Source organism: Cyprinus carpio, chromosome B14 (genome assembly GCF_018340385.1).
Source record: "Cyprinus carpio isolate SPL01 chromosome B14, ASM1834038v1, whole genome shotgun sequence".
In the NCBI taxonomy this organism is placed as follows: Eukaryota; Metazoa; Chordata; class Actinopteri; order Cypriniformes; family Cyprinidae; genus Cyprinus; species Cyprinus carpio.
In genome coordinates, this window is record NC_056610.1 from 19,554,576 (window position 1) to 20,131,291 (window position 576,716).

Here is a 576,716-nt window from a genome sequence, read left to right on the forward strand (position 1 = left end):
GTTCACTCTGACACCAACTGGTTAATTATGAGAAATATATGATTATTAAAAGAAATCATATCAATACATTTGTCATAGCTGAATGGACAATAGTAATCACATAACAAAAGAATATTAATTACTTCATGAATGTAAGGTAAGTAAGACCTATTTTCAGACCTTTTGAAGTTTCTGTCACTGAAAAATACACACATTACTACTGAACTACCACCTACATTGGTTGTAGCGGGAGTTCATTGGTTATATTATAAATAAAAATGATACAAAGTTCTGTAATGAAACTTTAGATGGCCGATAGGCTCTAACTCAATCTGATATAATCACATCATCATTCACATGGTACAACTGATTTTTTTTCTCACATCAGCAGCCATTGAGCTTGCTGTTCAACATTCAAATACTCTGCTAGTGCTTGTTATAGCTTGTTGCTTCAGAAACCCTCCACCTTCCCCAGTTCCACCTTTATAGATCTGTTACGGGGTAGTTTCCTGTACATTATATTTGTGGAGGTAATTTCATGTATGTCATATGTGCAGCAACAGTATTACTTACATGCTAAAAGCAGCATGTCTGTGGATGTATTAGAAGTAGCAAGTCTCGGTTGCTCTGCCACAGCAACAGCAGCAGTATAGCAGATCTATTCTGGCAAAACATTAACATTGTCATGTGGTGTGGCAGAGCAAGTACAGAGACTTGAAAGTAAAAGTGAAAAGTGAAAGTCATGACATTTGCCAAGTATGGTAACCCATACTCAGAATTGGTGCTCTGCATTTAACCCATCCAAGTGCACACACACAGCAGTGAGAAGTGAACACACCCCCAGAGCAGTGGGCAGCTATATATCCAGCGCCTTGCTCAAAGGCACTTCAGCCATGGGTATTGAGGGTGGAAGGGAGCGCTGTTCATTCACTCCCTCCCACCTACAACTCCTGCCAGGGCCGAGACTCGAACCTGCGACCTTTTGGGCTACAAGGCCAAATCTCTAACCATTAGGCCCCAGCTGCCCCCTTGTTACTGACTTGTTACTGCTACTACATCCACAGACATGCTGCTGTGAGCATGTAAGAAATACTATTGCTGCACATATAACATATGAAAACCATATGTAGCATACATGAATCACCTTGTAGTAGATCTATACAGGTGGAGCTGGGGAAGGTGGAGAGTTTCTGAAGCACGCTGCTATCACAATCACTTGCTGTATTCGAGTATATTTGAACATTGAGCAGCAAGCTTATTGGCTGCCGATACAAAAAACAAACAAACAAACAAAAACATTGCTGCACCAGTAGCTGTGATGATGTCATTATGTCATATTGAGTTAGACCTATCAGACTGGGCCATCTAGAGTTTCATGACAGAGCTTTGGAGAGCTTCTGTATCTATCTAACTGATGCCAATTTAAACAAATTATGTGCAAAAATAATGTGTTTTAGGGTTATTTTGGATATACAAGTTATTAATTAGACAGAATCGCATATGACATTTTTACATGGATATAATATGATGTATGATGTTTTTACTTTCAAAATTGTTTAAGTAAGACTTCACTTAGGAAAATTGCAAATATGTTATTTTTTAGTTTATTTGTCATGAAAGGAATGTTGAAAATGATATTTAATGATAATTGTTTCATATGTGTTTTTGGTTCAGAGTTATATTCAAATTGGGTGGTCTAAATGACAACACATGACTTTGCTATCTCCAAGCCACAAATACTCTTACTAAGGTTCACATCTCAGAATTTCCAAACCAAATTCTGTTTTCAACTTTGCACTAAACATCTTGGTTTCATTTCCTGTGTTCTCATACGCTCAGTCACTCCCTATATGACTAATTTAAATAACTTATCTTAACGACTGCAGACATGCAGCCCATCACCTAAAACTCAGGAAGAAATCATGTTTAATTAGAAAAAGTTTGTTAAGTTTAGCTTATATATATATAAATACTTATATATATATATATATATATACTATATATATATATATATATATATATATATATATTTTTATTTTTTTATATATTTTTTTTTTTTATTTATTTATTTATTCAGTAGAACCAAACAAAGTGAAGCGGCCGACTGTTAATACTCACGTGCTTGGCTTGTATTCATAATCCTCTTTCCTAATGTCTTAGACCTTTTCTTATCTTCTCACAGTTCTAAGACAGACAAAATACACAAACATTGTTGTAACATGTTACTCGAATGATAGAAAGTTGTCTCTTGAGTTTCTCTCAATTTTCAAACATTTTCTTTTAATATTAACTACTCACTCATAGAAAGTAGGCTAGTAGATCTACAATGTAATACTATTTTCATAGATGTTTTTAACTTAAGCTATTTAAATAGCCATATATTTCTATTTAAGCATGAGGGATCTATCCTTAGAGAGGGCAAATCCTTTTCCATCACCTGTTTGCTTCTCATAATACTTTGGAATAAGTAGATAATGCTCTTTGCTAGTCTGATTTTTGCTAGTCTTAATGGCTCACTCTGAATTAGTGGCCAATACAGTCAAAAATTAATGTGATTCAAATAAAGCTTGATCTCTGCTTGGGCTAGGATTAGGGCGTTTTAGTGTACGGTTTGAGTCATGATCCATCTAAACAGTTTGCCAAGAAAAACTCTGGAAACAGTTCTTTGCCTGTTTTTGGTGCTAACAAAGGCCAATATTCCCTCAGGTGGAAGAGAAGAAATAGATTCTGTAACTGTATGAAATGTTGGACACTGAGAGCATGTCTTAGATGGCTTAGCCTTAGTCAGAGATGGATGTAATCCATTGTGTGTTTTGTAAACATGACCCAGGGGTCAATTGGATGGACTGTACCTTCAGAAAAGAACACAGAAAAACTGGCAGGTTCAACCGTGTGACCTTCATATATGTATCCATGACCAGCCATCTAAAGAATCTGGATCACACTCAGATGCTAATACCAGGTGTACACTGCAAATATGACTTCTTCATATGTATTTAATGAATCTCTTTTGTTTTTACTTAACCATATCTCAAATTCTCAATCTGTGAAATAAGAAAATTTAATTGGGAAGCAATATTCAAAATATATTTCCATTGCTTTCGGACAATGTGTGTTTAATAAAAAGCATATTTCATCTTAATACACCAGTAGATATTTTTTTCACTTGTTTTACGTATAAAAAAGTGAAAAAAGTGGAGAAAAAAAAATCTACTGGTACAGCAAGACAAAATAAACACTTTGTAGGTAGATACAGGGTAGTACTTTAAGAAATATCAAAAGTCTTGATATTTTCTGTATTCTGCATATGTCAATTTATTTTTTCGATATTTTAACTGGAAAAATACGATAAATATAGTATATAGTATAATATAGTATAATACTTATTTTTTTCATTCATTCATTCACTCACTCACTCACTCATTTATTTACTTGATCACCAAAAAATAACATTTCCTTAAACTTTCTTCTCCCTCAGACCATCAAAGATGTTGATGAGTTTGTTTCTTCTTTTGGGATAGATTTGGGGAAATCTGGCATTACATCACTTGCTCACCATTGGATCCTCTGCAGTGAATGGGTGCCATCAGAATCAGTTGATTCAAAACATACAATAAGCAATCCACACACCTCCAGTCCATCAGCGAACATCTTCTGAAGTGAAAAGCTGCATTTTAACCTTAAACCGTCGCTTCAGGCCAAAAAAGTGTATAATCCATAATAACACTTCCTCCAGTGAAAAAATCCAATCCTTGTTGTTCTCACATCTTTGCTAAGAACTGTGGTTGATCTGTGTATATTTTCCAGTAGGTTGCTAACATCAATTCAAGTTGACTGCAAATGCAAAATGTAAATGCAAATCAGAGCCAGGTATCAAAGCCACAGCAAGAGCAAAGCTGGAAAATTGTGCATGAACTTTTCAGGTTTACATATTTAGGGGGATAAAAATAAATATTATTTACATTCTGTGTTCATTTGTCTTCATCGTTGGCACTCTAAATGCTGGCACCTCTGAAAGCTCAAAACCTGAACCCTCATGTGACCTACTGTGGTCTATTGCCACAACACTGAACAGACAACACTACGGATGAAGGGTGTGGTAGAAACTTCTAGGGACCGCCTGACTTCCTTCATAGCTACTTAATAATGGAAAAACAATGACTTTTTATAGCCCACTCACAACAAACAGAGATTTGGGGGTGGAGTGCTTTATTTCTGTTTGGTGGTGAGGTTTGCAGACAATTTTTGCTGAGTAGTGAGGGATGGTGTTAGTCAAGCAGCTGGAAACAGAAAGAGAGAAGAAAAGGAGGGCAGGAGGAGAAGAAGGACAAAACAAGAGACGCAGGGAAAGGGGGATGATCGTATCCATATGGTGGAGCTTGTGTTCTTCACTTCCTGGAGAGATAGAGGGAGACAGAGAGAGAGGCTAGAGGAATAGAGAGAGAGCTGGGAAACCAAAAAGGAGTGAGAGAAAAACAACTGGAAGCATAGCACAGTAACCCAGATCTTCTGAAGCTGTGAGCGGATGACCGGGAGAGAGCTGTAGAGTCCGATTCAAAGCATGTGACCATGATTTAGTTACAGCTTGATTGTGAATGGGACAGGATGGGTTTTTCTGAAGAGAAAAGAAAGAAAGAATGAGAGAGACTGGAAGTTCCTAAAGCACTGCGCTCTGGTTCATGCATCACTGATGACGTGAGGTCACTTAGAGGAATTCAGGTTAGTGTTTTCATTTTTTTCTGCTCTCTTCCTCCTCTGCCATCTGGAGCTGTGAAGCACTTCCTTCCATTTTCCAGAAGTCCAACCGTTCTGATTTTACGTCTTCAAGACGTTATGAACTAGACGTCTTCCAGGTCTAGTTCTTAACCTAAGGCTTGTTGGTGAACCTCTGGCTGGAGTTAACTGTCCTTTAGTGGAGTTTGCAGACATCAGCTGAAGTTCCCTGAGGGGTGTTGCCTTGCCCTTATAAGGCAAAACCAACCGAGTGGAAAAGTATTTGAATTTGTGGTGGTACTGCTCCACTGCCTTTTCATGTCTGCAAAGTCTGGAGCTGCTGCTTGTCTTCACTCTTGGTTCTTCTTCTTGGATATGTTTGCACAGAGGATGTTTGCTGCCAGACAATAGGAGTGTGTGTCAGGGGGGTGGGCAGCATGCATAGGGACGCTCTGTCATCTACCTCAGTCTCAATCTCACAAGTGGAGTCAGCGCAGATCACGAGAGGAGGAGATCGGTCCTGGATCTGCCCTCAAGCCAAACACACATTCTGTCTCTAAAATGCAAATGCTCAAACACAATAGATAGTGTAAACAACAAAGCTTTTGGATGTCTTAACACTCTCTGGATCTGATTCTGCATGCTCAGGTTCTGACAGAGAGGGGATGACAGTATGGACCTCCGGTTTTGGCATCACTGGAGATCAACAGTATCAATATGAGATCTTTCAGCTCACTTGTGTCAGCCACTCTGGTTTTTGGAAATTAGACTGTAGAATACTCTGTTAGGAAACTCTTTTGAAAGCACCATGACAGCAGCAGCATGGTACCATCGGGACATCACCCGTGTTCGAGCCGAAGAGCTGCTGGCCCGTGCAGGGAGAGACGGCAGCTTCTTGGTGAGGGACAGCGAATCTGTGCCTGGAGCCTACGCCTTGTGTCTGCTGTGAGTAAAACACTTCAAGTATGGAATACACTACACAACTTCTGCACAGAATTACAGTTGAGTAATGAGTCAATGCTAGCTGCCAAAAGTCAGAACCAGTTTGCAGATTTTGGGTGGTTAGAATTGAAGCATTTCATCCAAAATTAACATAGTATATAATAAGGTATTCAGACTATGCTTTCAACCAGTCAGAGGATATCAAATATGTTTGATATTTTTAGCCAGATTTGCAACGCATATAGTCATGCATCTTCTAGCAATGAGGTGTATGTTTCTGCACAAGTTTGTTGTGTTCAGAACAACATGAAATTTGTGACCCTGGACCAAAAAAAAAAAAACAGTCATAAGGGTCAATTTTTAAAAATTGAGATTTATACATCATCTGAAAACTGAATAAATAAGTTTCAGTTGATGTATGGTTTGTTAGAATAGGAAAGTATTTGGCTGAGATACAACTATTTGAAAATCGCCTTTAAAGTTGTCCGAATGAAGTTCTTAGCCATGCATATTATAAGATTTGATATATTTACGGTAGGAAATTTACAAAATGTCTTCATGTAACCAAATCTTAACTTAATATCATAATGATCTTTGGCATAAAAGAAAAATCAATCAATTTGGCTGTTGCTACAAATATACCTGTGCTACTTATGACTGGTTTTGTGGTCCAGGGTCACATTTGGTAGTGTGTGATCATCATTCGTTTGGTGTGTGATGACCAGTTTTCCAAAGTGTATGGTGCCTAGCTTTTTAAAAACTGTTCAACCTTTACACACTTGTTTGAGATGTGATAAATTTATCTAGAATGAGTTTGGCACCACACCCAGCTGTCTATTCACAGCACTTCCTGGTGACGAGGACATTTTTAAGTAAATCTCAATAGTTACCAGGTATTGCCAATAAGTCAATGAACTATTGTAGTCCTTTTCTACTTTCTGTGCCTCTGAGATGGATTTTACAGCCATGTGTCTGCCTTCCTCATCAGGTTTCAACAGAACTTTGGCAAGATGGCTACCTTTCAGATAGTTTAGCACTGTCTATCTCAATGCACATGAGCTCCAGGAGACAAGATCCAGTCTACAGCAGTCCCTCTAGGCCCCAGCTTTATTCAGGCCTTAGTTTTCCCTGTTTTCCTCCTGTCTCTGGCCCCTGTAGGAGGGAACAGGCTCCAGTGACCGCACTGCTTTCTCTCCACTGCGGCCCACAGCCAGACACATTCCTAAAGGCTGAGCCCTCCAGCTCCAACTGCTCTCCCTACTTTCTTTCTCTCTCATTCATTCTCCCTTTTCGCTCGTTGTCTGGCTCTGGCTCATTCTTTCCCCTTTGTCCTCTACCTCATTTCTTCTCTCTGAAAACAGTTCACATGCAAAACATCTACTCACACAGTCACACTTCCTCTCTGTGATTTTTTTCTATTCTTTTAGATTACCTGGAAACACTGAGCTTTCTAAATGTGTCTTCATTGGAATCAGTTGAATACGTATTCCAGGTTGTGTGGCCCATGCAAATGAGCACAAATTCTAGTTCATCTAACCTCCTATGGGCACAGAAATATGATCTTGTATTATATGACACATACTGATGGCCTCAGTGACCACATTAACAGGCCGTCTTTTATTTGACTGTGGCTTTGTATATGGTATAAATGAGGTTTTACCCTACTTTCAGAATTGAACATGCTGCCCTGTGGTGACCATGGAAACCATCAATGTCAGGCATGCACATATTGTTTCATAAAGCCACATAATGTTCCATTCATGTGATTATTTAAAGGGTTGGTTGGCTGTCTATTTTCCACTAAACATCTGATGAGAATTTTAGCAGAATGTCTGAGCTGATGCTATTCTGTACAAGCTGATGAGACCTTAAGAAGGCAGAAGAAAGCATTATAAATATGGTACACAGAACATGTGTAGTCTCATGAAGCCCTTATGAGATTAAAAATAGGCTGTAGTTTTAAGTTGCTCTTCGTGAAAATCTTGCTTGACAGTCATGGTCACTATTCACTTTCATTGTATGGAAAAGAGCAGCATGAACATCCATAGAAAAAGACATTCACTACATTTTGATTGGACATGACAGAATATTTTTTTTTGGGTGAACTTCTGCTTTGTGAATATTTATTTTACTGTATTATCTTCAACAGTCTGTCTGTCTTGTCCATAGGTTCCAGCGACATGTTCATACATACCGAATCCTCCCTGATGCAGACGGGTTACTGGCTGGGTGAAGGTGAGCAGACAAAGAAGTTTGCTTAACCATATGCACAGTCATGAGTAAGAAAGTAAATGCAGGTGAAAATTATGCTGTGTTAGGCAGGATACCTTAAATGATGGTTTTACCATGAATGAATTTGCAAATTTCACATGAAAAATTACTTGACACTCATCTAGTTACTTTCACTTCTTCTTCTTCTTCAAAAAAGAAGCAGACTTGTTCTGTCTGCTATCTGAAGCATGCAGTTGCGTGGTTTCAAATTGACCTTGGTGGCACTCGCTGTCAATAAAACGTTTCACACAGATTCCTCCTGCACCCACGCTCCTGATCCAGTAGGGAATGACTGGAATGGGTTTGTCTGTCTGTGTGGAGATTAAGATATGTGTGACATAATTGTTTCTGTGTCAAAGATTCTGGCCACACAGCAGTACTAGATGCACTGTTGGTCTTTTTGCTAATACTTATCTATGCATGAGATGAGACATACAGTATTAGTGTGTTTCATATAGAAACACTCTAAGGTTAATGCCTGTTTTTAAAACACTGAATGGATAACATATACATGCACAAGAAGAGTCATATTAAGTTGCTTTGTGTTGTGAAAAAGAGGCATTTTCTGATTTCTTTTAATCGCTTTTCAAGAGCTGCACTCTTGGAAGGAAAACATGCTGCTATTTGGAGATTATAGGGGAAATAATGAAACGTTTTTGCCAAAATGGTTTCATCGACCATGCTTTGAAAATACAAGCTTCTAAAAAAAGGCATTCAAAGAGCGGGTTATTTTATTTGTCCTGATGCCATGATGGTTTCAGTAGAGAGAGAGGAGAGAGGAGTGTGTGTATGTGTGCACTTGTTTGCACAGTGTAGCTCTTCATGTAACCAAATTCTTAACTTAATATCATAATGATCTTTGGCATAAAAGAAAATCAATCAATTTGGCTGTTGCTACAAATATACCTGTGCTACTTATGACTGGTTTTGTGGTCCAGGGTCACATTTGGTAGTGTGTGATCATCATTCGTTTGGTGTGTGATGACCAGTTTTCCAAAGTGTATGGTGCCTAGCTTTTTAAAAACTGTTCAACCTTTACACACTTGTTTGAGATGTGATAAATTTATCTAGAATGAGTTTGGCACCACACCCAGCTGTCTATTCACAGCACTTCCTGGTGACGAGGACATTTTTAAGTAAATCTCAATAGTTACCAGGTATTGCCAATAAGTCAATGAACTATTGTAATCCTTTTCTACTTTCTGTGCCTCTGAGATTGATTTTACAGCCATGTGTCTGCCTTCCTCATCAGGTTTCAACAGAACTTTGGCAAGATGGCTACCTTTCAGATAGTTTAGCACTGTCTATCTCAATGCACATGAGCTCCAGGAGACAAGATCCAGTCTACAGCAGTCCCTCTAGGCCCCAGCTTTATTCAGGCCTTAGTTTTCCCTGTTTTCCTCCTGTCTCTGGCCCCTGTAGGAAGGGAACAGGCTCCAGTGACCGCACTGCTTTCTCTCCACTGCGGCCCACAGCCAGACACATTCCTAAAGGCTGAGCCCTCCAGCTCCAACTGCTCTCCCTACTTTCTTTCTCTCTCATTCATTCTCCTTTTCGCTCGTTGTCTGGCTCTGGCTCATTCTTTCCCTTTGTCCTCTACCTCATTTCTTCTCTCTGAAACAGTTCACATGCAAAACATCTACTCACACAGTCACACTTCCTCTCTGTGATTTTTTCTATTCTTTTAGATTACCTGGAAACACTGAGCTTTCTAAATGTGTCTTCATTGGAATCAGTTGAATACGTATTCCAGGTTGTGTGGCCAAATGCAAATGAGCACAAATTCTAGTTCATCTAACCTCCTATGGGCACAGAAATATGATCTTGTATTATATGACACATACTGATGGCCTCAGTGGACCACATTAACAGGCCGTCTTTTATTTGACTGTGGCTTTTTATATGGTATAAATGAGGTTTTTACCCTACTTTTCAGAATTGAACATGCTGCCCTGTGGTGACCATGGAAACCATCAATGTCAGGCATGCACACATTGTTTCATAAAGCCCACATAATGTTCCATTCATGTGATTATTTAAAGGGTTGGTTGGCTGTCTATTTTCCACTAAACATCTGATGAGAATTTTAGCAGAATGTCTGAGCTGATCTATTCTGTACAAGCTGATGAGACCTTAAGAAGGGCAGAAAGCATTATAAATATGGTACACAGAACATGTGTAGTCTCATGAAGCCTTATGAGTTAAAAATAGGCTGTAGTTTAAGTTGCTCTTCAGTGAAAATCTTGCTTGACAGTCATGGTCACTATTCACTTTCATTGTATGGAAAAGAGCAGCATGAACATCCATAGAAGAAAGACATTCACTACATTTTGATTGACATGACAGAATATTTTTTTTGGGTGAACTTCTGCTTTGTGAATATTTATTTTACTGTATTATCTTCAACAGTCTGTCTGTCTTGTCCATAGGTTCCAGCGACATGTTCATACATACCGAATCCTCCCTGATGCAGACGGGTTACTGGCTGTGCAGGTGAGCAGACAAAGAAGTTTGCTTAATCATATGCACAGTCATGAGTAAGAAAGTAAATGCAGGTGAAAATTATGCTGTGTTAGGCAGGATACCTTAAATGATGGTTTTACCATGAATGAATATGCAATTTCACATGAAAATTACTTGACACTCATCTAGTTACTTTCACTTCTTCTTCTTCTTCAAAAAAGAAGCAGACTTGTTCTTGTCTGCTATCTGAAGCATGCAGTTGCGTGGTTTCAAATTGACCTTGGTGGCACTCGCTGTCAATAAAACGTTTCACACAGATTCCTCCTGCACCCACGCTCCTGATCCAGTAGGGAATGACTGGAATGGGTTTGTCTGTCTGTGTGGAGATTAAGATATGTGTGACATAATTGTTTCTGTGTCAAAGATTCTGGCCACACAGATGCACTGTTGGTCTTTTTGCTAATACTTATCTATGCACGAGATGAGACATATTAGTGTGTTTCATATAGAAACACTCTAAGGTTAATGCCTGTTTTTAAAACACTGAATGGATAACATATACATGCACAAGAAGAGTCATATTAAGTTGCTTTGTGTTGTGAAAAAGAGGCATTTTCTGATTTCTTTTAATCGCTTTTCAAGAGCTGCACTCTTGGAAGGAAAAACATGCTTCTATTTGGAGATTATAGGGGAAATAATGAAACGTTTTTGCCAAAATGGTTTCATCGACCATGCTTTGAAAATACAAGCTTCTAAAAAAAGGCATTCAAAGAGCGGGTTATTTTATTTGTCATGATGCCTGATGGTTTAAGTAGAGAGAGAGAGAGAGTGTGTGTGTATGTGTGCACTTGTTTGCACAGTGGTAGCTGGCTAGTGGCTGTTCGTGGTATGTAGAGTTTGGCAGACGCAAGAATGAGGGCATCAGAATGTAATTGTATCTTTGGTTTATAAAGCGGAAAAACTATAATGTTTTGGGAGTTACCCTACCTAGACTAACTTCTTGTTGTGGCAAACCTAGCAGTTCTGCAATTTCTGCCTTCCTTTTTTAGTTTATGCAGGATATAGTGTCTCAAATTATTTTTTTGTGTGAAAGTCTGTCAGAATTCCAAATATCTCTTAGGATAGCAAATTCTAAAATATAAATAAAAAATGTAAAATTATTAAGCTGAGCTGTGATCAAAAAAGTTTAAAAACCGAAAAGTTCAAGATCTGTCGTCGTACACATTTTGTAATGATTTTTTTCATACTTTTGATAGTATGATTTTTCCTGTTAATCTTCTAAAACACTGATGTTCTCTTTCCACCTTCCCTTAATCAGGATATAATTGTGAAATGTTGTAATGCATATTTTAAATATGTTGTCCTGATCTCTGAATCTGTTTGCCTGTATGAATTGTTGAGTCACGTGTTTTTGTTTCAGGCCACACAGGGAGTGCAGGTGAATTGCTTCCGTACTCTTAGCGATTTAGTTGTGGGTTATCAACACCCACACAAAGGTCTGGTGGCCCCTTTGCTTTACCCTCATATAAGATGGGATAATAAAAGCCTTAACCCACAAAAAAAAAAATCACTAAAAAATTTCCTAAAATTACAAAAAACAATCACTCAACAAAAAAATTAAAATTACTCTAGTGCTGGGTTTGCAGCTTTGAGCTTTAAAGGGATACTCCATCCCAAAATGAAAATTTTGTTATTAATCACTTACCCCCATGTCGTTCCAAACCTGTAAAAGCTTCTTTCATCTTCGAAACACAATTTAAGATATTTTGGATGAAAACTGGGAGGCTTGTGAGTGTCCCATTGACTGCCAAGTAAATTATACTGTTAAGGTCCAGAAAAGTATGAAAGACATCGTCAGAATAGTCCATCTGCCATCAGTGGTTCAACCGTAACGTTATTAAGCGACGAGAATACTTTTTGTACGTGAAGAAAAAAAAAAAACTTTATTCAACAATTCATCTCCATGTGTCTCTGTGCATGACCGTTGCGCGATTATGGAGAACATCCACTGAATGCAAACTGCGTACGCTATTCTGTGTCAGCCATGACACAAGAATACGTTTTCTACATGTATTTACGCTTTGATTTGAATGAAACCAGTGCATCCATGCAGCGTGGCTTACACAGAAGAGCATATGTTGCTAACGTTCAGTGGATATTCTCCAAAATGCTGCTACGGTGATGTGGAGGGACATAGAGGAGACGAATTGTTGAATAAAGTCGTTATTTTTGTTTTCTTCGCATACAAAAAGTATTCTCGTTGCTTCATAACGTTACGGTTGAACCACTGATGGCAGATGGACTATTCTGATGATGTCTTTCTTACTTTTTTTTGGACCTTGACGGTGTATTTTACTTGGCAGTCAATGGGACAGTCACAAGCCTCCCGGTTTTCATCCAAAATGTCTTAAATTGTGTTCCGAAGACGAAAGAAGCTTTTACGGGTTTGGAACGACATGGGGGTGAGTGATTAATGACAAAATTTTCATTTTGGGGTGTATCCCTTTAAGCATTTAACCAACACTCACTCACTGGCTGCTGTGAAGAAGGGACATTTTGGTACTATACAGAGTACAATGATTAAATGTAGTTTATACAAAACTATAGTGTTTTGGTTGTTTTAGTAAACTAATTACAAATTGTGTGATCCTGGTTGTATTTGTGCAATATCGCTGTTTGAATAGTTTCAGAAAACAATGATTAATTTATTACAACAATAATAAAAATGTTATGAATATTTATCTTTATTATACATATAACATACATTAAACATACCAATGTATTTCAAACCTAACATTGAGTGAAGGAGTCAATTGTGAAAACAGAAACATCTCCGAACGATTCACTGCTAATTCCGCGATCGATTAATGAATCGTTTTGACTGAGTCTTTCAAAAGAACCAGTTCAAAAGAATAATTTTATTGTGAATCGGACATCATGGATTTGCCCACTTTTTGTGACAGAAAATGTTATTGCTATTTTGTAAAAATGTTATTTTTATTTTGTTTGCAACTGTTTTAATCGCTACCTGGATGGAGCTCACGTTATTAGCCTATATTTTGTGTGAGGCTGCTAACTTCATCCCACAGGCACAACATTCAAATGTTTAAGCTCAAACGCATGTGTCTTCTTGGTGCAGATGGTGATGATGAGAAGCCAGGTTCAACATTTGCCACCCCTCCACCACATGCAATGACCCCTACAGTCCATCCTCCACCCTCCAGTTCAGGAGCCCCTCATTTACTGCTGCAGAGGCTTCAGGAGCTCAGCCCAAATAGGTACATTCATTCACACATGACCTATCGATCAAACTTATCAAATATCAAACTTTTGGATCACATGTCTGTTCCTGTATATAAAAATGTTAATGTACCAATTTTTACCTCTGCAGTGCAGGCTGTGAGACAATCCTGTTACTGGATGAGTATCTGCATGGTAATGTATGTAAGGACCTGGAGAATGTGAAAGGAGGCGCATCAGGACTGCAACACTTTCAGTACATCCTCAGCCGTGCATGCGACAGTCTGCACAGGTGCAGTTTCTCAGACACCACATGTCCCTTCACACATTGCTGCAATCATTTGAAATAAAAATATCTGAATAATGATTGTTACATTTGCAAGAAAAAAGCTATTCATGATTTGTTTACAATAGTGAGATTGACCAGACACTGTCCAGTTTGGAAACCTTAGCGAAAGTGTTTGATCATCCTAGTGGCCACCTCACCTTTCCCACAATGCAGGTACAACCCCCCTAAATGTTATTTTTACACATAAGGCTAATATAGGCTGCTATTATCAACCAGTCATATTTTTCTTTAGTAAATTTTAATATAGTTTAATAAATTGGCTTCGCATGCAAAATTTGCCTGAATTATGAAGCACTGCATGAAGCAAGTGTGGCTGATATAGGGAACCACAGATTCAAAGATTTATTACATGTTCAAACAGGAATGAGATCATTATTGTTCTTTGCACAGGCAAGCATAACTATTACTATTGCTCATACTTCTTATTAGGAATTTGAACAAAGCCCCAAGCCTAAACACTAAGTTTATTAGTGTATAATAGCTCAAATCATTGGAAAAAGGTTTACTGTTGTTTTTCTAAGTGATCTGACTGACTTATTTTTATCTGATGATTAAATGGGTAGAAAAAAATCCCTTAGACTAGTGGTTCTCAACCATTTTGATATTCAGTATTCAAAGGCCCCACAATATAAGGCAACTTTATTCCTCTGGTATTTCTGCTGTAAATATGATAAATCTGCTTGTTTTCCAGCTTCTTTTATTAACAGAAACCTGGAGTGTTTATATAATAATTAACCACAATTAATTTTGTTTTGAGGAAAAATAGTTTACTGTACATCTTGATTGTATGTTTTACTATTTGTATTATTACTATTATTATTACAATAATATATAAATTAAAAAACAAATTAAGTCCACCTGCCGCTGCCTTGGAAGTTTACTGAGGCCCCCTAGTGGGCTTAGGCTCCCAGGTTGAGAACCCATGCCTGAGACCCCATAATTAGGGACCAGAATATCATAACTCTTTTAATTTATGCCAGGAAACAATCCCATAGCAACCACCCAGAATACATTTACAACACCCCAGATTGTCTTAGCAGCAGCATAGCAGCACCATGCATGACCCACAGCACTTTAGCATTGTGTAGGCGACTTCTGCATGCATTGCAAAGACAACGACCTGTAGAAGCAAGTTTTGTGGCTATAATGCTCTGCTTCTTCTCCTTCACCTCATATATTCCATTTGTCTCATAAACTCTCTTTTTGTTAGAATACAGGGAAGAGCCCTGAAGAAAACATGGATAATCTACTTCACAAGCTCACTACCCTTTGTAACCTGTTGTCATCTCTGGAGAAACGGGTAGAGACACATATGACAGAAACAGCATGCAAACATACACAAACCACATACACGTCATCCTTTCGCATTGCTGTCTTTATAAAAATGATGTTGATAACAATATTATGTCTTTTTCAGGTTCTCAACGCTTTGCAAGAAGCTGTAATCAATCACAACTTATCTTTGCAAACATCCACTCCTCCTGAGTCTGTCACAGCCCCCAAAAAACAGGCCAGACCTAATACTGTCCACAGCTTTCAGGTAGCACATTAGTGTCTGTTTCTTTGCTCACTGGTAATATGCAAGTGTTTGCATTTATTTATGTGCATGTGTTTGCATGTCAAGGTCAAGGTGGTCAGATACGGCAGGCAAACAGTGTCGGTAGACATAGATGCAGGAGTGCTGCTGTTTGACAAGAAGACTGGCTCATTCGGTGTGGAGACTGTCACAAACGACAGAAGTGAGTTTATCTTTCCTTAAAACCTGAGATACTTCAGTTTCCATCATTATCATACAAGGCTGGTAAATGAAATCTATTGCTTTTATGTTTTAGTCGTGCAGTTGGTGAAGATTCAGAGCAGCCCTGCCAAGCTGAAAATGGTCATAGACAGTCATCACAATCCGCCGAGAGAACTTGTGTTTGAAAGCATGAAGGTGAGGAGAAAGACTTGAACTGGCTTACTTTAAATGGTCTAAATGTGATATACAGTACTGATGTGTCTCCCATAGAAACGAGAAGCTTTTTGTCGGCTGCTGCAGCTTATGAAGACTGCTCACTCCCAGCAGTCTGAGCTGGATGTCATCTCTGTGTTTGTGGGCACATGGAACATGGGTATGGAAATACAGTATATCATTAAAAATAAAAAATATTATGGCCTCAACAGTTGCAGCAAAATATTTCATTGTTGTTTTTTTATATTGCCTACAGGGGGCACTCCACCACCCGGTTCACTTCAGTCCTGGGTTACTTGCTGTGGTCTGGGTCTCACCCCAGATGAGTCCATCGCGACCTTGCCTCATGATCTCTATGCAGTGGGCACTCAGGACAACCCGCAGGGTGAGAGAGAATGGGCTGAACACATCAGAGCCACGCTTCGGAGTGCAACCAACATTGACTTCAAACAGGTCTGACTTCATGAAATCATTCTTCGTATGTGATCACATATCTATATGAATCATTTGATTGTATTGCATTAAAGGGATAGTTCACCCAAAAATGAAAATTATTTTATTAATTACTTACCCTCATGTCCTCCCAAACCTGTAAGTCCTCCTTTCATCTTCGGAACACAAATTACGATATTTTTGATGCATTCCGAGAGCTCTCTGACCCTCCCACAGACAGCAAGGATCCTTACACAATCAAGGCTCAGAAACGTAGCAAGGAGATCGTTAAAATGATGCATTTAACATCAGTGGTTCAACCGTAATTTTACGAAGCTACGAGAATACTTTTTAATGCACAAAGAAAACAAAAAGAACGACTTTATTCAACAATTTGTCTCCTCCGCATCACCCTATAGCCCCATTTTGGACGCGAAGGAGACGAATTGTTGAACAAAGTCATTCTTTTTGTTTTCTTTGCACACAAATAGTATTCTCGTAAATTCGTAAAATTATGGTTGAACCACTGATGTCACATGCATTATTTTAACGATCTCCTTGCTATGTTTTTGAGCCTTGATTGTGTAAGGATCCTTGCTGTCTGTGGGAGGGAATGTATCAGTAATATCTTAATTTGTGTTCCGAAGATGAACGAAGGTCTTACAGGTTTGGAACGACATGAGTAATTAATGACAGGATTTTCATTTTTGGGTGTACTATCCCTTTAAAGTGTGTTAAACTGGTAAGAGTAGATTGAGTGTGTTTTTGTGTTTCTCCTGTAGGTGGCAGTACAGTCCCTTTGGAATATCAGACTGGCTGTGTTTGTGAGACCAGAGCATGAAGGATGCATCGCTCAAGTAAACACAGCTAGTGTAAAAACTGGCCTGGGGAACACACTTGGTACAAATCTCTCTTGCTCAAACAAACAAATAAACAGACTTACTAACTCTCCTTTACTGCTGTTTTCTCACATCCTTTATATCCTTGTCTTTTAGCCAAGTAAAACAAATAAAGTGATAAATGAATCATATAGATTTTTTTTTATGTTAAATTCATTTGTTTTTTCTTGGTCTTTACAGGAAATAAGGGAGCAGTAGGAGTTTCTCTTCTCTTTAATGGCACCTCAATGGGCTTTGTGAACTGTCATCTGACTTCTGGTAGTGATAAAGCACTCAGGTATTCACACATATCTTTAAAATAGAGCAGTGGATTTCAAACATGGTGACAGGCCACTGCAGACCACATATCAACCTAACTATACTTTACAAAGAAGAAGTCGGGCACAAATTATGCTTAAGGCTGAAATACATTACACAACTTTTAAAATCACAAAAAAAAGAAAAAAAAAATATTTCAAACCAACACACTACAAAACATCAAAAAAAAAAAAAACACACAAAAAAACAAACAAAAAAAGATAACACAAATGCATGACAAAAGATGAAAATTAAAATTATCACATATGAATGTTAACACAATCAGTTAATTCATTGCTTTGAGTTGATGAATCAGTTGATTATTTCATTGTCTATGAATAATTTATTTAGGTCTGTTTTTTTTTTAAACAGCTAATAATTCACAGAACAGTTTGAGAACCACAGCATTTGTTACCCTGCTTAAAGTCCCCATGAAAAGTTTTTGGCTTTTAGTATGAGTTATATCTATAAGCTAGTGCTCCAAAACATTGACAAACTTCACATTTAGAAGATATAAGCATTCAAAACTTTAAGTCACTCACTTCTGCTAATATGGATCAACGATTTTGATGACATCACCCTGCACTTCAGCTTCTCATCAGATTTTCTGGCCAATCGAATGCTCTCTAGAATCAGAAGCGTCCCACCCCGTACACAATATATAGATGCTGAAATCTGTGACTGAAATCGGTCACTTGTTTACAGAGTTAGTATTTTCTATATGGTCAGTGGCACATAGTGCATGATTCAGACAGTGTGAATATGCTTTCCATTTGGGCAAATGAAGTCTGGTTTGGTGTTGTGTAACACAAACCGCTGCAGCACGCACACAGTGTGCTCCAGAGACACTATATCACGGAGCGGATCATATGCACAAATCGGCGGAGACCACAAAATGTACCAGACCTGTTTGAATTGTGCACAGATTGCTATATTTTATAGTGATAATGGATGAGATTAGGATGAGAAACTGTTTGACAAACTCTGTATTAGAATCAGCACTGAGGAGTAGCACATTCATTAATATATTTTCTAACTACATATACTCAGCATGATTATGATCACTACTGTTTTACTTTAGTAGCAGTTTCCTGTCGAATCTAAAGGGGTAATCTATTAGATTGTGGCTGCCATAAACTGTCAAATGTGGCTTTACCAAGCTCAACAGCTCTGGCCCAAGACTTCATTGGAAATTATGTCAAATAAACACAGGATGAGTTTGCCCAAATACATATACTTGTGGTCTTTGCACTTCGTATTTCCTCTACATGACCCAATTCCTAAATTTGGCCCAAATACAAAAGCATGCACAAATACAAATTAATGCACAAACACAAATTATAGTAATAGAAAAAACAAATTACCAAAAATGCAACTTCTAAATTGCATTATTTTGATTTTCAATACTTTGTATTTAAAAACAAACTTCTAAATATCTCTTCAGTAACCTCTGTAACAGATGACAGAACTTACTAATTATGGTGCTTCTAATTAAATGACAATGCTTTGCATTGTTCCTCCTTTTTGTCTTAGGAGGAACCACAACTTCCAAGACATCCTCAGACTCTTGTCTCTTGGAGAAAAGCAGCTCAGCACTTTTGACATTAGCCTTCGCTTCAATCATCTCTTTTGGTGTGGAGACCTCAACTACCGCCTGGACCTGGATGCACTGGTCACATAGCTTATATCTGCTTTATTTCTGTCTAGATATTAGTCACTCTTGCTTTACTTATTACTGCTCACTGCTTTTATTTAACTGTGATCCATAGCCATTCAAACATTGCTCCAAGGAGACTCCATTAAGCGCATTGAATTGAACTGAGTTGTTTTGTGAGTCCTTGTACTCACTTGTATCGTATACTGAAGGTCATCTGTCCCTGACCGAGGTCTCTCTTTTTGCAGGACATATTGAAGCATGTTTCAAAGCGAGAATTCGAGGAGCTGATGTGTGCAGACCAATTGACTAGAGAGCGGCACAGAAGAAAGGCCTTTTTTAACTTTAGTAAGAACCGCAGCTGCTTTTCTCCTCCTGCGGACACCACAGACAATTGAAATCAAATTATTGTGTAATCAGTGATTGCACAACAAATGTTGGACATTAACAGACACTTTAATATTTCATTTTTGATTTTGTTCTTGCTCTCTCTGTTAAGAGGAGGAGAAGATTTTGTTTCCACCCACCTATCGGTATGAACGTGGTTCTAGAGACTGTTATCTATGGCAGAAATACAAGTCCAGTGGGGTAAAACTTTTTGTTGTTAATGACATCCTAACATCCTGTTTACACTTATAGTGACCCGTGAATCAAAATGAGTGATATGATTGGAGTCATTAAGTGTGACAGCATAGAAGATGACAATTACACATCTCATCCATCTTGTTTTATATTATTTTGTTTTATTAAAACTATTCAAACTTTCCTCAGGTGCAAGTCAACGGGCCCTCATGGTGTGATAGAGTTCTGTGGAAGTCTTACCCTGAGTCTCACATAATCTGCACCTCATATGGTATGTTACTCCTATTTCTTTCAATTCTAATAAATAATGTGAAATGTAGTCTATGTAACAGCCATGGCTAGACAAAATCCTTTGTTGGTTTGCACTTTCGCTCGAGGGAACTAACTAAAACATTGGACTGCTATTTTTGTAGCTTTTTGGAATGAGATGTGTGTAGCTACCCTGCGCTGCAAAGGTTTACTTTGGGTACGATTGTAGGTCTGTGGTCCACAATTAGAGTCATATCCTGTCAGTCTTTCTGCTCTTCAAACATGTGAATTCAGCCTCCTCAGCAAAGGCCTCCAACAAATATTATGCTAGTGTATATGATCACAGCAAGCACTGACCAGACGCTTAGTATTTCATAACTACATCACATTAGTATTTTTAGTAACTATTTAAATTGCAGCATTCAATGGAACGGGAATGTGATATTTAATTAATTCGGTTATTTATTAATGGGATGCTACTAATGGTCAGGTGATGGTTTGTATGTTTTTAGACTCATTAAATAAAAAACTCCACCCCAATTACAGCTTTAATTATTGATTTTTTAAGCATGCACAATAAATAGGCACATATTAAACAAATATTTTAACTTATCCTATCAGGATGCACAGATGACATCTTCACCAGTGATCACTCTCCTGTTTTTGCGACTTTTGAAGTGGGTGTGATATCACAGTCTCCCAGAACAGGTATGGAGTCCTTTTCAGCTGAAGTCCTTGACACTTGAGTTTTTGACCTTTGGGTCATTGCATAACTCAGGGAGTTATATTAGGGGTTGCTGAACATGCATTTTTAATTAAGGAACCACCATTTCCCTTTGCCACTGAACACATTTTTTTCCCCAAGGCTGGTTCATTTTAACAGCACCAGCATGATTAAGCTTAAACAAATTTCAACTTTTAGATCATTCTTAAAGGGTTGCAAAAATTAAAATTCTGTCATCATTTACTCACTCTAATGTTGTGCCAAACTCATTGTTCATCTTAGAAACTCAAATGAAAATAGATTTTAAATCAAATCTGAACGCTTAGAACAAACCACATTAGTTGTTGCATAAGTTCAAACTTGATATGTGAGGACAAACCTCATTGGTTCTCACGTCAACCAAGCACATTTGAGCTTTCATTTACTGTGTTTGATGTGCTTTATATATGTGCTTTGATCAGTGTTTATGTGAATAAAGTCATACATTTAATTTTCAATGCAATTGTACCTCTTCAGAAGCCTTTGATAAAATGTTTTGATTTATATGGATTTCTTTGCAATCTTTTGATTAACTTTTCAGAACCTAACAGAAATCTTTCAGATTTCATTGAAAATTTCTTCATTTGTGTTTCAAAGATGAACATACGTCTTATGGGTTTTGAATGACATGAAGGTGACAGAATATTTATTTTTGGGTGAACTAACCCCCAACTCCAACAAGTATTTTTTAAATTGAGTATTTGTTTAGTGCTTGTCTTAGTGTCATAACCATCTGACAGTCCTCTTTGTCCATCTCTGCGGATGTAGAATTGGGTTCAGAGAGAGCCAGCATTGAGCTGGAAGCGATTGAGGCCATAGTGAAAACTGCTAGCAAGGCCAAGTTTTTCATTGAGTTCCACTCACGCTGTCTAGAAGGTATCTTTTGTGCAGTAAATAATGTTTCTTTTGCCAATCTGTTTCCTTTTGAAATGTCAGGAGGTCATATGATAAATGTGAAAGTTCTTTCTTCTCCTTCTGTGTAGAGCCTCGTCGTTCTGCTGAGAATGACTCTCAGTGCTGTGAGGTACCAGGGTTTCTCAAACTTGGCTGGTCTTCAAAACAGTTCCCCAAGGTTGATACTATTTGGCTCAGTGTGATCATTTGGAGATATGCTCTGTTTAATATAGATTTGACACTCTTAGTTGGTACACCAAGTGAAATTTCTCTTTTGTCCTTTTCAGCTCCACCCAGTGTTCTCAGATTTAGAGCATCTCCGGGATCAGCACTTGCTGTTGTCTGTGAAGTCATGTGATGGCTTTGAGTCATACGGTACATGATCAAGCTCATCATGTCTTTTTGAAACAGTGGTTTGGCTTTTAGAAACCATTACATCATAACCTGGAATATACACATCCTCTTAATTTCTTGAGAACTAAAGGCACTGTTGAAACATGGTCATACTGGGCTTGTTTACACCTGGTCACTTCATGTATTTTTTCTGAGAGGATATCTGTTTGATTTGTTCAAACGGTTCCATTTATATTTGGCCACATAAATGCAAAACATATATAAATCAGATTTTTAATTCCCATGCTGTATGCAAATTTAATGGAGTTCACATCAACGAAAGCAACAGATATGCACAGCATTTTATTGATCATCAGCTAATTTCCGAATCAAAGACCGCAACAGGAGAAAGAGCGGGGCATCAGCACTGGAAAGATAAGTTAGTCTTACTACTTTTAATGAAGATGACTGTGTGTTGAGTGTCTGTGACTTACTCTCAGTTTTATTTGTGGCAGTTTGCACGTCGACTTGCTGAAGAGATACTCTATTACTCCTCTACAGCCATGCATGTTGCATTAGCACTGTCGTATTTGGCTATGTCATATAGCCTATAACATGATCACACACATTTATTATTTCAACATTTTGGCAGGAGTAAAATTTACATATGTGGCTTCAACAACCAGATGCATTGACACTTGTCCAGTTTCGTCTGGAATGCATCCCAGACCACCTCCTGAAGTCGGTTGAGTGATCAGATTTAAATCCATCTCAAAAGCATTTTGGAGGTCTTTTCATGAAACGCATGAAGTTACCAGGAGTATACAGGGCAGGCCCATAGATTGTATAGGTAATGGGATTTCTGCCATTTCAGGCGAGTGCTGTGTGGCTCTTCGCTCGGTAACAGGGAAATCATTGGATCTATTTGAGACATGCTTGACTCACAGAGGAGAAGAGATGGGTTCTATTCGAGGACGAATCAGGGTTTATGTACCACCAGACCGCCGAAGGATCCGGGAAAGGGTTTATGGTGGGTTATCCACATGATCTCACGCTATCATTTCCTCAAATATTCCCTGTTTTAGTTTCTCCTCTGCTTTGGCTCTATTTTCACTTTTATATCTACCATGGCTTCCTCTTTTGCTGCTATGCTGCCTGATCTTGTCCAGATGCATTCTGAGACCTTCACTGAAATATGACCCTTAACGTACTGCTCACTGAACACCCAGTGGCTTTGTCACAGATGACTACAATATTTAAACATTTAGACATGAGACGTATTTTCTGCACATTGCAGAGTGGCTCTGTATGGAGAAGGATGAGAAGGAAATGATGAAGGATCATTTGTCTCGCCACACTTCCTGTGCATTCTCAAACCAGTGAGTAAAAGACAGACCTAGGTTACTTTATCTATGGTAAAGTATTTTTATTCACATATTTGTTCAGATGATCGTGTTCTGCTACCTCTTTTCATTGGACATCACTTTGATTACACTTCATGTTCCCACTGTAGAGCACCATCATCTTCATATATGGCAGCACCTAACAGCTACACCAATCCTGCGTACTTCATCTTTGAGGGGGTGCCTGTGTTGCGAAGAGTCGAAGAGATTCCCTCATCCAGCAAAGAATCTCAAGTGGTATATGCCAAAGATCCTGTGATACAGCTGCCTAGAGTGACTGGAGGTCACAGCCATGGCAAAAGGTCTGCTCGGAGGTCTGACTTCACAGAAATTGAGATTCCTGGATCTTCAGCACCCTATAAATCATCTTGTGAGACTCAAAGCGAACTGATGTCAACTGCTTCCTCTTATCAGCTTTTCCCAGGTCCAGACGTCCCTAATATATCCCCGAACCAAAGACACACCACCTCCCTGAATACATCTTTACTGTTACAGTCCCATAAGAACAATACAACACAGGATTCAGTATTATCAGTCAAAAAAGTCACAAACTCCTACATGAACAGTTCTGTTTTTTCCCGGGACATACAGGCGCCACTCAAAGAAAAAGTCAGAAAGGACTATCAAAGGCTACACCAAGATCGGCCCCCATCAATGAGAAATGAACCAAAGCTGTACCCATATATATCCACAACGGTTCCCATTCATGAACCCTCAGTACCCTGGATAGTAGAACAGCCATCTACAACTTCAGGAGACAACTCGCTTACAGCCCTGCAAATTGCTAAATCACTAAGTGAGGTGGATTTTCAGCCAGTAGACAGAAAGTACCAGTTTAATCAAATGCCGTCTCAGCAAAGGCATCATGGATATAATTATGGTTTAGCTAGTGAGAGAAACTACAGCTGGGAGAAAGAGGTAAATTGAGTAATTTTCTGATATGGATTATGTTGTGCAAGGTCTAAATATGGTTTTTAAGATTAGCTTTGGGGTTAAGCTTTGTTGAATACAAAAGCAACGTGTGTCTGCAGGTGTCAGTCTTACATGGAGCTCCAGAAACAGTGCGGGAACTTCTCAGCACTCTGGGTTTGCAGCGCTACACGCTGGACCTCAGCCGTAATGGCTGGGATGATCTTGATTACTTCAGGTAAGGTTGATGTGATGTAGCCACAAATCTGACATAGAGTTCTTCATTTGCTTCTGTTCCCCGAGCCATTTGCTTCAGTTAATGATTCAGAAGCAGCAACAGTGCTTCGTGAACATATACTGTATATACGTCAATATGTGTACTGTTCTCATGCAGTGGTATTACAGAGGAGGAGCTGTGTGCAGCGGGTGTGTCTAACCCATCTCATCGACGAAGAATCTTGGAGAACCTTCCCAAGATCTGGGACTGAACTGAAAAAACTATCAGGTGTCATATCAGGAGACCATAAATGACAAGTTCAGTATTTGTATTATTCATTTTTTTTTTTTTTACTCTTCTTTGTAATTTTTCAAGTTTAAATTCCATTCATAATAAAGTTCATCACACAATGTGTTCATTCTGTCCCTGTGGTCCTAAACATACTGAGTGGAATAAACTACAGTCCAACACTTGCTTCTAACAATCCAAACAAATCATATCTATCACTAAAACACAGACTCTTTAATTGTTTACTTTAGCATTGAGCATCTTGATACTCATACTTAGTTACTGTGTATATAATAGCATTACAAGTCAACCTTGTCTTATCTGAGCATTAGCTGTGAAATGTTCTGGTTCAGTACCCCAGCTTGCCTATATGCCTGTTTTTAGCCTAGTTACTCTATTTATTCCTATGAGACCCCTTGCTATAAATAAGCCTTTTAAAAGTGCATAAACCAGTTGTTTGCTAACGAAGTCAGCTGGTCCTTTTAAGAGGAATACATATTTTACTGTTTACCCCAAGGATTTAATTGCAGTGATGCTGTACTCCTCTTTACTTAAGAGATAAGCTCATGGATTTTTAATGTTTAATTGAACAAACACAATGATTTCCAGTGTGGTCTTACATCGCTGGGCCAGCTGTAAATATAACCTGCAAAAAAAGGTAACAGAATAACAACTGTTCACATTTTTCCTGAACATTATAGGTATAAAATGATGTTCCACAGGGATTTTGTAAAATGTCAGTCTATTTGTTTTTATTCATATAAAGCTATAAAACCAATTGGTAATGCTTAATTTATGATGTTAACATTAATGGAATTATCCCACCTCCACAGTCCTAAAGTCTTTATTCTTGCAATTGTATATCTGTAATTTGATAAATTATGTAATATTTACTTAGATTATCGTGATGGTATTATGAAGTCGCAGAAAAATATTTTACTAAAGGATGATTTTTTTTTTTTTACATTTTAAATCTATACTATTCAGTGTTGATCTTTAAACTTGAACAAATATGGTACAGAAGGTTGTCTGTATAGAAACAGGATCTTTGAGAATTATGTTTGCCCTGGGATATAGTTGACTCTTGGACATATCAAAAACTGGTCTGGAGTCTAGAGTGTTTGTAATGACATCAACATGTCCTAATGATTTCCAGAGACATGCCTTGCGTAAATGCGATAATCTGATAGATAGATTCAGTACGAATTCACAGATAGATAGATAGATAGATAGATAGAAATATATATAAAAAGAAAAATACGGATGGATGGATGGGTCTAGATGGATGTACAGAGAGAAAAATATGAATTGGAGAAAGTTCAGTGCGAGTTCACATCCTTGTGAGGTCTTGGCTGAAGAAAGCATCTCAGTGAGTCTGGTCATTACATCATTTTAATGATAGCTTACCACAAATAAACTTCCTTTCTGCTCTTTGTGGCTCTTCTTGACTCATATCTATTTGCTTTTTTGTGAAACAAAGGAAAGTGGGAGTATAAGGCATTTATTCTGCACTGGCCTGCCTGACTTCACCTGTCAGTTATTAGATTATCATGTAGGCTAGAGATGAAGAGTGAAACTGAGCTGTATTCCCGGTGACCAACAGTTTATATCACATTACTGAATCATTGTCCCACTCACATTCCTGTACAATTTATGCAATTTCCCATAACTCCCTCTTAGATTAGCCATCAGGTCAGCACTGCAATGGAAGTGGGTCTTACCATACCAACAGTGCAAACTAATCTCCCCATCTTTCATACAGCTAATAATTTTTTTTTTTTATTTCATGACACATGAATTGTATTTTAATTTTTATATTTTTTATAACATCCTAGATGTCAATGATATTATACTAACACAATGTCAAATAAATATGAAAGCCATATCACAGAACTATTTCACTTCAAACTATGTAGTTTATTACTGCAGCCAACATCATAAAACAATTGTGCAAATATTCAATGTGAACTTTAACTCACAGAAGCATAGCAGTCATGCAACCTGTTATGGCACTCCAACTGATCACCAGCGGATAAAAGTGCAGTAACCTTCCCCCTCCAAACACAGATCACAATACACACAAAACACCACACCCACACCAACCTCACTGGCCAAACACGGATCATATTATGTACCTAACAGCACCCACCCCTAACCCCATTGAAACCTAATCAAAATTCATATATTGCTAAAGAACATTGAGCGTTAAGGTCTCCTCTCTAAGGCAGACATGCACTACTAACCTCTTACTGGTCAAATGGGACTGTGTTTAAACTTTTTACTAAATATTAACTTTACTCCAAACAAATAGGTCTATGCATAAGCTCCCCTAGAATTCTTGGGAAACACTTACATTTCTTTATTTCCTTTGTTACTGGATATGGAAAACCTGGAACTTCTTTGGAACTTCGGTGCATTATTTTGGGATGTAAAGACATAATTCCTTGCATGTAGCACACACAGTCACATGGCTTGCTGGAAGTGAAATGACAAAGAGAAATAGAATAAAGGAAGGTAATTTGGGGAAAATTATAAAAGGTTTCTAAAATCCTGGAATTAAAATATTAAGCGTGTCTGCCAGGAGTTGCTATACACAATGGAAAGAAAACAGCACCATTAGTGCGTGCATTGGGATTAAAGTGTCGTATGACGTAACTTCAAGGATTTTATCATAAAAACTGGGCTGTTATCATTTACTAAAGCCAACATGTAATGTTTAAAGAGCATGTGAGATGAGCTTCGACTGTAAATTACTGTCTGTGTGATGGGTAAAGATGGCAGAAACTGATAAGAGCATGATATGATACTGAAATGAGTTCAAGCGATTTAGTTTGGAAAATTAAATTAAGTAATACTAGAAAAAGAAGACTTCCTCTTTTTAATAGGCTATCTATGTCTTTTAACGCCTTAGCAGGTTTCTCGTAGTATTTACGAAAAATGATGAGATATACTGACCAATACCTGTAACTAATGTTGGTGAATTGATCTTAAGGATCTGAAAGGAGAAACGTTGGCGCTGGTGCTGATTCCCCGCCCCTCAACTAATGCTCTCTCTCTCTCTCTCTCTCTCTCTCTTTCTCTCTCTCTCTCACCTAGTCCCGCGGACCACAGCAGATCGAGCGCGCCCAGTGCGATAAATCTGGATGCATAAACCTTTTAAACAAGTTGATTTTTGAAACACTAGCGTCAACCATCTAAGTTCATGTTTTGATCTGTGAAGGGACGTATGTACCACGTTCAGCTGAGTGAACGGTAAGTTTTAGCACGTGAAAACAACTCCGCGTGCTCCCCTTACTCTCTCTGATTTTCCAAATAAATTACGTCTCGTGTAAGGTTACCCTAAATGTGTGCGGAAAAGTTTTTCTTTCTGTTTTGTGATTTATTATAAAACATCATAGTGCTCAAACGGGAGATAGTTTCGTTTTGAGCTTACTGTACCTCGGAAATTGTCATGATTTATGAGAATAAGTTTTCGTGTGGATTCTGAATATTGTTTAAGACCTTAACCCTATAATGAGTTAAAAATCAGACTTCTAGGCACACAAAAAAAGTCTATTTTTTTAGACAAGTTCAGTCAGTAGTTTATGTTGATTTTATAGCTTGTGACATAATGTTATACACTGAAATCTACTTTATTTTGTGTTGACTTCTAACTGGCTGTTTCTAAAAATTGCTATAAACACATTTTATTGTTATTTTAACAGAGAAATGAATCTTCTAAGTCGCTGTTTCTAAAAATTGCTATAAACATCTTTTGTTATTTTAACAGAGAAATGAATTCAATCTTAAGGAAAAGCGTCTCAGGGAATTTGTCCCTTCCGTACACCACACTGATACCGAGGTCTGAGAAGGAAGTGAATTTCAGCTGTCTCTTCAATGAGGAGTTCAAGTATATTCTGCTACCTGTATCATACTCCCTAGTGTGTTTCCTGGGACTGATACTTAACTCTGTGGCTCTGTGGATGTTCATCACTAAGATGAGGCCCTGGAAACCCAATACGGTTTACATGTTCCATCTGGCCCTGTCGGACACGCTCTATGTGCTCTCCTTGCCTATGCTCATATACTACTACGCAAACCGCAGCCACTGGCCTTTTGGGGTTTTTCTCTGTAAGATTGTGCGGTTTCTTTTCTATTCTAACTTGTACTGCAGCATCCTGTTTCTCACTTGCATCAGTGTGCACCGCTACCTTGGTATCTGTCACCCCATTCGTGCTATGATTTTGATCAAGCCACGCCATGCCCACATGGTGTGTGGTTTTGTCTGGACTGCTGTGGTAGCCTGCCTGGTGCCCACACTGATTTTTGTCAGCACTTCTCAAAGAGGAAATGACACTTTGTGTCACGACACCAGCCGTCCGGATGAATTTCACAACTATGTTACCTACAACTCAGTGGTGATGGTCCTGCTGTTTATCCTGCCATTTCTGGTCATCATGGTCTGTTACTGTTTAATGGCAAGGGCCCTTTGCCAACCCCGAAAGGGCCTGTCCCAAAGTCAACAGAGCTCATCCCGGAAGAAGTCCGTTAAACTTATCATAGTGGTGCTGGTTGTGTTTGCGATTTGCTTTGTACCCTTTCACATCACCCGTTCACTCTACTACGCCTATCGTATTCTAGACGCAGATTGCAGGTCCCTTGATATCGTCAACTTTGCTTATAAAATCACTCGTCCACTTGCTAGCATGAACAGCTGTTTGGACCCCATGCTCTACTTCCTGGCAGGGGATCTGTACCGCTCTAAACTCCTCAGAATGTTCACTAGACAGACTCCGAAAACTCGTTCTACTGCATATATGCATGATAACAACATCGGGCTGGCCGTTAAGAACCCGGATGGCCAAGCCGGCACTGAGTCGAGACTCTAGATTCACATACCCATACATTTTGGGTAATCTTTTAAAAAGCAGTTCTGGAAGACATCCCAAGCGTTCTCTGTCAACAGACATCATTCTTCAGATATGCATCCAGAAGAATTCAGGACAGTCTTGTAAACACTACAGCGGAGATAAAAGTTAGGGAATCTTTTTGCTTCCTTTGTTCACTCCTAAGTTTTTTTTGTAGTTTTTATTTTCATTCAGTGTGATTGCTGGTGCAGAGGAACTGCAGCTTGTTTTATAAAAGCTCTGATGGCCAATCACTCCTGGTTACTTGTAGTTTTGAAGTCTGTCACTGTTGGTCAAGGACACAGCTTGGCAGTGTTGGGGTTCTGTCAACACTGAAAACAAAACCTACTCTATATCCCAGAGATGGACTCTGGCCTGTGACTGTTACTACAGAAATGCCAGTACAAAGTCTTTTGTGTGTTCTGTTATGTGTGAAGGTCCTATGGTAGGAAATGAAAGTGTGAAATCCTCCTGCACAAAAAAGTAGGACTTGAGTTTTCATAGTATTTAACCAATGAAAGAAATTAATTTTGTATTGATTATTAAAGAATACCCATTTTATTTGACTCTTTATGTTGATACTGAACACATGGTAAAGGTAAGATAAAATGCTTTTAAAATATCATTTATTTGAATCAAACAGAAAAGTTGGAAAGGCACTTTGAGTGAAAAGGTTGGGGGAGTCTGAAATTCGAGCTGCAGTTATGCAGTTATCCCCGCTTGGCTTGCTTCATTCCCCGTACAGATGTTTTTCTCCTTTGGCGGAGCAGATCTACGGATGTGTTGCTGCATGAGTGTATTTGTAAATATTTTGTGAGTTTTGGCATATTGAGGAGAGTTTTTTTTTTCTTTTCGGATGTAACCTCTGTGGGAATGTTTAGGAGTTTATGCATTTTATTATTTCATGTTTAGTTTCTTTTAAAATAATGTTACAATTTATGACGGTTCTCTGGTCATGCTATTTGTTTAATTTTAAATTGCATTTACATAATGTGTTTTCTATTTACTTTGGCTGAGTTTTCTGTGTATATCCTGCGTCTGCTTTTTATGCCCCTTTCTGATACAAACAAAATCACAACTAAAATAAATCAGAAAAAGAGACCGACCATACTTGCTCACAAAATACTTAAATGGAATGAAAGGACAGCATGCTAGAAAATGTGTTGTAAAGCTAATAATTTATGTGCAGACATATATTTTTTGTATTATTTTTATTTTTGGTATATTTTGTATTTGTATTTTCATGTATTTTTTATACTGCCAAGCATTTATGGATCATTTACAACTTATATTTTTAATTTTGTGTACACTGAAATACATTTTTGTATAACTATTTATATATACTGTACAGTGTGAGATTGTGGGTGCCAATTAAGGACACAGAGCAAAAGATTAAATTGAAGTTTAAATTGAAGTTTAAATTTTCAAATGTTATTATCCAGTAGATAATAACTAAGTGCTTTTATTAGTATTTAGTATTAGTATTTGTTTTTTTTGTTGTTGTTTTTTTTACATAGATATTGCTCTAAATTACAAAGAACGTAATTTGATATATTTGTGTGATATGGCATAATATGCCAATGTTGCATTTGAATTTTTATTTATTTATTTTTTTTATTTTTTTTTTAGTGATGCTCTTGGGGCTCTCAGGAAAGCTCTTCATTTTTTTTTCTTTTGGTCAGTAGAGGTCCCCAGAGCTGTTTTCAAATGTTTGTAATAAGGAATGAGTGCATGGATTTAAAACCCACATCTCCTTAAGCTCTCTGTCCAGTGCCTTTGACTGTGATAAATAGACAGGTCATGAATAGTTTAATATGCACAGGAGATAGAGGGTTAATATCCCCCTTCTTTTCTTACACTAAAATCACTCTGAATATTTGGAAACAAATGGCATCCAATAAGTCAAGGCCCATACACAATACATGCATATAAACAAAAAGATGACTACAGTGTGGACTAAGTTTACTCTATGGATTTCTGTTCACAATGGGAAAAACATCTGTAAATAACCTCTGTGAATAATACAATTAAAAGCAAACAAACCATCAACCTTTTTTTTTTTTTTTTGAAGTGGTAAGCCTGCTTTTATTGTAATACTTCTACAGGTAAATATTATACACTTGTATATTGTTGTCAAAGAGTGTGGGTGATGTTTTAAGTCTGACATTTATTTCTTTTTAATAGTCCATGATTTTCCCTCCCCCTCTGTCTCTCATGTCCTCAACTGTTTTCATCCTCTCATTCTTGTGCACGGCCCAAGGACAAACCTTGGGAGAAATCAATGTTGTGAGCACCGCAATACAATGCTCATAAAAGACACTGAGCAAAAAAAAAATAAAAAATTTAACTGCCGGAGAAGCATGGTTTTTCCCATCAGTTCTAGCAATAAGTAACCTTTATGTGTTTTGTGTTGTTCACTGACATAAAAGAGCTTTTACACAGTCTAAAGAGAATTGATTTCTTTGGTCACAAAAGCATGTTTTCGATCAATTGCTATATAGCACCATAAAATGATAATAAAAAGTAGTTTTTCATATTAATATACGAAACAACAAAACAAAATGTGTGGTGTGTGTATACACACATTATATACAGTAGTCAACATTTGAATTGGTTCAAAAAAGGTAATCAAAGTTGTCCTGAGACAAGAACACATTTTGGTTTTAGGACAACTATCATGAAAAGTTTTGATTCACTTCAAATGTTGATGACTAGTGTATATATATATCAGTAGGACTTGTAATGTTTTTAAAGAAGTCTCTTATGCTCATCAAGGCTGCATTTATTTGAAAAAATACAGAAAAAAAACATAATCTTGCAAAATGATATTACAATATAAAATAATAGTTTTTTAAAATGTAATTTATTTCTGTGATGCAAAGCTGAATTTCCATCAGCCATTACTCCAGTACAAAGTGTCACATGATCCTTAAGAAATCATTCTAATATGCTGATTTATTATTAGAATGATCAATGTTGATCAACAGTGGTGCTGCCAAATTTTTTTTTTTTAAACTGCGATACTTTTTTTCAGGATTCTTTGATGAATAAAAAGTTACAAAGAACAGCATTTATTCAAAATATAAATCTTTTCTAACAATATAAATATTTGCTATCACTTCTTATCAGTTTAACACATCCTTGCTGAATAAAAGTTTTAATTTCTTTCAAAAAAAGAAAGAAGAAAAATTTACTGACCCCAAACTTTTGAACTGTATATTGTTAGAAAAGATTCCTATTTTAAATAAATGCTCTTCTTTTTACCTTTTTATTCATCAAAGAATCCCGCAGGTTCCAAAAAAAAAAAAAAAAAAAAAAAAAAAAAAATTAAGCAGCACAACAGTTTCCAGCACTTTGTGTGTGTATATATATATATATATATATATATATATATATATATATATATATATACATACACACATATATATATATATATATATATATATATTATATATATATATATATATATATATATATATATATATATGTATGTGTGTGTGCAAAGTATTTTGATTAATTTTTACACACACACACATACACACACACACACACACACACACACACACACACACACACACACACACACACACACACACACATATATATTTGTTATACTGAATGACAACAGAACATTATTTTGCCCAAGTTTTGATATTTTTATTTTCACAAAGGTTATTTGAAACATTTAAAGTAGACACTTTCCTTGCATTTGAAATGCTCTATATGAAATCACCAAAATATATATACATATGCACACACACATATATGTAGTTAAAGTGTGTTTTATTTTAAGGTGACATCTGATCCTCAGGCAGTTCATCAAAAAGGTGTGGTGACAGCAACGTCCTTGTAGAAGATTGTGTAAATTCATTGACATTTGTTTTTTACTTTGCCACATATGTTGCTTTATGTGCATCCAGGCAACAACAAAAACATGATACATCTTTGCAAAATCTGCATGTTAGTATTAAACCTGATTTATATAAAGGTAGATGATGAGTTAAGGTTGTACTTTCCTGTCATACAGACGTTCTGTTTCTACCTACTGAGATGAACTTTGTATAAGCAAACTGTTCATCCTGGGATGCATGATGACTTTACTTTCATGGTCTCTCTGTTCTGTTGTTTGTCATATTCGAGAATAAACGAATGATTTCAAGGACGTGGACAAGGACTGAGATGCTGAGAGTGGAGAGGAAGAGTGACATAAAGAGGAAAGAAGTTCATTACCCAGCTGAAAAGGAGGCAAATGGCTTTCATAGTCGCCATGGGAACAGGGCTTTCTCTCTCTGACAAACCTATAATAAGGTACTTCACTGGCCTAAACACAATTATTGCATGCTAAAAAGGGAAATATTGCTTTCCAGTGTAATAGGTGGTAGATATTGATTCACATGGGTGTTCAAGCAGACCTTCAGTATAAATGTTTAATTTGCCTCTTAATTCAGATTTTGCCCACATGAAAATTTTCACAAGAAACTTTTCTTAATCATATTACTAAGTTGACAAAGCAACCAAAAGCCAAACAACCATATATTGTGAAATAAATGTGAATTTCACAATATTACTACTACTACACATTTTTTAGAAAATAATTTATCTCACTTAAAGACAAAAAGAATCAAATAAAATTACTGTTATAGGGTCAAAGACGAAAAGGGTTCTCATGCATCAAAACAATACGTGTAATACAGCTTTGAATTAATTTATTTCTTTTCATACATTAAGATGTGTCCTGTTTAATTAAACAGTTTTTATATGCAAAAAATAAATATAAATTTTTACCATGATTTCCAGAAAACACCCACTAAAATGTTATTACGTGTAACTATCTTGTCAGGCATATTCACCACAATAATCAATTTATGACATAATAAAAGACTAAATAGTTTACCCCAAATATTAATTACTTGTAATTTTACATTTTTAAACTTTGCCACTATTCCGCTTTGGCCATTTTTCAGTAATATTTTTTTTTCTCATTGAAAATGCAATAAAATTTAGTATGCTCACTTATTCTTTTATATATTTTAGTATGCACAGGTCAGAATTTAAAATTTTACATAAATGTATGTTTTACACTAAATGACAATGAAACATTATTTCACCCACATTTTGATATTTGATTCTCCCAAAATTTATTTGAAACCTTAAAAGTAGACACTACAATTTAGTGTGCTTTCTATGTATGCAAAATCACTTTTCTAAAATGTATTATGATGCAGGCATTTAAATGTCTTTGAATAGAACATTTTAATAATATTGCTTAATTATATATAGATGAAAGTGAAAGTAAAATAGAATGTTTTTATTTATTAGAGTTTATTAAAAAGATTCAAGATTCATATAAAAATGTCTGCTAAATGCATAAATGTAAATATAAATGTAGAATATAAAAAATATGAACAAGCATTCATTAAAGTAATATTTGCATTTATTCATTTAAAAGTGTCTGATAAATTAAATAAATAAATGCAATGTAGACTTTTTTAAATAATTGAAACCTCAAAAATCTTCAGATATTTCAAAGATATCACAATACTATATAAAAAATTTCAAATAAAATAAAATAATAAATAAGTAAGCCCTCTCCGTAATGAGTGAAAAATTGCTAATAAAATCCTAGACTTCAGTCAGCCAGAGGGTTACTGATCAATCTGCTCCGGGTGCAGCAGGGATGCTGGAGGCTCACGGCTGTATGTGGCTGATGATCACACATATAGAGCCGGGAGCTGTGTGTAAGGGTTACTGGGGATTAAACAGCCCAAATCAGCTGAGCCACCCCGACCTGGGCAAATTGTTTTAAACCCCATTACAGCAGCCACACTATTTCTTTCTTATCAAGCCCCCTGCAGCTTCTCATTAATATTCTAGATATATGGCCGTGCACTCTGTATCATTGTCTATTAATAAGACAGATAATCATTCATTCAATTATCAGACCGTCAGCCCACGACCATGCCCACCGGGTTAGCCTGGTTTCTCAGTCGCCGGGCAGGCTGGAACAGAGGGGTGCCAGTCAGGAGGTGAGGGTGATAGCAGGGATTACACCATATTAAAGCCTTTAATAAGACAAACAGCTTGGGAGGGTTAATGCGGAGCAGGTTTCGGGAGACCAGATATCTGGATTCTGATTTTTTTTTAGAGAGAAACTTTTGAACAAGAAATATTCCTGATTAAACAGGCACAGTCAACACTTTTAAACTGTCCTGTGACTTGTGTGTTGACACGCTCTTTCTCATCTGCAGGTTGACTATGACCTCTGTTGGTCAAAAGCTGCTGAGAGATCCAGTGCATTGTTGATTCCTGCTGAGCATCTCAGATCTGTACTTCTGCTGTGAGGGCAACCGCCTGGGCCACGACAAACCACTGAGGACAGTGATAAACATGTCTTTTAATTGACATACACACACATAAGTATACATCAGAGCAACCAGCAAAGCAAGTGCACTCACTCTCCTTGAATGAACTTAACTTCTGTATGTGGCAAGCTTTTGCTGTTGGCGGAAGGCTGGGAGACGCCGGTCCGAGAGGGTCAAATGAGAAAGTGGAAAAGATAGGAGGTGAAATGTTAACAAAATCATAGAAAATCCTGAGTTTGATAAATTCCTGGATTTTAAATGAACAGAGGTGGCTGTGGGAGAGCTTTGTCGCCGGCCCATTTTCTCGGCACAAGGCGCGCAGTCCCGGGGTCAGTGAAGTTACGAAAGTAATTAAAGCAGCTTGATTCACCGCCTGCTGCAGAGAAAAGAAAGCAAGCTGTCATTCTGATTTAGAAAAATAAATTACAATTTTAATAAAGGGGTGTGGGATGGAGGTGCTGCGGTGACTGGGAGCTTGCTTGCTTGGATGGGGAAGGCAGCAGGAGGGGGTGGTCTAAGGGTTTCTAGCTGCCTACTTATCAATAGTTGCAATTTTTTGAAACCACATCGGTATTACATTGCGGAGGCACAAGTGCCCTTAAAAAAAGAAAACCCGGGGAACATTAACATACTGATTTCATGCGCATGGCAAAGGGTCTGTGCCAATATCAGAGAGGACTCAGCACTCCTATTGTCTGCTAGAACTCTGGTCTCCTCTGATATGAAAATTCAATTATATTATAACTAGATCTCGCGCTGCGTTTTGACAGTCGACGGTAGCATTTTGCCAGCTGCATCAGTGTGGGGGACCAGAGGGTCCTGATAGCGCTGAGGCAGCCTTTCAGCCATTGACATGTTTTCGGGGGACAAGATTACTTAAATATGTCGCATTTAAGGGAGGAGAGTTAATCTAATGCATTGCCATTATCTCTCTCAGGTAATTCCAATACCACCCCCAAACTGTGTGTTTACACGCATGCACATCCTCTCATATTCCCACTTACACCACACTGCCAACAGATTCGCCGCTGTCTCTCTGCTCGGCACAATGTGTGTTTATTTATTTATTTATTTTTATCTAGTCATTGCCTGTAAATAAACAGGAAGTTTTGGCTGATGGGAATCATTTTCTCAACAGCAAGCACTTTTTAAGTGACAGCTTTCATGGCTCTCTGAGAACTCAGGTTATTCAGTCTGAATGCCCTGAGTGAGTTAAGTTGTCATTGAATTGCTTACATTCATTAATTCTTTCTCACAAGAGGTGCGGAGTGTGGAACTGTACCTTGTTAAAATGTATTGAGATGTTAAAATACATTGCTTCACTCATTTAACTTATGCCTTCTGAGATGTATTCTTCAGAACATGTAGAACTCCAATGAGCAAACTCCGTGAACTTTGTACAGTTACTTTGCAACATTTCCTGTCACTACTGACTAGAGGAAGATTAATCAATGTGTTTTATGTTCATCAATGTAATTTTTGTGTCCTCCTGTCAGAGGAAATGTTTAGATGGTGTATTTACTGTTATGTTCAGGTCAACTTTAGGCCTTAAAGGTACAGTTCACCTTAGAGAAGATATTTTGAAAGCCAAATTGGTTCATTGTCATTTTGACCCCCACTGACTTCAACTGCATGGACAAAAACAGTTTATTCTCTCTTGTTTTATATTCCATGGAGTAAAGTTGTACAGATTTGGGACGACATGAGGTAAATGATAACAGTTTTCATTTTTGGGTGATCTATCCCTTTAAGATGTGACGGTGATATTTGAATATACGAATAGAATATAGTATAGATAAGGCTAGAGAGCACAGAGTGAGTTGGAGAGTGTAGATAGGAATCTTGATTGAGTTTCTTCCTTTCATTGTGTGTGTGTGTGTGTGTGTGTGTGTGTGGTTCTGTGTGAGAGAGGCCAAGGCACAGGAAACGCCCCCCTCTTCAGCCCACAGCCCTGAGACCTGAGAGTGGACCCCCCATTAACCCAGCACACAGCACACACATACCTGCCTCCCCTCATTAGGCCGTGTTGAAGTACAAGCTCACCCAAAAGAAGAATAGAAATCCTAATTAGTATTCTCTGCAGGGCCACAACCATTAGCACTTAATTAGCACAGAGAGCAGCCCTCTTTTCGGGTGTGGGGTGGGAAGGGGGGTTACGTTGAGTACAATATTTCTGCATATTCGCTGTATGACTTGCCCATGAAGAGTTCGCTTTTGTTTTCGCACATGTGTGCTTGTGTTTGTATGCACATTTCTGGGCTGTGCTGTGTTCCAGTGGCCTCGTATGGTTGCACATGATTCGTTTAGTAAAACAGTTGCCTTTTGTTTCATTGGCCTAAACATATGACAGTTATGGATCACGTCTGGATTTATTGTCATTTGATTTTATGGTACAAAAATTAAGCAATATATACACTTCAGTAAATTTACTGCAGTGTATATATTGCTTAATTTTTGTACCATAAAATCCAATGACAATGAATAAAAAAGCAAATAAAATCCACTACAAATACTAATATTTTTTTTTTATTCGATCTATTAATTTATTTGGAAATATAATAAAAATGCAATTCATATGTACTATTAATCTGAATATATCTGTTTTATGAATTTAATTCTGTATTTTTGGGAGGATGTGTATATATTATATTATATTATATTATATTATATTATATTATATTATATTATATTATATTATATTATATTATATTATATTATATTATATTATATTATATTATATTATATTATATTATATTCGCTCCTAAACAGAAGAACAAAGTTTTTTTTTTTAAATAAAACAGTTAACACTTCACACTTCACTTTCACTTGATTGAAAATTTTGTCCACAAAATTCAGCATCCAAGTCATACAGGGAAAAACATACAGTAACAAAAATGTCAAGATTCAGGAAATATCATAGTGACAACAGTCTCTGCAGAGCCAAGGTCTCCTAAAATATCAGATAATTGTCCTTTTCTATCAAAAGGCAAGTTTTGTTCAGGTTGCAAAATAAAGACAAGTGCAAAATGTGGCACAATTACTCCAAAGATATGAAATGTATGAAGTATTAATTAATGATATCTGATATTCCTTGTGTAGACTTGCACAAAATATGGATGCTGGGGATTTTATTCTCTTTCCCTATTCCTCCCTCAACTACTTTCAGTACTCGGCTAAGCCCAGGGCCGGTGCCACCTTTCACTTCCTGAAACTTTAGAGGTGGAGAGCCATCATTTGACAATTTGGCCTGAATGGGGCAGCCGGTGGATTGAATGTCATTTTCCCACCAGGCTTCCACATCCAGCCCAGCGTGGAGGGGGTTGGACGAAGAGGATTGGGTGTAATGTGCAGAGTAAAATTAGCACTTTGATGGCAGGTAATGGTTTGAGATGAGTGCCACTGACGTAGATTTCCAGGAAGATCTCTTTTTCTCCCTGCAGCTTGCTCTCTATTCCCCTACGCACCTGTAAGATCAGACCGGGCCGGCCTCTGCTGTCAAAGCTGTAATTTGTCCCTGTTCAATATAATTACGCAATTCCAGATGGACAGTTTTCCGGGTGACTAATCCCATACTTTAAACCCTGGGAAGTCACACAGACCAGATGCAGAGCACACCTCACAGCAATCCAAATTAAGTTCCTTTAAAATTCTTGAGTCTTAATTACTGGAAAGCAAATGCATAATAAGTGGCAGCAGTTAAACTCCATGTTTTGATATAGTGTAACAATGTAATTTTTGTGAAACAAAACTGCCCCCTGTGGCGTGTATAGTAATGATGTGGATAACAGCCGTTTGTGGTCGGTGGGGTGTGAATATGATGGGGCGACGGGAGGGGTCACAGTAGCAGTGATTCTCACCTTTTCTTAATGAAATAGTCATTATTCCTCTGGGAAGCTGAATTATGCCACTTTGCGTAGAGAACATAAATACATTTAACCTCTCGTATTTAATGAAATCAAATTTACCTATAAGAATTCCCTCTATGTGTATGTAAGGCTTCATTTGCCCCAGGTTGCATATTGACAGATGGGTGTTCAGGGCTGTGTTAAATGTCTTTATTAATCTGTGACTGTCATTTTGACAAAGATGGAAATAAAACACCACTTACTGTCAGGAGCCTTCAAGACAAATCAGAACAACAATTAAAGGCTGAAATGGATGAGCACAGAAAGGTCATCATTTATATGGTAATTTAGGAACATGTTTGCATTGCTTCAATTTGGCCTGTTCGCTGTTTATCCTTTGCAAAATGTTTTTTCCTCCTTTCTTTCAATAATTATTCTATTCTACTCTATTCTATTCTATTGACTTTATTATATATAATACCTAGGTTTTATCCTTTTAACAAACCTCAGTCATGATGTAACCGTGAGCACTGGGCATCTTGTCTAAGCTTCAAAAGTAACATTCTGTTTTGTTTTATTTCAGATTCTCTCAGTTGCTTCTCTGTCATATGCTGTGGTGTTTTTCAGGAGCTCCAGGTCAGTTTCCCTACCAAGTTTTGTGGTCTGCCATGTTGTCCATTCTGCTCAGCTATTTAAAAAATGTTGAATATCAACAATGGCTTTCACTGGGGCATTGTCAACTTTTGTATGAAGCAATCTTGGCTGAATGCGATGGCTCCCAGTGCAGGGAGGGCTCGGTGCTGCTGCGGTATGGAAGACTGCCGCTTGCCTGCCCTTCTCTCTCTCGTCTCGGCTCAAAGGAGCACGGTTTGAGAGTCTTACCCGGCTCTCTCCAGCTAAACAGTCTACAGGACCCTAAAGATGTAGAGGGAAGGATTTAGATGAACGGCTGTGCAATGGTGAGTGTCTTTCTGGAAAACTGCAGCTGTGGGCTGGAGCACATTTGGGGGGGGGGGGGGGGCTTGTTCAGGGTTGGTGGCGGGTGGATTTTAATTAGCATTTCACTTCAGTCCAGAGACTACACAGACTGAACTGTTTTTAGGATTTTATTTTGACACAAAAAAAACATTAAGTTGTTTGTGAGACTTCCTGTTGTTCATCAGTGTCAAATTAAGTCATGGGCTGTCATTCTGTTAAGTCATCATTTGTTAAAGCAGTCATTCTGCATCAGTTCTGCATCATGAATTAATTATAGGTTGATAGTACTCCTTAAAGAGTATTCATAACCATTTCCTTATTTAATCATCAGTCTTGAGTGTTCAGACTGAAAGACTTTGAATATTCTAATATTCTGCAAGATTCTAATTTAAATTCCAAGAAGTTATTGTATTTAAATTTTGAAAATGTAAAATTGTTGAGATTACAGATTCATTTCTTGCCTAATTTGTTTTTCACATTATTAAAAAAAAAAAAAAAAAAAAAAAAAAAAAAAAAAAAATATATATATATATATATATATATATATATATATATATATATATATAATATATATATATATATATATATATATATATATATATAAAAATCTGGACCAAAAAAGGTTTTATTGACAAAAAGTCCTTAAAGATATGGAACAGTGCTTTGTCTGTGCCACATACAGTCTGTACGTAGCTCTGAAAGGTAGTCGAATGTCTTTGTCAGGCTGTCACAGAGAGGAAGCAGTTAGCGTCTGGAAAGTGTCCCTGCCAGTGCAACCGCAACAGCTTGTATCTGCCATTGAAATGTCAGTTTCCAGGGCTTTGAGCTGTCAGCCCTACTGCGCCCTTCTCACCCCAGCAGAAAGCGAGAGAGTGGAAGAAAGAGGGTGTTTGTGTGCAGGTTGGCAAACTGCCATATTGGTGGCAAACGAGAATACATGATAAAAATAGAGAAAGGCAGTAATGCACATTTGCTCCCAAAGGACCTTTAAGTGGGTCACTTTAAGTACTGTTCAGATTACGAAATAACTTGGTCCAACAGGACTTTCCTCCCTGATGGATCAAACCGTATTGACAGAACAACGAGTTTAATAAGCATAAAGATGTCGGTGGACAAAACCTATGAGGTTATTTATTTATTGTAAACATTTGGGGCCGTGCACTATGTAGTGTAAACTTATGAGGGTCCGGTGTGTCTCCTCTGTGTCTCCCTCTGCCAAGGTGAACAGATTCATCCCCAGGCACCCAATCCATTATCCTGTCAACAACAGCAGGTCCCTGCCACAGTTAGCAGCAACATTGGCCATAATGAAATCATCAGTAATCCCAAAACTCATCTCATCATACCCAAGGTAATTAATGAATTTGGAGGGCGATGGCTAACTCTTAATTAAATTATGCTTCTTTTAATGAGGCCTTTTTGTAGGGTAAATTTATGGCCAGTATCTCCATTATCAAGTGCTCGGCGCTCAACAGAGATTCGTCATTTTCACCTCAAATCACTCGCAGATTAACGTAATGAAGCCCATGATTAATATATCAATTTATACTTGTTTGTTTCTTTCCTCCAGATTTAATGAATTACCCGGCGTAATTAGTTCTTCAGGATTTTGCCACAGCCAAAACCTCAGTTCTCACTAATAATGCAGAAAGTATTATCGTTACATATTAATTTTAGAATAATTTGGAGATAACAACTTTGTGGCATTAATCATATTACAAAATTGGGTGTATTTAATTAATTAAAGATATACCCTGCAAATTAATTGTGCATTTCCACAATATTATCTTAACTAATGAAGGTCTGACGAAGCGACTGTTTCATTTTAAAAAAGCACCAGATTAGTGGGATCTTAATTATGTTTAAAACAAAAGCCATCTGCTTGCCACATTTAGTGCAAAGCAAAATCAGACAACTCAGCATTCTCTGCTAAACAAAAAAAGAGAAAGTTTCTATTGTTTTGGAGAAACTGTAGTACATGGAAATGATTCAAAAGATACATGGGAAATAATGAGGTCTGTAATTAGCCAATGATGGCATTTCAGTGATGGCAAATCTGATCCATTTCTGCAAGTCTGACTGACAAAAGACAACATGGAGTTAACAAAATGCTTTCTGTGTATTTTGCTCAGGATGTGATATTTATTTAAATAGAACTTAAAAAAAATTAAATGTAAGTTTTTCATTTTACTTTAATTATATTTATTTATTCTTGTCTTGTGTTTTGAAAAAAATCAGCTCTAGGCATGACACCCTAATTGTTTGTCTGACAGACACTTATTCTAGAGAAATTATAAACATTATCACATTGCTGATGTGCAGGAGACAGAGATACCACTTTAACACAATGAGGAATTCCTTCACAGATACATTTTGCTAAACCTATTAACACCTCCAAACTCAAAGACAATTGCTTGTGCTGTTAGAATTTGCTCAGTGATTTAATCAAAACTATATTTATAGTAATTTTCTGCTAAATTAAATCAGCGGTTTAATTGAAATTAGCTTTCACTGGGTTAGAATAAATGTAGTTAAAACTATTTTCATTTAACGCATCATGTACTAAATGTGGTTTTATTAATGTTTCGCTTAAAATTTTCCTCCTGAAAGTTAAAGATATTGTAGAAAAATGTTGTCATTGGGGAGCAAATAGGGAATGTGTATTCAGACCATGTGCTGCATGTCTTAATGTCCCTGCAGATGATGTGTGCACATTAGCTTCACGCTGCATTAGATCAGAAATCCTATTCGTCACTGACTGGGCTAAAGAGCTTCTCAAATGTGCCTTTATTCTTCTGTTGCAACATACTTCTCTTATGTACTGTGTGCTTACTGGGAAAATGAGCCTACTCTTTGTAAATATATAATAATATAATAATAAATACATACAACACATCTGTATGTATATTGTATGTAGGGCACATGCTTTAGACAAACATGCCTTGCTTCTAGTAAATAAAGACATTCATTTGAAAGCTTACAATAATTAGGTGTGAAGAATGTCATTTGCATCAGTGGTAATTTTTTTTTAAATATCATTTTATATCTAGAGTGTGATGGATATGTAATTTCTTCTTTTTCAGGTAAAAGTGCTTATCTTTTCTTGGACTGTATGATAACATGACAAAACAGTTAAACAACAGGCTTGGACCACAGTGGAAGACGCATGTTTTTCTTCAGCAATGAATAACCTGTAGTAGCTATTTCCCTGCATGTAATGGAATTTGACTTAAGAAAATCAAAGAAATGGATCTATGGAATTTCAGTGAGAAATCTGATTTAGTTTTTACACTGTCAAATGCTGAAACCATTTGATTTCAGCTCTATTTTTCATATATATAAAAAAATCTTAAATTCGCTGGGAAATTAAATTAAAATCAGGAATCTCATGTTTATACTCGTCAGGATAATTTATATGGCTAACAGATTTTTTTTTTTTTTTTTTTTTTTTTGTCGCATTCGAGCATTAGTGGCATTGAGTACCATTGTTATTCAATCGGTATAGGTTATCCTCTGCAGGTGATTGAGCAAAAGTGCTTAAGCGCGCTTTACAAACTTGCTGAGAATGGATAATGTCTTGTAATATTTCTCTATTTAAAGCTGGTTTATAATTAAATATTTATTATTCATATAGCCTAGTTTGTTTCGATTGCAACACTGAAATGCGCGTATTAATAAACTTTTTTTTTTTTTGTCAAATAAATAAATCAGTTAGATAGGCTAAATAAGGAAAATGCTTAACATGACATCGACAAATAGCACGCTTCTCACGTATTAGTGACTCAAAATACCTAAAATAAATTAAAATAAGTTCGGTAAAAATAGCATTGTCCTTTTCAAATAAATTAGCTTTACAGCACTGCTGATTTAAATTTAAATACCGAACTCATATGCTTCAAATAAAAAACAGGATATCATCCCAGTAGTTCGCAGTGACATCTGAAAGAAGGTCAAACTCAAGCCTCTTTTCTTTAATTGACCAGTGAATATTATTTTACCAGTGTCAGAACCAGAGGGGACGCAACCATTCAGCGAAATACAATAGGAATAACAGAGCGTGCTGAAATTGCATCTTCATTTGCATATTCGGTTCAAAAATCATGCAAATCCCAATGAGACGGTCTTTATTGTGCCTGCAATTGAAAAATCATTCTGTTAACCATGGTAACTCTGGCCTTATTCGTAGCCAGTGAGTTGAAACAAAAAAGTTATTAATTCATACGGTATGACGTTTAAATGGATTCCGGGGCAATGGTTAATGTTTCGGCGACATAGCCTACTATAGCCTCTATTCGATCTCATAAATGGGAGGTGATGATTACATTAATATGTATTATTATTATTGTTTCGTTTTGGCTATAGTGTTGAACGTGTTATTGTTCTATAGACAAAATATATGTATTATTCCTAACATTATAAACTTTTTCCAAAATGTATTAGGCTATTCACAACTACTATTCTTTCTATGGATTTTATCTTATGTTTTTACTTTTTTAATCAAGTAAAAAATAGTCAAAAATATTTTTGTGTACAACAATGTCTCTTTACATAATATTTATAATTTCAAATAATTATAGTTTTCCCGCATAATTTTGGCTCGTGCTATTGTATCATAAAGTGGGTGTGTCGCGTGCAGATTATTGGAATATCAAGTTCACTTATATAAACTCTGTAGAGCGCGTAGCACCTGATTAGGCTATAGGCTACCCTTATTAGAGTCGAAAAGCAGTGTCTTTTTGTGGCTCTGTGTGCGTTTTGCTATTATTTACTTCCACTTTAATTGTTTAGGTTGAGCTAATTAACAAGTGAATCCGCGGTCTTGGGAAAAAAGCACTTTACACGCTGATAAAGAATAGAAGTCATGTGGTGATTTATTGTTAGGATATTGTCGGTTTCTCAATAGTTCATCACGACAGAACGAGTTGTTAAAACGTTCAGCTAATAAAAATCTCAGCTCAAACACGTGACAAAAGACAGTAACGAACTGATATTTATCAATGGTACGGATAAATAGTTTTATAGGTTTGCATTTACCGTTTATTTTTGAGTGGTAGCCTAATTAACACACAATGACCTCCTTATTGTATTTATCTGCTGCACAGTGACTGTTCGGGTCATTTGAACAGTGCTTATTGCCTACTACACTAATGGACAATTCACTGCTCGGCCATCACACACGTGAGTGATTTTCAGTTTTGAGCTCAATGATGTTGAACACTGGGAGGCTTTCCTGGTGGTCCTCGGCCTTAGCTCTCGTTAATTGGTAAATTTGGAGAACAGAAGCCCTCATTACCGAGCTCCGGGTAACTGGGAGTTTTCCTTTTCCCGCTGTCTCCTACATTTCCATAAGCAGATTACAAGAGGATATGTTCCTGAAACCACTCGGATAAATCACCGGTTTCGTGGAACAAGTCTCTAATTAGAACTGTTGTCATAACGGCTGCTGCATCTCTATTCATAATAATGTAATGATGTTCCAAATTACGATTTTACTTTTTTTTTACGGGGTAAAGATCCACTGTTTTTGTTTTGGAGAATGGCTACTTATTCTCCTTGAAAAGTATAATTTTCTTCAATTTGTCAGTGAAAACTTTATTATTTATAGCCTACAAATCACATAAAGGCATTGTTAGTGTTTTATTTGATGTTACAAATTAACTTGAGTAGGCTAGCTATAGGAAAAAAAATACTGTCAAAATAAAATCGTAGCATACTATAATTCAGTAATTTAACTGGGCAATGATTTATTTATTTTTTTTCTCTATATTATAATGCTTAATTAGTAGCCTACACCAGCCTAACCGTATCACTCTTTCATATTGCCCTATGATGAATAATTAATGCCCTGCTTTACAATTGTAAACCTCGGGCCTGAATAACAACATCGGGTAACAACACTCGTACTTGTTAAGAGTAGTTTGGAAAGTAAATAACGGAGACGTGTTGGTGTACGTGTCCTACAAATCGGTCACACACGGTCAAACTTATCTAAATGTCCGCATGGTGTTAAAAGCCCATCGTGAATATTCAGTAGACTACTGTAATCGTTCAGGCTCAGTGGCGTTGAATGTGTTAAACGACGATGTTCTCGATGGGTGATGTGCTAATACTGACCCACTAGAAGGTGTAGGTTCTCCCCGGGAGACAGAAACACGTCTTACGACTCGAGAGTCATTTGTAAATCACATAATCAATCATAACGAATGATTGCAGTTGACAGTAAATGGTGGTATAAAAATTAAATAATTAACATACACTCCACACTGGCGTGGCAGTTCTAAAAAGTCATTTTTAGAGGAGTTGCTTGTAGCTATTGTCACTCATCAAGAGTTCTTTTTTTTGTTTCAGAACAATATAGTATTGGTCCACAGGGGGGCGTTACTGTATTAAATTTATATTCACAAGGTCGTCGTAGACGCTTGACAAAAATGCGGTGTATTTTTAAAAACAACTATTTTTGTTGTTTTGTTTGTTGTTTGTTGCATAATAGCAAGTTATTATGCTGTTGAATGAAAGTTCTAAAAAAATTATGAGACAAAGAATTTGAATAATTAGCTTATTTAAATAAGAGCTTTAATTCACACAGTAGGAGATTATCTTGAAAATAACAATAATAATAATTAAAATCCTGTATTAATGGTCATGCAAAAAGGTAGCATACCATTTGATGTAGCCAAGCTTTTGCATCAGTGGATGCAAGTTTGCCCTATCTCTTTAAAAAAAAAAAAAAAGCTTTTAATTTAATTATATATTGAGTATTTGTTTAATAAGGCCTAACGATTATTTGTGTGCCGTTGTCGTGCCATTGCAAGAGACAAAGTTTATAGTTGATTCCAATAACTAGGATCTAACCTGTTTCTTGCCTTCATTTTAAGCAACAAATTAAATATGCTTATTTTTTTCCTATTACGTTGAGCAGTTTCTGCATTTTTCAGGGAAAAATTCGAAATCCATAACCTAATCTGTACTGCAAAAGCAGGGTATGGGCGCTTTAGAACAATATTTGCAAAGTGATTACTTTTGTCAAAAGTGCAAAGATGCCCCTGACGTAGCTGTTTTATCCCACTTAAAGTGCATCCCGAAACACAGTGCACAGGCAGCGCGCTGCTTGGATGGCGGATTGTGAGGCGCTCTCTGATTGGTCGGCGCTGAGCTCATTGTTATGCTGTCAATCCAAATCACATGGCCGAGCCTCTATTAACAGCTGAGCTTAGCGCACAACTTTGCAGAGTTCCGTAGCAGAGCAGAGCAGAGCAGAGCAAGACACACGGGACCGGTGTGGAGACTTTTGAAAGAGTTCGGTGCTCCTTACTTGACCAGAGTATTATCTCTCCAAACTTTTGACTGACTACAGGCTACTTTATTGGGTGAGGTTCTTTAAACTTAAGCGTTTTCGTTCGAGTGCGCGACACCACTTCCAAGTCGTTTGAATGTATAACATGATGGAAACCGAGATTAAAAGCCCCCTTCCGCAGTCCAACACGGGCTCGGCGGCGGGCGGCAAAAACAACAGTTCCAACGACCAGGACCGGGTGAAGCGGCCTATGAATGCTTTCATGGTGTGGTCCCGCGGCCAGCGGAGGAAGATGGCACAAGAGAATCCCAAAATGCACAACTCTGAGATCAGCAAGCGCCTCGGTGCTGACTGGAAACTTTTGACTGACGCCGAGAAGAGACCCTTCATTGATGAGGCCAAGCGCTTACGAGCCATGCACATGAAGGAGCACCCGGATTACAAATACCGTCCCCGCAGGAAGACCAAGACCCTCCTGAAGAAAGACAAGTATTCATTGCCCGGGGGACTCTTGGCACCAGGTGCCAACGCTGTCAACAACGCCGTGTCAGTGGGACAGCGCATGGACTACACGCACATGAACGGCTGGACGAACAGCGCGTACTCCCTCATGCAGGACCAGCTGGCCTACCCTCAGCATCCCAGCATGAACAGCCCCCAGATCCAGCAGATGCACCGGTACGAAATGGCGGGGCTTCAGTACCCCATGATGTCCACGGCCCAGACCTACATGAACGCCGCGTCCACGTACAGCAGCATGTCACCAGCATATACGCAGCAAACTTCCAGTGCAATGGGTTTGGGCTCCATGGCTTCAGTGTGCAAGACGGAACCCAGCTCTCCTCCTCCGGCCATAACCTCTCACTCTCAGCGTGCTTGTTTGGGAGACCTGAGGGATATGATAAGCATGTACCTGCCCCCCGGAGGAGACAGCGCCGACCACTCCAGCCTACAGAGCAGTCGGTTACACAGCGTTCACCCGCACTATCAAAGCGCAGGGACTGGCGTGAACGGAACGCTACCCCTAACCCACATTTGAAAGACTCCTAAAAAAGACTTAAGTAGCCTACTTCGGATACTTGAACGTTTTGATTTGCAAAAAAGAATCGAAGTTCAATTTTTGTTTTTAAAAAAAGAAACTATTTTTAATCTCAATGAGTTGTCCGTTTTAAAGCATTTTATGACGACATATCGGGACTTAAGAATAAATTGTATTGCAGAGGAGCTTTTTATCATAAGCTGTAAAGCAATCAACGTCTGTAGAAGAATACAGGACTTCTGACTTATTTGCCGTCAGAGTTTGTCTCAATGAAAAGGGCACGTGGCTTCGTGAAGAAGCTGTATTTCAAAAACAAAAAAGAAAGAGAAATGGAGGGAGAGTAGCCTATGTTCACTCATAAATGTTTACACTTATTTTTTAGAATGTCGGTTTTGTCCAAATCTGTGTAGTCTTTTTGTTGTTCATTTATGAACTAGGTTTTATTGAAACGAAAGACTGTGCTGGTCGCAAGCGCAAAGTTTGTTTTATTTATAGTGAGTTTTCTTTTTAAGCTTGTGAACCATTGTAGGTCTTGTTGAAATGTTCCTCTTTTGTTTTGTGAATGTTTTTTTCTGTGATGTTACGGCAGTATCAGGTTAACCCATTGCGTGGGACGGAGAGTTTTATTTAAACTGACGTTTCTACTCAAGCCCATCCTATTCCTAAATGAATAAATTTGTTTTACAAAAAAAACTTCATGGCTAGATATGATTATTATATATATATATATTTTTAATTCAGTGATTTGTTTGGTTCTTTGAATCGTATGTCTAGCGGAAAACCAGTGACAGAATTACTAAATTTCGCATTAAACCGAATGTGGTAATTTGAGGCGATCGGTTAAATGAAGAGTAAATAGCCTAAGCGAATTCAGACACGCTCGCTACCAAGCAGCTGTCAACACCCTTGGATTGTTATTAAACATAATTAAACAGCAAATATATTTGTGCCTTTCAAATGCCTAAAAATACAATCGGTCTGTAAATGAATCAAATATCATTCTATATATTGGACCACTGAATTAAAACATGGCACCCAAACACAGGATGCCCTTTTCCCTGAAACATCAACTGGTGTATATATTGTATGTTTAGTTCTGATAATAGCCTACAACAAAACATAAAAATTAAACTTGTTTCAAAATTCGCTGTTTTCATAAGATTTACTCGCTGTTGGTGAGACAACTCTCATTTTCAAGAATGTGCAACACAAAAAAATAATAAAACTGAAAATCCTAAATGCATAAATGGAACAAAATATTTTTTAACTCACATGAGCTGTCATGCATATAAACTGTGTAATCCCCCTCATGCATTTTCACTTGTTGAGTCGTCCAGGTACATACAGTTCCTCAAAAGTATTTTGTGGTTAACTATAAATAGCTATCATTAATCCTTTGAGATTGTCAAAACCTGACGATGAAACGGTTGATAAATTCTGACAATTATGTTCATAATTAGTGATTAATGCAAGGATTATTTGGTTGCTATTTCACTTCATGAGCTACTAAGTTGTGGCCGATGTTTTGGGGTCAGACAGAGGTTAAATATTTGCTTTACATTATTCAGTGATTTGAAATATCACACAATATTGTATTTTTGTCTGTGTTTCAAGCGACCATTTTTACCATACCTTTCTTGTTGTAGTTAGCCAAGAAAAGGAGGCACATACAAGGCTGTTATGGACTGCCTCATGTAATTTAGGGTGTCATTTCCACTACTGAGTTCTCAATATATAATATGTATAATAGCCTATATGTTTTGTCTAACATATGTTCGTAAAAAATAAAGAATGTTCAATGTCTTTGCAACGTCTTTGGTTTAAAAAAGAAGAAAAAAAAACCCCACTTCTAATAAAGATACATTTTGGCTGGATATGGTTCTTTGAAAATTAAAATATAGATGTATTTTTTTTGTAGATCAACATATTGATTTCTAAAATTATAGATTCTTATATATATTATAGATACTTTTGTAAATAACTGCTAAAAAGCTCTTAATGCTAGTTACCTAAAGTTTTCTTATAACATCAGGCTGAAAAACCTCTCTCTAATTTAATAATCTTTTACTTCTTTAGAACCTCTACGGATTTTCCAACTGAGAATTTTGAATTGAGCAAGCTTTTTTTTTATTTCATCTCGAATGCCTGATTTAACTTGTTTCTGAAATATCACTTGTTCATCCATGTTCAATAATTATCCGTTCTGCAAAGCACCTCACATTTTCCGAAACCAAATCAACTCACTGATTTGAATCACTTGAAACATCTCAACAGTAAAACTGTCAGGGCTTGTTGCATTATAAATACTATCTGTATTTTAAAAATGATTTTAAACCCTGCTTATCTTAATCTCAACAATTTAGATTTTTTGCTTAAATTCTCAAGCAAGAGATTTTTATTTAAGCAATACTTTTAAGAGCTCAAATTCTTCTGTCACTGGTGATTTTTGCACACGGCAATATGAAACAATCTTTTTGAATGACATTGTCACACTTAGAATTAAATGTTAGAATGTCACAATATTGGTGCACCTGACAGTTTTACAGTATGGGATGAGCTGCACAGCATCCCGGGGCATTTTATTCCCATGAGCCGTTCAGTGCATGCACTGGCTGCTGTCTTTCCCACATTCACTGACAGGTTTGATCCATGCCTCATTTCTGTGCTTGGATTAGCCCTGTGCAAATCTATGGATGCCAATAGATTTAATGGACCTCCCTGAAAGTAGTAGTGTGTTGGAGATGGCCTATCAGGTTATCATGCTTCCTAATTTTAAAAGGAATAAAAAAATTTTATTAAAGCAACTATGACAGATGCAGTGGTGAATGTCTGTTATGAATAGTTTGCTGGGTACCAGATTTGTTTTTACCTTTTGACATTCACAGTGACACTATTGATGTATTCAATTGCCAGTTTAAAAAGAAATGTATTTAAACTCACATGAGTGAAGCTGTACTGATAGCAGAATATATTAGGTCCCTTCCAGCACAGAGTGGGCCCCTCTCTCTCTCTCTATTTCTCACTTGCTCGCTCAGTCATGTGGAGCACTGTGCCCACTCAGCAAGTGCAGGCATATCCCCACTTCGATCTGCTTATGACCTCACTGGAGCTGTTTGTTTAACCCTTTTTGCAAACCAACATAAATGCACACTACCGCAATCAAGCATGGATTTGGAGTTAGATAGCATTAGAGACAGAAAGCTTTCTCACTTGCTTTCTGCTGTGGGTCTTTTCTTATATTTAAATATATATTATTCATTACTGTCTACCGTCCCCTATTTCTGATTGTTATGATTATTCCTGACGTATTTGAATACATGTGCCAATCTAAGAATAAAAACGTGGCACTAGTCTTGCATCAATTTTGTTCACTGAACCTGCTCAGCAACTCTCATTGCGAACTCCTCATTCCAAATCGCTAGATGTTTTTTCAGTACTCCTGTTCACAAACGTACACAGATTACAGTACGTCAGTTGAAAAAATGGGTGTGTTTGAAAAATAAAGTGAACAGGCTCTGTGGTATTTCAATGGTGCCAGACTGGACTTGCTGTGGTGTTGTGTACTAAAAACAGAATATCCTAGTATTGATTAGCAGGCTGGCTCAAGGCATTGCTGTTGGGCCTGTCCACTGGAGTGAGACTCATGTGGGCTGTGGGGACGGATTGAGTCGAGGTGTGGGGGTGAGTTAATCTCCCTGAACTGGGGCAGATGTCGTTGACGAGCCCCTGTTAGATCAGCTCCCGCCGTGGGAAAATGGCATCCAATCCTTACGGGGTCAGGACTTTGAGCTGACCCTCACGGTCTCATCCCACCTCAGAGAGCTGTCCATTCTCCTGCACTTTATCTAAGAGACAGGCTCACCTCTCCTGCCTATGTCCATTGTCTCGTGCTACTATTGTATGTTTGCTACTCTTGTACACGTAAACCTAACCTCTTCCTCTTCTTGCAGCACGTGTCATGATTTTGGTTCCTCTCTGCGTTTTATGTTCATGTTTTAAATATGTGTTGATGCCTTGTTCGCTTTTGTTTCACTTTTCTCTTTATATGCCCCCAACACTCTTTTTGGGTTCCCACAACAACCTTTCATGGAATGGATCTTAAAAGAACACATTTTTTCAACTTTTGTGCAATGGAAAGTTTCCATAGATGTTAAAGGTTCTTTATATGACATCAATGCCAGTCATTTTTTAAGGGAAAAAAACTCAGGCATCAGGCATTTGGAATATGGATGTCATTTCTTATATGTATTTTTCAGATTGTCATACATTTTAGGGATGAGTATTATCAGTATTATTTGAAATTTAAAGATGAACACAAATCTAGTCTAGGTGAATGTGCCAACTTGTTTCTCCTCTCCAATGATTCTGATGTTTGTTGATAATTATAGCCATGGCTGAATCTCCATGGCATTACACAACCACAAAGAATGTAGAGTGGGAGGCTTAAAGGGCGGCTGCCGCTCCAATTCAGGCTTGGCCCTGCAGTCCAGGTGCAAATGACTTGCATTGATGTCAGCATAGAGTAAATAATTCTAATAAATACAATCTTAGCACAAGGGGCCTGACTATTTTATGGAAAGACTTTAGCTAATGAGATATATATAGAGGGTATATATATAGAGCAGTTTAGACATTTAGTAGGTGATAGTGTGTTGTAATTTGATTAGTCAAAATCTATTAAGTAATGTTGCCAATCTGTGGACCACCTGCCTTCATGTTTATGTATGTAAAAATATTTAATATTTTGTAGAGGTTCATTATATAAATTTAGTTTCATTTTGCCCAATATCCAGAAATTCAGTTTCTATGTTCCTTAAATTCCCACAGCTAACCACAAGTTATAATACAACTTTAACCTTTCTCTGGTGCAACCAGTCATGGCCACCCTTTAAGTTAAACGCTGCACGTTTGTAGTATTTGGGATAGAGTTGATTCATTGAATGATTCCCTGGAGCTTCACTTGTCAATCACTGTGAGAAGTGGTGGCCTGAAGGGGAATTAGTCATGATGATATTATAGTGAAACCCCTCGTAGAGCCGTGGAGCCTAAACTGAGAGTGTGGAAATTTCCCTAAATGTGGAACTACCCTGCCCTTAACGTCTACACTGCTCTCTTGGGTGGAGCAGGTGCAGGGAGTTTCTCTGACGCAGGATGGAAACAGGTTTTAGGGTGCCTGTCCAAGATAGAGTTGGGTGGAGTATTAGTGACACTAGGACAGATGGCACTGTTTTGGTGACATATCAACCAAGTGGAAAATGTCAGGTTTTTTATTCAACCTGATTGCAACTATTTTACAAGGTGGCTATTTCATATGAATGTATATGATGTGATTCATATTGAAATGTGTATTTTATAAAAATAAAAATAAAGTAGTGATGAAGGTATTAACCTGTAAGCAGATTGTATACATTCATACAAGTCAGCCACTATTTCACTATTTCAAGTTGCCATGAGAGTGGCATTTCTCCTCGAATTCCTTCAGAGAAATAAAAATGGACAAGAAAGTTGTTGCCATACAGTAAAATTATAGAATTAAAACTAAAATGGATAGCATAGTTTAGATTATTTTGGTCATTCTGGAATTTGCTGAGAAATGTTTGAGTAAATATTGAAGTCTATTTGCAGGTTTAGCTGACTACAGTATGACACATTAAGATTTCTTCTGAAACTCTAAAGGAGACGTGAGATTATTAGGGTCTTTCCCTCAGGAAAAAACAAAACCTGAGAAGCAGAAAACTTTAGATTTGCTATCCATTTATAGAAACACTAACATCCCATCAGGGATTTTTCTTTGTGGAAACTTTTGAAGCAGATCTTTCTAGAGTCCACATATTTTGGTAAATACTAGAAGGAGAAAATGCTGATAAGTGATACACAACCTACAATGTGCAATTACAGTGAAAGCAGTTGGGAAAGTAGAGACAATTCGTGCAGTACAGAGGTTAAGGGGTTGGGGGCAGGGATGTGAAACTGGGGAGATTAGGCCTCTCATCTAGGCCACAGATATTGATTAATGTAGGTTGGGTCATCGAGAAGAAACCGAGATTGACAGCTGAACAAAAGTCTTATGTCTGTGTGATGACTCCTTGTCATGTCTGTGATGTCAGGGGTTTTGAGGATGCTTGGAAAGAACGTACATTAGTCCAACTCGCCAATCCCTCCTCTGTGTTATTGGTGGATGTCTTCACTCAGGTGAACATCTTGTAGTTCTCCACGCGAATGGAAATAAGATCCTACGCAGAAGTGGCTCACTTGTTTATTGATTAGTTGCCATTGTCAGTCAGTCAGTTCTCTGAAAGATGTGCATTTGTGCACCAAAGGCTCATATTAGGGCATGTCTGGAGGGGTGCACAAATGTAACGGTTGCTGTCTTCTATGCTTCTTTTTCAGTTTCAGTGAATCAATAAAAGAATGATAATGACCCTCGATGTTTTGTCGTTTTTTTCATTTCATAACACATAAGGTTAAATGGGTCATTTACTAACTCTCATTTTTGAACTTTTTAAACAGTTTTTGTCTCTACAATGACATTCAAAAATGACATAGAGACATTTTTCAAAATATCTTCTTTTGTGTTCCTCAGAAGAAAGAAAGCCAGAAAGGTTTGGAACAACATGAGGATAAATAATGACAGAATTTTGTGAACTTTTCCTTCAATTTACTCTGGACGTGAAGCACAATAGCATAAGAAATTGCATTTAGACTGTAATACAATAGAATTTAACAAAAGAAAGCTGCTTAGTTGTATTTGTTTTAATATTTTATGTCATAGTCAATCACCCAGCATCTTGTCCTGCTTTAAAGTGCTGTCTTCTTTGGTTCTCCCCTATGTTTAGCCTTTAGAGTCTCAATCACAATTGCATAATATGATATTTTGAAATTTGCATGCATCAACAGCTTTATTATTTTGTCCACTCCAGCCTGTCATTCAGAGCGGCACTTCAGTGTCTATTAGCATGTGAGTGAGCTTGTAGAAAGATCAGTAGCTGGTGCGACTAGCTACTTGCGAGGGTGAGAAGGAACACCAATTAATGAGCGGTAGCTGAAGATAACGTAAAATAAACAAAACCCAGTATAAAAGCCCAGGTTTTTTCCTGCCATTTTAGACGCTTTTCATCTCATTGAGCATTGTGTATGCCGATGTTGACTGCGCCTACAGGCCTCACTTGTCAAAATAGTATTACCGTGGTTTTAAAGCTCATTATAACGCCCTGTTTCGTGGGAAACCAATCTTGGCTTTTAACTGTGGGTTAAGGTGATATCCTTTTCACCATGCGCTCTATAGGTCAAATTAGACGTAAAGCTCTGAAATGCGCACTTTGTCCCACGAGTCGAACCCGAAAAAGTTCATTCGCATCCCTCTCTCCAAACCCCCGGCAAATATCACACCTCGGATGCATAAACATGCCTGAGCTCCACACATCAAGCCACGCAGGGGGCCTGGCCGGCTATAGAGCCGCACTGTGACACCAATCAGGAATGATGGCAGCCCCCTTTGTCATGCTAACAGGAATTGCCTCTTCTCTTATTCAAATGCTCTCCTTCGCTTTCTCCCTCCCTTCATCCCTCTCTCCTTTTCTCCCTCCTCATGGGCCATGTAAATCCATACTTAGAGAGTTTGAAAAAGAGGGAGAGCGAATGGGAGCGGGAGTGAGAACTCCCTGTCCCCAGAACCGTTGATCGGTGGGCCTCTCTCCTGGGGGTCAGCGTGGCTCTCGCAGCGCCGAGCTGTTTCCATGCCCAACTGAGCGCATTTCATATTCAAATGCTCCAATCAGGCCTGTGACCCGCGGGGGGCTTTTTTACAGCCCGGGCCTTGGGTCAATGGGTCAAGATGGTGATTTAATAGCCAGGGCGATGGGAGAGAAAAGGGAAAGGGGTGATTTAGTGACTGAATGAGTCATAAAAAAGCATTTTTCTTAAGTTGTCTTGGCTTTTCTCTCTTCACCTGACTTAGGCACCTGTTTGTGCCGTTAAAATGGTTGAGGACGTGTCAGAAAATCAAAAGTTTAAGGTCCTTCTGTGGTGTGGTGTGTTATGGGGCAATCTTACCTGAGCATCTTGTTATTCATGTCTCAACAGGTGTGTTCGCTGTAAATTACATAGTGTTGGTATGTATGTGTAGGCTTGTTGTCATGTACTAATTATTCTGGAGACTGTCTTTGCATGTGAACGCTGAATTAAATTTGATGTTTAGTTGTCTTTACTTAGTATACGTCTGACATACGGTGGTTTGACCTCTGGCGTATACCTACAGAAGCTAATGACACAGCAGTTTTAACTTTTACAGAGTATTGAAATATGCCAGAATGAATTTCGCTACACACAGAAACATGTTTATACAAATACCTGCAAAGTAAACAAATCAGAATAAAAATGTTGATGATCAAGAAATCAGAAGGTATTTGGTTAGTATTATTTCATGTTTTAATTTACTTTTTTTAACTGTTATTATTGTTTATTTATTAATTCAAACTGTAGGGCTTTTCCATAAAAATTAATTAAAATGTAAAAATTATAAAAATTTCCTTGAAACATGTGTTAGTATTATTATTTTACTATTATATTTTATTTGAGCTATTTTATGTTTTTCTTTCCAAATTAAAATACTGAAAATTGAAGGAATCAGAAACAGAACCAAAATGTTCATAGTCAAGATATCAGAAGGCTGTATTTTTAATTCATAATTTTTTTTTTTTAAATTACATTTTCCCTCAAAAATAAAATATATATATTAAAATGTAATTATTTGTAAACAGTACAAAATCGTTTATAGTCAAGAAATCAGAAGGTTTTTAGTGGGTATTATTTAATTTTAAATGATTATAATTATTTTTAATTAATTCAAGCTATTTAAATTTTCCCCTAAATTAATTAGAATAATTAAAATGTGAATATAATTAAACATTTCTTGAATTACACGCTAGTGTTTTAATTTTTAAATATTTGTATTTTATCTTCAAAATTAAAATAATAATTGTAAAGATATGATAAAAATATTTCCTGAATTATGAGATCATGTAATCCAGTACTACATGTTTAGCAAGTGCCTCTCGGGTTTCCAAAGCCTTCTCTAGACTGTCCTAAATACACTCTAATATGCAAAGTGCTGATGGTGATGAGTGTTTAGACGTTTCTTGATTGGGAATCGTTAGTATTTAGCTTAAGTCCGTTGAAATGTAAAAGAGGCCTGTGTGTGAGAGCTGCGCTGCCTGCAGAAGCTCAGTAGCTTCCACCTCAGTGACTGACAGGTGGGTCAAAGATGGGGATTTAAGGTGGCTCTGGGATTTGTGTGAGGCCCAATAGCCAGCCCCTTCTTTCACCCTGACGCAGTGAAGTTTTCAATGCATGATGATGTGTGTGAGAGGAAGGGAATTAAAGAGAGAGAGAGACTTTGCTTAAAGTTGTGTGTGTGTGTGTGTGTGTGCATGGGTGAGTTTTAGCACAACCTTCAATGAGCACAGCTGTGTCGGTGTCTGGATGTGTTGTTCTTGTGGCCCGTGGAGAGAAAGAACTCCTGCAGGTCTGCCGACTCGCTTTCTCTGGTTTATAGCAACAGGCAGTTGCGTGACCAGGAATATGGCTGATAATAAAAGCATAATTCCTGTTGTCTCATCTCTACAAAACATTGTGCATAATTAACTTTTTATGTCATATTTTATTTTCCCTTGCTTTGTTTTGTCCATGGTTTCTGAGGATGAAGACATGCCTAATTTGTCTACTTTCTGTCAAAATACAGAAATGCAGTTTAATTGGATGGAACCTTGACATCAACAACAATAGATACAGCAAGTGTTTTCTAACCATTTTAAAAGTTGATAAGTCTGTTTGTTTTGCTATCTATGATTATCATTTCCCTTTTTTAAGAACAGAACTGTGACCCATTTTTGAGTCCCCACCCACCAATTGAGAACCACTGCACAACAGGTACAGGTTTGCTGCTGCTCATGTAATATTGCTTTTTTATAATTACTAGAAAGACTTGCTTAATAATCCTTTGCAGCATTGAGGATTTAATGCAGTTTGACAGAGCTCAAGGGATTTGTGCTCTAGACCCTCAAAGGCTTCCCGAGTGTCATAACCCTTTGTGTAGAGCCTTTTAATGGAAAGGACTGCATTGTAAGGCAGGAGAGAGAATCACTGAACACTCAGGGGAGGAGAGCCTGATTTTCTGTGACTCTAAGCTGAAAACAGCCATACAAATGTTCTTTTCTTAATCAAAGAACTGTATTTTACTATTAAGATCATAAATATACTTCTTTCCACCTGAAATGATGACTTTTAGAGCTTTTAAATGATGAATTAGAACTTTTAGTTTGCAAGAATTGTTTTGTAATAGTCAAGTTTTTATTGATAAAGTGAATATATAGACACTAGAATTAGCAAAATCTAAATTGCAAACCATACGTACACAAGATATAAAAAAGAAAGACAGTAACACTTTACAATAAGGTCCTAATATATCACTCAATGTTGAAATGAACATTGATTAAAATTAATAAATGCTTTAGAATTATTTTTCATTGGTGCTAGTTCATGTTAATAACTGATAAATGCTACATGAAACAATGTGAAAATTTAAAATGTATATATATATATATATTATATATATATATATATATATATATATATATATATATATATATATATATATATATATATATATATATATATAAAATTATATTTAAACATACAGTTCCGAATGATATTGAATGGTAGTGTGTGTTTATGGGCTCAGTAAGATTTTTTAAAATGTTTTTCAAAGAAGTCTTATAGACTTACTAAGGCTTCATGTATTTGTTTATAATAGCAGAAATAGTAATATTGAAAAAATATTCAGTCTTCAGTGTCACGTGATCTTTCAGAAATCATTATAATTGATAATATGTTGATAATATGTTGATTTGCTGCTTCAGAAACATGTGTTATTATTTTCAATACTGAAACCTGTTCAAAACATTCAAAAGAACCACATTCCTTTGAAACATTCTGTATTGTCTTTACTGTTTAATTAATTTAATGTGTCCTTTTTGAATTCAAATTGTTTATTGACCCCAAACCTTTGAACGGTAGTGTATTTGTATATTATAAATACATTTAAATACACTGAAAGGTACAGTTGTAGCTATGGGTATTTATGCTCTACCTATATTTAGTAATACTGTTATATTAATACTGTGACCTGAAAAAATATTTTAAGGTCAGACTGCAAACACTTCTCTTCGGAAATGTTCCCATACCACTAGCTCAGTGTAATCCTATGATCTGTCAAATAGAACTTTTTTAGCTCTGTTACATGCTAGACCTCCCACGCAATAATACAGAGTTTTCTCATTGTGTGGTTTTCTCCAGAAAGCCCGTAAAATCTGAGAAAATCGATCCAAACAAGCCTTAATTCTGTCATTAGTTGAGAGAGAGCCGCTCTGTGATTGGCTGCCTGTCTGCTCCATATTCAGAGGTGCTGGATGAGGCAGAAGGCCCGCTGGGAAAATGGTGTTGTAATCAGGAGCCGGCTGTGCTGCCTGATCAGGTATGAAGTCAGCTTCCACCTTCCTCAAATTCCTTCCTCATCTTCCTCCCGTCTCACTCATGTGGAGCCTGTTCTCAGGTACCATTACACTATATGACCGCGAGCTGTTGATAGCTGGAGAAATGAAGCTGTGAGAGAGTGTATGTGTGGGGTTTGGGGGAGTATGAGATGTTAGTGCTAGTAAGTTGGGTGGGGGTACTTTTTTGTTCCCACATTTGATTATTCAGGTTGGTTGAACTAAATTTCTGAACCCATAAAATTCGGATCCCCTTTGGGGGCTATTTACATATATTTCAATCCCCCCTGCTACAGTCTCCCCAGCTTCTGTCTTCTCCCTCTGAATGTGAAAAAAGAGGGCAGAGCAACCAGGCCTGTCTGGTCTTTAAGATGTCACTGTGGTGTGAAATATAGGCGAACAAGCAGGGCTTTGAAACTCAAACTGAACCCACCCTCCAACCCCCCACACAAACACACACACACACACACACACACACACACACACACACACACACACACACACACACACACCACACACACACACACACACACACACACACACACACACACACACACACACACACACATTTACCTTCTGTTTCTCCCTCGTACACATACTTGCTCACAGAGACAACAGACCACCCCTCTCTCTCCATGCCGTCTTAGTTGGTGAGCGCCATGCCCACTGAGACAGATCCATCTCTGGGGAGGTGTGTATGCTCATGTGCGCACATGTGACAGTGTGTTTGTGTGTTCAGTAGGCTGGTGGGGTCCAGGCACCAGACGCAGATGTTTGGGAAGGGACTGGAGGGGATGCACCTGTAGTCACTCCATCATGTGCCAAAGACTCTGGCAACACTTAAAATGTTGGCAAAAAAAAGTATTAGTTAATATTTCTATATATATTATTTTATGTATATTTATTGCTGTCTTTAGCATTTTATTTGAGTTTTAAATGTAATTTTATTAATTTAAATACCTTTAAACCATCTTGAGGCCCCCTTAAACATTTGCTTAAGCCCCTTATATTGGGTCCCGGCTCCCTGGTTATATATAAAGTATGTATACTAAGTATGTACTATTTAGTATAGGGTAGACCCTCATTTTAGTGAGATGTGTTTGTTGTTGTTGGTAATGCCAGTGTTTAAGTCAAAAGATGCTTCTTTTGGACGTTTGGAAACCGTAACTCACCGTTAATTTTACATAACACAAACACGTCTCCATGAATTGATTTGTCAAGGGGGCGTGAAATAGTTTAATTGTTTCAAATGAACATACTCGCGCCCCCGCATTGTGGATTAATTTTCTGACCGAAGTCTCAGAGGGCCAGGTCTTAAAATTCTGCATGGGCCCGGTGCCCGGCGGCCCACTGGAGAGATAAAGAGAACACATATGTAGCCAGGCTCAGTCACGCTCCAGTTGAGCCATCGCAGCACCGAGAGTTACAGCCGGCATGATGGGAACACTTGTTTGTTTAGGGTTGTTTTTCTGCCGAGTGCCATGGTCTGGTTTTGTGCACTCCATCTGTGTATGTGTGTGTGTGTATGTGTGTTTGGTAAGTATCAGGAGGCTGGTGAGGGTGGTAGTTGGGGTGTGGGGGGGGGCTGTAAGGGTGGCATTTAGTCAAACAGTGTTCCTGGCCCCCAGTATCACCCCCACCCTCCCCCAGTCCCCCCAGCTTGGCCGTGTTCGCTCCCCAGTGCGCAGGCAGAATGCAGCGTCAGGAGCCCGAGCACTGAGCTCCCATTGTGTATGCTAAGCAAAGCGGAATGGCCGGGTGACAAAAGAGGGAGGAGTGGGGCTCAGGGCATACAAAGCCTGGGGGAGGGAAGGGATGGTGGGGGGGAGTTCTGCTGCTGAGGGCTAAATAGACCCACTCAGCCCCCTAAACCCCATCCATAACCCCTGTCCCCACCTCCAAAAAACGCACACCCCTCTTTCCCGTCCCAAACCCTCTGGAGAAATGGGTGCCCACTATATGGGCAGAGCTGTAAACTTAAGGAGTCATGTTTGAGATTAATTTTGCACTGTTTTGAACAGTAAAATGGGGTAATGCATGAAGTTTTGAAATGCATGGTTTCAAAAAGTATACAGTTTTAATTAAAAGTATTGTAACTTTATATACATAATACTACTTAATAGTATACAGTGTGACTTTTTATATTTATACATTGTTATTGTGATTTTATTTCTTGCAATTGCAAGTACATAATATTCAAAAGTTTGGGGGCAGTAAGACTTTTTTCTTTTTGTCTCTTTTTTTTAAAGGGGTCATATGATGCGATTTAAATTTTTCCTTTCTCTTTGGAATGTTACAAGCTCTTGGTGCATAAAGAAGATCTGTAAAGTTGCAGAGACTAAAGTCTAAAATCCAAAGAGATATTCTTTATAAAAGCTAAACCTGTCCACTATCTCCTAAATCGCCTCGTTTAAACACGTCCCCACATGTCTACGTCACGGTGTGGGAAGATTTGCATAACACCACCCAAATGTTCGCGCAAAGAAAGGTGTAACTTTTATTTTCGCTGTAGTATTGTTGTTGCCGCCTGCCGCCATGTTGTGGAGATGCTGTGTGTTTCATTGTGAAAGCGAAACTATTTGTTTGGCCTTCCAAAAGAGGACGCTATCCACTTCGTCATGCCTAGAGCTAATCCATGCTGGTCGCTGAGGAAATACATCAACTTCACGCTGTGGATTGCCGGATCGGCTTTCAAGGTGGACAAAGCGGAGTCCAGCCCGGGGTCGTCACATGTGGTTGCCGCAAACCCACCGGCCACTCCTCACTCAAGCCCGCAGTGTGTGATGCATTTTCTGGAGGACTGTTTCCTGAACCAGTAGCCTACAATGGGTCTGTGTTCAAAGGCTGTTCTATAAAGTGGGGCAATTCCAACTTTGCAAAGACAGTCTGGCGCTTCTGACTCACAGCCAGTAAGTACATTTTTTATATTTAAAGGATTTGCCACTGATGATTCAGATGCAAGTTTTGAGCAGTGTAGAGTAGTGCTTGTTGTTTGTCGTTTCTCCGATCACAAATGCAGACATGGTTTTATGTTTACGCAGCACAATACTCAACACGTAAAAACACAGTATAAGTCATTATAATCAGTAATTATGTCCCCACTGGATGCAACTAATGCCTCGTTTATAATGGGTTTTATTGGTTTTGTCTCTGTGTGCTGGGAGACGGCATCACAGTATGTTAAGGGGTGTAACATTTCCCTCACACGCTTGAGGTATTTGGCCAGTCACAAAACACTGGATAGCTGGCCAATCAGCATACACCTTGCTTTTCAGAATGATGAGCTTTGTAAAAATCGACACGTTTCAGAAAGGCGGGGCATAAAGGAGTAACAATAATATACAGTATGTGGAAAATAATGTGTTTTTTTAACCTTAAACCGCATAAACACATTACTTTGCAATCACAGGACTAAATCACATTTTAAAATATTTTACAATAGAAATCAGCTATTTCAAATTGTAATAATATTTCACAATATTGCTATTTTTACTGAGCAAAACACCAAATAGTTGGAATGTTGTTCTATCAATAAAACAAAAACAAAAAACAGCTCCAACCTTAATATTTAACAGCAGCTTAATTTCTCATAATTGTGATTTTATATCTCATAATTATGACTATTTTGCATGTTTACATATTATAAATGTTGGCATTACTCCAGTATATGGTTTTCGGTTTTATATTGTCAGGCAGTGTGTGTCTAATTTTATATAAAATTTCCATCAGGGCCTGTAACAAATGCAGTTTTACTTTCCCATATATGGTTAAATAGCGAATAAAAGCTGATTTGACTTGATATTGCTTGTCTTGCAGTCTGGGACCCCCAAATGTACCTAAGCCAATATACCAGTTGGGTTGTCCATTGGCCGTCTCTGGGTGCCTTTCTCGATGATGTTCAAGTTAACATCCGAATGGCCTGCAGTCATGAAGAGCTCTGATTCTGGAGGTTCACAAAGCCAGGGGCAGGTCTTTGATGAACCCTCTTCCTCATTCTGCCCTCTCAGATGCAAGGTAACCTCAGCACATCAAAGAGAGGCTCCATACAGATTCCACTTGATGCTTTTACCTACCCAAACGCACACTCGCACCACCCACCTCCCCTTATGCACACATACAGCGGTCAGTGCATACACTTTACATTTGAAGAAAAAAAAAATGTAAATTGATTCACCCATCCCATCTGTTTGGCTATGTACTGGTCTCCTTGCCCTCTGTTTGTCCCGGTACTGTAGGAAGTAGCTCGCTGGGTGACTTTTGTGATGTGAAATGAAAGGGAAGGTTTGCATTTGCAGCAGTAAGACCCTCGGGGCAACAATTCAGGTGCCCAAGACGATATACGACAGAAAGATGCCACCACCCAAAGGTGTGTATGTGCGCTGGGCCAGAGGTGAGCATGAATGTGTCTCGTCAGCCTAGCGTTCTCCCGGCAGGCCTGACCCGTGGAGTCATTATCCCTCCAGGTAAATCACCTCGCAATCAGTGTGTCTGAAGCCCCCTGCTCTCCAGATGATTCCCCTGCTGATTGGCCTAACTGGACTCCTGTCTGAGAACGATTACCCTGCATTGTTTTCTTTATGGCACATAGATTGAGCTGTTGTTAGCATTCACTTGCAGGGAGGAGGCAGCATGTGTGAGGCCGGGATGTGAGGATGTGCTCTGAGGTCGCTCTCTCTGCGCTTGATAAGAGTAACAGGAAAAGCACAGGCGAGCTTTTATTCTAATGATTTTGAATGAGTCCTTGAAATGGCAAACTATGATTTCTTGAACAGGAAATTGCAGCCAAGTTGGTCGAGCTTATGGCCAGATTCATCAACGGTGCAACTGGAGAATGAAATGAACAAGAAATAGTTGGAATGTTGTTAGTGAGATTATGTGGCGTTGACATTAGAAAAGGGCACTACTTAGCAAATTAGCTTTTAAAAGCCTGAGTTCCAGTAGTGGTCAAGCCTTTTTGTATTGCTGTTTACCACTTTAGACCTAAACACAAGATACATTTTCAATGCCACTCATGAGCACAATTCTCCATGTTGGGTTTCACTTCTCTGGTGGTAAATTGGATGAATTTTGATTTCTGTGATTCACTGTAGGTGAATGAGCATTTATATGTATATGGAATATAAATGTATAGTCTCATATGGCACTAAAGGATTCCAGTATTACAAATTAAATTTGAACTTAGAATAAACAAAACATTAAAAAAAAGAAGAAATAATAATATTACATAATAAATATAAAATAAAATATTCTGCTCTATTTGTAGATAAGTAATTAAATAAGTAACTTTTTAACATGTTTTGTTACTCTTTGTACAGATGGTAACAGTCAGATGTTCTTGTTTCTACTAAAGCTCAAGATGCTGGGGAACACGCTGTGGAACATTTTATATTTAATGTGTGCACAAAAAATGAAGACATTTTGCAATTCATATTAATTTTGACCCAAATTTAAAAGTATTTTCACTACTGATCTCAGACATATGACACTTATAGTACATTAACATTTACATTTATTTGGTTAACAGATGCTTTTATCCAAAACAACTTACAATTTGGGGAATACATCATCTCAAAGAGGCAAACAGACACAGGAAGTGCTCGTAATACCAAGTTTCAGGCAATGTAAGTTTTTTTTTGCTGTTGTTAATGATGAAGTCAGATGGTGACGAAAGAGATGAGTAGTTAAATACATGTACATTTCAAAACAGCCTCCTGTAACTTAGTTTCATATTCACTCAACACTTAAAACCGAGACTTGTGATTCTGCTGAAATGTAATTATCTGCATATTTCTTGCAAGTATATACGCCACAGGACAGGGTGTTTCCACAAAAGGAGTAAACGGCGAAGAACTGCTTCAAAGAAAGAGGGTCTATACATTATTATAAGGATTATGTATACATTATGAATGTTTGTAGCTCTTCCATCTTTCATCTTTCATATGCTCATAAAAGTGGGTGGAGAGGTTTCGGTGTGTGCGTGTTTGTGTGTGTGTTTGTATGTTTGGGGAGGGGGGCCGGGGACATTAGGTTGGCTGTGTGAGGGAGTGTGTGTTTAAGGGTGGGTGGTGGGGGGGTCAGAAACCTGAGGCCACTGTGAAGCTGTGGAGACAAAAGGAGATCCACGTGAGACTCAGGCACATGCAGGCTTGGCTTACCTGCTCACCTGCTCTACCTCCTCCATGAACTTTTGGCCCTGAGAGCACAACCTGCAGCCTCTTGCCACTGTAGGCCACACCCTGTCTCCCTCACTTCCTCTCGCCCCCTCCGTTTCTCCTCTCCCGTCTCTTTCTTCTGACCCCTCTATTCTCCTTCTCCATTCACCCTTCATTTCTCAGCCACTTCTCTTTCCCTCGGCTTCTCTCTCACCGTCCTCTCTGTTGCGTGTTTCTTTTATGGTCCGTCCCTCTGTCCACTTCCCTCACTATTCTTCCTCCTCACAGTCAGTGAACCTCACACTCTCTCTCTTTCGTAATACTTAGTTCCCCAGCGTACTGTTGTCTTTATCTGTTGCATTCGTTCTCACTGGACAAACCTGACTTTCAGGTCTCGTTCATGGGCAATATCAACTGTAAATGCACTAGTGAGAGAGAGAGATGAAGAGATCGTGCTGGGTTTGGGCTCCTGGGTGGGGCTAAAATGCCACACAGCTGAGCAAACCTGGGCCACCACAACAACATTTTGTGTTTTCTTTTTTAATCCACACTTTCTCTCGGATGTCTGTTTGAGGAAGGAGTAGGAGGAGGAATGTACCAGACCCATTATGGGAAAATAATAGACTCTGAATGCTGATGGTTTTCTCTCTTTGTTAGTCTTCACCTAGAGTACATGAAGCAGGGCGCAGACATCACAAACACAGAGCTTCTGCATCTGGTACACATGAAAGGCCTGTATACGGCTGATGTAAACATGCCATTAATGAAAGGCCAGATTGATATCACGCTGCTTTGAAGTATTGTAAGGATAGTTGGGAAGTGGAGGAAGTTTAGGATCACCATCCATTCACGAGGGGATTATTGCTTTTTTAGATTAATACCTTTTTTTTCTTAATGAGAGCAAAGGATTTTTGAAAATATCAAAGCAAAATATCAACACATCTATCCATCTATCCATCACTTCTCTGTCTGTCTGTCTGTCTGTCTGTCTGTCTGTCTGTCTATCTATCTATCTATCTATCTATCTATCAGTGTTTCCATAAACCTAACAATCTATTTTTTGCGTAAACTGAATATCTATCTATCTATCTATCTATCTATCACTTCTCTGTCTGTCTGTCTGTCTGTCTACCTATCACTCCATCTATCCATCACTTCTCTGTCTGTCTGTCTGTCTGTCTGTCTATCTATCTATCTATCTATCTATCTGTCTGTCCGTCTGTCTGTCTGTCTGTCTGTCTGTCTGTCTGTCTGTCTCTCTGTCTGTCTCTCTGTCTGTCTGTCTGTCATCAGCCAAAATTAGGATCAAGATTTGAGTCACCATTAAGATATAAGCTAAATGATATAGAAAGTGTTAATCTGGGTTTAGTCAGCATTGTTGTTTTTATTATGGGTTTTTTTTTTTTTTTTTTTTTTTTTTTTTACAGCTCATTCATGGTATACATTACTTCATTCAACAAAATAAACAGTACAAACAGGTTGGTTTCCACAAAATGTAGCCTGTGAATCTGCAGTTTTGTGTTTGAATGCTCAAAGGCTAACTCTCTGCTTGGGTGTGGGTCATTCCTGATCTTTCTGCAGGTGGAGGCCTGACATACGTGCCAGTCCTGCTGCCAATTGTCCTCCGCCTCAGCCTGCAGACATGGCTTAATACTCACACACACACACTCACTTATGCAGACTTACACATGCATACTTATTTCAGCCTCATCTTTAAAATCACTCAATCATGCACCCATGCCACAAACAGAAAAAACTCACCCATCTACACAGGCTACTGAAAGCACGCATGATTGCCAGCCTTTCAGTCACATCATATATCAACTACCTCCCATGATTCCCAGGCTGTCACATATGATCTCACACAGACCTGTTTGTGCATTAAGGACATCATACAAGAATGCAGATACCCAAAAGCAATACGTAGTGTTAGGTAACTATTTTTAAACTCTTACTATTGCTCTCTCTCTTATTTGAACACACCCATTTCTATTACATAAAACACCTTACTCAGCCCCATTTCCCCCACCCCGGCCATGCATGAAAGATGAATGACAGCTTACATGTTCCTATCAGAATCCTGACTTCAGAAATCACTCTATCAACACATCTCTCCCCCCACCCTCACACGTCACAGCACGTAATGAGCAGTGCGTGAGGACAGCCTGTGTTGTAATTGCATGTTACATACCTGTTCAGGGTGTTCTCACACTGAAGATGACACAGAGAGTGTGTAAGGGGAAGGCTATATGCTAACAGTATTGAGTGTTATTCCTCTTGCTTTATTGAGAGTGACTTTCCATTTTATGTTTACCATAATAATATGCATACCCTAATAATACATATATGATTATACACTGGAAAAAAATTGGTAACATCTAAATTAAATGGTTTTATTCAAGTCAAAATATTATTAAATATTACTGAATCATCATAATGTAATAGGAACTGAACCGAATGCTAAATACCTTAATTATACCAACAAAACTTTTTTTTATTTTTTTTTTAGGTTAAATCAAGTACAAAATACACTTGAAGGTTACCAGTTGTTACTGTGTACCAGTCAAAAGTGTATAATAATTTTTTAAAAGCATATAAGATTTGTTCATGTTTTTAAATTAAGTCTCTTATGTTTATCAAGGCTGCATTTATTTGATCAAAAATAGAGTAATGTTTTTACTTTTTATTTATTTAAATGTAATATTACAATTTAAAATATTTTCTATTCAACTCTATTTTTAAAATGTATCCATTTAAATATATTTATTTCTATTTCAAACAAATGGTGTTTTCTTGAACTTTCTATTCATGAAACAATTATGAATAAATTGTGTTACAGTTTCCACACAAATATTAAGCAGCAAAAATATTTTTTTAACATTGATAACAAGAACCATTATTGACTGAAGTAATGATGCTGAAAATTCAGCTTTACCATCATAAGAATAAATTAATGTTTCAAAAACATTAATACGTGTAGATTTTTAATTATTATTTAAATATTATTTGCATTTAATTATAGGAATTAATGAAACACAGAGATATACTGTAAAATTTAAAATAATTTTTTTTTAAATAAAATTATTATTATTATTATTTTACAGAACAGTAAAAACAACAATGTTTATATATTTGCCCATAAATGTTGAAACCTCCTGTGGTCCGCCTTCAGCCTCAATACATTCATCCTCATTTTTATAGTAGGCTAATTATTTTTGATTGAAGTTGTTGTGATTCTTCAACACACATATTTTATTAAAATGGCACAGTATGGGGTTTACACCCAACGTGAGTCAGTTAAATTTGTTTGCATTTGCTTCAAAACTAATTTCTGGATAAAACTGCACGTACGTGCATGCAGTTCTCTATATTTGTTTTGGTGTGCATAACTGCGGTACAAACAAAGTTGTGACTATAAGCAATAAGATTTGATTCTGTGGGTGGGTAAGAGCGTGTGCATCTGTATTTTTGCCTGAGCATGCATCTGTGTGTGTGAGCATGCATGTGTGTGTTGTGTTTGAGTGTGTATGCATTTTGTGGCCTCTGGGTCTTCCTGTGAGTCATTCTCATGAGGTAAACCCCAGTAAAGCTGTCCTAGTCCTCTCTAATTCCTCATTAGTTCACGGCAGGCTGTCTCAGGGGGATTTGTGCTGCCTGTGTGAGTGTGTGTCCGGGTGTGTGTTAGTTTGAGCCCATGCGGTCTGAACGTGGAGAACCACAGGGCCTCTCTGTGGGAGACTGCTGTGAGTCAGGTGTGTGTCCACTGGCAGGTGCTTGTGTGAGGGGGAGGAAGTGTTTAAACGAGCTCATTGGGTGGGTCGGCACAGCGGTGTGTTATAGATCACAGTTTGGGATGTTCTCCTCGGCTTATAAACTGTCGTGTATTATAGCCTGTTTAAACACTTCTCTGGGACGTTCTCATGGCATTAACCCTCACAAAAAAGTACAGTCATGGTATTAAGTGGTCATACTGAATGATAATCATATTCATCAGAGTACTTTTTACTTTCTTGTAAACGACTTTTGAAACAAAGCAGTTCCTCAGCAGTGAATGATGTACCATTGAAATCAGAAGTGTTTTACAGGTCCATGACAGCAAAGTATCACCGCTATTTTTAAATGCACTGAGCTCAACATAACAGGTGAGCCAGACTTGTATATTCAGTGTTCATTTGATATTATTCTGTTTGTCTGGTGTGTAAAGGGTTTCTGTTCCTGTTTGCTTTTGTCAGGGACACTAAGCCCCCCTCTAACTGGGATCAACTGTCTGCCTGCATGGCGAACTACGTCTCCGCCCACCCCACCCAACCCAAATACAAATATAAATAAACATAAACCATCCACTTAATTAATTAGAAAACATGAAATTAATCTGCCAACTCAAGGGCCTTCAGAAAAGGACATATGTATAAAATGTTCATTTTAAGCCTGCCTGTAATACTGTGTGTGTATAGGAACATATTTATGCATGCATTTATTTGTTGTGATGCTAAAATATTGGGTAACACTTATAGTCCCATAAGTTAAGGTTAGTTGATGCATTAAGCAATCCATTTGTTAAAGTATTTATTAATCTAATCTGTTAATGTTAGCTGATAAAAAAAACAACCGTTCATTGTTATTTAATAATATTAATAGATAGTGCATTTGATTTGGATATCTAGTGTATTAGTAAATGCTGAAATTAACATTAGCTAATAAGATCGATTTCACTGTTAGCTTGATTTCATTAATAACTAATGAAACTTTATTGTAAAGTGTTCCAACAGAAGTATAGTTTTACCTAATACACTTTAATGTGCAAAAGATAACCAAACATTTAGCTAAACCATAGCTTTGGTTGTAATTAGCTTAATATTGTGTTTTTGTTTAACACATTTAATTTTTTTCACAAAAAAATATAGTCAAATAATAATTGCCATAACTAGGGACCCCCTAGAGGTCACAGACCCCATGTTGAAAATCCTGAAACTAATTTTCGAATGCAAATGGTTAACATTAAAATATAGTTTTGGGGGTTTTGTTTACAACTATAAATCATCAGGCAAAATGATCCTCCAAATCAGTTCTGCTTTTTTTTAGCGCCTACCAGTGGTGATGTGTGGAAACGCATTACTGGAGAGATTTCCCCTGAGTTCTCCACAGCAGGAGCAGCTAAAATGTGTTTCTTCATGTGTTTTTATACTTGGTACCTTCCTCTGTAAAATCAGAGAAAAAAGTTATTATAATTGATATGTTTCAATTTTTTAATGACTTTGATATTTACATGACACAATTGTATTTAAGCAGTTACCTGGGCACTCCTGTAATATTAGGGAAGTGCATTTACTGTAACAGAGGACTCATTCTTCCCTTCAGTCAGTCCACATGAAGTGCTCATATAAGTATCTGTAAGGTGTGATTTTTTTTAAAACCATCTTTTCAGCTGTATTCTGCCTTTTTCTCAGTCTGTATTGTCAGACATCTGCGTGTTTGCTGATAATTGAGTAATTACCTGTATGAGATGGCACTCCTGCCAGGAAACACTGCTAATCTCACTGACTGGCCTTCCCCGCAGAACAGCGTTTAGCTCAGTTAGAGGCTAAATGCTCAGTTTAGCTGCACAATTTAATGTGTGCATGTGTGTTTGAATGATCGCTCTCATTTCTGCCTGCATCAAATGAAGGCAGACGCAGGGAACAGTGTTTTGAACAATTTCCTTTTCTTAAAGGCTGTTTTGCGCGATGGCTTACAGATGATAAGATGATGATGGTGACAATTTAGGGAATCTTTTTTTTTCTTCAGTGCTTTTCTTTGGAAGAGGCTAGGAATGTCAGCAAAGTGGTTGTAAAGTCCAGGTAAATGCAGTAAACTCTCCTAGGGAAAACTTGTGAAAAGCAGCTTGTGTTCAGATGATTTATCATTGATGAAGAAGTTTGTGTTCTTTTAGATGTTTTTGGCAGTCACATAAACTGTGAATTGTAATTGAACAGTAGGCATGTCTTTTGGAATGACGATCTGACAAAAAAAAAAAAAAAAGATTTTCTTATTTAGCATAATTGTCTTGTTTTGGGGAAAAAATATGTGTGAATATCCTTAAAACAAGACCATTTAATTCAGAATGTATCTTTATTAAAGATTTAATAAATTGATAAATATTGTTTACTTACTACAATTGGCAATTTGTTGCAAATGTACTGAATTTGGATAGATTTATGTATAATATAATAAATAATAATAAATCAAGATTACATCACAGAAATAATTTTTTTCTTCACTTTTTTCACTTTAAAATATCTCTAAAATGGAAAACAGTTCTTTTAAATTCTAATACAATATTGCTGTTTCATTACTAAGCTATATTATACAATATTTTACTGTATATAATATATATAAAATTCAGTATTTTCACCTCTCCTCACCATTTTATTTTCTTGTTTTAAGTGCCTAAATGTATCAAAATGTAGTGAGATTATCAAAATACAGACACAGTTTTGCTTCCCAGGTAAATGTATACTTTTTTTTTGTTTGCTAAAAAATAAGATAATGAATCTTACATAGAAAATTTTTGTTTTTAGAGAATCTTTTTGCAAAACCCTTTGGTATTCTCTTTATTCCAGAGGGCTTCTTTTTAAACACAGACTCACAATGTTTTAGAATGCGTATACTTGCTATTCACATATCCTAAGTTAATTATACTTTTTGCACAATAATCTTACCCATTTCTACAATTGAAGGCATTGTTTAATCCCTTTGTTTTATAAAAGGTTTGTGACCATAAGGACAGCAAAACATCCACACACACAAATTTATGGAGTCCTCTGGTATTTGTTAATCTTTTTTTTCTTTTTTCTCATGTCCAAATCCCTGCAGGTCCTGAAACAGGACTGAAACCAGAACAGACCTGAATATTCAGTTACAGATGCGTTTTAAAGCGATTGTCCAAAAGAAGGGCAAGAAGCTGTAAATGATATGCCATGAGGAGATCATATTAGTATAACACACACACACAAGCATACACACACAAACAAACACACACAGACACGTTCAAAATAATCTCCCAATACTTCCGTTGCATTCCCACAAGAGTAACACCCAGTCAGAACGGTAACGTGAGAACGTGTTTCACAGGGTCACTGCATGCATGGAAATGACGGGACGCTCTGAGGTGCCAAACACACCGATTGATACCTCCTCCACCAAACTCAGAGTGTTTGATTCTTGAATTTGATTCAGAGCGAAAATGGATCTGAAGCACCCAGGGCAAGTCCCTGACACTGACGGCCTCGGCAGTTCACCTGAGCGCTGGCACTCTGAAATGGACAGCAATATCCACTGATGTAATGTGAGAGATAGCGATCTTTTATGCGCTGCTTTATAACTTGTGGGCGTAATGTGAGTTTGGGGGGCGTGAGGGGGTGATGAAGCAGTGTCGCTGGAATCCGCAGTGTTGTGAGAGCTTCATACCTTTCAGCTTCATTAAACCAATTTCACGCCGAGGTGAGCTAAGAGAGGAAACTCTGAGTCTCTGCCGCCGTAACAATGGCGCATTGAAGGGACGAGGCGAAAGTAAATTAGGTACCACTTCACAGACGGCAAATTAAAATCTGAAAGTTGGATAGGAAAAGTTGAGGGGGAGATGATTATGTCTTTATTGTGCTGCACTCAATCTAAAAAAACCCTACCCATCCTTTTAGCAACCACCTTTGCCCCCCACCCCCCAAGCCTCTCTGCTCAGAAGAAATAATGATCTATTTCTTGTGTGGTAATTGGTTTCTAAGATGCCCTTGCCAAAAAAAAGCACAGATTTTGAATCGTGAAGCTACTCTTAGCCTTCCTTTCAGTCACGTAATTTGGTTCTTATCAGTGAGATATGATATCCTGAGAGAATCGTATAAATTAAACATTAGTGTGGGTGCTTATTTTTGTACATTTGTCATTTTCATGTCCAGAGGTGCTCAGAGGTGTGATATCTGTCAGGGCCTTTTGCGTTAGATCCGATTCTTTATGTCCTTTAATTTTAAAACACTGTCAATGAAATTAAAGAGGCCTGGCATATTGGCAAAAATTAAAAATTATATTGGTGGTCTGTTTGTGTGTTTATGGCATGGTGTGTGTACTGTGTGCTTTCTCTGAGGCAGTAGTAATGTGACCCTGCAAAGAATAAAGGAGGCACAGTAAACAGTGCGCAGTCATTAGCGGTGTGAAATCAGACACTGACAGTAGCAGGAAGAGTGCTGTGTACTGAACACTGGGCTGGGTGTTGGTCGAAAAGACCTCAAAAAACAAACTTTCACAGTTTTTTAAAATGTAGGTGAGAGTTGGGTAAGATGTTTCAATAGGAAAGATACATCATTACCTTAATCTAGCAAGCTGTATGTCTTTGTCACATGACCATACATATAGAAATACTATGTCACATAGCTGCCTGGGATTGAGAAAATTTTTATTTTTTTTTGTATGTCAGAAATGTTATACATGGGAAGTACAATTAGTTTTAAGTAAAAACAAAATTCTGTATATTTAAAAAATACGTTTTTCTTGCTTAGTATTTTTGTTTTGTTTTTCAGTACAAATAGAAAAACATTTGAATATCAAGATGTATTTAGTAAAACAAAACAACAGGATATAAAGTCTTGTTTACTACTAAAAAAAAATATCAAAATGAAATGACTATGCTTACTACCAGGAAAAATATTTGCCAGTGTGGGAAGAAAAATAAACTTGTTTTACTTTTCAAGTAAGTTTATTATTACCATTAAGTTTATTTTTACCACTATATGCCATTAAAAGTATTATACTTGCCATGCAAAAAGAAAAATAGAAACTTTAACACTATTACAAAATGTTGAAAAAATGGTTCACTTTATATAATATCTTTAATGTCTTAAAATATTTGTTAAAAAATATAATAGAAGGATTGTGCGTTAGTATTATTATTATTTTTTTTTTTACAGATCTTTTGTCTTTAAAATTCTTTTGATTTAAAATGTAAATGGTTCCATATTTTATCTTTGATATGACACAGATTACCCTAATATGGGGTAAATTGTGCCACTGGCGTCTTTAGCCACTTTCCTTGCAATTCTGTTAATTTTAGACATTGTTAAATATAATTAGACATAATCATTACACGTTTTAATCTCTTGACTAGAGGTAAACTTAAGTAAAAAGCTGACCCCATTCTCTAAACGTTAAACCTCTCTTTATATATAGCGGTTCAGTGTTGCTTTTATTTGCTTGGCTTTAATGACTGTGTTTAGTCTGGGAATCCTCTACAGGAGCATAATTGTTTTTGTCAATCTGTCTGTATTGTGAGATGCTCCCTGATGATGTGTCCCGTCTCTCAGGGCCTCTCACACACTTTCACACCCTCACACAAAGCTCTGACAGCAGTTAGACTTTACTGCCCCTCGGCCCACTGGCTTTACGAGGCAGACAGATCCCTCACGCTGTAAACCCATCAGTCAGGAACAAAGAGGGCAGGTGCGAGCCTGCCTCGAGTGCTCACCTGCACCCAGCGGGGGATGAACCCCATTCAGCACACCCAAGAGGACATGCGTTCTTCTCCACTCCTGAACTTCTGCGTTCCCCTTCTGAAGGTCCTCACTTTTTTTGTTATCTACATCTTATCTGCGAAGAAACAGCTGCCACACAAAGGGTCCTGAGGAGATGAGAGGGCTCAGGATTACAGTGTGAAGAGAAGGATAGACATGTGATATAGTGATGACAGGTGGAACGTCTCTAAATGCTCTCAAGCCTCTTTGTTTTAATTTTTTCATGCATTTGTCAGACCCTTTAAATAAGTGACATTCATTCAGTTTTGATTCAGATTGGTGTTTTTCGATGTCATAATTTCCTGTCATCCTGTCAATACAATAGCAAAATAATTTCCTAAAAACAAGCTATTGCAAAGAGCAGATTTCACATATCTGTTGAATGCTACGCTGTCAATTGTAGGGCTCCAATAGCTTGTCACTGGGGCACTATCCTCAAAAGGACAACTTTGTACCTCATCTGCCCCTAAACAGTATATATTAGTACTGTAGAGTACTAAATATGTACAAAAAAGATCCTATTTAACCTTATAAATATTGCATCATAGATGTATATGATACACAAGTTTCGAAGGCTTTTAAATTTTAAACATGAACAAAACTGCTGAAAACCTGTTTTACACAGTCGTCCACATGCCTTCTGATAGTTTATACTTTTGTTAGCAATTAAAAGTCCTTTTAGTATAGTTGTATGAACATGGTTTAAATATCTTTTTGCTTTGAAATAATACATTAGGCCTTTGAGCAACGTTTATTTGTACACTTTCAATCAGCACTGTACTGCATTACTGTATATGTTTTTGCCCCCACAATAAAAACGACAGAACTTTGATCATAAAACTATGCATTTAAATATGATAAGACAAATTATTGAGATATAGAATGATAACCAATTTAAATTTATACTGTACATATTTTATGTAAGTAGCCTGTTATACTGTTATGAAGATCTCATTGATTTACATTACAACCTAAAATAATTTCATCTTCATTTTTGGCCAGATTAATTTCAGCAAATGCACCAAATTGCAAATTTTTGCCCAGTTTGGCACCTCTTGGGGTTTTTTTCTTTTTCACGTACGTATCATATCATATATTCTGTACCCCACTAAGAGCCATAAAAGCCTGATGTATCACATAAAAAACGTTTTAATAAACTTGCTTAAAAACTTGAAAACCTCTTCCAAGTCTGTTTGAAGATGTGAAATGGAATTGAATTTGGGTATTGGACCAAACAATTGTGAAAACCTGCTAAATAAGAGGCAGGTTAGACTCTAAATAACTGGCAGAGTTAATTATTATACTGCACTCCTGATTAAATTAGATTGGTCTTTTTAGTTATAATTAAAACTGAATATAATATAAATGCTCATCTGACTGTTGGCAGGAGACGGTTACCAAAATGCAGGGTTCGTTAGGCGAGTGATTGAAGTCGCTGTGCGGTTTGAAGATGCGCTCGCTCATTAAGGGGGACGAGGACACATGTATGCAACAGGAAGCAGTTGGGCAGTTAGGCTGACAGTGTGGTAAGCACACAGAGAAGACACATGCAGGTTAACAGCAAGTCAATCAAACTCAGAGAGACAGGTGGACAGCATGCAGTCACATATTAAGGGGAGCAGGCAGGAAGACAGACAGACAGACAGACAGACATACCCAGGCAGACGGGCAAGCCGGCAGACAGCGGGGGTAGGTGCCTGAGAGTCCGCTCTGTGGCAGAGTAACAGATGTGTGGTGAATCTTTAACTTTCCTCACTCCCCACTGTCACTGCATCTGTCCACAGCCTCTCTGGGTTAGTGTAGCCCCCTCCTGTGTGAAAAAACCCAACAATAAAAACCTATCAGTGCACTTATTGATTAGCCCATGGTGTCAGGGATGCTGATATTTAATGATCTGCAGGTCATGTCGTCGTTCTGCAGGTTAAAACGTTCATTAAGTGAACGTTCAAACTAAAATCAATATGCATCAGCCCAATCTGTTATCAAATCTTTAAATCGATATTATTGTCGAATAATCTGTTAAATCAAATGTTTTAAATTAGGCTGCATTTATTCAATCAAAAATATTATTACAATTTTACATTTTTCTATTTTAAAATATTTAATTTTTTTTTCTGCACATTACTCCAGTATTAAGTGTCACAGGATCCCTCAGAAATGATTCTAATATGCTGATTTGGCAGTCAAGAAACATTTCTTATTATTATTATAAATGTTGAAAACAGTTGTGCTGCTTAACATTTTTGTGGAAACTATGATACACATTTTTTTCAGGATTCTTTTATAAAAATGAAAGTTCAAAAGAACAGCATTTGTTTGAAATAGAAAACCTTTGTAACATTATAAATGTCTTTTGATGAGTCCTTATTGAGCCCCAAACTTTTGAACAGTAGCAACTGGTTTTAAAAAACAAAACGTATATGTAGATTTTGGATTCTATTGATATTAAATTAGAATATATATTGATTTCAGATTATCTCAACTCATGCATAATATTAATTAAGATTAAAAATCCATCACTTAACAAAGCAGCACATTGTATGCCATTTCCTTCTGATTATTATAAAAGGACAGCACATAATACAGACTTTGGACTCTCAAGTTTATTAGTGTGCAAAAGTTATTCAGACATCCCCTGCAGAATGTGACCAAACTGAAACAGCATCACACCTCATTGTCCCACAGTCTACCCCTGATTTAAAATAACAGATATGTCACTGACATAATACTCAATAAGTAGTGTTTTATTGTCATTTATGTGATCAGCCTAATCCCTTTAGACGTCACAGGGTAAATAGTATTGGGACTATCTCTCCCTTGCGCTCTCTTACTCCCCCCTTAGTGCCATGGTTTATTTTAATTGAAAATTAGCAAAACAAAACATGGGCAAGAGGCTCCCTGAATGGGGCCCCTTTCTCTGGGAGCTCCTGGGCCGTTGAATAATGCATATGGGAGAGAGTAAACAGCAGCAGCGGGCCTGGCCCTCGAACAATGGGCAGCTCTGAGCTCAGCCAGGGCGCCTGATTTTATTACTGACCTGTCAATCCTCCCCCCGGCCTGGGAAGCGTGGGACCGCGGCCAGGCAGCAGCTGCTGACCGGACAGTGCTGACCTGTGCGCTTAGGCGAACTGGATTTCACCACACGCCCACCGGCCCGGCCCCGCATACCTCCACATTCGGAACACGGCTACGTGTATCCCAGCATGCCTGGTGTAGCCACGTAGATGCATGGAAGTGTTGCTGCCCTAAAAACAACAACAACAAAAATAGAGTTAGACCAGTGTAATCTTAATTAGTGGTACTAAAAGAGAAGGATAAATCTGTGCTATATACATACATTTTACATTAACATTCATATAATATATAACTTACTAAACACTTACAGTTTACTCTATTTAATTATTTACTAATGAATTCTGTACTTTATTTATTTTCCACTACAACTTTATTATTTACCTCTGTATTGTTGTATGAGGCAGGAGAAAGTACAGTATGGGTTATTTTTAAACTCCCGTTTAAATCTGAATTCGATCCAAACAAATGTAACTTTCATGCAAAATAATGCAAAAGAGTTTGTACATTTCTGTCTGTCCACTTTTTATTTCCTCACAGCCATTGAGATTCCACTCTTGCCTCTTGGCTTTGGCCCGCTGTGGTTGCCGTGGCAACCAGTAAATTGGTTAGCAGGATGAGTAATGATATGACGTGGTGGAAATGGAAGGTCCCAACAAAGAACTTATTACAGCAGCAACTTTTTATAACATTCCATTGTTGTCAAGTGCTCCTGATATTAACCTGCCTCTGCCAGGGTTCCCCGGGCCTGAAACAGTGCGCGTGTATATTGTCAAGTCTCCAGAGAGAACAGAGAGTGAAAGAGAGAGAGGGCAATAACTCTCTCTTCACCACTTTCAATTTCTGGGCTGTAGGACATGTAGAACACTTGTTAAATCACTTTTGGTTTACCTTTGGATTGCTGAGATAGTAATATATGAAAGGATATCAACATAAATTTGTCTTATATCCCCCCAAAAAAGCACCACATTTCCACAAAAATATAAAGCAGCACCTCTGCTTCGAAATCAGAATATTAGAATAGTTTCTAAAGGGTTAATGTGACACTGAAGACTGGGGTAATGATGCAGAAAATTCAACTTTGGCATCACAGGAATAAATTACATTTTAAAGTATACTGAAAGAGACAGTTATTTTAAATATTATTTCACATATTGTTTTACAATATTACAGTTTTTACTGTATTATATACATTATAAACATTTTTGTAAAACTAGCCAAATGCTCATAAACTTTTAATCCTTGCAGTGTTACAGTGGTATTTATTTTTTATTGTTTTATTTTATTTTGCCATAAAATAAGCAGGATAATGAGTGCAGGTTGCCATGGACACAACATTGCCATAAAATAAACCTCAACACTGTGCTACGGCCTAAACATGAAGCAGAGGAGTCCTGTATCACCCTAAAAATATTTTTGTTTATTTTGTGATATATCGGATGTAAAAAAAATTGGATGTATATTCTGTGCATGACTGGATGACTATACATTATGCCTTACATAATCACCTACAAACTGTGATCCGATAAGTAACTGATTCTATATCAAACTTTTTGGTCCATTAAAATCAACCCCCTTTTGCCATTCCCAGTGAAGGCCACAGTACTCGCTTGTGAAAATCCCTGTGAGGAATACACACAAGCATCTTGCAAAGGAAAGAGAGGCAGATTAGGGGGAAGTGATAGAGCTGGCACAGGATGTTTGAGTGTTTGCTCTTGCTTTAACAACATCCTCTGTGCAGACACCCAGGCAGGCAGTCAGATGGGGTCAGAGATAGAAGACTGCAGTCGGCCTGGTCTGCTGCCTGACCCATTGTTCTACTTATCTCTGTCCTGGCCTATCTGCTGGGCCAGGGGCTATTGAGGAGTGGGCAGGGGGATGAATGACCACTGATAATAATACAAAGACAAGTGCTCCTGCCTCATTCAGAATCTGCAGGGAAGTACTGCCCCTAATTAGTAGATCAACATATTGGTGTTGATGCTCAATTATCCAAGTCCAGGTTGGATTGGGTTGGGATGTGGGATGTTGGAAGATACTGGGGGGGACTAATTTAATTTATCTAATGCATTTCGATATTGAGTAATCTTTGGACTTTTAATATTCTGTTTGAAAGGAGAAGCCTGGTAAATACATCTTGGAAAATTTTAAAAATTTCAACATTTAACATCTCATAATAAAATATTAAAATTTTAAAACTCTTAAAAATAATAAAAATAAAAATTCTTTATTGGAGTTTTTATGGTTCCATAAAGAACCTTTTCATTATATAAAAGTTTCTGAAAAAAAAAAGTTCTTCACACTTGGTTCTTTTTAAAATACTGTTCACTGAAAAGTTCTTTGAGGAACCCAAAGTGGTTCTATTTCAGTGTGAAAACCCTCGTTAGGAACACTCTTAAAAATAAAGGAGTTTTTGCAGCAATGTCATAGAAAAACTATTTAGGGTTCTCTAAAGTACATTTCAGTGAACAGCTCTTAAAAGAATCTTTTTTTTTTCTTATAATAAAAAAATTAACTGCATGATTTTTTTTACTGTACTCCTAAATATAATGTATAAACACAATTTGTATCATGAAAAGCACTATACAAATAAACTTGAATTGAATTGAACTGTAAATAAACTTTTGTGGAATGGAAAGGTTCACTGTTAAAAATAAAAGTTCTTTATTGATGATTCCATGAAGAACCTTTAACATCCATGGAACCTTTCCATTGCACAAAAGGTTTTTTTTTTTTATAATATTAAAAAAATGTGTACTTTTTTAAAATTTTATTATTACAAAAAAAATAAAGGTTGTTCCATGAATGTTAAAAGTTATTGATGGAACCAGAGATACCAATAAATAACTTTTTAAGAATGTATATATTTTTGGATTGAAGAAGTTTGAAATTTGAGATTATTTCTGAACATAATCAGGGGCTCAGATTTCCCTTATCAATCACTGTGTTTTATGAAAATTTTAGACGTTATTAAAATAAAACACAGCATCTCACCAACCACAAATACTGTGTTTTAGCAGGAAGGGGTTGCAGGGTCTCTCGCCACCCATCAATGTCAGTGCCATGGGAAACAGAAACCAACAAAAAAAATGAACCATAGCATTCACCTCATTTAGGTGAGCTGCTGTCCTGGAGGTCTGCCCTCTCTCTCTCTCTCTCTCTCGAAAGAGATCTGTAACCCTGTGACCCTTTAAAAAACCAAACCTGAGGACCATTTTCTTTCTCATCTGCTGCCTTTTCTCTCAAAAGTCGTTAGTCCCTTTTTTAGGCCTTTAGGGCTGAGTGGGTCTGCAATGTCCTGGAGGTCTGCCCTCTCTCTGAGCTTTTAGACTCTCCCTCTCTCTCTCTCTCTCTCTCTGTGTGTTTGGGGTGCATTGCTTCTGGAGCTGTTAGAATGTGCACCCTCAGTAGGGTCACTAGTCCTGGAGGGACACTTCCACCCTCACACATGGTCCCAGAGGCAGAGAGAACATGTTGCATGCTGTAGGAATTCCATGATTTATTATTTTAGTACACATATTGTTTGATTATTAAGCAGTTCACATCCCTGCGTCTATATAAATAAATTTTAAAATATAAAATATAATTCTCTTGTTAATAGAATTACACATTTAGACCTAACAATATTTTAAAATGTAAGATTACATAGCCTCAATACAGCAGAAAAACTAGATAGGTCCATGTAAGTAAACACGTTTTTAAGTACTGATATGCGGGTTTCTCAATATAATCTCTGAAAAAGCGGACTTGTCATTTTAGAGTGCTACCAGCATCATTACAGGCAGTCAGAAATGCATTTGTGCTGAGGCACTGTTGATCAACGTTGTGCATACTGAATCTATCATGATAAGCAGGCTCTTGGCTTACACCTGCTGATATTTAGATAAGATTAAATTTGAGAGGGGGTGGGATATAGTTTGGGCAGGTGGGGGCAGGGATGCTCATGGCAGGGCAGAAAGAACAACATCTTGTCTGCTTGTGCATGAGTGCAAAGCCTGGGGGTCACGAGGTCCTGTTTACCTGTGGCAGGTATTTCCTCTATGGGCTGATAAGAGCCGACCAGGGGAAGTGCTCCGTCACAGGTGAGTGGAGAGAGAGCTGGGTAAGCCAGATCTGCTGCCTACAAGCGCAAGCTGACACACAAACTCGTTGTGTAACCATGCCTCGGGCACAAAGCACACCTACATACACAAGGAGTAACTAACTGACACGACTGCCTTAACTAACGTACATTTTTAATAGCGTGACAATTTCAGCTATTTTCATAATAGTGTAGCTGTTCTTGTAACGAGCTACGTTAGGCTAGTATCCACTAAGCGCAACCAAACATAGGCTTACCTCAACAGTCCTTTCTCTTTCAAGAGTAGAAGTACGGTGCATATTCGCGTCATCCTAAACGGTCCTCTCTTTTATTATGTAGTGTTGGATTTTTCCGATTCATTCTAGTGATTCGGTTTCTAAACGGTTCACTCTATTTCTTATGTAGCGCTGTGTAGACCTAGTCCGAATCATTCTAGAGAATCGATCTAGATTCATCTTAAACGGTCCTTTCTCTTTTATGTAGCGCTGGATAATCCGATTCATGCTAGTGATTCGATTTCTAAATGGTTCACTCTATTTCTTATGTAGCGCTGTGTAGGCCTAGTCCGAATCGTTCTAGAGAATCGATCTAGATTCATCTTAAACGGTCCTTTCTCTTTTATGTAGCGCTGGATAATCCGATTCATGCTAGTGATTCGATTCATCCTAAACGGTCTCTGCGATTTCTGATGTAGCGTTGGTAGTCCGATCCATTTTAAATATCTCAATTTCTTATTGTAAAGTCCGAATCATTAGTGATTCATCGGTCCTCTAAGAGTTCTTATGTAGCCTACTGTAGCTTTGGATAGTCTGATTGATTTTAGTGATTCGGTTAATCTTAAACGTTCCAGTTAGAAAGTCTGATTCATTCTAGTGAATCGGTTTGTTCATGTAAATAAACAGTTTCACTATAAAACGACCTATTCGCTTATCCTAAACAGTACTCTCTATTTCGTTGGATAATCCGATTTAGGCCTATCCTAAACTGTCCTGTTGGAAAGTCTGACTCATTTTAGTGAATTCGTCCTAATCTGTTTTCTCTCTCTTAATATTGAAACGTCCGATTCATTATAGTGAATCGGTTCGTTCGGACAGTTCATGTAAATTAAAAATTTCACTATAAAGCAACCTATTCGAGTCTCGTTTTGGGTAGGTTATGTAAATTAAGTTTTTTTTTTTTTTTTTGTTGTTGTATTTGAAATGAATTTCCCAGTTCAAGTTTGATTCTGTCACCCTAATTAAAATAATTTATTCATTCAGAACTCTGTTTTTGTGCAAATTATTTGCTTACTTAGGCTACTTACTTATTTTAATGTTTAAAAACATATTGCCCTCAACTTCAATGTAGTTAGCTACTTTTTGGTTGTAGTTGGTTGTAAAAAAAATAATGCTTTGAGGGCTGGAATTGTGCGGTACATTTGCAGTGTACACACCAGGGTTTTACAACTAAACATGTCATAAAACCCACACAAAAATGCAGGTTGACTAGTATAATCATTGATATGACAATATCTCTGATCACAGCACTCTGCAATAGGCAATCCCACCCACAGACCCCTAATGCTGCCCGCCCGTGTCAGAGTTTGAAATGGAGTAGAGCAGGTGGGGCACAACGGATGGATGGAGACTCTGCATGTTTATTTTCACTCTGTCCTTCCTCTTCCTCCATTACCTGAGCTCTGGGTGCTCCACTTGCCCTCAGGTGTTGAGAGGAGGTGGTGAGCCTGAACATGTTAACAAGGGAGGATCCCACAGTTGTATTGAGAGACAGGCTGCACCGCTGAATGGAGCTTTCAGCAAGGAGTGTGGAACAGACCGCAAGACAATCCTCTCTTTTTACTGCCATAGAAATAAAGAGTGACATTAATGACCAACAAAAGATTAGTCAGTGCGGTTTTTATGTGTTTGCTGTACATCCTAATTTGGTCACGGTCCATTTCTTTAATTGGTAATGAATAATTTGAATAGACCTGGACATATATGTAATTAAATAGCCATTTACAATATCCTGTGTCTGGAGTAAAAGTACATATTTATGCTAATTTTCTATGCAGACCAATTATTTTGTATGTGACCAGACGTCCTTCATTTTTCAGAAATGTCCCCATTTTATACTGTGTGTTTAAAACTAACATGTGCTAGATATTGCACATTTTAGATATTGTTTAGCTTGGTTTCTGTTTTTTGTGTATGTATGTATGACTGTATGTATGTATGTATGTATATTGGAATAAATACTCAATGTCTTTATCTAAAGTAGAGTGACAATAAGCCATGGAAACGCCAATGACCTTGAGGCAATATATTTCAGTTTTTATTTTAATAGATATAAACCGTACAATTGAAAATACAAATATTTTAAAGAAACCACAAAACTGTTATTCAGTCCTTATACTGAAAAAAAAAAAAATCTGAGCCATTCATTTTATTTATTAAAACTATATGTAATTTAACACTTATTTTATTTATTTTGTAAGTGTTAAACATAATGCATATACAGTTCCCGCTGCATCATTATTTTCAGTTTTAAAGAAAAAACATTTAAATCAGAGTATACTATATTATTTAAAAAGCCTCATAATAATGATTTAGTTTGAGTTTCTCTTTAATTTATTACATTAGATCAATGCAACATTTATTTAGATGATGCACATTTTAATCTTAATAGCATTACATAACTCAGCATTGTAGCTGTTAGCTTTCACACATTGTTTTGGATGTGGCTTGATATCATTATTGTGAGCATTAGTCTGGGGAGACAAGGATGCCACAAGTTACTAAGAACAGTTTGATGCGTTAATGACAAAATATAATTGAGAGTTCTACAATATTTACCGTAATTCATCACAGTACTGCATTTACCATGATCAGAATATACAAAAGGAATTATCCTTTTAGACTTACATTATTATCAGACATTTCAATCATATATGGACATATATATTAAGGCAAGGTGTTATGAATGAAATAATTTCACTTTTATGACACTTACAGTTGCCCTCGGTACAGGAGTGAGAATATATTAGCTCTGTAGTTAAAATGCTTCATCATATTTACAGATGCTTTCCGCTAGTACTTAGAACAATCACAAGAGCACAAGTTAAGAATAAGTCGAGCTGAATTGGACAGAGGTGAGAATTGTTTGGGAGCACTTCCCTTCCTCAGGCTTTCCTCCCTTCTGCAGATCTGCTCATTATAAGCGAAGAGCAAAGGTAGTGCACAGCAGCCATTGTAGCCGATCGGAACCTGAAGCACCCTCCAATAAGCAGGAGAACAGCATCGTAGGCACCGCAGCACCCCACTTCAAACCTCCCAAAACCTCATTTTCAGGCCCCACAGCTGCCCCGGCTCTGCAAGTGCACTTAGCCATGTCATTCTATCTGTCTCTCCGGCCCAGAGGACACAGGCATGGTTTTGTGCATGCGCCGCTGTCTCTGATACGACTCCAGAAATGGAAATGAGGCCATGGATCTTCATTAGAAGAGGCAGGTGTCCTCTGGCCAGCCCAGGTGAAGACGCTAGGAGAAGTGGGCGAGGGGGGATGGAGCTCCTCACGAGGTCTGGCGGCCCTCGTTTCGGCCCCTCTTCCCCCTTCCCCCACGACACTTAATTGCCCGTGTAATGAGCTACTGTTGAATGGGCTTACTTGTGTGGAGGTACTTGAGGAGCCCGTGCATTAGGGGTACCTCCTGCAGCTCCTAATCTCAGAGCCCATATACAGAGAGCGCCGCGTATGAAACGCCAGAGAGAAAGACACTCACCTCTTCTCTGCATCATTCTTGTTTGCGTTTGCCCCCACCTCCAGGCCCTCTGCTTTGTCTCCAGGTTCATGCTGGTGAAATTGGCAGGGCTTTGAAACCTGTGGAAGCGAGGCAGCCTTAAAGGCCCTTGAAGGCAGATGAGGATCCTGGAGTGTGAGAAGTTTTCTTGTGACAGGACACCTGTTTCTGGCTCATATCTTGTCTTTCTGTGCTTGAGGATGCAGAACACCTGCACACGGACAATTACGTGCTTGTTTACTGCAAAAATCATCCAGATCAAATATCCCGTGCCATTGAAAACCTGCAGTATTATAATGATTTAAAATAGTCGAAATTGTAAATGTATTAAGTTTTGACAAATTGGTGGATAAAAAATATAATGATAACAATAACACTAAAGTCTTAATAATCGTTAAAACTTTGAGAAATCGAATCAAACCAAATTTAACAACCATCATAACAACAATCATTCTTATAATAAGTGTTTAAAAAACATCATATCAAAACTACACTAATATAGTTATCCAGCCTGATCTCGTATTCGTACATATTTTACGAGGTGGCTAATTCGTATGAATTTGTATGACCTCACTCGTAAAAATTCATATGATCTGTGCTAAATCGTACGTATTTTACAAGTTGCATAATTTTGTATGAATTTGTAGAATGACCTACACCTAACCCCACCCCTAAACCTACCCATCACTGGGGTGTAGACAAATCGTACAAAATCGTATGAGTGAGGTTTATTAGCCACCTCGTAAAATTGGTCGTGAGATAGCATTGAGTTATCTTTATAGCTATCGTTAGTGGTAAGAACAGGCCTTTATTTGTATACATTCATCTCATTAGTTCATTTTTGTTAGCATCTGATGGCATGGGCGCTAATATAGTTTTTGCTATAGTTGTCTTTATAGTTATTGTTACTGGAACAGGCCTTTATCTGTACGAATTCATAAGATCTCATTCGTTCATCTTCATTATCAGCCATTGGTGTGGATGCAAATATAGTTATCGTTATAGTTATCTTTATACTTATAGTTACTGGTGTGAATGGGCCTTTATTTGTATGAATTCATGTTATTTAATTCATTTGTTCGCTTTGTTATCATCTGTTTGTGTGGACACTAATATAGTTATCATTATAGTTGTCTTTATAGTTATCATTATTGGTGTGAATGCACCTTTATTTGTGAGAATTCTTTTTATCTCATTTATAAATTTTTCGTTATTGGCTGTTGGTGTGGATGCTAATATAGTTATCATTATAGTTATCTTTATATCTGTCGTTACTGGTGGGAACGGACCTTTATTCATATGAATTCATATCCTCTGATTTGTTTGTTTGTTTTGTTATCCTCATTTGGTGTGGAAACTAATATAGTTATCTAATATAGTTATATTATAGTTATCATTACTGGTGTGAACCTTTAGTTGTAGGAATTCATACAATCTCATTTGTTAATTTTTGTATGATCTGCTTATGCCCCACTGGTTATGTTTAGGGGTGGACCTTAATGTTTATTTTTTCTAAAAATCATACGTTTTTGAAGGAACATCACACAAGTTCGAACCAAGTCGACATTTCATAAAATAGTTACGTTTTCTCATGAGATCAGTAATACTTCAGAACCTCAAGATGTGCATACGTATCGTCACTTTAGACCTCTAAGAGTACTCATCCAGCTCTTCTCACGCTGTTTGATGCACAATGTTAGTCCCCTCGGTCCCTCTGCAGGGTGCCTGACAAATAAGGTGCTGTTATTGGGCTCCTTCTCAGGGCTGGGGGTTAATGATTAGTGCTGTTGGGGGTTAAAGCCCAGAGATAGGGCCTTTCTCCTGTGCCTCAACAGATGTTGGTGGGCCTTTAATGTGGTTATCAGGATGGAGGGCCTTCTCAGGCCCGCTCTTCCATTGTGTGCTGTTGCATTCCAGGGCTCAGCCACGGCAACAGGGCATCATGGGAGCACAGCCAGGGCTCCCGCTGGGCCACTGTGGGCCTGAGTTCTGACAGCCAGGGCAGCCCCCTCTCCCACACTGCATCCACACTACTGATCACACACTATTCTTCACACCTCCTGCTTCCTCCACGCACACGCACACACACACACACACACACACACACACACACACACACACACACACACACACACACACACACACACACACACACACACACACACACACACACACACACACACACACACACACAAACACACCCTGTTCCTCTGCCATCCTGCCCTTTCCCACACCACCTTTTATGGGCTAATTTATGGGCAAAAAGTCTACAAATGCTCCCTTTACAGTTCACCCTTAGATGAGCTAATTCCCTGTGGGCTGTTTAAAGTGTTTACTTCAAACCCCAGTGTCCCTAGAGTCATGCTGTCCATTAGGGACTGCAAATTTATTTAGTTGTGTTTGTGTTTCTGTAATGCATAAAGGTTCTATATTTTCATATATTTTATATATATTTTCAATTTAAACTGTAATATTGTTATTCTACTATTCTAATATTATAATACAATTTAAAATACTGTTTTCTCTTGAATATATTTTAAAATGTTATTTATTCCTGTAATGTAAACTTTAATTTTCAGTGTCACATTAGAAATCAGAAATCATTCTAATATGCTGATTCACTGCTTAAAAAAAAAAAAAAACATTTCTTATTATTACCATCAATGATGAAAACAGTTGTGCTGCATAATATTTTTTTGTAAAAAAAATTAGATACATTTTTGCAGAATTGTTTTATAAATAGAAAGGTCAAAACAACAGCATTTATTTGAAATATAAATATTTTGTAACGTTATAAATGTCACCATCGATGCATCCTTGCCGAAATTTTCTTTTTTTACAAGAAAATATATTTTATTATATTTTGTCTTTTTTATTTTATAGAATATTTTATTTAAAAAAAAACAACACTTTTTTAAAATCATCTTATACGCTGTTTACCTGTTTCCAAGTTTCTAGTTCATAATTGTTTATAATTGTGATTTTCATCTCTGACAGTGTGATTGCATTTTTTATTGTAAACTTTTTTTTATTTTTTTTTAGTCTGAAGCAGAAATGGCTTCCATACATTTTGGCCCTTATTAGTTTCATTTTCTGCAGTGTGACCACTGACAAATAAAATACAAATATTCCATGTAGTCTTTGACTCTTAATGAGCTCGTTGAAGCAACATACATACTATAATAATATTATGAAAGAATTAGCAAAATCTTTGAAATAGTCTGAGATCATATCCATAAAACACCAACTTTCCATAAGTATTTAATGTAAACTAACCATGTATAGATGAATACGCAGGCACATTGCCATCAGTGCCATTCAATGTGCCATGTATCGTCAGTGTCAGAGAGTTAGCAGCTGTGGGCTTGTTTGTATACAGATGCATGGAGCTCGTAATGATAATTACCCTGCAGCTGCACTCCAGGGCTCTGGGCTGCAGTTTCTCACCGCACCACCATTGTGTCTGTGCGCAGAGCAAGAATGTGGGAAAGTGAAGTAATTAAAGTATTCTGTAACCCAATTAAGCAAACTGCCCCCCAGCACCATCAGTGGGCCAGGATTACACACTCAGAGAGGCCAGTGCTTCACCCAGCCTTTCTCCCACTGATACCTGCTGCCGCCCACAGTGTTTAAAGACTAGTTTAGTTAGGGGGTTGTTTAACATCTAACTTGTCAAGTAAAGACAGTGTTTGACAGCCAATCTGCTTTGGCTAGAGAGTTTCAGGAGGAAGGATTGCTGGAAGAGATCAGTGGGAGCCACTGAGTGGGCAGAGAAAAATAGGTAAGCCTCTCATCCTCTGCTGAGTAGAGCTATTCATTAGCGCTCTGATTTATGCATCCTTCTGCTTTAATCTGCAGCCAGGCCAGTGAAGATGGATGGGTGACAGTCCCATCGGTCACAGCGATTCAGCGCTCAGTCACCACGGAGACAAGCAGTGAAACCGGGAATGCTGGAAGGCCACAACCTGAGAAAAAAATTATATGGAAAAGAAAGCAGATTCAATTTTATAAATGTAAATCACAAACTGATAAATGCAGTTGGTACTTTCCATGAATGCAGACCCATTATTTTGGGACTATTGGACAATGTTTTTTTTTTTAATTATTACAGACAGAAATCTTATGTTTTTTGCTGTGAAAAAAAAGTAAAATAATTTAAACATTCCAAATTTTAAAATTTACTTTTAATAATAAAAAATTCATTCTATATTAAATATTGTTTTTAATTTAACATTTATTCCATATTTAATTATGTTGTTTGTGATTTACTGTGTTTATTGGAAAATAAAAATCAGGTTTTAAACTTTTACAAAATTTCAAATCTAATTTAAAATTAATTAAAAAAAATAAAATAAAACAACTCATGTTAAATCTACTTCATAAAGTGGACAAAAACATATTCTCAAAGTTAAATGCCTTTCACTGACCATCATTTCAAAAAGAAAGGAAAAAATACACTTTTTTTGCATTTCAGGTCTTATTTTTGTACCCTATTTGTAAAAAAAAAAAATCTATTTTATACTAGTTTGTCACATTCATTTTTTTTTCACAGAAAGGAAATAATTAAATTCATCTGATATCTATCTCTTCTATTCAGACCCCAAAATGAGATCTTGTCTACTTCCTCTGGAATAAATAAGCAACACATGTATTGGTTCAGTGTCTCTTTGTTGAGTTGCTCTATCCTGTGCCCGTTTGCTTGGCAGTGTGTTTGAAAAGAGTGAACAATGACAGTCTACAATGAAGGTGCTCAATTAACTGTATAACCCAGCCATCAATTAAGACATCAATTACCAGTTTGATTGATGGGGCTAAATGATGCGATTCATTTTCTCCATCCAGTGGAAAAACACTGGAAGTCACAGTATGTGAAAATGAGCTGATGAATGTTATATTCAGTCCATCTTGCCTCGATAAGACTTGCAAATACAGTTTTTTTTTTTATTTAATTATCTGCATTAATAAATTATACTATAAAATACCTATACTTCACTGTGAAAAGCTGAAATAATTTAAAATTTTAAATTATATTCCCGGTCATATTTTAAATGTATATGTTATATCATTAACTTTTAGAAAAAAACTAAATCTAATTTTTCAAATTATACTTATTTATATGGCTTTAAATATATGTTTTTAGGATATTGCGATTGTGATTGAAATTATTTGCATAGCTTTATATCTTAAAATTCAATTATTGTATATTAAGACTGAAATTTGGATTATTCATAGTGCTGTTATTATGATATCAAGTAATATATAAACAAATATATAATTCATTTGAAATAACAGAATTCTATCATTTCTGAGTTATTCTTTTTTTCATGTAATCGTACACAAACCTTCAGAATCCAACTCAATATGCTTGAAGTTCTGAAATGAAAAAGAGGGATGAGTTCAAAGGGAATGGTTAGCTACAAAAAAACGAATTATGTGCCACTGCATATCGTTTAGTTACAATGGGTACAAAGGTATTTAGATAATAAAACAAATTGTTGTAAGAAAACATTGGAAATGCTTCTATTTTCTATACAGACCAATTCAGAGTGTATGATTGTAAAAAAAAATTTGTAACCAACTTGGTAATTTAATTTAATTATAAATGCAAATAAATGAGTTTGTTGAATCGGACAAGCTGACATAATTTACTTCATTCTTTACATTTGTTTTGTATGTCTCCATACAAAATAAAAATGCAGGCACAGAATAAAAACATCTGTATTTCTAGTATTTCGTATGCTCACAAGTTATTTTCAAATGATTATTTTGTTTCAAAGATAGTATAGTTTGTTTTTAGCTTAATGTTTTATATTACATTTACATTTTATATGAATAACTTCCCTGTTATTCTAATCATCCTATTTGAGACGAAATTACATCACTTATTAGCTTTTTTTCTTCATTAGCAATTTGACAAATGCCCCCTTTTTTAACATCCCCATATCATTCTGCTTGACTTTCCCCCGGTTTTGAATTTGGTTATTGATTGCCTGTTCTGTTTCACTTGGAAAAGGTTGATAAAAGGAGGTTTTCATTTTCTCTATTGGATGTGACAGCTCCCTAACAAGAATAATGGAAAGGCTCCATTCACAGGCAAATCAGCCCAATTCAGCGTGCCCCTACACACTCAATGGAGGAGTCACAGCCCTTCCCTGCCCATTCCATCACAACCATCTCTCTTCAGCACCCCTCAAACTTAGCACAACTCTTCCAGCAGACAACATTCCTCTTGTCAACCTCTCTGCCCAGCCATCAAGCGGATGAATTGGTCAATAAGCGCATGATGAATTTTTAAAAGGACAACTAAATAGATGACAATCATCAGCTGATTTTCCGGGCCTGTCTGCAACAGCTGATGATGCTTTGAAAATCTCTCAGGAGAGTTTCTGTCGGGATATAAATTTGGCTTTTTAAAGGGATAGTTCACCCAAAAATGAAAAAATGGAATGTCGTTCCAAACCCGTAAGACCTCCTTTCATCTTCTGAACACAAATTAAGATATTTTTGATGGAATCTGACAGCTCTCTGACCCTCTCATTGACAGCAAGGGTCCTTACACGATCAACGTCCAGAAACGTAGCAAGGAGACTGGTAAAATAATCCATGTGACATCAGGGGTTCAACCATAATTTTATTAAGCTATGAGAATACTTTTAGCGCAAAAAAAATAAATTGTTTATTCAACAATTCGTCTCCTCCACGTCACCCTATATCGCCATTTTGGAGAGTATCCACTGAATGCAAACAGCATATGATGTTCTGTGTCAGCCGCACCACACGGATACGTTGTTTTAGTTCAAATCAAAGCACAAACAATGTAGAAAACGTATCTGCATGGTGCAGCTGACACAGAACAGCATATGCTGATTGCGTTTAGTGGATACTCTCCAAAATGGCACTATAGGGTGAACTAACTCTTTAAGACGGCAAATTGCGTGTTTAAACAAATCCTTTCAGTCCACTGCAAATCAGCATTTCCCAAACACAGAAATTATACATCCTCTAAAGAAATACGATATCATTCCTTTCACAATCTAATACCCTGGATTCATTAAGAGAAACCCTAACCCTCAATCACACTTGTGCAAAACAACATCCGTTAAGCTGCATGTAATGACAAGAGGCCAAGCCCCTGGAATTCCTGTGCTCACTGTACAGCAGCCAGGTGACAGCAGCACACAGGTGTGAGGATTCAGAACACCAGCGCTGGGCTTGTTCACAGGGGATTATGGTATCAGAATTAACCTGGCTGGAGAGAGGTCATGGCTATGGGCTCGGGCTTGTTTAGGGAAGTGCTGTAGAGTGAAACTAAGCTTCCCACGACCTGTTAGCTGTGAACTCCTGAACGCAGTGGCATCCGGTTTAGGTTAAGTTGGTTAATAAGAAGAGTAATAGCATTCCATCAAACTAGATAAACAATAGCCTACTTGCACAGCACAATATTTAAACTCAGCTTTTATTGGTTTTACTTGCATCATATTCTCTAATGCAGAAAAAAAGATCTCATTACAAACAATGAACCCTTAAATTAATTAGTTGGTCACATTGCGACTAACCTGTTTTTCGTCTTTTAAAATCACGCAGGGTTATTAAATCTCACTTCAGAGCAGTATTAGCACAGCAACAAACGATGGTGTTAAAATAAAGCTACCGGTTGTTTTGCAGCAAACAGCCAATCATTAACATGAACAGCGCTTGATTAATTAAAATATTCATGCACGTTGTAAGTCACAGAAAGTTTACGTTTAGCGTGAGGTGAAAAAGAAATCAAGATGTCAGTTAAGAACTGTGACGGAAGACGTATTGAGTGATGTATTGAGACATATTGAGCGTCTCAATTTGTTCAGTCAGTGATATTATTGATACCGCACAAAAGAACGTTAAAAAACTGTGGTTTTATGGATGTGTAGTGTTACTGGGTTAGCTATAGTGAGTCACATACAATGGAAGTGGATGCGGCTAATTTGTAAACACTGAAACGCTTTTTCAATTAGTACAGCCACAAGATAAACAAATGGGCCTATTTGTGTTACCATGATTTTAGAGTGGGGAAAAAGGCTTACTTTTACACCTTATCTGTGTACAATTATACCTAACTTTAGGGTTTATGATAATACAATGCCATAAACCCTAAAATTAGTGTTTTTACAGCTCATAACAGAATAATTAATATAAGTATGCCTACAGTATTTTAAATTCTAGGCTTTTTTTTAATGATGAGGTTTTTGGTGCTTTTGACTGAACTTATATTGAACCTGCAATATTCCTTTATCAACAAGTTTTTATTTATTTTTTTCATTCAGAAGGTGAAAGAGTATCTAAGCAGTAAGTGTCTTTAAAGTGAGCGGATGCCCTACTGTTCCGCAAAATCATCTCTTTTCTGTTCATTTATGGCCATATGTTTAAACCGTAGATTTGACACACACGCACACACAGACACACAGAAGCATCTAGAGGATCATCTAGGCTTAGCTTGATTCTTTGTCGATTAGACATGTTGTTGGATTTTGACTCTCCTAAGCACACACAGTCCTCTGTTTCCTGCCATGATTTCTCGCCCTGTCCTGAAAAGCGGCTATGAGGAATCCACGTCCCGTTCTGAATGCACACTTGTTCCTACTCTCGATTGGCCATTCAGCCCCCTCTAAGGAGACAAGCCCCAATCACAATATTGTCAAGGCTCTGTTGGTTTTCTGGTTCAAATCCTTGTTCACGCTGTTTGCTGAGTACTCATCTGCTGTGACAGCCTTCAGACAAACAGAGGCTCCTGAAAGAGGTCTTCCACAAGCAGATCCTTCCTGCTGGGCAGTGGCTGAAACGGCCCTTTCTCTCGCCATCAAGTGGAACCCAGCCTATTGAGCCGGCCCCTGGGAGCCCCACATTGAGGTGGGCCACGGGCCAGTGCTTCACCCCTCGGGCCCTGGGCCACCCTCACGTTGTTCCAGGACACCTGTGCCCACCTACCGCCAGCGTGGGAACCCTCGGTGGTGAATCTTGTTACCTAAATCAGCTGTGGGCTGAAACCAGAGACCAATTTAGACACATTATTTTTAATCCTGTGTTCTGGTGAAACAAAAGTTAGACTGAAACTTTTGTTCTAAACAATTTCAGGTGATAAAAATGGCCAGACTGAACCAGCAAATGGGTTATCGTTTTAGAAGTTGACCCACTTCTTTACAACCCCCCACCCCCCAACCACCCAGATGAGGCACCAACTAAATCTCCATGGCACACTGCAGAAAAATGGCATCAATTAATCAGCATTCATGAACCGTTTACTTGAGCCCCCCTTTGTTTGAAGCAGGGTTTAATCCAGACAGAGGCCTGGCTGTTTGGATCCCTGCAGACAGCAGCGGTCAGACCATTGTACACTTCCATCCACTGGCACTGCACAAATTCTCATTCCCTCACACTCTCATTTGCTGATTTGTCATCGACGACAGTGCTCTCAGTTTCCGGCGATGACAGCTGTATTCTTTTTCGCACCGATGTAAAGGTGAACTTAAAGTGAGCTAAAATCATCCAAAGTAATTAGATTACATTTATGTGACAGATTACACTCAGGCACAAGTATCCGTCTCATTTTCCAGTCGGAAGTCATTCGTGCGTCTTTGCGGGGCCAGAAAAGGCAGGAAGTTCTCTCTCTCGACGTATTTCTCTCCCTCCCTCTCACCGAATGCCAGCTTTGCCAATTCACTCCGCCGCATGTGTGAAGACATCTGTCCATATTCCAAATCTCCCATTTTGGTGCAAATGATCCTCCTTGAAGGAAGCAATTTTTTACAATGTGTCAATTCTCAGATTTCCATCAAGGCTCAGTGCCTTTGCCTTTCGCCTCACCGAAGAAGCAAGTTTAATTGGAAGGCTGCATTTAAAGTCATTCCACAATTATACAATTATACTGAAGATGCATGTCTGCATGTTGCTCAGTTTGCACCAATTTACTGCACTTTCTGCACAGTTAAGACTAGCGCTCCTTTCAGTGGATGCAAATTCCCCTCATTTGGCTCCAAATGAAGCATAATTGCTCATATTCAAGCAAACACCTTGCTATGAGAGGTTCTTCCTAGTTAGTTCATATTAAATCTGAGGAGAATGAAAAAAAAATCCCAAAATCCATTTGCGCACACGTGCCAGCTGGATCATTCTGTTTGGGGGAATGATGAGGAAATGGATGATGCAATTGAGCACATTGAACATTAAACATCCTGCTAGCACTTTTAATTCAGCAACCGCCGTCTCCAAACTTCCCTGTATGTTCCTAAATGCCAATTAAAGAAGTAAAAACTGCTTCCATCCATCAAGTTGGTTTCATTTAGATTTCGCCTAAAACGTGAATCAAAAGCGATTGTATTTTGCCATCACGGATGACGTGGCGTCCCAATTAGGTCAAGCGCAGACGTTTCCCCTTGGGTCGTAAAACGAAATGGAATTATATCACCCAGACATTCCACCATCAAAGTATACTCTAGCCTTTCCGCTCCTTTGTTTTGGATGCCGCAAGTTAGAGAGGGTCTCGTCATTCAAAAGACCCAAAGTATTTGAAGTGGCGGTGCAAGCACACCACTGACAATGGCTTACAAGAGTCTGTTTTAATTCATACCCTCTTTTTAAAAAAGGGGGACAGCACAACAAACCGTTGACCCACTGATATACAATTAAGAGTGATGCGGCAGTTAATGCTACAAGCAACTCTGTTTAACAGTCTGTCTTTGACCCACTGCCACTGAATAAATGTAATGCAGAGAGCGAGAGACCGAACGAGAGAAAGGGAGCCAGGGAGATTTTAAGCCACAGATAAGTAGTTAAAGACCTTTATAGAGTATAACACCATTATCCTTGCTGAATAAAAATAGGATTTAGTGTTTTTTCCACTTAATTTGAATCAAAAGAATCCCCACCTTACATATTGCACTGGTAATGTAATGGAGAGAGAATCACAAAAAGGCTTTGTGGTTCTGACATCTCCTATAGTGGGCCTGTGTTGTCCCGCGAGCAAAAGGGAGAGCAGGCTTTTTCTTCTTCGCCTTGCTATCTGCTAACACATTCTAATTGATGCCGCTACATTCCTGCACTGGCCGCATTCAATGAATAACGAGTGACGGACTCAATGCCCATGAATTAGTCCCTTCTAAGAGAAGCAGTAAAACAGCCCCCTGCCCCCCGGCTCTAGATCTCCCCCTCTAGCCACTGAGCTCCCCACAATCCCGGGCCAAAGCCTGCTCCAGCTTCACCGCCCATTAAAGTGCCACTATTGTGCACCGACGCAACCCACAAAAGCTGTCCGTCTCTCCGAGGCCTCTAAAGCCCGGACTCACACAGACTGGAGTGACAACCTCTGCAACTCCCCCTGGCCTCCTTCCCACCCTCGCTCTTCCCAATAAACCCCCTAATCCCACCCCTTCCACCAACGTGCACACACACATGTGTGCGGGCAAGTTGTGCTCTCTCTCTCCCTCGCTTGCCTCTGCTGTGCACAAAGCATCAATCTGTCTTCGGTGTTGGCACCCTCGGCCCTTTGTCCAATCTGCAGGTGTCTATGAAAGCAGCTACGGTTGCCCTAGACCCACGCCTCACCACGCCTCGCCCAGGGACAGGAACTGCTGACAAAGACCCAGTGTGGGAATGAGGGATGCGTACAGGGAGTGAAAGTGAGGGGGCTCCCCTAAAATTTATGTCTGAGGAAGTCATGCAACTTTTAGGAAGTCCTGTCCATGGAGAATAACAACTTGTTAGAGTGACTAGAGCTCAGTGCCACTATGGGAAAAAACAAAAAAAAAAAAAAAAAAATAAAAAACAAAAAAAACAAAACAAAACAAAAAAAAAAAAAATAAATAAATAAATATATATATATATATATATATATAATATATAATATATATATATATATATATATATATATATATATATATATATATATATATATATATATAGTTAAATTAATCAGTGCTACTATTAATAAACAGAGCACAAAAAAAGTGAGCCATCCTTGTAATGAAGTGAAAATAAAAATCATTAAAAAACAATTATACTGAATTTGTAACTTATTATTAATTATTCTCAGATATCATTAAGGTATGAATAAAGTAAATGTATTTAGAAAATTAGCCTATTTACGATCACAATACAAACAGGTTTTTAAGTAAAAAAAATGCTTCAATTACACATTTCATATGCAAAATGCTCACCATATTTCCTGAATTATTCTGTAGTCCTGAACATTTATGCTTTCCACCAGCAAGTGTAAGTGTGTTAAGGATGCAAAGTGTTGCCTGTATAAAGTTTTAACCTACAATCAAAAGAACGTGTATAAGCAACCGAGCCAACACTTACTGCATTAGGGCGACATCGTGTGGGTTTAATACATATTGCAGATTAATTTACTAAGCACGAGCTACTTTTTATAAAACGTCAACCGGGAAACTTGAAATATTTTTATGTCAGGTTTATTATAGTTATCTAAACCATAAAACATTTTCGTTGCTTAAAATAAAGGTTAACTGAAATAATAATAATAAAAACGTGAACATGTTATTTCAGCTTGTCACATCTCATTCTCATTTACTTTAACTTAACTAAAATTACTAAAAATACATACATCTGAAATAAAAATAATAAAACTATATGTAGACATATAAAAAAACGAATAAAATGACAAAACAGCAAAATTGCGAAACATTTAAGTAAAATTAAAATGAAAACTATAAATTTAAAAATAAAAACAAACTCAAAATATTAATAGATAAAAACCGTAAAGCCTAGTATCTCAGTGATACCAAAAAAAACCTTTCATGCTTATAGTAAATGGTGCAGTGTTTATATATTATATATTTTTAATTGATTGTAATTTTTTTTTTACCTCACATCAGTCATATATAAAAGAAAGTATTAACAGCAAACTCACAATTTACTGAAAAAAAGTGTATATATACATGTTTGATAACTTTAAGTCCATCTATATGTAACTGAATTAAACTAAACATCACTTTTAGCAAATTAACTCATTTAAAATGTACAACCTTCTCTTCCATAAATCAGGCAAACAATAATACATTTACATTTATCAATTTAGTAGATGCTTTTATTCAAAGCAACTTACAAATTAAGATATTAATGATATTATTGACTCAACCTGTATTACACAGATCGCTGTCCAGTAAAATGCTTTCTAGCATCAGAAAATTAGTACTTTCTCTTACGTTTGTACAAGCAAATTCGTCTTCTTCTTTTTTTTTTTATCATTTCAGATCAAGAAATATCACAAGCTCTTTGAATAATAAATTTCATAATGGAAGACTGTGAGAGTAAAATAGGCTGTGAACCATTGCCCTAATACCATTTTCCACTGATGATAAAGTAGCAAATCATGGAAATTAAATTCAAATAATTAAAAACAATTAAAAGCTCAATTAGTTAATTATTATGCATTATCAACTGTCATTAAGGAATGAATGGGTGTTCATGTTTTTGGACAATCAGCCTATTAAAGCTCACAATAAAAAATAGTTTTTTTTTTTTTTTTTAAGTATATGACATTGAGATGTATGTAATGCCTGTATAAATGATTGCATGTTTGTGATGTAGCCAAAGTCAATGATTAGTTGTTCTGAGTGAATGCTAGGCAGTTTCTAAGGTGTAACAGGTAGTTGCAGGTGGTTCACTTTTAAGAAAAACGGTTCTAAACAGTACCAGAAAAGGGTTCCTCGGCTTGTAAAAATAGCAGAACACTTTTTAAATATAACCTTTTTTTATAAGGCTCCATAAAGAACCATGCTTTGAATGGTTTATATGCTTTGAATAGTTTACTTTGAATAATGGTTTATTTTCAATATCATTTAATATATATATATATTTTTTATATAAATTTATTATATATATATATAATTACAATTACAATTATTATTCAAAGCAAACCACTCAAAGAATATAAACCTTTCAAAATGTTTTTTAAATGGTTTATATAGATTACATGCTTTGAATGGTTTGCTTTGAAATCAGTTTTTTTTAAATATATTATTTATTAATATTGTTTTCACCCATCTATGTGCCAGGTCTTAAAATATCTAGCCTATATTAGGGTTTTGTATTAAAAAAATGGCAAGCTGTGTAATTTGGGTACTTTTTTATTTATTGACAATTGACAATTTTTTTTTTGACAAATGTAGCAAGACGTACAGTACTCCAAATACAGTTATTAGCTGAATTAAAAGGCGTACATGAACTTACATTTAATGTGAATAAATACATAAAGAAATAAAACACAAAACAGAAACATAAAAATGCAATGTAGACCATAATCAAATTCCAGTAAAATATTCCAGAACCCCAGTGATAAAAGGAAAATGTCATTGGATAGCTTTAATGTTTTTTTGTTTTTGTTTTTTTTTTTCTTGCTTTTTAGTGACTGGGCATGTTTATGCATAAACCAAATAATCATTTAGAACTTTGACAATATAGATCATAAATTCAATATCCCTGTTACTTAGAAGAGAACTGAAGTATCCTCAACTGAACAACTAGAGCTGGTGACACATGTTCTTTTAAATTAAAATCGATCGATAGATAGACTAAGGATTAGTCTATCTGAATCAGATATCAGAAATCAGAGCTTCCAATAGGCCTACATACATAGAGCAAAAGACATATAAATAGAAGAAAAAAAAAATACAAATGTGCCGGTGTTTACTACTGAATGTGCCTTTTTTGTTGGGTAAAAACTATAACGTGATTGCAATTTAAACATGAACCACATGGTGGCGCAATAACAAAATCTATCAACAGGCTGACAGCGTGAGTAAAGGGGTGAGCGAGGACGTCCATTATTCAGTACTTTTGGTAAAATGCATTTTATCTCATTCCAGACACGACCACGTAGTATTATTAATGGTTCATGTAGTCTATGTATTTACAATGCGACTGATTGTCTGTTATGATTTAGGGCAGTGACACAGTGATTTACACCGTCGACCTGAAAAAGCCTATGTTAGAAAGTGGTGTTTTAATGCATGTAAAAATGCGATAAAATAATGTGATGATACTCTATTACATATACTGTATGTCACATTCAGTGATTGAGCTTAACTGAGTCATGATACATGATACTTACAGCATACACTAAACAACATAGCTTACTGCAAAACAAATATCATGTTTTTATTAGCTATAATTGACTTCGACCTTGTTATTTCTATAAAAAATGTATTCTGGAATTTCCATGCTCTGTCACAAGATACACTGCTAAATAAAGAAAACAAAACAAAAAAAAATCTCAGCAGTAAATGAAACAAAGTAAAGTGTATTTCCTTTTAACCTTATAATGACAATTACATCAACATTACAAATAGAATATGTTCACTACGTTAATTTAAACTGAACAAGTTTTGGGAAACGCAAAATAAAAAAATAAAAAAGAACAAAAAAAAGAATCGTACCAAAAATACATTTCCCAGAAACCTGCGGCATCTGATGACGGCACCGAGGGGCGGGGCTTGTTGTCGTAGCGGCTCATGCGTTAGGAGAGTAAAATGTGTTTGACAGGAATCTGAACGAGAGGAGGGGGGAGCAGCACACGAGTGGAAATCCGCACCTTCAAGAGACTTTTTTTTCCCCCTCGCGTGCAGTCCATTAACCGCGTGGAGTCGAATGCGGTGAATTATTTGGAGGCTCAGCAACAGGGCACACAGAGTACAGGATGCCGCTGAGTGTATCAACCCCGCGCGCGTGGACCTCCCGCGACTAGCGCAGCGCGAAGTATCCAAAAAGGAGAATGCGAATGGTTAGAGAGGACAAGATTCAATTAACATGGAAACGATGTAGCATCACCGCCGCATTGCATATAGCTCGGGGAAACAGGTTAGAAAGTAGATAGCTAAATAGGGCGCATTTTGCCGTCATACATGCAAACTTACTCATCATCAAGCTCAACTAGCTTGTAACGTTAGTTGACTGCAACAAAAGGACCAGCTGCTCGACAGTGTCTTCAGATACCAAAGAAGACAGAAGATTTAAAGATGTTACGGAGGAGGCTCAACCGATTGGTATGTATGGCACTCTACGTGTTCCTTTAAAGAAGATGTAAGTAATGACCAGCCTGAGTCTGACACCAGGGCGCATGTGGACGAAACATCTCAAATGCTGCATAAGTGGAGCGTTTATTTAAAAACTAGGGAGCCAGCAGGCAGAAACCTCAGAGTTTCTCAACACCACCAAAGCTGTAATTAGTTGAGGTATGCAGTCAACTTCCTGTTAACACTGGCCAGCTGTTGCAAAGCGAGTCGTACCACGCACATTAGCGATTCAAAACATTAGTTTATGGGCTTTAGCAGCCGTGAAAAATATTTTTTTGTGAAGTTGACGGTTGTCTGAAACGCTTTTGAGTTGGATACCTAGGGTTAGGAGAGGACAGGCTGGGTTTGAGACACTAGCGACCCCTCTGCTGTGGTGAAGATGATCTTTTTTGGCAGCTCGTTCAGATGTGTCCTGCCAATTTTTTAAAGTTGAGCTGCATTCCTGATAGCGCTAATCAAATAATACTGCTCAGTCTTGCAAGCTAAGCCCTTTAAGTGCTGTACTTGAATCCAATAATTAATTTCCTAATGCCCTTCGTTGCTGTCGCAACCTTTTAGATGCAAACTTTATTTAGGCACTTGATGCAGTAATTCTGCTCTTACCACATAATTGCAGAGTATCCGGGCAGTGCTGGAGTGGCTCTTGAGGTCTAATGTTGGGTTTAAGATGAAGCCTGTTGTTAGTCTTAGCTGTTTTAGGCTGTGGTGGGAATACTTGTAATCAAATTTCTCCCTTTTTGCGCTTCAATTACTGTTGTGATTCACCCTTACAAATGAATTCACTATGCTCTCCATATCCTTAAAGGGATAGTTGATCCCAAAATAAGCATTTATTTCCTCACCCTCATGTCATCTGGAACCTGCATGACTGCCCTTCTTCCATGGAACAAAAAAGGAGGTAGAGAATGAGAACTGATTGTATCATTGTATGAAGAAAAAAAGGAGCAGTGAAAGTTTACATGGAAGAGAGAAATTCAAGGTTTGGTACAACATAATGGAGATGAAATCATTACACCACTGTGTCTTTAATATGGCTGTGTCAGATTGTCTTGTAAAGTGTTGATTGTATAAAATGAAACCTCTCAGTTTGCTTAATATTTTATTAGTCCATGTGAGCAAACCACATCCTCTCTTGCTTAGTCTTGTACTATTTGCATAAACCAGACCGTGGTCTATTCCCCTCAAAGTTTATGTACCTGAAATTATTAGTAGTTTGCATTAAAGGAGGCTTCCTAGATCACGATTGCAACTAATCAAGTAGCTATTCACCATCTAACCTCTTGATCTAACAAACCCTCTCTATGTCTTTAAATTCATCCCGTTTTAGGCACTTCACACAGAACATTTTCTATGTAAACGTGCTAGACTTATGTGTTGTGTTCGCACCATGCATCTTTTGCAGATTCTCGCAGTTGAGCATTGCTATGTCTGGTTTAATAAAAGGTTGTCCCTAGATTGTGTGTTTTTTTTTCCCCATCATTCATGTCTGTAATGCAAATGCATTCACTGTGAATGGCCATTTCAAGTCAGCATGAATTGAAAATTCATTCTTATTTTCCAAATGCATCTTATGTATCTTATTGTAAAAAAAAATCATACAATATTGTTTAATTTTTAAATTTTTTTTACATTGTAATATTTTTAGTGAAAATGTCAGAACTGCATAACTGATGTATGCTGGACTTCTCCAGTCCTTTTAGTCAGCTTAAACCCATCACTGCATGCAAACATTCATCTGCCTTCATTCTGGACTGCATCACCCACATCAACAACTGATGGATAGAACCAAGTCTCCGTCCTATACAGTATATGTTGTTTTGATAATCCATTACACTCAGATATGCGTGATCGTGTTTTGTTGTGACCCCTCTAGCTGATTTCTGATTCAGGCAAACCCCAAACCAGCCTAATTATTTATGGCTACCTTAAGACCAATAAGTCAGCTAGGTGATTCTGAAAAATTCAGGTCACATAGGTTCCTTTTTTTATGCTGAGCCGCTTTACTACCTTGTCTCTTTTTATAGTGGAACTCTCCCCTAACGTGTTGGTGCCATTAGGTTAAATCGTGCTGCTGGCAGTGTGTGCGCTATAGATACCATCAGTAATAGACTAATATAATGGTACTATTCTCTGATATATTTCCACAGGTCTTGTAATGTTACTCAAGTAAGCATATTATCTTGCCCTGCTATGGGCTTTGCTATCTTTTTGTATGAATCATAAATAACGTTTGCGTGGCCGCCATACCTGTTGTCACTGATGCTGACAGTGTTGTTATTACATCATCTCATTACAAGTCATTCTTCTCAGATAACATGTACAACTGTTTACTGGAAAGTCAAGGTCTATGTAAACTGTGCGAGTGGGAATCTTCTGTTTTGATGTGCTGCTAGATCGGTATACTTGGAAAAGTCATTAAAAATAGTTTTATCTGCTACAGCAATGCACCTGCTAAATCAGAATGCTAAATCTTGGAGCTTTTCATGTTTTCTCAGCCCTTGAAGATAGTGGCCTGTTGTGTGTTGACTGGTGGTCTGGAGGAAATGTGATAGCATTCAGGTTTGTTTGAATCTCTTTTGTAAAGATGGGAAAACAATGTGGACAGATATGAAAGGCCTAGTTTTCCTGAAAAGCCTGCTTCTTGTTTCTGAGTTAGTTTAGGGAAATGCAAGAGTTGGTTCAAACGGTTGCTTTTCTCACGTGTTGAGTAGTGCCTTGACTATTAAAGAGCTGCACAATAATGGTTAAATTGATAATCCCGGTTAAAGTAAACATTTTCAAGATAAATAACCAGTGTGGGTCAATATTGCCTAATCATAAAGGAGAAATTGTGATCATGGTTAAAGTATGATCATGTAGCCCTATTATTTACGGACGTTTATTTGTTTTAGTTTGATTTCAGAGTAGCTGTTGACACATCTACTGTATGTTAGGCCCCTTCACCAGTTAAAGGTGAAGTCAGAGCTTCCTTTGGTGCGTATGATGCTCTCTTAGGAAAGCAAACCCCTGAGGAGGTCTGAAGATGGAGCTGTGCAGATGTTATTAACCGTGGCTTACCCAAAGAACACTGCAAATGTTTGATGTGTGAGGGTACTTTTTCACTCCTCTCTGTAGTTTTTCACCATCTGCAATCATTTTTTAATAAATTTTGTGATATTGTGAAACATCCGTGGGATGTTTGTCTTTTCTTTCTACCATGTTTTTCATTTTATTGGGATTTTTTTTGCAGCGGCAATAACAGGAAACAACATGAAAGGGTGGGTGGGAGAATATGTGCTACAGGAAAATTAGGAAATAACTGGAAACCGGGTTCAAACTCCGAGAGCCATCAGGCTGCACTTCCCATCAAGCTGCATCTTTTTTTTCTAATTGTATTGTACTGCTGTTTTCCAACGGAAGTAGTGTCAGATCTGTTCTTCCCTATTGTGACGTATATCTGAGTGAAACTGGTTATCTAAAAAAAAAATTGGTTGAGGAATTGGTTCTATCCATTTGATTTTGAGATGAGATGTTGCACTCAAAAGAATTGTTAGAAAGGAGCGGAGTTAAAGCAGACTAAATGGTAGGAGTAGACTGGCATACATCACCAAGAAGAAGATGTTTGGTGAAAAAAAAAGAGGCCTATACATGGATGATGTTAGCAATAAGATCTATAATGGTCATTTACAAAATATATAGTGAATTTTCATTTCATGCTGACTTTAAAACTAACCATTGTCCCTCAGCACTATTGCTGGCACGCAGAATTCAAGGCATGTTGAAAGCTTGCATGTGCATCATGCACCAGCTTTTTCCTCTGTGTACAAGCCAGGTACCTCTAATTTTAAGGACATCCCATCACTATAAGCAACTGCTGATATAGATAATTTGCATGAGTTTCTATGGTATTGTTTTCAACAGTGTTGAAATGTGAACCCAAAAAGGGCTTTCAGTACCCCTCGTGGCTGTCTTGTCCCTGCTTTGTTCGAGTAGTCAGGCGTACTGTCACGCAAGGGCCGCTCCGTCCTGCTCCACTCCGCTGCCTCCACTGTGGTGTGTCCAAGCTGCTAATCAGTCGGCTGTCTGGTTGTGCCTACAAAGGATGTTTTGGGTGTCCGGGTGGTGCAGGAAAGCATCATAAACAGAAGCCGCCGGCCTCAGGGAACCCGGTGTGCAGGTTTGTTGGAAAGCAGCCACTGCCAGACAGCTCACCCAACACTCATGCGTGTGTGTGTGTGTGTGTGTGTGTGTGTGCGTGCATGCGCTCTGTGAGGAGTGCTCACTCCCCTGGCACTGCGGCTGTGTGCGTGTGATCTGTCAAATGCCCATCTTTATGAGGTGTAAACGTAAGGTGAGGTTGTCACAAGTGTATGTACACAGGTGGACATCAGAAAATATGTGTTGCCTTTGAATCTGTGCATAAGGCCTTGCAGTTTCAAATATAGCTTAAGACACTATGTAATTTGAAAATTAACTACCATGCTAGCTAGGAAGTGGGATCATTACAGCTCTTCAAGATAACTTTAATAAGCTCTTTAGATTCTGTTTTACACGTCTTCATCTAGAGTGTGTAAGTGTTAACACTAAGTCACATTTTCCTGCAGTCTGAACATAGCCTAAGAAGTGACTTCTTGAAAAAAAGCATTGCGTCTTACATACCCAAAACTTCTGAATAGTAGCGTACATGAGTAGTAAACCTTTTTCACATTTTACATACTTCATAGAAGCATATTGTAGAATAGTACATGCTGCAGAATTACGCTTAGTTCTAAAAAGGGCTGCACGATGTGTCGTTTAAGCATCGATATCGCGATGTATGAATCCAAGATAGTCACATCGCAGGATGTGCGATGTAGGCTGTCGTAGTTGGTCCGTTATTCATTAACCGTACGGGCCAGCTGCTCCCCGGCCTTTTTGACGAATGTGATTCGCGGATAATTGCACAGCTTCACATCATAGAGTGAAAGTTATCATTTGCATGTGTTTTTAAGTCCTGTCAGTCAGTTAACAGGGCGCATATAAGAGAGAGAGAGAGAGAGAGAGAGAGAGAGAGCGCGCGCGAGAGCGCCCTGGCCGCGCGTGCGTGCTCACCTTCACCGTCTTCAAACAACACGAGCGCTGTTTTGCTCTCTCTCCCTCGCGCATATTAATCAAAATCAATTGACACGATGGTGTCCAAAAAAAAAAAAAAAAAACTATCCAGTGATGAAATGTATTCTGTTGTCAAATCTTGTGCGATATCCTAAACTGCTGAGATAATTACACAATGCGCGTGCCGTACACGTCTGATTCGCGAACTAATGATTCCTTTGAACCGATTCAATTTAATGAATGGTTTAAACAACTGACCTGTCCAACACTGAAACTCACGAGACGTCTGAATTGGTGCATAAAAAAAAATCTGTAACACTTTACAATAATGTTCTATTTATTAAACTATTTAACTACATTATTTACCATTTACTATTACTAAAACTGCACTTCTACAACATTGTTAATTTCAACATAGGCTATAGGCTTCATTGTTTGAAATCAAAAGTTGTGCAGTATTTGTTAACATAGTTAATGCACTGTAACATTAACAAACAATCAACAGCTGTGTTTTTATAAACTAAGATAAACAAAGATTAATAAATATAGTAACAAAAGTATTGCTCTTGGTAAGTTCATGTTAGTTAATATGTTAACAATTCAAACCATATCCTAAAGTTACAAACAAATAATTTACTCTAATTTAAATAATACTCTGATGTTTAAATAATTTAAAATGACAATGTAAGTGTGCTCACCCCATTTTTGTTTGTAAGAAAAAATTATATTAGATTTCATATCGCAATATATATCGCAGAAAAATAAAAATAATCGCAATGTCATTTTTTCTCAATATCGTGCAGCCCTAGTTCTAAAACTATTTCTGCTGTGAAGCTCTGTTTATGTGCTCAGTGTGAATGCTGTGAATGGTCAATATGTGCACCTAAAAGAATATATGCAGCTTTCTTGCCACAAATCATACAAGATTGTGAAACAAGCCTTGGCCTAAAAAAAGAGAAATGGCTAAATTATTGTAAGAGTCTGCTTTTCAGTCTAACCGCAGACAGCACTGAGTCAGTATAGATATAGTTGAATACATTTGGTAATCATGCGGTAAAGGCAAGTCATTTAAGCATTTATATTTTATATTTAATTTTTCACCCCAAATTCTGAATGTTAAGTGTAATACTTTATACTTGATTAATACTCATGCCTTTATTTTAAATGTAATAATATTTTTATTAAAATATTAATTTTAAAGTAGTAATTTTTCAATAGCACATTGGTTTTGAGAGCTGATTTTCCCTGGAATTAGCACTAACTACTAAAATTTTAGAGACAACTTTTAACCAGTGAAGCCATGCATCAAATTCTGTTAAGTCCAGCCTCGCTGTATATTATAATAGGAAGTGCTTAACAATTACGTACAATTATACAGCACAGCTCGTGCTTTGAAAATGCAGTTCACCATCTATTCTAAACAGATTAGTTCTAGCCTTGTCCCTGGTATTTTGTGTAAGCTGCTCTTTGTGTTAGACCAGTGACCATGTACCCTCACCATCTTATAGCATTACTGAAAGAAGATCTGGCTCCATTTGTTTTGACTGCCTAGAAATGCTCCTCAGCTGGAATTTTAAGCTCCATCTCAGATCAACCACCTGATCATCACAGACAGTCCCTAATCATCACTGACCACCTGTTGCAGGGGTAGTTACCGATGATAACCATGTAGATGGTGTGATGGGCTTTTCAGGGTAAGTGGCAGAGGGTGAGGGGCCCACATTGTCCTGCCTGGGCCAGTGATTTATTGGCCTTGTTTCATCAGGAGAGCCACATATTGATTAGAGTCCTGCTCCGTTTTGCTGCCATTTGTCTTGTCGCTCCCGAACTGGTGGGCAGACAGAAATGCTTATGCTGACGACTACTTCTTCTTTCCCCCTCCCTCTGACTTTTGCTCTCTCTCTCTCTCTCATTGCACTTCGGCTCCCCGTAATGAAAACGCAGCCAGCCGCACAAGGCTGAACCCTACATCCCATCAGAGTCAGGATGGGTGAGAGAAAACTCTGCAGAAACCAGACAAGGAAATGGAAGTGCATGTGCAGATCTACCTGTAGTATCCCTCTTTTACCTTCCATGTATAATAGACAGGCTTTCAGAGGCTGATTGCCACAGCGAGAGCGTTGGACATGAAGGAGCATCCGAGTCTATCTCTAAAAGCATAGCTGAATTCTCAGTTTGTAATTTTAAATAATTTATGTGGATCGTTTTTAAAGTTCTCCTCACAGCATTCCTCCCTTCCCAGATGTATTTCGTCACCAAGGCTTGTGGACTTGAAATGCATTCCTGTCATCTGTATATTTTTATAAAGCTTCATCCTGAGATTCCCTGTGCTGTGCCCTAGCTTTTGGCAATACCCCAAGAGCACTCGTGCTGCAGTGTGAAGAGAATAATGAAAAGTGTAAGTGTGTGAAAGGGAAACAGAAAGTGTGACTTAGTGTTTTTGGTACTTTTGCTTCTTCAGGCAAAAAAGAGACACTTTCCACTTATACCAGCAAAAGCAAAAGGACCCATTACCCGGCCTTGATGCACACCCACACTTGGAGTTCCCGGTTAAATAACGGGCTCCGATGAGAACCGGATGAGCCCACGCTGGAGCTTTCCCATCAGTCCGCTGCAGGGAGAGAAATTAATCTTTACTCAGCTCACCAGTGCCTGTGAGTGGAGCCGTGGCCCTGCAGCTCAAACCGCTTGCCGCCTCAGCAACCTGGGTGCTCCATAGCGCACATTAGTTTCCTTTTGCTGTTACGCTCTTCGAAAGAAATAGCTTTTTCTCTGTCCCTTCAAATACAATTAGCTGTAAGTAATTGAACTGTAATTACAGTCAGTGATGCTAAATGTATAGTAAAAGATAATTGCATCAGAGCCACAAGAGCTGAGATGCAGATTTTTTTTCGACATGTCAGCATTTAGATGCAAATATCCGATGTTAAATGGTAGCTAGAACGACCCCCTCTTTCCCATCACTCCTTTCTCTGCCCCTCCCCCTCTTTTTCTCTCTCTGGGATGAAAACCTTAGTGCAGTCAAACTGATTAGTTTATCCAAAGAAGCACCGTGCAAAGGAGGAGACATGATAGTACCTATATTAAAGCCATGGTGCTATTGTCCTTCTGACATGTAAGCTGGAGAGAGTTCTCTATTGCTTGCATGCAATCTTTTGCACTATAAGTAGTCATTTTGTAGTATATATATTTTCTTTTAGATGTGAGGATTTGAGATGTTGTCTTTAAGACACTGAAAGCCTTCAGTGATAATTCTTACACAGTTACCAAGTGAATTTTAGTACGTTGTTTTTTTCAAATTAACTTGTGCATTCACCTTATTGTCTGTTTAATCTCATATATTAAAATGGTTTTGAATGAGTTAACCAGCTGGCAGAGCGGTTTAGTTTACCAGTGTTCGCCCATTAAGTTCAAGTGGGTCAGTTCCCAATATACTGCAATTGGATTTTTTAATGAAGTATATGTAAATTTATGCCATCATAGTATAGCATACAGCATAGTTATTTTCCTCATCATATTTTCATTAACTTTATAATTTAAGTAGTTTAATATCATCATTTTGTCTTGTCAATATTATTGTTTTAAAGGGGACATTATTTTGTGTATTTGGTGTAATGAAATGTGTTTATGCGGTTTAAGGTTCAAAAAACACATTATTTTCCACAAACATTATTGTTTATCCTCTATGCCCCGCCTTCCGAAACGCGTCTTTATAAAGCGAGGTGTGCTGTGATTGGCCAGCTATCCAGTGCGTTGCGATTGGCTGAATACCTCAAGTGTGTGACAGAAATGTTATGCCCCTTAACATATTGTGATGCCCTATCCGGCCATAAACATTAAAACCCATTATAAAAGTTAAATAAACATGATTTCTAGTCGTGTCCTCTTTTGGAAGGCCAAAGTGTTTCACTTTCTCAACAAAACAGCATCACACACGCCTTGAGTGAGTGAAGGCTGGATGCCTAGAGTGAGCGAAGGCCGGCTTGAGTGAGCAGAGCTTGCGGCAACCACATGTGACGACCCTGGGCTGGACTACGCTTCGTCCATGGTGTAAGCCGATCCGGCGAGCCACAGTGCAAAGTTGATGTATTTCCTCAGCAACCAGCACGGATCGGCTCCAGGCATGACGAAGTGGATATCATCCTCTTTTGGAAGGCCAAACAAAGTAGTTTCGCTTTTACAACCAAACACACAGCGTCTATACGACATGGTGGTGGCGGCAACAACAATACTACAAAGAGAATAAAAGGTACGCCTTCTTTCTTTGTGTGAACATCTGGGCGGCGTTATGCAAATCTTCCCACATAGTGACGTCGAGATGTGGGGGCGTGTTAGAACGAGCCGTTTCAGGGGGGTGTGGACGAGTCTTAACTTTTATAAAGAAGATCTCATTTGGATTTAAAACTTTAGTCTTTGCAACTTTACAGATCTTCTTTATGCACGAAGAGCTTGTAACAATCCAAAGAGAAAGGAAAAATTTAAATTGCATCATATGACCCCTTTAAAATGCTTCATCAAGAAATATTTGTCTGTAATTTTGTTAAAAAGATTAAAGGGATAGTTCACCAAAAAAATAAAATTCTGTTATTAATAGGGGATTTCTCAGCAACAAACTAACCATAAATCCTATAAATACTAGTAAAACCACCTACTTTAACTAAATTACATCCAACATCAACGTATTTAATTCTAGGAACTCCATTTGGGTGAACTAAATTAGCTCCTACTTCAGAGTAGGGTCTAAAACAGTTCTATAGGAACTGTCAGTGATGTTAGTGTACTCTGATTGGCCAAATGGATACGAAACACATTTTTAAAAAGCTGTGTGAAAATATTTATTCCACGTATATCTACTGTCGGCTGCTTCAGAGTTCCAGTTGCCAGTGCAAATGTAACTCTAAGAAAGACCCTGCTAGCAACTTCCTATAAAAGAAAGAACAATCAGCACAGAACCAACAACACCCAGATGCAAAAGCCCCTTATTACTCATGTCGTTCCAAACTTATACGGCCTTTGTTCATCTACTCAACACAAATTAAGATATTTGTGATGAAATCCGAGAGCTTTCTGACCCTGCATAGACTGCAATGCCACTACCACATTCAAGGCCCAGAAAGGTAGTAAGGATATCTTTAGAATAGTCCACAGAATTTGTAGAATGACAGAATTGAGAGAATTTTCATTTTTAGGTGATCTATGCCTTTAACAGTGGCTTCAATGTCTAGGCATTCATGGTTGATCTTGCAGACTAGGGCTGGACGATACATAAATAAAAAAAGATATCTCGATAATGTCAGTTTTTACGATATTTGATATATATCTCGATATGTTTGCATTTGCTTTTAAATAATAATAAAAAAACATGATTTTCTTTTGCCCCCATTAAAAAAAAAAAAAAAAAAATTTAGATAGAACTAGTTGTCGACCGATACTGGTTTTCTGACAGCCGATGCTGATATCTTGGAAAGCAGGGTGGTCAATGGCCAATATAAAGCCGATATAATGTTATTTAATATTTAAGAAATTTGAAATCATTTGAAAATGGATTAAAAAAAAATAAATGTGTAAAATAAACATGCTTGTACTTTAAATTACATTGTATTTTTCACAAATAGACAAATATTTAATAAAAATATAACTAAAAAGGAAGTAAACAGTGTAACCAACAGGGCATTCAGTATTCTGGGAAGTTTGTGTGCATTGGGAATCACATTTTTTTTCCCCCCTCAAATAAAGACAAGGTAACACTCGTTTTACAAACAGCACACAGTGAAAACTACATGAGTATGACAGTGGGCAAAAGCATGAATTGCAGGATAATTTGAAATCACGAATTTAAAGATTGTCGATTGTGTGTCTCAATGAACCTGAACTCTTCTCTTGTCCGTATTCAATTAGCACGGAACGACTGACACGCAGAGTACACGCGATCGTGCAGGATACAAATGCACACTTCATAAGATCTCACAGCTGGATTTGACTAAGTTTGCAAGGTTTTTGAAATTAGATGTTTATTAGTCATTCAAAGTTTTGTTTTAAATTATATAAACGCGTACTTGCTGAATGCTGACGTCAAACGAGAAAGTATTATAATGTTTGCCTTTTTATTACTAACAATATAAAAGCAATCGTTATAATAATACTTTTTTGTATACATTTTAATTCCTTTGTTTGACCCTCTGGGGCCTGAGGGTGTTTTGTGGGCCTAGAGAAGTTTTGACATGCCCTGATACAGTTGCTTATGAGCACATAAATGGCTAAAGTCTAATAACACTGTAATCAGCACAAACTTGGGCTACAATAATATGTGAGCAGCATGTTTTTGTTTTTTGAGAAGCAACGTTTATTCGTGGTTAGTGAAAAACAAAAATTTTTAAGTCACTGAAATAACCTAGAGAAACATTTGTTCACAAGACTTTTGAGAACACAGATTTTGAAGCCTAGCAGTTTTTGCTTCAAAATGATATAAAATTATCTTGATACTCGCTGAAAACAACATATTGATTTAAATTTTTTAAGACACTTTTTGTGTAGGAAAGGTATATGCGAGAAAGGCGTCAACTATCATGCATAATGCTGTGCACACCTGAGGACAAGGCCCGATAAAGTAAATAATTTTTTGAAACTACATTTTAACATTATTGTTGGTCACTGATACTAGCTACTAATTTATAAAAAAAAAGAACACAACATTAATAGCACACAATATTATCAGTGATATTTTACAGCTTACTTGATACATTTACACCTCAGCAGGATCCGGATCCCGGGTATAAACACATTCAAAATACTTACACCAGAGTAGATATATTATGAACAATGCTTTGTAGTAGGCCTATAACAATATAGAATAGTTATAAACATATGTGGCTATATTCGTGAACAGAGAATAGCCTATCTCAGTAAAGTTTTATTATAAAAAAACATTAGGCTAGCACTATTTTTTTTATACATTTTAATTCCACGATTTGTTTGACCCTCTGGGGCCATGAGGGTGTTTTGGGTAGTTGATCTAGAGAAGTTTGTGATTCACGGACATTGCCCTGATATATATATTTTTTCATTTGCAGTTGCTTATAAACACATAAATGGCTAAAAGTCTAATAACACTGTAATCAGCACAAACTGGGCTACAATAAATATGTGAGCAGCATGCGCGCTATTCACCGTCTAAACATGATTGTGTTTTTGAGAAAGCGACGTTTATTGCGTGGTTAGTGAAAAAAAAAACAAACATTTTTAAGTCACTGAAATAAGGCAATAAAAACACCTAGAGAACATTTGTTCACAAGACTTTTAATGAGAAACAGATTTTGAAGCCTAGAGTTTTTGTATTAAAAAAAAATCTGCTTCAAAATGATGTGAAAATTATCTTGATTACTCGCTCACAGAAAACAACATATTGATTTAAATTTAAGACAATTTTTGTGTAGGAAAGGTATATGCGAGAAGGCGTCAACTATCATGCATAATGCTGTGATTCACACCTGAGAAGACAAAGGCCCGCATAATGGACAAAATAATTTTTTGAAACTACATTATTAACATTATTGTTATGGTCACTGATACTAGTACTAATTTATAAAAAAAAGAACACAATTGCCACATAGCACACATATTATCAGTGATATTTACAGCTTGCTTGATACATTTACACCTCAGAGGATCCCGGGTATAAACTTACACCAGAGTAGATATTTATGAACAGAAGCTTAGTTACATTTATAAACACAAGCATGCTTAGTATGTAGGCCTATACAATATATATAGTTATAAACATATGTGGCTATATCCGTGAACAGAGAATAGGCTATCTCAGTAAAGTTTTATCTAACCATTCTTACTGACATCAGGCTAGCAACAACAATCCTAATATAACTAAGAATGGTTTATATGTTATATAACATAAAAAAATAGAGAGAAAAAAACATCCTGGCATGGTGAGACATTTAGATGCTGTGATTGCTGACTTACAGTTCATTTTAATGACGCATATCTAAATTAAGATTACCGCAGCCCGAGGCTGCAGACAGCGCACCTTGTTTGTTTTCTTTATTTTATAAATGCACAAAGTTTTGTTGTTATTATGTGTGTATACAAATAAAATTAGACCCTTTACAGATTCGATTGATATATTGCTCTTATCTTTATGATCAAAACTGAAAGTGTAATTTAAGTTCTTTTTGGTGTTATTAGGAGAAGATGCCTCAAAACACATTAGTGTTAGTGGCCCCAGATGGTTAACAGTTCTATCTGATTATTAGACAGACTTCTGTCCATGGACAGAACTGTTAACGACGACAGTGAACAAAAGGGAGAATGTGAGCACTGTGTGCTCAGGTGCTGCTTTTCTCAGCGCCATCAAAATAAAAGGCCACAAACGGATCGGCCAAACAGAAAAACGTATCTGCTGATGCCGATATTTGAAAAATGCCAAATATAGGCCGATATACCGGACGGCGACCTCTAAATAGAACAGCTGTTGTTACAAAGTAAATGCAAAATGTTTAGTGCAAATTAAAGCAGTTAAAAAATCTAGACCAAGTGATCACTTACTGCTTTTTTATTAAATGAACACATGTATATATAACTGAAGTAGTGCAAAACAAGTACAGAAAGTTCATTCTGTCAATTTTTTTAGTGCATGCAATTCAAAATTTACACTGTGCAACTGGGGGAAATAATTAAACTGGGAATTTTTTTTTTTTTTTTTTTAATAAGTTTGTAGCTATGAACACAAGTCAGCTGTCTCTGGTTTAAGAGAAGCTCTGTGGCATGAAACTATGTTCCCACTGGCACTAAAAACCCTCTCAAATGTGCCTCATGGTTGCTCCACCACCATGAGGACAAATCAATAGAATGTGTACATGGTTGCTCCACCACCATGGAGGAGAAATGTGTGTACCCATCATGGTTGCTGCACCCAGTGTACCATGAGGACAAATCAATAGAATATATGTACCCATAATTGTATAGGATTTTACCTTATCCAGTGTACTGATTCATTAAAATATATATAATGTGTATATATATATATATCATACATACATATATATATAATATATATATATGTATATATATATATATATATATGTATATATATATATATATATATATATATTCTATTATGAAAACTGGTAAATGCACTCTTTCTGTCTCTATTATGAAAACTGGTAAAACATATTATTATATATTATAACAGTGAAATTCCTAATAGTAATAGCGTATGTTTCTCTATTAAAACAACAGCGGTTGAGTAAGTGCATTTATTCAGCGATCACAATCGCAAACAATACAGTTGAGATCACATGACAGAACACAGATTGGTTGAGTGACACTTTCATTTTGATTGCTAAACTCCAGCTTGTTTGTTGGTGTTTTCAGCATGGTTGCCAGGTTGCTTAAAATAAGCAAAACACCGGGTAGAAAATGTATCCTTGTAACAGCGAAGTGCTGATTCGGGGATATGATCTTGATATCTGGCAAACGCACATTCATGAAAGCTCATGTAGTAGAGGCGTGTAGATCAGTCCGCAATAACATGTTGTCTCCTTTTTTGGACGTTCGGCGTGTTCTTTTGGGAAAGTATGCTTGAATTTGAAATATTCTATATTTACGATATTTTCAAATTTTACATAGTCGTCCAAATTATTGTGATATTATCGCTAATATTTGATATATCACCCAGCCCTATTGCAGACGAAGTTGAGAAGCATGTTTCATATTTCCCTTAATGGTCCTTAAAGACAGCATGAAATGACGTTCACAGTTCCTTTACCTTTCGAGAATATTCAGAGGGAAATAGTGTAGAACAGGACCCTTTGATTGGATCAATATGGATATGCTGATACATGTATGGGATAATGCACAATATCAGGGTTTATTTTGTGCTAATGATTGGCTGACTGTACATTATTACTGCTTACTACATGACTACAAAAATAGATTAGTAAATAAATACAAGATTTATTTTATGTGAGAGGAAAGGATGTGTGTAGCTAACTATACAAGAGAATGAAACTAACACTGCAATACAAGCAATCAACTACGGGACAATGAATAGAAACAGTCATTATACACAAATATTTAACTGCAAACAGTCTCACAACTGACCAATCAGATTCAAATATTTGAAGGAGAATACTAATACAGGTTGAATAACATTTTCCCCACCTGTGGGACATGATAAATCATGTACTACAAGGGACATTAAGAAAGTAAATAGTCTTAAAGTTTGCTTTCATGTTGTCTTTGAAGTGTAATAATGTGTGTAATGATGATTAATGAATGTAATGATGACTGTTATCTCAGTAATGTTCATAAACAAGTCCCCAGCCTCACTGACAGCAAGCTGTCATCACAAGTCATCATATTCTCTCTGTGCAGACAACAACATAATGGCTTCCTGTTGTTTTCTTTCCCTCAGCTTTTCCTTAAACTTTCACCTCTTTCACATCCTTCTGTAATCTCACATGTCTCTGCAGACTCGGTCTGAGAACTGGGTTTGAGCCAAGCAAGCTCAGACCAGTTTGCATTTTCACTTGCAGTTGAGAGCAAGAACAGGCTTGACTTCAACGAGCGTTTGGGAACACATCTTTATATAATTTAGGTCGTAAAGCGAAAGAAAAACAAAAAGCCATCATCATTGTGAAAACTCATCTCACACATCATTTGAGCTTGCGACATGCAGAATCCCCAGATGTAGTTCAGTTACTTTCTTTTTTTTCTGCATCTGTCCTTTTTTCGTCTCTCTGTCAGTGAGGCCATGTTAATATAGGCCAGGCCACAGTACAGAGTGTCTACTGCACCACTGCTCAGACTTCTCTCACTACCAGTCTTCACTTCAGCGTGTCGTGATGCTATTAATATCCTCCTGGTGCCACCCTGTATTCTGCACATGATGGAGAATAACAGACTTAGGAGTCAAGGCATTGTGGGATCTGCTGTACTCCTTGGCGACTACTACCAGTATAAAATGTGATGAATGAATGATGGTGGTTAAGCCTTTTATTCAGGTTTATTATCTGGTAATGCGCAGAACGTGAAGAAGCAGCAGCTGAAGTCCTAATGTAAGGCTGATGATGTTGATATTACTTGATGTATTTCATTTTTTGTCCATGAAAGCTCAATCTAAATAAGATTTAAATGATGTTCTTTGCAAGACAAAATTGTTAATTTAATTTAGCTATGGAAATGTAGGCTTGATGTTGAAATAATATTGGTGATGTTTTGATTTGTGGGAACTCTGCTCTGCATTGCGTAACTACAGCGCAACTGTTGCCAGATAGCTTGTTTTATTTGGCTTAAAGGTTGTTTAGCATTTCACTATTGTAAAGCACAGAACCAGCACAGTGAGTGCTGCCCACATCATTTATAACAGTTCAGAGATGCAGGAACCATTATCGGAGATGTTTCTACACATGTCCAGTGATCTTTTGATACAATTTTCTCTATGTGGAAGAAGTGTGTGACTTTCTTGTAGGGCACTGGTAAATTCTGTTGCGAATTCTGCTCCTGGCAATTTAAACATGTCAGCTATATTGAAATTTTATGAATGACTAATGATAGTTTTGATAGTATCAGTGAGAATGAAAAATGAGTAACCCACCCCCCCCAAAAAAAAACCAGTAATGTTGTGCCATCATTTGATATGATATTTAAATTATTTTATATCATTAAATGTCAGTGCAACTCAGAAAACCGATTATTTCTGTTATATTATTATATTATGTTGTATATTAAATTGTATATCTTCCAGCTATTGTCTTTTTAAAGACATGCTAACATTTGATGGAAAAAAATATTTGTACTTTTTTAAAATAATGAAGTAGCTTAAGTAGTTTTAAAATACATATTAAATGGTAAATGTAAAATAGCTTTAAAATTAAAAAAATATATTGTAAATGTTTAATTAGTTTTTCTGTAAAGCTGTTTTGAAACTATGTATTATAAAATGCATTTGAAATTGGAATTGTGAAGCCATTATTGATCCTTACAACTAATTTTTGTTGGTTTTAGGAGTTGATGAACTCTGTTCTGCCTGATGAGAGCGGTTTGGATCTCTAAAAGCATGCCCTTTTGGACTTGCTCAACTTTGCCCTGCTGTTAGCATCAGGTTATGAGCTGAGAGCAGTGAGTGGGTGCTGTATGGTTTAATACAGCCTTCACAAAGCCCCTTACACTTTACTCCAAGTCGCTAAATCCGAGCAGTTATTTTAAGTAGGAATGCAACTAATGATTATTTTGATAATCAATTAATTTGTCGATTATTTTTTCATTTTTTCAATTTTTTTTTTTTGACAAAAAACACTTCCACATTCTGCCCAATATCCTTCAAACAAACGTGCCAACTGAATGCTATGAAAATATTAAGTCAGTGCTTAACAATTTATTAGACCACCTGCCATGATAAAGAGAAAACACATTGTAGAAATTAGTAGGAATCTGTTAAAAATGGTTTAAATCAAAAAATGTTGTTGTCATTTATTGGGCAAATAAACTTAAATAGTATAATAGTATATTTAATAGTAAAAATAAACAACTAAATAGTATTTATTCACATAACAAAAATGGCCTCCTGTGCTCTTTATAACAGCTTGCATTCTTGCTGGCATTATGTACGTTTTGACTGTAATTGTATCTGAAAAAAACATTTTAAAGCTCTCTGCCTTTTTTTCATAGATAGCAGCAATTATAGCATTAGAAATAGCCTACTACTGTTACTAAAGAGCTTACACATATTGGAGGACTAACCAATACAGAAAGCTTAAAAAAGATTTACTTTTATTTTAGATCACCATTAGCACAAACCATAATTTGCAAAAAACATAACATAATAAAAAAATACATAATTATAAAAAAATTTATAAATTTGTATATTTGAAGATTGTATATAGGGAATATATTTTAAATCTCTGCATTAAAAATTCAAATAATAATAATAATAAGGATGCACCGAATATTTGGCAACCAAAATTAGCAAAAAGAGCGAATAATATGTACCAAACAATTACTAATGCGATCAAATAGAGGCACGCACTAATGCAGCAAACATGTCAGCAGTGTGAAAGTATTTAAAACTATCAGAGAAAGAAGCAGAAATCATTACAAGCACGAATCACCAACAGCGACAGACTGTTTAGTGCTGCATCACGTCTCCGATGAGAAGAAGAGGTGGCTAATGCTGGTGGTTAGGTTACTGTATGATGATTGAAATCACAAAATTACCTCAAACGATTAGTAAATAAATTGCAGAATATTATATTTTCTAATGCACGCATGAATTGCATGTATTCTGACAGCGCTGCACAAGCTCGTGGCGCCAAAGTCCAAAGCACGAGGAAAAACTGCTGAACTTGTTAGTCATCAGTTGCTCAGTAACGGTTTTGTGAATTTTTTAAAGGCATGTGACAATGTGATACATGCAACAAACATCTTCCCAAATTCATAATGAGAATCATTTATAATTCTGCATGATGTTACAAAAAGAAGCACTGAGATCTTCCTGCGGGTTTCTGCCAAAATAAAAGCTGAGAAAAAGCAACAACTCCATCAACATTCATAAATGTTAGTGTTGTAATTTTACTGTAGTTCTGTAAAATAAAAAAAAAAAGTAAGACAATAACAATGATAATAATAATAATTACCCTACAACAGCTCTATTAGGGGTGGGCGATATGGACATTTTTTTTTTTAGAAATATTACGATTCACGATTTTTATCACGGTTCTTTGTCATGTTGGTTTTACTATTTTGCAAGTTGTCTGAGCATTACAGCCAAACTAATTTCCCTATTATAAAGACAAAGCCTTTCAAGGTAACCAAAAAAAAAAAGAATGACAGATATTTAGGCCGAAGATGGTGAAGATAAAAATCTTTGTTCTTATTTTTAATAACAAAGATAAAAGAATGACAAAGATTACACATTACAACTACACATACAAAAAAAACCCCAAAAACAAACAGATACAATAGGTGTATTTAGCAGGAGCATTCAAGAAATTGAATGAACAAATATAAAAAATAAAATGCTATATAAAATGCTATATAAATTCTATATATTAAATTTCTTCAGTCAAGAGCAGTGAGTGATTTTTCTCTGTGTTTTGTTGTTTAATTAACGTTAAAGGAATAGTTCACCCAAAAATAAGAATTCTGTCAACTGTCTGTCAATTCGGTCATAGTGTTTTATTTTTATACCACCATTTACTCACTCAAAAGTTGTTTTAAACCTGAATGAGTTCCTTCTGCTGAACATATACGCTATTCTTAGGAACGTGGAAAATCAAACAGTTGCTGGTCCACAGTGGCTTCCATAGTATTTTTTGCTACTATCAAATTCAATGTGGACCAGCAACTGTTCGGTTACCCACATTCTTCAAAATATCTTCTTTTACATGTTTGGGACAATGTGACACTGAGTAAATAATGACAGAAATGAAATTTTAGGGTGAACTATCCCTTTAATGACAGCATGTTTAATAGGCCTACTGTACCTTTAAGACCTGCACACATCGAATATACAGGCACGTATACGTTTTCTCTCGACTGTTTACTTTCATTTTAGACATAACCAACTGCATCTACATGTAAACCTTGTGTGTTTTGACAGTATTAGTGCAAAAGATAAAGTTCAATAATCAGGCGCTGTTTGACAGGCTTTAGCGAGCGTGCTTCGGGTGTTTGCTTCACTCAGAAAAAGCACAGGTCAGACCTGGGCACGAATGAAACATTTAAAAGCACATGCATATAATGAGAGAGTAACTCCTGTGAGAGTAACTCTACCGCTGAGTTAACGCTGATGTGAATGCATGTGGCGTTGTACAGTATATGATGGAGGCACCAGAACTGCAGCTGATAAAATGTGCTCTGTAGCTCGATACTACGATATTTCTTCAAAAGCAGATCGTGGAGACATTTTTATCGTCCACGATCAAAAATCGTCATATCACACACCCCTAAGCTCTATTAATACATTTATTATAACATTCACACACACCGTTCAAATTAGGATCTGTAATATATTCTAATGTTTTAAAAGAAGTCTCTTCTGCTCAGCAAGGCTGCTTTTATTTGTACAGTAAAAAAATACATGCCTGATTCAAGTCTCAAAAATGGCCAAAAAACATTTTTATTAACTTATTATTAATTTTTAGTTTAATTGTGCTTTGTTGGTGTAATGTCTGCTAGAATGTAAAAAAAATGTTCAGTGTTAAGTAAATCTTTATAAATTCTTGTTTTGTAATTGATTTTTTTATTTGAAAAGCAGGACAAAACATTAAAAAGCACATTTTGGTAATTTAATTAATGCAATGGTGAAGAAAAAAAAAAGGCAAAATAGGCCTACATAGGGGAAAAATGTGAAAAACCTTGTTCGGTATTCGGCCTTCGGCCCAGTGTTGCATTTTGTTCGGCTTTCGCCAATAATTTTCATTTCGATGCACCTCTATATGATAAAGATGATAAAGATGAATAAAATCACAAACTCAGTTGTAACCAATAGGTAAGACTGAGTAATGTTCTGCAGGAACACACGTTCACTTTGATCACCGTCACGTCTTACTGTCATCTCTTTATTCAGTAAAAGGAGGTTATGAAGCATCTGATATTTATATTCAATTACACACTCTTATCCCATTACAGTTCCTACTCTCATAAAAGACTCGCAATGCATGCTGACCTTTAAACCTTAATTTAACTTTCAACAAAAGATTTTTCAGCACAATGAATGTTTTTGCACTGATTATTAATTGTATCTGTTTTCCATCTGTCTGACGTGCATGCACACATATTCACTTATTCATTAAAGATTAAAACTTAACACAGACTGTCAGGACGGACCTTTATGCAAAAATGGAAATGCTTGGGAGAATTTGTGACATTTATACATAAGTAAATGACGTAAACTGAAAGTTTTTGCACTGAGGATGCACATGCATCATCTGTCAAAGCGCCTGAGAGGGCAAGCCATTACGCTAATGCATTAGCTTAAAGCTTAAATAAAGAATTATCATGTTTTGGGAAGCTTGGATCTCATAACTCTCCTGCATCATCTCATTCTGTTCCCTCCACTATTTTTAGATGCATTTTGTCCATAGAAATGCGTAATTCAGTGCTGTAATTTGACCCATCTGGCTGAAGACTTGCACCGTGGGCAGACCCGACTAATCGATAATGAGAATCGTTGTTGATGATTTTCATAATCAATAATAATCGATTTTATCGATTAGTTGTTGCAGCCCTGATTTTAAGCGTTCAGTCTTTTTTTCCCCCTACATCAGTGCTCTTAATTACTAGGTCCTTTTTCAGTGTAGCAACAGTCTTGTTCCTCTGGCAACCAGTTTCTCCCTCTGACAGCGTTTGGCCGGTCAGACGAAGCATCCTTGCAATTTCGAGTATTCAAATTAATATGCAAAGTCAGTAGTAGACCATTTGTTTGGCCATTTGTTTGTGGTTGTTACTACAGGAGTGGGCGGTCACGTGTAGCATCTGCCCAGATCAGCCCTGGGCCACGAGATCTCCGCTGACATCCACTTTCAGGAGTGTTTAAAAGCTCATTGTTAACACAGTCATTCACACTCAACTTGAGCCTGTTCTTCTGCTTTCAAGCTGTCACTGTCACTTTGATTTCTTGCATTCTTGCCCTATTTTCTTAGTATAGATTGCCTGCTGCTCTGAATGTCAGTGGTGGAATAGCACTGTGAATAAGCCACTTTGTTTGTCACCACCTTGCTTGTCTTGTGTTTTTGTGTAATGCAGGGAATCTGGTTCGTATAGGTTTTCAGAAAAGGTGAAGAACCTGGGCGTTGATGGATGACCCAGTTGAAATGCAAAAAGTACATCCACTCAGGCAAGTGAATGAGGAAGTGCATTGTATGGAAATTCCCTTCTTGGTGAACCAAATCTTGCCTTGTCACCTTCTGTAGAACTCAAAATTAAATATATATATTTTTTTATCATTTACCTTGCTTACAAAAAGAGGCTTCTGATGAGAAGCCTCCCTGTAATAAGCTTCACGAAGGGGTGTTACAATAATGTGTATTACTTTGTGTCAAAAAGCACATGTAGTGTGATAACCAAAAAGTTCACTTGTGGTCATAGGACTGTAGAAACCACTTTCAGCAAGTTTCAGATCTGCCATGTGCCTTCTATCAGACTGTATGTGAGATGTCATATCTATCAACGCTGCAGTTATCGCTTCAATCTGAAGCTTTTAACTCGCTGGTTTCTTGCACTATCCCTTTTCGAGGGCAGTCGGCTCATGGTAGATTTACAGCTGTGCTGTACTCTTTCCATTACTTAATTATTAATTTAACTCCGAGGGTGTCCAAACTGTAGCTCGCTGCCTGTTCCGATGCGGCCTGGAGGATGTTTTAAAAATAGAACAGATTTTGGCTCGAGGTTGTGAAATTATATGAATTTCTGAACACTTGTATCTGTCACATACAGCCAAATCTCAGCGCTTCACCTCTCTTCGCAGGTACCATCGCACGTTCTCAGTCCACTGTGATTCTGTTCTGTAGTAAAAACACTAGAGAATGTGTATTATGCAAAGTGATATACGTGTTGCTTGCCTAATGCAGAAGTCTCTGCCATAATGCTATGGTGTTATGGGTGTTTGCTAAGGTCTTTTTGGTGGATTTTAGCAGGTTGCTATGAAGTTCTGAGGGTGTTCTGGATGGTTGCTAGGTAGTTGCTTGCTGCCCCAAGTCAAGCAGAGCCCACCTCCAAATTATCTCATTTTTTCCTCTTTTTGGTGCCTAGATATGACAGAGTCATCGGTTTGATATCCGCCAGGCAAAAATCATGGATCAAATTGCTTAGATAAGTAATAGAACAGCCATATGATTTGAGGTATTATTCATGGCTGTAGTATTTGCCAGACTTTAAATACTTAGGCGTTTAAATCCCTAAGTATTAGCAGTCATAATAGTGATGCTTGCCTTAGCAAGCTCTGCTAATTATAACTGCTGCTTGCCTTTCTGCCGAACACAGAGAGAAATGATATGATTTACAGCAATCAATTGTTAATTCAGCTGTTATTGCATGCACAGCAGTGTGGTGGATAGAGGTCACGCTATCACTCTTTCATCTTTCAATCCACTCTTTATTTACTGCTGAGAAACACTGAACGTGAGGCGCAACAGCTTAGGGTTCAGGAAGTGTATTTATAAGTGATATATCACAGACCATTTCCCATCCCATTGCTCAAAAGCAATGCAATCAATCATTTGCTGAGAGAGTTACTCCATCAGAAGCTGACTCTGTGTTTTTCTGCAACTTTAAAACGTTTCATCAAAATATTCATTACAGTTCCAGGTGCCTGGGCGGCAGGAGCAGCTCAGCTTGGCAATTTTGTCAGGAAGCCTCATTTGTTTTACGTGGAAATAAAATATAAAGCCTTAAAAGCAAAAATAGGCATGGAAATCATGAGCCATGACTATGCAATCTTTGGTTTGTCCATTTATCAAAGGTAGATTTGTGTGAAAATGCAGACTATTAAACACACAAACACAGGGTGTTCTTGTAAATTTTAATGTGACAAAATAGTTAAATATGGGCTTAGCAAATGCCATTTGTCAGTCTTTTTACACATGCCCATATGTTAAACTTTTCTTAAGTTAATTGCTAAATGTTAATAATTGTTTAAACATTTGTTTTGTCAACTGAATAATCTTGCCTTGTTGGATTCGAAAGCATAGTTAAAATTAAAATAAAAGTCGTCATCGTGTACTCTCCCTCATGTTAAAGGTGACATATTATGCCCCTTTTTACATTATGTAATATAAGTCTTTGGTGTCCCCAGAATGTGTCTGTAAAGTTTCAGCTCAAAATACTCCACAGATCATTTATATCATTTTGAAAATACCTATTTTGAGTGGAAGCAGAAACATGCTGTTTTTCGGGCCTGTCTCTTTAAATGCAAATGAGCTGGTGCTCCCCGCCCCCTTTTCTAGAATAGTGCTGCGTCATTACAGCTTGGACCTGCTAAAAACATCTGTTTTGGTTCTGATTATCATGTTTATCACACTGAAAAAACCCAATTAAAATAAGAATTAGATAAAGCATTATAACTATACCGTTGGGTGGAAGCTTACAGATTAAGAGGCAGTAATATTATAATAAGATCCCTTTGCCATTTCACCAAGGGAGCGAAATCATACGCGCTCGTTTTCTCAGGTGCTTGCAGAAAAAGGCTTACCATAACAAAGTTACTGGGTTAACCTACTTCATGTTTCCTTGGTTGGTAGATGCACCGGGTACCTGATTATAGCACTTAAAACCTGGAAAAGTCAGATTTTCACGATATGTCACATTTAAGACATTTTCAATGAGGTTTCTGTTCTTTCATTGAAAGTCCAGGTTACTAAACCTTAAGAGATCCAAAAAGGAAATAAAGGCATTGTAAAATGAATCCATACGAACTGAGCCATTTAGTTCAAGTTTTGTAAAAAGATATGATTGCTTGATATGATAAAATTATATAATTTAGTCATTTAAATCTGTACAAAAATCAACACATAAATAGAGCACATTATATTCGGTTAACATGGAAGCTTGTGTTTGTGTGTTTTGGGTTTGGAACAACCGCTATCCGCTTAATTTCCCCTTTTTGTAGCTATGTAAAGATTCTTTAAAAGATCAAACAAAAAATAGCAATAAATTAGTTTGAAGTGACATGAACAAGTGTAAATATTGACCCAGTTTTCGTTTATTGAGGAACTGCTCCTCTTATAAGGTGAACTAGGCAGTTGTCTGCAGTCATAGCACGCTTCTGCTTTCTTCTGATGTGAGTGTCGGGCTCAAACACATGGTGAGCCGTCTGCATCTGAGCAAGTGGTCGGCAGCTGTAATGCTGGCACAGACTGAATGCTGCTTTATGTTTCCATTGAAATCACAGCATGCTGAGGCCTGGAACCACTGCTGTGCTAGTGCATTTATTTGAATCCATGTAAACATGATGCCTTTAAAGTCTAATTTGATATAGTAATGATACGCTTTACTCAATTCCCTAACGTCATGTTTATTCTGTGGCAGCTGCATCGGGTCTTGATCGGGCAAACAATGTTTGTGTTATTGATCCTTCACTGCTTTAGACAGTAGCAGAGAGTGGGGTAAGCTGTGCCACGTTTTATTGATTTGACCTCTAGTCAAGGAGAACTGAGAAAGAATCCCTCAGATACTTTAATGAAAATTGTTGTTGACAAGACCAATATAATGGTATTTCCTGCATTTGGATGCAAAGCTCACTGTTGGTTGAGCCACTGGCATGCTTTACCGCACAGCTACCATTTTGAAAAAAAAAAAATTAAAACAAGACTGTAGAAGTACTTTTTAGCTTACTTTTTAGATCTGAATACATTTGTTTTAACAACTCATTTAGTCTGCTTTATAGGAAAATTAATCCAACAATTTATTTAAACCATTTCTAGCATAAAATGTTTTCAGTTTTCACATCCGTTATTGCATGTGTACTTACTACAAAAACTAAAAAAAATATTTCAATACCACTACTGGACTCCTGGATGACGTACTAGGTCTACTTCTGCTGAGATTTTGGTGCATTGTAATGTTGTCATGATACCACAATTTTGACTTTGAATATATAAATATTAAAATATTTCAATACCACTACTGGACTGATACCAAGACAAAAACATAAAACAACAGGAAAAGCATTTGAATAAGCTAAAAGGATAAGAGGGCATGAGCTAGGGGTGGGAAATAAGAACATAAATGCATAGATGCAAGTGTCAAACAAAAGGACGAATACAATAAAACTATGACACAAATGAAATAAACAGTGTTTTTAGGTACAGTAGGTCCATTTAACAGAAGCATTCAAGTAAGAGATAATATAGAAACTGATAAAAGTAATCAAAATGTAAAAGTAAAGCACTGCGTAGTCTGAAATAGGCATAGGCCGGTATGAGATTCTGACGGTATGATAACCTTAACCAAAAATATCATGGTTTCACGGTGTCACGGTATTGTTGTTACAGCTCTGAAATGTGTTATTCTTAAATGACTGGGTAAAAAAAAAATATTTACTGCTGGACACAGTATATTTTGTTTGTGAGCAACATACAGAATTTTAGAAATATTAATTCATTTAAAACCCCAAATAAATATTGAGGATTTTCTTCCAATAGTTTGTGCATCATGAACAGTGAGTGATCTGCCTGCTGAAGTATTTTTCTCTGTGTGTCCGTCTTCAGCGTTTCTGGCCTGTGTTATTGGGTGTTAACAGACTTCATATTTTCACATAAATGACATTTAGGAAAATGATTGCATTGCAACGCAGTTTGTGCAAGTCCAGAACAGAGAGTTGCAATAAGGCAAAAAACGGCCGGTTGCTTATCGGGTAATCCACGCACCGTCGGCATTATGTTATCTTCGTCATCAAGAGGGCTCGCGGACAGCCGTGCACCTCGTGGTACTGTGCATGTTAGCTCCTCCATCCGTGCTCATCTAGGTTGAGTATATCTTTTGAAAGCTGTGTGGACGCGTGATACTGCACTTTGCCAAGTTCAAGTTTTTTTACTTTATTGTGCTTAATAACTGTTTTTAGCAATAAAGAGCATGCATGCTTTTTCTCATTTATGCTTGTTTCTTATTCACTCTTAAACTGTCAATAAGTTTATGCAGTCCTGTGCTGCACGGATATAAATTTTGGCTTTCATTGAAACGCTGCCATTGTTAAAGTAACGGTACTAGTAAAATGAGGAATTGTAACGTTTTTTTTTTTTTTTTTAAGCAGGATATCGTGATACATTTTTAGTACCGCTACAGTATATCATGCAACACCAGCAGCACATTCGATGGACACTTTACTCTCAAAGCAATAAGAGAGGATTTGTGAATGACAGTGAAGTGTCATAACTGATGTCGGTAGGTCACATTACTGAGTCAACATTGCAAATGTAATGTGCCTGAATTGCATTGATTCATTCATTTCAATTTCGGAATGCACACAGTTGCATGTGATAGGCCTAAATAAATGGTTGTGTGACAAAAATTGTGTACATTTTGCAAGACTGGATTTACCCTCTGACACATTTTACCCCACTCTCCCTTATAGGCTAATGCGTTCTTTTGAAGCAAATTTATTTGTTCCTCTCGCTCAGCAATAGTAGTGGCTCTGTGAGGTCCATCCAAGGTTGCACTTGACACCATGGTAAAGATAATTCCATCATTTTCCCCTTTCCTTACATTAGCGCCTCCATTGTTTGGCCTTGAATAAGCAGTTTTGAAAAGAGTATCACCAGCGTCTAGCGCTTCGAAAATGAAACAGGGCCCTATATTCTGACCCTCATTATGTTTAACACTGAACTCCGATGCCAGTTCAATGGCATTTTTCTTATCTATTCTGTCCCCTGGCTTTTTTCTTCTTGCGCTGTCTTTCGGTGTACACCATTCTGTTTTTTTGTGTTCTCTTTACTATCTGTGTCTGTTCTGACAATTTTCCAGAATGATGCTGCTCTTGTGATCTGTCCGTTGTTGAGTAACTAAGATTTATACTGAGGCCAGTCAGTGTTTGCTTAGCAGGTAACCTTGAGACAGCGCTGTAACATGATCTTGTGGTTAATGACTCCCAATGAGAAAGACACACAAGAGAAGATGAGCAAGATTCAGTTAAAAACAGGTTCACTGACCTGCACTCTTAACCCAGCACAGTAATCGATAGCTATCAGAACTGAACTTTTACACTGATTCAATGCATTCTGCACCATAATCAATCAATAGATTCTTCTGTGTTCAGCTTCCTGAAAACTGTTTTCACTTTTCAGAATAACTAGGGATTTCTTTAGTGTTGTGTTTGGTGACATGAGCACTAGCGTGAGAATAATTAACTAAGAGGCCTCGTTGCTTGATTTGTCCAAGTCAGAGACACTGAGGAGCCAGTTCACTCAACATTTGCCTTTGTCAGAGCTGTTAGTGTCATCTTCATGTACCATATGTGATGTAGTGCTGCTCCATGAATATTTCAAACGTTATTATTGTTCTTTCCTGGGAAACACACCTCCTTTGTGTGCAAATGAGGCTCATTGTAGAACTGTATAGAATACAGTATTGCAGATTCATAATGTCAGCATTTGTAACTGTATGCCTGGATAAATGTGGTTTGCTGTCTACTGCAATTATAACTTTTTTCATTATGTTAATGATTCTATCATTGAATGTTGTGAAAGAGAATGATGAAACAATGACAACTTCATTATAATCGGTTTTCACAATAGCCTGACCAGTTTTTGTCTGATTTGTCTGTTTTTAGCGAACTGATTTTTTCAGTGTCATTCAAAAAGATTTGAGTCTGTCTCAAACTCATAATTTATTTATGTAAATCGATGCCCTTGAGAGTCATTTAAGGGAGGCTGTTATATGTGCTTAAATACTGAATACAGAATTTTTTTTTTCATGGTGAAAGAGAAACATGAAATCCTTAAAAAAAAAAAAAAAAAAAAGCCAGTTTTATCTGACTTTATCTTTTTAGGGAACTCATTCTTTTTATTCTATCATTCAGAATGATTTATGAATCTGTCTCAAACTCATGTGTTATCAGCTTTATAAATTGATTTTCATAATAGTCATAAAAGGGTATAAAGGAGTGTTATTTTTATACATTTTTATATATAAAAAAAACTTTTTTTGACAATTGAACTGTTAATCAAAACATTATTTGAAACATGAGGGAGCTAAAATCGTCATATATTATTAGAATCTGAACCAGAATTGTTCATTTCTAGTAAATGAGGGCTTATTTAAAAAGTGATGTTTGTGTACATTTTCCTGTGATCATGGCACAGGCTTATTGTAGCTTGGAAAACATTTTTTCCCTTTAATTTTTAATTTTAAGATCCTGTCTAGAAATCTTTTCTTTCAGATATTGTCTGGGCATATTTTTATGACACTGCTTCCCTGAAATAGGCTTTTTTTGTGCCATTACCATTTGCAAAATTCCTGCAGGTGCTAAACAACACAGACAGCATGAAAATAATCATCATCAGCGGAGTCATTCACAGTGGATTCCCTCCCAAAGGCCTCTTTTCCTTCTTCCTAACCCTTCGCCAGACTGTGGTTGATGTATAACTGATGAAATGAAGAGACCGTATCTGAGCAAGCATCTAACCTAAAGGGCCTCACTGAATCATTCACTTTTACAGAGCATTTTGACCTTTCTGTGAAACGCTGAAACTGCAGCCTTCACACACAAGCGTCGTCACAGCCCTGATATCCTTATAATTCTGTTTAGATGTTACACAGCTCCGGGTCTGTGGCTTTTTTTTTTTTCCGGGGCCCTGGGCTGTGTTCCTTTACACCGGGTGGCATTTGGAGGTGGATTCAATCCCCTGAGCTCTGGAACCTGTGCCATTTCCTCTCTCCTCACACCTGCCCCTCCCCTCTCTGTTTAGACCAGCCTGTTTCATCCGGGACCAGGGAACGCACCGCATGCCACACTGATGTGTGAAGAGCAGTCACGCTTCACAAAAAATTACGTAATCCCAGGCTCTTCCCAACCATCGAGCCAGAATATACAGATTGCACCACCATGTACGTTTTCAAAAGAAGCCGAATCGAGGGCAGATCCAGTGGGAGACGAGAAGATGATGCAGATGAAAGGGGGAGAATCAGTCGTTGACTGTTTTAAATAGCTGTCTCCTCTGACTCAGAGTGCGGATGTGGTTGAGAGCGACTTGTATGCTGAAGATTTGCATCTAGTTTGCAGTAGATACGCACAAGCCTCTTGTTCCTCGAGGGCCCGAGTGAGGGACGTGAGTTATCGCTCACCACTGATGCATACTGATGCGCTATGATTGAGTTTTCAGGTGATGAATACACTGATGCGAGTGATTCGGGCAGATATGTGAGCACAAAGGATCAGCGTGTTATCTGATACACGCCGCAAGTCCTGTCGGCGAGAAGCTGAACATTGCCGGACAGGTTGTGACAGCACTACCATGCTTACCATCCCTCTACCTGATGGGGCGGAGGTGTGGAACAGATGAACCAAGGTCCCCGATGGACGGGGGCTCAGAACACACTCACACACTGCATTAAACCCTCAGATTCTGTCTCTCAGTGCATTCTGAATTATTCACACCAGCAGTTGTGGTACTGCCGCTCACATGGTCCCGGGAAACACTGGGGGGGAGGGGGGTGAGAAAGAGAGTGGGCGGTGGGTGGGGTTGAAGTGTGATGCTGAAAGCCTGCTGAGACGTGATGACAGCATATGTCGTTTTCATCGAGACCCTCAGAGACAGAGAAATGGTGGTATGTGCGAGTAGCATTTTTAAGATGCTGCTGAACTCTTCTGTAAGGTTATGTCATTATTGTTAGCCATTTCTTGTGTTGTGATGTTTTTTTTTATTTACATAAAAATTATTTTGTCCAAAATGGTCCTCTCTCATTTGTAGCACGGGAAAGTCTTGATTCATTGTAGTGAATAGGGTTGTTTTAAATGGCCCTCTCTCTCTCTCGTATATAACACTGCAAAGTCCAACTTCAGAGATCTGGCGTGCAGAGGGTGCAGAGATCTGGCTTCCTGGCTGTCCATCAACATGTATGTTTTATGCCAACGTTTCCTCCGGCAATCCCATGCTTACACAGCTTTGAGTCAAGTTGTTGCCCTTTTCACGCTACAGAAATGTCCCGGGTCAAGAGCTTGACCACAGGGGAAACTCACAGACCTGTTCCAGTGTTTCTTAGGGAATTTTTATAGTGGGCAAGCAACTGAAAACCCTCTGCAAAACACAATTGGCCTTACGTACACACCAAACAAAACAATAGTATATTACGTAACGTATTTTGATATTTAGATTGTTTGTGTTTCGTTTTTTTTTTTTTTTTGACGTAGTGTACCATTTATTTCAACAAAACTATGAATATGTCTCTTTAACTACACTCTCTCAGGAACTTAAAGTCAGTGAGTCTTTTAAATTTAATTCAGTAACTTTGATTTGTTTCAGACTGTCTTCAAACAGTCTTTTGACTGATTTATTAAGCTTCATTTTTTTCAGGACGCTGCATAAAGAAAGGCATGTTGTCTGTTTATTATCTTTTTATTATTTTGTGGTACCCACTGTTTTATCTCATCATTTTTTTTTTCAGCTCAGATAATCTTCCAACTCAGGTAAAAAAAAAAAAAAAAAAATTATTTTGCAGTGGTGCTGTAGATTCAGCATCTTCGCAGTGTCTCTGCTGAATAGCAGTGCAGGAAACACTGTGTTCTGTTCAGTGACTACATTTCTGAATACTTGCCTCAGCTACTCCCTGCCTGTTTTTCACACAACAATACCCAAACACTCCCAGTGCTGTGTGAAAATGACCACACATCCTCTGATCCCCATGTTGATATCTAGTAAAAAAGTTAATGAATAAATCATGTGATTTACATTAAGCTTTAAGAGTGAGATCTTACAACTGTCAAAAAACAAGCTTGTCCAGTCTCAGGAGCTTGATCATACTTAAGCTTGTGGAATTGACCCACCTGACCTTTGTTATACCTGGCTGTGTCTCGCAGTAAATTTGGAGCTGTGCTTAGGCATGTGCTGCAAAGCTGAAAGTACATATCTCAGACCTTTAGTTATTTTACTTTAGGGTTTTTTTTTTTTTTTATAATAATATAATACATTTTGCAAATATTTTAATTGACCCTTACAAAATAAATGTGTGTGTATTATATATATATGTATATATATATATATATATATATATATATATATATATATATATATATATATATATATATATATGTATATATATGTATATATATATATGTATATGTAATTAAAACAGTAAAAGTAATCAAAATAGTATTTCAAATATAAAAAATAGTAATACTCAATAGTAATACACAAAAGCGGTAACTATTCCAAAGGTACAAGTATGTAGGGCAATGGGCCAACATACAGTGCTGTTGCGCAATGGGTGTCCCGAGTTCGAATCCCCCCCTTCACTTCCTGTCATCTCTATACTGTCCTATAACAACAAAGGTAAAAACGGAGTGTAAAGGCACCTTTTGGAAGAGGAACAACAATACTATGACCTAGTGTAAAGGCACAAATTATGACTTTTTTTCAAACACGGTCCCCCAACTGGTTCTCCTGCTTGATGTTGGCCAGCTGATGTTGCGGTGTCATTTTAACTATTCATGTGAATAATCTCTCTCTCTCTTTTTCCTGTTTCTCCATGTGTCCATGTAGTGTGGAGGAGATGAGAAGCGAGTGGACAGCAGGACAATCTATGTAGGACATCGGCCATGTCCAGACACCGAGGCCTTCATCCCCTCTAAATTCTGTGACAATAGGATCGTGTCCTCCAAGGTATCTTCTGGCATTTGTTATACTTCACCTCGTCACAAATCTGAAAGCACGACCTGTGCCGTTGCTTAACCTCGCCTCAGTGTAATCAGATTTTTACAGGATAACAGCATTAGGGGTTTGCTAGCTCCCTTCAAGAGCCTGTTTGTAATTTTCTTTAGCTCATAATTAGCAAGTGTTGTTTATGCCATGGCAACTGCACTGCAGCGTTAACACGTAAGAGATGTGTGTTAGCAGCAGCATGTGGAGAGTACGGTTGCAACACGCTTCTCTCGAGCCCTGGTGTTCAGCCACCTGTTCCTCCAGGTGTGAAGAGACTGTTGGGACCCTCCTACTGCGTTTTAACTTAGAAATTCCTTTCCATTTTCTTTTTTTCCCTCTGCTCTTTCATAATCTTCGCAAACTGCAGTAAATCTTACAACCCCCCTTCCACTCCACAAAACTCCCTAATGTGCAATGTGAGAGCAGTGCATGAGATCCAGCTGATAAATACATAGTTGCAATTAATGCTCAAGTGTTTGAGGTGGTTGACTCTGCCCCCCTTAATCTTGTGGGACTTCCTGAATCTTCTCATTCAGTCGATAGATGAGTGTCTTAAGATATGAAAAGAAGAAACAAGGAAGTAAGAAGTAATAGATTTTTCAGACCTGTGGCCGTGCTGTGGTATCCGTTGATCAATTCCTCTCTGGCATGAGGCTCTAAACACACTTTAATTACCTGCACTGAGATGTTTACACTTCTCTATGCATCTGCTTTGCATCTTCCCCCTTCAAACTTGGCATAACCTTTTCTCCATGGTATCTATTGGATCCCATTTTTTTCCTCTAAAAGAAGTCCAGACCTGCCACATCTTCTCAAGTTCACTTCAGTATAACATCTGTTTGTTAGAAATTATGATGTATTCCCTTTTATCTTATTGCAGGTGCCCCAAACTGCCCTCTCTCACTTTCCTCACCCATGGTGACCCATTTTTACCAGTGACGGTTATATTAGGTGGCAATAGCTGTCCACATACTTGTTATTTTTCTGTCTCTTTTTCCTTCTCTATCTCCTCTCCTACATTATCCAGTCAGTATTTGCATTTATTTTATTTTCAGTTTTTGGCTCATTGGATATTTGAAATTCAAGCACATTATACTTCTGGCAAAAAAGTGCATTTTCACATGTATTCCATTTTCTGAAATAATACAGCTTACTATATATATATAAAAAAAAATTTTTTAACAATTTTATACATTTAGTTCTGTTAAATATAATTGTGTGTGTGTGTATATATATATATGTGTATAATATATATATATATATATATATATATATACAGTGCTGTGAAAAGGTTTTTATCCCCTTCCTGTTTTTTAATTTTTTGCATATTTATTACACTTAAAAGATTCAGATCATCAAATATATTTTAATATTACACAAAGATAATGCAAGTAAATACAAAATTTATTTTTTAAAATGATATTTCATTTATTAAGGGAAAAACGCTGTCCAAACATACCTGGCCCTACCTGAAAAAAATATTTGCCCCCTCCTGTTAAATCATGAAAGACTGTGATTAACCACATACCTATTTTAGAAAGCAGAGTTAAATTTCACTAGCCACACCTAGGCCTGATTACTGCCAGACCTGTTGAATCAAGAAATCACTTAGGCCTAAATAGAACCTATCTAACAAAGTGAAGCATGCTTCTAGAGCAACACATCATACCGTGAACTAAAGAAATTCAAGAACAGATGAGAAACAAAATAGTTGACATGTATCAGTCTGGAAAGGGTTATAAAAACATTTATAAAGCCATTTCAAACCCTATCAAACCACAGCAAACCATGGTCAGATCCATTATCCACAGATGGAGAAAACTTGGAACAGTGGTGAGCCTTCCCAGGAGTGGCCGGCCTACCAAAATTACTTCAAGAGTGCAACAACAAATCATCCAGGAGGTAATAAAAGAACCCAGAACAACATCTAGAGAACTGCAGGCCTCACTTGCCTCAATTAAGGTCAGTGTTCATGATTCAACAATAAGAAAGAGACTGGGCAAAAACTGCATCCATGGGAGGGTTCCAAGGCAAAAGCAAATGCTGACCAAAAGGAACACAAAGGCTCCTCTCACATTTGCCAAAAAATATCTTGATTATCCCCAAGACTTTTGGGCAAATATTCTGTGGATTGATGCGACAAAAGTTGAACTTTTTGGATGGTGTGTGTCCCATTACATCTGGCGTAAAACCAACACAGCATTTCATAAAAAGAACATCATACCAACAGTCAAACATGGTGGTGGTAGTGTGATTGTCTGGGGCTGCTTTTCTGGACGACCCGCCATAATTGATAGAACCATGAATTCTGCACTCTATCAGAAAATCCTGAAGGTGAGTATCCGGCAGTCAGTTTGTGACCTCAAGCTGAAGTGCACTTGGGTTATGCAGCAGGACAATGACAACAAACACACCAGCAAGTCCACCTCTGAATGGCTCAAGAAAAACAAAATTAAGGTTTTGGAGTGGCCAAGTCAAAGTCCAGACTTAAATCTAATTGAGATGCTGTGGCATGACCTTAAACAGTCCTTTCATGCTCGTTAACCCTCCAATGTGGCTGAATTAAAACAATTCTGCAAAGAAGAGTGGGCCAATATTCCTACACGGCGAAGTGAAAGACTCATTGCCAGTTATCGCAAACGCTTGATTGCAGTTGTTGCTGCAAAGGGTGGCACAACCAGTTATTAGATTTAGGGGGCAATTACTTTTTCACGAAGTGCCAGGCAGTTTTGGGCAGCTTTTTTTCCCTTAACAAAGGAAATAATTATTTCACAACTGCATTTTGTATTTTTATCTTTTTGTAATATTCAAATATGTTTGATGATCTGAATCATTCAAGTGTGACAAATCTGCAAAAAATACAAATAAAACACAGGATGGGGACAAAAACTTTTTCACAGCACTATATATATGTGTGTGTGTGTGTGTGTGTGTGTATGTATGTATATATATATAAAATTTACTAACTTGCACTTATTCACTTGCAAAAAGGTTTATTTAAAATGGTAAAGTCACAGCATCAAAATATAAAACACTTTCCTTTTTGTATTAGATCCAGCCTTATTTGATGTTAACTGTCATTCGTGAGCTCGTACACTTCTGCTGTTGTGTTCATTTTTTAAAAGAGAGCTGAATAAATAGCGAGCCACTGCCAAACGGATCATGTGGCAGGTTCCCCTTTCTGGGGTTCGCCGAACAAAGGCGATAAGTTGCTAATCCAAATCAATGTAATACCTGCTGGCCCAGAGAGCTGCCGCCCGGTCACACACATCAGAGAGCTCTCGTCTCAGCTCCCTCTCCCAGAAAAGCACAAACACAGGAGCTGATGAATATTGGATGCATTTAATCCTTCCTCCCACTTTTCATCAGGATGTGGGTTTAGACTCACATTGCTGTATGAATAGAAAATGAATAGCTCACTTAAAAATTAAAAATTCTGTATGATTTTGGAGAAAGTCCATTCTGTCCATATAATGAAAATGAATTGTAACTGTGCCTGGCAAGCTTCAGAGATGACAGAAAAGCACCTTAAAATTAATTGACATAACTTGTGTGCTATATCACGAGTCTGCTGAAGCCATTTAATAGTTTTTTGTGAAGTAAGTATAAACAATGAAACAATTTCCATTTTTGGATGAGCTATCCCTTTAAAACCCTTTTTACAACTTTAAATAAAGTAATTGACAGCTTGTTGGTTTTTAGCTTGTTACTGTTTAACACTTTTTTTTGTTGATGTTGTTGTTTCTCACTTCCTCAGTATACAGTGTGGAACTTCCTGCCAAAGAACCTATTCGAGCAGTTTAGAAGAATTGCTAATTTTTACTTCCTCATCATATTCTTGGTACAGGTAAGTGAGTGCATTTGATCAGTCATAAGCATTTGCCATTCCCATAGAGACAAACTGTGTGTTTGTGTGTGTGTGTGTGTGTGTGTGTGTGTGTGTGTGTGTGAGAGAGAGAGAGAGAGGGGATACAAGTGTGTTTATGTGTGACTCATAGCCTGGCTGGTTCTGCCCCGTGCTGATCTGATGTCATTGGATCTGTGATGATAATGGCAGAGAGAGACAGTGAGACGGGGAAGCCTCTGCTCCACTCCATAAAAGCACATGAAGGCAATCTTAGTTAAACTAGCGAGTGGAACCTTGTAAACAGCTGATGCAGTTTAGACAAGTGTGTGTATTCAATAAAGGGTAATGGTGGATTGCTGAAGAGCATATGGTCTTGTTGGTGTCAGGTTCATGAGGACGGAGAATTGAAGGGCACGATTTGACACCTGACTCAACAGCGTTTTTTTTTTTAATGTGTGAGATTGTGGCTAATGATTTATTTTGTTATGATGGTGTCCAAACCTGCAAATGCTGTGGTCTCAGGCAGTATGGGGTTAAGGCAGCATCAAGGCAATACTGTTCAAAGGTTTGGGCTGAGTATGAATTTGAATGGTTTTAAAAGAAGTCTCTTATGCTCACCAAGGCTTCTTCTATTTAATTTAACAATACAGTAAAATTCAAAAACATTAGTTATTGCATTTAAAAATAACTTTTATTTTTAATATATTTCAAAATGTAATTTATTCCAGGGATAGCAAAGCTGAATTTTTAGCATCATTACTCCAGTCTTCAGTTTCACATGATCTTTCAGAAATCATTCTAATGAGCTGATTTGCTGCTAAAAGAAAATTCTTATCAATGTTGAAAACAGTTGTGCTGCTTAATGTTTTTGTAAAATCAATGATATATTTTTAGGGTTCTTTAAGTAGAAAGTTCAAAAGAACAGCATTTAATTAAAATAAATCTTTTGTAACATTTATAAATGTTTAATGTCACTTTGAATCAATTTAATGTGTCTTTGCTAAATAAAAGTGTTATTTTCTTTCAAAAAAAAATTCTTACTGACCCCAAACTTGAATGTGATAATATAGGACTATGCACTGTAAAATACAACTTTTGAAATTTTTCGCTGGCTGCCTATGCAAAAACAATCTGACAGTATAGGCTTATTCTCAAATGCATGAACGTATAAGCCAGTTCTTTTAATGAACCGTCAAAAAGACTTTCAAACTCATGTTTGAAATATGAATAGGCAGTTGTCTGAAAATATAAAAAAGCATCTGAAAGATCTTTTGAAATCAGAAAATTCTTAGATAAAAAATGTTTGAATTTAATTCATGATCCAGATTCTCAGTTAAATAAGCCTTGTATATTATATGAATGAAATGTTATAGATCATACAGATTTGACATTATATGCTTAATGTGACTGAAAAATGTCTTCTTAGTCACTGACTAACTAAACAAAGCTTGTTCGTTCTATTTTGTCCACAAGCCTATACATATGCATCTCACAGTACATCAAATGTGCATCCATGTTGTGACGTGTTCTGTGTGTGTGTGAGAGAGAGAGATCCCCAGGTGTTTGCCCGATTCTGGCATGTGCCTGGCGTGCCTCTACTAATCTTGCTTTACTCTGGAGGGGCTCCTTATCCTGTCTGACTAGCTCTCCCCACGCAGCCCACTATTATAACAGCATGAAGGAGACACACATCCGCGCCTGTCACACAAGAACGGCGCTTAAATCACCAGCCTCCAAATAGATCCTCATGATTCTCCTGAGGCCCATTGCGAACGCACCATCATCTTACGCCCATTTCTGTCTCCCCATGCCATTTTTCTGTTCCTCACACCCTCTCTATTCCTCATTTCTTTGTTCTCCCCCTTCTCTCTCTCTCTTTCTCCCTTTCTCTGTACGCCTCTGCAGCACGGCACTGCTGACGTCAGCAGCCAGGAAGCCCTCTCTAGTTCTTTTGAGCCACAAATAGACACTGACTGATAAAAAAGCACCAGTACGCTAAAAATAGCACTGCGTGCCTTCGCCATCCCCAGATGGGAAAAGAGAGATGGGAGGAGGCAGGAGAGGAGAACAGAAGGAGGGGAGGAGTCGAGGGGGATCTCTGTCTCTCACACGCACATTTTGACACAAATTCTGCTGGAATGTTCTAAATACCTGTGTGTGTGTGTCTGTGTGTGTGTGTGTGAAGGCAGTTGAAGGATTGCGCTAACAAGTACTCAGTATTCAGCCGAGTGGAAGTGTGCATAACCATAAAGAGGAAATTCGTGCATAATGAGAAATAAGAGGATGTTTTCGGCGCATATATCTTAGAGTAGTCGAATGTGAGGGATGAAAGGAAGTACATACAGTGTGTACAGTATGATTAATTGATTCTTTATTTTGAACTATTCAGAATGTTAATTTTAGTTATTTAAAAGTATGTGCAGGGTCAAACATGACTGTAATGCTGCAAAAATGGAACAGGGGCGCATCTGCATCAAAAAACTCTCAGATTTTACAATAGACCTAAAGTGGTGACCCAACAACCAAAACATTTTACCATACAAAAATGTCCTTAATGCAAACTTGACTTATTTTAGTGCTGTCAAACTATTGTGTGAATGTGTGTGTATTTATATATACATAATAAATATACACAGTACACACACATAATTATGTAAACAAAAACTTTTATTTCGGATGTGATTACTCACGATTAATTGTTTGACGGCATACTTATTTTATCGCACAATATAGTTAAGTTTCATTTTATTATTTGCATTTAGGCTGAGACCAGAACAGACCAACAGAACAGATCTGTGACCCAGCAGTTGAGGAAACATTGGTTTACACTGTGCAAACACACACAGGTGGAAGCCTGCAGACAAAAAGTCTCAATAAACGTTATTTTACAATATCTTAAAGCAACCATCAGACATTATGAATTCCATTAAATATATATTAAACAGTCATGGGACACATAGTTTTTCACACTCAAAATTCGTTCATTTTTATCTGTGCAGTTTTATGTCACTGAAAACAAGATCTGTGCTTATTGACAACAGAATTGAATGTCGCTGTGATGCACTGACGTAGAATCATATTTCTGTGGCAGATGAGAGCAGACACATTGTAGTACAGCTTTTATGCACTGAATTTGGCAACAGGTCACTAACTAATTTCTCATGCTTTTGCTGAAAAATTAAGCTCAGTGTTTTAGAATAGAATATTCTCAAACTTTTTGTGACCATTGTCCATTCGGTATTAATAATATCAATATTTTCTATATTTTCTGTGGTATTTCTGCTGTAATTGACAACACTGCTAATTGTTTACTGAAACTGGTAGCGTTGATACTGTATATTAAATTATATCATTAAAATATAAATGTAATATACTCTACCGAAAGATAATCACCCACAATTCACTTTGTAGTTCTAGAATATTCTGTAGGTTTATCAATAAAAACCATAAATATTGAGGGGAGAAAAAAACTTTGATTTATTTATATATATATATACAAGGTCTCTCTTATTTTCAAATATTACAAATAAAAGATATACAATTCTCACATGAAATAGTCAAGTCTAGTTCTTGTCCATACAAATAAACCAAACAACTCCCCAGTGCCCCCCACCCACAGGTACTGGACCCCCATCAAATTTCCATGCATCCCGACATACACAAATAAGAGTCAGGAGATTCATACATATAATTGAAATATCTAAGTAAATAAAAGAAAAAGACATCATCAATAAATAATGTTTAAAAAAAAAAACACACAATTGGGTTACATAGATATGTTAGTAGCTGCCGTGCCTTCTACAAAGGAAATAAATGGCTGCCAAATGATATAGAATTTTCTAGTGAACCCTCTTACAGTGTGTCTAATTTTTTCTAAGTGAACATAACTCATGACCTCCCTAATCCATTGGCCATAGGTTGGGGGGAGAGATGATGATGTCAGGTCTGGTAAATGAGAAAAAAATTTGGCGAAGAATGTAAGGTCATCCCAATTCGGGGCAAAAATACAGGCTAAAATAACTGGGAGCGAGTATAATTTTCCCACCACAATGACATATCGCCCTACAAAGTCAGATTGCACATGAGATGCCGTGAACTATACATTTTTACTTATCATAATAGCAACTCCCTTAGTCTTTGAGCAGAAATTGGATTAATACACCAGGCCAGCCCATCCCCTAACCAGGCGAGAACTATCACAAGAATGTATATGGGTCTCTTGTAAGAATGCAATATCTGCACTGAGCTGTTTTAGGTGTGAGAATACTTTTTTAAATTTCACTGGATGATTAAGTGATTTAACATTCCAACTTATGAAGTTAGCAGGGCAACCATCATAACCTCTTGTATTATTTATATTGACCATATTGTGTATACAGAGAGGTGAGCACCATATATGAAACCCAAAGACACAAAAACATAAAAACAAACATAAAAATAAAATAAAAGTCTGGTAGAGTAGCATCAGTTCGTAGATAGATAGCCACCCCCTATCACCCACATGAACAAGGTGATCACAACAACCCTCAGAAAAAAACCCACACATTAAGTGTTTGTGGTTGGGAACTCTAAAGCTAAGCACTCGGGCTTCCGTCGAGCCTCCAACAAAAAGAAAATATAGAATAGTAAAGTAAAACAATTCTAGGTACAATGCACAGTAAACTTAAGTTATAATTTTTGGTAGAGAATATATGAATATATATGCTGAGTATCAAGACTAAACCGCATTAACTTCCTTAAATAACATTACATCAGGTGTAATGACTCTTTACAGATAGCCAACTATGGCTGACGCAATTAACCCATAATAATAATCAGGAACTGAAACAGCGTCTTTCATTTTAGCTTGGGATATCCTTTAAGCAAAAACAGCAGACCAGTACTTTAGTAGTAACACTAAGCTGAACATAGTTTGTCCGTCTATGAGCACACAGTTCAAGCTGGTTATCATTAACGTTACCAATAAGAAAGTGGGACAGTATATAGAAAATGTAAACATTGTGTTATAAATTTGTACCTGATGACATCTGGCACAGTGATATACACATGTTTACCATACCAGTTAGTCGACAGAGGTATTATGTTCAGTTGAGAAGATCAGTCTCATGTGCATTCTGCGGCCTCCATGGATGGGAGAATATTCTTCTTGACATAGGACATAGCTTTGTCCGGGTCAGTGAACTCCCTGTCCTCCCCTCTGTACGTGACCCAAAATCGCACTGGAAACAAAATCCCGTATCGGACTCCCTGTCGGTCGCGAAGCAGCTCCCTCACCTCCGTGAATGCAGCCCGAGCTTTAGCCACCGTTGCTGTGTAGTCTGGGAAGATGGTAATTGGTACCCCGTTGAAACTGAGTAGACCCCGAGTGCGAGCGCTTAGTAGTATCTGGACACAATCTTGGTAATAATGAAGCTTAGCAATGATGGCGCGAGGTTCTCCCTCCCGGCTTCTTCGGCCCTAAGCTCCGGTGCGAGCGGTCGATCAGTGGCTCTTTACCCAACTGTAGCACCTCAGTTAGCAACTTTGATACAGAGGTTGTAGTGCTGGAGTCGGGAGTTTCGGGTACTCCAATGATTCTTATGTTACATCTCGTCATCCGCCCTTCCATATCCTCACACTTCGTTTTCAGTTCTGCCATTTCTGCCTTCATCTCACTCACAGTTTTTTGTAAAGTAGCCACTTCATCTGACCATGCTGATAGCCCCGCCTCTACCTCTTTGATGCTAACGTTCACCTGGTCGATCTCAGACTTCAGCGCGGCGGTGTTATTTATTATCTCCGTTTTCACCGCCTTCAGCTCATTCTTAAGCATTTCGAAGTCGTCAGCGAGTGCATTTTTCAGCTCTGACTTTATCACCGTTGAGATGTCCGCTTTCAGAGAGATAAGGATTTCTGATTTCAAGCCTTCAACGTCCATTTCTCCCGAAGCTGGTGAGGGCTGGGTCACTTAAACTGGGCTCTTGGCAGTACTCTGGTCCGAGGAGGTATTGGGCCTTGTTTTGGAGGTTCCAGTATCCTTAAATTTCTTTAGCCTTGTGTCCATCATGGCCCCGCCGTAGATTTGTTCCACTATCTGATGGAGTTTAGTAATAGTTTACCCTTGTATGAGAAGGATTACACTTTACGTTTTTCAGTTAAAATAGAGGTTTAACGGTAGGGTGACCATATGCGCCGTTCATACGGGACACGTCCCGGCCAGGATTTTAATATTGCCTAAAACATCCAAAGCAGTTTGACCAATAACATGCAGGTATTATACATAATCGACCAATCATGGGGCTGCGCGTGCAGGTGAGATCTACAGGGAACAATCAAAGCGATGCAAATATGCGCACGTGTTTGTTCGTTCGTTTGACTTGAAGCGTCGCTGCAAAAAAATAAATAAATAAATTAATTAATTAAAAAAAAACAGCAGGTGCGACAGCGATCCGAAAGCATAAGGAGCCGTCTGCTCTGCTCTCTAGCTCTCATGAATGTCGCACAACGATCGACCTGGATAACCTGGATATTTTAGGCAATATTAAAATCCTGGCCGGGACGTGTCCCGTATGAACGGCGCATATGGTCACCCTATTTAACTGAAGCTCACGTCGAACACAGCTTACTCCATTGCGGCCAAGCCATGCCCCCCATATATTTTAAGCATTTTGATTATATATATATATATATATATATATATATATATATATATATATATATATATATATATATATATATATATATATATATTAAGCATTTTGATTAAGTTATTCACTCTGCGGCTCCTTGAAAGGATGCTGAGGCTCCCAGTGAGCCCCAACCCCCGGCTGAGAAGACAATGTTATTTTAAGATGGTATGTTATATTAACAGGGTTTATTGTGGTTCCTCAGTGTCATTTTCACACGTGGCCAATTAAGTTGTGATGTCAGGTCTCTCTAAAGGTCTGTGTTGGTATTTAGTAACTCACAGGTTGTGTGTCTGCCTCTGTAAGGTGTTTCAGTGGTAACTGATGTGTTCAGCATTTGCTTTGGGAATTGGCTCCCTTGAGGCGGCGGTTAAATGGATGGTGTTTTGCGTCTCGGCGGTGGAACTAGCGAGGTGGGTCTGGCAGTGATGGGTGTGGGTGCTTTGTATGAGCGTAAAAACGATGAAGGGGCAGCACTTCATCAGAGAAATCACTGTATTTCATTACAGTTGCTGATGAACTGTATCAGTGGTGCTGTCTGTTACTGAGCGATCCAGGGGAATAAACTCCCATTGCACTTGTGTGTGTGTATGTGTGTGTGTGTGTTAAAATCAGAAAGCAAAGGAAAGCATACTGTAGGCAGACTGTCCTCGGCACTTTGGGCTGCATCTCTCTTAATATTTTTAATCGAGTGGGAAGCTGCAGTGGGCTCCATCCATATGGGCCTTTATCAATTTATTAAATCAAAAAAATGATGTGCGCGGCCGCTGGCCCCCACAACATCCATCACTTGCAGGAGCCACGAGCGCATTAGAGCGCTTTCTGCTGACTGAATCCCAGACTCAGCCCTGGCTCCCATGGAGAAGGGTCAGCCTCAGAGAGAAAGAAGAAAGAGAGGAGAATCCCACCTGCCACAGGGAAACCAGGGGTGGTATTCACAGGGGTCAGGTGCTATTTTTGGTGTTTTTTGTGCTTTCGATACAAAAGTACCTTTCTAAACTGCTGAATTTGTTCAACTTGCTGTCATTTACTCACCCTGTCTACTCACACCTGTTCTTCCAAACCTGTAGGAAAATGTTATGGTACAACTATAATTAACCTGTTAACTGGTGAGTTCCTTTATTTTATGCAGTAAGAAAAAAAAAGAAGAAAATCTAATGTGACAATTCATGTTCTTTCTATATTTTTTTACTTACAGTATGTTGTTTAAATGCACAAAAACATTCATCAAATTCCCTGTGTGACACTTCACATTTATTTGATAGTTTTGCATTTAAATAATTGTTTCTTCTTAGTTTTTTTTATGTAAGTGAAGGTTTTTTTATAGTTAAATTAATGTTTATTACACTATTTTAGTGTAGTGTGTGCTACCATGATGGTGTTTTGTATTTGTGCATATGATACCGTGCACATTATTAATGAGCAAAACAGATTTTAGTACTTTTTACATATTAACATTATATCAATGAATTAATTTTCTCTTTTTGATTTTTTTTTTTTTAACAGTAAATTTAAGTTCAATTCACAAAACTTAAAATGTTGCTTCCATAGAATAACTCTGTAAATAACTATAAATAACTAAAGAGACCGAGCATCGCAAAAAAAAACAAAAAAACAGAGGACCGTCTGTGGTGTAAAGGAGATTACCGACAGTAAATAGTTACTGAAAACATTTTTGTTACTTGCACAAAAACATTTTTTTTTCTTTTTTTTTTTTTTTTCAATGGGCTCCAAAACATTGACTATATTGTATGGACAGAAATCACTGAGGCGTTTCTGAAATATCTTCTGCATAAAGAAAGTCGTAGTGGTTTTTGAACGACATGACAAAATGATGACAGAATTTCCAATTAAGAGTGAACTATCCCCTTAATGTTGCTTTAACCTGAAGGTGTAGCAAATTAGCAAGAAAAGCCCTCTTTCTGCTCTTCCTCTTTATTTTCCTGATGACGGTGCCACTAAACAGCCGTTAGCAGACACCTGGCAACTGAGAGATGTTTAACGCATGATGGGCCACTACTGAAAGATTTGGGCTCCTGTGAACATGCATGCGCACATACACCGCTTGTTTCTCACAGTGCTGTGTGTTGTTTTAGCATAAGCCATGGGGCAGGATTTAAAGATGCCTGAGTGAGTTTGGGTTGGTCTGCGAGCTGTAACTTGTGGCTGTTAAGTAACTGCTTGCGTGTGACATGAGGAGTGAGAGGCTGCATGATTGGCCGGATCGCAAAGCGGTTTAGATGACGTCTAATGGCAGAGTCCAAAAGTGAAGTACGTGTGTGGATGTTTCAGATGGGTTGTTTGGGATTATTCAGTCTTAGACTGAGTAAGGGCTGAAAGCACTCTTTGGTGTTGGTGTGTTGAGTGTGTGTGTGATCGGGATGATGGGGATTATTAGCTCTGAGCTGGAATGCTGCTGGTCTGAGATGGTCTTTCACCTTCTGAAGTCCTGCCGGCTTTACAGTCTCTCCCTACAGGAATTTTGGCACCAACACGGCACACACAGCATCTTTGTTTTTAAGCCCTTTCTGCAGTGCAGATGATGTTTCTCACTGTGGTGTGTGGTTTTTGCGTTGGCCTCTTTCAGCCACGTCCTGCTGGGTGTGAGAGGAAGACGCAGTGTGACTGTAGCTCATAGGACTGACAAAATGTTCACACCACTGTGGTCTTGACTTCATAACCGTCCTTATTTTTTTTTTCTTCCATGTATACACAAACATAGAGCAAGTATTAATAACACCAAGTGGCTGTGACCTCAACTTGTTTACTGAAAGAGTGATGGTTTGCGCTCTCTACTGCGTGAAAAACCGCTCATGTTAAAGATAGACTGGTGTTTAGTGTTTTCAGCAACTGGATCTTGGATGTTCAAACACAAGCTATCGTGGTTATGATGAATCCATCTTGTTATCATGTCCAGCTGCATTATTAAAATACTAACATTAATTTATGTCCTAAATTACATTACTAATAGTGTATACTGATAACAATACTGATAGCTAGGTTTGACCACACTGACCAATACCATTACATTTCTAATAGTGGATACTCATACCGATACTGATAGCTAGGTTGGACCACACTTGCCAACACCCATTAACCAACCGATAGTTTTTCAAATGAATACTGAACAAAAACTATAAAATGGTGCTTTACTATATATATATATATATATATATATATATATATATATATATATATATATATATATATATATATATTATATATATATAAACAGTACTGAAACATGATTTGTAAATGAATAAAAATAGTAATTTTAATTATTATATTGATAAAGTTAGCTGTTCTATAGCAATCTATATATTATAGTTAAATAAAGCATACAGACTTTATTAGAGCCAGAGAAAGACAAACGTGTTGCTGAATTTTTTTTTTAAAAACCTGGGGTGAAGATTTGGGACAAATATAATGTAAGTTAATGGAAAAGTATGTGAATGGCAGGATTTTAAATCTCAAATAAATGCAATTTCAGGATGAATCAACCCCCCCCCCCCCTTTTTGGAAATGATTCTGTAATTCAGCTTTGTTAATACATGCATGTGTCTCTTCTTATAGGTGATTGTTGATACCCCGACCAGCCCCGTGACCAGTGGTTTACCTCTGTTTTTTGTCATCACAGTGACGGCCATCAAACAGGTTGGTTGTGTTATGTTCTGAATATGCTCCTGTCTCTCTATATTACTCTTTAGATATTACTAAATCAACTGTTGTTTTATAGCCATGTGTCACTGTTCAAATAATGGCGACCCCTTCCAAGAGTTCGCCTGACCTCTGAGTCCATCTCTCACAGACAAAACAAATGATCTGGGGGCTTGTCACAGCACAGTGGCCCTCTCACAGCTTTAGATGTGTTGTTTTAGGATCAGCTCTTTTGTAAAGCACAATGAAAGGTGGACTTCCTTCCAGATATCTGTGGCCTCACACTGAGAGGGGCTCAGGCCTTAAATGGGCTTTGAAATAAGAGCCTGGGGGACCGTGTGACCCCAGTCCACTTTGACTTCAAATGACTCAACTCCCTCAGCTCATTCGCACAGTTTCTATTATTAACACAGGCCTGCTATATGTGATGGAAATTCTCAGAGAATTGTTTTATTTTTGCATGTGAGATGATGTGTTAGACTGTCTCAGTACTCATTTGACCTTCTGCAGTTTTCACACACACCAGCATACTGTTCTCACATTCTCTGTGTCTCTCCTCAGGGCTATGAGGACTGTCTGAGGCATAAAGCAGACAACGAGGTGAATAAGTACCTAGTGACAGTGTTAGAGGACGGACGGTCGGTGAAGAAGGAGAGTGAGAAGATCAAGGTACCTTTTAGTTGCTGCACCCTCTCCAAGTCTCTCATATAACAGGCACCGTGGGAGCTGGGTGTGGCAAGCTGCCGTACTTTATGTGTGGACAAAAAATATGCCCACTAGGGGCGTTCACAGCCGGGAGTGTCTTCTTGCTGTATATGGTATGGAACAAATGTGTTGGAAGAGTTTGCCAATACAGCTAGCTGAGTGTCAATTATTTGTGTTGTAGCTGATAACCACTTCTGTAACCATTTTTATTATTTATTTTTTTTTCAGCATGGATGCATTAAACTGAACTGATCAAAAGTACCATTAAAGGCATTTCTAATGTTACAAAATATTGCTATTTCATGTAAATTCTGTTCTTTTGAACTTTCCGAACAAACAGAGTGTTTTCACAAAAATATTAAGCAGTGCATTTGTTTTCAACATTGATAATAATGAGAAATGTTTCTTGAGCAGCAAATCAACATATTAGAATGATTTCTGAAGGATCATGTGACACTGAAGACTGGAGTAATGCTACTAACAATTCAGCTTTTTTTTGTTTGTTTTTTTAGAAGTACACTAAAATAGAAAAAAGTTATTTCAAGTTGTAAAAATATTTCACTTTAATACTGTTTTTACTGTATTTTTGATCAAATGAATGCACCTTTGATAAGCATATATTTTCGCTATATATTCACATATTTTACAGTAGATTTTATTACAAATAGCAATCATTAAGACTCTTTTACGTCAAGAATAGAAATATTCATCAAAATGGTATTTTAAAATATTACTTATGGTCTACAGCCCCAAATTAGACATCAAGTGGTGGCCCAGCATGATACCAAAATTGTAATTTGTATGTCAATTTAAATTAATATAACCAATAATTGAATATACAGATTTATTAATATGACATTTTAAAGAAAAAGTGACAATTTTATAAAAACAGCAGAAGCTGTTCAAAACAATAGACACGTGTGGATGTAACTTAATTTTACCTCAAGTTTTTAGTATTTCCATTATATATTATTTTAAAATGATATATTTTCATTACAATATTTGCACTTAGCATTGTATTTTGAATCTGAACGGACTTGTGACCCAGCAGTCGTGAAGCACTGACTTGTGGTCTTGTCTTATGGTCAATGTGCTTCTGGTCAGGTGGGTGATGTGGTTGAAGTGGTGGAGGACGAGACCTTTCCCTGTGACCTGATTTTGTTGCAGTCTAGTCGAGAAGACGGTACTTGTTTTGTCACCACAGCTAGCTTGGATGGAGAATCCAACCACAAAGTGAGCTTATGCATTCAGTCTTATATCATTTCTGCTGTTTTTCTTCTTGTAATCACAAATATAATTGTCTTGATATAATGTAGATTTTATTCTATAGTTTTTCTTTTCAGAATTGCCTAGAGTGATTTCTGGATTCATATACCATTCCTTTACTGTACCAAGTCTTTAAATAGGGAGCCCGGTTTTGTCATAATCATCCTTCTGCTCCTAGTCTTTCTCCCATTTCCATCCATCTGTATTTGTGTGTACAACATGACCTGGAATACTAATTTGCCCATCTTTCCCGCAGACACACTACACGGTGCCAGACACAGAGAAGGACCTGCAGGCTCTCACTGCCACCATCGAGTGTGAACAACCCCAGCCTGACCTCTACAAGTACGGACTCCCCTACCACAAACACTCACTTAACCCAAATCCATTTTGCTGCCTCATGATGAAACAGTAGACATTGCGATCGTTCTTGAATATGTCAAGTCCAGTTTCAGTAGGATGTTTGATTTCAGATCAGCAGCTAATGGTGTGATTCCATGGAAGAGGCAGACACTATCTAGCCTTTCTGTTTGAGTATAAGAACAAACAGACCTTGAAACAAACACAATTTGCAAGTTTAGAGAGGCAGTCCTTGGCCTCCAACTGTCATAGCAGTTTAACTCATCGTCGCCCCCTATCGCTAAGCACATCTCGTTAAAGCCTCTTTAAGCGGAAGAACATTTGCATTTCTGATTTCTAGAGCACCAGATGTCGCCTGCTTAAATTCGGTCTTTAAAAAAAAACTTCAAAGGGCTGTTGCCAATATGCCAGACTGTTGGGTCATCACCAATGACCATCTTCCTTGTAATTGGTTCATTTCATACAAGGCTCATTTGCATAGTGTACTGTACTAGAATACAGATATTATCATCAAGCCTCTTAATGAGGAAGGAGTTTATATAAAAGGAACGAAACGCTAATGCATGTGCATGATGGTGTCGGTTCTTTACCTCCACTGAAGTTTGACCTCATCAGTTACTCTGATTACATTCCTGAGATGTCTGTGCATTTATTCCGTGTGTGTTTGTGGTTGAGAGAACATATATGAGCGTGTACGTGCTTGATGGAGCCTGTTTGCTGTATTGCAGGTTTGTGGGTCGAATGCACATTTACAAGCCGGAGCAGGAGCCAGCAGTAAGGTGAGACCGTCTTTGGTCCGTTCCCATGGGCCCACTATATCCCACAGTACCTCCTAGTTACTTCAGCTCTGTCTTTTCCCTTTGCATTAGCCTCTGATCATTATTCCATCGACCCATAACCCCATAGCAGCATTCAAGTAGAGCCGGCCTGGCTGCTTCTCAAGCCCTGCACGCTCTTCCATTTGTCACTGGGCCGTTTGAATTGTTTTTATGAGTCTCTACGCCGTGTCCTTCACGAGAGTGGGCCAGGCATAACCGGTCTACATATGCTGCTCATTAGGAGCCACTTTAAAGCGGGTTTGGATGCCAGGATGCGTCTTTATTGACATAATTGTTTGTTTTTATGGTTTAATTTAGGTCTTTGGGCCCAGAGAACCTTCTCCTAAAAGGTGCTACGTTGAAAAACACCAAGAAGATTTATGGTAGGCCCTGGCACCTTTTAATTAGACGAATATTTGATGACGAGGAATTACATTCATCCGAATCACTCTTCGTTGCTTTTCCTTTTTAAAGGTGTAGCAGTATACACGGGCATGGAGACAAAGATGGCGCTCAACTACCAGGGCAAATCTCAGAAACGATCAGCTGTTGAAAAGTAAGCAAGTGACAAGAGCGTCATTATACCCTAGTGTGCAGTCAGGTTGAAATATAAATATTTGGATTATTAGCAATGTTAATTTTAATGATTTGATATGGATGTATGAATGTTTTTTGGTGGATGTAAAAATATTGTGTCTCCACGATAATATTCCTGAATCAATATCAAATCGAGTGAATCAGTATGATGTGAATCAGAATTCAGTTAAATGAATAACATCTACCAAAGTTCATAGAACTAATATATAATCATCTATAATATCTTTATGCAGAAATTATTTATAAATTTATTTTTATTAAAATAAAATATAATAATAATAATAATAAAAAAAAAATAACAATAAAAAAAAAAAAATAAATAAAAAAAATTACAATAAATTAAAAATAATAAGTGAATTAGGGAAACTTTAGTGTTGTTGTGCACTTATAGTTTTCTTAGCATCTTATTTTGGCTTGTTTATATGGTTTTATATGTACATAACATTATTAAGCACATATGATCATGTGTATGTTTTCTTTTCTTTGCAGATCCATCAATGCCTTTCTGCTGGTCTATCTGTGCATCCTCATCAGTAAAGCTGTTGTGTGTACTACACTAAAGTATTTATGGCAGAGCAAAGAAGGTCAGGATGAGCCCTGGTACAACCAGAAAACTCAGAAGGAGAAAGACACTAATATGGTGAGTAGTCTGTGGATTTCACATCTGACCGATTTGAATATGATTACATGAATCAATTAGCAACTCCTTCTATATCATCAGTCATTCTTGATGCAATTAATATAAATTATGAGCTAATCTGGTCTCAGGTGGCTGTGGTCAGCTCTTACACAGCTCATACTTAATAAATCATAATTAGGAATTAGCTTTATGTTTAACCTTTGCTGTTCCAGCCATGATATTGTGTCTTTCAAGAGACTGAATGCAGGTGTTCTGTCTTTGTTTCAGTATTTGAAGATGTTTACAGACTTCCTCTCCTTCATGGTCCTCTTCAACTTTATAATCCCCGTGTCCATGTACGTAACCGTGGAGATGCAGAAATTCCTGGGCTCTTTCTTTATCACGTGGGATAAAGACTTCTTTGACCCAGAAATCCAAGAAGGCGCGCTTGTCAACACTTCAGACCTCAATGAGGAACTTGGCCAGGTTAGACGCTTTGTTCAAACCTGAGCTCAGATCGGTCTCTTTTTTAGCTGTTTGTTTTCATATGTAGAATAAAATTTGTTTCAGATGATTTCAGAAGTCAATCATGACATGAATATAATCTGAGCTGTCCCTGGCTCTTCCATGGGTAGTGAGGTCATAGATCACCCTTGGCTGGTTATGCAGATGATTATTCTAAATTACAGGCCATGCTTCGTTAAACTGATTTATGCAAGCAGACTGGTTTTGTCACAAATTAATTGTCCGTCCTTATCCTCAGACTCTGTTAATTTGAGAATGCGCTTTATTGCCTGGGTTTATAGTCATTAGGGTCAACATTTGTCTGCGCCCTGCAGGTGGAATATGTATTCACAGACAAGACGGGCACGCTGACCCAGAACAACATGGAGTTCATCGAGTGCTGTATAGACGGATTCCAGTACAAACACAGAGACACCCGGAGCGAGGTAGATGGCTTCACAGTGACGGACGGACCTGTGAATAAACTGCAGCAGAAGGCTGGACAGGTGAGTTACACTCATTCTGAGACCCCAAGGACCTCAGATGGGATTGATTTTACATTTACGGATTGTTACAGTGTTGTTGGATGTGTACACCTCAATATGTAAACTGACTGCAGACCTCTTGAATTATAAAACCTCTGAGGCTGCGATATAAACACAAAGGCAATAAACGTCTAATGTTTGTGTTGGCAGGCTACGAAGGACTAAAGTTATGTGTATTTACTCCTCCTTTTTTTTAACGTACTCATATTTATCATAAACGGGCAGTCCTTTCAAAGCACTTCTTTTGTGAGGGCCCTTGTCAGTGTGTAGTGCACATGCTCTGTATACTAGGGTTGTCATAATATCAAAATGTTAGTAATCAATACTGATACCAGTGGAATTTCACAATAAACAATCAATATAAATAACTTATATAAAAAGTTATATATTATAAATATTAACATTTATATATAAAATAATGATATTATAATAAATAATATAATGTTATTACATTATATATTACATATGAAATTAAAACTGGTGTAATCTTCAAGTATCTCTTAATTGAGCGTCATTTAAAGTTAAACTTTTTTTTTTGTTATTGCAGTAAAGTCACTAATACACACTAAAGGCTGGTTCACACAAAGGATGATAACTATAAAGATAACGATAAAGATAAAGTTCTAAAATTCTTTCTTAATATTAAAGAGTTGCAGAGTCCACACCACAACTATAACGATAAAGGCACAGAAAAACAATATCATTGTCATTTAAATTTTTGTTTTGTTTTTGTCAATTAGTCATTTTTATTTTTCTATTATTTTTTAATTTTATTAATTTTAGTACTTCATTCTAAAGTCTTTTTTTTATTTCAGTTAGCTGCAAAGGCAACATTTCGAATAGTTTATCTAATATTTTATCTTATTTTATTTCAGTTTTTTTTTTTTTTTTTTTTTTTTTTTTTTTTTTTTTAGCTAACAACACTAATTCTCACAAATATGCATGCGTTTATAAGAAGAAGTGTCATTTTGTATGCCTCTTTATTTCAATCTATCAGGAGAAGGAGGAGTTGTTCCTGCGGGCCTTGTGTCTGTGTCACACGGTGCAGGTGAAGGAGGCTGGATCGGAAGAAGTTCTTACAGACCAAGTTGACGGGATCGATGAGATGCGGCCCCAGCTGGAGGAGGAAAGGGGCTTCATCGCATCCTCTCCTGATGAGATCGCACTTGTCAAAGGAGCCATGAAGTAAGATAATGATATTTTTCTTGTCTGGTCTGATAATAACCCGTGCTGGCACTTACAGCCATAACTTCTCTCCTCTTCAGATACGGCTTCACCTTCCTTGGTCTGGAGAGCAAGAGCATGAAGATAAAGAACAGGGAAAATAATATAGAGGAGTAAGTTATGACCCTTGAAATTAAGAACAATGTTATTGCTAATATGCTGCATTATTACTTAGTTTTTAGGTTTTATAAAAAATCTTTTATCAGTTAAGGGTCTATATAAAATTTATCTAATATTTCAGGTACAAGTTGCTCCATGTCCTAAACTTTGACCCAGTTAGACGGAGAATGAGCGTCATCGTGCAGACCAAATCAGGTGAGCTGGAGATCATTAGTGGTGCTTGCCATGGCTTTTGCTATTGCTCATAATCAGGGTTATAGATTTGAATATACAAATAACATGTCCCACACCATTCCTCCTGGTGACATGAAAGATAACTCAAACCATGTGAGGAGGGATGACCTTTTTAGCAATTAGACTCTGTGGATAAAGCAAGGAAAAGGGCATTGGTTTGCATTAAAGCAGGAACCCAAGTACAGATTAGATTTTTTACAATTCTTATATGATTTTATTTAGTTTTGACACAATATTTTGTATCTTTGTTTTAGGTCATGTCTTTCTGTTAAGGTTAAAATGCTTCATGTATTTCGCTTCAGAATGAATAGCTGCTAAGTAAAAAAATATTGAATAATTTATACTAACAGTCACTAACCACTCAGAACACAGCAACCACTTCCCCCCCCCCCCCCCCCCCCCCCCCCCCCCCCCCCCCCCCCCCCCCCCCCCCCCCCCCCCCCCCCCCCCCCCCCCCCCCCCCCCCCCCCCCCCCCCCCCCCCCCCCCCCCCCCCCCCCCCCCCCCCCCCCCCCCCCCCCCCCCCCCCCCCCCCCCCCCCCCCCCCCCCCCCCCCCCCCCCCCCCCCCCCCCCCCCCCCCCCCCCCCCCCCCCCCCCCCCCCCCCCCCCCCCCCCCCCCCCCCCCCCCCCCCCCCCCCCATGACTCTTGATGTCTCTCACCTCTGTCTTCTTATTCTCTGTCTCAACCACTTAGCAACCCCTCTGAACATCTTAGCATTGTGCTTGTGAGTTTTGCAGATGATGACTCTTGATTTCTCTCACCTCTGTCTTCTTATTCTCTGTCTGCTTATTTAGGAGAGACGTTGCTTTTCTGTAAGGGAGCTGATTCTTCCATCTTCCCAAGAGTCAAACCAGAGGAGGTGGACAGGATTCGCATGCATGTTGAGCGAAATGCAACGGTACTACAATAGATTTCAGCATGATAATATCTTGCAGCATCTTTAATTTCCAAGGATTAGATGACCAGTTTGATTTTTATACTGAAATGAAGCATAAACCTCCTTCATTATATCTCTGTGTTGAAAGAGACATCATGTAGAGACATTAAATATTGAAAAGGTCAGTCAATGTTGGCCTCATTGCGTGTTTCGCTCACCAGGAGGGTTACCGTACACTGTGTGTGGCCTTTAAGCAGCTGAGTGCTGAAGAATATGCTGTGGCAGACACTGGGCTGAGGGAGGCTAGACTGGCTCTCCAGGACAGAGAGGAGAAACTCATAGCCGTGTATAACCAGGTGGAGACGGGCATGAGTTTGATTGGAGCAACCGCTGTGGAGGACCGGTTGGTGACCCAAATTGCTATTTACGCCACGTTGTTTTCTCAAAGGAATACTCTGAATAGCCTAACGTCTTAATATCTTGTGTTCCAGACTTCAGGAGGAGGCAGCAGAGACCATGGAGGCCTTGCAGGGTGCTGGGATGAAGGTTTGGGTGCTGACGGGGGACAAAATGGAGACTGCAAAGTCTACCTGCTATGCCTGTCGTCTGTTCCAGCGGGGTACAGAGCTATTGGAACTGACTCTGCGGACACTGGAGGATGAGAGGTTAAAGCGTGAGGAGAAACTTCGTGAGTTGCTACAGGAGTACCATAGAAAAGCAGTGCAGGATGCCCCGCCTGTCAAAGCTGGGGTCACCAGGTCAGACCCTTGACCTACTGGCTTCGTCGTAAATGTTTGATACAGTTTAGAAATGTAATAAGACTACATAGACGGGTTAAAAATTAAATATGGACATATTTATCTAATTTCAACTGATGCTGATAAATAAAGAAGAAAAAAATTATGTACTTCACTCTGTAGAATTTTTCATTGTTTGTGCTTATTTCTCTTTTTTAAATAAAAGGAAATTGCTTAGATTTTGCTTCATGATATTTAATGTCATCTTAAGCGAATCTCAAAATGAATATCAATTTTTATACTTTAAATGTTGTTTTTTAATTATTTTTACACTCTATATAAAAGTCATGTCCTAATTTACTTTTAGCATTTGAAACTATTTAAATTTTTGGTGTTTTATTTTATATTTATTTAGACAGAATTGTGTAATTTCAATATCAACCATTTATCAGTTATCGGTCATAACATGAAAATAATTGTCAGTTTATCATATTAGCCAGAATTTTAATATTGGTACATCTCTAGTACAATTGGGTAGTATATTTAATTAACTCTAATTTAGTGTCATTTTTGTCTTGCAGGAGCTGGTCTACTGCAAATCAGGATTACGGCTTCATCATAGATGGGGCGACGTTGTCGATAGTGATGAACCCACAGCATGAGGTGGATGCCAGTCAGTACAAGAGCCTCTTCCTGCAGATCTGCCAGAACTGCACTGCTGTGCTCTGCTGCCGCATGGCCCCCCTGCAGAAAGCTCAGGTCACACCTGCATACCGGCATTTTGGCGGCTCTTTGTGGTGCTTATAATGAAAGCCCGACCGATATCTCGCTTAGCCGATATTATCGGCCGATTTGAACCTGTCGCCGATGTATCGGCGAATATGCCGCTGATCTGATTTTTTTTTACAGAAGTATAATGCAGATTAAATGCTTACTTAGTAATTACGGCTATACATTTTTTACCAGTATGTGTGTTCCCTGGGAATCAAACCCACAACCTTTTGCTCTGCAAATGCAATGCTCTACCACTGAGCCACAGGATAGGACACAGGAATTTTTTTACTGCTAAGTGCACTAATATCAGACTTATTTTGAATAATAAAGTTTATTGTTAAATTGTTAAATACCCTGCCTCCACTACATAGGCCTATTTTTGTCACATTATAAGTGTTTGATCACCACATTTGAGTTATCATTGCAAAAAATGTGTTAATGTGTATATATATATTCTGTTTATGTAGGCTATATACTGTATTCTATATACAGTACCAGTCAAAAGTTTGGACACACGAATGGGAAGTGTTTAAACTTTTGACTGTACTGTACTATATATTATAGCCTACACATAAAGAATATCAGCCGATATATCGGTATCAGTCTTTTTTACTCCCTAATATCGGTATCGGCGTCGGCCCCCAAAAAACCCATATCGGTCGGGCTCTACTTATAATAACATGCACTTATACTTTATGAATTAGTTGGCTTAAATTCTCTTTTATCCAATTTAGATAGTGAAGATGGTGAAGACCTCCAAAGGTTCCCCAATCACTCTCTCCATTGGCGATGGGGCCAATGATGTTAGCATGATCCTTGAGGCACATGTGGGCATTGGTGAGTTATGATGCTAAAAATTCAGCTTTGCCATAAAAAGAATACATTTTAAAATACAAAAAAAAAACAAAAAAAAAACATTGTTTTGTCTTAATTAGTATTTTTTTGAAGATTGAGTGTAATGTTGCTATTGTATGTTCAGGTATTAAAGGTAAGGAGGGCCGTCAAGCTGTGAGGAACAGTGACTATGCCATTCCTAAACTCAAGCACTTAAAGAAGCTTTTGCTGGCTCATGGACATCTCTACTATGTGCGCATTGCTCATCTTGTCCAGTACTTCTTTTATAAGGTATGTCTGGCATCCAGTGGACCGTTTTTCTGTCTGTCAGATGTTTTAGTGAATCCTTTTAAAGTCTGAAACATTTTCTTCTTCTCTCCTGCAGAATCTTTGCTTCATTTTACCTCAGTTCCTGTACCAGTTTTTCTGTGGATACTCTCAGCAGGTACAGTATGTACAAATAAAGGGCTTTTTAGAAGACTACGTCCCAGCAGGTCCCTCTCCTCTGCTCTTTCCTATGCAACTTTCCTCTGAATTTCTCTCTCTCTGCCCTTCCTTCTTCTGATATATATAACAAGCACAAACTAATACAAAAATTCAGTTAGCTTTGGTGTAGTGGTTAGTGCTTGTGCAGATTTTGGCTTGGCGCTCAACAAACTCAGATAGGTGTTTAAATCTGGCCTGCGTTGTGTCCGATCTGTCTCTTTCTTTCTTTCTCCTCCAGTAGAGCCCTTTCACTTCTGGTATTGCCATCTATAAAAAAAAAAAAAAGAAATCACCTCTTAGCGGCTCAGAAGTCTCTGTGATTCCATATAATTGGGTCTCGACCTCACATTTTCCAGCATGTGTTTTTTGTATATATATATCAAGTGACCATTGCATGCGCGGCCACACAGTCAGAGTTTCCCTCTCTTTGTTGTGTGCATATGTGTGATCTCCTTAACGTGGTATTAACCTCCCCGGTGCCCCGTCCTTTCCCTCGTTCCCCTTCCCAGCCCTTGTACGACGCAGCCTATCTGACGATGTACAACATCTGCTTCACCTCCATGCCCATTCTGGCCTACAGCCTGCTGGAACAGCACATATCCATCGAAATTCTGCTGGACAATGCCACCCTCTACAGGTAACACTCTGCACTGCAGCTCTTCTGCTTATTTCATTTGTACCGTGCTGTTGCTGATACACTGTGTTCTTACAGAGAAATAGCCAATAATGCCATGTTACGCTGGCGCCCCTTCCTCTACTGGACATTATTAGGAATTTTTCAGGGTCTTCTGTTCTTCTTTGGTGTCCGTTTCTTGTTCAGCAATCCAGCCTTACAGGATAATGGGCAGGTTAGAGATAGTTGTGCTTTTTAATATGACTGTGAATAAAAAACTGTGAATTGCATTTGATTTACTCCTTCCTTTTTCAGGTCTTTGGAAACTGGTCTTATGGAACAATTGTCTTTACCGTCCTTGTTTTTACTGTTACATTGAAGGTTGGTGGCTTGGTTGGTCTATAACTATAAAAAGTAACTCAGATCTTCATTTGTCAGAGACTGACCGTTTTCCCTCTCTCAGCTGGCGCTAGACACACGGCACTGGACGTGGATCAACCATTTTGTGATATGGGGCTCTTTGGCTTTCTATGTTTTCTTCAGTTTCTTCTGGGGAGGCATCATATGGTGAGCAAATGTTAAAGTTGGCATGAAACAGAAATCGTCCACTAGGGATTTTTTTTGTGCTGCAGCTCCACTGTTTATCATTTCCAGTCAGATTTTATTGTAGAATGAAGTTGTATAGTCTATATCTTTCCTTCCCTTTCTTATTTCCTAGGCCGTTTTTGAAGCAGCAGCGTTTGTACTTTGTGTTTGCCAACATGCTGAGTTCAGTGTCTGCCTGGCTGGTTATCATCATCCTCATCATCCTCAGTTTGCTGCCAGAGATCCTTTTGGTGGTCCTTCGCAAGCCCAGAGGCCCCCATTCACGACAGGTATACCTCTCTCTCCCTTTTCCTTTTTGGATTCTTCCTTTCTACCATATCCATCCGATTCTCTGTTATTCCCCCTGATTTACTTACTCTTCTGTTCTTCTTTCATCTTACACTGTGTCCTAACCAGGCGTGATGTGACACTGTCACAGCCAATAAGAAGATATTTGATGTTGTATGTTTATGTGAAGCAGGATTTTGGGACCAGTCTGAGTGACAGGTTTGCACAAAAACTGATTTACATGAAAGAGCGATAGCTTTTATTACTTGTTGCTTTATCACGTCACACCTGTTTGGGACACAGTGTTACATTTTCTTTGAACCCAGCATTTCCTCCCTACCTTTGGTTTATCCATACCAGCAAAATGTAACCTTCTTTTACCTTTTAAGACATTTTTTTCCCCCTTATACTCTCGGTCACTTCTCCAGCATCTGTTTTCTTTACTTCCCCCTCACTCTCATGAATTACATCATTGACTGTTTTCCTAACAGAAATCCTGCCTTGTTTTAAGGCTCTGAATGCTTTGGATTGTTGTGATTGGTCAAACAGACAGGAAGTCAATCAGTCTAATTGTTGCTATCACTCTTCTTCGATGTCCTCTCCTTGACTCCTGTAGCTTTTTGTCCCGTGTATCGCTCTTTATTCCATTAGTCAAGCACAAATACTTCAATCACCCTGTGCTGCTGTGAGTGGCTACCCAACCAGGTAACATGTAACACAGTTAGAATCAATAAACAATAATTAGAGCCCTCCAATCATTTGAATTATTCACAGGAAGTAAGCACACACTGTAGGCAGTCTCTGTTGTTAGTGACACTAGTTAAGCAGCCTTTCAGGCCAGAGACGGTGCCAATCTGCCCCCTGACTCCTCACAGGTAGGTGCTGCGACCTTTCCAAGTATGCCGCATGTCAATTAAAACCACCAGTGGAGAGAAAATAAAATTTATGGTAATGTTTTAATTACTTGATCTAGTAGTTATGTCATTTGTTCAGTTGTAAACCTTAATAATAAATGTAGAATTTATAGTCTAATGAACTCCATTGGAAATATGGCCTTTATTGACCAATGTAACTTGTAATATGTAAAATGATAACTTGTGTGTAGAGGTTATGTCACAGTTTGTGTTATAGGTACCTAGAAAGAAATGAGGAAAAAATATAGAAAACTACACAATTACTACACATCAATTTTTTTTTAAGTAATGACTTAACAACAAACTTGAAAAATAGCAGAAATTGAGTGTAACTCTGTCACTCCTTATTTGTACAAAGTCAGGCTCTGCTGAATTTAGTCCTGTTTTTAGCTGTCGTTGAAATCAATGAAAATTAAAAAACTGTACACTTTCATTTAGAACGTGGTCATAGGTGTGTTAATTTTGATTTTACTATAGATACAAGTGCATCTGATTAATTCAGAATTTACATTCAGTCCTACACTACTGTTCAGAGTTTGGGGTCAATACATAATTTTTTTCCCCTAAAGTAATACATTTATTTAAATTATTATTATTATATTTTTTAAACATATATAAAATATTTAAAATTTACAAAATTTATATTTTAAATAACTGCAGTTATTTAGGACTTTATCTTCATCCAAGAATTAAAAAAAGGTTTCTTTATAAATATTAAGCAGCTCAACTTTGTTTTATTAATTATATTCAGAATAGATTTTTATAGAGCAGCAAATCAGCATAGAATGATTTCTGAAGGATCATTTGACACTGAAGACTGCAATAATGATGCTGAAAATCCAGCTTTGCATCACAGGAATAAATTACATTTTAAAATATATTAATGTAAAAACAAAAAGGAATGTTTCACAGTATTGCTGTTTTTAATGTATTTTTGAGCAAGTAAATGCAGCCTTGGTAAGCATAATATATATTTTTTCAAAAACATAAATCTTACCAGCCCCAAACTTTTGAACATTAGTGTATTGTAGATTCTTTTTTGTTATTGTTTTAAATTCCTGATAGTTTAAGATTTATTCTGCAGACCATAAATATCTTGATTTGTGTGCCAAGTAATTTCCAATAGAAAATGTTGTTTGTTTATTACTCAGAGAAAGCCCAATCACTCATTTATGCTCAGCTTATCAACATTCTGCTGAATCAAACAGCACATACTGAAGGTTCTAGTTACTGGAGCTTTATAATATTTACTAGTATCTCTGTCTCTTCTCCCTTAACTTTATTCCCACTTTTTCTTACCCTTGACCTTCCTTTAATTTTCCTGTCCTCTTTGGTCTCTTGCTCACCTGTGTGCTGTGCCGTAGATGAAACGACGGCTTCCTTCCTCTGGAACATCCACTATCTTCATGCTGTCGCAGACTGCCAGCACTCACAGCTTTTCCTGGAGTGACTGAGGTCTCTCTGCCTGCTCCTTTTCTGCTTTTTGTCTCACTGTCCTTCTTCCTTTGGGTTGCCTGTCTGTATCTTCAGTGTCCTGCCTGCTGTCTCTCCACCCGTTTGTCTCTGCTCCTTCTTTGTGAGGGGGTGTTCGCTACCTAGGTTGTTCTACTCTGGTACAGACGTGTTTGTCATGGGTGCTGGGTTTGGACTGTCAGTCAAAATATGTACCACAGTGGCTTTTTTTTAGTCTTGAGGCGTTTTGCAAGAATTGTGAGCCGTGGTGGGTGGTCCTCTGTGTGTATGTAAGGGCTGCAGGGTATGATGGGGAATCCTTCAGCTGCCTGTTCCCGGTGCCTGCTGTCTCTGCATGCCCAGCCAGGAGAATGCGGCACACAAACATACAGGGTTTTCTGCATGCGTGCTCGGCACAGCCTGCACCGCTCCTCACCCAAACCACTGACTTTCTGGATGCATAAGTGCTGCTTGATTCAGAATGTGATTTTGTGTGTGTGTGACAGAGTGTTTGTCATGTTAGAATTGGGGATTGCACAAAACAAAGAAAGGGACATTTTTAGTTTGGTCAATTTAAATAATTTGATATGTAATTTTAAAGACAATACCTTAATTAGCATATTTTCATGATTAAACAAAAATGTCATAATGTGATTAATCATTATTATTATTATTATTTCTTTATCATTTTAAATAAGGCCCCAAATAGGTTACTTACAGAATGGCTTCGAGGGTCAAACTCATTAGTCTACACTTGTCTCTCTGGGTTAGAATTACAATTTTACCCAAATATTGTATTAAATATAATATGTGATATACAGTATCGTTCAAAAGTTTCAGACTGGTAAGATTTTTCAGTGTTTTTGTAAGAAGTATCTAATGGTCACCAAGACTGGATTTATTTGATAAAAAAAACAGGAATATTTTAAAATATTATTACAATTTAAAATAACTTTTTTCTATTGTAACATTTTAAAAATTTTTATTCCTTTGATGATAGTAGATGATCATTCAAATATTCTCATTTGATGCGCAAGAAGCCATTGTTATTATCATCAATGAATAGGAAATTCAAAAGCAGCATTTATTTGAAATAGAAATATTTTGTGACATTATGATTGCATTTACTGTCACTTTTTGATAAAAGTATTTAATTTTTTTTTTTTTACTGAGCCCAGACTTTGGAACGGTAGTGCAGTTAGAATCAATTATTTGGCACTTTTTCCAAAAGTACTGAAAGAAGTGTTAATGAAATCATTAAGAAACTGGAATCATTATGTGTAATCGGTGGTCTTCATGGGTTAATATTGTTTGAGTGTTGGCTGACTTTTTTGTGTGGTCATATTCATAATCTAGTACAACTGAGTAGGATTATGTTTGAAAAAATGGCCATTATCATTTCTACCATGAAGGATGATCTATATGGAAATTAAAAACATGTATAAACGTGGCCTCAAATATGAAATCTCATAATTGTAAACGTCCTTCATGGTGTTTTGTCTTCTTTTTGAAGAAGGATGTACTGTATAGCAGTTTTGTGTTTGGGTGGATGTGTGTGTGTGTGTGTGTGTATCTGATCCATCCTGTCCTAAGTGTCTTTCACCCCCCTCCCACCCTTTCAGAAAAAGCCACGTCAGTCGAATGTGGGGGGCAACCAGTCCTCTCAGTCTTCAGCCAGACCCCTGCTCATGAGAACCTTTTCAGACGAGTCCAATTCTGTCATGTGAACAGGTACAAGACCCCAGACTTTCCAATCAGAGCCCCAATTGAGTGCCTTACCCTAGTCATCCACAAGGGATTTGCCTCCTAGTCGGTGCAGTTCCTCCCCTTGTGTTCAGTCGCCCCCCTCTGTGGGATGATTTTAATTTCCTCTGAATTCTGCTGTGGAAATTCTCCCTACCTCAGGATGAACTCACATCGGTTGGCTGAAAAGACATTTTTCAAAAAAGACACACTGCAGCTCAACACCCTCACACTTTTTCAGTGCTTGGTGTTGCAGAAATATTTTATCCATAAAGAGTTAAAATTCTCTGACTCTACATAGTCTTCGTGATTATGTAATGTCATATGTTACCAGGAATTTTGCAGTTAAAAAAAAAATCTATCTGGAAGTTTGTTAACATTGTTTTCTCTATGGACAGTTTTAAAGGGATTTTTCTTCTATAATCCTGCTGTTACACCTTTACACAAAGTATTTATTTAAGTACTAAAATAATAGCCCAAAATGCTGTACTGTTGACAATAAGGAATCAAAAATAATGAATTGGTGAATATTAAATGATCCTTTCAGCCTGCCGGGGGAAGCTCCGCCCCTCATTATGTCATGCAATTGCTTCTCAAGTAACCTGTGATTGGGTCCTTATTAACTGACTAAACCAGTCCTCTGTCATCTTGTTCTGGTTAATCTCATCCGGGTTTATTTGTGTGTGAATGACAGCATGAGTGTGTGGTTGTTTTGTGTAATACGTGAAACAGCGTCATGTTGGTCTTATCGTATCTTTTGCTGTACTGGGTATTTTGTGTGGTGTGGTAGTTGTTGTGTTTGTAATTTGGAATCTTTTTATTTTCTTTTGAGACAATGGAAGTCGTTTAACCTGCCTAATAGCTGTCTAACCTTTGTACGACATTATTTTGGTTTCAGTGGTTGTTTCCCTGCATTAATGCTTTGCATTCTGCATGCTGCTATGCTAGTTTTGCATGTTTATCTGTGCCAAAAGCTTCTGGGGTCAATTTGTGACTGTTGTAATAAGTTTTTGGTTAGACTGTAGATAGGAGGTACTCACCAGCATTAAACTTGCTTTCTGTTCTTCTCAGCTGTCAGAGGATTCCTCGACTGACACATACAGGTAAAGTGCTCAGTACGATCAAAAGGAATGTTCTGGGTTCAACACAAGTTAATTCTTGAACATCTGCGTTTACTGACAAATTCACCCAAATGAATTACATTGGTAATGTGTAAAAATCATTACAAATCATTGGACAGTTTTAGCTTTCTAATAGCAGAGATAACACATTTTGAATGGAAAATATAAATCCATTCATGGTACCTAATGCATTTATAAACATTGTTTACATGAAATCAATGTTTGTTACAATTATTTATGATTATTTCTCTTTTACTCTTAAACAGAGAACAGTCCAAATTAAAGGATAAGTTTACCGATTTTCAACAGGCTTTGTATTGTAAAACTACACATTAAACATCTGCAGTCTTGTATTTCCACCAAGCGGCAACCTCCCGCGCTCTCTCGTGATGCCAACACGGAAGTGACTTAAACTGTAATTCGTCAACTGGCCGCTACAGGCTGGCTGCAAAAGGGAGTCAATCCCATAGACTCCACATGTTAAAATGGCCAACAGAAAAAAAACATGTTTACAGCCTGGTTCAAAAAATAAAATTTTTCTACAAAACAACAAATGCCCTCCATTAAAAACAACACTGAGGTGATTTAATTTATAAATAACACATCCGTTTAAATTATATTTAGCCTTAAAGTTCTGCATAATTAAGGGCGTGGCCACTTTGAGTGACAGGTGGATTGCTGCTGCTGTCACCACTGTCGAGATAGGTGGGTGTGGTTTCAGCAACCAGCTCCTGCCTTTTTGCCCATTTTCGATTATCCGGGAGTGACACGCGGTGACACGCTGCCAAGATGGGGACAGTCGTCTCTGTCTTCTTTAGGCTTCAAAAACGCTCTTTGGAAACCTATGGGTGACGGCACGGACACTACGTCCATGTTTTTTTCAGTCTATGATTTCCACCAGAGAGGTGTTGGCCAAATCAAACGTGAAATTACGGGTGATAATGTTTTTGTCAAAAGGGAATGCCACAGCCCTTTTTCTCTTGCTATGTAGCACAGATTTCAGAAAATGTTTCTCCTTTCTACTTCATGACAGCCCAGTTTTATTAGAAGCCCAAATCGGCAGCTGTCAATTGTAGTGATTGACAGCATATCTAACGTTGAGTACTTGTTTGAATTCCAGAACATTTCTTAAACCAGGAGTGAATCATTCCTGGCCACCAGATCCTCCTCTGATTAGGATGGTTCTTTGGTGCATATGAGTTTGATATGGTTTAGGGTTGGTGTTGTGTACAGAATTATCTGGGTTTATGTGGTTATTTTTGATGAATCAATCAAATAAGAGGTGCACTTAAAACACTTTTGCTAATCATATCTTTCATATTCAACTGTTAAATACATTTCTACATGTGTGCTAAAGAGTTTTGTGTGGTGATGTTTTTGTACACCGCAGATGGCTGCTGTCACACCTATCTCCTACAAGCATCTGAAGGAGCGCTACTGATGGACAGCCTTGGGTTAAGACTACTGACCGGACCCTCACATCTGCCGGGGTCGCTGCCCTTCTTCCTGCCTGTTTAAATGAAACATGACAATGGAACCAATTTAAACTGCTTTTCTGTTACATCTTATCCTAAAGCCTTCCATTCCAGCACGATTCCTCAAGAACTTTGTTTTCACACCGTTTTCAGCCCTGCTCTACTGCCACACTCTCATATTCAACCCTACTGGGATGAATGTGTCGCTGGCTAGGTGGTCAGTAGCGCTCGACTGCTACAGAATGTACCAGCATCCTTATTGGCTCTCTTGCATGATCGCCCCAAAAAAGTCCCATAAATGCCACTTTCCATACTTTGTAGGCAGAAAGTCGGCCCCTTTTGTGATCGGTTAGCAGGTGTGATCTCATCCCAAATCTTAGTTTAGAGTTTTGTGATATGTAGCTGTTCGAGATCCCTAAATGTGAGCTCTCTCTAAGATGCTGCACTGTGGGCCCTGACCCTATGGGTATAAAAGCTGCCTTTCAACAACTTGCTGTTTGTTCAACCACATGGAGTTCTGGGATATCCCACGGAGCCCAACAACTCTGTACGTACGTGTTTGTGTGTGAGAGAGAAATCGAAAATCAGTTTCAGATTTTCTTCTTGTAATGTATTGTCACAGTCTTTCGATGTTACCTTTTGTTGAAATGGGGATCAGTTTACAGTTGGGTTACAAATTGTACTAGTGGAAAAAAGTGTGGAAAATGTTACTTGATGCCAAAAAAAAAAGAGAATCCATTCAAACGGGCGACCGGCTCTCTTCAGTTTTTCCTTGAGGTTGAATTATCCATTGTTACAGCATATGCTAGGATTGGTTCTCGATGCAAAGTTAGTAGCATTTTTGAGAGTGAGTCCGAGTTAAGCATCCATTCACTGTTGAGCCATTAATGACATATATATTGAATGTGTCAGCTTTATATACCAGGCCAGTACTCCAAAACACGCTTTCACGTGCACACATTTCACTTTTGGGGAAACTGAATAAATTGTTTATGAGCGGTGGAACTTAGATTGATGAAATAGGAGCTTTGGATCGGATGCATATTGAAAGTCATGTCTGCCCTCTAGTGGTTTGGAGGGCTTGTAATCTTCATTCTACTTTCTTCGCTTCTGAATACATTCCATTTCTATGTGCCATAATTTCAAACACTTTTTAGATTATAATTGAATTATTTGTGAATCTATCAGACATATTTATTGTACATTGTAATTATTCTCACAAATGTTGTATTTTTGTCAGAGATATTTCTTTCTCTTCTTAAATTAATCATTATCAGCTTGTTCCAACTGATTTTTTATTTTATTATTTTTTTTTAGCCTGTGCAATCCGCTGTTGAACAGATTGGGTTTCTATATCCAGACCCTGTAGACCAGCAGCTCTGGGCTCTTTCTCTGATCAGAGATCAGTCCTATAGACCACCTCTTAATATATGGTGTGAATGCAGCTGAAATCTCTGTGTCCCTTTAAAATGAATGATCTATTCCATTCTTCTTTACGCTTGTAGCCCAAAATGGGTGTTAAAAGAGCCACTGCCTGGCATGTTCTGTAATTGGGCACATTTTTATATTGTTTCTCCTAAAACAATGCCATATGAAAGATGCCCCATTCCTGCTTCAGCTATCTTCAAGCGAGTATGTGGATTATCCAAGGGAAAGTGGTGTGTGTTAGACCTCTGACTGTGTCATGATGCTAAGCATCTTAAGCTCAGCTCCCAATCTTGGGCCGGGCTTAATCCAGCTGTGATGTTTCATTGTGAACATTAGTCCAACGTGAGCCCATTTTTGTTTTTCCCAGTGCATGTGTGACTACTAATGCCACCACTGGACTGAACCCTGGTGAGCACATACACACTCACACCAAGATGAAGACACACCCATGTGTTTGTTCAGCTCAGTTTGGGAGGGGAAAACAGAACTTGCCTGCAATGTTTGAAATTTCCAAACAGACCTTTAAATTACTTCAAAGATGCTATTTTCAAAGCTTATAATAATTCTTGGATTCTCATGTTGCTTGAGAAATATATATGTATGTATGTATTTGATTGTATTTTTAATTAAACTTTTTGAGCCACTTTTTGTAAGAAAAACAAAACGTCCAAAAAAAAAAAAAAAAAAAAAAGTTGAGAAAGGCGGCCTGATTGTGGAGCATGAGGCAGGGCTCAGGTGCATTGCTGTGAAATGAATCAGGCACAAGCACGGTCAGCCCTGCTTCCTCCATCCTGTCCCTCAGGCTCCAGCTGATCTGAATGTACCTCTCAAGACCAGTCTGTTTCAAACTTTTTTCTTTAATAAAAGTTGTTTTGAAAGAAGACATTTGTGTCTGATGTTTTCTATGTTTTTTTCTAAACCATGTAGAAATTATATATATGCACTTTATAGGGCTTCAGAACAACTAAAACAGCATCATACTATTTGTATGTTTAAAAATGAATTTGTCACACTATAGGACTTAATAGACAAAAGCTTTAAAAAAGTTACTAATTAAAAAAAAAATGTAACCAGTTACAGGACCTAAAGTGACATGTAATATTTGTTTTTATTCTTTGTTTGTTTGATGGTTTATTTATTTTTTTGTGCATTAAATGTTCATCTATGTATACTTTTCTTAATAAAATAATAGTAAAGATATGTTCATACATGTCTAAAATCTTAATGTTCATGAGTAAACGTTGAAGTTCATAATAATAATAATAATAATAACAAAAACAATACTAGCAGCCAACTGCTCACCATGGCTGTATTTATTTGATGAAAAGTACAGTAAAAAGTGTAATATTTTGATGTGATGGTAAAGCTAGGTTTTCAGCAGCCATTACTCCAGTCTTCAGTGTCACATGATTCTTCTGAAATCATTCTAATATGCTGATTTTCATGTTGAGAACGGTTGTGCTGCTTAATATTTTTGTGGAAACTGATACACTACCATTAAAAAGTTTACATTAAATTGATGAAAATTGATTGTAAAGACATTTATAATGTTACAGAAAATTATATTTTAAATGAATGCTTTTCTTTTAATTTTTTTTTTTTTTCATCAAAGGATCTAAACTGTTTTCAACATTGATAATAGTAAGATATGGAAATCTGCATATTAGAATAATTTCTGAAAGATCATGTGACACTGAAGACTTAATTATTCCATACATTTGACCCTCCGCTCATATAATAATAACACTTAAGCAAAGTTTTGATGGTATTCTTGCTCATGGTATTTTTCTGGTATTGTCCTTTATTTGTCTTCAGATGTTAAAGTTAGTCTCTCCAAATCGTTCCAACAAATTGCAGAGCATGTGCATAATGAATAAAGACTGCAATGCCATATGTTATTTCAAACCAGCAGTGTCTCATGGGCATAAGATGCGGTTGTAGATGCATAAATAGTGTGTTCTTTGACAACAATGCCTCTTATTCATGAAGCTGTTTGTCTTTGTGCAATTTTCCCACGCGTCATACTTTTCTGTATTGTGAACAATGAAACTCCTTAGTCTAGGAAGAAAAAATAGTTTTGCTGTCAATAGTGATATTCAGAACAGTCTGCCTGTGTGTGTGTGTGTGTGTGTGTCTGTGTGTGTGTTTGTAAGAGTAAGGGTGAGAATGCGTGTAATACAGCATGCAGGGATCCAGCAGTGAGAAGAGAAACAGAATTTAAGCCACTGCCTGTGAGGGAAAGCTGACCAATGAGGAGGGTGGAGATCAGCAGGGGGCGGAGTCTAAACTCCACAGCGGAGAGAGTCAATGGGGAGGGAGTTGGCAGAGTGTCAATAGTGTGAGTCTAAGAGCGATGCAGATCTGACGCACTCTAACTCACGGGAGTTTGCAGCCGGAATGAGTGTGTGCGGTGTTTTTTAAAGAGGGCAGACCGTCAGCACTGTGGACAGGAAACCCTTTTAATCTGATTCACTTTTGGGACAGGACCTCATCCTCTCTGCCCCTCCCTGATGTGTGTGTGTGATTTTGTAAGCTGAGATGTGATATTGCAGTGCCACGATCGGCTGCAGCAGGCTGTTTGCCATAGATATTTCCGGATCCCGTTTCCTCCAGCGGGGGGTCTCTCTGGATGCACTTGCTCCTGCTCAAGGTGACTTGGGGAGTCCAGAGGCGTGAGAGGTGGCACGGAACTGAAGTCAAGCCTCAGTTGGGACTTGTTCAGAGGAGGTAGTGAGATGAATCCAGTGTGGAGTGGGATGTGAAGGCCTGACGGGCCCAAAGTCAAGTCACTCCTCACCGGGAACAGCCAGGGAATGGGCTCGGCCTCTCCTCAGGAGCCCGAGAAAGACATGGAGGGCTATTACAACCTTTTGCAGGCAGGCTCGGAGCTGGAGAACACACTGCAACGTGAGTATACATGTCTGCCATATATAACTGCCATTTTTGTTCACAAGGAAATCAGTTTCTCAGGATGCTCACTGGTGTTTTATGTAGTATTGCAAGGATTGTGTTTGCTGTTTATAACTTCATGGAGTTTTATCCATAACCTAGATTTGGTATTTGATAATCTGCTTGAATGGACTGGACTCAATCTTTCTGTAATTGAAAAGCAGAGGAATTCCAGAACCTTGTATTTTTCTATGGTAACCTTTCCCTGAAACCTTAATATTAAAAGAGAGTTTTGATGGACAGATACAGTAAGCTGGCAGTTTATAATCATGCAATGTGAATTTAGGCCAGTAGCGAGATTGAAGGATGAAAATAGAAGTTGTACTGTCTGTATTACAAATGGGCGCCAAGACACAGGAAGTGGAGCACTGATATTAACCCCCTGCCCTGCTCTCTGGCTCTCAATTTGGCTTTAAACCCAGAGAATGCTCTTTAGACCATGACTCAGCATCTTCATTTTAGCCACCATGTCTTTCCTCGGGCACTTTAATGCATTTAAAGGTTTACAAGTCTGAATCACTCCATTCTGCTGTGTGCTGATGTAATATTTACTTTATGATGCTTCAGTTTACTCAAAGTGATTGTAGGAGATTAGCTTTGGCAGTGTGGCTCTGGTTGTTGGCATCTGTCTCAGTGTTGGGGTTGTTTTTATGTGAGAGTGAGCGTCACGTCTGTGTTAAAGTAATGCTTAGGAAAGGTGTTTGTTTGTTACGTTGTAATGATGCATTGTAATACGAGACAGCAGTTCCTCTCAGGCCGAGCCAGGTTCACAACAACAACAACATTCTGACACACAGCCATTGTGAACACCTGTCTGGGCTTAAAATCCATGCTGTAGCATGCCAAAATCTGCTCAAACAATGAGAGATGTTAGTATTCCTCAGTATATTTGACACTGAGAAATCTGACATTTTTATGAGTTTGCTTCCTAAGGTGCCATTTTAAAGCTAAACTGTTGAGTTTTGAATGCTCTGTAGATATGGACTCTGATCCTTTCATTCCTCTAACCACATTGCATGACAATATGTACATGTTTATGCATACAGTCAAGTGCAGTCAGGTGAAGTTTATCACATTAACCACTAACATTTGACAATCAATACATTTGTCATAGTTTTAAATGGCAACATTTTGTGAAATGTTTTGCTTGAAAAAAATTCCACTTGGGTTGATATGTAATGCATTAACATTCATACAAGTGTAAGTGTAACTGAAGTGTCCAAATACATCTGGGCTTAATGAATCTAAAACAGGTTTATCTAGGCTAGTCTTATCTGTGCTTCTTTAAATTTAAAATATAAAAACTCAGGCAACTACTCCTTTTATCATTCAAGCCTAGTCCCCAGAAAGAACTAAATTTATGAAAACATTCAGAAATTGTTTGCACAAAAGTCTTTGTTGTCGTTTTGGAACAGTATTTTTAAAAATGCATCATTAATGCTTTCAGTATTTACGTAAGCCTTTTTAAATTAAATAGAAACATGTCAATCAAAATGCGGCAATTATGCAACACTGAATTTATTATTATATATTTATATTATATTATATTTACATTATTACACTATTATATAACACTTTTTTTATTATATATTGAATATTTGATAACACTTTTCACATTCTGCTTCTTCTGAATCTCTAGAATAGTTCAGACAACCCTGTCTCCTACAGGATAGATCATAGTCTCTGTGTTGTACTGAGCAGCACAGGTTTATTTAATAAGTAGCTTTCAGACTGAGTTCAGACATGTTCACATGGACAGCACCTGAATGTGTTTGTTATTCACAGACTCGCCTGTATCTCTGATCTCACCCTCAAAGGAGTATAAGGTGTGGTTTTCCATCGGTGTTGTTTTAGAAGGGCGATGCTGCCTAAACGTAACATTGTCAAGGCAGTGCTTGGCTTTCTTATAAAGCCTGAACACATGGCAGAACAAACACGATGAGCAAATATACTCCAGCATGTAGTGACCTAGCAGACTCAATAAAAATTTAAATGGAAAATGTCTTAATATATTCATATAATTTATTATATCAAAATATTCACTCAAACATGAAAATTTTATGAAAACGTACTCACCCTCAGGCCATCCAAGATGTAGATGAGTTTTTTTCATCAGAACAGATTTGAGAAATTCAGCATTACATCACTTGCTCACCGATGGATCCTCTGAAGTGAATGGGTGCCATCAGAATGAGAATCCAAACAGCGATAAAAACACAAGAATCCACAAGACAGTCAAACAAATCCATCTTTAAAGCATTTTAACTTCAAACAGTTTCTTCTGGCTGAAATACATGTTCATAATCCTTACTTGTAAAAGGTGCTTGATCTCTGAATATTTCTTTCCTAATTCAACTTTTTCACAGGACAAAGCAATATTATGAATAGATGCAATAGTTTGAAATTAAAAACATATTGATAGATGTTTGCTACAAACATGCAAATTGTGGATTACTTACATTGTTTTTAGATTATTGTGATGTATTTATCAGCTGTTTGGACTCTTATTCTGACGGCACCCATTCACTGCAGACGATCCTTTGGTGAGCAAGTGATGTGATGGTAAATTTCTCCAAATCTGTTCCGATGAAGAAACAAACACATCTACATCTTGTATGGCCTGAGAGAGAGTAAATTTTCAACATTTTCATATGAACTATTTCTTTAATTGTTATTATTTGCACACACAAATTTGTTGCACAGACCTTAAGCTGTATTTTTACTATTACAAAAATTCTATTATTATTTGTTAATATATTTGCACACAAAAAATTCTTACACAAACCTTAAACTGTATTTTTATTATTATTATAAAAAAATGTATGTCTATTATATCATGACACTTAACTTCACATTTGCATTTTTTATAAGATTAGTTTGCAAATTCATCTCTCTAAAATTTACAATGTATTTATCTCTCCATATCTCATCATATTATAAATCTCATTCATTTTGCTTTTGGGGTGTATATAGAGCATTTAACATTTTAAACTGTTGAAACTGTCTTGAGTGTTATTAAATATTTAGCTGTGCCTTCGTTCACATTCATCTCTGCCCCAGCACTATTATACCTCTTGGAAACTCATTAAATTTTAATGTCAGCATTTATTTTTTATCATGATAGGTTAATAGTTATGTAGATAGCAGTTTTTACATATTACAACATTATTCAGGACATGATCCTTTATTTAGGAAGTATATCAGGTCTTTTATCAACAATGGTTATAGTAAGCACGTAAGAAGCTGTACTGTAACTTGACGCAAAATAATCCATTTCCTCTACAGAGTATTGCATTTCTCTTTGTGGAATTAATTTGTTTTTGTTTGCCACAGACACAGGAAGTGAGTTCATGGTGAAGTCACTGGAGACCAGTGTTGGTCCATATGTAATTCGAACACATCCTCTATTGTCAACCTCCACTTGCAGTGTATTGTAGTATGAGACGAGGCTCAAAGTAAACTGAACCTCTGTCTCCTCTTGTTTTCAGTCTCTGGCTACAGTCCATCTTGATGGTTCTGCAGACATGAATGCATTAGACACATTGCTACTAACTACTAATGTTGTCAGTTTCACTGAGGAGTCCATTAACAGACCATAAATCATTTTATATAGCACTGTGATTAACAGCTTCTGGTAGTTTGTAGATTGAACACTGGGTTGTGCTGTTCCCGAAATTTCACATAACTGTGACTAAACCACATAAACTTACAGAAACATGACCTAAAGCTTGCCGCTTTGTTATTTATATGTGGCTCATCTTCATTGTCTCCTCAGAGGTCACAGTCCCTGTGAGTATGCAGGAAGTGGCTGGCTACATTGAAAAACAAGTGGCCTATTTATCAGGTGGGGTTTTCAGTTTCTGTTTAATAGTTTTTGGAGATGTAAAGTATGTGTGGATGAATGGCTTGTCTAAACATGTCAGATAAATTTGGAGCAGTGCCACAGAATTTGCCCTTAACTGAGAAACTGTAAATGTGATGTTTATTGAATTCCAGGGGGACGCGGTGAGGACTCTAGTGTCATCATCACTCTCCCAGAATGCTCTGCTTTCAGCGACATTCCTGAAGAAGCTCTGGCTAAAGTTCTTTCATACCTCACACTGATCCCGAGGTCCGTGTCTAATACATCAGCCTCTCCATCTCACTGCATTGCAGTACAGCAACAGTCCCTTATGTATTCTCTTCACATAAACCTTGCAACAGCTCTTACACAAATTGAGCTATTCAAATGAATGTATTGTTAGTGTGCTAAATATGCAAAGATCTTTGTAGTTACTTTGCAGACACAAGACAGTCAGGATCTTTTAAAATGAAAGAACATATTAATCCCTCCTTACAATGCAAGCAAATACCAGTGTACATTTACATACATATGTTCAGATATTCTGGTTGTTTATAATGTTATGTTCTTAAAGTCCCTCTGTGGTGAAAATCAAGTTTTTTATGTTGTTTATTTGTCTATGTGGTGTTTTTAATATGCTTTTAGACAAACCATGTGCCAATACATTTATAAACACCATTGCTGAGTATTTTCTCCTTAAAACTGTAGTTTCCCAAAGGGAATTTTTTTTTTTTTTTCACAAATTCAATAACCAGTCTCATCAAGGGATCCTATCCTTAGCATATCATTAACTGTGGGTCTAGTGAGAAGGCAGCCATGTTAATCCGGTAACAGTTATATTTTTTCTGTAAATGTTTTCCCCCTATTTTCACGATTTCATGTGCTGTTAGCACTTATTTATTTGTATTTAGAACCACTAACTTGAATAATAACCCGTGGCACCAGGGTAAAAGTAGCCCGGAGTCAGACTCACCTCTCCCGCATTGACATCCGCACGTCACACGCGTATGATCGCGGGCACGATTTGGAATCACAAACTTAGCTGCATTTGAGTCTTCAAGGCATTTTGAGGACAAAACATCATCAATTAAGTAACTTTAACAAATGTTACAGTATCCACTGTAGTTGTCCACTAGTAAAAACAGTTTTATCAGTCATTATCCGTGTACGAACCAGTGCAAACAGATAATGTTACCTCATGAAGTTAGCCATCAGTCTCTTTACGTTGAGCTTACCAGCTTATTTCTGGTTCAAACACTTAATTAATAAAACCAGCATTTACATTTGCCATTGCCATTGTATCACGTTTACTACATTTCATTTAGTGCAGGGGTTCTCAGACATCTTCATGAAGTACTCCCTAGCACTGCGCATTTTGTATGTCTCCCTATATCTGACACACCCACTTCAGGTCTTGCTGCCTCCACTAATGAGCTGATGAGTTGAATCAGGTGTGATAGATGAGGAAGACATACAAAATGTGCACGGCTGGGGGTACTCCAGGACAGGTTTGAGAACCACTGATTTCGTGGATCAGGAGGCGCAGGGTCATGGCTGGCTGGTAGGTGACTAAGTGGAGGCGGGGGTAATTTGCATATTCATAGATCTGCGTATAGTAAATAAGGCAAGGGTGTAGAGTTACATTCAAGCAATTTTATGGCATGAGACTTTTTTTCACAAGAAAAAAAAAACATTTAAATGTCATTTTGATGATCAAAGATGAGTTTTAAAGGATAACATTTTTGACTACAGGGGGACTTTTACTAAGATCAAATGCAGTTAGTGTGATACATGACACACTTCACATGTTTCCAGAACACGGCAACCTGGTGTAAAATTTATCATCATTTTAGACCGAAGATTGGATACTTGGGCCTCGATCAAAACGGCATTGGCACGGATTGCGGTAAGAGATTACAATATTTTATTTCTAATTTTTTTTATAATTAATTTTTAATTATAATTAAAGTATGAAAGGTGTTTTGTTGTTTTAATTTATTATTATTATTATTATTATTATTATTATTTATGGATTAATAAAAAAACCTTTTGAATCTTTAGTGCATTGTTTTTAAAAATATGCTGTTTTCTACAAAAAAAGAAAAATAAAAAAGAAAAAAAAAATAATATATATATATATATATATATATATATATATATATATATATATATATATATATATATATATATATATATAATATATATATATATATAAAACATGACCATATTTTCCTTGTACCTTGCATAACCTTGTACTTATTCCTTAATTTTTTTTTTATTAAAAAATTATTTTAAAAAAATTATTAAATCCAAGTTTATGCAAGGTGCATAGAAAATATTTTTGAAAGATTATATATACACCCTGTAGAAATAACATTAATTTTGACTCAAAAATAAAGCTGTTTGTGGAGTTACTCTAGATCAGTGATTGCCAACTCCAGGCCTCGGGACCCACTGCTCTGCACATTTTGTTTGTCTCCCTTATTTATCGCACCTGATTCAGATCATCAGCTCATTAGGAGAGAGATCCCATGAACTGAACTGAGTGTGTCAGATTCAGAAACATTCAAAACTTACAGACCAGAGCACTGCACATTTTGTGTGTCTCCCTAATCAATCTAGATCAGTGATTCTCAACCCTGGCCCTGAGCGCCCCGAGCACTGCACATTTTGTGTGTCTCCCTAATCAAACACACCTGATTCAACTCATTAGCTCATTAAAAGAAACTCCAGGAACTGAAATAGTTGTGTCAGATAAGGGAGACGTACAAAATGTGCAGTGTTGGGGGGCGCCCAGGACAAAGGTTGAGAAACACTGCTCTAGATGAACAAAACACTACACAAAATATTTGATATTCTTAAAAAATATAATGATCTTGACACACGATCATAAAAGTATGTATGTATGTAGGCCTATGTGTAAAACTTAAGAGGTATATTTATTTATTAGTGAATTTATTGTATTATTGAAAAGTTTAATAGATTCAGGGAGAACATTAAGCATCGCTGGCCCTTATATGTCCTTGGGGGATTAAATGCATCACGCGTGTGTATTTATTGTGTGCTGAAGCGGTCTTGTCGCTGTCCGCGGTACTGAAGTGGATCAGCGCAGTTGCAGTACAGTGTGTGCTCACAGCCCAATACTCTGAGCTCCAGCCTGAATAAATAACTAAATGCGGCACTCCTAACTGAAGTTGGCGTTTAAAAACAGCTTGTGTAAAACCCGAGCTCACTGCGAGGCAACGGGAATGCATGAGTTAGCACAAAGCATGCGCAGGTTTTTACATGATGACGCTCTTGGGGCGAGGGAGAGGTGAGGAGAGCGAAGGAGAGACGGTGCTGTGCTGCCACCCTCCCGACGCTGCGGCGATGAATCCCGCAGACCGTCTACTGCACCGGGCACCGGTCTGCCACAGCAGGATGGGCGAGGTCTTAAAACATCCTCACAAAACATCGATCGCTATGAGCGAGCGAGACTACAGGCGAGGACTTCCGCGCATCCGCCGCTCGACGGTAACGTGTACTTTCGCTAAAGAGTTGGACTTAAGTTTAGATGAGCACAATGCGGTACACTGCGGCGCGACTGCTTTAGCTTAGTCATCCGACATGGATAAATGCTAGCGAAGGCGTTATCTATTAATGTAACATATAAACAAATATATTATCATGCATATGAGCAATAGCCGAATGAATATTTTTCGCAGATGATGCTATTGTTTACAAATATGTAAGGACGAGTCAATGTCAAGCGTGGTGTGTCCTTACTGTGAACTGTGCTAGGATGTTGATGTCCTGTTTCTGTTTATCAAAGAAATGTTTTAGATTTGTTTCAAATACTTATGTATCTCAATGTGACTCAGCTCCTGTGATGAATAAACTGTACATTTACAGTAGCTGTCGGCTAATCAGGCTGGTTATCTCAATGTGTAGTTAAATGTTAACTAGTTTTAGCGTTGTCCCATCAATTTGATTCTCATCAGTTTTCAGTGTGATTGATGGGGATGTGTGTGATGAGGGATAGTGCAGGATGTACAATAACACACTAGATTCAGTTGGCATACATGAATAATATTCAAACTTTAGAATGCATTTAATTTTTTTTTATTTTATTTTTTTGTGAGTTGCATGCATTGTCCGAATCCCATATACGGTGAAGTACAAAAGTCTAAAACCACATTAAAACTTTAAAAATGGAAACAAAGAGACAAAATGAATTAGCACTATTATTCTGCACCATTTCCAAGTGATTACATTTTTGACATTATGCAAATTCATTTGTATAGATGGTCAGATGTTGGAGATCTGCTAAAAGTATAACATAGGCAAATTTACAGGCCAAATAACACATTTTTAATGAAAAAAAATCATAATATACATGCTTTAAAAAAAGCACAAGATTCACAAAACTACAAAAACAACAAAAATTACAAAAAAAAAAATTAATTTCTGTTTTTTTTTTTTTGTTGTTTTTTTGTTTTTTTAATACAATAGCAGACTGGAGGCTAATTTCATACGTAGCTAGCATTTGCACTAAATTTTTATATATATATTGGCCATGAAATTTATAGTAGTGAAATAATTGAATTAGTAACTAAAATAGTTTATGCATATCTTATTATTTGTTTATCATACTACTGTTCTTTACATGTATTTTAAAATGGATTTTTATTTTGACATTGTGTCTGGGACAAAGGTAAAACAGTAAAATCTAAACATCTAAAGCAAATGAAAAATAGTACAAATAAACAAGTGTATGCAGGGTAAAAAGCAGCATTTTATTAGACCCAGAACATTCATTAAATATGTGGAACTCTTTTTCTGTTTTTCTTTATATCCTCCAGTTTTTAAGGATTATTCATGCATTTATCTGCCTGTTTAAGGTGGCCTGTCCTTGTGTGTCTGCCAGGCTGATATCATCTATTTCTGTCTTAGGCCTCATTCCCTGGAAACCTGCACCTTGTGTTGGTGCTGAGACCGACCAGCTTCTTCCAGCGCACAGTTACAGATCTCGGCTTCCGCTTTAGTCAAGAGGACTTCATGCTTAAAATGCCTGTATGACTCATTACACTCATTTGTAATTTTATCTTTGTAAAGTCGGTACCACCCTGACCTGCATTTGTGTCTGTTATTAAGGTGGTGATGCTCAGCTCTGTCACAGATCTACTGCGGTACATTGATGAGAATCAGCTGACCTCAGAGTTTGGGGGAACTCTTGATTACTGCCACAGTGACTGGATCGTCTTGAGAACAGTAAAAAATGATGGTATAGATGCATTAACAAAATAGACAGAAATATCACATTAAACAAGGTAGTTTCTTTGCTTTTTACAGGCCATTGAGAGTTTTGCGGTTATGGTTAAAGACATTGCTCAGATGCTGCAGGCTTTTGGAACAGAGCTGGCTGAAACACAGTTATCAGAGGAGTGCAGTGCTGTTGAGTTCCTCCTGCTGTCCCACACCGAGAAATACAGGAGACTTAAGGTACAGCTCAATGAAGCCCTCATGTGTAGAGAATCCTCTCACTTTTCCCTTATTGATTATTGGTGGACTTTAATAACTGCTTTAGGAACATCAAAATTTCTGCTTATGAATTAGTGCTGTCAAATGATTAATTGCATCCAAAATAAAAGTTTTTGTTTACATAATTTATGTGTGTGTACTGTGTTTATTTTATTATGTATATATAAAGTCACACATATACAGCATATATTTTGAAAATATTTACGTCTTTATATTCATATAAATTATATCGTATATAAATATATTTAATATATAAACTTAACATATTTTCTTAAAAATATCCATGCATATGTGTGTTTATATATACATAATATATACACATATATTATGTAAACAAAAACTTTTATTTTGGATGCGATTAATCACGATTAATCATTTGACAGCACTAATATGAATATAGACTACTGTTTAAAAGTCAATAAATTTTTGAAAGAAGTTTCATCAAGGCTGTTTGATATTGTCTATTTGATCAAAAATACAGTAAAAACAGTAATATTGTTAAATAATATTACAGTTTAAAAAAAACTTTTGTTTTAATTATATATTAAAATGTAATTAATTGCTGTGATGCAAAGCTGAATTTTCAGCAGCCATTACCTCAGTGTTCAGTGTCATATGATCTTTCAGAAATGATTCTAATATTATCAAAGTTGACTAGAAAGTGCAAACGAACATTATTTATTTGAAATAAAAATCTTTTGTAACATTATAAATGTCTTTACTGATGAATTTATTGCATCCTTGCTAAATATATGTTTTTATATAAATATTTATTTTTAAAAATCCTACTGTCCCCAAATGGTTGTTTATACAAAATAGTATTTTAGGTTCTGAAACTGATTATTTTCATTTTTTACCTTTTATAATATATTGTTTTCTAGTTTAATTTAAATGGTTCTGTGGTGAAAGAAATATTATAAATATGCCCATAACTTGCATCAGTCTCACAAGTGAGGACAGCAGAGCTGCATGCATAATAATTATAATATATTTAGCAAAATTATAAAATAATTAGCAATAGTTTAGCATCTCAGAAAAGGACAGAAAACTCTTGACAGAGCGCCTGTAACAGCCTCTTTTCAATCAGATTAAACAGGGTGTCTTTGCTTGTTTTTACTACCACTTACTTTGCCAAGGAAAACATAGTAGAAAAAAAGTACCAAACCTAGGGGAATAAACTATAATTAGGGTACACAGAGCATGTGAGTGCAAAAGCTGTATTCCACTCCAGTCTGCAGTCACTTTTAGCTGTCTTGTCTTTTCTTGTGTTTTCTGGCCCCTCTGGGGTCTGGCTGTTGTTTTGTTCCATGATTTTGTGATGTCAGTGACAGCAGAACACAGTGCGAAGTGTTTTTGTTATTATTCATGGGTGAAGATGCCATCAGATCTGTGATGAGAGAGGGGCGGCAGCTGCTCTCTAACCTGGAGACTTCAAGGAAGGAAGGGGACGCCGACACGTGCTGGGACACGACACAGGACTGGGATACCATGCAGAGGTGTAGGGTTTGATCCTGTTTGTTTGAAAAGAAATAGTCTGCATCACAAATACACATCACTTTTTTTTTATATCTAAAACGATGTGAACTTGAAATCATGCTTTCTGACATGTCCTTACTGCAGGCTGCTGGCTCAGCTCACAGATATGGAGATGGCATTTGATGGCTTCTTTGATAAGCACCACCTCAAACTGCAGCAATATTTACAACTGCTGAGATATGAGCACAGTTTTCAGGAGGTGAACTGCTTTTCTGTCCCTAACATTGCACAAAAACATACTGACGACTCACAAACAAATGCTTTACAGTGCTGCCATTTGTCAGTGCTGCATTACCTAATTTTTTAAAGAGTAAAAGTAAAGAAAAGAGGGAAGGATATTTTTTCCTGTTATAATAATAGGAAGAGTCAGTGAAAGTATTTGATCTAGTTGATCTAACATTCTCTTTCTGTCAGATGGAGTGCTCTTTAGAGAAATTAAGAGCACAGGAAAGGAACATAAGCATCACAGGAGAAACCCTGTCTCGAACAGAGCAGTGTGTCAGAGAGCTGGACGGTTTGGAAAAACATGCACAGGTAACTGCATTATGCTTCCCTGTTCATGTTGTAGTCAGTCGCAAATATGCTGATATTTCTGATAGATTTGTGTGTGTTTCAGGACGAGATGAGTCAGGCTCAGGTTCTTATCCTGCATGGGCATCAGCTGGCTGCTGGACACCACTATGCCATGGCTCTGATTGTCCAGCGCTGCAATGAACTCAGACATCAGTGTGACACCCTGACTTCTGCCCTCAATACCAAACGCAACTCCCTGACACAAGCACAGACCCTGCTGCGCCTCCTCGAAGAGGTGGGCTAATACATTCACTCCTCCTCTTTATATAGTAATTTTTATACTGTTATGAGAAAGATTTTATGTTTTTTAAGTGCCTTATGCTCATCAAGGCTGCAATTATTTGATCAAAACACAAGAAATATTAATGTAATTTAAAATAACTGCATTCTATCTGAATATATTTTAATGATTTCTTCCTGTTATGGCAAACCTGTATTTTCAGCACCATTACTCTTTCTTCAGTGTCACGTTTCTTCAGAAATCATTCTGATATGCTGATTGCTGCTCAAGAAACATTTCTTATTATTTTTTTCTGTATTCTTTAATTGAATAGAATAATCAAAAGAACATGATTTATTTTTTGATAACTTTTGATCAGTTTAACGTGTTCGTGCCAAATAAAATTCATTTCTTTAAAAACAAAAAAATATTTCTTTGTTTGCAGGCTCAGCGGTGGTGTGATGATGGTGCTTATCTCTTGGCCAATCAGCAAGTGGATAAATTCCAGTCTAAAGAAGGTGCGCAGGCAGCTCTTCGAGATATCGAGAAGTTCCAGGAGGCGGCGCCACCTCTCCTCTGTGCAGGCGTAGATGTGCTCTTTCTGGAGTATGAATCTGTGCTCACTCCTTGTCTACAGGTAAACACTGTCCGACTACAGAAATGCGACTAGATTCCTAAAGTAAATTCCTAGGCATCCTTTTAGACAGTCATTTCATAAATGTAGCTTCTGATGGATGCATTTGGACCCTCTAAATCTTAAATATTTAATTACATTTTAGGCTAAATATAAATGGAAGTCCTTTACTGTGGTGTGTTTCAGGCTCATATAGAGAAGACTTTTCAGAAGCATAGCTCTGTGCAGGCTCTGATTCAGTCCAGACAGAACTGCCTGAGGAAACTGGCAGACAAACATGTCCGACCAATCCAGCTGGTGGTCCCTCGTCCAGAAAACCCACCACGTGCAAAATCCCCCCTCTTCTCCCCCAAACATGGTATGTGGTGGTGCAATATTAATTTTGGGTCTAATTATCTAATTATCAGTATTTTTCAGCCACGAATTCTCACAGTCTTATCAATAGTTACTTTTTCACAAGATTTTGCACTAAATTTTTCTTATTCTGTCATGTACATCACTTGCTACAATACAAAAACTAAATCGCACTCTTTAATAAAGCTTTCAAGACACCTGATCAAAAGTGGATTGCATTGGGATAATGACATGAAATCCTTCTACAGCTATTATGTACCTTTATAAATGCACAGCTGCACCTTTTCCCTAATAAATCCCTGTGGATAATGCAAACTTCCTGGGTAGTTCGAAATGTAATCCTTTTCATCCTTATTAACTCTGTGGATCCATAACAAAGGCTTCTCTGTGACATATAGTCAAATGAATGCTTCCATGTAAATTAGGAAGCATTACTTTTTGTTTACCCCAGAATGCAAACCTTTATTATTTGACTCTGTGGAATACTTGATTCTGATTGGTCAATAGTGGACCTCAGCTGTCAGATCCTTCTGTATAATGACCATTAAATTGTATATTTCACAAGTGACTGGGAATTTGTTAGAAAACTAGTACAGAGAAAAAAGTAAATTGAATTGCAGATTAATAATGTATTACTGAATGAAATTATGAATGATATAAAGGGAGAGAATAAATTAGATCGATTCGGTCATCATGCCTTCAGTATTCTTGTAAGAGCTGTTGCACTTTAAGATGGAGAGATCAAGGGAGGAAGCCATTGAGACTTGCAGAGCTCACCTGACATACTGTGATCTTCAGCACAGCTGGATAACAGCCCATCAAAAGTGATCTGACAGGAACACACCGTAAAGATGGATCTGTAGCTGAAACAAGGGCTTTTGGGAGGATTTTATTCACTTACTGAGGTCATACACTGGTATTGACCTCTGAATGACTTCCAAAGTCAGATCAAACTGATATTGTTATGCCCAGTGCTGTCTGATTGTTTTTGATGATATGATATAATTTAATTGTGCATAGTACTGTAGATGTTAATGTTTTGTGCTGCAGTCACTAGTCTTCAAAAAATATTCTCATAGCTCTCACTGAAGCTGCATGTTTTGCAACATTTATATCAATTTTGTGTTGTATCCAACTGCTCTTTTTGTTTTAAAACAGATTTTAATTCGAGTTTAAAGTTCACCTTTGACCTCCCATTACCAGGCAAAAGAACATCAAGGAAAAGCCCAAACTCCAGGAAGGTAACAACACTTTTCACTTGGTCTTTATAAATAAATTTGGAGGTTCTTTTGATAGTAATATATACTATATACTGTATGGATGTTTCCTCAACTATGATCCTGTTGACTTTTAGAAAATAAACTCTCACTAGTTTAATTTTGTATGTCTTATCACAGAATAATTCGCAAGTCATCTCCATTGTATCTCAAATGATTTATTGTATTATTGTAAGGGCTCTGTAATGGAAAATATGGTGATGGAAATGACTTTTTTATATATATATAAAATAACTGAGGCTAATTAAGGCTAATTTCATATATTGTATCCTAAAAACAATGAAATCACATTTTCACACATTTCATACTTGACAAACATTTAAAAAAATTTTTTTTTTTTTTACTGTAATATTCACTTTAATATATACCAATTTTTGGTTTTGCCTCACACATCAGTTTTCAAAATGTGATTGTCATGTGACAAAAAATTTAAATGTAAATAAAAAAAAAATTATAAAAATAATGTTTTAAATAAAATCCACCACTGATTTACCCAAAGTTGAAGAAACACCCATAGACTGTATTTCACTTTTCATATTGTAAGATAGATGTAAAAGATGTGGAAATGGTGCAGTATGTGATGTGTAGTTTGATTAAATCAACACCTTGTGTGAAATCATTCTGTTTTCTGTGTGGTTCAGATCGAGGTGATTCATGACTATCAGACGGCCAGCTCTCTCCCGTACAGTATAGATGGAGAAGACGGCACTGATCTGCTCAAACGGTGAGTCTGCTGTCTGACACTGTGTTTAATTGACACACTGATGTGTCTGATGACCATGTGAATGTGTGTGACTCCAGACACGTGATGAAGGAGCTGATCGAGACCGAGAGGATCTATGTGGAGGAGCTGCTGGCAGTGCTCTTGGTAAGATCACCTTCATTTTTCTGAAATTGGCATTGAAGATAGAGCTGGAAGCTGAGGTGTTGATGTTGTGGATTTGTTTAAGATTTCTCTCTCACTCTATTTGTCTGGATTTTCAGGGCTACAGGGCAGAAATGGACAATCCGTCTCTTGCTCCTCTCCTACCAACAAGTCTTCGCAACAAGAGAGATGTGCTGTTTGGAAACTTGCCTGATATCTACAACTTCCATAGCAGGCAAGGCCACACACAGAGAACTTCATAAGGATGATAACGGCAGGAGCAAAATGTAAACAATAGCTTCAGACCAAAATACGATTCTGTTTCCTGTGAGATAAAACAGCAAATCCTCAGCCTCGGAAATTCAGACACAGCTGCACACTCACAGTTTTGACTTCAAGACACCTTCCTAAAACATCTTATTTTAATAAAACCTATCGGTTTGTGCAGCTGTTTGTCAGTGGCTTTGAAACCTGTCTTGCCTGCTGGGTCTTTATCCCCGGGTGAGGCAAATTGCCAAATTGGTTGACTGCAGGAAGCCGTTATGGCAATTAAAGCACTTTAATTACAGCTAAATGGCTGTTGGTCAAATAAGGATTTGATTAAACCAATGAGAGCTCAGCTGGAAGGGAGTGCGTCAGCAGAGCGGGGGTTCTGATAGACAGCTGTGTGACCTCTCACTGAGTGTCAGTCAGTCTTATCTGTTACAGAGACAGAAAAGGGCATAGTGCAACTGGGCAATAAGGAACTGAAACAGTTGCTAAACTAATTAGATATTGCGCATACTATTTGTAGTGCATACTAAGTATAATGCACACTACATTTGTAGTGCATATTAAATTTAAAACATACTAATTGTAGTGCATCTGGATGTTATACAGTACATTTTATGCGTACTTGATCTACTGCATACTAGATTTGTCAAGCATACTATGTGTATATATGTTTAACACATTACTTTTGTACTGAAAATGAGACTTAATGCACATTTAATTGTAGTGAATATTAACAGATATAATGCACATTAGATGTTGTACGTACTGGATATGTACTGGATTTCTACCTTTCAGTAGTTTGGAGTCAAAATCAATTTATAATTTTACGTTGTTTTTGTTTTTCAGTAAATATATCTAAACATCTTTACAAGAAGATACATTTAGAATTTAGAAGTCATTTTTTAAGATCATAAAGACCTTTAGTTTTTAGACGATGTACTGTATCTTGGATTCAGTACATATTTTGTTTGTTAGAATTAAGCATAAAACAAGAAAACATTATTTGCTGTAAAAATGCAGTAGGAAAAACTGAAAATGAACATGTTAAAACGTGGGTAATTATATAATGATATTTTAAAATATTTATACACTGCTATTCAAAAGTTTGGGGTCAGTAGGAATTTTAAAGAAATACCTTTATTCAGTAAGGATGCATTAAATTGATCAAAAGTGACAGTAAAGACATGCATAATGTTACAAAATAAATTATATTTTAAGTAAGTGCTGTTTTTTTTTTTACTTATTACTGAATACTGAAAAAATGTATGACAGTTTCCACAAAAATATTTATCAGCACAAATGTTTACAAAATTGATCATAATAAGAAATGTTTCTTCAGCATTAGAATGATTTCTGAAAATTCAGATTTGCCATCAGAAGAATAAGTGAAATTTTTAAATACATTGAAATAGAAAACAGTTATTTTAAATTGTAATAATATTTGATATTATTACTGTTTTTACTGTATATTTGTTTAAATAAATGTAGCCTGGGTAAGCAAAAAAAAAATATTACCAACCCTGAAATTTTGAATGGTAGTGTAGTACATAAAATGACATTAAATTATGAACAGCTTGTAGTTTGGCAATCAAGATTTTCAACGGAGCTTCCCCAGCACTGTTTCCAAAGTGTGTGACTTGAGTCTTCTGTTCTCCAGTGTCTTCCTGCAGGATTTGGAAAGCTGTCTGGAGAGCCCTGAGGCAGTAGGGGCTTGCTTTCTGGAAAGGGTGAGGAAGTTTATAACACCATATGAGACCCATATGAGGTTACTGTTCATGTCTTTCTTCTTTTTTGTTTTTACAAAACATATCTAACATAAACTGTCTGTCTGTTTTCAGAAAGAACATTTCCATTTGTATGAATGTTACTGTCAGAACAAGCCTCGATCTGATTCTTTATGGAGGCAGTTCTCGGACTGCCCATTCTTTCAGGTATCAAAAACCATCTGCATCTAAAAAAATACTTGCAGCACACATCTAGAAAGAGACCTGAGATGTGTCCTGTGTGTTACAGGAGTGCCAAAAGAAGCTGGAACACAAACTTGCTCTTGACTCATACCTGCTGAAGCCAGTCCAGCGCCTTACAAAGTATCAACTCCTATTAAAGGTGCAAGCTTTAGCTGAATACAAATGTGAATTTGTATAATTCATAATTTAAGTCATAACTGTGAGATAAACTCGCAAATGTGACCCCCCCCCCCCCCTTTTATTTTTATTCCGTAAGCTTCCATAGCAACCTTGTGTAATTTTTTAAGTTTTCTGATGTAGGAATATTTTGTCCATTAAATCCGAGGAATTGTACATGTGTTTGATAATAGGAGCTTCTGAAGTACAGCTCAGGCTGTGAGAGAGCTTCTGAGTTGCAGGGGGCGCTAGAAGCCATGCTGGACCTGCTGAAGTCAGTCAATGACTCAATGCACCAGATTGCTATCACCGGATATGAGGTGACAATTTTACCAACTTCAAGTGAGTGTTTGTGAACGCATACAGTAACTAACAAGTTGTATGTTGCAGGGGGATCTCAGCAATCTGGGCCGCGTGCTAATGCAAGGCTCCTTCAGTGTGTGGATTAGTCATAAGAAGGGTCCGACCCGAGTGAAAGAGCTGGCCCGCTTCAAGCCCATGCAGCGACACCTGTTCCTGCATGAGCACGCACTCCTCTTCTGTAAGCGTCGAGAGGAACATGGAGAGAATGCTGACAAAACTCCCTCCTACAGCTTCAAGCACTGTCTTAAGGTACGGCGCGCACTTCCTGCTGGGAGTACATGTGCAATCTCAGAAAGCCCTGTCAGCATCGCATGTGGATGCATCGTTGTATATCAGCCTGTTTACTCATGACAACATTCTTTCCTTGTTTTTAAAATGTGATGCTACTTCACAGGATGTGACAGGATATGACATGTTTATACAGCAGGTAGCTGTGTGTTTTCAGATTCTCATGTGTTTCCGTCGGTGAGTATAAAATGCTGTTTATGCTGGCAGATGAGTGCAGTCGGCATTACGGAGAACGTCAAAGGTGATGTGAAGAAGTTTGAGATCTGGTACAGTGGCAGAGAGGAAGTCTATGTGATACAGGTGAGAATGTAGTATTATTTAATGGACAATGAACATGATTACTGTCAGTTTTACCACTGTTAAGCAAAAACTTCTCATAGGCACCCACAGTGGAGGTGAAGATCGCTTGGCTGAACGAGATCAGAAAGATCCTGACCAACCAGCAGAAACAGCTCAAAGGTCTCAATACATTTCCTGTGATTAAATGTCACTGTTATTCCTCCAAAAGAACTTAATGTGATTAATGTGTTCTCTTCTCTCATTGGTTCAGAGGAGTTGTGTCACTCTACTGCAGTCTCAGAGCAGATGCAGATGTCTCCTCCTCTCTCAGTGAGGTAAGAATCCACTAGTGTACAGATCACTGTTCCTGAGCCCCTCTCTAATCCCTGATCTCTCTTCTTGACCCTTTGGCTTAGACCAGCTTTTTGCTGCTTTTAGCTGTTAGATCTCTCACATGACACATCCCTCCCAGAATCCCGCCAATAACAGTACCCTCCCTGCTTTTACAGTCCCCGCTTTAGCAATCCATATGATGTGTAAGCACGGTCCAAAATTAACTTCTTTTTAAATATACAGGTCTTGAAATTTAATTGTGCATGATTGTTCTCTTGTGGCTCAGTGGTAGAGCATTGTGTTAGCAGCGCAAAAGGTTGTGGGTTCAATTCCCAGGGAACACACATACTGGTAAAAATAAAATGTGTCCTGAATGCACTGTAAGTCACTTTGGATAAAATGACTGTAAAAATGAACATAGTAGTTTATTTAAAGTATATATAATAAATACAACAAATAATATAATGCACTATAAAATGTAAAAATGTATACAAATGTATACATTTGTTTTTACTATTGATGTTACATTATTTAACTTTATATGGTATTATATAACATTTTATATTTATTATATATACTGTATATATGTTTGTACATGATACAAAAGATTTCTATTTAAAGAAATGCAGTTTGTCTTGAACTTCCTTTTAAAAAAAGAATTCTACAAAAAAAAGAAAGAAAAAGAGAAGGAAAGAAGCTGTTCTTGAGAGAAATCAGAATATTATAATGATTTCTGAAGATTATGTGACACTAAAGACTGGAGTAATTTAAAATATGTTAAATCCAAAATATATTAAAATATCACTGATATTAAAAATATCAATGATATTAAAAATATATAATATAAAGACCATATATATATATATAATATATAAAATCATATGTCTTTAGATTTTGATGTTTTAAAATATTAATTATGTCATATTAGTGAGGGCCAGGTTATAATTATGAAAAATTTTACTTGCATAAAGTTTCGGTTCCTAATAAAGTTACTGACCAACAGTTTTATTTACTCGCAAGTGCAGTTTTTACTCTCATTTGGCGAGTGTTAATTTTGGACCCATGTATAAGCCATATTTAAAACATCTTACTTGTATTTGCATATACAGAACCCATACACATTCTGGATGTCTCATTTTAACAAATCAATTAAGTAAAAGTTCTCAAGTGTATGAAAAATATTCTGCTGATGAGGGGACTGAAGCCGCTGTGTGTGGTTGCCTGTCCTCCTGCAGGGCCGTGCGGCCTTCCGGTGGTGTTCTTAAGGGCTGCCTGCCCCGTCTGGACCTTGTGTCCCTGTCGGGGGGCGTGTGTGTGTGCCTTCGCGCTCGGAGCCCATGCCTCACTCGCTCCTCCCAGCGACAGTGACGCTCAGTGGTAAATCAGGCAGAAGGGGGGCTGCTCCGATCTGTGCTCCGTCACATACAGGGCTGCTACGGCCACACTTTAACCACCATCGCCATCCCTTCCATACACACCCCACCCCACCCGTCTGATCTCACCAGCAGTACACCATTATCATTAACATAACAGGCAGATGCTTTGCCAGCATCTCTGCATCTGTTTTGCATGACATGCAAACAAAAGCAAACAGCAGAAAAGTTTGGTTTGATTCGATTGTTTTGGCTGTTAAGCAGCGCTTTGAAGACAGGCCTTATTTTGAGATCAGGACGGGATGAGATATGTTGACAAATCAAAACTATATCAGCTTATTTGCACTCCATTTCCTTATGAGCACGTCTCTATGCTGTTATGAAAGAGTCATTTGCCTTGCAGGCTTGAAATTACCTCCATCTGTCCATATCTGCCAGCTTCTTACATGGTTTGCGCTGGGCTGACGGTTGGTTTGGCTCTTGTTTCATAAAGAAGAGGTGGTGCATGTGTGAATAATTGTTTATTTACTTCTAGCTCTGCTCTTGTCCCACAGCAAACAGCAAAGAGCGTCAGTCAGCTCAGAGGGGACCGAGTCAGGCCACAGCAGTCCAGATCCGTTCAGCTGCTCTAACCAGCGCCAACGCAACAGACGCAGTGAGTGTTACGCACACAAACACCTGCACATACACACCTAATCTCTGTCGAGATATGTAAATGCAGAATGTGTTTAATGTACAAATTTTCTTTAACTGGACTTGTTGAACTGTTAAAAGGCCAAAGTGTATTTACACATTTGCTGTGGTATATCTTGGAAGCAGGAAAATAACGAGTATGATGAAACAAGATTGTTTGTGGGTAATAGTGTATCACTTTAAACATTATCATTATTAACATTGATATACACTGCGTATATACACAATGTACAACAATATACAGTATACTGTACCGTAAAAGTTTGGGGCCAGTATGATTTTTTTTAAAGAAATTAATTATTTTATTCAGCAAAAAAAAAAAGCAATAAAGAAAGCAACTGCATGTGAAATCATGTGTTTGTCCTGATAAATAAAAATGATTTGGGCCTTAGATATACTCACCAATTTATAAACACATATTCTGCACACATACAAAGCAGTGTAGTTGAAGTTGAAGCCATCACACATTCATGTTTCTGCTGTAAAACCATTATCTGTGTCACCACAAACTTCAACCGCACACTCGGTATGAAACTTGAAAGAGCATGTGATTTCTCCACCCACATGCATGATCTCTGAAGCCCACGAAGGCTGTCAGCATCAGTTAGGTTCATCAGACGCTGTATATTAAATTCAGAATGTATTTCATGAATTAGAATGCAATGATTTACTCCGAAACCTGCATGTGGTGTGTTTGTGGTAGGCTGGCCGGGCGCACCTTATTCTGTAGATATCTGTGAAGGTCTGGAGGACTGGAGTGGAGCAAACAGCCTTTCTAACCCGTCTGACACTGAGGAGGAGGATGCTGCCCGTTTGGTGAGAGACGGACATCCCACACTCACTCACTCAGTCAGTCACTTACTCAGGTTGGGCGACACTTGTTATTTCTTACTGACCTGTTTGTTTTAGGTTGCAGGCAGATACAGGGCCTTCGTTGACTGGCGTAAAAATGGGACAGATAACTTCATCGTTAAGTGTGGTGATGTCATACAACTACAGCATGAGGAAAATGATGGCCATTGGTGAGTAATGTGCATGAAAATAAAAGAATATAAAGCAATATTTTGGGAGAAATGCAACTTAAAGAGATAGTTTATTCAAAAATGAAAATCCTGTCATCATTTACTCATCCTCATGTTGTTCCAAACCTCTACGACTTAACATAAAAGAAGATATATTGAGAAATGTCTCAGTGGTACAATTGGAAGTCAAGTGGAAATGTGGATACAAAAATACTTCAATAGTTCCACCAAAGAGAGAATGTGAGACAGGTTTGGAAGAATGATAATTGATTATAGAAATTTAATTTTGGGGTAAACCATCACTGTTTAACAAAATCCTGATTTTGAATTTAAAAATTTTTTTAAATATGAAGTGTTACGGGAAATGTAGTCTCATATCAAGAAGAACAATTTAGTCAACTTTACTTTCATTAGATTCCTTCTTTTAAATATTCACATTCTACATCTTGTTTGTAACCTTAATTCTAATTCAGGGCATTTTCAGTTCAATTTTGCATGAAGTTTAAAGACAAAAATATGAGCTTCACATTTATACTTCTACACCATACATAGACTTCTGCACAGTTACTGAACTGAACTAAATCAACACTGAACTTACTGGAGCTATTGCTTTACAGCAGAGTTTTATGCAGCTGGCATCACTGATTCTCTTACTTTCCTGTTAATAATATGAAGCTGCTACAGATACTGCTGTGTAAATAAAGGTGACTTGACTTTCATTATGAGTGAACTTTTTTTGGTACTTATACTGTAGGTAAAATGAACCAGATTATTTAATTAAAATGCATTAGCTCAAAAACACAAATTTTGTGGCACTGAAGTGGATTTAGATATTGGTTCGGTGTGAATCAGTATTGTTGTGTACTCTTACAGGCTGGTGAAGAATCTGAGTCGCAGAAAGGAAGGCCGTATCCCTGCTGCCAACCTGCAGGGCATCTTGGGGGAAAACATCAAGAATCACTCCAACCGGCTTGGAGGTGAGAGTCCATTTGGACATCCACTGCCTTTTTAGTGTAGTTCCCAGAAAAGATGAGTTTGCTTAAGATCCATATTGCCATATCTTCTGTGCAGACCCAGGGAATCGTAAAGCACGGAAGCTCAGCTCGCCATGAAGGAATGGCCCAGAGCAATATTGGACCTTTAACATTCACGCTTGGTAGCTCAGACTGTATGTGACCACGTGGATTTAGACCTGACCAGCAGGATCGTATTCCAGAGTTTTTGTACTGATCCTCACTGACAGATGCTACCGAAATCTTACAAAAGATCTCCAACATTTCAGAAAAGCCAGAGAGCGCTTTTAAACATCTGTCCTCTGCCTAAACACACTTCAGTCCTCCTGACTAGGTGAAGCCTAGAACATTCTGACTTTGCGGTTGTTGAATAATGAATCAAGGCCCATCAAAAGGCCTCTTCGTCGCTGTCTTCATGGTTAACCCGCTCAGAAGAACTATGAAAACATCCTGTTCATAAAAGACCGTAATTTTTAAACTGTGTTTGTTTGTGCTGTTATTTATCTAGTACTGTTGTATTTATCCTCAGTCTGAGCTCTTCCTGAGAGCTTCAATGCCAAATCATGTAGTGCCATAATGCCTGTTTCCCCACTTTTTATTTAATGCATACTTTGCTCAGTAGTGCATTAGTTACCTCAAAAAAATATTTATAAGCACTTTATTCAGGTCACGCAAATTTGTGGCCTTGTGTGTCGCTCTACAGCTTTAAACCGGATGAATTTTGCATGCCGTCAATTCTTACCTCTCTTATTTAGTAAAATTCTCTTGTCAGGCACTTTACATGCAGAATCTACTCTGCCAGCTTGAAGACCTGGGGGCCGTCATGTAAATGTTGACTTTGGAGCCACAAATATGAGTTATGAGGGGGTGCGCAGAGCGCATGTGTGTTGAATGTGTGGCACGGCTGCAAAATCAGAGCCGTGTTAATGGAGGTTTCTTATTAAGGGAGATCATACAGCAAACATTAAATATACCCACTGTTTAGAATGCTTAATGAAATATTAATTGCAGACTTAAATGAATTTACTACATTAAATCAGGCCCACAGTTGGAGGGCTGACTTTGATATACCAGCGTTTGAAGTGGAAATGAGCTGTGTGTAGCAGCAGGAGACGCTTTGGAGTACATATCTCGTATGTTATTAATTTCGCTATCAAGTTGTTCCCTTCCAGCGTGGAGCTCCAGCCACCCCCTCAAAATCAAGCCATGTAAAGGACACAACTGCCTGTACTGTGCTGTATTAGCCATACTGTATAAACTGTCAACTTTGCATATTTATATGCTTATTCATGTCCAAACGTCTGAGAGCACATTAAAAATCTGGGAATCAGAATTTCATGATCATCAGGTTTTTTCCCCATCATTTTCAAGTTCATTTTGTAAATTTAGTTTTTCACTCAGAAGTAATGCTAAACAAAAGCATGTTCACTAATGGTCTCAGACTTTTGGACCTCACTATATCTAATAGCATTTAATCCTGATTTTTTCTTTTTTTTTTTTTTTTTGGGACTGGCTTCTAAATTATTTTTGAAGGAATGTATCTGTGTTGACTATTGTAACAATATTGTATTTAAATTTGTACAGCCTATTGAAAATTAAGAAATACATTTTTTTTTAATAAAACTATTTAATAGTAAATAATTTGTACCTAAATATATGTAGTATTAATATTTAACTACTCTAGTGTTTAAACGTTTGGGGTCGGTAAGATTTTTCAACATCTGCTCACCAAGCATTTATTTGATCTGAAAAAAAAAAAAATAATACTGTGAAATATTATTTTCTTTTTTAATGTGTTTTAAAATGTAATTTATTCTTGTGATTGCAGCATCATTACTCCAGTCTTCAGTGTCAAATGATCCTTCAGAAATCGTTCTATGATGCTGATTTGGTGCTCAAGAAATATTACTTATAAATGTTGAAAACTGTTGTGCTGCTTAAAATTTTTGTGGAAACTGTTACCTTTTTTTTAGGACCATTTATTTGAAATAGAAATCTTTGGAACATAAATGTCTGTACTGTATCCTCTCTGAATGAAACGCTTCTTTCCAAAGGAAAAACAAATCTTACTGACCCCAGATGTTTAAGTGGTAGTGTATATTTTACTTGGTACAAATATATTATTAATGCAAATAAAAAATAGTTCAGGTTATAAAAAGATTTTTAGAATTAGACATTTTAGAGTCAAAGGCGTATATATATAGCTTGAACATAAACTGTGTTGTTATCTCCCAGAGACTGGCCTCAGATGATGAAAGGATCTTTCACGGGTGAGATGTGAGTGATCTGATGCCTCCAGTGTTTATGGGTAAGATCCAGTGATTTTCAGAACTAGGTCACGGGTCTTTTAAAGAGTGCTGTTGAAATCTTAAGTAGGTTTCTAGTGTCAGATATTTTCAGTCATCCCCCCTCACGTTCCTCCAGTTTTCCATCTGAAGGCAGTGGCAGCTTAAAGCTTGAAGGGGTAAATTTTTTTTCTTGCTGTTTGAATTAGAGATCGAGTTCTCAGTCAAGAAACCTTAGCAGGTACAAACCATGTAGCAAGGCAGTATATTGCTTAATAACATACCTGCTCTCATTAAACCACAGGAGAAAACAGTGTGTCTATGGATTATGAATTATTAAATGTCCTTGTGGGACAGTGAAGGTACCGAGTCATGAATAATTGATGAAATGCAGCACAGGGTTTATTGATGGAATCTCATTGGCCAGCCAGGACTTGGGGGCGGAGCATGACTACAATCTGTTACAGATTACGAACAATCTAATTGTATTTATTTCACATGATTAAACAAGTGCATCTTTTCTGTCCAGATTTGAATACTCCATGTGTGCAGATGAGTTTTTAAAATGAGAATTCTAGATCATAGGTCCACATTTTTAAGCAGTACTCCTTTAGTAACACCCATGACGTGCTGTATCCAACGATAATAGTTACCAACCTGTGTGTACACACCGTACTTCCCTTTCTTGGCACATTCTTCTCCCCAACTGACAATGCCTGTGAGGAACCACGTGTTGTGGTAGCGCATGGCATGAGGTCCTCCGCTGTCCCCCTGACACGCGTCTTTAGGAGAATTTGAGTATCCAGCACAGAACATGAAGTATGTGACTCGGTCACTGCTGCTTTCCTTACACACTGTTCTGGCTACATAAGGCAACTCAACCTTCTGTAGGGTCATTGCACTTCGGCCTTGAAAGCGCAGACGGCCCCAGCCGCTGACAGTAGCAAGAGATCCAGACTGCAGCAGTGAGTTGGAGAAGAGCATGGGTCCCAGGCAGATGGGACATACAGTTGGGGTAAACCGGATGGGGTTGCGCAGCTGCAACAAGGCAATGTCATGATTGTAGAGGCTTACTTTGGAGTCATAACGGGGATGTGAGATGAAACGGGTGACGTTCAGATTCTGTTCTGTGCCTTCAGTCTTGGAGACATCATGCTCCCCTGTGAAGCATAGTTGTTTAGTTTAGTAATATTATTAATAACTGGTCTTGGATTTGTAAAAATTTCAGGAAAAAAAAAATATCTGAAGATTATTTATAAAAAATAAAAAATGTTTTACCTGAGATGCAATGTTGCATATAAGATAATGTTTTTTTTAAAGAATTATTTTATGCTCGCCAAGGCTATATTTATTTGATACAGTAAAACCACTACTATTGTGAAATATTATTACAATTTAAAATAATTAAATTAAAATAAGTTTTCTATTAGAATGTATTTTAAGATGTAATATTCCTGTAATGGCAAAGCTGAATTTTCAGCATCATTACTGCAGTCTTCAGTGTCTCATGATCCTTTAGAAATCATGCTATTATAGTCCAGGATTGCCAACTTTTAATTTCAGCTTGGAGTGAGATTTTTTTTTTTCTCAAACTTGACTCAATATTAATTAATCTGTATATACTGTAAAAATAAAGGCAAATACAAATCTTTTGTTGAATCCAGTCAAATGTCTTTTTTTAGCACCATTTTAAATGGTTTAAATTCAGTATTTGCTTGCATTCGTTGTGTGTAATTATGCAAGTATTCTTAAAAAAGGATTTAGGCCCAAGTTACTAACTTTTTAAATTTCTCATTAATTTTGTCTAAATATTATTTCAAATGAAGAGCTTAAAAAATTAAGCAAGTATGACCTGCAATATTCTAGATATGCTATATTTAGTAAAGAGCCATGTACCTAGTGGGTAAGCATGGCATTACAAATGAAAATGATTTTTTTTTTTCCTGACCACAAAATGACTTATTTGCATCTTTGCATTGGAATTTAAAACTTTTTTTCTTTTTTTTTCTGTTTTAACCTTAAATACTAGAAAAAATATTTTAAGTCATTAATGGACAATGATTATTGCACAAATAGTATTTAGTACCAAAAGAGCTCCTCAAAATATTAAATATTACTAAACTAAAATATACAACACTTATTTAACTGAAAAAAAAAAGTTAAGCTGTATGGTTACATTATAAGCAATACATGAAAACCATATTAATGTTGCCTCTCCATCACTCTCCAGAATAGCATGATCATCGACATAATAATCAATGCATAATATGCTGTAATGCTTACCAAAAATTGCTGCAAATAATACCTGTATAAGCTGTCGTCTATCCTACTTAAACCCATTCAAATGTATTGTTAACGAACCACATTACCGAGAGCCCAATCCGGTGAGAAAAAACCCTTCCACAACTCCGATATCAAAACAACACTCAACACATTTTACTTGTGGCTCTGGCTTTAACTGAAGTGCTACATTTGGCGACTTACGCCACATTAAGTGCGCCAAAACGGTATTTATTGTTAGAAAGATGATACTTTGACGTGAGATTTACATGAGCAGCGTGAGTAAGAGCCTGGGAGCGTGCGTCTCACTGCAAATGCGTGAGAGTTGCCAACCCTGTTATAGTCTATTGATTTGGTGTTCCGCAAATATATCTTCTTATTAACAATTTTAAAACAGTTGTGCAGCAACTACTTTTGTGGAAACCTAACATCGCGAGCTGGGACTCGAACTCGAGACGCCCGATGAGCAACAGCCCAATTTTTTAAATATTTTATAGGCTAAATTTAAATATTGGCGCCATACAGTAATTTAATTTGATCAGTATTTCCTCGGCTGTTGTTCTGGTCTTACCAACTCTGACGTAGAAGGATCCATTCTGTTGCCCTACCAGACAGTGGGCAGCAGTAATGACCCATAACTGGCTTAGAATGGAGCCTCCACAGAATACCTGCTGTGTTGAGCGCGCCACCAGCGCCACCTAGAGATCAGCAGTCAACTGGGATAAATTACATGATTTTGGGTGCATAGACAGATTGCGTTGTAGGGTAGATGTGCCCGTAACTCACTAATTTACTCATAGATGATTTTATCAAAGGCATTTTTGATTGCTATAGCACATAATATTTATAGTCTTTACCTGCCAAGGGATTTCTCCAGGTAAAGCTGGATTGCCACCAACAATACGGCTTTTCGGGGCACTTAAAGTTGGTACAGGAGTCATCAAGTACTCATCAAATGCCCATTCAGGGAGTTTAACATGAGATGGGGCGATTTTCTCTTTTTTCTGTTTAGAATTTGAAGGGGTTGTCAAGTTGTCCGGTTTGGGAGTGCTGGATGTGGATTTGATGGTCTTACTGGAAGATTGTGCAGAGTTCGTTGGACCGCTGGCCAAAGTTCTCACAGCTGTTTTAGTGACTTTGCCACATGGAAACTTAACTAGTGACACATAAAAAAAATAATTAAAAAAAAAAAAAATTAAATAAGTTGTTGTTAAATGTTTTGCATTAAAATTTGCTTGCAGTGCCTTTCTTAAAACAAAACAAAAAAAAAACACTAGTACTTTAAGACCGAAAGTAGCTCTTTCAGATTTTTCAATCAGGGCTTTAGGAATCTAAGAAGTAATTAAATCACCTATAGGTTCACATGTGAATCCATCTTCTTTGAGTCTGTAACTGGATGCACACCGACATCCTGTCGCATTCGACTCCATCACAACACAGAAATGCTCACAGCCTCCATTATCAACTTCACACATTTTGGCAGTTACTAAGAAACAGCACAAAGCATCTTTTTAATAATTCTAGCTAAATATGGTGCACTGTGTGTTTGAGGTAAGAGAGATCTTGTCTAACCTATTTCACAGTTTTTGCCAACATAGCCCGGTAGACAGTTACAGGTGTATGTGCCCATCTGGTCCTCACATGTGCCTCGGTTTTGACAGGGTGATGATTTACACTGGTCCCCATCTAACAGACAGGATCATTTATTAACAACTGGTAAAAAAAAAAAAAAAAAAAAATATAGAAATAATGTGCTTTATTCAAATTCTGGAAGGAACAGAGGACAGGGATTCAAATACAGTTTAAATTATTTTAATAATTCGTCTAATTAAACGTTACCCAAATGCATTTTCTTTCCTGAATTCTGAGTTTAAGAATATAATGGTGTCCAGTTCAAATATCATTTAATTTATTGGTCCAATAGCTACCTAAACATACATCATAAGAATGTTTTTAACCTTAACCTGTAATTTCTGGCCAAAATACGAGTCCTCTATCCATAATGATGCTTCCTCCTAGTGAAAACATCCATCCCATGTAGTCCTCTCACATCAAAATCCATCAACATATTTGTTTAGAACTGTTTTCGCTTGTAAACTGTGCTTAATCTGTGCATTTTTCTCTGTTGATTCAGGCAAGACAGAAAGAATCAGGAAAGAAACCAATATTATGGATAGAGCACTTTCAATTTTGCTGGAAACAACAGTTTTGATGATCAATATGCTAATTACAAACACGCAGCTTTTTGCTTCAAGGATGGATTTGAGTAATTTGGATTACTTGTGGATTATTTTGATGTTTCATCAGCTATTTGGACTCTCATTCTGACGGCACCCATTCACTGCAGAGGATCCATTGGTTAGCAAGTGATGTAGCCTAATGCTAAATTTCCCAAAAAATCTCTTCCAATGAAGAAACAAACTCATCTGCATCTTGGATGGACTTGGGGTGAGGACATTTTAAGCAAATTTTCATTTTTGGGGTGAACTGTTCCTTTAACATATAGAGATGTTCTCCTGTTTGCCCTTGGTAAATATGACGGTCAATGATTAAACACACTTACCAACATAACTTGCCCAGAACTCCATCTGAAAAACAGACCAAAAGAGCACATTTGCTGTATTACACAATGCATGACAGCTGACGAACCACATCTTGTCTACTCACTGTCTTTTCATCATTTTCAAAGGCTTCTCTGGCCTCCTCCAGGACACATTTCTCCTCCATACACTCCCTCTCTACATTCCCCTTCAGAAACTCCTCAAATAGTCCTGTGTTTGCTCGCTTGGGTCTCCTCAAAATGCTGTCAGCTTTCTCCCCGTCTAGGAACACTGATTCTGGGGCTGTTACAGAGTTTGAGAGTTTATATTCTTTACTGGAGGGGAATTACTGAAAGCATACACGTGAATATGATTGTGAACCCCCAGAAAGTCAGAATGCAAAAGCCAAGTGTGCCTGTTATGTTCTCTGTCGGCTCTAAGAAGACTGATTTATAAGAGGTAAATGGATTTGTATATCTTACCTGCAAATGTCTGCAGCAGAATATATGGGAATAGAACAAGAATGAATGAAGCCATATCAATCCAAATTCGGTTCTTTATTATTCTACAGTAAGCTGACAAATAAACTGAGCCAACGCTCCAAAGTACACCTGTCTACTACACTTCCACACGAACGACTGGCACAGGATATTCTGTTTGACTGAGAGAAAGAAAAATAGAACAAAATGTATTCAAATAGAAAGCAGTTATTTTATCGAGTAAAAATATTTCACAATATTACTGCTTTGTTTGGATCAAATAAATGCAGGCTTGGTGAGCAGAAGAAAAAAGAAAAAAAACTTAAAAATCTTACTATTTAAAAACTTTTGACTCGTAGTGTATTTCAATTTGTAGTACCTATAATATTGCATGTAATATTTTCCCCACACAATATAAATGTATTTATATACATAGCCTTCCTATTTTAGAAAGATTGCTCACTGCAAACCGATCTTCTTGTTCGAGAGTCCTTGGCATCAAAAAGTTTCAAAATTATTTCTCCACTAGATGGTGCTGCTCTTTCAATAAATAGATCAATAGCGTAACCGTTAGTTTCCCCCTCTTCAGTCAGTTTAACATGCATTGGTTTCCTCTTTCACTGTTAGAGAAAAGAGATGACATTAGATAGAATGCGAAGAAATATGCAATACTTCATAAAGAAAGAAAGCATTATCATGTATATTCTCCACAGATGGGCCCTGTATTGAGGACTGTGCGGGGCTGGATCAGCATGTTGGAGAACAGCCCAGTCTACGCTTCAGTTCCGCTCTAAGTGCTCTCGATTTCTTCTCTTCCCTTGGGAATCTGTTATCTTCTCAGATGGAGCTTTCTGGGCTTTTCGTTTTTCATCCAGCCATTACGGGGCTGAATTATTCATTTCTAAGTAATTAACACTGGCCATCAATCCCACTGTATGAGTGCCAATCAATCTGTAACTGAGAATTAGTTTTCATTGCTGCGATGGGCTTTGGCTCACAGCCTCCCAAGCAGCAATCAACAGACTGTTATTGCAGCTATGAGTAAAACGACTAGGCCTACATCACTCAAAACTTTTTTTTTTTATAGCTGCACTTAATGCTTGGAAAACTTTTACCCCCAGTTAGCTTTGAATTCACAGCCATTTTTAAAATCAACACCATCAGTCACCATCAAGCTAAGTCTCTGAAGGCACAGCTATATTTAGACAAATCCAGACAACACTAACAAAAATTATAAAGGCATTACTATGTTTAAAATGCCTTGACGTTCTAGAATAATCGTTTATTACTGGTCCATTGCGCTATCCCGTCATCCGTGGTAAAGTTGTACATCAGTGTAAATTACCTCAGATGACTTCACTATTTGTATTATGCTAATTTTGTTGCAAACTTTGTCTTGTTGCTAGTTCGTTTTCGACTTTATATTGGACTATTTTTCCCCACAGACTCTATAAAATAGTATACAAGTAAGAGTATAAAATAATTCCAACTCAAATAAATATTTAACCTGCGTATTTTGGGAAAAACTAAAAATGTGTTCTAACGTTCCCATTAAGTTATAGAAACATAAACACTGAAAATGTCAATTTTTTCATGTTTTAAAATGTGTGGGGGTTTTTTTGTTGTTGTTTTTTTTCCTTGGTTATAGGAATGTTAAAAGGAAATATTTTATTTTATAATTTCACAAACATTATGGCAATATTACTTTTGAATGTTTTCTTAATGTTCTGAAACAGGTCCAAATAAATATATATTTTAGAAAATATATAAATATAAATAAATAAATATTTTAGAAGAAAAGCATTAAATTTACTGTAATGTTTTTGTGCTGACATTTTGAAAATCTTATCAAGGACCTGATCACTTTAAACAAATGTTCTATCAACATTAATAGAACATAAGCTAAAATTCTGAAAATGTTTTTTGTTCGCTTGGTGTGTTCTCCGAATCAAGTCCTGATCACAATTCTTTTCCGCTAACCTTATTTTTCCCCCCTGAGAATTTTAGGGCCTGTCTCAATACATAGTTTCAGTCTTTGCACTTGTCCACTTATATACTTGCATGACAAATTTCCTGTATTTGACTCAAGTTTTCAAGCATTCATAAAGACCTCAAAGTGTGTATTGCAAGTAAAGTTTTTACAGAGCTTTATTTGCGCATTTTGATTTTCAAAACTTTAACATAAACATCTAAATGCCTGTACAGTAGTCCCTAGAGTAGATTTAGTGTACATTAATGGCCCTGAGCTTTGGTATTTTTCTGACCTGGCAGAGTCTTGCTCACTGTCATGGTATACATGCACAGGCCAGTACTGCAGGTGTGGGGATTGGGACATGTCCTTTGTTCCAATGAACCAGTTAAAAAAAATGAAAAGAATCGCCAGATCTTGTTCGCCATCATGCAATAACGCCATTAATGTTATGCTGTCATCTTGGCGGATATCACTCTGTCACAGTTTATTTTGTGATAATGACATTTTAACTTACTGAGAGAATACACTATCATTTGGAAAAATGCTGTTTCTCTCATCATGTTCTGAGATGACATATACTTTGACTTCACTGGGCTGAACTACATTGAGCTTTGGCCTGATACACAACAGGTGCTGAGACTCTGTAATGTTGTGATAGCAGGGCAGGTTGGTGTGGTTATGTGGTGCATGTGGGAACTGAAGCTGATTTATAACACAGCACCATTGATTTCAGCAGCGATGTGCGTCTGTCTGCCTGTCCTGTGCTGCTGGGAATTGGTGCCATCTCCAATTAGATTAGAGGCTACTGTGAAAGATCAGCCCACTCCAGTAGATAATAAAAATGTGACGCCTTGTTCAGTGTGATCGATTATGGAGAGCATCCTTACACTGGGGAGGTAAGCAGATCGCAGAGGTTCCAGCCTTGTGAACTCTGCACAGGACCCATGTAGCTCATTAGAGTCCCTGAGCCATTTGTGCAAACTTATTTTTGGACTCAAGAAGCACCTGACAGGGTGTAGCATAATGTGCAGACAGAAGGGATGAAGAGAGAGAGAGATGAGGCGCTTTGATTGTTGCAGTGTTAATTGTATCAGGAAATGATAACAGGTACAAGACTACACTGTTCTTACAGATGCTTCATGTTCCCCTGATCCACACTATGCTATATAAAGAAATAGTTTTATAATTTACTCACCCTCATGTTGATTCAAACCTTTCGAATTTTCTTTCTGCTGTCAAAAACGAGTTATTAGGTACAATGTTCCTGCTGCTCAGTCCATATAACTCTATGCACTATATTCTTAGTCTACCTCATGTACTTACTAATAGCATTACTGTATATATGCCCATGTAGTATCCAGTACACAGAATAAGTGTATTTGTATATTGAAGGTTTTTTTTTTAGATATTACGATTAATAAAAGCACTAACTGAGGTTGAGTTTCACATGAATTTCTTCCTTTAGTGAGAATGAGGACGAAGATGCAGGCCAGACTGCAGATATATAGCACTGAACATCACAGCGAACAGAGAAACATCATACCAACAAGAAACGTCACAGAGAAGACTGAGAAAGGTTGTAATTACTTCACTTTGCTTTGTACGTTTTTAGAAGAAAAAGAGGAAAAATAAACTTTGCACCATCTCAGACGAATGCAGACAGCCTAAGAATAGCAAGCTGTCTGAGAACAACCTTCACATCACACAGGCACCACAATCTCTGCCTCTGTTTCTGCGGTTCCAGGGATTAGCCGTGACTCACCATGTTAGTCCTTACTGTTTTTCTCCTCCTCTGAGAGCGCAGTACGGACATCAGTCACTCCTCACCGTGTGTTTACCCTGCTGCTGCTCCTGCGGGAACATGGGAGTGTGTGTGGGTGTGTTTTCAATCACGGTGGCATAATGAACCAAAGCTATTATTTATGCAAATTACATAGCATTTTATTGAAGAACCACTTTCAGAACTTTTAGGTCATGCGCTGGGGCTTTAAGTCTTGATTCCTGCTTCTGAAGTGACCCTCTTACCACCATAATGTTAATTAAAAATGAATTAAACAATGGAGAATAAATGAAATAATACTGTTGTTATTTTAGTAACATTTATATTCTATTATAGTTTTCATTAATGTTTTAATGAACTTTAGTTTTAGAAATTTAGTGAGTTCAAACCTGCCCTAAGAAACCTGCCATAAGAAATATTAAACCACTTCTACCCTGTAGTCTTTAACCAGAGAATCAGCTGCTACATAATATGTAACATTATGGTACAGTAGCACTGGTTAGTTATCATAAAAAAGTGAACAAAATAAAAAAAAGAGTATTATTAAGATGTTAAGTGTGTTTAATCAGTTTGGACCACGACTAATGAACGTGTGCCTAATCTCTCTCATGCTAGACATGGAAGTATCCATTTATTTCCTAAAGGTGAGTATAGGGGCATTTGCTGCTGCTGGCTCTAAAATCTGTGTCCCTTTCCACCACTGAATCACACGGAGCACTCCCGACTCCCTTCCTGGGGGCGCAGTTATAAATGGAACGACTGCAGGCTTGAAGGATCTGCCCATGCCCGAGTCTCCTGGACGTGGCCATTGACATTAATCTGGTATTTGTTGGAGTGCACCTCTGTTAATTAGCACAGTCATTCTGTGAGTCTGAAAGGGTAATGTTTCACACCCACGGCCCCTGTGCGCCACTCCAGCTCGGCCCAATCTAAGCAGCTGACATTTAAACAATCTGCTTGATATTTAGTAAGAGGATGAAAAGAAATAGCTACTTTATGTGTGCTCAAAACTGTAAACACATTTCTTTGGAATCTCTCTCTCCATCTACAGGCAAGCAGTGCTTCAACTTACTGGATGGGTTTTAACTGAGGAGGTGTGTAGATGTCCAGTGCTGAGTCTGACACCAAGTCTGACTGTAAGTGAAGATATGAAAACCCCACTGATTGAGAAGTGATTTTGTGGCCATCGTGTGGATGATCAACAATTCAGATTGAAAATGAACTGCTACTGTAAGTTAAAGCCTGTCACTGAAGTGGTTATATATGTAACATTTAGATACTGATATGTAAACATTAAGTACTAATATGTACCTTCAGAGTTATATGCCAACTTAAGGGGAAATAAGGTACAAAGGTATATGCTACCCTTTGAAAGGATGCTGTGTCAGTGACAGCTTTTGTACCTTGTTCTGAGAGTAACTGTTTTGGTAACTTCAGCATTCCAGTTCTTATATGTTAGAAATGTACTTTTAAAGGCCAATTCACACTCTACTGGCAGACGCAGACAAACATATTCATCAGGTTTTGTTGGTTCAGTGTGTTACTCCCATCGAAGTCTGTTGGTGTTGATCAGTGCGTATTTTCACTGATTGAATATGTTGAATTAGCATTTGTCAGGTCTCGTAATGTCTGAGAAGAGACATACTGTAATCTGGTGACCGTATGCGTTAGTCTGCGTCTGTTGGGTGCAGTATAAATTGGCTGTTTTGAATAGATGTACCTGTTTGTCAAAGCAGAAGACCACTAGTTTAAACCAGGTACATTTACACACCCCAATTAATGGATATAAATCTTGAACTATTGCTTATACTTACATTTACAGATCATTTAAAGTGCAGTGACTACAAAGATAGTCCCCTGAAGCACAGTAGCATGGAGTAAGATGTATGGTCCAAGGAATAATAACAAGAAGGTTGGAAAAGTATTTTATTAATTTCTCCAGTTCATTTGTCGACACTGTCTAAATAAAAAAACTTAAAAAAAAAAAGCTCCAACCAAGTCCAGTATCATTGCCATTACACTACCATTATCCCACCACCCCAATCAGTAGTTGGTGATTACAGTGGAAGTGTAGATGCCTAGAAACCTTGTCAGTGCTCCCATGTAATTCTGTGATGGCCCAATTCACAAGTTTCCAAACATTTTTAAATGCAGGACTGCAGATTATATTCTTATCAAAATATGTGTAAAATCTCCTCCAGCTAAGCTGTTAACATTTTTAGAATGTTCTCAGACCACCGGGATTCATCAAATGCCAAAACGAAACAATCACAAATATTTTGTTCATTCATTTTCATGAAGAAAAGTTCACATTGTGCCTAACTAAATATCACAACACTTCCAGACTCTTTTTTCCCCCTCTAGTCTAGTGTTTTTTTTCCCTGACCTCTGCAACTCTGATGTTTGGATTAGTCTTCTGGGGATCAGTCAGGACAGAGCTCCTCAGCTCTGAACACTCTAGGACAGTGCTACAATAAAGCCTAATGTTTACCCATGGAATGTTAAACAGAACTCTGCTCAAGGCTCTTCAGCAGAGATGGAGGAGTACAGAGGAAGAGACAAGTGGGAGATAAAGAAAGGTAGGAAGTCATGCCAGGGGATATTTCTCGTGTCAAATTCAGGTTAAATCAATGGCTTTCCGCCTTGGACCTTTTTTGTTATTTCTTATTTCTAAAATTCTTATATGAATCACCCCCTTTTTTGGATTACAGAATGTAAATGGTACCAATGAGTGAGATTGATCTAAAACTACAGCAGATTTTCAGTGCTTATCAGACCACATTAACAATCTTGGAGTCAAAACCTAATTTAAACCTGGAAATAAACAGGAAGCTTGAACTATTTCTAGGTCACTAATCACATAAGTAAATTTGGGACATTTATCATGTGACTCATTGTACAGACAGATATTCTTGCTTCCAGTGAATCTCTGTGCTTGGATCATCCAGTCATACTGGACAACATGATCATCAGGTTTGACAAAAGTTCATGCAGCTGGAGTGCTGCTGTCAAACTAAAGTTTACAGTTTAAGACTAATGTAACTTCACTTGTAAGCACAAAATACAAGATACTTCTCTTTTCAATATAAATAAGACTTTATTGGATAAATATAAGACATAAACTAATCTAACACATAAACACACACACTCATACATTCACACAAGTTGCAGAAAGAGAAAAAGTGAGGAAAGAATGAGTTTAAGAGAGTGAAAATGTGAAATCCCAAGTTTATAGCAATACAGGTGCATCTCAATAACTTTGAATGTCTTGGAAAAGTTAATTTCTTTTAGTAATTCAACTCAAAAAACTTGTGTATTAAATAAAGTCAGTGCACACAGACTTAAGTAGTTTAAGTCTTTGGTTCTTTTAATTGTGATGATTTTGGCTCACATTTAACAAAAACCCACCAATTCAACAAATCAGAATACTTCATAAGACCAAAAAAAAAATAAAAAAAAAAAAATTTTAGTGCATTGTTGGCCTTCTGGAAAGTACAGTATGTTAATTTACTGTACATGTACTCAATACTTGGTAGGGGCTCCTTTTGCTTTAATTACTGCCTCAATTCAGCGTGGCATGGAGGTGATCAGTTTGTGGCACTGCTGAGGTGGTATGGAAGCCCAGGTTTCTTTGACAGTGACCTTCAGCTCATCTGCATCAATTAACCTCTTCTATCACATTCTCCACCCCACAACAAAACTCTAGTACCCTATGTGGTTCAGGTCTGGTGAGTTTGCTGGCCAGTCAAGCACACCAACACCATGGTCATTTAACCAACTTTTGGTGCTTTTGGCAGTGTGGGCCGGTGCCAAATCCTGCTGGAGTGACATCTTGGGCATCGGCTGAAGGTTGGTGCGGAGTTGTGTACAGTTGAAGTTATGAGGTGGGCTTTGCGGCAAAACTTAGAATATAAAACTCTCAATGGAAAGAAAAGAAACTAAAGTAAAAGAAAAAAAAGAAGATTGTGGAGAGTAGATGGCATATCTCTTCATGGTTTTTAGAGGAGCAGCTGGCATGCAGGCCAGGGAGCGCTCAAAGAACGCAAAAACTTAAAGGCAAAAAGCAGTGGCAAAAGCAATGGCAGTTGCAGAAGACCCAAAATTTGTTGGTGTCCTGAGTTTTTAAACTCGGCTGTTGGACACATTCTCTTAGCTCGGGGTGTTGCTGTGTTTCTCATCCCAATACATAAACCAACATGTTATCTTAATAAAATTCTGTGCTGTTTCAAGCTATATTCTCATTAATGATCATAGACGTTGTGGTAAATGTGCATACATCATGGTTTGATGATTGATCGCACTCGCTGACTGCCAGAAAGGAGTAGTTCTCCAAAGGTTTGTGAGAGATGACAATTTGGGTAGAAAATTCAACCATAAACCCAATGGGGTCAATTGTGCCAATTTTAGATGGAGGAGATGACAGAATTGTGGTGTCAGGTCAAAGCTTTTGACCTCAATTCTAACAGTTGGCTGACCCCATTGGGACCTGTCATTGCTAGCATATGTGCTCTATACAGCAGTGAAAGAGGAAGTGCTGATGGAGCACAGAGAGTGGAAATTAGAAATATCCTCTCTTAGGTATTCAATAAATTCCTTTGTAGGTGGTATAGGGAATTATTTATACTGCAAAGTCAGCCATATGACCCTCAGTTGTGTATGCTCTCTGTTGTCTCATATGATGTCATACTCTAGTAGCAGAATACTTATCATAACAGGAAATTAATTACTCCCTAATCAGCCTTGCCCAGAGCACTGGACATATCAATATTTACAAAATAAATCTTCTAACTAAAACCTCAGTAAAACAGTGGTCCATAAATCACTTGCTCTTTATTTCCTAAAACACTTTTCTCCCTGTCCCAGAAAATTATTTTAGGCACAATCCCAAAAGGTCCTGAAAATGGCATATTTTCTCATCCATCATTTGGTCTGTAAAAAGTTTTCTATTTGATCGACCACCTTGACAGGCTTGTTGGTTTGAGATCATGGATTTATTTAAAGCAGTAAACTTATAAATACCCATATTAAATAAGACGATAAGAAGTGTGTGTATGACGTCTTTGATAAAAATAAAAACTTCTATAAATGTTACCCTTGTGTTCTACAAAGTCACTTTGAAGTGTGTGCCTCCTCACAAAGCAAGTTAGAGAAAATCATCATGACTGTGTCCTGGCTCTGTAAGTAAAGCTGCCATTAATGTCAACCCATAACTGAGTGTTCACAGCTGAGCCTTTCTTCATGAACATTCAGATAATTGTTGCCCACATAATACTATCGTTCCAACCATTCATCGGTAAAAGCATTTCAAGGACACCTCTGGAAATCAACACCCCTGACTTAGCACTGTGAAATAATTCATAGTCTTGAATCTTAACTACTGTTATTTTACAGAGGTTGATTGAGTGATGACTGAGTGGCACAATGAACACTGTGGGAGAGTCACATCGAAGCTAAAATCAGGTAAACATTTAATGTTACCTATTTTGACTTGATCTTGTGACCTACTGGGAGAATTTTGATTGGCTGAAATTAGGATTGAGTTTGTTATTGCTGCTATTGGGAAATTTGGTAGAGGGCACGACTGAAAACATACTGTAGGAAACTCAGACTTCCATAAATCTACCTTATATGAGAAGAAACTGTTTTTAGTAACAATTTTAAATTTGAACACTCGTAAGTAAATATTATATAAAGTATGGTGAGTCTGCAATTTTATGTGTGTCATCTTATTTACCATCATTAAATTGATCATGTATAGTATACACTCTGCTCTCTGGAGAATCAGTCATTAAAAAAGCGATATTAGTCAACCACTAATCAATACAGCCCTAACAAATAATTTTAATTAAATATAACAACAAACCAAGGTTACATAAGTGATCTGTTGATTTAGTGCATGATGTTCTATATGATCACAGTAGAAATTCAAAATGATGAAGTGGAACATATAAATTAAAATGTTTTGACACCGTTTTGGTAATATTACTGGACTTGTAAATTTCTCATAACTGACAGCAAGTTCCAGAATAGTGAGATCATTTTTCAGGTGGACGTTTTCATCATGTCATCCAGCTGGTGACCCCATTCTTTATTGATCAGTAGCACACTGACCTTCATGACCTTTTGTATCCGATAGGACATGGCAAATATTGATTCCATGTGGAAAGCTATACCTCTCTTTAATGGTTTCAGACCCTGCACAGAAATGTCTTATGCGTCTCTCTGTTCTCATGAATATAAATGTGAGGCCATTAATCTACGCTAAAGTCCTGTCTTGCTACAGTGTACATGAAAAATACTGTACGCATGTCACTATTGTACAGTACACACATCATGTGGATCTTGACAAGATAAGGAGCTGCCAAAACAATATAGTGTTCACCTCAACCAGACATCCACCAATTTTCCAAACTGTATATTAAAGATTTAAAGATTCAAAGATTTGCTTTTCTGAGTAGTAAAAAAAATTTAGTTCTTCAGTACATAAAAACCGGGCTTTTATTGTTCCATATTGTTTAAAAAAGGCACACTGTGTTCAGCCTTAATGCTAGTGGTACTAGCAGCGAGGACGATGACAGACTTGAAGGGAAATAATTACAATGTGAGAACAAGAGACTTCCAGTATAATTCAAGCATTTAGCTCCAATTAAACCCATATATGCCAACATTGTCGTCCACCATAAATCACTGTTTTTTTTTAAAATGTTTAAACAAGCATTAACTGTTAACTGAAATCTAGTGTAGACTCGAACTTCACAATTCCCTTCGATTGGGAGTCCGACTCTCCGTACACCCAATGTTAGGCCACGGATCTCTCCCTTAATTAAACCGAGAGCTTTTTGTTTGTTAACTGAAATACACTGAAAAAATATCTTTAAACAAGCATTAACTGTTAACTGAAATCTAGTGTAGAGAGAGCTTTTTGTTTGGGCTCTGGATGACTCTGACAAACTCTGTGTATGTTAACAAGATGTTTGAGCATCAACAGAGAAACAGTGAAGGGCAAAGGGAGGTTAGAATAGCCTACAGCTCCCTCATGCTGGGATGTGTGTTCTTGCCTGACAAACTACAACCCCAGAAGATACACTGTGCTCAGATTAACCATTTTAACCCGCACTTCTTGGATGACCTCTTTCCTTGCCTGCCATCTTCTTAAATTCTCCAAGGTGACTTTGTAGATTGCAACCTCAAAATGCCATCATTATTTGTGGAGGCAAACTCCCTTCTGCTGGAACTCCACCTGCTGAAAATGATATCTACTTAGCTCCCTCCAGTAAAAATTACCATTTTTTAGGATTTATTTCCAAACTGAAAAGGGAAGAGAAGTTTTAAGAAATGATTAAAGATTTTGTGGGAGGTCAGAATATTGCAATAATCTTCCAAAACCCTTGTTTATTGTATAATTTGGTTCCTTACAAAACTTAAGGAAGTCTGGTCAATGAAACTTTTAAAGGCGACCAACTGTCCCTAAAAATAACAAGTATGGATCCTTAAACCATTGCCTTCTGTTTCCTTCCACTCAGTGCTGCAAAAGAGTACAATCCGTCAGGTGATAAACAAGGAGTCCGACGTCGCTTTACTGTCAACTCCAAATTAGCAGCGAAAACATTTATTTCAAAGGGAAACATTTGTGGTTCAAAAGGTGTTATAAGCGGACAAAGTGTTTAGAATACGTGGAGAATTTAAGCGTGGTTGTGTTACCTAGAGTGGAAGACCGAACGAGGGCAATTCATCAGTCTTCTGCCTCTCTTCATCGAATAAACGGGTAAGTTAAAATATCTTTTAAACCGCGTCGGGACTACATTTAAGGCAATGCATAATCATATTCGCCTTGATATTATTTAGTTTGGTGACTCCGGACCGTAACAAGATGCGTTTTCACGGGATCGTATGCATACTTCAAAAAAGTGTCCTAAATCATTTTTATTGCGTGTTAGATAGCCACACGGAATCATATTTTCACATTCAAATATTACAAGTATTCTTATGTAATGTTTTTAATTAACTTCAACATCTGAATGTTTCTCGAAATATTGTGCAGATATCAAACTACATGTTTTCGCACATTAGAAGGTAAACTCGAGCTTCATTAGCTTCATTATAGTATCCCTTTGTGAATATTGTTAGGACAAGACTGTGCATTGTCCACTCAGGGGACTTTATTAATGAAGTCTGCAAAAATCCCATGCGCGTCAGGGTATTTTGGGCGGATAGCCTAGACAGAGCTACTTTAATGTTTCATAACTGTGGATTCAGAAGGAATTTAGTCATTATGGGTGCCACTTATACAAAAACTATCCGGAGGTTCAACCGGGGGGCGGAGGTGGAGGCGGGGGCGCTTCAAACAGATGCCTCTAGTGGCTATAATTGGTACCACATGGAGAGAAAAAAAGCACAGTTTGTAAGTCTACACACTAGAAAATAATGTGGAAGATAGACCGAGGAAGACACGCAAACTTATTTTCACACCATACTTTGAGAGCTTTTTCAGTAGCCCACAGCATCTCTCTCTCATGCATTTTGACTTCTCAAGCTCATCCTTGTTCTTTACCTGTACAAAACCACTTTTATAATGAAAAAGTAATTTTATCTACTTTTTGGGGTTTAAACATTTCAGGTTCGTATGTATATATAACTATTAAGGAAGTTAATGGCCAATTTCAGGACTGTTTAGAGTGATTTGTTATTAACTTGAGTTTTTTTCCAGCGTGATAAATTTCGAGAAAAATATGGTGCTTAAATGTGCAATTTTAAAAATTATTTTCAGCAGCACAAAGTTTTAGATTACATTTTATAGAATGATAACAGCCACTCAGGGTATGCTTTTTGGAAGGCCATATAGTCTACTACTTTAAGAGCCTCCAGTCTTTCGTTTTGACCTCCATGGGGGTTCGAGCTTTAATTAGGGCAATCAATAGGCCTATATGAAATGCGCATTGGAATTCGGGGACTGTTGGAATTTTTTAGCATCGATAGAATCAAAAATAGTGGCCTAGCGTAGCCTATTTTTCTTGAAAATATCTTATGTATGTCTTATAAATTAAACCTTATTATGGACAGCAGTGGTTTTATTTCCTCTACATGCGATCTAGACCGCTATTTTGACTGACAATATCTGTTGCTCACACTAGCATGGCGTGTTTTACATCAGACTCAGTTTCTGCAAACGCTGGCAACAGGCTAGTACATTTGTCAATATCTCTGTTACAGTAGCTATCAAAAGGTGGTTCCTCGGGTTTTATCAGCGCTCGCGTCGAATGTGTCACAGCTGACGTCGACTGACACTCGGTGGAAGCCCCTCTTCTTCCCTCGCGCTTTTTGTTCTCCGGTTTGCTTCATTCGAGAGGGTTCGTCTTATTTTCACCACCTCGAGCTTCATGCGGGAGCCGTTTGTCTACATCAATGTGCATTAATGTAGGAGACACCGTGGAAGAGATAAGGTGAGATAACCTTGTTGATAACAAAGAGCACTACGTGAAGGTCTGCGCTTGATTGTGACATTGGCGGACTTGTCACTACCACGCGCTTTGTAAACTCGACTTCTGTAGTCTGTATGTTTAATGCATTGACGGCTGTTGATAAATGTCGAAAGAAGGTACGAGAACCAACACTTTCTCTCTGATGTATATAAAAAAACATGCACTTTTGTTTATTTACAATGCGTTTCTTGCAGAGCTCTTATCTCATCACCTGGCACCTTTGGTTTGGATTTGCCAAGGATTTCCTAAAGCGACAGTGGGTATACTCGACTGAAGGATTTCGGGTTTTAATCTAAATCGGGATCTATACATCCAAATTGGGATCTATGAGCGGAAAAGTGGCTAAGCCTAAAGAAGAAAAGGATGCTTCAAAGGGTAAGAAGAGTCTTGAAACCTCACAGGTTTAAAGCGACCGTGATCTCATTCATCTTCCACTCGTTGCATTGTCGCTCAATTGTGAAAACATAAAAGAAGTATGGAAATTGGCAAATATAAATGTAAAACGTTTATGAGATTAATACATAATGATAAGAAGCTCTGCTGAATAACAAAAAACTGCCACCTGATAAAAACCGAAATCGGCACAAATTTCATTCAGTCTGTTCTGCAGAGATGAATTATTGGGCTGTCGCTTTAACGTAACCTGCAATAAAACCAATGAATATTCCATTAAAATCCCCCTTTTTTCCCCTTCCTTGCACATTAAGGTAGGTCTGAGTAACTGTTCAAATATTTATCACATTTGTAACGATCTGCACTGTGTGATGACGCTTTATCGTTTGTTTGGGAAGCTACTGCGCAAATGACCCATTGCGTAAAACTGAGCTTCTGCATGTCTCTGAAACAGCGCGCTTCAGCGGGATGTAAACTGGCCAACCATTGCCTTCGAGACAAAGGGGCTACAGGGTTGCCAAAGAAACCTCCGCGCGATTAATTGATGTGCATGCTGTCTCCTGAAGGGTTTTCATTTCAGTTTACAACGACATGAATATGCTGTGCTCCTTTGTTCCGACTGATGAAATCCCACAGTGTAGTATAGCCTGATTACCTCTAAATTAAACCTGCCACTGTATATTACCAATATTGTTGACAAACGGACAAATTCCCTTTGTTCTTCTTTTGTATAAATGAATAATTAATTTGTTTTTGCATACAAGTGACTTCTAATAGACATTTTTATAGTTTACCATACAAAAGAAAATTTAGAGTGACTTGGATTCTTTTAGAGAATCGGTTCTCTTTGATTAATTTAATTAATTGATTTAAAGTTAATTTAATTTTCCCATAGACTCACTAATATAAAGGCAGTGCTGATCAGAAATCAATATGAGTGATTGCTTTATTTTATTTTGAAAAAAATTTTGTTCATAAATATTGTTCATTTAGTAAAAAAAAAAAAAAAAAAAAAAAAAACCTTGTTATTGAGGGTTTAGTGTTTGTGGTAAATGTACAGCAGACTTGAATACCGGCAGGAGTTCATTTTTCTTTATGTTTTAGGCAGCACTTTGTCAAAGCATTGTATGTGACTCATTTACTCAGCATGCTGGATTTCATCTGATTTGTTTGAAATATTATATTATGAAACACACTGCAGTGCCTGCTTCTACATCATTAAATCTTTCAGGATTCCATTAACTTTGGTATTCTCACCATCCCATGTTAGTTACTCTGGATTTCACTGAAAAAAATTTGGAGTAGGGTTTACTTGAAAAAAGGCTACTCAGAAAAGGCTAGTTAATTTGCAAAAATTTGCCTAAACATAATTATTAGTACCTTTAAATATACATTTTTAAGTTAAGTTTACTTGGTAATTCCCAGTAAATTTTATTGAAGTAATGCTACTGTAAAAAATGTGATGTTACAGTTTATAACAGTAATTCACTGCATGTGTGAAAGTTTAGGCTTTCTGTTCTCTGTATAAGCATGAGCAGTGCTGTCATTGAGCTCATCTGTGTTTTCATAGAAACTATGCTAAGTCATTCACACTTTGTGTGCTTAGTAGCTCACTGTTAAAAGTGGATTTGTGCAGTTTTTTGCATAAAGGTTTATCTCTGCTTGATCTAACCAGGTTTTGGTGTAGCCCAATGATGTTAAGTTGATTCAGTCATATTAAATAATAATCTTGACTTTTAGATATTTCTCATTAAGTTACAGAAATACTATCACAGTTTTTATAGCATTATATTGGCATAGCTATTAGAAAAAATGACTAATTGTAGCAACAGCGAGCAAGCTTTTAACACATTGGAGCCATGCTGATTAAGACGCAAGTTTGAATCTGTCCTGAAATTCACACAAATCACATCCCTCTTCTCTCTCTCTAATAATTTCCAGTTTATTATCAGTATCTCTCTTATAAAACAGGCAAAACACAAACTTAAGAATACAAGCTATATTTTCGAAACATTGACTGTGTTATGAATTTCCAGTTGAACGAGTCTTATTTACGTATTGATAAATACCAGTCCACCATTGCACTGCAATTTAGGCCAGTGGCTCTGAATGCCCAAGGGCACATGACTACAGCACAGGCTAATTAGCTGGAGGATGAATGCCACAGGCTCTGGACTGGCTGAGCAGGGCTTGCGAGTCTTTCATATTTTCTTGCAGATGAATTCATCTCCAGGCCAGATGCAGTGCCAGATCAATAGGCATCCCAAGCATAATTTAGAGAGGCTTCATTAATCACAAAGCAGCAGAAGGTTTTTTTGTGCCCTGCTCTGACACCTGCTCTAATCTTCTTGGCATAGCAGCACCCCGACTGCTGCAGCATCCAAATCCACTGATGCTGTGACTGAAAGTGAAAAAAAAATGCTGTCTTGATCTGGACCCAAGTAAATTAAATAGCTGAATATGACTTGTGGATAAAGGGATGTTTTGTACAGTGCCATGTTTCAGCTCTGTAGGTTAAACCGTGCCAGTAACATAAAAGAGAAGAGTTTGAACTTGTTGTTTGGATGTTGCCAACTGCATTTCACACACAAAGTGAGGGGAAATGGATACTTTGACATAAATAAAAGGCAAAAGTACTTTCCTTATGTTCCTAAATTAATATTACTTTAGTTATATAAGTATTACAGTATTACATAAGCAGTTTTACAGGAACAAAAGTGCTGTTGATCTGAGTATCAATATGATATTTAGTAAAAAAATAAAAAATATGATATCTACCGTTCATAAGTTTGGGGTCTGGAGGATTTTTAAATGTTTTTGAAAGTCTCTTATGCTCACCTAGGCTACATTTACAGTAATATTGTGAAATATTATTACAATTGAAAAAAGTTATTTTATATTAGAATATATTTTAAAATGTAATTTACTCCTGTGATGCCAAAGCTGAACTTTTAGCTACCATTACATCAGTCACACAATCCTTCAGAAACAAGCCTAATACTAAATTTCCAAGATTTGGTGCTTTTTCGGGATTATTTGAATAGAATGTTCAAAAGAAAGAAGGTTATTTGAAATGGATATCATTTGTAACATTATAAATGTTATTATTGTCGCTTTTGATCAGTTTAATATATCTTAGCTGAATAAAACTATTAATTTCTTTGCAAAAAAAAAAGCCATCAACAAAAGTAGTTCTCTTCGACATGTATACTCTTGTTTGGAACACTAATTGCACAAACTCGCTATTATTACGAAATTACCCAGTGCTGTTATATTAAGTAAAATGTAGTTTAGTAAGAAACTGCTGTACAATGCTCTTCCAGAATCGTATTCATCTTTAAAGGGTCAGATGCTTGTATAGTAAGTGGTTTGTAAAGGCTGCGTAAGGACAGTGTGATTCAGGACAGTGCTACCGCTTCCTCAGCGCTGACAGAAATCTCAGCATGCAGCCCTAGAGCAAGACTCCATCTGCATTAGAGAGCTGTCACTCTACATCGCCGCCTTGCTCTCTGAAATGTTTGGGAATGTCGCGGGCCTGTCTCTATAGCTGTTCCCTCCACCTCGTCAATGACGGCTGGGCTGGTGAAAGCAGCACGATTAGCGCTCTCTGATTGGCTGGCCCTTTCTTGCTTTAGCCTGATCTCCAGCTCCTAACAAAACCCTGGTGCTTGTCATAACAGCAGCTTTAAAAACATGCCTGAAAAGAAAGAGCAAAATAATGCAAATCTTGTTTTTGTTTGTTGTGGAGCACAGTCATTAAATTTCAAGTGCCTCTCCTCGATTTGGCAATTTGCCTGAACGTGGCGTAATAGTTACCTGTTGTTTTTTTTTAGTCCTAGTGGAATAAATATTCATGCTGGAATTAATATTCAAGCTTGGTTATGTCACCTTCAAACATAGAAGAGCACGAAGTAGCCAGGTGATTCATCTTAATTAAATGCTGTGACCTTAAAGTCTTCAAAGATCTGTGTTGAAGTCAGTGAAGCAGTAATTCAGAGAGCTCTGGAAGTGTCTGAAAGGAGTGGAGGTCTAAGCTAAGCTCGTAGTTCCTGTCCAATTTATAAATTATAGGTCACATTGCTCAGCTCAGAAGGTCACAACCACACAGTTTCCAGTCTCAGCCTCAGATGCCACATGGGCCTGATGCATATTGCTCACAAAGCTGGACAGTGTTTTTTTTATTATCTTATTTGGTCTTATCTGATTGGCTGATTATGTGCAACTTCTGGAAGTAAGTTTGCACAGGATTTTATCAGTCTGCCTTGTAAAATTTTGTGTTTTCAAGGATACAACGTTAAGCCCAATTAATATTACATCTTACCGATTGAAGTGTGGTATTGTGTATTTTAGGATAAATCTTTGCTAAATAACATTTAACACATTTTGTATTCATTTAAAAGTGATAGTGCACATTAGTGAACATCAGTATAAAATACATGGAAACATTAGGAAACAGTTATTTTGCATCTGCAGTTCCTACAAAATAAGATATTACTAGCAGGGTTGCCAGGTCTACAAACCAAAGTACCTCAAAATTAGCCTGATTGTGCTTTTTCAGCAGTTTTCCCTTCAGTCAGAAGTTCTCTCCATCAAAATAGCATTCTATGTTGCGGTAGAATGCTTTAACCTGCAGATTAAATAACAACCCGTTACCAATTCTGTGGGAAAACTGCAGATTTGGCAACACTGATTGCTAGTTACAGTTATAAATATACAGCATTGTGCAACGTAATACTTAAAGCTGATTACTGGTCAGGTTTGTCTTAAGCTACTGTTTAAGATGGATCTTAAAAATGTGATATGTAGAACATTCCATATCACAAGTGTTGGGCTGTTCCAATAGTCTAATATTTTTATCTAAACGTTTTCAGCCTGAATCTTTGATATCTTTGACTTTTTACTGTTAATTTGCCATTTGAATAATTTAGTCATTTTGTTATAATGTTATTACGTCAATGCTGAGGTCACAACGAAGTTCAATTATAAGAGGAAGAACAATTGATAAGAAAGAAATGGCAGAGAGGGAGAGCGAGTGACTCTAAATGGTCCATTGTGCTGGAGTTTTCATATTATGACTGATGACAGCAGTGGCCTAGTGATGGTTGTAATGGGATTTATGCAGCAATGCATTTATGGGGATTAAAACCCAATCAGTCTTTCAGTGTTGTACATGTAGGCCACTAACACATCCTCTAAATCTGGAATATTCATCATCTCTGCATTCTTCAGTGAGTTCCTCCGGTCCATTTTGTTATAACGAAGCCTTTAATGCTGAGGATATTCCTATCTGTAATAATATTTTCCTATCTGTATTCAGCGTGCTGTAAAGTACTTGGAGAACAGTATGTTGGTTATTATTTTCATAACCAGTCTTACTGATCTAGTTATCGGTGTTATTTGCTGGATTCTTTCATTACACTAATGGTTTGATTCATGGGACATAGTTTTTGTAGGTGTGGGATTATGTGGCAGTTCAGGATTTTGGATTACAGGTCTGAATGGAATTGTTTGAGATTTAGAAATGCATTTTCATGCCATTTGTTGATGTAAAGATAAGCTGCTCTGTTTGGTGACATTTATGGACAGAGGCACTGCTTATGTTGCTCTCCAGGTTTTGAAGTACAGTAGGGCAATTCACCATAATATCAAATTTTAGCATCAAGATTTATCTACAAACTGGTGTCAGTCTGTTCTTTTGTTAAATTTTTACCCTGTTTTGTATGCACAAACCAGAGATGGAAACGGAAGTCTGAGACTCTGACTCCAGTTGAATTTAAAACAATAGTTACTCACCCTAATGTTGTTCCAAACCTGTTTGACTGACTTAAGGAGTTTCTTAAGTGTTTATTTGTCCATGCAATGGAAGTTAGTGGTCACTAAAATCATTACCAACATTCTTAAAAATATCTTTTGTGTTCCACAGAAGAAAGAACGTCATACACATTTGGAATGACATGAGGATGAGCAAATGATGACTGAATTTTTACATTTTTGGGTGTTTTTTAAAACATAATATAAGAAAAAAATGGTTATTTGTCTAGGTTTATATAGCTACAGTAACCTGTGGCATAGAAAACAAAGAGATTTGACTTGGGCTCGTCTGAAAAGAGTGTGAACATGTCTGAGACAAACTATGTAGACACACACTATGCAGACGCACACACAGTCCATGTGTCTATAGGTTTGCATTGAATTGCTTTGCCATGACTTTCACCTGTTTGACTCAGCAAATCAAAACCTTGTGACTGAAAAGGAGAATATTGTTTTTAGTTTGAAAACATATTTGAGTTCTTTGACATTAGACAGGCTTCAGCTGCTTGTAACAAGGTCACAGTACATTCATAACACATCTCAGATATGGGGGATTGAAACTTTCCTCAGACTCCTGGAGTTTAGTTGTACTATTGCTCTCCAGAGTAAGTATAAACCTCGCAGCTAAAGAAACACTACCAAGAGCATAATTACTGCGACGCTGTTTGCTGCGCAATGTCCAGTGATCCATGTCAGCTGCACTGACAAATATTTTGCCTCAGTCATGCATGACATTTCAAGTGTAGCGGCAGGAGTTCAGTTCAGAAACAATCACTGCACCTTGTTGATTTATGTACCTGTATCAATGACACCCTGAGCTGGCTGCTCCATCCTAGAGCCTGCTGTGGATATTGTGTTTTGTTTAATTACACTTCCCCTGGGGCCTGAATGCGGCATCGCTTAATGGGATTTAATTTTCTGCTGCAAAGCCAACACAAGACAAGTCGTTAGTCAATTAGCAGTCAAGTTTCTCACTTAGTGATTGACAAGTATTTTCATTGTTATCAGATTAAGAGAATGACCTTGTTTTGGTTCTCTCTGGTAAGAGGTAGGAATGGACGGCCAACTCTACAAGCTATTAATCGTGCTTGAAGTTTATTAAGTAGGGCTGCACAAAATAATACCAAAATCATGATACAGCTTTGTGTATCAAATCACAAAGATTGTAATTTAAATTAAATGTATGTGTTACATGTTTCCTAGTAAAACGTGACACTGTTCTTCAAACTTTGTGATTTAGTGTCTCTCAGTTCACAGTAAATACTGCTCCACATAAACTCCAAAACTTGTCATGAGAAGCTGTGGTTTTCTACCAAAATAAATACTTTATGGTTTAACGTTTGAAAATTGTAAGTAATTCCATAAATATTAGTATTATAAAATTAATTAATTTTTTCTTTTATTTTACAGTGAAATATTGCAATAATATTTATTTAGTTTTTATTTTTAACAACAACAAAACAATAATAATTATTAATAATATTGTTTTCTTCTCATTATTATTGTTAATAATTTTATTGTTAAAAAATTGATCATTATAAGTCATATAATCATTTATTATCATTATTATATAATCAAGTTATTAATAATCACATTTTTTTTTTTTTTGCACACCAAACCTTTATTTAATTCATATTTCAAACTGCAACCACAATTTTTATCAGAAAAATTGCAATTCTATTTTTTTCCCTAAAATGTGCAGCCCTAATAGCCAGTCAGCAGAAATATAGGACATTTTGGGTACACACCATATAGGGAAAGGGAAAAACCTGTAATGCCGTTTGTAAATCTGCTAAACCCAGTGTTGATGTGATGTACTGTAGGTGGCAAGAAGTCATTCTTGCATCAGGTGATTGGAATTCCTAAACTACCATCTCAGTCTTTCCCTGCTGTCAATTTCCATGGGCGTCTTAATGCCTGCTCTGCTATAGTTCAATAAAAAGGTTAATAATTAAACTCTATGCTTTAGATTGAAATTTCTATTGGTCGTTGGGGTCCAGCTGATTTTTTCCCCCTTCTTGATCATTGACAGTGTAAGGAATGGTGAAAGCATATAGTGCAAACCGAGATTACACAACTAATAATCAGGTGACCTGGGGTCTCGCACCTTTAAAGAACAGTTGTCCTTTCGCTACAATGTGAAGCCTGAGAAGATGTCACCCATCCAGTCTATTTAGTCCTGCTATTTAAGTATTTTGGTGAGATGGTTGTTAAAGCAAATAGCTGTGATTATGACTCTGTGTGTGCATATGTGTGTCACATGTTAATAGCCAGTTTCCTGGTAGACGCTCTTACTGTGCTCAGGGTTAGTCATTGGTCTGATCATGAACAAATTAAAGCTGGCCAAATTACAACAGGGGGGTAATAAAGCCTAACAAGGCTTTTGAGGATACACATTGCATTCTGGGTCAGTGGAGGGAGAATAAAGGTCTTTCACTGTAGGTTGTTTATGATATGTGCAGAACTTTGTGTATCAAAATGGCTTGGGTTAGTGTCCGATGGACACAAACCAGGGCACATTTTAGGTCATGCAATATGTGAATGGTTTCTGCTTACATGGATGATGAATTAATTGACAGCTATGCAGCCATTTCTTCGCCACAAGTAGAGTGTGTTGAATCTCCCAGTGCCTCTCTTTACAAATTGTTCAGCAGGAATGATTAGAAAGGCATGAGTGCCTCTATAAAGACTTCATTAGTCCACCGTTTGACACCATTCTGGCCAGAGCAAAAATTACCTAAATTTAAACTGTTAGAGTCTGGCACCACTTCCAGCAACTCTTCAAGACAAGCATAACTAAGCACTTCTGTGGAGGTAAATACTACGCACTTTTCTGGCTGGATTTCTAACTTGAAGTCTTAAAGCAGTAGCTTCAAGTAGTCGGTCACCTGCAGAGCCATAAATATCGGCATTAAGTGTGATCCAATTTGAAGCTAATTTTGGACAATAACTGCCCACGCAGTCAAGACAAATCAGGATCAGACTGAAGTGTAACCACCAAGCCTGTTCCATTTAGAGGTGGGTTTATTTAAAACTGATGACACTATATACTATCTAGTCAGATTGGAACTGGCGATTTTTATCCAGTGCTTGCCATTTTTGTTTGGAATATGTAGAAGATGGTCCGTGAACAATTGTGCATTGTCTTAAGGTTGAGATTACTATAGCTGGTCATTTGTCACAGGCAGAGGAGGGTAGAGTACCCAAAAACTGTACTCAAGTAAAAGTAAAAGTACTTATAGAAATATTTACTCCAGTAAAACTAAAAGTTATAGTCTGAATAGTTACTTGAGTAAGAGTAAAAAAATATCGGATAAAAAAACTACTCAAGTAGTTAGTTACTAGTTACTTTGCATCATGTACTGTATATTTATAGTCTATTTTTTAGGGCTGTCAAATGATTAATCACGATTAATCACATCCAAAATAAAAGTTTTGTTTACATAATATATGTGTGTATACTGTGTATATTTATTATGTATATATAAATACACACACATGCATGTATATATTTAAGAAGAATATGTTATGTTTATATATTAAATATATTTATATATAATATAAAATATAAGAATATAAATATATAAATGTATATACATGTAAATATTTTCTAAATATATAATTTATGTGTGTGTATTTATATAAACAAAATAAAAAAAACCATAAAAAAAACACATACCATCAAAAAAAAAACTTTTATTTTGGATGTGATTAATCGTGATTAATCATTTGACAGCCCTACTATTTTTATTTAGATGTATAGATACAATTTATGTAATGTATGTGTGTGTGTGTGTGTGTATATATATATTTTTTTTTCTTCATCAGCCTTTACGCCAGTTTTTTTCAGTATCACATAATCATTTAGAAATCATTCCAATATGTTGATTTACTATCAATGATGTTCTTTTTAGCTTTCTATTCATCAAAGAATCCTAAACAAACTGTCAAAGGTTCCAAAAAATATTAAGCATCAAAACTGTTTCCAGCACTAATAAATAATAATAAATCAATATATTAGAATGATCTCTGAAGGATCAAATGACTCTGAAAACTGGAGTAACAGCTGATGAAAATTCTGATTTGCATCACTGAATTAAATTATATTTTAAAGTATATTAATTATGTATAAATAACCTCTGACACGGAGAAGAGTAAAAACTCCTCACACGACGGCTAAGTTACCAAACATCTGAACATAACGAACCAACTGCACATTGACGGATCTTCTTCCATCTTTTCTGAAAATGTAAACAAATGTATATTTCTGCAAGCGTAAATATTGTGGAAATATCAATATTAATTGTGTCTAGGCCAAGGCATTCCTCCTGGAACAGAGCTAACGTGGGTTTGGAGGGTATTCATTTCATAATCTGTGACAACTTGTTTAATGTAAAAATTATACATTGTATTTAACTTATAAGTTACACGTACAACAAACTGGTCATTTTATAGTGGTGTCGTGTACTGTAATCGAATGTAGCCTATCTAAGTTATACTTGTTGATAACGCGATAGCTCAGCGTGCGCGGCAGGGAATTGAACGAATCATTCAAACTGATTCGTGAACCAATTCACTGGTTTGCCAACTGGTTTGATCAAGCTTTTGAACAGAATTGACTCAAAAAAAATGAATCATTCGTGAATGGTCATCGCTCATTGGCTAGAGAAAAGTAGGCGGCACGTTTGGAATAAACTGAAGCATTTATAACTTTTATTGCATTAACATAAAGTAACAAGAGGAGCGTGGCCCACAGTAACGAAGTAAAAGTACAGTTTCTTTCACTAAAAATGTACTTAAGTAAGAGTAAAAGTACCAATCTTTAAATATACTCCAAAAGTATTAGTTACCCCAAAAATGTACTCAAGTAAATGTAACAAAGTAAATGTAACTCGTTACTACCCACCTCTGGTCACAGGATTAATTCATGTCATGTGCTCATTATATTTTTGATTTTAACACTATTGACCACATAGATCTCTGGGGTCACATGGTCAACATAGCTGTTGCATTCAAATGCTGAAACCCTGTAGAGAGGTGGACTCCTCTGAAGGCAGATGGCTTGAAATCAGATGAATATTATGTAAGGCCAGGGATCCTTCTTTAGGCTGACTGCCATGTCAGCAGTTCTTCTACTTCTCATTTGACTTCTAGCACTTCTTTCCAGCAGTTTATTTCAGGTTAAACGTAGGAATTTCACCCATGCGGATTCATCACATTTCAGCACCTCTCAGAATGATTTAAAGTCCACCAGATTTGAAGAAAATGCAATGAATCTCCATCTACCTCATTATTGTGCCATAATGACATTTAGATGAGTGATGAGCTCTCAAGCGCTCAGGGGTTGCTGTTTACATCGTTTCTCAAACGTCTGATGTCGAAAGATGTCGTAGATACACAGGTCTTTGGATGTACATATACCAAAAGTGTTTTGTGTACACTGATATTCACTTCTGTGTCTCCAAGCTCAGTCTTATCTATGATAGACTCATGAAGAAAAATGAAAAATAAACCATTGTGAGGAAGACAGCTGCTGAAAATAGCTGTGCCCTTGTTCTCTGAAGCTGATTTCACACACTCTGGAGTGACGATTATAAGGTGTGTGTGTATGCGCTTCAGTGTTAGAAGGAGCACACACACACAAGAAGGAATCATTTACATTAAGAGACAGCCAAGACAACAAATCAGAAATAAGTGGTGAGCAAACAGTCACAGACTCTCTTAGCTGTCTTGCACTGTAACATGAGGAGAGGAAAGTATAGATGTCTAAAGATATAGTACACACGCACACAAAATATTTTTATATTTACTCGCTCTCATGAGGTCCCAAACCAGTAACGTTTCTTTCTTTCATTGAACACAAAAGGAGATGTTTTGAAGAATGTTCTGGCTGCTCTTTTCCATGCAGTGACAAAGTGAATGGGAATGGGGTCTGTTCATATGACTTGTGCACAATATAAAAAATTACGGTTTTGGTTAATTGGTTAATTGTAAGATGCTTTACCATATACCGTAAAAAATTATGCATGTTTTTTTCTTTCTTTTTTGAAATTTTACTGTAAAATATATAGTTTTGGAAACAAAAACTATTAATCGCCAAATAACAATAACTGAAAAACAGTTAAAGGACATTTCCAGAAGTTGCTGCATGACACATCACATAGATGTTCAGCTTTTTCGTTAATTTAAATAATTATGTTCTTATTTTTGTTGTCACTAATGTACATTATGGTGTTTTGTGTTACATTTAGTATTCATTGCTTTTTTTTAATGCCTTGTGTGACTGGTTTTCTCTTTGTGTGTATGAAGTACATTGTAAAATATACAGGCACTTCATGACACCGAAACATGCCTTTTTACAATAAATTGAATAGTATATCTTTAACAAAATAGATTACACAATAGTTGGTTAGCAAAAAAGACGACCACTGAATAGTCTGTCTTTGGAGAGCTGTGACGGTCGTGACCATCAGTAAATACCCAGTGACAGAGATTTCATTAAGTCAGGCCCATTTGCTTGTAATGAAGTGCAGCATTTGAAAGGCTGACAGGCTTGTGCTTTAAGCCAAGCCACACTACAAGACTGAAGCTTTTTGCCCTTTGATGTTTTAAGTCTGTGACAAGAAGTCTCAGAACGTAGCAAATACACATGCACACACTGTAGATGATCTTTAAGTGTGAAATAGCCTATATATGTTATATAATATCTGAAAATTTTGCTCTTTAATTAATGTGTTGTGCTTCACATTATGTTTCTTGATTATCTTGTAATTGAAACAAATGGTTTGCAGTTAGTTTTGTGAGAAAACATTAAACATAAGAAACACAAACATTAGAAAACATGAAACTGTATCTTCACATGAGCACAAGCTGGTGAGCTTTAGTCTTATAGTGTGCTCCTGCCATTCCTGAATGCATTCACATATGAGGAAGTTGGATGGACAGAAACCTAAGAGAGTCAGAAAGTCTAGTTCAGATGTTCCTGACAAAGTAAAAGCATTAGTATGTCTCTGACAGCCTTAGTAGTGCACGAGAATGACAGTTTTGTCATTTTCTTCAAGTCTTGTCAGCAAACTGAGCATGTCTTTGTTTATGCATTTCATATAATCCATTATCTCCATCCTTCTGGACTATCAGCTGAATGTCGCAGATGTCTAAAAGCAGTGTCTGGCACAATTCTAGCAGTGTGCCATCACTCTATCTGTCTTTCTCTCTTAAAGGGATCATTCACCCAAAAATTAAAATTCATTTACTCACCCTCACATTTTTTGAAACCTGTAAGACTTTCTTCTGCATAATGCATAAGAATGTTTAAACTGTTTTTGTACATACAAAAAAATGTCAAAGGATTCAAAACAACATTTTACCCCAATTGCTTTTCTCTGTATGTTCTTTTGTATTTCACATTACGTAAGTAATACAAGTTTAGAATGATATGAGGGTGAGTAAATGATGACAGAATTTTCAGTTTTGTATGGACTGTCCCTATAAGGCTGGTTCACTGTCCCAACCAAAGGATTGGAGGTTTCTGGTTAGCATGGCCTAGCACTGACAAGCTCTGGCAGTATAAAGTTTTTTGTACTGATCCAGACTGATCCAATGTTGAGGCAGTGTGAACCATAGTCTTTAGTTAGAAGAATGTGTAAAGATGATTTGTGATATAGTCAAGTGTATACACTGAGTACTAGAGAGTCAGACAGCTGAGGTCACAAAAGCAATGAAGCTTCACAAAGAAATGTGTTAGCCTCACAGGCATCCACATAATTGCGCATTTGCTGTGTTCAGCATCTCTGTTCCTCCCTATTCTCTTTCCTGTCTCCTTATCCTGGAGGGTGTTGGATGATTCCTGGTGAGTCCACAAGCAAGATACCTGCTTTGTGCATCTCTGCTTTAGATCGTTCTCCCACAGACGCCTACATGTTGTCAAGGTGGAGGCATTGATACATATTTGTACATAATGTGATATGCAATAAAACAATGTTGCTTGAATCCAAAACATGAATGTCCAATTACCTCACACCTTCTTGTGTTATCTCCATCAGCACCTCTTTGTAATAATGCAGCCTTACACTTTTTCCCTTGTCTGCCATGTCGTGTTCTTGTTAAAAGATTCAGCATGTGCTATATAAAAGATAACAATTGTTGTTTATACTGTTTCTCTGTATTTAGAATGACTTGTTGGTGGATATCCTTTGGGAGTTTAATGACTGGAGACCTCCTTTAGAGAAAATACCACACCACATGACGACCCTTGACACCACTGGAGCTCCTCATTAGCTGACCACCAGCTCAACACACACACAAACACATACAGACACACACACACACACACACACACACACACACACACACACACACACACACACACACACACACACACACACACACACACACACACACACACACACACACACACACACACACACACACACACACACACCTACCCATGCTTATATCCACAAAAAATTCCCTATATTTAAGAAACCCACATACAATTACCTGTATCATCATTATCAACATGCCATATATTTAAAAAAAAAAAAGTTCTATACTAAACTTTATTGGTATTACCTAATCAGTCCATTAGGATCCATGGAGTTATAAAATGTTGTTATTAATTTACATTACTTTTTCAGGTCTAGAAATCACACTTTAATACATCATACACTGTATACAGGTTTTTCAAGTCAGCAAGAAGCCTGCTTTTCAAAGAAAACAGTTGTTTAGTGTATAAATAACCAGATAATCCTGATAATCAGAATAAGTTATCTTGAGGCCCCCTAGTGGACCCTGGTTCACTGGTTAAGAACTACTGGTTTAAATGCTTGTGTGTGAATTTTGTGTGTGTATGCACTTCATCTTATACAAAGTTATTATTGTTTGTATTTTAAAATATAATTAGAAGTAATTAATCTATAGTGAAATAACTTTTTTTAATGGACGGGGGTTGGGGTGAGTTATTTTGCCTTGGCTTCCTAATTGTGTGAAACTTCATATTGCACCCGCCGTTACTCAACTGGCTCATCAGAATAGTTCTGAATCTGGTTTAAGAGGCTCATGATCACTGCACATGTAGCTCAGAGCACTGTTTGCTTTGCTCAAGGGACAGATGGCCCTTCTGCCATCCTGCTGCTCTCCTGTAACCCATCCCTATGTTCTCATCCTGTCCTGGCACACAAAAAGAGTAACACTCTTTGGCCCCGATGCCCCACTCCTATATTTATCACAGTTTCAAGCTCTTGATTTTGCCTATGGCTTACTACACTGCCTACAAGCCGCTTCCAGGGCTCCAGGTGACCTGACCTATATTAGCACACCGTACGCTGCACTAATCGTCCCGACAAGCTGCTATTCTAGCACGTTCTCCATGTAATTCTATCGCACTTTCTGCTGAGCCTGAGAACAGGACTTCAGCTTGGCGTGAACGTCAATGTGTGGCATGTAGATGTAGTGAAGCATTACGGGATCACTTATGCTGAGACGAAGGGCTTATGATTTATTCAGAGGCTGAGGTGCAGGACACGAATGTGTAGGAAAGGTTATTTTCCCAGCCTGTGGAGAAACTGATGACTTTGCGCACACGCTCACTGCACACTGCAGTCAATGAAACCTCAGGCTCTAAGAGCACTGCACCGCAGCATGCCATGTGAGAGAGAGAGAGCAGCTGAGAGTGAGAGAGGGCAAAACGAGTGATAGCATGCAGCTCACATCCTCATGTTTCTGTTTCACAACATCTTGCTCTTCCTGTATGTGTGCCTGTAAACACAGGACGTGGCAGCAATTCAGACTGCATGTGGTGTGGATGTGTCTCTCTTTGCTTCGATCTCGACTTCCTTCACAAGAGCAGCATCCAATCTAAGCTTGTTTTTGTCTGTGCATGCCATAGCATAGTATATTTATATCCTCATGCTTGTACATCACCCATATGAAAAATCTCTTTAATATCTCAATTGTTTTTCCTAGACAGCAATATGATTAAATGGAGTGCAAATATAGAAATTTTATATGCATGTTTTTAGGGCTGTGCAATTAATCACATGCGATTGCATCTCATCAGTAAAGCCGGTTCCGTGATTGGTAGTAAATCGCCATCACCTGCTTTCAGATGGAGCGGCATTAACTACACAGGAATTGTATAGTAAATGACAAGTAGTTCACTGACAAGCTAGGCAATATCGCATTCATATAGAAAATATATATACAAGGCTGCATTTATTTGATCAAATATGTAGAAACAGCAATATTGTGAAATATTTTTACAATTTAAGAGAACAAATTTCAATTTGAATATACATTAAAATGTAATTTATTCCTGTGTTGCAAAGCTGGATTTTCAGCACCTTTACACCAGTCTTCATTGTCAAAAGATCCCTTAGAAATCATTCTAATATGTTGATTTGAACATTTCTTTTTATCATCAATGTTTGAAACAGTTGTGCTGCTAATTATTTTGTGTAAAAAAAAACTAGTGCTCTCAAATGATTAATCACGATTAATCACATCGAAAATAAAAGTTTTTGTTTACATAATATATTTTATGTCTGCTTAGTAGCCTATATTTATTATGTTTATACATAATAAATACACACACATGCATTTTGTCACGATCATCAGCTGGAGTGCCCATGAACTCCAGCAGAGGGCACTCCACTCAGGACTCTTGCATTTGGTGTCCATTTTCCATTCCCAACTCCATTTCCCATAATCCTGTGCTTAGGTCTAATCACCACCAGGTGTTCCCCATTACCACTCCCCTATATAAACTGTGTTTGGACTCTCAATGATTGCGAAGTCTTGTTTAGCCGCGTCTAGCATTTCCGAGCGGTTTTCCTAGTGTTTGTTCCTTCCGTGTTTGACTTTGGATTGTTTATACCGACTGTGATTCTCTGCTGCCTGCCCCACCTCTGCTTGTTTCTGTTGTTGATTTTCGATATCCCTGTACATACCTGACGCTGTTCCCCGATCATTGCCTGTTTTACCATTCTGATATTAAACTACTGCAAATGGATCCGAACGTCTCTGACTCCACGTTACAGAAGACTTCGCCAAACCAGGATCCAGCCTTAAGGAATACATCAAGGTCAGTCATGCATCCAGCAGCACAACTTATGTGTCTACGTCAAGGAGATCGGCCCATCGAGGACTATGTGATGGACTTTGTTGAACTGGCTCATTTAACATCTATGGACGAGATGTGCCACATGATATTTTTCAGAGGAGGCCTAGCTGAACCGCTGCAATCGATCATGCCATTGCACGATCCAAGCTGGACACTGGAGTTTTACATAGATCTGGCACTAAGTGGCTCTCCGTTCACTGTGGGAGAGGCAGAGGACAGCATTAAAGCCCCAAAGAACTTTTTGCAACATTGTCAAGCGCAGTCAGCAGCGGAGCTTGAACCACCAGCGCCCCTGCACGAGATGGCCGCCAGCACGGCGCCCCTGCACGAGATGGCCGCCAGCCCGGTGCCACTGGATGAGATGGCCGCCAGCCCGGCGCCACTGCACAAGATGGTCGCCAACCCAAAACCACTGCACAAGATGGCAGCCACAGGTGATCGTCATGAGCAAAGTCAAGTCACCGTTGATCATCAAGAGCAAAGTCAAGTCACCGTTGATCGTCAAGAGCAAAGTCAAGTCACCGTTGATCGTCAAGAGCAAAGTCAAGTCACCATTGAATGTCAAGAGCAAGGTCAGGTCGCCGCTGATCTTCCAGAGTCAGGTCAGGTCGCCGCTGATCTTCCAGAGTCAGGTCAGGTCGCCGCTGATCTTCCAGAGTCAGGTCAGGTCGCCGCTGATCTTCCAGAGTCAGGTCAGGTCGCCGCGCTGATCTTCCAGAGTCAGGTCAGGTCACCGCTGATCTTCCAGAGTCAGGTCAGGTCGCCGCTGATCTTCCAGAGTCAGGTCAGGTCGCCGCTGATCTTCCAGAGTCAGGTCAGGTCGCCGCTGATGTTCCAGAGTCAGGTCAGGTCGCCGCTGATGTTCCAGAGTCAGGTCAGGTCGCCGCTGATGTTCCAGAGTCAGGTCAGGTCGCCGCTGATCTTCACAAATCAGGTCAAGTCACCGCTGAGCTTCCAGAGCCTGGTCACGTCTCCGCTGAACTTCCAGAGCCTCATCACGTCTCAGCTGAACTTCCAGAGCCTCTTCACATCTCAGCTGATCATCCAGAGCCTCATCTCATCCTGTCTGTTGCGCCAAGTAACGTTCTCTCAGCCTGTTGTGTTGCTGTCAAGGAGACGGTTACTGCTGTGGAACCTCCAGAGGTGGCGGCAACTGCTGCAGAACCTTCAGAGGTGTCAGTAGTATCCACCCACAAACTCACGGCCTGTCCTGTCACGGCCACGGAGGCCTTCCGCGAACTCACCGCCTGTCCTGTCACGGCCACGGAGGCCGTCATTAACCTGTTTATGTTCTCTGTTTCAGTCCTACCTGACCAGACTGGCTCTCCTGTGGCTCCTTCTCCTAAATGCCCTCCCTCCCACCCGCTCCTGTCTCCTCCACCGCTGTCGTCTGGCAGTCCCTCTGCTCGCCCTCAGCCCATCATCATTCCTGTGCGAGCTCCGCGGGACTTCCATCCTCCAGCATGGCCGAAGTCTCCCTCACCTACACCTTCAGCCTCCAAGGCTTGGACTCCGCCTCGGCCCGTTGACCCGTCGGCTCCACCATGGCTCCTAGCTCCCTCCTCTCCGCCGTGGCCTGGCAGTCCACAAGCTCCGCCTGGCTCCCTCATCCCTTCGGCTCCGCCTTGGGCTGGCGTCGTCCATCCTACGCCTCAGTACTCCACTCTTCTGGCTTTGCCTCATCCCTCCGTACCTCCAGCTCCGTCAGGCTCCTTCATCCCCTCGGCTCCACCTCAGTCCTCTGTCGCTCTGGCTCCACCGCGGCCTTCCAGATCCACATCTCCGCATCGGTCCCCAGAGTCATCTGTTCCACCTAGGACCTCCTGATCCTCCCTGTCACCCTGGCTCTGTGGCTCTCCGTCTCCGCCTCGGGCTCCTCCTCCACCTGCTCCGCCGCCGTTGCTCGGCCCCCTGGAGTCGGCGGTCATTCCTCCTCCATGGCTCCTCCCACCATCTGCTCCACCTTGGGCCATTAAGGCTGTGGCCTGGGTCCAGCTAGACTCCTCTTGCTCCAGGTCCCTCCTGTCTCCTCCCTGGCTCCTCCCTCCATCCCTCCCCCTGTTCCGCCTCCGCTCCACCTCCCGCCTGAACTCTGGTCTACTCTCAGTTAGGAGCGTCTGGAAGCCACTCCTTAGGAGGAGGGCTATGTCACGATCATCAGCTGGAGTGCCCATGAACTCCAGCAGAGGGCACTCCACCCAGGACTCTTGCATTTGGTGTCCATTTCCATTCTCAACTCCATTTCCCATAATCCTGTGCTTAGGTCTAATCACCACCAGGTGTTCCCATTACCACTCCCCTATATATACTGTGTTTGGACTCTCAATGATTGCGAAGTCTTGTTTAGCCCCGTCTAGCATTTCCGAGCCCAGTGTTTCCAGTGTGTTTGTTCCTTCCGTGTTTTTGACTTTGGATTGTTTTATACCGACTGTGATTCTCTGCTGCCTGCCCCACCTCTGCTTGTTTCTGTTGTTGTTGATTTTGGATATCCCTGTACATACCTGACGCTGTTCCCCGATCATTGCCTGTTTGACCATTCTGATATTAAACTACTGCAAATGGATCCGAACGTCTCTGACTCCACGTTACACATTTATATATTTCTGAAAAATATGTTGTTTATATATTAAATATATTTATTTATAATATAAATTAGCCTATATAAATATAGACATGTAAATATTTCAAAAAATATACTGTATGTGTGTGTATTGAGATAAACACTATAAATATACACCGAACACACATATATTAAGCAATCAAAAACTTTTATTTTGTATGTGATTAATCGCGGTTAATCATTTGACAGCACTTAAAAAAAAAATCATTCAGGATTTTTTGTTGAATAAAAAGTTTTAAAAGTACAGCATTTATATGAAATGAAATGGTTATGTTATAGTTTTGTCACTTTTTATCAGTTTAATGCATCCTCGCTCATTAAAAGTTTTAAAATGCACAACATGCTTTTTACTATAAGCTATTCTAGATCTCCTTTCCTTTATCCATCTAGTAATGCCATGTCATTTGCACATCCTGTAATTTACACACAGTTTAAATGACTCTCTGCCATTTAAATAGTCCTGATGATCTATATCATGATGACCACAGGACTTGTAACCATTTGTAGCCACTAGATTTTTTTTATAGGGAGTTTAATTATTTCTTCCTAAAGAACAAGCGAGTGTTGAAATGTGAGCAGACCATGATTATAGGATTGCTGCTATTATGTATTAAGCAGCATTACTAAACTATTCAGAGATGACATTAAAGGCTGCTTAAGCTAATTATGTTGTTTGTCTTTTGAAACGCGATATCTCCACCCACTTCTACGTGTTAATGAGCTGTTGCACCTTCACACGGCTGCTCTGGAAGAGCACTAGAGATGGGACTTGAACACGAGCGGTCCGGCTGAGGTCACCTTGTGTGCGGGATCTTTGATCTCTTTGTGAATGAGGTTTAGCACTAGCAGCAGGGTTAAAGTGTTGTGAGCTGTGTTGGGCAAGATACTCTGAAAATGTAACCAAATTGCTGATTATTGATTACTCCTTTTAAAAGTAATCACGTTACTGTTCTGATTACTTTATTTCAAAAGTAATTAGTAATTAGTTACATTACTAGTTACGTTACTTTTTTCTCTTTTTTTTCTTACTTCCCCCACCCCACCCCAAACAGCTTATACTACTGTTTAAGCTTTTAAAATAGTTCAGTTTTGTATGTAATGGCAAAGTGGTTATATTTCGTTTCATTTCTTTATTAAGTTAATGTAGATAAACTTTTGGAGCATTTGTTGTTCGTTAAATATACGCTTTTGTTTTTTAAAGTAACGACCAAGCGGCAAGTGGCAGACAGTGAGCTGATCCTATGTTTGATCAATTTAGCCTTCTAAAAGCATTACGACTTGCCTAAAATAAATTCTATAGATATAAAACAGTTCAAGCATATAACAATGTTAAAACATTAAACCTAGATAAATGTGCGCTATATCCAATAGTTTGTGCGGAGAGTGGAAACTAAAATGCGCTCTGCAGGGCATGTTGGCGCCAGCACGATCACTTGCATTTATTTTTTCAGTGGATACACCGTTATTTTTGCTCATAAAGGTAAAAGTAATACATCATTCATAACTGTAAAGGGTCTACTTGTATTTTTGTGTACTCACAATATCAACAAAACGTTGTGCTTTTATAAAATAAAGAAAACAAACATGATGCGCTTTCTGCCGTCTCGTCTTGAACAGGAGCGCTTCACAAAAATGTACCGAAACTCAGCGAATACATGCCTCACAGACATGATAAATATATCTATAGAAAGCTTTAAATTACCACTTAACTAAATAAAACAAATCAAAAACAAAAACTCTTTCATTATAATCACAGTCAGTAAAGATGCACTTCTCTCTAAAGGTACGTCTGAGGAGATGGCGAGTCAGGATTGGCAACTTCATCCTTGTGACACCGACTCAGAAAACACTTTTAATTAGTAAATAATTCAAATATCTCCTTGCTGTTTCCCCCTGACACATTTATGGTAATTAAGTTTGCCGATGCTTTGTGGCAAGCGTTAGCCTATTGCGTGCATTTGAATGCAGAACTGTTCAGCTGCGCTGACGGCACGCACGATGCTGCTGCTGGCAGGACTCTAAACACCATTGAGCCGCCCTTATCAGTTGCGGTTGCATGGTCTCGTGTTGTTTCCACCAGCGCAGCAACTTTTTTCATCACTAATTGATGGATGTCTAAAATATAAAAATAATGAGAAGCCTTAAACAGGCCCGAGGCCCGGCCCGCGTCTGAACTACTGTATGATGTGAAAATTGGTCTGAAGCTCTGCCCGAGGGGCGTAAAAAAGTCAGAGCCCATTGGGCCCGGGCTGAAATGCAGGACTCTAGAACGTAAACATAAAGATACGCGCACAGAATAGCGCTCATTCTAGGCTTCTTTACTAGCGCATCGTGCATTCTGCTCACAGTATATCAGTGAAACATACCAACTATACAAACCATTCACTACAAATACTAAAAGCAGGGCGTTGCTGAAAATTAGTGTGTAAGTTTGTTTACAGCATGTTGTTGCCACTGCTGCAAACTCCCATATATACAAATAGTTATTCGAAAAAATGTGTTAATGCGCCCCTGGATGCAGTGTTGGAGGCCAGTGTTCAGCGCAGGTACTGACCGTCTATCCTGCCAGTATTTTGCATAACTGCCTGCGTGAACGTGGCTGAACATGTGTGGGAGCTGTTCTCAGAGTGATTTGTGGACTCTTAATCATTGTTGTGCGCGTGTGTGCGAAAGACAGAAGGAGAAGGAGATAGGAGAGAGTGCAAGCTGCAGTCCTTGCATCTGCCTTCAGTATTTCATAAAAGAGTAGTTCAGCTTCCAGCCCTGTCCTGATGAGTGTGTTTTCTGATAACTCTGTATACACGCTGCAGCTGCCATGCACACATACACACTTCAAAACCATTAACTAAATCTTTAAAATGCTTTAATATGAACCCAGCCATTTTTTCTGAATTACGTTAAAGTCTGCGTGAAATGCTGCTGTTGGAATATATATCACACCTACTCATAGAAACAGATACAGAACGAGAGAGAGCTATGATGACATGCCGATGGAGGAGGGCTGGAGTGTGAGAGCATTGCTGATTTACAAAACCTTCTCAAGGCGACAGAAAAAGATACAAAGTGACAAAATTTTAACTCAAAAAACTCACATACAGTACAAAGGCATCTCATTTTGAGTATCAACTGTCTACTTTAAACATCTTGAGTAACTATTTGCTTAGATTCATTTAACAAGTGTTTGTTGTATTTTACTAGTCTCAGCCCAATATGGCACATCTGTTTCATTCTGGTTGGCTGATTTTTGCAACTCAAATTTTTGCAATACAAAAACAAAGTCAAAAAACAAAGTCAAGGCTGTGTTGTTCATCCAGTTCCCATTTTTGAGAAAGAAATCAAAGTTTGCTAAGTTAGTGGTGTCAGATTTTTTTTACTGTCATCAGTGTTGTTATTGTTAACTAAAAAAAATGAAATAAAACAAAAATAAATAATTATTAGGCGATAACCCTAAACAAAAAGATAGAAATGTTGCCTTGACAACTAACTGAAATAAGTTAAAGTTGTACAATTGTAAACTGAAATAAAAATACATTAATGCTATATATATATACTGTATACCCCCCCCCCAAAAAAAAAAACTTAAAGAAATTACAAGCACATAAAAAATCAGTAAACACTTAAACTTATACTAAATCAGTAAACTGAAAACTAAAAATATAAGACTAAAACTAAAATATAAAAAATAATAGCTAATCAAAATTTTAATAAATATGGCTTATTACTAAATACTGAAATACTACTATTAAAATAATTTCTACTTTTTTAAATTGATATCCATGAGTAGATCTACATTCTGTGGGTTATATCTGTATCTTGTAAGTTACTGTAGGTCTGTGAGTTTTTATTTATTCATTACTTTTATGATGTTTTCTGTAAAATCAATTAAGTGGACTGCGTCACCATTTAAATACCTATTATGATTTTTTCCATGCTATTTATTATTGGGAGAAGTCGTGGCCTAATGGTTTGAGTGTTTGACTCCTAACCCTAAGGTTGTGGGTTCAAGTCTCGGGCCGGAAATAGGGTTGGGAACCCTATCCGGAACGCCGGACTCCGCCCCTTACCTGGACCCTTCCCTCCTGAACACTGCCCCACCTACACGAACCCCGCAGCACGACGAGGACACCAGATTCCCTTTTTATTTTGGACACACCTCCCCTTTTGGACACTTTTTCCCCCGTTTTTGGTTTATTTTCTGTTAATAAAAGCCTCCCCGAGGCCTGATGCCACCCCCACTGTGTCTGTCGTTTGCTCCTCCCACCACACCGGCAATACCACGATTGAGGTGCCCTTGAGCAAGGCACCGAACCCCCTACTGCTCCCCGGGCACCGCAGCATAAATGGCTGCCCACTGCTCTCAAAGTGCAGTTTGGTCTTTTACATGTCTGTCAGATTTGTCTCTTCCTTCTTGGCCAGAACAAGAGCATAGTTTTTTGGTGGAGATATGTGGTAGAGGTTGTTGCATAAGTCAAAACTCAGAACCATTTCTCCTTCTGTTGACCACATTTAGACCTACAGTATTTGCTCTCTCACTCAGTGTAGTTCAAATGTTTTTTCTTGCTGCACATGTACTCTTGTTGACCTCCAGAGGTTCACAGACACACTGCAGTGCTCTGCTGTACACAAAAGCTTCTGCAATTCTTTTGAGGTTGTGTTTGTTGTTGTACCCTGACATCATTGCTCGTCTCTTCTCTGAGGAGCCCTAAGTTGATTATTGCAGTTACAAGGTTGTCATGGCTGCTCTAAGAATAACAAATACCCTGTGGGTATCTCTCTCCACAGCAGGACGGGCTCTGAAACAGTCTCCTCCTGATCTCCCCTGCTCCCTTCCTCCATTTTGAATTAGCAATTATGTGTTGTTCTTTTCACCAGGTCCATCTAGTATGGATGTAATGGCATGAATTAGCGTGGCAAGAATAAATGGGGTAGCAGGATTACTAGACTTTGATTGAGAATGTCTGAACAAACTTCATTAGAGTGAACCTTGCAGCATTCTCTAAAAGACACTATCTATTAGCCGCATCCAATTGCCACATAGAGGCTAGGTAGTGGGCTTGTGTGTGTCATTCTCATCAAAGGAAAACTGACGATCTTAACGTTCATTCGAATTTTATTAAAGCATATAAAACATGATCAGGCCAATGCAATACGTTCAACAGAAAGTTGGCTCCCGCTCCTTGCCCCTTCCAACCTCCCAAACAATCCGACAAAGGAAATAATAAAGAAAACAGAAGTGATCACCTGTGCTCACGTGATCGTGAATAACCAATAAGAAATAACAAACAATTAATGCTCTTACACTATCAATTATCAATACATAATTGTTTAGAAAATGTGGTAAAATTTGAATAAAACAAGTAAAACATTTTTTATGTCTGTCACTCATCACTGTATTGCATTGCATTAAAAAGTATGTTTACAACACAAGGAAAAACTACAGAGTTTTGATCATAAAAGTAAGCATTTGAATACTTTTTTATTAATGGGAAATATAGAGTGACAACTGAAATTAATATGCATTTTTGAAAATTACCTATACTGTTATAAAGATCTCACTGATTTACATTACAAGCTATCCAAATTTAATCTTTTTGGCCATATAAATATCAGCAACTGCACCAAATTCCTTATTTTTATTCAGTCTCTGAATAAAATGCAGGTGTTTTTTAAACTTGTCTATGAGCTACACATTCTCCTATATCATACTTTAAAGTGCCACAGCTCTGATCTTTCTGATATATCAATATGATACTCGACAAAAAACGAAAAAATATTTTACCCGAAGGTTTAATAAACATTCCATTTTAACTTGGACTGTTATTTCATGTCTGTAAAGCATGCTTTCACAATCCTATGCAAGTAAATGACACACAAGTATAAAATATTTGTGAATTATTCACACCAAAAAGTATTTACACCCCTTTGTTTTAAGGAGCATTTTGAAGTTTTTAATGTCTAAAAATTTAATTTTCAGTAATGATTCTATCCCATTGCCCTGCTAAATGCCTGACCCTACATCTCCCACCTTTTCACATCTGTATGATTGATCAACCTGTCAGACACTAAGTGTCGAAGCTTCCTCCAGTGTGCCAGGATGATATTTCAGCCTTGGTGTAGAGGAGTTCATGGACATGCATTTTTTCATTCTATAAGCTTGCCCATTTTTTGGGATTTTGAACTTAATGTGAATATATCTTTGCTGTATGTGTGTCTCAGATTAATCATAACACTAGTAAAACGTAATATGAACCGATAGCATACTTTCTTGAGGATAGTGCTGAGCATGCTGGAGCTATGTAGATGTTCATATTTTCCAGAGTAAATACTTATGTAAAGCCTGTCTAAAGTTATAGCATGGTATTGTAGAGTATGTGCATCCATTGTTTTAACATTTCTGTTTGAGAATGCGCAATGTTAGTTTACACTGAAGCACATTGTTAATGACCAGTTATTGAGTTATGTCTTATGTTTACCTACAAATGTTTAGTGGTCAGAGGTGCAGCTCCACTGATCATGACCATTTGCAGTCAGTGCAGCTCACTGTGTCTTTAATGCAGATGAGCTTGTTTAATCGGACCTGTAATCTGACTGCTGAATTATTAATGAACTGAAGTCTAAATCTTGAAGCTGACAGAGAGCTAAATTTGAATAGTGTTTAAAAAACAGAAACAAGACATGACGTCTGCATATCTCCTAAGTGTTCTGTCTGCATATTATATCAGCTGGACAGTGAGAATAACTCTGTGACAAGCGCTGATGCTAATTCAGGAGGATACTCTCTTCCTAAACCTAGTGAGCTGCATACCAAGTAAGTGCATACCTGACGCAGAGACTGCATTAAGTTTAGAAGACACTACAGGACTTTTAAAAACTGAACAGATTTTCAAAGAATAGGCATCATGCACTTGCTGTCTTATGTCCTTGCTGAATAAAAAGATTAATTTCTTTAAAAAACAGAAAGAAAGAAAATGGTAGTGCATCTTTTTAAAGAAAATTCTAGCTTCATAATGTCACCCATCATATCAGCCATATGAATCCGTAAAGCTTGACAGTTTGTTTGTGAGGTATGGTATAAAAGCAGAGAACTAGGCCTACATATAGAGAACTACCTTGTAAAAAAAACACACACATCCACCTTTGCAGATAAACATGTCTGCCTGTAAATCAAAGACACAGCAGCCTTAAAGTGGATGACAACCATGATATAGCACTCACTGACACCTTCATTTCAATGCTTTTTGCTTTTTTTCACGCCGGAATATTTGCTTTTCTCAGTTCTCTGGTATATCTTCAGCACATAGCAAAAAAATCAAGGGCAGAGGAAATTGTCATTCCGATTATAAGCATCGTGGAGTGCATGAATTTGCAAATTACAAGCTGTTATGTACAGTATAATGTTGAAACACTGAAACCATATTAAAGGCATGTGGCCTTAGGTTGAGGTCAGTGTGTGAAATAATTTAAAGTGTTAACATGCGATTGGGCACTAAACAGCTGTTATCACTATGAGCTGTGGGTCAACAGCTCTCAAGCAATGTAGCACATGCATGTTACTATGCATTGGGTCAGAGTTCAAGGTATGAGAGTTACGTTAGGAATGAGGAGGCAACAGATTTTAAAGAGTGCTGAACTGCTGATAGTTGTTGAGATGGTCACTGCTTTTCCTTGCCGCCCGTTCCTGCTTTCTGCAGTTACTGGCCGACAGCTGAGAAATGATGAGACAAACTGAGGTGCCTTATAGCCTGCTGCCGAAGTTATGTGCTCGCTGAAGCCACACAACCTCAGCTCTCATCCTTCCATCACTCTTTTTAAGGGCCTGTCTGCCTGGCCTGTGGCCATTGATCAGTGCTGACTCAAGACTACACAGCCCCACAGATACACATGCTGCCAATGGACATTGTGAGTAAAAGATCAGATGTGTACTATGAGGGCTAGTGTAGAGATATCAGCTTTGTTTTTGACCATCTTTTATCAGAGAAACAAGTGCGCCGACATCTTTAGAATTTTGTCTTTGAACTTCTGTTTTTGTGGTAGCTCTATAGTATCATGAGTAATCGAAGAGTAATTAGCAGCTTCAGGTGAAATTAATTTGCTTATTGTTGAGTTAATGAAAGTTGCTGCATTATAATGTTTGAACCAGATATCCATATTAGAAGATTTTAAAACAAGTGGTTCATTGATATATATTTTAAGACCTTACGTTCACAGTGTGGAAATACAAACAGAAGACAATGACCGCAGTGCTGAATAGGGCCGGAGCTACACAAGGTCTATGACCATTAGTTTATTTATTTATTTATTACTGATGGTACTTTGGTGCTACTCAACATGACTCCGGAAATTTTTGACCCTAAAAATTATAAAGTTTTTGAAAGAAGTCTGCATTTGTTTGATCAAAAATGCAGTAAATCTTAAAGGGATAGTTCACCCAAAAATAAAAATTCTGTCATTAATTACTCACCCTCATGTCATTTCAAACCTGTGAGACCTTTGTTAGTCTTCAGAACACAAATTAAGATATTTTTGATGAAATCCGAGAGCCTTCGTTCAAGGTAGTAAGGACATTGTTTAAATAGTCCATGTGACATTAGTGGTTCAACCTTTATTTTACGAAGCTACAAGAATATTTTCTGTGCACAAAGAAAACAAAAATAAAGACTTTATTCAACAATTTCTTCTCTTTCATGTCAGTCTCTGACGCACATTTACGACAGTACCATGACTCATGCGGTGAATGTATATAGTCTGCAATGAACGTGTAATTTGGGTTACTGTCTATGGAGGGTCAGAAAGCACTTGTATTTCATCAAAAATAACTTAATTTGTGTTCCGAATATAAATGGAGGTCTTGCGGGTAATGAATACATTTTTGGGTAAACTATCCTTTTAATAACCAGTAAACTTAGTTTCACAATTTAAAATGACTGTTCTATTTTTAAATATATTTTAAAATATAATTTATTTCTGTGATGGCAAAGCTGAATTTTCAGCATAATTTCTCCAGTCTCGAGTGTTACATGATCCTCCAGAAATCATTCTGATATGCTGATTTAATGCTCATCAGGATACATTTTGAAAACAGTTGTGCTGCTTAATTTTTGTAAAAATAAATTCAAGATTCTTTGAAGAAAAAAAAAATACTGAAATTTTACAAACTTTTGAAAAACTAGTAGTATGTTGGTAATTGCTTGTGTTTAGGGTAAATAGCACATTTATTTGCTTGTTGCATTGATGTTTGCAAATGACTATTCATTTGCAATTTTTAGATTCTAAATTAAATTTTAATTAAATGTACAAAAAATTTTCTAAATAAAATCCATACTTGCTACATTTGTCATTTGTTTCAAGGTGATGGTACAAGGCTGTTTTAGGCAGAACCATTTGTTTAAATGATATAACTTCACTATGACAAGCTTCCCCGGGTAATGTTTCGGTCAATAATATGACAGCTGCTGTACAGATACCATCAGTCTTTGTCCTCAAAAGATCACTGGTTGAGATTTTTAAGTGTCTCCTCAAGCTGCACTTCTTCTTTGTGAAGAGAGAGGCTGCAGATGTCAAACAGAAGCACATATCGTATTTGTTTTATTTATCTTAGTTATAACTATACATCTTTTCAAAAGTCTTTGTGAGATAGAAATAGCTGTTGTTCAGTGTCATTAATTATAAACAGAGATCATAATTAAAACCAAAATATTTAAGTATCTGGTCAGCTACTTCATTGTTGTTTGATGTGGTTGACTGTTCATCACATCGGGCATCAAAATATATGATATTCTCATTACATAACTGCATCAGTCTAGATTTGTTTACAGATATCAGCTCAGTGAGTTGAAATCCCTCTGCAGTTGTATAGCATACACAATGCTCTCAGAGCAGGTGTCCTCCTCAGGTGACCTCAGGTTCGGCGCGCTGACATTAATAAGGGTAGTGATGTAAAACCTTGACATACATCTGGAGGGAGAGGCAGGGAAACAACCGTCTGAAAAACAATTTAATGCTTCCTTGCTCCCGCTGTGCCAGAGGCCGAAGTCAAATGAAAAGAGCTTGCTGTTCTCCTCCTACTTTCCCACTACTTTCTCAGTTCTGCCCAAAATTGTGAGAGACCAGCCGCGTGTATCTTTCAGGACAGCAGCTGGAGGGGTTTTGATTAATGGCCAAGTGTTTGCTGACTCAACGTTCACACTTGTTTTGACTGGCTTGTTATTCGGTGGAAGATCAGAGTTAAACTTGTAGAATGTAAGGTGTATACACAATATACAGATGTTTATTTAAAGACAGACTGAAGCTTTTGGCATGTGGAGAAGTTAAAAGTCAAGAAATTTTTTTTGTATAGCGCTTTACCCAATACATATTGTTTTAAAGCAGATTTACATAGTCATGTTGTTCTCATACAAACTGTCGGTATACTGAAGTATACTTTGAGCTTATGACACACTAGAAACAAGGAATGGGAAATCCATTTGTGGATTCATTTCCAAGAAATGGTCCTTTTGGTAAGTTTGTTTCAATAGGCCGGTTAAAAAAAAAACACTTCATGTAGAAATACAGTGTTGTCAGTAATATGTATTGCTATTTACCCCAGCGGATAAAAATACATGCTCAAACGCATTCAAATAAAACCCATTCATTCAAAATTTATCAGTTTTTTCACATTAAAGTTTACATTCATTTTTCAACTAAAGCACCCAGTGCAGGCAATGATGTGGAAATGCAGATGTTTTACATATTTAAAGAATATTTAAATATGTATAAGAGTGAATAAACTAGTCTTAACCCAAAACAGTGTAACTGTTACAGAGACCATGTGAAACCTTAAAGAAATGCACATTTCCCTCATTCAAGTCTTTAAAGAAGAGTTGGCTAAAAAAAAAACTGCATTACAGGATCATATTTTCCAGGATAATGGCTAAATTTGAGTTGAAGCGACTGTCAGGCATGTCTGAATTTTTTTGATTGAGTAAATTGTGGATCACTGTTGACTCGAGCCATTAACTGTTTCAAATGATTAATCCAGTTCACTAAAAAGAACTGGTTCAAAAGAATAATTCGTTCACAAACTGGACATCACTACTGTAAACCTTTCATACAGTCAGTACAGTCATTACTTTTAGTTCTGATTTTGTTCAGTTAGTAGTGCAGAAATTAAACGCATCACCTTTAAAAAGATCTAATGATCCATTAGTTGTGTGAATGCAGCGTGTTCTTTGCATTGACATTTGATTTAAAATGACACTGCTGGTATTTTACCTCATGTTTCTCTTAATGCTCTGTACACAAAAGGGCAGGGATATTATTGCTGGAGCGCTGATGCTAATGGCTAACTTGTTTTCTTCTCGAAACAAAGCCCTGAACTGTAGGATGTGACTGAAGCTGAATCACTGAGTGATTTCCCCGGTCTCGGTGAGTAACGTGGGGGCAGCCACATGAAAGATGAGCTACTGTATGTGCTTTCCTCTTGATTCAGTTTTCCCCCAATGCAGCAAGTCATTACTTTGTAACAGTCTGAAACGACAATAGATGTGTCCTCACAGGGGGGCTGTAATGATGCCCACCGCAGCCCTTTGATTTAGGAACAATGGGTTACATCTAGGGAAGCAGAACTCTGAGGTACTGTGGGTTGAATCAGACAGCTGATCATAGAATAACTACTGTAGCTGAGATGCTGTTTTAGTGTCTTTTATACTTTAGCAATAACAGGCTTTAACTCTGGGTTTGTGTATGAACTGGGTTTAAATATGCTCATTAGAATTAGCAAGACCCTATTTAAGACTGCAGCCTCCTGTCTCTCATTTCGACCCTAAAAATATGCAATTAACAGAACTGTCAGCACCTTTAAAATATGTTTATGTGATCATGTGGCTTCAGTAAGCTGTGTGAGTTTATTTCATTTGAGTTCTGTTATTAGAAATTGTAATTTTCTATTAAATGTTGACAGATGTGGGGTTGTGTTTCAGAACAGACTTTTAATTGTTTTTCTGACTGTTGGCTAGTAATATTAACTTAACCTGCTCACTGGAGCCTGCTTTATACTCTGCTTCCAGACGCTATGCCAAAAAAAGTAATGTAGCAATTTATTAAAGAATTAATGTAATTGTTCCCCATTAAATGGGTATCGACCACTTGAGTCAGACAGACGAAAGAGTAGCCGCTGTCTGTGATGTCATCATAACACAGCGCTCAATTTCCCCTCAGGCATCCTTGCCTATCTATAGTATATGTGATGTTATTCCTCTCATAACGCCTAGTAGCCAAACATTTTTAGCATCATTGTGATTAGTCTGAGCATAGGTAAATTGGGTAGAGACAGCAAGTTTAATCATGTGAATATGAAAGAAATAATTTTGAGTAAAGATTCAGTACTATATAAAAAAAGATAGCCTTGGTGAGCATGAGAGACTTCTTTAAAAAAAAAAAAAGCAAAAATTGTACATACCTCTAGACTTTTGCACAGCATTGTATTTATTGGTATATATGTTTATACCAGTAACCAGTTATTGGCCGTATTACAGTTTTTTAAGCTAATCTTTAAAACATTTTATATAACACTGTTAAATGTAATTTTTAACAAATCTCAAAACGAATATCAATTTCTCATACTGTACATTATGTTGTTGTAATGCTCAAATTCACTTGTAGCATTGAAAATAATAGGTTTTAATGGTTTTTATATTATAGAATTTTTACATTGTTCTTTTACTGCTTATCAGACAAAACGTGAAAATATTTATTGATTTATTAGGCAGGTTTTGAAACGCAGATGTTTGACAAGTCTTAAACCAAATGAATTCTGCTCTGTCTTAAGGGTTCACCCAAAAATGAAAATTCTGTCATCATTTACTCAAGCTCAAATTATCCAGTTGATGGGAGCCATTGAGTTCCATAGTATGGAAAAAATACTATAGCAGTCAGTGGTTACTGTCAACCATTTGGTTACCAACATTCTTCAGAAGTGTTGGGGAGTGTTATTTTTAAAGTAATGCAATACAATATTGCGTTACTTAGTTATTTTTTATGCAAAGTAATGGATTACATTACTGTTTGTTTTTAATATAACAAATTCTATTTTTGTTAATTGTTTGAAAAAGTAACTTAGATATTTTTCTTGCAAATTAAAAAGTAATGTGTTACTTTACTTGTTACTTGCAAAAGTAATCTCATTACAAGACTCGCATTACTTGTAGGAGGTGGATGGTTCTAGAGAGTTCGGGAGAGTTTTGGAGAGTACAGGAGTGATGTCAGTGGTTATCAGAGATGCAGGGCTCCTGTGCCTTCTGCCAGCAGGTGTTTACTTTCACTTACACACACACACACACACACACACACACACACACACACACACACACACACACACACACACACACACACAGAGAGACTTTCCACTTGACATCTCTGATATCCTTGACATAAATCCTTTGGCCACACAACTTTTTTGGACGAAATGCAATCTGTCTGCCTTAAACATAGCTTTGGCTTTAAAGCAACAACTGGATTATGTAAAAGGCAGCTGGCTATATTTGTAGAAGCTTTGAGAAGTGAGTCTTAGGTAGTTGTTCTTTATATTCCTGTCAAATATGTCTTGCCAACTGTTCCCATGGTGATGCTTTGCGCACTCAAGGTCGTAAAGTGCAATTTAAGATACTGTAAAGAGCAGTTTATCAATAAAATAATGTGCTGTGGTTTGAGATATAACTATACTTAGGAGTAGAGTTTAATGCTTCCCAAATATATATACAGAAAAACTGAGAATATAATGTTTTGTGATTAGCATGTTTCTCTCTTTTTTTAATTACTCTGCTTGTGTGTTTGCGTTTTCTAGACAGACTGTCAGTCTGATTTTACTCTGACTTAGGTAGAGATTTACCGATTAGATTACAGTAACTGGCAATATTATCTAAAATATGAATTGCTTATATATTAAAGGGGACATCGGGATGCTCATTTTCCACAGGTGTTTTAGGGTCTTCATGAAATGTCTGTAACATACTTTGGTTAAAATTCTCCAATGGTTTAAAACAACACCGTATTAACCTTGTCAAAAACAGCTTGGTTCACAGTGACCCATTTTGGTGTATGTCTTTTTAAATGATAATGAGCTACTGCTCACCCCACCCCTCTGTTCCGTGGGGCGTATCGACACTCCATATATGGCTCGGAGGTGGTTTTATTGAAATAGTTAGCTATTTACATAGAAACCAGCTGCTAATTGAAACAGCTCCTTGGATGACAGTTTCAGATTCAGAAAGCACATAACAAACTGGCTGTGTATTTTCTTTTTAGCTTCTCTGAGCTGGCAGACACACAAGAAATCCTAACTAAATGCCAAAAAAAAAAAAAAAAAAAAAAAAATTAAAAACACAAATATTTCATCTGATATTAGAAATTCCATTAGAAATATTATGCTTGCAATAGTGCTGTTCAAATTATAAACTGTGCTAATAATAAGACCAACAGCACTCTTGCTTGTATGATACTGCTTTTAAACAACAGTTCCATTATTGAGTAACATTCTGACAGAATTTGGCCGTTTTGTGTATATATTTTTTACACTGTCAACAAAAATAATACCAAAAATGCCAAAGCTAATTATTGTATAATAGCCAATATTCTATTCTATTCTATTCTATTCTATTCTATTCTATTCTAGTCTAGTCTAGGCACAGTATGTCAGTATCTAACAATCGCTGGAGTCCAAAGAGAAACAGTTATCACACTCCTAACTCAAATGTGTGATGTTCTCTTATCAGATTATTTCTGTCCTCTAGTTCTTTCCAGTATGTGTGTGTTTATAAGGGTCTGTGGCAGATCTCTTCTTCTCAGTGGGATAGTTCTCCTGCAGCACCGATGTGTTCAGCATTCATAACAGAAGACACAGATCTAGCATCCTTACTGTGATCTGTGCTATACGTACATTCCTACACATGCCTCTTCTCTTTCTTTCTATATTGGTCTCAGGCTTGCTGATTTGGGAGCCTGTAATCATTATTGTCCTGTATTGAACAGCAGTTGTGTCTAGTAATCTCTGCCACACTGAACCGAAGCTGCGCTCTTCTCCCAGGCCACCTTCTCTGTCAACACAAATTATTTATGAAGCTATTCCAGCCATCTGCCCCCACCGTAGCAGAACACAAGCTGACGCTGGACCTGAAGGTCAGATCTGAAGGAGTTAAAGGACATTGGTGGACAAATGTGTCTTTGTTCTTTTATCTGTACTGCAGTGCTGCAGGTTTTAGAACAATTGTACAGTATGTACTTCTTGTTTAATGAAACACTATCTACAGTACGAATTACGGTTCTGATCTTTCTACCATCATTGTTTACAAAGAAAGTATGCATGTTCTCATAATATAAATATACTTTCTTCAGAAAAATTTTCATGTATTTTTATAAATGTGCTGTTATTTTTTCATGTTATTTCACCAAGGGGACTATTTGTTTATTTTTATTAGTTTCTAAGATAAAAGCCATTTCAAATTGTTAAATGGCTGATGTTTGTCTATGTAGAGCTCAGCACTTTGCAGACAGAGAAAGTGTTCATGTCTTTGTCTGGGCCACCTCCCTTTATTTTTAAGATGTTGTATCTGACAGAATGGGGTTGCTGTGATGAGTACAGAGTTTTGTAGATTTATTTTGGGTCATTTCAGGTGTCTTCAAATTACTGACAAAGATAGCTAATTTTGCCTTTTCATCTCCAAAATTAAACTTTAATTGGCTTCACTTATCTTCTGACGTGTCTTCCTAATGGATGAGCACTTTTGCTGTTATGCAAAACAAAGCTGTTTCATGATTCGGATCTGTGTGATCTTGTTTCTAAACTCCTATAACTATTAGGTTGTGAAAGTCGGACAGTGTAGGACAGAGATCATTATCTCATTTGTTTATAACTCTAGAGCCCCAGTTGTAATTGGGGTCGTTCACCTCAAGAGTTGTATACAAGACAAGGCCGTATGTTTTATTTATATTCCTGTTGTCCTAGATTAATGTCACCCGGACAGCTAATCAATACCTGCTGCAAAACCCATTACCAAATCTTGCAAATGGAAAAAAAACTTAGATGGTTGCCCAGAGGTGATTTAGAGGTTCAACCCATTTGTCTATTGCAGGTTGTGCTGTACCAAGGGTTTGAGTTGTTCTAGACGAGCTGGGATGACAAGTCTAGACATTATGGATTTGGACTGGCAAGTGTGTTTGATACAATATTCACTCTTCTCTATGTCAGGCACTATTATGCAAAGTTAGGCCTGGCCAGCAGGAAGGTGTTCAGTGATGCCAGTCACATCAACAGACCCAGCGGGAGATAAATCAGAGGTTCAGGACTATAGTGATGCACTGAGAGCTTTGACCACTGGTGCTCCACAGCTGTTTCTTATATGGACACAATATAGATAGTGCTGACAACTGCAAAAATCAGAGGTGTCTTTGAATACAAACACGTATACCAAATGAAAATAAAATAGCATACCAAATGGAAATTACCATCATTTTCTGTCATTTATCTGTTCAGTGAGATTTTGAGCTGCAAAACATCCATGACAGCCGTTGTCCATGCTGGCAAATAATAGCCAAATGGCCACTTGATGTGAATTATATAAATAATTTTAATAGCATGGCCATTCAAAACCTGAGGATCTACCATGTGCGATCACTCACAATCATTTTGGGTGGGAATTATGTAAAAACAGATATCGGATACCAGTCATGTCTAAAGACGGGCCAAAAAATCGGATATGGTCAAAAGATTGGATCTGTGCATTAAAACATGCAGTGTAAATGCAGCCTGAGAGGCAGGCCAGTGGGATCAGATCAGAGGCCTTTAGAACTTCAATGAGAGCTTGACTTCTGGCACAATAAGCCAAAACTTTGAGCTTGCAACATGTCATAGCCTCTGGGAAGAGATGACCGCCCGCATGTGAAGCGCTGCTGTCACTATGTGTACGGACAGCGCCTCCAGACAGAGCCGACGACTGTTGTATAACAGCCCAATTGCTTTCGGTCCAGTGGGTAGGATCACAAAATTTGTGAGCCCTTGTTCTTAGGAGAAGTTTGTTGAATGTGGATCTGAGGCGACAATAGGAGACGTTAACTCGCCGCGTCTTCTGAAGAAAAAAAACAATTACTTCCTAACCTCCACTTTGTACTTTTCACTATCCATTTACTCTCTGTTAGCTCGACATTGACTCAAGGGAGTATCAAGTCTCCTCAGCTCTGGTCTATGTTTTCAGGCTCTGCACACACACAGATGGAATGAGTAAACAGAACTGACATTAAGAAGCACAAACACACATTCTTTTCTTAAAACCTTGTACTATGAGACCAAGAGCAGAGATAGTGGCTTAGCTTTAGTGATGCTGCCATGCATAAAAAATAGCTAACAAAAGATAGAAGAGTTTTAAAGGGATAGGGATTCTATTATCATTTACCTCATGAAAGGCATACAGGTTTAGAACTTGAAGAGCAAATAAAGACTTTACATTTTTGGGTGGACTATCCCTTTAAGAGCACAACTCATAAAAGCAATATATTGATAGTGATCCAGAAATAGCTAACCTTTTTAGTGTGTAAGAGTTCATATAAAATTTATTTCAAATGAGGCCCATATGGCTATACATGCTATCCTCAAAACTGCCCAATTAGAAAGAAAGAGGCCATCTGACCAAACATTTTTTTTGTTATTTTAAAATAAATTATTTTATTTAATTTTACTTTACTTTTATGAGAACCTAAAAAAACCAAATCTATTGCAAATCTTTTTTTTTTTCACAAAACATCATTTTAACCTGTTATCTATTGAAATTACTTTGTTTGCAGGTGGACTTTTTGTTTGTTTATTTGTGGAAAGTGGTGTCAAGGCCTTATAGATTAGAGTTAACCAGATCTAAGGCCAGATTTACTAAACAGGGAAAATTAGTTAGAGCTCAATTCCATAAAAGCACAAATGGGAGGGGCAATTCTGTGTGTCATTTACTGACAATATTAATATTAAAGAACACGGGCGCAGCCAGATCATTTCAATAATGACAAGCGCAATCTACCAAGAGCAGTACAAATTACTGTATGCTTTAAGACATGCTTTTTTGGGGGGCATTAAATAATGGCGCAAATACCAGTAATTTGACAAATGCAAAGTTTAGTAATTTGCATTGCATGATACATTTTAATAATCTCCTTTCATAAATTTGCGTCTGAAAGGGAAAACTCCTACAAATACATATTCAATAAGGTCAGGTGCAAAATTAACTGTCCATGCCTTTTCAGCGCTAATTCTTCACTGCGCGTCTCTAGTAGATCCCGGCAGTGTTTTTTTAATGCCAAAAGACGTTTTGTGCTGTCGCAAGCTGTTAGTAAATCTGGCCCCTAGAATTTAAAGAGCAAGCTTCTAGATTTGTAAGCAATATGCATCAGACGGTCAGCGAATGGACTGTGGGATGTCTGTGGGCATGCTGTCTGAAGCTGAGAATAGTCTAAAAAAAAATCATAATGTATACTTTCACTAAACACAGAAACAGCTTCAGTTGTCACTGTGAGAGGGTTTTCAGAGGGTTGAATGACGACACAGTTGTAGGATCTGGCTTTTAATTGTGCTTGTACATGAATAAATAGAGGTTTCGTCCGCAGGCCGTTTGGGGAGCTGGTGTCTGGTTTGGAGAGGTGGCATCTCACTGTGAGTTGGGGTTGTGTGAAATCCCACTCTTACAGCTCTGAGACACATGAGCTCTGAGGGAAGCCTCCTAAGTGTAAGAGGAGTGAAAGCAGTTAGACAGATTTATAAAGGGAGAGAGGAAAGAAGTCAGTGGTACTGAATAACATAACGCTAAATGCTCTGTGAAGAGCCGCAAGCATGTGTCCTACTGACATACGATGAATTTAGTGGTAGATAACTTAAGGCACTGCAAAGTATTGTTTATTTTTTGTATTTATTGTGGTTGTGTTGTGTGTGGAATAAACCCGCTCATACTCCAAGAGGAAATCTTTATACTTCATTTAGGTTTCAAGTATCAAATTTGTCATAAATATTTCTCACTATAAAAATCATATGGTTAATAAGTCATGTTAACATACAGTTTTTCCATTACTTTAACTCATCAAATCAATTTAACTAATTTAAACTTAGATTTTACTTAAAGTTCTAGTTTAAAGATTATTTTAGTTTAATGTAAATTGAAATAAATTTTGGGCAGCATCCAAACTTAAGTTTTTAAACTGAAGTAAGTGAACATTTTTTACAATGAACTTCTTAGGAGAAATTGAAGAAAAAAATAATACAATTACTGACATGTGTTTATTGAGCTAAATGAACAATAGTTTCTCAGATCATTTTCTCTTTGAAGAATTTTATATACAGTATGTACTGTATATATTTATTTATTTAGATCACTGTTTCATTTTATAAAATGTATTGTTTTTATTTTTGTAGCATAATGATCATCATTATTGTCAAATCAGAAATGAACTATGAAAATAACAAATAACAATAGAAAATCTTAATAAAATATTCATAATGTTTATATTTATTTTTGTCATTTTACCAAAAAAAAAAAACATTAATCAAGTTTTTTTTTCCCCCTTCATTTTTCTGAGGAGAAAAACTTCAGAATAAGAGACCTTAGCAAAAACAGGTCAGTTTTCCTTATTTGGTGTTTACCCTTTTTGTTCAAACTAACTTTTTAGATGAACTATTGTTCAATTTTTTTTTTTATTTTTGTAAATCAGTGCTTTACACAGTTGAGTGTGAACACAAAATCCCCAATACAATCATTTCCACAAGGTTTATAGTAAAAGTTTCTACATAATATATTTACCATGGCCTGTACTGAATGTTGTCATATTTTAATCTCTTTAATTGGCATAATGAATGATTTAATCAGCCTCTAACAGGCCCAGTATTGTACTGAATCTCATTAGCTTCCATCAGCTGTCGACTGCAGTAAATGTGGTCCAAAACATTAATCCCACTTAATTCTTACATCTGTTTGCTTTCTGCTTCAGTGCAGATGACTTGCAGTGTGTGTATGTGAGTTAGAGAGATGCTCTTATTTACCTGAGAGAAAGATTGACTTCAGTGTCTTAAAAAAATGTAGTCTGGTGCATTTAGAAACCATCAAGAGCACCTCAGTCAACAGCTCTGAGGGTCCTGTCAGAGAGAGAACAGTGTCAAAACAGTCTGAAGAGCCGTTGTGATTCACACGTTATCTTTGGAGGCTTTCCTCTCAGGTTGTGAAAACAGGCCGCAGTGAAGTTTCATTAATGCGTATGAGTCAGCTCTGACTGTGAGAAACCACAGAGGAATCACATGAAGCAGAAAGCACACACTGAGAGCACAAAGTCTTTATGGATAAAAGACACACTCATTACAGTTGCACGATGTGTTTACTTGGAACTTAATGGTTGATGTTACCAAAATTTAAGCCTGTATCAGTAACTAGGAAACTCTTTTGGGGGCTATAATGCAGTCGCCAGCTGTTCACTTAAGTCCATTTGCTCTTTTCTAAAAAAAAACCAAAAAAAAAATTCTGGACATTCATTGTACTGTCAACAGTAAAACAGCAATAATTTCATATCAGGGAGTTTTCTGGTTGCACGAACTGCACAAATAAGCTAATTCTTTAAATGCATATTGATGTGTGCAGTGGTTCTCAGCTGCTAAAAAAATATAAACGCTAAATGCACATAATAATATGCAACTCACCATCTAATTGTGAAGAGTTAGGATGGAAGGCTTGTCAGCAAAATGGAGGAGAAAATGCTTTTTGTATATTTTAATGTTGACATCAAAGGCTGTGCGTCTAATCAACTTAACAGTGTTTTGATGCAAATTCATCTGTCACTTGGTATAAGCAGCCAAATTAGACAGATGCCAACGTGGACAGGTTGCGTGACATGGTCTCAAAAACTATGCACAAAATTGTGCAAGGTAGAAAACAGGACCCAGACTATGGTAAATGTAATAAGATTAATCATTTTAAATTAAAAAATAATTAAAACTACAAACTATAATTACACTTCAAATTAACAAATTAAAAAACAAAACAGTTTAATTTAAGTGATTCAGTTCATATCTATCTATCTATCTATCTATCTATCTATCTATCTATCTATCTATCTATCTATCTATCTATCTATCTATCTATCTATCTATCTATCTATCTATCGATCTATCTATCTATCTATCATTAATATTTAGTGATGGCAGTCAGTTGGCTGTTGTGTTGCAAACCTCATAATTACACAGAAGCGCAGCTGTGCAGGCCTGTAGTATTAAATGTGTTCAGCCATGTGCACAGAGTCCTGTGTTTATGTTGTTACCTTAAATCCAAGAGCAGGTCAGCAGGTTTCCAGCCAGAGGGGAATACAGTACGTTCTGCTCTCTACATACCTACACACACAGTGAGCCAGAGAGAGAACATGCTTGACAGTGATGGACTGTACTTTGTCGTTTGTCGTTCCTGTGAAGAGGAATCTTGTTGACTGAGATCTTGAGGTGGAAAGCAGTAAGTCAGTCCTTGTGGCCTCTCCATGCGCTGCCATCTTTAAATGCGGCCCATCCATATTCTCCCTCACAGGGGGCACACGCACACAAACTTCCAGCACTTCTGCCTGTTGTCTGTCAGCATGTTGGGTTTAAGATTCACAGTGCATGGATGAAAAATGGTAACAATTTGTTGCACTACTGGAGATTACTCTGCTGGAGATAAGATCTTAAATAGCATATTTAGATATTATTAAGAATGAATGGATAAGTATTGAGGATTAAAACTAATAATGCATTAGGGGTGGGCGATATACTGGTAGAAATTTGTCAACCAGTAGAGTAAGACACTCATGTAATGTTACTGTGCTACGTGGTCTCAAAAATGTATCATTTGCACATGCTTTTAAGCATTGTGGTTTAAAAATAAGTCATAATTTCTCTATATGCGCGCACAGAGAAACTGATTCTGAGCACTGTCAGAGAGGCGCGCGCACATAAGGATTTTGAACATATTCAAGCGTTATTTGAAAGTGAAAAAAGTGAAAGTGATGTGACATACAGCCAAGTATGGTGACCCATACTCGGAATTCGTGCTCTGCTTTTAACCCATCCAAAGTGCACACACACATAGCAGTGAACACACACACCGTGAACAGACACCTGGAGCAGTGGGCAGCCATTTATGCTGCAGCGCCCAGGGATCAGTTGGGGGTTCAGTGCCTTGCTCAAGTGCATCTAAGTCGTGGTATTGAAGGTGGAGAGAGCGCTGTACATTCACTCCCCCCACCTACAATTCCTGCCGGCCCGAGACTCGAACTCACAACCCTTGGATTGCAAGTCCGACTCTCTAACCATTAGGCCACGACTTCCCCGCAACTTTAGTTTTGCAAATGTGTTACCCAGTGACGTGTAGCCATCACAGAAGTGGGATTCAAACAACCAACTACTTGTTAAACAATAACATAATCAATCACTTATTTGGGAGACAAGAACTTCATTTATCGCATATAAGTCAACATATAAAAAATGTTTTTTTGAACTAGTGATCTTACTTAGAAACTGTGAAAAACATAGATAAATTTAACTTTTATGAACTGTTTTGGCCAGTTACTGTGTAGGAAACGAATGTTTTGTCCCTTCACTCATCATAGCATCATAAAGTATTATGATAATTTTTCCAGCTTTTTGATCACCCAACTTCTCCATATAAGTTATGCTGGTCCACCAGCTTATCTAAATAAGCCCTAACCGCTTGGAAGTGCTTACTGGTCTAAGCTGGTCTTGTCGGATGGTTTTGTTTATGTGTGAGGATATGTACTTTTAGTTTCTGCAGTGTTCAGAGAATGAGAATCAGAGTCAGATGTCATGCTAGACAGCCACAAGACCTCCAGGCGACAGAGATTCAGTCCACCTCAGCATCTAATCCAGTCCACCTTCTGCGAGTCCAACGAGAGCTATGAGGATTGTGTTACTGACTGAGTTACTGTATAACAAGAGGGTAAATACCTCAAGAACTAATTAGACTTTGTGGTTAAAGTCTTAATAATGTAATCAACCCTACTCTGACCTGTCTTTGTGCTTTCAGAAAAGAACATGATTTTGTTCTGTTGTATTAAACAGCATCTCTTGCTTAAACTCTCTAAGTACAAATGTAAGCAAACTTGTCACCCTGCTTTCATTATGACCTAAGGGAGTGTATTTATATTAAAGCTTGTACGCCAAGGTGACTCATGATAATTAATGAATGTGGGCAGGCGTAAGATCACCCTTTGAAAGCATATCAGCACTGTTACGTTTGCATTTAAATTGGGAGTATCTCCACATCTAAATTAATTTTAAAGCCTCTAAAGAAAAGTGAGGTCGGTCCAGAGAACCAACACCAGACCCTTATTAAGTCACAAATGGGATGTGTCTGATGTTCTCTTGCTCTGCTGTTTGAATATTTGTTGTGATTCATTTGTGTATTCACAGCAGTGGCAGTGAATTAACTACACGGCTTGAATGGTGAACTGGCATTAGAATATTTTAATTTATTGTGTCCTTGAATATAAATACATCCTTAGTTTGTAGGGGAATTTACAGTTAAAACCCAAGGACCAGATATGATGAACAAAGACCAGGAGTCAGAGATGCAATCAATTAGAGAAGAATTTACTGAAGAAAAATAGTTTGTAGTTTCATCACTCAGAAGCCAGCTTCAATACTCGCGATGGAGTTCGTAGGCCACTCTGCATACTGTACATGTTAACAACACCAGTAATTATACTCTAACAGTGGTCACTAATTACGTCAGTACATAGGTAAGCAAGATTCTGGTTGGTCAAAACATATTATATGATAAACTTAGAACATTTCCATACATGGATGTAAAACTCGAAATGTATCTCCGGTGATCATTAGGTAACAACCGAGATCTGGTCATAGGATAAATGTGGCCCACCGAGAGCATATATCAGCACTCTATCAGACTCTTGCGTCAAATTGTCTGAAGAGTCAGTTATTCACACAAATAGAGAGTATGCAGTTCCTTCAAGGTTGAGCAACTTAGATTTGTACTCTTATCAGGTATTTTCCAAAGCATACAGATAATGAGTGCAGTTTCTCAGAGAGAAAAGGGAGAGAGAAACTCAGCTAACTACTAAGGTATTATAAATTAATAACTTGATCAATGACCACTCAAAAGGATATATATTGAAGCAGAAGTGGATCTGGGATTCCACTCCTTTAAGTTGCGAAGTTGATTCTGTCAAAGCTTATGTTCCCAAAGTCACAGAAAATCTGGAAATATCCTAGAATGTTAAAATTGTATTTTCAGAATTGAAAATTATTAGTCTACTGTTTTTTTTTTTTTTTTTTGGAGCTTTTTGTAGTTTTTGAAAAAAGTATCTTATGCTCATCAAAGCTACATTTATTTGATCAAAAATACAGTAAATATTGAATTACAATTTAAAATATCTTTTCTATTTTAATGTATTTTAAAATATTACAGTAATTCATTGCTGTGATGGCAAAGTTGAATTTTCAGCATCATGACTCCAGTCTTCAGTGTCACCTGATCCTTCATACGGTAAATCATTCTAATATGCTGATTTGCTACTCAAGAAACTTTTTTTTATTATTTTCAGTGTTGAAAAAAGTTCTGCTGCTTCATATTTTTGTGGAAACTGTGATATATGATTCTTTGATGAATAGAAAGTTAAAAAACAGCATTTATTAGAAATAGAAATCTTTTGTAACAGTATAAATGTTTTTAATCTCACTTTTAAACAGCTTAATGTGCCCTAGATGAATAAAAGTAATAATTTTTTTTTTTAAATCTTGACCCAAAACCTTTGAACAGTAGTGCATATTTATTAAATATATATATAAAAGAAATTATTAGAAATTATTAGAAATTGCTATAATAATTACTGAATATACATTTAAGTATGTGTGCAAGTATGTATACAAAGTTACTCTCTACTCAGATATTGATTTAGTGTGGAGTAAAAATGATTTTTGAGTTGAGTTCTTTCAATGAATCTTTTGAACCACTTCACAACAAAAGTGATGTTGTTCTCCTCCTCATGACCGCTGGTGTCCTTATTATGTGTTTGCTGTTGCAAACATCTTCACGCTTGTTTCTATTTTAAATTGAACCTGGAGGTGTAACTTTTCCTCCGCATGAGTCATGTAGGTGTGACAGACCAATTTTGCAGTTCTATTCTTTGTTCGGCAACAAATTATTTTTGCAAATGTAGTTTTTAATCAACATGTTTGGCATGTTTTTTTTTTAATAAGTGTGTGTGCGTGTATATATATATATATATATATATATATTTATAAAAATATATATATATATATATATATATATATATTTGTTGTTATTATTATTATTATTTTTTAAATAAATAAAGCCAGGACTGGCTTTAGTGACAGGACTGTGATTCATTTTCCCCCATCCGTCCTGCTTTTATGGACCTGTGACGTAAGTTCACTTGGCCATTTCCAGCAAATTTGTCTTTGGATATGGTGGGGGTAATAAAAGCCCATTCAGGGCCATTTGTGGATGCCCTCTGATTAGCTGTTAGTCATTGACTGAATGTGCCGGGAGTAGCTGAGCGTGTCTATGTGTTTTTGACAGAGGCACTGGGAGAATCAGGCATGGCCTGTGCGTCATAGCTGTGTGTTCCTGTGGGAGGGAGGCATCAGGTGGTCTGTGTTGTGTTAAATGGGCTGATGTGACAGGGAGGTGGGGGTGATGATGAAGGGTGTGAGATGACTCTCATGTGTTCCTGAGTTAAAGTGTGTGGGGTGTTGCTTGGATGAGGACGAGTGACAGGAAAGTGATTTGTGGGGTTAGTTAAAAGGGTTTTTGATGATTATTAAAGCATAAAACTTCTGACAGCATTCATAATCAAAATGATGCTTGGCTCAATGTGGTCATTAGGTAATAATGAAACAAATCAGATGAAATAGTAACTTCTAAATTAGTACACATTAGTATTTTGGAGAATTCATTTGAAAACTTTCTACATTTTTTGTTCTCTTGAATTGATACCGCAACATGAAATGTCAATGTTTTGACAATGTCAAATTTGATCTCTTTTTGTATATGTGCAACTTTAAAGCTGTAGAAATTTGCATTTATTATAATGCAAATATTTTAAGTTCACTTAAAATAAAAGTTGTTATCATGTTTTTAATTCTTTGTCGTTATTAATGAAACATCTGATGATTTGCTGTAGCAGCAGTATTTGTATCGGTGATTTGGCCTTTGTTCATAGTACTTAGTAAAAAGATGGCATTAAAAAAAATAAATATCAAAGATTTCAAATAAGTATTGTTTTTGTGTTGTTTCAACATTAATTATGAGCGGAAAGATTTATGATTATAATTTTAATGTTATGTCATTAATGATTACAGTAATTATATAAACCTGTGTGACTTTTAACAGCCCTAATATACTGTAATGCTAAATACCTTTTAAATACTTTACCTTATAAACCAGGAAAAAAAAAATATATATATAAGTTATATAAATTATTAAAAGTAATGTAATTTGCATTGTTTGTTTGTGCTGTGCTGTTATAACCACAATAAAAAAAGATATATTATATTATTTATAAATCATTTTTACACATGTAAAGTTGTTTAGATGTTTTTTTAGCATATTAATATTCTGTTTCAGTGTCTGTGCAAACTTTAAATTCAAATATATACTGTATGCTCACATTGAAATTACAGTTTGTATTGTGAAGCTGGCATCTGGCATTGTTAATGAATCTCAACCTGTTATTTAAGACTTAAGATTATCTAAGAACTATGTACCAAGTCTCAAATGAAAAAAAAAATAATAATAATAATAAAAAACCTTTTCATTTCAAAGCTGTTTATATAGGATTTAAATTGAGTTATAAAATGTTCAGTTCAGTCAAATCATTAGAAAAAAACTTCTTTGAAACTAGCCTTTTTCTCCTTCTGCAGAATGTTGACTGCTCTCAGGCATTTGAAGCTGTGAAAAATATGGATTCTGTCTTTAAGTAGTGAATAAAAGAGGTTTACTGATGTAAAGAAAAGCTTAATTTCACCACAGCTTACAGAGCTTTGGAATGACACAGCAATAAAAATTAAATCCATTTCCTCAAGGCTGCAGAACTTAGAAGAAGATCCCAAGAGACCGGAAAGTAGTCTTGTCTTAGATACACATGATATTTAAAGTGCTGGTATTTTAAGCACACGCTCCCCCAGGGCTGCTGGATTAGCTGATGGCGATGTTCATTTCCATCAGACGGTTAACTGGCATTTCGTTCAAAATGAGAGTGATTGAAATGGCTTCTGACTTCCTCTCATTTGAATTGTACAAACTGAGACAGTCCACCTCTAAATCTGTCTCGCTGCTAAACTTTGTGACCTCAATCTGCAGCGAGCTCTCTGCCTAAATGTTCAAACTGCAGCAGGGTCATAATTCAGAGCAGTTGATACCGTCAGTCCTGTCCTTGAAGCCTTTGTGCATCAAGGCCCTTGTAAATTAACTGTTCTGATCTTTGACATGCAGGGTAACTGTAACCCATGTACACTTCTGAGCTATTATGGATTAAGCCATCACCAATCATTTGGTTTTTGACTTTTATTGCCTTCCTTGATTAAGGGTCATTTTGCATCCAACTTGTGACACATGATACCTTCAGCTCAGGAGGGCAAGGTGATGTAAACAGCTGAAGGTTATGCACTCTGTGTCATTAAATCCTTTCTCCCATCAAGTTCCTCTCTGGAGTGTGAGCGACTGGCTCTCAGCTCCATGGACAGGGACATTCATCAGCGCAGGGCTGATGTGGTGGCAGAACCATGAGCTGTAGATCATATCCCATCACCCCATTGGCTGACAGCTCATTTTGAAGGCCCAGCTGATAGGAAGGGCGGAGCTACGACAGGCTGCATATCCATCAGGCGTCCTGAGACCCATCCGTGCACTCTCTATCACGGTTTGGCACGTCGTACCGCTCTAAGTCGTAAAGAGCTCTTTTAGCACGGTCCAGTCCTAAATATGCCCCTCATTTTAATTGAGGTTTATGGGGCAGCTGTTAACATGGCTATTAATAACCATTGATGGACTAAGACCTTCAAAGTGCATTGGAGACAAAAGGAGACTAAGTTCCGGAGGAAAAAATGGACGTTCCCCTTCAGGGTGTGTAAATGAAAAGAACCTACTGTATAGCCTCAAGGCAGTGCATAATTATGAGAACCTGGCAGAATGTGCCCTTGAAGTAACAATCTATCTACATGAACACTGTATATTGCATATACACACATTACATTAAATATATTATTTTAAATTATTATTATTATATAGTATGTGTTATTTATTACTAATTGTGTGTGTGTATTTAATTATTAATAAATTAAAAATATTTAAAAAAAATAAAATTAATAATATATATATATATATTATTTTATTATATTTTAGTTGTTTGTATTATTTTTATTTAATTATTTATAATTTAAAAATATTTAATAATAATAATAGTTATAATATTATATATAATATTTGTTATTATTATTAGTATTAGCCTTATTAGTAGTATATATATTTTTTTTTTTATTTGAAGAATTTTATTTCAACATTCTCATACAAAAACATTTTATTTTATTTTATTTTAGCATTATCATACAAAAATTGTTTCCTCTTTTTTTAAAGTGTCTTATGTTGTTAAAGTTTACAATTATTTTATATTAATTCTGTAAGATTGATCAACTATTTGACAATGAAAATCTTTTACATTTTGAAATATTTAAAAGATATTGTCAATAATGTTGACTAAATTATTTTCCTCTTATCCAAAATGATACAGTAATTGTCTCATGCCAGTCCTCGTTTAATATAATACTTCTTCATATCTCTTTTAGTAATTTTGGCTACAATATGACTAAACTAGATGGCTAAATACTGTAAATATTGACAATTGCAAAGTCAGCATGGTTCAACTTATCATGAAAAGTTAGGTCAAAAAAAGGCCACATAACTGACTTCCTTCACCAGAAGGAAATCTAGGCTTCATTCTCCAGTATAATAGATTTCACGGCTTAAAATAGAAGGTGGCTGTCAGAGCACCTGCACTTCATACCTTAGTAAATTGGTCCCCAAGTGTTTCTGTGTGTACTTTAACCTACCAGTGAAGACCATACCTGGAGAAGATGACAGGTCTTCTCATAACCACCATTCATGTTTTTGTCTTTAATAATGTCTGAAAGAGAGATAGAGAGCGAGAGAGAGAGAGAGAGTGAAGGAGCAAGGCATGGGAAGAGTTTTAATACCCCTGCTGTTAAACACTCTGGCAGTAGTTGTGTTTGGCCTCAAATCATGACAATGGAAAAAGGAGATGCTATAAAACAGCAGTGTGAACTTTATTAGTACATTTCATTTCAGGGCGAGGTAGACCGTACAAGCACCAGGAAATTAAACCCTCTATTAACCTCTCACAGCATGTCCCTGAATAAGTAGTGAGCATTAGCCTGCTTGTGTCAAGAGATTCAGAAGTCAAGGTCAAATAACATCAAATTACACACTATTTTTTTTTAATGACAGTCCATGCAGAAAGATGCTTTCCCCTCAGAATCCTAACCAGCCAAACCCTGACCCTGGGTTGTTTTTAGCTGGCTTTATAATGTAGCTCTTATGGACACAGTCAAAATGAATATTTAACACAAGAATTATAGAAAAATATCACAAACTATTTAGTTATTGCTTTTTTACAAAGAATTTAGTTTGTCTATTTTTAACTTCCAGCTACATAAGCTCATTATCAGTCCTGGAACAATCACAGCTGTTCATATGTGAACATTATATGTAAACAATGTCCCATATACAGTTTGAGGTGCTTCCTATGTGCATGTGTGATGCAGAAGATGCCTGTACTGGAAGATGATGCATGCTTTCACTGGAATGACTTTCTCTAGTACTGAACACTTTAAAAACAGTCTCTTGATATGTCTTGATCCAATGCAGTAACTTTGCATGGGGGCTCTGTCTATTTATGTACTCTAGACCCTGCTCATCACCCTCTGAAATATTGGATTTCAGATATTTTTGTTTTGCTTTCATGCACCTGAAGTTGCACCAGAACAACCATACAACACTTTGTTGATGAGAGCCAGAAGAGCTCCAAATCCTCTGCCTGCTCTGATTTACCACCTTATCCTAGATCCCAATGCTTAACTAACTGCTGTCATATTGTTTTAACAAAAATCACAAATTCAACAAAAGAGTAATTTTAAAACTAAAAGTAAAGTATTTTACATGTAAAATTTTTTGCATTATTTTTTAAGCACATGTAACAAAAGAGTAATTTTAATGAAATAATTTTTGTTGTAGTTTACTTCTTGCATTAAACTAGATTAAAAATATTTAATGCAAGAAGTAATATATAATATATATGTAAAAATGTTTTCCACCTTGTTTTTCACAAAAATAAAATAGAGAAATAATGATATTGAATTACTTTCATTAATATTTAAATATTTTCATTAATATTCACCAATTCATAGTCATACAGACAGCAACATTTACCTACATATATTTTTACCAAAACATTTTTATGCACAGAAATGGCACATAATTTTGAGTGATAACACCCATGAACACATGAATTATTTGAAGCAGACAATTTGAACCAATTTACTTAAATTTAGCTTTCAAACTCTTTAAATCTGTCACTATTAATTATTAACACAATGTGCGACGAGGAAGAATTGTGAAATTATTCTTATGATGAGATTTTTTAAAGGTCCATTAAAATGATTATGATATGCACATTAATGTAATTAAACAATTTTATACAGTATGAAATAATTGAACATTATTGTAAGTATTTGATGTATCGCTCAGTCCTACTGTGTTTTATGCTTTTCTTTGTCTCTTACCTTATCTTCTTCTCTTTCTTCTGTATATCAAGCTATTATGTGTTCTGCTAATCTTGTTACTGTTGTTGCTTATTATTATGACCTTGTTCTTGTCATTTATACTTTGTTTCTTTTTTTTGCGTATTTCTCTCATTGTGTTGAATTAGTTCTGTTGCTTTGAGCGATGTATCCCTTTCTAACCCTGCGTTCATTTTGTTATGGCTCGACCGCAGTCCAGGATGATGCTGCCCCAGGTACCCAGGAGTACATTATGTTGCGGCAGGATTCCATCCATTCTGCGGATATAAGGGGTAAAGGCTCCCCTTTTCGTGCTAAGTGTCATGAAATCTTCTGCTGCACACTGAAGCAAGTCGTCTACAAAGAAAGCTCAGAGTCTGAAGGTTTGTGTGCAACACATCCATGTTTTTCTTTACTTTGCTGATGCTTTTGTACCTTTTATTTAAGTTTCATTTGTTTTTTGCATTTAAATTTTATCTGGCTTGTGCATTTTATGTTCCTGAGCCGTTTGTGTGTCTTGTAGATACTGCTTGAAGCCTGCAATGTTGAATGCCCTAAGGACACACTCTCCTTTTCTGTGTGTGTGTGTGTGTGTGTGTGTGTGTGTGTGTGTGTGTGTGTGTTTCTGTGCTGAAAACAGACCTGTGCTCATGATTCTTCAGATCTGTATTCCACATCGATTACCCGATGATGTCACTCTGCCTCAGCTAAGGCTCCATACTTACATTTAGAGGCAACAATCAGGGCTTTACACTCACTATATTTTTTTTTTCAGGAACATTCATATCCAAGTTAAAAGATTTTATTAAATATATATGTATGAAATACATAACTTAACAAAGGGAATTAGACACTTTTGCGTTAATATTCTCCAGGTAACCTGACAGGCAACATTAAACAACAGTAACCCTTAAAAATAAACAAAGAATTATTAATAATACTTTATAATAACATATCATAACTTATAATAACATATAATAACTTATAATAAGATTAGTCATGAATTATTCATATAAATCTGTAAAAAATATTTTTTGAACTATACAATTAATAGAAATTTGAATGGAATTTAACTAATGATGTTATGTATTGCATAACATACAATTATTACAATATCATACATTATTTTGCAAATGTTTTTAATGAAGGTTATTTTTCATTTTTTTGCATTTTCAGCATTTGTCTAAATGCTGTAAATTACAAATGAAATTACGTGAAATCCATACTTTAGGCCTAAAAGTTATTTATACGTGCACGAGTTGTAAAGGCGTGGTTTATGAATGTTTAAATTATTTGGCTAGACTAATTAATATACTCTGTAAAAAAAATTAGGGTAAAAAAGCATCAGCTGTGGTTCCCATAATTTGGCCATAAAAAATACGGTAGCATGATTTTATGTTATACGGTTTTAACATTTAACAAATTTACAGGTTAACCATATAACAGGTTTGTACTGTAGCATTTTTACAGTCTTTTACCGTTAAAATCACAGTAATTTTTTACAGTTTACCTTATTTTTATACTACATAAATGCGGCCTATATGTACACTTTGTTGCAGGAAGAAAACAACATTTAGACAAGTGTAAGAATATGGTAGTCTTAAGGCACTTTTAGCCATTTTTGATCAGGTGTACAAGTGCAACTAAATACATTTTTACATTGACATTTACATGACATGCTTTAGTGTAGAGCCCTCTAAATACAAAACATCCACACAATAAAGTCTGCATATATTGCAGCACCTTGATCACCAACTCGTTCATTTGAGTGAATGAGTGGACGATGATGACAATACACAAGCATGCCCTACTTCCTTTTATAGATCAAACTCCACCCCCTTACCATAAGCCCCTCCTCTTTAATAAAACAGCTTGTCTCTTTCTCCCTCTTCCCTCTGTGTATCTTTCTTTTCTTCTCTTTAACCTTTACTCATTTTCAGACATTGCTCTCCTCACACATCAGGTCTACATTAGATGAATATCTGTTTAACTGCTGCCCATCTGTTTCACAAATGATAATGTTTGTGCTTTCTAAGGGCTAGCTTGGACCATCTCTTTGTCTTTCTTTCACATCAATCTGGCTCTTCCTGTCAGGTGTTTTCAGATGCATGAGGGTTGCTGATATCGTTTGTACACAGGTCCGATGTCCTGGGTTGTTATGGGGTTCTGCATGTGGCTGAATGCTGTATTGTCTTTATGTCAAGGGAATCTTGTAGAGTACTAAGATTGTCCAAACATGTTGCAAATGTGATTGTGAAGTGTTTTTCTTTTCAGACTCTCAGATCACTGGGTAAGCCATCAGCAGTCACTTCAAGCCTAAATAAATAAAGTTAAACAAAAATGCGCTCATTTCTGCCGCTGTGCTGGATGACATATGAATTGTTCACGCATCGCTGGATTGCAGCTCTAGATTGATGGATAATTTAGTTGTCATAGATACAGTACCATTGCTGCTGACAAACATGTGCCTAATCAATTATTCAGTAATGGTTTATATTCACGGTCATTACTACTTCATTTCTGCATCTTATAGAGTTGTAGAGAGTCTCTGAGGAGCGAGAGTGTGCTGGTTGCAGGGAATCTTTTCCATGTCTGTTTGTGGTAAATTTTTATCTGTCTGGATTCATGCTGCAAACAAGAGGACACGGGTGAAAAAGAGAAGGAGGGGAAGGCTTATAAAGAGACAGACTGGAGTACTGCAGACCTATTATTCAGTCTGACTGAAGCTCTGCTTGGACGTGACTGAATTTGCAAAGAAAGTCATTGGTTTCTTATGAAATGTGTTCATAAGCAGCATCCATCAAGGGTGAAGGGAATCATTCATCTTAAAATGAAAATCTGTCTTTATTTTCTCACCCCCCGTGTCATTCTGATTGCTTTCTTTCCTTGGTGGAACAAAAAATAAGATGTTTAGAAGAAAGTTCACACTGCTCTTTTCCATACAGTGAAAGTGATGGGGAACAGAGACTGTTAAATGGATAAATGTTAAAACTGTTAAATGGATAAAGGAAAATTCTGTCATTAATTACTCATCCTCATGTCATTCCAAACCCAAGACCTTTGTTCATCTTTGGAACCCAAATTAAGATATTTTTGATGGAATCCGAGATCTTTCTGTCTCTGCATAGACGGCAACTCAACTGAAATGTTCAAGGCCCAGAAAGGTTGTAAGGACATTGTTAAAACAGTCCATGTGACATCAGTGGTTCAACCGTAATGTTATGAAGCTACGAGAATATTTTAGTGCACAAAGAAAACAAAAATAACAACTTTATTCAACACTTTCTTCTCTTCCATGTCAGTCTTTGACGTGTTCATGAGAAATTACTGCTGAACCACTGATGTCACATGAACTATTTTAACGATGTCCTTACTACCTTTCAGGGCCTTGAACGTGTCAGTTGCATCGCTGTCTATGCAGGGACAGAAAGCTCTCATATTTCATCAAAAATATCTAAATTTTTGTTCCGAAAATTAACAAAGGTCTTACGGGTTTGGAACGAGATGAAGGTGAGTAATTAATGACAGAATTTTCATTTTTGGGTGAACTATCCCTTTAATCTTCTAAAATGACACAAAAGTACCATAGAAGTACCAAATGTTGCCCATATAAAATAAATAAATATATTTAAAATTTTGGGGTGCTGTTTCAGGGTTTTTTTTTTTTTTTTTTTCAGAATTTAAAATTTTTGTGTTACTTCTGGTAGTGTATTACTTGCTGTTTCTTTGTAATTGTTAGTGAGATTCACCAGCGATTTCTGAGTAAAACTTGTTTCTACACCAATTTTCTTTTTCATTGTATGACTTTACACCAAATCATAGATTTCTTGAAAACCATAGCAAAATCTTTCAGTCTACCTTTTTCAAATCTCACATCATAAATTAAAATGTGTTTTTAGTACAAACTACTTTTGTAGTACAAACTACTTTTAAGATGCTTCTTGGAGTTTCAAACTTTCAATACCTTGTATGCAAAAGAGCAGCATGAACATCCTGCTAAACCTTTCCTTTTGTAATCCATGGAAAAATACAGGTTTGGAATGACACAAGGGTGAGTAAATAATGACAGATTTTTCATTTTTAGGTGAACTATCTCTTTAAGAGAGGAAGGACATCTGAACCACTATGTAGGAGGAAGACATGCTGTTCTGGGATCAGATTGTGTGTCACAGAGACTCAGAGTTAGTTTGGACATGTTTCAGTGATGGAGGGAGCAATGGGTGCAGGTGCTGCTCCTGTAAGCTGAAAATCTGTTGCTGATTTTTTACACTACAGATATTATTGTGTGCACACACACACACACACACACACACACACACACACACACACACACACACACACACACACACACACATTCGATGGAAACTCAGATCAGCAGTGGAGTCTATAATCATAATCCCTGTCACTCCACAAGTGCAGCAGACTCTGCCGCTCTCTCTCCCCCTTAACTTCTCCTCTCTGTCTCCTGTTCTGTTATGCTACTTACCCTCAACATCCTTTATCTCTTTTGCTCTCTCTTGACAGCTCCAAATTCATCCCCCAATTAATATCTGCCTGATTTCTGTCTCTTCTCTATCCTAACCTCTTTCTGTATCTCATTTCTTCTTTTCTGTCTTTCTGATTCTTCCAGTGTGTCCCAAAGGCCTGTTTCTTTATCATATTTAATCAGTAACTGAGAACAAGTTGTACTTTCTCTATTTATCCTCGAAAGCACACACTCAAACTTCAGTATGCACTAACATTCGTTATTTACAGGCCAAGACAAACCACAAGTTTAATATGTCCCTGTCTTCTCCGGAAACTATATATGACACTGTGATATGTGTGGGTGTGTATATTAACATTTTTTCCCTTGAATTTCCATCTACCATTGCTATGATAGAATGCTGCATGTGCTTTTTTCAGGATTGTTTGAAGAAAGTTCAAAAGAAAACCATTGTTATAAATAGAAATTGTTTATGACATGATAAATTTCACTTTTGATCAAATGAATGCATCCTTGCTGAATACAGTTATTTTTTGTTTAAAAAAAATTCTGTGGCTTTCAAACATTAATGTATATTTAATGCTGGAAAGATATATTCTAATTATTTGTGTATTATGTTATTTATACATTAAAAACAAATTTGGTGATATTAATAATAATAATAATCAGATGTTAAGGATTTCCTAGATTTTCTATTTTTATTTTAAACTTGATCTGTGCAAACCATTTTTATTAAAGAAAGAATGTTAATGCATGATAGTTTTGCATTATTTAACACTTCTTTGAGTAATGTTGAAAATAATCTAATGTAAATGTAAAATGCAGTGTTCCAACTCATGGCACCAAACCCTATAAGTGACCATTTGCTGGTCTGGCAGTCATAGTTTCTCAAATGATGTCTGTTGCTGTCCATTTATATGGTATTCATCAAACACACATCATATTGCAGTTATAAATCATGACAACGTCCAAAGCCCTATTTTGCAGAATCCAAAATAATGGCTGGCTTGCTCATTTCACAAACCATGTGTATCAATAAAGCGCTTGGCACATTCATCCACTCTCCCACCTGTGTAAACGGCATCAGTGCAACTGATGAGCTCTGAAATTACATGACGACTGACCCCCACTTCTCATTTCAGCTGCTGCTCTCAAACTGCATGACTCAACACCGTTATCACTAACCGCACAAGTCTAGCTAGACTCTAATAATGGCGTTTTTGTTTGTTTGTTTCCTCATTTTGTTGCATCATGCTCACGGGATCAGGCTGGAGCTATTTATGCAAATGTTTGCACAAATAGAGAAAGCATGAATAAGTCATGGTTATGATAATAGATGCTGGCTGGGGGAATTCAGATGGGTGGAGCAGAATGAAGGACCATCTGCACTGCACTCTATTTGAAAGGTGTTTTTAACAGTGCATTTCATATTTTTATATTTGATGTGTAAAAGGTGAGAGCTTTGGGATAGCAGAGGGAGTAAGTTAGCACAGCTGATCCGACTGGTCATTCAGGTGGCGGTACTGCCATCATCTTGCTCCAGGACACACAGCCAGCCTTTTAACTGCTGTGAAATGCCAACAATGTGATGGAGGGCCTCCAGTGTGCCATGCTGCTGTCATCTTCAACTGAGCTGGGTTAAAAGTGATGTCCCTAGTGAAAAATAAATATATCTATTTCATGCCAAAAAATACAAAAAAATTGTACTTTTAGCATACTAAAATACTTTAGTCTGCTAAATTGGAACAATTAATTTTTTTACTTTCACTTTAACAACTAAAAATATACAACATAAAACATACAATGCACGTTAATGGTCTGGAAGTAGCCCAACTAAAGATATACTGAAGTATATTTAATTGCGCTGAAGTGAAGTTATTGCAAGTATACTTTATGTACATTTAAAAATCTTGCATTTAAAGACTGAAATTATTAAAAGATAATAAAATTCTCATCTATAGTGGCATTAAAACACAGTTTAGGCTTAATATTGTGCATTGTGCACAAGTAGTACTCCAAATAAAGATATATTATAAATATCTTTTTTTTTTGGACTATTTTTAACTGCACACACTGATTTATAAATGCTTTAGATTTAGATTTTATTTTTGTTAGCTTTGATATTTTTAGCAGTGGTGCTTAATTTACAGTATAGAGCCTTGGGAGTGTCACAAGATGATGGAATCGGTTATCAGAATGAATTAAAATCAACTTTCTAAATCAATTTGTAAATGGTTTACAAATTCATTGTTTATTTTTACATAGTTACATTTTTAGCCATTAATTACATTTTTTATTTTTATGTGCCACTTCTATTAATTAAGGCTCTGACACTAAAATGTAAGAACTAAAAACATAAGAAAAAAAAATGATAGATAACCTAGCTGACCTCACTAAACAGTTGAAACCTTATTTAACCCTTAAATGGCATGTATTACTACTTTAAAATACATATTAGTACTGTACTTTAAAAGTATGTATTAGTACAGTACCTAAAGTGTACATATTAGTATCTTTTGAAAGGGAACCACCTCAGTGAAAGTTTAGCGTCAATGTTTGTGAGAGTGTAGATGAGGCTCTGATGGAATGAAGTAAAAATTTAGTGTGAATGTTTGATAAAGAGCATAATATGTGAATGGGAGGAAGCGAGCAGGAGTGGACTGGCTCACTGCACGCTTTCAATCCTGCCTAACTCCCCCTCTTTCCTTAAACACTCACACAAAACGCACACAAACACACACACGCTCGGTCTTTTCCTCTCGCCCACGCCAGTGTATTCCAGATGCCTATTTAGACTGGTAGTCATGAGTCATCTCCCCACACGCTCTCGCCTATTCTCCTCTTTCATCAACCTGTTTCACACCTCTTCAATCCCTCGCGCTCCTGGAGAGTTGAACTGAGAGGTGTACAGTAGGTAGCTCCTCTCCTCCGCTCCCTCGCAAAACTAAAGCGGGATGCTGTAGCAGCGCCACCGTGAATGGAAATATTCCACCCTGTCAGAGAGAAAATCAATAGGCGAACACTCTACAGCTCCATTTAAAACTCATTTGTGCTCTTGCCTAAGCTGTGGCACTTTACAGATGGGTGATGCCCTCATTTTTGTTGAAATGTTTACTGGTAAAGTTGTGTTCTCTGTCTCTTCCAATAGTGCGAATGTGAACAGTGGTGATAGCTGAACCCCAAGCCCTCATTCTGTGAAATGGTCTTGTCCCGTGGGCCAGTGGGACGCAGTGGAATAGTGCAATTACATAAGACTCCAGAGCGTCTTCTCCCAAAGGGCTTCTGGCAGGCTAAGGCCTTGTCGGCACTGATTTACACAGACACCCAATTTGGAGCATCGTCTCTCCTGCCAGCCCTGGTGAAGGATCTGAGAGTGTTGGGCTGGACAGAAGATGCAGAATTAATGTCTGCCAGCACCCTCTCTTCCTCACCCACCAGCATACCAATATATAGATAGAGGTATTTTGTGTTTAAATGATTCTGTTGGAAAATAACTCAAATGCTAATTGTAAGATGTTTAAGGTTCAATATCATAACAGCCTATTTGTGTGTAATACTTACTTATTGGCTTACAAGGGATAGTGTGTTTTCTCGGTGATGTGATACTGTGGATCAGTCACATGAGGGACGATCCCATTGGAGCAACCTTGGGTTAAGTGCACTTCTCAAAGGCCCAATGGTGATAAAGCTCCAAGCTCCTTGTGGAGACTGCTCAAACCACACTAAAAGAATGATCACAAATGTAGTCTCTGATTTTACATTTTTTTGAATGACACAGATAAGACAATAATTATTTTCACATTGTGGTTGATCATTATTGCAAAAAGGTGTTTGCCATTTTTTGTGTGCAGCATGCATCTGGCAGTCAGTGAAGGGCTTGTGGGAAGTCTGATATTACTACAACTTGTGGACTGAAGTGAGATGACTAATAAAAAACAGGCCTATGTACTGTATGTTAGACACTGAAGTTAAAACAGTTTTTGAATAGGGATGTTTGATGTACTTTGTCTTTTACCATCTCCTTAGACATGCAACATAAGTTCTCTTCCTGTTTTTCTGACACAAAGTACAACGTATGATCTCATTTCTCAGTTGAGACACTTCACTGTTCTCATTTTTTTACAAAGAAACTTTTCTCATAGCTTTTATCAGTTTTGTGGTTCAAAGATTCTGTCAGACAGAATATATAGCCTATGGTTAACCCACGGATATATTTAGTCTGTTTTTGACAATTGGAGCGCTCTAAACACTCTGCACCTGAATATAGTGCCATTCCCTATCGGTGCTGTAGTTTGTGCACTGCTCTAGGTTAAAGCAATAGGCTCAGTGGGCCAGTAATGTCTTTACAGAGAGGATGAGATTCAGTGTATTCAACCACTCCAGGCGAGAAGCTATTTATAGCTAATCCTGAAGTGACAGGGAACAGGGGCTAAGACACTGAGCTGGGACACGCATTCAGGGAAGATGCAAGCAAAACAGGATGGAAAGAGACCATTGCAAAGCATCTCTAATACATGTGTGCTTGCAGGATACTGACCTGCTCTCCTGAACCACATGTTTTCTCCATGGGCTTCATGACTTGTTTACTTTGAAGTGCAGTTGATGTCATGTGTTGCCTTAAATATTTATTGTTCTGGGACTGTTTCACTATTAAGCCGTGTAATAAATGACTTACTTTTGAAAAGGGTCACTAATGCTAAAAGAAGCCACTAAAATGAGTGGCATTGTTCATCATCACCTTCTGAAGGACTGTTAGACATATGCATGACTATAAAACATACAGAAGGTACAGAAAGGGGTGGTAATCTTTAGAAAGGTACTAACATATACCATTATAGGTACTAATATGTATGTTTTAGGTAATAATATGTTCCGGTAAGGTACTAAAAAATGTAAATAAGACACAAAAGTGTATATATTTTGAAACGTTACCTGCCCAGGGACAACTTTTATACCTTTTTCTGTGAGTGATTTATAATTTGCGGTGGGTTTTATTTTTGTTTGATTAACTTTGACTGTACTTTTAGAGCACTGTTATCATCCCTTTTTTTCGTGGGCAGAACGTTTTTCCTATTTTCATGTTGCAGAAAGATAGCAGCCTGAAACTAGTTACCTACTGTAGTTACCTTCTTGATTCTTTTTCATTGAGATATGCAAGCAGAACCTGCAAACCTGTCTTTAACTTACTAATTTGATTATTTATAATGGAACTATGTGTCCATATTTCATGGTTATTAGAGTAAAACACATGAAGAAGATGAAACAGTTTGGTATCATTTAGTCTGGGGTGGCACAGTGTTTCCATCCTGATGTATAAACAATGTGATGGTTGCGCTAGCAGTCACATGAATCAGAATGCAGGACACGGGTGCGCAGGAAGGAAGTTATCACAGAACCAAATCAGATTTGTGGGTGAAAGATTGAGGAGGGCAAGGGAAGAATAAATGAACACTGCTAGGTTGCAAAGGCCGAACCGGAGCATGGGAGAGAGTAGCCACGTGCCTGTGAGTGATGATAATGCTGTAACACGCCTGAGGCTGAGTCGGCAATACTCATATGTATAGACACCCACACATGCATGCTCTATTCATACTGTTACCGATGTCAGCCGCATTGCTATCTGATCAGATCTTGTTGCATCGTGTAAACGGCAAAAACACTGAGTAAATCACATTCTTCCACATCCGATTTAAGCCACTTTCATATGTTGTTTGATACTTTTCCAATATCTGGTCATCTGACCTAAGTCTGCAGTCTTATATCCGATTGTCCTCTAATTTCACGATTTTATGCCATTAATATCCTCCACCGTAACATAATATTTGTTTACAGTATATCTGTGCATGTGCTCTAGTAATTCTAGAGCTACGAGATGCGAAACGGAAATGTCAAGCATGCATTTTAACAATGCTACAGTAGACAGTGCTGTTCTTAGAAAGGCTTAGTTCTCATGGAAAATTATCATATTGTAAAAGAAATACAAATGAATAATATCTGTAATGACTCTAGCAACAAGTTTATTGTATTTAAATATACTAAATATTTATTAGTTTTACATGGTTTTAATATTGTAAAAAAGAAACTTGACTCCCTAATACTACAGTAGCTCTCTCTATTCGATTTCTATTCCATCTACTCCCTATATATATATATAATTTATTTTAAAAATGTACTGAAATATACATATATATAATATATTATAAAAAAATATATATATATAAAATTTATTTTAAAAATGTACTGCACTAGACTTGTTGGTTTGATTTTATAAAAAAAAAAAAAAAAAAAAAAAAAAACTGATTTTTATAAAACAAGAAATATTCATTATGTCAGTTCTCCAGCATTGACGGGTGAGGTAGACAGTTAAAGGGATGAAAATGGTGACTTTTGGAAGAATTTCCTTGTTGTTCTTTATACTGAAAATGAATGAAGATTGGGGCTATAAAGCTCCAAAATGGAAGTATCATAAGTCATATGGGCTAACTTTTTCTTTATGGTGCTTTTTCTTTTTTTTGGAAGCTTAAAAGCCTCATTCATCATAATTACATGGAGAAGAGTTGCCAGCTTCACAATTTCTCTCTTTTATGTGCCACAGAAGAAAAAATGTCATACGGTTTTGGGACAACATGAGAGTGAATAAATGATATCAAAATGTATCATGTTTGGCTGACATATCCCTTTAATTTTGCATCCATCTTAACAGTATCTTAACAGACTACATTACGTAGTCTGTGTCTAACAGAGGTGTTAGAATGTGGGCCATGCGTGTGTGCTCTCTTCCCTCCTACCCCCTCCGTCAGACATGAAACTGTCTGATTGGCTGTCACACCATTCAGACGCATGCTTCGGATGATGTAATATGCAGCAATCATGCGTCATCGTCGTCATAGGACCCAGCATACAAAAGGCAGCGCTGATGATGCCAGCTAGCGCTAATCTCAGCCCTAACACTGATAAAGGCCTGATTAATGCTATCCCTCAGGCAGTGGCCGCACACTTTATCAGCTGATTAGCGGGGACCACTGGATAACTCTGTAAGCTTTGTGTGATGATCTGCACTTAAGCCTCACTGATTTTATAGCAGTGTGAGTCCGACTCCTTCTGCAGTGTGTGCTTGTTATGGCAGATGTTTTTAAATGGGATCAAATGGCTGCTTCCAATCCAAAAGGATGCCCAATCCACCCTAGTTACGGAAGTAAATCATGATAATGTAATGCTTGGGAACAGAATCAGAATCATATTAAGACTTATTACATGGCTTTCCAAAATGCTTGATTCTGATTGGTCAGTTGTGGCGTCTTGCAAACAAATATTTGCGTATAATGACTGTTAAGCTGTATAATTGACCACCGCCCCAGGCAACTGATTTAAGCATAGTGTTCACCTCTCCACCACCATCTATTTCTTTTTGCATAAAATATTTTCAGTTTAAATGTCAATTTTATTTTTACTTATTTAGTAGCTGGATAATAAACCCCTGATCTCCATATTTGGGTTTATTTGTGATAATGACCGAATGACTACACTTTTTCTATTATTTAGCAATAGTCATTTTTTTATTATTATTATTGTAGTTGTTTATTATAGTTATTATTTAACCTCTTGTAGTTTCGGACTCCAGAATGTAATAAACATGCCTTACAAAGAGGGGGTGGAAAAGAAAGAAAGAGACACAGACAACAAAAATAAAGAAAAGCTCATTGTCTGAGGTCTCAACCAAGACAACTGGGCTCTGTAAAAAGAGTTTTGGCACAAAGCTTTGTTATTAGCCCTCGCTCTTCCTGCTTCATTAATGTCAGAATTATTATTATTCCACTGGCTTTCAGAAATGAGAGCGCCTGCAGCTAAATGACTGCTGCGTTTTCGTGAGGCAGCAGACAAGAGCGTAGAGTGGCAGAATCAAAGGAATTTCAATTGCTGTTTACTCTTTGACCTCCTATTCAGACAGCTCACACTGCATGAGCGTCTGCTAAGATCACAAACTATGCAGGGTGGAAAAAAGGAAAGAATGTAAAAAGATGAAAAGAGAAGGCCTCAAACGAATTAAACACACCCTAAAAACTTTGTATAATGCATTCGCTGTGCACATGGAAGCGACTTGAAGCTTGGTTGTCCAAAGAGAGATACAGTAGATGCATTTAAACTCCAACTTAAACTGTATCAAAAAGTCATAAAAGTCGATGGGGTCAAGAAAACATTGAGACACATCTTCTTTTAATTGTTTTCCATGTATGAAAGTAAGTCATACAGGTTTGGAATAACATTAAGATGAATAAATGATGACAGAAGCTTCCTTTTTGGGTGAACTACCGGTGCAATGATTCATGGACTGTTTGCGATGTAGACAAAGTAAAGCAACAAACTGCATATCTATCTGAATCTCATGCACCTTCCTCACCATTGTAATGGTAAAATGAGTTATGAGAAGAAAAAGAGGCAACGATTTATTCATGCACTGCAGTACAGTGGTGGCTGCTCCCCAAGGTTTTAGAACAGGTGGTGTGTTTGGTCTGTGAGAGAGAGCAAAGACAAATCAAATAAAGAAAGTTTTGAGAGTATCAGCATGCCAAGCATCCATCCCAGAAGGCTGTGTAGAAGTGTTGCCTTGCCTGGGATCTCTCCTGGATACTTGTTTCTGGGTGAATAAAAAGCATAGTGGAAAAAAGAGAGGGCCATCAATAATGCAGAAGGTCAGATCTACTCTGACTGTACTGCTCAAATCAAAGCTGGCTGCAGCTCAGATTCATAAAAGGAATTCAGTCTTCTGGATTTAAAGTTGTGAAACTGCAAATGGGCATTTTTAACAGAGATGTCTTCCCTGGAGGAGTTTCTACCTTTGGCCAAGACTTTGCAGGCAACTTAAAGGGATAGTCCACACAAAAATGGAAATTCTATCATGCTTTATTCACTCATGGTGTTTCAAACCTGTAGGACTTTTCTTTGTTCTGTGGAACATAATAGAGGATATGTTGAAAAAATAATGGTAAAAAAACCACAACTTTTTGGCTACCAACATTCTTTTTCTTTTTTTTTTTTAGTTTTTCACTCTCAGTAAAAAAAAATCATACTGTTTTGGAACAACGTGAGTGAATAAATATTTTCAGATGGACTGTCCCTTTAATGATAGAATCCAATGTTTTGTATGGAGTCAATATAATATCACATATATACGCAAAAAAATAAAGTTTTGCAAAGGAAAATAAAGTTTTGCAAACAAAAATTAAAGTATTGAGGAAAATAATTTTGCTTTTTGCAAACAAAAATAAAGAATTGCAAAACATAAATGATACCGAGCGAAAGCAATGATTTTGCAATACATATTTTCCATGGTCATATCTACAATTTTATTTGCAACACTGATTTTATTTTGCGCGTCAGTCTAGTTTGAGCTTGCGCTGCAGTTTTTCCTGTGCGCTTCATTTTTTCTGCGCCGTCTCGCTTTGTGACGCTGTTTTGACGTGGGGGTGGAGTCAAGGGGCAGGGGCGTGTACAACATGCCTCCCTGGAAGTGACGTCATCGGCCCGAGACGCAGCTCACTGATCCAGGTACTGTCATGATGAGCAGATGCATGCGAGTGGATCGCTTCCTTTTATTCACTAGCATTAAAACATGCATGGTTTCGTTTTATTAACAAATGTATATGTGTATTAGCAGCGTTTGCTCAAGTTAAAGAAGTTGTTACCATGCACATCTATTGTTTATTTCTCTCGATGTGCACTCTTTTACTGGCATAAAGTTGGCTTGACGTTGGACGTTCGATATTCGCAAATCTAGGGACCGTCTCTAAAGTTACATGCGAAACTACTATACACTTCTCTAACGTCAATAGCATGCAAGGAGAATGACTAACAGTCATGAAAAAACAACTGTTAACTGTTCATCCAGGTGTCAACTATAATGCACACCTTTTATATTTTTTTTGATAATTATTAAAATAAACTGTAAATCATATGTAAAATATTGCTACTTTTCATTACCACATGGACGTAAACACTAATTTAAAGCTCAAAAGCTCAAATGAAAAATAGCAATATTTTACATATGATTTACAGTTTATTTGAATAATTATGAAAAATATGAACGGTGTGCATTATAGTTGACACGAAGATGAACACTTTACAGTATGTTTTATGAAAGTGAGTCATTCTGTTCAAATGCTATTGAGCTTTAAATTTGTATTTAAGTGCATTCGGTAATGAAAAGTAGCAATATTTTACATATGATTTACAGTTTGAATAATTATGAAAAATATGAATGGTGTGCATTATAGTTGACACCTAGATGAACACTTTACAGTATGTTTTATGAAAGTGAGTAATTCTGTTCAAATGCTATTGAGCTTCAAATTATGGCATATTTTAAATTTGAGCCTTTCCGGTAATGAAAAGTAGCAATATTTACATATGATTTACAGTTTATTTTAATAATTATCAAAAAATATAAAAGGTGTGCATTATAGTTGACACCTGGATGAACAGTTAACAATAACTGGTCATGACTGTTTGTCATTCTCCTTGCATGCTATTGACGTTAGAGAAGTGTATAGTAGTTTCGCATGTAACTTTAGAGACGGTCCCTAGATTTGCGAATATCGAACGTCCAACGTCAAGCCAACTTTATGCCAGTCACACACTTTTATAGCATTAAATGTGTATTGTTTCATTTGGTTAACTGCATGTGTATTAACAGTGTTTGTTTTTAAGATCTAACCTGTGGCAGGACGCCAGCGCACAGAAGCGTTCTTTGTTCACATTAGTTCAGTTCAGAGTTACTGCTAGTTTTAATGTAAAATTATGCAATTCACTTCATAAACTATAACGTACATCATTAAAGAGGTCTACGACTCAAGTTTTATATCGATCTCGACTTCGTTTTTCATTTACATAACTCCTGGCATAAATTAATAAATGACTGTCATTGTAAGATAAAAAAAAAAATGAAGCTCGAATCTTTTTGGTTTAATTTTGCCACGAGTTTAATGCATAAACAAACCAGCGTGACCATAGCAACCTGAGATTATCAGAGATTGATCAAATATTTTTATCCATCCCACAGTCCGTTGATCGTGTCTTTTTATGTAATATATGTGCATATAAGGCTTTTATTATTTTTTATCATTATATATGTATAATATATCCAAGTGGATGCTGCACACTGCTGGTGGTTGAGGAGAGACCCCCCCACATGATCGTACAGCGAATTGGGTGTACAACAATACATTATAAAACGCTATATAAATGCATCATTCATTTATTCATATAGGCTAACCGTATATAATAATTGATAATAATACTATATTAAATAGGGCTATATTTTTTATATTTATTGTTATGCTTATTTCCCCTTTTAATTCGTGTATTGCTTACCTAATTAACGTTCTTTGTTAAATTAGTGTTTTCATTTACAAATGAAACTAGCGAATTATTCATTTATAATTCTAGTATTTATTATTATAGGGTTATTGTTAAATTCATCCTCTAAAGTGCACTTTAATGAAAAGTGTAATGAAAAGTAGCAATATTTTACATATGATTTACAGTTTATTTTAATAATTATCAAAAAATATAAAAGGTGTGCATTATAGTTGACACCTGGATGAACAGTTAACAGTTGTTTTCATGACTGTTAGTCATTCTCCTTGCATGCTATTGACGTTAGAGAAGTGTATCGTAGTTTCGCATGTAACTTTAGAGACGGTCCCTAGATTTGCGAATATCCAGCGCCCAACCTAAAGCCAACTTTACCCCAGTAAAAAAAAGCACATCGAGAGAAATAAACAATAGATGTGCATGGTAACAACTTCTTTAACTTGAGCAAACGCTGCTAATACACATATACATTTGTTGATAAAGTTAATAAAACGAAACCATGCATGTTTTAATGCTAGTGAATAAAAGGAAGCGATCCACTCGCATGCATCTGCTCATCATGACAGTACCTGGATCAGTGAGCTGCGTCTGGGGCCGATGACGTCACTTCCAGGGAGGCATGTTGTACACGCCCCTGCCCCAAAATAAAATCAGCCACGTCAAAACAGCGCCACAAAGCGAGACGCGCAGAAAAATGAAGCGCACAGGAAAAACTGCAGCGCAAGCTCAAACTAGACTGACGCCCAAAATAAAATCAGTGTTGCAAATAAAATTGTAGATATGACCATGGAAAATATGTATTGCAAAATCATTGCTTTCGCGCTGTATCATTTATGTTTTGCAATTCTTTATTTTTGTTTGCAAAAAGCAAAATTATTTTCCTCAATACTTTAATTTTTGTTTGCAAAACTTTATTTTCTTTTGCAAAACTTTATTTTTTTGCGTATATATGTGATATTATATTGACTCCATAGTTTTGTAAGTAGTTGTGTTAGTTTGAACAAAAAATGTCAATGATATTCTCAGTTGCACTCTGATTTTGAACGTTCTTGTGTGAACAAATGGGGCTGCGCTGACTGTTAACTCACAAAAGCATGGCACTTTTACTTCATTATTTACATTTTAATTTAATTAAATAATTGCTTTATTTTTGGTGTAGAATACTGACTTATTACAGGATTTACATATCAGGGGTCATGAGTAACCCATTTCATCCTAAGATATTCTTAGTTATTCTTACCCGCGTGGTACCCAGTAACCCAAATCAAACAAACTATGGTTTTTCATTATTTATTTTTATTATTGCATGTTTGAATTTTATGTATCTGTAACCACTGGGAAACTATAGAGTTAAAATTGCTCAGTTTCTTAATAAGACCAAGTATAAAATTGCAAACAACGAGTCAACATACTCTACTGTATGTAACATTATTTTACAGGAAAACAGGGAAAAAAATCAAGTGAATAAAATGATAAAATATATAACACAAATTAAGTACTATAGGTCATGCAATGTAATGTTATCTGTCAGCATTTTTATATGCAAAAGAAGACTCTGTGTTTTCCCACTGGTAACCAAACTAAACTAAATTTTGATCACAAATGTAGCCAGTGTGTGTAAATGAGTAAATCTCACACATGCACAAAAAAAAAGTTATTTCATAATCAAATTAAATTTTTGTTATTGTTAAAAACTAACAACCTGCATGTTGCGGTGGTATGATTAGTAAGGGTTCTGTGTTGACTCATGCCATGACTTTTCTGCAGAAGTGTGATGAAGTCAGATTCTTCCAGCTGACTCTACCTCCGCCTGCTGCACTGATCCACACTCAGCTGTCACCATACAGCTATGCCAGGCCTTTACGCAATGTTGCCGAGCAAGGCAAAAGACATCAGATATCTCCTGGAGGTAGTACGGTATTAGCATGGGAAATGAAAACAGCCTGCCACGCTAAATGGATTTTGCGTATGATCTTCCGCAGGAAACTTAGCAAAGTAATCAGACAGCTTGCGCAACCTTCATATCTATTTCTGTGCACCAGAAGCAAAGTGGAGATGATTAGGGTTATTTTTGAGCAGTGGCTAAGCTTAGCATCACATGTTCTAGAATGGGTCAGACTGATGCGAAGAGTTCTGACAGTCGGATGTGATACAGCTGTCACCTCCGAGCTGAGGTGGGAGACGGCGCTATTTGCTTGCCCATCCGGCAAGATGAATTTCCTTCGTCCCTTTCTCTCTTTTATCTTGTATCTCATTTTCACTCTGTTGAATTAGCATTAGCAGGGTCATCTGCCCCTCATTTCCAGCCATTTCCATTTATATCTGTCTGACTGGGATTCGATATAGGTCAGTGGCCCCTCATGCAGCCTATGCCCAGGCCCCCCTGCTGGGATAAAAATAGAAAATGAGTTATTAATATGCATATGTAGTGTGTAATTCAGGAGCTCATGATTGCAGAGGGAATCCTGGCAGAAAACGTGTGTGAGTTTGCAGACATTAAGTGGCTTTCATTCTCACCTTGGTGATTAGCTGGAGCGGGTTGTGGGCTCAGAGCCATTGAGGAAATGAAAGCATGTCATATAAAAGAGATGAGTGCTTTCTTAGCCCCTTTCATGCAGCACATTATAAGCCAACATCTAAAATGTAACATTTTTACTGTAGATTTGCCTTTTAGCGATTCCATGCTGGGAAGTTTCGTGAAATTACTAACAATCAGAAAGCTTCAAAATAGTACTTTGTGTCAAATAGACAAATGCTTCATTCTCCATTCTCCATTCTCTAAGCTTTTGTTTTTATCAAAACTTTTCGAAAAAGTTGTATACTCACAATTGATCTCATTTTTGAATGTAGCTACGTTAACAGAACCTCTCCAAACTGGTTTCTCTGCCCATCACAGTACTGAGTCTGCCTTGCTTGAAGTGTTTAATGACATTTTACTTGCAGTTGATGGTGGTAAAAATACAGTTTGGTTGCTTCTCGATCATACAGCCGCCTTCGATACTGTTGATCATAATGTTCTTATTTGGCGGTTAGAGCATTTGATTGGTATCAGGGCTACTGCTTTAAAATGGTTCAGTTCATATCTTAGAGACAGGGTTTTTTTGTTGAGTTGGGTAAGTTCTCTTTATCTATTGCTCCTATTATCTGTGGAGTACCTCAAGGATCCATCTAAGGTCCACTTCTTTTTAATTTATATATGCAACCTTTGGGAGATATTATTAGGAGGCATAATGTTTAATTTCACTTATATGCTTATGATACTCAGCTGTACCTAATACTGAAAGCTGGCAATTCCATAGAACCCTTATTGGCCTGTCATGTGGACACTAAGAAATGGTTATCCAGTAGTTTTCTTCGAATTAATGAAGATAAAACAGAAATAATCGTCTTTGGCCCTGCAAAGTTGAGAAGTGTTGTTATAAAGGAGCTTGGCAATAATTTCTCCTCAGTCTCTTCACAGGTCAGGAGTCTTGGTGTCATTTTGGAATCTGAACGTTGCTTGACTAAGCAAATAAATTCAGTTTTTAAGAACAGATCTTATCAATTACAGATCATCTCGAGACTGAAATAATTTTTGTCTTTTCATGACTTGGAGAAGGTCATTCATGCTTTTATTACTTTTCACCTTGATTATTATAACTCATTGTATTTGGGTCTCCCTCAGTCATCCATTACACGCTTACAGATGGCACAAAATACTGCTGCAAGGCTATTGACCAGGGCAAAGAAAACTGATATAATAACACCAATTTTGGCCTCCATACATTGGCTCCCTGTCTATTTTAAATTTTGCTGTTTGTTTTTACATTTACATATACATATAGTCATTTAGCAGATGCTTTTATCCAAAGCGACTTACAAATGAGGACAATGGAAGCAATCAAAATCAACAAAAGAGCAATGATATACAAAAAAAGAGCTCTTTTTAAAGTTTTAAAGCTCTTAATGGTCAAGCCCCATCTTATCTTACAGATCTTCTTACTCCTCTTTCAGCCTCCAGATAATTAAGATCTTCTGACAGTGTATTTTTAGTCGTCCCATGTTCACGTTTAAAAACAAAGGGTGATAGGGCTTTTTCATTTGCCACCCCCCATTTTTGGAATCAACTGCTACTGGACATCCGCCTTGCTCCTTCTATTGTAACTTTTAAAACAATGTTGAAAACATATCTTTACTCCCAGGCATTCTAATTGATTTTACCTATGTTTTATTGTTTTATAGTTTGTCTTGCTTTTCTTATGTTTTATCTTTGTTTCTGTCCAGCACTTTGGCCAGCTTTGCTGAGATAAATGTGCTATATAAATAAACTTTACTTACTTACATTTAATTGGACGCAGTCTTGCCCGGTGAACTGGGGTTTGGCAGCATATCAGTGTTTTAATAAGCTGTGAATGAGTTTTACAGAGAACAGAAGTGGTCTATAAACTTTACTGAGCTCATTATAGCAGTAAATATTGACCTATTTGGGTCACACAGCAATGAATTAACAGAATACAAAAATACTTAGTGAAATCTGAAGCTACACTTAATGAATGCTTGTTTGCATTATATGATAAAAATTAAAATAAGAGAAAGCAAGTGGCTTTTATTATGACAAATACCACAAAAATATTTTTAGTCAAGATATTTCACACAAAAAAGTTTAAGGTTTCAGAAAAGTGACTCTCAGAAAAGAGACAAGACATTGTTTGTTTGTAGATGTCACTCTTGCTATCTGAAGCAATGACATCCAGATGCTTCCTTTTGAGTGTCCCAGCAGGCAGTAAAATTTTAAGATTTTTTACTTGGCTGCTGGAATAACATACTGTAAGCTATGTGCATGTGTGACTCTACAGGTAAAAGTTGGCATTATAATCTCTTAAAACTTTCTTTAACTGGGCCACCTGTTGTATATACGGTGTCTTTCTTTTTCTGATCTCCACTCACTCAGTCCCATGATGGTAAAGTAGGGTAAAATCTTTCAGCAACCCAGAAACAGCAGTAATCTGGGCTAGCCTCATCGTGCAGTGCCTGCATGGCCTCTTTCTGAGAAACTAGCCACTTGCTGGCTGAAATCTGCTCTTAGAAGACTGTGAGGGTATCATGATTATGTGTACTGTAGTCTCTGCTGCTGTGATTTAGTTTACTTTGTTGTTAAGAAGTGGTGTCAACCTAGTAGCCGCCATTTATTTATTTATTTATTATGTCACTATATATGAAAATTGAATCAATATCCATGAGTTTTAAGAACATGATTAATTGTTTGATTTATTTATTTGCTATACTGTTCAATGGCTTGTGGTCTAACAGATTTTTCAGTGTATTTGAAATTCTCTTATGCTCACCAAACGTGTATTTTAATATATTTGAAAATGTAATTTATTCCTGAGATATCACACTTGAATCATTACTCCAGTATTCAGTGTCACATGATCCTTCTAATATGCTTATTTGCTGCTCAAAAAATCATTTGTTCTTATTATAAATATTGGTGCTTAATATTTATGTGGAAACCTAGATACATTTTTCTGGATTCTTTGATGAATAGAAAGTACAGTATTTATTTAAAATAGAGATATTTTGTAACATTGTAAATGTCTTTACAGTCACATTTGATCAATTTAATGCATCCTTGATGAATAAAATAATCAGTTTCTTTAAACAAAAATGAAATCTTACTGACCCCAAACTTTTAATCAGTAGTGTATTTACTGTATATTTATTTATTTATTTATTTATTTATTTATTTATTTATTTATTTATTTATTTATTTATTTTGCATTCAAAATTAAAATGCCTCAAAAACTAAGGGGGCACATTTGAATGAGCATCACTGTGGTTGTTTCCTCTCAGAATTGAGACAGTAAGGAGGTGCAACAGGGTTTGCAGCTGTCTTCGGCTCGCAGGATCACCTAGGGCAGCTCTCTCTCTCAGGCTCTGTGGAGCTCATACAAATGAAACTAGCACTCAGATTACTCATTCAGGTCAGATGGGCCCGAGCACGGAGCCTCACTGTTGTGTGCCGTTTCACAGCTCATTTGGCTCTAGAGATTGAGACTTCTCCCACTCATCAAAGAGTGCAAGCTCTCAGAGCAGGATTGAGGCTGAGTTTATGAACTCATGCTCAACGCAGGAAATGGGCACCTTGTTCACAACATAACAGATTGGATTCTGCTCTACACTGTAAACACTTTACTTTTCATATTTTGTGTTTGCATGATGTTATACTTCTTGAATCCTTCATCTGAAATTTGCTGAAAGTGTACTCATCCTCAGTCCATTCAATATGTAGATGAGTTTTTTCATCAGGACAGATTTGGAGAAATTTAGCATTACATCACTTGCTTACCGATGGATCATCTGCGGTGAATGGGTGCCATCAGAATGAGAGTTCAAACAGCTGATAAAAACATCATAATAATCCACAAGTAATCCATAATACTCCAATCCACCAAAGTGAAAAGCTGCATGTCTGCAATAAACAAATAATTCACTAGGACCTTTTTAACTTCAAATTGCTGTTTCCAGCTAAAATACCAGTCCTCTATTCATAATATTGCTCTTTCTAGTGAAAAAGTCATGACAGCAGGGGATGGACTTTTAACTGGAAGTGGTTTGAAGTTAAAAATGCCTTATTGATGGATTTGTTTCTTACAGCTTTTCATAAGATGTTAATTGATGGACAGGAGTCACATTGTGGATTATTGTGTTTTTATTAGCTGTATGGACTCTCATTCTGATGGCACCCATTCACTGCAGAGGATCCATTGGTGAGCAAGTGATCTAATGAATTTCTCTAAAACTGTTCTGATGAAGAAACAAACTCATCTATATCTTAGATGGCCTGAGCGTAAGTACATTTTCAGCAAATTTTGATTTTGGGTAAACTATTTCTTTAATTTTGCGATTATTTATTTATTTTTCTGAAGTTAATAGCACACTCTTCTTTTCGCATGACCCACATGTCAGCTGATGACTTCAAATACTTGTCAGAATGACTCCTTTTTCTGTTCTGATCACACTTAGTGGACAAAGCAGCCATCTGTAATTACCTTCCTTACTATTTCTTATTATTGATGCATACACTTTATTCCTTTGAGTCAGGATACACAGTAACTTCCTATTTCCCACTTATGAAGTCGTGAGCACTCCTGTGACTGGGGTTGGGAATTGTTAGAAATTTTTCGGTTCCGGTTCCGCCTAATGGTTCTGGTTCCGATTCTGATTCCATTAAAATCATTAAACAACTATTAAAAAAATAGTGGTAAGGAAAAATGCACAATACTCAACTACTCAAAGCTCAATACTGTTTATTACTTACTGTCAACTTAATTTAAATGTTGGCAATGTCAAAATTCAACATATATATTACAGTATAGAAATTTTCTGGTTTCGATTCCATTTAATTATTATTATGTTTTTTTTTTTACTTTTTTACTTTCATTGAATGTAGTGTTGCTGGAAGGTAGTAAGCAATGTTAAGTAATGCTAGTCCATCAATCAGCATGTGCTTCAAAGTTAATGTTTTTTACACTAACAATAACATTTAGCTTTTCAAGCAGGAATAAGCTGGTTGGCCACATAGTCCCTTGAGGGCTGACACACTTGTTCATTTCCCTAAATTAATGAAATATAAACTGTTATACTTATAACCATGTATAAACACACAAATAATAATGCAGTCAGGAGATGGTGTGATGCAATGAGTGGTTTCCACATTTTTAAACATTTAAAATGCGTGAAAATAAATATTTTCTATCACTTTGTTTATCACTCTTGAAATGACCTGTACACTAAATAATCTAACCCTCATACTTACATAACGATAGCAAATTGCTTACAGTTCCAGTTCTTTTCAAAAAACAGAACCGGTTCTGAATAAGAACTGGTTCTCGGTTCCCAACCCTACCTGTGACCCATGGTTTGTCTGTATGTGTATTCAGAGCCAGTGAGCAACGGACTTTCATAATAATAAAAAACTGCATTAACGCGCGATGAAATAATTGTCGGCGTTAATCAATTAATGCGCTAACGCAGTAATAACGCATTAACTTGCCCAGTATTATACAAATTTTCACACATTCATATTGTACTTTTTTCCCCTTTCAAATTGTTTTTATTTACTATTGTTATTATTTTTCAAGGATGCATTACATTGATTAAAATGACAGTAAAGACATTTCTAATGTTACGAAAGATTTTTGTTTTTATTTTAATAATAATAAGAAATGTTTATTGAGTACCAAATCAGAATATTGGAATGGTTTCTGTAAGATCATTAAAAACAGTGAAGACTGGAGTAAATTCAGCTTTGCCATCAAAAGAATAAATTACATTTTAAAATATATTAAAAATATAAAACAGTTTTTTTGTAATAGTAATACTATTTCACAGTATTTCTATTTTTACTGTATTTTTGATCAAATAAATGCAGCCTTGATGAGCATACATCAAAAACAATTAAAAATCTTGTATAGACCCAGAACATAAAAAACAGTAAAATTCAACAGAACATGGAGGTTAATTGGTTAACTTTGGTGGAATGTTTTTTTGTTTTTATCACGGCCTCATCTTATTCATTCTTTTTGTTGCTCTTTTTTATTTTCTGTCACTCACAATCTCTTCATCTTCTCATTATAACCCTCGATGATGACAAATATGCCCCATTCCTCCTATTCTGTTGCAACCACCCTATTATTTTATTTTCCCAATCTCTCCTTCATCTCTTCCAATTGGACGTTATTATATTTCTCACCGTCTAACACTTATTACATCAGCGGCTCAAAGCAGACTGCATGTGATGGGTAACCTGGTTGTGGACATGATTTGAAAATCCCATTTTGCTGTTAAAGAGAGTGCGTGAAGAGAAAGAGAAAAAAAGGGGGGAATGGGGGGTAGTAGAGGGTTGAGGATGATATTCCCCTTCCCCCATCTACTACACACTCTCTCTCTCTCTCTCACACACACACACACACACACTGATATAGACACTGTCTCCATGACAACGCCTGCCATTGCCACAGTGCTAGTGGCCAGCACTCACCAGAAGGCCCTCCTGTTTTTAGCAGCAGTAAGATGCTGTTAAACCTCATGGGCTCCTGGGCCACATTAGGACAACACATACTTCATCTTCACTCTTTTTTTCCCCCGCCATTTTCAGCTTAATCTCTTTTCGTTCCACTTGCTGTTTAAAGGAAAAGCATGACACCCAATTGATCTTCTGTGTCAGTGATCACCTTTTGAATACTCACACTAACCTATAATAATGGACACAACATATAAATTAATGTGTTTTAAATATAACTCACCTTCTACCTTTCACTGAGGTTAGAAAATAATATGCAGAGGTCAAAAGGCTCTTCGTTCTCTGTAACTGCCTATGCACCTCAAACTCTGTTAACAACAGCTCTATCTAGTGGCCACTGAATGCGCTCACAGCCATGATGTCTGTGCATCTTTAAGGGATGATGTCATTCTTTCTGGCTGTGCTTGAAGAAGAGAAGGCTGTATGTTGCTGATATCTGAGCATTCCCAGGCGATGAGAGAGGATCAGTATGGCCATCTGTGTGCCTTTGTGTGTCAGCAGGAACTGGCACGATTATCAGTGTGTGTGTGTGTGTGTGTGTGTGTGTGTGTGTGAACTCTGTAATAGCGCAGTAAATGTAATAAAACAGGTGCTCTATTGTGGCTGTTTCCTCATCTCCAAGGCATTTGCTGTATGTTATGAGTCCGTTTTTGTTCATTTGTATGAGACCTTTCTGCAGTTCAAACATGCAGAACAAACAGTGAACACTGCTGGTTTGCGCTTCTTTAGTGGGGGGAGGATCATGAATTTTGAACCACCCGAGGATGTTGTAAAACCAGCATAGGTATTGTAGCTAATGTTCAGTGGATAGCAGTCACACTCATTCTTCAGCAGTGTCTTTCATTGGAGCTCCTATAATCCATAATCATAATCATCAAGCTTTTTGTGCCTTCTGATCAACTGTGACTTTCACTGTGCCTTTTGCTGCACTTTATGGTTGATGCTAAATAGCAATGTTTTTATTATCACAACAGTATTTGTTCGTAATCGATCTTCAGGGACCTGAAATGCCAAACAAATGAATTTGTTGCTCGATTTATGTCATTAGTGTTAAATGACCCTCTGCTCCATTTATAATACAACTCAAACTACAACTCCAAAAATATTGTAAGATCAATAACAAGTGACATTGACTCGAAGAAAAAACATATGAAGTCATGAATATTTCTATATTTGTTTGTCCTTGTCAGTGTTAGTTTCTTATAGAGTGCTGCAGCAATGACGTAATTTGTAAAGCAACTGAGAAGTTTGCATCACCCTAGTTCCCTTGACAAAACCAAATAGGATTGCATTGCCTTTTAAATTATTGCAGAAAATAAGCTCTGACTGGCAAAACTTTCATTTGTACATGTTTAGTTTATCATAATCTTCACAGATAAACAACTTTTATGATATTTCTGTATACAATCAGCAGAGGTAAACAGCTAAATATAGACTCTTAACGAACTACACAACAGTTACATGACCTAAGCGTCACTACCATTAAGTGCCTGATCATTGAGTGCAATCATTAACATAGTGAGGTTGTAAAAGTGGACTAGCGAGTCGATAGATGAGTTTAGCTGTTTAGCGTGTTGACATTTAATATCCTTAACAACCTTGGTAATCCTATTTAGCCACTTGTTATTGACTGCCTTTTTCACGACAAGTATAAGTGAAAATATCTTGAGCTTAACCACAAACTATATTTCAGGCATTTAGCAAAAAGCCCATTGACTTCAGGTTTCTGGAACTGGAAATGCTAAAATGCAAAGCCATTGTCAGGTTTTGGTCCCACAAAAATTCCTGTAGCACTTTATGAATCTTACAATCTATGTTGTAAAAAAAGAGGTAATTTTGACCTCTGAAGAGTAAAGTAAGAGTAAAGTTCTAAATACGCAAATAACTGGAAAATTTTCAACTTTTACTTGTTCACGTTATAAAATAGGTAATTGTAATTAAGCTTATATTACTCTAGCCTAAATGTCAGTAGTAGTTATGTATTAACAATTACATAATAATGTATCAGACAAACATAAGTGGCTTTATGAAGTAATGGATGGGCTGAACAAATCATAAATATGATTTGTTTGCGCCATCTAGTGGACAAACCATTGATAAACACTTTTGAAGCTGTGATTCATGAATCCATGGTGAAAAAAGCGTTATGGAGGGGATACATGGTGCAAGATTAAACATACAACAATGCTTACAGCATATTCACAGTCAACCATAATGGTGTGTCAGTAGATGCAATAAAGTGAACTTGTCTTACTGGCAGTAAATGTTATTTGGAGAGAATATACGTAGTAAGTGTCTGATGCTGTAGATCCCTCTCACTAAATCCTTAATTTAAAGACTATCATATGATTGTTGTGGAAAAGCATTTTGCCTTCATCTGAATCTCTTGTTAAATTTCACAGTGTTATTATATCCTTACTTTTGCATTTACCTTTGGTATAACAGACACTGATGCCTTTATTAATACACTTGAAATGAAGGTGCTGTTGAAGGTCAGAAATGATTGTTTATTGGTTTCATTTTCACTGATGTTTTAGAGAATCACCTGAGATCTGCCTCATTTAACATTTTCTACTTCAGTCATAAACATATTTATTGTGACTGTTATATTGAGCTGTTTTGTGACAATCAACAGCTGATTATTTTGTTCAGTCAGTCTAAGTACATTAATTTGCTCATGCTTATACATATGCAAACCTTGGGTGGTTTAAATCTTCAGACTGCTATTAATGGAATGGAATTGATATTAAAGTTCATCCTGCTATTCCAAAAAGTTTTGTCAAGATCTTTAAAGTTTACTGGACTACCAGCAGCTGTTTTATTAAAATAATTGTGTTGAATCTCTTTTATCTGGATGCTTAGATCACTGTTAAATCTGTCAGATATTTTGAGGACAACAGAAGGGAAAAGCAAAGCTAATGTTTGCCGTATATCTGCAGATGCTTGTTGATGCTTCTGAGTGGAGAGTGGAAGGTCTGGTATAACTGGTTTACGCGACGCATTAAAGGATCACTTTACAGCCGTTTCTTTGTAACGTGAGAGGAACGAAAGCTCTGCTCTAGTAGGAAGTACAATGTTCGATTTTCTCCCTGCAATTTTGACCCAGAGCACTGCAGTTTAGTGAACACACGCCCTGTGTTTGCCGGATCAACAGCGCTTCCCAATGAATCTTTAATGACCGTTTTAGAAGTCGTAATGGCTAGTCACTAATGTCCATTAATGATTTCTGAATGCAGCTGGCCCCGCCTTGATGGCCTCTCGACTGTTCCATTAGGATTTCTTTTAGTATGGTTAAAACTTTGAAAACATCCTCCTGCTTGCAGTGAATCACCACTGTCTTCCTCCTTTGTTCTTTCCTCTGTTTAATTGCTAAATATGACATTTCCTCTGAGAAAATCAACATCAGGTAAGGTTTTTCTTCACTTTTTTGGTTCTTTGGTTTTAAGGTATGTGTAGAATTTTATACTAAGTATTGAAAATGACCTGCTGGAATTTACTGTGTATTACTTTTAGAGGGCTTTATTGGTTTCTGGTTCGAGTTTTGTCTGTTTGTTTTGTCTAACTTCTCTCTGGGCTGTCAGTTTGTGGAGCTGTCCGAGGTGCTGAACTGCAGATAAAGATGCGGGTTATTCTAACGTTTCATTAGCGTCTTCTTTCTTTATCGCATATTTGACTAATTCACTCTTCGTTCTCACAGTCTTCTTTATCTGTCTTAATCCCGTATTGTATTATTAGTTTTGTAGCATTTATTTTTAAAGATTGCAGGTTTAAATTTTAAAAACATTTCTCATAATATTTACCCTAATTAAATATTAAAATCGTTTTTTTTATGTGGAGTGAATCACATTTGCGCATTTTAGAGTTATTTAGCTCAACTAAAAAAAAAAATGCAAGTGACTGACACGTGAAGGGCTGAGAGTATTTTCTAGCATTTTATTTTCAGAGTAACTTTGCATTACTGAATCAAAATAATATTATCTGGGGTTTTCCCCCGTTCGTATCGTTTGATGTTTTTCCTCTGTTCAGACGTGTAGTTGAGTCGTACTGCGTCTTATAATCTGATTATTGGACAGTAGATGGCGCTGTTGATGAGCATATACAATTCTGTAAGGCGCTCTGCAGTTAAATGATCAGAACATGAGTCTGAAAGGTTGAGATCGATAATAGTTACTGAGGATGTTGAGTGTAAGGCGTCATACAGTCAGTCACTTAACGTGATTTTATTTGATTTTGACGTTTCTTAATCTTTCCAGTAATGCATGTAAAAAAAAAAAAAAAAAATCCTAATATTTTTTAATAGCCTTTACGTCGTACATCTCGGATTGAAGCAGTGTTACAACAGTGTTTTATTTATTATTTTTGAAGATTATGCAGTGCAAATATTAATATGCATATTAATGCATGTTATTATGATTGGGCCAGAAGACAACTGTGCTTTTGCCACGCACGCAGGAAACTAACTGCCATGGCAACCAACACTCCTCCAATCAGGACATCGCAACTCAGTTGTTTCCACGCGATCCGTTATATTTGGGAAAGAATTATAACACATGACTGGCACATTATGTTCGTCTGTGTAACTGTCTAAACATTATAAACCTTCAAGAGCTCCAGTTCACTTGCAGCTGTCACATTTGTGTGTGTGTCACCGTCTCCCCGCGAGTCTCTAAGGGGAGAGGCAGCCCAATAGATTCGTCTCCGTTAGAAATTGATCACTGGCGCTCTTTACCCAGCTTGCTGTTCACACATTGAATGATTCTCAGACATTCAGGATCTAGTTTTTAGGACTAATCTTTACGCACTTCACTACAACATTAAAAATGTTGTTTTGTTGCTCCTCACTCTTCGTCCGCCGGCCCAGAACAGCTTTGTGGAAGGAAACGTTCACGAACTAGCGATGTTCGAATCGTCCAAGTTTCAACCGAATCACTTTCCAGTGATTCGTTTGAAACGATTTTGAATCGGTCACCACTGGCCCATTGAACCGAGACATGTCCTCTTTCGGACGTGTTAAATGCGCAGCTAGAATAACATATTAATTAAGTACATATTAACACAAATATATTAATATACGCTTCAGGAATTTAATCAAATAACACAGTTTAATATAGGATTACATATGTTTAATATCAGTGGAATTACAGCCTAGTTTCTTTCAGACATGTCAGATTCGTAATTAACCAAAAACTGATGAGTGAAGAAAATTTGTAGTTTAGTTTTATTAATTTATTGATTGATTGATATATGTTTAGCTACTCTTGCAAACTGATGCTATTAAAACCTACTGGAAACGTTTACATTTAACAAAACTAAATGTATATTTAATACATAATTTCGTTTAAACAGAAAGTAAACGATAAATACACGCATTAATATAACTTAATTACGCCTTGACGTAAAATAATTTCTGAATCATTGTAACCGGCTCTTTGAAATGAGCTGCTCGAAAGAACCGATTCGCAGAGACACCTTCCGCACTTGCAGTCAGATACCAAAAACAACCCGAACAAACTGTTTTGTCCTCACGCTGAGTGGTTTACCTTTTCCGAATTTGACTACCGCCACGATTTAACTTGTAGTTGTCTGTATGTACAATACAAAGGGATTCCGAAGATTAACTGAAAACTAATTCTCTCTCTTTCGCTCACATACACACCCACACACACTCAAAGCGCGCGCACCCAAGAGTGAATCGCGCTCGTGCGCTCGCTAACAGGTGTCTCTCTCACATGGCTCTGTTCTGTGTGCTGCTGTGACTGACTGCTTTGAGGGATGTTGCGAAACGTGTGCTCGGTGTCTGGAGGAACATCTTCTCCGTTTTTAGTCGGAATGGTCAGATAGTGACATTATCTGGAGACAGATGCGGTAAGACTGCAGCCAATTGAATGTAGAGCCGTTTGATGACTTTATCTCCGAAGAAAATTAGCGTTGGAGAGATGCGCGTACCGTCACCCACATAATTGCGTTTTGTGTTAAAGCTGTATTAGTTTACAACTCCTTTCCGCCGATCTGTCATTCTTATTAACAAACGATGGCGGTAACTTGTGTATGAAGACTTGGATGTGAGCTGTTCAGTGAAGATTTCCCTAAAGAAATCGTGTCGCGAAGGAGGTGGGGAAACGGATTGTGTCCTCTGAAAGTTTTGTCTGTCGCACCGTCAAACTGGCCATGGCTGCGGCGATCGCCAGCTCCCTTATTCGGCAGAAGAGGCAGGCGAGGGAGCGTGAGAAATCAAACGCCTGCCGCTGCGTGAGCAGTCCGAATAAAACCAAAGGAACATGCGAGAAACCCAGTCGACTCAGTGTCTTCTCCAGAGTCAAGCTTTTCGGCTCCAAAAAGCGCAGGAGGAGACGACCAGGTATGATGTTACCTGTGTTTTTGGATCCTGACTTAATATGGCTATTAGCATCTCTATGATTATCAATGCATTTGTGTCTGTACTTTTAAAAATGATGGATTTTAAAATGTTGCATTTTGGAATTTTCAAAAAGTACTTGCCATTCCTATATTAAGTAGGGCACTTACTGCTTACAAAAGTCAGCCAGCATGTACTTTCACACTTTAGAGTGAAATCTCATTCAAACTCAGAGACACGACCTTACTGAACTTTTCAGGGGGGCTCTTGTATACAGAATTGTATACAACTTTGTTATTCTGCAGATATTGTGCTGCAATGATGTTGATACTGATTCAGTGTCAGCTCTCTAGTGTGTTTCATCCCTTCAGAGACACAGGGACAATGGAAAGCAAACTAAGCAGGTTATCCTTTGGCACATTTTTGGACAACAGCTATCTAGCAAGCTAGATGAGTCTCTGGTGATTTAGTCTCACAATCTGGACCATATAGATATTCTGCAGCAAAATCTACTTTTTTTAAAGGATTTTTATAGTTTTATTAACTACAGAGAGTGACTTCGGGTTAAATAATTAAGTAACATAATTCATGATTGATATTATGATGATCTGTGTGTGGTCAGACTTTGTGTGGATGATCTGTAGTTTACAACTCCATAAGTTGCCCGACAGATCATATACTGCTTGGAAATCAGTAGAAATTTTCTATAATTGTGAAGTCCTTCCATCCATCCATCCATCCATCCATCTATCTATCTATCTATCTATCCCACGCACACATTCAGCACAACTGTTTACTTACAAGCTTAGTCTCAATTACCTTGCCTCCCTCCCCAGACAGCATCTTACATAACCCTTATGTGACACCTAAGCAGAAGTGTGTTTGTGTAGAGTGGCAGTTGTTTGCAGCAGTGATTCGGTTTTTATTAAACAGTCTCATGCCTAACAGTCTTGTTTACAGATGCACATGGACCAATGCACACATAAACAAAATCATATTTCCATATCCATGTTTAATAAGTTGAGAAGTGATGACTTTCGGAAAAAAATTTAGTATGTTCATTCAGACATTTCTCCAAACAATTTTAAATTAACCAAAATTTAACCTAACTTACACATGTGTTATGGTAATGCATTTTGGTTTATTCTGGATTTACATTTAAAAGGCTTATTTTAAATATTCCTATTCTCGTTGTATTCTCTTGACTGAAATATTAGGGGATGTTTTACATTTTAAATAGTTTCAATTATGTATAAATAGTTTTTATTATAAGATGTAACCTAATATCCACATTTTTTAATCTCCTGTGATAAATGAAAGTTAATCAGTGTTTATAGCATGATCCACCGACTCTCTAAGCCTTATTAACTGCAGATCTGCTGATGCAATCTGGTATTTTGCACAGGAGAGCTGTGTCCTGTATAGTTGTGCTTATTAGTTCCAGTCATAAAGATCAGACCCATGTAAGGTGATATAGCTCTCTGCATCAATATATTCACATGAATTCTTATCATGGCCAGAAGACTTCAGTTTCCTTGCAAATTTCAGCTCTCACCAATTTTCTATGTGGTGACTCTGCTGACTTTTCCCACATGTAGATATATATATATATATATATATATATATAATATATATATATATATATATATATATATATATATATATATATATATATATTTTTTTTTCTCCTGTTCTTCTGTCACTGTGGTCTGATCTCTTGTTTTTAATGCAGGCTCAAATCTGTAGACCATGGAAAGCTCTTGCTAAGCCAGGAGCTTTAAAGCCCCTGACACTTTCACTGTGGCAATGCCTGTTTAACCCTGTCTTTTTCTCATTCTCTCTCTCTACCTTCTGTCTCTTTGCAGAGCCCCAGCTGAAGGGGATCGTAACGAAGCTGTACAGTCGACAGGGCTTTCATTTGCAGCTCCAAGCAGATGGAACCATCGACGGCACTAAAGAGGAGGACAGTGGTTTCAGTAAGTTAGCTGGCTTCTTTTAGCATTTGTTCTCAAATATTCACCTGTCAAGACACAAGTTCAGAGTTGGAAACAAGGAAGTAGTGGTGTTCAGTTTTTAAGAAATATAGGAATTATTTTGCTTCACAAACATGTTTTTAGTCATCAAATGATTACGCAATAAATATACAGTTTATAATAAAGAATAAAAAATTATTTGGTTGCCAAATGTTAGTGGAACATGTCCATAGTTTCTCAACTAGGACAGTGAAGGGTAGGGATGTAACGATTAACCGCGAGCCAGTTGAAAATCAATTCAAATATTTGACGATTCAGATCGGTTGAGATGTTACACAAATCGCGATTCATTTAGGTGTAGGAGTTTATATGAATGCATGTCTGAGGGGAACTTACTGTCTTTAGAAAAGTTTAGATGGTATTTTTTCTTTTCATCTTGCCTCTGTATAATGCATATTAAAGTTCATAAGTGCAGCGCTGCTTTGTTTACAGAGGAAACCAAGGAAACACTTTAAGCACCACCTGCTGGCAGAGAGTGAATCTGCGTCTTGTTCAGCTCGTCTGCAGTTTGTTTCATGCAGATAATTTTATCTATAGTTTCACAAAACTGAAGTCAAATCATGATGTTTTTGCTTCAAATTTCAAGATTATACAATCTAATTTAGATTAAAAACTGCTCATGTTGCATGTATGCAGCATCTTTGTTTGGATCATGATTAAAATGCAGTGGTTGCATCAAATTTTAAATGGAAAGAGCACAGACAAAGCCTTATTTTGTTATATAAAGAGATTTATTATGTGTGACTTATTTATTTGATTTAGGGCTTGTTTTAAAATTTCAATTTAGTTATGTTATTTACATTATATTTAAATTTTGTTATTTAGCAGACGCTTTTATCCAAAGCGACTTACAATGAGGACAATAGAAGCAATCAAAACAAACAATAGACCAATAATATGCAATAAAAGTGCTATATTAGTATATTATTATAGTATTATATTTCAATTTCACAAAGAAATGTGCAGCATTTTTTCCAAGCAATAATAAAAGGACACGTTTAATTTATAATTTGTCTTAAATCTTATTTTGTAAAAAAAACAAAACAAAAAACATCGTGAATTCGTCTCCCTGTTAGAAATTGATCACTGGCGCTCTTTACTCAGCTTGCTTGTTATTGTTTCCTTGGCAGGTGTACTGCTCCTTCAGACTGCATTTTTGTCTCATACTGGCACTTATAGACAGTTTCAGCATTGCTTTTCACTTTTTAATACCTTTACAGTTCCTGTATTGGTCACAAGAGTCAAAGATTCTCAGAAAACAATTCTTCAGAGAGCACAGTCAGTGTAGCTGGAAAACCCAAGTACAAGAGAAACATTTTTAGGCAGATGTCCATAGTGCCGGAAAAAACAACTCTTTTTCAATACAAAAATTTTTAATAATACCTCAAAAAACAACTAAAAACATTTTTAGGCAGATGTCCATAGTGCCGGAAAAAACAACTCTTTTTTTGTCCCTTATGACCAAAGATCATTTTGTGTCATTTCAAGTCATCTTGCCGGGCACCTGCAAGTGTGAATTATTTATTCTGTATTATTTGAGCAATGCAGTGTCTATGAGCGAGGATGGAGCCGGCTGGATGGTTGGTAGGGCTCTAATTTAATATGTGCTATATCTCACTGACGCTAAGTGTCTGTGGCATTCTGGGGCCTGTAAATTAGCTTGACTCTATTCAATTAGTCATTGGGTGAAGATGACGCTCATATCGAGCAAATGAGTTTGTGTTGAACGGAGTCATTTGGAACTGTGATTACTCGAGTCTCCAAATCCCCTCATCCATCATGCTCATCTAGATTAACATAAATTTGTGTCTAGTGCACATAAACAATGTTTAACATGAAGAGCTAATTGAAATAACACCCTCTACTTGAAATTAAATAGTGGTTGTTTGACTCAAGCATTCGTGTTTTATTCACTCTTGAGTTGAATCTGCGCCACCAGTGCAGCTGGCCAGTCCATCTCTTGCTGCATGCTTGTTTATTTTCTTATTGTTTTCTTCCCCTGCGTGATTGACTGAGGTAAATTGAGTTATATAGGGGTGAGATTACATAACAGCTGACCTGCTTTTTCCACCACACTCCCTTATTTTGTGGAGAGAATGAAAAGCTGTTGCTGGAGAGGAGAAATGGGAAAACAGGGAGCTTCTATCTCTCACGCTACAAAAATAGAATTGTTAGGAGCTTGGTGCCCTTGTCTCCATAGCGACGGCAGTGCGGTCCTCTTGGCTCTCCTCTTGGTGTGTCTGTGTGTGTGTTTTTGATAGGGATGAGGGTCTGCTCCAAAGCTCTCTTTACTCTCTAGATATACGTCTCTTACCTTAACTGATGCCCATTGTGCTTCTGATTGTGATTTGAGCATGTTAAGTTTAAAATATTATGTCATTGTTTCACTTAAATCCCATAAATATGACATTAGTACTAGTTTTGAGGTGTTTATAGCATTTCTCAGCCAAATGGTAATTTTATTTTGGCCTAAAGTCATTCCATGATGCTATAAATAAATAAATGATAAATATTTTCTTATTTTCAAAGACTGTAGGCTTGACAGGAAAATTTAGGCAAAAAAACTCAAAAATCTATAAATTATTATGTTTTATTGGTTTTTTCTAACTGTGTGAGGATGACAGCCAGAATGAGAAGGTCCCATTGCCATTTGATAATGATAGAATCAAATGGATTTTATTAGATGAATTGGGCAGATCAAGGGGTTGAGAAGCGGACATTTAAAGATAAAGACCTTATTGAAAATTAGCTTTTCCATCTCTCAAGTCTGACTGTGATGAGCTCTTGGAGAAACAAGACAAAAGCTCATTCTGGGCTGTAAATGTCAGGTTTGGGTGCTCTATTGGATTATGTCTCTTTGTGCAGAGTTTTAGAGCTTAATTCAATTCCTAATCAATGTGCCTTGGCAGGAGGACTTTCTCTCCGTCAACATTAGGTTTTATCTCTGCTAACTCGCCTTCCGTCTGAAGAGTGGGCTGATGTGTTTTTCACAGTCGTATTCTAATCAGTCTGATTTATCTCTGGATATAATAAACTGAAACACTAACATCTGAATGAAATGCCAAAACGTTTCTCTAAACAAGCAATAAAAGTTTACCAAGTTTTACTGTACAGGGGTTTATCCAGGCATCCAGAATTAAACATCAAAATTAAAATGGCTAAGATCCTAAGGTAATATTTAAAGGGAATAAAAATTCTGCAATTTACTCACCCTCATGTCATTCCAAAACCATAAGACTTTTTTCATCTTTGAGACAAGTAAAGGCATTTTTAATGACACCTGACAGCTCAAGCATGACAACTTGATTTATGCACACACACACACACACACACACACACACACACACACACACACACACACACACACAAATCATCAAACAAGCACATTTGAGCTTCCATTTACCATATTTAAAGAGGTCTATGTTTGTGTGTTGATATGAAATTAAATCTGTTGATCATTTACAGATATTGTGTGTACCTTCAGAATACTTGGATTAAACTGCTCAATTCATATGGACAACATTTCTATGTAAACTTTTTGAAGCCTCAGATTTTTGGTTTTATTTTTGGGTGAACTAACCTTTAGAAATAAATAAATACATAGATTACATAATATTTGAATTTGTTGATCACTGTGTTCAATTTTGACTTACAGAGCTGTCATGTAACTTTAGAATTAAAAAGTGCTCTATGAAACCTAAGAAGAAAATGATTTATGTAGACTACATGTGTGACACTTTTATTGTGTTTTGTGTCCTTTTTAAAGCTTGAAGACCCCATTATTTGTGACTGCATTGAATTGCATCTAGATTAAATGCACATTTTGATGAAGTAAATGACAGAATTTTCATTTTTGGCCAAACTAATCCTTTATGTGTTATGCTAAGTGAACAGGAAGTCTTCTCACCCATGTTTTCAGTGATTGGGACTGTAGGAGAGACTCTTATTGAATTCTGATGGATGTTTTATTGGCCTTTTTGTAGAAATGAATATCATGCCCTCTTGATCTTCCCAGATCTCTTTGCTCAGGTGCTGTCTTAGGTGTGAGTAATTGAGTCTCCTCTCCACAACCCTCAGTGACCAAGCTCTGGTAATCCCTCTGAAATGAGGTCCGCTCGTAACTGCCTATGTGTCTGTGCCACAAAAGATGAAGATAGGAAAAACATATTATCTTCCTACCATACAAATGTAATCAATAGCTCATTAAAGTATCTGCATTTGGCATCTAAAACTCTAAATATGAGTCAGTGGCCATAGACCACAGAGCAGGAAGAGAGCAGATCTCTACAGGTGGACCTGGTTGGTGTCAGAGGGGTTCAGAGGGGAGAGGAAGGGCCTTGATGTGGGATTAGAGGGGATGGAGAGCACTCCGGACTGTTGTGTAAAATAGCAACATGCCCATCGATTGACCTCTGCAGGAAATAAGAAATATTAATCAAGAGCTCTCATGTTTATGATGAAAGGCAGAAGGGGTTTCTGGGTGAGGAAGAAGGAACGTAGATTGAGTTAAAGGGATAGTTCACCCGGATTTGCTCACCCCGATTATTTGAAATGAGATGAGAATGTGTAAATATTGACAAAAATTGGGATAGTTCACACAAAAATAAAAATTCTGTCATCAGTTACTCACCATTTTGCTCCAAACCCATAAGAGTTTTGTTTATCTTCAAGCATGCTTGTTTGAGTTTTCCCATTCACTATATTTCATGAGCAATACTGTATGAGCATTGATCAATGTTTTATGTGAATAAAAGCACAGATAATATAAAAAAATCATAATACTTCATAAGAATACTACTAAAAAATCATCATAAAAAATACTTCCTTACAAAACAATTTATTAACTAACTTAATTAACAAACATTGTGTAGAATGTGTGAAATGGACTTTCAGTGGAGGGACAGATATTTATCAGGTTTTGTTAATTTGTATTTTGAAGATGAACAAAAGTCTTATAGGTTTACTAGGAGCACTGTAGCCTCTGACTGAAATTATTTTAGGAGCACAAGGAGAAAATTTTGTGCACACCTTTAAATCAGCCTGCAACACAATAGATCACATATTTTCCACATTTTATGCAACAGAAATGGCAGTGCACGCGGTGGTTGTGCCAGTGCGACCACACACAAAATTTTGTCGTACCAGCAGAAAAAAAGGTAGCAAAATGCGAGCATTTATTCATTCATTATCCCTAACTAACCCTTAAAAAAATAAATAAAAAATAAAAAAAAATTGGTTAAATATATAAATAAATCACTAAATATTTACATTTTTAATTGAACAGATTTGGAAAAAAATTGGTCAGTTCAAGACAAAACTGTCGTATTACTTTAGATGAAAAGGTGAATGAGTGTGAGTTATTGACAGAATTTTTATATTTGGGGCAGTTAACCCTTTAGGAGATAAAATAGGGATAATATTTTAGATGATGTGAGTATGTATTTCTAAAACTCAAAATATTGTACTTCGATGTCTTATATGGTGGTCACGTGAAGGCAGTATAAATGTGCTAATCTAGATCAGTGTGCATTGTTCTCTGATAACACACACACACACACACACACACACACACACACACACACACACACACATACATACTCTCTGACTTGAAGGAAAGTACTGTAGCCTTTTACTTTACAACAACTTTGTTTCCTTAATTTTTTTATTTATTTTTTTTAAATCAAGCTAAGTTACATAACCAGTGAAATGGCTCATATGCCCCCCCAACCCCTTTCAAAAAGCTTGTGTTTTTTTTCTTCCCAAGCTTATGTTCCTCAGATACTCTCAGTGTCAGGGGTGGCTGGCTGGCTGCTTCTCTCTTCCCACTGGCAGAAAGAGGCTGTGTGGATGGGAGAGATTGTCAGCTTTGTGGCTTTCATAGTGACAGGGGGGACAGAGGTGTGAGGAGAGTTGGCACAGCCAGTGGTACCAGGAAGACAGAGCCCCACACAGCTCACTAACTCTGCTCAACAGATAGAGAATGTGTGAAAGAGACAGAGGGAAGAGTGTGAAACAGACAGAGAGAGAGAGCGTGTGTGAAAGGGAAAAAGAGGAACTATGTTAAAGAGGCGGCAGTTCAGAGAAAAGTGCCAGGGAGGGAGATGAAATGCTGCATGAGAATAAGTCAGGTCAAAGTGCACTGAATTTAACTATAAAACAGTTGGAAATAGATCAGGGTTAAAAATGCAGTAAAATGTGTTAAAAACCATTTCCATTAAAAAGTCATTTTAAAATGTCTTACTTTACAGTGTTACTTTAGTGTTTTTATATATTTATATACTCGCATATTTTACGTTATGCCTGTCTCTAACAGTTGACACTTTATTTGTTGTCCAAGATTTTGCTTTATATGTGAACACTTCAAATGGACTCAGACCATGTGGTGCATTTTGGGAATGTAAAATGCTCCAGGCTTGCTTTATTTTCACTCCCCCTAACATCAAATATATATATTTTTGTATAAGTTACTGCGATAGTGATATCCTAATCAATTAGCTCTACTATGCATAAATGTTTGCAAATATAATTATGAATTTTCTTTGTTTCCCATACAGCCATGTTCAACCTCATTCCGGTTGGCTTGCGAGTGGTGGCCATCCAAGGAGTTCAGACCAAACTCTATCTGGCCATGAACAGCGAGGGCTACCTGTATACATCAGTAAGTAACTGCAACTTTCTAATGCAGATGTTTGTTTATGCGTACTATACTTCACTCCTTCTGCTGTTTTAAACCAAGAGGGGACAGTCACACCACACTGCTGCTCTCAAATCAACACCTGAGCTCTAGTCATTAACACTCACTCCAACAGCGCACCCAACTCTCATCTCCTGCCAAATCATGATATCAGACACTCCAGATAAACAGACCCCCTTGTGACCCAAGATCAAATGGTCACATAGCCTTTAAGATACGTTGCTGCTCCCGAACCCCTTACTGCGCTGAAAAAACTGTCACTCCCAAGAGCACGGCAGTGTTTCACAGATTTATTCATATAAACAGATGAAGCCTCCACTGTGTGCTAGTCTCACAGCCTCTCTCCATATGGCATACTGTCAGAAAATGAGTTAAGTTACAGCTTTGACAAATATCTCAAGATGTTTTCATAACCTCAGCTCTAATCTCATAGTTTAGATTATGCGCAGCCCCACACGCTAAGTGGCGTGATTACAGGGTGGATGGCTTAGAGAAGTTTGTTTACTGGCTGCGGTCATGCCGAACTTTGCCCCCCCTCACCCCCTCACAGGCCTGACCTTCCGCCTGCTTCTACCAGATGAAATGTCGGTGCTCTGGCATTCGTCTTGGTTACTATGGTGATGCAGGCAAGGTAGTTATGTGGGTTGTGGAAATGTACACCAGTCCCAATCCTTTTTTTCAGCGAAAGATAGATGAGACTCTCTGCTTTCATAAGCACACGTGTAATCGTCCTTAATTAGCAAATTGCATATGGAGGACAGCTTGTAATTGCTCTTAATGTTTAAAAGTACATGCAAAATACTATGAATCATAAATGCGTTCAGTTGTCAAGCCTTTCTCTGAAACAGGAGGATGGGTGAGTTTTCCCAGTGCATGAATTGAGTAACATGGCTTTCATTGTAAAGATGACTAATATTGAAATGCTGAAACATTTAGAAACTCGTGAAAATATGCTGAACAGGCAGCCTACATTCCAACATTGATTGACTGTGTGAAGACATGAATAATGCAGTAACCTACCTACCAAACTTCTGCTGCAAGACAAATGTCAGAATTTCACTATGTGGCTGGCATTACTGGAGTTCGTGTTGTCTGACAGGAGAGAGTGGGCGCAAACGAATACAAAGTCTCAACAACAACAACACACTCTCTCACTCAATCTCGAGAAACCTCAGAAATCCTCCATATTATGAATAACAGTGGAATAATTGGACACTAAGCTTTGGAGAAGGATCATTGAGGAAACTTGGCAAAATACAGGAAGCAGATGTTGCCTGAGAAAGCTGGCCTGGTCTGAGATTGTAATGAATCAACTAATCGACTCCATCGACCAACTAGACAATATTAGTAAAGTTTACTATTTTCTCTAGATTTTACACAGTACCATTTTTTAAGTGTTTGAAGGAAGTCTCTTGTGCTCACCAAGGATGCATTTACTTTATGTACAGTAATATTATGAAATATGATAACACCTTAGTATAGGTACCAGTTCTCACGATTAACTAGTTGTTTATTGGCATGAGTATTACTAGCATATTGGCTGTTTATTAGTACTTATAAAGCATATATTCTACATACTTAATCCTACACAATACCTAACTTAACAACTACCTTACTAACTATTAATAAGCAGTAATTAGGAGTTTACTGATGCAAAAGTCGTAGTTAATAGTTAGCTAATAGTCAAAAATGGATCTTAAAATAATGTGACCTGAAATATTATTATAATTTAAATAACCTGTTTTCTATTTTAATATATTTTAAAATGTAATTTATTCCTGTGATGCAAAGCTGAATTTTCAGTAGCCATTTCTCCTGTCTTCACTGTCACGCGATCCTTCAGAAATCATTCTAATATGCTGAGATCTTTAAGAAACATCTCTTATTGTTTTTAATGTTGAAATCAGTTTTGCTGCTTAATATTTGGGTGAAAACTGTGATGTATTTTGCAGGATTCAAAAGGACATGATTTATTCGAAACAGAAATCTTTTGTAACATTTTAAATGTCTTTACTGGTACTTTTGATCAGTTGAACCCATCTTTGCAAAATAAAAGTATTAATTTTATTTAAAAAAACAGTAGTGTATAGTGAAAATGAAAGAGTAAATAATAATAATAAAAAGACATGAACCTCACTAAATTTGGAATTGTAAATTATTGGATGATGAGGTCGGGATGTGCAGTAGCTGTATGTGTGTTTAGACCCCCCCCCCCCCCTTTTTTTTTGGATACACTGTATGTCAAATTAAATATAATTCAAATTTTACCATAAAAATTGCTTCTTTTTTTTTTTAAAGGAACAAGATCCTTTTCCAGATTAGTTGACTAGTCATTCAAACAACACACTAACTAGTTCAATTTGAAAATCAATATTTTTGTACATCCCTAGTCCAGGAGCAGAGTTTTTCCAGCAGCTCGCTCATCCATGCTGCAAACCTGTTACCATCGAATCTGTCCTGCGTAATGCTGTTTTCAGGATGCTTTGGGCTGAACTCGCTAACAGCAGGCGGGAGAAAGACAAACCAGGCAGCAGACAAGAGACTCGCACATGAAGTCTGACAAAAGCATGTAATCTGATCATAACGTTAGGTGTGATACAGCTGTAACAGATCCAGCAGGAGCCTTTGGGGATGATAGAGAAGCACACACACACACACAGCTACTGCACATCCCGACCTCAAGCACACTATAACTCACGGCGGTTCTCTGTTCCCACTCAGTGACTTTGATGATGTGTGCTTCAGCATCTGTAATGAGAACATATGTGCCGGAGTGCTCATTAAATTAAAGCTCTGTTCTCAACAACAGTAACGTTGTGTCACCGTGTGGCATCCTGGTCGACGACGGCAGAAGGACAGAGGCTATATTTAACGCTTCTCTGAGTGACAGCACAGCAAGGTTCTGTAGGTGTTAATATTTTATTCTGACTGTAACCATTAGCCTAGAGAGTGTTAATACACATAGTTCTTTGAACATTCATCTCCGTGATCCCTGTATTCATTTCCAGTTTAAAAGCTTTTCCTGCAGTTGCATTCCATTATAATTGTCCAATATCGAATATACAATTTTGTAAAATGTTCAATAATATGGACATGAGAGGCGATTTTTGGGTGAATGAAAGCAGTATGTGCTGATGTTATTGAGTATACTGTAGCTCTGTGACGTAATCCAGCGCTTACACAGTGGTGGAGAGCTTTCAGCTGGCATAAGTGGTTGGTGATTATGGGTGAAGGATACTGAGTCTGTGGCATTACAGTAATCTAAACAGTATTATAAGGTCTTTTAATGATTTAGTGTGCTGTAATTCTGAAGTCTCTCTGTGTTCTTGTAATGTGTGTGTGTGTGTGCGCACACTTCTGGGGTTTTTATCCCCTTCACTGGCTCTTTATGTCTGCTGCTATGGAGCTACACACTGCCTGAGCCACACAGCCAGCCAATCACACACCAGTGATGTTGGGAAATCCCCAATCAATGGAGAGTAGGTACTGTAGTGAGTGACGTATGAGAGGTTTGAAGCGGCTTTTGTTCTGATGGGAGGGTTTACACCTGTTTCTGTTTGTAGTTTTCATCGTAGATTTTCATTTCCCCTTGTCTGTGTTTTGTGTATTTTGTTGTTAGTTATATATACAGTACACTACCATTCAAATGTTTTGGGGTTAGTATTTTAGTCGTGGCCTAGTGGTTAGAGAGTTTGACTCCTAACCCTAAGGTTGTGGGTTCGAGTCGCGGGCCGGCAATACCATGACTGAGGTGCCCTTGAGCAAGGCACCAAACCCCCAACTGCTCCCCATACCATACTTGGCTGTATGTCACGTCACTTTATTTTATTTAATTTTTTTAGAAATTAATAATTTTATTTAGCAAGGATACATTAAACTGATTAAAAGTGACAATAAAAGACATTTAAGATGTTACAAATGATTCTATTTCAAATACATGCCATTCTAGTCATAAAAAAATCCTGAAAAAATGCATCGCAGTTACCACAAAAATGTGAACATATTACTTGAGCACCATAAATTAGTGTTTCATTTTTGGGGGTATAGGGAAAATTTGATACATAACTTTTCTTTATATGCTCTGTAATTTGCCTCATCTATAAGTCAAATAAAAAAAATTCATGCAAGAAGTAAAATAAAAACTATGTAAGAGACATTTTTCTAAAGTTTAAGAATAAATATAAATAGAATAAAAATTATTTTCATTTATACAAACAAAGCAATAAATGTTCAAAAAGAGCATTATCTCACATCTTTTTTATTTAAAAATGACAAATTAGATTTCCATGACCATTTTGACCAATAATGCAAATTAATCATTTAATCATTGTTTTGAATCTATTCATTAATATGGAAAATTTGGGCTGATTCATGAAAGTGATTTGAACGTTATCATCCAGTGGTGTCTGTGCCCCTCAATAAAAAAAGAACCAATCAGTTAGTAGACAAACACAATGTGAACAAACACAAGCCTCCATAGTTATTACATGTGAAGCTAAAATGCATTGAACATGGACACATTGATTATCCAAGGCCATGGAAATATAGTAAGTGTGGCCAAATTATAAATAAACCAATGGCAAATGGAATAGTGAATGACGTTCGGTTAATTTGGTCTACTACAAGCCAAATCAACCATAACATGTCAGAAAGCAGTATCCTACAATTCAGCACTTTTACTACAACACAGTCAATCAGCAGTACAGAATTAAGTCGTGCTGACTCACCAGTGCAGTTCACTTTAAAGAAAAAAACTTTGCACAATAACCTTTTTTTTTCTTCTTTTGAGATCTGGCAGTCCATGAATGAATCCTTTTTCACTTGAAAGCATAGTGAGGGCGTTTAACCTCAGCTGACCCATTGCATGTTGTTGTAAAGTTTTAATTCTTCCCAAAGGTTCTCTCATATGGAGCTCTCTAACCAGGTTTACATGCACAAGAATATTACAACTCGAATCTGAATTTTTATTCCCTAGAAACCACTTAGCAACATGCTAAAAAAACATTCTCTGTTTTTGCAATCTGTGTGTTTGTGATCAGAAGGTAGAATATAATCTATAGAAAAAGAATGCATGCATGAGTGCATCTGTATGTCTGCATGCAAATGTATTCATCCATCAGCGTGACAGTGAGTGGGAGAGAGGAAATCAATTAAACATGTTCTGTTCTTTTTTACATTTAATAAATCAAACCACTTGATTCAATGCTAAGCTGTGTTTATTGGTAATACCTGCTGTTTGATCAGTAAACACACCAAATATTAAAACAACCATGCAAATATAAATGGTTTAATCACAACATATTACAAATGAACAGTTGATCAGATGACAGTCAGTGCACACTGGCGACGTGCGGGCTGTCCTGTGAGCTGCTCTGCAGGCGCATTTGAAGTCGAAAATCAGTTTAGTGTTGGGTCATTAAGAGCAGGCAGAGACAGGCACATCAATATTAGAAGTCCACACACAGACTACAGAGAAAGCACAGACACCGGAGTCTGCTGTAGTGGTCATAAACGACATTCTGCAAGGGGACAGTTCAGACCTTATACAACACTTTCTACAAATACAGTACACGTCGATGTCCCATGACTTTTCTTTAAAGCAGTTAAGACATAAATCCTGTATATTTTGTTTTGAGAACTATAAAATATGTTTGATTAAACTGTTTTGTAACAATCTGTTATTATTTAGACATTAGGAAATTGCAAATACCATAGAGAATAATTAAAAAAACTTAATTCCTATGTTTAGTTTGTCACTAGTACCCTATTTGTTCCCTCAATGTCCGATCAACTCGTGTTTGAGTCTTGGTGACTTGATAGACAAAAATATTGCAGTGGATTGTGAAATGTTTTATGCTCCTCTAAAACGACTTCACCACTGATGTAAATTTGTAAGCTTCCCAGGCTATTGGGAATATCTATTGGGAATGGCTTTTTTAGGCACTGTTATGGAAAACTCTAATTCAGTCTGGCACCATTATGGTATATAACACCCACAGATCAATCAAATGCTGATTAAATAAAAATCAAGTCCTGTCCTACATTATTTTCATATTCAGTATCCTGTTTCACTTTGAAATATGTCACATTACAGAAGTAAAATAGGTTGTGAACAGCAGTTCACATTAACTTGACAAGAAGCTGAAAAAGCAAAACCGTAGTCCTGTGGTATTCTTCTCTTTAAAGTTAGTGGCATCAGCAGTACGACTCTCTCGTTTTAGACATCTTGAGCTTCAATGATGATTCAATTATTCAGATGGGTGGTTGAGGTACAGGTGGAGAGACCTGGTTACCAGACATCTGTATTGCACCGAGCAGGAAGGAACAGCCTCTGACTGGAATAGATTCTGTCAGCTTTCCCATTTACTTCTTTTCCATAAATGGGATTGGAGTTAGAAGAGGGAGAGCGGGTAAAGTAATGAGACAGATCGAGAGAGGGAATGGGGGGAGGTACAGTATACTGTACAGAAGCTGAAAAAGAAGGAATCTTAGAGAAAAATGATGAGAAAAAGATGGTGGGAGAGGCGAAAATGTTAGTTTAAAAGGTTAGTTTTTGAAAAAGATATTGAAAGACAGAGGGAGCATTGGATGTAGGATGGATCAAGAGAGAGAAAAGCAATAAGGGAAAAATAGGATGGAAAAGAAAATATCAGATGGAGGGAGAGAGTTGAGCGAATGGCAGAAGATGGATCACTTAGACATATATGGAGACCAAGTAGAAACACTATCTGTTTCTAGCGCACACACAGCATCTCCTCGTGCTTTTCCATCTGGGAGGGGGAAGCCTTTTGGGAGAAAAGGGAGGGATGGGCAATGCGGGATTTCCCCCGTCAGAGGAAAAGATATTAGATACGAATCAGTGAGCTGGCAACAGCATGACTGCAGCTCCTGATATAATTACACTTGGAGATAGAATCTGCTTGAACACAAAGCACTACAACACCTCAATATCTGCTCTCTTTTACTCAGCTGTTAGGAGGGTACATTAGTCATGTGGTTAGGGACAGTACAGAGAAACAGCCAGAGCCCAGGTCAAGTCACTCGCCAAAATTAATACTTGTCAATGTCTAATGCAAATAAAAATTGGCTTTGAAAAGTGAGTATGAAAATGAATTTATTAGCAAAACACTGAAATCAAAGTTTTCATTCGATTTAACTGAAAACTGAAAATAAAATTTTGGTAATTAAATTACATGCGGTGGACGGAATTGCGGAATCCAGTCATAAAATCAGAACTTAAACTATAAGGCGGAATGTCACAGAATTTGCCAAATTTTGGATTGGTACATCAAAAGTAATTATAACTGTAATTTTTTTTTTTTAAATTAATTAATTAGAGATGGTTTTGACTATTAATAGTTAATTAAACCATTAAAAATGGAATCCAGAATTTGGTATAAAAAAGAATTTGACCAAAAATAAAACATGCTTCATGGGGCCTTAAAATGTCTTTTTTGTTAAACTATTAATAAATTGCTACTTAATATTTTAAGTTTTTGATTTCAATTAATTAGATGTGCTTTTTGATGAATACAATTTTACTTTACCATCAAAACAGAGTCTAGAAAAATTTAAACGGGGAATAAAAACAGCATCCAGAAAAATGAAAACAGAAAAAAAAAAGGAATTTGAAAAAAAAAAAAAAACTGATTTCATAGGGCCCTAGTAGAGTTCTTCAGGCAATAAGCCACCTCTCAAACGGTTTCAGTCAATTATTTTGGCCCTCCAAATCTATTTCGGGCCAAAAATGCCATTTATTTATTTTGCCATTTTGGTTGAATATTTTCAGTTTCCAAAATTTTCTGTGTATCACTAAATGAAAGTGTTTTTTCCCATGTGGTGACAGATAGATGGAATATTCATTTTATTAAGCCACCGAAGCAACAATAAATAAACAGGGGGATACTGTAGAGCTAAATGAGAGATTAATGTATCTCGCCCCATCAGAGTGCACATTATCTGACTTTTTTTGTTTCACTCCTCATTCTCAGCACTGCTACAAGTATGTGTGTGGTAATTCGATAAAACTGCCTCCTTCCTCTGTTCTCCACAAGACATCAGCGGGTTCCCAAAAATATCTGCTGTGTTTCTATGTATATAGCTGTTCTCCAGCATTTTTAAATGATACCACTGCTTGCTGCAATTTTCATCAGTGTTGGTGATAAAATGGCATGGACAATTAGGAAAATGTGTTTGCCTTTTCTGCACAGTGCACCTCTCATCTAATGTACTCCATCTGGAAGCCGTGTTACAGTATGTGGTGATGCCTATTCTTCTTCTCTGTGTGCATGGAGGTACAAGAACATTTGTACTGCGCATGATACTGTGGTACTTTCTTGTCTAAGCCAGTGATGTTAATAGTTCTTATGTCCATTTAGAGAAAGAGTACTGTGGCATGTTGTTTACACCCACATCACATATGTTTCGACCAAGTATACCACAATTGCAGGCAAAATAGAGGCTTTGTCTCTGAAATTGAACTGCACCTTGGTTATTAATACTGTTATGCACTTGTGGTAATGCATTGTGCTTCTTTGTTGATGCTGAATGGCCTTAGTCTCAAGGTTCTGACAAACCTTATCTTAAAAAAGTAGAGGAGGAAGATTGTGTTGAATTTCAGCATTAATAGATTAATATGATTCATTACTCTTTAAGTCAGTTGTGTCAGGCAATTGTTCCAGGTCCTGCCCTTACAGCAGCGGTCACCAATTAGTTAACCACAGTCCAGATGCAAGCCTAAGATCGGTTTCACTCAGAACACAAATCATTTTTCATACATTAGCATAATTATAAACAGTGTTTTTCTTTCTCCACATGGAGAAGGTAAGAGATATCATTAACACATGAAATTAGACACTAGTTACAGTAGTCTGATGCTTTTTTTTCTGAGAATATTATTTATTTGTTCATTTTTATAAATATTACCTTTGGCACAGACTTTTGGTTTGTGTGTGTGTGTGTTTGTTTGTTTTAAGCTGCTTTGGAGCAATTATGAAATGTGCTATTCAAATACACTTACATTCAGTTTGGGGTGTGCAAAGTTTTTTTTATTATTATTAAAAATACTTTTTTCAGCAAATATAAATTAAATTGATCAAAAGTAATAGTAAAGACATTTGTAATTTTACACAATTTCTATTTCAAATAAACACTCTTTCAAAAATTGTTGATCAGAGAATCCTGAAGAAAAAAGTTTCCACAAACATATTAAAAAAAAAAAATGATTTAAATAAAAAATGATTTCTGAAAGATCATGGTGACACTGAAGCTTGGAATAATGACTGCTGAAAATTCAGCTTTGCATCACAGGAATTAATGACATTTTAAATATATTAAAATAGAACATTTTAAATTGTGGTAATATTTCACAATAATAATAATAATTTTTACATTCTTTTTGATCAATTAAACTCAGCCTTAGTGGGCATAATCTTACTGACACTAAACTTTTTCATACTGTAAATTAAATTAAACTGAGTTGTTTTTAATTCTATATAATCTGTAGTCTTGACTGTTTTGTCTTTGTAGGGTTTGAAAGGTATTTTGGCTGCCAACTTGACCATTTAAAATGAAATTTGTCAAAGCTCACACACACACACACACACACACACACACACACACACACACACACACACACACACACACACACACACACACACACACACACACACACACATATATATATAGCCATATACCATATTGACTATTTTAGAACCTTTATTTGTTCAAACCTTTGCTGGGAATGTAATTTAGAGAGGCATCTAGAAGCTTTATGTTTTTGTGTTTTATGGATTCGGTGGTTAGCATGTGCCATTTAGAGTCATCCCCGTTTCCTGCCCTCATCCTCTCAACATTTTGCTCTTTTGTTTTTGTTTATTATGATAATTATGATTAATTATTCCTGATAAGATTGGATGCAATCCAGTCATTATCGAGAGCCTCTCTACATAATGCTTTTGTGCTCCATTTGGTCGTAGCTAATTATTATGACCTTCAGCTGAGACATTAACAGAATTATTAACAGAATAGCTGTATATGAGGCACAAAATATAGCAGTAATTTATTTGAACTGAGGTATAGGATGTCTATGAGGGAAAATTTGTTCTGACTGGAAGCATGGATCAGATGAGATGAGATGAGATGAGATGAGATGAGATGAGATGAGATGAGATGAGATGCATCGCATCCTTTCTTTAAGTTCTCACCCTGACTGAACCCAACAGAGTGTCTTTACCACAGTGCTGATAGCTGACCAAAGATACTTCTAACATCTTGATGATATTTATCTCAGGCGAAGTATCGATCCCAGATCCGTCCCTGCGTGTCTGCTCGTAGGATCTCACACATAATCAAACTTTCTCATCAGGCTGACCGCAGCCCCTCAGAGTGCAAATCCTTTTAACGTCCACACTTCCCAACCACTTTCTGTTTTCGGGATGTTTATGGGATGTAGCTCAGAGCTGAGTCGACAGCCTGTCCCAGAGGAGGTGCGATGTCATGGCTGGTCTGTGACATCAGGACTGTTCCTGTCAGAGTGTGTAGGAGCTCAGTGTCTGTGTGAGTCACCCGGAGCAGAAGGACGACTCCAGCCTGTACGCTGAATATTGGAGCACTCCTGTTGGCCCCAGGCCGGCTGGGAAACAGAGCATCCTGTGATGAGAATGAGAGTTCAGGATTTTTATGGATACACGATGAAGGGACATTCTCAGCATTGCTGCATTTGTTACAAATTCCCTTTAAGGCAGTCAGTGTACTCTGTGGTTGTCTTGGTAACACACCTGAGCAGCTATATACAAAGCACATAACAAAAACATGTAAAAAATACTATAAAAAATTTTTTTCAAAAAAATATATACATAAATATATATATACAGTACAGACCAAAAGTTTGGAAACATTACTATTTTTAATGTTTTTGAAAGAAGTTTCTTCTGCTCATCAAGCCTGCATTTATTTGATAAAAAATACAGAAAAAAATGTAATATTGTGATATATTATTACAATTTAAAATAATTGTTTTTAAATTTATTATATTTTAAATTATCATTTATTTCTGTGATGCAAAGCTGAATTTTTAGGATCATTATCACATGATCCTTTAGAAATCATTCTAATATGATGATTCATTATCAAAGTTGGAAACAGTTCTGCTGCTTAATATTTTTTCAGAACATGTGATACTTTTTTAGGATATTTTGATGAAAAAAAAAAAAAAAAAAAAAAAAAAAAGCTTTTTAAAATATATATATATTTTGTAATAACAATATACACTACTAGTCAGTAATTTGGGGTCAGTTTTTTTTTTTTTTTTTTTTTATACAAAATCAATACTTTTATTCAGCAAGGATGTGTTAAATTGTTAAAAAGTGAAAGTAAAGCAATTTTATTATTAGATTTTATATTATTAGAATTTTTTTTTATTTTGAATAAATGCAGTTCTTTTTAACCTTTTATTCATCAAATATATTAGACAGCACTCAACACTCATAATAAATCAGAATATTAGAATGATTTCTAAATGATCATGTGATAGACTGGATGTTACATGTGACACTGAAGGCTGGAGTAATGATGCTGAAAATTCAGCTTTGCATCACAGGAATAAATAATTTTTTTAAAGTATATTCAAATAGAAAACTATTATTTTAAGTTGTAATAATATTTCACAATATTATAGTTTTTTCTGTATTTTTGATCAAATAAATGCAGGCTTGATGAGCAGAAGAGACTTCTTTCAAAAACATTAAAAATAGTAATGTTTCCAAACATTTGGTCTGTACTGTAGATATATATATATATATATATATATATATATATATATATATATATATATATATTTTTTTTTATTTTTTTAACTGTATCTATTTTTTTTTTTTTGGAAAGAAATTAATACTTTTATTCAGCATGATTCATTAAATTGATCAAAATGGAAAATAAAGACCTTTATAATGTTAAAAAAAGATTTCTTTATTGAAACAAATTCTGTTACTTTTACCTTTTTATTCATCAAATATTAAGTTTAATCAAACCTCAAAGAATCTTGAAAAATATATCAAGGTTTCCACAAAAATTAAATTAATAGATAAATTTTTATGCACCAAATCCACATCCACATTCTGAAGGATCATGTGACACTGAAGTAATGGAAAATTCTGGAAATTCAGCTTTTCCATCACAGGAATAAATTACATTTTTAAATATATTAAAATAAAACAGATTTATTTTTTAAATAGCAATAATATTTCACGATATCAGCGTTGGTGAGAATGATATTAAAAAAAATATATACTTTTTCCTTTTTACTTTAAAAGTATCTATATAAGGCTGAAATCTCCAAAATGATTATGAAATCTTTTACATTTTTTCAGAATATTTTTCAAATAAATAATTTTATCATGAAGTTCACAAATCATGCTTAAGAACAATCACAGCCAAACAGAAGATATTTCATGTTTAATAGAGTTATGTTGCACTAGATTTCAGACCAATGAGCTTTCACTGGAGCGGTTCAGCACAATGCTGGAGACCTCAAGCTGTTTTTTAAATGTCTTGATTAACAAACTCATGTTTTTTTGGAAGAGATTTAAGCGTCTCATATCTGGTTAGCTTATGCTTGATTGTCACAGATTATGTGCAAATGCACTTATGTAATTCATGGAGGTAGTGAGATGAAATAACACAATTGGCTGTTATTTAATCTGTTGTCTCCTGTATAAATCTCAAACCTGCTGTAGATTTTCCTTTTAAGTGCATCAAGCTCTCAGAGCTGAAACACTGAACACTTTCCCCTAGTGATGTTTGCAGAGTGACACAAAGATTATTTACCGTTTCTTTCTTCCCATGGCTCTGATGAAAAACATAATTTAATTTACAGCTCTCTCTGTAATATTTCCACATCATTTGCCACACTCAAACAGTAAAGATTACAGCCACAAGACCCTGAGGTTCTGTAATCCATTTTAACAGAGCCGTTCAGTTACTGCAACAGCAACCCAACGGCTCGGCGTGGATATTAATCTAGCCTCTTCTAATGACTTTCTGTTTGAGTTTACTTTGCTCCTGCATTTAAAGAGATGGATATGGTACAAGCACATGGATTTGAAAAATCAAGCATTATAAATCCATATGTGTATAATATTATCAATATGAGTCACTTCTTCATAGTGATGTAAGAAATACATTACGTTTCAACCAGTTAAGTTTTGCATGGTTCACCATGCCTGGACAAGCTGGTATATACTGTAAACAGGAAGTGTGGATCCATGAGCAGAGGTGTGTTGTTGTGGCTTTGCATAGGCATTGATTTATTTTGAATGCTTTATTGGGCAGGCGAATGAGTTAGACACCTCTTGAAAAGCAATTAGTTAGCCAGATAACATGCAGAGTAACGTAATTTGCTGTTGCTCCATGCACTGTCTCTGATCTTTTCACCCACTTACACCGTTTGCAATATCCTAACGAAGCACATAGTCAATACAGGATCAAGCCTAGTGGGAGGTGAACGTTTATAATGACTCCGTGAAGTGCACACGGTGTACTCGCACACATTCAATACGGCCGGATCCATAGACCGAGCTGAAGAGCCATCCATCCCCAAACTCCATTACCATGTTTATGCAACACTACAGCATAGATTGCTTTTGGAAGTGTTAATGAGAGGATGCATACAGCAGAAGAGTTAGGATTATTAGGGGGAAAAAAAACAGATAAAAGGGGAAGTAGTGATATGAGGAGGATGGCAGAGGGACAAAAATGCAAAAGTGTTTTTTATTCATTTTTTTATTAAGGCGAGACACTGCAGGCAAAAGCTGTTTTTATGCACCTGGCAATTTTAAGATTTAGGGTTTTTTTGGCTTTTTATGAAGGTTTTTTTTTTTATGCAAATTAGTGCATGTTTAATAAGATGACACCTTATTTGCATATTTAAACTACATTTCAGAAAACATGTAATACAAACAAATGTTTTTAATTCTTAATGTAATCAGTCAAATTTGTAAGTATGGTGATATCTTTTTTTTTTGCAGTATTGTTTTAATACCATTGAGATATTAATATTATTTTTAATATTTATATATTATATTTATTTTGTGTTTTTGTCATTTTTTTATAATTTTTTATTTTTAATATAGTTTTTATCGATTTTATCTCAATTTAGTTTTTGTTTTATCTCAATTTGAGTTATTTTAGTACATTAAGTTAAACTAAAGGAAAACAAGTGAAAGTTATCTTTCATTCTACTTGAAGTAAAATATTCTTTGTATATTTTTATTTCAGTTAATATTTATTTTATAAAAAAAAAATTGTTGTTGGTTTTAGTTTTAGTTGATTATAATAACCATGGTTTTCAAACAGATTTTCCTCCTTCCCCCTCATCTGCCATTGGTTGGACAGACAGATAGTCCCACCCCAAAACTCGTGCCATTGGTTGATTTTGTTATATGGTTTATACTTTTGCGGGGATATCAGTCTATAAAATGACTTATAGTTGTCTTTGCATAATAACCTGAGAATTAAAATTATTTTACAGTTACTCTTTAGACACTGCTTTTGTGTCATATAAAGGATTCGAAATTTCAGACCTCATCTTGCATCTCTTTTCTCCTCCCTCCTTTGCCCTTCAGGAACACTTCACACCAGAGTGCAAGTTTAAGGAGTCAGTGTTTGAGAACTACTACGTGACGTACTCCTCCATGATCTATAGACAGCAGCAGTCGGGCAGGGGCTGGTACCTAGGCCTGAACAAGGAAGGAGAGATCATGAAGGGCAACCATGTGAAAAAGAACAAGCCCGCTGCACACTTCCTCCCCAAGCCTTTGAAAGGTAAGTCACTACTTCAATACAATATGTAGTCGCTCTTATTGCTATTGACGCAGTTAAGTTGCTGTATAAAATGATTTTTGAAAGTCAGTATCCAGCTCTAAAACATTTAATCAACTAAAAATGAGTGCGAGCTCTATAAAAAGCATCTCATAATCATGAATGCCTGGAAAAGACATTTGTTAGTTTGTGGGAACCCCGATGATTCATCTACCGGACAGGAAATAAAACACAAGGCATCTTTTTATTGTATATTGTACCTTTTTTTCATAGTCAGAATGGAATTTCATTATATGTACCCCACTGAATGCTCTAAACTAGGGCTGCACGATATTGAATTTTTTTTGTTTTTCTGCAATATATATTGCGATATAAAAAAAAAAAAAATCACAAGATGACTTGAATATCTCTATTTGGAAAAAAAAAAATATCAATGATTTGGGTGATTTTGTAGGTGAGTAAATCAGCATAGAAAATAAACAAATTACAAGGTAAATATAATAGAACAGATACAAATAAAATAATAAACTATGCTTTATATTTAATAACAGTATTCAGGTACAGAAATTGAATAATCAAATGTAAAATAACACGGCATAGTCTTCACTGTATAAGTTAAATGTAATAAATCTGTGTTAAAGCTACAAAAGTGATTTTTCTGTGTTTTGTTTGATTAACATTCACGACACAGAAAGCAACATGAACATTGAACTGCTGTGAATCAGTATACTGATACACTTCCATTTTCTTTCTTAATTGTTTACCTTCACCTAAGCCATAAGCCATAAAACTGTCAAAATATGTGACTATCGCAGATGTGCACATGGCGATATCAATGCTGAAATGATATATCGTGCAGCCCTACTGTAAACTACAGGCTCCGGACCTATGAGCACACAATCTGCCCTTCCATTGTCCCTCCACCGCTGTTCTCTCCACGCATCTGAGGGGAACGCTGGTCTCAGTCTCTTTGCTGAGGTGATGAGGTATGGATAGTGGAGTCCGTAAGGAGCGCTGCAGACGCCAACACAATCAGACAGTTTAAAGCGTTGTCTGTGGCAGAAGGCTCTGGAATGATAAAGCAGCTTTTGACAGCAAACAGCACTGTATCCTTCCATCCAGGCCAAGGCAGCCATCTCAGAGCAGAAAACAACAGAGCTTTGTGCAACTGTCAAAGTTCCTTGTGGCTTTCCTCTGCCGGCTGCATACTTTCTTGTCAGCGAACACAGAGAGAGTGCACTCTAAGCACAAATCCAAACTCTGTGGATGTTTTTTATTGTTTTTGTTGCCTTGAAAAAAGGATGAATGAAAGCTTACATTTTAAAACATTAAGAGAGACTATGCATAAATATTACATTTATTCCTGAGCCTGTGCCAATTTCAAGGTAAACATTTCGTTTTATTGCTTTTAGATTGACTTTTAATGTCTTGCTCGTCATTTAGTAAAAACGCATAATTAGGATTTTTCTCTTAATGAAGATGAGAAGGTTCTCCAAACTATGTGCTGCTTTGTCTTTTTGTTAAGCAGTAACTTATCAAATGACTCATGCTGCACAAATGAGTTTTTGAACATAATGTCTGATAATGTCATGAAATTCAGCTACTTAGCGAAATCAATAACACTTTTCATTGCTTAAAGAATTAAAACAAGGTCTTTTATTTGATTATAATTAAAAATGGAGGCTTAGCAGCTGAGAAACATTTTGTTCTCAGAGAAAATGCCTTAGCCCTTGAAAATGCATTTCCTTTTTCTAAAGAGGTTTGTAGTGTGGTGACAGGATAATGGTGAGTGAGGGTAATACAAGAGACAGCAGAAGTAATGCATTAGCTTGGAAGGACAGTCTGGTGTTACTGGCTCCACACTGCATTCACTGTGTTGATGCTTTACTAGAGCTGATTTCAGAGGCCAGTGCACAGCCATTGAGTGGGATTTATGCTTAAACAAGGTGAAGATGCAATGTAAAATACACCTATTCAAGATCAGTAAGATTTTTTTTATGTTTTTCCAATAAGTGTCTTATGTTCACTAAGGCTGTGTTTATTTGATTTTAAAAATACAGTAAAACACCAATATTATGATGCATTATTACAATTGAAAAATTGTTTTCCATTTTACTTTAGTCTTCAGTGTCACATGATCCTTCAGAAATCACTGATTTGCTGCTTAAGACACAATTTTATCAATATTGAAACTTGTGCTCCTTAATATTTTTGTGAAAACTGTGATAATTGTTTGGGAATAATTTCATGTATAAACAGAATTTCTTTGAAATAGAAATATTTTTGAACATTAAAGTCTTTACTTTTGATTTATATAATGCATCCTTGCTGAAAAAAAGTATAAAAATCTCAATGTCCCTTTTAAACTGTAGTACAGTATATACAAATATATTAATTTTTCAAGCTAAATTAAATTAATGTACATTAATGTTTTACAGATGAAAATGAACTAACAGGAGGGCTGGGCGATATGGCCTAAAAAAAATCCCAGATTTTTTCACAAAAAATCTGATTTACGCCCACTTAGAATCAGTATTCATATGATAAAGAAATTGTTAAAAACAAGTTTTAATTTTATTCTTTATCATTTACCAGTCAAATTTATAACTGAGACAAGATGATTTAAAAAAAAAAAAAAAGGGCTAGAAAGACCTTAAGGTTTTTTTTTTTTTTTTTACACTAGCCCATCATGCATCTAACCATCCAAGTGCACACTCGGCGTTAAGAGCTGTTAAGATTAAAACTATCAACTCCGCAGTGAGTCAGTGTCATGGACATAGGACAGAGCAAGTGTAAATATATTTTCTAGTCTATATTTCCATCTTGTAATGCCACTGGTTTAGGTTATTTATTTATTTATTTAAATATAAATTGTTTGTAAATAGAGCAGACACTGTCTAACCGTGTCTACACCGGAAGCGAGAGTTGATGTGCTGCGCCCCGCTGCGCTAAAAGTCTGTCTAAACTTGATGACACCACACTACAGTTGCAAATCATCTGAACGTAGTGTCAGAACACTTCGTCATAAATAGAACGAGGCATCAGTTTACTGATGGGGTTCGTGTTGCATCACACCGCATCTAGTGTAGACAACATCACTGGGTTCTATTATCATTTATTTGGATCGCGCCACTCGTGTCCGGTTGTAGACATGGCGTGAGTTTTTTAATGGGTTATGTTATAGCCCTGCTTGTTTTTAATGTTTTTATGAAATATCTGTATTGACTGCATGATCATATCATCGTATTATTTACTGCCATGCGAGCCACAAAAGTAAAGCTTGGCGAGTCGCGCAAAGAGTAACACTGCTGCAGGTTGCTTTTTGGTGAGTGTGCTTGTGCTGCCGCGGTCTTGTTCATTTCGTAGGGCGAAACATCTCTCTCACTCAGCAGCATGTCTCTATGGCAAACGCGCGGGGGGAGGGTTGAGCCCATTCTGATCTACGGGAACCCTGAGTGGAGCATCGGCTGATGTTAAAAAGAAAAACGATTTTCATTCAAACAAATCAATGTAAACTACACATTTGAGTTAATCGATAAAATCGATTTATCGCCCAGCCCAAACTAACAGTGATCAATAAGTATATAAATAATTAAGATTAACCTACAGTAGAATAATAATGCTGTGAAAAGATAATTGTCAACCTAGTGTTATTGCAAAGTGTTACCATAATATATATATATATATGTGTTACCATATATATATATCAATCAACTCAAGATCTCTCCCGTCAGAACGGTGTTTCGTGTTTTTTGTCTTGTGAGTCGCAGTGTTTTTGTACGTCTTTTGTACGTCCCACACAAGCCAGCTATCCCCACCATCGTACTAGGCGTCTACCTGTCTTTAAAGCATCGTGCTTTTCTGCTCGATGTCGGCAGAACCACTTTTTTAGAGTTTTTGTACGTCGACAGAGCTGCAGGGATTTTGTACGGCCTTCCCCACACAACCCCAGCTGCATCCCCACAATCAAGGGGTCTGTGAGAGGAAGCAGAGCTAAGCACGGAGGTACGCTAGATTCCAGACTGTGCTATTCAGGACAATAAACTGGACTACATCCGATTACAATGCTCAGCTCAGAGGACTGTAAGAGACTATTGTGTTTTTGTGTTCACGGAAACATGGCTCAATAACAGCATTCCAGACTGTGCTATTCAGCTCGATCAGCTAACATGCTATCGAGCAGACTGAGTCCTCGTTGCGGGAGGTAAATCACGCGGCAGCGGGCTTTGTGTTTACATCAATGATGCGTGGTGCCGTGATGCTGTTGTGGTCTGCAAACACTGCTCAACCCAGGTGGAGTTTATGATTATTAAGTGCCGGCCATTCTATCTGCCGAGGGAATACTCAACCATACTGCACATGCTTCATTCCTCCGAGCTCCAATGTCAACAACAGGAGTGAGGCACTGAATGAACTGTACCAGCACATCAGTGAGCAGAAGACAGCCCACCCTGACGCTTTTCTTATCTTGGCTGGGGATTTCAACCATGCAGACTTAAAGAGTGTGTTCCCAAAAATACACCAACACATTAACTTTCCAACACAAGGTAAAAGCATTTGGGATTTTGTTTACACCACCCAGAAAGGAGCTTATAAGACTACAAGGACATGGACTACAAGCCCCCACCATGGACCTGTGACAGCAACATCTCCCTGCTGAACGAGCTGAACACCTTCTTCGCTCGCTTTGAGGCACAAAACAGCACCATTGCACAGAAGACCAGACAGCGTGAGGAGATCCCTCAGCAGGATCAACGCACGCAAAGCTCCAGGTCCTGACAACATTCCTGGGTGTGTACTGAGAGACTGTGCAGTGGAACGCACTGATGTCTTCACTGACATTTTCGACATCTCACTTAGGCTGTTGTTCCCACATGCTTCAAAGCTACCACCATCATTCCAGTCCCGAAGAAGCCATCTCCATCCTGCTTCAATGACTACCGTCCAGTTGCACTTACCCCTATTCTCATGAAGTGCTTTGAACGGCTAGTCATGCACCACATCAAGTCTGCCCCCCCCTCCCTGGACCCCTTCCAGACAAAAAATACTCACAACCAAAATACCTATTATTACACTTCCACGACCCTCCACTCAGCCCTCACACATCCTGACAAAAAAGACTCATATGTAAAATTGCTGTTCGTAGACTTCAGTTCAGCATTCAATACAATCATCCCTCAACAGCTCATTCACAAATTGGTCCAGCTGGGGCTCAACACTTTACTGTGTAACTGGCTGTTGGACTTTCTGACTGGAAGACCTCAGGCAGTATGGGTCGGCAGCAACACATCCAGCACCATCTTCCTCCGCAAACTGAGAAGAGCCAGAGCCCCGGCCCACATCATGTGAACCTTCTACAGAGGCACCATCGAGAGCATCCTGACTAGCTGCATCACTGTGTGGTATGGTGCCTTGCAACGCGTCCTGCCAGAAGCCTCTTCAACGCATAGTGAAAGCAGCTGAGAAGATCGTTGGTGTCTCTCTTCCCTCCATCCAGGACATTTATAGAACCCGTCTTACCCGTCAAGTCCTCTGCACCGCAGGTGATCCCACCCACCTGTCACACAGCTTCTTCAGTCTGCTGTACAGGGAGGAGACTGCAGAGTCTCCAGGCCAGGACCAGCAGACTGAAGGACAGCTTCATTCATCAGGCTGTCAGGAAGCTGAACTCTCTCCCGAACTTGCTCCCCGTCCCCTCTTTTCCCCATGCACCACTGAACTCTGAACCTCAGTCCCCCCCCCTCAGCTCTCACTAACACACTGGGTCCTGCACCAGACACTTTGTACAGCACTGGTCTGCTCACTACCTCATTTAGCAGTTAACTGACCTCATTCAACTACCTCTTTTGTCAGTTTAAATAAAGAACTGCTGTCTGAGATTGACACTTTTTAATCAGACTCAAACTCTTTTGCACTACAATTATAATATCTGCACTGTTTACTTCACTGGTTTGCACTCTATCTGCCATGTGCCTTGAGCTGCTTTACTTTCTTTTTACATTACCTATTTGTATATTTGTATAGTTGTACTTTATATTTTATTATCTGTATTTAATGTTCTACTGTTAGTGTTATCTGCATGCACCAAGGGTCTGAGAGTAACGCAATTTCAATTCTCTGTATGTATGTACTGTACTGCTGGAAGAATTGACAATAAAGCAGACTTGACTTGATAATCTTTTATGTAGAAAAGCCACGCTTGTGTCAGTTACGAGTTTAGTTGTTGTCGAGGAGAGTTATGTAATTTGAAGAAAGAGAGAATTGGAATTTTGCTCGCTGCCTTATAAAGATTCTCCAGCAGTGTTCTTCCAGAGGACCAATTAAGGAACTGTCTCCTCGCTGTGAACATGGCTTCGGCTGCCAGCTCTTGGTTCACAAAGTACTGTAGTCTCTGTCCAGAGTGCACACACATATAAAGCCTGTACGATCATTACCATTGCCAAAGAACAAGGCATCATACGGCTGATATATCTGCTTCCATAATCCCTGAGCTTGGGGGCTCATTCATGTTCAATTACTTTAATTAGAAAAAATGTTTTAAACATTTAAAAGTGCTTAACACTTCAACCATGTATTGCCATATTGATGCAGTCACACTTTAAAGCACACTGGTCCAGAAGATTTGATGAGCAGGTATGTGACAGCCTAGAGAAAGCTCTACAGAGTGCACAAATAATGACCTGGCCACCGGTCTCTGAGACTCCTGCATCCCTCCGGCGAGAAGCTCCACACTCACTTGCACAACCAATACATCAACTATCGATTCGTAGGGCTTTCCACTTAAGTGCTGTATCGATTGCATGTTGCAGGCAGAAGAAGCTTTGTGTGAGGTTAAAGGAAGTCTTTGTGATGCTCCCTGCAATGCACATCCATCGTTAAGAGGATCAGACGGATGAATTTTAGCACATAGACTACCTAGTGGATTTCTGGAGTGGTTATGTGAAAGTGCTTGAGTCAGATAGCAGGAGTTGTGTTTTCTACACTGCAAAACAAATGTATTTGTTGAAAAGTTAAGACACACAGTGAAAGGTGCCTCTCAGAACCTTTTCTGCTCGACTCACATTCTCTCATAATCGCTTTTCACAGTCTGTTCTGCAGTGGTTTTGGCTAACAATTTAACAATTTTGACTTTACTGTATAGAGTAATATTTTGCAACATCAATTACCAAAACTTACTCAAAATAAGTTAGATATGTACATGACTGTTCAAAAGTGTTTGAACAAATGCATCATAGCTAAATAAAAAAACTTTTAAACAGTAGGGTATATATTTGTCATATTGTAAATGCAGCATCTCATATTATATAATCGGTATAGAGCCCTGATTTCAGATTTTGCTGCTGTCTTTTTTTTTTTTTATAAATAGACAATTTGAGCTTAGACAATTACCAACCACTAGTTATCAATCACATTAAAGGTTGACATTTTCTGTGCATATTTAATAATAAAATGGCTAAATTGCAAATGGGTAAATACACAAAACACTATACAAAAACATAGATTTTTTTTTTTTTTGCTAACATTCTGTTTACTAAAACTGATGGAAAATGCTCAGCCTGTTCACATTTAATCAGTGGCATTCATGAAGTAAACAAGCACATTTGCATCCCATTAGCATTTCCTCTGTGCACATCTAACATAAAATGTGGGATGCTTTTACTAACCACATGCTTTTCCTTTGTTTCCTGTTTTTCAGTGGCCATGTACAGGGAACCCTCTCTGCACGACCTGACCGAGTTCTCACGTTCTGGTAGCGGCACACCCACTAAGAGCCGGAGTGCCTCTGCTGTGCTGAATGGGGGAAAAGCTGTGAGTCAGAACGAGTCAACGTAGCCCGGTTTACCCGGCCCGGCCCGCTACCTTTCGCCTTCACCAAAACCTCTGAATGCTTGTGACTTCACACAGACTTCTCTCCAAAAAGCTCTCAGCGGTTCAGGACAACATGAAACATAACATAACCACTCACAAACTAGAGTAACATTTGATTGGACTTCTTTAGAATTAGCTCGTTTTTTTCTTCTGTTTAGCTTAATCACCACTATAATAGCCTTTTCCATGTGAAACACAGAAATTGTAGCCTTTCTTAAAATGGGACATTGCGTTGCAGTTAAACGTCAGCCATCATTTCCTAGCATCGCAGGTCCTGATCAAGTAATGCATTTGTTTAGAGTTCAGGGCAGTCAGTGAGGGTTTTAGCTGCACGGGTGCGGTGGAAGGAAGGCACCCCTGTCCTCCATGCTTCCTGAGGGTGAAGTGATAGAGAAGCGCCCATCCCGGTGTGTGGGGGGCTCCTGCGTTCTAGTGCACTCGCTCAGAGAGCTTCGCTCTCTAGCATGGGAATATAAAGCCTGTGTTCTGCTCACATGAAGAGCCAAGCTGAGCTTCTCCGAAGCAAGAGGCCACGGCTTGCTAATTGTATGAATTGGCTGTGAGCTTTTCATATTTTCTCTTCCTCTTGTTCTTCCCCAAATCAGTGTTTTTCGAGGTTTAACCGCGACTGGAGATCCAGCGCACCAAAGACAGAACTGTGAGAGTTTTTCCCTCGGGCTGTCAGACCACACCGTTACATATTTACGCATGACAGGAAGCTATTTCTGATTAGTGAGAGGTTTCAGTATTCAAGGAGATGGATGTGTGGTTCACGAGGGCTGTTCGATGTCACCCCTTTCGTCTGTTTTGCATCCCGTTGTCTGAGTTCCTTTAGTCTGTGTGCTTGTGTTTTGGCCTTTCCCGCACTTGTCGACTCTCCTGTGGTCAATGCTGGTCACCGTTGCCGGTGATTTCCGAGACATGGCTGGACTCCCACCTGGACTGTGTTTTGTGTGTAAGTAATTTATGGTGGTGACACTTTTCTATTTAAATGAGCATACAAAAAAATTATACTGTGGAACTTAAGTTGGTTGAATTTTTTAGGGTATGTCTAATTTGTAAAAGTGAAAAAAAATGGGGGAAAAAAAATCTTGTACAGGGCATGTACAAATCAGGTTGTGTACAATAAGGACCCTTTTTGTGGCCTGCAGTACAATATATATATATATCCTTTCCCTCGGGCAACATAATGTCATACATGCTACACGGGGGTTCTTCTCTCTTCTGTTTCTTTCTGGGTTTCTTTCTTCTTTTAGATGAACATACAGTATCTGTTGCATGGGAGACTGCAGGGAGGTGAGGAATAGAGCTGCATGATGTAGGCTATGTGTATTAACTCCTCCCTGCATCATATGTTCCAAACTACCAGGATAAAACTGACAAACAACATGTATGTACTGACTGGCACTCTGCCACGTACCTTCAAGTTGTTTCTTATTTGTTGTGTACATACAATGCACTGAATAAAATGTTTATATTAAGATATACTTTTAAAATGTGTCTTTGTGCTTTATTTATTGACCGATCACTGTAATTGTATTATCATTCTACAGGCTGTTCACTGGGCAACTGCTCTCGTCTTTCTCTTTGCCAATTCAGTTTGTTCTAATGGCCTCTTACATCTTATTTTAATCTACTTACTTCTGGAATTGGGATATTAAATAGTCATATTATTGTGCCAACAAAATCAAATACTGAAGTGAAAGAGGGCTCAGATTGATACCAGGTGGGAATCAAAAAACTGTTAGACTTTATTGCTGTTGTTGGAGCACTTTTGTGTTGTTTCCAGTATGAACAAAAGTAAAACAGCATTTAACAGAGAAGCGTGTTGTAAGAAGGTGACAGATAGCACTACACTGGGGGACAGATGTTGTTTTTGATGGTTTCTTGGCTGGTGCTGGCATGTAGTTGAGCCAGTGATGTAGCCAACTATATCACTTCCTCTGGACTGAGATGAATTACCCCTCAAAAAATCTGCTCTTTAATTGCCTGCAGAGTCAAGCCTACTACATGGCTTCTACCTTGTGAAGCAGTTCCATGTAATGAATCAATATGGTGGTAGACAGCTTTGTGACCAAGACTAATATAGTGTGTTTATATTACAACATCCTACTATAGAGCAGTAGATCCATACAGTTCACAATATGGATATCGATACTCTTGATCCTTTATGATATTGTGATATGAATATTATAATGTCAATATTGGGTACCTTATTTAAACTTTTGGGGTTGGTAAGATTTTGTAATAATTTTGAAAGGAGTCTCTTAGGCTCACCAAGGCTGTATTTATGTGATCAAAAATAAAGTAAAAACAGTAATATTGTTAAATATTATTAGAATTGAAAGTAACAATTTCTTCTGAATAAATTTTTAAAATGTAATTTATTCCTGTGATGCAAAGCTGAATTTTCAGCATCATTACTCCAGTCTTCAGTGTCACATGATCCTTCTGAAACCAATCCAATATGCTGGTTTGCTGCTCAATAAACATTTATTATTAACAGTGTATAGTCTCAGTTAACAATTCTGCTGCTTAATATTTTTGTGGAAACCATTATTTTATTTAGGCTCAGTTAAAGGTTTATCTTTTAAAATACTAGTAATTTGATAATGCAAATATAATCTTTGGCACATTAATAAAAAAAATTTGTCATACTGTACATTATAATGTGATGCCAAAATTCACTATAACATTTGAAACAACAGCTTTTTGTGTTATTGTTAATTTCCACAAATTAGTATAGACTTCAAATTGTATATAATTTTTGATGAATATAGATGTGTGATGTCTATATATGTGAGAGTGAAAGGGATTATAAGGATCGCTAACAATGACAGAAACAGTAAGAATGTCTTTGGTTGCAGTGCAGTATGTATATACACCAATCAAGAGGTCTGTGTGTTAGCTCTGTAAGCAGAAATGAACTAATGAGAAGTCTGTTCCACAGCAGCAGGTATGACACATTTCATCTCTTATGCTGCTGCTCTATGCACACGCATTATTTCCTCTCTGTGGCCCTTTCTTCTTGTTCATTAGCCAGCACACTCTAATTCATTAACACGGACAGTTCTGTAGCACTGCAGCCTGCAGCCAACTGGACAGACAGCAGCTCACAGAGCATCTAGCATAATGAAGACAAACCCTCAGGGGACCCAAGTAACTCACTATAGAGACCTCAAACACAACTTATAGACATTTGAAAATCTTGTGAACAAAAAGTGAAAGCTGCAAATTCTCAAGGTAAATGTGCTTTTTTTTTAGAATGTAAAAGGTTTACATATATAAAAATATATCTTTATTTTATAAATATGTATTTTAAGAAATGCACCAATATTTGCATATTATGGCCAAAAATACTATTTTGTCTAACTCAAAATAAAACACTAAAAACTAAAATCAATCACAAATGTTACAAGTGAATTTAGGCATCACAGTACTAATGTACAGTAGCATGTACAATTGTTTTTTTTTGTTTTTTTTAGATTTTATAGTAAATTTATATATTTAAAAGATTAACTTCAAGCATTAGATGATGTTAGAAAAAAAAGAAAGATTATCTTTTTTTTCTTTTGAAAATAGACAGCACAAAAATATCACCCCAACTCATTATGCTTTGAAAATGAAACATAGACAGCACATCGGTTGGCTGTTATTTTTTTTCAATTCGGTTCAGGGGGGGATTTGTGGAAACAATGTTTTTAGATTTGTGGAGTAAAAAGTACAGTTCTATAGTACAAAGATATTCATTTCATCTTTGCTTTTTATTAAAACCTATAGGCCAACTGAGTAAAATCATTCAATTTACATTCATAATGTTGCAATTACGATGGACCTCCAATAAAAATATGTGCATCTTTGAATAATTTTACATTTTGTGCTGTAACAACTAAATTGCCAAATGTATTCATTTCCCTTAATAACACATTGGCTGATGCCTCATCATTCCGCATGTTAAACTTAAATATGTTACCATTTTAAAGTAAATGCATATTGTTTTTAATCTTTCCTCATCTAACCCTATATATATATATATATATATATATATATATATATATATATATATATATATATATATATCTATATATATGATATGTATAATGTGTATATTTATTTATGTATATATAAATACGCACACATGCATGTATATATTTCAGAAGAATGTTTATTTTTATATATATATGTAAATACTGTACACATATATATATATATATATATATATATATATATATAGTGTGGGTGGGTGTGGGTATGCATATATATATATATATATATATATATATATACACACACACACACACACACACACACACACACACACACACACACAAACCATACATACTGACACATTAAAAACTTTTTTGATATTGTACAAATATATCGTTCATCTCTATTTAATGTATTTCAGTCAATTACTAGCCTTCCAAAGTTTCAGCACCACGGACAGCAATTGGAATAAGAACAACATCTACAGCTTTCTTTATAAGTGCAGTTTCTCTTAGATTCATCTCTTTGTTAAGCTTCTATATGTATCATCTGTCTGTGTGAAAAACGATGCTAGCTCCATTCAAATGATATGAGTGTATCAAAGCTATCATCCCACTTACATTTTTACATCATTCCCCAATTACATTTCACTATATCATCTTTTATCATAAAATGTCAACATTCTGACTCACACTACTCATAGCAATGAAGTATATATATGTCTGCTGGACCGGGCTAAAAATCAAATAAACGTGAACTACATTAAGGTAAAATATAATATGACATTATCAGACATTATGCATAATAACCTGCTATGTTGAAGACCACAGCACAGCCTTACCTAAAGGTCTTTGTACGTGACTTTGTGTGTGTGTGCTTTGATAATTGCAGTGACCTCTGGAGAAAGTGGTTTGATCTCTGTGAGAGTGCTGGAGCAAATGAGCATGATAGGGGATGTCTGAAGCGCATGTGCGAGGGAGACGTTATGCAAGAGCTGTTTATGTGCTCAGATAATAGCTCTATAGGTTTAGAGGAACACAAACATATGTACAGCACTGAGTTCACCATAGGACATGAATGCATCGAAGAAGCTCTTGATGTGATGACATAATTCTCTGCATCTTTCAAATGCTGTATCACATACCGAGCACTAGACTGTGTATATGGTTAATTTATAGATATAATCCAGGGCAGAAAACACAATCCTCTATGAATGCATTAATCATCTGCACTTTGACTCCTATGTTTTACCCTGAGAAAAGAATATGATGTAATACTTTAAATTCTAAAATGAAAAAAAATGAGCTGCATATTACAGTGTAACCTACATATGAATTTGCAGTTACATAACACCTTCATGCTTGCTGATTTGTAATATCCCTATGTTTTATCTGTACAGTATGTCTGATTTATCATTTCTTTAACCTTATTTCGTTCCATCCCTCATTATTCTACCCATCCTTTTTTCTTCCGCCTCGCCTATCTCTTCCCTGTTCGTGAGCAGGTGCAGGAGGGAATCCCGGACTGCTTGTGCTGCTGCAGTGGGAGGGATGTGATTACATAAGAGAAGCAGACAGGCCTCTCCTCTCTGCTCTCTCCGCCGGTCATGCACTATTCATGAGGCTCTCTGCATCAAAACTGCATTCCTATTCCAGACACTTCCATGGTACTGCCAGGAAAACAGCCACAAGAATTTACACACCTCATCTCTCGCTCCCCAGCATATTGTTCCCCTCGTTCTTCAGCTGCTTTAACACACTTTAAAAAAATAATAATAATTATTGGCATTTATGATTCTGTGAATAACCTTTAACATCTTTGAAACATTTCCATTGCACAAAAATTTATGTTGGAAAAAAGGTTCCTTATATTATTAAAAAGTTCTAGAAAAAAAAACAGGATTTTCTTTTTCATGAAAATGCTAATGTTATCACATTGGGATTTCCCCACCACCAACCTTATCATACTTGTGGTGCTCCCAGTGCCTACAAATAATGCTTATTAATTTGTCATTATGCTATTGTTATAAGGCTGGTCATTTTTTACCATGAGATTTTCAGCGCAGTACAAGATCGGTTCACGGAAAGGTTCTTTGGGAAGCCCAAATGGATCTTAAATGGAGAGAAAAAATGCTTTTGGGGCCTTTATTTTTAAGAGTGTCTGCATCTCCACCATGTTTATCAATTAGTTTGCTAATAAATATTGTTTAACTGATTATGTAATGAGCTCTTAGATGAGGTGATGTGTGAGTTTGCCAATGAATTTCCCGATGTAACATTCACTATAGCTTCTGGCTTTACTGTAAGCGTTTCAGTTACTCATGCATTTTAAGGTTTTACTAATAGACTCCTTGATGGATTCACCAGTATAGACTAAGAAATGTCACAAATAATCAAATACACAAAAATACTATCAATAACACTTTCTATAACCTTTTTTATTATGAAGGCCTACTGTAGCCTCTTTTTAAAATGTTGCTATATTGTTAGTATATTTATAATGGCTTTTGTATAAATGGCCTGTAATATCATATCACTTTAGAAAAGACTACGTATACCGTAAGTAACATAGATTACATTTGTTCATTCATTAGCAAAATTCACCCATGTACACAATCCATCATCAGCAGGATCAGTCCGTTAATGACATTTGAGTTTTTTCAATCTGGTCTAATTTGCAGTCAATGAAATGATTTTTTTTTTTTAAACACTGGAATATGCATTTCACAGTGTTTCGACAGGATGTCATGAGACTGCAGAGATCAATCTAAATCACTGATAAAACATTATGATTCACAGATCTGACATTTTATTTTACTACAGGAAAACTCTTAATCTCTATTGAACTTTATAAAGGGAGTCTGGGATGGTTTTGAACACAATGTAGTTAAAGTAAATAAATAAGGAAAATTTTACATGCAGTACTACATTATTATGAAGAGCAAAATTTTTGACAGTGATTGAAATGGTTTAATCAGGACCATGTGCTTTATAAAGACGTTAACAAATGAAAGATCTTCATGTATTTTAACTGTCCATTTAGCCATACAAGGAGGAATCATGCTCACAAACTTCATATCCACTTCTGAGTCAACTTTTGTTCCTCTCTACACAGAGTATAAATGCATTGTGCATGTTTCTAGTTTAAGCATGTTTTTCCGCCCATTATTCTACAGTTTTCCAGGATGAACTAAAATTTGATTTGGATCTGTTTAGTACGTTGAGATAAAAAGGTGTCAGATGTAAAACAATGCAGGTAATGGTTTAACTTCGAGCACATTCAAATGATGAAAGGATCTGGTGAGACAGCTAGAGGGAAAAAGAGAGATAGAAGCACTTGAAGTGCTCCTGTAGCAGAAAGACAATCTTGTGCTTCCAGTAGAATGAGAGTGTGAGAAGATTTTTCAGTCATTTCAGGAGCAACATGACAAAATATGAAAAAGAAGTTCTGTGAGAGTACTGGCGGTGACGGTGTACGCAGTTTTGTAACTTCAAGAAAAATTGAACAAACACATTTCAAACAATGGTGAAGTGTGTGATTTATGCTGCATTAAAGAATACAGTGAACTTCAATGATTTTTTTTAACAGGTTTCCCAAACTCTAATCTGCCATTGGTCAGTCAAACAGACAATCTCACTGGTTGAGCCAGAGCTGCTGCATTGAGAAGTTCTTTATTTCTTCTTATACACAGAATATATAATTTATTTCAGGTTTGAGGTACTGTATGTAACCCTTTACACGGCCAGGGTGGATAGGGCGGATATAACCCCCCCAATAACCAAAACTAGCAAGTAAAACAAGTGTGATTTGCGCAAGCCATTCCCATCGCGAAGCTGATGGTCAAATATGTGATCTACTTGAATTATTTAGAGAAACAGCCACTTTAAAATGATATGCCACCAAAAGATGGCATAGATTAAAACATTAATAGTCTGATGAACTGTTAAGATTGGCATGTTGAATTAGAACATTCTGTCAAACTATAGCTTATAGGTGCCTAAATAATATCAAATACACACACACACTTAAATAAATTGGAAAGCAAACAAACGAATAAATAAACCTTATGAGTAATGGTCGACCACTAATGTTTTTTTTTTGACAGGCGATGCCAATACCGTTTATCTTAAAAAGCAGGTTGGATGGTGGCCGATACAATTTTATATATTTAATATTTAAGAAATTTGATATCATTTGAAAATGGATAAAAAAAAAAAATAAAATGTGTAAAATAAACATGCTTATACTTTAAACAAATATTTAATTAAAATACAATTAAAAGGAAGTAAACACTGTAACCAACAGGGCACTTAGTATTCTGGGAAGTTTGTGTGCATTGGGAATCACATTTTTTATTTATTTTTTATTTTTTTCAAATAAAGCCAAGGTAACACTCATTTTACAAACAGCACACAGTGAAAATGACATGAGTGGGCAAAAGCATGAAGTGCAGCATAATTCGAAATCACAAGTTTAAAGTTTGTCGATTAGGGATGGGTGATACCACTTATTTTGTTTTTGATATGATACCGATTCTTTTAATGGCCAGTATCATTGATATCGATACCGATACAATACTTCAAAACTGAACTTTTAAATTATGAAATTTATTAAATTATTAAATTACTAAGAGTACAATGGGTAACACCTAGCCTACTTAACTTTATATTTGAAACGCATTTTAACATTTAATATGCCTTAATTGCAACATATTAGGTTATATTTTTGTTTACACATGGTTAAAATATGTTAACCATGGAAATCTACAAATACTACAGTTAAACTATAGTCACTTTAGGAAAACCATGGTTCATTGTTATAAGGGACTGCCAGTAATAGGCTGTTGCATGCATAAAATTCAACCTTTTTATTCGGAGAGTGTAGGATTTATATTAACAATACAGAATAGAACATGAACAATATGAACTTTTAACATTCAAATTTAAATAAATGTACTGCACAAACTAACTAAACAAACAAAATAAATAAAATAAAATACAAAAAAAAAATAATCTTTTTTTCTGCATTTTTCTCTGCCACCACCAAAAAAAAAAAATCCTTTTTTTTATAGGCTACTTTTGGGAAACGCAGCTCTATTTAAATTCATTGTCAGTGAGTGAACACTCTCTGTAATTGATTGATTCTGCCATGCAACATTTGTGTGTGTTCAGATGAGCAGGAAAATCCCTCCCACACAATTATTTGCAAACATAGGTTATTCGTCCAATTGAATGCATATTGCACGCATTGTTATTTGTTAAATAAACAAACTCACCTGAAAACAAAAACACACCATAATCAATACACACATATCAACATTAACAATACTTCAGGATCGATTCGCCCATCCGTATTGTCGATCACGCGTCTCAGTGAAGCTGAACTCTCCCCCTGTCCGTATTCATTTCGCACGGAGCAACCGTGCATACGCGATCGTGCAGGATGCAAATGCACACTTCATAAGATCTCACAGCTGGATTCGACTAAGTTTGCAAGGTTTTTTGAAATTAGATGTTCAGTAGTCATTCCTAGAGTTGTTAAAATGATATAAATGCATATTTGCTGAATGCTGACGGCAAACGAGAAAGTTTTATAATGTTTGCCTTTCTATAATTAAAAATATAAAAGCAATCATTATAATAAGTTTTAATTCCTTTGTTTAACAGTTCTATCTGATTATTAGACAGACTTCTGTCCATGGACAGAACTGTTAATGATGAACAGTCGACAGCGAACAAAATAAAAGTCCCGTCACGAACGCATCGGCCAAACAGAAAAACTCTGCCAAATATCGGCCGATATATCGGTCGACTACTACGTTATGAGTGAGCATGACCCGGGACTCTACTAAAACAGTTCACACTTCAACCCCCCAATGTCCAAACCAAAACTACACCCTTGTACACGGGTATACCAATGTTTACCAATGTCACCCCACCACAACTGGGTATAAAAATCATAATCTACGGATATGTAAACCAGGATGATTCACAGCCAATCCAAAAGACCAATGCACATCACAATATCTCCAATAAATATGCCATGGTGCCACTGCACATCACTGTTTCTTCTGACAGGAGAGAACCACACGCTGCCTCTTCCCTAGCCAGATGGAGATTCCAAGATTTCCAAGAAATGTATGTCAACTCAGCTGATGTATAAACACCCTCCCATCTGGAGCATATACACATAATTTTATCACTTTCACAAGAAAATCTTATTTTGCTGAATAATTTTGGCCACACACACACACACACACACACATACACACACACACACACACACACGTGTGTGTGTGTGTTTAATTCAGCAAATGTATAATATTCTAGTACTTACTATGTCCTCCAGAACTTAAAGTATACTGCTCTGACCCTTCTTGGCACTGAGTGTACAAGTTCATGACAAATTTTCACATCTGTCCTGTTTAACTCCTGGACGACCTCCTTAAATGCTCTGGTCTTTAATGGGGAGTTTTGTTCAGCTCGTCTCTACAGAATTCCCCACAGCTGCTCAAGAGCATTAAGATTGGGTGAAATACATGTCCACTGAAGGATTTTCACCTTGGAGGAATGAATATTTTCATTGTCATGCTGAAAAAATGCCCAATAATGCAGTGAATGAGGGGAGGGTAGCATCTTCTATTTCAAGTTTTTGTATTACATCACATAGTAGTGTGTGTATTCATGCCAGCATTGATAAAGCACAACTCCCTCACACCTTCAGCACTCACTCATCCTTATATAAAAGCTTTACTACCACTGAACATCACTGTGGGTACCAAGCGCTTCTCACTGTACTCCTCCTCTAGCAACACCAGAACATGTTGGATGCTTTTGGATCTGAAATGATTGACTTGGTCTCTTAAGACCAGAGTATGGATTCCCAGAAGTCTCTATTTTGTAAATATGGGCCTTGGAAGAGGTTAAATTAGTTTATTTTGCTTTGGCTACAGTAGGTAATTCTAGTGGTGACAACCATGCATGTCACCGGTTCTGAGACACTTGCATGTTATTTCTCCTGCTCTTTTTCTAGCAAACATTCACTCATCACTAAATGAAAACTTGTGAAGACTGAGTTGAGTATTTCAGGAGCCTTATCACAAGTCCATTGTTTTTGAATGTTGGTGCTACCTCTGCTATATTTTCACTTAAAACAATCATTTGGTATAAATTTTTTACCACTGTCCTCTTTTTTGTTAAGAAATAAGTCACCTGGCAGTTCTCTCCCAAGTGGTTCCACTGCTGCCAGTATTAAGTCTGAGTATGATTCAGTGGGCTATATAACATTTTTAACTGTCAGGAAATCACTTGTCTTTAAAAGTTTTGGTTCAATATACTTACCTGTTGATCAAAAATAGCCTTAAACCTATACACTTTTTATTTATTTATTTATTTTTTATTTAGTAACTTTCAGGAGGGTGAACTCATTTTGCAACACAAAATTGTATCACTTTGACAAGAAAATCTTATTTTGCTGAATAATTTTGGCATTCTTCTTTGGTAATTGATCAAGCATGCTTGTTGGAACATTATATCTGCAAAGAACCCTAACATGTCTTCTAAGTAAAGAGTAATTGTTAATTTGTTAAGTTTAAGAGGTGGTATACTAATTTATGATGTGTACTGTGTGTGTGTATATATATATATATATATATATATATATATATATATATATAGATATATATATATTATATATATATATATATTGCTTGTACTACATGCAAAGAAAAAATATTACAATAATGTGAATATGAATTCTACAAGCAAAAAGAAAATGTAAGTAGGTGGGCAGTGAAAGAGCAAACTGAGCCCTCAAATAACTGCTCATAAAAACAACCTCGTTTGTTTTTGTGACCTGGTCATTTTCTTGGAAAAATACAGTCAAACATCACTGCTTTACCCAATTAAAAAGTCTCAGGAGACTTGAGTCGACTTACAGCTCTGTTAATTAAGAACAAGAGATGAAGCCGTCAGGGTTCTGTAAGAATCTGGTTTCCTAATATGGGTCTTTGTAAAGCAAGAGTGGTTCATATACACACGGTGATATTGCTGCTTTATGACAGAGTTGGTTTTGTAAGATGTACCAACATTAGTATTCTAAATAGGAGGGCTTCGCCATCTGTTAGAGACATATCTAACCTCTGTACATCCTTCAGGTCAGCAGTGCACAGTGTAATTATTCAGTTGTGAGTCAAGAGAATTCACAGCATTTTGTATGGTTTTAGTGTAACACTCTAATACAGTGGTTTTCACAATTTCTGATGCCAAGGAACCACAGAATATAATGATCTCCTTGTCAATGGCCCCCTTCCAAAAATCTAATATTTTAGCACATACAAAATTGCACTTAAATTATTGGCTTTGGCTGAGAGCATTTGCATTATACATATGGCTAATTAAATGCTGCTGCTGCTAAAAAAAAAAAGAAGCTGACGGGGTATCTGAGATCAACTTTATTATAGTATATTGTATTTATATTATCTATAATATTATATTATAAGATTGCTTTCTCCACTTAATTTTCAGGAAATTTTCATTTTAGTTGAACTCTTCCTTTAAGCAGGTTCAATTGGTAATACAAAAGATTTTGCTTTGTTAAACCAACAAAACCTATACAAATTAAATGTGTAAAACAACTTATTGTGATTTATGTAATGATTTTCAGTTCCTTTTAAAGGTAAAGGTAAAGATCCATCTCTCTCTCTCTCTCTCTGTCTGTCTCTCTTAATTAACTTTACTTACTTGACAAACAAAAAATAACACATTTGTTTTCCAAAACAATTAAAACATTGCAAAACAATGCACATAAATGATGAAAAGACAGAATATGAAGACTTATTGAAAAACGAGTGATAAAATAAATATTGTTAATTAAGTAATTGTATATAATATGGTGTTAATTCAAGTGCAATCCCAGAATAATGGCAGGGTGCATATGAAGTAAAAAAATATGTCCGCAAAAACACTGCTTTTAACTCCCTATTTAGTAAAATACGAAAAGATTGAAAATAATAAATTTTACAGAATAAGTACGAATGAAAATTAGAAAGCGGATAAAGGCAAAGGATCTGAAGAAAATATATTAAACGAAAGAGACAACACTAAATGAGTATCAGAACAGAGCGCGCTATGTTTTCAACCAGCAGAATACTAAAGTCGATGCACAGTGATGCATTAATATGCTGATAGGTTAGATGCATTCGTCATGCCACAGAAATGAGTGGCACTTAAATCAAATGTGTGCTCGTGCCAGTCAACTTCAACTAAGCCTGAAAATCCGTCTTGGTTCAACTCGGATTCCTCTGTATTTCAAGTGATATGTGTTCCAAGCAATTGTTGCACTGGTTTGTCATATGTGGTCATGCACAGGTGCATCTGTGTAATTGAATGTCATCTCTCCGTTTACCTCACATACTCCGTGACTGTGGAAGGAAAGTTGTTAGCCCTCTCCCCGTCAGGGACAGGGCATGGTAGAGCAAGAGGCGATGGAGCATAGTCCTCAGGGGGTGGACAGGCCTCTCTCAGTCTCACTCCCTCAAGGGTAGGCGCAACTCCTCTATTCAGCATCAGCAATAAGCTGCTGTTGCCAGCTCATCGGGGTCCAACAGGAGAGTCAGGGCTGAAGTCTACATGGTGAGGTTCATTAGAAGGGAGGATTTGGGTAAAGGTGAATAGCACCGCTGTTCTACACGTTTCCTCCCATTATGTGTGACCACTTAGAAACATTTTACAGTTTTACATTGCTTCATACAGTGCATAATCTTATCTTTTTTTGGAAGGATGTGACTGTTGCTTAACAAAAATGCACGCTTCAACTAAAAAGGGGTTAGCATTTCTTATGCAACAGTGCACTGAAATGAGACCTTAAGAGTAAGTAGACAATAATATGAAAAACATTTTTTAAGAATAAAAACAAAAGAAGAACATTTTAAGAAATCTAAAGTTGGGAAAGTTTTACAGTTTAGTGACAATCAGATCCTCTTTTACTGGAATGGCCTTTACTAAACATGCGAATGCCTATTAAAGTTCACCAGTGCTTATCGTGTAGTAATCCACCTTGCTTGACTACTATTATGTAGAAAAGCACATGCACACCGATATCAAACTACTTGTCACAAACATAGTAAAGGCCAAATCGGACATTTGAATTAAATTAATTTCAGTTAATTTAATTTTAATTGTAATTAAAAAAATTAAAAAATTAAAATCCCAGCCTAGGACATGGGGGAAAGAGGACATAGGGTCACCAAAAGGATTTCAGGACAAAACATTCCAGGATTTTCTCCATATAGTGCGCTTCAATGGTGGCCAACAGGTTGAAGGTGCAAACTGCAGTTTCAGTGCAGATCCAAAAATCTCTAAATTATCTAAAAAAAACAAATAAAACAACTTAAACAATCTTAAACCACAAAAACTTATCTTTCACTAGATCTCCACAGACGGGGCACTTTCTCTGCTTACACTCCTGTGCACGTAGGTGGCAGTACCAACCCAGTCGTTTTTACAAAATCGATATGTGCAAATGCCCTCTAGATTGTGGTGAAAAGTTTTTTATAGTCGCAAGAGAAAATGAGAGGTAGCTTTTCTGCACAAAAGTACACAGAGGACTTTTCCAACGTGATTACAAATGAAGTCGGCATGGGCAGCGAAGAGCTAGTGCAAGAACAAGCATTGTGTGTTAAAAAATACACAGATTTGATAGTTTTTTAGAAGGGGTGCCACATCTGCAAGGTTGTTTTTTTATTCTGGAAGAATCCTTTAAAGAATCTTAATGGAACCACAGATGCCAATGAATAATCACTATTTTGAAGAGAGCACATCACATCTGCAAGGTTGTTTTTTGCTCCTCATGGTGATGAATACCAGTTTTCCTCAATCTACACTTGTTTGCTCGGATGGTTGCCTGCATTGCATAAGCCCCCGTGTCTGGAGGTGTATGAAGCGGTGAGATTATTTATTTATTGGGTCTTGACATCATGTTGCCTCTGTGCTGGAGGTGTATGAGTACACTCAGACTCCCTGGAGGAGGGCACTGAACTCCTCACAGCATGAGAGAGAAAGAGAGAGAAAGTCTGATTCCCCAGAGGTCGCAAACACATGCACATGCACACAGCGCTCTGTCTCTAACCCCCGCCTCTCATCCTCAGTCACTGCTTTCTGACTGATGATGTGGGCCTTCAACTTAGTTGTTAGTTCAAACACTAGGTTTTCCCCTGTGCTAATTCCTGCACCATGTGTGTTACAAGGGGTCTTTGTTGCATTGTGGCATGCTCTTCGAGTGTGCAGTTAACTGCACAAAGGAGGGCACATGTGTGTTACAAGGGGTCTTTGTTGCATTGTGGCATGCTCTTGGCCTCATGGTGATTACCCGCACCAGGGGTCCTGCATTGTACCACCGCACCCGAGAATCTCACCTTTACAATCCCCCCTGCCGAGAGCCAGCAGGGGGCTCGCTGTTGCTTCGCCAATCACTGTTCTTTTACAGTGAGCGCAGGCACTTATCTCAAGCACTTTAACACTAATGCATACACTAAACACTCACTTACACACACAACGGGCACATTCCTAAAGGAGACCTACAACACCATTCATTACTCTAAGAGCCGAGTACTCACAAGCACTTAAACAGCCACGCACCTTCAATCTCACTATCTAATAATCGCTTCTTGTGTACACGCCTGTCGTTCACTTGCTACCATTCAAAAGTTTGAGGAAATGTTTTATGAGCCTCGTATGCTCATCAAGACTGCATTTATTTAACCAAAAATACAGTCAAGATATTACTAATGTCAAGTATTATTCAAAATATACAATCTAAAATATAAAGTTTAATATACTTTAAAATGTAATTTTTTTCCTATGATGGCAAAGCTGAATTTTCAGCATCATTACTTCAGTCTTCAGTGTCACGTGATCCTTCAGAAATCATTCTAATATGATGATTTTGCAGTTATTCATATCAATTAAAAAAAATATGTCCTGCTTATATTTTTGATGAATACAAAGTTCACAAGAGCAGCATTTATTTGAAACTGAAATCTTTTGTAACATTAATGTCTTTACTATTACTTTCCATGAATGTAAAATATTAATTTCTCACTAAAAAATAATTTGAAACTTTTGATGTTAATGTATGTAAGACTTATAAGGCCTTCTTTGCTCATACTGGATCATTTTTATGATTATCATTAATATTATTAAAGTATGTTTTAAATAAAACAATCAACAATATGGATGAAAACCATACTCACTAATACTTGCACATATTATTATTATTTTTTTTCCAAATCCATTTTATTTTATTTTTCACCTGTACCATTTGACCTCATTTCTTATCCTGTCGCTGTTTTTATTGTGAACATTGATGCTTTTTTCAATATAGTACTTTGAAACTTTTGTACAAATAAAAGAACACTGTCTCACTATCTTCCTCCTTCACATTCAGAGATAGAGAGACAGAGAGAGTTTGTCCTGTGGCGCTCTTGTCACAGCATGTGACAAGCATGAGCTCTAGCTGCAGGACCTGATGGTTGCAGTCAAACACAGGAACACATCAGCAGCTCCCCACCAACTCTTCACTCTCTCAACCACTGATCAAGAACCAGTCCTCAATAAACTTCTTCAATAATTCAACCCACTGTGCACACACAACAACACAGACTAAAAACCAGATGCCTTGATCTTATGCAAACATTGCAGAGCTCTTAGGGAAGAATCTACAATGCTTCTGCCAACCCATAAACCCCCAGGAGGAACATGCAATAAAGATAAAGACTGAAATATCTAATAGATTAGGAGAAAGAAGCCATCAATAATGAATGATCAAATTGGGTCTAAAGGATAGACTGCGAAAATCTATGGCTCTTCACACAGCAACAAAACACGGTTGTCAGTTCTATTTGAAGCTCAAAATATGGCTCTGTTTGTGCACAGTTTAATAAAAGAGACTGACGAGCTCATCATGATATAACCAAATTGACTGCCTAAAATTCACAACAGAATTTTTAGAGCGAGTTTGGTTATGTGCTGCAGGAACGCAACTGCAAAAGTTTGTCACTGACATATAATGTGCAATAAGGCGCATGCTGCAGGATATTCTTTGCTGTCAATCACTAACATTAGGACCGTCAATCTCTCTCTTGTTATGAAAAATGAAAGAAATAGTAGAATGACACAAAACTCCAGTATTGAGACAAAGTCATTTAAAAATTAACTACTGTAGTAGATGGCGTTTTTGCATATCTGAAATTATGTAAGCAGCACTAGCTAGACAGAATAGTTTAGAATAATAATTTAACTTTAAAAGATGCAAAATCCGTAATCACAGTACCATAATTTCATGATTAAAGGCATTAGAAATGGGCTTCACTTATCTATTCATACAGATATTACTCAATCTGCTCCTGTTTGCATTTACAGGACAATTTGGGATACATCTACAGTATGTGGCCTGCATAAACATTGCCAATGTTTAAAAGTGTAAATGTGTAAAATCTTAGGCAGAGGTGTAGCAGCAGCCCTTTCCAAGAGTCTAGAGGCGATACAAGCCCCACACGTGATTAACAGTCAGCTCTTCTGTCTCTGTCAAACAGATGCTGTTTTTAGCACTACAGAATACTTAATATTAATATCCGTCGTCTGTTCTGATTTGCCCCTTCCATCGTAAATGAGATCCTCTAATGGGAATAATTCCACTGTCTGAACCGTTTCCGTCCTCCCTCTGTCAGCAGAAACAGATGAGGCCCTCGAGTCCGTCGAAGGAGGATGTGGATGTTCAGAGGAGCGACTGTTAAGAAGACAGACACATGAGAGCTGCGGGATGCAATCAACAAAAACGTGATGAATCATTCTAGGCTCAGCTGAGCTTCTTTACATGTTTGGATCACTTTAGATAAATCTTTGTTACTTCGGTGTGGGCAGGTCCCAGTGCTCATAACTCATTGTCTGTTTTAGCTGCAAAGTAAAGCCACATCTAGAACAAAAGAAGAGCAATTTTTTAGGGAAGAAAAGGCTTCATCTGAGATAACAGCTTGTGTATTTGTGGTCTCAAGGCAGCATACAGCACTCCCACACAGAACGCATGTCCACCTAGCAACCATCTCCTCTGGGCGAGCATCAGACTCATCCCGGCTGATATTAGCCTCTAATGAAACCAGGGAACGGGCTGCAAAATCCTCCTAATGCCTAGTATATGAATAGAGTCCAAATCATGGCCCGCCAATCAGTTCCTATGGTAACCTTACTCGCAGTTCACTTCTTGATTTCGCTTTAATGATCACACTAGGGAATGTATTGGAGGAATACAGGATGTACAAGTGTGAAAGGGAAAGAAAGATGGGGAGAGAGAAGATGTGTGAAAGAGTCATTTTGCTCAAGCTGTTGAACAAATGTATTCAAATTAGGTGAACCTAAATTCTGAGCAGCTTTTAAAAAACAAGCCGACTTCATTAAACTCCTGTATAACAATGATTACAGTGTGATAGCTGTGCACTCCAGCGAGTTTTATTGTTCTGTACCTGTTTGAATTTCTCTATCGAAACATTACGAGAGACAGAGAATGAGTCACTGGCTCAAGCTGCTGCATGTGTAAATGATAAGCGGACAATGCAGCTTGTCTTCCCATAACCACAGCAGCAGCACTATCAGAGAAACCCCTCCAGTTACTTTCCTCCTAGATTTTTCCAGGTGAAACATTACTTCCATTTTGAATAGTTTTTATCTCAACTTTAGCCAGTCCAGAGGGTTGATTTTTGTTAAAATTAAAACATTTACACTTCCAACAGTATATATATATATATATATATATATATATATATATATATATATATATATATATATATTTTTTTTTTTTTTTTACATTTGACTCCAGACAAAAGCATGCTAAAATCTATTAAAATAAAAAATATGACTGTTCCACAGTCAGTTCCACCAGACCTTAAAAAAAAAAAAAAAAAAAAAAAAAGTTCCTATATAGCTGGCAAAATTTAGTGTACTCATTTACAAAGTAGATAGCAGTGCTGGTGAAGAATAAGCTTGGGATCAAAATGAGACATTTGATGTTTTAACAAAAGAAAAACCGACATAAACATCACAATAAACATATTTTATTGTACCTCATGTCCAATTAAGCTGTCATTTTGTCACATTATGCAAAAAGAGAAAAATATATTTATTTATGTGCATTTCTAGCTGTGAGCCTTAGCAAAACTAAAAAAAAAAAGGAATCAGTCATTTTATAGATAAACAAAAATATTGTTTATCCATGGCTGTCATTTCCATCACACAAGCATGATCTTAAAAGATGCAGAAAAGGCCTGATTCAAAGTGTATACGCTGGTCCCTGAGCTTGTTCTTCAGGACTTTGATAATGTGACTGAATCAGAATCACAACCCACCCAATCTTACTGGAAGTCAAGATGCTTCAGCATCCATGTGTCTAATACAGCAGAATACCACCAATATCCCTTTAAGGAGAGTCAAAATAATGCAGGCATGGAGAAAGGCCAAATAAGTATCAATAATATTAATCATGAATAAAATGTAAAAACAATTGAATCATGAATTGTACTTTTTAAGCTCATCTATCTCTCTCTCTCACACACACACACTGCATTTTTTCAAGCTGGTCCTGCTAAAGCCCATGTAAATTCAAAAGTGTGCCTACAAACTCCTTCCTTTGTCCTTCTCCTTCCTGTGAGGTCTTCTAACTTTGCGTACTGACACACCAAAGCACACCTGCCTCTTTCTATCATTCTCTCATATCTAATTACATGAACATGAGAACGGATACAGTCCTGCAGTGACTATTGCCAAGCCGAGAGACCATTTAGAGTCCATTAAAAGAGATTGATATGACTTATCAACACCAAGTGTTTAAGTGCAACTTAATCAAAAGTGCAACTGTCCCATTCAGTCTACTTCTCAAGTGGAGACGAGAGATGAGGAAAAAGACATGACACTGATATAGAACAGTCAGCAGACTTTGACAAACGCAATTTTGGAATATTACTGACAAAATGATGCACCATACTGTAATTTACTGATCCTACAGGCACAGGACCTGTTGTCCTGGCAGACTGATGTGGGTTTAGTCTGCCTGGCTAGCAAAGCTGTGTCTGGATGGTGTCCTTAGGATATGGCGCTGTAACAAAGCCAGTCATAAATTTGCCATAAATCTGCAAGCCGTTCATTAGTATAGTTAGTCCCATTTCATCTGGAAATTGAAATGCTAATTCAATAGTAATGGGCTTATAATGGCCTGCACAAGAAATGCAACTGGTCTTCTACTTTTATAGAAGTATGAGAATGTGGACCACCACAAGCACTATAGTACACACACAACTCAAAGTGCTATGTGTAAGTTCAGGTTTTTTTTTTTTTTTTTATGCTTAGGACCCAGAATATGATGATCCCCTTACATAAAAAAAAAACTAAGCATAATATATCAATGTAAAGCAAACCACAATCTTTATGAATAAAGCCCTATCATAACAACTCTCTGAAGATTTTAGCATGGTAATGGATATGACAATGTTTATGTATTTGGTCTTGGTGGAATAGATCTGCTATGCTGCAGCTGCTGAATTGCTACTGCTGTTGGTTATTGCTGTAGTTGTACATTATTGATGCTGCTGTTGCTGTAAGCAAGTACAGGAACTTGCTACTGCCAGTACATATATGATACATTGCTGTGAGTATATAAGACATACTGCTGCTGCACAAATAGCAAATAAAATAACCCATAACAGATCTATACAGGTGGAGCTGGGGAAGGTGGAGGGTTTCAAAGGAATAAAATGTTCAAGTGGATGCTAACCAGCCATTTAAATGTAAAGCAGCAAGCTCATTGGCTGCATATGCAACATGAACCAATCAGCTTGAGCCAAGTCACTTAACGCTGTAAAAATCACCAGTTACATTAAGACCCATCAGCCTGCACTGTAAAAAGTGATTTTTTGAACTTGTAAATAAAGATAGCATCAGTTAAGTAAATTTTACAAACAAATCCTATTTTGTCTTTTTACTTCAAAATATCACGTTTAATTCAATAAGCTACTTGAGGTTTCGTTTTTATTTATTTTACTTAAATACATAGGTAAATTCAAATGGAACTGCCTAAGTAGAAATTAAAGTAAAAAAAACTCAAGTATATTTTACTTAGAACCGTTTGTTATGTTTACAAGGATTCTTTAAGTAAATATCAAAGTTATGATCCCATATTTCCCATCATGCAGTGGGGCATGAATAATTAAAAATGTACACTGTTTTATGGTTACTTTTGTTGTTAGTTGTATAGTTTAGTTGTTAGTTGTTGTTTGTTTTAGGAACATACTGTTTTGTGACACCTGGAGTTCATTTTTCTACTCAAAATGACCCATTCATACTCAAACACTATTCACTGATTGTTACCGTCATTGTGTGTGATGTACCAAGTATTGAGGTCTCTGTGTTCATTTGGCTATTCATTTTATAGAGTAGGTATATTATCTTAAAAGGATAACAACCTGTCTACATGCTTACTTGCACGTTTGCAAGTGAATCACATGCTGTAGTAGAATGGTGGTTTTCAAGTGTTGCCTTGTTAAAGTAAATTGTAAAAACTTGCAGATTTTATTTAATTCAATGTTTGAGTTTTACTTAAAATATATGAGTGCAAAAGAAGGAAAAATCTGTACACTTTTTTACAGTGATAAGCATTACATAATGTAAAATTTACAAACAAAGAGTCAACAAAATTAACTGGGAATTTCCAAGTAAATTTAACTTAAATATGTCTAATTAAACCTACTAATAATTATGTTTAGGCTTTTACTTGGCAAATGTTTGTAAATTTTCTTGCCTTTTCTGAGTGAAAAAAATTTGCAAAGATTTTTCAAGTAAATTCTACTCCACATTTTTTACAGTGTGCGCCATCTAGAGTTTCTATGGCATTACTATGTATAATATTATAATAAATAATTGTCTTTTACATAATCATTGCACTAACACAAGTTTTGAAATATGACCTGAAAAATACTTTCTTTCATATTTATTTGTGATGTATATGCAAATGTTTTTGCTTACTGAAAAAAAAACCTCTCAAGAGAATAAAATAATCACAATTAATCTCATGATTTTCGACCATTCATTAGAAAGAAAAATGACAAGGTAATTAAACATGGTGAATCTAAATGTAAATATAAATATATTTCATTAATATCTCAAGTGAATTTTTTTAACTTTCCACCCACTTGCACCCCACTGGATCCTGGTTTAAAAACTTTTACTTCATGCTTGTTCCTCCAGTTTTACAAATGCAGTGACTATAATTGTTACCAAACACTTCAACCACAAACAACTTCTCAAAAATAAAAATAAAAAACATCCCTTAATGTCTTAAGAGCTTTATCTCACATACTTGAGCTGTGATACACACGTTGATGACTAACAATCTTCACATTGCTGATAGGCTCCAGACAGACTGCTTTTTCTGTAAGTGAGACTGGTGCCATAAACCTCTAACAGCTGCCTTCTGCTCTTCACTAACGACAAGAATATTCATAATGCGGAAGACATCTGTGTCATCACTGATTTCTGGAAGCCTAATTATGATCAGCGTTTGCCCTCCTTCTCACCTGGGACACATAAGCTCCCATTTAGCTTTTTGTGATTTCCAGAGCCTCACTAATCAGCAGTTTAGTGAACTTGTTATGGTTTTACTTTAATTTTAACTCAAAATGTTGATTCAAACATAGTTTTGTATTAGAGGTTACCACAGAAAGCATTTCTGTATGTTTAAAAACAGTACTTAACATTATTACAGTTTATGATCTTTACTTTTACATAAGAAAAATAATCCGCATTGCAACAGCTCACATGACTCATTATGTTTTTGTAAAACACAAAATGCATTTTGAGTAGGGGCTGACCACATGCTGATCCATTAAACGAAAAAAAAAAAAAAAAAAAAAAAGAAGACTGTGCTTATATAATGTCACAGCTTTAATGGCTCTGAAGCTCAGGTCCTTATCATTTATTTATTTACTCGTGAATCACATCCACAGCTGCATGCTGCAGGAGCCCCACCACATCACTGTTGACAGTGGCACCCTGCAAGGCTGCGCAAAGGAATGGAAAGATGATGTGGTAATGTTTTCAGTGACATCAGTACAAACTCAAAAATAGAGTCTTTGCCAAAATAAGCAGAACAGACCAGGTAAGTAATTCAAACATTATCGGGGAAATGCTAAGTATTGACATTACTTTATGCTGACGCAAAAAGCCCCTTGTTTCCTCTGGGATTTTAGCTCAATTTGTGTGAAATCCTTTTTTCTGTTCCTGCAGGTTTTTTTTGCATTACTTTCGTTTAAACCTGATGTGGTTGACATGGGAGGATAAACTCTCTAATGTGCCCCTGCAGTCTGAGAGTCGTGCCAGAACTTCTTCCCGCCCCATCATCACACACACCAAAGTGCTCTTTTGTACTGAAAATGTGTGCAATGCTCCTCTACAGTATGCTTTTATTTTAAATCCAAAGAAACACACTTCTTCCTCTGTCGGATGTAGATGTTAGATTAATGAGTTCTAATGAGGCACCCTTTGTTCTTTTTTTCTGATAACTTTGTGATAATAAATGACTAATATTAAACTGGCATCTTAGAACAGGGGGGAAGAACAAACTGTTCCTCTTAACTGCTCATGTTTGGTATCCACACTCCTGAGGATGTGAGCGTGGCACACAATGGCTGTCTTCAGTCCCTGATTGCCAGACTGAAGGGACATGACTGACCTTTGTGTTCTTAATTGGAACGGCTGCCAGGCAAATAGAAAACTTTGGCCAACTGTCATAGCTCTGTTTAGTAGTCATGACTATTCTTGAGATTAAGTGGGAAAACAGCAATAAGCATGTTAATATTGTCATTTTCAGTTGAATAATTTGTAAATCTCACTTCAATAATACATTACATTTTAATATCATATATACTGTAGTAATATTTTATAATTGAATACAATCCCATTAAGTGAAATTACACAACTGTTCAAAGTGTGGGTTCATTTGGCTTCCGGAACAAAGTCTAGTCATTGTAGCTTATCCTGGCTAAGAATAATCCATTTAGACAGTAAAAGACCATCTGACTGACATGCAAATTGTCCAAACATGGCTTGTAGGCAGTCCATGGGAGTGTTGTCTGCTGCCGAGTCTCCACCTTTCCCCTTCCTTTAACCCATCTCCTCTTCTCTCCCATGTGGTCCATAACAGAATACACTCTGTAGTGGGCAGGATGAAAGAGAGAGAGGAAGATCTGTCTATGAATCCTATTATTTTTAATATATCAAATTTCCGCTGCTCATTTATGATAGATGGTCTTGACAGTTGCATTACAGGGCTCCTGTCTTGTGTCTGAGTCTGAGAAAGAGAGAGAGATTACATAACTGACGTCTGCTTTATGAGAACTAAGAGAGGTGTGATGTTCCAGGCTGCAGCTACTGAGCTCCATCATCAGAAGGACCACTAGTGAGATCTCAGTCACATCCAAACCTGGCTTTCACTGCTTGTTTCAGATACATGTGATGTGTGTTATCAGCAGAGATCTCTTCTCAAACAGAGCTCATTTTCTTGGTAATACTGAGTCACTCCCACACAATTACACAGTTCTGATCAATTTTCATGGTCTGTATTCAAGGAAATATCCATGCTGGCTATCTACCTTATATTTCGATGCAAAAGTAAGCTATTTCCTGGGAATGTGCAAATATCAGATTCATTAGACGATATAATTAACTAGAATAATAACAAAGTGCAGTAAATAGTAAAAGTACACTGAACTCAAAGATCTAAGACTATTTCTATGTACACAAAAGGCCGATTTCTCTCAAATATTGTTCAACAATCTGTCTAAATCTGTGTTAGTGAGCATTTCTCCTTTGCCGAGATAATCCATCCACCTCACAGGTCTGGCATATCAAGATGTTGTTTAGACAGCATGATTATTGCACAGGTGTGCCTTAGGCTGGCCACAATAAAAGGCCACTCTAGTATCTTTGAGTTCAGCTCATGAAAAATGGGGCCAAAAACAAGTGTGTTGCATTTTTTTAATTTTGTTCAGTGTATTTAAACTACAAATCAGTGTACTTATGATTGATAATTATTCAAAATAATAACACTTTATAATAAGGTTCCTGTTTACTTTTGTAAAGAAGATTTTGAAAATTGTTGGTAACCAAACAGTTGCTGGTAGCCATTGACTTCCACAGTATGAAGAAAAGTCAATAGAAATGAATGTCGACCAGAAACTGTTCGATTATCCACATTCTTCAAAATATCTTCTTTTGCATTCAGCAAAAGAAATTCATACCGGTATGGAATGACATAAGGATTAGTAAATGATGACAGAATTTTAATTTTTGATTTTCAACTATCCATTTAATGTTAGTTAACTAATTAAAGGGATACTCCACCCCAAAATGAAAATTTTGTCATTTAATCACTTACTCCCTTGTCATTCCAAACCCGTAAAAGCTCCGTTCTTCTTCTGAACACAATTTAAGATATTTTGGATGAAAACCAGGAGGCCTGTTACTGTCCCATAGACTGCCAAGTAAATAGCAGTGTCAATGTCCATAAAAGGTATAAAAGTCGCAGTCAGAATACTCCATCTGCCATCAGACATGCAATCTGGGTTATATTTTTGTAAGCGAAGAAAACAAAAATAATGACTTTATTCAACAATATCCCTTTAATTAACATTAGTTAAAGTATCCCTTTAACTAATGTTAATTAAAGAGATCTATTGTAAAGTGTTACAAAATATTATGATGACAAATATGCAATATCAAGCAGAATAATGGACTGTTTTTTGTAGAATAACAAAAGAATGCAATTTTTGTAAGAGGTATGTAAATTTACTGTATGAGTGCAATTTATGCACAGTATTTATATACCAAGCACATCAGTCATCATAAAGCACAGAATGCTTTTGAGAACTGAGAAACAACATCCGCAGCATTTCAATTAGTGAGATTCAGTATTGTACAATTACAAATCATTCCATGCACAGATTTCTCAGCATGGTTAGCTAACCAAACAGAAGTGCCATGATGGTGGAACAGCTTTAGTGATGTGGCAGCTCACGAATGCTCACTTGTCAGTTGCTAGGGTAACTCTGGGGTTGCTAGGTAGCTAACTAAACTAGCTGATATGTGACACTGGACCACAAAACCAGTCATAAGGGTCAGTTTTTTTGAAATTGAGATTTATACATCAATAATAAATAAATAAGTTTTCCATTGATGTATAGTTTGTTAGGATAGGAAAATGCTTGGCCGAGATACAATTATTTAAAAATCTGAAATCTGAGGGTGCAAAAAAAAAAACAAACAAACAAACAAAAAATTGAAATATTGAGAAAACTGCCTTTAAATTTACCAAATTAAGTTCTTAGCAATGCATATTACTAATCAGAAATTAAGTTTTGATATATTTAGGGTAGGATATTTACAAAATATCTTCATGGAACATGAGCTTTACTTAATATCCTAATGATTTTTGGCATAAAAAAAAAACAATCGATCATTTTGACCCATACAGTGTATTGTTGGCTATTGATACAAATGCTACTTATGACTGGTCTTGTGGTCCAGGGTCACATATTTGGTTAACAGAAGAACATAATTGGAGAAAGCCTGAGACATAGGTAACAACAAGTGATCTAGTTGACTTTTTACAATATAATTCTCATTTCACAGCACCTCAATTAAAAAAAAAAAAAAAAACACGCAATTGTGTCTTCTCACACAGTTGTCTACTTCCTGTCTGTAAGCCACTGCTGTTGCAGCCTGCACACTTGTAGCTCCAGAGAGCAGGAGGTGGAGTGGTGTGGGTGCAGCCTGCAGAGTTATCTCTCATCTCAGTCGCTGGCTAAATTGAAAGTGACATCGGTGAAATTACGACAATCGACTGCCAGGTGAGGCCAGTGGCCTTGTCCACAGCATTTACTCGTGAATCTTCGACAGACGAATTCATATGCACTGCCTCCTCCTTCAAGCAGCACTCTCTCACACACATAAACAATCTCACGCACACTTACATGTCATGTTGTAAAACTCCAGGCAATAACAAAAGCCATGGCTGTTTTTTGTATAGCTTGTGCCTGAAAAGCGCTCACCTGAGACCTGTCAATGTAATCATCTGACTGCAGCATAGCAATGCAAAACCTTTACAACCTTTGCTGTGTTTTTTTTCACCATTCCTGCCTAGTTTTGGTTTTTTTCTAAATTTAACGGCGGATGGCGACCTAGGAGTCGGCGCTGTCGTGGTGACACTGATGGATTTATGCAAATGTCAAGGTTGGCTTTGTGCTGTGGCTGTAGCCTTTTGGAAAGCATGTCTCCAGGGAGGGAGACTGGGACTTGGAATGCAGTTGTTTCATCTTCAAAGGCTCTCCTGAAAATAAGCAGACACACTAAATCACCTGCTGGCTTTATTTATTTATATGGTGAGCTGAGGGCTCGTGAGAGAAAGAGAAGGAGACATAAAATGGTCATTTTTATCCTACGGCCTCTGTATGTCAGCTGATGACAACTATAAACAGCATGTTAGCCAAAGCTTCCTTTTTAAGTTAATCTGGCATGGTTAGTAGCATAGGTCTTACAACAAAATACTTTTACAGCATTTAATATGTAGGTTGATGTTATACTCTACCTACTGTTCAGTAAAGTTTGGGGTCAGTACTTTCTTTTATTCAGCAAGGATGCATTACATTACATTTCTAACATATCCTGGGGAGAAAAAAATCACAGTTCCAGCAAAAATATTAAGAAGAATATTAAGAACAGTTTTCAACATAGATAATAATGAGTAATGTTCTTTAGCAGAAAATCAGCACATTAGAATGATTTCTGAAAGATCATGTGACATTGAAGACTGGAGTAATGATGCTGAAAATTCAGCTTTGCATCACAGGAATAAATTACATTTACAGTTATTTAAAACTGTAACCATTTTTTTCTGTATTTTTGATCAAATACATGCATCCTTGGTGAACATACAAGACTTCCTTCAAAAAATAATTGTATTAGTTAACATCAACTATAAGCAATATAATTTATAGCATGTAATAAACTTTGTTAACGTTTTGTATATTTAGTTCATGTGAGTTAACTAATGTCTTAAATCTTACCAAACACAAATTTTGGAACAACAGTGTATGATCTAATATAGTTTATACATTAATAATAACAATTCAAATTACATATTAACAATACATTAGATCATGTATTATAAAAAAAATATATGAATTAACAATGAACAATAACATATTTATAAATCAACTTTAGCTTTTGGCCTACATTAATAAATGCTGTAAAGAAATGGGCTGCTGTAAGCCATGGACAGTCAAGCATGTGCATAATAGCAGTCTGGCTAATATAAAACTGCTCACAAACTCCAGCAGCACCAGAAAAGAAAACCCCTGCCACAGGCCATCACTTGGCACATTCCCAGCAGTCGAATGGCTGATAGGCAGATGCATTATACACAGAGGGGTCACCGCTGTACCACAGCAGATAGATCTGAAAGTGTCCTGGTCCTGCTAAACATTCTGTAGCTGTTATAAAGCTTCACTGGTTTTGAAAGTGTCATTTATTTTAGGATAACTTGAAAGATTCTCAAATTAAATCTGGGAAAACAATAAAGATATGGTAATGTAAAAATTGTGGTACCATCTGGATGTCAGATGGAATAAGGAACTGTCAGTTTCTTATCTCTATAGTCCTCTATATCTTGGTTACGTTACGTAACAAACATTTCATTGAAGTCAACCTGTAGTAAGCTCAAAATTACTGAAAATAGCCAGCTTTGATGTGAAAGTTATTTTATCACTCTTTCAATAAAGCTAACGTTGACAGTGAAACCCAGACATGGCATTACGCAGATGAAACGAGAGAGAGAGAAAAAAACTTTAACTCCAAAGAGCCTTCTTTAATCAAATCATTCTGCCAATCGAACTGCTTAATCTCTCCAAGACACAAAGGAGAAGATCCTGTATGTATAAATATATCAGTCAGACAGATAAATGCAATTATAACTGATCTGACATGTTATGGATTTTTAGCTCTCTTATAGTGACACGAGGGTGGAATCCTGAGAGCTACACTGCCACCTCTTGGTCAAATGAAGTCTGCTCGACATGTTGATGTAAAGTAGACTGCTGGCCTAGTGTCAAACCAAAAGAGGCAACAATTAATAATGTGGCTATTATGATAAGGGAACAAGTAGTCAGGAATCAGGCCAGTGCAGATCTTAATTTACACAGAGATCCATTCGATGACTGGAAGGATGAAGTAAACGTTTTTTAGTGTTTGTGTGTGTGTGTGTGTGTGTGTGTGTGTGTGTGTGTGTGTGTGTGTGTGTGTGTGTGTGTGTGTGTGTGTGTGTGTGTGTGTGTGTGTGTGTGTGTGTGTGTGTGTGCGTGTGTGTGTGTGCGTGTAGGTACATGAATTAAATACACCATCCATGAGCGCTGATCGTATTGATGGTGGCAGATTGGAAAGTGTTGACATGGACATTTTGGAGGCTTTTAGTTGCATTTTTGAGACCAAGCAGAGAGCCAGTTCCCGTCTACCAGAACAAACAAGGTTTTTAATAGGCAAGACTCTGGGGAAGCTGGACATTTTGGGGGATGAGAAAGCTGCCATTTTAGGGCTAATTTTAAGAGTGCAACATAAGCTGCAAATTGATCTTCTCCACATACAATGCTGAAGATGAGGATAAAATAGGACAATTACATAAAATTAGAAACAGTGTTAAATTTGAAAATCTGATATGATGCATTTAAAATCAGTGGTAGCTTTATATGAATTAAACAAAACTGATGGAATTTGTACATAAATATGGAGAAAAACAAGGCCACATTTTACATTAAAACACTTACAGTGTATGCACCAAGTAACTAAAACTAATGAAATACATAAGCTTTTAGCGCAGCTTGTTGCTGTTAATCAGTACACTTACACATACTGAACAATACAAATAACATGGACAATAATATAAAGTGTTTGTGAAGAACTGGTTGTTTCTGCAGGTAAAAGAGTGCATGGATGCATTCCACACAATCAATACCGTAATTGCAGCACTTTTGTTTGCATATGGTCACCACTGAAGTACTTAGGGTTGCTTTTATGGTTTGAAGGCTTTTTTAGCCATGGAAAATAACATTAGTGGGGCAGTGCTGCAGAAAGGCTGAACAGCAGCAGAGTAAGAGACATTCAGCACTACGGCAGGGAAGGACAGCAGGGGAACACAAGCATATAAATGGAGGCATGCAGCCATTGGCAGGGCGGCTCAGGGGAGATATTCTACACCAAATAGGTTTGGAAGAGTGCAGGTTTAAAAGAATAAGCAGAGGCAGTGCTCAGAAGCATGGAGAACATTGAAGCCTTAAATCTAGATGGTTTGGTTTAACCCCACAATAAATTCTATAGTAATAGTAAGGTAATTAAATAATCATACACAAAGTTGATATAATTATTTTAATGTACAATTGTACTAATGTACAATTTATAAATAAATTATCATTGCACTACAGCCAAAAGACATGTTTATTATATTATTAATTATATTATCTGGAGAACATAAATGTATAAACATGACTCTTTTTTCTTTCTATCCACAATTAGAATAAAGATAAATCTTAGCACATAAAAATTTAATATTTAAAAATAATTGCAATAAAAATGATAATTAATAAACAATTTAAAAATAAATATATCAAAATTTATAAAAAATAAATCAAAATTGCCACAGAACTTTTTTGACCCCCAAAAAATGAAGTGTGCCCCCTTTCTTAAAGGCATCCTTTTGTGTGTGTGTGTGTGTGTGTGTGTGTGTGTGTGTGTGTGTGTGTGTGTGTGTGTGTGTAATTTATTACATCTGCAGTTTTACATCCCCACTGGCCTCCCTATAATCCATCTTAGTTTTATTAAAAACCCTCTTGAATTCAAGTTCCATACACTGCAGGTCTGTTATTGAACCAAATCAAAGGATCTCTTAAAATCCCTGATGACAACACTAACCTGCACTGAAGCAATGCAGGCTAAAAACAGAGTCCTTATTGCCTTTTCTCTAAGCTTCTCAAATTGCAAGATTAACTTCAGCAGTCTAGGCCATAAAACAACACAACAGTTTAGCAAACAGTGGTTTTAAAATCCACAAAACAAGATCTCATACCAAGACTAGACACGTCTCAGACAAGCCTAACTGTCCTGTTAACTCTGATCAGCTTTAATAATCCTGATTCTGATCCCATCCCATTAGTGTACATTCAATTAAATCTGAGCGGGTGTGCTCCCTGATATGTGTGAAAGCCCAGGGGCTTACGTAGGGGTAATTAATAAGAGTGCATGAGATTAACTGAGTCCCCTCCTCACTGAGACCAGCACTGCTGCTGCTTTATTATACCACTAAACACATGCTCAGATTCAAATGAACACTGATGGAGAACACGCTGTTAAATCCAAAGCAATTTTTGCACTGAAGTCTGTGGAAAAGATCTACATCATACAACTATTCACTGAACTGATTTTATATAGATGTAATATAGTGCCATAAGGGAAGAGCTTCAGCAGATCAGAGCCTGTGTGTGCACTCAGATCTGTTCTTGGGTCTGAACATTATAGATGTCTCACAGAACATATTCTTCAAAGCGGAATCAAATACACTTGATTAGTACATAAATACATGTCTGAGAAGCTGCGTGCAGTTGCATTACACTTGTGCAGACAGGCCGTGATTCACAATCTACTGCCGTCATCACTGCTGAAAACACAGGACTGACGCAAAACGCACAGGAAAACAAGAACACACCACCAGAACACTGTGATATGTTACCTCTTAGGACAAATACGACACTCACAGATCTGCATGCAAACATTTAATCCATTAGTTTTTTACAAAATGTGTGGCAAATGCTAAATGCTAATTGGAATTTTGAAATAATCCTAAATATTATTTTATATTATTTTAAAAATCCTGTTGAAATCAAACACAATTTTAATGGTTAATCTGAAAATCTCATACTTTTTTCCCTCAGAATTTTAGTTTATAGAAAATTTCTGTGTGGTTCTTTTGATATGCATTTCCTCAAAGAAATTCCATTAGCAATACATTAACATTCCTTTAGAAGTTTTCAACATTCCATCCATCTTTTGAGTAATGACCTCAGAACAAGGTGATCTTCTGAAGTCAGCTCAGTGCTGTCTCTCATGCTATGACTGTCAGTACTCATTTACGGGAAGCACGAGTGTGACCTTACGCAATCTTTAGAGATGGTCCTCACTGCAGAACACAAGATCCAGGGGGTGTGGTTGGATCCAGATCCAACTCCTCCCACCTTACATACACCTAAACCCACCCATCTCCACCCACTAGATGTGAATCCAACCACGCCCCCTGGATCTTGTGTTCTGCAGTGAGGAGCTACTGAATCTTCAACATGTTCAACACAAGGACTAAATCTTGGGAAAGAAGTGTTCTCTTGGCGCCCTCTAGTGTTCATCCGTGAGGAGACATTAAGTCAATAGTCAATGTGCCATTAAAATATCAAGTTCTTTAATTATATAATTAGCTAATTATCACATTTTTATGTTTGAATGATTGCAGTATTATTTTATGTGTATATTATTTATTGAGTTATATGAGTTATTGATTATACTTGCAATTTTTTGCTGTTCATCAGTGGGAGGACATAAAGTCAACAGTCTATGTGCAATACATACAATACATTCATACATACATAAAAAGGAAAGATCACAATTTTAACTAATCATCATATGTTATTTGCATGCTTTAAAACAATACAAATTAATGATAGTTTGACATTTATTGCAATGCAATAGGCCTATTTTTAATATGAATGAATTAATATGAGGGATGAAAGGAAAAATAAATATTTTAGGTTCAGACAGTTAATGTAGTTTTTTTGGTGCTGGAGCCAGGCTTTGTAAGCGTTACGAGAAATATTTTTAATGCACATAATAAAAACAATTTATTTTAATATTTATTTGATTTACTAACTATTTTTAAAGTGCTCCACATAAAAAGAGTGCAATTAAGTGTGTTAACGTGTGAACTTCATAGGCTATTGGTTAAACTTGACTTGTATTTAAAGAACCATTATGACTTTTGGAATTTTGGGCAGCTTTAAACGGTTTTGTTTTATTTGTCTTGTTGAGCTAAAAGCTACTTGTGTGTATTTTTCTAAACATGGCAACAAAAACTATACATCACTTTTCTAAATGTCTGTTAACAAATTGTTCTGCAGATGTGGGGAGTCAAGAATTTTTTGTGAAAGAACTGAGATTCCATGTCAATATATTTTGGCTTTACAGCTGAAACAACAGCTGTATTAGTATGGTCAGAAAATATTGGTAAAGTAAAAGTCTGAAAGTAAAATGTTCCATTTAGGCACAATATGGCATGTCTATCTCTGTCTACTCAACTAAACAGGAATATAAGGGAATCATTCAAACTGACACCCTTCATGTGGACGTTGATATGAACAAGGCAAGATGTCTGAATTAGAACACATCTTATGAGCTGGAGGTTCATGATGAGATGAATAAATGAAGTAAATGAATCCAGGTGACCATCTGCTTGGAACTCGGAGCTCACCGGAGTAAACACACTCCAGCGGTGCCAGGAGGTTTTGTCATCTTTAACTTAAAATGAGCTCTGAGTTTAGAGGAAAAAAGCGTGTCTGTCACTCCTCTGCACTCCTGATGAGAGTAAGACAGCTAAGGGGCTCGAACGAAGGCTCTCATTTTCAGCTGGGGTGTCAAAGTCGCCTGAAACCTGCGCTGGTTTCCACTCCCCCTTACATCTCTCCCTCCACTCCTCACAGCGCTCCTGACATGCATGAACAGGCACGAAACACAGTAACAAGTTTGTCTCATGTCAGCTTTGAATAAACAGTGCGATAACTTCTTTCCTTCTTTATCAGCCTCTCTCATTCTCTCCCTCCTGCTCTCTCATTTTGCTCACTCTGGGACCCCATGCTGATTGATAGCAGCCTTAAAACGTTGCATGTTCAAATAGACTAAGCTCTGAAAGCCTCGTGTGCAGAGTGGAAACGGGGAACAAAGCACCTCCACCTCCACTCTAACCTGTCAGGTTTCAAATCAGGCTCTTATCCTGAGCGAAGAAGGGCATTAGATTTGAATAATATCTCTGTCTCCACATTAAACTTTTCTTCTTAAAATACGGTAACGCGTACGCTTGGAGATGGTGCGTCACACGGTGCTGACTTATAATGATAAATGTAACCTGTTGTTTTCTCACTACAAACTGTTTATAGAAACACGGGTTCACTTAGCATGCTTTTATTCCAGGCCCACTGTGGAATAAAATGTCACTAGAGTTAATAACATTTAATTTAAGCAGGAATGTGATTTATATTTAGAATTTTTACCCCCTGCTGGAGTGTTTCGGTTAATGGAGATGCAAAGGTTCAGTGTGTCGTTGTCTAACCCTGAAGCTTCTTGAACATTCCTGCTGGGGTCTGTGTTAAAAGGTTTTAAAGTTTTATGCAAAAAAAAGGCACTTTTGTGAAATATTAAAATGATTTATACTCAAACAAGTTGAAGTTTTCATTAGAAAAGCCATTTTATGCTACATATTGACCATCATGGCACCGCCATTTTGAGATCACATGACTAATCGTGTCATACAAGTGACTGAGTTAGTAATAACAACAACTAAAACGATAGCCAATGCTCAGGGAGCACATTATAAGGTGAACCAGAAAAACTAAACAAAAAATGAACTAAGCATACCTAAATGTAAACAAAAACTCAATCATTTTAAACAATAAATAAGCAAAGCAGCAATAGCTTGTTAATATTCTGATGCACTCATTTATACCCATGATACTGTTGTATTGAAATACGTGTGCAATACAATGACACCTGTACAATTATTATGACTACAAAATACTGTATTTTAAGCCTCCCTAAAAGACAGAAACACTCAGTAGGCCTGACCCAAATTCACATGACTTAAGGGTACGAGAGACACGTCAATCCATTTTCATGTCAGTTTGTCACTGCCTACATTATGGATAAAACAAGCTGCCAAATCATCACAGTCAGTGAACAAATCCTTCACTCAGACACTCTTTCATGTTCTTAACAGCATTGTAATGAAGCGATCAGTATTTAATCTTCTTGTGAAGATACATAAAATAACTGATAAACTTTGTGAATTCTGAACACATTTACATTTCAGTGTAAGAACAAAAATTGTCATCTTTAAAGTAGAAAACAAGGAAAAAGCCACAGGAGAGTGATTCCACACAACACATTTCTACCATAACTTGTACAAACCAAAAGAGGGCGCAACTAGCCACTGAGAAACAGCACAACTTGTCAGTCAGTGTACTCTTAAGACTCTTCTCTTCTCTGAACTACAGCAGCCATGAGTGCAGAGACCAGACACAGAGGCCACATCTCTCCCACAAGCACGTCCTGGGTCATAAGACAATAGCACATGCTTGTTCTCCGCTGGGTTCCCTGTGTTCCTAGCAAACTTTGACCCCTCGCGTCTGTCTGGTGCACTACCGACGACACCTGCGCTTTGCGCTTAACATGTGGCTGCTTATGATGATGTGAAACTCCTCTAATGCACTTTTGCTGTAGAAACAAGCATTAAATAAACTTTGGATTCCCAAAGAAATGTATTCAAGAAAACAAAAATGACTCATATTTAACTGCTTATGGACATCACTGAATGAGAATAATTCAAATAATTCAAATTACACAAAAGCAAAGCTTGTCAAGCACAATGTGCATTTTCAATTAGATGACGATCAAACAAAAAAGTGACTTTTTTTTCTAGTTTTAACATCTTTGCTCAGTATTTGAGGTTTCATTTATATCCACTGATGCAACTATCAATTGTATCCTTCAACTGTTAAAACAATGCTCAGCTGAACCTTTAATTATGAAGGCTATGTTTACCTAAATGACTAGTGATATTCAGTCATTTTGCATTCATTTTCAACCTGAGCATTTGTGCCTAGAATCTATTTGTGACGTATTTTGATTTCACAAACCCTATAATCGTCTTCTTCCTGGTGAGCACACCAGATCAAAGAAGGAGCCAGGCATATCTCAGCACAGAATCACAGAAAAGCACAGTCTATCAGCCAGATTAACACACATCATTTCCCAAATACATTATAGGGTGAAGATTATAACAGCACTCACCGCATACAGTACCAGTGTATCTAAGCAGTAGGTAAATGTTATTCTGCCATCATCACCATGTGAGAAATTTGTTTGAACAACTTTAATTTCTGGGCAAATTAAAGTGCGGCTGACTTACCTGTGTTTGTTTATATTGATTCAACACAACAACACCGGTTGTGTTGAATCAATGACAGTGAGATTACACAGTGTAATTGTGTAATCAATGCCAGAGAGTCAGTCACAACTAAAACTTGCACCTCAGACTCACAGACCTGTAAACAGATGCACTTGACAAGCGCTTCTGAGAGATGCGCTGGAAACGTCTAGAGCATGTGTTTCTGTAAGCAGACAGCGGATATACAGACTTTAAAGTTTGTTTGGATGATTTACGGCTCCGATAACAGCAGGGACATAATGACGATGAGATTGCACAGATGGATTCAGCACAGTTTACCCTGACGCCCGACCGAGGAGCTCTCCACAGGGCCGTATGGCTTCAGTCTGATTTATAGCATGCTCTCAAAGGGAGTGGCACTCCATTTATTTTTGACTCTACTTTAAGATGTCTCTGCTCGGATTGGGACTCAAGTTTTTACACAGGAGCCTTTCACTACCAAGCATAACATTTATTTGAACAATTCAAATTCTGATTATTTAGTAATTCTCTTGATTATTTTCATTTTCATCATTATTTATAAATATATGTTTAAAGCTCTGTATTGGCATCTGTAGTTCCATGAGGAACCTATCATATCCATGGAACCTTTCAATTCCACAAAAGGTTCTTTATAGTGGAAAAGGGTTCTTTAGATTATTAAAGTGTTCCTCACATGAGAAAAAAAAAACCCTGTTCTTTTGAGAACTGTTCACTGGAATGTTTTTGGGGAACCAAAAATGCTGCTTCTATGGCATTCAATGTGAAAACAATGTAAAAAAAAAAAACATTTTGTCATCATTTATTCACCCTCATGTTGTTTCAAAATTACTTACTTTCTTCTGAAGAAGACAAAAGAAGATAGTTTGAAAAATGTTAACCAAATAGTTTTCCCCCCAAATCAATGAAAAAAAAAAAAAAAAAAAAAAAAAAAAACTGAAACATGTCTCAAAATATCTTATTTTATGTTCCATAGAAGAAATGTCATACAGGTTTGAAACAACATAAAGGTGAGTAAATAATTACAGAATTCTCAATTTGGGTGAACTATTCCTTTAAGCATCTGTCAGAAGCTTTTACTCAAGCAACTTGTAATTGTAACATAACATGAACTTAAGCTAGACGAACAATTTTGCGAAGGTTGCTAGAATCAGTTGTGCAGATCACCTCTAATAGTTGGTGTGTGGTACATATAGTTTGAGGTTATGTAATGATGCTCACGTGAAAATGTGTTGCTGTGAACTACCCAAGACGTCATAATGACACTCTGTAATTAAAAAAAATTAATCTTGTGTGTTTTTACATCATTACTTTGTATTTCTCCACTCCTCTCTGTCTCTCTGCAATTTACAGTATAATTGATGACATTTGCAAATGCTTTAGACTGTGATTACAACTGTTTTGAGGTCTCAACATTTGTTTTTGCCTTTTTTGTGGTCTCTGTGCTCAGATCAAATGGAGGCATGTGTGGAATTCTCAGGCATGGAAAACTTTGCATAAATGTGGATTTTTAATCGCCTACCAGTGTTTATTTTTCCGTGCGTCTCTCTATTTGATGTGCCGTCCCAGATTTGCGTAACGTCTTACTCGCTTTAGAGGCCCGAAGAGCAGCAGCGATTCAGAGCAACTTCTCGCCCCCTCCAACCCATGATTAAGAGTAATGGCGCCCTTTAAGATTTGCATGGTGATGTTAACCAAGCATGGTTGTTGAAATATAATTGACTTTTCTCATGGACTCCAAAGACAAACAAAGACCCTAAAGGGGGTCCAAGAGCGAGCGGCATTAAAAAAATGGGCTAAGCAAGCTCCATCCACCCTGATGAATAAGCACTGGAATTTAGAGCTGGAGGCAACGTTCACTGTTTTCTTTTTCTTTTTCGCCTCTTTTCTCCCTTTTTAGTCTCACCCTTTGTGATCACAGCCACATTTATTAATGGTCACTAAGATGTCAGCCATAGCCTTTACACATCAGTCACCGAGGGCTGTCTTATTTATTTTTACCGTTGTTCTCGCCTCTTCTCGTCTTTGTTTTTTCCTCTTTTCTTGTGTCAGGTATTTAAGCAGGCTGTCAGTTTTATAGGGCCTGGTGAATGGGGTTGATAGGGGAGACTCTCAAAGGACTGCATGTGACCCATCTGCCCACAACACCCTCACACACACCCTCTCCCTTTTGTGCCCTTGTTTTTGTTTGTCTGGGAGAGCTGAGTGAAAGATAAACTTTACTAGGTAGGAGGTTACAGATCGCCGTCCCTATAACAATGCAAGGTAGATTACACTCCCTAAATGATTTGAATTAGAAAGCTTAGTACACCTAAGAGACCCAAGAGGGGGAAAAACACCAATGCTAGGATATGTCATAGCATTAAACATGACAGCTTGAAGTGATACTACCTTGACGTGACTGAAAGCTGAAATAGCTTGAAAGCTCAGATTCTGTCAATCAAACGAGGAAATCTGTACGCTCTATGCTATTTTTCACTCCAGACGCACTGTGTCACGGTAAAGTAATCGTCGCTGTGTACTACATGCTAGTCGGGTAGCCGATGTGGTGGTAGATGTGTGGAAGAGACGGGGTTGTTGTGAAGTGCGTGAGCGATGGGGCTTTCACGCTTCAGCAGACATATTTGCTTAGAGCTGATTAACTGCACCCCAGAGAGGAAGAGCTGTAGTGCTCTGGCTACTAAGCTTCAGAGGGAGTGTGTGTTATACAACTTAGAATAACAATAGTAATTGTGTATAAATAGATATGTTAAAACGTATTTAGCTTTGATGAATCATTGCACCTATTTAGACAAGACAAGTTAACTACAAACTACACTTTTTGACTTATGCATTATAACATTAGCAATGATGATCTAGATCAGTTATTCCTAACTGGTGGCTCACAATTCTAATTGGTTCACGGACAGGAAAAACAATGATGATGTTAATAAGTTAGGACACAAAAATAAATTTCCTCATCAACAGGAAAGAGACTCAAATTGCATTCTGGGAATCCAACCCCTGGCTAGCACCTTGCTTTACTAATAGAGATACAAAAACACTAAAAAGGGAGGAGCTTTACAAAGAGGAGAGGAAACGTTTCTTACAGCTTTTGTGGATGTAAAGGTTGTTGTCCAATCAACACACAGTATTTTGACACAAATCTATTTAATAGATGTAATATAATATAGGCTGCAAAAAGTTTATATACACTATCAAAAAGTTAAAAATTGATCAAAAGTGAAAATAATGACATTATAAGATATTTCAAAATAAATGCTGTTCTTTTGAACTTTCTATTCATCAGAATCATGAAAAACTATCAAGGTTCACACAAAAATATTAAGCAACACAACTGTTTTCAACATAAGATGATGATGATGATAATAATAGGATTTCTGAAGGATCATGTGACACTGAAGACTGGAGTAATGGGTGCTGAAAATTCAGCTCATCACATTGTGTTATCACAATGTTATCACATTTTAAAATATATTAAAATAGAAAATAGTTATTTAAAGTTTTACTTTTGCTATATTTTTGACCAAATAAATGCATCTTTGGTAAGTATGAGAGACGACTTATGAGTAAAATATTACACTTTTTTTAGTTTTAATATTCAGTCATCACTGTATGTCATGTTAATCACACAGACTGTATTGTTAGGCCACTTCGTGTTGATACATTTCATATAATAAACAGTGCTGTTATTGTTTTACTTTGCAGCTCCTTGTCAATGTAAAATATGGATCCTGAAAACACAACCAGCTCAGAACAGCTTATCTAGACGAGAATAAGCATTCAAACCATTTTTCACCTACTCAAAGCTCACCTAAACACTTAGAAAACTGCAAGGCAGTAAAATGATGGGGTTTTCCATCACTAGTGGTAACAGCACCTATGTCATTAAAGCTGTTTTACCCTGAGCGGCTAAAATCTTGCTGGGTGTAGAACAAAGCACAACTTGTATACGACAGCTCTTGCCAAAAGCACCTCCCACACAATGGCCCCTGAGGAGGGACCCCCTGTAGCCGAGACCCCAGTACCCAGACCACTCAGCTTCTTTTCCCGCAATTTTCCACACATGTGGCAGCCTCAGGCCCATGCGTAATAGTAACTTCATTAGATGCCTCTTTAACCTGGCCCTTCTCCCTCTCATTTTCTCAGAAGTACCTTTCACAGGTTGACGGGGTCAATCAGGCGCTGGCTGTTTTTGCCCGAGACCCCCAGGAATGATGTGCCATGATGAGGTATGCAGTATGTCACTGCACAGCAAACCGACTGGAGACAAACTGCTACATTATAACTGCATCTTGTGAATTACACAAACACATGACACCAAGACAGGAAAGTTAAGCAATTTAGAAAAATAAGTAGCCATAGTGACTGGTAAGGTACTGTGCTGTTGAAACATACTGTTACTGTATGAATCCTGAAATTACATTACAATGATTACAAGTCGAATTTATTACACAAAAATAAAGAGCTAATTTCAATAATATTGCTTTATATCTCACAATTGAGATTTAATTACATATGTGGGACTTGCATATCTCACACTGTGACCTTTTATTTAAAAGATTGACTGATTTTATAAATAGTGGTGGATAACAGGATGATATTAAAATTGTATACTAAGTTTATTAATATATTTAATTAAATAATACATAAATCAGCTGTGTCCAACCCTGGCCATGGATGGCCAGTGTCCTGCAGTTTTTAGCTCCAGCTTGTTCCGAAATTGTAGTAATTCTGGAGACCTTGATTACCTTGGTTCAGCTGTGTTTAATTGGGGTTGGAGCTAAAATCTGCAGGACAGTGGCCCTCCAGGACCAGGATTGAACAGCACTGACATAAACACTATAATATAGACACTAAAATACATGGTTTTTAATGCGACAAGTGAATTTAGGCATCACAATATAATGTACCATGTGAAAACTTATATTTGAGATTTGCTCAAGATTTCAATTAACCTAAATTATTAGTGTCTTAAAGAACTGCTTACATACAATATAGATTTCAAAAGTGCCCTTAACTGATATTGATACTAATATATTGTGTATCCCTACTTTATATGTCACAATGTGTTATATTTCTCAACTGCAACTATGTTTCCCATAATCACAACTTTTCACAATGTGACTTCATACCTTGCAAATGCAATTTCACTTCTCAGAAAGCCAACCATAGAACAAATGAAGTTACAATATGAGATACATTATCTAAGATATTATCATTCTCATTTTTTACTCTGAGGTGGAAATGGGCTTCCAAACAAGAAACATTTTTATAGTCACTGAAATAAAACTGAACATAGTTGGAAATTATCATTGCTGGGGCAGAAATAATCTAGCCTATGATTCATCAAATAACTCCATAGCACTTGTATATTGTCAATAAACAGGAGCAGCATGTGCTTAATATCAACGGAGGAGTTCAACTAAAAATTAAACCAAGGTGATGCCATACTACTCATAAATGTTACACATAATTACTCATAGCATTACTCATAAATGGCATTACAACTGCCAACAGAGAGATAATACTGCACTTGCAGCCTGACATTTTTCAAAAAAAATCCAATCTATCACAAGCAACGTATTTAGTGCCATAAAATGTGTCTTTAAAAGGAAGCTGCTGGCTGAATGATTCCTTTTGTGCCAGGCAGTGAGCCAAACCTTCAAAGTGCTGGATGAAACGTGTGTATTTGTAATTCGTAGTAAACCTTAAGAGTGTGTAGTTTAAAAATTCATGCTGCGATCCTTACTGCTGATGAGCGGTGTCCATGTATTACTGCATTTGGCCTCAGCACAAAACAGAATGTGTGTCTACTACTGAATAATGGCTGCGAGTCCACTATGACACTGAGACGCTAATGAGCACGTAGCTTCAGGCGTAGTTAGAAACACTGTCTGCCACTGAGAAAGTCACACAAATCCCAGCAGTAAAGCGAAACAGCTGCATCATATCAGAGCGTTTAACAGAGCCCACAAGTGCATTGCATCGCGAGGAGCATCTGTTAAACTGTGCTATTAGCAACTGCTTCTACAGAGCTGTAGATCAATAAACCGCAAGTACAAGCACAACATTTAATAGGCGATATTTTAGCGGTTGTAGGGAGCGTGACCTGCCAAACTCACATCCCAAATCAAGAGCTCTCCTCTCGACACACCTAAATGCTCCACCACTTTCCCTTTGGAGCACCTATCTGTGAAGTTCCCCGAGCGTAGATGCCTTGCAGACCCTTCAATGATGCCAACGTCAAAGAGGGGCTTGTCATTACCTCCCCTCATTCACATTTGTCCACTCAAACGTGGCAGAGGAAAAAAGGCACAGATGTTAATCTATCTCTTATCCCCTCTTTTTTATTAAGGGAGATTAAAAAGAATAGAGTGCAATTTGGACGAATGCCAAGGCAGACTAGTTGTGCAAAGTATTTCTGGATAATTTCCACTTAGTACAGGCGGGGGCTAAAAGGACGGCTGTCTTGTTAGCTGGTGTGTCATTGAAGACTTCACAAGCCAGTTGGTCAACCGGAATCACAATAAACGCTGCTTGTGCCATGACAAAATTCCCATGGAGGTTGACTGGCGCAAATGCACAGCTCAAGTTAAATATGATGATGTGAGATGAAAAGTTGGGGTAACAACTTCTTCCGAGGGTTCGATTGCTAGAGACCTCAGTCCCGCCTTTCATGTTTTTGGTTAAAAGGAGTAGAAGTGGAAGCGTACCGAGGCTAAAAAGGACCGCTTCTATTTGTTAATCTCTTTCTCTATCTTTTCATATGGCCAGACCTTCCTTTTCTGATTCCTTTCAGCTCAAAAGAAAGAGAAAAAAGTTAGTCAGTCCCCTGTTCCTTTTGTTGTGCTCTTTCTTCTCCACACTCTTTATACTTTTATCCTAATCCCAACCATGCATGAGTGATCAGTTGTGTCCTGTTGTTTCACTGTTCTGCTAGTTTTCAATCGGTAGGGTTCCGTCTTTGTTTCCTTTCAACGAGAAACACAGAAAAAGGTAAAGAGAGGGAAGGGTAATGAAACCTCCTCCACAGACTTACTCCTTTGTCTTCTTGATCAGGTTTATTTAGCTTTTTCTTTTAGAGATATAACGGACTGTAATTAGGAGAGATTGGTGCTGTGATGATGTGTTCTTTGCCAGCTCTCAGTCTTTGGAGAGTGCTAGAAATGCCTCATCAAAGTCGACTGATGAAGTCCAGCGGTCACAGAGCGGAAGCAGGTTTTGATGTATGAATTCGATATAAAGATCAGCAGATGTCAGGCCCTGTCCAAAGGCTGTACCTGACAGGTGAAGAATGCTCTCATCCAACATGAAGCAAATAGGCACGAGGACATCTAAAATTCTACCTGAAACATGAACAAGCTGCACCACGAGAGCCGGGGGGGTTGTTGGTAGCTGTTTGGATGTTTGGCTTCTGTTTTCCCAGCAGTCAAACGGGAGTTTTGATCCCCGGACACGCTGGGAATATATAGAAAGAACTGAATTCTAGCTATAGTATTAAATTCAAAAAGGATGTATTGACATCCTCAAACCATGGTGAGCACTATACATTGTTCTATGTGAAAAATGTGTGCTATTTTTGCTGTGGGCAAATAGGCATCAGTGACGTAACAACTCTCTTTTTTGTTATATTTATGCACGTAACTGAATAGACCACATCAGTATAGAGAAAGACTTTAATTTCTGCATTAAAATGGTAAACTTTAAAAAAAAATTACATTCTCGAAAAGAAATTCTAAAATAGTTTGGCATTATATTATTATTATTTTAGAAAAATGTGGTCCAACTAAAAAAAAAAAACTGAAATTATATCATAGAGATGAGCCCTGCAGCCTGTCAAAGTCAAAAAGACTTATCAGAAAGTTTGACCTTTTTATGACAAAGCAAAGTTAGTTCAGAATGTAAAATGTCGTGTGATGCAACTCCCTAAAATGAATTATTAATTTGTGATGTCCGTAAAAATACATTATACCTTGAAAAAATATATGTAAAAACATACAAATTAAAAATAATTAACACATAAGCTGATGTGTTCAAGGTGTAAGGACTTCATAATGCATTTTTGGGTTCACTAAATTCAAAGAAAATGTAAACCACAGAAGACTAACATGAATACAAGTACATTTTTAAGAACACGTGAGATTTTTTACGTTTTCAACATTGACCCATATACCTCTGAATCCTGAGTAGTTTGTGCTTCATTTATTTCTTCTCTGTGCATGGCTGTTATGAGATGCATAATAATTTGATTCTCTGCTTCTCTGCAGGGTAAAGGCTCTGGTCAGTGTGTCCTCTGTTCAAAGGGACAGTCATTGTTGCTGACTGATCCCTCCTCTCTGTGGTTGTCGGGCCTAATTAAAACTATTCTGGGGGCGTGGGGTGAGCCGGAGGGGGAGGGGCCGGCCAGCACTCCACAGGAAATTATGATTGCAAATATCTTCCTGTCGAGTCCTGCGCTTGGCACTAAAGTGAGGTGAGCCAGCAGCACCTGAAAGGGCTGGAATCCAAGCAGACATCCACATCATCCCAGTCCATAGTCCAGCGGGGTCGCACACAAGTGGCCTTTGTGGTCGGCGAAAAACGGGATTAAGGAGGGGTCTTCAAGAGAATTGATTTTCTGTAGAGAACAATGAGCGGGTGAGAGGAGCTGGGGCCAGAGCTCTGAATCACACAGCCTCAGTGCCCCATGAAAGGCCAGAGCCGCACAACACTGAGATTAAAGCAATCAGGTTCTTTACCCCCTTACTGCTTCCCCGCTCTCCCCCCGCCCCTCACCGCCACATTACACACTCGGCTTACAATAAGGAGAATAGGCCAAAAAGAAGAGGGATGAAACGGACTGTTTGCTTTTGCCTTCTCCTCCGGCCCTCCAAACGCCGCAAGGCTGCACTGAACAGGGCTGGCGGATTTTGTTAAAGCAACAGCACGGCGTAAATGTAGCATCAGTACTTCTGGACGTGGCGGCAAAGAGGGCATGGCTTTTTTTGGGACGACAATGTCAGGGTTAAGATGACGTGGTGTGGTGATGGGTTCAAGGGTTACACATGAAAGAGGCGGGCTGCGCGGGTGCAGCTGTGCGTACCATTGTGGTCAATAATTTGCATGCATTTAGTCCAAGTCTGAAAACACTGAGCTGGCTGCTTTGAGAACACAAGCAAACCTTCATCGTATTAAATACACTACGTTAAAACTCACAAATCTCATAATTGACTGTTAAAAGAGGAGTGAAAATGAAAATTCTCTCATCATTCGATCAGCCAAATATCGTTCCAAACCTGCACAAACACTCCTTTTTGTGGTTTTTGACCATATTATAAAAGTCAACAGGACCCAAAACTTTCAAGTTCCAAAAGGTACATCAAGGTAGCATGAAATTAATACATACAACTCAATGCATGCATATGGCATAAAAAAAAAACATCAAGTGTCAACTATAACGTCAAACCTCATTGGTTCTCATATGCCTTTTATGAAATTGAAATTATTACATAAAACTCTGCTGGTGTTTTCAGCTGTTTTTGTCCATATTATGAAAGTCAGTCGGAGCTAAAGTTATAATCCCACTGACATTCATAATATGGACAAAAACAGCAGAATCACTCTTTAAAATATCTTCTTTTTATTTCAAAGAAAGAAAGCCATACAAGTTTGGAACAACATGAGGGTGATTTTGGGGTGAACTATCCTTTTAAGTGAGAAATACAAAAGAGGAAAAAAAAACTAAAGTGCTGGAGAGATGTTCTTCCTATGACCGTGTACAGGGTTAAGTGTGGACTCTTCCAGAAAGGAGCTTCTCTCTCCAACCAGGGATCAGATTCATAAGGTTGGTGAGCACTAAGCCCCTCTGCCTGTCCAGAATGAGGGTTGTGATCTCCCTTTGTGGCTCACTGGGAACTGTCGGTGCACTTGCCGGCCCCGTTCCATCATTAAACAGATTGTGAGCAGGCTGCTGAAGGCCACGGCCAGGACTGGAGGAGCAGCAGCCACTTCATTAGGGGTATTATGATGGAAAATGCCTTTTCTTCTCTCTCCCATAGTCCAGAACGCTCAGGTCTGTTTAATCATATAATTCTTTTCTAGCGAGGCTGAGGCACAGTGAGAGCACTTTAGACGTATGACAACTCAGAGATATTAATTATATTCATTTTTTGGAATATGCTCAGAATAAGAGGGAATTTCATATCGGCTGTCCTGTGTTATTTTCTCTCCTCCTCTTCCCTTCTCTTGTCTTTTTCCAGCTGGCGCTTTGAAGTGTTCCTGTTTTTGTTCTGGGATGGCTATGCATCCCACTGCTCCCCAAGCTTTGATATCTCCGGTGGGGTGAGGGGTTACCAGGCAGAGGTCTGGAGCTGGGATATCCTAACTTCTCCCTCCAAGAGGGCTGACCTCTGCACCCAAGGGGTGGTGCGAGCGATTCCAAATGCACGGCTCCTTTTGATGTGCCCTCTTTCAGAGCACTTAATTAGCCAGTGGATGAACATTTAGCTTGAGTGAGCATATGTCCTTAAAGTCACTGACTGCCTTTTTGTTGTAAGTCAGAGTTTGGTAAGGGCCACTGAAACAATGACGCCTTGGAACACTACCTTGTTTGGATTGAGAATTGACTAAACCCACCTGTTTACAGAACAGCAATGGGTGAAAAGAATGAAAACAGTGTTTTTTCAGAAGATGAATGCTCTCTTCACATCATATTGTCTTACAGGGCTGGCTATAGAATTTCAAAACTGTTCATATTTAAACACATTTTGATCACTTACATTATTGTGCCTATCATGATGCATCAAATATGGTGATTTTTAAACAATAAGATTCCTTTAACCTTTTTTTTCTGACAGTAATACAATCAAAAATATATAGTCCCTTCATCAGTTTTTTCCCTCTCTTCATCTTTCAGGAATCTTTGAAACATGATTTTCCAGTAACAGTAAATACAGCACAAGCACAAATTGAAAAATTATTGAAAAGGATTTTTGATATGTTAGAGTACATAGGCTGTTTGATTCCAGTACAAGATAATGTGACTGACATCAAAATAAGATATGAAAAAAACTGATAATTATTTTATGATTGAGAAAAAAAGATAACCATTAAACTATATAAATTATATAATATCTTCTCTAAATAAACAACAAATAAATATAATAAAACACTAAAATAAAAAAAGTGAATTAAGGTATCACAATATTAAAATGTATAAAAAATCTATATTTATTTTGAGATTTGATCAAGACAAAAATTTTAAAATAAGATGTTTGAGATTTAGGCCTAAATCTAAATTAAAATAATGGGAATTTGGAAAAATGGAACGTTTAAAAAATACAGATATATAAAAATATCTCATATCTTTTGTTAACCGATATATTATGTATTCCTAATCATAATTTACCCCCTTAAAGCTAAAGTGTGTAATTCACCACCCTGACACACCAATTTTGGCTTAACCAATAGCACTTTGGGATGGAGCTATTTGTCCAATCAGTGGCCAACACAAAGAACATTTGTGGAACCTGTTTATATTTGCAGTTGTTTGGTAAGGCTACACACTTCTGCTTTAGAGAACCAAGTGAAAGAATACAGTACAGAAGCAAATATGTCTGAGAAATTCAGGAAATCCATATTAATAAGCACAACTGTAAAAAAGTTAAAAATATTTTACTCTGTTTTGATCTCGTGAAAAAGCTTCAACTGAACTTTTCAGATCTCGCCGTGTTGTAATTAAGACATAAAAGGAGTCTGCAATAATATCTCAGGAAGGTAGTATAATTACGAAGCTCTTATTACTGAAACAAGACTTAACCATTCAGCAGTCCCACGATGGGTGCTTTACCCTCTCTCAACATCTTCGCAAGCTAGATAAACACTTACCCAAAAAGCCTGAGATCTTCATGTCTGCTTTGGAAACAGTTAACTTCAATATATGACAATATGATTGTCATGAAGCCAGCTGTGAAAGGTAGGGCTTTTTTAAGGATCCAATTTCCAGTCCCTCCGGCTTGATGCTGCCCAGGAGAAGCAGCCTCAGCTGGAACATGCTGGATTCATCAGGCCTGGAAAATCAATTCTTTATTGCAGCACTTTGTGGCTAATAATTTCCCTGTGTCTCAGTAGGAAAGAGCAAATAAAGCCTGTTTGTTTCATTTTGGAGGTCCAGTAAAACTCCCCCATGCTGCTGGTCAGACTGTGATTCCTCTCCACACCTAACTAATACAAACCTGATCGCCTACCGTACTGCAAAACACACTGGCTGCCTATGAACATACAATATACAAGCCCAATTATCTATAACAGAAGGTTGCTTGAATAATTATGGGGGGAAAAAAATCTACTTGCATTGTAAGGACTGATCGTTTCCCTTAAGGTTTGAGGAAGAACAATAGACACTCATTAGGGAACAAAATCCTTTTGACATCACACCACAGGCATTTGGTTTGAATTTCACTAATATATGCCTTTTGTCTGTAAAGCTACCAGAAATGATATAAACAGAATTCTTAAGCAAGAACAAAAACAGCAGAAAAAAAAAATCACTGGACTTTTGACTAAAAGATGTGTTCCCAAAGCTAGATCCTTTTGTCTAACAAGCATAAAAAGATTTTAAGAGATTTTAAGAGATTTACTTGCCGCTTCTGACTTAAACATCAAGGCTTAACCTATTTCTTTATGAATAAGGAGCTGCAGTATTGCAGCAGAGCTCAAAGCAGGACCTGATGATTCAGACTTCCACTCGCCCTGGCATATGAGAGCTGGAGTCTTAATGACTTTGTTCCCATGCGTTTCAGTCATGCTTTGTGACATCTGATCAAACACAGTTGGCACACGCTCAGCGGCAGTTACTGTACATGGCCAGAGACCGAAAGACAGAGCGAGAACATGTTGTTCAGCGAGAGGGGGGATTTGAATGAAATGGACTGTGGAGTCTCACAAGAGATCAACCGCTGCTGGATGCTGCGAGCATGATGGACGGATCTGATACCATTTTGTGGCCTAATGAGGTAGCAAATCAACTCCGGCGGGGAAAAGAAATGCCCTGCGCTTTTTTTTATTCCTTTCAAAAACTATTTTCTGAGTTGAACAGAATGTCTTTTTCTATAAGCATTTCTCTCTCTGGTTGGTAAACAGTACGGTTAATATAGGAGAGTGTGTATGAATTTATATCTGCGTTCAGTGTGTGTCTGTGTGTGTGTATGAGTGTATTGTTCTGGTAAGGTGTTTTGCAGTCAGTGGACGTTTGCCAGTTCACACAGATGACCTACAGACTGCCTACCTGTGGCTGGCCGATCAATTATCTCTGTGGGATTCTCCAACAATAGCCGAGAAGGGCTTTCTGTTCTCCTCAGCTTGCATCACACTCTTTCATACCCCCTTAACTCCATTCTCAAATCCACTACTATGGACAGCATACCATGGACATGTTTATAGTGCTTCGGTTAGACCCATGTACCACCAAAGAGAGGATGACTCAAATACTTCACAGTTCATGCCACCCATGAAAGATTTCGCACACAAATCATAGTTCTGGACTAAGAAAATCTCAACGTGTCAAAAATGTTCAGAAGTGGCCTTCGTTCAAATAATTGTGCTGACCATTATTAAGATTACTACATCACAATCATAAATAAACTAAAAATAAAGAGTAAAAACTAAAATCAATTCAATCCATTTTTAAATGCTACAAATGAATTTATACATCACACCTTTTAATTTTTTTGAGTGCATTTTTAAAGACTTTTTATATTAATTGAGAGCTAGATTTAAGTGAATGTTAGATGATGACTACGGTCACCAAAATGTTAAAGTAGGAAAAATAAGCATGCATAATTAAATATTGAACAACATTAATAAATAAAAAATACTGGGCAATGACCAATATAGAACCAATATATCATGCATCCCTAATAACAACACAAAACTTACTCCACAACAGGGTGGTCAGGACCATGACATGAAGTGTTTTTTTGCATCATCCTAGGGAGATTTATTTTGCACTAACGACTGACTGTACGTTATCCCACAGCTACTTATCAAACAAGAGCTCATGTAATACTCATTTCATGTTCAAATAATTTGATTCTTTGAGAGGACAGGACTAGGAGGCTGACTGCCAGGAACAATGGTCAAATATAAAGCTCAGCTTCTTTCTATGGCTGATACTGACCAAAAATTCAGATACAGTACATACTGATACAGAGAGTTGCATCGTAATTCAGACCATCTCTCTAAGTGAAGCTTTAGCTTTATTTAAGACCTCATATCTGCAGTGAACCACCAGTTCTACACTTCCTACTACTCTGTTCCCTGAGTGGTGATAAACATTCAACATATGGGAAATTACTATTGGGTAATAAAAGGTTGTTGGCTTTTGCTGACATGTAATAAATTAGGCCGTTTGCATAGGAGAGCTACAACAGGGGCTCCTAAGAAACAACTATGTGGTACTTTTTTCATGCACACTGTCTTTTTTTTTTTTTTTTTTTTTGCATTAACTGTTATATCTGTCGTAGTTGGTGGTAACGCAGTGGGGTATATACACACAAATTACACACATAAAACTCCTGAAGCCTGGAAAATGTTTTAATAGTTTCCGTCCCCCCGCCATAAAGGCCGAGCACCGAACGTGCCACACTGGTGAACTCCACGAGTATTACTGACGCAATTAAATCTGAAATACTGGGAGGACCAGGAGGGAAAAGATGCCCAAAATGGCAGTAAACAAGGGAAATGACACTTGAGAAGTTGTAATTTATCGACGTTGTTTGAAAGGAAAAAGACTCAGTTTTACAGAGAGAAAAGAGAGGCATGGGGAAGCAGGCGTTAAAGAAAACCATTCATAGAACGCAAATGGATCAAAAGCAACCCAGAGCAGAGAGAAAAGAGGGAAAGAGAAAAGAGAAAGGGAGAGAGAGATAAAGAGACAGGGGGAGAGAGAGAACAGCGACACTTCAAAGTCCATATGCAATAAGCAGTGCACACAGAGAGCAGTGCACATGATAGGACAGAGAGCAAGAAGAGCCCCCTGGAAGCTTGTGGGGGCCTCTCCTCATATCATCTCATCTCACAGAATACCAGATTTCAATCTGCAGCCTGCTGAAGAACGGCCATTACACAGAATGAGGAAGAGAGAGTGCAAGCACTCATAAATAAACTTACCAACACCACCCGGCCCCAAAAATAAAATGAGACCCAAACTGTGCTTTAAAACAGCTGCATTTGAAAAAAAGCAGCAAGTAAAAAACACCGGTTACTAACTCAAACACACTTTTTTAAAATACATAAAATGCTTTATTCTGCATCGATGGCACTATAGAAGCTGAAAATGTAATTGCATGTCACGTTCCGTGATTACAGGTACAAACAACTTGAGCGAATCTAGATAATAAGTCCAATTAGGTATTATCTTGGCTGGGAGTGAGAGGAGCTACTCTGATAATGGTGTTATCTTTCCATCTCTACACATATGTCCATGACACCTCTGCATCTTGGTGCTATTAAAAATGGCAGATTGATAGCCATTCAGCCAGTAAAGTAACTCGGAATAGAATGTAAATTGTTCCAACAAAATGCACTGTCACCAATTTCAGCTAAAAGAAAATAAATAAATAAATAAATGTGAATAATAACAAGTGCACCGCTTCAATTTGTGCCTGGCAGATGGGTAATGGAATGATTATGGGTATTGTGTGATAAACTGGACATGTGTGAGTGTGTGTGTCTGTGAGCAAGCGTGTGTCTTCCGTCCATTATCAAGCAGTGATATTGTTACACAAAAAGAATGCGCTTTTTTGGACTACTTACCAAAGAAGTGGCAAGCTGTATGAGTTTTTTTCTCCAACATAATAGTGAAATGATAGGTATCAAATAGATAGTGAGAGGCTAATATGAAATAAAATGAGCCTGGAAAGCTCACAAAAGGCTGTAACTTGTAATCATTGAGCAGCTAGTATTATATCTGCGAGTGTAAATGCCTTATCTGCCTTCATGGAGTTTTTGACACAAAACAACTGTGAAAAAGATTAACAATTGTGTTTTGCGATTAAAACTATTATACTTTGCGACAGTTTTTTTAGATGCACGGAAATCTTCTGGGGATTTGAGCATAAAGTTTCAATTTATGCTTGGGGGGAAAACAAAAAAAGCAGAAAAAAAAAACTGTTTTCCGAGCCTTGTTTGCTAGTCGGAGGCATGGCACTCTCAGCGTAAATGAGGAGAGCAAACGCACTACATTAGAGGTGGGGAATAAATATTCCAATTCCAGCCCAAAGTGTCTTTATTTTGACTCAAATGTGAGATATGCCGTTGCCATGGTGACATGGTGCAGGCTGCAGCCCTCTCCACAGCTGTTGGGAGGTTTTGTCTGTGTGTGTGTGTGTGTGTGTGTGTGTGTGTGTGTGTGTGTGTGTGTGTGTGTGTGTGTGTGTGTGTTTGTGCAAGCCCAAGCGCGCACATTGAAGCCCCGCTCTCGTGCTGTGTTCCCCTTTCAGCCGCCAGAATAGAGTCTCAACTAATCCGTGAAAGTTGCGGTGCTCTGAACCGCCAGCCAAGCCTTTTCCCACTGAATTGAGGGCCGGGGGTCTGCACAGGGCTTTACACTTGATTGGTCTTCGCCGTGGCAAGACTCCCCTCCCTGCTGGGTGTGGGCCCGTCCCCCTCGCTGTGCTGCTCGGGTCTAGGCTAATCGGCTTCTCCCCGCCGTAATTACCCACACCCGGCCTGGGCATGCTGAAGCCACCAGTCGTCTTTCTGTCTCTTTCTTCATCCCGGTCCCTCACCAGTATTGGCACACTGGACCACAGACTGGCGTCAGTGCCAGTGCCGGCTCAAATCTGTGGCACTGGGTGCTGGGCAAGGGGACGGTGAGGGAGCAAGAAGGTGGCCTTACAACTGTCCTCCTCTACATGCACAATCTGAGGATGATGGGTTTATTTGGCACAGCTAATCAGGTAATAGTTTGTCTCACAGAAACGACTGAAAGCAACTGGGTTGGTATGGCCTGTAGGAACAGATCAGAGGTGTCGGTTTTTATAGCACCTATCAATTCGGATGACATTCACAGGCCACTTCCACGCATGTAACAAATGTAAGATGAAGATGTTGAGGATCTCTGGTAGCACACTTTTGGCACAGCAGTAGTAAAAAACGCAAACACTGTGACTGAGAATATTCTTTGTGCCCCAGATTTACAGCAAGATCAAACAGCTCCTCAGAGAAAGTCTTCATTTCCATTCAGCTGGAAAATAAGTGAGCCATATCAATATTGAGGTGGCCCTCTTAAGATGCACTGTCACATTTCCAGAGCTCTATAAGGGCAAAGGAGAAGACAGTTCACAAAGATTACAGAGCAGTGCAGAGGATCTAGAGTGTTTTGTGGGGAGCGAGGGACACCAGAAGACACGGAGTGTTTATTGGACCCCCATTTGCTGCTAACATCTTATTATGGAGATTTTTTGTCCCTCCAAATCAGTCGTCAGTCACTCTCACAAATCCTAAGGCCTTCGCTCAGTCAGAGCAGATCAAAAGATAACTCACATTTCAAAATACGGAAGGGGGGAAAAAAAGAGCAAGAAGAAAGGACAACAGAGAAAAGAAGAGAGCCAGAAGGGGGCATACTGCTCTCTCTTTACATAGTGAAGAAGGCGTTTGAAGCATGCCATGTGTGCCTCCTTCATTCTATCGTCTTGCACTACCCAAATTTTTCAGCCATTGTTATTTTTGGTTTTATTTCTCAGGGCGAATTTAATTTTCAACTGCACATCATAAACGAACCCAGAAAAAAAAATCAATACTTAATAGTCCATTCATTGAAGGGGGCAAAATGAAAGGCCTGGAATCTGGCTTCTAGGAAGTATAGAGACCCCCTTGAAGCTGGAATGAAAAGTGTAAGTTTAGCCTCTCAGCTGTGTGTCTCAATCCATAATCCTGCCCCAAAACCCCAGCGGAGAGCAGCCTGACACTCCCATGCCATTCCTGACCAGTGAAGGCCTGGCCTGTGCAGATTTATGGAGTTCAGCTCCGTGCCTTACTCTCCTAGTTGGGCTGAGACTTTGAGTCAGACTGCTAAAAGTTGCACAAGATTAAGAAGAAAGTAGATCTGGTCCAGCAAGCTCCAAGCTACACATCATAAAGCGTCATTATGCAGGAGGTGTATAAAGAAAATAAATAAGGTGAGTGTTTATGTACATGTCATTGCGCAGTAAGGTGTGCAAGTGTTCTTGCAGTCATATAAATCTTTACTAGGCTTAGCCGTGTTGTGATTGATAGATCAGGTAATTGTCGTTGACGTTGTTTGCATTCTGGCCGAAGGTGCATGTGCTGAAAATGGACTACGGCTAAATTAAAAAAACAAACAAACATTAAGTTCAAATAAATAAATGCATCTGTGTTAAAAAATAAAGCCTGCTACGCTCAACAATATCCACAGTTCAGCTTGAAAGAAGTGTTTTTTGAGGGGGATTACATTACTCACCCTATTCCAGGGCGATCATGAGTTGCAGATGATGGATTTACATGTTGCTGTGTTAGCAGAAAAAAGTTGCTCATACGGATCTTGTGTTCTCCTGTGAAAATATACTTACAAAACTTCAGCACTGACCCGGCCTGTCAAGAAAAAATTAAAAATGTATTGATTCCCTTAAAATATTCCTGAGATGTGGAGATGTTAAAAAGGCTATGTGATTTGGGAGATCTATTATTAATTAAGGACATTATACATCTTCAAAGAGTTCTAAAGCCTTTAATTGCAAAAGTATCAAATTATGTTAAATCACACTTTCAGAGTGTTTAAAACCATGCGGGTGCTCACACAGACTTCCTTAGCTGTTTGCCATCTTCAGATTGGATGAAATTAAGTTTGTACTTGATTGAAAGGCCTAATTAAGCAAAGAAAGATTATATCAACATTTGATTAATACATCATCTGCGGTGTCACTTGCTAGTTATTCACTTTACCTTTTCTATCCAAACTAGATTTTCTCTTCTGGCTGACTTTGTCAATTCAGGATAAAGTCACCTCTGGACAACAAGCTCAGTGTGAGAGCGAGTGTGTGTGTGTGTGTGTGTGTGTGTGTGTGTGTGTGTGTGTGTGTGTGTGTGTGTGTGTGTGTGTGTGTGGTGGTGTGTGGTGTGGTGGGGTGGGTGGGGGAGCAGGTGTGAGATTGGCTCTTCAATGAGCCTCATCTTGTCCCATGTTGGGCGCTTTGGTGCATTTGTGTGTATGTGTGTGTGTGAAAAAGAAAGAAAAGAAGGGAGGCATGTGGCGTAGCTACTACTCAATAGTGTCTGGAGCATTCTGAGCGGAAGATGAGAATCATAGGCACTACCTCAAAATGTGCATTTTTGGTCAGGGCCAGACAAAACGAGAACACGTGACATTGGCGTTTGATGTGGCATCATGAATGCTGTATAAAATGATGGTTTAGGTGTCATTCAATGAGAATGGAGGCACATTCAGAGAGAGCCAGACAAAATGGCTGCCTCTTTGTGCGGTAGTGAGCGAGAGTTGTAAGTGATATGATATTTGTGGTAATGCAGTGCAAATCGCATTTCCCATCGCATGAGTAATCGCGCACAGATATGAATAGATTGTGTTTTTCTACATAATGACATGAAGATCTATCATTTCTTTCTTGATTTATCCACAGCCAGGATGTTATTTCCCGCAGACACACACACCCACATACCCCACCCACAGTTTGGGTACCTTGTTTTGTTGAGAGGAAAAAGATTGGTGATGTAACACTCCTTCATATTAACTTGCCCCATTTTGAAACTAAAACTTTACCCCTTTTTGTGCATCTTAACGCAACTCAGTTTTATGTTTATGCAACTATTTCCTTTTCTTCTCGCACGCTTCTAAAGAGATCCATATGAATTTTGTTTCTCCACCTTTGTGGGGATAAATCACACCAAAAGGGGAAAAAATATGAGAGTTGATTTAAACCATAAACATATGCTGTTGCATCACTCCTCAGAAGCGGTCTTTGAGAATAGCACATATATGGAGCATGTCTTTAAGGCTAGAGGGACATTGTGGAGTAAATCAATCTTTTACACTAAAAAAGTAACTTTCATTAAGACCTATTAGTTTGTAAAATATGACAGCCTCATATATGAGCCTCTTTGATTCTTTTTTTCTTTAAAGATTTTATAAAAAGGGGAAAAGCCTCTTTATCCCATCATCAACTTTTTTCTCTGTATGTGAGAGTTTTTTTTTTTTTTTTTTTTTTTTGTGGAATGAGAAAAAAGAGAAAGGTAACTTTCTCTCCTCCACTTTCCTAATCTCCCAGGTCCGGATAGTTTGTCTGGAGAAATGGGAACGGCAGCATAGTAAGAACTCACTGTTTGCTTTTGGACAGAGAAGGGACCCATTCCAAACACTACAAAAAGATAGAATGAAAGAATGTGAGAACTATTTCATTCGATTTAAAAAAAGCATTTTATTCAGTATACAGGTCTTTCTGAGTGACAGATCAGAAATGTATTTAAGCCTACATAAAACCACATTAATATAAATATCCTGTCAAATGACAACTATTTAAATTGATTTCATAATGTAGAACACAGCTGATTTCTTAAAGGTTCACAGCTCCCAGCATGCACTGCAGCAAGGATAAATTTTGCGGTTACCCTTATAGGATTGTTGTTTGCTGACTTTATGCTATTGCTGTTGTTTTTGTCATCACTGATGTTTATTTATTGTGCGGTGATATTCAGAGCGCATTTTTACGTAACGTTTGTCGAATGTTGTTATTGAGGTTAGTCTTAAGTGTTGAAGTCTACAAGTGTCTGTATAAAATACCGCATATATTATTTTTGGTTTTGCAAGATGTTCTCTTAGGAAACAAATATACTAGATTATTTCAAATAAAACCATATGTAAAAATTTAAACTGACAAGTAAATTAAATTGCGTTGTCAATAATTTGCTGAAATCTTATATTACCCTGACAGGAATTTATGAACTGAAAGAGACATTTAATGAAAAATCAAAAACAAGATTGATAAAGTGTAGCATTACTAAAATATTGAAATACTGACTTTTTCTTCCAACAACTTTTTTATCTTTAAAAACTTTTTTGCAGTGTACACAATCTACATAGATATATTTCATAAATAAATATAATTAATTATATATATAAATACACACACATATACGTACTACTGCCCACACAGTGCTTAAGCTTAATATTTATAAATGCACAAACACACTTTGTACTTTAAACAAATGAGAGCTTAGCATATCGCTAAATGGTGCAAATCTACTGGTGTGCCATAAAATGATGCAAATGAACAGAAGACTGTAAATATCAATTAAAAGAGATGGAGTTTGAGTGGCACTCAGTAAAGAAGTGTAAAATGAGCTGATGACAGAGTCTGATGTCTCCAACACTGAGGAACATGTGAAAAACAGATGGTATGCTTTCATTCAGCATTCTCCTAGTGTTTCCCTTCTCACACAGAGGAACCATCTGAATAAGAGAGCAGTTTTGATCAGGCCTGCGCCTCTGTCGATTCCCTCCTATCATTAAGTATGATTAGTTTATGACTCAGTATAAACCATTCATGACCACTATCCTTGAAGAAGTAAAAAGCCTCACTGGAAATGAAAGAAAGTTTTGCCAATTAGATTCTGTCATGAAATACCTAATGAACCGAGCCAGCTTTTGATGCTGCGGGTAAACTTTATCAGCAAGATAAACAATACAAGAAATGCGACAAAAGAGTCCTCTGAAACAGATGGAGAAATCAAAAATGCTAAATAAGCTGAGAATGCATTACCGGCTTTTTTGTTGGTTTTCAAACACTCATTGTTTAATCAAAACGCTTCTATGCATCTATAGTTTCAACTGTCTCTAATACAAACAACAAACTTTGCACTAATTAAAAATGAGAAAACATGCAAAGAAAACTTTCAAGGCATGCATTGTAAAACTTTTCAACTAAAAATATTTAAAAATATATAATATAAAATAACATTTAAATATTAAACAACATGAAACAGTCTTTAAAAAAAATATTTTTGTTAAAAAGTTAATTGATTTGGGTTGAATATAACCCCATGTCATGTAGTCTCCCTGAAGAACTTTATTAGAATTTATTTTATTAAAAAAAAAAAAAGACCACCTGATTTTTTTCCACATTATAATGCACTTTAATGCTGTTTATAATTGTATTAGTATGCAGTAATCTTTTAAATGTAATTGTCTTTGAAACTATTTTCCTCAATAGCTGTTAAAATTTTGTAGCAATTTTCTATATAAATGAATGTTAAAATAATGGTGTATTATACAATAAGAAAAATAAGACAGCAACTTAACATGAACATTAACATTTTCCGAAAAAGATCCGAAAAAGATCCGTTAAATCACGCTGTAAATCATTATAGATGATTATTTTAAAAACATTTTTATGACCTCGTCGGCAGATTTAACATTTGCATCAGTGCAATTAACACAGCCTCAATTAACTAATGACATTTACAGAATAAATTAATACATTCTCTTTGAATACGATTTAAAAAAAATTGTTATTTACAGACAAAAACAAATGTTATGATGTGGTTGCGACTCCATAATTCTGTACATTGTTAATCTTATACATTAATGTGCGGTGTGTTTATGTATTTCATTATATCATATAATTTATAATATAATAAAATGTGGTATATTATGTTTTGTGTTTTTACTATTTTAAAAGAAAAAAGTATATTTGTTCATTTTGAAAACAAAAACTAATATATTGTAGGCATTCAACAAATATATAATGTTAGCTGACTGTTTACACAATTTTCATAAAATCAATCATTAAAAATGTGATCACTGTTTCAAGGAACAGAGCTTGAACGGCTAAAAATTACAGAAGTGCTCAATTACGATTCAATACATAATAATTTGATGCAATTGTGTGTGACTTTTTTTGTTCGAATGTGACTTAAGAAAACAAGATATCAATTAAAAAAAAAAAAGCTAGAGATTAAAAGTATTGTGCCGTTCAATCAAAAAAGTAATGTTTTCATGTTTTATATCACTGAAAAACAAAGAACATTGCTGGATTTCTGTTAAAATGATATTACACTAAATCAAACAGAAAATGGAAGAGAAAAAAATACGAATATGACATCCGTAGACTTCCCTCTGTGAAAAGTACATATACTTGCATACTGAAAGCTAAACTAAAGAAACATTAAATAAAACACAAAGAAAACAACAATTAAACAGTCAACCACTTGGACAAGATTATTTCAGATAATATATGATCATATATATTTTTTGCAAGTGTCACTAAAAGTCAAAGGCAAAATGTGTTGGCAACATCACAGACTATTCAGCCATCTTAACTCTATTACCATATTTCCTCACAGCAGATGCTATGATTTATCTGTTAGATTTGTCAAAAACGCATCTCCCATGGTTCACTGTTGTCAAGCACTTTGTGTTTAGCAGGTGACAAGTCTGAGTGTAAACTGGCTGAGGGGAAGATGTTAAAGCCCCCTTGCAGGAAGAGGCATGTGGACCACTGACATGCAGGTTTATGGCTCTACACTCATGAGACATGATTTCAGAAAACAGGTTCAAGCAACGTGTAAAGCAATCAAGGACAATAGCAAACGAGGACAAGGGCTGACGTCAGAGGAAAAGTAACGGGCACTGTAAAAGAGGGTGGGATATTTGGGCAAACTACATTTAACGACAACAAAACTGGGTTATATTATTTCTACGTTTTTCTACGACTCCTAAATTTGCTCACATCCCCTGAGTCAGGCCTGTGATCTGCCTTTGCAGAAAAGCAGGTCACATTATACAACCAGGAAGTGGCCTGCCAATGTCCTGCAGCTTGTTTATGGAGACATCTTGTTACCAGGGTGATAGGGTCCTGTCTGGGAGCGTCTTCATTAGTGGTCACACATGGTAGGCACAGGCATTCTGTTCATTCACCTCATGCTACTAGGACCCCTAAAGCCACCCGTTCACCTAACACCTCCAGCCTGCCTGAAGCTGACAGCCTCCCACCAAAACCACTACGCTCGTCTGCGGACACAGCTTTAATTGGGAGCGACTTGGACAAACTTAAAGCCGGCTGGAAAGAAATGTAGGCAAACTTACAGGATATACTTACAGGAAAGGAGATTCCTATCTAAATCTGAAAGTTCCTGGAGAAATTCCTTACTTTTCCACAAACGATTCGACATGGCAAAGCAAGAAACGCTTGCATTTTCAAAAACAGGACGTTGTAACTTTTCAAAAAGAGCATCAGGAACACATTTGGATTACCAATTGCATGAGTTTCGGAAAATTCATATAGCGCTGAATTTTTAAGTCCAAAAAAACACAGGAAATACTAACCGCGGTCCATTTTGTTAAATAACAAAATACAGAATGATCACATTTTTCGACATGCTGAGACCGGCCATTCTGATTACCTTTTAATCTGAGGGCTGAATTCCAAATGTGCCCAAGTTTCCTCCGGGGGGAGCAGCAGGAGGCGCTGTAAAGCAGTTAGCCTTTTGATAATGAAGTGCCAGCAAAAACAAACATGGATGATGAGGGGGGAAGGGTTAGCACTACCTTACAGTGGCTCTGCACGTTAATGCAAGATTAACATTGAATGAGCGTTGGGAGCCCGTACCATTGATATCAAATAGATACGGCCCCTACCCACCCATGCCCAACAACAAAGACGCGTCAGCTATGACCTCTGCTCACGCCGCAAAGTCACGAGCAACGGCTTCATTACGCACAATGCTGGGGGAAGCCGCCATTACCGTGTAGTGTGAAGCACAATGCAAAGTGCCACATCAAGGTGTTTTCGGTAGAGGTGTGAAAGCACCTCCATAATAAAAAGGTTGTTTTGGGTTATTATCACTTTCCCTCATTGTGAATGTGGCGGCCTAAATACAGTATTCACAGCAGAGAGTTTGGAGATGTTCCTGTTAACGCTGTATTCTTTTTAGCTTTTGCATTTTTGTATTCCATGTTTATTTTAATATTTTCCAGAAAAAATATCTGTACTGTGGGTCTCCTGAGCATAAAGAGGCATGCTGTTTTAGGTCATTTCTATCTCACTTTTATTTCATTATTTATATGGGAGACTTTTGATATTTGTTTAAAAAGAAATTGAATTTGAATATTTGTGTCTGATCGTTGAATAATAAACTTTATGTAAAACTTTATATAAAAAAGACAGGACTTTACGTAACAAGCACTGTGACTTGCAGATTATCTAGATGGCCGATATTACCTACTTCAAAATAACATGCAAAAAAACTGTGCTTTTAAAAAGTTTATTCCCACAATTAAGACTCAAAATAAGAGCTGTGAAGCTGAAAGACAGCCTTCCCTCAGCACATTTATATCTTTTCATCTTATGTGATTTTTTTTATTATGATTTTCTTGATTTGATAATTGTATTTTATTATGATTTTTCATGATAAAGATCTTACAATTGATATATACTAAATGAGAGAAAATGAACAGACAGGTAAACAGTATGAAACTGTGCTCCATGCAATGAGGAAAAAAGCAATGGCTAGTTTGACTTTTGTGCTTCATTAATATTACTCACTGCGTCTCACCTATGCTTAGACAACTGTAATTTATGCTGTAAAAATAAGCAGTGAATATGCCATTCATTATTTTCTGCTGAAACAGAAAAGAGTATAACCGACAGACAGAAAACACACGCAATTGTTCCAATAATGTCTGAGAGTTGCCCCTAAATTATGCACGGGAAAAGAAATTCAGTTATTTGTGGGGGGAAAAAAACTATACATGCAAAAATACATAAAGTGCATCTACTTGCAAAACCTTTTTCCCCGTTGGCTGCTTTGAACAACAAACGATTGTAAATTACACAGCTTTTTTCACATCGTGCAAAATATCATTTTCAGAGACATTTTGTGGTGTAGACAAGCCAAACTAATCACTTACAAATATTATTCTAGCCAGAAGTGAAATAAAGGCTGTGGAGTTTCACTGTAATGTGGGTCGGCCCTTGTTCCTGTTCTATTGAGGTTAAACATTAAATAATTGCTGTTTTTAATCAATGATCATTTCCCAATGTGAGGTTAATTAATTGCACTAAAAGCTAAATTTAGACATCACCATGACTTAGATGCCATCCTCAGAGTCTAAAGCAGCCCTTTTGCATGGAGTTAAGGACCCTGATGAATTATTAATTTTTAATCCACATGAGAGGTGCGGGCCTGCGAAATACAAGGCAAAGTGAATCTCGCTCTTGGAGTATATTCTTCTGTCTGCTCTGCTGAGGCAAGCAGTATTTCTGACTTCAGCGGAGACCGAAAAACCAAATTGAAATGACTGCTGGGATCGATAGACTGAGGGGGAAAAGGCACTGCCAAACCAAAATTGCCAAAGAAGCCTCTCCTTTCCATTCGGCACTAGTCTGCTCTATAAAGACATCTGCTGATGACACACTTCGGGGAGGCCTGCTCAAGCAGAGACTGGTGGAGAATCGCTATAACGAGATTGAACCACATGACTGCTTGCTGAAGGAGCCTGAAGCAGGCTCCCACACAACCTGCTGCCAAGCAGGGTGCCACAAAGCTGAACAACCACTACAAAAATGCCCTTACACTATTCTACAAGACGCGGCCTGGATGGCCAGGGTGGCAGATACCATTATAAAATGAAATCCAGCTGACATGTTATTTCTATTCCCACTCAACAGGCAAAAACTACTATGCCATGGGCTGCTCTTCTTTCCAAATAATACGGGACAGATCATTCTATCCATTTTCTACAGCTTTTGGTCAAAAGGACAAGAGAAGAAGAAAACGTTCATGTTCCTAGAGGTCAGTGGGTGATGCCCTGACATGAACAGGTATTTTAGTTAGCTGAATGGATCCTGAAGTGAAAAACAGTAATTGCCAAATAAGATTCAAAGTAGATATAATCTTGCAACAAAAGCATATTATGAAACAAGCAGCATGACAAAGTTCATCGGACAGGGCTGTAGGTCTCATGACCACTGACAATGAAGTAATGTGATGACCCAATGCAAATGTTAACCCAAAATAATAAGAATTACAGTTTAGTCATAATTTACCCCAGTCTCTAGTAATATTGCAATTGAAATTCTATCAGTATCATTGAACATCTTTTTAATGACGTCTGAGATTGTATATTTGCAAAGTGCTATGCTTTTTTTATTACTCACACCTGATTAACACAGTCAGCTCTCTCTCTATACATTCTGCTGCTATATATATATATATATATATATATATTATATATATATATATATATATATATATATATATATATATATATATATATATATATATATGTGTGTGTGTGTGTGTGTGTGTGTGTGTGTGTGTGTGTTTGACATATCAGGACACAACTTTGTATAATGACATGGGTATGACACAGGTGTTACAAGGAGAGGGTGACTTATGAGGACGTAACCCATGTCCCCATTTTTCAAAACACTTATAAACCATAAAGATGAGTTTTTTTGAGAAAGTAAAAATGCACAATTTCCTGTAAGGGTTAGGGTTAGTGTAGGGTTGGTGTAGAGTGATAGAATATACAGTTTGTACAGTATAAAAACCATTACGCCTATGGGATGTCCCACACTTTTTCACAAAAAACAAACATGTTTTTGTGTGTGTGTGTTTGGTATGTGTGTGTGTGTGTTGTGTGTGTGTGTGTGTGTGTTTGTGTGTGTTTGTGTGTGGTGAGGGTCGCTAGCGACCAGAGGTAGGCCTATGTAATAGTAAAAGTTTAAGTATATATACAACAAACAAATAAAAAAATGTGACAAACAGATAGATAGATTTTTCTCCAGATAGAAAGATACCTCAAAACCACGCAGTGTTGATTTTCTTCGACCACATGCCTTCTCTCAAAATCCGACCTTCAGGTTTCAATATATTATTTTTGCCATTCACAGAGTCTAGGTCTGTCATAGAAACAAATATGAATACACATTAAAAAAACTTCAATTATTTTTGCCATTCACAGAGTCTAGGTCTGTCATAGAAACAGGTGTGATTTCTCAGGACATCCATTTCAGTGATATTAGGGTCAAAAAATATGTATATATATTAACAAAACTGTTACATTTAGTTAGCAAGAATCAAATCACATTAAGGTTACTATTTTTATTTTAAAATTTCAATTGTAGAGGTCGGGCCAGCTGGTTTTGTCATTATCCAGGACTTTCTCACATTTTTTACAAACTGTAAGGCTGTAACAAACTACATTAGTAGCTGAATGAAAGCAACTCTACATGATGGAAAACCAAAGAGGCTGGATAGAAATCAGAATGACAAAGAATCTTGGGAAAACCACACTTGATGTCTGACAACAATAAAGCAGAAGTAGGCAGTGCTGCAGACAATGTCAAACTATTTACATCACTATGAGTGAACGCTGACTTACGGCACCTTTGATTCGGATAACATCACTACAGAATAAGGCTGAAGTGATGGATAAATGCATAACAGGTTTATGGTTGCCCTGACAGGCACACATGAGGTTCTGGTGAAGGATGGATACAGTACATTAAAAGGTGTGAGAGAGAGATTTGAATTGTTTAGTTTTGAACATCCTTCTTTCACTGTCTGCTTTAATTAATTTCAAAATAAAAAGAAAAATGCAGAGTCGCTCCAGCAACAGTGGGGTTAAAATGTTCTCTCTGTGCATTTTTTTTTTTTTTTCAGATCACGTTAACAATACTTTGACTTTGAAATTTTAAAACCCCTCTGTCTTGGTAATGACTGAACTGGATAATTAACTATCATGGCAAATCAGCAAGCAGTCAATCAAAGCAGCAGTTTTTTCTTTCTTTTAACTGAGGTCAGGGGGCAAGTACAAAGGCACTGTGAACATTTCATGTGCTCCTGAGGAGCGATATCAGTTGAAAATGCATGTTACCTACAGACAGTGTTTGGTAAATTTGCCCCATGTGTGATTCTCTTATGTTTGCCCTCTCCTGCTGACCTCTCACCTCTGCTCTCTGTCTCTCTGCACTCCAGGTCGGAGTCGCCGCACAAACACAGATGAAGCGCATCACCTTTCGCCAGCACGGCACAGGTAAGCCTGGCCCCGACTGAGCTGCTGGACCAGGGGTCAGGCTTGTGGCCCAGCATGCAACTGGTCTCGGTCACATTGGGTCCTCACACCCCAGAGATGAGCTTGCAGACGGACGTCGTCTGAGACCTTTGATGTGCGGCTATGAGAGTTTTTGTTACTGTGCTTTTAATTAGGTCCAGCAGCTGCCTCTTCCTGGTCCGAAACTCCACTATCTGCCTAATCTCTTGCAGGTGGCCATCACAAACACAACAAAATCAGCCACTACTCTCAGGTGCACGACGTCCAGGGAGGAGCCGCTGCATCATGCTTCCCTCTGTTTGGCACAAACAGTCTGATGCACAGAGGCTGAGCTAACACAGCCCAGTTGCAGTGAGACATGGTTAAGATTCACAGTTCTATCACTACGACCAGCATGTTCCCAGCTTACAGCCAAGCGGGTGTGAAATTATGCAAATATATGCTTCCCGTCTATCATCTTTTGGCAAATTTGATGGCCCAATTTCTTTAACATTATCCTTTATAGATTTATTAGCAGGTTTGAGTGTGGTAAAATGTTGAGGCAAACTTTCACAATGGCACGAGATGTGCTTCTCTGGTTTTCCTGAAGGAATGTTTTGGGTTTGGTTTAGTTAATCTCAGTCTACGAAAAATAAAAATTGTTACAAGTGAAGCACTCACAGTAAAACTAAAGTGAATAGGGCCATTTTGTAAATATGAAAATAGCCACTGCTTTAACAGTGCACGTCAACGTCAACAACACGCATGATGTTAGTTTAAAAACACTTTGTAACATTTTCCATCTTAAATTATATCTTATTTTACAACTTTATTGCCACAACAACATAAAACCATAAAACAACTGTAAAAATGATGATTTTAATAGCGTTACAGCTAAAATAATAAACAAGTTTTAATTGAATAATAATTGTAAGTGCTTTTATAGAACTATAAGCTTTCCATTTGTGCTTTTAAATGCTTCAAAAATTGGCCCATTCGCTTCCATTGTAACTCCATTTTTGCTTTTTTTTATATCCTAATTCCTAAGTCCTAATTATTTTTCATCTTAATCAGCATTACCAGACAAATACAGTCAACTGTGATTCTCATGTAAAAAGTTGTGCATGTAGCTCAAAATTCATCTAACATCCACCTGTCTTTGTCACTCCCAAGTTAGTAGACTGATGCCAGAACTTGACTAAAGATGAAATATGGGAGGCTGGTTAGGCATACTAATACCCTGGATTCATTAAATTAATAGGGGTCTTATTCCCCTTACCATGGGTTCACAGATGCCCTTTGAGTTTGCCGGGGCTAGAGGGTGTGCAGCACTTTGAAAGCCCTTACCGGCATATCGAGCGCATTTTAATACAGTCCTTTTGAGGCTCCTGGTAGGATGCAGAGTAACTCCTCGCCTTTAAGTTCCCGCACCTCTCCATGTGATCTCGTCAGATAGCCACGGCTGTGTCAGATCAGGCCCAGGCTGCACATACACTAGGGGGATGGGGAGGGCCATGCAAGGCAAATTAGACCAGCGGTGTTCGTTTCTATGTAGAGGCCATTCTTTCCCAAAGACGTGAGTCCTTGAGAAGCAAGCGCTCAGGAGTGCTTTGATGTGGAAAGGTGCCCAGTTTAAGGCTCTGAAACAGGAGGCTTTGGGAGAGATTCAGTAGGATTCCCTTCGGTGATCAGCAGGGGAGGCTTCCCTCTCGTTGGTCAACAGCGTATACTGTACAGATTTAATTACGCCAAGAATGAAGTGCGTAGTCCAAAGAAATCCTTGATGCTGCCCGTTATGACTGTCACAGCATATTCAAAACCATCAAGCCACAATAAGAGCCGAGCTTGGTGATCACAGCCCGAAAAATCAAAGAGGCTTCAGAAAACAACAACAAAAGGAAATGCTATGAATGTTCTGGGAAAACAATATTGTTTTTCACTGCAGTTGCGCCTTTGCTAATCTTACAAATTTTTAATGCACAGAATCGGCACAAGGACAAATAGCAAAGGATTTCAATGACAGCACAACACATAATCTACTTGTTTCGGTCTATGAGCTTCAAATATAGGTTTAATTAACAGACACAAAATATAATGGCATGCCAATATCCCTTTAACCAACAATAATACAACAGCCTTTTCAACAAGACCAAAATTTTTGAAAGACACTACAAAGACATTGCAGTGCAACTGATTCATAGAAACAGGAGGCTTTTACAGCACTTGGTTCTATGTTACTGTATGCAATGGCTGGATTCTCCACCATAATTCAGTTAAGGTAAATTAAATAAACAACCAATAGCTGTTAACAAGGTTCTTGCTGTCACTGAAAATGGCATCTTGTATTTGTTTACAGGCCAGCTAAATGATTTTGAAGCAATGTTGTTTGCAACTGCAGAGATTGTGGCTTGGTTAGAAACCAGGCACACACCCCACCCGACCACAGCCTTTTAAAAAGGGCTTTTTCCCTTTGGTCTTTGCACAGTGGTGTGGCAACTATGGCTCACAGGTGGGAGCCTGCCTCTTCCAAATAAGCTTCCTCACTAAGGACGGGATTTGGCGCTGTTATTTTTCTATTAGGGCGGAATAATGTTAAGCCTTCAGAGGCCATCTTTCTGTTGCTATGGTAGCCCATATTTCCTGCAGGTTTGCGACCCTGAGTGACTAGAGTGCAAAGCCAAATACCACAGACCCTGTGAGGATCAGAAATGTGGCCTTACAATTATGGAAAACAGCTCGAATCTGACCGGACCTTAGCGAGACTGAGTGACAAGTTTATTGAGATCTCTTTTTTCAATTCATCATGTCAGTAGCGAATTCAAAAATCACTTGTCACATCTCCAAGTGCACGTCTCCACGCCCATCTGTTGGTTTATACACCAGTTGGAATTGAAATTTCTCTCTCTTTGGCCAAAATGTTAACAGTCTTTTTGAGAAAAACACACCCGCTAATTTACAGAAATTTACAGATGAGGCGCGTACTGTCCTAATAAGAGCAAAAGCCACATTATAACCAAGAAAACACACTCATAACAAGCACACAAGAAAAAATGAAATACTTTACGAGACATTTCGGGTAACTTACCTTGACTATTTGAGAAAGACAGGAAAGGAGACGCGAGCAACCAAACTTGACTTGCATTACCTCACAACAACAACAACAGGAAATGACCCAAAATGTTTTAAAAATTAATTAATAGAAGCATATTTCAGCGTCAGCAGAGTAATCAATGTTCATCTTAATATTTGTATTTGATTAGGAGATAAAAATAAAAGATAAAAATATAAAAATAGATGATTTCATGTGCAACGAAAATACATTTTATGACACAATAAAAACACGTTTTGTAAATCAGTGATTTTTTTTTAATGTTGTATGTCATAAAACTTATAATGATAACTAAAGTAGTTTCAAAATTTAAAACATATCTCTAAACTTTGTGGAAAATAACGTCGAGTACAATGGTAGGCTGCTACACTAATAGGATATGGGTGCTTCAAATGTTCGTTTAAAACAAATTTAGCCTCATTAAAAAATAATTATCCTGCCTTCAGAATAATTATTTTGGCACCCCCCATCGCCATCCCACACCCAGCCAAGTGTCATGTCATTTTAAATATTTTAATAAAAAATATTTTAGTCAAAAGTGCAAATGAAATTGAAAACATAATAAATAAAATTGCATAAAACATAGGATAATAACTTACATAACTTACAAACAACTTACAGAACAACTTACATAACTTCAAATACATTTTGTATTTTAAAATATTATAAAATACATAAAAGGATAGCATACCAATATATAATAGAATAACATAGGAAAACATCACTTACAGTGTGTGTGTGTGTGTGTGTGTGTGTGTGTACTTGGTGTTCCTGTATTTAATTATTTTTTTATTTTGGGGGGATAGGGGGGTGTGGGGGTGTAGAGTATAAAAACCATTGCATGGAATGTCCCATAAATCAAATAACAAAACTTTTTTTTTTTTTTTTGTGTGATTTGAGTGTGTATTTGTTTACATTTTTCTGCAAAGTTACATTATAGCCATGATTTTTCTATTCATTTTTTTTAATTATTGATTTATTTACACTGATAGTTTGTGTAGATATTATGTATCAAATTCAACATAATAGCCCGCCGATTCAGATGATACCAGTTCTGTAGTCTAACATCCATTAACATGATTGCACATCAAAGAATAAACATAAGAAACTTAAATTAATTGCTTCAACATTCGTTTTCTTTACTAAATCCATTATATTTTCACACAGTCTTAATATCCACTGTCACTTCAGGAGGGTGGTGCTCATGACAGTAATTTCACCCTCTGTGTAGTTCATTTCTAATTGGTGATGCCACAGTTCACTTTAGTTGTTAGCTGTTAGATATAATTTACAAAATACATAATATAGTTGACTTAACATCATTTTAATTTTTATTTAACCTTAATGTAAAATGTATTGTGTTTTGATTCTTATTGCTGTCGATCTTTAAAGCAACTGTATTTTACCTGTTCTCTACTTTTTTCTCAGCCAACATGTTTGTTTCCGCTCCGTTGAAACAAAAATGTCAAGAGTTAAAAAAAAAATCAATCACAGAGTTTGATCTTGAGACTGACAGCACTGAGATCGCATCGCTCAACAGGATCCAAATGTGAAGGAGGAGAAGTATTTTGGGTAGGCTATCAGATTGCGCCATGGAAAAGTTTCTGAGAGTATTTGATAGAACCTGTTGAACTTTACTCTAGGCGACTGTAAGCTATTTCCAAAACTTTAATGCTGCTTGGAACATGAACTCGTGAAGTCCTTTAACTCTGGATTGGAGAGTCACAGTTTTAAAAGATCAAATGCTCCCATTTTTCACTAAGCACACCGAGATGTCCTGCTGTTAAAAGGGCATTTTTGAGCTACCGCTTAACCAAGATGCTCAGATTTTGCTTTCCTTAATCTCTTTCTCCTCTCTGTGTCCTTATACCCATTTCAAGTGCATGGATGCAGGACTGACGCTTGATCTCTCTGGTTAAGTTATCTGAACTGGAGTCTTCACCAGGTGACACTGATGTGGTATGTCACCTACTGTTCGTCGACTGTGCGTAAATGCGACAGGGTATCGCGCCTGTTCTGCCACACTGCGCTCAGGTGTTTTAAAGTCGCAGTTTTCCATACTCGGTTTGAGTTGACAAAAATGACACTCGGGCTGTAAGAGTTCCGTTGTCAATGTAGCGCTTAAAAGTTCTCTGGGAGTGTGATTTCACCCGCTTTGATGTAAAGGCCCCCAGAGAGCAGGTTGCAGCATTCTGCTCCACCTAACCCCTCTGCCTAGTGAAGAACCCAATTCCTCTGACTGCTAATGAACTCCCTTTGTGACATCTTATTTCCCTGCTCGGCTTCAAAAGAAGTTTTTATACTGTATTGTTTTGTTCCATTTTTTTTTACACGATATATATAAAATAGTGGTTTTGGCTAAAGCTCACATATATGTAGCTTATATTTGCTTTGTTGCTAATTGGTTTGAATTAAATGACGCTGTTATTGTTTCTATTAGCCTGCCTTCCAGATGTGCCAGCTACTGAATTACTGAACAATTTTCGCTAAGTGATTATAGATTATATCATTATTCGTTCTAATTTTATGCGAGAAAAGCTAGTGTGAGTAAATATATTAAAAAGGACTTTCTTATCCCTTTTTTTTGTCAGGGTAGCGTTATAGAAACGTTATCTGTATTGTGAAATCTGAGTACAGAGAGTTGTTGATTTAGTTTAAATATGCGTCTCTATATGAAAGGCAAGTGGAAAATAATCATGTCATCTTTTGTTATTGTATCAACAAGAAGCGTGTCTTGCGCTCTCCCACAGCGCAGCTCACCTGCGCAACCTGCACCGCGTCTATCCACTCTCCTGGACACCAGCATTAGTGCAGATTAAAGGAAGACATTTCATTTGGGCATCTAAATATAGATGACAGAAACACAATAATGAGCTAACCAAACTTTGGTGGGAACTGTTAAATGAAAGATGTTTGGAAAAAAAATGTATAAATTATGATATAGTATGAATAGTTATGAGATTTGGATTTTTTTACAACTTCAGATTGTTTTATATATTTGCTTTTGATTAATATCTTTTATCAACATTTATGAAAATCTTTAAAATAATGTCTTTATAAAACAAACAAAAAATGCTTTTAGTTGTTTGTTTTTAATCAATATAAGATTTATTTATCTCTCTTTTTTTTAGTTGGTATGGTTGATGCAATTAGGGTTTGGAAAGTAAATAAACCTAGGGTCGTGTATACAATTTATGTCAATGGCCTATTAATAAATATAAAACAATGCACATCGTTATTTAAATCTTTAGTTTTATTCCAATTCAACTGGCTTTGTAAGTGCATCTGAATTGTTTCTTATGAAACTGCTTGTCAGTTTATAAAAACGTATAGTTTGTTGGTCTGTTTTGTAAAAGTGTAAAACTGCTCGAACTGCTTTTGAAACTGTGACAAGGCAAATAAATAGTCAAATATGGTCCATGGTGACTGTTATAAAATAAAGTTTAGTTTTTTAATGTTATATGGTTCCTGGAAAGAAAATCCAGTAAAATGAAGGGAAAAGACACAAATAAGATAACTTTAAGTAATTTGTTTTAGGCTTTAATATAAAATACAATTACAGCCGGATAAGGCTAATATGATTTCCTGACACCGGACACGTGAGAACTTGGTAACCTATACCTACAGGGATTTAATTAATGAAAATGTTCTAAAATGTTCTAAATACTCATTATTAGAGTTTAAAGATATAATAGTGACAACAATTAAATTATATAGTTACAAAATAATCGTTTGCGAAATCTTCTTGCTTTTAGTCTAGTCACAGATCACGTGGGAAGTTACGCAGCATTACATGATATAGCCTATGGTTGTTTTATTTAATATCCTTCAATTTCCCCCGACACTAAATCATTTTTTGAAATGAATTACTTTTCAAATTACTTTTCAACACAGTGAAAAGTGATGCTGATCAGGTCAGAGGACCCAGTCAAGGACACTGCTTAAAAGCAAACCAAAAAAGTATTCTGTCAACGTATAATTGACCGTTTCGATTTAATAAGATGCTCCAATTCGGTAGGCGATAAAAGGCAAGGCCCTCCTTTACACCATGTCAACACAGCCCTATGCATTGTGTAAATTAGGCTACGTGGATTATCTCGCCTTTGTGCGCAGAACAGTGGACCCTCAATATACACACAAGACTTAATTCAAGTCTTCTCCTTGGCCACTCGAGCTTAACTTCTAACACCAAATTTAAGGACGTCACTCCCATTCATTACTCAGACAACACTGAAACAGACGAAAAAGGATGTTACTTGATTATTTGTTTGTGACAGTCTGCAGCTTGCGGGGTATTAGCAGCTTTATTAAGTAAATGTTTTACTTTATTGATCTTTTCTACACCCACAACATCCCTTTCTGCGTATCATTTAAGATGATTTCATATAATATTTATTTCATTTGTATTTACCCCAGTGGCATTGTTACTAAGCTACTGAAAAGCAAAGTAAAGTTGTTTACGCTGATAGCACACTGACAACTGACAAATATTTGCTGTACGAATTGAACAGCACAAAACTTTCACGTTGTTTATTTAAATTTCCCTCGGGCTCCAGCAACCGGATCCGCGTATGATGCCAAACCTCTTCTGATAATCAAATACATCTTCATTGGTTTGTCAAATTCGGTTTTACTGTGTTACTTCACTGTGTTGGTCTGAAATCAATCACCATTTAAGCATTTAAGGATAATAATTTTGAGGACTATGCTTGTCTGGCGAATAAGCATAACCACAAGAATCCAGTCGCATAAAAAAAAGTTCTTTAAGACACATTTTAACGAAATACGAAATAAGTTTTATGACGAGGATTTAAAGTTTTTTCAGAGATCTGGTAAAAACGATTTTATGCGCCAAAGGTGTGTCTGTTCTAATGTTTTTTCCCTTAAGAAATCGAATACGTGTTATCAGTAAATACAAATAATTGTTCAAGTTCATTGCAGTATATAGAGTATATATTGCATTGCATTCACTTCCAAACACCTGTCTGAGAGTTAATTCCTGTCAGACCAAAAACGAACGAAATAATAGGAAATAATGAGGGTTTACATAAAGCTATAGACAATTCTACACTGCTTTGTAATTCATTCTCGTTTGATATTGTCAAGGAAATGTTTCGAAATGTAAAGTAATTAATGAGAATTGAGTCCGCAGGTGTTGTTCCTGAATCAGACAGGGTACAGAACACAACTTGAAGGGGACGTGCACGGATCTGTCAGGGTCCGCCATAAACACTCGAGTGAAGTCCAAGAAGGTCCGCTAATTAGTAGCCTGTCTCTCTGGAGGATTTACACGTTCTGCGTTGCCAAATGTCTGTTTTGTATGTGTAGTTGTGGGCCTGCATCAATTCGGGGGGCATTTGAATTGGGCACAAAAAGACTGTCCTTTAATGGCTTAACGCAGGAACATGCCTACATCACAACCCACTGAAATGATTAAAGTAGGATAGTAGGCTATTGCATTATTGACCAATGTTTGTGTCCCAGAATCATCTTTCTGATTCATGGACTGGACACAAACACTCGAAATATGTGGACCTTTCCTGAAAAATCTGTTTGATGTTTACTGGAAGTATGTATTCTGTACAGGTTTGAGATCCAGAGGGATGAAATTAATTTTTTTATTAATAAAAGATTAATAAAAAATAAAAAAAACCATGTGAACTGACACAGTGTGTTTGTTGTTTCTGCTTATTATTTGCATGGACTTTCTCTTAGCCATAACTTTCAGTTTTTGGTAAAAGTCTGTAAGCTGTCTGAGCTGTAGAGCATGCATTAAATTGTGGTGTATGTTTACTAAAGCCTGCATCCTAGTTGCTCCTAGGTCCATAAATACACATTTTCAAAGAGTTTGTCAACATTGTGCTGCTTTAAGAGGATTGTGACAGGATGTTCTCAATGTTCATACACACCTAGACTCTATATAATTTAAAATGTTTTAGCCCACTTCTAAAATAAACATGATCTATTTATGTAATTAACTTACCTCTGAGCATGGATATAGATTACAGTTTCCCTTCGCTGTAGAACTGTGTTGTTCTCACATGCTGTTCCTCTTCCCAGATGTTTCTGTTATCATTGTCAGTGTTTGAAGTCTCTGCTGTTTTCTGGATGTTTTGGATACGATTTTTCATGTAGGACTCATTCTCACAAAGAGTAAGTGTTATTGTCAGAGTGAAAATATTAAGAATTCATCAAAAAGTTGATTCAGAACTGAGGACATACCCAAGAGATCTCATGTAAGATGTGTATAGCAAATAAGCGAGCAGGAAAGTAAACTGCCCGCTGTGAGCTACAAACAAACAAAAGTAATTTGTTGTGTTATCAAGTTACCTGCACATTCTTTAGCACATAACCCGCACCTACAACTATATTATTTCAATCTATAAAAAAAACTCTTAAATAATTAAAAAAAATAGAAAAAAATTTAAAATAAATATTTACTCTTTAAATTTAAAATTTACTCTTATGATGTTGTTCCAAAAAAAGAGAAATAAAAAAGTATTGTTTTAAATGAATTAATGAAAAATAACTGACTATTGTTTTTTTTGTATTTTGATATATATATATATATATCTTTATTTATTTATTATTATTTTTTTTTTTTTTTGAAATAACCTTAACAAAAAAGTCATTCGACTTTTACAAATATATATATATAATAATTATTTTATATATATTGATATATATATATATATATATATATATTATATATATATATATATATATATATATATATATATATATATATATATATATGCACATATGATTTTGTATTTAATTTTCAAATTAAATAAAAAATGATTGCTAGACTGCCTTGTGGGCAGTGCTTTGGCTTATGGTGCATTCCTGGCTAGTGGTCCTTTCCCAATCATCTCCTTCGTCACTGTGTTCTGTCTCTTCTGCTGTAAGAAAAAAAAAGAAGTCACTGCTGACTTAAAATCTCAACATTCCCCCATATCCCCTTTCTTTTCCCCAAATCATTCTTTTGAGTCAGACTTTTTCAATGAATTGAACCATATGATTTGCAAAAACAAAGTTGACTGAGCCATTCACAAATCCACCTGACCCATTCCACTCACCAACTCAAGTTAAGAACGGTCCCCTCCAAAGGGGAACATTTAATTATAAACAACAAACTATTTATGTACTTTTTATCAGTGCAATTCTGCAAAACATCTCCTTTCGTGTTATACAAATCATACAGATTTAGAACAACATGAGGGTGAGTAAATGAAGAGAGAATTTTTGCGGTGAATGGTCAGGTTACTGTTATCTTTATTACTCAAATGTGACCAAAAGAGATGACAGCATAGAAATCTCTAACCCGAACATAAGGTTATGCCTTTCAAAATATAACATTGAGTTGATTATCAAAAGTGTAATGAAGCACTTCTGTCTTGCCTTTTTCCAGTCATGAATAAGGTTACTAGCTTCATTTTCATGTTAAGTTCCAATGCTTGTTTGAAAGAAAACAGCAAAAAGTATCCAGCTTCCATTGTATTCTTATATATGTATATGTGTGTTGTCTCTGGCCCCATTAGTTGGGTTTAAAGGTTTAACCTCTATGTCAGGGAGCCACATCCTCTACTCACACCAGGCCTCATTCCTCCTATGGCACGTTAGTGTTTCATTTCCCCTCCCACACATTTGTCCTAAGAGGGCAATTAAGGAAACAAACGTTTTTTCCCCAGATTAAGCGGCTGCCAGCTTTGCATACTAATGTAATGCCAAGTGGTAACAAATAGTGAATGCTCTTAATTACAGGCACTATTTTCAATCAGAAAGTGCTCAATTTCCCAGGATGAGGTCACCATGGCAGGGAAAAAAAAACCTCCATAACCTGAAAGAGTACAGAGACCGTCATCTTATATGTGTGTGTGGGTGTATGTTTCATAGAGAGGGACAGTGGGGGAGAGAGAGATGGTGAGAGATGAAAAAGATGGAAGGGGGAAGGGGGCAGATTGAGAGACAGAGAGAGAGAGAAAGTGAATGAGAGTGATATAGGAGGAGTGTGAGTGAAAAACAGAAGGGCTAAAGAGAGAGAGCTCAAATAACATATGCAGATGCAAACCCTTTTATCGTCCCCGGTCTTTGCCGTGTGAGTACAGCATGTGATGTGTAGCACTACAATTACCTTTCAATCACTGACCAACTGCTTAATGTATGACTTATATGCAATGTGGCACTCCACATCTAGCTGGAGATCAAAAGCCGCTTCCAGTTGAGTAATTTAACACAATTACAGTTCTGCTGCCATCTATAATGTAAGGGAAATCGGTAAAGCAATACCCTGACCACCATAAACTGTAACAGCTCAAGAAAGCTTACCACTGCTAACCACATATATCTTCCTCCATTGAGAGATGAAATAATAATGAGCGTTAAAGAGATTTGTACTGTAGTCTGTGAAGCTGGGATTGATGGATGTGTGGTGGGTTTTTAGCTGCAGAATTTCAACCATTGAGTTAATACAGTGACATAAGCTTTATTATTTCAGAATCCAGGATCCATTCATATATTATTACACATATATTACACATTTATTACAGCCAGTTCAAAGAGGATGCACAGCCAAGCCAATACATCTGCACAAACTTGAAGATGCAGTCAAGAAAATGATCTCCTGGTCTGAATTAATGATTTGGAACTTCAAATTAAACTTAATGCTGTGAAACTGATGTTGTGATGACTTGCTTTCTTCTGGTACACACATCAAATATTTTGCAGAAGTCATACAGGTTTGGAATAACATGAGGATGAGTAAATTATTTATAATATATATATATATATATATATATATATATATATATATATATTTTTTTTTTTTTTTTTTTTTTTTTTTTTTTTTTGCATAATGTTGCTTCGAAGGCGATGATCCTTGTACAATGCTTGGCCGGTAACTGTGGATCAGTGAAACAGATTCAGTGAGAGATAAATCCTGTGATCATTTTACAGTACATTTTCCCTGCATATCCACAACAGAAAGGGAAAGAGTAATGACAGATAAAATCACTCACAGTAGGAAGGAATAAAAAATGACTTCAAAGATGGATTTGCACAGATTGTTCTTTTTATTATCATTAACAGTAATGTGATACACATGCCTCCGGTGACCTTTTCACAGTATTACATATTCCCAGCTGACTCATTCATTAGTATGGCAGCGCAAACAGAAGGCAGAACTCAGCCATCCATCTAGAGCGTGAGCGACAGAGATAGAGAAGCAGCGAGAGAGGAAGAGAGTGGTGTGCGCGTATGTGTGAGTGCGTGTCATGCAAGAGCTCTTAGCCCTGGAGGTTGGAGGGAGAGGCACTAAAGCGTTTCATTTGTGATTTGGCACATCTGACAAGATTCATCCGTAGCTGATCATATGCCTTCAATGAATACATTTTCCAGAATCAATGGGAGAGTACTGTAGAGCGCAATCAAAGGCACATTAATTGTCTGCTATCAAGAGCTCCATTTGGAAAAAAAGAAGCCCATCTGTGCCTTTTGCATCTGGCTGACAGGAGGAACACATGGTCGTTTTATATGTCAACAACTATTAGCGGTACATTTCAGCTAAATGACAAATAAAATATAGCAATCGGTTAAAATAAAGCTTCGCTGCTTCATAAAACCACATTGAGGCACAGAACAGAAGTTCGGTTGACTGAGAGATCACACGGGATGCATAGATTTTACTGTATATGCCAAGCAGATCAACTTTATATACTTTTATTTTAGAAGTGCCAATTAAAAAGACGTACAACTTCGGTCCAAACTGGCAGGCCTGACTGGCAGGAAACTTATCAGGAGCACAGGCTAATGTGGTGACTAGCATGACTAACTGCAAAGCTCATTTCTTCTGCTGCGAATGGATTGCACGCACTTTGTTTCCATGCCTTGGCCCCATGTTTACTCAATGAGATTTTACACTTGAATGGCACTTGGTCTCCTTTTCTCCACTGCAATATTTCCAGTCATGGCCCCATGTTCTCTCTTCCCCAACTCCCAAAGCGTCCTATTTTAACAAGCCAATAAACTCCGGAACGGGTGACATACTAATAAAAATGTAAACTTCTGGATAGGTTACGGGTGACTGACAGTGTGTGAATGTATGTGTGCGCGTGTGTGAAAGAGGGAGAGAGACAGTGAGAAAGTGTGTGTGTGCGCGTGGCTCTATCCTGGTCAGATGCTTCATTTCGAGAGCAGTGGAACATACTCCTGAGCCTCCTGGTTGGATTTGTTGGAATGTGTGAGAGGGAGGATTTTAGCGCCATGAGCCCAACGCCAAAGAGATGCAGACTTCACGCCATCTGTCTCCCCCTTCACTCCTCTACTTGCCAAACTTGCCTTTTTTTCTCTCTTTCTCTCTGTGTCTCTCATTGCGTCCCCTTTCATCCCTCATCACACAAGTAAGGGACATAGAAGGATCAAGTCATCGACTGCAGGGCTCCGGCAGTTGAAGCGCTTCACAGCGATATTAAAAACCCCTCTGAGTTGTTCATTTTCATTAGTGGCCCAAGAAATGACATTTAATTAGACTGTATTAGCCTGTTCAGAGTATTGACAGCTGCATGAAAATAATTGCCTGTTCTTTCACCATATGACCAACATTTTGCTGAAGGGAGCCACAGTGTTCATATGGGAAACGTTGTATGAATAAATATATGTTCCACAATAATTGGCCATCTACTGTCTGCTGAAATTAATCATTTTTAAAAACTCACAGAATTATAGTCATTTGAATAAAAGGGATAGTTCACCCAAAAAATGACAATTCTCCCATCGTGTTCCAAAACTGTAAGACTTTCTTCGGCTGAACAAAAAAAAGAAGGTATTTTGAAGAATGTTTCAATTGTTTTTGGATGCCATTGACTTTTATGACATTAAAAATTCTAAATATCTCCTTTTGTGTTCAGCAGTAGAAAGAAACTCATTATAATAATAATAAGAGAATTAAAATATTCGAGTGAACTATCAATTTTATTCTCATTATTTGAGGAATTACTGCATTTTACACCACTTAAGAGACCCCTTTAAAGTGAAAAAGTTAATATGTAACATGCATTTGAAACAAGACTTTACTTTTGGTATTAAAATATACCCATAAACAGCTAAGAGGCTTTCTCTGCATCCAGTGACTGGAAGGAAAATCACAGCATTACATCTAGTACAATCCACACATTAGGACTGCTCACATGCGTAATGGATGTGGAATCAGTGTTGCCTCATTAAAACCAGACCAGATCCTCTCATCAGATGAAGCAAAGTGCTCTGATGGTCTTGACCTCTGGCCCTCTCCCCATGTGGGTGGCTGGGCCAGGGCAGAGCCAGCTCATACCCTGACCGGGTCCCAGTCTGCATACCCAGCCAGCTGAAAGGAAGAGGAGGCAGTGGTGGCCCAGGCGGCCCATGACCCTCGCTGAGCTCCAGGTGGCAGCGAGACAAGCAGGGGGCCTTTGATGCCGACCTCCGGTCATCCTGCTCGAATGGATCTTACCATTGATCTGGCCTGCCATGGTAGGGAGGGGTGCCAGGTGCCCCCGGTGCGGTAGAGGATGAAGCACAAGCTGGAGTAGCGCTGGAGGTGCGTTGACCCCGTGGTTCAGCGAGGCCAGCTTTCAGCAGCCAAACTGGAACGCCTGCCTCATGGCAGACGGACACGGAAGAGCTGGCAGATCAAGAAGGGTAAAGTGATTAATTTCTACTGCAACTAGTGCTGCTTCTCTGCAATTTTATGTTATACTTAATTTACACAGGTATTAAATATGTCAATGAACTTTAGGCAATTAATCAGTAGCCATTGACTTCCATAGTGTTTTTTTTTTTTTTGAAAAATCTTTTTGGCTTATATAGAGACAAAATAGTTATCTAAACTAAAACAAACTTTAGAGGAAAAAAATGCTCAAAAGAAAAAGACACTCATCTTTTTAGGCTTTTATAGAGACAACCATGCGATGTTTGCTAATCTAAACTAAAACAAACTTTAGAGGAAAAAAAATAAAAATGCATGCAAATATATCACTCCATGCGATGTTTGCTACATCTATGTTTACACACACACACACATCAGTTCATATAAGCACATATTCTGAACAGGGTGTAAAATCATACCATTCCCTCTGGTGCTGCTATAACATTGGGAAAAATCAGATTTCAAAAATGCGAGCATGCGAGCAAGACATGTCACCTGCATTCTTGAGCCCCTATTTGCCCCCTCATCTAGTAGTCTATATACCCTCTAATCACCAGGCCATAAACACAGCCCTAAAGACCTGCATTAAAGACAGAGAAGAGAGTGAGAGAAAACAGCATCCAAAGAGTCAGAGGTAGCCTGTGTGGTATTATTAATAAGGCATTAAAAAAGAGAGCACTTCAAAGCATACAGGAGCCATGCTATCGTACATGAAAGTAACATAGTATGGCTTAATGTCTCCTAAGGCGTCTTATGGTGATGCAGCTTTGATTTGAAATGCATTGTGTGGCAAATGGATTTGCACTAGTGGAGAGCGAGGACGCTGTGTGAGAACACGCCATAATTTAAAACCTGACCTCACAAGCTCTTCAAAGCATTCGTGAGTGAGGATGATGGGGTTTCACTACATAAACAAGACCTGACCACACTTGGAGGTTCCAGTGTTGTTGTTGTTAGAATCTTTTTTTTTTCTGAGGATGCTTTCCCTTTAGGAAATAGTTGTATAGACCAAGGAAAACCTGAATGGTAGTTTATGAGGAGAATGTAAGCCTGAGGAGATCATTAAGAAATTTTAGCTGTTAACAGGCATATATTGCATTTTTTTTTAACATCCACAGCTAAAATCATTAACCACCCAAAATCAAACCTCTGCCTTAGCAGAATAGAAAGGCTCTGGGATGCTACAGCACTGCATGCTGTTCTGACAGAGGATGTCTTAATCACTGAGGATAATCAGGCTTATTTAGCTGCTAAGAATTGCAGGCAGAAATTTTAAATGATAAGAAAACGAGGCCGTTGAAAAGCCATGTCAAGAAGGTGGTGCAACCGATTAGCCTACTAGCGCTTTTCGGCATGGACAACGCCCTGGAGTATAGGGTCATTCTTCCAATAGGACTCAACTGCTGGTTGACAATACTAAATGTTCCCACCTTGCCTCTTGGAAACAAGATGCTTACAGACGGATTGGGGGTGGGAATTCTGTCTCACGTTTGCTTCCCCTGGCAAATGACACACTTCATGGTTAAAATAGTTGGGTCCCTGAACAGACTTCACAGTTATATAAATATAATGTGTGGCATAGGGACAAAAATGGTCATATTTAATCCCACTTTGAACCCCAATTAGGGAACTCATGAAAGTCTTCCCACCCCCATGCCTTCTGTATCATAATTGTTTTCCCTTTCCTAAAATTTCATGTACACTAATCACGTACATAAAACACTGCAAATGACCTCTCATATATTTGTTTCTGAAAAATTATAGGACTCAGGATGGCCTCGCACAACCCCAAAGCATGTCACCTCAAACAACATGAGAAGAAAATAAAAAACAGTACCATTCACTAAGAGAATGAGAAATGTGACTCGTTCAAATGCAAAGGGTTTATCAAGTCCGTATGGCTTTGTCAAAAACAAAGACCTAAAAAGAAAAATTTTATTTTCAGACAATAAACAGTAACAGATTCAGGCATCGCACTAACCACAAAGACCAAGAGCGACATTAAAGCAACCTAAATGACTGTGTCTGTCATAAATACGAACATCGGTTACAGCAAATTATACCAAAACAATGAAGAGTTTGTTTTGATTTTTTCATCTTCGTCCCGTATATTGTGATTCCCTTGTTTATATTTTCCTTGTAAACTTAACTCTGTGGGATGTTATAATATTCTATAGCCTACAGATATTGTTCATGATATCCCTACTTTTGTTTACTTATGTTGTCAAAACACACTATTTTTTTCACACCACAGGACATACCAGCAAAGCATTATTTCTCTGTGAGTATTAACTTCAAAAATGTTTTCAATACACATTTCACTTTATGTAAAATTCTAAATAAGACAGCTCTGTGGGTGCCCCATGACCCTGAAAATCCACTGCAGCTCTATTATTTGTCTAGCGAGCTGCGGGCGTCCCAAGTTTCTTAGGAGATAAGCAGTCCTAGCTCTATCAAAAAATACAAAGCTTAATGTGTCAGAGAAGGATAAGGAAAAAAGCAAAATGAGGAGATTTGCGCAAATCAAACTGACTAAGACAGAGAAATGAGGTAGAAAAACAGGATAAAAGGAGACGATACGCTTGCAAGTAACCCCAATAACACCATGTTTAGTTGTAGGGTAAAATATACCATCCTGTGTATCCAAAGCAATAAAATCATTTCTTTGTGCACTTCACTCAAGCTAACACTTTTTAAAGCATATTGTCAAACCTGACCAAAAAACAATGTGCTGATTCAATGAAACGCTTGGACATGAGCGATTAAAAGGGGTGCTAGCTTTCCGGGGCAGATGAAAATTGGGGTATTTCGAGGGCTTTGGGAACAGGGAGGGCGATAGGAGGAGGGGGAAATGAAAGGAAAATGCCAGTAGTGCCCACTCAGCTATTTTCCCAGTCAAGATCAAAGACAGCGCTGGACTGGCCGCACCGCGGGAAACTTGAAATGTGCCTTGCCTTTGTTTGCTGTTGCTAGGAGACTCCAAGACAGCCAAAAGTGTTTTCAGAAAGCTACAGGATCAAAAACATTTCAAATATATATTTTAAGACTGTCATGTTTGAGACTGAGCATTGCAGTTTACTAAACCATTCAACAAGCACAATAAATACAGATTTAACTAAATAACGTGTATTGATCATAAGAAGAGCAGCCATTTTCTCTCCCCCCACATTTTTATAAGAAAAGAAAAGTGACACTTGACAGTACAGTTTTGCCTTCTTTTCCATATGTCCGTAAGCTGTCCTGAGCTACAATATACAGTAATACCTACAGAGCGTACACTATAGTTCTGTGTGGGCTTTTGTGTGCAAGAGAGAGAGAGCAAGAGCGAGAGGGAGAGATTAATCATCAGAGTATGTATATTTCCTCCACTTAAGCAACAATTCCATTAATGGGTGTCTTGAGTGCGTGTTACTGGGAGCTCATTAGCCATTATTAGTCTAACACTCAAATAAATGTCAGAATGTGCTGAGCAAGAGCTGCTGGTAATAGGCCCTGGGTATTATCAAGACTGCTAATTTAGAAATGTGTGTCATATCTGATAAAGGAAAATGTGAACTGCAGTGTGGTGATCATAAACTCCTTTTATATTTACTGTACGTGGAGTAATTAAAGTTGTGCAGGTTCAGTCTGACACCATCTTGAGCGTGGCACGCTAAGTGCTCAAGGCCCATTGAAATAACTAGATTGGCTCGTGAATAAATAGCCAAGTAAGCGTATGCGTCTAAATCCTTGCAGTTACTTAACTTGAATACAATATATGAGTGTGCTGAGCCCAGATTCGCACAAGCGGGAAGGAATTCTATTCTGTCTCTGGACCACATCCATGCCCTTGAGTGAGGCAGTGTACTTGGGACACAGCTCACCAATCCTCTTGCACAACATCACGCCCCACCCCAACTGAACTTGAACTTACTTTGCTCACTATAAGTCACCCATATTAATACTGATGGCTTGCTTTATGCTGTAAGGTACAATAATAACAATAATAACACACACACACATAGCATTTTATCAATATCAATTCCCATAAAGATGTTCTGAAGCCATATTTAGGGATCCAAGGAGCTAGTTCCGAATTAAAAATTTAAGTCCAAAAAAGTAAAAAAATAAAAATTAAATTAAATTGGGAAAAAAGTCCAAAATCATAAATTGGAGAAATGTGAAATATCGAGCAAATGCCCAAAATGTAGCATGCCAATTGGACCATATGTAATATATGCATATGCACTTTTTTAGCTATGTTTCATGAACCATGTGAAATGAGTGTTTCATAACCACAGATTAATCATAATCATAATTATAATTTCCTTGGCTCATGCACTCCAGATCCCTAATACCCCCATTTATTTTCACCTTGAAAATTTTAACCAAATCTGCAGCCAATGAGTAATGCTGGGGTTATTTTACTAAAAAGGCTATAAACTATGGGTTTAATAAATAAGTTTGATTAAATTTGCTACATATAGACTATGTAGAGCGCCACCATGAGGAAACATCATAAATTTAGATGGCTCAGTTAGTGGCGTTAAAATACTGAAAATCCTTTTTCTTTTTTGTATGGCCTTTACAAAACACATTGTTTCAATCAGCTTTACAGTAACCATGCACGGTAATTTGCATATTTTTAAATGGTCGCCATCAGCCAATCAGGTTTCAGCAACCCAATAAGGGGTTTAAAAAAAAGAATATATTTCGTCGCGCTTGGACAGAAGGTGGCGACATAACAGTGAAACAATTACATTTTGATGCAATGCAAATATAGGCTAAATATAGTACATAAAACAGAACAGTTTTATTATTTTAGACAATAAATGATTAAGGGCTAAAGGGATTATTACACTTGGACCCCGATTATTGCTGCTTGCAGTTTTATCTGTTATTGTTCACATCTATTAAGGTTGCAGAATCGACGTTTTACTTAATGGAAGAAACAACAGTGTGAGCGCCATGAGAGTCCAGCCGAGAGTGACCTTCATGTCTGGAACGATTAAGATTAGAATCGTGCAGCGTCTGCCTCTTGTTTTCAAGAGCTTGAGCCAACTGGCACAGGCCGAGTGTTCTCTCCCGGCTCTCCGTCTGCCGCAGCGACAATGACAACCAGTTACCGCATGGCGTGCAAAGATGACAAAAATACTTTCACGCCAAGGGATTTTATTCTGTCCAGGCAAACATCACGCGATTACCGAGAGCCGTCCACTCTTGTTTTAAATAATTGTTTCTAACGTTTATGTAACGGTGTAAGGTTTTGATCTGAGAGATTTCGGTTGATCTTTGATTTTACAACATAAACCAATTTAATGAGCGTATGAGTAGGCCTATATGTGTACCGATTTCAGATCATCTAAGCTTTCAAAGTCCAGAACATTTGTTTGTGAACTGCAGAAGTTGTTTAATATGCTGCAACTGTTGTCCGACGTGTATGCTGTTGCCACCGGCGCTGAAGTCTCAGTGGAGAACATCTTACTGAAAAGCAAAAGCTATGCTCCGTTTGTTTACTAGGCTACTTTTTTTCTCAGCGTCTTTTCATGGCTGTCTCTTTCTACGCAGCGTTTAGTCTCAACAGGATAGAGCCTGTTCTGCTTCACGCACTTTAGTCTGGATCCTCCCCAGTGTGACATCATCTGTTGTATACTTTAAGGGTTTCTAGTGCCACCTCTCAACAGCAACATCACTCACCTGGAATACCCGCCAAAAGAGTTCAGAAAGCACTGGTACCCTGGTAACAATAGCCTACAATAAATCATTCAGAATAACAAATTGAGAGCAAAAATTTCTGTAAATCGAACAATTCTATTCAAGGGGTTGTTTACTGAATACATTCGAGAACTTGGCATGCTACACTCTAAAACTATTTTAGAATTAATTTGCTAATTATTTTCTAATTATTATGTAGATTAATTTGGCTCATATTCATTTATTTTTTTAAATGGTCTCGCAAGAGGGGAAAATATATATAAAATCCATGTAAATGTAGCTACTATATCAATTTGAACTCAAAGCTAATGTTAATTGGTTTTGTTTTCTTCTTCTTTCAAATAGGCTAGATAGTTTGATTTTATATGCAACTACCCAGATAAGACATGCCAAAAAAACACCTTTTTACAGAAAACCAGACGTTCCCTCACAGACTAGGCCTATATTAATTAGACTCAATATAATTTATATTATATCAACTAAACAATTATTCGGCTTAATCAGTAAAAAAAATAGGCGTTTTTACAACAGGTCACCAGCAGACCCTTCCATTAGGCTACATACGTGACGGGCCGTATGATAAACTGATTAAACTGAAAGAACTCAAGTGCGTGTAATTTAAAGACGAAGTGCTGTTTAATTAGTAATAATTAGAGAGAGAGAGAGAGAGAGAGAGAGAGAGAGAGAGAGAGAGAGAGAGAGAGAGAGAGAGAAACTTTAGTGTTTTTTCTTTGGTACCGAGCACAACTGGTTTATTTTTTCAAGCATGTGACCGCTGTCTGAACCCTGAACCCCGTGGTGACAATAAAATGTTTCGGTTCTTCGGAATTCCATAAAAGCTCAAACGTTTATAACGTTGCGAGGCAAAAGGTGGTGGAAGAGAGAAAGATTTAGTAATGGTAATTAAGAGATGGGATTCTTGACTGAAAGGTCATTGAGGCTTCAGGGCACCGTCGTGGGTTAATCATTGGAGCCTGTATGACCTGTGGGCTAGCTATATGAACGCAGAAAAATAAACGTCGTGTGTTTACGTTGATGTTTTATTGAACAACTTCACGATGGCGATAACTCTCACTGCGTGAATGATATAGAGAGCAAAATATAACAACAAAGTTCGCTAACTAACGATTTTTGCGAAAAATAAAAAGTAGGTAGGTTATATGTAGAAGTAAGTAGCCTACGTTTTTTCGGTCATTTGACATCCAATCAGTTCTGATGTGAGAGATTGTTTTCTTCTTAATATAAGGGTACTAAGAGGCGTAAAGCTTTGTAGACACAAGAGTGCGGCTGACGTCACAGCCGGAGAGTCACCCGCCGTGTGTAGGCTACGCGTCTCTATGTAAGGACTTATCTAAAAAAAAAATTGGTTCAGGCCGACAATGTGGGTGGACAGGGCGTGAAACTACTATCATCATCAGTTTTGAATGAAAGAAAGAAAACATATATACAACAAAAAGGGAGGCTCATTCCAATTCAGCTGCGTTGTTAGGACAACGAGAACCATCCCTCAGATGATTAGTTCCACTTCAAAAGAATTTACTTTCCGGCGGTGAAAACGTCCCCCTTTTGTGTCTGTACACAGAGTTTTCACTCGCAAAAAGACTACGACTAGTATGTTTAGTCAGTCTGTTTATTTTTTCTTCTGTTCACAGCACAATTGTATTAAATAAATAGAGGAGTCACCACAATGGCCGAAAAGTTCATAAACATGTATGGAAGATTTAGCATTCTTTTGTAGTGAAAGCACAAAACACTGGACACATTCAAGTTGGGATGGGGAGGTAACAATACTAGCTAAAGCAACAAGTTTTCCATGTACAAAAGTTTGGTCTTCAAGAATTGATATGTATGACCTGTGTAAGCAGGGCAATCCAATAATTAGTCAATACTTATAAAAGATGAGGCCTGTATGAAAATGCATGAAAGATATAAAACACAGCAAAACAATCAATAGAGCTCGAGTCAGGTTTGCTTTCATCTCAAAGCTATGTCAATAGCAAATGAAGTTTGTGTGCAAACTACAGAAACATGCCATTTGACTCTGAAATAGACTGCAGAGTGAAGCAAAGGTTGATATCACGATAGAATTACAGGTCACTGTCCTCACTGAATCGTCTTTAAAGCTATCACACCTTGCATCCCTGTCATGATATCATTTGACACTGTTCATTTGCCAATTGACCCACATCAAAGTGCACTTCCCTCAGTAAATGTATCCACTTAACTAAGTTTAGCTGTCTCTCTCTCAGCTTGGAGTAAAGCAAGTTGAGAGGACAGTATAGAGGCATTTAAGTGGGGGGCCAACAGGGGGCCTACATCTCTACAAGTTTACATTTAAAATATCATTCAGCTCTGAATGTCTCTGTGTGTATATGGTTAACTGTAATGTGTTAAATGTCCACTTCGAATTTATAACTTCATACCACATTTTCCTGTCTGTAATCAAAATCCTTTTATACAATATCTTAGCCAGTTTTTTTTTTCTTTTTTGTAAAACATATTTAGCAAGTTTTAGCATATAAATATATTTTAGTTTTAGTTAGTTTAGTTTTAGTTTTGTGCGTACACTTTTAATAAAGAGTATGCAGAACTTGCAGAGTATGAAGTATCATTTCTGAATAAACAACCAAAACCTAGACTGGAATATACTGGTTAATAAACAATTTTAATGTTTATTTTTACAGCATATTTAATATTTTTTCCACATCTCCACATCACAAAATTACAGTTTATCGTCATTTATAATGACGTTTGCTTAATTTCAAACCTTCATGTGTGTGTGTAAATTTATTTAGGTGATGTGCTTCTAGGGAAAGTGGTCATGTTTATTCTTAACTGCTTTATCCTAATTCCAACAGTACAACATTATATTTTCATTGACATTTGCGTACAAATACACAACAAGAAATTCAAGATCGAAAGAGAGTAAAGTACATATAAATAAATATAATTACATTTCAATGAGTGTAAAGAAAAAACTATCAAAGCATATTAGAGACATACATTTTTCCTTAAACATTATGGAATGAAGGTTTCACATATGAAATAAAGAAACATTCTTGAATTGAGCTCAACTAACTGCTTCTTTCATCTACCCAATTAAAGGCAGAAATTTAATCCAAATAGTATTGCATTTTGATAACTCATCATACACTCTTGCCTTCTAATCAACACAGAATAATATGTTTATTGCACATTCAGCGTCTTGTTACTTTGGTAATTGATTCCAATCAGCTATAAGGTACAAGGTTCCTCACATGGCTTAGAGGACTAGTTGACATGTATGAGAAACCTGAAGGACAGCATAAAGCTCCCAACCAGATCCTCCCTACCAGCAGGTGGTAGATTCAGAGAGGATGTTTTTTTAGGATGCAAAATGGTAAATGGCATTTAGCATAAATCAAATTCTGTTTCTCTTAAAAAGTCATTTATAAATGCATGATTTCACAATGAGATCTCCATGCATACATCATGGATCATCACTTTCTCTTGTTTTGTTATCAGCATACCAAGGGCATCTAGGCCTATCGGTGATAAAATATGAGATAAGCAAAATGAGAGGCTAATGTTTTCATTTGGGAAATACACAGGCCAGGTCTAAAAGAAAAGCAACTGTGAACCTAATAATAGTCTCTAGTACTGTATGTGTTGCAGCCTTCCTAAAAAAAAAAAAAAAAACCAAGAAAAGAAAATGTGTATTTCACATCGTAGATCTAATATGTGGGCCACTAGGATTTCAGAGAGGGGGGAAAAACAAACAAAACGGGAAATAAAAATAAAGAGAAAATATGCAGTGCTGAGTAAAGATCTAAGGAACCCAGTTGCTATTAAGGAAATTATTTGGGGAAAATAACTGCTCTGAAGATTAATTAACAGAGTTAGTTTCAACTGATTGAAAGGGAATATGGCCCTGCACAAGCAGGCCTAATTATATCCAGCTCTTATTTGTCTTATTAGGCATTGTAAACAAAAATGCCACTGACTTGTTCAGAAGGCAGAGTAAAATTATAAACAAACCTATTATGGAGTTCATCAATATACTTAGTATCCAAAATCACTGGTTATTTAAATCAGAAAGATCATCATGAAAATGATATCTGGTTGGAACATGTATATGCACATTTTATGGATATATAAAACGTATTTAGATTTTACATAATGGCTACATGGTTAATAGTTAAATTGGCTTAAAATATCTCTTGACCTTTAACTCACTGGAGTTGCTAAGGCGGTGAGTATGGAGTCCTAACAAGCAGTAATTGTAGCGATAAAAGCCATGCAGCAAAAATCATGCAGCACTTAAATACTCACAGGGGTAAAGGTTCACCAAAGCCCACCTTTATTCACTCTGGGCCCCTCCCTCCAGAAACTGCTCCACCAATCTCAATGTGAGACTGCAGTGACCTGATATCTAACAAGCCAAAGGGGATTTGTGCTGCCTCCACATCACGGCATTCATTTTCATGACATATGACTTTTTTATTCTTTTAGCAGACTGAAAATATGTTGAACCCCTTCAGATATAAAATGAAATTACATAACTTACACTTACGTAACTGGTGTAAAAATGAATTGTTACATTTACAACAGCTGTAATGCACGTTTATGCTAATGCAGGAGATACGGAGGATAAGCCAGTGATGGATGTGTTAATTACCTTGTTTCTATTCCTCTCTAATGTAGGGCTAAAGATTCTAAGAAGTACATTCGATCCTTTCACGTGCACAGATTTTTTGTTCCCCAAGCCAATCAATACATCTAAACCAGGATTTATTTAGCTTTATCCAGTGAATTATAGTAACTCTACATTTGTTTTAAAATAGTCCATGATTCAAGACATGGTGCAGAATGACCTTCATACATAAAGTTGTCAAGCTATTTGTGCATGTTGAAAAGGGAAAAACATCTGACCAACACTAAAATCAAAGACACGAGTCCTGCAAAGCCAATACTGATCCAGGCACTAGACTCAGCTAATGAGGAATTAAAATGACACACATATTTATATGTTTTGGTGAGCTAAATGCATGTTACACAGTCTAAAAAGACTGATCAGTCAAACATTTTGGTTTACAATATCTATAGCTTCCTTAGTGGTGTTATTGTACCAAGCATATTTTGTAGCAGAGGTAGGTTAAAGTAAAGCTTTTTTTTTTTACCGCCTCACTCTTCCATCTAGTTCTACGCCCTAGAGTGACAGGTCAGCACCAAACCAAATCCGATTTGTCCCAACCATTAATGTCACGGCCTTTAAGCTACATATCATCACAGAGAGTATGCTTGCTCAATCTGTAATTGAAATAGCTTGGGGAGAAATGCTGAGCCCCGGTTGGCCCCCTGAGCCTGCTTTATCCACTCCACCATCCATCACTGTTCACTATGGCCTCAAGGTGCTGGTGTAATGCTGTGAGGTTAACAGTGAGATCAACTTAAAGACGTGCACACGCTCGTTTCTCTTTACCTGGCCCACAGGCCCAAGCATACTTACATGTGACATACACATCAGCTAAAAATACATATAGTAATGGAAGCTGTGTCAGGTATACCTCGGTTCAGTTCTTGTGCAAGTTTGAAAGCGTTGATAGTTGCAGGCTCAGAGGATGGCTGAACTTCAGTTGGGGAAGTGATCAGAAGGCCCATCTCTCCTTTAGATGTTGAGTTCACAGAATTGATTACACAGACCTCTTGTGATGCATCCGTCTACAGATGAAATTAAACACCCACTATTACACACTACTTTGAAACATCCTGGACCCTGATCAATGTGATTCCAGATTCAAAAGCACACTATAAAAGACAAATACTTTTCATTAAAAATTCAAATGCGATATTTTGAGATAGTCCACTAATGAAAAATGATGGTGCTGAGGGAACCAAAAAGACAACGTTCATTCTAGGTCCGTGGGTCTCTTAAGTCCAAAGGAAGCTGCTGCTCAAACAGTTCAGATCAAAGCCACTTTTTGCAAGCGTTCAAGATGGATTCTGTACTGCGGGTGGAAGTAGTAAAAAAAAAATAAAAAATTGGATTTTAAAAATGTAATGGAAATAAAAACTCTTTTTGTTAAGGCTATGACACTGCAAGAGTGGATAAATAAGCTCCAGTGTGTCTTTTTAAGCATGTTCAGCTGGCCTCTCACATACATGAAGGCTGCCAAAAATGCCCTTGCCAAGACGTGGAGGACACAGTACGTGCTCTCCAAGTTGATCTTTACCGAAAAGGATCTGGAAGCAAGATCAGAGGAATTGGGTGATGGCCATGGTCACCCTTCTGAAAGCATAGCACTTGTGCTCAGAGTCAGGGCCATCCTCAAAGTCGCCCCCTTTCAAAAGGGGCACATCCACAACAGTTGCTAAAGTGGATTTAGCAACTAATGATAAGAGAATTGTTCTCTTTATTCATCTCCAACTGGAACTAACAGGTCGCTGTGACCACATCAGCTGACACATGAGCTACTATTGCATACTGCCACGAACGAGATAACCCAACGCAAGCCACACCTGCAAGCCGATTGGCTGATCGAAGACCTTTACTGTCTTCCCCGCTGCCCTAAGTCGCCATCATCAGAGATATGTCTTATGTAAGGCATGGATAATGGATGAAAAAGAGGGTGCAAAAAGACTTGTTAAAGAAATGTCCATTGGGGTGAATTGCAATCCTAAAAATGCATCAAAAGAGAGAAATGCATCAGATACTGGGCTGGGCGGAGTTTCCTCCCACTCCCAAACCGCAGCTGTGCTGAATGGAAAAGCCCCATAGCAAAAGCCCCGCACTAGCCTCATTTTAGTGGACTTGCTGAGGTTTGACAAGAGAACGGAATGTCCGGCAAGTGAATAGATGGCTATTTAATAAGCTGTGGTACCAGCTGAGCTACACAGGGGGCTGGCACCACCACCACCGACTCCAGAATACTGCACTGCGGATGAAGATGGAAAGAAAATCAACCTATCAACAGACTGCACCGCTAGTGGTGCAAATCTAAAAGCTTAAATGTGATTTTTTTTTTATGCAAAAATGTATTAAAATTTACCATATTTTACATAAGGATTCTTCCACAATTAAAATAAAAGTTCACCCAAAAATGAAAATTTCTTAGTCTTTTTCTGTCCATGTAATGAAAGTCAATGGTGTTCAGTGTTTTAAAGTCACTGACTTTCAATAAATGAAAAAAAAGAGGAAACATTGTTTAAACTATCTTCTTTTGTGTTCCACAAATGAAAGACCAGCTTGGAATGACATGAGGACACAAGTCCATGATGACAGAATTGTCATTTTTGGGTGAACTAACCCTTTAAAGTATTTTCGTAACACGCGGTAATTGTCAAGTTAGCACTTAAGCATGTCTAAATGAAACAAATGAGACGAATTATGTCGCAGAGATTCACAGGAAGCTTGACAACTGCAAACACGACACTATCTCTGAGTTCTGTGTCTTGTACGACTCTCACGTTTCATGTTTTTGATAGCCTCATTACAGCCTCACCTCTAAAATCAATTTGCCTGTGTCTGTAGCATCACATTCATTACACACTGGGTAAGCAGGAAGAGCGTGTGCGTGTGTGTGTGTGTGTGTGTGTGTGTGTGTGTGTGTGTGTGTGTGTGTGTGTGTGTGTGTGTGTGTGTGTGTGTGTGTGTGTGTGTGCATGCCAAAACCCTCAAAGCCTAACACACCCGGTTTGGAAAGAGATAAATGAAAGCAAGACTAAGAAGAAAACACAGGATGGCCGAAAAAGGCGGTGAGCATGAGTGGACGATGGCAGCTCTGTAAACGATCTGAAGGACAGAAGATCAAATATGGTGAGTTTTGTGATTTGAGGTTCATGAAACACTGTGGCACCCACCTGCCACAGGACCACACTACTGCACAGATTAAGGGGCCGGTATAAAGGAGTCATGGGAGAAGAGGGTAGCCAGGAGCACAGGCAGAGCAGCAGATGAGAGAGTGGAAAAGTGGGCTGCTGTATACAGGAGGGGGTTGGGATGAAAAGAAGTCCAAGTCAGGGAGCACCGACACCACTGGCTTGACCTGGGGACGACTGGAAAAGGCAGGAATCCAATTAAAATCACACCCCATCGGCCTGCACAGCCACCACCCCCTCACCAAGCTGACGCAACTTCACACTGCTCCTGCTAGATGTGTCATTTTGAGCAGGTGGAACGCAGCAGACACTGAGATCATATAGTCCTGGTCACACTTTGAGGATGCAATGGCGAAAAAGTCTATGATACACTATCTGTATAAATAAAGCATAGATTAAGTGTGTAAATGCATAAAAAAAGTTGAATTTGTTATAAATTGACACATAATTTAGACAAAAATGCAAACTAACCTTCGCCATACATCCTTGTTGCTAGGCAGAAAACACTCGCTAACAAAAATTAAAGAGAGACAGCGAGGTATCATCTCATTCACAGTAAAATAACCATATTAAAAATCAGCTATAGTGTGTGCTCATCCAGATATTGATGAAGAAATGCCATTTTTCTACTATTGGCAAAGCAAAGTCATAATATTTTCAGCAAAAATAAAACAACAGGCATTAAAAGAAGTTTAGGAAAGAGATCTAAATTCTGGCTGATCAAAATGCACACCACCACTTCACTTACAAAACAGAGTAAATATAGAATAGACTAAACACAGTCACTTATTCAGGGATATTTTTATATATAAATCCTCCTGAAGGCTGCTTTCAGAGAGTAAATCTATGATGCAGTAAAACGAAAACAGAGTTTAAAAAAAACATACAAATGTAAACTTGCTGGTCTTATTGCAACAATACAGTAAAACTAAATTAGGAATTAAGCATTAAAAAAAAAAACTTTATATGTAGAAATTAGACTGTACGTATGCTTATAGGTTTGCATGAATGCAAAAATGAAGCTTCTTAATAGCTTTACCACAATCCACTACAAATATTGTCGTACCTCTGGTCACATTACCAACATAGGATTTAAACCTAAAAAAGGCACATTAAAACTCCATAAAAACAATACCTTGAGCACTGTACAACTGCAGGATTTCTAAAGGAGGTCAGTATCTCCTAATACTAAAAGGTTATCAGGCAATTGTATGATAGTATCCAATGAGTCTTCAAGTATGTTTTTGTCATTTGATTTCAATCACAGGATAGTTTGAGGAACAAAGATATCAAAACAGCCAAATTAGAGAGTCCAATATGTAATTTTCTAATTTTCTATTACATGCAACACTAGACATAAATAAAATAATTCTGACAGAAACAATAAAAAACTGTTTATATGTGATCAATACATTAAGTTGTTCTATTTTTTTATATATTTAACAATATGTACACTAGAAAACAACTGAAACATATTTTAATGTTTTTTCTATTGTTTTCAGTTACATTTCTTGTCTAATTTTGTCACAGTTTTGTTAATGACAATATTTTAGTATATATTTTGAGATCATACACACCACACATTATTTGTGCTGGAAAGTAAGATTCCAAACAAGACGGGCATGGAAAATATTTTCTTTCTATTGCAATTTATTCACAATAAGATTTAACATATTTGTGTTGTGAGTGTCATCATATTTTTATAGAAGAAAAATTCACAGTAGAGATACCTTATGAATTATGACAAATGTGTTTTTAGGTTTTTAGCATTTGACATACACACCACAGTTATGCAAGTATCTCTGTGTTAAACATCCTCTCTAATGATTATACAATTATATATGAAAGAAACTTTTCAACTCAGAGTCCACCAAAGAACAGAGACATGACAAATTCTATGGCAAATTTCTAAATATTTCCTCAAAACAAGATACAAACGTGCCTGCATACGTAGCATCAGACTGTCACAAATAAACTTCCTGTGCTCTTTTTTTTTCTTCAGTTTCCAGCGGCTCAATGATCCAACAGTGTTTAAAATTGAAATTAAGAATTTCTTGTAAACTTCACATTTACAACTTCCTTTGAACACACCGCATCAGTCCAACATTGATAGTGGGAGTTTTTTTTTTTTTTTTTTTTTTTTTTGCCATATGACCTTTCTAAGGTTATCCACGATAGCTAAATGAATGAACTGAAAGACATTTTAGAAGGCCCACTGAGTCAAAAAGCCTTGGTAGCCCCTTTTTCAGTTAAACCTATGGTCTCTTTCTCAAGCCTCAAAGAGTCAAAAAAAAAAAAATAAGAAAAAAAAAATTAATTAAATAATTAAATAAATAATTAAATAAATACAACTTAAAATATACAGAGGCCCACTGCATTCTTTGGTCACCGGTTTCTCTTTAGGAGCAGGTTGTGATGATTGGTGCCTAAGGCACCATCCTTGACAGTGGTAACTGGACTCTTAAACTATGAATGAAATGCATTATTGTAATAACCAACCAGGAAAGAAAGAAATCTTTTAAAATGCAATGCATCCTGGTCATTAGTGTTAGCTGTTTCACAGCACAGTGTGTAAGAAAGCCAAGTTACTCGCATTACAAATTGAGAAACACTACCCTACAATTCCCTACAACTTCACAACACCATACACACACACATCAAAAGAAATCATGGTAAAACTGGACTATGAAATACCTAAGCGCAAACTCTCTGATTGTATAACAAGACAGTTTATTCAACAGTGGGCCACTACCAAAGGCTCCAAATATCATTTTTCAGTCTCTACAATCACTGAGGTCAGTGTTCAGATTTTTCAAAATATGGAATCAATTCAAAACATGGGGACAAAAACAAACCAATGAGACTGAAGAAAAACAATTTCAGTTTGCAACTAGTGTACTGAAAGAGCTGTGGACCTCATTACAATTTGTTATTCATTGTGTGGTAACTTCTGCATTAACCTAACATTTCATTCATCACCACTAAAGTGTTCAGTTGTAGGCTGCCATTTGGTTCTTGATAACAGAAGTGAGATTACAGCCGACTTGTACTTGACGGAACAGGACTTGAGTTCATTGTCAGTTCTTGTACGATCATAAAATGCTCTAGCACTCTGAAAATAAGTGAGAAGTCTACCGAAACCGTATATTAAGCAGCGTAAGTGAATGCAGGTTGGCGTTTCACTGTGCGATTCTAAGTACAAGGCCTATGTCCTTGCATGCACTTTTATTTATGTGTCATGCTGTACTGCAGTTTTATAGCAATAAAGTTAATAGCAAACAAAATTATGATAAAAGGGTTCGCATATAAGATTAAACTGAAAAGAAAATAACGATAAATTTGAAATCTGCTGGAGTTCATTCGAGGTGAGGCAACTTCGGCCGTAAAATCACCTTCACGGAAAACAATTACTTTATCAAAGTTTTAACTTTTTTTCTTAAATCAATTGTTTTAGACACTAGGCTACACAGAAGTCTGAATGTCACTAAAAGTGGGTTTCTAAAGTTTTTCGCTTTGTAATTTCACTCCAAAAAAACAACAACACGCATAGGCTAGGTATCCGTTAAATAAACTGACACGTATAGATAAAATCCAAGTGTTATAGTGAACTCATGCACGTTTCCTTTGAGAAGCATAGAGTTTAAATCACACGTCCGATCAAAGAGAATAGATATACTTTAATGAAACTTCCAATGCATAATTAATTGTACAGTATACAGTACAATCTTAATTAAACATTTTCACAATGATGGGGGGGGTTGATGTCTATAATAACTGCCACTAACGTATTAAGGTAAATGCACTCGTTGGTGGTGTAGTGTGAAAATATCCAAATTATTTGTGTTAAAGGCCTCGTTCAATGATGGGTTCACCTCACATACATCAAGACAAACGATATTTTTAATTCTAATAATCTTCGAACTACATTTAAACTGTGACAGAAAACGCATGTAAAATCCAAGTTATAATTTACACACACAGAAAAAAAAAGAATAAAATACTCACTTTTATTATCACTTTTCAAGAGATAAACCTCTTCTTTCCATTATACATCACATTGACGGAGGCCCTGCCTCTACAGAACCTCATAATAATAGGCTACGCCATTCATTTTTTTTTTTTCCTGTGCAGAAATAACTAACTTAATTTTTTCGACCTATAAATTCTACTCCATTTGTGTCCATCTGTTTTGTAGATATTTTATATATGAATTATATTTTGGCAAGTTTTTTCTTTACTTTTATAGTAAGCTATTTACAGTTTAGCCAGCGACGTCTCACCAATACAAGAACATAATGTACAACAGATAAAGCTCACAGTAACAAATTGCACGCTCCTATTTAAACCTGTAGGACATAATATTACATGAAAAGGATCCCTTCACCTGTCATCCCTCAATGCTTAAACACGAATTACAGACATTATATATCACTGTTACAGTGTTTGGGTGAAAAGGTGTCCACGGCGCTATGACATGTGTACCAGCCATTTACCAGACTTTTTTGAAAAGGTGAGTTGGTCGCAAAAGTTCTATGGCTAGGTGCGAACGTATGGCTTGGTTGGCTGCACGAATATTGTACAGACTCTGGTCTGTAGCTGCCACGTTGTAGCAACAAAGGGTCCAAAAGGGACTGTGGCCTGTGCGCCATATAGTCCAAACTGTTTTCAAAGGTGTGATGGAAACGTGACCTCATAGTCGACTCATTTTGTGTCTCTGGAGACAAGGAGGGAGTCGTCATCGTTCGCGTCACAGTGGTAGAGGCGGGCGTGTCTTGCTGTTCCGCCACCTCAGGAGACCTGGCCTCTACAAGGTGTTCGTCGTCTTCGCCGATTTTGGCGATGTAGGCCTTGCAGTGGAGTTTCATGTGCTTGCGCAAGGAGCTGGGATGTGTGTAACATTTTTCACAGCCTCTGACCTTGCACGTGTAGGGTTTATCGCTGGAGTGAACGTGAGAATGCTTCTTCCGGTCACTGCTGTTTGCAAATCTCCGATTGCAGCCCTCAAACTCACATTTAAACGGTTTCTCACCTAAACGGGCAGAGGAGGGGGAAACGCGAGTTACGGGTGGGATGTACAGTCAAACATGGCTCATCAGTTCTGAGTGCATGGTGTCATTAGATGTGTTATGCAGGATGTTAAACCAAAAAGAAAGAAAAAGTGTGCTGCTCCACACATTCAACAGTAGGCTATTAGCAGGCGAGGACAGAACGTTGTTAAAGATAACACTCTTGTGTATGCAAAGCCTGATCAATCGAAATCCCTCTTTCCCATCATACTTAAAAATAGTTTTTTCCCCAGTCAGTTGTTTTCATGCAATAGCTGCTAATTTCAAAATCATGGTTTACACGAACTAAATCAGATTCAGCTTATTAATGAACCGCAAATGCATAGGCCTGTATCTTAGGCTAACTCAAATCGATTTCAGAGATGTAAAAAGGCAGAAAATTTTTAATTAAGAACATAGCAGTTTAATTTCACAAGTTTTATTAACCCATAATAAACAGTTCACCTATAAATAATTTTATGGAATTGTGTCGGTGATTAATTTTCAATTTCTGCTTAAACTGTTTTCTAATAAAAAATATTTCCTTATATTCGCAGATATTCTGTTAATCGACCCAGTTCATATTTTTATATGCCTCCTGAGCCAAAGATGAATTCCAAGTTTAACTAATTTCTAACGAGAAAAATTAAGTTAACTGTGGCTTTAATAATTACAATATATAGATACATCTTTTTTATTTATAAATTATATCTTATGGTTAAATCATTAAACACACACACACACACACGAAGTGGCCATTTATACAGATAACATTCTAAGGATTAATGTGACGTCAGTTTCAAGTGTAGTGGACTCGAAGCTTGCAGAGCTTAGCTCGAGCGGGTGCACTCTACCATAGAGAATTCAGCTGTGCCTTGCGTAAACGCTACGTCACAGCTCTCCGGTGTCCCGGCATTTATTTATTTATTTTCACTGCATGAATGAGAGGCACCCAAACAACTGGCCTGTGGACTGATTTTCACCAGATCGAAAGTTTCTGAAAACGAAATAAAAAAAATCACCCCTCTAATATTAGCAACAAATGTTAGAACAAAAAATAGGCTTCATTTGATACAAATAAATGCTTTAATCCCAGCCCAAATTAAAGTATGGCACAGGCTGTAGAAAATTAAATTCTATTGTGTACAAAATTACTACATTAATGTTTAGCCTATGCCGAAACATTTTGAACATAAATTAATCATGACGTGTTTTGACAACCTATTGTCAAAACCAGTGTTCGTGAACAGCAAAAAAAAAAGAGAGAGAGAATAAATAAATAAATAACATTTTCCTGGCAGTTCTTCATGAATTAATTTTGTGTTGGAACAATGTTAAGCAAAAAAATAAAAAATAAATAAATTGGGTTTAGAAACAATTACATAAGTTTGGAGCCTGTCATTCTATTTATTATTATTATTGTGAACTAACCTGTATGCGTTCTCTTGTGTATCTTGAGGTTCTCGGATCTGGCAAAAACTTTTTCACATCCATGAAAAGGGCAAGGAAAGGGCTTTTCTCCAGTGTGCACTCTGATGTGGTTGACGAGCTTGTATTTGGCTTTGAAAGGCTTTCTGTCTCTTGAACAGTTCTCCCAGTGACAAACGTAGTCGGAGTGCTCCGGTCCTCCGACATGCTCAACCGTCACATGGGTGACGAGTTCATACATGGTCCCAAAACTCCTGGCGCAGGGCGGCTTGCCAGTGCCTTCTTGGCCGTCACTCCACTTGCACACCAGCTCGTGCTTCGGGTTCTGCCTGGAGCACCTGAGGAAGGCGTCACCCCCTCCTCGCTGCATGGCCATATTCAGAGGCTTATAGAACTCCAGGAACTGGGTGACTAGCTGCTGGCTGTTGGCCCTAGGGCCACTGACCGACTGCCCGTACGGGTGCGTTCGTGAGAGAAGATCCCCTGGAAGACCCAACATCATTTGGCTGCTGAGATCTCGGGTTGCGTCTGACGAGCCATGGGCCTGCTCTTGATACGTGTTGAAGAACGCGTGGCTCCTGCCATCCCTATAGCTGTGGAGGTCACGGTACCTTCCAATATTGCCATGTTGGTTAGGTCTCGGAGCCAGCTGATCAGTTACTGGTGGCATGCCTGCTGCTGACAGATTTGTCCCAAGGATAATGCCCCTAGGACTGGGTTCTAAGCGATGACTGGTGTATCCAGTGTCTGGAAAATGGGTAACCGAGTGGTCAACAAATGCACTGGCCCTCGTCTCGTGGTAGTCTCGCAAATTTTGCGAGGGGCAGAGTTTTAAGGAACTACCAGTGGGGTGCCCCATGTGCTCCTCTGCCAAAGGTGGCAGCACCACGCTGGGTTCAGTATTGCTCTCCCCAGGGTTGACGCAAGAAAGAGGGCAGCCACTAAACCGCGACAGGCTTGTCATGTTTTGTTGCTTGGCTGAGGGCTTGGCAAATCAACCAACCTCTAACGTTTACGATTTACCTACAAAACTCTTCCCCATTTCCCCCGCTGTATCATCTGCATGTGCAGTTATTGCCTGTAAACCTCTCAGACGCAGGAATAGGACCCAGGTTCGTTAAGATTGGTGTGAGTCCCATGCCGTTCACTTTGCCCTCTTGATTTGTGGCAATAACCGTGGTAGTAAAATGCTCCGAACCAGGCCATACTGCAATATAAAAGCACAGCAGGCAAACCAGCTTTTAAAAAACGGTGCTTTGGGATTGGTCGGAATGCGCGATGAACAACACCCCCATTATTTTTAAAAAAAGGGACACGCAGGCGTTCACCACACGACTCCGTTTTCAAATATCTCAGTGAAAATGCTTTGATATGTGCCGCTCGCGCACTCCCAGATATTGGCTGTTCTTTGACTTGAGAGTGTCGAATGCGATATTGTTGGCTAAAATATCAAAATGTTTAAATGCCATATATATATATATATATATATATATATATATATATATATATATATATATATATATATATTATATATTCCTTATAATATATATTATTAGAAAGTCTGTGCAACAGTGTTTTTTCAACATCGAATAGAAATAACCGGAGTTAAGCAACGAAATCAAAATTCTCTTTCAAGCCACAGTGTCGGTTTTAATATTTAATATTGTGGTTTAACTTTAATTAAATTGAATATTCTTTGGTGTTACTCGGTCCAGTAGATATAATACTGGTTTTCATTGTATACGCGATTTATAATTATTATATTTTTTATTTTTTATTTATAAATATTTTATTTGTTTTATTTATTTTTAAGTGAAATATTACGCTTATTTAGCTAAAGGTAAATGTGACACAGAAACTACACTGTTTGTTTCTCATGCAAAAATTTTGGGAAATATTATTTGTTATTATTTATGTAAAATGACATAATAGTTGCTATTTAACCCTTCATAACATGGAAATTCGGTGGGCACTACTTGATTTTAATGCACATAAAAATATCCCATATTGTAAAAAGTATCGTTCCGGATGTGTAGGTCTATTAGTTTGTTTAGTGAAGAGAAGATTAATTTTATTGGATGTACTTAGGCGAGCATTTTTATCGAATATTTTTCTTGAGTTGCAAATCTGAGAAAAAATGAACAAATGTTTTATTCATTTATAAAAATTAATAGGTGAATTAAATGCATTCATAAATACTATATCTAATTAATAAATAATAATAAATGCGCAAAAATGAGCCACAGTAAAACTAGGGTTACGTCAATATCGCATAATAGCTAAATAACGTTAATTGTACGTGGAATATGCAAGGGTTAATAGACTTTTGACTTTCGAGCTTACAAGAATGACAGCTTTAACCATTACAACCCCCAAGATGACCTGTTGCCATTTAAAAAGGAAATGTATTCGCTTATTTTGAATGTTTTGCACATGTAAATATTAAACGGACAAAAATGAAAACAGGTTTGTGGTGTAGCCCTACTCACTGATACTGTAAAAAGTGTGACAGCATCATAGTGCGGGCCGTCAAATTCTTCTTCATGTTTAAATAACCACACAAATGTTGACCTATTAATAACAGAATTTAATTATGTGAATTGGAATCTAAATAACAACTTACACAACTTTTATACCAGGGATACTGATCACTTACCTTACAACATTTTGAATTTAAGAGAGTAATTAATATATTTCTTCTGAAGACTGTCTCCAATCCCCACCACCACCCCCTATTGAGTGGGCACAAACTTGGTTTATTTAATAATATAATTCTTCCCACACATGAAGTTCTTGGATAGAGTAAATATTACAAGACAATATTTACTGAGGTTACAGGAACTGTATTCACAATTAAGTCATAATTAACAGTAAATAACACCATTCTTTTTACATTAACAGGGTCATATCAAACATAATATAAGACAAGAGAGACCAGAAAAGGCCAAGAATATATACTTTTATATGTAATGAGTCGCAATGCAGTTTTTAGATAAATCTCCCTGACCATGATATCCAACACCATAACAGAGCATAGAGAACAATCAGTGGCAGATATTAATTTGTATAACAAAACTGAGTCTCTTCTCCCACACCACACAGCAACTCTTCCTGATTAATTTCTTTCTTCGTTATTTCTTCATTACTGGAAAAGACAAAAACCATTTCTACAATATTAAAGATTTCCAAAAAATGAGTTGGTACAATCATATTTAAATACATAGAGAGCATAAATGAATGACCATAAGAGAAAAGTTATTAGGTACAGTATAGGACACTGAATATTGTATTTCTGTGTTCTATCAATTCAAGTAATGGTCACTAAATAGACCTAATGACACACATCTATTGTTCACAAAGATTACAGACTTGTCTTTGGGAACTACAATGCACAAACTAAATATAGTCAACAAATACTAGTTTCAATTCAATGCATCCATAGTCAAAGTTTTATCACAGTGGTTTAAAGAAGATAACTCAACTGAAAGTAGTGAGTATTATGAAACATTAAATTATGTATGCTCTACAAATCTAAATATACTTTAAAAAATGTTGCCGAAATGTAAAGTGCCTCTCTTCCTTGCATAATATGCTATTTATTTTTGTACAATTACAAATACAAATGTAGCCTTATCTTCATTTCCATATCAAGACATCAATAAAGCATACATTGCTTGTGAGCATTTAAAAATAATTAAAATGAAATAAAATAAAGTAGTAGTAAAATGTGATAATAAATGCTTGCTGAATATATTCGGTCTACTATATTAGTCTGAAAACTACAGGAAAAGTTTTCCTTGTTGCAATGAACGTAGCGGGTGTTCAGCTTTACAAGTTAAAGGATAAATGTCGGTAAATTTAGATGGGCAAACTAAGTGAAAAACAGAGACAAGCTGAGTGAGATATAAGTAGGGAAAAAAGCACCAAACACCCGGACTCTACACTTTTAACGCCATTTTTTCTCTGATTTTTAGGACTCAGCAGGGCACAAAGTCTATCCTGGCAACAGCAGTCTGCATTCACTAATAAGCAGATGCGTAACGCCTCGACAAATTTAATTTCCAGTCATTTATGCTAAACATAGTTAAATTTTATATAGACACATGTTAATTGAAGGTACCACAGTTATCTCATTACTCAATACTGATTAAATGTTTGAGATAAATAGACCTACTCCTCAACAAAGCTAGTAGAAAACAGGCTAAATACTTTTTAAAATTTAAGGAATACGTACACAGATATAAAGCCATGTTTCTGCATACATATACAGAACTAGAATATACAAGTAATAGGCCTATCTCAAAATAAAATGAAAGATTAAAATACTACCCATAATATAATATCCCTATATGAAAGGATGACGAAGTGGTAGGCAATAGAAGTTATTTCCATCTGTTGTTGCTAAGCAGCGAAAGATTACATTTTTTATTATAAGTTTTTAAGTATGAAATTAATTTATGTGAGATTGACAACTGAAATGAATTAATAAACAAAACAACACTATCTATACATAGATAATTATAAAGATTGTATCTATGAACGATGCTTTACACTACTGAGCTTGATAATTGTGTATTAACCCGAATCACCAGTTTCCAGGTAATTCTGCTCTGACTAAAAAAAAAAAAAAAATGAAGACATAGTCTACTAAAGGGGGCGGGTGCTAGAGCTCATCGCATTATTCTGACGAAACATTATTTGACTACCTCAAATAACCGGTCGAAATATAGCTCTGGTCAATGCAATTATAGGCTTTTAAGTCCTTTTAATTTTCCGTGGTCCGATGTAAAATAACGTACGATGCCCCCTTGAGTTAAAAGCGTCTCTTGCCCTCATTTGCCCTTTGGCTAGAGTTGCAGTGCAGTAGATAAGTTCAGTCAAATAACTGAACAATTCCCTGCAACAGAGAAAGCAAAGAACGTCCTTAAGAACTTCTTTCCTAGCCACGCCTGGAAATGAATATGTCACATAATATATAAAGCGCGTCCACATTTAAACAGACAAACTAGGCCTACATCTATTGTAGAAAGTAAGAAAACGTAGCTATCTCACTTTCAACAGTGAAACCTTAAAAAAAAATCGCCGTAAATCCGTCCGGCGGTACAGCATAGCCTACTCACATGTGTGCTCTTGTACGAAAGAGAGAGTAAGAGAGAGGGGCAGAAAGAAAGAAAGACAGCAGAAAGGAGGGGGGATAAAGCTTGCAGAACGATTAGGAGAATAACTGGATATCTATATTGCTAGCAGTAACCTTTAAAACATGTGTGGCTTTTTAAATAGGTGTTTATATATATATATATAATATATATATATATATATATATCCATTAAACAGTGTGTGCGAAATGCACGCTATAATAATAACTCAATTAACCATTAAACATTTACTACTAAATTCTATTCAAATGTATTTATGTATTCATTGGAAATTACTTTTTTTCAAAACGGTTGTTTTAATGTTTAAAAGTTACACGATTTAGATTATTACCTGAATACAACATGCAACTGATCAACAGGGCACTTTTATAACGCATCTAATAAAAAATGGATTAGGCTACTCACCTTAAAACTATTAGACTAGGTCCCTATAGCCTATGCTTTTTTCTCGTAGAAAATGCTGAAAGTGAAAGCGTGATAGCTGAGGACTAGACCGGAATGAAGAGCTGATTTAAAGATTTTTGCTTTTTAATCTCTAAAATATAAAAGGGAGCTCCTTTCAAGGAGAGAATGAGGGGGAGAGGGAACGTGAAATGGCTTGGAGGTATAAAAAGCTCTGCTTGAAACACTCAACGCGTCTCTGAACTTGATCAGATTTTATGTGTCCTGCAGCGAGTCACCAGCAACCCTGTGAAATTTCCTCAATAGTAAGATTTTTTTTCGCCTTGAAAAAAAAAAAATTCCTAGGAATATTATAATTACCACCATATTTATTTCACTCTTATTTTTTAGTTCTACACTCTACAGTGCGATGTGTCTGTTGCACCATTTTACAGCTTCAGGAAATTTAGAACTCTAAAAGTGGATTTCAGAAAAAAACAAATCCAAGAAAAAAAGAAAATCCTGATGGACGCATATAGCTAACTATGTAGGCTACGTGCGATAGATAGATAGATAGATAGATAGATAGATAGATAGATAGATAGATAGATAGATAGATAAATTAATTATCTTTATTTCCAATAAAAATTAAGAAATACTACATTTTTATTAAGTCACTTTTGACATTTCTTCTCTATTTCTCTTTTTTTTAAGAGGATCGGCAAAAGTGTATTTTGAGAAATGAATCGTCAAGCAACTCCTGAAAGTTTATGTAACTTTGGGAACAGCTGACGTGCTAAGCACGGGAAATAAACAAGCCTTTCTTACTGAACCGAAATAAAGTCCCGTAGCTCTACCTGCAAATAACGCCGACAGCAACCAATCAAATCTAGTCACTGAAACAAACTGCCATTTTCAATACTAAACCATGCCAATCAACGAACGCGCAGCCAATTAGCACCCTTCCACCTTGTCACGTGGCAAAGGAAGCGCTGTGCTCTCATTGGTCAGCGTAGAGCTGCCTCCCGAGCTCATTTATGTGCAAGGAGTGAGTGATTGACTTTATCAGTCCAAGGACATCATTCGTCTGGAAAGGGGGGGAAGTTTGATCCTCTTTCTCACGGATCCCAGTTACGGGAGTTTTTCTCCCGTTTACCGAGACCCGGGATTATCCTTTCGTTTTTCAATTCAAGATTTCTTTATTGAAGCCTACTCGCAACTAGCAACTGTGCTCCGTTTACCGTTACCCACTTCACTCCACTAAACTGGGGTTTCTCATATATTTTTTTTTTTCTTTTTGACTTGCTTTTTCTCGATTGAGCCCAATGACTATGCTCCTTGATAGCGCTCCTCAGTTCCCTTCACTAGGAGTAGGGGGGTTCGGAACGCCTAGACACCATGAGCTGGGAAACCGAGACCCCGGGCTGGGGCTCAGTCCATTCGCAGATTCATCTCACTCGGCAGCCTTCAAGATAAGTCCCGTTACTCACGATATCGCCTCCAGCCAGTCATCAGCATTCACCCCGCAAGCTACTGGATACGTAGCCGCGCTCGGACACCACCACGGAGGACAAGTTGGTTCTTACGCCGGTGGAGCATTCAATTCGACCAGGGACTTTCTCTTCAGAAACAGGGGCGCAGGCATCGGAGAGACCGCGCCGCCGAGTGCCCAGCATGGGATCTTTGCCGCTTCTGCTGGGAGTCTACACGGGCCCCCCGGAATTTCGGACAACCCGGGACATCTGTTGTTTTCTGGACTTCATGACCAGAGCGTGAGCCACACTTCACCGGGAGGACATGTTGTAAACAGTCAAATGCACCTGGGTTTACGCGGGGACATTTTTGGCCGTCCAGATCCGTACCGACCAGTGGCCAGCCCTCGTACGGACCCTTACGGCACCGCTCAGCTCCATAACTACAACCATCCTATCAATATGAACATGGGGATGAACGTACCCACACACCACGGTCCGGGGGCCTTCTTCAGATACATGCGGCAGCCTATTAAGCAAGAAATGTCTTGTAAGTGGATAGATGAGAATCAGATGAACAGACCTAAAAAGACTTGTGACAGAACTTTCAGCACAATGCATGAAATGGTGACACATGTTTCAATGGAACACGTTGGCGGCCCAGAACAGAGTAATCATATTTGCTTCTGGGAGGATTGCCCGAGAGAGGGGAAATCCTTTAAGGCCAAATACAAACTCGTGAACCACATCCGAGTGCACACTGGAGAGAAACCGTTCCCTTGTCCGTTCCCCGGTTGTGGGAAAATCTTTGCAAGATCAGAAAATCTTAAAATTCACAAAAGAACTCACACAGGTAAGGCATTCGTATTTACCCCCTGCTTACCCACTGGTTTTGGAAAAACAAATATTCATTTATTAATATTCCAGCGGGGTTATACGTAAATTGCAGTTCTTTAAAATAAATAAACAAACAAACAAACAAACAAGTGCATTTTCTTTTGAATTAATTTCAAAGTAAGTGTAATAAGGTTTAACATGGAGGAAAATTGCCACAACTACTTTAACTACACTTTAGGTTTGGGAAAATTAAGTACATTTGTCAAATGTTTGAGAAGAATAAATTATTTTGATCACATGGCCGTTATTAAGGAATTTAGTTTCTTATTCTCTTGTTTTTCAGGTTGAGCTAAATATGTTTTTGTTAAAATGTATACACATTCCATCTCTTTGAGGAGATGAATAACACAAAAAAAATCTAATGCAAAGCTGCATGCGTTGTTGTGGAGCGAATTTGTGAATGGACTGTCCTCTTGCATTTGTGAAGCTATCCCTGATGCTTGTGGCTATCAAGTTAGAAATAGCATGGGATTTGTGTATTGTGGATTCATGAATACAGTGGTACACATTGGTCTAGGAAAGTATGAAGTGGTCGAATTACATTTAGTCTGATGGTTGGATTTGTGCCTAAATAACTGACCCCTTTCGAGATCCAAATGAAATGCAAAGCAAGCTGTTGAACAGTCTATATGGTTACACTTGGCAGACAAGAAACGTGTGCAAAAATTGTTCACCAATTGCCACACATTAAACACGACAATGCATGGTGTGTTGGTTTGCTAAAACGAATATAAAGATTCTTGGGAAGTAAAATAAAGGATAAGGACTCTCAAGGAGCATGAGATGTGTAACCAAACCATCTAGCGTGAGCGCAACACGGCCTGTTAGTTTCGAAGGGCATATTACATAACTGAAAGTTGTACTGAACATCCGCTCTATTAAAAAAAGTTACATTACTAAAACTTCAGTGTTTGCTCTCACTTGCAGGTGAGAAGCCATTTAAATGCGAGTTCGACGGCTGCGACAGGCGCTTTGCGAACAGCAGCGACAGGAAAAAGCACATGCACGTGCACACATCTGACAAGCCATATATCTGCAAAGTGTGTGACAAGTCCTATACACACCCCAGCTCTCTCAGGAAACACATGAAGGTAAGGGACATTTTCTGATCAAATAAAAATGTTGTAACCCCTTAGATAAACGTAATATGCATTATACGAACAATGCGTTTAGCTACATTTTAAGCAGGCCTGATATTGTTCTGTAATTTGGTTCACAAATGTATAACAGGGATCAGAAATCCTAGACATAGCATACAGTTTAACCGCATATTACAAGCGTGTTATTTCCTCTTGTATGTCATACATCTATGAACGTTGTAATTTAAGGTACATGATTCACAAGGCTCAGAGTCGTCTCCAGCTGCTAGCTCTGGATACGAGTCCTCCACGCCGCCAGTGCTGGTTTCTGCGAACACTGAAGACCCGACAAAAACACCCACGTCTGCAGTGCAAAATACATCTGCACACAGCGATGGACTACCACCTAATTTTAACGAATGGTACGTTTGAAGCTCCAAGCAGACTCTCAAATGGTGGACCAAAAGGTTGAAGTAACCTTTAAAAAAAACTATTTACGCTATGGCGTTCAAAATGGCATTGAAACAACAGGAAAAGATGAGAGTTCGCCAACAGGCCTCGTCCATTCTCAGGATTCGAAATCTGACTTTATTCCGAGTTCGAAGAAAACTAGCAAGGCATAAAATAACAAAATAACACTTTCTAAGAATAAATGGTTTTCCTTTAGTTTTCAGATTTCAGATGATTATTTTATTTTTCATTTTATGTATTTTCTGAAAAAAAAATATTTAAAAATAATGGCAAAGAAAGAATATTTCACGGTGTTTTATATTAAGGTGACACTCACATCACCTTTTGATTGATTGTTAAAACTTCAGACAGTCTTAAGAAACGTGCCAAAGTCTTTGTCTTGAACTTGAACAAAAAAAGAATAAATCATAAATAAGTATATAGCCTACTCGTGAATGTATTTCCTTGTTTGATGGAGTCAAATCTGTTGTCCAAGTCCGTTTTCAGGTGGAGAAATGTGGTATTAGCTTACGATTGTTACCTTTGAATATAACGTTGCCTTTGTTAATAATGATGTAAATACATATCCATGATGCCATATTTATCAATTTGTAATTTAATTATCGGCGAAAGAGCCGACTCTTAAATGATATTTATGGAAATGTTTTCTAACAAGACTGTACAGTTTTGAGTCAATAACCAGTTTTAACGATGAAAAGGGAGTCAGTTCTAAAGTTCCCACGATACGATTGTATCTTTTTTTAACCAATATATGTGTCTTATCTGGGTCGTAAAGTATTAATTATATTAATATTATGACATGACATGATCTATAGTTTAAAGTATTCATTTTCCAACGCAAGTTCATATGAGGACCAGTATAAAAAGGAAAAAAGAAAAAAAAAGTTTTTTTCCCTTTTCTTTCCTTCTTAAAATCAGTCACGCAAGGAAGTAATATCGAGACTTTCTGGTTCTTATCAAAACTATTTTTTTCCCATTTACTCTTAGCATCAGAGTATAGACACAAATTCGAGAGACCCACTGACCAGTGTTTTCATCGACACGCCAATTTCTGATCAGATACACCATGCAATAGCATAGCTTTCATTCATGCATCAACTTTGAACTCGTGTGACAGTGTTAAAGACATTATATTCTTGGGATTTGAGGTACAGCCATTTGAATCAGTATGGTATTCCATTTTTGATGGTTCCAGAACTGTCTTTGTGGATGCAAGTCTGTGTTTAATGTGTCAAAGAGGAGCAATGATCTGTCACAACAGTAATCTCAAAATAAAACTTTTTGTCTGTCAGTTTGCATTGTTTTAAATGTAGTTCTTCTGTGAATATAGTGTGTTGTTTGTTATGAATACTGTGGTATAACATATAGAAAACTTTGATTACACATTTGCTTGTTTTATGTGAATAACTTTTCCAGATGTGGAACTGTATGTTTGAATGAAATTTAGTATTAAGAGTATTAGGACTTTTTTAAGGTGGAAAAGTGAGGGAAAATATGTGTTCAGTGACACCAAGAGTTACAGCGTTGCATTGTTACATATTTTTTAAGAAACTAAAATTATGCATATAAATATATTGTGCTTATGACCATGATTTCAAACCACCAGCACTACTTTTGAAAACAAACGTAAAAAATATACAGTACCTCCTAAGTAACGTGATATATAAATACGTTTATTTAAATAATTTAATGAATATATGTTTTATATACTATTTTCTATACGTTATGTTAAAAAGAAAGATTTATTTCAGCCACCTTCGATGTATCTTAAGCCCTGATCTCATACAGATCTGATGTACAAATGGAGCTTGAATGTGATTCTGTGACATTTTCTCGTGGAAATGGGTCACGCATCAAGTTATTCCTGAAAAGCACATTTTACTGATGAACTGTGTCACTGTGCCATTTTCGAGGCAAACGATGTTACTTCAACATAAATTCAGCAAAATCTTGTACTTTCTTTCGAGGTAGGGTCATTGTTTGTTGGTTTGTTTAACAAACTATTTATGACAAAATGTGAACAAGTTTTTGACTGGAATTAAAACAAATTCTGAAATGTCACAAATGAAGACCTCAGTTTTTCTTTTTCATTTCTTTCCTTTGCATTTTTCCTCTGGTTCTAACCGTGAACTTATACGCCTTACTCCAACGGTACGAAACAACATCACACTTGAACTTGACAGTAAGATGCCGCCATCTTAGCATCCTGTTTCTTTGAGGGACGAAAAGTTCACAATTGTGTAGTGTTAACGCAGCTTAACAGCCGTCTTTGGCACATGATTTTTCAGGACCTATCTCGGTACTTTGGGTAGTAGCTACACATGCAAGAAGAACCCTGCTAATTTTAAGTTTGAAAACTTTCTGCCGAGATACTAAGCCATTCTCTCATTTCAATTATGTAGGCTGGGCTTGGCAGACATTCATTCAAAACGTGTGGTAAAAACAAGACAGACTGCACCAGTGGCAGAATGCACATTTTTATTATTCCACTGAATTACAGAAAGACTAATATTTTATATTTATATAAATAAAATATATATATATATATATATATATATATATATATATATATATATATATAGCCTAAAAGTGCAGCACTAATTCAGACATTACTACAGAATTTAAAATAAATTATAGAAAACGTATACAAAATATTTAACTGGCTTATATTTATAAAAATAATAATAATAAAAAATCACCTTTATTTAGAAACACAAATCAATAAAAGTATAAGTGGTGAACACGCAAAATATTTTTCACTGAGTCAAGTTCATGATTTAAAGGCTATATAGGCGACCATTATTTTTGAGGACCTGCCGGGCTCTTTTCTCTTTCCTCCCTTGGTATGCAGTATTTTAGCCCAACCCCCATAGACTCCACCCTCATATCAAACCCACCCCCATCTTCAAATATAAACAGTTTTACAAATTCATTTAAACTGAATCTCCTCTGATTTCTGCGCAAGCGCAGTTTGTTCTATTTCACACAACATTTTTCTCCTCACGCCATCGGCTAGTCTATCAGACAAATGCAGTGACGTCGCAACATGGCGCTGGCTGTTTAGCTGAGGCACCCCGAAACACCAGCTGAGCTTAATGGGCAACCTCGACTTTTTACGTCCTGCCTAATTTTTAAAGCTGTCGCGAAAAACTAAAACTATAGTATATGGTTAATATAAGAGAAGGTTTGGTCCTCGAACAATACCTGTCTGAAGAATAACAGGCAGTTTATAACGAAGTCTGAAAACGATTAGAAAACACGTTGGCGCTGCAGTCACGTGGAAGGAGTTTGAAAAGTGGCGGTTGTTAGCTGGATGAAGTAAAAAAAAAAAAAAAAATATGTTGTAAATACAATGCTGGACAAGCAGATATGAGAAAAGTGAGGTAGAGTTTTGTTTAATTAATCTGTAGTCTAACAGAAAATGTTATCAAATAGGCTTACATACGTTTTACTCAACCTATTTACTTAATATATAACTTAAACACACTGAGATAAGCATTAAGTAGAAGTATTCAACTGTTTATGGGTTGGATGAGCGCTCTGGCTAATACTAATTTAGGGTCCTTTCCCTAGTCCTCCCTGAAGCCACACTCAATCTCATAGCTTTGCTGGCTAAGCTGGGTGTCTAAAGAGGATAGACCGACACGAGCAGGTTCCAAACGCTTTTTGTCACGCAACTGCGTGCGCGATCATAATAAACCCATGAGTTACCTTGAAGGTGACGGGATGCAGTTAGCAATAGGCCTACATGTGTGCTATTATTTTTCCGGGTTATACTTTACTTTTCAAACATTTTCATATCATCGCCACACACATCTCAACACACACTTATAACAGCCCTGTGATGCAGAGGTTAATTCAATGCCGCAGAACAAGTGGGAATACATTATATGGGATCCTAGTAGTCAAGCAAGATAAACTCACTGCTGTAATGTAAAAAAAAATTTACCGAATATTTAGGCTATTTGTTTAATTGCCCCATATTGTAAAAAATAACACTGTAGACTAGAAGTTATGACATCTGCTATCTATAGCTATCTGTAGATAAAATAATATATAAAATGCTGACTGTATAATAGTATTTATACAGAAAACTCCAAAGCTTATGTAGCTACAATACGCTATAAGATAAGTGAATTTGACTGGATTTGTCTTTAACTCGCTATTTACCAAACAATACCAGAGTGAGGTGGAAGGTAGAGACAATTTGCACGTCAATTAACCCTTTTCAGTGCGCTCTACCGATGCTTATTCACCTGTAGGATAAGCGATGAATATGAAAAGGTGCTCAATATGACTGTTAATCCAGGATGTGTCCTTTCAAAATCTACTTTGGATGTACTGCAAGCCTATTGTAATGTTAAAGCAAGGCAATTGAAGCCATCATTTACCTTGATGATTCGTAAAGTTTGCGTTTAAATTGATTTACCCTTCACATCCCTACTGGAATTAACTAAATGCTTTTTTTTTCTGGTAGCCTAATTTAAATTAGACAAGACGATTTTTACTGCCAGAAGTCCAACAAGTGCCAAATGCTTTTTTGTTCGGAATTAAGTCTGTAACTTGTTTCTTCCTCGTCTTTTTTGTTTCTGTATTGTCTTAGTTGGAGCTGGTTGTTAGCACAGATGGAAAATAGTGTGTAAAAATAAAAATTTGCGTCATATTAACGGCTTGTGACAGATAGATAGATAGATAGATAGATAGATAGATAGATAGATAGATAGATAGATAGATAGATAGATAGATAGATAGATAGATAGATAGATAGATATTCTCTTATTATATAAACATTTTATTAGCTTGTAGCCTACTGGAAATTATTTATTTGCTGAAAAAGGCGGATTAAACACAAAGATGTAAAGTTTTTAATTTCAGTGAGCACAGGCCCATTTTAACAAGGAACCAAAAATAAACCTTATAACCTAATAAAAATAAAAGTCATCAAATCGGCGGATATAAAAACTGCTTATGTTTAAAACGCCTTACCCATGGGATTATGTTTTAGACTACGCCGGGTAGACGGTAACACACAGGGGAAATTTAGGTGTAACACTTTATTACATATAAAAAAAAGAGTTATGGGGGCTTTAAGGAAACATCTCTTACTATGATGACGATAAGAAGTTATTATAACGAGACGTAAACTGTATTCTCATAACGTGCGAAGTAAAAGACAGGGTAGGATGAATTCTTAGACCCAAACACTTTTCATACTCCAGAAATAGTTTAAAGTAGGCTGCTATTTGCTGGTCTACGTGGATGTTTAAATAAGAATGCAGCGAATCAATTTTCACCCAAAAAGAAAACAAACCACCCAACAGCTATCTCAAAACAAACTCTCACTTATTTTACGAGGTGGCTCCTTCCAACGTTTCCATCTCCAAACTTTGCAAGAAGTATATTTAAAATTACGTAGGCGACCAGGGGCACAGTGTCAGCATAATTGTGTCCCCCCCCCCCCCCCCCCCCCCCCACTTTTCCAATCCAAAAGGGGGCATTAATGTCCGGCTTTGGAGAAAATACCCCTGATCCCTGCCACGGTGTAATTTTCTGTTCGATTTTAAATATCTTTACATTTAGTTTATGTAGACATGTTCATCACTAAAAAATAAATAAATAAATAAATAAATCAAGATTGTGAAGACATATTGAATCAAATTGAGAGTTCAGAAGTGATCAATATCATACATTAGATATTTTACCTAAACTTCAAGAGAATTGTATTTGCTTTAAATAAAATGACATAAAATCATTTGAATATATCTACAAAAAAAAAAAAAAAAAAAATGCTCAGTTTAGCTGGAGCTTTGGAAAATGTTATGTATTTACACCATGACGTTCACATATCCAATGACCATATCAAAAAAAAATATAAGATATTAATAATATAAATAATATTGATTACTAGAAGCTGGTGTCCACTGGGTTTGACATTATTGTGAGTCACTTATCAAATTAATAGAGGACTCAGAGAGCTAAGATGGCCATCATTGCATCAGTAACAGGGCTAAATAGGTCAAGAGATCAAGAGCTAAAGATATCAAATCCTAAATAAATTCAAACACAAAAAAAACAAAATACAAAAGCAATCAATAAACAAAACACAAAAAAACACATTACACAAAGAACCAATTTTGCTTAGCCCTTAAATCAAAACATAAAATGGAAGGTGTCAACTGTTAATTGGTCAAGTCATACACATTTTTATTTTTCACAATTTACTATTTATATATTAGTAACTGAACACAGAATACACAAGCAGCTCTATACTGAAGCTTCACACTGTAGCTCATGCAGGTAATGATTTATTTCCTGAGGTGACTTCCAAATCTTGTGTACACACTTTTTTTGGTTTCATAGAAAGTCATTATGCACACTTTAAAGTGTGTGTGTGTGTGTGGGGGGGGGGGGTGTATGTACAGGTATAGAGGCTATCAGGGGTGGGCGGCCAGGTGCTGTTGGAAATTGCTTGGCTATTGCCAAAGAGACCTCATGCCAGGATAATGCAAGGTCCAAAGGTGCACCAGAGTCAATCCAACCCCTCATGCTGCTTATACCTCTCAATACCCCAGGGCCAATCTCCTGTGTAATTGTTTTTCCGGTTTCATCTGTACATTGTGGGGGTATTACAGAAAACGGATCACATACTTTGTCTTCACTCACTTTTTTTTTCTAAAACCAAAGGAACAGAGCACAAGTTCCTGTGAATTAATGTGTTTCTTAACCATGCTGCCTTTGTGGCACACAAACACTAATTGCAATCATAATATCTAATACTAACCAACATTATCACTTGGTAATATTTTTTTTCTTGAGGGCACATGACACTGCAATGATGTTTCATATAAATCTATAAATGTATAGATTTCAAACTGCAGTTCAAATGGACGTTTTCTTATTTAGTAAAATTTATAACGATGATCAGTATGGTAAGATCATTGGGTGTCAAATTAAAATCAAGTTAGCATGTCTGCAAGATAAATAATGCATCAGTGAAAATCAGTTAATTAATTTCTAAGTTCAACTAGGAGAGAACAAAACTTTACCTTATATAGCGGTTTTTTTCAACGCAGTAGCCTACTTAAAAACACATTTTGCGAATATATTATCCTGTATGTTTAATATCTAATAAACATATGCAAAACAACATAATCGCTATATTGCAATGCAAAACAGGTAGCAAGCGACCGTTATTACGATGAAATACTGGCTGCACCTAAAAATGCCAGCGAGTTGCATTCACAGATAATGCGATTTAATGTTTTAAACAAAACAAATAATTAAACAGCCGTGCGAATTCAACGCTAACTACAACAATAACAATCACACACGCATCTCCGTGCAGTTATGCAGCATGCATCAGATACACTCTTTTTCTGTATAACTAAATAGTTTTTAAGTCACGCCATACTTTGTCAATGTTTGTCATAAATGTCACAGTCCTGGCTTAACCCTGTAATTCTCACAAAAAGAAAAGTCAGAGCATAGAGTTACTAACAATTCACTTGGCAAGTCCTTGAGGAACTCACTCGAAATGAATGTCAAAGAAACTTCAATCATGCACTATAGGTCAGATTGCTGCAATTTCCCTGTCTCAGAAAACTCGAAAGTGTTCTGCTTTTTTTTTTTTTTTTTTTTTTTTGGTAAGTGAAAACGTGTAGAAGGTGTAAAATTCATTCGTTTAAAGCCTTCAGATGAAAAGTTTATAGTCACCATAGATTTAATCATGGCCAAAAGAAACGTTCATTTACCTGCGAGCATTTTGATTTTTGTCTTTATAAATTAGGTCATTTAGCCTACTGAGATATCATATCTTTAGGACACAAACATTACAATTCAACTTTTAAAAACGGGAAATTCTGCAGCATTATATTTAAACACTAAGTTACCAGAAGTGTTTTTCCTCGGGTTATTAATAATACATTATGTCTCCAGTCTGGTTGTTTCATGCCGCCATTCATGCATTCGACGCCTGATTGCATCATAAATTAACAGGAATGTGAAGTAAACCGCTCATCATGTAAAACGCCATGTCTTAAAGGTTAGGCATGCTAAAGTTTGGAAACGAAGCAATGTTGTATGTTTTCCGACTAAAACATTCTGAATATTTATATATAGCTCACTTTTATTTGAAATATATGATCGGTTAATATAGGCCTACATGAACTGAGCATCTATTTCACATGAAGTCAGCTTTAAGTCTGATGGGGGAAAAAATTTTTTTAACAATGTAGCATAAATATTAAAAAAATTTAACAATGTAAATTAACAATGTAAATAAAATACAATTAACTTGTCTGCGAAATTCGTCATACAGGCCTGTTCAGATATCAGCATGTTTTGGGAGAAAATTGTATTCCTTCTCAGAAACGATGTCTGTGTTTCTGCCTGTTTTGTTTAATTTTGCCAAATGAGCCTGCGCCCTCAATGATTTTGGTACATCACCTAAATAAGGTGAAATCTGGGGCATTCTGGCTCAAGTAGACTGCTTGTCGGAGCCGGTGAAGTGTAAAATTGCAACACCAGACAGCCAGCTTAATAGCTCAGAAGGGGGCTAATGTTCATGCTACATTCACAGAACATTTTTATAATTGCGAAATTAAAAAGGGCAATATATGTGTACAATGATTTATTTTGTGCTTAGTGCTTTTTAAACTCATTTGCACTTTATAGTCCCGTATATTCCTGATAATTATTTGCATGTCACACACTTAGACTCATATCGACACAATCACAATCATAAAGCAATGCAACACTGTGTACCAGGTTTGTAGTAGGCTACTGAGACGCTTTGCATCCTCTCAGACATGCATTTCATTTTTGAATATGTTATCTGCAAGTCTCTGTACTTTTTTTTAAGTGACAATACTGCCCTCTGCTTTAACAGAAACCTCAGGGTTTCTTCTCCATCCTTTTAAAACCCTGACTGTCACAGTGTTTCAGAAGATGCCATTAACACAACATTTTAAACAAATACACCAAGTTTAATTTAGACTGTTTAGATGCCCACAATTTAATAAATAATTTATAAAATGATAACATAACAAATCATAATCAATACTGAGAGGCATAGCCAGAAGGAGATCTTGGAACCAAAACATGTTTTATCTCTAAAATGTAAAAGTTCTACACTGTATTAACACTTAATACACTGGTGGGATTTCTAATACTGAGTCATGGACAGTTCAGCAGACTACTGTCTGAACATAGAACATAGACAAGCAGACGGAACATGTAGATTAAAGATTAATCCATGTCAATTATTAATCCATGTTTAATTCCAGCTTCCCCTGAGAGTGGGAATGGGACCCTATTTAAAAAACAAACAAAAAACACTCAGACCCTTCATTGTAAGATCCGGCTGAAGGAAAGCGGATGTACATCCTCTTGTCCACTACACATACATGAGACCACTCATCAAAATAAATAAATAAATGAATCCAACATCAACAAATTAAACTTCAAAGGAGGAGGGTAGGGTACATCTATGGAAAAAAGGGGGCGGAACATGCACTGTACAATGACACAAACAGCCACAAATAGTCGTTATGGATTACCTCAACCCAACCAAGTCTGTAAAATAAATATATACAAAAATGAAATCTCAAATGTTTAAATTCTTACATGTACTGCATTCAAAAACAGAAAGATGCATTTATTTAATAAAGCCTAATTTCTTCCTGATGCACTTTACAATTCCGCAGTTGGCTATGCGGAAACATTTTCTCTCCCGATGGTCTCTTAATAAGAAACATTAAGAGATACCCATCACCCCCAACTGCAAGACTACAGGAAAAATTACTATACCCTTTAATAACATACATTAACAGCAGCTGCAGTCTGAGTAGCTTCAGTTCTCACTGGTCTGCATGTCACATGCACTAGGCAATAACCAGACTCTCACAGTCATTCCAAATGTCGAAATAGTAGCTGATTATATATCTTTATCTAGAATATAGAAGTAATACTTCTATATTCATCCTTGGGTTATTTGAAATGTTACTTGGGGTGTTGTGAGTAAGTATATATGGAATGAACGTAAAAGATTCAGAGGTAAAAATGTTTAGTGCTTTAAGATGATGCAAACTAGCATTAGGTTAAAGATGTTACACACCGGATGGACAAGATTGAACAGCCTGTACACTGACATGGTTGCCTCTTATTGTGAACGTTTCAGTCATTCTGACATGCATTCATATCTTTCTATTCCTGCCTGACACATTTTCATTTCAATTAACCATTAGACCTGTCATCTCCTTTACTGCACACACATACTGGTTTTTTTTTTTTTTTTGCATAGAAAATTGCTCTCTAATTAAAAGTAATCAAAGGCTGATAAGTAAAAAGCCTGGCTATTTTCATGCTTTTATTTATTTATATAATTTGTAAAGCGAATTCCTCTATATCGGACGATTTTTGATGGCCAGAGGATTGGCAGAACAAAGAAATTGTTGTGTGGAGTCACTAATCATTTAAATTATTATTTTTTATTTATTTTAATGTCAACTCAATGGCAAGTTGTTGCATCCCAAATGGACGGGTGGGTTGAAAAATTAAAGCTATCCACACAAACTCCAAAACTTAACGCAACATATATTAAATGGCATCCTGCATGACATCCTTTCAGTGTCGTAAGTTTGACAGCAAACCACAAAACGAGTGACTTGATATGCTTTTAATTAATATGGAATGACATGCTGTCCATCGAGACTACCTTGGGACCTGAAGAAGAGGCAGGGACAGCTGCGTAATTACTACCCTCGCTTGTACAGAAAGTAAATAATTTATTGCCTATAGTAGCCATTAACCGAACAAACACAATAAGCTCTATAACTACCCAGCAATACCTTAAGTCTGTTGAAGACACAGTTTTTTTTACATTCTGCTGAATCAGGAAGAATATTTGATAAAGGCAGCTTCTTTCACCAAACTTTTCTTAGAGAAAAAAAATGCACAATATGAAACTAGTTTCTCAAAATTAAAATAAGAAATTGATGTATAAAACACATTCAAAGTTACATTGTACAATATTTTCTGGATCTGTTTCAGTGGATCTAGCCATCAATAACATGGTGGTAGGAGGCAAATGGCCAAAAATGCACTAAAGGCTGCCAAGATGCTCTAAAAGTGAAGCATTTATGACTTCCAATAATAACATTAAATGTTCCTGGTATAACATTTTGAAAGCGATTTCTCTCTGGTGATTTACAATGGATTTCAGTCTTCAGCCTGGAAATCAAATACTGGCCTTACCCACACACTTGTTAGCTTGTAGTCAAAGACTACAGTTTTCACCAACATAAACTGCTTAACGTCAGTTATGATTTGCGCTGGCTGAATTTAATATCCCTACACATCTACAGTACACAGCAACTCAACAGCAGCCCACTGATGCATTGCTGTAACTACATGAGCATAGCATCCAGACTTCCCACACACAATTATGTCTCATGGCATCTGTCTCTGGAGACATTATGGGGGACATCCTGGAGACAGGAGCTGGAGCGCAGGCCTACCTCATATGTCAGCACTCTAAATGTGCATAGATCATGACACCTCCATTTATTTTTAAAGAGAGCGCACTGTGTGCGTGTAAACTTTGAAAGTGCCTAATAGATTTGTTAGAGTTTTAGCTACAAAAGAAGACTGATTCACATCTGAAGAGCATGCAGCGCATAACCATTCACACATTTGCATCTGACCTGCTCTTGTACGGGTCCTGGGAACAGTAGAGAGGTGTGTACAATCTGAAGTTTACATGATATCACAGTTTTTTTTTTTAACCTTGCCCCGACCACATGTGGAGTTATGAGATCTCTAGCAAGTGTAAACTCAGCAAGGAGTCTGAAATACGACTGTATGAGCGCAGAGAGCTTCTCTACAGTTACATCCACTCGTTACTTAATGCCTGGAAAAGTGATGTGCTAATCCGCAAAAGAAACTAAAACTTCCGTGAAAAGTGAGAATATAAAAAAAGATGATAAAAATTAATTATTTAATTATATTAATGGGTATATATTAATATATACTTGAAAAAGTTGGCAAAGCTGAATTTTAAGCAGCCATTACTCAGTGTCACATGATCCTTTAGAAATCATTCTAAAAGTTCAAAAAAACAATGTTTATTTGAAATAGAAATTTATATGCAACAAACACTTTTACTGTCGCTTTTGATCACTTTAATGAATATATATATATTTATCTTTTACCAACCTAAAAAGTTTGAAGTGTAATTTTTAGATTATATACATATGTCACTGGAGCAAGGTTAAAAAATGATACCAAGGTTAAAAAATATACCATAAAGCTTAAATTGCAGACTGTACACCAAGACAGTCTACCGCTTGCATCACTTCAACCATGCAACAAGGTCTGTTCAATTTTTGCAACATGTGTGCTTGTCTTCACTCAGCGAGAGCTCTGTCTGTCCTGCCTTTCTTTGTTACAGCCCCTGTGCTTTGTGCAGTGTCCTGCATTTGGTCTCCCGCCTTTGCTGGGGCCACGAAGAACTCTCCAAGTTTCCATTCATGCTTCTCATTACTGGGGCATGTTGAGGTTTTATGGAGCCTTGTAAACCCTTGAATTACTGCACTTTAAAATAGATTTTGACACTATTATGTGACTGTGCTTATGGTGAAACCTTTCATTGCTAGACGGAGGACTCATAATGGCGGACGACAAAAGAGCATGACTTGTTAATTATTTTTAACTGCCGGATAAAATGATTATGAACTAGGTAAAAATGCACAAAAGGCCTGTAAGAGGGTGAGACATGTAATGATGTTTTGTCAAAAACACGGCAGTCGTAAACTTCATAATTAAAAAAAAAATAATAATTTGGTTTAGAATCTTTTCATTCTAAAAGTACATGAACTTAGAATAAAAACTCAAAATGAAATTTGAAAAAAAAAAAAAAAATAGAAATTAAGATAAGAATATGAGACTGTCTGTGACATAACCTAACAAAATGGTTTGTTTGCTGAGTAAGAGTCTTGTGATTATCTGTCTGTGCATTTCTCCTCCCAGGCTTCTTTGAGACGGGAGACGTCTGCTGGGCGGCAGAGCGGTCAGAATAGAAGGTGGCAGCCAGTCAAAACACTGCCTGTTATTCCAGCCAGGGCCCAAGTGCCAGTGAAGAGCTTCTTTTCATGCGCCCTTAATGTGGTAAAGTGATCTGCTGCACAATAGGGACACTCAAGGAGGCCATCCCCAGCAAACAGGCCCAAACAAACAGCTCCCCTAGGCCTAGGTGCCTCACCCCCGGCCCCCTGAACACATCCCAGCACCTCTCAGGTCTGCTTCAGTGGGCATGGAAACAGAAATACACTCAAAGATACTGTACACATCCATTCCTATGCACACACAGTAACCGGATATGTACACAAATAACATCCACAAACAAATAAAACACGAACACATGCTGCGACAAATAACACGCGTACCACATGCAACCACACATACTCCGAAAAAATATGCTGAGCTCACACCCTCATTTGGGGTATCAAAACAAGCAACAGTTCTGAATCACAATGAAGAAAAATTCCTCATTAAAGTGCGGGGGGTTGTGTGTGTGTGTGTGGGGGGGGGGTGATCTTCAAAAGATAAAAAAGCATTTTGGCTTAATTTTTACTTATGATTGAGTCACTGAGTCTCCTATTTTGAATGTTTTATGACATGGCGAGGTTAGTTAAGGTTATTGAATGACATGCTGTGTGACTCCATCAGTGATATTTATGAATGAATCATTTATAATTTTGCCTTATAAATATAAATATAAACCTTTTGAAAACAATAATTATACATTAGGAAAGTTCAAAATTCGATTTGACTTCATGTGGAAGCACTTTCAATATTGACCACAGCAAGCATTTATGCAGAGGCCCAGCTGGCTAAGAGACAATTTGGCTGACAATGACAGAAGAATTAGCACTCACTTTTACAAGCTCAGCCTCAAATTACTTCTCTAGCACTCTGCGCTAGCTTCAGTATATGAGACAAGGCGAATTCAAAAAGAAACTTTACATGCGGCTGCCCCATGTCTGTAATAAACCCAGGCGTTTACCACACACCAAAGATCATGAGAATTATACAAGCACTACAGCCGCTCCTGGAATGGGCCTTTTTCTAGTGTGCAGCTTGCAAGAGAGAATGAAAGGCAAATGCTTTTCCCTCTTCTCCTCTTTCTTCACCCTTTTCTTCTCCCCTCTCCTCCTTCTTGTCTGTTGAAACATGTGGTCAGCTGTTGTGCTTCCATGTGGTCAGATGATCAAAGGCAGAGCGGGATAGTAATTGTCCCCTGCTGAAGCGCAGCTCGGCCTGGGATCAGGGTCCCAGCAGGTGGGGGGACAGCCATGAGAACGGCCGGAGAAGCCAGAGGAACGCGAGAGGCCCTGCCTGGCAGAAATAAAGACTTTCTAAGGGTTCCTCTCTGACAACAGAGCCGCTTGGGGAGAGTGAAAAATGAAGCCTCCACACATTTAGGGTTTTTTTCTTTTTTCTTTTTTGGAAGGGGTGGGGGGGGCACAATGGGGGATGGTGAAAATGAATGCGTAAGAACAAGAGATTATAATATTTGGAGAAAGGGAAGACTTTGATTGTGCGACTCTCACCTCAGTTGTTGAATTTTAGCATCCCTGATTTGCGTTTTCTGGAGGAAACAATCATGTCACCTGGTTTCAGTTGTACCGATTATGCAAAATGCTTGTGCAATTGTTGGAAACCCAGCGTACGGGTGTGTCTGTACGAGACGGGCCAATAAGAAAGAGCGTACGACAGAAAGCGCGAGAGAATGAGATACACCGTGACTAAGTCAGTGTTTACCTGAAGACCAAAGGGAGCTGTGAAAGCTCACAAGTCAGCCTACTTCACATATATGTGGGAGCCCACAAAACACTTTTCACTGCTGTCTGTCATTTTGATTGCCCAGCATGACTCCCTCCACCCTCAGCAACCCCCCTCCCCCCCACACCTCCCCACCTCTTCCTCTGGCCAGATGGCTTTTTTTTAACAGTCTGTGTCTTGCACCTCCACTCTCAATCCTTGGAAGAAGCGGGAGGAAAGGGCCAGCGGGGGACATTGGGCTGTGTGGACAAATGGTTTTGAGGTAGCAGAGCAAATAAAATGGATTAAGGGGAACCTTTTCACAGATACCCCCAAAACTAGTTTGGCACTTCTTAGCCGAGGCCCTTATAAGTGCTGAGATGGACCAATACATTTGCAGAAATAAGAAATCTTAAGTGAATAGCACTAAACAAACACTTTAGCAGCACCTGAAATAACGGACACTTCAAAGATAGGGTTTCAGATTCCACATACATGTATTATGATGGGTATATTGTAAGAACATGAACAAATTTCTCTTCAAAGCTTTTTTCTGAAGCTCATAGGTGTTCATTTAGCATATAGAGATAACGTCCAATCATCAGAGCAGAACACAAGGCGGTTTGACATCTACAGAAGACTATCATTGCAACAAAACATATTCATCAAATCCATTCGAACACAGCAGGTATCTTTCTACAACACCACAAAAGCCCTCGGTTCCTTCAAAGTAGAAAACGGACAGGAAACTCTGTGATTTCATCATCACAAAAGATTTCTGTTGCAACCCGAACCTGAAGCCAACAGGCCTGCAGACATTAAGGAGGCTGCATGATTGACTGGAAAGGGGTAAATAGACCTGTCAGTCTTCTTACAGTCCCGACAGAAATCCTTTGCTTTGAGTGATGGAAGATGTCCCTCTTGCACAATCCTATACATTACAAACTCATTCATAGATATTTTGACGCAGGCCTTCTTGTAATATCTGACAGTGCTACAGGGATTAGAGGATCAAGATTCAAGGCTGATCCTTTTGTCTTTTCAATCAATTCAGATTCGTCTCCAGTCTCTCATGATGGCTGAAGCACTTCAACGGTCATTTTAAAATAGCACAAAATAACTCATTTGATGCTGTTCCAACATCAGCCAAATCAAATGCAAAACAATGACTCCATATGTACCCGAAACTAAATGTCAGAGCAAGAAAGGACTGACATTTGACTTCCTGATGGATGTCATTATGTCACTAGGCAACATAGCATGAACGTCCTGCCTGAATAAAAAGAGCTATTGTCAGACTGCAATCAATAAGAGAGCTAGTTTTTTTTTTTTTTTTTTTCTTAGCAAATAATGCACATGAAACACAAATGGCACATACTAATCAGTCTTTTTGTTTGTTGTGGAATAGCAGGAAAAATCCCTTTTGAGCTGACTGTTTACGTTTTGTCTTTTCAAAAGCCCTTTTGGCAGTGTATCAGGTAGCTATTTGTAACAGCCAAAACAAATAATTATAATATTTATAAAGGTTTAAACAGACACACAGGCCAATTTTATAATGTGTCTACATGGATTTAGAATCATATCAAGGTGATTTGTTTGGTTTGTAAAATAAAAATAAAAAAACCCAGAAAGATCAGAACTGAATCTAATGTCACTGGATTAGATCGGTGACATTGGCCCTTCCCTTCACATCAGGTCACAAGCTCCGTGTCACATGACACCAGGGCTCTGACCCCTCTGTGGTGACATGTTACTCTAGGGTCAGTTGGGTCACTCAATTAGCAAAGGAGACAAAGACCTGGGCGTAGAGGAGGGCGAGAGACCAGCCGTCCCATCCAAAGCAATCCAACCCCGGTGCTCTCTGTCACCCGTCTGCTTGTCTGGCCAAGCCCTCATTTAGCAGTTCACTGACTGGAGACATGCCCGCTGCTCTTCACAGAGCTTGCGGTGATAGCCAAGAGTCACTAAAGAGCTGAAGAGTGACTCCTGTGCCACATGGTGGAACCGTCGGGAGAGATTATGATCTTACGTCGACGAGTCAAAAGTCTGGTCTTGAATCGACTGGCACGTGCATTAGTGTCACTAAGAGTCTGATGTCAGACAGACTGGCATCGACGGGTGCACATGCTGGGAGGGGAAATAAAGCTGCTTTTTGGTGTAGTAACAGAACATGCAAGGAAATGTATGCAGGCATATGTGTTTATGCAGTATAGCTTACGCTGTTACACAAACATCAAGGCGTTCATATGTCTTCGGCTTCCCGTGCACACACCCCCTGACATTAGACGCCCACTTGTATACAGCCTCTTTTTCATCTTGTTTTACATCTTATAGATGCTCATCCAGAGGGAATGATACAGAGGAAGATTTCAGCTGAGAGCATGATTGTAGTTGAAGGTATTTTAGGTGAACCTAATTCTGATGGAGGTGTCTAGAGTGCTCAATCAGAATTTAAACCCTCCTCTTTTCGCATAGGTATGTACTTAATATCGTTTTCATCCTGCAGCAACAATCACACATATTACCTGTGTTCTTTGATGATCAAGACAACTAACTGTCAGAATGGATTGTTCCCTGTGCTTCATCTATATCTCTAATTAATCTAGAATATGCTTGGAAAAGTTGAGTAAACTTGCAACAAAAAGACTTCTAGCTACGCTTCCCCATTCTAAAAGATGAATTCTTCTTGCAAACTTGCAAGCGCTAAACTACAGTAAGTACAGCACAACAGCTGGCCCTGTCATTTTCATTAGAATGCAAACCACCGCAGCTGCTCTCGCCAGCATCTGCTGAGCTGTTTATGAAAATAAACAGTGCCAATCCCCATAAACATCCTCATAAAGTCATCAACTATCTCCGAATTTACAGCACTGAAAAATGCATTAGGCCCTGCCTTGATTTGATAGCACTAAATTTCTCAGCTCATAAATATATTTATATAGCCTATTCACAGAGCGCACCAATTACAAGGCAAGCAGGGAAATTGTCAAACAATGTTTCGACATGTTTAATAACATTGGGGTATGATTTGTCAAGGCAGTGCACCAAACATAGCCACTAATGAGTAGCAATGAAACTCAGAGACTGCCTGGCCAAATCACGGGGCCTTGGAGGACTATTCAACCATTGTCAACAATTTAACTCTCAGTCCTCACGCAAAGCGACAGAGACCACCGTTAGTGGATAGCACTTAGCTAATGGCTCCCTTTTGGCAGCCGTAATTACACAATGATTAGCTTTACCCACCTCAAACTTTCACACTTCACCTTGTGTTCCTATAGTCAGCAGTGAGCAGGTCTGGGAACAGCTATGCAGACCGGCCAGAGCCAGACTTGTTCAAAATGGCACTTTCATGTTGTGGATTCTACGTGTGGAGATATATTAAGTTAGTGCTAATCCAATTGAATCCAATGCTTCCTGTCAGACAAGGTGATGGCAGACCACATAAACATATTAGTGGACAATGAAACCTCCACTGCTGTAATCTAGAGTTTAATGAGGTCCAGACAAAGTGAAAGGTTAGCATGCTTCTGTCGAATGAACATTACTTTAGTATTTGTATATTGGAGTGATATTGAGGTTTGTCATACACACAAATGCTTGGAGGTAAGCAATATTTTTAGACTACTGAACTAAAAAATAAATTGGTAAATTTCAAATACAGTCAAAACAAGTCTATGAAACAACAAAGTCTGAGCATTGAAATATACGCAACTAAGATTATTCAAACTCTGCTCCTTTTATATCATCATTACTTTGTCATTACTTTATCATCAACATTCATAAAACATTTGCATGCATACAACATATCTTGAAGGAAGTTAATTCATGCATTCATTAATATTTGTCTAAATAAATTTAATAAAAAAAATAATTTTGAAACAATATTTAATTAAATAAAATGATACTTTAAATACATTTACAGTACATAAAAAGAATATTTAAATGCATATAAATATATATTTATACACAAAAAATTGTTACAAATGTAGACGTCATGGGATTCACATATCAGATCTGCCAGAGTCAGAGTGCTGTTTATATCTTAAATCACTAATCTCCTACTCTGTCACATCAATGGAGGGAAATTGTTGCCGATTTGAATGTCTGATGAGATGCCGCTGGTGGTCTGCCACTGGAAGTTGAGCATATGGGAGGGGAGGGCTTACCGGGCGAAGAGGCTCAGCCATCTTACTACTTTACAGATAGCCATGCTGCAGGCATATGTTGGCAATAACCACAGGGAACGGGCTGTAAAGCATCCTTCCAGTTACAGTCGAAATATGATACTCCAGCTTTGAGTGCTATGAGGTAAACTAGCTGATAATTGATTAATTGAAAATAATAATAATAATAAAAATACCTTTTTAAATGCAGGTACATTTCTTTCTTTTCAAATGAAATGATAGTATGCATGATTTCAAATCACTATGAAAAATCCTGGTTAACATTTTGAACAACTGAACCATAGCGAGCAATGCAATGCTTTTGTTCCTGGTACAGAGACAAAAATGTAAATGCGAAACATGCTAACAAATGGGAACCCTGATGTCACAGCAAATGAACAGTTTTAGTAACAGCTGATAAAAAAATAATAAAATCAATAATGGCAAAACAAACATAAGAATTAAACGAAGCCTCTCTATCACTGCATTTGGGTGCAGTTGTCAAGTTATTTTGCCCGTAACTTCCCAAGCCAAATCAATAAATATCCTCTTGTGTTGGTTTCCACCATCAATCCTCAGCAGAGCTAAAAGAGGGAAGCACACCTTCCTCTGATCAATATTACAACAGCGAGGCGAAGGGCAGGCACCTGAGACTCCTGCTTTGTAGCCAGATAGGTCTTTATATGTTCTCTAGAGGATTTATTTACCCCAGCCTTCAGCCTAGATGCTCAAGCCACTACATTTCTGGCCTATCCATCTCTTTGTGCATGAAGCGGCATAAGAAGTCTGATTCAAGTAATTTCTCTTTTTTCCAGTCAAGTTAAATGGTGTACCGTGTGTTCTACTGGATGGCAGGAATTGAAACATTTAAAAAAGCCAACAGCGATAAGCTAAGCACAGACACCCCGCAGACAGACCACCTCGCCTTGGAGACACTTAAGCGTCTGTGGCTTTGACAGCATTTTCATCACACCCCCTACCCCCCTTCACCATCTGTGAATGTGCCCGGCAACATCAAACTGAGTCTGAGAATCGAAAGCCAGGAGAAAAACCCATCCAGGGTACTATACTCTGTGAAAAAAAAAGAAACACTGTCACACTTTGAGCCGAAAAAGTCTCGCTTGGCGTCTGTTAACGTGCACCGTGCAGGTAATGTTTTTCTCTTTTTCTCTCATGAGGAGAGGCCAGTATCGCTGCCATGTGTGCAGTAAGAGGCTGCCCTGGCAGAAAGCGCTGCTTGCACTTGCATCAATTACAGCGGATGGGCCTGACAGCTGTAATTACATACCTCAACACTGATTATGTGCGGTCTGTCATGGAGACCAGCTAGGCACCTATTTTCATGCACTCGTTTAAGCAGTCAGTTGTCAGGGCAAAGTGGCAAAGCAGGAACGGCCCTCTACAAGAAGGAGGAAGGGAGGGAAAGTGGCAGGGACGTAGCTTGCATGGAGTCAAGTAAACCCCCACCGCATCGGTCTTGGCAAGATCTCCTGCTGCTCAGGGCAGTAATAGCTACTGCATAAAGAGCCCATGTTATTATTGTCACAATAGTGAAGGACTCATAGGAAATTGGGGTAGACCTGCTCATTGATGCTGTTGTCTTCTCTTCGACACAAAGCAAAGACCTGTGCACAACCAATTTAACAGGAAGTTGTCAATAGGACTCAACCTAGTATTTTAGACAATATCGAGTGTTAAGTGGCACAATGATACAGATATGGCTACATTAGAGGAGGAAATGAAGAAAAGTAAACCTGGTAGTAAGGGAGAAAAAAATAACAACGTTGAGCTCACATGCACAGCTGATGCATTGAGCTCCCTGAATCGATTCCAAGGAAAATCAAATATGCAATTAATATTTAATTCACTGTCTATGCAAGTTTAATGCATTTTTTGTTCGCTAGCTCAATGTGAAATTAAGACTTCACAAAAAATGGAAGCGGCAGCGCTCCAGCATATATCGTGGTTCTTTTTCAGGCAAACTGAGTTTGAGTTTTGGCTCGGGGTCCTTCCTGATCCCATCCCCCCACCTCTCTCTCCTACTTCCTGTCTGCCTTCAGTACTGTCATGCATACATAAAGGGATAAACACCTAAAATAAATATTAAAAAAAACATGGTCATATATTGAATTCAATTCAATCACTCTCGAGCACCAGTCTTTTAAGAGAAAAAATTCTCCCTGTGCCCTAGCAATGCCACCTTCGCCCTTTTCAAACCCCCATCCCAGACACCCATATTCCAACCCCCAATGCTCGCATTAAAAGCCTGGCCAATCCAGCTGTGAGTTCGGGCAAACTGCCAAACTGTCTGGCAAACAAAATGGAAATCTCTGAAAAAAATACAGTAGCTATGATTTCACCAAGCATTAAGACTATACAGAAAAATGGTTTCATCTACAGCTGTGATGCCTATGACTCAGATTTGAATATTGACATAATTTACATAGCTGTCATTGAGTGCATTTACATCTCTCAGCCATTATGGTTGCATGTAAACATCTTAAACAGTGTTTTTTTTTTTTTTTTTATAGGCAAAAAGTCATAAATGGTTTAAACAAAACCCAGATTTTTGCCCACAACCTCAATTTCATCATGCAAGTAAACACCTTTACCAGCTTATTCAGTATGCATGTCATTAGCATTTTAACATCAAAACTGGAAAAAAACTCTTTCAAATCTTAATAACTGCAATTTATAACTAGCTGATTTTTGCCTGCATTTTAAATGCATTCAATAATTTAATTTTAAAATGAAAGTACAATATAGTAATCATGAAATCAATCAAAACAACCATTCCAAAATGTTTTAGGCTGAGTACAAAATTTGACCCCAAATGTAAGAAAGATGATATCAGTCTCATTCATATATAAAATTAAGGTCCACCACAAAGGCAATTAAAAAAAAAATATATAAAAAAATAAAAAAATAATAAATATATATATATATATATATATATATATATATATATATATATATATATATATATATTTTTAAAATACAGTTCATTCTACTCTAACAAAACTCATTGAATCATTTCAGGAGGTCTGGGTGTTTACATGACTTGATTTCAATGAGGAGATCTTTGACTGCAGAAGAACTTTTAGTTAGGCCTACCTGTCCTCTGATATTAACTTGTTAACTCCCTAGTTACAGAACTTCAAAGAGACAACTGGCCCACTGAAAGACAAATGGGAAGAAAGCATGTTAGAACAGTGAAGCCGAAGCCAACTGCATAAGTTTGTCATGTCTAAACATTAAAATCGAATCATTTCAGGAGGTCTGGGTGTTTACATGACTTGATTTCAATGAGGAGATCTTAAGGTAACATTTTGCTCACTAAAGGACAAGTATTTTTGAGTGTTGGTATTTCCTCGTGACTGGTTAAGATGTGTTTTCAATATACTCTATTATGCCATTGCTGAATTTCTGCAAACCATAATAAGCAAATGTCTGTGCTTATACAGCTCTCGCTCATCAGTCAATTCAACAGTGTGAGGTGTGAGTGCTCCCTTTTCAGTGACCTTCAATAGCTTATTGATTTCTGCGAATACAAAAGTGGCCACTCATACCCCAAACTCTCATGTTCGCAAGTTTCATTGAACTGAAGCTGCTTTCTCCCGTAAAACCTCCAAAGCTATAATCACGAAAGTAATAAAAAAAGCAGACTGTTTTTCGGCAACAAACAACAAACATAAAAACACCTAAGTGAGAGTGTGCATCGCTATTTGTCCGAACACATTGTGAGGATAATGGCATTTAATCCTCATGTCAACCCCCACCCAGACTTGTTCCACACACCCGGCCTTACAAAGACTGTCCTCCAATAATAAGCTGTCTAGTCCTTGGCTTCCAGGCCTTTGTCATATTGCCTATCGACATGTTAGATTAAACAAAATTTCACATGTCAATTAAATGAGTGTTGCCCGGGTGATTAGCAGATCCCACTAATTGTCTCCCTCCTCCTCCGCCATAATTTTCCACATGGACGAACAGGAAAGAGGGCTTTGTCCAACAGGGCCCCCATCAAACATGTCGAAGATGGGTCTTTACGTCCTCCTCCACTTCTTCCCATTCTCCTGGGGAGAAGCCGACGAAGAGGGGAATGAGGTGGGGAGGAGTGGAGATGAGATTGGAAAAGGGAGGAATTGGATTCACTTTTCAGGGCGCCCTGTTCAGTCCGGGGCATCCCGCTGACATGGTGCAGTGAGAACGCAAACAGTGGGTCCTGGATGCCTGACGAACGGCCCCATTCACACACACCCACACGTGCACCCTCACTGATAATTACCCAGTCGGCCCCCAGAGACAAGACGTCCACAAAGACTGGGCCACTAACAGTTTTAGACAGGGGCCAAGGCACTCCCAAGGTCTTCCTCTTCCAAATACTCAAATTTCTTTCTTCTCTGACATATGTTTGTTTTCCTTGCCTTAATGAACACGTTCTCTGGATCTACCTCACATTTGGTCCATCACATCAGAGGGGTGATGTTAGAGTGTCTGGTTGGCTTCGGTGGATCTAAGATGATGGTAAACAGTTTGTTCTTGCTCTAAAATAGTAGCAAATATATAGGCTAAACTATGCACTTCTGCTGCCCAGTTTCACTCCAGCATAAGCTTTTTAATCACAAACAACAAGCACAAACAAGATTGCTGCATTTAATTCTGATGCTAAAAAAATTCTGCCACCCCATTTATCCCAAGGGATTGTTAAGACAAAAAGGAAAATTGTGATCAAGATTTACTCACATTCATGCTGTTCAAAATCTGTATGTGTCCTCTGCAGTACACAAAAGAAGATAATTCAAGACTGCTGTGGTTCGAACAACACTGGATCCCACTGACATTCACAGTAAGGAAAAAATGTTTTAAAAAAATCTTCTTTTGTTTTCCACAGAAGAAATGAAGTCATACAAGTTTGGACCAAAATGAGGGTGAACTACCCCTTTTAATGTGTCTGTGCAACACTGACCCAAAACCAATTCCATCAGTTTGTGGCAGACAGTGGGAGTGCTGTGAAGGAAAACCTGTCGGAAAACAGTAAGTGTTTTTGTAATTACATGTGGAAATGCAAATAGTGCATACACTGCACCTTTAGACATGTATTTTTATTATTACTATTATTTAAGCAGAATTTTTCAATGTTTTAATTATTATTTAGTTAATATTATTTAGTCAGTTGTTCTTGTTACTACAAAGCATATATCATAAAAATATGTTGTCTGAACAAGTGAGCAGCATAGTAAACAGCATAAACATGCAAGGACAAATAAAGTGAACCTGAAATATCATGTCAAATCCATCACTATTTGTTTGTGTATAAATATTTTGTATTTTTTTCCTTAAAACTCTTCTGTAGTGCAGCTGTCCTTCAGTCACAAAATACAGTTTTAATAACAGTGTTAGGGAAAGTTATTTCTAAAAGTAATGCATTACAATATTGTGTTACAAAAAGTAACTAATTATGTTACTTAGTTACTTTTTATGGAAGATAAAGCATTATGTTAATTTTTAAAACTGGGCTGGACTTGCTTGTTTTTATTAATATAGTTCTATTTTTGGCAAATGTATGAGCCCTTTCACACCAAAAGTGAAATAAATAAGCCTCAAGATGAAGAAAAAGTTCCCTCAGGTCTGTACAGTAGAACGTAGGAAAAGAAAGTTAACACTCTTAAGAAATAAAAAAATAAATGGAGCACAAATGTTAGTTTATCTAAAGTAATTTTTGCTTATTAGTATGATTGAATTGGATCATTGAAGGTCAGCAGCAAAGACACTGGTTAATAAAATGGTTTTAAATAAAGGGATATTTGTGTTATATAACATTTAATTATTGCAGGTTTGCATTTCCCTGTTTTTATCCATTTCGAGGAATACTAAATCTGCTTTTTGTGAGTGAGATGAGTAAATGCATGTTCACATTTAGTCTAGAACAACAGTAACATCATGTTTACATGGCACACACAATGCCTCTGCACTTACTCCCGATTTCAACATGAGGACAGGAGACTTGGCAGTCAATAAATGGGAAAACAAAGTAACTTGCATGACTTTTTAAAAAAGTAACTCCAATACTTTCTTGTAAATTAAAAATGCGTTACTTTACTAGTAACTTGAAAAAGTAATCTAATTATGTGACTCGCTATACTTGTAATACTGTGTTAAACCCAACCTGACTCAAGTTTTCCCAATTTCACTCAAGTGATCACACTCTCTTTCCTCTTATTCTCTCCTCTATATGAATAAGAAGTCTGGTCAAAGAGGACATAGCCCTGTTTGCACTGCACTTTCTCAAGTGTATATAATGGAAACTGTGTGCCATTGAGTCCAAATTTGCTGGAAGTTTCATTTAAAAGGAGTACAAAGAATTGGCTGCATGGTCTACTTTTTGTGCTAAGGCAGCAGACCATAGGACTAATAATAGATGAGGGGAATCTCACATCTGAGTCTACCTCACCCACTGAACGTTGGCGGGAGAAACATGATGGGCATGAGTGTGACATTCATCCGTACTCTAAATTCATTCACTCAAAAATCACTATCACTCTCCCTCCTTCCTTTACACACTGCATTTTCCCAGAGGCCTGTATTATGTATGTGTAAATGTGTGTGTGTGTGTGTGTGTGTGTGTGTGTGTGTGTAGGCAGTGAGTGCCAGGCTGTGTCACATGTAAGTGCTCATGCATGAATGTGTGTGTGTGCATGAGTACAAAAGAAGCAGTCGACGCAGACAGTATCTTGAACAAATCTCAGTGGAGAGTTAAAAGACCGTTTCTGAATCTGATTATACCAATGAATTCTCTTCTCCACACATTACTTTCCACATGAATACATAAAATGAAAATGTGACACCTACTACTACATTTGTCCTAAAAATGCCATAGTACACCATTAGTGTTAGTGCCACTAGTGTTAGAACACTGCTTAATCTCCAAGTAAGAAGTGAATTTAATTTATTAAATGTTGTTAGTCGACACTTTATTCATTTCCAAGCTGTAAAATTTGGAGCATTTTAGTTATTAATCTTTAGTGATTAGTCATTTGACTTCTTGTAGATGTGATCATCCTGCGATACAATCAGACAAAATAAAATAAAACTGTCCATTTTATTTTAATAAACTACTAAAACAAACAAATCAAACAATAATTTTTTATTTTAAACTTATTTTAGTTAATTAGTAAAGACATCTGATAGAGCTATTATTTGATTATACGTATCATTTCTTGAGAAACTGCTTAAAAATAATAATAATAAAAGAAAAGAATAAAAATTATTTTAAACTGTTAGAAATTAATTATAAGTCTACCAATGCCTTGACAAATTGTTAAAATAAATATATGGAATAAAAATTTTCCATCTCATTTTTGATAAACTGATAAAGTAAACAAGCCAAACATTAATTTATAGCAGTTTGAAAGACTTTTACTTCATCTATTTAAACAGTTAGTCAAGAAATAAGACATATCATCAGTAATATTAATAAAAAGGTCTACCAAATGTCTTGACTAACAATATATATATATATATATATATATATATATATATATATATATATATATATATATATATATATATATATATACACATACACACACACACACACACACACACACACACCGGCCACTTTATGCTTGGTAACACAAATTGCTAATCAGCCAATTACATGGCAGCAACTCAATGCATTTAGGCATCTATATGTGAAGACGACTTGCTGAAGTACAAACCAAGCATCAGAATGGGGAAGAAAGGGGATTTAAGTGACTTTGAACGTGTAATGGTTGTTGGTGCCAGACGGGCTCCTCTGAGTATTTCAAAAACTGTTTCAAGCACAACCATCTCTAGGGTTTACAGAGAATGGTCTGAAAAAGAGAATGCATCCAGTGAGTGGTAGTTGTGTGGATGAAAATGCCTCGTTGATGTCAGTGGTCGGAGGAGAATAAGCAGACTGGTTAGAGATGATAGAAATGCAACAGTAACTCAAATAACCACTCGTTACAACCAAGGTATGCAGAATACCATTTCTGAATGCACAACACATTGAACCCTGAATCAGATGGGCTACAGCAGCAGAAGACCACACCGGGTTCCGCTCCTGTCAACTAAGAACAGGAAACGGAGGCTACAATTCACACAGGCTCCCCAAAATTGCACAATAGAAGATTGGAAAAACGTTGCCTGGTCTGATGAGTCTCAATTTCTGCTGCGACATTCAGATGGTAGGGTCAGAATTTGGCGTAAAGAACATGAAAGCATGGATCCATCCTGCCTGGTTCAGGTTGGTGGTGGTGGTGTAATGGTGTGGGGCGATATTTTCTTGGCACACTTTGGGCCCCTTAGTACCAATTGAGCATCGTTTAAATGCCACAACTTCCTGAATATTGTTGCTGACCATGTCCATCCCTTTGTGACTACAGTGTACCCATCTTCTGATGGCCTACTTCCAGCAGGATAATGCACCATGTCTCAAATCATCTTTCTTGAACATGACAATGAGTTCACTTTACTCAAACGGCCTCCACAGTCACAGTCCTTTCTTTAACATTTGAAAGGATACTATGGCAAAGTTATTGCTTTCCTTATTCAAACTGATTTTTTTTTTCATGAATATAAGGTTAACCTGAAGAATGAAAGCTATATCATACACTTGGAAAATTATGAGCTATATCACCGCTTATCGGCACTAGGAGTGTGACAGTACACTTAGCTCACGAAATGAGACAAAATACAGAAACTAGGTCCACAACAACATCAAAAAAAAAAAACACCATTTTATAACAAAAATTAAATTAAAAAAAAATTTAACTAATATTACAAAAAGTAAAACAATGCAGTTGTATTTTGAAATATTTTAACTAATCTAGGGCTGTAACTAATGATTATTTTGGTAATCAAGTAATCTACTGATTAGTTTGACAATTTAGTAATCTGAAATTTTTTAGCAACACAAATAGACCTAAGTGAAAACCAGGCTTTAGTATGACTATTTATAAACTAACGATGAGGCAATAAAAAACATAACAAATAAAATATCAAGACCAAGTAATTACATGGTTTTATTGAACAACACTGTTAAAATACATAATGCATTATGCCTATAGATAATATGAACATAACCAACTTAAGTACGTTATGAATTATAACAAATACCTGCAGAGGGTGCCAACGGCCAGGTGATGTTTCACTTTACAGCGTGATTAAACAATGTTTAAATCCATTACATTTTAATATTTTGCTACATGAAAACTCCGAAACTTTTATTTTGAAATCGCGATGTACAATAAATGGCATATTTAGAAACAGGTTGATGTATTCTCCTGTGTTGGCAAAGGTTTATAAATGATTTATGTTACAAATCTAGTAAGAAATGCACACTGTTTTCCCAGATGAACGTTAAGCAATTCAAATTCATGGCATATACAGAGGAGTTTAGCCCCTTTCACAAATACAGACTTCACTGGTAAATTAATTTACCGGTAAGTTACAATTAAGAGATCATGTGTGAACAGGACCTTTTCAAAAATCCCGGTAAATTTGTTCTGGCAATCATATCGTTCTTATGGAGATGACATGATTACTCTGAGCTGTTTACACAGCTCCGCTGCTCTTTAATTAGTTTTCCTATATAAATATGTGTTAGATGGACATCTTTGACCATTGGGCCTCACAGCTTTTTCAACGTGTCACACTTCTTCTTTCATCAGGGCTGCGACGCTGCAATTAGATACTATTATGCGTGCCTCGTATTTATGAGAGCAAAAAAATGGACTCAAAAGTGATGCCAACAAGTTTTTTTTAAATGTAGGATTATTATATTTATTTTTCCGCAGCCAAATGCTGCACGCCGGAGAACTTTAAACCCTGTGAACAAGAGGGGGAAGGTGGTGGGCAGGGATTTGGGGGGGTGGGGGGTTCTATGGCAACACTGAAGTTCAAGTCCCACCATGTACTGGAGGAAGTAGCATAGCTCTGAGGGGTTCCATCCATACAGCATGGATAGACCCTTTGTTGGGGTACACTGCATGACACATGTTTTGCTGGCTCAGGAGGACTGGCCCTGTTATATTAAATAAATCATGGACACAGGCTCCTGAGGGACAGGGCTGTAAAGTGCTCAGGACAGGACCCCTAATGTCTAGAAGGGGTTGGTCTTAGACACGCACTAATTTGACACAGCGAGGTAATCTGACAAAACTGTGGGGCTTCTCTGCTTTGTCACAATGTGTAAGGGCACTTGTATTTAAGGATGGCTGCTTTCACAGTGGAGTTAATTAAGGTACGGTTTAACACAAATTGCTGAGGACAGAACTTAATTGATGGCCTTGAGGGTCAGAGAGCCACCTTAAGCCTTGCATTCTGAACTGCAAGTCTATAAGTCTATAACTTAACTTAACAGAGAAGCCATTCTGTGTTCTGCACCAATATACATCACAGCAAACTTAGAAAATAGAAAGAAATATCTGTTATGACTAAGAGACTTGAGAATAGATTCCATCAATACAGCAGATCAATACCATCTCTTACCTCTCTCACAACTCTGACACACCTGATATGTCTTGTGCGGGCAAGTGCAGTGAGTCACACTCAAAAGATAACATAAAAAGAAAGTCAGCTTTCAAGATCTGACAATGATTGTAAATGATATGCCTCTTCAACAATAGGAAAAGGCTACTCCCCTTAGAATACCACTCATGAATGGAACAGAATCTAAATTCCATCAAAGACAAACACCCCATGCCACCTGTGACAAAGACTATAACAAGGTCAATATTTAAATCTTTTTTATTATTATTATTCTGTTTATCCTTCCAAAGGCAAACATTCTTAAGGCAGACATCAGAGCACTTCCTGAATCAATGGCCTCTCACCTATATTCAAAGAATAAGGAGTGTGTCCAGGGACTAAATTAATATTTTGGAGACCTATATAGTATATACACACTATAACAAAACATACTGAGTGGACTTAGGTAATATTTTTAATACAGTTTTTACAACATTTTTTTATGTATTTTCATTTTAAAAATTAAGCAATATAAAATAATATAATATAATATAATATAATATAATATAATATAATATAATATAACATAATATAATATAATATAATTAAGTAATATTTTCTAAAAAAAAAAAAATGTACAGCTGTTATGTATGTAGCCCATGTATGTATGTATTTATGTATTTGTGTATTTTTTTATTCATTCAATTCAATTCATTCATTCATTTTTTATTGACCATTTACATTTGACCTTTTTTAACAAAATAAAGTAACAAATATTTAAAAGTATTAAAGCATTTTTTTAAGCATTTATTTACTCCATATCCAATGTTTTGGCCCAATTTAACCCCTGAATGTACCATGAAAAAAATATGCTATGCCAAAAAAAAAACATAAAGGCTACTAAATACATTTATTTCAGAAAACAACATATGTTGGTACGACGGGAATTATCATTTCATTAACATTCATTAAAAAGAAAGGACTTATTAGAAACTCTAAGAAGAGGAAGGTCTTGTAAGTGACTGGGCCCTAGTCTAAACTGGTTAGGGGCCCAGTCTTTGCCCTTGTCTTGTCTCTGGGGGCCGATTAGGTAATCACCACTGAGAGATGTCTTATTAGGAGCTCTCATCACTATTAAACAACCACTGCTTTGTTTGATTCAACATGAACACAGGTCAGGAGATATCAGGTGTGAATTATGAGAGGCTAAAAGGACAGATTGGAAATGAAAACTGTATTGCAGCTGTCAAGGGTCTGCAGCTGGCCTTGTCACTACAGCTCTAAACGACCATACATAATCAGTTTTGGGTCACATGATGAAGTACACACAAATAACACTCAAAGCCCATCCAGTCAGAGTCAGCATCCAATGCTGTTAGTCCTCATGATGTGGTGTGCCTTACTTGTTAAGCTGTGATTTATAAATGCAATCACAACACTGCTTGACACAAACAGACATCATAGGCTCTGGTTACACCTGGTATTAACATCAGCCTCAGTTGATCTGTTCACAGCGGACAACTACATTTACATTTAATCATTTAGCATTTAGCAACTGAGACATATTACAGTTTATAGCAAGCATTTACACTCCCAGAACAAAAAGGTACAAAAGATGTCACTGAGGTGGTCAAAGGATACGAATACCTGTATGTACTATTTAGATACTAATATGTACAATTTAGAGGGATGGTTCACCCAAAAATGAAAAAATGAAAGCCTCAAGTTGTTCCAAACCTGTATGAATTTCTTTATGTTGAACACAAAAGAAGATATTTATAGTGTGTTGGTAACCAAACAGTTTCTGGTAGCCACTCACATCCATATGTGGAAAAGAAAAATACTATGGAAGTCAATGGCTACCAGCAACTGTTACCAAAATTACCAAGTAGAATCAGAAGAAAGAAATTCATATAGGTTTGGAACAACATAAACATAATCCTTTTAAGTACTACTATGTAGGGGACCGACACAGTGCAAGCTTTTGTAGCTTTTTTTTCCCAAGAGTGAACATGTCTCATATGTGACCTCTTGCTGGATCTTATTACAAAGGGAGGGTGTCTGAATTCAAAACTACATTAAATACTCATACATCAGCGTATCATCATGTTAAATTGTTTTAAAAAGGATAGTTCATTCCAAAATGAAAACTGCATCAATATTTACTCACCCTTATGTTGTTTCAAACATGTATGACTTACTTCATTCATGAAAAAGTTTTAATAGAATGAAAATCAGTATGATTTAATGCTGTTTTGGACATTTAGACTTTCATTGCACTGCTCCAGGTGTGTGTTTATGGTGTGTGTGTGTGTTCACTGCTGTGTGTGTGCACTTTGGATGGGTTAAATGCAGAGCACAAATTCTGAGTATGGGTCATACTTGGCTGTATGTCACGTCACTGTCATTGTATGAACAAAATATTTGAACCATTCTTTAAATTGTCTTTGGTTTGGTTTGGAATGACATGAAGGTGAGAAATGACAGAATGTTCCATTTTTAGGTAAATTATTCATATAACCCTTTAACTTTAAGGGTTCATTTTCAGTAATGAGTAGAATGTGAGAAGACTGGCTTTGACTGCTGTGATTTAAAGAGATTCACAGAAGAGCTTTGTCTTCAGGTGTTTTGAGTGTGTAAGAACACAAGTTTCCAAGTTCATCCTGGTGGATGCGCTAACCTGACTACCTGTTCTCAAAGTATGAAGTTAGTCCTGATGCAGTCAAACTAAGACAGCAAAGCAGCCATTTACATTGCAAATGCACCATAAAAATCCTATTTGAGGATTGGAGAAGGAGAACCAACTGACTTTGTTGGCTTTCAGCTGTAAAGCAATGTCAGACTCAAGTTTCCCTGACCATGAGAAACAGCCCCAAACGCACCCATCCATGGCGTCCCCCCACCACCCCTCACTGCCTGCTGCTCCCTGGGGGGATCACCACCTCCTGACCTCCTCTACTGAAGGGTCAAAGGGAATTTAACAGAAGGCTCCCACATTCCTCCAAGGTGATAATTGCTGTTGCTCTCTACAGGGGGCCATCAGGCAGTGGGTAAACAGGAGGAGCTTAAAAAACTCACCTACTCCCCTCCCCTCACACAGCATCTCGTGGATGACACACATGAATTACGGCATCAGCCGACAGTGTGTCGACAGCGACACCAGCGCAGCGTATGTTTTTTACAGCCCTCGCAAGTGTGCAGCTGTTAGCCTCAGTGTAAACAGCAGACCCACTTCACACCTTCAGTCAGACGTCTCCGAGCACCTCCTATGCTAATAAGATTTATTGAAAATTTCAAACTGAGCTCATAATAAAACAAAACATCATGGCGGCTTAATTAGTCCTCTTCATCATCCGTACCCCCCACTCTGTTGTCCCTTAAGGAGAAGGCCTTGGAGGGAACTGATGGATGGACCGTGTCAGGGATGAGACCTCTCTCATTAATCCAGGACTGAAGCACTGCTCCTCTCCTGCGGACATGAGCCGTGATAATGTGCAGCTAAGATCCAAAATTAACTTTCTGCCACACCTGCCAATGGCAGGTGAATTACTAAACTGTATCCACTGCAGATATTTCTGACTGGCCATGAAAGTATGTATGTACGCATGTATTGTTATTCATTTTAAAAAGCATTGTCATCCCTATAAAATGGGATTAAAGATTTGTAAATTTCAAGAGTAAAATAAAAGGTCAAGACTTACTCAAGATGAGCTCTATGTAACATTTAAAGGAATATTACAAATGTTCCCACAACTACACATTACTCCAAGCACCAAAAAAACTGCAAGTAAAAATGAAGTAATATTATAATTCTAGCTGACCAATAAGCAAAAACTATTTTAATGATAATGCCTGATATAAAACGTCTTTATTATTTTGTGTAAACTAAAACATCAAAATAAAACTTTAAATGTTACAAGTGAATTTAGGCCACATCACCATGTTATATTATACAGTTCTACATTATAAAATACAGTATAAAAATTTGATGTTCATTTTTAGATTTGCTGAAAATTACACTGAACAGTGTTATTTAATTATTGGTGTTTTTAAACTTTCAGTGAGAGTTAGAGGAGAGCAAATATCATAAAACAATCATAAATAAATTAAATACCCAATACTGATTAATTAAAACATCTGATTAAAAACATGTTAATGTCAGCCAATATCAAACAGTGACTGTTAACTTGAAAAAAATCATCATATTTCTAGCAATGCAACATTATTCCCCATTAAGAAGAAATAATTGCTGCCGTCTGCTGCAATGATTATGATGAACATCCATAGCCAAATATTTCTCTAGCCTTGATTAAAAGCCCACTACTCAGACAAAGTTCTTTGTGAATTTTATATTTATTCATTTCACTAATTAAAACACCTGATTCAACTCATCTGTTGTTAGGGTGTTAAATTAGGGAGACATCTAAAACATTCTCGGAAGTGGTCCCGAGGACTGGATTTGGGAAGCACTGACTTCAGCATGACTTTTAAGATTAGCTTTCTCAACACAACCTCAAGTGACACATGAAAACTATATGATGTCTAAACTTCCTAGTATCATTTTAACTGCATACTTATTATAAATCTTCAACAAAAACATTCTGAGAACCAGTATCCAACAATTCCTCCAGTACAGCATCCAATATCCCATAAACGATTATAGACAGCAAAATCTGGTTAAGAACAGCCTGTCTTTGGTGTTTGGTTAAGGCTATTACTTTTAAGGGGAAAGGAAGACATTTTCTTGTCTGCTCGACATTTCCTGGCCTGTGCCCACATGTGGTTTCCCCGAGCCACACAGTGAGGCTTTGGGGGTAATAAAAGCAGAGGTGGTGATTAAGGAGCAGGAATAATGGCCTCCACAAAACCTGGAATGCGTTTAACTACCACGCCAACCCTGGAATCATTCAGGGCCCAGCTCCATTAATATCTGCCATTATTCAACTTTTCCGGGGCAGATGCATTTTTGACTTATTAGGCTCTGCAAAATACGGTCATTAGCTTAGCAGTTGTACAAAACCCCTAACAGAGCATAAAAACAAAGAGAAGTGCATAATCTCTGGAACCATATAGGACAGTATCAATGTACTGTTTCACTCGACCCGATTGGTGGCAAATTCATATGATTTTAATTTAAAAAAATGTAATCGTGAAAATCCACTTCTAACCCTATAACCAACCCAACCCTAAACTAACCTTCAATAAAGTATAAGCAGATCATACAAAAATGTACAAATGCTTTTGTATGAATCAATACAAATTCATCAACTCACCAAACCGTGGAATAGTTTGAACACAAATAAGAGTGTGTTGGTCTTACTTGATGAACATGTAATATTGTCCATCAAGGCAATACAAGTCATTCACAGGTTGTCTAGTGTCTACTAATTTTTGTCAAGCCGTGCTTATGCCTTGCTAACCTGCCTACTGATTTAACCTTGTTAAATTTTGTGAGTCCTCTATAAATCCTGGATTAGGGAGGACAAATGTCACAGAGACTCTCACTCAAAGACATCCTCCATGTGACTGTGTGCTCAGCACACCCAAACCCCATCACTTTCCTCATTACATGCACTTCATGGCTGCTTAAAGCTCCAGGTTTTATCTGGGATTTCACATTTCTCCTCCCCGGCCCAGTAACTTGCAATCAGGACCTGGCGCAGGGATCCAGAGCTGCACCTTGATTTCTGCAAAGTACCAATGGTAGAGTTAAGCCCTGATAATTACAGGTCAAAAATACACTTCTGGCCTCCACCCACAGAACACACTGACCTGAGCTAATGGTTAGAGTGTGGGAGCAACGACAGGGGTTTGCATTTTATCTGCTTGTTCAGTTGTTCTACAATGTGCCAGGGTAAAGGGGTCCGTGTGTGCTTTGGATCTCTGTTGAGTATGTGTCTAATTGAGAGGTAAGCAAAAAAAGTTTTGTGCCTTTAGAAAGTTTCCAATAAATATCCTGCTCTTAATTTTAAACACCTGTCCATAAACCTCTGAGGAATGCTAAATAAAACCAAAGCTTTCAGAGAAAGCCTTCTGTCTGGCTCTCACACCAAGACAGCAGGATTTGTAATGGCTATAACTAAGATTAAGCAGTTCAGGCTGGACCGGCAGTGTAAAAAAAAAATGTAAATGCACTGGTACATGCTTCACAGTAGGGATGTGCACAAGTAATCAACTATTTGACCACTTGTTTGCTCTAACGAGTCAACTGGTAAGGCCCTGTCCCAAATGACGCTCTAAGACACTGTGTCCACACTTTGGTGATGCACAAATTTGATGGCTTAGGGCAACTTGTGAACACAAAACACAGGTGCTCACAAAGGGACTCTATGGTTTAGTGGACATATACACATCAGCCATTGTAAGTACATAAGTGTGCAATTCGGAACAAGGCCTAAAATAAATCTTCAAAATGTTTCATGTTAATTAATTTTAACTGTTTGAATACTGGCTTCCTGTCATCTCTATACTGTTCTGTCCAAAGATATTAAACTTATTAAATGTATGTATATGTTAGTGCTGTCAATGATTAATCGCAATTAATTGCATCCAAAATAAAAACAAATTTGTTGTCATAATATGTGTGTACTGTGTATATTTATAATGTATATATAAATAAACACTCATATTTATCTAGAAATGATCGGATATTATATATAAATATATTTAATATAAAAATCTAATATATTTTTCTTAAATATATACATGCATGTGTGTGTGTATTAACATACATAATAAATATACACAGTACACACACATATTTTATGTAAACAAATTTTTTTATTTTGGATGCGATTAATCGTTTGACAGCACTAATATATATATATATGTCCATATGCTTAATAAAAAAGATTATATATTCACATTAAACATTGTATAATATAAGCATATATGTAAAAAATATGCACACACACATACATATGCGTGTATGTATACATACCAATATATATATATATATGCACATTGTATATTGTATAAGCATATAACATAACAAAAAAAACATTGATAATTAAAAAATAATTCAATAAGATGTATTTGACGTATGCATGTTGTTTTTTCATAAGAATAATCAATAAAAAAATTATACTAAATAAATAAATAAAATGTATTGTATATGAAATATAAATTATATATAGTATACACACAAACACACATTGTAAAGCATGTAAATATGTAAACACACATACACACACACACAAAGAATAAAGACCAAAAAAATTTATGTGCACGTTGTCAGCACCTAAACAAGAGCAAAAAAAAATAAGATAACAGCGTCAATCATGCTTTCTTTGTGTCCACATTCAATCACAAATCACACAGCAGACCTTGTGCACAGCAAAATAGGGCAGGAAAAGGGTCTTGAACTTGCTTTCAATTTTGACCCCCAGGAGGGGGGCGAGGGGTAACCTAGGGGCCGGAGACTGTTCTACTAGACTGCAGCTCTGGTTTCGATTGCCCAAACTCCTGACGCCTTCCGCTGCTGCACCTGTCAGCCGTCAATAGACCCCCTGCCCGCACCCTTTCAGTATGGTGAATATATGGCCATGCTGAATGCCCCCACCCAGCTAATTACTGAGACCTCAAAGGCCTAGATCTTCTGCACGCACCACTACGACACCAAACCAGCCTGCTCTGACCTATGCATCTTATATACACCCTCACATACACACGTGCGTGTGAACGCACTTACACATGTGGGACACTCGTGAGGAGCACGGCTGATGGAAGCACTATTGCATGGCAGGAGATTAACAGAGCTGTCTACACGCAAGCATGAATAATACAGTTATCACTCCAGACAGACAGGCAACACAGACGGCAGGTTTAAACTGCAGCTCAGCGCTGAAAACCTGGCAGGACACTGCATCTAAATACACACTCTCTGCAAGAGGTGATGTGCATGAAGCATCTGTAAAAAAAAATAAATCAAGATTAAGGGAGACTGGGGCTAGATTTCACATGCAAGTTGATCACATTTTGATTTACAATTATGAAAGCAAAAATTAAACATATGCACAGATTAAATGATCATAATATATCTATAACGTGTTTGGAAAATAGACATGGCCATTTTTTTTTAAACTTATGTTTATTTCAATTTATAGTTTATTAGTATGTAACCTACATTATGTATTTTTTCATTATTTTGCGAACAGTTTTACATTTCACAATTGTTTCACTGTTATATTTTTGGGGGAAAACACTATATTAGGTTTTTATGTCAGACTGTTGTTATGCAAACCCCATATACTGTGACAATATGCCTCTCTACAGCGACAAAAGGTGTGCAAATTATGGGGGAAAATTATTAATTAAATTATATTTTAAAAAACTATATAAATTATTAAATTATAATTGTATTATTATAATAGATAGATAGATAGATAGATAGATAGATAGATAGATAGATAGATAGATAGATAGACAGACATTTATTAAAGTATAAAGTAGCCTATGTTGTACAAAAATGACCCTGAGTAAAACTTACTCCAGTCTCCTCTATATGAACCCTAATCTTTGACACTACATATCCTACTTATATTAACTCTATGTTCATATCTAATAAAAAAAATTAGATTTACACAAAGAAACATTACGTTGTACCAATGCGTGCGTAATGCACAATATGTAGCGCAAAACAGCCAATAATCTTCGTGTATGCAGCCATGCATGAAGCATGATTTAAAAATGTGTACACCAGCGGGACAAAATTGTCAAAGGGACGTTCCAGACCGACGTGTAATCCCAACAACAACAAAAACACATGACCACGTACGCCTTGGCACCTGATTCGCTCTCATCACAGTGATGCAGCAGGAGCTCAAACATGGATGCGCCTCAGTTAACACTTCATAGCGCGAATCGTTGCAGGTGCATCTTCGCATTATCTCGCTACATAAAGTGGGCTCACAATAAAATGTGCTGTACACAATCATACCGACATATAACGACGTTTCCATCAACTGTTAACACTCCAGCATTCACTGTCTGTGGTGTTTGTCTCCTCTCTCTGCCCCAGACAGCAGCTGCACCTGCGACAGCCCACCGGCTCTGTTCACACACAATTCCCAAACATGAACGCATATATTTAGTTGAAGACAATGTTACAGGACTACATATGACAAGACTACAGAGTGCGACATGTTATCTGTGCCCCCCGTGCAAGCTGACATTGCTGCGTACCGGCGTCACAGAGAAAGTGTGTCGTCTGCGCTGAACTTGCAGAGGATGAAAGTGATGGTTGAGAAGCGCTCACTCAGCTCAGGTCCTCAGCATCCACCTCCCAAAACTATAGAAACCTGTCTCGAAGCATCCAGTACAGAGCAGGTTCAGGGCGTCCCACAATCACCGTCCGCCCTGCGACATATTTTTAGGTTTGACCCGTTGATGTCATTTCCTGTATGAGTGCCACATACCTTGAGTCGTTTCAAAACCACTAATTGGGAGCAATTTTTCCGCTCGCTTGACCGCGTTGGTCTATAGGGCCAAGCGAGCGGTTATTAGAAAGAAATTAAATCTGTCGGGTTTAGTGTTTTGAAAAATTTAAAGTGATATTCAACATCCTGCTTATTTCGCGCATCCGCGGACTGTGGCGCATTTACTTTTATATAATCGCAAATTGATCGAGTCAAATACGTTTACAGGAAATGTTTTATGTAAGTGACCTTTATCAAACTGCCCTAAAGGCCTTTCTTAAATATTCTTCTAGAAAGTTTGTTGACAAAAACATGGTGGAATTTTAATCTGTAGCCTACAAAAATCCAATGAATATGTATGTGATTACAGATTGCATTTAAACGCCTTAAAAGTGAGTTTTGTTGTTGTTGTTTTTGGTATTTATTTACTTAAACTTTGATGTTTTATTACCATAGTTGTCTGCCTACAAATTACAGTAGTTAATTCCAAATAGGCTGTGTATTTGTATATAAATCTTTTTCGTCTCAGTATTGCTTTTTGTCATTTAAAGGTTTATACAAAAACGTATACTGTCGACTTCTGCTGTACCGTTAGGTGGCAGGTGGTATGATTTTGTTAAGCTGATGGAGGGAGTTGCAAATTCCTGATCTCCTCTACATACATTTAGTGTTGAAAAATTGCCATTATGGTCATAGTATTTGAACAGACTACAGTGTTTATTTGCAAAGTTATACGGTCATGTGTTATTCAGGCATTTTGGTGTTGCATGAGTGTTTGTAGTTGACATTGGCCTTGCCTGTGTTTGTCACTGGCCTATAGTCTTCTTGCCTATACCTCTTCTGAGTTAAGAAAATAAATACTAAAGATTTTCTATCCCTGACTAATGCCCCCTCCACTGCTGGATGAGTGAAAGAGGGGCCCAGTTTTTTGTATTTTTTTTTTTAAGGTGAAAGGATTCTATAGGAGTTTAAAACTGGACCCCCTGCAAGGCGCTCTCTTCTTGTCTTTTTACCTCTTAACCTGTAGACTCGGCAGCCTATCTCTGATCTATGGAGTTCCTCTCCTTGAGCCAACATGCCATGATAGATGGTCATTGGCCTGCTCATACAGCCCAATATTTCAATTTCCTGCCTAGGCAGAGGCATTTCAGAGTTTGAATAGAGTTCATAGGCACAGTGTGGTTCCTGCCGCTGCCCCCGACACCCGCAGCGAAGACCCCCAGACCCAAACATAGCACCGAGCACATTCCAAAGGCTCAGCAAAAGCAACCTGGCTCTCAATGGTAATGGAGTGGTCTGCTGCTACACCTAATACTGTTCAAAGAAACCTACACTGCCAGTCAAAAGTGTTGGACATATACCCCCAGTTTCACAGACAAGGCTTAAGCCTAATGCCAGACTAAAATGTAAATCTGAGCTTTTTTCTAAGGCATGTTTATAAAAATTACTTAAATGTCCTAATTGAACTATGGCCTTATCCTGGCTTAGTCTAAGCCCTGTCTGTGAAACCAGGCCATACTTTTTTTCTTATTGCTATTTTCCACGATTTTTAATAGTAGCAAAGTGTTTTAAACTATGGTGAAAGGATTGTAGGAGTTTAAAACTGGACCCCAAAATGATTTTATCTCTTATTTTAATTCTAATTTGAATTCACCTCATATTTTACATTGTCTCAGCTTACACTTAAATAAATAAATTAATTCATTCATTCAGTCACTCATTTATTTTAATTTTTAACTTATATAGTTCACATGTATATAAACATGTGGGCTCCTTTATCTTCACTATCTGGTTAAACTTCAATTAAAAAAGAAAAGAATAAATACATAATTTTTTTTATTTTAGTTTTATAAAGAAATCTATGCACAATATATATTTGTCTGACAAAGTCATTTTAACCTTAAGATTAAAAGGTTTTTAAGATCACAAGGGGAAAAAAAAACTGTCACATGTGTCCAAACCTTGTTCCGAACATTAGTAGTGTATGTTTACTGTGTAAAAAAAAAAGCAGAGACACCTGCCATTTTATTCTGTTTGGGATGTTGATGTTATTATTTTGCATACAAGATTTTGCCTCAAAATATGCCGCCTAATATTATCTAAATCAGTTTATATTCTTTTTAGCTTCATTCACCCTGTATAAAGATAGATTAAGAATTTTAAAAGTTGTTTATAGTTTAAAATCAGTCACTCAGTATATTCAATAATACACCAATTCTAATACATATATGTTACATGCCATTTTTTAATGCTTCTTAAACAATTTTATGCTCATTTAAAGATTATTTAGCATAACATCTATATTTGATATTTTAAGTCACTGTTTATGATGGTGCACCTTTCTATTTTTGTCAATCTATAGGATTAGGTTACAGAATATTTGATCACACAATTTAGGCCTACATTAAAGTGATAATGCAGTAAGCAGTCTGGCAGTAGTGCAACCATGCTAACTCAACAAAAACTGAAGAGAATCAAAAAGAGCAAAGGACGCTCTTACGTGTGAGTGAGAGAGTGACATTAGGCAACAAAGTTGAAACAGAATCCCCCTGCACAAAAGAAAGATACACAGCGTTGCTTTTCAAGGAAGCAATGCTTGACTTTGGAATCTTTTCCCTTCAGTATAGCGCTCTCTCCCAAAGCACATATGGCAAATATTCAGAGAGAAAGAGCGGAAAGACAAAAATACATGCAAGAATGAAGGCATAACGCACACTGTGATATGTGTCTCATTTTGACATTGTTATCTGGGTCAGTTATATTTATGAGTATCATGGTGTTTTAGGGAAACGTGATTATGTATGTTCATTTTATTTGACAAAGGAAAGCTGATATCTGTTTTCTGCGTGCATATAGAGGGGGGTGCATGTTTGCATGAAGAGAAATTCTGTACATGCTAGAAAGTGACTGGATGTGTGTGATTGCACATGTTCTATCCCTCTAACTATGGATTTGTAATGGAGCGCTCTGATTGGACGTAGCTTATAGCAAGCAGTGCACTCTAGTGGCATGAGAGGACAGAAACAGCAGTTTTATTCGGTATACATTATCACTGTAAAACATCAATAAATGTTGTGTAATAAAAGTTGTAGACCTAAGATTGTTCATGTACAATTGAGGTACAATGTCTTAATCCAATCAATGATTACAATCGCCCGACACATTCACACAATGACTTGCTGCAGGCTAGTGCACATTCATTTCATTATTGCAGCACTGATATGGTGTATAATTGTGCTGTAATCTCATGTCTAAAAATAGCATGTATCCTCATGTGCCCCCCATATATGGGACACCATGCTTCTGTGATCAAAACAGAGGGTTTGTGAGCTCTCTAACCTTCAGATAACCCCGCCCCCATCCCCTCATCCAAACCAAATGGCACTAACAGCGACTTCAAAGTCAATAGGCTTCCGGCTATCAGTTCAGCTTCAACAACAACAAAAAATGGGTAAAAAGCTGTATTGGTAGATGGTGTATCTTGGTACTAAAGGTTCTTTATTGGCATTGATGGTTCCGTAAAGAACCTTCAACATCCATGGAACCATTGCTTTATTTCAGGCTTTTTAAAAAATGGTTCTTCTGTGGCATCACTGCAAAAAAAAAAAAAAAAAAAAATTTTGGAACCTTTATTTTAGTGCTGTCAAATGATTAATTGCAATTAATCACAATTAATTGCATCCAAAATAAAAGTTTTTGTTTACATAATATATATGTGTGTACTGTTAATATTTATTATGTATATATAAATACACAGATATGCATGTGTATATTTAAGAAAATATGTTATGTTTTATATTACATATATTTATATATTATATAAATAATATGAATATATAAAAATATATACTTAATGTGTGTGTATTGATATATACATAATAAATATACACAGTACACACACATATATTATGTAAACAAAAACTTTTATTTTGGATGCGATTAATCGCGATTAATCATTTGACAGCACTACTTTCTTGAAAAAGGTTTTTCAGATCATTACAATGTTCTTCACACACTCTTAGTATATAGAATATAGAAATAGAAGAACAATTTTGGGATCCCCAAAGAACTTTTCAGCGAACAGTTCCTAAAAGAACCATTTTTTTTTTTAGTGTGAAGAACATTTAACAATCCAAACAACCGTTTTTTGTTTTGTTTTTTCACTCTAAAGAACATTTTAGGCACTGAAAAGTTTCCCGAAATGTTCAAGGTTCTTTATGGAACCATAGATGCCAATAAAGAACCATTATTTTAAAGAGTGCACTAAGAAAAAAGTGGTTCTCTTAAGAACTGTTCACTGAAAGGTTTTTGGCGAATCCAAAATTGTTCTTCTAAGTCATCACAGCTAAAACCCCCTTTTGAAATCGTTAATTTTTAAGACCGTGACCCCCTACTTTACCAAATCAGCCAGCTGTCTCCCAAACAACCAGTACCTGTGCCCATCAAAAGCTACTTAAATACTACTAGATGAGCACCAGATTGCAGAACAAGAGGAAGATGGTTGGAATGAGTAGGTTGGGATGAGGATGGGTTTTAGCTGGACGATGAGGGTAGTACAAAGAAGGGGGGTTGTTTGGACTGCAGTGCGCCAGACCCCCTAAAGCAGGGTTTAGCCGAGGCCTACAGGCCCAGGCAGACTCCTTTTAGCTCGCGAAGTAGATTAATAATGAATTAAGGCATAAACCCTCCCCCCACCCCAACATACACATCCCCAAAAAGACATTCACGCATGCTAATGCATTCATTATTTATAATGTGTGTGCACGACTGGGACAGGATGGCCACATCTGAGCCTGTGAGTGACAGAGAGTGCGAGAGAGAGATGAAGGGAGCACGATCACCCCCGGATGAGACTCCGAGGCTGGCGAGGAGACATCCGCTCATTGTGCAGCATCTCTGAGCTTCCCTGGGTTGGGTTTGGGGTTGGGGGGGTTGGGATGAAGTGGGCAGCCGAGTTATCAGGGGGAGGGGTGGATTAAACAAATAAATACATGATAAGAAATGATCATGCTGGAGACAAAGAGGCTAAAGGAACAAGCAGGGGGTCAGAGAGGGTTAGACTGACCCAGATTTACTGTCTGGACTACAGACCTGGTCATGGCATATTGCTTTTTTTATATAGCTGAAGATCTCGTCTGCTAACTGTTACATTTTTTTCAAGTGTACATGTTAGAAAACCCTTAAGTGTGATATATAAAGTTTGTTGATGACAGTAGAGAGAACGTAAAGGAGACTGGCAGCACCTATAGCAGCTATGCTCCCATGCAGAGTATGATAAGGTGATAAGATAAAAGCAGTGCCCAGACTTCCCAGCAGCCTTTTGCCATCAATATTCGCATAGATATGGAGAGATCAGGCCTGCAGACCACCATCATCTCCATAGATATCTGTGGGTCTTCAAGTAACCGGAGACAGCCGGTTTAATCTGACAAAATGTCTTGAACAATAAGATAAATCTCCTAGAAGATAAGCATTAAAAGATCTAGAACGGGTGTTTGGAAACGTAATGACTTGTGACTTGTCTTCCTGATTAATTTGAAACCATCTAATTACTTTTTGCAATTAATATTTCAACATCAGTCACTTATTGGACTTGTAATGCAAATAATATTTGGTTTCATGATACATGTGCTAAAGTTATGTTATTAATTACCTGTTTAAATTGTGTTTGCTCATTAACTGAATCATTATTTCAGAATGATTAAACAGCAAAGTGACAGGGAAAGAAAACGTTTATGACAGGTACAAGAAAAACCACAGTCAGCTTTTAATTTACAGTAGCTTAATAATGCAGTTCTCCGAAGTTACCACCTGAGGCCAGACCTCACAAGAGGACACCGGCGTTGTGCAAACATTGCAACATTTGTTTCACACAAGGTGTGCCACTAAAATCTTTTATACCCAATTTTACCTCACAGGAAAATCCATAAACTTTGGAAGTGTGTCAAAATAACACAAGAGATTGGATTTTCCACTGTTCAAAGACAAAATTGGCCCTCACTTTTTTTTTAACAAATACAACAACATCCTTATTATGTGTGCGACTACCACAGTCTGCACCATGTTAGCTTATAAACGCTAAGCCTATCTGAAAGTGTGAGAGAGGTGTTTTGTAATCTTCCCTTTCTGCTTAGACTGCTGGACCTCTAATCAAGACCAGAACACGCTGCTCCTCTTTCACACATGTAGCGACAGTGTTTACAAAATTGCCAGAAACTCAGTGAAAAATGATACTCTGTGTTTTATTCCCTATGCTTGGTTTTTTCTTTCTTGTATCTTTTTTATTTTGCAATGGATTAATAAACTGTAAAAGCAATTTTCCACCTCTTGAGTAAAAAATAAATAAATTGTGTGATGAATATTTACAGTGGCATTTTAAGATATAAAGACACATTGTGAGTCTCATCTACAAAAATCAAAGCCACATTTGCAGGATATAAAGTAACACTGTGAGATATAAAGTCATAATTGAAATTAAATATATAATGAAACTTAAAGTTGCGACTATGAGAAATAAAGTCAGACTTGTGAGATTAAAGTTGCATTTATGAGGAACAACAACATTTGCAGGATATAAGTCACACTGTGTCAAATAAACTCATAATTGTAAGATATGAAATTGCAATTATGAGAAATAAAGTCACATTTGCAGGATATAGTCATTATTTGAGGTATAAAGTCAAAATTGTGATATACGCAATTATTAGAATTAAAGTCAGAATTGTCAGTTATAAAGTGGCATTTATGAGAAACAAAGCAACGTTTGCAGGTTATAAAGTCAATTATAAGATTTAAAAAATACATTTATGAGAAATAAAGTAAGAATCATGAAGTATAAAGTCACATTTAGGAGAAACAAAGTCATATTTGCTGGACATAAACTCATAATTGTGAGGGGAAAAATAGCCTTTATAAGAAATTAAGTTATAATGTCACATTTAGGAGAAACAAAGTCACATTTGCTGGACATAAAGTCATACTTGTAAGGAAAAAATAGCCTTTATAAGAAATAAAGTCAGAATTGTGAGTTATAAAGTCACATTTGCAAGATATAAAGTCTGAGATATAAAGTTGCAGTTGTGGGAAATAAAGTCAGAATTGTGAGTAACGAAGTCACAGCTGTCTTTGTTTTGCGTTGAGGTTAAAAGTGGCTTCCATAATAAAACTCAACACCACAATGATCATTTATGATGTGTACAGACATAATTCAGTGGTTGTAATAAATGACAGATCGATCAGTCCTGCAACTTTGGATAGGATGAGCGTTAAGCACTGGTCTCGTGGCCTGCTCACATGAAGGCCAATACAGACCCCACAGCTGCAGAAGGTCCGAGCGGCCATGTCTGTGACCTACCACAGGGAGTCTGAACAAAACTGTCCGAGTGTCCTAGTGACGCAGGACCGCCAACCTCCTTCTCCAGAGGCTTTCATTAGGTTTCAAAGGCTTCCTGGTTTTAGATTACTGCGAAAACAAGCGACTGCACTGACTACACTCTACAGGGCACCGTGAAGCCGGGCCGGCTGAAGACACAAGCGCACAACCCTGCTGTGAGTCAGGAGGATCACATTTACGCCACTATTTGAACAGAAACGCCACACAAAGACAGGTGTGATTTTTATTACGTAACCTCTGGGTGGAGTGAAACCTTCATGTTTTGGAGACCAAAGGGGAAGCTATTGAATGCTACGGTGCCACACAACATCAGTCGCCAACTTGCCCGACCTGTCCACCTTTGCAGCGGCACCTTGTCAATCTTTAGGGAAAAAAACCCACAGCATCAAACAAAATGGTAGTAGTTGAGTTGAGTAGGCCAAAAATGAACCCTTCTATCCAATTACACCAAAACAACATTGTCCCAACAGAAGTGTCTTCTAAGACATGTTAAGAGAAAAGGGCCTGCTGCTTCTCTCTGAAATGAGATGTCCATTCTCTGCGGCCTTTAGCATGAGAAAGGCGCCTCACTGCATGCATAATTCTGCTGAGTCATTGTGATAGCCTTTCTACTGGCCGCTGACAAAAAGCACCAGCACGGGGGCTATTGTCATGGACGCATCCATCTGCATCAAGGCCATTAGAGGATATTTGCACTTCCTCAGTGCTGCAGGCCCAGTGGGGTTTTGACATGCGACAGAAGGCACCGGGCTTTGCCCACCAGCTCTTCAGGTGCAGATTGGGGTAGAGTGAGGGGCAGCGCTCCTGTCAACCTCTGTGACGGACGCATGAGGAGAGGCAGGAGTGTGGCGGTGATTGATGTGTGAGGGATTCCGACCACTCTGTGTGGGATCTGCTCTCCTGTCTTTGTGTTTCTGCATGTTGGAGGGAGTTTCTACTTGTTAAAGTCTGTGTATGCGGTGAAATGAATTGGCGAGTCGAAAGAGCACAAGACAGGCAAAGCATCCCACACACAACAGACATACATGCAGCCAGACTGACAGATGGGAGAAGTGTGTCCTCACCAGAGACCGACCACATGAGTCTCCAATTCATACAGTACTTGCATATGAATATAGAGTATTGATGAAAATAAGATGGAAGACCGGTATAGAATTAGCCAACATGCTAAGATTGAGTAAAAACCTAGTAAATGGGTCAATGATATACTATAAAAAAAGGGAAAATCTAGTTTAAAACGTGATTCAAGTTCTTAGAAATGTTGATTTTTTTTTTATGGTTCACTCTCAGAAAAAAGGGTACAAAAGCTGTCACTGGGTTGGTACCATTTCAAGAGGTACACTTTTGTACCTTTTAGGTACTAATATGTACACTTTAGGTACTACTGTGTACCTTTAAGGTACCAAAATGGACTCTTTAGGTACAAAGTTGTGCCTTTTGAAAAGGTACCACCCCAGTGACAACTTTTGTACCTTTTTCTCTGAGAATGTTTAAAATGGACCTTTGGGTAATAAAAATAAAAAATAAAAAAAAACTGAATAACTCATATGGTGTAACTATAATTTATGTATTATATATAATATATAACATACAAAGTAACATCAAATTATCTTTATACTTTTATATAAGTACACCTTGAGTGTACACATTTTATTCATTTAAAAAAAAAACTTTAAAATATATTCATTCATAACATTTAGTTGTTTTACTCTAGTTTTTTACAGTATTTTACGGTTAAAATTACAATATTTTTACATTTCCATTTAGTCATTTAGCAGATGCTTTTATCCAAAGCAACTTACAAATGATTTTTCTTTACAGAGTTGTCATAAGGTCAAAACATCTATTTTTAGAGGCCTATTGACATCAACACAGAACTATGAAGGATTACAAGGGTCCTCTCAATTTGTTTTTTCAATTCTTAAAAATATTAAATTCAAGAATTTCATTATTTTAATAAAAAAAATCACCCTTACATTTATACTTTATTCTCCAGAAAAAAAATATTATATATATATATATATATATATATATATATATATATATATATATATATATATATATATATATATATATATATACCTGATATCATACAGGAATTTGAATTCAGAAATCAAAAGCATGCTCCATTTAAATTGTATTCTAGTCATTGTATGCATAACTTGCTTGTATATTGCAATTGCATAATGTATTTTTAAATAAATTAATACATAGGACAAAAAAAAAGAATGGCACGTCATTGACACAAATGCAGCTTTGAGACGCAAAGCACATGTGAAAATGTGATAGTCCCGCTCATGAGTCCCATGAAATTTTTTGCTTGCACACTCGTTAAATTGTGATCCCATGTACAAATACGGTCTGTCAATCCACAACTCGCTGCATGTAACTTATATCCCTATTGTTGTTTTTTCCACTTTTGGAATGCTGGCAGCTGGAGATAAGAATCTTGATTGAATTAAGTGCTGCTCGAGAAGCTCGGTGCTGTGTTGTGCCAGTATGTGTGCGAGTGTGTGTGTGTGTGTGTGTGTGTGTGTGTGTGTAGTGATGCCAGCGGGCAGGGGGTACCTGTGGGCCAGCTCCTACTGGGACTCATTTGGAGCAGACAGCTCTCAATGTGTTCATTAAGACTGTGATTGGGCCTCACTCCTGTGGGGAGGACCAGCCTACCCAATGCTGAATAGTCTTGATTGTGCTCAGCATAAATTGCCATCTGTTTCAGTATAGAAGAGGGAGATAGAGAAAGACAGGCAAAAAGAAGGAGAGATGGGAATAGAAGTAGAGGGAGTAGAGTAAATGCTAAATTTCTTATTTGACTGAATTTTTAGAAGTTTGTCCAATTTAGAAAATCACATTGTTGAAAATAGCATTTAATTAAAAGGAATTTTAAAAATTAACATTCTATCATTGCCACACTCTGTTGTACCAAACACCTATGCTGTTTTTTAGCTTTTAGGAAAACAAATATATTCTAAAGTTATACAAAAGCTGGTAACCCTTTAAGGTGTCCTTGTTACACGTTACATGTACTTACTATTATAATAACAATTAATTATGCATAATTACATGCAAGTAACCCTAAGCCAAACCCTAATATCCTAACCCTAAACATATAGTAAGTACATGTAGTTAATTAATATTTCTCAGTATTTAAATGTATAATTACACTGTAACAAGAACACCTTAAAATAAAGTGTAACCCAAAAGCTTTGTGTGGGGAACAGAATTAATGATCTTACTCTTTGCCAAAAAATAATTCAAAATAATGATTCAAAATGATGCAGTGGACAGACTGCGAAATTTAGTATTCAGGAACTGCTTCCCTTTCAGTTTTCAGAATTCAACTGGCTAAGCCCTACAGCTGAACTAGAATTTTGAATTGGAATGACAGAAAGAGAAATTAGGCTAGATTTGTTTTTCACACATAGCTTTCATATGGCTTCATGGAATAAAGCACACAAGTCATACTTGTTTTGGAGTATGATAGCAATGAAAAATCTCCTTTTGTGCTCCTTGAAAAATGCAGTAATGTGAAGGTGAATGAAAAAATACATACAACAGAATATAACTCTTCCTTTAAAATGTAAACCATGAGTCCATCTTGTTTTCTTTTCTCTTTCCTGACATTCTGAAATGTATAGATAATTTACTGTTTCAACATATGCTTACAAAATACTGACAATAATAAACTGCATGTCTGTGTGTCAAACAAAAGCAGTACCCTCCCCTAAGCATGTATGCATAAGTACACAAGCACATTCACAAAGATAAAATGTGCTTTCTGATGTAGACTATAATTAATCACATGGTGCCTGTGATAGCACGCAATGTCACTCTGTCTTTGGATGAGACCCCCTGAGAGAGGGTATGACAGGCCAGGGCAGATTGATCGGGTAGAAAGTTACTGTAAAATAGAGGTTTGCTCTCTGTCCCACCAATCGATGCCGCTAGAGCAGTGTAGCATAGGGTTCACTGACTCTATGAGCCCAGAGTACAGGTTAGCCAAAGTGCAGCCCATTGACCATTCACCCTGCTTAGAGGCTGCCATGTTTTCCCATTTCCCTACTTTTCAATTAAAAACCTTATTTTTCTATCATGGTGGTGACTTTCCATTGACTTATCGTCAATCCTTTAACCCTAAACCTGACCCTCACTTTTATATTTAAGGACATTACTTAGTAAGGAATATTAAATAAATATTACGTTTATTAAAATAATACACCAGGTTTAACCCATGATAAGCTCAATTCCCATGTTGATTACTATTAAGAAAATAAATTGACTCTGTATTCCCTGTATTTTTTTTTAACACGCTGTGGAAAGTCATGTACAAATACAGTTTGTAAAAAAAGCAAAAATGTGAAGTTTATGTTTTTATGGCAGTCCTTGCATTAATTCTTTATTTAAAACCTGTGTATAATTTGAGCTGTACAGCTGTTTAAATAATTTTTAGTTTTTTTAGGAGTTATGGTCATTTTGTGGCATTACATTAATGTTGAGATATACAATTTGTGATATACATCAAAGTTGAACAGATTATCATAAAAGAATAAAATAGTGCAGACATTTGGTTCTATCCATCACTAGCTGATTGGATTTTGAGATGTGGGTGTTGCTTGCAGTCAATTAGGGGTGGAGTTTAAGCCGACTAAAATCTGTCATTTCACCAGAAGACTGAATAAAAATGAGTTAAGAAATTAAACATGCACAGATAAATTGTTCCCAGTAAGATCAATAAGATGCATTTAGAAAACAGATACTGAGTTTTTATTTCACATAGACTTTAAATTTATAGTAAAACTGAAAATCACGTTAACACACATATTGTTTACATGTTGTGGCTATTTTTTTGTAAACAGAGTGTTTCACATTTACTGCCACTATTAGTGCCTCACTGCTTTTATTTAAAGAAAAGGAAGGATTCAATTAATTTTATTCTTAACAACACCAACAAAAGGAAGGTTGATCTTCAGTCTTATTCCCTAACCAAAAAGTAGCCACAAAGTTTTTTTCAGTTACTTAAGAAAGTTCAAGTAATTTTAGACTTTTTGTAAGTATAAGCCAAGTACACTTAAATGTCATTTTAAGTATATTTTCTGAGGAGTACATAAATCCCATTTCTGAGAAGTACATAAGGACTACTGCATACTTTCCTGGCCATATATAGGTGATTTATTTTTCTACACACATATTCACAAGAAATCCCATTCTACCACAATTCAATACAATTCAGATTCACATAAACACACACACATCTGCTCTCATAAATACACACATGTGCATCAGAATTCCCATGCTATCCCATTTTACTACAATTCAGCTCCATTTGCATTCAGATACATGACCAATATATGATTAATAAAACTTTAATCCATCCTTCCTTCCTTCCCTCCTTCCTTCCTCTCTCTCTCTCTCTCTCTCTCTTTCCTTCTTTTCTCTCTGGCACTGCAGGGTCTTGGGAAGAAAGAAAGAGAGGGAGAAGAAGAGGGCCGTGGCTCCTCATGGCTCGACTTTTTGAAGCGTCTTTATCGGGCCTAGCAGCGGCGTCCTGCGTGTCCAAGCCTTGCCTCGCTTTTTATCCTTTGTGCCGGCCAAGGTGTGTCAAATGCACTGAGCTATTGTGCGGCGGGCAAAGACGACACATCACATTCTGTCTTCTGTCTCCAATGGGTGGGAAGGGGGGAGGTTGAAAGGGGGATACGAGGGAGACAAAAAGCCAACTTACAGAGGGCCCGGGCTCTTCAAAGCATGGTCGCACAAAGGCTTATGAAGCGTTACTTCATGCAGAGTTGTGCCAGATGTAATTGCGGGGTTCCAGAAGATAGAGAATCACACACAACGCCGTGCCCCACCCCACAATATCTTGAAAGAGCCGCTGCTAAAAGGCGGCGATTCCAGAGAGAGTGAAAGTTTGCTCCACTTTGATTAACCATAAACAACTGAGTAAATAAGCTATCCTCCGGGGCTCCGTTACAAATTTCCCCACTTGCTGACTCCAAAAGGTGATTTCACGCATCGAGCTTGATAGACGCTGAGTGAATGGAGGCCTCCGCCGGAATTCAGAAAGGGGCGAAGCTCCGCAAAGTGTCAAACTATTTCATAACTGCTTCACACGTTTCTAGTATCAGCAGGATCGGAGTCTCTGGCAGCCTCTTTCAAGTTTAAATTGAACTTTTGACAGGCAATGATGTTGATTCATCGTTGATAAGCAGACTCTTTGCTCGCTGACTGTGTGTGTCGTGCGGGGACATGTAGGCTCCACTGTTCGAGATAAGCCTTACTCGTCTTGATGTGTCTCACAGTGGCCTCCCGCTGAGACGTAAGCGCATGTAGCATGCATGTCTAAATATGTTTCTGGGCACAAACAACCAAGAGGGGGCAGGTAACTTGGAGGCACTGCACCTTGTTGCGCCTGAATGCAGCGTAATTGGAGATGACCTAATGATTGGCTGAGGAGACGGGGAGGGTCTGAAAGCTTCCAGATGAAGCTCTCCAGGGAACGAGGTGTTCCTGTGCTAGTGGCGGCAGAGCTTCCAGGTCCAAGAATATGGTGATTTCTCTGAATGCCTCCATCCGGCTCACCGTAGGGGGTCTCACAGACACTTAGGGCATGTCAGGTTGTTGGCACCAGGTGTGCTGTGACTCCATTATGCCAAAAGAATAGATATGAATGAGAAGTGAAGAAAGGTAAAATGAAGAACTTTTGAAGTGCCGACTTTCTGTCTTTTCGCCAAGTGGACCACTTTAAAATGTGAATCGAATAATCAAATCCAATTTTACGTTAAGAATGCATTATGCATCGTATTAGCGGTCCTTTGGGATGCCAACCAGTCTGCATATCGCTAATAAATTGAGTAGTTCTTCTTGTGTTTAAAAGTGGTTCATTAGATTTGTTAATGTACAATGCAGTTCCCCCACAATCACTGAAGCTGTTTGGCTAAAACATGCCCTAAACGTGTTGCAAGTGAGCGGCTTAATTACTTTTTGTCTGTGCTGGAGTGAAATCTTCCCCTGATTTAAGTGGTTATGAAGAAGTCCTTGTACATCCAAGCGATGTTAAATGGCACCTGGCAGAGTGGGGAAGGCCTAGCTCTCCTTTGCATATTAATGACGAGGCTGCTATGAAAGAGAATAATTCATTCTCCTCTATGGCAGCACATATGTAATAGAGCGAGAGCACAATAAGTGTATCGCTGCATCTCGAGTCTACGCTCACAAAATGGCAGACACACCAAAAGGCAACATTGCACAAAGGGGATGAAGCCAACTTTTTGGAGGTTTGACAAAGTCTTGACATTACAGTCAAAGTGTGCAATGCGTTCACAAAAAGTGTAGAGTGGACAAAGCGTACATTACTGATTAACTGTTTTGTTGGCATTCTTCTGCTGCCAGTAACAGCTGGACATAGTGTGCCATGATCAGTGGGGGGGGGGGTTGCTTACAAGGCTAAAAATGAATTTATTGATGAGCACCTCAACCTGTTTTGCAGAGTGAGCATATAGAAAATGCATTTTCCTCTTTTGGGGAAAGACAGAAAGGTCTGATGACCAGAATGTTTTGAAGGGCATTTTATCCAGAGAAATCGTTCAGAAAGTGAGCTCTGAAAGAAGTTCATGCATATTAGGGTTGTGCAAAATTCGGAATTGAAGAATTGGCTCCCTTTCAGTTAATAAGTTGAATTGTAAAAAGAATTTATTGCAATGCAAAAGAAATATCACATAATGCATGTCTGTCTGTCTGTTTATCTATCTATCTCTTGATCTGTCTATCGTTCTCCATCATTCTATCGTTCAGTCTATCAATTTCCATCTATATATGCAAATCTGTATCAATGATCAGCTACTTAATTCAATTTTAGGAATTCAATTGGAATTTAAAAGGCATTCACAATTCAGTTTTGAATAGTACACACAACACAGATTCTCAGAAAACTACGCCAAGCACTATGCTGCATGAGTGACCTGTCTGTTCTAGGACAAGAACAATGCTTTAAAGCTACATTACCCCAGAAGGTCAGGTCTTTTTCTGAGACAACCCCTAACAGACAGCCTGATGAGATACTATAAATAATAGAAACATATTGGAAATAGTAAGACCCAGCTGCCTATCTTCATAGACAGAGTTCTCCACCAGAATTCTTAAAGAGAAAAGCTCCAAAAACTGTCAAACTATTTCGAACTACTTCACACTTCAGCGAGATTGGAGTCTCTGGCAGCCTCTTTCAAGTTTAAATTGAACTTTTGACGGGTAATGATTCCACAACTCAGCAAACTCTGAAAACACAACCTCACAGAGCAAAACACTCTCATGGTTTAGGCCTTGATATGACACCACAAAGCATTCAGTCTAGTAAATCATCTTCTGTCTGATATAGCCTACTCAGTTCTCCTCTGCATATCACTGATGCTCAGAGCTTCATCAGACCTTCATAAATGGTACTCTTTCAAAAATGTATGACATAGCCACGCATGGATAAATATTCAGTTCTCAAACTGAAAAAAACACTTAATGTTACATGCCTTCTTTATACTATCAATCGAGAACTCGAGTCCAATCCGAACACATCAACAGTAGAAAATTAAAATGTCTTCAGTGTGGAACACGGCAGTTAAACATATGCATACATAACATGTTGGGGCTGCAGCCTCCTGCTGGGAGCAGGCACGACAAAGCCTCTCTAAAAGGAATACCTCTGGGATCGCTAATGATTAATTAGCTTGTGTCATTAAGTGAAGCAAATGTCACCCAAACTTCCTAGGGAAGCTGTCACACCACGTGCGCTCGCTAAAGCTCCCCAAGGGGCTGCGAGATGACGCGCTTCTGCGGCGAGCGAACCCTGACATCCAGTGGTCACATGAAGAACTGCAGCGTTATTGACAGGCGTCCTTGTCGATCATATACCTTGACGTTTAGTTGATGTGACGTTTAGTAGGTGACCAAAAGAGTAGCTTTAATTCTGTCTTCTTTTTCTAACTGCTAAAATTTAAATTTGAGTCAATGCATCAAACACTGATTTTATCTTAGAGTTATCATTGGATCATTGTCTGAAAACCACATGAGGAGCTTTGGTGTAATGCAGAAAGCTATATATTTAATCTGTACATGACAGGACAGTGAAACGGTGACGCAATCAGACACTTACCTGCTCTTACCCACATCTTCATCCAGCTTACATCCAATAAGGCCAAGGCCTGAGGCCTAAACTCCTTTAGTGCTTACTATAGTGTGGTCACTATTCACCCCTTCCTGCTTTCTGTCACGTTAGGCTCTCGTTCTTGCTCTCACTCCATTTTTCCTCCTTCTCTGCTCATTCTCTGACCTGTCTGTGTGGCTGAATGGTGACTAGTGCTGCCTGTCTGACTCATTAGAAGAGGTCCAGCCAACTGTGCAAGAGAAGCTTTCTCTTTTCAGCCAGATCCTGAGGGGACGGCGGAAGTAGACAGGAGGAGGAGAGGCAACAAAAAAATAATTGACGATAAACACGTTACCAGCAGACACAGGACTCCCCTGGAACGTTCTTAATGCTCACACACCCTTACTCATACAATGGCACACCTGTCGGAGCATTTCCACTCAGTAAGCACGAGCAAAGCAGCCAGGCCCTCCCTCTGGTGCGCTCTCTACGTGGTGCTGTGTGTCTTCAAGAAGACTCTATTCAGTCGCCTTGCTTTCTCGGCTACGACCGTGAGATAATGGCGTAATTTCACCTCAATGTGCACACACATGCGTTCTTACTCGCCTCTGAGGCGCTCCCTCCTTTCTCTCGCTCTCAAACAGACACTATGACTATTGTCCGAAATGGTGGTGTGTGGATTTATTGTGTGTGTGGGGTGTATGCCGTGTTTTCTTTGAGGCCAGGGTGGTCGCGCACACCCTCCAGGAGGTAGAGATGGACACAGCGAATGGGGCTTTGATGGACTTCTGAGTGGCAGCACAAAGCTCTCCATAGTCTTTATGTGTAAAGGGGAGAAGGGTGACCTATGCTAATCCAGCTCTTCTTCTGGTGCTCTCAACTACAACATCATTATCACTAGCTTTTTAAAGTGTGTTATGGAAATAGCTAAATAAATGTGCAGTGGACTGGCTGGTTTTGATGTTATGTAGCCAGAAATTTCATAATTCCTTTCAGGTTGTTCTTCTTTTTCATTTTTCTTGTGGGACTCGTGAGTCAGTGTAAATCTTCTGTAACGCCACTCTGTCTCCATCTCTGTGTGTCGTATGTTTGGGGCCCAGACAGACAGCAAGTCAGACACCTCCTGCTAGACCGGCCATGTGATGTGTATGTTTCAGGGCCGCCTGTCAGATAGGGAGATTTAATTAAAGTCTACTTTGTTCCTTTATGCCGTCGTTCCTTACAACACCACTCCTCTGAAATTAATTAGACCGGCGGTATTTGCTATCCTCAATGGCGGAATCACCTTCCCCTGAAAGGAGGCTTACATCTAAGAAGACACTTTATTTTTACACACTTGAGGTTTGTTGTTTTTTGTGGTCATTACCCTATTCAGTGTTGGCTTTCATGCAGCTGTGGCCTTGGCTAAAAAAATAAAGGCCTTTGTACTGGCTTCGTGAATACAAGCAATGGGTCCATGGCAGGTAGCCCTCATAGTAAGTTAATCTCCTGAAAGAGCCCCATACAAGTAGTTTTAATGTCTTCCTTTGGCCCACTGAGGACTGTCATCAATCGAGCACTTCGCTCCTTTGTGCCGGTGGTCCGGTTGCATGAATGGGAAGCACCAGACTGTGACAATGGCTGCCAAGAGTAGCAAAGTAATCACCTTCCAGGGAAAACATAAGTAATCATGCCTAAACTGTTTGAGCATCCATACAAACAGCATTTTGTGATCTGGGAATGTGAATGGGAGCTTTTCTAAAGTGCTAGTGCTTGTAGAGCTTCTGTTTGTTTATATGTGAGGTCCAGAATCTTTCTGTCACCACTCGCTCGTGGCCAGAAAGTGGCCATCACATTTAGTTTAGGATGAGGGTAAGCATGCAGTGTATGACAGATTGGTGAGTTTTAAAAAAAAGGACCAACTGTACATGTAACCAAATTAATTAAATGTAGTATCACACAAATTGAACGTAATATTTATGATTACTCTAAATAAATAAAAGTGTTCATATTTCAACCTAAACACCAAATCCACAATTTAAAAACTTCTAATTTACTTAGTGAAATTAGCATCATTACCAAACAGAGAGGATTCTGAGTTGAGATGCTTCTGTAATCCAGCCTAATCACCAGAGCCACTAGGTGGCCTCTTCTACTGTAGTATAATGCAGTGTAACAAGCAGTTATCAATTATTATTCACAATGTGGATTCTTACACAACCCTGCAATGTGTAATAAAATCCTCTTTGCATTATTCAGTAAATAAATCTCACTGAGAATAGCAAAGATAGGGATTTAGAGGAAATGAGAAACGGGATTTAAATTTATTTCATTACCATATTATGGCTATATCATTTGAATTTACATAAAAGGAATTATGAAAAGGTAAATTGTATCTCAGGGACGTGGAAAGATAGTAATTGCAATGATCCATGTTAGATGATGGAAATAATAGTTGATATTTTCATGAGAGTTGCGTAAATAAGAAGGAACAGGCTAGGTTTGATGATGATAACAGACCTTCTACGTCCTTAAAAACTTCAGTTGTAATTTGTCTCTTAATACACTAGATGGTGCTAAACACCAACAGCACATTGATATGAGTTTGCTATCAGTAGTATAATAGTCGTCTTGATCTAAACGAAACCATCACCAGTACCTCGATCAGAACAGAAAATTTTTTGGCTAGCTGATAGAGAGGGAATTAAAAGCCGTGTGTGTCAATACAGTACAGTAAAATGCAAACCAGTTATATTTGCGGCCCTTTAGAACAATGTGTAAAACACATTAGGCCTATCTTTCTGTGATTTTTGCAATCTGTTTGTTTGGGCTGCATGACTAAGTGCGACACAACATTGGCTCAACCAACGGTGTGAGTTTGAATAAACAATGGAAGATGAATATATGTTTGATACTTTGTCACTGAAAACAGTCATTATTTTTGCACATCTAGAATTTTTTTTACAAATGTAATATTCATCCATCTAGTATGAACTAAATTTAAAATGCCTAGAATGAGAAAAGAAAAGAAAAGAAAAGAAAAGAAAAGAAAAGAAAAGAAAAGAAAAAAGAAGAAAAGAAAAAAGGGTCATGACACAAGTACCCAATTAGTATCAATGTAAACTACATTCTGTAGTATGTAATATTTCCCAGTAAGTATATTTAACATTATATGTGTGGTTGTTGTATATACTTTATATTTGTAGTATATACTTCATGTGTGTGTGTGTGTGTGTGTGTGTGTGTGTTGTCGCGCGCGCGCGCGCGTATGGGGATATATATATATATATATATATATATATATATATATATATATATATATATATATATAGGCATGTATTTATTTATTTAATTTTTGCGTTCAACCACACTCATTGACTGTATAGCCTACCCACTGGTTGTGATCAGCACGATTATTTATTGTGGAAGGTTTGTGTTTAAGTGCACTCGAGAGCACCAACGGCGTTACATTGCTAATGAGCAGAACGGTGTGGTGCTGATGATGACATGTAACCGCTGTGACACTGCTGTGTGTGCGCCACCGCATGTTCACAAGCAGGTAACAGAAACCCACGGCGGTTTATTAAAACAATATCTGCTCTGACACCACCAGCGAGCGCTTGACTGATGCTTCTCCATCTCTGAATGAAGTCCTGCTCACACAGAGCCGAGCAGAGGCGAGAGGACGCGACTGTCGTTGATGACACTGAGGAGACTAAAACATGGGAGAACATCACTGGAGCCCAGCTTTCAGTGAAGAGACAGACACAAAGGCGACTGACAACCGACAGCCATTCGAAAAGAGCCGAACGAATGCTTCGTTAATGCCTTTCGTCACACGGTAAATGCCTTCCATTCATTGGTAATATTTGCTTGAGATTTGCACCGTAGAGAAACCAGCGCCACTTTTAGCGCGCGGTTAACAATGGAATTATGACAGTGGTGATTTCCAGCTGTTCATTGTTCGCGTAAAAGGTAGATGCAAATAATTTGGCCCGTGCTTACCAAGTGACTCAAGAAAAGGTAAGATACGATCCACACAGCTTCTAAACCATTAAAATGGATTAATATGTTGTCTCTGTATACAGATACACTGTTTCACTATTTATTATGCAGTGATTAGGTATAAATGTGCATGCTGATTTGTACATAAATGCTGTAAGTACTATACTATGTAGTATGTGCTGTGATATAGCAGGTACTAGAACCTTTGTGTATAGATATATAGGAAATGCATGTAAAGTACATTGATTGTAGCCTGTAGTAAGCACTATGTAGGCTATCCAAAAGGGTTTATTATAGTATGTACTATATAATTACAATATGTATATATAAAAGTATGTGTACAGTACAAATTTGAAGTTGAGTACTGCAGTGAGTACTGCAAATATTGTTGGCTTTTGTTTTATCAAGTTGTGTAATAGCATTTGCGAAGAAACAATTCTAGAGTTAAAATTCTAGTTGATGGAATAAGGCAATATTTGTTTGTTATTGCTTTTAGTTGTATTAGTTTCTGAAGTTATGGCTGGTAAATGATAAATATTATAAATATATAATGATTTCATATTTAATATTTCCCATATTAAAATCACAATTTTAAATAAATTAAAAAATAAAACAAACAAAAAATTCATTTTAAATGTATACTTAATATTTACAAAAGTTTTTTTTTAGTAAGTGGAGATAACAACAAAGATCATCTAAATGTAAAAATAGAGAGCATAATGTAGCACAATTAATTAGGCTTTCATTCATCAGTCAGTATTGGCAGATTAAAAGATCTGTAATAACTAATTACAGATATGGTACTGATATATATATATATATATATATATATATATATATATATGGTACAGAGGTTTATTATATATTTATATATACATTATGCATCCCTAAAAGCCTCTGCTAATGACTAAAAATAAATATGTAAAATGTATGTGTAGGTTGGACACAATAGTTCTTTCAGATGTCTGTTTCACTGTGACTCAAATATCATCACAGAACTGACAAGTGTGAACATTCATCTAAGAGGGATCAGGATGTGCTGAACATTTCTTCTTGTGTTACATCCTCTTTCAAGGTGTGAAGAGTGACAATACAGTTGTCAGACCTTCAGGCTGGTGTTGGTGATATCCGAAAGGCTCCTAATGCTTTATCTTCCACCTTGTCTCTGTCACCATGCCCACCTTTCCACCTCTGGGCAGTAACACCAGCACAGTGCCCTGGGACCCTGGCGCACCTTCTCTGGTGAACAGCATGGTGAAGATGGTGCTCATATCGGCGATTGTGTGCATGTCACTTTTTGGAAACGTTGTGGTGCTGCTGGTATTCCAGCGCAAGCCGCAACTTCTCCACGTTGCCAACCGTTTCGTGCTTAACCTGCTCCTGGCCGACCTACTGCAGACGGTGCTGGTCATGCCCTTTGCCATCGCCGCCACCGTGCCTGAGGTTTGGCCGCTGGACGCCCGACTCTGCCAAGCCCTTGTGGTGCTCATGCACCTGTTTGCATTCGCTGGCGTCAACACCATCATCGTGGTTTCCGTAGATCGCTATTTGGCCATCATCCACCCTCTGTCCTACCCTACACGAATGACACCTCACCTGGGTACCAACCTGATCGCTCTCACATGGCTTCTTAGTGTACTTCAGAGCACTCCGCCGCTTTATGGATGGGGAACCATCGAATTTGACCAGCGCCACAAAGCCTGCACTGTTGTGTGGTCCTCAAGCTACTCGTATTCAGCCTTGGTGTCGGCACTTTCATTCTGGCTGCCTTTGGTGATCATGCTTTGCTGTTATTGGATGGTATTCAGGGCGGCAAGGCGGCAGAACGCCCTCGTTCACCCCATCCAATCCAATCCCCCTCCAGATTCCCAAGCGTCCTGTTCCAGCCCCCAAAGGCATCCCCAACCGGAAGGCCCCTTTTCGGCCTCTTATCCCATCAGAACCCGCCATAGACGCTTCCATTATCACTGTAAGGCGGCGCGGGTGGTGTTCGTCATCATGGCGTCCTATGTGCTCAGTATGGGCCCGTACTGCATTCTAAGCACGATATCAATTTATTCTAGTGCAGCGGTGCCACCCTGGTTGGCCTCGATGGCGCTCATTCTCTTCTTCCTGCAGTGCTGCTTACACCCCTACATCTATGGCTACATGCACCGCAGCGTACGCAAGGAGTTCCTGGCGCTGCTCTGCGGGCCGCTGTGTGGGCAGGGCCGGATCAGTCAGGGCTCCGGCGTGGACAGTTGCTTCACGGTGACGGATGGACGCATGGCGCACACCCATCTCTCAAGCCAGGCTGCCCGAGTGTGTCCTCGCCGAACCTGGGAGGAAGGCACCGTGTCTTCTTCCCCTACAGAGAGGAGGTCCAAAGACAGCCGTAAGGAAACCACCTCCATCAGTCTGAGCTCAGAGAAGGAGCTCACAGTACACAGCAACACCAACAAACAACCTGAGGAAACACCTACAGGCAAATTCTGAACATATCTGGGGTATATACATCTCTTTTGGTTTCCATTTAGGGCACAATTTGGTACTTTTGAATCAAATACTGTGCCTTTAAACACAAGTTCACTTAATACAACCACACTCTCAGACAAAAAGGTACAAAAACTGTTACTGGGGCAGTATCCTTTTAAAAAGTACTAATTTGTGCCATTTATTTACTAATATGTACATTTTAGGTGGTAACATGTATCTTTAAGATACTAATATGTACCAAAAAATGGGAAAAAATGGTCCGAAAAGTCCCTTCTTAAAAGGTACCGCCTCAGTGGCAGCTTCTGTACCTTTTTATCTGAGAATGCATATTTGTTCTGCTATATGTAACCATATGTGTTCCTAGCTGTGCTATGGACCTACTTTATGGTTAGTTTTTACAAAAATAACATTGACCACAACAGAAAAGTCTAGCAAACATATTTTCTTGGCTGGATAATAGACTGTTTAAACTATCTTTTAGTCAAGAGTTAGATTTATTTATATGTATTTTATTTTACAGACTGGAGTAATGGCTGCTAAAAATTCAGCTTTACTATCACAGAATAAATATAATTTTAAAATGTATTAAAATAGAAAAGAGGTATTTAAATTGTAAAATTTCATATCATTATTGTTGCTGTATTGTTGATCAAATAAATGCAGCCATGATGAGCATAAGAGACTTAAAAAACAATTTAAAAAATGTTATCAACCTTTAACTTTTCAATGGTAGTGTTTACTCTGTGAATGGGAAAGTGGTTGAAAATATACCATCAGTTGCAGTATTTGTCATGGTTATTTAAACAGACTAGAAATAAGGTCTAAATATTCATTTAATACACAAGGCTTGACATCTAATATATTTTATGTGTGGTTTAAAATATAAAATATTGGAGACAGTATAAAGTGCTCCATCAAATACAGAATATTGATTTTCTTTTAGTGTTTTAATAAAGTAAAATGTTGGAAAAATATTTTTTGAGACAGCATATAGTAGTGTATAATATGTCTAACAAAATGTATACATCCATGTCAAATGTATTACTGCTTTACAATTTAAAGACAAAGTATTCCTTATGTTGTTTTAAAATGAATTTAGAATACATGTGGAAAGATTTTGGTCTATTTTTCTAAGCATACTTATCAACTTTGTTATACAACTGAACCATTGTCACTGGAATCAAAGTTCTCTTACAGAAACAATGTAAATGTAAGAGTAATTTCAAGCAAAGGGAAGCTAAATTGCAAAAAAAAAAATCTGTTTATTTATTGTTCATGCACCAATAATACTTAAGCGATGAATCACATCAGCATTAGGGTATGGGTCACTGTATTTCTGTTTGTATTTAAAAGATGTGTAATGTGGAGGGGTTTCAGTGTTTTGAAGAGGGTGAGTCACATGAAAACTGTCAAGATCATGTCTGATTATATTTCACCCCAAAATGAGAGAGAAAAAAGAAAATTAAGCCTTATTTCGGACCATTATTATTATTTTTTATTTATTTATTTGCATTGTTCCCACCCATTCAACCATTTCTTATTATTTTAATGTAGGAAAAAAAAAAAAATGAAGAAAAATATCATGGTAGTGTTTGTTGAACTGTCATTTTATTTATTTATAGATTTAATTATTTATTGATGGGTTTATACTTAAATTTTTGTGTGAGAAATGCGACCTGGACATGCTTTTGTGAGATTCACCCAAGCAGCTAATGAGCTCAGGATCTCAGGGTATTTATGATGTACCTCTTGACCGGTGTGAAGAGTCCGCTCTCTTTAAGAGTGCCTCCCTATAAAAATTGTAAATTGTACATCCTCTCTGTGTCATATGAGATGTTCAATCCCCTCACACTGCCAAACTGACATGATGACATGATTAAAAAAGCAGGCTTCGAAACTGCTGAAGCACTTTATGTTATGGAGTTCAACCACTGCATTAAGGCAGGAATGTTAACCGTTCTTGGGCACTTAGCTTGACCCTGTACAAAACAGGACTGCTAGTGCTTCAATATTAATTTCTGGCTGGGGTGTTTAGAAGTCAGCTGAATCAATCATGAGTCAAACCTGCAATTTCCACTGCTACAGCAAGTATTACAGGTATATTGAAACAAGTGAGTGCAGCAATACTATCAACTGTATACCAGTTTCCAGCAATGTCTGCAGCACTTACAAAACTGTAGACAGTCACTTTCAAAAAATAAAACAGCAGAGTCAGCTGAAACATGTCATCATGTTTACTCCAACTGTAACAACCGACTGTTTTATATTTTTTTTAAAAAAGCTTAGAATTAGACATTTTTGTAATGATGTACTTTGTGATTTATTTTTCTTTCATTATAACATTGTGAAGAATGTTTATGCATACCTCATCATAAGACTTGAAGCTCAGTACATTCTGTGGGTTTTAAATTAAAATGATTGGAAAAAGATGTGCAAGCATGTAGTTTTCTTAATGTAATTACATTTTAATAATTTACAAAGTATAAAAATCACTGAATATCTCCCATTATTTAGATACTATTACTTGTATAAAAGAGTCCTGTAGCAAAAACAATGTGCTTCTTAACCATTCAATTCCCTTCAATCCATAAAAACAATTCATCAGCAAGATAAAACTATAAAAAACATAACAAAACAAAGTAGTTTTATGATACTAACAACAAAGTAAAAATATTACTGATATTCACCAATAGGTGACATTACAGAGTTTACTGTGGTGTGGTGTTACATGCCTTAAGGTGCGGTCACATTAGTGAAATTTAGGTGAAATTTCATGAGCAAAAAAATTCCTTCGTATATTGTCAATAGTGAGATGCATAAAGCAGAGCTCACACAGAAGCCCTTTTTAAACAAAGCAGCTCGTCTTGAACCCAAATTCTTTCACCCTCACGTGAAATTCCTGATTGTGATCTAAATGAATGAATTTCACTCGCGAAATCAACTAGGCTAAATTTCACAGGCAAAAAAAAACAAAAAATGTTACAACGAAGTCACTTCCAAACCAATTTTCTGTTCTCAACATGTCATCTTCGCGTGACCAACTTGACATGACAAAATCTGTGTGGGAAAAAAACGTTTTAGCCCTTAAGCGATACTCCAAAACACGTGGATTCCAATCAAAAATGACTGTTATTCACTGTGAAATTCCACCAAATAATGGTGTTACATTAGTGAAACTTATTATGATGTAGTAATGCTACACCTCTTACTCAGAGGTCACTTCCAAACTAAGCAGCTTTAAAAATTGATCAGTGCGACAAATTTGTGCACTCAAAAATGAACAAATTTGAATCCCATGAGAAATCTGTGTGTGGAATGTTTTCACGTGTCACTCACTCAAAATTCCAGTTTGCGATGACGGCTTTTAGCCCACGGAATTTCACTGTAAAGGTAAATGTGACAGCACCCGAAACTGTATCCCATCTGATCTTTCAAAAATGTACAAAGGCTAAAACATGGACAGAAATAACTATTAAATACTCAAATTATGTCTTTACAGATGATTAAATAAAACATAAAATGTAAAACATACATTTGGATAAGTATAAAATCATAAAAAGACAATTTTATGCATAAGATATGGGGTTCTGCTCTCAGCATGGTAGATTTAGCTGGAATGAAGTCATAGGCAACCCGAAACAAGTAAAGCACTAAAAAGGGTTTTTGGAGTTCACACACACCTACTGCAGGTCAGTGAATTACAGTTGAGCCAAACACACCATCCGTTCTTTTAACCTTCATTTAAATGTCTATTCAGACTTTCACATGAAAGCTGATCTGTAAAAAGATGATGTTGTGTTCTCCAAATGTCCCTCCCTTAGTCCACCTTCAGCACGCTGTAGATTTTATTTACAAACCAGAAGCAGGAGAAGAAGCCTATAGTACCTGCACAGAAGGAGACATGTTTGAAAATTAATGTGAGAAATAAAATGAAGAGCACTGGCCAACATAAAAGATGTCACAAAATGTGCCAGACTAACTAATAGTGTGCACATTATGAAACAGTGCTTCTATTAAAACCACATCTAGAGTCATTTGGGTGGCATTTTACAAGATAACCATCTATTAATAGTGCTGTTTCAATGCAGCAAATTATCTGACAGAGCCAAACTGAGCTGAGTGTAATGAAGCACAGGATTAAATCTAATCATCGCTGGGGCGGCAGTGACAGCCAATCTGATTTAAATCTTAAGCTCGGAATCTATTTTCAGATGTGTTTATATACACACAATTCTCAGTCCTCCCCCTCACCTTCCACACACGCTCTCTCGGTGTATCTTCACTTGGCTCTCAGGATCTAAAAAGTCATGCTAGTTTGGACAAAAACAAGCCATTTCTGGGACCCGTTGCTTTAAGGTGAGGGACTGAGAGCATAATGGTGATCCAGTAAGCCTCGTTTCAATCGTGCCTTACATTTTCTCCCCTCAATTGTGCATGGAAGTTGCCATAACAGCCGTAGCCAGGGATGCTAAAGCATCTAGTAGAATCCATGGCAACAAATAGACTGTGGCTAATATCTACTCAGAATCCGATGACGGTGGTTTCCCATCATTCAAAGCAAAGCCGTGAGAACTGCTGCAATTACACTGGCAATCTGGAGGGTTTTTGTAAAGGTTCAACATGAAATGTCACTGAGGAGCTTGGGCTATTTTACCGAGTCGATCAGTCGCAGTTGTACAGCAGACAAAACGCTTTACTTCATGCTGGGTGAGGAAAACACTTGTTGCAAAGAAAAAAAGACATTTACATGCCATTTGTAGAGAAACAGGTAAGCATGTGTAGATGTTTACGGCTGGCTGAAAGCTAGCCATCTCTCGCCACCTCCGCCTCAGCATATCAATGAGGGTAAGCGACAGAGATTTGATTAAGGCCGGAGGGAGCGCCGCTGTCTTTCAACAACAACAATAAAAGATGAGGAATATTTATAGGTGTCCCAATTACCCTCAGCCTAAACACAGCATGACCCATTGGGCAGGAATAAACCAACTAGAACTGGTCACCCAACAACCGAAAGGACCAGAAGGGAAACACTGCAGAACCAAATCTGATATTTGATATTGTAGGTGACGTAAAATAAGGCAAACATTTTGCATGTTACACTAACCATAGTAAGCATCAACTTTCAGGAACAGGATACAAATCCTGTAGCTTTTAAATGGTACTTTATCAGGGGCGGTTGCATCAGCTGCGCAGAAATTACAACTTAGCCTCTATTAAATATGTTTGCATTTCACCATTTAAATTAGTTGCAATGTAATTCTATCTGTAAACTAAATATTTACAGAAGCCTGTGACCGGGAGTAAAAAAAAAAAAATAGCAGATTGACTGCATTCCATCCATAAGATCGTTTTACCTGTCAGACTTCAATACTTTAGGAGTCTGATAATGTTGACATTTACACTCATTAACATTTTATGAAAGAGAAAACATCATTTGTGCATCTTTCCATGGTGTGCATGGTTATTTTTAATGTATTTATTTATTCATCCTTACTCATTTTAAATGCAGTTTCTGAATGTTATTTACATAAGAATTCGTATTAATGTTACTGACCATTAAGTAGTATCATATTTCAAAGGAAACATAATTTTGTGAGGCAAAAGAAATTTATAAGAATTTAGAATCTCTGCAATTGGATCATTGAGGGTTAACGTCATATTATGTTACTCCACATTACTTTACAGAGAGCTTATTTGCTAAATGGATTATTTTAACGATCTCCTTACTAAGTTTCTGAACCTTGATCATGTAAGGATCCTTGCTGTCTATGAAAGGACATGTTGTTAATATGTTTCTTACATGATTAGCATGTCGCTAGGATAGATAGATAGATAGATAGATAGATAGATAGATAGATAGATAGATAGATAGATAGATAGATAGATAGATAGATAGATATCGTTTCTCTGTGCCTTTATCGTTATAGTTGTAGTGTGGACTCTGCTATTTCTTTTAATATTGAGAACAATTATATCTATATTAGAACTATATCTTTATTGTAATCTTTATGGTTATCGTGCTTGGTGTGAACGGCTTCAGTTTGTTTACATTTGAATTTGGACAGTTGGAGTTGGAATAGACTTGGCTCATCTGAACATTCCGTCAATGTAAATCTATGGGATTTTTAATCTTTGTTTTCATTTCTACATTATAAATATAATTATACTACTAAAAAAACATTAAATATTTAATTTATTTACTTGCATGTCATGTGGCCATTAACCAACTTCAGAGAACAAATGTTAAATGACTGAAATGTTAATATTAAATTTCAGGAGGTAAGTCAAGTAAATATTTTCATCAAAGGGATCTGGTTGACAAAAAACTTCGGGAATCCCTACTCCAATCACAAAGTGTATATGTATGAAAATATTTTTAAAGCTAAAGCAAATATGCCATCTTCCGCCTACCTGTAAAAATGAAGAAAATGAGCACCATAATCAAGGTGTAGCCAAAGTAGAGAATGGTGCTCGCAGCCCCTATGATTTGTAGTTTTGAGAAGAAGTAATGCACTGCGTAGACAAACAGATACACTGCTGTGAAACCACTGGTCAGGAATGATCGCCACCACCAGTGATAATCCTGTCAAACACAAATAAGAAGGCTTTAAATAAAAGTCAAAAACACCAGCAATTATTAAAATAAATAAACATAGCATATTTGACAAATTTTTACAATTCATTCAAATCAGTGGCCTAGGGAAACAAACTCCACTAGACCACACCACTAGATGTCAGTATAAAGTCCTTGACTGTCATATTAGTTGTTTTTGAACAACCAGCAAACACAAAAAAAGAAAAATGTTACACTGAAATTAGTTTTGTTATAAGGTGTTAAATCTCACCTCTGCACATAAATGGAAATAGCAGAGCAGAACAGTTGCCTCAGAGCAGGTAATAACCAAGATGATGAAGACCAGGAAAAGGAAGCCAAACATGTAATACATCTGATGAGACCTGCAGAGGAACATTTGCATGCACCGTTAGGACCAAAACATCAATCCTCAAATCAACTCATTTCAGCATATGATTTCAGATCATACCAAATGCTGTTAAGGATGAAGAAGAGCTGAATGAAGATGCAGCCAAAGGGCAGGATGCCACCCATGATGATGCCCGGCATGGCTTTGGTGAAGAAGGACTGCTGAGGAATTTGGCGTGGGATCTGGTTTGTTCGCACTGGTGGCTCGATGCCCTGTTAAAACAGGAAAACAAATACACACCCACATTCATGATATCGTGCATGACAGCATGCCAAAAGAAAAGCTCACACAGATGGGAAATGCAATAACAATACAAAAATAAATTTAAAAAAAATAGGAATGAGCAAGAGTATCAAAATCTGGGAGCTGATTATTAAATGTCATTTCTTAGTATAATTATAATGCCAGGAATGAAAAATGTACTTTGCTGAAAAACGCTTAAGAAGTTGGTCTGTTAAAGAAGGCATACTCACTGGTTTTTTGAAACCGAAGTATGCACCCACAAAAGTGAGAGGAACAGAGATGCCAAACCACAGTGCCAGGATGGCCACCAGTGTACCAAAGGGAACAGCAGCGGATGAGCCCTCTACCCACAGGATCAGATTCATCATGAAGAAATCCACAAACACAATCCTGCAAAAACATAGCATACTGCAACTGCATACTGGCATACATCAATTTATTCCTGTTGTCAGGAAATCTATTAGTGTTTGCAATAAAGACAGTATTCAACTTACCCAGGACACAAAAAAGCGGTGAGAAGAACATTGGTTTTCCAGTTTTCACCACCGAAAGCTGATGAAACCAAGTGAAATTGAGGAAGCAATCAATATTAAAACTGACAACAGGGTTTTTCAAAACTGTACATCTGTAAATAACATATCTGCACATTCACAATTCTATATATTGTCAATTTTCTATATTTTTAATCACTGTATTGATTTGTATTGTTTACATTTTATTTCCTATTTTTTATTATTGTGTTATATTCTGTTTTATTGCCTTTATCCTCAAGTATGTCTGTACTTTTTCTGCACTGGAGGCTCCTTTCAGCAAGATAAATTCCTTGTTTGTATAAGCTTCCTAGGCAATAAAGCTCATTCTGATTAATCTTTAACATATTTAAGGTGGACTCTGTTTTTTCCCAAATTAAAATGCAGGAAATGAACAGAAGAAAAAATGAATAGCTCTTCAGATGAAAAATTACAATGCTTTCATAATGATTCCAATAGAAAATAAAGTAAAATAAGTGTTCCATATTACAGTATTTCCTTACTCTTATAGAGTCTGGCAGACACGTATCCAGCAGGTGTGCCAAGCAGAACCCACAACACCACTGCGCAGGTCATGAGAGCCCCTCTGTTGGCTGGAGACAGGAAGCCCATGCAGGCCAGGACTAAAGAGAAAAGCAGGATTGTCACTTTTTTTCATTTAATGCTATTGGTAACACTTTAGTACAGGGACCAATTCTCACTATTAACTAGTTGCTTATTAGCATGCCTATTATTAACATATTGGCTGTTTATTAGTACTTACAAAGCACATATTCTGCATAACCATGTTCTACTTCCCTAATCCTACCCAATACCTAAACTTAACAGATTTCTTACTTACTATTAATAAACAGCAAATTAGGAGTTTACTGAGGCAAAAGCAGTAGTAAATGGTTTGTTAACTGTGAGAACTGGACCTTGAAATAAAGCGTGACCATGCTAGGATAACAGTAATAAGAAATAACAAATTACCAAACTGTGTACAACCATTTGTAATTGATCACTAATTAAAAATAAACATTAGTGGAGAAAAGTTCACATTTATGGAATGCACTCAAATATTAAAGTGTTCTTAAAATACTAGAGAATTAATCCTTTATGTTTAATTTGTACAATGCAAAATCTGCAGTACATTTAATTCATTTCTGTTCCAATGCACTTACAAAGGGTGATGAAGGTCATGATGAAGACCTGAGTGCCCTGTCCGAGGAAGACGGACAGAAGCATGCCCATCCTGGGCGGCCTGAACACGTCACCATGTACCTGCTTCCAGCCAGACTCCTCCTGGGCTTCCTCCTGCAAGACATATAACAATAAATCTCAATATGGCCGCACATGACCGACATCCGGTAAATCATTACAGACGGTCATCAAACTCAATTATTGAAATTGTGATGGAAAAGCAGATGGTATGTGCCACACATGCTTTATCAGTGACATTAACCATACAATAAAAAACAGCTACAACAAAATCTAAAAATCTATTGGAGCAACAAACATCATAATTACACTTGTTTTACCAAGTTCCCGAAACCACACAATCATCATATCATAATCACCAGTGACAACATAAGCTAATAAGCTTACATAGGTAATGTTTGCAGCTGGAGGGATCTTAACCCAGTCTGCCTGTGAATGTCACAACAGAGGATTCAGTGACTGGAGGTATTCTTATGGTTATTAAAATGAGAAAAATAAGACCACACTGAAACAAAGAGAAAAGCTATCGGTCGGTCTCTGCTTGAGCAAGAAGCAAACACAATATATTAACTGCAAATTTGCTCTAACAGTTTGTGCGTATGTGGGAGCGTCAGCTCTGTTGACACAAGACACTGTGGTGACATTACAGAGTCATTCATTTCTTCTGTTATCTAGATAAAAGTTGGAATGAGAACAAAGTAAATTCAAGGTACCTGGTCCATCTGGTTGTACCGGGCAATATCCTTGTGCAGTGTTCTAAGCATGATCATGGCCACCATGCCAGTCAGGAAGAGCACAATGACTAAAGAGTTCATGATGCTGAAAAAATTAAATGAAGACGGCCCATTAATATGTATGGAGATATGGAAAAAAGAGCTTTCTTATTCTTGACTGTATGATATTTACTACCAGCTTGTGCTCACCTGAACCACTGGATGTTGGTGTGAGGCATGGAAACCAAAATGTAATCCCATCGAGAAGCCCACCTAATATCATCATTTTGCTAGAAAAGGAGAAAAAAACTCATTACACATAGTTCTTTCCAACCATCTTATTGTACTGACTTTATAAACAAACGTACCTTAAATGTAACTGAATAAGTGTAGGTGACTTTGAGATTACTCTTGAAATCTGCTGGTATGTCCATGGGAGCTCCTTCACATGTTGGATTTTCATCATTACTATGCTTTATGCTGTTCAACAGACAACATACGTATTACTCATATGTAACAAACTATACTACAGACGAGATAACTCTAATGTTCTAATCTATGCGCCTTAAAGTAAATATTCACTCGGTTTTCTTATTGAAGTGTGCTTGCAAACAGGTGTCACTATGCCTATAATTTTCAGCTCTAGTTAAATATGAAATCTGAAACTGATCATACAGGCCCACAGGAAGCTAAAATTAGGTCTTAAATACCCCATTTCAAGTCAAGTTAGTAACAGACAGTTATATGCAAAATCAGACCTCTGAGGTTCCAGTGTTGCCGCCACAAGTCGAGCATGCATCCCATTCGTTTCATCTCCACTGTGGTAAAATATGGTGATGTCCACATGGTTGAAAACATAATAAGTGTTCTTCTTGTTGAAATCAGCCTAAAAGAGTGGATAAAATCATGTCAGAAGCTAGACAGAATCAAAAAAGCATCTTTTACTAAATAGACTTATTTTGAAAAACAAAAAAAAAGCTGAAATGTTATTAATCAGCAACACATTGTGTCAAAGTTCTGTTCTTGGTAATGTATTTTTATTATATTATGCTGTAAAGATTTAACCAATAATGTTTTTAAACGTGAATAAATGAATGAATAAACATATATAGTTTTATTTGTATTTTTATGTATAATGTATTTTATATTATTATATTATGTTGTAAAAATATAACCAATAAACGTGAATGAACAAATAAACATATATAGTTTTATTTAATGGACACTTTTCACAGATGACTTGTTTAAACAGATATTAACATTGCAAACATAGCAAAGTTTGTTAGCAAAGCAATTCTAACAGCTGATGGATTGATGGCAAATTTGACATCTTTCTCTCTTCCAATTAACAATCACTCTCTGTATTTTTCCTCTTTGGTTAACTCATAAATTATATTATGAATGTTTTCTTTTGCTAATGGAGCAAAAAGGAGCAAAGCTTTTGCCCATTATTATGACTTCCTCTTCTGTGAAATATGAAAAGGGTCCATTATATCTGAACAACAGTCAGTAATAAACCAATATATGATTCAATAACCAAAACAGTTTGTTAATTTTTAGTCCATTCCATAAATACTGTAAATCTCATGACTTTTGATGTATCATATGTTTAAGACCTACTCTAATATCTAACACAAACTAAAAACATCAAATGTTTGATTCGCCATCCCTAAAACAGGGATTACAGCCTTTTCCAACAATAAAATTAAATCAACGTCATAATCTTAATTTAACATAATTTACAGAATTTATATTCAATTCATTGCATTTATGCCAGCTTTTTATTCTATCATATTTATTCCATCGCAGACTGCCAGCTCACAATTAAAGTGGTATAAAAAGCTGTCTCTCTCACATTTATCACACAGGCATCCTTTGGCTTTCCTTCTTGGTTCACTAGACATCCAATGGGAAATCCTGGGTTGCAGACTTTCTGACCGTCCTCCACAATGTAACACCACGTCACTGGCATGTTGTCAACAATCCTGAAAAACAAGTTTAAGGATAAACCAAATCCACTTATCTTTTATGGGAAACCATTAGAGATCGCGTAAATAATTACATGCCAAACCCTCCAACAACAAACTGATATTATGTCTTTCCAACTGTTAAAGCAAGATTTTCGTTTTGAACTTTTATTTTGTTATTGCTACCACACCTACTGTACACATCACATCTAGACTTACCAGTGGTGCTGGTAATTCAGCTCCATTCCTTTCTTTAGAAAGTCCAACTTTAACTTGTCTTCACTTGAACCTATATCATACGATTTGGTGCAGACCTTCACACAAGCCTTGTCAGCCTTAAATGAAAACTAAGGAGAATTTCCAAAATCAGTATATTTCAGTACATTGGTTAATTTTAATACATTAATGCAGAATAATAACAACTAGGAATACACTGCCTAAATAAAATCAGCTTTATCATACGACAATATATGATTATATATGACATTATAAAAACAAATCACACAAAACACAAAAGGAAGAAGTGTCTTTGTCTGTCAGCTAAAACTAGTAAAACCTGACAAACGAGATGTCAGCTCTCGATGAACAAGTTGTGTGATCTTCTAAATGTCACTGCCACAATGATATTAAACTACAATGATTAAAAAAACCTCAACTAAAAACATCAATTTCTTACCTTGTAAGGTGACGTCTCTATTCTTTCTCCAAATAACACCTGCCCAAGGTTCTCTGAGGGCCTTCTTTCATTCGTATCTTTGCAAAAATCAAACCTAAAGCAAAAAGTATTCCCTCGCTGATCAGTCCTTGTATAGAAATGCATGCATGTATAATAATAAAGCTTATACTGTAAAGATCAAGAACACTTACGCATCATATTCATAAGGCAGGACTGATTCAACCGAGTCCAGTCTATTCACAAACAGCTGTATATCAGTCTGACAGAAGGGGAGTGGGGTCAAGGGGACAGCTGACTATTAGTCATATCTCAGAGATGAACAGTTTTTATTTTGAACATGAATTTGCTTGACTCAATATCTAAACGTGTATTGTATTTGTTATGCCTCGACTGTCTGTACACGGAAGAGTAATGAGCTCACCTGACATTCCTCCGCATCTCCTTTTGACTTTTCCTCGCAAAAACTGACTGGTGCTAAACCCGGAAGGTAGAATCCAAAGCTCGAGCTGACTACTGTTAAACTCAGCAAAAATATAAAACGCGGATTTAAAGGCTTCATTTTTCAAAAGAGCGTCCTGCGAGAATTCCGGTTTACTCTGCTGGAGCAAACCATAAAACTAACCGGCGACGGTTCACACAAAAAATCACCAAGACAACGAGCTCGCAGCTGCTACTGACTCAAGAAGCATCAGAGTCACTTCCTCACTATGCACATAACTCCGCCCACCGGTGGCCCCGCCTCCAATTCATCGACAGTACGTCATTAATACACAAAACATCTGTTTTTAATTTAATTGTTATTTGTTTACATTTTTTATCTTTATTCTTTTTGTGTATTTATGTATTTTCCAAATTAATACTACATGTGAAACTTTCTATTGATGCAGTTTAAAGTTCTCCTGAATGTGTTTGCATTTCTGTTACTTTAATAAAAAGAAAACGTTTAATTTTGTTATGAATATATTTATACCATTAATAAAATGATATTAAGTCATGTTTATTTGTTTTATTTAATTATAAATAGTTTAGGCTGTATCTACTTTATTTATTTTTTTTGCTTTTGTTTATTTCCCCCCCTTTTTTGCTACATATATGTAAAGTTTGTCATAATGCTCATCAATGTTTTCCTGAAGGAAATGGCAGTACTACCACCAGTCCCACAGGTGAAAACAAACTTTCTTTTTTAATAATACTAATAATAATAATAATAATAATAATGCCAGGCTTGACTTGATATGGAAACACTCAACTCAGTATGATTATATGTCAATAGTCATATATTTAATGGCTGTTTAATGGATAGCAAACAAAATACAATCATTATATTATTAGGGAAGTTACTTCCAAATATATAATATACGTTTGAAATTTTCTGAGGCTGGTAATAGTGTTTGTTTGTTCATATGATCTCATGCGGCTTCATGCAAACATTTATTTAGCTACAGATATGACTGGAATCTTAATCCAGAACACAGTTTAAATACATTTTTAAAACTCTATTAATTTATTTTGTTTACTAATCATTAATGAGTGCAGCTATGATTGGTTATGGTTATCGCAGGGATAAAATGAGTACAGTTTGAAAACATGGCAGTAGGGGGCGTGCGAGACTTTTAAACCGTTGAGTTCCTCCCTCTGACCGTAGAGTTAATGACTGAGCTGCTGGGCGGGTCGATACAGTTAGACACATATAGATATAAACCAGCAGGCGCTTTTGTTTCTGTTTGTTGATCCTGAGGTAAGTTAATGGATAAATGAAATAGAATGAAATTACATTTCGTCTAAATGTAATCATGTTTTTTGGTTAGCCGATGGACGTTTCATCTGACAATACCTCAGCTCCGTAGCCGTGTATATTTAGCAGCTGTGATGGTAACGTAACTGAAAATGGCCTCGTGTAGACTGCAAGATGTTTTTCTAAACGTCCATTTCAATCGCCATTTTGAACTTGCATGTGGCGTTATTCGCTTATGTACTGTAATCTAAGTAGTGTTTTATGGTTAAATGTGTTTATCGTGCCCTTATGAGGTTCTCAATCAAACGTATGTTTTTAGTTAGCCATACGGCCTGAAGAGGCATCTGCCAGTAGCTTTTATGATTTTAAGCGTCCGCCATTTTGTGAACCATGCTTTAAAATGCACATGTAAATGTCATGCAAACTGGTAAACCGAAATGTTTAGTGTCTTTTGTAACTATATTTGTGAAGGTTCGTAAGTTAGTGTTTGCACGTGTTCAACAGCTGCAGCTAACTAGGCAGGGCCTTATAGCTAATCATTGCAGAGTTAACCATCTAACGTTACTTCAAAGAATGATGAAATTAAACGTGTTTCTGTAACCAAATAGCTTTTCTAGCTTCATTAACCGCGCGACATCATGTACTGGCATTTTGCATTTGCGCCTAAGAATGCTGTTAAAATTGTTTAGTGCTCTGGTGGTCTCCCAACATGGTTAGGTTGGTCTGTTTGGTGGTTTTAGGCACCCTTGAGAGACCAGCTTATGCTGATTTAATTTTTCTAAGACGAAAAACACAGGACTGTTCTCATGCATGAATGCATCTCTCCCCTGCAGTAGTGGAAAGCATGGCTGAGGCAGACCGACCAGGGAAGCTCTTCATCGGTGGCCTGAACACTGAAACTAGTGAGAAGGTCCTTGAAGCGTATTTCAGCAAATTTGGCAGAATATCAGAAGGTACTTGTAGTTTTTCTATTATTTAAATTACTTTCTTGCAGAACTGTATTTTGGTTGGTTATTGAAATTAGTTTTAGACGAACTAAAAATGTTTTGGTGTAACCATATGCTTTCTTCCAACTCTCTTGTAGTTCTGTTGATGAAGGATCGTGAGACGAATAAATCTAGAGGCTTTGCATTTGTAACTTATGAAAATCCTGGTGACGCAAAAGACGCGGCGAGGGAAATGAATGGAAAGGTGAGTAGCAATGGTGTAAACTTCAGATTTGTGGTATTGATCTGTTTGACATGATAGTCCACGACTGTCCTCCAAGAAGTTCTGAGCTTACATAATGAATGCACACATTTGCTTGTATTTATTTGTCTGTGTACTTTAAGAGCGGTTTCCTAAAAGTCTGTTTTTTTGTGTTAAAGCCCCTTGATGGAAAGCCTATTAAAGTGGAACAGGCCACAAAACCTCAGTTTGAGTCTTCAGGACGCCGTGGTCCACCACCGTCACGGAGTCGTGGCCCTGCTAGAGGTCCACGAGGGTCCAGGGGAGCACCAAGTGGAATGCGGGGACCACCCAGCAGAGGTACCATTCAGAACTTTATCCCTCGCCCTCTTTTTTAAATCTGTGCCATGATGACACTATTTTGATGATCTGTTTGAAGTGATTGTCCTCTAAGAAGTTCTGAGTCTATGCTTAATATGCATGCTTGCTGCCTAAATGTTACCAAGATAACGTAGGTATTGTAGAACCCTTTTTTAAAGGCATGTCATCCAGAGGGCCACCACCACTGAAAAGAGGCCCCCCAGTGCGGAATGGAGGACCCCCGCCTAAGAGATCTGCACCCTCTGGGCCAATGGGCAGACGTGAGTTTGGCGAACATGCACAGATTTGTACTGTTAATCATCTGAACCATAAAATCATTTTCTCAATGTGTTGAACAGCACCAATGTCCAGAGACAGGGACCCATACGGCCCTCCTCGCAGAGATTCTCTGATGTCACGTCGGGATGATGGTCCTCCGCCTCGTGATGACCACTACAGTAAAGACAGGTGGGATAGGTAAAAAGCATGAATAATACAGAAATGAAGATGGGGAATCTAAATATTAGATTTGAAAAAACATGGAAGGATTGCCTTGGTAATTAACTGAAATATTTATAAAAAATTAAAGGGATAGTTCACCCAAAAATGCAAATGATTCCATGATTTCAAGCCATCCTAGGTGTGTCTTTCTTCTTTCAGATGAATACAGTTGGTGTTATATTAAATGTTCTGGCTCTTCCGGGCTTTATACTGGCAGTGAATGGGCGTTGAGATTTTGAAGTCCAATAAAGTTAATCCATCCATCATAAAAAGGACTCCATAAAGGCCTTCTGAAGTGAAGCAATGCAGTTGTGCAAGAAAAATATCCATATTTAAAACTTCATAAAACCAGAATTTCAAGCTTCCACTAACTGTTATAAGCATGTTCACGACAGAGTGGCATTCCAGCAGTTGACGTAGGCGCAGGGTAAGCTCTGGTGCAAATATGTTAGTGAGAACCAAGTTTTGTTTACAAAAAAGGAAAACCAGTCTCCTCTTGGCTTATATCAAAATCCACTAACATTTCTTTACAAATCTTAGTTTTGTACTTCTAATTCCAGAAGCTAGAGATTACAGTTTGAAGTTTTAAACATGGATACTTTTCTTCCACAAACGCATCACTTTGCTTCAGAAAGTATTTATTAACACCCTGTAGCTGTCTGGAGCACTTTTTATGATGGATGGACACGTTTTATTGAACTTCAAAATCTCAACAGCTATTAACTGCCATTATAAAGCTTGGAAGACCAGGACATTTTTTTTAACACAATTTCAAATGTATTCATCTGAAAGAAAAAAAAATCTTAAACACTTAGGATGGCATGAGGATGATTAAATTGTGATTTTCATTTTTGGGTGAACTATTCCTGAAATATCAAACTAAAAATTACTAAAACTTAGTTTGAATGAAAATTATAAATGCTGACTCAAAAGTAATGAACACTATACAGGTGATTCAACACTAGACTAATAATCTTGCAGTATTCAGTGAAACTCACAAGCTGTTGTTTTACAGCTACTCCAGCCGTGACTACATGAGTTCACGGGACGGTCGAGACTATGCCCCGCCACCACGTGATTACCCATACCGGGAGTATTCGGGCCATTCCAGTTCTAGAGATGACTATGGGTCAGGATCCAGAGGTTACAGGTTCGTGGACATCCTAAAATGTGTGTGTGTGATGGCAGTTTAAGAATCCAGCCTAACGTCTCTGTTTCTTAGTGATCGTGATGGCTACGGTGGAGGACGAGAGCCCAGGGGTTACATGGATCGGCCCAGTTCAGGATCCTATAGAGACCCTTACGACAGTTACGGTAAGATTAAACCTTTAGTGTGGTGAAAAGGGTTAAGGGGCTCTACTCAAACTGCCTGTTTCGCGCGTGGAAAGGGCTGCCTCGTGTCATTGCCAAAAAGAGGAAACATCAAATGCAGCGTCTTTTCATCCTGTGAGTGCCACAAAAAAAAAAAAACCCAACAAGGAATCTCTTGCAAGCTGTTTTTTGCCCCAAAATGTTCCGGTAGCTCTGTCCGAAACAACCAACAGAGCTCCAGTATCCAACCTACAATCTAAATGGAATTCAAACCAAACCAAGGAAAGTGCACTTACTCAACAGTGACCTGCCAAAGGGCTCTGAGTGCGCAATTGTCAACACTGCAGTTGGGTAGTTCAGGTATCTTAGGTTTAACTAGTCCCACCTGTAACTCGAGATCCAAATTTGTTTTATCCTCATTTGGAAAGTATCTAACCAAAGTGAGCTAGTCGTAACACAAATATAGGGAAATGGGCACTTGACAACGCAGTATCTTGCAAAGAATGTTGACGTTAATTTTGCCAATTACATGACCCATTGACCCTGCAGGTAACTCACGCAGCGCCCCACCCTCAAGGGGTCCCCCTCCGTCCTACAGTGGGAGTGGCGGAAGCAGTCGTTATGACGACTATGGCAGCAGTTCCCGGGATGGATATGGCAGTCGAGACAGTTATCCCAGCAGTCGGAGTGACCCGTACTCCGCTAGTCGTGGTGACCGTCTGGGTAGGCAGGAGAGAGGGCCACCCCCTCCTCTTGAGCGAGGCTATCATCGTGAATACAGCAGCTCGAGCCGTGGGGCGCCTCGAGGAGGTGGCCGGGGCGGCGGTCGAGCAGATAGAGGAATGGCCCGGAACAGATACTGAGATGGACTCGGAGGAGAAAAAAAAATGAGAAATGATGGCTTCTCGTTAAAATGTAAAAAGACTTTAAGATTCAAAAAAGCGCCCTTTTAAACTCTGGACTTCGAGCTTCAGTTTCAAGCTGTACTCAAACTTGTGAAGGTTTTTATTATTTTTTATTATTATTATTTTTGTCCTTTTTTAAATTCAGTTTCTTTTATCTTGCCCACTTCCCATTTAATGGTACCATTGCGAATCTAAGTGTGTTCCTTTTGTATACTAGTGACTTGTTAAACCTGCAATGCCCTAACATATGGCTTTCATTTACCAATAAAGTGTTTTTAATTAAAGATCTTGAGCAACAACACTCTATTCAAGAGAATTAGAAACAATGATGCATAAATATCCATTTACCTCTTCAGTTTTCCATGGTGAACAACCCCAAATTCCACTTAATATAAAAGCAATGCAGAATATTCATGTGGGCATGATTGTTCACATTGTTGGGGACTGGGCAAATGTCACCTTTTTCCAAACTCTCTATGGGTGTAGTTTTCCTCAGTGCAAATGGATCCTTCATCACAAAGCCTAAACATTGACGCCTTGCAACGACCAATCCAAAGACAACCAAAATGCAAGAAACAAATCAGCACCACAGATAAAACCTGTCAACAGCTGGTAAGCAAAGCAAACCCTTTTGTTCTGGTATAAGTCAAGTCTCGGTGGTGTTATTTTGCAGTGTAATTTAGTCAAACATCAACTTGGTTGCCCTGGCTTTTTCAAATGCAATCTGAAACAATATGATTTCCAACATTATTAACAAAACCTCACTTCTGCCTTCAAAGGAGTCTATGATCCCTCTCCCCAGCCACTGGATCACTTCAGTTTAGGAGGTCTTAGTCTCAGAAATATCAGCCAGTTCTACTGTTGCACTAAAGGAGAAAATGTCTGGATTTTTTTTCTGCCCCTTTCAAATGAGAAATGGCCCTTTTTATAAAAAAAAAAAGGATGTTAAGATGAGTCCCCTCAATGGATCTATATCTACAACCAAATGTAAACCACATAGCTGCAAAACCTCTTGAAACCTCCCAGTGGAACCCTTTTGAAAATGTAGTAAATTTCCCTTAGTATTAACAAAAAGCCAGAACGCTTTCAAGCATGCCGTTTCTAACAAAGGAGACCACGTGGAGAAAGACAGCACCCTATCAACAAAACCTGGAAAACCAATCAGTTTGGGTCATTTGAGTTCTTTTGTAAAATTCCATTTAGAAATATTTGTCCCTTTTGCTGAGCTACAACAGTTTGCTGATGGAAACTCTCATTGCAGGCTGAATGGAGGGGGCAAAGGAGTTTGATGATAATACCTCATTGCCGATCAGCACCTGTTGCCATTTGGTGATGCATGATGGTCTCAAGTTGGATTCGGGTATGTCTAAGTCCTTAAACCATTGCAAACTTACATTTAGTGATTTCATACGATTAATTACTTGTGTTTTCATCTAGATCCAAGCTATTCGGGTTCTTTGGAGGCTGCTGTACGTGGAGGCTTGTGATGTTTAGATGGAGTCCTGGACAGCTACAGATGAATTGCTTTTATTTATTTAGGATTTTCAATAAATGATCATTTGAACTGAAATCAACTTATGTCTATGTATCTTATTTAATTGCCATTGTAATAGTGCTGTAGTTGTATGGTCATGTCTGTGCACTCTACGACAGGCTGATTTGATCTAAAAACGAAGTTGAGCCATATGGAAAATTCTTGCGGCATTTAAGCGATCACAGTTCCTTTTGTTACACTGAAATGTCAAAGAGCCTTTATGTAGGTTATATGGCAGGCGTCCACTGGAGGACTAAGTTGCCGGGCTGAATGGTCGTTGTAACATCAGTGAAAAAGCAGAAGCGCGACGGATGTGGGTAGCATCTCAACACAAATAGTGACAGCTGGCGCACCAAGGGTGCAGCTAAATCTGAAAGGCCCACTGAGCCTAAAACTATGAATCCCGAGGAGCAGACTGTTACGTGGCTAATAACATTAGGCGTGCTTAATTCACCCAAAAAGAATATCGCTGATCCGGAGGAATTTCTGAAAACCTCTCTCAGAGATGGGGTCGTCCTGTGTAAGCTCATGGAGCGAGTGCTACCTGGAGCCATCTTAAAGGTAATCGATAATATGCACACGCATGTTTCCTTGATTATATAGTCGCAGTCTAGTGAATTAAAGATTTTTATAAATGCAAAAGTGTCTCAGATAGAGCCATGCGGAATTGACGGTGCACGATGCGTAATGCCGGATTACTCGCTGTTACAATTAAAACTTTGAGATGCACTGCATTTTGTAAAGATACATTACATTTTGAATCTATCTTCAGCAAAGAAAGTGTATTTATCTGTGTTTATTAATTCAGGACACACTTTAATCGAGATAGACAATCTGACTTCCTGTTACATGAGAAATTGTTCCGCATTCTCACATTTAAAAAAAAAAACTTGTCGATCTTCACTTAAGTATAAAATACTAAGAGCATTTGTAAAGCAACTTCTCTTCTTTTGCAAAAGCCATATTTAACCATGTCAGTCAAATCTCAGATTATTGTGTCTGTCTGCATGCCTCTGCTGCTAACCAATCCAGCTCGCCTTTGGCACATAACGTTTTTATTAATAAAATAACCTAAGGTTTGGATTGTGATATTCTTCGGAATAAAATTCTGTTGAAATTATTTTAATTTAAACGCTCTAAATCCGTGCTTTGATCAAAGGGCGAAAATATAGCCATCATTGAAAATTATAACGAATGTGCTGATCAATTCAACAACTTGTAGAAGTTTCTCTGTTTTATAAAGGGCTCATTATACGTCTTGGTTCCTGTCTTCCTCCCTTCATTTTTTAATTCATTTATATGTTTCATACCGCTTTACTGATTTTAACCCGTCGCTTTAAATGGATTTTGTATGGTTGAACGTATTTACATTATATTAGTGAATGAATCATTCTTTTGAGTCGGATCTTTTTAATGAATCGGATTAGTCGGTTCGTGAAACGGGGCTGAACGATTCGTGGGGGAGACTTTTTTTCAGCCAATAGGTTTAAATTAATTAATTAATTAATTAATGCTAATTATATTTAAGTTCTAAATTACTTTTATTACGAGCTGAATTGTTGCAGCAAACAGACACATACACATACAGTGTATACAGTATACAGTACACAACGTTTTGTAGGGTCTTAAAAACGTTATAATCAACATTATGCCTCTATAGCTTTATTTGAACGTTTTATTTATGACATATGAAATACCACGCCTGGATGTCCCGTCATAGACGTCAATGCGGAAAAAATAGATTTTTGAGCCGGTTCTTTGAACTGAACGGTTCGAAAGATCGAAGGAACCGATTCGCGGAAATGAATCGGACTTGCCATCACTAGTAAACGGTCCAAGTAAGAATCTTGCTGAGTAAACATCGTCACTTCCTCCAAAATATCTTTTCCTGGTGCGACAGGGCCCGATGAGATCTAGCGTAGATACTGGCTGGCTGTCTGTGTAACAGGACTAAGCTGACTCAAAGAAACAGTTACTTAGTAAACTCAACGCCAAAGACATTTAGCATGCGATACTGGACAGCAGTGGCAGGGTACAATGTGGCTCACAGGCTAAAACGAGATCTTGTTGATCTCAGGTGGTTCTGTGCGTTGCAGTGAGCTCGAAGCAAAGTTGAGATTATTTACATCGCCCTTCTTCCATTGGTTTTCAGTATTCAGCTGAACCCAGATGCGAAGCGGACTGCATTACAAACATTCGAGAGTTTCTAAAAGGATGCCAGTCTCTAAAGGTTGAGGTAAGATCATTTTTCTATAAAATTCTTTGCATGAGCGAGCTGGGATCACACAAATGCAACTTTTTGCTAATGAAGGGTCATGCCTTTGAGAAAAACTGCTGAGTGTGTATTAATATTTAACTCGTTTAGGCAGAAGTGCATCACAAAAAAACTAAATGTGTTCTAGCTATAGTGTATATGCATTAAAATACATTTCAGATTAAAGTAAAAATTTATAAACATTGATTTTATGAAGGAATGATTTGCAAAACATGTTCTTAATAATTTATATTAAATAATGGATTTAATAATTTATATAAAGTATTTATGCAGAGTACTTCTTCCTTCAGCCCTTCTGTTTTCGTTTCGCTCTCCCTGAGGACAGGCAAATAAATAGCAGGGTTTTGTTTTGGTTTTGAACATGTGATCTTAAAATATGCCAAGAAACAAGACTGCATATAATACTAGCTCTTTCGCATGTGCATTTCATTTATTATGGTTATAATATGGTCTTGACCTGCAGCAGCCTTACAGACCTCTCAAGAATATGGTTGGGAATTATAACGATCACAGTAAACATTGTCAGTCTGCAAGCGCTACACACAGACAAACTATGATGCCACACCCTCTACAATGACAGTTTTATTGGACTAAAACTATCATCAAAATCTGGTTAAAAGTCACATGATGCGACTTCAAGTTTTCCTTTCTCTTTGGAGTGTTACAAGCTGTTTGCGAATAGATAAGATCCCTAAAGTTGCAAAGACTAAAGTCTCCTAAAATGCATCTTTAAACACGCCCCTACATGTCTACATCACAATGTAGGAAGATTTGCATAACACCGTCCAAATGTTCACGCAAAGAAAGGAGGCGTAACTTTATTATTGCTGCCACCACAGCCGCCATGTTATGAAGACGCTGTGTGTTTCGTTGCCTTTGTTTGGTGTTCCAAAAGAGGACACAACTAGAAATCAGTGGTTAAGTTGTATTTTCAAAACTGTTCCAGAACAGTTCAACCCAAATATTCCAAATATGTGCAGCGCATTTTATGGAGGACTGTTTCCTGATCGTGGGAGTAACTTTAGATTACAGTGGCGGCTGTTCTGACTCACAGCCTGTAAGTACGTTTACATATTTCAAGGATTTGCCACTGATGATTCAAACGTGAGTTTTGAGCAGTGTAGAGTAGCGCTTGTTGTTTGTCATTTCTCCGAGCACAAATGCAGACATGGTTTTATGTGTACGCGGTGCGATGCAACACAACTAACAAAAAAGACAGTATAAGTCATCATAATCAGTAATTATGTCCCCACTGGATGCAACAAATGCCTCGTTTGTAAAAGGTTTTATTGGTTTTGTCTCGTCGTCCCGGGACACAGCATCACAGTATGGTAAGAGGCGTAACATTTCAGTCACACGCTTGAGTCATTCGGCCAATCACAACGCACTGGATAGCTGGCCAATCAGAGCACACCTCACTTTTCAGAACGATGAGCTTTGTAAAAAAAACTACGCATTTCAGAAAGGCGGGGCATAGAGGAGAAACAATAATGTACAGTATGTGGAAAATACTGTGTTTTTTAAACCTTAAACCGCATAAACACATTTCATTACACCAAATACACTAAATAATTTTATTTTTAGCAACATCATATGACTCCTTGAAAGAGTGGTAAACGGTTCATATATGGTGAACATGACTCTTAGTGCCATGTTACTTGTTTATATATAATGTTTGGCTTTGACTTTAATAATAGCAAGCTTGCTAAAAGAATTGTGGTTTTGTTTGACCTTTATTGAAATAGCTTCACTTTTTATGGTCGAAACTCATTTGTAATAGAATAAATTGAACATCTTGTCACTCATCTATTCAAAAGGACAGTGGTAGACTAGCTTTTTAAATAGATATACGCTAATGCAGTTAAATGAAAGCCAATAAGATGCACAGAAATTTCAGTATAAACAAACATGTTTTACTTAGCGTTTGCTCAAAATTTAAAAACAGGAAATGTGGGCTGTGCACGGCAATGCTTTCTGAATTTTGAGACGGACGCCAGGCAGTGTGACCACTGGGATTCAGGCACAAGTAGTGGCCAATGCTAATAATGAATTAACAATATCTATGGATATCTGCTAAAGAAAATTAATTCATCTTAAGTTGCTAATATTAAAGTGTAATGTTGTGATCTTTGGCTGTTCTCACTCAGCAGCACAAATGATTGCTGTTCTCCCCTATAATTTGTGGTGATGCTGTAAAGCAGCAGAATGAACAAGATCTCAACAAGGAGGGCTAAGAATAGGTGGTGATATAGCCTACTGGTTCAAATTAAAAACTGGCAGAAAATTAGGTAATCCGGGTAAATTTTCAAGTATAGTTTCTGTCACAGTTTCCTGTGATGCTGAAATTAGGCCACGGCATAAACTCATGTTTACCTGATTTGTAAATGTAATTTTGGAACTTGATTAGACAAAAAGAATGCACATGTTTTTATTGAATTGTCTTGTCGTCGAGAACTGCATACAAAAACAAAATCTCCATGTGCCAGTGTAGTCCAACAGACTCCACTTTTATTTTATTTAATTTTTCGCTTTTGGTTCTACATTACTTTTCTGCTATAAATTTTGTCTGCCAATTAAATTTTATTTAACAGATTTTATAATTTCTACCATTACTTTGGAAATTATCAAAGGTAATTATCAAAGGTAAAATATATTATATTATATATATATATATATATATATATATATATATATATATATATATATATATATATATATATATATATATATATATATATATATATATATATATATATATAATCAACTAAACTTTTAATAATATAATCATAGAAATATATTTTTAACAAAGCTCCTGTCTTATTCTCTTTGAAAGGCCCAGTTGGCATATGGTTTATGCAAGTCATGTGACTAGACAGAGAAGCATGTCGCATAACTTTCACTTCTGCTTTTAAATGAGCTGAAAACGAGAAGTATCGTAACACAAGCCAAAGCTTGATATGAACCTTGTTACATTATTGATGAGAGAGAAATGCAAACAACAATTAACAAATCTCCCAAAGCAAATGGTAAATGTAATCTTAAAACTGCACTGACTGTTCGTCTTTTTGCAGCCTCCAAAGCAAAACAGTGCTCAGCAAATAAAAAAAACAGATGCTTCTTTCATTGCTGTGTAAACGCTATTATGTTTTATTTAAAACATGAAACTGTATCCTAAGCAAGAAAGGGGATAGCTGTCTGTACCCAGCGTCTGACAGGGCCTGCAGACCAAACGCCAAACCAGCATCAAAATGTGGGTCACACTGAGGTTTATTTTCCTAACCAGTGAAATTTTTTACCAGGGTTCTTTATAGAAGTGTCATGATCATTCGGTATGGATCATCGCATCAAATGTTATATATCGATGGAGCATGCAAAAAATCTGTAGGCTAAATCTTTTATGATTAATGTTCTATATTGTTTAAAAAACAAAAGTGTGTTTTCGTTGTGGATGTCCCAGTTTTCAAGGAGTTCAATTAAATGTTCATTTCATTGTGTTTGCATTTTTAATTAAAATGTAACTTGTGTAAAATATGCACTTTATTTCGTGATATCATTATATTGAAACCTTATTGCGAATATCATGTTGCAAATATCATATTGCTGGCTATGTCTTAGTATCTATGTCAGATCGTATCATGATGAAAATCTGATTTATATAGTTTTATTTATGTATAGATAAAACCCGACTCTCCTCTGATTTCTGACCTACTTCTGCACCTTCTGCTTCTGGCACTGTCTGTGGACAGTTTTTCTTGTGTTTGACTTGTGTCTGTCTCTTAGGGCTTTGATCCAGAAAGTTTATATACTGGGGAGAACTTCAACAAGGTTCTGTCGACACTCTCAGCAATAAACATCGCCACTCAAGGTAATTCATAATGTTACGGTCATGTGTTCTTCACTTATATTCCTTGTCTTTTCTTTCCTTGAGTACTGTAGGCATCAGCTTTGTCTTGTCATTGGCGAGTTTCCTCTCAAGTCACATTTATTTTTTTATTGCGCTTTATACAATAGAGATAGTTTCAAAGCAGCTTCACAGTATTAAACAGAATCATTAATGCAAACATCAAAAATAAGGCAAGTCAAAATTCTGCGACAAAGAAGTCGATGGTGTTAATTATTCAGCTCCAGACAGTTCAGTGTTGGTTCAGTTCAATTCAATAATAATGTGAAGTTCATTTGTTATAAAACAAGTTTAGTTCAGCAGTAAGCAGCTCTGCTGAAGTCGGTCAGTTTAATGTTGATTCCATTCAGTTCAATAACAGTGTTGTTGTTGCAAAATTCCTTGGTTATTTATAAATTGGATTAAGCAGAAGAAAATAAAACGGAAGGAGAAACCAGTTTTTCTCTGGTCCATACAGCCTAAATTTGTTACCACCAAGTGGCGGTCATGTTAACACAGACGGTCTTAACACATGCTGTAGTGTGCAGGGCATTTTTAGAAAATAAGCTCCTGATGGTCACTTATGAACTATAAAGTATGTCTCTGTTTACAGGCAGGATCGTAGGCACTCAATAATCACTCAGTGTTATGGTTTTAGTGGAAATGAGCCATATCTTTCCTGTTGCGTGTTCTCTTAGGACCTGTTGCAACAACTGTCCATCCCACTAGAATCAACGAGTTTTGTTTTTCTAAGTAGGTATAATGATTCGATTCTAAAGTGGTTCAGTAAATGTATTTTAGTTCCATTATCAGTTGAAGTTCATTTTTAGAAGCCTGTGAATATGGAACGGATGGATATCACATGCCCATGTAAGTTTATCTCAGTGAAATGCACAGTAGGCCTTTTATTGTGCAGTAAACATGAGATACAAATCGCATTTTTTCTCAGGATGAGGATGACTGAACTCTTGTATTTGCTCTGTGAACGTCAAGAGGTGATTTGTCTGGGGTCGTACACGCATCTGTGTCTTTCAGCTGCAGCTGCTCTCTACTACTGGAGGGAACAGACAGTTGCTTTTTGTAGGGCCTGTTCAGGCGGCTGACTGCATCTGCATAAGCATGCGGAACCCATGAGGCATGTAGTTATTCTAAGGTTTTGCTTCCTTGTCATGTTTCCAACAGCTCCTTGTGGCGGTTGCTTTTAGAGGAGAGTGTGTCCTGCTTGTTATTACCTCAAGTCTTCCTCAAGTCCCACAGGACTGCTTCACAACAGTTTTACACATCAACAATATTTATATCTATACACACACACCATTCTAATGATTGGGTCAGTAAGATTTTTTTTTTTTTAAAGAAGTCTCACCCAGGCTGCTTTTATTGGATCAAAATAGTTAAAACAGTAATTGTTTGAAATATTATTGCAATTCAAAATAAAAGTTTTCTATGTTTTAGAAATCATTCTAATATACTGATTTGGTTCTCAAGAATTCTTATTATTATCAGTGTTGAAAACAGTTGCGCTGCTTGATATTTTTGTGGAAACCATGATAGGTTTTAAAAGGAATTCTTTAATGAGTTAAAAAATAACATTAAAGTGTTACTTCACCCAAAAATTTAAATTAGTCTGTGATTTACTCACCCTCAAGGCATACTAGGTGTATATGACTTTCTTCTTTCATACGAATCCAATCGGAGTTATATTAAAAATTGTCCTGGCTCCTCCAAGCTCTATCATTGCAGTAGGTGGGTGTTTTTGTTTAACAGTCCAAAAGACTTCAAATAAAGTGCACGCATCCATAATAAAATCACACAGCTCCGAGGGCGAATCAAGGCCTCCTGTAGCGAATCCATGCGTCTTTGTAAGAAAAATATCTATATTTCAAACGTAATAAACACTTTTCTCTCACTTCATCTAACTGTCATACGCTGAAGCCGTTCTGGGTGGATGACGCAGGACGTATGCAAAGCGCGCGCCTCTAAAGTATGCTAGTGTCACAAGTTTGCAAACTCTATATTAAAAGTAAGATTAAAATGATGTGTTATTCTTAAGAACTGAGTCACTTATGAGTGCAGATTAAGTGGGGGCAGATAGATTTGACTGGATTTGTGTTAAAACGATCTCTATGATGAAACGGTGAGGTTTTCACTCTTAAGTGTGCTTAAGGCATAGAGAAGACGGTCCCTCGCCTGGCCTTATCTGGGGTCTCTGTTGTGTTGGCTGAGGAACGCTTGGAGCAGGTTCACACACACTGTTTGTACGCCATGGGTGTTCGGAAAGAGCCTGCCGTGAAATCCAGCAGACATGCTGAGCTTTTATTGTGTAGATGGAGCAAAGTGTGAGTCACTGAAGAGCCCCAGAGGCCCCTGCAGCGCTGGAGCTCTGTCAGGACCCAGAGTGCAGCAAACAGGGCACCTGACTGTTTTCTTCTATCACCGAATACTGCATGCCTCCTCATACCTTATCTCCCTCTATTTATGAATGACAGATTGCTCATAGCAAATTAATACAAGCTAATCATAGTCTGGTAAGATTTGACATGAGTATGCAATGTGGTTTTTGTGAATTTCTTTAAATAAACACAATACTATGTTTTAGGGTTTCAGGCCTTGCTTTGGTTAGACTGGAGCATACATTATGTCTATAGACTGACTTCTCTTTGATACTTGTCTTCATACATTGGAGATGATGTGTCTGGCTGCGTTCAGCAGTTGTTTGTTGTGACCCATATGCAAGTGCATTGAGCTGTGGACTATTGATGTTTTAACTTCACAGATATGACAGAATTATGGTCGAGTGAGTGAGTGCTCTAATTGGGATGTTTAAATATAATAGAGTGACCTTGCTTTACTCTGTACCACATTTAAGGGGTCTGACAGACCATTTTACATGTCCCGGGTGTAATGCATAGTAAAAAGAAAGAAAAAAAAAGAATAGTTTTAATACACACTTTTATATTTTTGTCAAATGATTCAAGCTGGAAAAGTCTCTTAAACTGAATTTTGCACAGTATTTGCTAATTGAGTTTTGTGACAAGTTTACATGATTATTTTTTAATGATTATATTAATTCCTTTTATGTAAAGCACTTTGAATTACCATTGTGTATGAAATGTGCTATATAAATAAACTTGCCTTGCCTTACAAACAAAAACAAACATAGACTGCCATTGAAAAGTCTGACCAAGGTTGCATTTATTTGATCAAAAATACAGTATGGAGAATTATATTGTGAAATACTTTTAGAATTTAAAATGATTTGCTGCTCAAGAAATACTTGTATTATTATACACTTTTATTAAACGGTTGGTGCTGCTTAATATTTTTGTGGAAAATGATTTTATGATTAATAGAAATTCTAAAAGAACAGTATTTATTTGAAATAGAAATCTTTTGTAACATTATAAATGACTTTATTGTCACTTTTGATCAATTTAATGCATCCTTGCTGAAAAAAAAAAACTAAAAAACTGACAATAAACTTTTAACCAGTAGTGTATGTTGTTTATTAATAGTTATGTGAATCCCTGTGCCCCTAATGTAACAAATTTATACACCTCATGGCGTGAAATATGATGTGACAATAAATCATACAGCATAATACTGTGTGACTCTAAATCATATGGCATGAAGAAATTTGAATGTCACACTGTATGAAAAATCAAAGATAGCAACATTTGCTAATGCTACCTCATATTATTATGCATGTCATTCATCTATTTCTGAAGTTTAACAGGCCATGCTTAACTGAAATGAAGAGTACACAAGTACAGAATCACTGTAGACTCACCCCTCAGAAACCTTATTCAGGGCTTTCATGCTGTCAGTAAGTGAGAAATGCTATCAGTTATATTAATTTATTAATTATTTTCTGTATTTTTAAAACTTCTCTTATTTTCTCATTGTATCCAGATACCCCTAAGAGATCATGTCCACAGGCCAGTGCCTCTGCTCCTAGCCTGTCAGCCCCTTCACAAGCTGTTCCCAACTTAAAGTCCAGCAGGTCTTTACGGAGACAGTCAAAAGCTGTGGTAAGAAATAAATACACTGCTGTAAATGCTGATAACCGTTGGTCTATTATAACAACAAAACATTTGTAAAGTTCTATAAAGGTAATTTACTTTTTCATTTAATTTTAAAACATAACAGAAATGACACAGATTGCTCTTAAACTTAATACTCAAATAACACCAATAAGATTATCAGCGCATTCTGCATTTTAATTAGTTGTTCAGATTTACTTCTCTATTATAACATTATTGTTATAACCTCATAACATGTACAGGTTTCTGTAATTACTCACAAATATTCAACCCTAATATTGAAATTTGTAATCACGCACATTTTCACATTGAATCTCAAAAGTATTGTGGTATTTTAAGTATTTGATATTTGAAATAATTATTTAATGGAATTATACAAATTCAACATTACAGAATAATTGAAAGCCAGGCTTAAACTGCAAATTATTAGATTTTTTAGATTAGAATCCAGCTTGTTTTTTAATTTTTATTTATTTATCATTTATTAACAATTACAGAACATTAAAATTATTATAGCAGCTTTTAATTTAAGATAATTTAAATTAATATTCACATAAACCCATTATAATAAATGTGACGTTTAACTGTGTATATTTATATTTCTGTCTCTATCAATACGTAGTTTGAAAGAGAGCTGAGAGAGTTAATTTTTCACTTCAGAGTTAATTTTGCACGTTCAATATATAAATAATAAAATCTCTAGATGCTGTTAATTATGTTAAACACCAAATGTTAATCACAAAAATGAACACATTTTGTTTCCCAGCCCTAATCATTTAATGTTACGACTAGCTTCCCATAGACTTCTTATTGTCTTAGTTAGGGGCTTATCCAGGATCTTAGTATTTTCTGAAGAGATTAATAATTTACTTCTAGATGTGAATAGATGACAATTTTGTTGTAGATGTTTGGCATACAGAAATTAGAGTGTTGTTGTGATCACCATTAAAATGGTCAATAAAGTAAGACTGAATACTGTCTACTGAGGTTCTTCACCTGCTGCTGTTGTGTCCAGGAAATGTCAGAGAATGGAGGTGGCGGGCAGCTGGTGGTCAAGGCACGCTTTAATTTCAAGCAGAACAATGAGGACGAGCTATCTTTCAACAAGGGCGAGCTGATCCATGTCACACGCCAGGAGGAAGGTGGATGGTGGGAGGGAACCCTTAATGGCAAAACCGGCTGGTTCCCTAGCAATTACGTCCGAGAGGTCAAGCCATGTGGTGAGTGGGCAGTCCAGGATATTGTCTTACATCTTTGCATAGTTAGAATTATTTTGCTGTAGTGAACATAATGAAATTGACCAGGTTTCTTTCTTTTCCTCTCCAGAGAAACCGATTTCTCCGAAAACGGTAAAAGGACTTGACGTTCCTCAGTTGACTAAAAATTATTACAATGTGGTAAGTTCTTTTAAACACGTGAGCAGATTCCAAAAAGGGCATGGAAAGGAATTTTAACTTCTTACTTGAGTCATTTGTTTGTTTCTCAGGTGGTGCAAGACATCTTGGAGCATGAGAGAGAGTTTGTCAAGGAACTGCAGACGGTACTGGGCTGCTACCTGCGCCCTCTACAGGCCAGCGACAAGTAAGAGGACAACTCAGACGTTACCATGGCATCAGGGAGCCTTTGATATCAAAGCCGAATGACATTTTAGGAAACTGGGCCATGTTTAAAAAAAACCCATGCACATAATGATTGTTCTGTCGGCTCTCTCTGCAGGCTGTCTAGTGCGGACTGCTCCAGTCTGAATGGGAATTTAGAGGACATCCTTTCTTTCCAACAGGGACTGTGTCTTGCCTTAGAGGAGTGCTCCAAGTAAGAGCTGCTTTTTAGTGTCTTTATTTCAGTCTTCATCTTCTCAAATGACTACTTGACTTTTTTTTTTCGTGAAAGTCTTACCCCTTGATATTACAGCACCATCTGGTGGTGGCTTTGTCACATATTTGTAACTATTGCATTTTAAAACCTAGGTTGTTTGCAGTGTTGGGAAGATTACTTTGGAAATGTAATAGGTTACAGATTACAAGTTACACTGTTTAAAATGTAATAAGTAGTGTGACTGTTTCCAGTACTTTATTAAAGTAATGTAACTGGTTACATTTGTGACACTGGAGCACAAAACCAGTCTTAAGTAGCACAGGTATATTTGGAGCAATAGCCAACAATACATTGTATGGGTCAAAATTATAAATGTTTATTTTGTGCTAAAAATCATTAGGATATTAAGTAAAGATCATGTTCCATGAAGATATTTTGTAAAATTCCTACTGTAAATATATCAAAACTTGATTTTTGATAAGTAATATACATTGCTAAGAACGTCATTTGAACAACTTTAAAGGTGATTTTCTCAGTATTTTGATTTGTTTGCACCCTCAGATGCCAGATTTTCAAATAGTCTTATCTCAGCCATATATTGTCCTATCCTTACAAATGATACATTAATAGAAAATGCATTTATTTAACTTTCAGATGACATATAAAATCAATTAAAAAAACTGACCCTTATGAATGTTTTTGTGGTCCAGGGTCACATTTTATTACTGTTTTATTACTTTGCTAAATTTCTAACTAATGTTTTCAACTGTTAATCATTTCCAAACATCTAAACCAGACAGGGTTAACCTTACAGTAGCACTCAACACTGATTACTGTCAGACTTTCAAAAGCATTCATCACTTGAATTATGATTATAATGATTTAATTTTAAAGTGTTTTTGCCTTGCAGGATGCCAGAGGGCCAGCAGCGGATTGGCGGCTGTTACCTGAACCTGATGTGTCAGATCAGAACACTGTACTTGTCCTACTGCTCCAGCCATCCTTCTGCAGTCTGTGTGCTGACGGATCACAGGTCAGTGTTCACAACATTGTCATCGACGTGTTCTTGACTTTTGTGAATCTTCCAGAACGCAAATTAAGATTTATTTTTTTCACTATACTATTCATCGAAAGCTCATTCCACAAAAATACACTGTAAAAGTGATCCAAATGAATCAAGCTGTTTAATTCAAGTCTTATGAAGACCGAATATAATTCACATATAAACATCGATCAACACATATAAAATAGAGCATATAAAATATGATAAACAGAAGCTCAAGCATGTCATCCAAGTACTGTTGAGCTTCCATTTAACATATGCTTTATGTACAGGTATGTGCACTGATTAACTATTAAAATTCATATTGGTAGGTCCCTTAAACAATATTAACAGATAGCTTTTGGTTTTAATTATGTATCGGTAAATTTTGAAATTAACAGTAACTAAGTTTATTAAATGCTTTAGAGGTATTTTTCATTGTTTGTTTATGTTAACTATTACTAATGTACAGTAGTTACCTAATATTAACAAATCAAATCTTACTGTAAAGTGTTATCATAACTTGACACGTTATTTTGAATATTAAGGGTTAAAGTGATTAATTTTAAATCACTTGAATTTTGTAAAAAGCATGTTACGAACTGTAAAGAATTAGTGTAAAGTCTGAATTGTGGTACAGAGAGCTGCAGAGGACAGTAATACATCAATAGATTCTGAGCACATCTCTACATGGTTCATGAGATTGAGAAAGATTGAGAAAAAATTGGCACAAAATATTTTGTCTCCAGTCAGTTCCAGTTAATATCCACATATATTCCAATTTAATCTCAGATACAGTATATAAGTTGACTTCCCAAAGTTTGTTAATACTTTAGCGCTGGTAAATTTTTTTCTGTTTTTTTGACACTAGTGACCCAATTTTTTTGTGTCACTAGTGTCTTTGCTTTTTTTAATGTAAAGTTGAACCACCAGGTGTCACTACAAAGCTTTCATTCTCTTATGTCTCTCTGAGCTGCGTGACTAAACAAGCAATCTCTCTTGTGCCTTTACATATAACACTGCTGCCCTATTTCCATTTTAAGTTTTTTTTTTTTTTTGGGTTTGTACTAGTAAACTTCACAGGTATTCATAAATGTCTGAGCCACATTTTACACACTTCCTGTACAATGAACTACAATAGGGTTTCTGTTAGTTTTCTCCTTCCACCTCAGAATGCTCCACGACAGAAGGAGAGAGTGAAAAGGCATGCCTCATACACACAGGAAACAGCACTAACCCAACAGGATATCTATAGCTGTGGTTGTGCTGATGGAGGCAGAATACACACTTTTGATTGTGTTTGCTCACTTGCATATCACTCTGCAAAATTGTTGCAGCATTTTTCCATTGCTTGATCGTTTATTCAAGGCATGTGTTCAGATGATTCATCTTCAGTCTAACTTTAGTTTATCACATTTCAGCATCTAGTATTCTTTTCACGCCCGTTCTGTCACCTTCCCCAAAACACTTGCTATTGTTATGGTTATATGAGAAAGTACTGTAGACATGATTGCCTCAGAGTTCTTATTGTTATAATTTTTTAACAGTATGCCAAGACATTGATTTTAAAGTGCACCTAAAATGTTCAAAATACATTTTAGTGTGCATTTATTTATGCAACAGTTTGGGGTTGGAAAAAAGAAGACTTATGCTCACAAAGGCTGCATTTATCTGATCAAAAAATACATTACAAACATTCATATTGTGAAATATTATTAGAATTTAAAATAACTGTTTTCTATTGTAATATATTATAAATTATAAATATAAATGTAAATGTAATTTATTCCTGTGATGCAAAGCTGAATTTTCAGTATCATTACTCCAGTCTTCAGTGTCACATGATCCTTCAGAAATCATTCAGATATGATCATTTGCTCCTCAATCATTTTTTTTTTATTACCAGTGTTGAAAAAGGTTAAAGTAGTTTAATATTTTTAAGGAAACGGTGCATTTTTAATAATGTATTTTAATGAATAGAAAGTTAAAAAGAACAGCATTAAAATAAAAAATTTAAATTTAAATAATAAATGTCTTTACTGTCACTTTTGATCAATTTAATTCATCCTTGGCAAATAAAAGTATTAAGTTACTTAAAAGAAAATCTTACTGACCCCAAACTTTTTAAATTGGTGTTATGCATTCATATTTATATATGTGACCGTGGACCACAAAACCAGTCTTAAGTCGCTGGGGTATGTTTGTAGCAATAGCCAAAAATACATTGTATGGGTCAAAATTATTAATTTTTCTTTTATGCCAAAAATCATTAGGATATTACGTAAAGATCATGTTCCATGAAGATATTTTGTAAGTTTCCTATTGTGAATATATTAAAACCTAATTTTTGATTTGTAATATGCATTGCTAAGAACTTCATTTGGACAAATTTAAAGGCGATGTTCTCAATATTTAGTTTTTTTTTTGCACCCTCAGATTCCAGATTTCCAAAAAGTTGTATCTCAGCCAAATATTGTCCTATCCTAACAAACCATACATCAATGGAAAGCTTATTTTTATTCAGGGTCAATTCAAAAATGACTGGTTTTGTGGTCCAGGGTCACATATTTATCTGTAATAAGGTTTAATTCATTTTAAAATGAAGGGACTGTTTTCGATATTGATGTGATTTGACTTGAATTGACTAGAAAAAGCACCTAATTCCAATACTTTGCATTACTTTAAACAGTGAGGAGCTGGACAAGTTTATGGAGAGTCAGGGCGCCAGTGCTCCCGGTATCCTGACCCTCACCACCAGCCTGAGCAGACCCTTCATGAGGCTCGACAAATACCCATCCTCCTGCAGGAGCTTGAGCGACATGTGGAGGTAACCGGAAGACGCCAAGGCCGTGAATGCCTGCGAGTCTTTTCATGAGTTATAATATTTACAGATTCTTTCTTTTTTTTCTCGTAGGATGCTCATCCAGATTACAGTGACATTCTCAAAGCGAACGTTGCTTTTAAAAATCTTGTGGTATGTAACAGTTATCCGTCATGTTTGCCATTTCATCTTGGTCCTTGTCTGACAACTAAAGCTTTCTATAAAATCCATTCATCACTTTGACTTCTCAGTTTTGACCACTGTGAGATGTTTCCTGTCATGCTGCAAAACATTTTGAATCTTTTCTCTTTAATTCCCTTTTACCCTCCTCTCTTAACCGCACAACAGGTTCACTGCACTTTACAGGTTGGAAGAGATTTTGCTGTTACATGAAATGTAAAGGTTAAGGTTTTGCAAGAGTACCTCTATAACATAAAAAAGACTGAGGAAAGATGAGTCATTGCATATATAATGGCTTCTCAGGTCAAATGTCTCTGCTAAGAAATTTAAGTAGTAGGTGATTTCTTTACTCTTTGTGTTCTGTGGAACAGTTTCATTTTTTCTTTTTGATTTTTTCTGGCAGGTAAGGGAGAGTCCCATCTTGATAGTTCTCACTAATGGAGGTGTCATATAGACTTGGTCTTCCCCCTTTACCTATGCTTTTTTTCAGTTACCTATATTGGTATTTGCCGATGAGATGATTTGCGCACTTTATTGTAAATCGCTTTTATAAATAAGCATCAGTTAGGAACATGAATGTAATGCCTGGCAATATGGAGAAGTGACCTCCCACTCCGAAAGGACCGTTTTCATGTTCCAGGTTATTGTGTGTTAGAAAGCCCGTTCTGTTTTTGAATATGCCTGTTTTAACGATACGATCATTTAACATTCGAATTTGGCATTAAACTTAAAGAAATGAAAAAGTCTAAGAAATGTTTCTTGAGTGGAAAATCAGCACATTTAAATTATTTCTGAAGGATCAAGTGACATTGAAAACTGGAGAAATTATGCTGAAAATTCAGCTTTGCATCACAGGAATAAATTACATTTTAAAACATATTAAAATAGAAAAAAATGTGCTGTATTTTTTGATCAAATAAATAAGAGACTTTCAAAAATCATAGCAACCTCTTTTAAAAACGTTGTGTGTGTATGCATTCTAAATGTGTAATCACAGCTGCTAACCCTTTTTGGACTTGATATGAATCTTCTGTATGAATCTTAATACTTGACTGTAAAACAATATTGTTTCAAATCATTATTTGTCATGGTTTGTCTTTACACTGACTCATACTGTGAAATGCATATTAACACATTAATGTATCCAATTCTTGTTTCACTGAATTTATCTGTTGGTGTATTTCAGACTCAGTGTCAAGATCTGCGAAAAAGAAAGAACCTGGAGTTGCAGATCTTGTCTGAGCCAGTGCGGGGCTGGGAGGGCGACAGCATGAAGTCACTGGGTCAGGTGGTCTACATGTCACAGGTCTACATCCAGAGCAGCTCAAATGAGGTGAGAACCAGGAAGTAACAGTGTGGCAACTAAACTCAACCTGACATGTTGTTTTCACATCTGCGTGGTTATATCACTGTTTATTTTGTGCAAAATGCATGTTATATGTTAGCACAATGTCAGAATAATCTGTGAAGTGATTATTTTAATAAATATTAATTGAAATTGTGCAAAACAAGGTTATTTTGTGTAAAAGTGCTGATCAGGGCCTTTTAAACATAACTGCCAGAACCACAAACTCATCTATTTGTTTGTTTTTTGTGACTGGTTTTAGCAAACCAGTGGAAAATATTTAAGTGTCAACAGCTCAAACCCGCCTGCAAAGTTTTGCATCTGTGGTCACTGAATGCTTTTTTAACTCGAACATCAGCCCCCTTTGAGTCTGATGGTCTGGTCAATGGAAACAGTGTGGTGAGAGGGGCTGATAGAGCCACTAATAATATCAGAAGGGGGTTAGCTGAAGGAAAAATAGTAGGTTGATGAAAGTATTATATTATTAAATGCATTCGGAGTGATTTCCCTCCATTTCTGTTCAATGTATTCCCTTTCTCTTTCTCTCTTTTGCTTAGCTGAAATTTATCTTGGTTTGCTAGACATAAGGTATGATATGTGTTGATCATAAGTAATCAGTGTAGCAAAAAATAAAGCTGTGCACCAATCCAAAATCGTGTGTTAGTAGAGACATTTGATGTTTGTGTTTGTAAGGGTTTGCTGTAATGCCATACACCTGCATCTGTGCCATGATTGTTTATGAAGTGGTATTTCATATTATTTTTTGCAGAAGTAATGAATTTAATATAATGTGCATATGTGCTTTTTTTAGGAAAAAGAAGAGCGATACTTCATGCTGTTTCCCAATGTGATAGTCATGCTGTCTGCCAGCCCAAGAATGAGTGGTTTCATTTACCAGGTGAGTTCATTTTTTTTTCTGGGTGCATGAGAATGAGCATGTGTTATTTATGAAAAAGTGCCAACTTCAGTGCTCTCATTTGTGTCGCAATCTCATTTCAAAGGGACGTCTTCCACTGACTGGAACCACTGTAACCAAACAGCCAGAGGATGCAGAGACAGGCCATTATGCTTTTGAGATCACAGGTTTGTTTCAGCCATGTAAACAGTTTTAGTGAGGCATGTTTTTTTGAGAGGTCACAGAACAATGTGCACTTGACCATGTCATTAATGCTGCTTTTTTTCAATGCTGCTAGTACCTGAGCTGTTTTTATAGCAGCAGGCGGCAGTGGAGTTTAACCTAACAAGTAGAGAGCATGTGTGTGTGATTTTATTAATGGAATAGTTCACTCAAAAATGAAAATTGTCACTATTTGCTCACTTTCTTTCTTACTGTCATTCTTTTACCATGTGGAACACAAAGCAAGGAATTCTTTTCATGCAAATATTTTACATACAGCTCATAGAGACCACATCTGCTAAGATCCAGAAAGGACTAAATAAAGCACTAAACTAGTCGAAGTGACTTGTGAGCTACTGAAGCCATTTGATTGCTCTTTGTGAGAAACTGACCAAATCACTCTATTTACTAGACTAGACACTCTAATTTTAGTCTATATTCTAAAAGGTTAATTCAGTGATTCTTACTGACTTGTTGATCTGGTTGCAGCAGTTATTGAGTTGACTGAATTAGGGGAATATTATCAGTTAATAATGAATTACACTTAAGCTCAAAAGTTTTTTTTCGGGGGAGGGGGATACTTTTTCAGCAAGGATGCATTAAATTGATCAAACGTGACGGTAAAGACATTTATAATGTTACAGAAGATTTCTATTTCAATTAAATGCTGTTATTTTCAGCTTTATATTATATTGAAGAATCCTGAAAAACATATCTCAGTTTCCACAGAGATTAAGCTGTGCAACTGTTTTCAGCATTGATAATAATAAGAAATGTTCCTTGAGCAGCAAATCAGCACATTATGATTTCTTAAGGATCATGTGACACTGAAGACTGGAGGACTGATACTGAAAATCAGCTTTGTCATCACAGGGAAAAAAAAAAATTACATTTTAAATTATATTAAAATGAAAAACATCTCAAATTGTAATAATATTTCACAGTATTAAATTGTATGTAATTTTGATCTAATATATGCAGCCTTGGTGAGCATAGGAGACTTCTATCAGAAACATTAAAAATCTTTGACCACAAAGATTTTTTTGGTCTGCTCACACAAAGCTATAGTATGACTTTAAAAGACTTGTATGTATGTATGTATGTATATATAGTACCCACATGATCACTCGTGTTATCAGTTGTAGAAGTTGTATCAATAACAGACCACTAGATGGCACGATTGAAGAATCAGAGTTGTGTTGCAGGGAGCCATCTAGAGATATAAATGAACGATGCATTGGTTCTGCTCTAAGCAACTACAACAAACGCGAGCGGCGTGATTTGACAAAAGCAAATAGCGACACGACAAATCCATGACAAACTGATGCCCCATTCTATAAGCGATATTAACGCACCGTTGTTTACAATAAAACTGGAGCACATGCCGCTGAGGTGAGAGGCGTGAAGGTTAGATGCACACTAGAGGTGGTTTAGCCAATAACAACACACTGGGCTAGCTAACCAATCAGAGCCCATCGCCTATTTCTGAGGGAGGGGCTTCATAAAAGCAGGAAATGATCAGCGCATTTCTTAATCAGATTTAGCTTTGGACAGTGCATTTTTGTAGTTTTGAATATGTTCAGCATACATTTCTTTATGAACAGTAAGGCCAGACCTGATGTACAAATGCTCTAACCTACGGCCATTAGTTTTAAGTTCATGCAGTTCAGATGTAAACCAAGGAGCTGAATATACAGATGCAACAGTTCGCGTTTTTCACAGTTACAAAATCATCTAAAATCATGTTCAGTCCATCATTGTAATATGAAACCAGTTCATTATCTATATAAATGTTAAAATCACCCAGCATAATAACATTTGGAGACATGGAACAAAGATAAGTCAAGATTTCAGAAAGTTGAGTTAAAAAGGAATTATTGCTCTTGGGAGGGCAGTAAATAGTTGTGAGGATGGTAGGAATCGCCCCAATAATTTTAAGGCAATTGATTCAAAAGAAGCATATAAAGGCAAAATTAACTGAGATACTTTCAGTTTCTCTTTATAAAGTATCACAAGCCCCCCCTCCCCATCCCGTAACACGGGATTTACAAACATAACAATATCCTGGGGGAACAGACTGGTTTAGATGAAAAAAGTCAGCTGGTTTCTGCCATGGAAAAACAAAACCAAGGAAATAAAACATACCATAACACAAAAGACATTAAACCAAAAGTCATCTAATGGAAAAGTGATCGTATATTTAGTAATCCAAATGAGAGATTGTTTTACCAGAATGGTTGCTAACCGATCTGGCCAGGTTGATCAACAGTCCATGTGAACCTCCTCTCGATCGATGTTATAACAAATCACAGTGACTCCTTAAACGGTTTAAAACAAAATAAATGCATGAAGATTTAGAAGTACTAAAAAGCTTGAACAGTTACAGTATTGTTGTATCTTCAATTTTGCTGACCATGTTTTGATTGTGTTTTTAGGAGGGACAATAGATCGCACCATGGTGTTCTGCAGTAGTCCACAGGAGCAGCTGGAGTGGTTAGAACATCTTCATGCTTACAGCAAGGAAGGAAGTCCAGTCGGAACAATATTGAAGGTAACACTTTTTTTTGCAACTTATTTCTCAGTATGATGACCCTCTCCGGGTGAATCATTATTTTCTTGTGTATTTTGCATGAGCAGAGTGTTGAGGGAAAGGCTACAACCATGACTGGCACGTCGTCCCACCACTTGCACAGTTTCGGTACTGCTGTGGCTAACCGAGGCCCTCTCGAACCCCCTAAGATCACCAAGCCATGGTCCTTAAGCTGTCTGAGACCAGCGCCGCCTCTCAAGCCCTCCGCTGCGCTAGGTTATAAAGAGGTACGCTTTCGGGAAATCAGTCATAAGAGATCTTGAGTGGGAGCGTAATTTACCTTTGTGTAATCTTGGTGGTCCTAACAGGAAACCGATGCACACAGATCTACTCAGACTGTAAAGTTTTTCATCGTCTTCACCGCAGGTTGCGGTGGAGGTGTTGTTATCTCAGATTTAAGTGGAATGTTTAGTGGTCTTTGAGCTGCAGATTGACTAACTCTACCCAAAGCCCACTTGAACATCTTATTAATGTGCATGGCCTCTCTACAAGATTTTACCAAGGGTGTTAGTGATGATCATGAAATGCATGTGAAATTTTCTGTTTCTCTGCAACAGTTAACGTTCACCTCTCACTGATCTTTCCATCATATTCCTGTCAGGCTGTTCTTTTATTCTCATACACATCTTCATTCTCTCTCCATTTTCTGCTTCTTTAGAGGATGTCTTATATCCTGAAGGTAAGAGTAGATGTGTGTCTGTGTGTTTTGTGTGAGTACTTGTGTGTGTCTGTGTCTGTGTGCTTGGTGTTGCACGCTGGATCCATGCTTATCTGTCTTTTTCTCTTTAATTCTGTGGAGAGCCGCCCATTTCCGGTGTTGTTTGCAGTTGTATCTTCTGCTCCCACTGCAGCGATCTTTGCTTAATATGCATTAGTTTGTAATGTATGATCTTTGCTATGTTGTATTCATTTATAAATAGAAGGGGAGTTCAGATACAATAGCAAAATGTTGGCAGGCAGTAAACAATGTGTACTGAATCATATCCTGCTTCTCAACCTTCAAAGCTCATTGTCTTTAATCAATATACCCACAAACCCAACCAACCCTTTTCCTGCATGAAAAAAAAACTGCTGTGAAAGATGGTGTGATACTTATCCAACCAAAAAACAAAAGTGTAAACATGCATACAATATATAAAAAAGTTGAGCTTCAATTTGATCAAATTCAGTCAAAACAAATAAATTGCATTAAATGTGAGTAATTAATCAAATTAATCACTTGTATCCTCAAGTGTATTACATTAGTGTGACAGACAAAGCACTGAATAGGCAAAACTGGCTTTAGAAGTCAATATATTGCTTGTTTTATTTCCATTACAAAACATACTATAGATATAAATAAACATACACAAAATACACATATATATATATATATATATATATACCTCTTTGGTGGTACCTTCTTCTGCTTCCATGCCATTTCAACCACATTTCAAGATTAATTTTAAAAGCTGTTAAAACTGTGCCTCAAAAGCCCTGGATTGTGTTTCATTCCTACATTCTGTCCAGCTGTTTCAAAATGCAAGAAGGGTTCTTCTGCAAACGGCTCTTTACTCATTTCATGCTGCTTGCTCTCGACAAGTGTGGTAGCAGACTCGCAAAAACCTGCTTTCCATTTGGTGGTACTTGCCGCTTCAGTTGCTCTGATGGTAGCAAGAGTTTTCATTATGTACGACAAGTATGCTTGTTTTAAACAATTGTATTAAATTTGCACCCATAAGTGCTACTAATAATAGTGTTTTACAGAAAACAATGGTAAATGTAGCCATCTCTTCAATAATTACAATGTACTAAAGTGCACACATATAAAGTGTTTTGAGATAATGTGAATGTGGCCCTTGTATGAACTCTTATAATGAGGAAGATGTATTTCCCATGTTAGTTTCTAACTAGATTTGTGATTAAATATAAATCACTTGAAGATATCAAGAGCATTAGGTAGAGATTTCTTTATATTGGAAAAACATAATAGCAATAATTGGTTCTATATTCGGGAAAAGCCTAATAACCTGCAGGCAGAGATCCAGGGATAGAAAATAAATAACTGGGATAGTGAATTGTCTTGCAGACTCTCTCAAGAGATTCTGAAGGGATTAAGGCATACAGTAGCTGTTGCCACAGTTACTGAAGTGTTAGAAAACATCACTTTTACCATGTCAATCTAAAATGTACCCAAGCCTATACATTTTCTTGCTTCCAACAAATATGGCCATTCAAGAAACGCTTCTTCACAGCTGATATCACATCTTATATTTGCAGAGTTCAGAAAATAATCTTATACCCGCGCAATGAACCTGTTAAATGTTGTCTACTGTTAAGCTAAATGTAGATGATCAAAAGAATCAGTATCTGCCAAGTAGCTGTTCATAGAAATGGCAAAATGACTCATAATGCCTAGTTAGGGTGAGGTGACGCTGCTTACGTCACCATAAGGAATATTATTTTCCAATCATGCTGCGTGATTCTCTGTTTTATGTCCCGGTATTCTGAGCAACAACTACCGCATAGCATAATGGCAAGTTTTTGTTTAAAAACGAAGCGGTCTTCTCATAAGCCAGGTCTTTCCGCTAGTTTTCACATCATTTTCCAGTCTAAATGTTAGTCTTGACGAACCTGGAGAGTTATTCGAGAGATCAAAACGTCGGTCATACATTTTTTTTTTTTTTTATATCTCCGGGCCACAATGTTGCACTGTAAATCAATGCGCTAATATTTGCCACTTTCTCTTTTTGTGTTGATTCAGATGTTATTATACATTCATTACATGAATGAGTAATTCATTAGGGCTAAAAATTTCTGTAAACTGTGAACATGTGCATGCTTAACTTCAGTTATTTCCACCATTTACTTTCGGTTTGATGTCATGAGTTAAACATAAAAACTGAAAACCCCATTTAGTGTGAAGCATGCCAAGTGTATAGTTGTGTATTTCGTAATAAAAAAGCAATTCAGTCTTAGTCAATCAACTTTCAGTAACATTTATGCTTTTTATACTACTGCTTTGCGGATTCTCATTAAAACTGTGATTGAACTGACTGGCTGTCAGTGACAATTTTTTAAACCCTTAAATATTCATCAAGACATTCCTAAATAAAGCTGCCCACATAACTTTTTATGTCTGCCATGGTTAGTCTGTCGTTTAAACAATTCAATGAAGTTAGTCAAAATAACTTGATTTAATAAAGCTTTCATTCTGGAGGAGTCCAATTTAGATGACTCACTCTGCGGTGTTAGCGTTCAAGAAAAAAGGTGGCGGCAGCCCTTTGACACTGCTGTAACAGTCAACAAATGACTCAGACTGAAATAATTAGTTCACAAACAGACAAGGGTCTCTCATCTGCAAATTGTTTTCATTCATGAGTCACTGATAATTTGCTGTTAAATTATCCTGAATGGCGTCATAACTTATGTAAGTTACCATTTATCGGCCTAATGTCTTAGCATCCTCTCTCGGGATGGTTTGAGTGCAAATTAAAGTCCTCTAGCTGCGGTTTTGTGGTTTTATTCAGAGCTCAGCAGACACTGTTACTTCATTAACACCAGACTGTTTCCTCAGGACACTAGTAAAAGCCCCAGACCCAGACCCAAGTTCCTCCCAAAGAGAAAAACGGAGAGAAAACCATCAGATGATGAGTTCCTGCTCAGAAAAAGTAAGTATATTAAAACGCTAAATAAAATTAATTTAGTACCCAGAACTAAGATTTTGCAAAAACAAACAAACAAACAGTAGCTTTGCCAACCTGTATTCAACGTACAATCAAAAACAAATACAGATACATAATAAATTGATGGATTGTCACTGTGAAAATTTTCTTTCTGTCACATGCAGGCACAGCAGCTCTGGAGGAGGATGCACAGATACTCAAAGTGATTGAGGCCTACTGCACCGGAGCCAGTTTCCACCAATCCACCACAGGTAGACCTGCCTGTCATATGTATTGTATAACGAAGCTACTGAATTTTTAATAGCGGAAATGTATTGTTAATACAATTTATCAGTGTGATTTCATTAGAAGATTTGATTTGTTTGCACAGCTGTTCGTAAGGAGTGCATCCCCCAGGTCCTGCTTCCAGAAGAAGAGAAGATTATTGTTGAGGAGATCAAGAGCAATGGCCAGACGATCATTGAGGAAAAGTATGTTCAGTTATCTGATATCAGAATTACTTGATGATTAGCATTGAGTCCATTTAAGAAAAATGCTTATATTGTAGTTTGTTTTATTAGTATCATATAGAAATGGTGCAAAATTTTAAATATGTCTTAGATTTTTTTTGGATTAGTGACCTAGAAATAGTGCAGAATTGTAAATATTGCTGACTTTTTTACATTTATTTATTTTTTATTCGTGACCTAGAAATAGTGCGGAATCGTAAATATTGCTTACTTTTTTAAAATTTATTTATTTTTTATTCGTGACCTAGAAATAGTGCAGCATTGTAAATATTGCTTACTTTTTTAAAATTTATTTATTTTTTATTCGTGACCTAGAAATAGTGCAGCATTGTAAATATTGCTTACTTTTTTAAAATTTATTTATTTTTATTCGTGACCTAGAAATAGTGCAGCATTGTAAATATTGCTTACTTTTTTAAAATTTATTTATTTTTTATTCGTGACCTAGAAATAGTGCAGAATTGTAAATATTTCTTCATGTTGCGTCGTAATGTTTCTTTTTAAATCCTAAAACTTTTAAACCTAGATTTTTCAGTCTTGACTCAGGTCTTGACTCTGATTCGTACTGTATATATACTTAACAGTTTTATTTTCCTTTTGAATATTTTAAAGAAGGCTTTTATTTTATTGCTTTGCAGAAGTCTTGTTGATGCTGTTTATGCTCTAAAAGATGAAGTCCATGAATTAAAAAAGGTAAGATTTAACATTATTGTAACCTCGTGTTGGCCTGAGCTATCACAGGAATTGTGCTGTAATCTTCTGATGCCATGTGTTTGTGAATGTAGGAGAATAAATGGATGAAGCAATGTCTGGAAGAGGAACAGAAGTCGCGTAAGGAGCTAGAGCGTATAGTCAGAAAGTTGGCCAAGCAAAAGAATGACTGTTCCTGGGATGATGGAGGTCACTAAAGAACACTCTAGACACTCGCCTGTTTCCCTTTGCCAGCCGCATGTATGTGTTTCCGTGTCTGTGTGTCCTCACAAATGTGTTTTTATGTGTTTTTTCCATCACATTACACACTGAACGTTGCTTTTGGAAAGTCACCATGCTGGGGATTTTCAGCCTTTTCTCGTCAGATGTTTTTTAAGGACAAGATGCGATAAGAAGATCAACTCTGTGATTAGTGACTGTGTTTATCTTGCCATACTGAAGAATATCACTGTGCGGTTTGCTTCACACTCCTGTGATGTGACATTCTGAGAACAAACCTGCAACCTTCTTTAAGTATTTTTTGATTTGGAAAACTTCAGATAACTGTTTAAGAGTCCTGTCCATTTTTTGTTCCGGTTCACTCCACTCCAACAAGAACCATCACAGAAAAGATGGTGGAATCTCTTGTTATTGAACTGAACAAATATCTGCCTCACTTTATGACTGTTACTGGACACGGACAAAAGAAATCCGATGACATTCAGCCCATGAACAGCATTCCGACTCAAGCCGCTAATGCACAAGTGAAAATATTCTGTTTATGGCATAAGAGAAGATAATTGTCATAGGATTTCCAACAAGTATTGCTATTTTTAGACCTATTTCTGCTTTTATAATGTGAAAACGGTTGCTTTTAGGTCACAAATGAACAAGATTGAGATTTGTGGTTTGCACCTGATTGATATGAGATGCCCTACTTACCATCTTGAAATGAGTTTGGTTTTTCCTTTTAGTTTGAAAGCTTTGAATTAAATGCCTGTAATGTGTCATTGGACTGTAGGTTTAGATTCAGTTTATTCCAAATATGTGTTACCCGGACAGTCACTCACATTAGTATGGGTACACACAGTATTCCCAAAACAGCCATTTTAATACTGCATAATCACGCTTCTGATAATCATCACTAGTTTGAAGCTGTCAGGGATATAGTTGTCAGAAATAGTTAGGTTTATCATACTATACTAATACGATACATCATATAATGTATGTACAGTATATCATATATACAGTATAAATATGTATATATCAGATATTATGGTGAAAGGAACCTATTTTAATGGTAACAAAAATACAGTAGGAAACTTCATCCTCCTTTTTCAGAGGCTTGAAACTATTTCATATGTATCTTAAACCAAAAACAATCCTGTATGTTTGTGGATTTGGTACTAGGAGCCCTTTTAGGACTCAAAAACCAAGTGTACGTAGAAACATACGGTACTTTAGGCACTGTTTTCCCCACACACAACATATCTTAGACTATAATAAATAGAGTCAAAAAAAAATGCTCATAAAACAAAATAATATATATTCTGTTTTTTTTTTTTTTTTTTTTTTTTTTTTTTTCTTCAGCAAACTGCTCCCCATCAGCAATAGACCTTAGGGTTACGGCATGTTTAATTTTTGACCGGAATGAAATGGAGGCTGTGATAGATAGAAGTACAGTGCATTTAGTGGATTGTGCTGTAGTTTAATAACATACAGATTGTTCAGCTGACAAAACATCTTTCCGAAGAAACTTTTGAAAGTTATGAGTTTTAGAAAAGTATGTGATCTAGGAGCTTTATATAGTGGATGCCATGGTAAAGACAGTACGTCTATCTCTCACAGACTTGTTTTCATCCACGTTGAATTTAATATGGCATCTAATCTGGTTTACAGTTGAGGTGCATTTTCTTACTCATTTGTATTCTTGCGTGGTACATATTTTTCATTTTCTTGTACTCCTGCCATTTTAACTATAACTAGTTAACCATGACTAATCTTTCATTCGCTGTGGATCGGAGATCTTAAGCAGTGAAGAAATGCATGCCAAGAGCTGTAAAGATGAGCAAAACTTGGGTGGGGAGTTTTTGTTTTTTGTTTTTACCCACCAGCGGTCACCTCCGGAGCATTGCTGTGGCAATTCAATGCAATATGCAACTGGTTTGTTGTTACAATTGCTGTACTAGAGCCAGTTTTTCTCTTGGAAGGAGTATACTGTATAATATATTCTTCCGATTAGGCAATAAGATGTGCTCTAAGGTGCATAAATATAATGCTGTTACTGTGGTACTGTGTTTAAATCTGTTTCTTGTTTGTGTGCGTGTTTGTTTTTCCAGCAATTAACCTTGCATGCCATGTGGTACACATAGCCTTAAATATTATTTTAAAGTGTTAACCCTGATTGTATTGTTGTTATGGAAACTCCTGCAGTTTTAAAGCATCTGTCTATAACTTTGCCATCTGCAGAGTATTTCTGATGGCCTGTTTGTGTGTGTGTGTGTGTGTGTGTGTGTAATGTGGAAGAGATTGAATTGATCAGTAGGTTATGCTAGTATGTATACATGATATTTGCTCTAGGTGGCTACTGATCTCACTGAAAGGAAATTCACTTTGTCATGTCATGAATGTGTCCAATAATAAAAAAAATGAATAGCACTTTCAGGAGATCATAAACGAGGGTTGAAGAATGTCCACGTCAGTTTCCTCTTAAAAGTGCCCATGTCTGCAGAACACAAGTTTTATTTTTGCGGCGCTGATCTATGCAATATAAATGCTATATATATATAATGTGTTTGGGTTTTTTCCCCTAGTGCTTGTGTTTTTATTTTGTCTTCATTTCAATAAGGATTTCTTTTAATAAAATAACATCATGTTAATAAGCTATACGTTTGATTTTATTTGCATCCTACGTACACATATTAGGAAATTCCACCTTGTTGTGAAGTACGGAGGTAGTTAAAATGATGTCTTTTCAATATGGCGTGTTACTTTTTTGATGCGTGAATGTACAGGCTAGAGTGAGTTTAGTAGGCCGACTACTTCCTGTAAGCAGAGGCATCCGCGTGGCTCAAATGAGCACACGTTTGTCACCTAAAACTCACTGTTTCCATGGAGGAGGATGGAATGCTGTAAAATAGGCACAGCAGTAGTCAGTTCAGGGTCGCGTTATCAAATTGAAGTTAAAAACAGAACTGGTAGGCTTATGTGTCTTTCTCTTCGACTCGTCCTACACAGTAGTTTCCAAACTTTAAGATTAGCACTTCTCACAACCTCAATCCACTACGTTAGGAAACACTTACACAACTTATGACCACTTGGAAACATTGGTAATAATATCAAAAATACTGGAGGACTTGAGGAATGGTATAATAGGGAGGGGGAAAAAATGTTTCGGCTCATTTATTAAAAGTTACTTGTATATAACCCACATAATATATATTAATATTAACATTTAAATAAGTACTTAGGAAGTACTATAAATAAGAATCAACCATCAGTTATAATTGTCAAGCGTAATCTAAAATAAATATATTTATTATTATTGTTAAAAAAGAAGAGCAAACCATAAAAAAGGGAAAACTAAAGATATATAAATTTAAGGACAATTATATAAATAATTTTAGACAAACACTAGTGGTTTGTGAACATTCATGATGTTCTAATTGGGTTGTATTTGTAATAAACAAAATATATGATTTTGTTGTGTGTCCTGAACTTGGCTCGTGGTTTGGTGTCAAGGAGAAGACATGCAATTTCTTTCCCTTGAGATGTATAACATGACTGTATAATTATCCATTTGATCCATTCGATTGTATCATCCATCTCCCCCTTGATCGCTTCAGTTCAATCAGTTCAAGAGTGTTCTTTACCGCAATTTGAATAATCCAAAGCTGCAGGAGTCCCGGTTCACCAAGGATGTGTCTGTTACTGTAACAAAGATCTGTTGGTCTTTTTCTAGATGGAACACCCCTGCCACAGAAGCTGTACACAAATTTGATGTGTTTGGTTTCAAACTGCAAAAAGACTTGAGTAGCTCCTTGTCTTGCTCTTTCTTGGGTACTGTGATCCTTATGGATTGCTTTAATGAAGATACAGGAGAATTTTTGGAGAAGGTGACCTGGGAATAGATGAAGTAGATTCCGGGATACTGAATGGTCAACTTGTCCCGTTCTTTGCTGAGCCGTACATCCTGTAGCAGTGAGTGCTCTTCATCCCAAAGAAGACTTTTCTTCAAGAAGTCAGAAGTCTTATCTGTCTTATCTTAAAACAGGGAGAAACCCATTATCACCACACAATGGCTGGACTTTAGTTTGATTGCAGGATTTCATTTAATACTAAATGAATGATTCTAATAAATTCTATTACCTTTATGCTCAGTCTGAACAGTCATGTGTGCAGCTGGTCCAATAAAGTGTTGCCCTCCAGTTAACTTAGACACTGCAGGAGAAATGCACAACAGTAGTAAGTATACAAAAAAAATGAAGGGTTACTGTAAGCATACAATAAAAAAGTAATAGGAGACCACATTGCTTTCTAAACGTTATTTTTATGCAGGCACTAACATCCTAGCACAATCAGTATTTAACAATACATTGTGTGATGTGTTTTAGATACTTACATTTTTCATTTGCTTGTGAAACCTTTGGGAGAAAGTAAAAGAATATTAATGATACATGAAGTCATAGAGCTGTACACAATGTTTCATATGATGGTTATGTTGTACGATTCACTTCTAGGAGCATCAGAATATTTTAAACGTATGACAATAAGATATACCTTTGCTATGACAGCTTTATATTTTTCCATCAGTTTGCCACATTCTGTAATTGATTCTTCTCCCATACTGCTGTCCGCACATTCCTGTAGTCTCTGTAGGCTGATGTCTTCATGATAACTGTCCTGGAGCTGCTGAGGAAGGAAAAGACAATTATTAATATGTTTCCTTTAATGCTTAAAGAATTTATAGTAAATATCTAGAGAGAGCTCTAACAAAAAAAAATAAAAAAAAATAAACACGATCACAGAGAACACAGAATGTAAATTATATGACTTTTCGTTGCATAATACAAAAATTAAAATGTTTTTATAATTGTACACAGTGCTGCCTGTCAAAGTTTATTTCAAGTACAATTACCTACATGTTATTGATTATTTGTAAATGTGTATATATATATATACTGTATATAGGTCCCACTTTATATTGGGTATCTTTAAACACTATGTACTTAATAATTCTAGACGTAACTACAATAATTAATTTGGATGGTACATGATGGTTATTTTAAATATACGTACAATGTAAAAATGTACACAGGTGCATTGTCACAATGTATACAGACACTTAACACAAAGTAGGTCCAAAATATATCATTTATATATGACAAAACATTGTCATATATTTGTGATTTGTACATCTTTAATAAGCTTAATAATAAACGTGTAATGACAGTTGTGTTTAGTTTGATCAACATTTCAGCTGAAACTGATCGCATGGAATGTACTGTTACTAATTACCCGTCTGGTAAACGTGACTTACGTTCATGCATCTGTTTGGTGAAACATGCACTGTAACTTGCACTTTAACTTGATCATTACTGAAACATTTGAAAGTCCTACTGAAACTAACACTTCATTGATTCTTATATCAGTCTGTCTGCTTGATTCACGGAAATGCATACTACATAATGGAATACATGAGCTTTACATAATCTATTTTGAAACTGTATATCCGTGTTTACCAAAAGAAGGTGTATATATATATATATATATATATATATATATATTTAAAAAAAAAAAATTCTGATGTTTACAACTAAGTTCTTCTCGTTTGGAGGGTTTATATATATATATATATTCTAATGATGCTTTGATTCTCAGTAATGCTTACTATTGTAGGGATAATCATGCCTAAAATTGTTATTAAGTCACTCCTTCGGCATATAAATCAAAGAGTAAGATTGCATAATTTGTTGGGTAGTTTGGTTTTAACTTCCTCTTGGACAGAAAGCCTGGTTTTTGTTGGCTTTGTTTGTTTCTTTGATGCGCAGCATGCTGCCTTGCTCAAAACCACACAACCCAGGAAATACACCCATGAGATTAGGCCTCTCAGTTTTTCAAGTTTAAAAGTTTCTGTATATTCTGAGACAAAATAATCATTGTATAAAATATTCTTCTTGATTTTAGTGTATATTTTATGTTAAAAGTTGTTAACCTCATGCTTGCACCTTTTACATCGCTCCTACCACAAAACCATTATCAGTGATTGCCGAGCTACAAAAAGTTAATAATGTCAATAATGCATATAGAAAAAAATCATCATAAGCAAAATTATTATAATATAATATATTATAATATATGGAGCCATAAAATGATCTGCCATCTAAAAGTCTGTTAGCTTCTATTAAAATAATAAATGACTTCTATATAAATATATATATAAAAAAAAGATATTTAAAATTGTGCCAACTTAACCTTATATTACACATCATTTCTTTTCAATTGTACACCCATGAAACCTACAGTAGATACAAACTTGAGCACCAAGAGCCACTAAGAGAAGAGCCGTTCATACCATGTTGAGTTTCTGGAACAGGTAGAGGAAGCCTCCGAAGGTCAGTATCATTAACAGCAGTAGCATCACTGACAAAAACTTGACTAAAGATGTGTTGCCCGCTGGCCGGGGTCTGCTGTATCCTGCCCGTGGAGGCACCGGTGGAGGTGGAGGATTGTAGCTAGTGTGAAAGGTGTTTATCATGATGAACAGAGCACGAGTCGATTAGAGAAGAGACGTGTACTCCAGTGGCACCCATGCAGTTCTGAAGAGCTGCTCTCAATGCAAGCAAGCTCATTCGAATGCAACTTCCTGAAAGATGTCACCTTTTTTAGATGGGCTGAGAGTTACCGGCGGATGTGTTTGTGCACAATTTGGCATAAATTAGCATGTGTCCTCATACCAGGTACTAGAAAGGCCTGATTCCATGAGGTCACACATTTTTGCACAAAGGTCATTGTCTTTGCTGATTCAAAATCTGCAGTTTGAATGTTCTGGTCAAATTGTTATTTTTTTTTTTTTTTTTTTTTTTTTTTTTCGTCTTTATTAAGTCAAATGCAATGTATGCATACAATTTTAAAGTGACTTAAACGTCCAAATACTTTTTGGGCCTCTTTATTTTTGTGCAGTAATTATTGGTGACATTGTGAGCTGCAATTAGAGCAGAGCTTCTGTTTGTCAGTAAACCACAGGAAATAAAGTCACATGTTGTATGTATCTATATTTCTTTAAAAAAAATCTGACCACATTGAAGCACATGGGGTGTAAATAACAGAGAATGGAGATTCTTCACAGTTGTGAGTATAAACATGGGAGAAACCCATTATGAAACCTGTTTTTTATGAGCCATAACCATTTTGTTAGATAATCAAGGTCGATAAGTTACTAGTTTACCACATCTATAAAAGATCCTCGAAATCTTTGAGAGACATGCTTTTTCTTTTGGCTCTTGGCCTATATACAGTTTACAACTTCTGACCTCATTTTAACCACCAACTGGTGGTCTCAACTACATATTCTCATAACGCCACTTGATCGTTCTTGACATCTATTGAAAGAATTGCTGTATCTTTAAACAAGTAAGCATCTATATATAAGTTTAGAAGTGAAAGAGTTTGTTAAACTTTTTTTTTTTAATTATGGGACATTCAATACCACCGTAATGTTTGTTATAAACTGTACATTACATCAAAACAAAAATGTTTTTCATTTAAGTGTTGACTGTTGACAATAGAAACTGCTGATTATATAGTATCGGTCAATTGTTTGCAAAAGTAAAACACACAATAGGTTTCACACGAACTGAAGCATCTAACCTCAGTTCCACCCCCACTACCAGGTCTCACATTTTCCGAAGTCATCAGTATTATTTCAAACACACGCTTTATACATTAGGAAATGATCTTCACCCACAAGTCATGAAAGGGCACAACTGGGATCTGTCATCAGATCTTTGACCTTTATTAACTGAAACATCAGAAATAATACAATGTGCTTTGTGTGTAGTGTGAATGGACGTGGGTGGAAGTACATATATGTTTCAGCGTTTTGAATAAGCAGTGCTCATGAGTAACGTGAGGTCATTTACAGTGAAAAATATTGGCACTTATCACGTATTGTGTCACAAATGAAAGCTACACAAAGCATGTTAAAAATTTTTCCTGCAAATTCTAGATCTACTTTTAGGCGTCCCTCAAAAATCAAAGCTTTATTAGTTATTGTACAGTAGTTAGGTAATATACTGATAATCATGATGTTGTTGCTTTATGTAATTTTCACCATTTTTCAATGAGGAAGAAAGCTGATAGACTTCCGATGCATTTGGCGTTCTGAAAATGACTAGACGAATAAAGTGCAGTAAAACTAGCTACAAACCAGTGTTTATAATTACAACAGTACAATAAGATGATAAGAAATACCAGTTTTCAATATCAAGCAGCATTTTAGCCATTTTTATGACCATATACAGAAATGACTATTTGTCTGATACTTTGAAACTGACTTATACAGTGTTGCATTAGTATTACAGTGAACATTAGTCTAATATGAAAAAGCACATTAAATAATTCACATTGAATTATTACAGGGAGAAAGAATTCAACAAACACTTAGCAAACCTTGTATTTACTGCTTCTTTTTCCAGGGATGGGAAGAATGATTGGTAACGCATATATGACTCACTGCATGTTCTGTGCGTGTTGGTGAAAAATAGACTGTGGGCCTATGGAACTGACTATGATAACGGCACATTAAAATGTTCACACTTTCTGGAAAATGTGCAAATGATGCAGGATTGAAGTCTGAAAATACTTCAGTTGGAATAATGACGTAATTACATGTCTCTGTGTTATAACATGACTCATGATTACTCACAAAAATGTACACTTTATACAGTTTAGTAAAGCTTAATAAAATATGATAACACTTAAGTACATGGAGATATCAATGAAGCAGTAAAATATTGAATACTATGCTACAGAGAATCTTTCATTAACTAACATGCCACTAACAAAGGCCAGTAATAAATTATGCATTCAAAAAAATCTGTCACAAATAGCATATGAATATGGACTAAACTTTGCAGAGTTCTGTTATATGTGATTAAACATTAGTGAATCTCACTGCAGTATGATATGGGCAGTGGCTCCTACTGTTGGCGACAAGTGTAACTACACTAAATACAGCTTTCACAGACTGACACTTACACTAACTGCTTCACTGCACGTTTAGCAGTGTGTTGTCTTTATTCAAAAGTTCATTATATATTCAGCATTTGTGTATTATCTACACATATTTAAAAATACATTCTTTTGTTCTAGAGTATTCGTTAAACTGATACTGCATATTAATATCAAGTCTTTGAGTACCATGGGTTTCAGTTTTGGTCCTACTCACTGATGTACTGGTCATATGAAACTTTATGGTGTGGTTTAAGATATTGGAACAATCATCACACTGTCAGTTTTCATCATTCTGCATAATAAATGCTGATCTGTAAAGAGCCTGGGCAGTGTTTGAGAGTGTCAGGGGGTGTAATGGACTACTAAGGCCAGGGTGTGCTGCTCTTTTTTCTGGGAGCCCTTGACACCGCGATGCCATGAGGGCCCGTCACAGGGCTTGAGCACATGAGGATCTTCTTTGCTGCTGTGCTGAGGATTCTGGCTATGAAACGATGGATCTCCTTGACACTTCAGAAATGCTAAGAAACACCTGTAGAACTGAAAGGAAAAAAGAATGAAACAGTCTGCATTTATTTCACTAATATAGACCTTTCAGTGGTAGATAAAGCACAATGTTGTCCTTTTAAGTGACAAGCTGTATTACTTGTCTGCGTTCCACTTTTGTCTCATGGACAGTGCACAACATCATTTTGTATGTCCGCACAGACTTGTGCATGGACAGCAGTGCATGTGCGAGCAATCTGAGAACTCAAAAACAAGGGTCCACTAGGTAGTGCACGCATGACCTACACATTCGCTTGCACTCATGGGCAATTAAGTATTTTTTTAAAGGTCTGCACATTCAACTTTGCACTAGATGGAGTGGAATGTGGAAAATGAAGTGTACTTTATATGTTTTGTGCACTTTTTTCCTAACAACATGCATAGACTAAAATATAAAAATATATACTATTTAAATATTGAAATACTAGCTCTGACAATTGAATTATGATTATTAATTATGTCATGCAATATTATGAAAAATCTGAACATTTGGTCAAAATTTGGTTAGATTTGATTTTCCAAAATATGTATCAAAAGTAGTGGATGCAAATTATGGTACATGTCTGAATATAGTGGGCTTATAGGTTAACTTTTAGGTTATTTTAAAATAAAATAAAAATTGAGGATAAATAATATATAATTCTAATAATAAATGCACTTAATTTTTTAACGTCAAATCAATACACTAGGACACACTACTGTGTTTCGACACCCCAACTAAAAATTCAAAATTCAATCCAACTGTGCACTAACCTGGTTGTTGAAAAGCACATATATGACCGGGTTGACCACCGTGCTGCTCTTGGCCAGGACTGATGGCACCATGCTGGTTATGGGAGTGATCACGCCCCTCCTGCCAAAGGTGGCCAGCAGAGCCACCACCCCGTATGGCATCCAGCACAGCAGATAGCAGGAGACCATGGTGATAACCATGAGAAGGATGTGGTTCTCCCTCCTCTGTGCAGTCAGCAGGTTGATCTTAGTTACCTGAGCCGAAAAAAGAAACACTTAATGTATGTGTATTTTAATCTCCAATATACACGTACATAAAAAGTTGCATTTTGATGTAGAAAGACCTTTTCAACTATCTAAATCATACTAAAAGCCTCCATCTTGCTGCAGAGAACATGGACTGTCCTATAGTTCATGAATTAGCTTGCCGTGTGTAAGCTGTCTGCGAATTAAAAGAAGACTGGCAGATGGCTCCTTCATGTGTCTAAATATTAGAGTCGTGACTTCTACCCTCTAGAGCCTGTTAACCTTCCTCATCCCCTTCCCATCATGAACTAATCTCTCTCTATCTCCTGCTGGTCAGGAACTGAATGTAAACTTCCGATCAGCAGTGGTGGCAAATGAGAGCTGATGAGTGGAGCTGAGCTCATGTCGTCATTCACACCGTTTACATGCTCCATTTGTCCTAAATAAGATGATTGTGATTGTATTGACAGCTCCAGCTCAGCTAAGTGTTTTCTCACCTGTGTAATCCTCTTGATGTGTCCTTCAGCAATTTGTAGGATCAATGACACTGACAAAAAATATTCATTTGAAGCAACATAAACAAAATTTCCTTTCAGCACAGTATCATTCGTTCCATTTCCATAATTTAATAACCCTTCTGCCTGGATGTCTTTGATTCTGCAAATGATTTAATACACAAAGAAGTGTCCTCCATTCATAAAGACTTTCAAAAGTGCTTCTTAATTGTATCTGAATACATTTTCATTCAGCTTTCCATTGATTAGTGTAATGGAAATCAATTTCATATATGTCTGGAGTGACTCTAGGAATGCAATTACTTTTTTCAGACATCTCACCCCCTGATTTTCCCAGTGCTCTCTTCTTGTAATTCCCCCTTTTGGATCCCATCAGAATTCCATGTTTGTGTTTCTAAGAAAAGCCCGAGGCCTGTAGTGACTGGTCCACTCATATGTGTAATGGAAGCACCTCTTTCCATTTGTCAGATACACAATGTGGCGCCTGCTACTGAACAGAGCGAATCCTGGAGGAAATAGGTTTGTTACATAACAGTTTGTAACCAATAGTAACAGACACTGCGTTCTAAAAATAACTCAGATGGTGATTCATTCAAAGAATTGCTCTGGCGACTAGAGGCTCACTGCCTTACTGCCTGCTGGAAACGCTCATTACATATTCCTTCAGACAGTGACGTGTTTTTGAAATCCACCCCAGGCATGGATGAGTCACAAAAACCTAAAGCTTTCTTCACCCTGAGCACTGTCTGACCTGATGCCCCAAAGTGCTTTGATCTTATTCCTTTAGCTGGACAAATCCATATCAAATGGATAAATAAAGAATCCAAGAACTAAGGATCTGTTATCTGTAGCTCGCCGGGGTTGAAATCTTAATTGGACACTAGCTATGAGACATAATTGCAGATTTCTGGGTACAACTTTATTTCCACAGAAGGGACATTAACACAGTGAGAGGAGACTGTATGCCACTGGTGTTACACAAAAGCACTGGTATCACTCTGCTTGTCTATGTTTGCGTTTTCAGTCACTGTATTAGTGATGGGAGTTTTACCTTGACTCTTTCTCCAGGTTACTTGATGCACCAGTAAGTAGCAACAAGTGACTTTGTGAGGCACTGAATCGTTCATTCAACCAATCTCTTCAAAAACATTGATTCATGAATAAAACAAGTAACTTGCCTAATTCAAAACCACATACTATTAGCCTGCATCTGAGTATGCATATGTCCCTACCTGTAGTAGGCATCTAACAATATCTGAAAAAAATTGTATGTTCAAATTCACAGTATTCATGAAACATTCTTTAGTGCACATCAAAGGGAAGAAGCTTCAAGTAAACAGTTAAAATAACCATTTTTCTTAGTGTAAAGAACTTTTTATTGATCTAAAGAAAATTTTTCCACTATAAAGAACCTTTTTGTACAATGGAAAGGTTCCATGGATGTTTTATGTTTCTCTTCCAGTCCTCTAATGATGGGTGTAAAAATATATAGTTAATTTAATAAATAATAACATATATGTATAACATATAATAATGAATAAATCCTCTCTCACTCACCCCTTTAATAATGCACAGGATTTTGCCATAGCAGAAGATCATGAGCATTAGGGGTAGAAGCAGACAGAAGATGAACAGGCACATCACGTAAGACATGCTGTTGGTTGAGCGCTGATGCCACTGCACTGAGCATGTTGTCCCGGGCCCTTCAGGACCATAGCTACTCCAGCCCAGGAATGGTGGGAGAGTCCACACCAGTGAATAGAGCCAGGATCCGGCCACACAGAGCCAGGCCCTGTGGAAGTCAGACACGTCTGCCTTGGTGGGGCGCAGCAGGGCGGCATAACGCTCATATGATAGTATGGACAGAGACATGAGAGACACAATTCCTATTTTGGGATAAAGAAAACAGATATGGAAAAATGGCAGTCACAAAACAACTAACTTGTGAATATTCTAAATGTCTTTTTATCATAATATATTGCCAGTCTACTGCTGTAAAGCAATGACAGCAATTTTGACAACATTCTGTCGCGCAGGGGGAAAATGACATCAAACCCAAGTTTGACAAAGCAATTTACTGTGAACATCTGGGACAGTCCCAAGAGACAAGCCTGAGGTTAAGTGCAAAGAACAGTTACACTCTCAATGATCATGCATCCTGTTCTGTCCCTGGATCAGTCAATAAAAAATTAAAACATACAAAATTCATTTGAGTTGTTACTGAACACTGAGTCTGAGTTAATTTAGAGATAATTAAACTGTTTCCTCTTACTTTTGTATATTGAAAAGTTTTGACAAATGCAGAAGAATCAACACATCTAATACAGTGAGAAGATTTTTACCCTTGATTGTATAAACACAGACATTGCTTCGTTCCTCAAATGGATGCTTATTTTAGATTCAACTGATTCCTAAAACTAAAATATATAGAGTACACTGTAACAATAAAAGATACTGCTGAAACAGACTACAGCTAAACTGAAATGTAGAATAATGTAATAAAGTTTCTGTTATGCTGTCTCGGGCTCAGTGAGCTCATTGAGGTGCAGATCGTGTTTTCCAGAGAAGGTGAGGTCAAAGGTATGAAGACAAATCATTATTTAACAACCCATCCTGGAAACAATGCAGATAGTGACTTGACACAAGATGATGGAGCTCGAACAAGCTGTTGACAACATATTTATTTATTCTGTGCAATTGTTAAAAATGTTTGGGTAACCACAGAGAAAAACTTTGAGCTTCATTCTGCTTCAGTGGGTTTGCACTGCAGCTCCACATGTTCTGCATAAAAGCGCTCTGCACTTGTCCCTGCAGCTCCTCTACGCATCACAGCAAGAGAAACAGGAGGTGTCATAACACTCCCACTAGAATAATTAACGGCCTTAAACGGGCTCTCCATTCAAATGTCAGATCTCTGGGGGAAGACTGTGACTTCCGAGACAACCCCCAAAGAAGATAAAATCAGAGTGATTGTGGCTTCTGCCTGTCGTGAGCATGTGGAAAATTTTAAACGGACTAAAAAAAGAAGCATATGATCTGTGAACTTGACATAATCAAGAACCATTTGCCCTTTTAAAATAAATAAATAAATGAATATTTTACTAATTCTAAAATTTTACAGCACAGCCTAACTGACACACTAGTCTGCTTTAAGTGCTGTAGTCAAAAATATGAAGGTACACTGGTTAGTAAGATATGTTTTTATAATGCAGTTAATTGAAAAAAAGAAATGGACAATATTTACACAAAAATAAAATAACATGGTTTTTTAACACTGGTACTACAGAACTATTCTTTGTGATTGTGCTCATGCTACAAAGATTCAGCTGATTTAATTTAGGCTACAGATTGACCTTACAGCAAGAGAAATTTTGCATATGCATTCTTTTTGCATATGCTATATACAGTATATTATGATTAGTCTTGGTTAACTACTTTAACTGCAACATCTTGAAAATATATTTATTTATAATTTTGTTGGTCACATATTTAAGGTTATGTAGCCTAAGTCACATTGGCCGAGCAGGGCAAAACCGATTTCAATTATGAAAAAAATAACAAATTACAAATGCAAATGCAAATCTAAAAAACAAAATAACAATTAAGAAAACACACAAAAAAATCAGAAAACATTAGAACAAATCCGTAAACACAATGACAAATTTGAAAACAAAATAAGGGAGATGGGATTGGACCCAGGTCGATCACGTCAAAAAGCCAAGAGCAGATGCTTAACCTGCGCCACTGGAGCTGACAAAATACGAACGCCAAAATGCCAATAAGTCAGGAAATTTACACAACGTGTAAATAGACATTCCGTATAGCTTATTCCATAGCAAGCGCAATTCATACAATACATTTAAACCGAGCTACTTTAAGACCATCTCAGAACTTTCTACCACGACTCTGCTGTTTTTCGGCTGGTTATTTCTGTATACTTTGATTGACAGATGTCTCGTCCAGTCACTGGTGAGTAATCCCAAACCAATGGTGCTGTCTCAAATTATACCCACCTCTTCCGGTTTATCATTGTGTTTTGAGAAATGTTGTTTTGTTTTCATTTTTGTCGATGTGTTTTATGACTTGTTATTTTGTTTTCGAATTTGTCATTGTGTTTTCGGATTTGTTATAATGTTTTTTGATTTTTTTGTGTGTGTGTTTTCTGAATTGTTATTTTGTTTTGTAGATTTGCATTTGCGTTTGTAATTTGTTATTTTGTTTTCATAATTGTAATCTGTTTTGCCCTTCTGGTCCACCGTACTAAGTGCTGTTTGAGTGACACACACACACAAACATTTTCAAATCAAATGCTTGATCAGCAACATACTTCCTTCAGGACAAAAATTTCCTTTTTATGTATTACCTACATTTTCAATCAATTATACATTTTTATAAAATGCATGGTGTGTTAACTGTCTTATAATTTTTCCCTAAACTTTCCAAAAACTACTAAAATATGAACATTATTAAGCTCTTGGTTTGAAGACGTTATTAATAATTAGCTGTTAAATAGGGCTATACTGACCATGGATATTGTGTTTAAAATGTAACTCATCGGCCACCAAATCCATACACCTAGTGTAGCCTACGCAAGAAAATAACGCAGGCGCAACAACGCACACTGCTACAAAGAAAGTTCAGCTGTAAAATATCCTCTGAAATAGCCTCTGAAACCCGTTACACGTACAACTTTCCTGTTGGGTGAACTTCAGTAAAACTTACCAAAAAGCGAATTGGCGAACCCGTACCATTTGCAGCCGTGATATCCCAACAGCCATTTCCCATAGAGACTGGAAGCGAAACTGAAGGGAGTCCCAAACAAACAAACCAGTATGTCACTCACGCTGATGTTCAGCAGAATGAGGTTTATAGGTGTCCACAGTGAGCGAAACCTCGCAAAGATGAGCAGGACAAACAGGTTGTTGAGGAATCCAAACAGCAGAATGATTCCGAGGCAGGCGGCTGTCACCGTGTGGCCGGTCCGGCTCAGGCCAGGTGGGGAATCGTGGGGCTCTAGGGGGTCTCCTGAACTGACATTTGCACTTTGATTGAGAGCAGAAGTGTCTTTGTAGCTAATGTTCAAACTCCAGATGTAGACGACCATAGCAGCCTGACTGCACGGCTAAATAGTGTTGACACTATGACTTTCCTCACGGATGGATTCACAGTTCTCATCTCCCCCTCACCGACGCGCAGCCCACTATTAACACACACCCAGCCTCTGCTGACCCTCGTGCGTCTGAGAGGCGCGTCTTTGAGCGCTGGGTGACCAGGGTGCGAATTATGAGAGGGGTGTGTGTGTGTGTGGGGGGGGTTCATATTATCTTTAGACGATATATATTGTATTTTATACATTTATATATCGTTTTCGTATTGATAAATGCTATAATTGAACTCAGAGGGTGTATTTTCCATAGATATGTATAGCTTTTCATACTCTTCAATAGACTATTCTAATGAAATCAAGTTTGCCTGAGGAAGTGACAAATAGCAACATTGAGCCGCTCACACGCTTCAGTATGCGGGATGTCGAGAAAGTAAGCTACTTATATTTCATGTCATAGTTGTTTGGGACCAGGGTTCAGATGGCAGCGTTCACACTTACTCAAACGAGCAATCGCACCAGGGTTCGTTTTAATGGAACCAAACATGATAAGTGTGCATGCATCCTGAGACTTCGGAGTGTGGATCGCGAATAATTTGATTTAGATTGGAACTTTGGAGCGGTTCGTGAATCTTTTAATTCAGATTGGAACTTCGGAGTGTGGATTGTGAATCATTTGACTTAGACCGGGACTTTGGAGTGCAGATTGCGAATAATTTAATTCAGATCAGAAGAAAGGAAGAAAGAAAGAAAGAAAGAAAGAAAGAAAAAATAGAGATACAAATCCCTTAAGAAAATGTTTTTATTGTAGTAATTGCGTAGTAAGTTTTTAACTAAACTTTAACTAAATTTTTCTGAGGCAAGTTTGCAAGATTTTTTCAAGTAACGTTAACATATTGAAATTTACAGTGAATGACTTATAGCTACATTTAAACCAAAATTGAGAATGGATGAAGTGGCATTTTAAACTTGAGCTCAGAATCACTTTTAGATTCAGGTTATCATGCCAGTTTGGCCATTTACCATTTACATGATTGCAAATCAAACTGTAAGCCAGAAATTTGTTTTTAAATATTTTTTTTTTCACTATATCACTGTCACATAAGATAGTGATTTTATTTCTATAATTAATTTTTAAAAACCGATGATGTTACAACCCACACTGTGTCATAACATTTCCCATTCTCCCCTACCCATGCATAAAGGTTCAATCAGTGTTTAATTTGCTGGGGGGGGGGGATGATACTGCCTATGCTTAAAATTACATTGTTGGCCATTTATAATATCTGTATGGAATTTTCTTGGTATTATGAATATGGATCTTTGCTTTTTTTGTCCATTAGACTCTATCAAGTCAGACCATGTGAAGCATGCTTTGAATATAATGTATCATTCAAACCACCAACATCTGCCAGATAGTGCTGTATCCTGAGAATCAAAAGCAAACTTAAGTTTTGTCTGATATATATAGTATTAAAGATATCACCACATGTATGGCTATAGACAATGTTCACATTAACTTTTCTCCATTCACTCTTTGGACAGTATGCAATCTCCAGTTCGCCACTGGGATGTCTAATCAGCGCTGTCATTCTTCACAGTTATTGATGATGTTCTTGTCAGCTTTCTGCTGTCCTTCAGCTTTTTATTATTTCACATCGCAGTCAAGACTTCTTCATATGGTTCCTCAAGTAACTGACAGGTAATCAAAAGTTGCTAACTTACAACAGCCAAAATGCTTATTTAAATATGTTCATAGTCATATTTTTGTTTTAATTTTGACACTCTTTTAATCTTTTTCCAATACTGCTGTAATCATATATCACACATCCAAAGTATCTGTTTTTTAACTGGTTGTGCGGCTGTGAGTTTTGATCCACTCCATGGAAAGTCTATACCTATGAAACAGTCCTTTAAGAATAATTTTGCCACCACCTTTGTGATGATTTCCCCTGTGGAGCCCACATGGTTTTAAACTGTTAATTAATATATGTGCATCTCAATAAATTAGAATGTTGTGGAAAAGTTTGTTTATCACATTTAACAAAAACCCACCAATCATTTATTTCAGTAATTCAACTCAAATAAATTGTATTAAATAAATTCATTGCACACAGAAAAGTTTGTCTTTGGTTCTTTTAATTGTGAATTTTTGCTCAAAAACCTACCAATTTACTATCTCAACAAAACATTTTTAGTGAATTGTTGGCCTTCTGGAAAGTATGTTCATTTACTGTACATGTGCTCAATACTTATAGGGGCTCCTTTTGCTTTAATTACTGCCTCATATGCACGTGCATTGAATTTATTTAATACACAAGTTTCACAATTTGAGCTGAATTACTGAAATAAATGAATTTTCCACGACATTCTAATTTATTGAGAAGCACCTGTGGTATGATTCTCACTAAAAATCACATACATAAAACTGCAGCACCTGGTCTTATCATACTCAATGGCTACAAACGTGTTAGAGGAAAACTGCAGTTACAAAAAGGTTAATAACACAGACATATTAGCATTAACACAAGGGCTGCTGGCAGAATCCATCGATACTCGTAGGTCAGTGTTATCAGCTAGCTCACAATAGTTAACAGAAGCTATTAAGTCTCTGCTGTCAGGCAGTATTGTTTTAGAAATAATACTTTTTTATAAAGCCAAAAGTTAAATATGTCCTATTTAAAGGTGATACCTCTGTAGGTCAGTGCTAATTGAGTTGTGCTGTGGATTCTCTGAGGTGTCACTGCAAACTATATTAGAATTACAGATTAAGTATGAGTAAAGAGGAGAGCGGAGGCTTGAATGGAAAGAGTGTTGATAATAAAGTCAAACCGAAATGCCAGAGGAGTTGTAAAATACTTCCAATCTACCCTGTGTGCAATAACATTGTTTTTTTTCCCCACACTGTCCTTTCTAAACAAGTGAGACTTTTTCTAGTTAAAGCTGAGAAGGACTGCATTAGATATAGATGGCTACGTCAGACTCCATCACTTTTGAGCTTTATCCAAACATTATGAAAATGTTTCTTAGCATAAAACAGTCACTCTAAAGTTTTCTGCTCATTTTTAGTCCTCCACTCCCACTGCAATAAAATATGGAGTGATCAATTATTGTGCTGAATGTTTCTAGCCAGAGGTGAGTCTGAGTGCAGAGTTTAGCCTTGGCTTTGGTCATTTTTATTTGGAAAGGGACATGTGTGCCACCAGATGGGTAACAGCTAAATATAGTACAAGGACATCAGTAATCCTCAAGCAGGGGTGTGGAGAGATGGCTGTTCCTCCATCTGCGTCCATGAATTGGATTCATGGTGGGGGAGTGGAGTTTAATAACTACATCATAGTGTGAGATTAAGATTTTCTTCTTTCATACACACTTCACATCAAATAAATAAGATTTACATTTTTAAAAGAGAGGAGAAAGATTCCTTTTGTTGTTGACATCAAAGGCATCCAATCAAACTACAATATTGTCTAGCACTTAAAGCAGTCGAATTTGACAAATGACAGCACAGACAAGTTGCATAATGCTCTCATCCAAGCATAAATGAAATGAGAATAAATATGGTTTGTGCAAACTACAAATTGAAACTGCACTTTACTAAATTATAATAAAGCCCATATAAAACCTCTTTATCCTTTATTTTTGTACATTTATGCATTTCTTTATGTAATCAATGTAAATGTTTTTTTATTTTTTTTGCTATAAAAACAACAGACAAAAAACTTCACCTGAAACTCTAAATTATGAAAAACATAGATTTAGTGTGTTTTCCTGAGTGTGTGTAAAACGTCTTTAACCATAGAGCCTGAGGCCAATCTCTTGTACAATCTTCTTCTATGATGTGGTACATGAAGAGCTTGTTTCTGAACAGGTTGGATGTGCAGACGCCTCCAGGTGAAGCATTGCAAGGTCCATTAGTCACTTGTTCAGTTAAACGAAAAAGTGATGAAAGACTTATTTGTTCTTCCTTTTAAATCTCAAATAACCTTGTTAATACCAAAAAAGGTCCTTTTTCTCAATCACCTGCACACCTAAAAGGCAATCACAAGTGACTTAATTAAAATACTTAAGATTGATAATGTCTAATAAAATGAAAAAGAATGTGAATAATAAGAAATGTTTCTTAGCATACATGAATAAAAAGGATCATGTGACACTGAAAACTAGAGTAATGGCAAATTCAGTATGATTATGATTATGATTATGCAGGTGTGATTAAAATAGGATGGTAGAAAATGATGGCATTTACCAGACTGATTCATATCAGTCATCTGATCACCAAATCCAGGATACTTGGTCCATCCAGATGTAAGGTTTTGTTTGGAGGAGGGTAGCACCACTGTGCCCAAGTTAGGGTGATCGTTGTGGAGGAAATTTAACAGAGAATTAGAATACTGATGTTCTGCCATCATCAAACCACCAGAGGATACAGCCGAGGGGTACATCATGGGGGGCAGAACAACACTCAGTCCCTGCCTAGAATCCCCTGACCACAGAACAGCACTGTTTGCAGGGTGATTTGGTGGCATTTGAAGGTTATATTGAGACTCCCTGCTTGTTCCTTGCCGGAGATGTTCTGGAGGAAGCAAGGGCTGAAATCTGGTTTGTGACTCTGCTTCCCATTGACCTGAAAGTCCATCTAAAAATTAAATAAATAAATAAATAAAGAAATTCAATGTTTCAATTCATTTAGCAAGTCACATATTTTGTGTAAAAGCAAAATTTAAGAGGAACAGTTACTTGTTTGTGCAACTTTATGGTTTCTTTTGATTTTGGAGCCTTCCTCCTTCGGTTTATTTGCTTGACTCAGAGCACGGGAGAAATGTTCATCCACCATGCTGTTAATATCTCCTTGGAAGTAGGTGAGAAGGACACTACCAGACTCTTCTTTAGTCTTCCTAGCCACAGGGTTCCCTAGACCCTCCTCCATCACTGATCTAGGTACTGCAGAAAAAGTATGCATTGCATCATTTATCCATCTATCCTGCCATGGTGACAGATTATTGTGTTTATAATTATTTGTCTTCTAAATCTAATTTGAAATTGCAATAGCATGGCATTAATTGCATTCTTTCAACTGTATTGATGAATGACATTATGCAAGCATGAGATATGTCACAGCCCAACTGTTCTATATTTGCTAAGTGGATTTAGATTATTTTAGCATCAATTACTCAAGTATTTAGGTGTTATCTTCTAGAGCTGCAGTAAGACATACAGCATTATTTAGATCCACATGAGACAGAATATGCAAAAAATAGGAATTTCTTTGGTTGACGACTTATGTTGGTAAGTACTATTCTGCTAAAGTACAAAATTTTGCACTTTCCACAGAAAACATTTTTTAAAGCATTAGAGGGAAATATTAGATATGTTTAATAAATTAAAAGTGGATGGCACTGAACAAAACATGTCATGATATGTCAAACACATTTTATAATGTTGTTTATTAAATGTTGATATGTTAAATGCATTGCTATCTATCTATCTATCTATCTATCTATCTATCTATCTATCTATCTAAACAGTACCAAATTTTGGAAACAGGTTTACGAACTATATTTAAAATAAATGTAGAATAAAACATTTTATATTTATATAGTTAATATTTAGTAATATCATTTAGTTAGACCACCTGAGATTGATGATCGATATTAAGCTATTTTAAGGTTCTCAGAATTTTTTAGGTGTGTCAAAAGTTATAATTGAAGACTACATATGCACATGAAAATGCAGATAAATATCTGTTAAATATTCAATCTTAATACTGGCTCGCTGGCAGAATATTAAATCAATCTGTCCCCTCTCTAAACAGCAAAGTGTGGGTTGACGCAATCACTACAGGTTCAGTATAGCACTTGATTGTATCCAGATTTATAGAATTCAGCATTAACGCTTAACTCTACGTTTTTGTTAAAGCTATTTTAAAATGATGAAATATTGCTGTAATGGAAACAGCCCACCGTTTTTACTCACCGTGCAACAGTCGTGAAATCTCGAGTGTTTAAACAGACGCTGCAATTACATTGATAAAGTAAAGGCGAAATATCCGCTGTTGCGCGAGATTTATAAACGCTACAGGTAAATAAGTTTAATCGTTTCCCTTTGTGCGTCGACTAAAAGAAAGTACTTCACTTTTTGCCCTTAAATGTGGGGCGTTAATCTGTTAACTTAGAATGTGACTGAACAAGTTAAACCATTTAACTGTCATCTCTGGAAAAAAAAAATGAGAGAGAGAGAGAGAGAGAGAGAGAGAGAGACAATGACAGAATTAATGTTTTTAGGACATGTTTTACTTCATTTTCCCGTTGACATTGTGGATCAGATAACATTGATTATTAATAATCGTTTTATTTAATTTATCTTAATACATGTATACAAAGTGTAACACAAACATATAGTTTAGACATAAGTTAAAAACCCTGTTACTGTAGAGTGGAATATTACTAAATGAGCAAACCTCTGGATTTTGAATAATTTCTTGCAACAATGTTTTAGACCTGGCTTGGGGGGGGAGCTGCTAGTCTTTTTTAATACTGATAGTCTGAAGCAAAAATGACTAAAAGTGCTGTCTTTTTTATACAGATGTAAAGATATCAGTCAGTTGAATGACACAAGTCATAACACATTTAAACAGATGACCTCAGTAATTAATCTCTCTGGAAGAAATAAAAGAATCATTGAAACTATTTTTTTAAATCAATGAAATAATTACAATATAGCCTAGTTGACAAAAAGAAAAAAACAACTTAATGAAGCCTTTCATGAATTTCTGCTGGAGATTTTCAAGCATGTCATTAAGAATTGAATACACAGGATTCATATTCCCTCTTTTAATTGTTTTCTGTCCTGTGTCAGGAAAACAGCATTATGGCTGGTCCCTGAGTTTGAGGTATCGGAGCTCTTCCTTTCACTGGTAGTCTCTGACTTCATGGACGGTGAGGAGACTTTTTGACCACCTTTCGCTTTGGCCCCCGGTGTCACAGAACGGCTCCAGTCTGGTCAAAATTCAAATGATCTTTTATTCATTTAATTTTTAAAAAATATTGTCTCTAATTGACAAGTTTTGTGTTTTTAAGTGGAGTAGATGAGACACTCTTTACTTGTTAAGAAATCTTAAACTACAACCTCCTATTATCATTATTATTAGTGTTTGATATGCAGTTTTGTACAATTCAAACAATGTATAATATTATTATAATAAAGAATCTTTTCTCTTTTCTCGTTTAGTTATTTACTATAGTTTATGAGACAAACCTGAGTATTCAGTCTGTCTGAATCTTCCACAGCAGAGATGTATCCTCCACTGCTTCCTTACATTGTCTTTCATCAGACAATAAAACAGGAAGATAAAGAAACCTGAAATACAGCAAAAAGCAAAACACTTGTCCAAAGATCCCTTACATTTGCCATGAGGACTGCAATTCAAAATGATATCAACTGTTGTTAAACAGTAGAATAATGCGTCCTTATTTTATTCTTATCCTTCTTATCTGTATGATGGACCTATTATAAACATAAGTACCACTGCGTATATATACCGAATACACAGTGTTACATACTTGAAAATAAACTTTCTCTCACAGGCATAAGCAGTCCTTGCTGTTACCTTGAAGACTGTTGAGGAGGGAGAACAGGTACAGCAGGGGTGTTTTGGCTGCACCCCAGGCGACAAAGGTTAGTATCCAGGTAAGTCCCAGCAGGAAGGTGAGACTGGCCACCACTCTCAGGTCATGCAGGAACCCTTTTCTGCTGCTGGAAGGCTTATTGACCCGCATTTTACGGATCTGTACCAGCACCACGACAAACACGCAGATGTTACAGACCATGACCAGGGTCACGAAGGAAACCACCGTCACATAAAAGGTCACGTCATTCTTTAACCAGCAACTGAAGAGAATGAAGAGAAATAGTATAACCATAAAGGCCCATTAATTCCAAAAAGATAATTATAATGACAACCATATGATAAATAAATTGGCGTTTTTTTTGTGCATTTTTTACCATTTGTATAACCACAGTTTTACAAATTCCAAATCCATAGTTAGTGTAATAAATCCAAGGTTAATTTGTGCATGGTTTAACTATAGTAACCAGTTTTTGATTTTATTTATTTTTTTATATATTAAATGTATTTATTTATTAATTAATTTTAATAATAAAACCATAGGCGTTGATTTTTTTTTGTTAGGGAAGTTGCAAAAGTACATTAGCCACCTTATGTTTCACATTTACAGTACACTCCTAAAAATAAAGGTGCTTCATGATGCCATAGAAGAACCTTTTTGTCTAAATGGTTCCATAATGAACCTTTAACATCTGAAGAACCTTTCTGTTTTACAAAAGGTTCTTTGTGGTGAAAGAAGGTTCTTCAGATTATAAAAAAGGTTAGAAAGAGATGGTTATTTAAACCTTTGACTGAATGGTTCTTTGTGGAACCAAAAAAGTTATTCTATGGCATCGCTGTGAAGAACCTTTTAAAGCCCTTTATTTCTAAGAGTGTAATTGTGTATTTCATCACCTTATTTCGGCTAAAAATATCCACACAAAAAAAAAAAAAAAAAAAAAAAAAAAGTGAGAAATCGTATGATCAGGACATTAAAAAAATGTGTTTTTGTTTGTTTTTTTTGTTTTTTGTTGCAGGACATTGAGCTCTCTCGTCCACTGTAAATCGTACATTTTTATCACATGAATGTGTAAGCAACTTCATGAAATACAGAATCAAAACTAATTAAAAATAAGTTTTCTTGTGAAACTGGGTTGCTTGCTCTATGGTTATAGTTATATTTGTTGGTGTGCACCAGCATATGCATTTACAAATGTGTTTTTTTTTTATTCTTTTTCTCATGGCACCTACAATGCAGTGGATTCTTGGAAAAGTGCTCTGAAGAGGCTGGTGCCATATGAATTTATATCAATGGCAAGCACTAAACTTACAACCAGCAGAGGTAAACCTGCAAACAACAGTTCAAGAATTAAAAAACGCAAAACTTTTCCTTAATTTTCTTAGTTGCTATGGACTTTAGACACATTTAATTCAACTGAAACTACTCAGTGTAACATTTGAAGAGAAAAAAAACATAAAACTGCTTGTCTCACCCCATCCAAGTGCACAGAATTTGAGGATGTAAGACGGCACATATGAATTAAAGACCTTGACCAAGGCCAGATACATGTTGATTGCACCCAGTCCCATCCAAGTAAAGGTAGCCAGGAAAAAGTAATGTTGAATGGCTGCTACAGTTATACAGATGGCACTGCTGTTAAAAGAGGCCAGCCAGGAGTTCACAAGGAAGAGCATGTTCAACCCTAGCAAGGCTACGGAGAGGTTTATAAGGATCTTTGAAGGGTAGTCTCGCCTCAGTTTCCTGTGGTAAGAAAATACATGTAAAAAAGACAACATTTATTGACACTTCTGAAGATTAATCCTTTTGAGTTACTCAAGGATGTAAACAAACCAAATGAGCCTCTAAGTCTGCATTGTTATTCTGGTTTAAGCGGTAGCTTGCAAAGTGCCTATGAACTCACTCAAAGGACAAATAGGTCAACAGTGTGACTCCAAGAAAGATGGAGGATATGCCACAGCCCAGGTATGAGATGATAGTAAGAATCCTTTCATCTTTCGCACTTATTGGGGTTTTAGAGAGATCCTTGAAGACAGATGGGTTCAGGGAGACATGCATAATGGTTACAATAATCAAAATTGAGACATATTTTATGCAAATGCTGTACACATTGACATCATTTGTCATCCATAAATTAACAACCTATGACCTTTAGTTTCCAAATGTTTTCATAAAAGCTTTACTGTTAATTAATATTTCCTTTGGTAAATATAAAGTCAGTTATAATTCATTGACCTTGTACTACGGCAAGGGCAAATTTAGTTTCACACAGCCATGAAAATAAGGTAAAACTTTATGTACATTATACAATTTTTAACAGACAAACCGAACTCACCAGAAGAACTCCAAAATGTGTGAGGTGATCACAGGAACAGGATGTATAAGTGGCATTAGACATCACTGTCTCACATCCTGTATCATTCCATCCACCTTTATCATCTACAAGACATTCAGTCAACAGCTATCATGGGGATATTAACCAAAATGAAGTGCACATTTACTGCAGACAGGCCTAAATTTGAAAGTGTGTATCAAAAAGCTTACTGTTTTTGTTAAAGTCCCAGTAGACACACGTGACAGTGTCCCAATCCTATAGAGAGAGAGAAAAAGTATATTATTTCAATGATCAGACTGTAAATCTGTGATAATGCCAGGGGTTAACATAGTCGATGATTTACAGTTGCCTTGTTTTCATGAGAAGCTATTCTTAGGAAGATATTTGTTGACAAAAGATGGCATACATTTGGTAGCTTACATTATTATGGTAACTGTTTACTATAGTTTGTTTCAACAGGACAATAATGATGCTGAAATGATTCGTGGTTTGTTTTGGTGTTGGGTGATTGTATCCATACAGACCTCTTTGTTTTGGAGATGGCGGAGAGTGACCATCACTGGGATCTCAAGGTTGCTTACTGTAGCATTGGTGACACTGGCAGATACTACATAAGAGTTCAGCTTCATGTTGGCTGTAGCGTCCTAGATGTTAAAAGTCTGCCATCAGAAGTAAGTACTGAAAATGCTGCATATAAATAGTTTAAAACTGCTAATTCTATAGTTCTTAGTAAACTGATTTGAGGTGAGGTGGTTTATTCTTCAGAAAGTGAGTAAAATACACAAGGAAAATGGGATCACCATTTCAATGTATGTTACCTCAAAGAAATTTTCTTTGCCATAAAATTGAAATTGTACACGGGGTCTGGCTCCATTGTTTGGGAAAAAGCTCTCAATTGCATGAGGTAAAGAAATGAATGCTACAGTTCCTGTGTCTGGATGCACTGTAAAGTTCTTGTCATAAAATATCTACAAAAGGGAGAAAACATTACAGCATTTAAAAACCATTTTTCTCTGTTTTGATTGTTGCAGGCTGTGAGTACAGGTTATGCCGATATGCACTATGACTATATGTGACTATGAATGAGTCATTGAATAACCAATTTAACTGCAACAGTTGAATCTGCTTTGGCTTCATATTTTCTTTATTTGAACATAAGTGAACATGAGTGAACAAACTAAGCAGAAACTTTCCTTCAGCATGGTAAAAATACATTTGCTTGATCTTCATATGCATCAGGGGCATATGTATGGAAGCAGATTAGTCTCAAATATAATTCACGCAAAAAACACGATTCACACATGCGTAGACAATTTCAAATGTACGAGTGTCTGAATGTACAAATCATCATTTACTACGAATCCACTCGGATTTGTGTGTTTTTGAGACTTTCCTGGCAGAGCTCTCTTCCCACGTGGGTCTGTCGTACTCTTTAGCCAATCAGATGCAAGCTTACCATTCAACCAATCATATCATAAGCCACTGAGAGTGCATTCAAGGAGCACGATTCTGCGCACCTTTTGCGCAATATGGATTAATTAGAACGGAAACTAAGCCTTTACATCAGTAATCCCATAGACAGTAAAAGAAATGGACACAGCGACCCAATTGGAACTCAATTGAGACAAGTGAAGCCCATTTTTAGCGATTTTTAGCACTTCCGTTTTCTGACGCACAGACTCAAACTAAGCTTGATGACGTCAGCAACCTGTCTGACAGATGTAAACCTTCTAGTAGCTGTGCGTGCAAACTGCCATCGTTAATCTTGCAGAGACGGCGAGCTTGAGCGGGGAGTGTCTTTGGCGTGAGTGAGCATGAGTAAGTATTCTGATTAATTATTTTGTATAGTATTTTAAAATGTAACGCCAGGGCTCTATGGGCTTCTCTCTTTACGTCTCCCCGGTTGCCTGCGAGCTTCTGAATGCACTCTCAGTGGCTTATGATATGATTGGTTGAAATGGTAAGCTCGCATCTGATTGGCTAAAGAGTACGAAGACCCACGTGGGAAGAGAGCTCTGCCAGAAAAGTCTCAAAAACACACACACACAAATCCGAGTTGATTCGTAGTAACATGACGATTTGTACATTCAGACACTCGTACATTTTAAACATTCAAAGGTTTTTGTGCACAGTTGTATATCTACGAATTGTGTTTTGCATTTGTGAAATGTATTTTATGAATATATAATTTTATTTTGCGCATGTGAATTGCTTTTTGTGAAATATATTTTTTTTTTCACGCACGTGAATTTTTTTTTGTGTGTACGTGAATTAGGTTTCATGCATGTGAAATTGTTGTCTACGCATGTGTGAATCGTGTTTTTTGCGTGAATTATATTTGAGACTAATCTGCTTCCATACATATGTGATATACATAAATTTAACTTTCTGGAACTTTCTGCACCAAAAGCACCACTGAACAAAACAAACAAACATCCTCATCTGCCGATGTTCTAAAAAAAACAGATATTTTAACACACTGAAGAAAATGACATACTTCAGCTTTAATACATACAAAAATGCTGGCTCAATACATTCTCATCTTTCATACTTCAAAGTCATTTGGTGGTCAGGGCTAGTATCACACCTGACATGTAAATGGTGCTAAAATAACCACTTGTGTCCCATGATCCACTAACACAACACACACAAGGACACAGAAACCTTGTGGTCACAATGGTGTGAAAACACATTCCCAAAGTCCATCAATAATTAAATATCACACCAAAAATGTGACTAAAAGTTTCCATAATCATCTTGATCTCATGCAGTGTTATATATAGTCTCTCTTTGTCTCTCA

General features: G+C 37.2%; 17 protein-coding genes, 2 long non-coding RNA genes and 1 other non-coding gene across 38 annotated transcripts in view; 12 read left to right on the forward strand and 8 right to left on the reverse strand.

The window, feature by feature from the left end:
* Positions 1–3,936: 3,936 nt before the first annotated feature.
* On the forward strand, positions 3,937–24,956 carry LOC109101495 (phosphatidylinositol 3,4,5-trisphosphate 5-phosphatase 2B). Its single transcript, XM_042738449.1, has 27 exons — positions 3,937–5,637; positions 10,335–10,398; positions 11,789–11,927; positions 13,502–13,646; positions 13,760–13,900; positions 14,023–14,110; positions 15,168–15,257; positions 15,375–15,497; positions 15,582–15,696; positions 15,790–15,890; positions 15,966–16,068; positions 16,165–16,361; positions 17,123–17,240; positions 17,420–17,516; positions 19,070–19,208; positions 19,439–19,538; positions 19,690–19,778; positions 19,962–20,043; positions 20,643–20,729; positions 21,553–21,660; positions 21,768–21,856; positions 21,966–22,053; positions 22,886–23,041; positions 23,309–23,390; positions 23,525–24,332; positions 24,446–24,561; positions 24,718–24,956. Exons 1-27 carry the CDS (start codon positions 5,501–5,503, stop codon positions 24,809–24,811), a joined length of 3,696 nt encoding a protein of 1,231 aa, XP_042594383.1. The 5' UTR covers positions 3,937–5,500; the 3' UTR covers positions 24,812–24,956.
* A 2,939-nt stretch (positions 24,957–27,895) lies between these two features.
* On the forward strand, positions 27,896–31,128 carry LOC109101489 (P2Y purinoceptor 4-like). The gene is made up of 2 exons (XM_019114851.2): positions 27,896–28,080; positions 28,598–31,128. Exons 1-2 carry the CDS (start codon positions 28,055–28,057, stop codon positions 29,694–29,696), a joined length of 1,125 nt encoding a protein of 374 aa, XP_018970396.1. The 5' UTR covers positions 27,896–28,054; the 3' UTR covers positions 29,697–31,128.
* Positions 31,129–40,667: 9,539 nt separating this feature from the next.
* LOC122139645 lies at positions 40,668–91,549 on the forward strand. Its single transcript, XR_006156455.1, has 4 exons — positions 40,668–40,880; positions 42,120–42,250; positions 91,112–91,178; positions 91,256–91,549. It is a non-coding gene; the product is annotated as an uncharacterized LOC122139645 (long non-coding RNA).
* On the forward strand, positions 48,110–51,035 carry LOC109101491 (transcription factor Sox-3). Its single transcript, XM_019114853.2, has one exon. The coding sequence runs from the start codon at positions 48,330–48,332 to the stop codon at positions 49,230–49,232; it is 903 nt and encodes a 300-aa protein (XP_018970398.2). The 5' UTR covers positions 48,110–48,329; the 3' UTR covers positions 49,233–51,035.
* Positions 91,550–102,880: 11,331 nt separating the features above from the next.
* LOC109079117 (phospholipid-transporting ATPase IG-like) lies at positions 102,881–171,268 on the forward strand. Of its 5 annotated transcripts, XM_042738451.1 has the most exons (31): positions 102,882–103,434; positions 135,738–135,857; positions 139,654–139,743; positions 149,982–150,062; positions 150,627–150,734; positions 151,875–152,003; positions 152,293–152,381; positions 153,125–153,175; positions 153,533–153,597; positions 153,689–153,770; positions 154,301–154,451; positions 154,719–154,916; positions 155,270–155,440; positions 156,477–156,664; positions 156,745–156,816; positions 156,945–157,018; positions 157,853–157,956; positions 158,157–158,338; positions 158,427–158,693; positions 159,254–159,431; positions 160,181–160,283; positions 160,426–160,571; positions 160,666–160,725; positions 161,276–161,403; positions 161,479–161,614; positions 161,695–161,760; positions 161,843–161,946; positions 162,098–162,254; positions 166,241–166,349; positions 167,433–167,464; positions 168,873–168,983. In XM_042738451.1, the coding sequence occupies exons 1-29, from the start codon at positions 103,408–103,410 to the stop codon at positions 166,343–166,345; spliced, it is 3,432 nt and encodes a 1,143-aa protein (XP_042594385.1). In that variant the 5' UTR covers positions 102,882–103,407; the 3' UTR covers positions 166,346–166,349; positions 167,433–167,464; positions 168,873–168,983. The 5 variants fall into 5 exon arrangements, with proteins under 5 accessions (XP_042594384.1, XP_042594386.1, XP_042594385.1 ...); XM_042738453.1 differs by lacking the exon at positions 166,241–166,349 and having other exon boundaries at positions 168,873–171,268; XM_042738450.1 differs by lacking the exons at positions 167,433–167,464; positions 168,873–168,983 and having other exon boundaries at positions 102,881–103,434; positions 166,241–166,647.
* Positions 171,269–172,561: 1,293 nt separating this feature from the next.
* Positions 172,562–197,517, forward strand: mcf2a (MCF.2 cell line derived transforming sequence a). Of its 5 annotated transcripts, none has more exons than XM_042738457.1 (30): positions 172,595–173,292; positions 177,110–177,178; positions 177,331–177,445; positions 178,991–179,081; positions 182,108–182,227; positions 182,309–182,425; positions 182,507–182,656; positions 184,070–184,191; positions 184,316–184,430; positions 184,646–184,765; positions 184,848–185,039; positions 185,470–185,661; positions 185,845–186,016; positions 187,216–187,253; positions 187,931–188,013; positions 188,091–188,157; positions 188,274–188,389; positions 190,085–190,154; positions 190,266–190,358; positions 190,441–190,533; positions 190,745–190,870; positions 190,941–191,162; positions 191,409–191,501; positions 191,582–191,660; positions 191,752–191,815; positions 193,741–193,841; positions 194,583–194,695; positions 194,789–194,901; positions 195,775–195,878; positions 195,973–197,517. In XM_042738457.1, the coding sequence occupies exons 1-30, from the start codon at positions 173,199–173,201 to the stop codon at positions 196,011–196,013; spliced, it is 3,285 nt and encodes a 1,094-aa protein (XP_042594391.1). In that variant the 5' UTR covers positions 172,595–173,198; the 3' UTR covers positions 196,014–197,517. The 5 variants fall into 5 exon arrangements, 4 of the variants coding, with proteins under 4 accessions (XP_042594391.1, XP_042594390.1, XP_042594392.1 ...); XM_042738456.1 differs by having other exon boundaries at positions 172,682–173,292; positions 187,171–187,253; XR_006156456.1 differs by lacking the exons at positions 194,789–194,901; positions 195,775–195,878; positions 195,973–197,517 and adding an exon at positions 193,049–193,190 and having other exon boundaries at positions 172,562–173,292; positions 187,171–187,253; positions 194,583–194,618.
* A 1,059-nt stretch (positions 197,518–198,576) lies between these two features.
* Positions 198,577–203,671, reverse strand: f9a (coagulation factor IXa). The gene is made up of 8 exons (XM_042738460.1): positions 203,502–203,671; positions 203,147–203,322; positions 203,043–203,067; positions 202,052–202,165; positions 201,831–201,965; positions 201,337–201,635; positions 201,051–201,177; positions 198,577–199,359 (listed from the first exon to the last, which is right to left on the reverse strand). The coding sequence occupies exons 1-8, from the start codon at positions 203,554–203,556 to the stop codon at positions 198,779–198,781; spliced, it is 1,512 nt and encodes a 503-aa protein (XP_042594394.1). The 5' UTR covers positions 203,557–203,671; the 3' UTR covers positions 198,577–198,778.
* A 12,703-nt stretch (positions 203,672–216,374) lies between these two features.
* Positions 216,375–331,721, forward strand: fgf13a (fibroblast growth factor 13a). 4 transcript variants are annotated; one of them, XM_042738461.1, is made up of 7 exons: positions 216,375–216,690; positions 216,924–217,104; positions 267,753–267,920; positions 300,678–300,788; positions 307,400–307,503; positions 322,161–322,359; positions 330,053–331,721. In XM_042738461.1, the coding sequence occupies exons 2-7, from the start codon at positions 217,056–217,058 to the stop codon at positions 330,187–330,189; spliced, it is 768 nt and encodes a 255-aa protein (XP_042594395.1). In that variant the 5' UTR covers positions 216,375–216,690; positions 216,924–217,055; the 3' UTR covers positions 330,190–331,721. The 4 variants fall into 4 exon arrangements, with proteins under 4 accessions (XP_042594395.1, XP_042594397.1, XP_042594396.1 ...); XM_042738462.1 differs by lacking the exon at positions 216,375–216,690 and adding an exon at positions 216,697–216,845; XM_042738463.1 differs by lacking the exon at positions 267,753–267,920 and having other exon boundaries at positions 216,376–216,690.
* Positions 331,722–407,792: 76,071 nt separating this feature from the next.
* On the reverse strand, positions 407,793–480,471 carry LOC109078413. 6 transcript variants are annotated; one of them, XR_006156461.1, is made up of 5 exons: positions 478,571–480,471; positions 478,326–478,438; positions 462,005–462,067; positions 410,920–411,004; positions 407,793–410,400 (listed from the first exon to the last, which is right to left on the reverse strand). It is a non-coding gene; the product is annotated as an uncharacterized LOC109078413 (long non-coding RNA). The 6 variants fall into 6 exon arrangements; XR_006156458.1 differs by having other exon boundaries at positions 410,920–421,818; XR_006156457.1 differs by lacking the exon at positions 410,920–411,004 and having other exon boundaries at positions 478,571–480,282.
* Positions 425,973–431,669, reverse strand: zic6 (zic family member 6). The gene is made up of 2 exons (XM_019073180.2): positions 430,452–431,669; positions 425,973–429,004 (listed from the first exon to the last, which is right to left on the reverse strand). The coding sequence occupies exons 1-2, from the start codon at positions 431,410–431,412 to the stop codon at positions 428,397–428,399; spliced, it is 1,569 nt and encodes a 522-aa protein (XP_018928725.2). The 5' UTR covers positions 431,413–431,669; the 3' UTR covers positions 425,973–428,396.
* On the forward strand, positions 437,036–441,195 carry zic3 (zic family member 3 heterotaxy 1 (odd-paired homolog, Drosophila)). Its single transcript, XM_019093693.2, has 3 exons — positions 437,036–438,310; positions 439,282–439,445; positions 439,683–441,195. Exons 1-3 carry the CDS (start codon positions 437,311–437,313, stop codon positions 439,863–439,865), a joined length of 1,347 nt encoding a protein of 448 aa, XP_018949238.2. The 5' UTR covers positions 437,036–437,310; the 3' UTR covers positions 439,866–441,195.
* Positions 480,472–498,700: 18,229 nt separating the features above from the next.
* Positions 498,701–502,396, forward strand: LOC109060373 (probable G-protein coupled receptor 101). The gene is made up of 2 exons (XM_019077537.2): positions 498,701–499,331; positions 500,389–502,396. Exon 2 carries the CDS (start codon positions 500,487–500,489, stop codon positions 501,786–501,788), a length of 1,302 nt encoding a protein of 433 aa, XP_018933082.1. The 5' UTR covers positions 498,701–499,331; positions 500,389–500,486; the 3' UTR covers positions 501,789–502,396.
* A 1,693-nt stretch (positions 502,397–504,089) lies between these two features.
* LOC109049090 (transmembrane 9 superfamily member 2) lies at positions 504,090–514,814 on the reverse strand. Of its 2 annotated transcripts, XM_042738464.1 has the most exons (18): positions 514,522–514,814; positions 514,292–514,359; positions 514,101–514,194; positions 513,644–513,771; positions 513,313–513,442; positions 512,216–512,343; positions 511,826–511,937; positions 511,668–511,747; positions 511,458–511,563; positions 511,132–511,173; positions 510,708–510,840; positions 510,048–510,167; positions 509,509–509,566; positions 509,245–509,404; positions 508,832–508,983; positions 508,634–508,745; positions 508,200–508,371; positions 504,090–505,673 (listed from the first exon to the last, which is right to left on the reverse strand). In XM_042738464.1, exons 1-18 carry the CDS (start codon positions 514,657–514,659, stop codon positions 505,606–505,608), a joined length of 2,001 nt encoding a protein of 666 aa, XP_042594398.1. In that variant the 5' UTR covers positions 514,660–514,814; the 3' UTR covers positions 504,090–505,605. The 2 variants fall into 2 exon arrangements, with proteins under 2 accessions (XP_042594398.1, XP_042594399.1); XM_042738465.1 differs by lacking the exon at positions 511,132–511,173 and having other exon boundaries at positions 514,522–514,813.
* An 885-nt stretch (positions 514,815–515,699) lies between these two features.
* LOC109049092 (RNA binding motif protein X-linked) lies at positions 515,700–521,653 on the forward strand. The gene is made up of 10 exons (XM_019066764.2): positions 515,700–515,838; positions 516,669–516,788; positions 516,920–517,026; positions 517,203–517,362; positions 517,527–517,643; positions 517,722–517,830; positions 518,879–519,013; positions 519,086–519,177; positions 519,724–521,439; positions 521,517–521,653. The coding sequence occupies exons 2-9, from the start codon at positions 516,680–516,682 to the stop codon at positions 520,035–520,037; spliced, it is 1,143 nt and encodes a 380-aa protein (XP_018922309.1). The 5' UTR covers positions 515,700–515,838; positions 516,669–516,679; the 3' UTR covers positions 520,038–521,439; positions 521,517–521,653.
* LOC122139713 lies at positions 517,407–517,469 on the forward strand. Its single transcript, XR_006156489.1, has one exon. It is a non-coding gene; the product is annotated as a small nucleolar RNA SNORD61 (small nucleolar RNA).
* Positions 521,654–521,792: 139 nt separating the features above from the next.
* arhgef6 (Rac/Cdc42 guanine nucleotide exchange factor (GEF) 6) lies at positions 521,793–549,014 on the forward strand. The gene is given in 23 exon segments (XM_042738466.1): positions 521,793–522,174; positions 523,766–523,849; positions 527,669–527,753; positions 531,678–531,796; positions 532,824–533,028; positions 533,135–533,205; positions 533,295–533,389; positions 533,525–533,620; positions 534,534–534,656; positions 537,355–537,455; positions 537,458–537,492; positions 537,580–537,639; positions 538,853–538,999; positions 539,823–539,909; positions 540,013–540,094; positions 542,564–542,679; positions 542,766–542,945; positions 543,377–543,397; positions 546,275–546,368; positions 546,548–546,634; positions 546,754–546,853; positions 547,531–547,585; positions 547,678–549,014. Coding segments are annotated over 23 exon segments (2,331 nt in total). The 5' UTR covers positions 521,793–522,009; the 3' UTR covers positions 547,801–549,014.
* A 2,074-nt stretch (positions 549,015–551,088) lies between these two features.
* Positions 551,089–554,473, reverse strand: LOC109054254 (CD40 ligand-like). 2 transcript variants are annotated; one of them, XM_042738467.1, is made up of 5 exons: positions 554,157–554,473; positions 552,362–552,490; positions 552,204–552,225; positions 551,951–552,022; positions 551,089–551,845 (listed from the first exon to the last, which is right to left on the reverse strand). In XM_042738467.1, the coding sequence occupies exons 1-5, from the start codon at positions 554,337–554,339 to the stop codon at positions 551,451–551,453; spliced, it is 801 nt and encodes a 266-aa protein (XP_042594401.1). In that variant the 5' UTR covers positions 554,340–554,473; the 3' UTR covers positions 551,089–551,450. The 2 variants fall into 2 exon arrangements, with proteins under 2 accessions (XP_042594401.1, XP_018927091.2); XM_019071546.2 differs by having other exon boundaries at positions 552,362–552,493; positions 554,157–554,457.
* Positions 554,474–555,574: 1,101 nt separating this feature from the next.
* Positions 555,575–564,071, reverse strand: tmtops3a (teleost multiple tissue opsin 3a). The gene is made up of 4 exons (XM_019071554.2): positions 563,575–564,071; positions 560,410–560,738; positions 558,113–558,346; positions 555,575–557,353 (listed from the first exon to the last, which is right to left on the reverse strand). Exons 1-4 carry the CDS (start codon positions 563,954–563,956, stop codon positions 557,159–557,161), a joined length of 1,140 nt encoding a protein of 379 aa, XP_018927099.1. The 5' UTR covers positions 563,957–564,071; the 3' UTR covers positions 555,575–557,158.
* A 3,033-nt stretch (positions 564,072–567,104) lies between these two features.
* On the reverse strand, positions 567,105–570,126 carry LOC109054261 (transcription cofactor vestigial-like protein 1). Its single transcript, XM_019071552.2, has 4 exons — positions 569,933–570,126; positions 568,697–568,900; positions 568,206–568,595; positions 567,105–567,987 (listed from the first exon to the last, which is right to left on the reverse strand). The coding sequence occupies exons 2-4, from the start codon at positions 568,884–568,886 to the stop codon at positions 567,947–567,949; spliced, it is 621 nt and encodes a 206-aa protein (XP_018927097.1). The 5' UTR covers positions 568,887–568,900; positions 569,933–570,126; the 3' UTR covers positions 567,105–567,946.
* Positions 570,127–570,264: 138 nt separating this feature from the next.
* Positions 570,265–576,716, reverse strand: part of adgrg4a (adhesion G protein-coupled receptor G4a) — a 14,495-nt gene continuing 8,043 nt past the window's right edge. Inside the window, exons 18-27 of the mRNA XM_042738468.1 lie at positions 574,735–574,884; positions 574,441–574,560; positions 574,126–574,171; positions 573,917–574,020; positions 573,485–573,606; positions 573,056–573,324; positions 572,814–572,910; positions 571,566–571,846; positions 571,214–571,315; positions 570,265–570,954 (exon numbers count right to left, since the gene is read on the reverse strand). Of these exons, the coding sequence (XP_042594402.1) occupies positions 570,776–570,954; positions 571,214–571,315; positions 571,566–571,846; positions 572,814–572,910; positions 573,056–573,324; positions 573,485–573,606; positions 573,917–574,020; positions 574,126–574,171; positions 574,441–574,560; positions 574,735–574,884 (1,470 nt within the window). The 3' untranslated portion in view covers positions 570,265–570,775. The remainder of the gene's footprint in view (positions 570,955–571,213; positions 571,316–571,565; positions 571,847–572,813; positions 572,911–573,055; positions 573,325–573,484; positions 573,607–573,916; positions 574,021–574,125; positions 574,172–574,440; positions 574,561–574,734; positions 574,885–576,716) is intronic.

What these genes read in the sequence shown, in the direction of transcription:
- LOC109101495 (XM_042738449.1), top strand. Translation starts at nt 5,501, where the DNA reads ATGACAGCAGCAGCATGGTACCATCGGGACATCACCCGTGTTCGAGCC. An exon ending in GCCTACGCCTTGTGTCTGCT is followed by an intron (nt 5,638 to 10,334) that starts GTGAGTAAAACA and finishes TCTTGTCCATAG; the next exon opens with GTTCCAGCGACATGTTCATA. An exon ending in TGATGGCTTTGAGTCATACG is followed by an intron (nt 22,054 to 22,885) that starts GTACATGATCAA and finishes CTGCCATTTCAG; the next exon opens with GCGAGTGCTGTGTGGCTCTT.
- LOC109101489 (XM_019114851.2), top strand. Translation starts at nt 28,055, where the DNA reads ATGTACCACGTTCAGCTGAGTGAACG. An exon ending in CACGTTCAGCTGAGTGAACG is followed by an intron (nt 28,081 to 28,597) that starts GTAAGTTTTAGC and finishes TTATTTTAACAG; the next exon opens with AGAAATGAATTCAATCTTAA.
- LOC109049092 (XM_019066764.2), top strand. Translation starts at nt 516,680, where the DNA reads ATGGCTGAGGCAGACCGACCAGGGAAGCTCTTCATCGGTGGCCTGAAC. An exon ending in CGAGGGAAATGAATGGAAAG is followed by an intron (nt 517,027 to 517,202) that starts GTGAGTAGCAAT and finishes TTTGTGTTAAAG; the next exon opens with CCCCTTGATGGAAAGCCTAT. An exon ending in TCAGGATCCAGAGGTTACAG is followed by an intron (nt 519,014 to 519,085) that starts GTTCGTGGACAT and finishes TCTGTTTCTTAG; the next exon opens with TGATCGTGATGGCTACGGTG.
- zic6 (XM_019073180.2), bottom strand. Translation starts at nt 431,412, where the DNA reads ATGACAAGCCTGTCGCGGTTTAGTGGCTGCCCTCTTTCTTGCGTCAAC. An exon ending in ACACAAGAGAACGCATACAG is followed by an intron (nt 429,005 to 430,451) that starts GTTAGTTCACAA and finishes CTGCCCGTTTAG; the next exon opens with GTGAGAAACCGTTTAAATGT.
- LOC109079117 (XM_042738450.1), top strand. Translation starts at nt 103,408, where the DNA reads ATGTTACGGAGGAGGCTCAACCGATTG. An exon ending in TTCTGGGGAGGCATCATATG is followed by an intron (nt 161,947 to 162,097) that starts GTGAGCAAATGT and finishes CTTATTTCCTAG; the next exon opens with GCCGTTTTTGAAGCAGCAGC. An exon ending in GAGGCCCCCATTCACGACAG is followed by an intron (nt 162,255 to 166,240) that starts GTATACCTCTCT and finishes CCACCCTTTCAG; the next exon opens with AAAAAGCCACGTCAGTCGAA.
- zic3 (XM_019093693.2), top strand. Translation starts at nt 437,311, where the DNA reads ATGACTATGCTCCTTGATAGCGCTCCTCAGTTCCCTTCACTAGGAGTA. An exon ending in TCACAAAAGAACTCACACAG is followed by an intron (nt 438,311 to 439,281) that starts GTAAGGCATTCG and finishes TCTCACTTGCAG; the next exon opens with GTGAGAAGCCATTTAAATGC. An exon ending in CTCTCAGGAAACACATGAAG is followed by an intron (nt 439,446 to 439,682) that starts GTAAGGGACATT and finishes TTGTAATTTAAG; the next exon opens with GTACATGATTCACAAGGCTC.
- LOC109049090 (XM_042738464.1), bottom strand. Translation starts at nt 514,659, where the DNA reads ATGAAGCCTTTAAATCCGCGTTTTATATTTTTGCTGAGTTTAACAGTA. An exon ending in CTGCCTTATGAATATGATGC is followed by an intron (nt 514,195 to 514,291) that starts GTAAGTGTTCTT and finishes TTTTTGCTTTAG; the next exon opens with GTTTGATTTTTGCAAAGATA. An exon ending in ATTTCCATTTATGTGCAGAG is followed by an intron (nt 508,372 to 508,633) that starts GTGAGATTTAAC and finishes TGTGTTTGACAG; the next exon opens with GATTATCACTGGTGGTGGCG.
- LOC109060373 (XM_019077537.2), top strand. Translation starts at nt 500,487, where the DNA reads ATGCCCACCTTTCCACCTCTGGGCAGTAACACCAGCACAGTGCCCTGG.
- mcf2a (XM_042738456.1), top strand. Translation starts at nt 173,199, where the DNA reads ATGGGCTCGGCCTCTCCTCAGGAGCCCGAGAAAGACATGGAGGGCTAT. An exon ending in TGCTGCGCCTCCTCGAAGAG is followed by an intron (nt 185,040 to 185,469) that starts GTGGGCTAATAC and finishes CTTTGTTTGCAG; the next exon opens with GCTCAGCGGTGGTGTGATGA. An exon ending in AGGAGGATGCTGCCCGTTTG is followed by an intron (nt 194,696 to 194,788) that starts GTGAGAGACGGA and finishes TGTTTGTTTTAG; the next exon opens with GTTGCAGGCAGATACAGGGC.
- LOC109101491 (XM_019114853.2), top strand. Translation starts at nt 48,330, where the DNA reads ATGTATAACATGATGGAAACCGAGATTAAAAGCCCCCTTCCGCAGTCC.
- tmtops3a (XM_019071554.2), bottom strand. Translation starts at nt 563,956, where the DNA reads ATGGTCGTCTACATCTGGAGTTTGAACATTAGCTACAAAGACACTTCT. An exon ending in TCCTGTGCATTATTAAAGGG is followed by an intron (nt 558,347 to 560,409) that starts GTGAGTGAGAGA and finishes TTTTCGGCTCAG; the next exon opens with GTAACTAAGATCAACCTGCT. An exon ending in ATGTGCTTTTCAACAACCAG is followed by an intron (nt 557,354 to 558,112) that starts GTTAGTGCACAG and finishes TTTTCCTTTCAG; the next exon opens with TTCTACAGGTGTTTCTTAGC.
- LOC109054261 (XM_019071552.2), bottom strand. Translation starts at nt 568,886, where the DNA reads ATGGAGGAGGGTCTAGGGAACCCTGTGGCTAGGAAGACTAAAGAAGAG. An exon ending in CCATAAAGTTGCACAAACAA is followed by an intron (nt 568,596 to 568,696) that starts GTAACTGTTCCT and finishes TTTAATTTTTAG; the next exon opens with ATGGACTTTCAGGTCAATGG. An exon ending in GACTGATATGAATCAGTCTG is followed by an intron (nt 567,988 to 568,205) that starts GTAAATGCCATC and finishes ATTGCCTTTTAG; the next exon opens with GTGTGCAGGTGATTGAGAAA.
- f9a (XM_042738460.1), bottom strand. Translation starts at nt 203,556, where the DNA reads ATGGCTTCATTCATTCTTGTTCTATTCCCATATATTCTGCTGCAGACA. An exon ending in TCTGCTGCAGACATTTGCAG is followed by an intron (nt 203,323 to 203,501) that starts GTAAGATATACA and finishes ACTCTGTAACAG; the next exon opens with CCCCAGAATCAGTGTTCCTA. An exon ending in CTGGAGAAATCCCTTGGCAG is followed by an intron (nt 201,178 to 201,336) that starts GTAAAGACTATA and finishes GCTGATCTCTAG; the next exon opens with GTGGCGCTGGTGGCGCGCTC.
- LOC109054254 (XM_019071546.2), bottom strand. Translation starts at nt 554,339, where the DNA reads ATGATAAACACCTTTCACACTAGCTACAATCCTCCACCTCCACCGGTG. An exon ending in ATAAAGCTGTCATAGCAAAG is followed by an intron (nt 552,226 to 552,361) that starts GTATATCTTATT and finishes TTTCTCCCAAAG; the next exon opens with GTTTCACAAGCAAATGAAAA. An exon ending in TGTTCAGACTGAGCATAAAG is followed by an intron (nt 551,846 to 551,950) that starts GTAATAGAATTT and finishes CCCTGTTTTAAG; the next exon opens with ATAAGACAGATAAGACTTCT.
- fgf13a (XM_042738461.1), top strand. Translation starts at nt 217,056, where the DNA reads ATGAGCGGAAAAGTGGCTAAGCCTAAAGAAGAAAAGGATGCTTCAAAG. An exon ending in AGAAAAGGATGCTTCAAAGG is followed by an intron (nt 217,105 to 267,752) that starts GTAAGAAGAGTC and finishes GCTCGACCGCAG; the next exon opens with TCCAGGATGATGCTGCCCCA. An exon ending in AGGGCTACCTGTATACATCA is followed by an intron (nt 307,504 to 322,160) that starts GTAAGTAACTGC and finishes TTTGCCCTTCAG; the next exon opens with GAACACTTCACACCAGAGTG.